The sequence below is a fragment of the Microtus oregoni genome, unplaced genomic scaffold (assembly GCF_018167655.1).
Source record: "Microtus oregoni isolate MIOR12 unplaced genomic scaffold, Mior012 000026F_ref0000081, whole genome shotgun sequence".
Classification (NCBI taxonomy): Eukaryota; Metazoa; Chordata; class Mammalia; order Rodentia; family Cricetidae; genus Microtus; species Microtus oregoni.
In genome coordinates this window covers 13,773,797-14,335,060 of record NW_024543085.1, presented here as the reverse complement: position 1 = coordinate 14,335,060, position 561,264 = coordinate 13,773,797, and the positions used below count along the sequence as shown (strand labels likewise).

The 561,264-nt window shown below is 41.8% G+C and overlaps 4 protein-coding genes and 1 pseudogene across 10 annotated transcripts; 1 reads left to right on the top strand and 4 right to left on the bottom strand.

The window, feature by feature from the left end:
- The first annotated feature begins 16,992 nt into the window (after positions 1 to 16,992).
- Positions 16,993 to 57,864, top strand: Wnt2 (Wnt family member 2). Its single transcript, XM_041675616.1, has 5 exons — positions 16,993 to 17,291; positions 19,270 to 19,496; positions 24,433 to 24,710; positions 40,478 to 40,742; positions 57,070 to 57,864. Exons 1-5 carry the CDS (start codon positions 17,209 to 17,211, stop codon positions 57,297 to 57,299), a joined length of 1,083 nt encoding a protein of 360 aa, XP_041531550.1. The 5' UTR covers positions 16,993 to 17,208; the 3' UTR covers positions 57,300 to 57,864.
- Positions 57,865 to 94,625: 36,761 nt separating this feature from the next.
- St7 (suppression of tumorigenicity 7) lies at positions 94,626 to 328,669 on the bottom strand. Of its 4 annotated transcripts, none has more exons than XM_041675555.1 (16): positions 328,275 to 328,669; positions 213,433 to 213,515; positions 199,884 to 200,043; positions 189,580 to 189,634; positions 183,813 to 183,928; positions 181,822 to 181,897; positions 179,598 to 179,666; positions 177,620 to 177,774; positions 175,345 to 175,442; positions 151,169 to 151,283; positions 132,693 to 132,765; positions 131,184 to 131,286; positions 114,016 to 114,166; positions 104,862 to 104,954; positions 102,102 to 102,241; positions 94,626 to 94,966 (listed from the first exon to the last, which is right to left on the bottom strand). In XM_041675555.1, the coding sequence occupies exons 1-16, from the start codon at positions 328,423 to 328,425 to the stop codon at positions 94,871 to 94,873; spliced, it is 1,734 nt and encodes a 577-aa protein (XP_041531489.1). In that variant the 5' UTR covers positions 328,426 to 328,669; the 3' UTR covers positions 94,626 to 94,870. The 4 variants fall into 4 exon arrangements, with proteins under 4 accessions (XP_041531489.1, XP_041531491.1, XP_041531490.1 ...); XM_041675557.1 differs by lacking the exon at positions 328,275 to 328,669 and adding an exon at positions 274,789 to 275,089; XM_041675556.1 differs by lacking the exon at positions 179,598 to 179,666.
- Positions 328,670 to 358,373: 29,704 nt separating this feature from the next.
- Capza2 (capping actin protein of muscle Z-line subunit alpha 2) lies at positions 358,374 to 399,043 on the bottom strand. Its single transcript, XM_041675552.1, has 10 exons — positions 398,816 to 399,043; positions 381,548 to 381,611; positions 380,768 to 380,819; positions 376,842 to 376,905; positions 374,381 to 374,587; positions 373,587 to 373,666; positions 370,370 to 370,448; positions 367,913 to 367,984; positions 360,106 to 360,168; positions 358,374 to 359,871 (listed from the first exon to the last, which is right to left on the bottom strand). Exons 1-10 carry the CDS (start codon positions 398,852 to 398,854, stop codon positions 359,731 to 359,733), a joined length of 861 nt encoding a protein of 286 aa, XP_041531486.1. The 5' UTR covers positions 398,855 to 399,043; the 3' UTR covers positions 358,374 to 359,730.
- LOC121463370 lies at positions 388,667 to 389,204 on the bottom strand (annotated as a pseudogene).
- Positions 399,044 to 452,728: 53,685 nt separating the features above from the next.
- Met (MET proto-oncogene, receptor tyrosine kinase) lies at positions 452,729 to 560,741 on the bottom strand. 4 transcript variants are annotated; one of them, XM_041675446.1, is made up of 22 exons: positions 560,034 to 560,741; positions 536,110 to 536,158; positions 531,569 to 532,785; positions 511,317 to 511,508; positions 502,639 to 502,773; positions 501,216 to 501,389; positions 496,782 to 496,942; positions 494,630 to 494,732; positions 494,385 to 494,521; positions 493,546 to 493,707; positions 492,697 to 492,796; positions 488,526 to 488,744; positions 479,541 to 479,687; positions 477,798 to 477,954; positions 477,483 to 477,623; positions 472,781 to 473,011; positions 470,931 to 471,011; positions 467,469 to 467,650; positions 465,001 to 465,110; positions 463,657 to 463,822; positions 455,152 to 455,288; positions 452,729 to 455,049 (listed from the first exon to the last, which is right to left on the bottom strand). In XM_041675446.1, exons 3-22 carry the CDS (start codon positions 532,769 to 532,771, stop codon positions 454,839 to 454,841), a joined length of 4,149 nt encoding a protein of 1,382 aa, XP_041531380.1. In that variant the 5' UTR covers positions 532,772 to 532,785; positions 536,110 to 536,158; positions 560,034 to 560,741; the 3' UTR covers positions 452,729 to 454,838. The 4 variants fall into 4 exon arrangements, with proteins under 4 accessions (XP_041531380.1, XP_041531382.1, XP_041531383.1 ...); XM_041675448.1 differs by having other exon boundaries at positions 560,143 to 560,741; XM_041675449.1 differs by lacking the exon at positions 536,110 to 536,158.
- Between the last annotated feature and the right edge of the window lie 523 nt (positions 560,742 to 561,264).

The window sequence follows — 561,264 nt, the reverse complement described above, 5'->3', positions numbered from 1 at the left end:
TAGGTTCCACAGGGCAATGAGAACTCTATTGTGGATTGCCATTTGTAGTAATTTTGGAAAAGAACTTAACATTTTACCCGTATCCCCAAGACTGGAGCTTAGTTTAATATGGGCTAGTGTGTCTGCTTGAAGCAGTTTCAAGATCACAGTGGACAAGTTGTAGTACAGATAGCTATGAGAATTGTGAGCAAAAAGCCGATGAGAAAGAGTCGGAGTGGGGGGAGTTGTAGGTTTACCGGAAAGGGGCATGTAAAGTTGTGACCAGGTATTTTTGCTGAGAGATTAGTCACCACAGAGAAACCAGAATAGCAGGAAAGAGGAAGCATTGTCCTGGCCCACTACTGTAGACTCATGGAAAAGTATCTAAAACTTTGCTTTGAGAATGCAGCGCATGGATGCCCTGCTCACACAGAACTGCCCCGGGTGATTTCCCCCCACACACACAACCCCCAAATTCAGCCCTCCAGGCCCTCAGACACTTCTGTAGTAATGGCCCAAAGCCCAGCTACTGCCTGAGTGGGTGGCCAAGCTAATCAACATCCATGTGATACTTTGTTTACAAGCATACAGAATACATGAGCTGCAGGAGCGACCCCTCAGATTTCAAAGGAACTCTGGGAGGCCAATCAGCATGTGCCAGGATCAGAGTACCTAATGGAAACATGGGAGACTTGTATGTGAAGTCAGGCCTGCAAGGGAGACACCACAAGTCAGAAATCCTAGGAGAAACTGTAGATTGCCACATGGGCTACAGTGAACATAGTCATCTGGAACAAGAACACTTTTTCAGAAGTTTGCTCATGTCCTAATTCTTTCCCAGAGTCCCTTCTCATAATTGGGAGACATCTTCTACCCTTTCTAATTTTAACAGCCACCATTTGCCCCTTGTTGTGCTTATAAAAGTTTCTTTTTCAAAGAACCACCTTTGGGTCATGGTCACTTTTCCTTTGTTCGTATGTTTTCTTATTTCCTTGGTTACTTTAGTCTTTCTTATATACATTCTTGTGCTTGGTTTGGGTTTAATTTGCTCTTTTTCCAGGGTCTTTTCCATGGAAACTTGGTGTTGATTTAGAGCAACTGATAGCTTTTAGCATTGGTACTTACACAACTTCAAGTCTCCAACTACTCATTTATTTGGATTCCAGGTGTTTGCATGTTGTAGCTTCATTTTTTTTTATGAAAGTATTGTTAAACATTATCGAAACATTCTTATGTAAGATTTTTGTTAATCTGATAAGATAGTGAAAATTCTAAGAGTAACTTTAAAACACTCAGTTTTAACATATATGTATATACGTGTATGTATTTGTGTGTTGTGTGTTTAGCATATATGTATATGTGTGCTAAAATATTATATCAGGCTTAGGTAAGTGGTAGGCAAAGAAAAACTCATTTCTAAAGGCTGTCCTGTGTAAATTATTTCAATTAAAGTCTGATTTAAGTGTTAATTCATTGTGATAAAGTGTTTAGAAAACAAAGCCTGCCATGCTTTCAAGTACAAAAATTAAAATTGAGTGTTTTTTTTAATGGGAAGTTTTATAGGGCCAGAATTTGTTTGATCTTAACACTACAATGACTGTTAATCTTTGAGAATCTAGATAACCATGATGGCTTCTGTTTTGCACTCCAAGTCCCTCTGTCACTGCCTAATAAATAATAATTTGTGGCTCTGAGGGAGTGGAAATAGGGTGGAGATTTTTTTGTTGGCACATCCACTAGTGAGTAATGCATTCACTTCAAGTGCCAACAAAAATGTTAACTGGACTTAGTGACACATTTGCTAGTTATTAGAGAAACTAATTCTAAACTGTTTGAGCAGTGCTTTATTTGTCTACCTGTAAATGCAGATTACCTTATCAGTGCCCTAAATAAAAATGGGCCTAATTTTCGTTCTGCAGCATATTTCTATGAAGAATTTTAAGAATGCGCCATCTCTGGGCTCATTCCACTAGCTAATGTTTCAATCATTTTTTTGTTTTTGTTTTTGTTTTTGTTTGTTTTTGAGACAGTGTTTCTCTGTAGCTTTGGGGCCTGTCCTGGAACTAGCTCTTTTTTACTGACTTTTATTGAGCTCTTCCATTTTTCTCTGTTCCCCTCCCTGCCTCTTCTCCTCCTCTTCAACCCTCTCCCATGGTACCCATGCTCCCAATTTACTCAGGAGATCTTGTCTTTTTCTACTTCCCATGTAGATTAGATCTATGTAAGTTTCTCTTAGGGTCCTCATTATTGTCTAGGTTCTCTAGGATTATGAATTGTGGGCTGTTTTTTTTTTTTTTGCTTTATTTCTAAAAGCCACTTATGAGTGAGTACATATGATATTTGTCTTTCTGGGTCTGGGTTACCTCACTAAATGTGATGTTTTCTAGATCCATCCATTTGCCCACAGATTTCAAGATGTCATCATTTTTTCTGCTGTGAAGTACTTTCTTTTTTTTTTGTTGTTTTTTTTGTTTTTGTTTTTGTTTTTGTTGTTTTGTTTTGTTTTTTTTGGTTTTTCGAGACAGGGTTTCTCTGTGGCTTTGGAGCCTGTCCTGGAACTAGCTCTGTAGACCAGGTTGGTCTCGAACTCACTGAGATCCGCCTGCCTCTGCCTCCCGAGTGCTGGGATTAAAGGCGTGCGCCACCACCGCCCGGCTGTGAAGTACTTTCTTTCTTTCTTTCTTTCTTTATTTATTTATTTATTTATTTATTTTGGATTTTTCAAGATAGGGTTTCTCCGTAGCTTTTTGGTTCCTGTCCTGGAACTAGCTCTTCTAGACCAGGCTGGCATCAAACTCACAGAGATCCGCCTGTCTCTGCCTCTCGGGTGTGCACCACCAACGCCCAGCCTGCTATGAAGTACTTTATTGTTTAAATGTTCCACATTTTCCTTATCCTTTCTTTGGTCAAGAGACATTTAGGTTGTTTCCAGGTTCTGACTAAGACAAGCAATGCTGCTATGAACTTAGTTGAGCACATGTCCTTGTGGTATGATTGAGCATCCTTTAGTATATACCCAGAAGTGGTATTGCTGGGTCTTGAGGAAGGTTGTTTTCTAATTTTCTGAGAAATTACCATACTGATTTCCAAAGGGGCTGTACCAGTTTGCACTCCCACCAGCAATGCAGGAGTGTTCCCTTTACCCCACAACCTTACCAACATAAGTTGTCAACAGTTTCTTTGATCTTGGCCATTCTTGGTGTAAGATGGAATCTCAGAGTTGTTTTGATTTGCATTTCTCTGATGACTAAGGATGTTGAACATTTCCTTAAGTGTCTTTCAGCCATTTTAGATTCCTCTGTTGAGAGTTTTCTGTTTAGGTCTGTACTCCATTTTTTTTTTTTAATTTGTTCTTTTGGTGACCAGTTTCTTGAGTTCTTTGTATATTTTGGAGATCAGACCTCTGTCCGATGTGGGGTTGGTGAAGATCTTTTCCCATTCTGTAGGCTGCCATTTTGTCTTGTTGACCATGTTCTTTGCTTTACAGAAGTTTTGCAACTTCCAGGAGGTCCCATTTATTAATTGTTTCTCTCAGTGTCTGTGCTGCTGGGCCTATATTTAGGAAGTGGTCTCCGGTGCCAGTTGTGTTCAAGTGTACTTCCCACTTTCTCTTCTGTGAGGGTCAGTGTGGTTGGCTTTATGTTGAGATCTTTGATCCATTTGAACTTCACTTTTGTGCATGGTGATAGACATAGATCTGTTTTCATTCTTCTATATTGGAACTAACTCTTATAGACCAGGGTAGCCTTGATCACAGAGATCCACCTACCTCTGACTCCAGAGTGCTGGGATTAAGGTATGCACCACCACCACCCAGTTCATCATTTTCTTTTAAATGGCCCTTTAATAACAATTACATGAATTTTCTTCCTTTGTTTTCTTGTTTCTTTCTAACATTTTAGCCTTTTCTTTTTGCAATCTGTGCCTGTTCTTTCATGCTTCCTCACAAGCCCTAATCTGCTGCCATCCTTTGTATTAACAGGGAGGCAAATCAGAAGAATCCCAGGTCTTAGCCCTGTTGTCACTGCCTTACACGTTTTCTGGGCCTTGCCTTTCTGCCTTTATGATAGATTATCTCTCAAACTAAATGATCCAGAGTCATGACATCCTGATAAACAGATTCAGTTTAGAATTCTGAAATCAGACTAGAACCATTAGATTTAATGCTTACACAAGTTGAACCCCTCACAAGTGGTTTTTTGTTGCCCTCACTCTCAGAGATATTACATTGTGAGATATACTGTTAATACCTGGTTGGTACCAGTATTTCACAGCCTGTAGTAGCCTTTCAACTCATTCAGTTACTGTGTAGTAGGTATAAGTACTATAGCTATGTACATTATACATTTCACAAGCGATCAAAAGACCTAAGTACTGTTGCTGTTAGGACAAACAGTAAGATAATTCTAAAGAATGTAAACTTTAAAAAAACAATTTATAAGACTGTTTTAGAGGAGAGAATTGTTTTATTTTTGTCTTGTTATAATAATTTTCCTCAGTGTGGCAATAAATTAGCTTATCTTTCCTCCTGGCAGTAGGACTCAGTCTACAACTCTCTTACAGAACAAAAACAACTTCTTAAACAAAGGGAATTGGCCAAGAGCCTAATGTGGGAACTCCTCTAGGAGAGATGTAGGCCAAATGTAAAGGCAAATTCCCATCACAGATTCAAGGTTTATTCCATTAAACCAGTTTGTGGAACTGCATATGCAAAGCTTTCCCTACTGCCAATATAAGGATAATTAAAATAATACAGCAAGAATTTTCAGTGGAAAGATATATAAACTGCCATATAAGTAACAATGTTATAATGAACCACTAAGCTAATGGTAATAATACCATTAACACAGTTTTTCTTCAGCAAGAATGAACTTAAGATACAAACAAAGTTATGCAAAGGCTTTCCGTTGTTTTCTAGACAGAATAGAGGTGATAGCATAGAAAAATAGAGTGCATTTGTTGTTCTCAGTGAAGCGTCCTGAAGTCAGCACGTACTGTGCCCTCCAAATCACCTTTTAGGAATAAAGGAAAGTTCTTACCTATCAGCCAATACATTGAACGTTTCCTCCGCTAAAAGGAGCCATGTTGTCAAAGCATGTTACATGTCCAGACTAAACAGCATGGGCATAGGGAGGCTGTATGAAGAGAGCAGGGGCTAAGGAAGAGGCTCAGACGACAAATGCTTACTGACCAAGCATGAATGCCTGAATCCACATCCCCAGCACCAATGTAAAAGCCTAGGTTCATTAGTGTGTGCTTGTAATCCCAGTATTAGGGAAGCAGGCATGAGGATATTAAAGGGTTTCACTGGCCCACCAGGTAAAATGGGAGCACTCCAGGCTCAGTAACAGACACTATCTCAATAAATAAGATAGCGCCCTTACTAGCCAGCGTTGATAATGCTGGGAGGTGCCAATACATGCAAACAAAGGAAAAAAGTAATCAACAGTCTCTTCCCAACTGTGAACCCTGTAAGTTACAGTAGCCTTCCTGTAACAAATACTCATTGATATAGTAGTGGCACAAATGCTATTGGAGTAACTAACAACAATTTTTTAAATTGGGTTGAAGCTCACTTCATGGACTGGAACCCATATCTGATAATGTTAATGAGGCCAAGAACCTGAGAGACTAGACAGACCATGGTCCCTTGGAGAAAGATTGCTATGACTATTTTTCTTTTTTTTTTTTCTTTTTTAAATTTATTTATTTATTAAGGATTTCTGCCTCGTCCCCACAACCGCTTCCCATTTCCCTCCCCCTCCCCCCGATCAAGTCCCCCTCCCTCATCTGCTCGAAGAGCAATCAGGGTTCCCTGACCTGTGGGAAGTCCAAGGACTGCCCACCTCTATCCAGGTCTCGTAAGTGAGCCTAGCAATAAGATGACTTCTAAGAACATACTGCTATATCCGTAGATCACTCAACTCTCATCAGAGAAGCTTCTTGCAGTAGATGGTAATTAACATAGAGACACAAAACTGGACAGTGTGAGAGGGAGGGACTTTGAATGCTCAGCCTACATGGGATGTTTGCATTATTCCCCTCCCCTAAAGGCTTGGGATCTATGCAGAAGAAGGTGGTGGACAACTTTAAGGAAACAACAAAGGGAAAAAAATAAAAATAAGGTGGAGAAGCAATTGAGGAAGAGTTCTAATGTCAACCTTAGTCCTTGACATGAACGCTCCTGCACCCTACAAACACACATGATGAATATCAATTAATAAAAATCATTACCTTTAATTCAGCGTGTAGCATCAGTCACTTAGCTAATTTTATAAAACCTATATTTGAATAAACATTTAATGAAACCTATACGACTATGAATTAGGTGGATTAAGACTTTTTATAATACTTTGTATATGGTGTACACTGAATAAATGGTGGTATATGCAGTTCCTATTGCTATTATAATAAGGCTTTATATGGGAAAATTATATTCTTCATGAGAAGTCAAAATTGGCAAATTGCCAGAACCAGTATTTTTCATAACAGTGATATATAATAGTAAGGATACTTAAAATCACTTCTCTCTCCTCCTTTTTCTCCTTTCGCCTCTCCTTTGTCTTTCTCTCCTCTCACCCATGTGCTGGGAATCAACAACCCCAAGGCCTGGTATATGCCAGGCTAGAGCTCAACTCCGAGTTGCCAGCCTTAAAAGTCCTTAAGTGCTCTAAACTGGCACATACATCAGAATCCACAAGACAGCATTCAAAGGTCAGGCGAAGACTAAATTATCTGATAAGGCGATTTCTGTTTCTCTTCTCCTTTCCTGTCAATTGTGTGAACTCAAAAGCTGAGATTTGCCATCAATTGCAGATCTGAAACAGAAAACTCTTCTCTGTGAAATCTAAGCCGTTTGTGATAGTCGAGCCGGCAAGGCGCACCACAGGCCACCACGTGTCCACCCCACCCCCGTGTGACCTGCCTATTCCCACTAATAAGTTTGTATTCTGTCTTCTCTGGTCCTCTCAACAGGCCTGTACTCTACCGCATGCATACATCTGAACGAGCGGATGACTGTTTTTCTGTACAAATACCAAGTGTTTGTTACCAGGTATCAGAGTCTCTGTGCTCTGCCCCACTCTGGCACGATTTAGCCAATGAGGAACCCCAGCAAAATAGCCAGTGGACATGTGATCCAGTCATGAATTTGTTCACATGGCTCCCTCTCTGCAAGATTTTTACGTTGTCTGTGTCCCTTCGGTGACAGGCACAGCTCTTCTCTCGACAGGGCCTTTAAGATTTTCTCCTTCTGGCTCCCAGGACCCTTCTCTCCTTCCCTTTGCCCCTTTGGGTCTGGGAGTGGTAACAGCTCCTTGGCTCACACCTTCTGAAAATGTCTTTGTAAATCAAACATTCTTGAATTATCCTGCCATCTGTTTCCAGGTGAGAGCTTGACAGCATTCCTGCTCTATGGTTCTTGGAGGATCTCACATTAATTTACAGGCTCACTAGCAGAGCGTGTGTTCATTACCTTCACAGCATGCCAACTGTTAATATCAATGGGCTTAAATTTTATCCTGCCGCCTGCAGTCAGCGAAGGTAGTTTTGGATTTTTCTGCTTCCTAGCGAGATGGAACTTCTCTGTGGCCACAGCCTTCTTCCCCTACACATTGCACATTTTCCCTTCACTTCCATCATCTGAAATGCATTTTTCCTAACTGTCACACTTGGAGAATCCTGCTACTGCTCTGTGTGTGTGTGTGTGTGTGTGTGTGTGTGTGTGTGTGTGTGTGTGTCACTGTATTGCCCAAGCTGGTCTCCGACTTCTGTTCTTGGTCTCCATAGCTGGCACCCCAGGTGTCTACACCACTCACTGCTTTTCTTTTGTCTATGACAGTCATTGCTGTCCATCCAAACTTTTAAAATATCTACCTATATTGTGTTTTAAAGTTGTACTTTCAGTATTTGTGTTCTTAATATATTTTACTATTTCTGTGATGTGAAATGCTGATTTAATTGTACTTATTTCCACATTGTGAGCCACCTTTCACTTCAACTGATAGTTTTGTCTGTTAATACTTTCAGGTTTTCTATGTAGAGGTCCACTGTGGATAACAGAAATTTTACCTCTTTCCATTTCTTACACTTATTTCTTACTTTGCCAGGAAATTTTAGCATTTCAGCCCCCATAGTTAATAATAGTAATTCTAATAGATGTCCTTGTTTGATTTCTTCGAAGACTACATTTATAGTTCATCATTGAACATGATGGTTTTTTTTTCAACTAGTTAAAATATTTTTCTATTAGATGCATATAAGGATTTTATATTAATATATACATGCATAGTTTATGTAAATGCTGAGTGTAATCAAGTATTTATTCTGTTTATTTTGAAGTAATCAAATTCTCCCTTTCCTGTGCTTATTTATTAGATTGCATTGACTTTTTTGGATTTTGGATATTGAGATATTCTTGACTTTTTGATTAAGATTTATATATACACTTAATAAGTTGTGCCTTCTATCTATATCTCTAAATATATATCTATATATAATAAATAAATATATGTATGTATTTATTTATATACCTATAAATAAAAGTTAATGCATTATACTTGTCTAGTTTTATTGTTAAGGTAACAATACTTCAGAAAAATTTATTGAGTTTTCTAGTTTCCAAACCTTACAAAATCTGTAGTTATTTTCTTTTTTCCTAATATTAAATGCTTTTGTCTTTTGTTGTTATTTTTCTAGTTGTTTCTTATGAAAACTTGTATGGTTTCCTAATACTTCAAAGAGCATTTGTTTTTGTTGACCTCCTAATGCATCTGTGCTTTTCATTTCATTTATTTATATTCTTTTTTCTACCTTCTAGTGTCCTGGGGTTATTCGTTTTCTAACTTGAGGGAAGGTGTACAGCTAATGATTTTACAATGTTTTTGTTTTGTTTTTCTTTTACAATATAAAGATTTAGCACTAACACTTTTATTTGAATATAATTTTCCATTCCATTTTTATCAGTGTTCCATTTAAATATTGTGATTCCTATAATGGATTCCATTCGCATCGGGGGTGTATTTAGAAAGATTTTAAAGTCTATTAGTATGCTTTTCAAAAGGTTGTCTTGCAAAAGAATTACCTTAAAATTCATTCTAGATTTGATTGAGTTTTAAAATAAAAATGGGGTTTATATAAAAAGAAAAAACAATTCTAAATTGAATTCAGTGGTGTATGTTTGTAACCCCATCTCCCATGCAAGGCAAAAACCAGAGAGCTGCCAGTGCAAACATAGCCTTTGCTGCATAGCAAGACCAAACCTCAGAAAAACAAAATAGTTATTTCATATTTACTATCATTGTATAGCTTTGTACATAAACAACTTTTTGATAGTATATCATGACCATTTTAAACCTTTGGTATTTCAGCAAATATGACATGAGTGAAACCTAAAAATTGTTTTTATCTTTCAGTTTACTCTCTCCCAGCGTTACAGAATTTTCATCACGTGAACAAATTCCAGTAATTTAATAGATAATAAACAACTACCACCAAACTATCCCTCATTCCAGAAAGCTCATAGGAGTATGAGACCATTATACACCAGAAGAAAAATTGTCCACTTTGAATTTCTCTCAAAAAAACAATAAGCTACAAATGACTGCTTTTTAAAGCACCTCAGTTTTAGGTTTGTGTGTTACAGAGGGAAAAAAAAGAGGAATTAAAGAAAGAAACTGATATAATCATTAATAAGAGAAATGGACTGGGCTAGACTCCCACTAGGGTTTATTTATTCTCTTAAATTTTCTGTGAAAATTTGAGACTGTGATATTAGTAATTTTAAATTATTTATACCATCTAGGTACAAAAGTATCTTTGTCATTATGTGATTCATTTTTATCTCTTCTAATATTTTGCCTTAAAATCAAATTTATTCTAATTGTTATGTTTTGATCTTGTGTCATTGTGCTTTAATATTTATTTAAATGATGTATAAGTGGCTTTAGAAGAAGTTTATCTGCCTGTCCCTGCCATTAAACAGAGATAGAAAGTTTAGTTCATTTATTTTTATTGTGATTATTGGTATATACATCTGTTTCTTCCATCACTTTCTTTAAAGGCTTTTCTCTTTTTCTACCTTCTTTACTGCAGATTTTTGGAAGTTTTGTGGTTCCATCTCTTTTGTCCCTGCTGCCATGTAAATTTTCATTTTTGTCTAATTATCCTTAAATAATTAACACAATACTAAATAAGCCTAAAAGGAGACAGTTCCTCTCCATTTCCCTTAAAATTACAGGCGAGGAAGCATCAGCTTTATCATTCTCCTCTGGTTCTTCTTAGCACTGGATACTCTGTGGTGTTTTAGGCACCAACACATATATCACTATCTTCCTCTATGGAGTGCCTGTTTAAGTCTTATTATAATTGTCCACGTTATAATTACCACGTATTTCTCTTTGTGACCCAAAGTTCTTCTTAAAGATCTTGATAAACATCTTCATTAATATAGAATTAAGTCTGAGTCTTGTATTTTTACTTTCTAATTATTGCAGCTTTATGGGGAGTAAGCTTCCTATCTATAATATAAATCTTCTAAACCATTTTATGTTTTGTTTTGTTTTGTTTTGTTTTCCTTTGGACGTGGCCTGGCTGCTCTAAACCTATTGCATTTGCAAGTCCATCAGCATCAGCAGCTCAGGGACGTCACCTCCACCTGAAAGTCCTTTAGATCATAAGGTCCTGGATACCAAGCCACTATGATATTAGAATAAGATTTTGGTGGACACAAGAAAGAGCCAGTTTGTTTTGTGTGTGGAAAGAATGTGAATTGTTGTGCCAAAGGGAACACTGGGAAGGGTTGTATTTTTTAGAGATAGCGCCTTAATATCTTCTATTGCCACATTCTATTGTTATTTTCCTATCAAAAAACTGATGGTATTTCTTGCCCTTTTAAATCTAGACAGGCCCTGTACCGACTTTGATGAGATCCAAACGTAGTTCCTAACTAGCTTGCCAACATTTACATCCTCTTAATTAGTCTTGTGCCAGCCTGTAAGACCGCGATGTGTGGAGGGTCACAGAGCTGCCAGATATATCACCATTAAAGCCGTATGGACCTGCTAGTTTAGCCAGACTCAGGTGAATCTAATCCCAGCTACATCTCTGTGGGGGACCCCCATACATAAAATCACCAAGCCAGGTCTAATCCATAGAACTATGAAAGGTATGTGTATGCTATAAATACTTTGTTATGAAGCATTAGGTAACTAAACAACTATATATTTTGCCTTTTGTTAATTATCTAAGACATAATACATATTGTGACTCATTAAAATATAAATAATTTGCTTTATAATGCAGATTTATTCAGTTCAAATATTTCCTAATCTCCCTTGAGACTTCTCCTTTAACCTGGAAATCTCTACATGAATACTGTTTAATTTTCAAGACCAAGAGGTGTTTCTTATTCTCTCTTAAGGAGTTTTCATATAATTCCATTACAATCATGAAACAATTTATGAAAGATTAATTCTCTTAGTTTGTTAATGTTTTATCACCCGACATAGAGTCTACTGGGGAAGGGTTCGTATGTAGTTGAAAAGACTCTGTAGCTGCTGATGCAGACTGAAGTATTCTTTAATCGTCAGCCTAATTCAGTTGATTGCTGGTGCTATTGAATTCTCTGCAGTTTTGTGATTCTTCTGCTTACTTATCAACTACTGATAAGTAAAAGCGTTGACATCTCCAATTATAACTGTGTATTAGTGCATTTTTTTCAATTCTGTTAATCTTGCTTCATATATCTTGAAGATCTGTTGTTTACTGTACACACATTTAGGACTGTTTCTTATTGCATAATGACCTTTAATCATTGTGTTATATTCTCATTATCTGGGTAACTTTTTCATATATACACACTTTGATAGTGATAGGTCAATTTAAGTATCCTTTATACTAGATTTGCATCATGTAAATTTTCCTAGCCTCTGTTTGCCTACCTTGGAAAATATAACGCTTGGAAAGAATTTATTGTAGAGAGTATATAAATGAATATTTACTGTGTTTCTGACACTTCTTGACAATGTTGCCTTTGAGCTATATATATTTTAAATTAACCCTTATGTTGGAACTCAAATCTACCATCTTATTATACGATTCTTCTTTGTGCTAATTGTGTTTCAGCCCTGTTTTCCCTTTCTACCACCTTTTGGATCTGAATTTTTGCGATAAGTTGCTATATTTTTGAGTTTGTGTAGTGTTTAGGTAGTTAGTATGGGAAAAGTGTCATGTGTACTAACTTACTGCTGTGAGTTTGGAGTCAACATCTTACCGTTTTTAAAGCAGAATGCAGGACCTTGTCACCATGTCTGTTCATTATCCCTCCCTGCACACAATATTAAACGTGTCTGATGTGTTATAATTTGTGCTTCTACCTTTCGACATCTTGATTGGCTGGCATTGCTGTGCATACAGTGTGCTGTGGTACGTGTGTAGAGGCCTGGGGACAACTTTCCAGAGCTGGTTCTTGCCCTCACCTTGCTTTTGAGGCAGGGTTTCTCTTCCTCCTACCACTGCCCTCCACTCTCTCCATCAGGCTAGCTGGCCTACAGGTTTCTGAGCAATTCTCCTGTCTCCTATCTCACTATAGGAGTGCTGAGATTACAGAAGCATGCCACTACCATGACATCAGGACTTTTATGTAGGTTCCAGGAATCAAACTCAGGTCATCAGTCAAGGCTTTTACTGGCTAAGCTTCTCCCTGTTAACATATATTAAAGATCTGGAAAAGGCTAGTGAGCTCCATTATATGTACACAGACAGATATCATTTCTCTTGCTTTCCCTTCATCCAAATTGCTTTTTATTTCTTATATTTGGGGTGTGTGTGTTTGTGTGTGTGTGTGTGTGTGTTCGTGCGTGTGTGTTCATGCGTGGGCTCTTGGGTTCTTGTGCACTCACCTGTACATGCACATTGTATATGCACAAGAGTACGCATATGTATAAGGACCAGAGGCTGGTGATGAGGATTTCTTCATCAATCACAGTCCATCTTACTTTTTGAAATAGGTCCCTCACTGAACATGGAGCTCTCCAATGCAGCTAGGCAGGTGGACCAGCGGGACCCAGGGATCTTGCCACTACCATAATTACATGTATGACTACTTTTCCTAGATTTTTAAATGAGTTTAAGAATCTAAAGTCAAATCCCTCGTGTTTGCACAGTAAGCAATTTACCAACTGTGACATCTCCTCAGGTCAGGTTCTTTTTGCAACCTTTCGATTCTGCTTGCAGAATCACTTTAGCAATAGTTCTCACATGGGTTTCTGACAATGAATTCTCCTTGTTTTCCCTTCCTGCCTATATGTGTATTTGACTTTTATTCATGAAGAATATTTCCACTGGATATAGAACTCTAGGCTGATGATTCTCGTTATTTTATACAATGCCCTTCCTATTTTCTCACCCTTTGTCATTTATGAGAAATCTGAAGTCATTCACACCGTCATTTCCATTTTCTCTTCATAATAATGGGTAATAATAAAATATTTGTCGTTGCCATTTGTCAGAATTTTTGCATTGTATTTTTATAGATCTATCTTTCGGTTTCTTCTGTCTTTTCAATGTTGTGATTTTACCTATCTGGCGAAATAGGTATTTCAGTGACTATATTTTTCAATTATAAGATTTGTCTGGTTCCTCTTTACAATTTTTGGTTCTCGCTGGAACTTTCTCTCTACCTTGTCTGTTTGGACTGTAGCGCAAACCCTTCTCTCCTTCATTAACAAAGACTCCTGCTTTTCTTGGGGATTGTTTTTTTGCCTACACCCCCAAGGGGTGATCTTCAGCAGGAAAAAAAAGCAAGACATTCATGAGATAGTTGTAAGAATCATATCATGTGTTTTCCTTTCTCTGAGGGGTCCACTGTGTGCTGCTCCCAGTGCCAGGAGAGATAGATATCTCATAGTTTTATCCACGTGTGTACTTTTCTTCTGTATAAAACATCAGGTACCTGTTACTCTCTTGGGCTTAGAAGCAAGTCTTTGTTATCATTGGTTGAAATGCACACTGGGACTTAAATGGTTTTTCCTTCGGTAAAGAAATGGTTATGGGGGCTAGAGATGTGGTTCAGTGTTTAAGACACTTGCTGCTCTTCCCAAAGACCAGAGTTTAGCTCCCCGCATCAATACCAGGTGGCTCATCATTGTACCTCCAGTTCCAGGCGATCTGACCCTCTGGCCTCTGAGGCTTCCTACAGCTGTGTGCAATACCCACGTGCAGGCAAACGCACACATGTAATTTAAAATAACAAAAATAAAATAAACCTTTTTTGAAAAGCAAGCGGTTGTATTGGAGATCACTGCCTCAAGAAATAACTCAGACTGAACGTCAAATGAGTATGAAGTTGAAGAAGCAAGTTCATTTTCAAAGGGTGGAGATGGTCTGGGAATAAATTCGTTCTCTTCTCTGCCCTGGGAGATTAGACAAACAATGGCTCTAACTAAGAAAATAGACTGACTCATTTGGCTAAGACGCCATACTGAAGCTTTAAGCAGACTCACATTCATCTTTTTTTAATTGGGGTGGAAACAACTGGATTCTGTATATTGTAGTAAATTTTATGGTCATTTCTGATATTTCTTATTGAAGAAAACTCAAACATTTAAGTTGATCAATATAAAAAGGATGCTTGTTCGTGCTTGTCAACCCCTGCCGTACCTAGTGTGACCTGTGAAACTGACCCTGCCATTGGCTGACTCTTCTTTCTTTGGTCATTTCTGATGATGACAGAAAGGCTCGCCTCTCCTCCTGCTTGCTTTGGGCATTTCCCAACTACCTGTCCAAGAGCATTTAAGAGACTAATTGCTCACAAGCAGGAAGGTAGGAAGTGAAGCTGTGTGAGGCTACGTAATGGGTCCTCAGTGGCTAGGGGTGGAGCAGGGAGAGAAATGGAGTCAGATCTGGAAGAGAGCTGTCATCATCATCGTGTCCAGACTGCCTCCAGACAGGTCAGGAGGGGTGTTTGGGTGGACCTTTTTCACATCTGGGTTTAGCCTCTCTTGAACTTTTTTAGCCTTTTGCCTTTGACCAAAACTGGTTTGTATTCTGCAAGGCATGTGGTGCTTCCTCGTGTTTCTCCCAGGAAACTCTGTAGGGAGGATTTAATTGGCTCTGAGGATGGATGGGCCGTCCCTTTTCTAGGAGGCCTGTTTCAGGTTTAGGTCATTCCATTGGCCTCACCATCAACCGAAGGGCAGGTCTGCCAGCCATATAATTCCCTGGGTGGAGAGGAAAGGGTCCTAAACTGATAGTCACACTCCACGTGTTCTTAACAGCCCCTGAACTATGAGGACAAAATGTGCTGGGTGGGACCTGTGAGCTGGAGTTTCAAAAGCAGTTAACGTTTTCATTGTCATGTAACCTGCCTACCTTCCCGAAAGTCACACGTATTGCCTGCTTTGATTCACTGCTGGAAGTGAACTTCAGTACTTCCAGAAACTGAGACGCTGGCGAGTGGAAATAAATCTTAGCTTGTCCCTTTGCTTCCCTCAGAAAGAAGGCTGGTGACCATAAATTGAGGTGCACGTGGTAATGCTGTTGGGAGTGATCCCAGCCCTCCCCTGCCAACGTGCGCGCTCCTCCTAAACCTCAGAACAGCACTGCACCCCCTCCCTCGCCTAGCGAAGAACTTCCCCTGGGTCGCAGCCCAGTGATACGGAGCAGCTCTGGCGCGGAGCCCTGCTCTTCCCGAGTCGTGGGTGGCGCGGTGCTTGTTTCCCTCCCCTCCCTTTCCGGACCCAAAAGGGGATGTATCTGGGTCAGCCTGGGAGGGGCCGGACCTGCCACGGACAGCGAGGGGGAAGGGGGTGGGCGATGACAGCATCTTTCAGGTTTTTGGCATCTCTGGGCTGTGCCTCGTCCAGCCTCTCACCGCTCGGTGCTGGGCGATAGCTGACGTTCTGGCGGATCCTGGCCCAAGAGGTGGGCGATGTGGGTAGGGAGTATCGTTGGCCTTCCTATCAACATTCGTGCCCTACACACAATGACCATACAACCCCTTTATACTCCCTATTCCCCGGGCACGCTCCTGGGTGGTGGCGGTGGTACCGCCCCAGGAAAAGAGCAATGGAACAGTTCATGGTCGCTGTGAGTTCCTGGTCTTTCTTTCCGGTGATAAACCTCGAGGCTACAAGCCAGTTGCTGTTCAAGATGTTCCACCCTCGGGCCCAAGCCCCGACTCTACTCCATGGGGACCCGGGTCTAAGATCGAGCTAGCGTCACTGTACGTTGGCCAGACGCACAGGTTGGGCACCCTGGCTGGAGAGGTGTAATCCAAGCCAGGGAGCAGACACCTGGATGCCTAGGAGCCCCTCTGTGATCTATTGCACTCCGTCGACAGCGCTGGGAGAAGCTGGGTGCGCAAAAGCCGCACCTTCCCAGGGGCACTTAGGCTGAAACTGTTCCGTGAGATCTTCTGGGTCCCACCTCCTCTCCTCCACTCTCTTCGTGTATGGAACACAGGAATCAAGGCCAAAGGTCTTCATTTCCGAGGCCTAGGCTCTCCGTTCTCAGCCTAGCCCACTGAGACACTGCAGACCCCAATTCCCATGAGTCCTACCTCCCAGTATTGAAACAATGAGTTGAAAATCATTTTTGGTTTTCTTGAATCCAGGGCACAATTATTTCCTCCTCATGCCCCCCGCTGTCTCCGAAGGCTGCATGATCAGGGATTTCAAGCTAGCCTTGCCAAAGCGGAGTCTATGTTCCGGAGGTGGCCCTAGCCCATTGAAGCTCTTTGGCTAAGAACTTCGCCCAAAGGTGCCTTTGCCTCAATGATGCTCGGGGTAACCCCGAGGTTTGCCAACCTCCTCTACCCCTCCTCACCCGGAGGTATCTCTTGCCATCGTTTCTCCCACTCCTCTATAAAACCTGGTGCCCCCCACGCCCCGCCCGGCGCAGCGCCCCCTTCCTTGGCTGCGCCTGGAGGGGAACCGAAAGGACAGGGTGCGAGGGAGGCACGCAGAGCTTGGGGCTGCCTGCGCTCGCATCGCCTGGGGAATTGGCTGTGGGCGAGGCAGTCCCGGCTGCCCTTTATCGCTCGCTGGGCTCGTCTTTTGAAACTTTATCAGTGAGTCTCACCACTAGCCGCAGACGCGAGCGGCGGGGGGGCGGGGGCGCAGAGGCGCCGGCAGCCGTGACGAGGCGCTCCCGGAGCTGAGCGCTTCTGCTCCGGGCACGCATGGCGCCCGCACACGGAGTCTGACCTGATGTAGACGCAAGGGGGTTAATATGAACGTCCCTCTCGGTGGAATCTGGCTCTGGCTCCCTCTGCTCTTGACCTGGCACACCCCTGAGGTCAGCTCTTCATGGTGGTAAGTCCACGCATATGGGCGCGGTGCTGATGGATTTTTGGAGATGGAAGGGGGGACCCTACTGGTCGCATAGACCCTCCCTGGCTGTTGCCCAGTCCTGGTAGTTGTGAATTCTGGAGCAACACGGTATTTTCAGAGCATCCTGAGCCTAACCCCTTTGCTTTTCTCCAAAACCCAGTTTAGCTTTGACAACTCCAAAAACATCCCCATGCCCCCACAAATGAGAGCTCTAATGTTTGGATGTTTGGATCCAGCTGAATGACAGCAAAAGCAGCCAATATCTTATTCCTCTGAGAAATGTGCTAGCCTGGTCTCCAACTGTAGTAGAGACGGTGTGTGTGTGTGTGTGTGTGTGTGTGTGTGTGTGTGTTCACCTTGAAAACGACAACAGCCACCACCCACCCCAACATCCTCAAAAAAAACTGCCTCAAGATAAATCAGTCCAGGCAGTTGGAGTTGTAGCACCTGAAGCCTGGAATTTTGTATTATTTCCCGTCCTTCCACATTCCTGGTCCTTCACCCCAACAAGGCAGCCTCCAGGTAGGAACTATTACTTTGATGCAAAACTACTAGATCTGAGGTACCCAAGATGTTAGCCTACTCGAAACTGTCTTCCTAAGGCGTAACTAGGCTGCTGTCTTTGTATGCTGATGTATCCTTTATTTTGTGTAGTCTCTGCCTATGCAGAAATCGTCTCCACCTCTCAACTTTATGACCTTGCAAAGAGATGGAGTTGAGAGCTCTGTAACTTTCTTGTACATAGACTACCGGGGTAGATATTAAAGTTCAGAAAGATTGGCTATCCCACATACACACATCTTTTTGTATTGGACAACTGTAAGGCTCTCAGCCAAAGTCAGTGACTATTTACACATCCAAGTGCCTGAGAGAAACAGCAAATCACTCAAATCACTGCTGCTAATGGGGCAGGGGGAGGGGGAGGGCGTGAAAGCTCCTTCCTAAGGGAGTTGAACAGGGAGGCCTTTAGCCTTCCCTTTGCTAACACAGGACCAAAGAAGGATTTATCAGATTGACCATTCTTTCAATAAAAGGATTATTTCTGTTTCCATCTGTGTAGAAATACTATTCGTTGCTCCAGCATTTTGTCACATTGTCTCTCAGCTGTCACAGCTGTAATGATTTTATGATCATATAAAATAATGGCACTATAAGAAGAAGCTATTCCCCTTGTTTGATCACTTCAAAAGACCCCTGTGGCAGCTTGGGTTATCCAAAAGGTACCTTTCGAAATGTTTCACGACTAATGGAGAACATCTGCCCAGAGATAATGATGCAATTTTTTGTTAAAGTTTCTTTTTGAAAAGTATTTTATGGTGCTATCGGACTGATTCTTCCAAATATTTAGTGCTCTTGATAACAATAGAAGGATTTTTTCCCCAAAAAAAGTTTCTATAAGCACCAAAAAGAGCTAGAAAATAAAACCATTTTAAGGACCCTTTAGTGTGGGAAGAATGCCATGTTTGTAAGAAGAAGGCAGCCTCGGGTCCCAGCAGGTGCTAATGGGATCGATGCTGGCAGTTTTGAAGACATTTAGGTCAAACAAATGGGAGTGAGGAACTTCTAAAGGTCAGCTTCCTCCAAAGCCAAAAGCAGACATATGGCAGTCCCTGAGAGCAGAGAGTTCTTTGAAATTCTTTCTGTGTTCTCCTAAAGACACTGCCCCCCCCCCACTTCAAGCCCTGATCTTCACAGTGCTACTACCTCCACCTCCCTTTCCAAAGCATCATTTGGTGGCCCCAAATCCAGGAGATAATCGGCACTCTATTTGGAAGTAGCTTTGATCAGGTCATTGGTCATTGTCCCCTTGCCTGCTTCTGCACTGAATGGAAATTAAGTACCCCTTGCCTGCTAGTGCTAGCGGAAGAAAAGTAACTCAAACAGTGCTTTGGATGCTGGCCTCCTGGGGTACACCGAGCTCCCTTCACATCACTTTTGCCTTTCTGTTGCTTTCTCACAGGTACATGAGAGCTACAAGTGGCTCCTCTAGGGTGATGTGTGACAATGTGCCAGGCCTGGTGAGCCGCCAACGGCAGCTGTGCCACCGACACCCAGACGTGATGCGCGCTATTGGCCTGGGTGTGGCTGAGTGGACAGCGGAGTGCCAGCACCAGTTCCGCCAGCACCGCTGGAACTGCAATACCCTGGACAGAGACCACAGCCTCTTCGGCCGGGTCCTACTTCGAAGTGAGTCTCCTGCCTTCACCCAACTCCCTGCACCAGTGCTCAAAGCCCCTGTGTGTGCTTAGTGACATTCTGTTCAGTGAGTTTGTGCTTTGGGGTAGCATCATCTCATTCCAGAGATGAGAGCTGTAGCAGTCAAGGAACTATCTCAAGTCTATGTGTCTTTGGTGGAGCAGGTTGACAGACCACGGGCTGAGGGATTGCAGGCTAGTCTCCTTCCACGCTTTGCTCTGTCCATCACTTCAAAACTGCATGAACATTTGGGACCAAAATTTGTCTTTGGAGACAAAAAAGCAACCACAGAACTCTTTTGACTTTTTTTTAAAAATGTCTTTCTGAGGCTGGAGCCTTTCAGAAATCAAGATAGTCTGTTCAAACTCTTGATCATCCAAAGACTATCATTATTACTTAAGATAACTATGAAAATTTTGTGAGGAGAGACAAATCTTACCATACCACCTTTGACCTCTTGTTTGACTAACCACGTCAGAGTCACTCTGTGTCTACTTAACGCTATTTTCCATAGAATGTAAATTCCGCAAGGGCAGAGACTAGCCTGGATTCCTTTTCTCCACTTTGATTGGTACCTGTGCGTTGTAGGTCCCATTTCATTCACTTGCTACATGAATGACTAGGTAAACTTGTAGTGAGAACCTATTGCTTTTCCAGCTACATTTTAGGTAGTAAGAATATTTATGAATGAGGACTAAGGACCCTGAATGCAGAGATTTCTTTTTCTCTTAGAGGGATATTTAATTACTGTTTTCTAATTGATACAAGGGGTCTTTAAATGTCTGAATTTTGAAAGTAACTCAAAGCTAGTGATATATTCTCATATGATCATAGAAAATAAATTAAAGTCAAGTTTTACTTTCAAATAACATTCATCCACTATGCTGGCAGGAGGAGCATCCTTTAAGAAATAACTCTGCCCATTTATTAGTTGGAAGTCTGACTAGAAATACAACAGTTTATGTGGAAAGACAGAAACAGAGAACTTTACACTTGTTTTTGCCCACCCCACTCCCTCCCATTCCCAAGAAAATCATCCAGCCTGTGCACTTGGTAATGCTTACCAGAGGGTGTTTCTAATCATGTCATCATCGTAGCCCTAGGCTTTTATGAGGCCAAATGCATAAATGAATGTCTCTAAAATCCCCCAAGGGCGTAGTACTCTCGCTCTTCGAGTATCCCTAAAGTTAATTTACTGTGATACTCTGCAATTTTATTCTCTAGTTTAAGAACTATATTCTTAAGCATTCCTTTTGGAGTTTCGATATGACATCGCAAATTTTGAAAGAATAATCGCAAATGTCAGCCTCATGGAATTTTAAGACTTCACCTAGATTAGTTCACCAGTAAAACAATTAGTGCTGGCCCTTGTCAAAGAGAGTTTGCAAATATCCATCCCAAGTCATCACAGGCTGTATTTTCCCTGATTAAAATAGATTCAAGAGTTTCCAGTGATTTAAATGAGAGGAACTTCCCATTTATACTGGATAGACCTGTAGACCTCTTAAGTTTTTTTTTGTTTTTTTTTTTTTTTTTGCTTATGGAGGGGTGAAAAAAAAAACCAGTCCTTAAATCACAAATGAAAAGAAGTAATTTAAGTTTTTAAAATATTATTACGGGGCAGGGAGGGAAGCCTGTGGAGGCGAGGAGACAAGTTTAAAACTGGTTTCTTTCTTTGTTTCCACTGTGTGGTCCTGAGAGTCAACTCAGCTTCTTCATGCTGAGCCATGACACTGGCCTAAAAGGAAGCAGCTTCAACAAATGTTCCAAAAGATGGCATCTCTGCCAAAGCTGAGGGTCAGTTCATAGAACACTTTGCAGAGTCACTGAGAGGGAAGAGATTGTAATGGGAGAAAGCTGAACCCATTGACTTGGTCCAAGGCCTCTTTGACTTGGCCTCAGGTAAACAAGGACTTTCTACGGGGACTTCCTACAGACAATGCTGAGCCCTTTGCCAAGGTGCTCAAAACTTAAAACCCTCAAAGCAGCCCAGGATTTGTTTCCACTCTTCACAGCAGGCCAGCTTCTTCTCAGTTCCCTGCAACTGTCACTGGCGATTTTGCGTTGGTTTGCGGAAGGCTGAATTTGGCCTACAACAGCTTATCCTGGAAATAATCATGAAATTCCAATGAAGTAATCCACAGACTTCTCACAGTTAATTACTTAGAGGGGCATTTCAATCTACAGTTGCGAAGAACTCTCTGTTAGAAACGTAAATGTCCTTAAAAGGTGATCTAGGAAGACGAAGGGTAGCACCACTGTAAGGATATGATTATGCTACTAAAATCTCCCATGATTACAGAGACGTGGAGAGCAATTGCCTCATGTGCCCAGAGACCTGAGTAAAATAGAATGAATTTTATTTAAAACATTTGGAATTTACCGTTCACAGGTAGTGAAAAACCCAAACATAGTCTTTTAAGTAGATACCTCGGAAATTTTAGAATGGGCTTTAAAAACAAAAAGAGATTAGGAAGGTTCATCCTTGTAAGTTTCAAGAGGAAAAGACAAAAGAAAACAAGGACAGTAAAGATAGGATACAAGAAAGCAATTTAACCCGAATAAACCCAGTACTGCTCGGTGCGTTTCAGACCTCAAAAGACAGCAACTCCAACAGTAACACACCAGGAGACATCCATATCACCATTTAGATGAGCACTTTATTCCAGTTGTGCTGGGCTAAAGAAGAATCAGGGTTTCTAAGAAACCCATGACCAAATTCTGTTTTGTTACAAGGCCAGATCCCAAAACATGCTACTGTTTCATACACAGCCTTTTAGCGAATCATCTAAAACACTTAACTGAAAACATCTTCACTCCATGTCTACATGAACTTACAACATCTGGAGGTAAAACAAAAAGTGATGTGGCAATATCTAGACATTAATGAATATGTTTAATTGATAACATATATTTAGAGAGATGGATGCTTTCTTCGGAAATTATTCTTGAATTATAGAAAATTACCATTTTTTGGTTGAGTCAATAAGTTAATGTGATTGTTTAGCTATCACTTGAGAATGAATTTTGTGCCTTAAAAACCTCTACAGCTTTTAAAATACTGTGAGTTCCTAACATGCTATGATGCACATCTTCCATGCTTTTCCTCACTTACAAAATTTCTTACTCAAACTATAAGATTAGTGGCTAACACATTAACCATGTGGGATTATTTCCTACATATGATATCTGTAAATATGGACACTGAACTTCAAATTTCAAACTAGACTTTCAGTGATAAAAACAGACAACTAGCAGCAAGGAATTTTTCAAAACTATAAAAGTAGATATATAATGAAAGTGTTGCTTATCTAAAAGTCAGTAGACAAAATCAAGCCAGATTAGTCGCTACCTCTCTGTTCCTGTTTACCTATGTGGGAGCCGGAGAGCATAAGCTGAAACTTTTGAAAGCGTTCCTGGGAGCTCACAGTCCTCTGTCTAGAGCACTGCTTGCTACCTGTGACAAATACTCATCTAAGTGATTATCCCTGAAAATAACCGATTCCCTTTTCTGATGGTTAGAGTTTGGGGTGGAGATATTCCTAAAAGGCTTGGGTAAGGGCCACCTAATATGGTGTAGATTTGGGTCCCTGGTTTTTAATAATGAGACAAGCAATGCAAATTTTGCAAACGATGCCCAGTAACCTGTAGCGCCAACTGACAAGTGGAAATGAGCAAGGTTTCAGTGTGAAAAAGTGGTCTGTTCTCCCAGCTGCTGTGGTTCAAAGAGTCACACTGCTCTTGACAGATTGAACCACTGAATGGTTCTCTGCTTTCCGCCTTGCCTTGGCATTAGCTTGTTCAGCCTCTATTTTGATTGTTAATATATTTGCTGCAACAGCCATTAATAAAAAGCTATGCTAATAACAATGAAATACAGTTCCACTTGAAAAATGAGGTGCACGCAGACCCCCAAAGAGCCTTATATCTGTCACTCTACCACAACACTGTGTTATGAGTTACTACAGATTATTAAAATAATTTAATGTAGTTATTGCCCTGAAATATGTACCTCTCGGCCTGCAAGTGAAAGTAGGCTGCTCTCTAATAAAGAACAAGTCTACGAAAGCCCCCAAAGGGTTCTTGCCCAAGTCTAATTATAGCTGGTAAATTTGTTTCTTTTCAGAAAAACCAAACGAAAAGCTTTTCACTGTCTTTGACCCGATACCACTGTTTAGTGCAGGTGTTCCAGAAGAAAGGGAAATCACCTTAGTAGTTAGACACAGTATGCAACCCAAGGATATTGCATATCGCCTTCAACAACCTTCCAATTACTTGTGAGAGTTGATGGCAAGCCAGCTCTCCCGGGTTAATGCCAGGAGCTGGTGGCTGCCTGAACTCTCTTCCCACTCTAGGGCCAAGATGTCCTTGATGTCAGTATTTCACTGTCTGTAGGTTAAATTTGCTTTAATATCTTCGGTAATGCCGAGAGATGTGGGAGGGTGTTTGTTTGCTCTGGCCTCCATGTCTTGGGTTCAAGCAGTCTTCCACCCCAGCCTCTGGAGGAGCCAACACTATAGTCACACGCAATAGTATCTGTTTTGACAGTTTTTTTCCAAGCTGTGATGACTTCTAAACCATACCATGGAATGAATGATAGAGTTGTAGAATCCAGACTGTTTTATAGAAGGAGAAACGAAGTGACTCGTGCTGGTCCTTATCTTATGGGACATCTAGGGTTTGGGGTGAATGTGACTTGCTGAAACCAGGAACAAGGCTTTTTTTTTTTTTATCTTTTCTACTCTGTCTTTGGACATTAGATATGTAAATGCATCAAAGCCTACTTTAAGTGCAAGTGATTCATATTAAAGAAATAGCCTCAGATCTCGAAAAGAATCCTTGAACAACATAGGAGATGCACCATATGACAGCAAAGACTTTAAGAGACGCTCTCTGACCACTTTTAAGAAAAGCATTTTTGTTTCAGGTAGTCGGGAATCTGCCTTTGTTTACGCCATCTCCTCAGCTGGAGTTGTATTTGCCATCACCAGGGCCTGTAGCCAAGGAGAATTAAAGTCCTGTTCCTGCGACCCAAAGAAGAAAGGAAGTGCCAAGGACAGCAAAGGCACCTTTGACTGGGGTGGCTGCAGCGACAACATTGACTATGGGATCAAGTTCGCCCGGGCGTTTGTAGACGCCAAGGAAAGGAAAGGGAAGGATGCCCGAGCCTTGATGAACCTTCACAACAACAGAGCCGGAAGGAAGGTAGGAACCACTCTCCTGCTCATTTGAGGACTCGGTGGCCCTGGGACTCATTGAGACAGAGCTTACCTTCAGATTTCCTGGAGTTGACTAAATGTGGTGTAGACACAGCTTCCTTCCCACTGTACCCCCAGCCCAGGGCCACTTGTCCTAAAGAGTACCATCAACTGGGCTGAGACATCCCCACCCATGCCCTGCCTTCTTTCCCACAGCTGAGCTCAAGGAGTCCACCCCATTGCTATGCACACTGGAGTGAGTCAAGTATTTTATGATCCCTCTGGATAATGTGAAGTCCAGGCAGGAGGTATCATCTGCCAGCCAGATAGTTCTTCATCCTGAATAGCAATAGAATATTGAAAACTTGTAGGGTGCACCAATACCCAGAGCATCTTCTCCTAGATATTCCATGAAAGCAGTTCACCAAGCCTGGTGAGATGGTGTCTCCTGAGTGGCTTTTTTGGAAGCCAAACCCAGTACTAACTATCAAGCCTCCCCCACTTTTTATGCTACTGCCTGAATAAGAGAGCCAAAGAAACACCCTTATCCTTTCATCCTGAGGAACCTCCTGGTCCATAGGAATCTGGTCTGCAAGGGCCTTTCAAATACCCATTTGGTGCATAAGGAAAGTGAAGTCTCGAAGGTTCTCACCAGGAATTGGTCAGAGGTCAGGACTAGAACTCAGGCACTTCAGCCTGGTATCAAACCGCATCAGTGCCCGTGGTCAAGGCATTAACGAGGGAGGATGGCTCAGTTGTCATCTTGGCCAGACCAACAAGAGAACCAGAATGTTGTTATCTCCGCCTTTGGTCATAAAGTAGAAACTGGCTGAGATAAACAAATATTTGGTTTAAACCACTAAAAGATAATCTAATTGCCAAAAGAAACAGCTGCAATTTGTCTTTTGTCAATAAAACATGAAATATGCCTGATATTAATTTGTAAAAAAAACAAAAAACAAAAAAACGATAAGCAAAAAAGTGGAAGGTGGGGAGGAGGGACTGATAGGCAAAAGCACAGGAAAAGCGTAGAACAGAACCGAACCGTTTGGATGAAATCCCCTTACTGCACTCCTGAAAAGAGCAAACCTCATTTCAAAGAAGCCGAAGAAAGGGACTCTCACTCCGCACTTGAAATAGGACTAGTGTGGCCTGAGCTGTTTACAAACAGTGCCTGTTTTGAACTTAAACATTAGCATTCTTCATTCGCGTGAAGCTGCGGACTTATAGTGACCAGTGCCAAGAGTATAGGCTGGGGTTGTGCAATCCTCCTATTGGGAACTGCTGTTTGCTCAATGATTTAGATAAAAATAATCTATACTGGCCTTTGTTTGGACACTGCTAGAGCGCGTGTAGGTTGTAAAGCGTAGTGTCTTGGATAGGAGCACACTGCTTAATTATGTGAATGGGGCATTTTAACTGCATCTCTCTATTTGGAAAGATAGGCAACATTGTATCAGAAAGAGTGTAACATAAAATCTATGTTAAGCTTTTCTAATAGCTCATTAGACACTGAATCTTCAAAACGATAGATCTTAGCTAATCTTAGCTAGTCTGTACCGGGTCCTACATAAACAAGTGTTTTAATGTAAATCACGTGATTGCTCACTGCACAGAGGTGAACAGCTGTCAGGCCTCAGATGTTCTCCTGCCTACTCCACAGAACTTAGGAGGCTCCTTTTGATTGGAATAAAAGTGCACACACTGACTTTTTAAAATGTGGCTTTAATTAATGGTGGGTGGGCAGATTTTTTTTCCAAGGAGATGCATGATGTCAGTGAATATGAACTTTAATAAGAGTAAATGTATTGAGATAAACATGCGTCTCTAATTCTCTTCTTGCGGTCATTAGGCCCCCGGTACCAACTCCCCCTTCTCACCAGCAGAAGGTCTGTGGGATCAAAATGAGAACAGGCTGAGCTCGTGTTTGAAGGCAGCCTCCTGAGCTAAGTTTCCAACTGGCCCAGCTCTAGAAAATCTCAGGCCCCCAGGACTGACAGCAACATCAGTCAGGAGTCTTCTTCTGTTACTTTTTAGTGCTTTCCAAATTGTCTGATAAGAACACCATCTACTTTTTAAAATGAGAGTATTGTGGTGTGTGTGTGTGGGGGGGGGAATAATATATTCTATTTGAAAGAAAAGTCATCTGTTCTGAGATATATCTGTTTAGTCAATGCTAAGTCACAACTCAACACTGCCATCCACATAAGACCTCAATTTCCCCCAATAACTACAGTTAATTAATTTATTATGACAGCTGGTTAGAGCACCCTCATGTGTTTCTCTTCTGTAATACCATCTAAGTCTGTATTATTCTTTCTAACCATTTTCAAAAGACTTTATATTATTTTTCTGCTTTCATGTTCACTTGAAGTTTGTCTTTCATTGACTCTAGTTTTCTGGTTCCAAATAGAATTAGGAAGTAAGTTCAACTGGTTCTAGAATGCTCTTCCGCAGTTTCTTCAGGCTATGAGTCTGAAGAAGCCATGCTGCAAAGACTCACAAGTTAAATTAAGACAATTTTCAGTGAATGACCGGCAAACAACACCAGGTCAGAAGCCACTGTTTGTTCTCTTCCGTGACCTTGTTGTAAGGGGCTTTGAAAGTAGTCTATTCTTTTTCTTTCTTTCTTTCTTTCTTTCTTTCTTTTTTTTTTTTTCAAGACAGGGTTTCTCTGTAGCTTTGGTGCCCATCCTGGAACTAGCTCTTGTAGACCAGGCTGGCCTCCAACTCCCAGAGATCCGCCTGCCTCTGCCTCCCGAGTGTTGGGATTAAAGGCGTGCACCACCACCACCTGGCTAAGAAGAAATAACCACAAGTTGGTTAAACTTTATTAAGAGACTCTGAATCAGAGTAATCTTTCAATAGAATCAAATACTGCTCTTTAACAACTCTAGAAGTTTCCATAAGAATATGAATTTCCATAACAGAATTCTATAAAAATGTTTTCTCCAAAGCCTTCTCTTATTATGGCGGAAACAGAAAGGACGTGGAATTCAGTGGTCAGACTCACCTCAGCATTCATCTTGCAGTAACAGTGGCCTTGCTCGCTGTTTTTGTCCGATGTAATATTAAATGAAATATGCAGAATATGGGAAGATAGGTATAAGCAAGCAGCTCAAGCCTCTGGTGTGGAGCAGGTACTTAGAGAGGTCTCTTTCCCATTAGTGGAGCCTACATTGTTTATGACTCAGGTAGGAGAAGCTGGCCCAAACCGAACGTGAATTGTTATTAGTGTTTAATCAGTCATTCCGTCTTCTGTGCAGTCCAGTGCACATTTAAGACAAGCATAGTTTTGCCGATATGTAGAGTCCTCCTAACTGTTCTGTAAGAGGGTCTTCCCACATCTTCACAGGAATAAATGGAGCCTCAATATGTCTAATTTCAGGTGGGAAATTGCCCACAAGGAGTTAAGGGGCCCACGTATTGTCAGATGATGAGACGCCAGACTCGGGGTTCAAATACCGTTGTGTCTGCCTGTAGGCACATGTCTGTATTTCCACATTATCTCTATTTCTGAACCTTCTAGAAAAACAGCAGCTGCATCCTGTCTTTGGAAGGTGGCTTCGGTGAGGACATTTCCCCTTGTGCAGCTTCATCTCGCAGACTCTCTCAGTGAACATGAGGTTGCCCCTTGTTTAATCTTTGTGTTTTTTAATTTTTTCCATACAATCTAGTTGGATCATAAGTTCCACTCCTTCAACTCCTTCCCACCCTACCCACGCAATTTTGCTCTTTCTCTCTCTTAAAAGACCCAAAACAAATAAGAAACAAAAAAAAAAAAAGCCAACAACAAAGCATATCTATCAACTACTCCTGAGCACGAGGCTTGCCTGGAAGTGTGGTTGATGTACCCAGTGCCACTACACTGATAAAAACTGATTTCCCGCACCCAGTAGGTATCAATCGCAAACACCTCCTAACTAGAGGTGAGATTTTGTGCTCACCCCTTTTGTGTCTATAACCATCCTAGCTAGATTTCAAACTGTAATATAAAAGTTTTAGCAATAAAAAAACATGCTATTGTAATAAGATATTACAAAATATTATAATATTTATCATAATAAAAACAGAAGCATTGATGAATGGAATAGAATTGAAGATCCAGACATAATGCCACACACAAAAGGACACCTGATTTTTTTTTTTTTAACAAAGACTCCTAAATAGCAATTGATTTTAACAGGGAAATGATGTTTTAATGTTGAAAACATGGCCATGGGTCATTGTGAGCTCCACTTAAGCAACTTGATCACATTTGAAAGATTCACAGAATGTCAGCGAACGACACTACAAGTCTGGACACACTGGGTGATACTTAGTTCCAAAGAGGGCTTGTCAAAGCCACCGTGACAAACACACTGGGGAGCACTGAGTCAGATGAGAAAGCAGATAGAAGAGAAGTGCATGGCCACAGGAATAGCTTTTAGTCAGAGTAATGGTGGCCTTTAAGTGCAAGAAAAGCTGCCTCTGGTGGCACCACTGTAGGGAAGAGGCTGTTAGCCGAGGAGATAAATGTCTCACACACACAGTACACACATTCTCTCTCTCTCTCTCTCTCTCTCTCTCTCTCTCTCTTTCTCTCTCTCTCACACACACATATACACTCACACACACACACACACACACACATGTTCTCATACACTCTCTCTTTCACACACACACACACACACACACACACACACACACACACACCACATGAAGCCTACAAACTAGAGACAAGAGATTTCCCATAGAGAAACACCATAAAGGTGAAGAATGACCAGGGTTCCATAGAGAAGCTACTTACAGACTTAATGGGACCAAAAACAGGACATGTATCTTTGTCACACCTATGCCAAGACATTTGGATGCCCCTGGAAAGGCACAATACTTTAGTTCAATATTACATATTCTTCAATTCCTTTTAACTCTGCTTTGAAAGAGTAATGGGTATCAAAGTTCAAACCTTTTATGATATATTTGAATTAATGATAAAAATGGATTTATTAAGAGAATTGCAAGATTTCTTCTGGCTCCTTGAATTTTATGACTAGTCTCAAGTATTGGTCTCAGGACTATTATAGCTTGCTCTCTGATATTAACTAGAAAACAAAGCATTTGGTAACTTTTGCTGATACTGATTTTTATAATAATGAAGCTTAATATTGTCCATAGTAATCATGAACAATTTCTAGCTATAGATGTCTTCTTGACTGGGGCAATAAGAAGTCAAAATCCTATAATACTTGAACACAGCCTTGGACAAGCTGCCTATAACATTTCTATAGCATTACCATAGAAAACAAGATGTCTAAACATATGCACTAGGTTTCAAGAAAAGCTAAAAGTTAAGTACATTTTCCATGTGAGAAAACAGAAGTATTTACTAATTGAAGTGATCTGAAAATTCAGTTCTGTTGCTATCTTGCATTTTGTAGGGGAGGACCTTCTGGAATGAGGGACTTTAGCATTCTGCCCAAACAAGTACCAGGCAAAAATTGAAAAGGGGAAGCACCAAGCCCTTTTAGGGGGGGGGGTGTGTGTGTGCCAAGAAACAGCAAGCATTTTTAAGTTCATCCACAGGAAATGCCTCCAAAGTAAACATTAAAAAAATCAGTATTGTATAACTTATAGGCAGAACTTTAAGGTTAAAAAAATCTAAATTCTAATAAAGATATTAAAAAATAGATGCTCTGATACCACTTGAAATAGGTAATGAACAAATAATGGATGTGACTTCAGATAAGTGGAATATGATGAAAAAGAAACCCTACTCATAAAAAGAAAGGAATATCAATGAACAAGGAAGGAAAACCAAACTTCACCGCAGAGCCAAGCTGTGTTTACCTCCTCTTCACCCTGCCCTTCCCATGAACACCCTCCAACATCTTTACAGGACGCAAAGTTCAGCTCGCAAGTCTGTTTCCCAGCTGATCTCCTTAGTCCATAATACTCAAAACTCAGATCTTGAGACTTCGGAGTGAGCGTCCGCCTCCGTCTCATTAAACCCCAAATTAGTGTGTATTCGATACACTATACGTCTCCTTATACCACATGAACCGAAACCCAACCAAAATGAAAAGTTCTCAAACAGAGGATAACTCTTAACAAAATCAGTTCAGTTCCATGAAGGTTCTGTTGAATTATTGTAGAGATGGTTGGTCAATGGGAATGCTAAGTCCCACATATACAAATCCCACACCTTATATTTTCTACCCAAGCAAGCCCACCTACAGTCACTGTTTTTAATAGCTGACAGACTGAAGCAGTCCCAGGACCTTACTGAACGGCATAAACGTTTGCAGAAACTAACCAATTGCACTTTCTCTAATAAGCATTCCTGCCTTCCCTGCTTCCAGTGCGTGTACAGTTGAAGGATATAAATTGTTTCGGGGGTTCAGGAACTCCTATCTTAGAGATGTGGGCCTGTCAAAAGGATTTAATTGGTAATAAATGCGCTTGGCTCTAAGCCAATCTGGAAATTAAATAATGTGTTTTTAATGTGTGTTTCCTCAGGAAAACCGATAGGACCAGAAATATGTTGGCTGCTTTGTGAAATACAGCTAACTAAAAACCGGAGCAGCGACACTTCTTCAAATGCCTCAGTTTATAAGTACTCACTACATAGAGACCTAAAACAAATTATATATTTGATTTTTAAGGCAAGGCCAATTGATTATTGGCAAGTATTTTATGTAATATAAAATAGGTGGTCTTTTTTTTCTGATTGAAAAATTAGTATGCCTCAAGTTAGAATTTGCAAGCTTGGCAATATGCATGTAAAACATTCTTCTGTTCTTTAAGGAAACCTGATGAGGTCACCTTAGTAGTTCCTTCTGGTTGATTTTCATCAAAGTTTATGTAGGGAACCTTCTCATTGAGGGAAGTTTGTTCACAATAGGCAAAATAATTCTTTTTTGAACCTAAAGTCGCAGACATTGTGAGAAGGAAGCTGTAGGACTCACTGAATCTGGGGAACATGTACCCAAGGTTTTGTACATCCAGGATAAGAAAACTATCAAGCGAGTTAACGTGACACCTCAGGTGTCCTCACTGTCTGCCTGTATATCTCAACTATAGCCTGTGGGTCGCTGCCTCTGAGAGTTCAGTATCCTCACCTGTAAAGGGGGATAGTAATATACCTTACATGCCTGTGTTGATTGAATAAAATAGTTACTTTAGATGCATAACATGCTCTGGCATAAAATAAGAACTCAACGAATATTATGCCTCTTTATCATAGTCTGATAGCAGGCTGAGCAAAGAAATATAAAATAGATTCTTTTACACAATGCATGTATAGCATATCCTTCTATAGTTCTCTCTCTGTGTCTCTGTCTCTCTGTCTCTGTCTCTCTCTGTCTGTCTCTCTCCCTCTCTCATTTGCTTTTGATTTTGCTTTTTTTTTTTTTTTGAGACAGAGTTTCTCTGTTTAACAGCTCTGATTTTTCTGAAACCTGTTTTATAGATCAGGCCGGCCTTGAACTCACTGAGATTTACCTGCCTCTGCCTCCCAAGTGCTGGGATCAAAGATGTGTGCCACCACTGCCCAGCCTACTTTCTCTGTCTTTTAATATACAGAATTTTGTTTCTGTGATATAGAATGCTCATATCTAGAATTCCTTTTTATAATTGGAAGTTTAAAATGTTAAATTCTAAAAGTAGAAAATAGACTCTAAGTCAAAAACTTAAAAATGCTCAAAATCAAACATTTAAGGGTTTCAAAAAATATGATCAGTAAGATTTTTAACACTGCAACTGGAGAATCTTAGAAAAAAAGGGTTATATATTGAGCTAAAAATGTTCTTTGTACTAGTGCTAAACACCAAAATAAGGGGGGCTACTGTTCTTGGAAGTGTCCTACCTTATCTGTCTTTCTTAAACTAGCTGTAGCTTACAGTGACAGGGTAACAGGACACCACAGAGTGAAAATCAGCTGGCTTTCTGGTACGCAGTGGTGGAGGAAGTCCTCAAGGATCATTCTGGCCAGTTTGATGCTATAAAGATCTGTGAGAGCTGTGGAATTGACTAGGGATGCCTAACAGGATTGGGCCAATGGCCTTCAGTAAGAATCAAAAACGGGAATAGAACACGAGAGTTTTTAGGAGAGATTTCAGGAGACCACAGAGAAGAGGCGCTCTAGCTTCATGGCGGTGTGTGTCTGAGGTTGTGAGTGAAGCTGTCAGTCTCGCACCGGAGAGAAACGAGTTACAATTGATTCTTCTTTAACAGGAGGGCAGCAAAAAGAGAAAACAAGATTTATAGTTAGATATAAAACTGATAAACTGCGCAATGGAAAAGTGTGTGCAATAAAATGGAAAATGACTCCCAAATTAAAATCAGTAATTTACAGATGGGAGGAGAAATTTTACAAAGCCTGATCAGTCTTCTCACCGAGATCCAAGAAAATAGTACATCTGTAAGCCAAAGTGGAAGTCTTGATATAGTGATGATAGGAGGACAGGAATTGGATGAGGAAACCTAAGAACTCTCCCGAAAGTCAAGTCAAATGGAGTTTAAGCAGGTCCACAAACAATCCCCCATTCCTCACTTGGGTTGGAAACCAGGCACCGAATGAGCAGACAGATGAAGCGATCATGTCCATATCACGGCTGACTGGAAAAATCCTGCACCAAGGGATGGAGCCCTGTGCCACACAGTGCTTCCAAACGGATCCCAGAATGTGGAGTCTCCAGCCCTTTCAAAGGCTAGGCATTGAATCCCATTCATGAGTTCTCTGGCTGGTTTGCGAGGCTTGGCCATAGTGTTTTCTCTCTCTCTCTTTTTTTAATTACAACATGATTTTTTTTATTTTAAATTTATTTATTTATTAAAGATTTCTGTCTCTTCCCCGCCACCGCCTCCCATTTCCCCCCCTTCCCCCAATTAAGCCCCCCCCCTCCTCAGCCCGAAAAGCAATCAAGGTTCCCTGTCCTGTGGGAAGTCCAAGGAACCCCCACCTCCATCCAGGTCTAGTAAGTTGAGCATCCAAACTGCCTAGGCTCCCACAAAGCCAGTGCATGCAGTAGGATCAGAAACCCATTGCCATTGTTCTTGAGTTCTCAGTAGTCCTCATTGTCTTAATAGCCTAGCAGATGCCACCGTAGAAGAGAGGAGAAGCCGTTAGTCCTTCCTTCAAACTCACCAATTGGACAAGTCCATTTCCCCATTCTGGGGATAAAAGAGCAAAAGATAAGAAAAACTAGAAATGTTACTTTAGTGCATTTTCCCCCTCAATAAGCCAGGAAGAAAAGTTTTTAAGAAAAAAATTAAAATTAAAAAGGCACAGAGAATGTATTTGCAGGGTCTATGAACCAATTAGAATGCCACAAAGACTATGGAAAGTGCAGAAAGGCAAATTTAAAGAGGATATTTCAGCATTGAAGTCTACCAATCTAAGTTTAAAAAGTCTGATAATTGTCAGGAAATGGGAAAATTGGGGAAAAATTCCTAAGGTGTGCTATTTCAGAACTTCAAGAACACAGAAAATATTCTAGGACTTTTTGTGTGAGGAAAAAAGTGAAACAAAAGCCAAAACAAATCCATATTAAAAGGATCAATAACAAATCCTATTTCCCACCTGCAACACTGGAGGCTAAGAACCTGAAGGCTACACCTCCAAACTTGAGAGAAAAATCATTTCAAATCCAGAATTCTATACCCAACCAAGCTATTAATCAAATGTGAAGGCCAAAGTAAGACCTTAGACATTGAAGAATTCCGAAAATGTACCCTCTGTGCTCTATCAAGGAGTTAAGAATGTACTACAAGCAGAAAGAGCCGTCAGACAAAAGGAAAACATGGCATCCGGGGAAGTGTGTGTGTGCCGAGTAGGAGCACATGATGTTAAATCTCAGCTCTGAAGCTAGTCCTTCGTCCTACGAGCCTTCTTCATGTCAGAGAGGCTGTGCTACAGGACAGCGGATAAAATTCATTCCCACGACATCCCTGCACTTGACCTCACAGTTAACAGTAGTTAGCGACATCATTATCCCTCAGCCCTTTCTGTGGTCCATTGATTTCTGAATCTTCTGTGGATACCCAAAATCTGAGATGTTTAAATCCCTTACATAAAATTGTGTACTATTTGCACATGACAAATATGTGTCTGTCTGTATGTGTGTGTGTATATATATATATGTACACATATTTATCTCCTTCAATTAGCATCATTTGATAATTTAGATGACACATAGCTGTTATGGCATGCTGAGTAGGGAATAACGATCAGAGAAAGTGTGAGCATGTTCAGTAAGGACACAGCATCATAGATCTGACACTGCATGCGTAAACACGATGCTCATGAACAGTACTCAAACGGTGAGCGGTGGAGACTGAAGATGTGTGTGCTGGCCGAGCCTGTCTCCACTGTGCTTGATGGGGGTGGACGCAACGCAGAGCTCACATCTACAAACTCGAGTTTTAATTTGGGGGAATCTCCCGAAGTTCCTCCTAATTTTTCTTTAATCCGCACTTTGTTGAAGCCGTAGATATAGAGAGCCAATACGTATTATTGTATTCAAATTTTTGAATAAGCATCTAGATATATCATGGAAGACTTAACTGTAACTATACGGTAGTGCTCTGATTGGGTTATTCAGTCTCCTGTCATCCAGTAAAATGTCACCAGTTCCTCCATCAGCAGCTGTGAATGGGAGACCCCTAACTCTTTATCCAGTGCGTCTGAAAACCTCAGGGGTGTCCCACCACTCACTCAGTTCTTCTGTGTGGCCTACTAACACACAAAGCCATTGAATTGGGGGTCTCACACCTTTGGGCGCCTTCTTTCATTCTCCCCAAATCAGCCACAGGGGAGATTGTTACTTGTGGAAATTTTTTTCATGATAATTCAGATATCCTAGAAACACAGAGTGGGAAAAAACTGGAATTAGAGAACCAGTTTCCCGGTCCATAAAAATGCAGTGCCCACCCCTGCCACAGGCCATCTCTTGAGCTCTGCCTTCCAGAGGCCCCCAGGCTCCGGCAGTGGAGCAGGAACTCCTTACCCTCTCTCCTGAAGTCCGGGGACCTGACGCTCAGCCCAGGCTGTGTATCAGAATTACCTGAAGAACTGCAAGTCCTCCATTTCAGGCTTCAAGCCTGCCCCACCCCCTCAAGGTTCTGATTTACTCAGCCTGGGAAGGAGCTGCAAATGATCCCCAGGTGATTTTAATGCGCCGCCAGAAACAAGAACCACGGCTCTGCTCTCTCCAGTTGCCAGGGAACAGTCCTCGGATTCCCGAAACTTTACTACACAGAGTAGCTAGAGTCTTCCCCTCTCTTGCCAGACTCTGCATTTCCTCAGACCACAGCCGGGTTGTAAAAGAACATTTTTCCCTTCCTTCTCTGCGTGGACACATATGCTGAGCTCTAAAAAGCGGGACATACCATATATATTGTTCTGCACTTTGTTTTCATCACTTGACTTTCTTTCATGCATAAGACACTGACCTGCCTCATCATTTAAAGAGCCACAAAATACCGACATTCACCAGGTACCTGAACTTACATATCCATTTTTCCACTTGTGCCATCCTGGTCTCATAGTTTGCTATTGCAAATACAATAGAGTGAATTTTTGATTTCTCCTAAGAAGGGAGGGAAATGAGATGGATAATTCAAAGTTTCAGGAAAATCCCAATGTGACTGAGGATTTTGTATGTTTGTCAAGGAAGACTGCAGATCTTGGAGTACAGAGTTCTTTTTCTGTCTAGCTAGTGACTAGAGATCTTACTGTCCTTATTGTCTTTTTTTTTTTGGATTTTTTCGAGACAGGGTTTCTCCGTAGCTTTTTGGTTCCTGTCCTGGAACTAGCTCTGTAGACCAGGCTGGTCTCGAACTCACAGAGATCTGCCTGCCTCTGCCTCCCGAGTGCTGGGGTTAAAGGCGTGCACCACCATCGCTCGGCTGTCCTTATTGTCTTGATTTTGGAATGGGAAAACTAATTTTCTTTGCTTAATTGTGTTGCATACCTGATAGTGCGTGTAAATCACTGTGTGTAGAGCCTGACTCACTCTGGTTAAGACCTCAATAAATGGTTGCTGTGGTCAGTGAATGCTATTGTAGGACTAGAGATGTGATGCACTTGCTAGATGCTTGCACAAAGCTTGGACAGAATCCAACTACCAGCAACACATAAAAACTGGGTGTGCTGACAGATACCTGTAATCCTGTGGAAACAGGTCAAGGTCATACACAGCGAAGCAGAGGCCTGCCTGGGCTACATGCGACCTTGTCTGAAATAAAAGCAATGGGGTTATCCAGTGGTATATTAGAATTCAAGAACCTTATGGTGTGACCCCGAGCTTTCCTCTCTCCTCACGTAGTCTGAAACAGAATCTCAGAGCACAGATGATCATCCCTCTACTTCTCTGTTTGAGTTGCGCTTCGCTGTTTTCGGGGTTAAGGGTCGGATTTTAAAGGCTATAAATTCTGCAAATAGAAAAGGTACAGGTGGATCCTAAGTGCGAGTGTTGGACATGCCTTGTAGTAACTGGAGTGGAGATGTAGCACAAGCTAGTAAGGGAGTGTGAGCTCTCTGCTATGGTCTGTCATTAAACCACAGCCAAGAACTGACTTGGGTACTTTCACCATGGTGGAGGGGCACTAAATAATGAGGAGAACTTACTGTCTTGGATCACAAGAGGTCTGGATGTTGGGCAAATCTTAGTAGGGCTCATTGAGCATCTCCACAACACTCTCCAGAACCCAGTTCCTCACATCTTTCAAGACTATGCATACAGCTTCACACATGATCCTGATTATCCTGTTGCTGACCTCGTGTCCTTAGTATCGTACAATACAAGAAAAAAGTCATCAAGAGACAAAGAAAAAGCATTTCTCCTTATGTCTCTTTGAAAAAGTAAAGGAAACTTCCTCCCAAGCCGGACACCCATTTACCCGGAATCCCATTGATACAAATTGAAACATCATGCTCCACAGGCTAAGAAAAGTCAGTGTGTGAGCAGGGAAATGAACATTTGTGATTTAGGCCGCTCTGGGATCAGAGAGGCCCTGGTCAGGCCTGGAGCATACAGCTTCACAACCGCTAAGTAAAGCCGGTAGGTAGTCAGCAAGGGAGGAAATGTGTTTACCCAGATCAGCAGCATCTGCCTCTACCATGTGCCTCTGTAGGCATCGCTTAGGTGTGTTTTGCAGATCCAAACTTAGTATGCAAATCTTCCCACTAACCATATGAGAATGTCAGCTTTGCAGTTTGTCACCTGGAAACTTAGCATGACAAAGGCAGGGCAAGGATGTTTCCTGGTATTTTTAGAACTGGGAATGTTACTAACAAATGAGTAGCCTCGCTGCAAAAAGGAATATGGGAGGAAGAGGAAGGGTGGAGTCAGTACTTGTCATGGAGTGTGTTCTGTAGGATGCTCTCAGATCTTAGGAGAGAAGCTTTTAGACAAAGTTGGGGAGCCTAGAAGGTATTCCTTGGGTTGTGTTTGTCTACCATTGGATAGTCCAGTGAGCCTCATACCCCACACCTGGAATGTAAAGACCATTGGCAAGAGGATAATTTTTACATTAAGATGCCCTCTATAGATGTCCAAGTTCCCATAATGTAGAGAATCCAATTCTTTGTCTTGGTCCACAATCAGAAGGACTTAGCCCAGGTATACGGGGGCACAGTCTTGTTTATGCCTGGCAAAGTGAGAAACACTATGTGGATGCCAATACTCCAAGTTGGAAGACAACGATCCAGCCACATAACCAAACAACCTGAGGCCACTGTGACACCTGGCCTGTAACTGTGGTTCTCTTTGCCCTTGAATGCTTTTGACATATTTCCGGGCTAGTGAGTAAACAGACACTGACTTCTGGAATGGAAATCCTCTCTGCACACCTGACTCTACCATATCTTGGTCAGGCAGCAAGTCTGTGCAAGAGGAAAAGCCAGGTCAAGCACTAAGGCAAAACGACCATGGCGAGGTCACTAGGGAGAGGCAGCTGAAAACAACGTGAACATGTGAGGGGCCGTGCAGGCTGGCTGAGACCTGAGCTCCCGGCAGCCTAGTTCATCTACCCTTCTGTCAACTGACTTGATACTTCATCCCCCACGGATACACCAGAATCTCAGAGAGAGTGCACACAGAGTTGAAAGTCCTGCCTTCAGTTTCTTAGGAAGAGAAACCGTGAATGTTTTGCTCAGGTAGCACTTTGTAGAATACCATCAAGGGATCCACTACCCCATTTACCTCCGCCCTCCCTTCAGATCCCTTTAGTTTGGGGATTCAAACGGGTTGGCAGAGAGGCTCCACTGTGCTGTTTTTGAATGAGGACCAAATACAGAAGCTGGTGGATCCCCAGGGTTTCTGTTCTCCTTAATGGCGTCTCTTGGAGTCTCTGGATCTGAGTTTTCAATACTCACAACAGTGCAGGAGGGGACTGCTGCAGTGCAGGAAGGGACTGTTGTAGTGAAGGAGGGACTGTTGCAGTGCAGGAGGGAACTGTTGCAGTGCAGGAAGGGACTGTTGCAGTGCAGGAGGGAACTGTTGCAATGAAGGGGGGACTGTTGCAGTGCAGGAAGGGACTGTTGCAGTGCAGGAAGGGACTATTACAGTGCAGGAGGGGACTGTTGCAGTGCAGGAGGGGACTGTTGCAGTGCAGGAGGGGACTGTTGCAGTGCAGGAGGGGACTGTTGCAATGAAGGGGGGACTGTTGCAGTGCAGGAGGGAACTGTTACAGTGCAGGAGGGGACTGTTGCAGTGCAGGAAGGGACTGTTGTAGTGCAGGAGGGGACTGTTGCAGTGAAGGAGGGGACTGTTGCAATGAAGGGGGGACTGTTGTAGTGCAGGAGGGGACTGTTACAGTGTAGAAGGGGACTGTTGCAGTGAAGGAGGGGACTGTTGCAATGAAGGGGGGACTGTTGCAGTGCAGGAGGGGACTGTTACAGTGTAGGAGGGGGCAGTTGCAGCGCAGGAGGGGACTGTTGCATTGAGACCAAGTGTACACAGCAAGCATTCCATATGTAGTCACAATATCTGAGTCATTGGACGATGAGTCTTAGAAATTATGTTATCAATACAGGTTGTACATCCTTCACTCTTAAAAAAAATCTAAAATGAAATTTGTTCCCAAATCTGACATATTTTCTATAATGGCATGATGGTGGGATGGAAAGTTCTCTACCTGGCTACACGAGACAGGTTGTGATCAAAACAGAAGCAATCCAAACTCCAGTATAAAATTATCTTCTGGCTACATTTCCAAAAATTATACATAAATGAATTTCCAGTTTACACTAGGATCCCATCTCAAAGACATCTCAAATTATATGTGCAAATATCTCCAAAATTCAAAACACTTCTGGTTTCTGATAGAGGATGCTCAACATTGTAATAGTATGCATTTTTAAGATAAATAAGTTATTATGTATTAGAAAATATTTCATTTAATCTGTCTTTAAATTGTTTTTGAGAAAGAAGCAGGGGGATCAAGAAATTGCATAGGAAGGAAGGGGGCAGTATCTGGAGGGAGGTGGGAGAGGGGAAAGAATATTATCAAAATATATTGTATGAAAAATGCTTTAAATTAAAAATAACTAATCTGGCTATGTACCCTATAAAACAGTGAGCATTGGTTACATGGATTGTAGATGGGGTTCACAATTGGAGTCTCCCATCTTTTTTCTACCTAAGGCTACAGTTTCCATAGTGTAGCCAAAACGAACAGCAAGTGACAAAGGATACCGCAGAGCCCCAGGCTCTGAGGTAGAGAAAACTCATAGCTCGGTCCTGTGCTTAGGTCCACCCCCACTGAGCTCCCCTCTGTCTTTTCCTGTAGGCTGTTAAGCGGTTCTTGAAGCAAGAATGCAAGTGTCACGGTGTGAGCGGCTCGTGTACTCTGAGGACATGCTGGCTGGCAATGGCTGACTTCAGGAAAACAGGCGACTATCTCTGGAGGAAGTACAACGGGGCCATCCAGGTCGTCATGAACCAGGATGGCACTGGCTTCACGGTGGCTAATAAGAGATTTAAGAAGCCAACGAAAAATGACCTCGTGTATTTTGAGAATTCTCCAGACTACTGTATCAGAGACCGAGAGGCGGGTAAGTTCCGAGAATTCCTTCAGGGAGCAATGCTCTACAGTCTAACTGGGTATACTATACTTTTCAGCAGGCCATTTGTATAATTGCAGATGCCTGCCTTCAGGCTCCAGGCTCATGTCCTTTCTAATTCATACTGAAACTGCACAGAAAATCCTCCCAAGCGTCTAGAGAAACAGGTTGATACGTGTGCAGGTTCTGAAGAAACACAAATGAACAAGAAGGTATGTGGCAAAGCGTCAAAACACGCAGGCCGGCAGAATTCCTGCTTGTCCAGAATTCTAGTTAGGGGCTAGAAAAGGGTTATGTGTGGTTGCCCAGCATCTTTCCTGAGCTGAGCAGGGGACAGTTTTGTAATAATTTTCCCCCATGACACATCCCTGCCCTGTGACTTGGAGATGACCCCAGGGCTTGGGAATTTAGCCTCTTCTGAAGCCTGCCCTGGGTCACGATCCCAGTGTAATTACAGTTGTCAGACATTAAAGAGCAAGGATGAACCCCCATTCTTTTGGCCATAGGTGGGCTGTGTGTAGGCAGTTGTGATTAGTGGTGACTCATTATTCAAGCCACGCCCTCCCCTTGCAAACAACATGTTCTCTATCTTCAACTCCAAGAGTCCCACTTCTAGCCTGGACATAGCAGCTGTCCCCACCTGTCTGCTTTTATAGATGTGTCCTCCCCACCTCTCGCCCTCAAGGTCAATGTTAGGCTGCAATGACTCCGAACATTCTAGAGCAAAATAAGAATGAGTGAAAAGGCCTCAGCCGACAGGAGGTGATGGGAACCCACAACACACTTTGGCTCAAGACGTTCGCTTACTGGGAAGCAATGGCATTTACTATCAGAAAAAAAAAAAAATAGCCTTCAATTTAGATTCTGGGTTTGTTTTCCATTCGGAAATAATTGCAAAAGAGTCAGTGAGACAAGGCAGATGCAGCCAGCTGCTAAAGCTAGATTAACTGATAGGCAAGATTACCAGGGAGCATCATAAGAAGCCTGGAGTCCTTTTTCTGTTCTTGGTTATTGAAGTTCCTTTGGAGTCGGATGAGTTAGCTGCCTGCGGCCTTTAGCATGTTTGTCCATGTAGCCTATGAATGCCCACTGCTGAGCATAAATACCTGATTCTCAACCCTGCTAAAGGCAGATGCAGCCAGCTGCTAAAGCTAGATTAACTGATAGGCAAGATTACCAGGGAGCATCATAAGAAGCCTGGAGTCCTTTTTCTGTCCTTAGTTATTAAAGTTCCTTTGGAGTCGGATGAGTTAGCTGCCTGCGGCCTTTAGCATGTTTGTCCATGTAGCCTATGAATGCCCACTGCTGAGCATAAATACCTGATTCTGAACCCTGTTGCATTCCTGTCATGTTTTGGGACTGCTACCAAGTTATCCTACCTTCCAGACAACAAGCTAAACGGAACCACACTGAAAACTGTTGCTTTGATATAAGTCAACCCAGGGCTCCGCTTCTCCCCTTAGCTAACTCTTCGACTCTACACAGGCCATGGACATGGAGTCCCCTTAATCATTTTAGGTCCCAAGAATAGACACCTGTGTACTGAGCACTGTCCTAAGATCACTGTGCACCTCCCTGGTCTTGTTGAATTGATGAGGCAGTGCTAATCCTTCAGCGCTGTAAATTAACAAGACTGTAAATTTTTACCCTAGGAAAATGGGAGCAAATGATGAATGCTCCTTAGCAATCAGCACCGGCCAAACTCTCAACCAGTTCATAGAGTCAGATGAACAGCCTTGAACATCCCTGTCCACATTAGACAGTTAAAATTGAACGCCCTATTCCCACATCATATATGGAAGGGAATGCATGTCAGGCCCCATGCTTGGCCTAAGCCTTGAGCCTAGGATAACACATCTGCTTCACCCATTTCCTAAGCATGACTGTGAGAAGACATAAAGATTAAAATTTCATATTAGATCTTAAAAACCTGCTGCCCATAGACTTTTCTGGTTATTTGGATTGATGCAGTTTACATAATGAAGGAAATGGGAACGCCCAATGAGTATTTTCTTCCTCATTGGTATTCTGTGAACTGAAAAACATGCTTCCTCATCATACAGAAGAGTTTCTGGATGTAACTCTCATGCCCTTTTAAGCTATTGAATTAATTACTCTTGTAAACTTCATTCTTCACATTTGTATTAGAATGGAATTCTGTTTTCTGTTTTTAAGTGTGTGTGTGTGTGTGTGTGTGTGTGTGTGTGTGTCTGTGTGTCTGTGTGTGTGTGGTGTTGTGAGTACAAGTATCTGCCAGAGGTGAGGAATGTCAGAACCCCTGGAGCTGGAGTTACAGGTGGTTGCATGCATCTCAGGTGTCTAAAGTTGGATCTCCTGCCTGAGCAGTAGGTGCTACTGAATGTTGGCAGTCTGCATCTTGACCATAAAACCATAGGCATCATCTGTTCAGTGTCCACTGTATCCCAGGCTCGGTCTGTACACTCTCACAGATTGTGGGCCTCTTGTTTTATAGGAGTGGGAACTGAAGCTCTAGGGGGTAAGAACCTTGCAGGACTCTGTCTGTGTGCCCAAGAATATGCCAGAGTCATCCATGTGACCTGAAAACTTTCTTTTTGAATTTTGGTAACTACATGCGATTATTTTCATAAACCGTGGCTCAGAATGTCTTATATCCCATTAGACAAAAGTCCACTTTGTTCAAAGAGTATTTCTGATCACAAATACGTGGAGTGTTATGCAAACAGCTACAGGGGTGAGGTGGAGAGAGCTTCACTGCAACCATGCACTGGTGGAGGTCTTGCCCATTGTCCTGTGACTCATGGCCGTCTTCAAAGGAGGATCTTCCCTGACTGGGATAAGCTCCTGTGGTGTGTGCTCTACTAAACTGCTCCACACCACACTGGAAATTTCTGGGTTCAGTCTTCCCAGAGCAGCCCCTAGCCTCTCTGAAAAGGGAGAGATGTGAAAGATAGCTCTGAGAACCCTGTGAATAGAGGCCTCCTGCATCTAACTCACAGTGAGGGCAGGAGTCTTCCCCTTGGTGGAAGTAAGGCATGGGGACTTTCAGTCCACAGGAGGGAAGCTGCTGGCCTGAGTCTGTAACAGAATGAACACTCAATGTGCTAGAACAATCTACCGTAGGAAGGGTCTGCTTTCCGGTAAATAGAACTCTCAGTGTTTAAAATGAGCTATCATTCAAACGGATTTTTCTTTTCATTAAAAAAGGGCTAGACAAGCTCCAAGACAGAACAAAACTTTGTAGTAATGTTTAAACCTGCACATACATCGCTTTTCTTTCTTAATGGTTTTGTTTACTCTATTAAAAGTCCTACCTGTGCTCCCTATTTTTCATCTTCTCACCCTTAACGGTCGATTTGAAATAATGAACACTTAATATTCAGTTTACTGGGCACCTTCTCCTGGAGAGCACTAGAAGACCAAGCGTGGCTCTCAGGTGGTTATGGGTGAGTGTGGTGTTTGAACTAATTGGCTATGGTCTTGCTTTTCCCCACTGCATCCTCCAGTGCCGAGGAGTGCGCTGGAGAGATTTGCCGATTGTGTTTATGTAGTGGATACATCTATGGGTTCACTTCATTATTCTCCATAGTGGCCCCCCCCCTCAGAGACCCATATGACCAGAATCAGGGGATTCCCATACTTTTCAAACTTCTCATTAAAGTTTAGAAAACCAATCATTTGGTTGTCCATAGTCCTGGTTTAGCCCTGTTATCAGAGAAGAGGAAATCCAAGGACCCTTTGTTCTTAGCATCTCTGATACTTAGAAAGGGTGAAAAGTGGTTTTTTTTTTTTTTGAAAAGTGTTTTTTGCAGAGCTCTCAATAGATATCATTTTGAGCAAGCCATGTTTATTTTGAAAATGCATCCTGCCTTGTTTTTTCTTTAACATGTAGATCCAACATCTCTAGCAAGTAACTAACTTGTTTAAATGATTCCAGCCATTAAGACTTCCTTTGGAATTAGTTTGACATCTTGGTTATTAAGGCATTTCTCCAAGGAAAGCCTGACACATTGATCCAAGGATTCACAGAGTGGTTGGCCTGAATGTTTCTGGTGAGAACACATCACCAGGAAAGATGCTGAGACCACAGCTGAGTTTCCGACAGGTCAAGCCTGCTCTGCATCCCACCCATACACATACCCTAACTCTTGGCAGTGGTCCCCTCACTTTCAGATCAAGAAAACAGAATCCCAAAGTTTTGTGATTTGTCCAAGATTTCATGGGCTGGAACTAGTTAACAGAATAAAAGGAATAGATAAGAATCAGAACAAAAAAATCCATATTTTTCTCACTATTGTTTCCCTCTTTGGATCCTTAGGAAATTGGGCAGGGTGGTCTTCTGTAATAGAGATTCAGTATGAAGACATGGACCTTTAATGGGGGTACCCACAACACTGGGGGCTCAAAACCGATCAGAATTAAAGAGGCACATTTGGATTATGTCGAAGCCTTTCTCAGAAGCTCTCCACGACTTTTTCCTTCCCCGCCCCCCTTGCGTAGTATGCATGTGTGAATGTGTACATTCCTCTGTGTCCACGTGTAGAGACCAGAGAGGATATTGTCTTCCTCTATCATCCTCTGCCTTATTCCCATTGGGCGGGATCTCTTACTGAACCTAATGCTTGCCATTTTGGCTAGACTGGCTGGCCAGAAAGCTCCCAGGACCCACCCACCTCTGCCTCTCACCACTGGGGTTCCTGGCACGCACAAGCTGTGCCTGGCTTTCATCTGTAGGCTGGGGGTTTGCATTCAGCTTCTCATGCATTGAGCCATCTCCCTAGCCTACCACTTCAAATTTTTAAGGGAATATCTTTAATTTTTTTTCCTAATAAATAAGAAGAAACTTTTGAAGAAAAAAATTGTGGAAACAATAACCAAACACACCCTTTATTCAGTAGCTGAAGAAGACAAGTGTTTTCTGCTGATCAACTATAAATACCTGCGGTGCAGCCAGGTTCACAGAATGCTAGGAACTGTGTGAGGCTGGGCGTGTGATATTTTGCAGGCCAAATTGGAGTCCACATCTTAGAGAGGGACTTCTGGGATGAGCACTCTGGTGGCTCTGGAGTTATCTAGTCTGGTGATTGCCCCCAGGCCTCTGTAAATCAAAGCAGCCCTTCAGTTAGAGATAGGTGCATCTGTAAGGAAGGAATGCTGCCCTCCCCTGCAGAGGAGGTGTCTGCACCTAATCACAGACCACTTTCACTGGGTATGATGTAAAACTCTCACCCGTGCCAGAGGTTATCCCGAGGTCTCCTCTCCAACCAGAGGAAACAAGCGAACCTCCATCTCTACTCCAGTCAAGTTCAAAAACAAATGGAGCGCTTGTGTAACATGCTGCCCTCTGAAAACCCAAAGCCGGACCGGCAGCTGTTCCTGGTGTCACTATTTCTTCATTCCTATGCAAGCTATTTGGCAAAGTAGCTCTTGAAGTCCATGGCAACCCGGCTCCTAAAATCAAAATGTCCAGAGACTGGTATTCTGGATAAGTCTTGTGTTGTGGCCTGACCTACAGACACTCATGAGCATTGACTATATCCTGGGATGCGATTAAAAACAAGGAAATAAGATTTTAACCAATGGATAAAGTCTACTTAAATATTAGTATGTGCACCTAATGCCAGAACATTTTAAGTCCTTCATTTCTTTTTTTTAAAGAGTTATTTATTATGTATACAACATTCTGCCTTGATGCATGCCCGCACACCAGAGGAGGGCGCCAGATTTCAGTACAGATGGTTGTGAGCCACCATGTGGTTGCTGGGAATTGAACTCAGGACCTCTGGAAGAGCAGCCAGTGCTCTTAACCTCTGAGCCGTCTCTCCAGCCCCCAGTCCTTCATTTCTTTACTGAAGAAATATGGAGATTGTTCAATATGCCAGACACATAAACCCTTGACAGTGCCAGGAAGGCGGAGTTGGTTGGTCCTTGCTATCAAGACTTCACCTACCATGGGGTCTTTATAGGGGACCCAGGCAGCAGCCAGGCAACACTACACTGTGACAGGGAGCCCTCAGTCTGAGACAGGTGTCTTAGGCTTTGTTCCTTGCTTCCTGTATGTTCGTTACTTTGACAACATAAAGAAGCCGCTAATCAATTTATGCTCTGAGACTTACAGAAGTTAATGAATTAATATCTAAAGGGTGCAAAGAGAGCCAAAACAGGACTATATGGAGAAGGTTTTAGTGGGACTTCTAAATGATCATTTACACAGAAAATTATTAATGCTGCGCAATGAATAGTAATTTCAATCTAGCAAACCATTGTTTCAAGTTTGTAAGTGATATATAATACATATGGAAACCTTTTGAACCTCAAAACGCTCCGTTGTCTAGTGTACCGCTTATGCTCCCGGCCTGGCCTGTCCTATTAGCTCATCTTACACCTCAGTGGCTACTTTATTCCCTTCTACTTTGCGGTTTTGTGGATTCTTTTTTCAGAGTTTTCTCAGGACCCTCATTTTCCTTTCCATACTTTCTACATGGTCTGATCTTTTCCATCCTTTCAGCTCTAAGTATCTCTATCAATACTTCTGTTCCCTTGCTTTATCCTGTGTTTAGTGCCCTGCCTAATAAACTTATTTGCTGACTTCCTTCCAAGTTGAACTGCTGATTTGTCCCACTCTCAAAACTTGTCTCCCCCTATTTTCCAATGGATCCACCCTCTGCTATGGAGGCCAAGCCAGCAACATGCAAGCCAATCGCAATCCTGCCTTCTCTTTTGCCTGTATCACCCACATCAGAACTTCTGAAATGTATGCAGGACCTTTCTGCTTCTCCGTGTTCATCGCCATCTCAGAGGCCCAAGCACAGCTCAGTTTCTGCATTTATAGAATGGGCCAGTGGTTAATTTTTAGTTACCTCTCGGCCCCAGCCGGCCTAGCTGGGACTCCCATGTTGCCCAATATACTCAGTATATGAACGTGATGGACTGAATCAATGTTCATTCACTAGCTCAGTTATCTACTTGACAGCTTAAAGGTAGCTTGGTTTCCTTGCAGAGAATTACAAAGCCTGTACGTTTCTCTGTTTTTATCACTGATTAAAGGGCTCTACCTGTAAAATGTCCAGTTTGCAGTGTTAACTGAGTGTTAAACAGGACTCTTGCTTTAGTAGGCATTTCCCAAGATTCATGGTTATGTTATGCTGCTTGTCAGCCCTTACCCTGGATGAGACAGAAGGTGTCAAATAAACAGAGTAACAGACTACATCTCTGCTTCCTGCTGCCCCGTGCACTCGGTTCTTTTACTGCTCATTTCCATCTGATTTCACTATTAGTGAAAACAAAATGTTTTTCTATCCAAAGCAATTCATTATATACATATATCTACAAACATATATATATATATATATATAAAGCATATGTAAGTATATATAATCTACAAATACATATGTTATCTTCAAAATACAAACTTAGGATATAAAAATGCTAAAATGACTCTGTCCATAAGAATGAAGGTAAAACCCGGTAAACAAATTTTATAAGTCATTTTGTAGATTCAATTCCTTGACATCGTTTGAACCACTAACAACAAATTAATCACCGCATAGGTGAGTGGATTTGGGGTGTGTGTGTGATGAATAGCAAAGCTTATTGCTAACTGCTGTATTAATCGTTGCAGACAAAGAGAGATTTTTAAAGTACAGAAGATAATGAATTTGATTCTTTTAGCTTTCCCATTGAAATTTGCTTATGTAAATTCCACATTATTAGAATACAACCAAGCCCTGCATTACGGATAGGCATCTCAGAGTCTATAATTCATTCTACACTACTATTTATGTTGATTGGGATGCTTTGTTTCTCCTTAATATATGCTTCACCTTGTAATTTCTATGGCTCTTGTGATTGAGAATGGATTACATTGTTCATTTTACATTGTTGTACTACAGATTCCTAACCTGCTGCCATAAACTCCCTGAAGTTATGAATATGAATTTCTACTGTTTCAATATGAGCCATGCCTTGATATGGTAGCACACATATATAATCTCACCTCTCTCAGAGAGCTGAAAGTCAGCCTGGGCTACGCATAAGACCATACCATCAAAAAATAATAATAATAACCCCAACTAACTGCATACAATTTAAAAAATAAGAATGTACCACATTTCTGGCATGCACTCTCTATGCTAAGTGGAGATGTTTAAATAAGGGTAGGCTTAACTGCTGGGCTCCCACTGGGTACCTGCAAACTTCAAACACTTTTTTGAAAAGTGTGCCTTCTCCAGACAATTGGAAAGCTGTTCTTATATTTTTTGGTTGTGAGCCTAGTCTTCAACAGTTGAATCATCTCTCCAGCGCGCTGTTCTTAGTGTTTAAGAAACTGTTCTTAATATTGTATTAAGAAAACAAGCAATTGTGCATTGGCACCTGAGTACTATACATTTTGTAAAAGAAAGGACGGGGCCCATCTTTTATCCTGAGGAAGGTGGGCTCAGACATTATGAAATAGTACATGGAGCCAACTTCAGGAAGTGTATTATAGGCCTACTAGGAAGCGTGTTGTAGGTCCTTGGAACTTGTCCAGACAGAGTATACACCGTGGAAGATGTTGATGCAGGCCTGAGTCTTGAAAAGGTGAAAAGAATTCCCGTGGAATGGAGGGAGAGGAAAGTTTCCAGAGGGCAGCGAATCTCAAAGAGCACAATCTAAGGGCTGTAAGTGATACCAGAAAGTCACTTAGTTCATTGGGGAGGAGAGCACCTATTTGGAGAGTCTGCAGGCTGGGGGTTCAAGGAACATGTAGCAGGGTGAGTGTCGGGGTTGGGAGAGGGAGAACACGAAATAACTTGGACAAGACTAGATAGACCAGGTATCGCAAGTCTGAGTCTGGTCACAGCAATGTTAATTCCATTGTAGAATTTCCTAGCTTAAAAGGACATGCCAGTCGAACTTTTCCAAGCTGGGAAGATGAATAAAAATGAGTAAAATCATCTGAACTAAGTACAGATATTGCCTTTCCTAAGTAGCATTAGCTTTGCAATCCTTCACGTGAGGAAGGGGGAAGGCCCGTAAGCAGATGGATGTGCGGTCTCTAACGTTTGCTCTGCAACATTCTTTTGTTCCCTCAATAAATCTGTGTCATTAATGACAATGTGTAAGTCAAGCAGAGGAGAAACAGCCTATTGGATGACAGGCTTAAGTGAATCTTGCTGTAGGCCCTAATGGTCAACATATGGGCCTCTGTTGGACTGAGTGGCAGGAATTTCTGAAGATAGAGGAAGGGAGAGGGAGGGGTGATGGAGAGGGGAGGGGAGGGAGAAAGGGAGTGAGAGATAGAGGGAGGAAGAGAGGGAGGGAGGGAGAGAGAGAGGGAGAGAGAAAGAGAGAGAGAGAGAGAGAGAGAGAGAGAGAGAGAGAGAGGAGCGCCCTTCCTCCAGGTTTCCGAGGTATGGGTCTGGGAACTATTAGGCAAAGCCCCCCGTCCCTCCTCTGCTGTCAGGAAGATGCATGTTGGTGGAGACAGAAATGTTTTTACACTGGGAACCCTGACTCCATTATTAATTTTATGGCTCTGGGGATGGGATGCTTGATTCTGTAAGTTCCCTTGATATTGCCCCACCAAATATGATATGTGGTCCAAAAAACATGCGATTTAGAAACTTCCCTTCTTTTCCCAAACACATGTGAGCTCTTATTGTGAGTTGGAATGAGGACACAACCCAGGGGGAGAAGAAAGGCACGTTTAGCCAGAAGCAGCACCCTCCACCTTCCCATGACATAGGCCCTCCCCGTCGGTAGAGACTGTCTGCTTATGGACGGTCACAGAGTGTAGACAGCCAATCTGAACAACTGTTTGGGTAAAGATGACAGGAAGGCAGGAGTCTGAGCCTACAGTTCTCTGTGTCAGGGAACTGAGCTCTGTCGCCAGGAGGGCAACACATCTGGGCGGATTTCACCACCAAAGCAGAGGGACTGTGAACTACATAAGTCAAAGCATAACAAGAGAATGTTATAAAGCAGCATGACTTTTCAAAATAAGTGTGTTAATTCAAAAAAAGAGCACCCAAATACATGCGTGTCCTTAAAAGATGACAATTTGGGAGGTCTGACCGAGAGGACCATTAGCTCAAGCTATTTTTCAAATGTCTCATTGGTATTTTGAAACCACCATCCATGCTGCCTGACAACCTGAGCTGGGAACTACATAAAAGTCAGACACCATCGTGGGTGTATCTGTGATCCCCCTGGAAGCTCATGGGCTAGACTGATGTAGTTAAGAAGTCAACAGGAGACCCTGTTTCAAACAAGGTAGAAGCAGAGGCCCAGTACCCACTGTCATCCTCTGACCTTTACATACAAGGTACTTATACTCTTTCATGCATACACAGATACCATATGCACATAACATATACTTTTTTTTTTTTACAAAAGAGAGTGTACCAGTCCAGGGGAAATACAGCATAAACCACTGTATTAACAATTCCTCTTTATTTTCTCACAAAACCCTATGTGACTAAACAGCCAACAACATGTCGCGAGTTGCAGAAAAAGACCCTCCTTCCCAACCTCACAAAAGCTACAAATCAGGCCCTTTGTGAGTTCTTTGGAGGAGGCTAGGCATAGGGAGTGTAGTTCTGAGTATGGATCCTACAGCCTCACCTGTGCCAGGCAAGCACTCTAACGCTGAGCGACATTGCCGCACCTGGGAGTCGGGACATAGCCTCACTATGTAGTCCAGCCTGGCCTAGACCTCGTGATCGTTCTCTTTCAGCCTCTCTAGTGCTGGAATTTTAGATGCTTTCAACTACACACATCTTACAAGTTCATTTGATTTTTAAAAAGTTAAGGGCAGAGCAGGGAAGATACGGAAGTATTCAAGCTCTGTTCGGACGGTACCCACCACTTGCTGGCTGTGTAAGCCTAAGCAAGTTACTGTACCATGCTCTGTGCCTTCCCATTGGCCCATTCCCTGCACTCCGGTACCTCAGGAGGTTCTATGACAGCTCTAGCTATGGCCCACCACTGTTTTCCTATCAGTGGCTCTCAGGCTCCAAAACCTCTCCTCTATCTTTCTTCTTCTTGACCTCACCAAACCCCATTTGGGACCAGAGGTTGCGTGTTTGCATTACTTTTGACTTTGATCATTTGATAGATGAACAGTACACTCCATGGCCTGTTTTTGTCTCACACACCAAAGCCACATTCTGTCCTTCTCTCTTATTTTGGCACTAGGGGTTGACGTCATGGTTTTGCCCAAAGCACTGTACCAGGGAGCCATATCCATGACACTCTTTTTTTTTTTTTTTTTTTTGCACAATTTACTTTGAGACAAGGCTGACTAGGTTGCTCAGGCAGGCCTTGAGCCTACTGTGTAGCTCAGATGTACCTAATTGACTATCATTCTAGTCCAGTCTCCCAAGTAGCTGGGATTACAGGCCAGGACCACCACGCCTGACTCTGAATCACTTTTAGACAAAGTTTTTCCAGTGACCATTGTCTTCTCTTGCCTTTTCTCCCTGAACTTAGAGAGTGTTCAATTCAAGTTGATAAATAATCCTCAGGTTCAGAGGGAGTCCAGTTCAAAGTTCTGCATTTGAGAAACAAACTCTACCATAACACTTCCCTGGGGCTAAGTGAAACTACAATCTTACATCCTTAGGCTTCAGGTCACTGAGGAAAGACCACCAAGTTAGAAATCAGTAGTCTGATTTGGGAACAAAACATGTCACCTCACCCCCATACTAGCCTTCTTAGACCCACAGCCCGAGGGAAGGACAAAGAATTCAAACGTGTCGGTATTGTCATAGTTTGATAACTGCAGACTGGTGAGTTAAGAGAATGCTTTTTGGTGTACAAGAATTAAGACAAAACACAAAATAACACAAATTGAGTCAACACTGGAGTGCTAGGATCTCACTCACAGACATGTGGCCTCTGTCCCTACTTCTTGAAAAAGATGGCCAGGCTCGTGACTATGACCCCTATCTCCCATCCCATCTTTTTCCTGAATCCAGGATATCTTTTTATTTTTTTGGATTTTTGAGACAGAGTTTCTCAGTAGCTTTGGTGCCTGTCCTGGAGCTCTTGTAGACCAGGCACGCTGGCCTTCAACTGACAGAGATCCGCCTGCCTCTGCCTCCTGAGTGCTGGGATTAAAGGCGCACGCCATGACTGCCCGGCTCTGAATCCAGGATGTCTTTAATGAGCATTTCTACTTTGATAATCCCCAGTCAGCAAATTCCCCTTGCAGGCATTTCCACACTGGGGAATTGCTAGTACCAGCACAGCTGCTTAGACCCAAACCTGAACACCCCTCTGGATTCCTCTATTCCCTTCCAGTCCACCCATCAGTCCCTGGCTACTGGTTCTACCTCTTTTCCTTACCGTCAGTGTCTTAATCTAGGCCATCTTGTACCTGGGTCACAGTTCCTTATGGGTCTCTAACTTACCTTCTTGCTTCAATCTATCCAGTCCCAGCACATCGCTTTGCCTCCTCAAACACAAATTAAATACATGTTGCTCTTTGCATGACGACCTTCAATAGAAATAAGTTGCTCACACAGGAGCATGTAAACCCCTGCCCAATTATCTAAGCCATTGACAATGCAGCTTCTACTCACATCTTCAGCCTTGGTTCTTTTGCTCTCCCCTTTGAAGACGAATCCCAGCTAGGTGGAATGCCTATCTGCTGCACACATAGAGCTCTGGGCCCACATAGCCTCCTCCTCTTTGTTTCTCCCTCCACCATATTCTTCTTACTAAGATATACCACACCTGTGGGAAAGTTCAGTTAACACAAGCTGCCTTCACTATAGCCATAACATGGTGAGCTTTCTCAATTAAACACATCCACATACTTTGTGTCCAGATCAAGAGCTGAAAGAGGCCCAGTACGCTGGAAGCTCCCTCATGCTCTTTGGCCCGACCTCTGAGAAAAACCACTAATCATCAGATATTCATGGCTAGTTTATTCCGATTCTATACTTTGTCTAAATGAAAACTAGCCTGAAGCGAAAGCCTGGGTCAGCTTTCTGTTGATGTGTGATGATTCACCCAAACACTTACGGCCTGGGATGACCTTGAGGTTCTAGCTTCATCCGTCTCAGTTCTTGCAGCTGTCTTTTAAGTTAACTTTACCATCATGCTCCTTGAGGACTTGGATTGTCTTTCACTCACACCCCCAGCCCATTGCATCAGCCAATCAAATGATCCCCTCCTCACTGTGAAGCCAAATGAACATGTTTTGGTCATTTTTCTACTTGACCCTTCCACCTCCAACCGCCTTTCTTCAAGAGATTGCCAAATTCTAGTGGCTCACCCTCTGAGGCCCCTCGTGCTTTGTCCCGTTGTCACCTCTCGTGGCCTCTTGTCTGGACTCTCCTGAGGACTCCCATTTGGCCTTCTTGCTCCCAGTCATTCTAACAGACTTGAGTATGTTTGTCCTAAATTAAAATCTACACTAGTTTCACACCCACCATGGAATAAAATCAAAGCTCGACCAAGGCAAAGGGCTCTTTCACCTGTTGCTGTAGTCTTCTTTTCTATGCTTTCTGCAGAATGCATGCCCTATTCTTCAGTCATGGCCAATCTGCCCTCTTATGAAGCTCTCTAGAGCATTTTTACTAGGAGCTTCTGTGCTAGAAATGCCTTTTCCCACATTCTTTCCCTAAATATCAACTCATCTTTTACATTCTCTCTCCAATGCCACCTTCTTGGTCAAACCATGTAGTGGAGGCCTCTTTCCCTGGTCCTGTTTCCCACTATGAATATTCATACTGAGAAATCTCACTAGGACAATAAGAGCAGCGCTCCAGGACATCTTCACTTTGTTCTCTGATGATGCCCACCACATCATAGGTCGCAGTCAACACGTGCTAGATAAAAGAAAGGATGTTTAGCATGTGTTGAGCACTTATTCTGACAGATGCTTTCATGTGTAATTTTAGCCCATCCTCACTGAAGCCCTATGAAGAAGGGGCAGGCTTTGTGCCACCAACTTTACAAGAGAATTTTGAAAAAGAAGCTTGCCACAACTGTACTGTTGACACGTGGCGATGCTACAAGCAAACCCCTAATTGCCCACACCCTAATGACCTTGGCTTTATAGTCTGAGCTTTGTCCTCCATGATGCTCCACATGGATTTCTACTGTGGTTTCCAGCAGTCATTAGCAGATGAAGTAGTGATGCGGAGATTGAGGCAGTAGCTCTCCACACATTTATCTCTCCACCACTTTACAAGTGTGGTAGGAACAGGAGCTGGGGCTGTTTATTTCATGTCTTCCCTGCCTCCCAAACCCCAGGCAGTCAACACAGCATCTTATACATGTTGATGTCAACTACATGTTTATCAGATGAAACAACGGGTGTCGTGTTCAAAGGCAGCTCTTGGCAGTCAGGCCTTTTTGCACAATCAGTGATTTTTGAGGAGATTTTTCTGATGGTCATCCTGAATCCAGGCCCAGCTGCTGCCTCTTCTAACCCCGTGCTTCTTCAGCATGATGTAGGCTCAGGGCCATCCCTGGCTGACCCACCTTCCACCCCAGCCCGGCCCTCTGCCATCCTTCCTGTCCTCAGGAAACTCCTCTGTCTGTCTTCCTGCTCCAGGCAGCTGATCTTGCACGGCAAGTCTGGCCCACCCTCTCCTTTGCTTGACCTCACACCCAGCTTGAACCCTGCTGTTTCCCTGGTCATTCCGCAGAGGGAGGGCAACATGACATTCTCGGAGATAATTTTCATACAGAGCAGAGAGTGATAAGCAGAGTCATGAGGTGTAATTGAAAAAAATAGCTAAATCATTATCTTTTTTCTCCTTACTTTTCTTCTGTAGGTTTGGCAGTTATTTATCATTGTTTATTCTAATAGAAACAGGAGCAGTTAAGCTAAAAGAGGAATCGGTAGAAGGACAAAGAGATCTAGGCTGGGACTGTAGCTCGGTGGCAGAGTGCTTGCTTATACGTCAGATGCTGTGTTCAAACCATATTATAAGAGTAATCGCCGTGTCTCAAGAACCTCCAAGAGCTGGGCGGTGGTGGCACACGCCTTTAATCCCCCAGCACTCGGGAGGCAGAGGCAGGCGGATCTCTGGGAGTTCAAGGCCAGCTAGTTCCGGGACAGGTACCAAAGCTACAGAGAAACCTTGTCTCGAAAAACCAAAAAAAAAGAGCCTCCAAGGCTGATGTGTCGCTAGGCTCCCAGAAGAGATGGAAGTAGAACCAAGCAATAGTCCAGCTTGAGCAGGACTCCTCTTCCTGGTCTGTCCCTGTACATTTGTTTATCCGTGTCTTTCGGTGGCTCTGGGCCAGAGACACTGAGTTTATGCATGGCAACTATCTCCTGGAACTCCACCTTATTGGCCCACCTGGGGTCCAGCGAGGATGGTGCTATTATACAACATGGCTCTCAATGGCTTATCTTGGTAGGAGAGACTGATATAGAAAGTCATTGCAAGCTGACAAAACTCCAAAATTGTCCACTACTCTTGATTATAGAAGGGATAGGAAGGATAAAGTTGCAAGAGAGTTCTGTCTGTTTCCCCCAGATGGAGTGAATTAAAAGGCTTTGTATATCTGAAATGCTTATTTCTTTGTTTGAGAAAGGGTATTACTATGTCCTGGTCTGCCCTGGAACTTAATATATAGACCAGGTTAGCCATGAACTTTGCAGAGATTGCTGGCCTGGCAGGTGTGAGGTGCCACAGCCAACTCTATCTTTGAAATTCCTTGTGAAGACACATACACAAATATAGACTATCATTTAGCAATGTGACAACGATGAACTAAGATGGCATTAATACAGTGCCACATTCCTTTGAAGGATGGGACTTAGGCCTCACACAGGTGCTTCACAGAGCTCTTGTGGTCTGCTAAGGAGGGAAGAAGAAAGAATGTGCTCTCCCTCCTCAGTGATACAAATGAGTGCTCCTCTCCCAACCAACTACAGTTCAGGCCTACTAAGCCCGTGTAAGCAAGTCTCGGGAAACTGAGTCCTCTCCTTTCCAAGGTTCAATACCCCCTCACTCAGAGAAAGCTGGCCTTGGCCACAGCTTCCTTTTTGTGATTTGCAGAAGAGCAGGAACTGGAATAAATCCATGTTTCTTTCTTTTCTTGCCCTGTCTCCCAGTGGCCCTTCATTCTAAGCCTAGATAAGGTCAATGTAATGGAAAGGAGGAACACCAGCTTCAGGTTGCAAAAAGAAAAGCCAAGATCCAAAGGCCTACCCTTCCTAGCTTCTGCCCTCTGGACACCTCTCAGTTGCATAGAGGGACAACACAGGGCCCCATAGGACACAGGCTCAGCAAGCTATGAGGAGGTTGGACTAGGCTCTGTTCTTAAGGAGGGACCTCATGACTCTGCCCAGACATTGTCAGCAGTGTCTCTCTGGCTTGTCTTTCAGGCTCTCTGGGTACAGCAGGCCGCGTGTGCAACTTGACTTCCCGAGGCATGGACAGCTGTGAAGTCATGTGTTGTGGGAGAGGCTATGACACGTCCCACATCACCCGGATGACCAAATGTGAGTGTAAATTCCACTGGTGCTGTGCTGTGCGCTGTCAGGACTGCCTGGAGGCCCTGGATGTGCACACGTGCAAGGCCCCCAAGAGCGCCGACTGGACGACCCCAACATGACCCCAGCAGAGGTCATCGTCTCCCTTCCCTCAAGGACTCCAATTGCACCTGCAAGGACACTGGACTTCTGGGTTGTCTTCGGGGGGGGGGGGCTGTTTCTTAAGGCATATGATCTTATCTCCACAGAAGCCCCTTTTCCCTCTCTGGGAGCCCCAGGACTGGGGGCCACATGCTGCATATAAGTACACCCTATTCTATCTATCTTGGGCATTCTGAGGTCACCTCTCTTCCTGCTGATTTCTTTTTGGAAATGGCATGACAGGCTGTTTTAGGAGGAGGGTCACGGGCCCCCACTACTGTCACCTAGACATTTCCTCTTTCCTCTTTGGCCATGGGGAGAAACAACATCACATAGTAGAGGATCTTCCTCTGTGTCTTCCCACAGGTTCTAATAGTTAAGAAAGTCCACGCTTCCCTCTGGGGTTGGGGGTGGGTATGGAAAACAGAATCAACTGTACCAAATTTACTTGTATTTCTTAAGAAGACCACGCAAGGGCTTTTCTGAGTAGTAACTGTTGCTACCATCCTTGATGATTGCCTGGAGAAGAATGGCTTTCAATAAACATCGGGCTTAAAACACATATGTTTCCAAAGAATTTGTTCAGTGCTAAACTCTGATATAACAAGGTAAGAATGCTTGTCCTTCGAGCCCGAGTTCGTCTTGAACTTTTCTGTCAGCCAACACATCAGAAAATGATTGTTGTTCCTCACTGTCCCTTCCATTTGAGGACTCTTAAGAGATGAGACTTCTCAATATGCGCTGGAAAGAATCCGAAGGGGGATGGATGATCTGGCAGAGTTCTTTAACTATGAGGTAAATATAGTAAAATATTAATAGTAATAATAACTTAGTGAGTGGAATATCAGAAATGTGCTTACACAACAAAGAAAAAGAAGGCAACAGAGTCCCAGTGTGAGCGTGTGCACAGTACCAGCAGGGTTCTTGGCTAAGCCTACCTTGTGGATGCAAACTGAGAAGTGAGGCCAGTGTGATGCTGACAGAGAGCTCTGCAGAGCCAGGACCCCCTCTCCATACTCAGACGCCCAGGAGAGCTATTGAGGAGCATTGGCTAGGACCCACCAACCTTAAGCCCCGACACTTTCAGTTATGTTTGTTTAAGGTTTACAAGCTGATGTGATAGTACAGTCTAGAGAACACAGCACACAGCCTGGCCTTTCAGTTGGCAACACTGCTATATTACATTGCAAGCACTTTGTATCTGGGAGACTATGTTTAACCAACCCAGCCGTAGTAATGGGAATAGCAATGTGGAGATGGTGATTGACTTCTGCCAGGAGATGATACTCAGAGAAAATGGAGAGGCTGCCTAATCCATTTTTTTTTATGCTAGATGAAAGAAATGAACTAGATAAGGCTGCTTCTCAGCATGCAGTTCAGTTTGGTTCCTGTTCAACATATAGGTTCCTCCTAGAGCTACACTAACTAACAGGATGTCTCCTGTTGTACACCCAGCATCAAACTGCCGCTTGCTCATTGCTTCATGCTTTGGGCTTCATCTTTCCATCCTTGTCTAAGTCATTCAGCCTGAGGCTCATGGGAAGCGAACTGCAGGTGTTCTTTGTCAGAGCTGGTATTAGCCTCCTAGCCTTCTTAGAAATGACATGGCTCCAGTTCTCCCCTCCCCACCTCCCATTCTCAACAACCGTTCTGGTGATTGGGGTCAAACCAGGCCTTGTCATTGCCAGGGAAGTGCTGTGCCCCTGAGCCACATCTACAGCCTTCTTTGTTTTTATTTTAAATTTTCTATTCATTTTACATACCAAGCACAGTTCCCCCTCCCTCTCCTCCTCCCACTCTCCCCAGCTCCCCAACTCAACTCTCCATCCATTCCTCAGAAAGGGCAAGGTCTCCCATGGAGAGTCAACAAAGCCTGGGACATTAAGTTGAGGCAGCGCCAAGCCCTTTCCCCCTGTATCAAGGCTGAGCATGGCATCCCACCATAGGGAATGGGCTGCAAAAAGTCAACTTATACACCAGGGATAGCTCCTGGTCCCCCTGCCAGAGGTCCCAGAAACAGGCCAAGCCACACAACTGTCACCCACAGCAAAGAGGCTAGTTTGGTCCTATACAGGCTCCCCAGCTGTTGGTGCAGAGTTCGTGAGCTCCCACAAGCTTGGGTCAGCCATCTCTGTGGTTTTCCCCGTCATGGTCTTGACCTGACTTGCTCATGTTATCTCTCCTCCCTCTCTCTGACTGGACTCCTGGGAGCTCATCCCATTGCTTTGCTGAGGACCGCTGCATCTGCTTCCATCAGTTACTGGATGACAGGTCTATGATGGCAATTAAGGTAGTCACCAGTCTGATTACAGAGCAAGGCCAGTTCAGGCTCTCTCTCCACTATTGCTAGGAGTCTTGCCCTGGGTCATCCTTGTGAATTCTTGGGAATGTCCCTAGCACCAGGAGTCTCCCCAACCACACAATGGCTCCCTCCATCAAGATATCTCTTTCATTGCTCTCCCTCTCCTTCCCTCCCCCAACTCGATCATCCCGTTCTTCTCATCCCCCTCTTTGTATTTCATAGACACAGTAAGCAGGAATAACGGAGCAGGAAAGTGGCTCTTCCGGGGTTCGCATGGGGATCAGGCTAGCCCACAGCTCCCAGTGCCCAGGGTCCCTGGGAAGCTTTCATGAGAGGCCCAACTCCACTAGCACTTCTGGCTACTAAGAGGAATGGCGAAATCTTAAATCCTTGAGTATATTTAGTGTGGGGAAAATTCCTAGAGAGGATATCAGCTCCTTTCAGTTCAAGCAAACTAAAATCAAGAGAAGTGGAGGGATCCCCATAAACATGGGCTGAACTCCAGGGTTCCACATAAGGAGGACAGGAGAGAACCTGAAAAAAGTTAGTCTGTCCATTCAATGGAACAAGTTTCTCGCAGATGAACTGAGCAGGGTCTGAAATCGTTTTAGCCTCTAGTAGATAATTATTATTGTTGTTGTTGTTGTTGCTATTATTATTATTTCTGAGACATTTAGAACTAAATTTCTTTTCTTGTTGAGATTTGTCCCCCTGATGAGCATCAAGGAAACACGGCTTGTTCATATGAAGCCTGTAGAAGGTGCTCTGCTTTGTGAGAACGTGGTAGCAGTCCCTGCAGAAGGCAGTGGTCTTCACTGAGGGGAGCAGAAGAAGCAAATGAAATGCTCTCATTGGACTTTATTTAGGAAAGAGAACATTTATATTTGAAAAGAATTAAAACCAGTAAAAGTCATTATGAACCTACTTTAGGGCTTAGTAGAGAGTTGCTAGTCAAGACAACTGAAATACACTAAGTTCTTGGGCTTTTAAGGAAAATATATGATACTAATTATCCAAAATAAGGAAGACGTCTACCCAGGTCAAATCCCCTGTAAGAAAAAGTCTTACTATAAATTGATTCCATAGGCCTTGGTCAATTTTAATTAACTTTCCTCACTATCTGAATACATGTCGACAATACATCTTAGCTAGTTTATTAGGGCTTTCTACAGAATAAGCTTAACATGATCCTAACAGTCTATGAGAGACCTTTTTCAACAGATTATTTTCACTAAACTTGTTTGGGTTGCTGACTGAGAGTTGTCTATTGTCCTGACACATGCTTTGTCAAGTGATCCTCCAGTTACAGTACCCTCACACCGCCCCTTCGAGTCTGAAACCAATGCTCTAACTTGAGGTCAGTCTTCTCCTCAAATGTCTACGGCCTAAGCTGAGAAACCCCAGAGCCATAGCCTTGCTCAGTTCCCTCTCAGCATCTTAGCTCTCCAGAAGATTCCTGGGGGAAGTGGGAGGGACATAGCCCTCACTCCCCAGAACATTTCCTTCCTGGGGGTCACCAGGTTAACAGGTCCCTGAGAGGTGAGGCCTGTCAGAAGTGACACAGTGAGTGACGAGTGACGTTAGATGATGGGAAGCAGCATGAAGACCAGAACGGGCTTGCTTTGGCCATGTAAATGGCAAGTTCTGTAATCATAGGCAGTGGAAGTCTCCATTCTTGCTGGACACGTCCTTCTGTTGCTGTAGCTCCCCTGTCCCTAGCACCAAGCACCTTCTTCCTGAGGGTTAGAGGCCCTTGGCCAAAACTCAAGTTCTCCTTACTCACTGGATAGCTCTCCATACTTGAAACATTCATTTCAAGATGGTTTCTAAATTGTCACTGTTATTCCTTCATCTTAAAATTATTACTATTATGTTAAACCCAGGCATTATGTTGCTTTTGCAAAAAGAAAAAAAAAGTATCTTTAAAGTCAAAAAGAAAACCAAACCTTCCAGTGACTATCCTGGGCCCTGTTAACTTACAGCAGACCCTTATCATCCTTGGTAGACTGCAGCAGACCTGAAACCCCTGCATGACTGTGCTTCTACACCCTTGGACCGCTTCCTCAAATTTTAGAGGATGGTCTGTGGCTGGTGTCTCACACAGTTGAAATACATTCACTTCACCAGCACCAAAAGTACCACCACCACCTCACCACAACCACTACCAACCTCACCACCTCTACCCCCACACCTCCTCCTCCACTACCACCACCTCTACCACCTTGACCACCTCCACCACTACCTCTACCACCCCCTCCGCCACCTCTACCACCTCTTGCTCACTTTCAAAATAAAGGCTCAGAGACGTGTCCCATGGACCCCAATTCCGTTTTGTGCCTAGTTACTGCATTTCCATCTGGGCTTCTTTATCTGAAGAGCGAGGATTGTGCTCAGCAGAATGAGTGTATTCTACCACTTCCATGGCCTCTGCCAGGCATGTGTTGAACATGCTGTGAGCTGACAGGTAAGGCAAGTCGACTTGGACATTCTTCATGGTAAAGGAAAGTTTCTCTCACCCATTAGGATGGTCTTGACAATTTTCTAGAGATCAGCAACATTAGAAGTAGTTTGCAAAATCCAAACTGATCATGAGTTTTCTAAGTCATAGTTATTCCAGCCCTGGCGGTTTGTTTTGTTTTTTTTCTTTTGCCCCAATATTCCCATGAATTCCTGTTTAACCAAACTCCCACTTCCATAAGCTAATAAAAGTGTCACGTAGGTTGTTAGTAAGAACTATTGTTATTTAGAAATCGGCATTTTCTGTGTAATCAAAATACAATAAAGTGAATTTTTGGTGTTAACTTTGTTATTTCAGACTCTTGGCAATCTTGCCAAACCTCTGCTAAGAAATCAGGTTATGTGAACGCTTCTCTCGTCTTTTCTCAAGACCATGATCAAGAGACATCTTTCATGTTTATAAAGAGTTCCAGGAAAACACCCGACTCACTTTACACATGGCTGTTTCGTGGAAGTGAATAAATAAGAAATAAGACTATGTTCGGGATTGGAACATTATTCTTTTCTTTCCTGTCTTTCACTATGGCTGCTATGTAAAGGCAGCATCAACAGAGTGTCTCTTTGTAGTAACTACTACACACTCAACAGCCTCCTGATCACTGCTCTTCATGGATACTGAAATGTCATCTTCTCACCTTGATCAGAAAGGTGAGACCTTTCATTGCAGTTTGCCCATAATGTAGGCTAGTTCAAGCAGGAAAAGTCGTTGCATGGATACAAACTCTCCCCCAGCAAAGGCAATCCATTCTTCCATTTTCTCTAAGGATGATAAGACTTGGCAAAAAACATTCCTAAACTTTAAGCATCTCAAGGTGGGACTCCATGGTAGAGATGATCGCTAGCCTTCTAGAACTCAGTTGTATCTTCCAGAAATTAATACAGCTACTTAGACTATCTGAAAAGGAGATGATTTTCATAAAGACATTTCTTTCTTTCTCTTTCTTTCCTTCTTTCTTTTTGTTTAGTTTTTTTTGTTTTTTGTTTGTTTGGTTTTTGAGACAATTTCTCTATATTATCCTGGCTATTCTGGAACTTGCTTTGTAAAACAGGCTGTCCTGGAACTCACAGAGATCTGCCTGCTGGGATTAATTCCAGGTGCTGGGACTAAAAGCATTCACCACCACTGCCCAGCTATCTAAGGACATTTCAACAAAATATTTTAAACCAAAAGCTGTCAATAGAATTTCCCTGTACTTTAACCCTTTTTGTAAAAGAAATGACCTATACAGAGTAGGCAGAAGATAGTCTGGTCTATAGCTAGAAGGTGCCAGAAGCAAGGTCCTTCACTTCTAATTGTAACAACCAAGTACATCCAGACGTTAACAAGATGTCACCTGATGGAATAGGAAGTGAGAAGGTGGTATAAACGGTCCTTTGTCAAGTGTCGGTGGTCTAATATTTTGAACTAATCCTCATAAGATTTCAGTTAGGAACTCTCCTCCCTCCCCCTACCCTAGGACTCTCAGTATTGGTCTATCAGACAGGCTGAGAAAGAATCCTCTTGAAAATGTGCAGTCTTAGAACCCTCAGCCTATCACAGCACACAGAAATGGGGCTATGTATGGAAGCTAACCCAGACCTACGCTACATGTCCCAGGGGTCCAAGAAAGCTGCTTGGTTTTTAGCAGCTGGAAGCATAATTCTTAGGAATTCTTCAATTTCACAATGTTTCATTTTTGTTTTCTTTTTAAGCAAAAAACAAAATCCACAAGATGTGTCCTGGAAGGCAGGGGAGTAACAGCATTAGACCTTAGCATCAGCTAGTTGAGTAATTTTGAGTTCCTCGGGGCACTCATGGGGAGGGTAGAACAAAGGAGAAACTGCAGAACAGGAGAGGTCTGCCTTTCAAGTAAAGAGAGCTGGGTTCCAAGTCAAGGCCACAGTGCTCTTACTACAGCTGTAGATTGCAGGGAGCTTGGCCCCCCTGGGCAGTAGCCAACCATCATTAAAGCCCTAGTATTAGAGATTTTATTCTTCTTGTGACCAAGGTGCCTTACATAAGTGACTTAGGGAAGAATACGTTATTGTAGTTTATGGTTTCAGAATGTTTAGTCAATGGTGACTTGGCTTTAGGTGTTTGGTTAGAACATGGCAGTGTGAGCACGTGACGCAGGAAGCTTTTTGCTTCATAGCAGTCGGTAAGCAGAGAACAGGGTCTAACCAAGGTGCCAGGACAAGATACAGCCTCGAAAGACACACCCAGTAATATATTTATTCCAGCGAGGCCCCACCTCTTACCCTTACTACCTCCTTCTGCTAACGTGAAGATATGATTCCTTCAGGGGTCTAATCACTCATTGGGTAAGACTCCTCATGATCCGTTACCTCTGGAAATATTACCACACACTTCTCTAGGGATGGACTTTATGTATCATCTGATGTTTTTGATCCAATTAGGTTGACAATCAAAATTAAACCATCACAGCACTATAAAATACTTTTAAATCACTGCTAATGTCAACAAAAATACTTTTTTATAAGTATGCCATTAAATGCTTACTTTTTTCTTTTAATGAGGTAATGTGCTCTGGGTTTGGACTACTTACCTCCCTGACAGCTCTTAGCTCTTTGTGTCCTTGTTGTACTGATAGAGGTATCAGCCAGCTAGACTACTTGTGCCAGCATTGGCTAACATGGACATGCTACAGAAGCTTTGAAGAAGCTACATGGCAACCATAGCTGCCTGCTACTGAAACACTGATCAGACTCCTAAAAGACACTGTCTCAGACATGACTATTTCAAACAGCACACACTTGATTTTTGCTGTTACAAATGTCACTGTCTGAAAAGTGACTCTCTTGCTCTGCAGACATTTTCACCCAGGGCTGCTTCCAGGACAAAGCCTGGAATTGGTGGAAGCATGGAACTTCATTTCCATGGAAGCCTGCCATAATTGGTGCAGGTGACCTTTTTGCATCCTCTTCCTGGCTGTATAAAAAAAGAGGTTCGACTCCTTTGTAAGCCAGCTGAGAGATGCCCTCCTCTTGAGTGGTCTTTTCTTGTCTACTTTTCACTTCCCTCCTCACTAGATCAGCTTAAACTGATAGATTACACAGATGGAAATGCCAGTGCAACCGTGGTGATGAAGCGGAAGTAGCAGCATCAATGACAAGAAAAACAATGAGAGACTACCTGGAAAGTTCCAGCGAGCTACAGGGGCTAGAAGGAGACACAACAAAGACGATGAAGCTGTGAAGAGCTGAAGAGGAGAAACTGTGGACCCTGCTCACAGAAGAGGTCCAGAGGGCTACCAAGTCTTAAATGTCCAAAGAACTCGGTCCTAGCAACCGTTTATAATAGCTATGACCGTGTATGAAGCGTTATCATATTAGATGTTATAAGGAGCTAAGGATCCTAAACTCGCTGGGCCTGAGAGCTGGAACACTTGTTGCTCTGGAAGCCATCGAAGCTATAGCAGCAGGAGACAATGCCTGCTGCCACTTGCTGCTAACACCTACTGCTGCTGTGAGCTGAGAATTACAACAGCTGCTGAGTGCTGGGCACCACTAGGTTTCAAAGCCCAGAACAAGAAGACTCCAACCTGAATTGCTAAGTTTTGACTCTGGATCCTAAAGCCTAGAGCAGTAAGCCCTGAACTCTCCGCAGAAGGAGTTAAACAGCCTTTAGATCAGAGGCACTCTTAAGACCCAGGGTTTCCAGCATGAAAACAGCTTCCCGTTTCCCACTCACAATTTCTGTTCAAGTAGTGGAGAGGGCCTTCAGATAGCTGGATAAGAATTGCTGAGCCTAACTTTACCTTAGTGATATTCGGATAGCAAGATGTCATGTAGATGAGCGGCCCAGAGAAGATAAGGGACAGCAAAGAAGAGCTCAGTTGGTGAATGATGGAACCCCATGAACGAGAGAACTTGGGGTAGGTGGAAACTGGCTTATGGGAGGAATCAGAAGGCCTAACTTTTTGATTTGATCATTTTTTTCATGGACCAAATTAAATTCCTATTTAATGCTGCCCAAAAAAGTGATGAACAGTGAGAACCACTTGAATCAACAAATAGTTCACAGTCCGTTCCCTCATGTTATCATCTAGTTCTAGATAATAGTATAATTAAAATTAACATTTGTAAGAACAAGCTAAAGAAAAAGAGCCCATGAACTTGAGAGAAAGTAGGGAAGAGGTGTGCATGGGAGGGGTTGTAGGGAGGAAAGAGAAGGGAGAAACTGATGTAATTATGTTTTAATTTCAAAAAATAAAAAAAACAGATTTTAAAATCTGATCAATGTAATCAGTTCACATTTGGGCTGTGTTTGGACTCCACTTGATTTTGCATTTCTGAGTACCAGTTGGCCCTGTGAACGCCTTTGTAATTGAATTACAGTCTCTGGATTTCCCCAGACAGTCCACCCATTCCTATTTTAATAGCATCATGGGCTTTCTTAAGTTCTCAGAGGAATCACATTACTGTCTGCAAACCCAATTCACATAATCACATGACAGGAATGCCTCTGGTATCCCCTCAGCTAGTTGCTCTCAACAGTCAAGTTAGCAAACCCTCACCAAGCCATCTGTAAATAGTTGGGGACTTGGGGTTACAGGTGGAGGTCGTTTGCCACCCAAGTCACTCTCAGGTGTAACAGACAAATCTAAACTGGAGCCTCCCAAAGTCTACCCTTCCGCAGAAGCATTGGCACCTGCCCCTCGCTCCTTGTCCTCCAACAGCAATGGAGGCCTTGAACTCTGAGTCCTTATTTTGGAATCGTGATTTAAAAAGACAATATTCCCAGCCAAAGTAGCCCTAGACAGAGAAGGGAGTGTGGGTTTCATTTTCCTATACGTTGCTGTAACTATAAACAATGCCTTATCATTGCAAAAGTTCTCACGAAATAATAAGCCCTGGTGTTTTTGAAAGTATTTACACCAGCCCTTGGAGATTTTCTCAGAATCATGATTCACAGATGAGAAATTTTCCTCTTCTACAGGGTTTAGTAATTGGCACGAGAATCACTCAGTAGATCGTCTACACAAATGAATTTGGACAGTCCTTCTGGTAACTCTTCATTAACAAACCTTTTACGTTTTCTCAAACTGAGTGGATGACGGAGTCAAGATAGTCTCTACTTCGCAAATTATAGACTGATCATTCAATATTTTCTGAAAGCTGGATTGTTCTATCATGGAGATGGCACGTAAGTGTAGTGAGATCACATGGTACTTTCGGGATCCCGAGAGTGAGGATTTCTGGGATCACAGAGTGTCACATTTGTAAGGAACTTCACAGATCATTTATTCCAACCTTTACATCTCATTAATGTGAAACAAAAGGAACTCCATGGTTTGAAGTATGATGTTAGCAAGAGACTGTGAATCATGTTTAGAAAGAACATTTGTTAATCACTCCGTGAGTCTGCGTTGAGCATCCCCTGTGAGTCAGCCAGTGTGTTACATCCTAAATACACAGTGGGGAGTGAGAAGGACACGCGCTTGCTCATACTCAGAAAGGACAGTAATTACTCACTCAGTGATTCTGTATTGAGCATCCCCTGTGAGTCAGACTGTGTACTACCTACGAGAGATCAGCAGAGACCAAGGCAGACCTGGAGTGTCTGCAGGCACTGCCAACACCAAGAACTTATTACTGTATGAGTTTGTTCAGGAGCATGATTGGGCTTAATACTTAGAACCATTCTTAGATCTGGATATGATTATCCTCAGATTTGAGCTGAGGCAAATTTCAGACAGATTTAGGAACTGGCTTAAAGGCATAAAGAACTCAAAATCTTGGAAACAGGCGTATAACCAAAGAATCAATATGATTTTTAATTCAATTTATAAGACTACAAAATCCTTTATAGAGTCACAATGAACAGAGCCCTACCAGGAAATAGGTCACTTCTCACCACATATTTTAAAAGATGCTTTTGTTCAAACTCAAATGAGGTACGCCTAGAAAAACCTAGATTACAGTCAGGAGAAATCTACTTGGATGTGGAGATTCAATCTATAGATGAAGATGCTTCTAAAACATCACTTATCGATGTAAAAGTAGCCTGAGTCATGATATATTTAAATTTTCCCTGGGCTCTTTCCTAATGCCTCAAGGATTAGGTGAAATGAACTTGCAAATATATATATTCTTTCATAGTAGTCTTCCTTCTCGCACCAAAAAAAAAAAAAAAAAGAGGGACAGAATTTTCTTAGCAAGAATGCCTAAGAAATACTTTTCGGAATTGTCTTCAAATGTAATAATGTATTTTGAATACTTTTAAAGGCACATATACGCATAATCTGGCATGCGTTTGCAATAACATTTTTACTTTGCTTGACATAAAATGATGGTACTCTTTGTCTCCATAAGGAAAATTGGGAAGATGTTTATAATACCAGGACAAGGGTCCTAGGAACAACAGGTTTCCCCTCCCCCCCTTTCATCCAGCAAGCTTGGAAGAATAAGGTAGGTTTCCAGTAGTGACCTTTAATTGACCCCTAGTTGACCGGTTTAACCTGTGGCTGGGATTATTCTGAGGGTGGCCAAATTCCTCAGAGCTAAATCTCTTCAGAAACGGAGGAAGCCTGGGGCAAGTCCTGACTTGAATATGTGAGGAGCCTAGCGAGAGCCAGGGAGCCAATCCTGTCTAATGGAATCTTAAACGAGGGGTCAAGGGACAGGGTGGAGGAGTTTTATTACAATTTTCCTAAAAGTGTATGGAACAGATTGACACTCATGTTTATTTATAATGTCGAAAAACTGCCCACGGACATGCATGTTGACTTGTGAGAAAACTGCTAAGCAGTGTGAGGTCATGGAGAAGGTAGTACTATACACACACACAAAGAAACATATAAGCAAACAAATAAGCAAATAAAAGATAAGAAATTTAATCCCGGCTAGAACACGATTCATTGCTTTGGAGCAATAAACAGTGAAATGATGTCCAATTTTTCCACTTATTGGACACATGAGCAATTTTCCTTATAACTATAGCAGATTCTTTCAAAGATTATATTGACACCCATGGGAGGAAACTCGCCCCGAGTGTCATTTTATTTATTTATTTATTCATTTATTTATTTTTAATACATTTTTATTGAAACACAATTGCATCACTTTCCCCCTCCCTTTCCTTCCTCAACCGCTCCAATACCCTCTTTTCAAGCCCCATATGTTCCCCCGCTCCCATTCTTTTCCTTCCATGCATTATATATATTATGTAGACATGTGCACACATATGTAGATACAGCCTGCTCCTTCTGGCTTGGTGACTGTGTGTATGTGGTTTCTCAGCTGACCATCGACATCACAGCTCCTACATGGAAGGTTCAGTGAACGTCTCAGATGAGGGGGAGAAAACATTTTAAGAGCCAGAAAACCAGAAGGCTTCTGTGAAACATCCCCTCCTAGAAATGGCGGCATCAACAAGATAGGAAGAAGGGCATTGCCAATTGACATGCTGAAGTGGAGGGGACACTTCACAGAGTCACACCCCTACACAAAGAACTATAAGCAGCTAGTGACGTTAGGAGGGAGAAAAATTAGCTTCTCCCAAGCATGAGCCCCCTCCTGGTCATTTCCTTTTTATTACTTTCAGTGGGGCTTAAAAAATCTCACCCATACTAAAGGCTAGGCCTCATGTACAGCAGACGATAACCAACACAAAATCAACTCAACAGTATTTTTGTAGACTTTTTGTCTTATATTGTTTTGTTTAGGGCGTTTTGTTTTGTTTCATTTGTCTTAATGGTCCTTTGCTTGCTTATTATGGTTTCTGATTTTGTTTTTATGGGTTTTGTTTTTATGAGTTTTTCTTGTGGGTTTTTTTTTCTTCATCCTGGTTTGTTCGTGTTTTTAGGTTTTTTGTTTGTTTGTTTGCTTGCTTGTTTTCCTGATTGCTTGTTTTATAAAGAAAGAAAAATAAAAATCCTGGAGCTGGGTGAGTGGAAATGTGGGGAGAACCTGGAAAAAGTTAAGGGAGGACAAATTGTGATCATATATATTACCTGAAAATAATTTTTTCAATAAAAAAAACTTCACCATTAACAAAGCTACCTGGTATAGAAGCTATTTCCAAAAATTTCTTTTGAAAATGCATGGATTTTATTTTATGCATTTATTTATATTACTTTTTGCCAGATACTAAACCCAAGGCTATGAAACCCAACAACCCCAGACCTACATTTTATGCTTTAATAATTCATTATTCAATAACCACCTGGCATAACTGTCTGTCCACAATTTCCTCCAGTATTTGGAACCTATCATTGAATAAGGATTCCTACTAATATTGCAAGCCAAATGTTGCTTTCCTGCCCCCTGGAAATCTTGCTGCAAAAGGCCCCCGATTCAGGTGAAATAAGCCTCCTTCAGAATGGCATGGGGATTCTACCAATGCCCACAACCAGGCGCAGGTGAAATAAGCCTCCTTCAGAACAGCATGGGGATTCTACCAATGCCCACAAACAGGCACAAGGGTGTTTCTCAGGCCAGAAAAAGAAGAAGAAATTGAAAACTCGAGCTTGGGGGCTTTGTAGTGGTTTACTGATTTTCCACCCAGAATTTGAGGTTTTAAAGACCATATTGATGCAGGAAATAAAGACATAGCCTTTTGTAATGCAGAAGAATTGAAATTAGGAGGCAATGTACGTATAGCCAGCACCTTCCAAAGGCCAAATATGCAAGAAAGGGAAATTCTGGAGAGCAGTGGAAGGCATCAACAAGGAACTGTGGGTACGCACTGCTTAGCAATGGAGATACATCCTGAGAAATGCGACACTGGCAGCTTTGTCCTGGTGCCAACACCACACAGTGTAGCTAGCACAGGCTAAGACTGCTACATGCCATTGAGTCATATAATTCTGTGAGATCACTGTCTTCCAAAGGATTCATCATCGATATCATAAAATATCATGGAGTGTATGACTAGTGTGTTGTGAAATGGGATTGCAGTGGAGACAATTGTCTGCTGGCCATTGAGAGACAGTGCCTCTTCTCATGTTAGTGTTGGAATTCGTATAATTTGTATGTCTCAAGAGTAGTCTAGACAAGAAATTAGCTTTAAGGAAACACTTTTAGACTGAGGTGCCTAGCTGATGCAAAGCCTTCTCGAAGGTGACATTTCCAACCAAGCAGAAGAGGATTCTCGCATATCAAACTGAATAGAACTTGAGTTCATAGCCCAGAATTGCAAAATACAGACCAAAATAAGCCACCATAATCACAAGACAAAACAAATTATATATTTAGACTTCCCCAAATATCAAATATTCAAGTTACATTACTCTTCATTAAAATTTTGAACAGGATAATTAAGCACCAAACATCCCAGTTCTTGAATTAGTTCCATATTCCACCATGGCAAAGCAGACTCATCATAAATAAAAGGTGATAGGAAGCAGAAGAGTAGGGACGTGAAAAGAGGATCTTGAAAAAGATGTTCAAGAAGAGCCTACTAAATACTCTCACATGGTTGTATTTTAAATTAGTACAGACATTTTGGGAACTGTGGCAATTATTTAAAAAATTAAATCCAGACTTACCATATGATCAAGCAGTCCTATTTCTGTATATGTGTGTATACATACATACATACATACATACATAAAGAAAGAAATCAAAATCAACATGTGAAGATATGCCTGCATTCCTATAGTCTTTGCAGTATATTTGCCAAAATATAGAGTCTACCTCAGTATCCATCAACAGATGAATGGATTTTAGAAATAGTGATCTGTCAATTGACAAGCCCCCACAATTTACAATGGTTTCATTGTAGTGTAAAACTAAAAAAAAAAAAAAATCAGTATGAATCAGACTACAGATTTCAATTTTGATATTTCCTTGGCCTAGCAATACAAAGAAGGATTCTCTTTCACGTGATGACCAAGCATCACGTGATTGGCAGCAAATGTAGCTTTCAGTCTTTCATGTTAACATGACGAGCACCTAATACCTACCCTGTAGGGGACTGTGCTGACAAGCTGTTTAGTATGTAGAATATTGTCAGAGTATTTTGAGCTACAATATTCTCAAGGTAAGATTGGTTCATCAGAAACTATCTCATGGTAAGTCAAGGAATTAAATATTCTTACCACAAAGCAAAGAGTTCATAAATATTGGGGATGATGGATATGCTAATTAACATGATTTGAGTACTATATAATGTATACTCCTATCAAACATCATCTTATACCTCATAAATATGATTTTTTATCTGTCAACTGAAGACAAAATAGCTACTTATAAACATGATATTTATGTATGGCATTAGGAAGACCTGAAAGAACTTATTTGTAGGAATATAGGAACACTGAACTAATGAAAAGCATTATTGACCAGAGTGGGAGAAATAAGTTTGCTTCTGTAGCTTTTGATATTCATCACGTCGTAGATGTGTTGGTTTGAACGAGAATGGTCCCATAGGCTTGGTAATCAGGAAGTGCATTATCTGAAAGGATTAGGAAGTATGGCCTTGCTGGAGGAAGTATGTCACAGGGCATGGCTTTCGAGCTTTTAAAAACCTAAGTCAGACCCATGGCTCTCTCTCTCTCCTCCTGCTGCCTGTGGACCCAGATGTAGAAGTCTCAGCTATTTCTCCAGCACCATGTTTCATGAAACTTCCTGGTCATCATCCATCATGGATGAAACTCATGGCAGGAGCCTGGAAGGAGGAACTGAAGCAAAATCATTAAGTAATGCTGCTTACTGGCTTTCTTCCCCTGACTTGCTCGTCTACTTTTCTTATACAAGTCAGGCCTCTCTGCACTGGATAGCACTGCCCACGGTGGGCCTGGCCCTCTTATATCAACTGACCCTTGTAAACATGAGACACAAATATGTCATTATTCAAACATAATCTTTCCTTCCTTGTTTGTACCCAAGATACCATGTTAACATCACAATATAAACCCAAGTCAAATTTTAGAAGTTCAAGTCATTAAAAAATTCCATCACTTAGAAGTTCAGTGTCTCTTTAAAATATTTAATTTCTTACCCGTGGGTTCCTATAGAATCAAAACAAATTAAATAATCTTATTATTTAATTAAATAAATCTTACTAAATTAAATTAAGTAGGTTGTATTCCAAAATGGAAAAACCAAGCCACAGTTACAGTCAAGTCAAAGCAAAACCAAAATCTGGAAGTACAAATAGCTGGATATCTATCACTCACTTAAAGCCTTCTAGTTTCTAAAGGCACAGCCCATGAAGTTCTGAATACTCACCAGTTTTGCCTGCCGCAAGTTCCACAATACTCAACCTTCTTGCCTTTAAATAGTGTGGTCAGGTCTGCCATCACAGCATCTAACTCTCTAGTACTGATTTCTGTCCTGGTTACTTTCTGATGTGATAAAACACTGACCAAAACAAACTCGAGGAGGAAGGAGATAATTTGGCTTACCCATCCTGACCACAGTCCATCATTAAGGGAAGTCGGAGGAGGAGCTCAAGAAGAAGCAGAGGTAGAAACCATGGAGGAATGCTGTTTACTGGTTTGTTTCTCTGGCTCACTCAGCTACTTTTATCACCCAGCTCAGGGCTACCTGCCTTGGAATAGCTCTGCCTACAATAGGCTGGGCCCTACTATACTAAGTACCAATTATAAAATGACTTCTTGAATTTTGCATACAAATGGATGGAAATAGAAAACACCATCCTGAGTGAGGTAAGCCAGACCCAAAAAGAGGAACATGGGATGTACTCACTCATATTTGGCTTCTAGCCATAAATAAAGGACATATTGAGCTTATAATTCGCCATCCTAGAGAAGCTAAATAAGAAGGTGAATCCAAAGACAAACATATAGGCATCCTCCTGAATATTAACCTTCATCAGGCGATGAAAGGAGACAGAAACAGAGACCCACATTGGAGCACCGGACAGAAATCTCAAGGTCCTAATCAGGAGCAGAAGGAGAGAGAGCACGAGCAAGGAACTCAGGACTGCGAGGGGTACACCCACACACTGAGACAATGGGGATGTTCTATTGGGAACTCACCAAGGCCAGCTGGCCTGGGTCTGAAAAAGCATGGGATAAAACTGGACTCTCTGAACATAGCGGACAATGAGGACTACTGAGAACTCAAGAACAATGGCAATGGGTTTTTGATCCTACTGCACGTACTGACTTTGGGGGAGCCTAGGCAGTTTGGATGCTCACCTTACTAAACCTGGATGGAGGTGGGCGGTCCTTGGACTTCCCACAGGTCAGGGAACCCTGATTGCTCTTCGAGCTGACGAGGGAGGGGGACTTGATAGGGGGAGGGGGAGGGAAATGGGAGGGGGTGGCGGGGAGGAGGCAGAAATCCTTAATAAATAAATAAATTTAAAGAAAAAAAAATAAAACGGCTCCACAGGTCAATCTGAGGGAGGCCATTTGCCAACTGAGGATCGTTCTTCCTTGATGATTCTAGTTTGTGTCAAAGTGACAAAACCAACCAGAGCAGTTGTGATGTGTTTGGCAAGAATAGAACAATTTGTGTGTTGATAGAAACATCTATGGTCTTTAGCAAGCATGATAACTTCTAAATTCTGAACTTCGAAAAGCAGGAGCATATAAAGACAGAGCTCTGATCCTTAGAATGGGAAAGGCTAACCCGCAGAGTACAGCTGGTTATAATGCTCTGGCTTCAGCCGTAGCTACGGAAAGAGTGGAGCAATTGAATCGCTACAGAGAAAAACAATAGCCATAGAAAGAACAAGAAAACTGTAGATTAAACAGGTTGATGGCCTCAGCCAACTACAGTCAGAGGACACCTTTATACAGGTGGTTCTATAGTCCATAAAGCAAAGACTGTATCTGTGGTTAACCTATGGCATGTATTAAATGCAAAGTATCCCAACGAAAGACCAATAAAACTTTAGCATTAAAAATAAGAAAGACTTTGAACACATAGAAAGAATACCACAAGAAATATAAAATGTCAAGTTTTTGCTAAAATTGACCTCTTTAGTGACCCTTCAAATACAAGACCAGACGGAACGATCAGCGCCGCTTCCCTTAGGAGACCTTACCAACCTTTTCCACCTTGCATTGCATTTCTTCAAACAAAGATGTAGGCATTTGAGCCGGGCGGTGTGGCGCACGCTTGGAGGCAGAAACAGGCAGAACTCTGTGAGTTCAGGCCAGCCTGGTCTACAAGAGCTCGTTCCAGGACAGGCTCCAAAGCAACGGAGAAACCTGGTTTCAGGGGGGAAAAAGTAGGCATTTGGTAGACACTCAATAAGCCAAAGCCATTTTAAAATAAAAGAATAAATGAAAGAGCGCTTCAGCTATTCTTCAAGCAATTTTGATTTAACTTAAAAGACTACTTTCTACTAGTCATGAACATTATGTATGAAGGTAGTACCCAGTTTTTGATTCATCCATATAAGTCAATAACTTGGCATGGTTGATTACAATTGGAAAGTCATTGTAGAAAGTTTTCTGAGAGACTCAAATAGATGACGATATTTAATTATCTGGATGAATCCAGGGGCTGGAGAGATTGTGTGGTTGGTAAAGTGCTTGAAAAGCAAGCATGGAGGTTTGAGTTTGATCCCAAGCACCTACTGAAAAGTAAACTGTAAACCCAGTGCCAGGGAGGCAGAGACAGGAGCATCCTCGGTTCCCGATGACTGGCTACTCTTGCCAGATGGGCAAACTACTGAAAAACAAGCAATATGGTAGAGAGAGTGATCAAGGAAGCCATTCAACATTAACCTCTGGCCTCTATATCCACACACATATATGTGTACATGCATACACACACACACAAATACACGTAACATGTCAGATACCGCATGACCTATGGGCATCAGAAATTCTGGTAAATTTCCTGTAGATGATCAAAAGGAACTCAGAAGCTTAATGGTCACCCAGGATTCATTTTCCTGAAGCACAAACAGTCTACACTGTCACTGAGAACTTTCCTCACGGACACCCCGCCTCTGTTCACACTGCTAGTAACTAAGCTAATTCTAGGTATCAACTAGAAGAGTGAGTCTCAAAAATGGGTTTTCAAAAGAACATTGATGGGTTTTAGAATTAGCACAGAGAAGAAATACTGAATTTTCAGGAAAAGGAAAACCTTCCTAAATCGGTTGCTTGACACCAATTTTCTCCACTGGTTGGCAATCCAGAAAAAGAGCGATCACAGATGAATTTGAGATTTAAATATATCATGCTAACAATAGGGGGTGACTTGAAACCAGTGATAGGGGCTCTCTCTTCCTCATTCTCTCCTCTCTCTCTCTCTCTCTCTCTCTCTCTCTCTCTCTCCCTCCACACACACACATGTATTGTAGATTGATGATGAGGCAGAGGTGGAGGTGGTTAGGTGGAGACAGGGATGGCTATACATGTTCCTTGCTCCATGCGCTCCCATCATGCTTCCTGATATCCAGAAAGCAATACTTATCCAGCCCTAAAGCATGTGTACCAAGCCTGTGGCCTGTATATTGATGTGACTAGCCCCAACCCCACCACTAACCAGCACTCTACCATCTTATGTGAAGTCTTGTCCAATAGTAAGGCCTTGAAAGCTTCTGCCTGGAAGCCACTTAAGAGACAGTCAGGAGAGATAGTATAGATGAAGGCTTAGGAAATGAAGGTTGTTGGCTCCATCAGGGAGGATGCTGAGAGGGACAGGAATGGACCTGCCTTTCCACAATCAGTGCCCCTGCCCCTGGGCAGTCTTCCTTTCAACTTGAGCATTCCTATACGCTGGGTGTGAATCTTATATTAAAGATGTTGTTTTTAGGTACAAATGGCCCTTTTAAGGCATAAACCAACTACTCCTTCAAGGTTCAGGGCAGAGTAGGCAACATTTTAAAAAGAGAAGAAATACTGTCGACCCACGGGACCTCTGCTGTCTGCATATGGTAAAGGAAGTTCAAGGCTTCTTTTCAGTGTAATGAATGTACCTTTAGTGTAGAATTTAGTGTCTGCTTTCTGGGTAAACTGAGTGTTTGGTTGGAAGCATCACCCCAGGCCCTGGCATACCTATATCCAAAGAGTCTGGAATGTTTGGGTGAAAAGTTCCATCCCTAGCCTCCTCCCCTGGCTTTAGTTCAGACTCCACCGCGGAGAAAGGCAGCCAATCAGTGACCCCTCCCCAGAGACACTCAAGACCACTCCCACAGGGTATTTAAACTGCCTCCCAGAGAACAAACATGTGGTTTTTCGATCTTCCTTTCCCCTTTCCATGGTTTCCCGGTCTTCCTTCCCATCTCCTCTCTGAGGGTCTGGAAGGCCACCGGAAAGTGCTGGCATCCATTAAGCCTGGGCTTTTTCTAATTTGGTTTGATTTGTTCTGATTTGGATTAATATGTTGGCAGAGAGGTTAATCGGGTACAAAAACTTTTCACTGAGACTCTGCTAGGCTCGGGCAATATTTTTAAAAAATTGTGGCCTGGGGCATTCCTTTACTCACAGAAAGGCCAAGGCACTCACAAGCAGAAAGAGAGTGAAGTCAGTTCTTTTTCTACTTGTAAATCCAATTAAAATTGTGGATGCTTTGTCTGATGTTGAGATTATGCAAGTTCAAAATACTCTACTGGACTCTACAGGGGAGCAGAAACTGCTCATTCTGTGGTCTCTACATCCTACAAGATGCCACTAGTAAACCAGTCTGGGCAAGTTCTCCTATGCTAACATCCCTGTCCATGAGAGGAACTGTCTGGGGCTGTTAGGAAATGTATGCGAGGATGTATTCAAGCAGATAACCAGAAACACTGATAAGAAAGAAGAAAGAAAGAAAGAAAGAAAGAAAGAAAAGCACAGTGGGTTTGAGCCACATCCTCTACCCCATCCCGTCCTCTGACTACCCTAACCTAGCAAGCCTAGGCCTAGCCACAGTCCATCCGTGCTGGGGAGAACCGGGTCTATAGACTAGTGAAATCAGACTTTCTGAAGATGGGCCAAGGAGTGGCGTATTTTGAAAGTTTCTTGATTGGCAGGAGAATCCAGTTCTCTTATGTAACCCAGTACTTTTCCTGACCACATGGTCAGCAGTTAATGATGTCAATTTGCTGAAGCCCAGAAAAGGGGAGACAAAAGCATTGGGAGGCCTGTGCCATCACAGTGTATTGGGGAAACAGGGATACTCCTAGGGTTTTATTTTCCTGAAGGAAAAATCACTCTGCTCACTACCTCCACTCCCAAACTTTAGAACTTCCATACAATAGCCATGCCTGATGCTTCCCATCTCTTGTTCCTCAAAATACTCTCCTTTTCCTCCTTTGCACCGCATCCAAAGCAAGGCCCTTATCAGCTGTTTCTACCCGGTGCTCGTGAGAACTTGTGTGTGTAACTCTCCTCTCTTCTGTCCGTTCTTCCCATAACTCATTCTAAACCACTTCACCGTAATCTTCCGGAGCCACCACTGCTTCCAATGTCCTAACGGCACCACATACCCTCTCCAGCAATCTCGGTTAAACTCGCTAAGACTGCTCCCAGTTTGCTAATCGGACTGTGCACTGTGTATGGCCTTGCATCAAGCTTGTGTTCAGCATACGCTGCACCTTTTTAGGTAGAAAGAGCTTTGAAATCAGACAGCCCTGAGTTCACATCTCATTCTGCCTGCTGCGTGCTGGGTAAGGACGAAGAGTTACTTCACCTCTCTGACCTATAGGTGAATAACAATACCGGTTTCACAAAGCGTGCGTGAGGATTAAGGAATGAACGGGTAGAAAACTACAAAATAGAGACTTGACTGTCATGGATGTAATTACTGCCTCACTTAAAGGATTTGCACCTTTTAAAATATCCCATGTCTGTCCTTCTGATGCTACTTACTGACCTGACCTCCTCTCAGAACCACACCCTGGGCTGGGCTCTCCTGCTGAGGGGAAACAGCAGCACACAGCAGCCCTTGGCTCCACTGTTCAAGAAGAAGGAACAGGAGGGGACTGTGAGACTGGAGGAGGAAGAGGAATAGAGTGCTCCTTCCCTGGCACCCCCAGCAACAAGGAGGCACAGTTTGCATTTCTCTTCCTCGCTCTATCCTAGCTCCCCATGGCGCATAGTGGCACCGGTGCCACCGCAAGGGACTCATCCAAACTTTCACATTCCACGTTCCTGTAGTCTCAACCTCTCTCCCCTCTGTCTCTCACCGCCCCCAGGGACAGCGGTCTCATGCGTGTCCTGTCTTTGTCATACCTCTATGCCCCCTTTCTCCTCTTCATCTTTGTCACCGTAATTGGTCTGCTGTGTTTCCGTCAAACGACTTCTCCATTCCAGGCTGAATACCCATTACAAGAATGCCTTTATGGCCACCTGTCCTATGGCACAGAAGACTCTTATACTTGCCACAGAGCTAGGAGGAACCTCGGGAAATGATCCTCATTTCTTACAATTAGAGACAATGAATCACAGTGCATCAAAGGCACGATGTGGGTCCGTGCTGGGCAGGCGCTGTGCCTGGACCTGTGTTTAGTGCCTGGTTGCCTTAGGCCAAGCAGCATCCTCTTCATCTCCGTTCCTTCCTAGGCTTTCATTTGCTGGGCACTGCTTGACTTTGCTTCAGGTCTTATCTTGGTGACCACTATACCGTGATTCAAGGACTTGAGTGGAAACATTGGTTATTTACTGAGAACACTGCAAGCGTAGACACACAGAGAAAAGAAGACTCCATATAAAGTTTATGAATGAATGATTCAATAACCCAGAACTTTAAGCATACCTTTTCTCATACCTCCTCGTCACTCTGGATGGCTGTTAGCAGTGACCAACATCTGGGTCCAATAACAATGGGAACGTGTCATTTTATGGCTCCATAGATGCTGAAAGCCCTTCTGGGCTGTTCGCTCCCTAAGTGCAACAAAGCACAAGCTTCCTGGGACTTGATCAGAATGCAAATTCTACTCATTACATGGGATGGGCATGCAAATCCACAGCACGGTTTTATCAGGTGATGTTTCTACATTGGCGGGATCCAATATTAAAAGTCATAAATAAAATCTTAATGGAACAAAATATTTTAAAGTGGTAGTCTACTTTTCAAATTTCCTTCTGTAAATTTGGCCGTAATAAAAAAATCATGAATAGTGCAAAAAGGGCCAACTGACCTGCTGAGTTTTCCCTCCCAGTTAAGTTTTGGGAGCAATGTGCGGCAGTGATAGCCTGCTACAGGAACAGTGGGGAGCATTCGGGTGTGTGACCTGGTTGTTTACACATTTCTCCCCTTCCCCAAAGCACCTCGGATTCTCTACCCAAGAGTGTAGTGTCCGTCTGTGCTCTGCCCTGGGAGAGATTAGCAAAAATAAGTCACGTGAATGAGCAGCCGCCAGAGTGAAAAAACAGGCTCGAGAAGAATTCTAAGAAGTAGGGCGCCCTCACCAAAGGCAGACAAGCAGGGATCGAGACAAGAGGGCTAGAATTTAACTGTGGTCCATGCTGCTTAACTACATTTTCTCACCGTGAAATTTCGCTGGAATTTGATTTGGGGCTCATGTCAGTAAGAGTCTTAATTTCTTTCCATGCCCCACACCCCTGGCTTTTGAATAGTTGCCAGCCTTAAAATTTAGGGGTAAAATATCCAATGGACCAGAAAAGGATGTGGAGACAAGCAGATACGCGCACAGTTCCTTATGGACAGGACACCGCGAGAAGATGTGGAGAAAAAGGTTCCGGCAGCTGAGGGCGAAGGTCTCCCTCTTATCCCACAGAAGAAACACATGAAGAATGCTGTATATATTCTTGGTACTCATTGTCGATTACATCAGAAAATCTGTGTGGAACAGTGCTCTCTATGGGGTCTCTTCCTGATTTCCACACACCATGAAGACTCAGAGCAAAGGCTCTATGAAGGCGCCAGCTAACTTCTCCACGTTCAACGAGTGGTGTAGGTGTCTTCTTCAGCATGGGGTCTTGGCATCAGTTTATGGAGAGCAACTTACAGTCTTGGCAACAGACTGAGGTGTTTGGGAGTTCCCAAGGAGCCACGTGGCCAACAGCTCAATTAGATGTAACCCAGTCCTGGTACCTAAAGCTTCATTTGGTGACAAGAGATAATTCGGTGGGGCTCCATCTCCCAGGTATTGGGCAATTTTATTTAGAACCCCTTCATATATGTAAAGATTTTACAAAACTTCTGTTGTATTACATTTTCATGTCTTTCAAATAGACCTTAATTTTTGTCTCTCTCACTCTTCCCTCTCTTTACCCCCCCCATCCTCCTGTTTCAATCCCCCCCATCCATCCCATAACCATTCATAACTGTCTATTCTAGTCCCTGTTTCTATGGAGATCCATGTGCCCTACCTAGTCCCCCACTCTATTTCGTACCTCTGTGCTTCTATGGATTATACCTTGGCTTTTGTTGACTTAACAGCTAATATCATCATGTAAGCAAATACATACCAGCAAATACATACCACATTTGTCTTTCTGGGTCTGGGATACCTCACACTGGATTATTTTTTTTCCAGCTCCACCCATATACCTGCCTATTTCATGATTTCATTTTTTTAACAACTGAGTAATACTCAATTGAGTAAATGTACCACATTTTCCTTTTTCTTTTTTCTTTTCTTTCTTTCTTTCTTTTTCTTTTGGTTTTTCAAAATAAGGTTCCTCAAATAATAGCCCTGGCTGCCCTGGATCTAGTTCTTATAGATCAGGCTGGCCTCCAACTCACAGAGATCCACCTGTCTCTGCCTCCCAAGTGCTGGGATTAAAGGCGTGTGCTACCACCGTCCAGCCTGTACCATATTTTCTTTATCCATTCATCTATTGAGGAATATCTAGGTTGTTTCCAATATCTGGCTATTGTTAATAGAGCAGCAATAAATACGGTTGAGCAAGTGTCTCTATGGTAGGATGAAGCATCTTTTGGGTATATGTCCAAAAGTGGTGTATCTTTTTTTTGAGGTAGATCAATTCCTATCTTCTTGAGAAATTGCCACATGAATTTCTATCATGATCATACAAATTTGCACTTTCACTGACAATAGATTAGTATTCCCCTAACTCCACATCCTTGCCAGCTTGAGCTATCATTTGTTTTATTGATCTTAACCATTCTGATAGGTGTAGATGAAATCTCATAGTCATTTTGATTTGCATTTCCCTGGTGGCTAAGGATGTTGAACATTTAAGTGTTTGAGATTTCTCTGTTTACATTTGTGTCCTATTTCTTACATTTTTTCTTATTGCCTAGATTTTTGGGCTCTATGTATTTTTTCATATTTGCTCTTTATCAGATGTGTAGTTGATAAAAATTATTTTCCCATTCTGTAGGGTGTTGCCTGTCCCAATGATGGCACCCATTGTCATACAGAAGTTTTTCGGTTTTGTGAGTCCCATGTATAAATTGTTAGCACCCCAAATCTTGAGTGAAAGTATAATAAGGCATCCTCTTTATAGTTGAGTGCTTCAAAGCCTTTCACCCTCTGCACATTGTCCAACTGTAGATCTTGCTAATTGCCATTTACTGTGAGAAGAAGCTCTCCAGTGACGGCTGAATGATGGGTTGATCCATGAGTACAACAATATGTCATTAGGGATCATTTTATTGCCATGTTTCTTTAATAGAATAGTAGTAACAGGTTTTCTCCCTAGTGGCCATGCCCTATGTAGTCTCAGGTTCTTGACCTTATTAATAGTGTCAAGTATGGAGAATTTTATACTCAAGTACTGTATTTACATAATTTCCAGGCTCTCACTGCTCCAACTCTTCCAGACCCTTCTTCCATCTCCCTCTTAAATTCATGACCTGACTGTCTATAATTATTGTTGCTTTTTTAAAATAAAAATAGATACCTCTACTTTTATATACTTTATTGTAAGAGAAACTATAAAATAAACAAAAACATGTTGCATACTAAAATTAACTATGTATAACTCAATTAACTTTTTTTTTTTTTTTGGTTTTTGAGACAGGGATTCTCTGTGCAATAGTCCTAGCTGTCCTGGAACTAGCTCTTATAGACCAGGCTGGCCTCAAACTCACAGAGATCTGCCTGCCTCTGCCTCCTGAGTGCTGGGATTAAAGGTGTGCACCACTACTGCCCGGCCTCAATTAATTTTTATACAGTTAGAATAGGCATTATTAAAGGAAGCTGTGGAGCTTCATGAAAATTTTGCATTTTCGGTATTGAATATATTTTATCCACTTTTATCTACCACCAAAACCTAAAAACACCATGACAAAATTACAACTAGAGAAACGTGTGTGTGTGTGTGTGTGTGTGTGTGTGTGTGTGTGTTATGGAGTCTATTCTATTTAGTGTTACTCTTGTGATATTTGGAATTGGATACCCTTAGAGAGCTTATTCCTGCAGAAGACAGATTCGTCCTCTCTTAGCAGTCATTGATTCATTGATTGCTAATAGCTCTTGCTTTACTAGAAGCGAGGACTTGTGCAATTTCCCTATCCAAACTGGCATGTCATAGGTGTTGTCACTATGCAGGCCTTGTTTCGGTAGCCTTATTGTTGAGATGTTACAGGTGTAGCTGCCCTGTCATGTCTAGAAGTCACTATCTAATGCAGGGGTCCTGGTCATCTGGATTTTATAATATTTCTGCCCGTTCTACAATGATGCTCCCCAAGTTTTAGGTACAGGAGTTATAGATGTATTATATAGGTGTATTAATTGGCCTGGGAACCCCACAGTCAGTTATTCTCTTCATTTTGACCAGTTGTGGTTTTCTGTAATAGTGTCTATCCATGACATTTTTTTCCTTTGATGAAGGGTGAGAACTATATTTTTCTGTGGATATAAGGAAAAATATTTGAAATACAGTTATGAACTGCATTTGTTTAAGAAAAGGGCAGTAATAGCACATTCTTCTCTAGGGTCTAGGACTTTTCCAACTCCCAACTGTGAGCTAGGTTTACAGTATCATGTTTTCTTTACCTGTTTATGGGATAAGTAAAGCTGTTGACTTTTAACAACTCAGATATGTTTCTTAAATGCCTGGTTAACCCTTTCTGAATGGAAGACATCTCAAGAGAATTTTGAAGGCAAATATTAATGGGTTGAGAATACCTCTGTGTAAACCTGTTGCCAACTGTGACCCAACAGGAATGTGTCAGTCTCATTAGGAAGCTGGAAATTCTGGGTTTGAACTGTTTGTGGATGTAAACTCTGTTGAGTATGGTACTGAAATAAAACCTAGGATAGCTGTTGGGGCTCAGATTGGCTGTCTTATTAGCATCATCGGAGAAGGCAGGCAGATTCCCCAATGACCTTTTGACTTGCCTTTGGTTGAGGTGGCCAGTTATCACTGAACAGTCTCGATTGACATTTTTGTGAAGATACCTATTTGCTAATAGCTTGGCTATTTCTAGACTCTAATAGTTTCAGAAGTTCAAGACATTATTGGCGAAGCTACTCAAAGGAGTTGACCAAAAAAGATGGGCCCTTTGCAGCTCTTGCATATGAAATGGCAATAATAGCCCTTTGAATGGCTGATATCCCCTCCTGGTGACAGCTGTAGGCACGTGAGAGCTGGGGACTGCTCAGCTAATTGAAGTGCCCTGTAGCTTCTCTTTGCCCTCAAGAACCTCTGATAAATAACTCTTGACCCACTCCTTATATGGCGACAGAAAGCCCCAAGAGTCTGTGATGTATTTTGGAAGCAATCTGATTCTCATTTGTCAAGGGTCTCAGGTCTTCAGCTCTGCAGTCAAGGGAAACTGCTGTGGGCTCCAGGGACTCTTGTGCCCCGGTCCCATCGTGAGCACTTCTCTGAAGATTCCCTGCTTATCTTGAAAGAAAGTAGTGCCTGCAGCTCATCACTGTGTTGGGGAATGGTCGGGTAATGTGAAAGAAAGCATACGGGGAGATCGGAACTGGCAAAGTTTCCCAAGAGAGAAGAGGCTCTTGACTTGTTCACCTTTGGAAGGTGTTTGGAGCCCACTGGGAAGTATTACACAAGGCCCTTCGGGGACGATGCAGGCTCTCTGGTTTTTGCCTGTTTACCACACTGAAGAACCACAGCAGCAGGGAAGGCGCTAACATCAGCCGCGAGACCCGCATCCCAGTACTGGGCAACTTACTTCCAAGAAGCATTAGCTTCACGTGGTGAGCTCATGCATCTTGACTTTTTTTTGCTGCGATACTCCCAGAGCTCAGGGAGCCCCGTGCACAATGTCTGCTGCCTGGGGGAAGTGAAGAAAGCAGGTGGCGGCTCTTTAGAGTTTAGATCCCTCAGTAAAAGCAAATAATACCGTGTTGTCATGGTGGGCTTTACTGAAGAGACTAGAAAGAATACATCCTGTGAAATCCCCGAAACCATCACTAAATGGTGTTCCAACACAGATGCTTAAGCGTATGCTGGCCACATGAGATGAAACCTCCATGTCTGTGCCGGACGGAAACTCCTGCTGATGCTAATGCTGCAGAAGGAAAGAGTCTGTAGCTTGCTGTCAGTCGCCATGATGGCTTCTGGCACCCCTCCTTCTGTGTCCCATCAGCATAACCCTGCAGATGCAAATCATCTCTGGCCCTCACAGAAGGTGACAGGCCCTCGGTCAGCCAGATGCCACTTCCACTCTCCCTTCCAGAAGACTCAGGAGAGAAATACTTTTCACCTTCCCCAGGTAGACTTCTCTTACTGAAGGCGCACCTTCCCTGAGGAGCAGGCAATGGAAGGAGGAGAACTTCCAGGGAAAACAAGAAGCTGGGAATGGAACCGACAACTCTCCTGGGCTCCACTTGTGGCAGCCCATATTTAATGGGGAACTGTAACTGTGGAGTGTGAGCTATTCAGAAATGTATACCCTGGAGTGTAATGGGACATAATATATGAGCTGACTTCGGAGTAACATGTAATATGCTTAACATAACATTGCAACCAAGGGAGCCATTTTTAAAAATGAGAACAACAAAGGAGAATAAATATCATTAATGTAGAATGAGTGACATGGGAGTTCCCTGTTAGCAGGGGATTTTCACACTCTGACATCAGATTTTAATTGCAGGGGGATCATCCTATTTGTCAGAAACCTGCTTTTTAAAATGTAAGATATAATTTGTTAGATATATGACCCAAAGCCTTTGGGGGCTGGTGGGATAGCTCCTGAAAACCCAACATGGTAGAGTTTCACTTGGTATGCTCCCAGAGGGAGTGATACTTACTACAGTTCGTCATAGCCAGAAGACTGGATTTTTACAGCTTCTCCCAGAAGTTATCGGGTTTTCTTAGGAGAGCAAAGAAAACCTGAGTTGTGGCAGTTGCCCTGACCTCAAATTTATACACTTTGTTCATACTGGTGTGGATGAGCATTTAAAAGATTCAAAATACTCTTGAAGGAAGGATCCGGGGCCATCATTCATGGACCAGACACAGGAGCATCTCAGACAGACTGGGGTAGACACAGAATGCACGATGCCCATTTGGGCAGTCTGGGGCACTTCAGACTGCACACACCCTGGAATATCTCTCTGCATCCTGTGTTGCTGGATTCCTCCTGGGCTGGATGGATGAGATGCACACATTGAGCATGTCTTACTTGTGGGAAGCCGTTTTGAGTCTCAATACTGCTCTGGGCCAATGCTTTCAGTAACAAATACTATAAGATACTAATAAGAATTGTGTGTGTGGGTGGGTGTGCAAGCATGCACATGCTGATTTTTATTGTGAGACAGAGTGTCACTGTGTAGCCCAGGCTAGCCTGGAACACAATGATACTCCTGCCTCAGCCTCCCAATTGCTATGATTATGGGTGTCTGTCACCACTCACAGCTATATGCTAATAAGTGCTCTTTGGAAGAGGGGAAAATAGGGAGTAAGAAGGAGGCAGACAAGCATAGTAGGGGCTACTCTGGGTAGTAGCCAATGTTTTCGGACTCAGAGGTCCAATCCCCCTTATCCCTCTGCCTGTGTTCTTTACGACAAAGACACTGGGACTCAGTTAACAGACTGATTTGGAGGATTAAAAGTTACATACATCAACTGGAGTGGGGCATGGGCTACCAGGTGCAGCATTATTTGAGCCTGTCTCTTCAGGACATTGCAGAGATTAGCTTTAGGATAGATGGGCTTAGCATCCCACCTGATATGAATGCCCTCATCCTATATCTACTGAGAAGCTGCATAGAACACGTAGACTCAGGGTCAGTGAGATAGCTGAGCAGGTAAAGACACTTGCCACCAAGCCTGACTAGCTGAATTCAGTCCCTAGGAAAGAACTCACTACGACAAGTTGTACTCTGAACTCCATGAACACTGAAGCATGCACGGGCCCCACCTCAACTAACTAAACAGACAGACAGATAGGCAGGCAGACAGACAGACAGACAGATACAATGGAAAAAAAGGGGGGGGGTGGAAAGGCAGAACTAGAGCACTTGCCCCCACCTGCCTCCTTGAGCTAGGAAGTCTCATCTTGTCTAGCCCTTGGGTTTTTAGCATGGACTCTTCCAGTAACCAGACCTTCAGACTCAACTTGAATCCCATTACCAGATGTCCTGCAGCTCCAGTTTTTAGACTGTGTGTGTGTGTGTGTGTGTGTGTGTGTGTGTGCACGTGCATGTGTGTCCGTGTTCATGTGCACATCCTATCGCCTGTTTCTCTGAAGCACTCTCAACAGGGCTGTCCGTGGAGCATCTTGCATAGTATCTGGGTCCCAACACACATTACAGTCATCATTGGGATAATAGAGAATACGATGAAACACCACCTCTCAGATAAAAGCTTTTTGGGGTTGGTTGTGGTGATACGTGCCTTTAACCCCAGGCAGGCAGATTTCTCTAAGTTTAAGACTAACTTAATCTACACAGCAAATTCTAGTCCAGCCAGGTTTACACAGTGAGTCTCTCTTCTCTTGAAAGGGGAGGAAAGAAAGAGAGAGGGAGACAGAAAATAAAGAAAAAAAATCCTTCCTTGTTGAGTTGGTATTTCAAGAATAAAACAATTTTTTACATAATTTAAATAAATTTCCTTAGACTCCAATAGAAGAATGTTCTCTTCCGGCTTAGTGACATCATTTTTCTTACCCTTAGCATCTAGTCTGTTCTTTCTTTCTGCCAATATTTATTGACATATAAAGTCTAGAGAAGAACTGCTTGATTTTTTTCACTCCTAACTCCTCTTGACCTGTGGCATTTTATGTGGCCCTGAGAGTATAGGTTTATAAAATAAGTACGCAAACAAATATTTGCTAGGAATACATCATCAAATTGATTCTTAACAATTCCTTGCTGTCTTTATAAGGTTACTAGTTACTAATGGTAAAATCACATAGCAGTGAGACGAGTGTGCTCCTTCATTTTGACATTTGGTACTGCGGAACATAGAACACCTTTAACAATTTCCAGGGTTGGCCAATATTTTGATGTTACAGTTGTCAGTGTCAAGCTCACCACTGTACACACCCAGTATAAAATGACAGGAGTATGTTTAGGGCCATTTCAGAGTTGTTGAAAATTGTGTCCTAGTCACAATTCAAACTTCACTAACTGAAATTTTTTCATGAAAATCAAGTCAGCAGTTCTGTGGTGGTTTGAATAAGTATGGCTCCCACAAGTTCATAGATTTGAATGTTTAGTCATCAGGGAGAGGCACCATTTGAAAGGATTAGAAGGACGAAGAGTTGTGTCCTTGTTGGAGGAAGCATGTCTTTAAGGTTTCAAAAACCTAAATCAGCCCCAAAGGCTCGCTCTCTACTTGTGGGTCAGGGTGTAGTTCTCAGATACTGGTCCAGAGCCATGTGTGCGACCATGCTCCCAAACATCATGGGGATGGAACAAATCTCTGAAATTATAAACAAGTAATCAATTAAATGCTTTCTTTTGTAAAGGATGCCTTGGTCATGATGTTTCTTCATAACCATAGAACAGTGACTAAGACAAACTCATACACTATATATATAGAGAGAGACAGAGAGTGTATATGAGGAGAGAGAGAGAGAGAGAGAGAGAGAGAGAGAATGTATGAGGGAGAGAGAGAGGAAGAGAGAGAGAGGTGAGGTGGTACTCATGCCTCCTCTTGTGTGTAGTGACCAGCAGTATCAGTATTAGTATCTTCCTCCATCACTCTCCACCTTATTATTTTTTGAGACAGGGTCTCTCACTAAACTTGGAGCACACTGATTGGCTAGAGTGGCTAACCAGGGAGCTCCTGTCATCCTCCTGTCTCTGCTCCCTGGTGCTAAGGTAACAGTAATGTGCTACCACACAGAGCTTTTTACATGGATGCTAGGGCTCAGAACTCAAGTTCTCGGGCTTGAATAGCAGACATTGTAATCGCTGGACCATCTCATCAGTGCCTCATAGCCGTTCAAGAAAACAGACAAACAAAACCTCCAAACATTCTAATAAATATTATTCTCCATAATTAAACTATTGCATTGTAATAAGAACAGACAATTGTACGTACAGCAAAAAAAAAAACACCAAAATTTCTAAATACAATAATCTTGAATCTGCACAAAAGCTTTTCGGGCAGCGTTTGCTGGGATTGTTCAGCATGGCCGTACAGGGAGAACAAAGTGCACATGCTGTGCTCAGAGGCAAGGCTGCAGTGCAGGCGTGTGATACAACAGACGCACTGCATGTACATCTCAGATTCAGTGCACATGAGATCCATTGCACAGATGAGTTTGAATTAATTTTTAGTTGTTGTATTTTCAGAAAACTTCTACGGTTGTCATTTTCTCCCACGGTCCCCTACATACCGTTATGAAGCCCCATATGGAGCTGTGGCCTTGTTTAAAAATCTGGGGACTAGAATGTAGAATTTCTAGTTTTAAGTCATGACGGTATAAAGATGAATGATGGTGACATCTTTCCATCTGTCTATCTATCCATCCACTTGTCCACATAATGTTAGTTAACTTTTTGTTGCTGTGACAAATGGCCAAGATGATTTATAAGGAGAACAACTTATTTTGGAGATTTCAGGTCATCATTCACTGACCCCATTTTTGGGGAAGGCGAGCTGTGCAGGGCAGCACATTATAGTGGGAGTATATGCCAGAGCAGAGCCCTCTCCTCACAGTCTGGCATGAGTGACAGGAGGAGGAAAGGGCGGGGCTCTACAGTCCCCACAGGGTATGCAGCGAATCATCATGACCAGGCATGAATGACAGGAGAAGAAGATGGGGCTTTGTAGTCCCCTTCAAGGGCATGCACCCAGTCACAAGAACACCCCCCTCTAGACCATTATCTTAATTCTCCATCATGTCCCAATGGTCTGTACTAGGAATCAAACCTTTAGCTCCTGAGTTTCTGTGGGACAGTACACATCCAAACTGTAGCGCACATAGGTATTCACAGATACAGAGCCTTTAATAGATATTAAATATGTATGATATATTTTATATTAAGATACATAATATAAAACACACGTATGGTGTGTATATGTGTGTGTCCTTTGTCTATAGCCCCTGGTTCTAGCCTTCATTGTTATAATCATAGTGTAATGAGCAATTCTTTTCTTATAGTATCTAGCCTTAGGTACTTGTCTTCTAAAGGAGCTTTAGAATAGCCTCTGAGGGACAGAGGTGAAAAGGTAAGTCAAGACATGGCCGAAGAGCAAAATTTCTCTACCTTCTCCTAATTCTATTTCATCTACCTCACTCTTCCTAAGGCAGGTCATTGAAACGTAAGTTTCTTTCCTGTAATACAGGTCCTAGTGTCTATCAATAAATTTTAACCCCTTCATGCTTGTCTCTTTTGAATGCGGCCATCAGGAAATTCTTTCACCCACTTGTATAGGGTAGTCCACTCGGCTCTCATGTGAGAATGAGCTCACCTACCCCTGCAAGGAAGGAAGGCTGCCCACAGAGGACAGGAGTGGCCCAAGCAGACCGACCTCACTGGACTGCTCATCCTGTCCGTATCTGTACATTTGTCCAGGTTTCAGACATGATTTTTTGGGAAATAAGCCTCCATCTGTTGTACTTACCTCTTGTTAGCTTGTTACAAGCTTAGACGTATCTGGGCAGAGGGAACTGAATGAAAGCATTGCCTCCATCCGATTGGCTTTCGAGCACGGGCATGGAACACTTCTAATTGCTGATTAATGCAGGAGAGCCCAGCCCACTATGGGGGCTGCCATTCCTAGGCAGGTGGGCCTGGGCTGTATAAGAGAGGTCGCTGAGAAGCAGGCCAGTAAGCATCATTTCCCCATAGTTTCTTCTTCAAGTTTCTATCATGAGTTCCTGCCTTGGTTTCTCTCAATTATGGATTATGACATGTAAGTCAAATGAACTCTTTCCTGTCTCAAGTTGATTTGATTTACTTTTTTCCCACTACAAGAACAACAACAAACCTAGGTCTGGGTTTGGAGATCATCTGGGCATATACACACTTGTAGGAAGACAAATACACACTTGTAGGAAGCTAAGAAAGATTTACCTGCCTCCTGCCTAGCAGGCCTCAGTTATCCTGATGCTCAAAAGCCAGAACCACAAGACTGATTTCTTCAAGGCGGGTCTAGATCTCCCCAGCCTCTGAAGACGTTTCAGTTTCTAGCCCAGCCAGAGTTGTCAGTGCTGTGGAGCCGAAGCCGTCACAGGAATGAATGTCATAGAGGATCTCGTGTCCCCCCTTTTGTTTAATAGAGCACAGCATTCAGATGCCACCGCTTGGTCTGTTGAAGCCGAGTGAAGTGTGTGGTCACAGACAGAAAGGGCTATTCTACCATAGCCCATAAAACATCAAAAGTATTTAACTGCTCCCCCACACAGAGTACATCATAATACCCCATACCTGCAACTACTTCCTAACTTTTGATCCCTTTTCATAATGTAATTTCAAAAAATATTATAAAATTATTTCTTTTTTTCCATGTCAGAGTTCTGGGGCAATATTTACATGTTAAGCCAGAAGTAAGTGCACCTCCACCCCCATACCTTCACACCCTGTTATACTCACGCACACAAAGAAAAGAAAAACTCTACACAACTAGATTAGGAGAAAGAGAGAACCTTAATAAACATAGAAACATGACATATGCAAATTACATAACCATACTCCTCTGCAGAAACACACTTGGACACCTAGAGAAAATGGTAATTTCCAAGAAAAATATTCTTCCAATTAAAGATGAAATTTTGCATAGAATGATTCCACAGCAGGTCGTGAAAAGAATTTAAAAAAAAATACACTCCCAAGAACCAAGCACAAAAATCAGATATGTCTGGTTTGAAGTTGTTTAGTTCTCAATTTAGTGTTTCACTATGCAAGGCTGTGTTAAAGTGTGTGTAGGCCTCAACTCCTATAGAAAGCCAGAGTGACTTTGACATGACCAAGGGCTGACAAGGAATTTGAAAGCAAGCCTGTAGATCATTTTATATTGTCATATATCGTTCCCTGTATTCATTGCTAAACATCGCTGGATCAGTCTTATTGGCATTAAATTCAGAGTGTTTGCTTTTATATTCCAACAAACACGTAATAGATGAGGCTATCGGACACTAACTGTTGGGATGGAAGAGTCATTCATAGAATGAGCTTTGATGCAGCCTCATGAAGAAACAAAAAGCAAAAGGCAGAACGCAACACGATTTCACCACATCTCAGGGAAGAGCCGGGCCCCCTCAACCTTAGGTAACAGGAGGGGAAGCTGTGCAAACCTGATCAACCTAGGAACCTTTGTTATTCCGGTCGTGCTGGCTCTGCTTCTCCACAGGTTTGCACCATTTAAAATAAAGATGGCTTGGGTGCTGGTCCTTTGGAACTGGAAAACAGTGGAGGTCTGGAGGCCAGGACTGCAGGAGTAAGCCTTGGAGACACCTGAGAGAAAGCTGAGGGAGCTGAGAAGTAAATCAAAGAAGAGTGACTTTGGATCATTGGGTGAGGGCTTAGTAAGCGCAAATAATTTCATACCCTTAAGCATACCCATAATTTGCTGGTACCTTCCTCCTCACCTAAATGGCCCTTTAGGCCTGGGACTCATTTCTTCCCTTATCCCCTGTTCATCTGTCACCATTATTTTGAACTTTATTCTTCATTTTCTACCCACTGAAACCCAGGTTCTGCCTGCCTCTCCAGGAACCTGCTCTAAAAGCCTAATTCTTAAATTTGGCAAGCATATTTAAATCCTTGTTTCAACTGGGCATGGTGACACACAGCTATAATCTCAGCACTCTGGGGAACAGGCCAGAGGATTAAAAGTTAAAGGTCAGTCTGGGCTATGTAGTGACCTTATGTCATAAACACACACACACACACACACACACACACACACACACACACAATCTTTACTTTGCATTCCTTGGCTTCATTTCCTACAATTCAGGGTTTCTAGCAACTGGCTTTGAGCCATTTCCACTTCCCACTGCTTACTGCTCTCAAACCTTTCCTTCGGGACTTAGCACAGTCCAGAGTCCCAGCCCCAGCAGACTCAAAATCTCTGATTTCCTCATCCATTAGGTTAAAGAATTGTATTAGATAATTTGTTTGTTCAACTCAAAAATTATACTTCTAAGCCTTCCCTGGTCCTTCTCATCTGAAACCGCTCTCCTAGCACACAGATCAAAATCTATTTGTGCCTGTCAAGCACTGCACCACCTGAGGCACCCAGTCACGTGAGCATCCACTCTGTGTCAAGAGTTGTCAAGGAGGCAAGTATGGCCCCTACTCCCAAGAACAACACTACCGGGATGTATACAGGGTCAACCTCTCACTAGATAAGCCGCAAGGGCAGAAACCAGCTGGACATTCTCATCATGGCTTTGCACAAAGAAGATACAAGAAGTTAGCCAACTGTAAGGGCAGACCTGGTGCCCTGCAAATTACCCACCCACCCCACGGCCCATAGGTGAAAATCAGGAGCCCACACCTTAAAAGGAGACTGCACCGTGCTTCCTGGAACACTACCTGCCTTGATGTGCCCCAGAAAGAGTGAAGGTCCTAAATCAAAAGAGCAAGTATGCATAAGATGGACTGGACCGAGATGGTAAATAGGAGTACTTTTCACTTCAGATAGAGGATTTGTGTTTGCTTATTTTTCTTCTTTTGCTTAACTAAAGCCATATGGCTCTGCTAGGTTTGAATCATGCACAAAGCTCAGATTAAAGTGGCAGGAATGCAAACGCGACAAAAAGGAAAAGGTTCTGCTGGAGAAACATTTAAAATGGTATTAAGGGTGGGACAGCCAGGTTCTGTGATGGACTGTCGACCTGTAGCTTCTCACTAGTGATTCTGGGAACTTCAGTAGAGTCTATGAAGCTAGATCAACCACCTGAGGCACATACGTTTATTTTACAGGGAGTGACATTCGCCCTGGAAAACGGACTTCTGTGTGCCCATATGGCATGTGAGGACACTCGGTTTGGGCACGGTGCTTTTGTGGTTCTATTTTCCTCCTTTCTTTTCTTACCTGTTTATCTATTGTTTTAAAAAATGTTGGACACACAGAAAACAGGGCCCTATGCAAGGCAAGTGCTCTACCACATCCTCAGCCCCGAGATTCCATTTTCCAAGCCACCAACTCATGGGTTCCGAGCTCTGCAGAGACTAGTTCTGTCAGCAAAGAAAATCACAGTATGAATTTAGCAGACCCCACAGCTTCAGAGAACAGCACGAATCCACCAGTGTCTTGGAGAATCCTGGCAAGTGGAGGATTGGAAGGAAGATATAAGAAGACATACAGGCTGTTGCAATACACAAAAGTTTATTATTTTTTTTTTACTTTTTCTTCAGTTTTAGAGGCAAAATAAAATAGAACTGAACATCAATAAATTTTGTACAACAAAAGGAGCCTTTAATAGGGAACTGATAGTCCATGAACAGTTTCAGATCTCAGAGTGGTTTCCCTTTTTCAGAGACATGCTTTCCTGCAGTCCATGAGAAGTTGGCACAAAGGATCCGGCGGATGGCGAGGAGAGTGGAGGCCGGAGGCGCCCTCAGATCCGAGTCAGCTGATGCCACAAACTGGAGGGGAGGATGCTTTCCACTTTCTCCATCACAAAGTTCAAGGGGGCAAACAAAGTGCTGAGGAACTGGAGGGAAAGCAGAGAGACAACCATCAGGAGGGGCCCTGTCAGGACTAAGATCAACGCCTTCACCACACGCCAGCCTCTTACCAGAGTTCATTCTGAAAGCCTCCCAAGGCTACAGCCCTGCCCTCTTCATGTTTACAGGAAGTGTTGGGAGAAAGTGGAAGATACATTCCAGCCCCACCCCCAGCGTGACAGATAAGAAGGAAGTGTCTGTGGACAGCCTCCCCCAACCTCTGACAGCTGCCACAATTCCTAGGAAACCAGCAGTCTTCAGCGTTTACCGCAGCTATGAAGATGAGCATCATCTGAGAGGATGATGGGTGGGTAGAGAGTGGGTACAGGAGCTAGACAATGGTGATAACTTGGGCCACTTGACTGTCTAACTGGCTGGACAGCTTACTTTAAGTGGGACAGGCAATCTAAAGAGTCAAGTCTACAATGTCAGTTTGCTTTGGTTTCCTGATGTCTCCCAATATGTGCACAGCCTGGACTCCTTTCTAAACAGCTTGCTCTGTGTCACGTAGCAGGGAGCTGGGGGTAGGGAGAAGGCTGCTACACTGGGAAGCCCTGTCCTCCAGGAAAGGCTGTTGGATGGACTTTCTTACTCGGTCACTAAATACTTCTCTGCTTTTCACACAGAGAGCAATAAAAATGTGTCTGTTAAGAAATACAATTTGCTTTATCAGATACCAATCAATTTCCGATCTACTCTGATGATGTTCTTGTGAGCACCTGATTTCAACTCACAAGCTCATATTGTGGTAGAAGCTGGCAGAAGAGACGTCTGTCCAGGGAGGTGACTGGTATTGAAAAGGACTCTTTGCTTTTTGCCTCCTGAGAACCAAGGCCTTGTCTTGCTAAGGTTCAATACCTGGTTCTTTATTGCAGAGTCTTTTGCAATAATCCCTATCCGTGGCACAAAACTGACAGTTCTAACAGGAATTTTGCATTTAAGCTTAATTTGGGGAGTGAATATAAATATGGAGTGGGAAATATGGCTCTGGGCAAATGAATTTAGTAGACAGTTTAGACAGTAAACTTAAAAAGTGTTATCCTTACTGGTCACATGTTCTATGAATTGTGAATGTTCAAAGTAAGAGGAACTGAAGGCAAATGTCCCAAATTCAAGGACCTCAGAATGGATTGTGTGTGTGTGTGTGTGTGTGTGTGTATGTATGTGTGTGGTGTGCACATGTGTATGTGTGTGTGCATGTGTTCATGTGTCTGTGTGTTTAATGAGTATGGCGCATACTGAGGAGGCCAGTAACACTTGTAATTTCATTATCAAAAAGAACTGGGAAAATTTCTCTATTCTGCTTGTTAAATCAATAGATACATTTGATTGGCAAGGCAGTTAAGTGCTACAGGAGAAAAGGAAACCCTAGGATAAAACTTCCCCTCTCCTGAAGGCTCAAATTTGAGGTGTAGAGGGAGCAAGGGCATTAGGATGTGGACAGAGCAAAGTAATACATATTGGCCATGCTGGCAATCAGGTCAGACACCCAGGGGTGTTGAAAGGAAGAGAAGTCAGGCTAGAGTAGAGGGGGAAGTGTGGAAAGAACAAGAAAAGCTCTATAAAGTGAGGCAATTTAAATAGACTCCAATAGACAGAAGGAATATCAAAGGTGTGCTCCTAACACTAAGGATGGAGATAGGAGCAAAGTGCATTGTCTAGAGCCAAGAGTCAGAATATGAACAGGAAACCGTCAGATGGCAACTGGAGTCCAGGCAGAGCTCAGACTGGCTGGCAGTCTTGAGTGCCAGGACGGATACGCAGCTGAGACACAGGCAGCAACAGGTGTGGTGATTCCCTGCGCAGCGGGTGTTAGAGTCTCAGTGGTTTCTGATGACCTGAAAGCACCCTTTCGTGAGTATGCCAAAACACTCGGGAGAGATACCCTGCAGGATGGATTACCCATCCTTCCCAGGTTAGAAATGGACTATGTGCCATCATGTCTGAGGCTAGAGGGCATGCGGAAATACTGGGCCCAGGAATGGGGAAGCTTTGAATGGCTTTCCCCAAATCCTGGTTCCTCAAATACTGGTTATAAAAGGACAATATAGACAAATACACTGATAGCACTAACACCATAAAATTGCATTTACAAAATTATATAAGTACACGTGTATGCAGCATGCACACTGAGGTGTGCCATGCACAATGACAGATGGTGGGGGCTGCAAAGGGGACAACATTTGCCTACAGTATCAAGTCCATAAAGAGGTCCCAAGTGAGAAAACTATGGACAAATCCGAGATTTTAACAGGGACTGGAAGGGCAGCTCAGCAAGCAAGGTGGTATCACTGGTGGCCATCACCGGGCAGCTTTAGGAAGATTGGAGTTGGAAAGGCATAGGGGAGAAACTGCTCAGCTCCCTCCGAGCCAGAGAGAGGAAAGGCATTCTCACTGTCTGTCCCCAGGACAATTCCACACCCTAAACTGCGCATCGGGGTGTCCACCAGAGCGCACCCTGAAGGGAGACAGGCTGCCACAAAGTAGCTCAACAACAGAGAGCGGTTGTGCTTGTTTGCGTCTTTGGGTCTGGGGAGAATTGACCTGACTGAGAGAAAAGACTTTGCTTTTAGGTCTGTCATTGCCTCCTTTCCCCCCACCGCATGCCAAAATGCAATGCCTTCCTTGCTATATTTTATCTGCATGGAACTCCTCACCGAGGTTCTATGAGGAAATGACACTCCAGTCCTCCAATGTTTGTAATACATACATACATACATACTCTCTCTCCCTCATATCCCGAATGGGTGACTGAGAAAGGCCTCTTTCAAGCACTTTTCGGTAATCTCACCTATTTACCTAAAGAACCCCAGCTGAGGTGGACCCCTCCCATACCCACACCATCTTCCTTCTTAGCACCTTCCCCCCTCCCACCCCCTGCACACACCCATAAAGAAGCTATGTAGACACAAGGCCTCTGGAATGACTAAGCCCTTCCACTTACTAACAGACCAAAGTCAGCGGCTTCCATCGGGAGTTAGAAAGAGGCTGAAGGCACATGCCTCCATCCTCCGGATGCCTCGGGCACCGAGCTCTTCCTTTAGATGTGTGGAAAACAATCAATACCTTTGACCAGAAACCCAACTAATTCCTGACAAGAAGCAGCAGTTTCATTTCTAGACTAAGGGGGAAATTTATTGCCTGAGAAGTTAAATCTGAATGAGCAAAACCAGGCAACTTGGATCAACCCATCTATCTCAGTGTCCCAAACTTCTGTCCAGAGGGCAGAGAGACACGGTCAAATTTCTAACCCAAATGCCCCATAACTCAATTAGTGTCCGCTGCTGAGAAAAAGCAACCAGGCCAATAAAAAGGAGAGAGGGGCACTTCAATGGCTTGGTCTTCCTTTCTTCAAGACACTGTTATTTAGAGGAAGGTCACAGCTTGCAGCCAGCTGGGTTCCCAGTGGAAACCTCTTGCTTATCTGAATAGGTTCCAGTTGCCCTGTCGCAAGCAGACAATTGACATCCCACTGTAATCAATATCAGACTTCAAAGAGCCCAGGCCTATAAGTAAAGACGAGGCACAAGTCAAGGGGTGCAGTCTCAGGGAAGGGGGGAGCGCAGAGGAGGAAAGACAGGCCCTGAAGAGCAGAAGGTCAGAGTGCTGACCTTCCCATGTTCTGTGCAGAGCTGGGACTGCAGTGATAGCTGACTTATATGAGCAGCCTTATCTTAAGAAGCAAACATTCTCGGAAGAGCTAGCCCTAAGTCATCGAGGTAGATTAGATTGCAGGCAACTAGTCGAAGCCTCTCTACTCACGCCTTCCCAGTGACTCACCGTCTGAGTGTTGGGACTGGCTGTGTTAGTGAACAGACATGGCAGAGTTCCCACGCTGTGGAGCCTGGGGGGTGGCCTTTGCAATCTCTATGCATCTACTAAAAGTCCTCACACCCGGTATTATCTCAGGCCAGGACTGAAAAGGATCACTTTCTCAAGCTGCAAATGGCTGTAGACAGCCTCCAGGACAGCTGCGATAACCCCTGGGGTTTGCCGGAGGCTTTGTGAGAGGCCTGGAGGAGGGAGGAGGTGCAGATGAAAGATGCTGAGGACTCGCTGGCTGGCCTTGCCTTCTTCCTGCCACCCACCTTCCTTTCTTCCTAAACCTCCTCAGACCTGGGGAAGGCTAGCACCCCACAAAGGGCACGGCACTCTGGGCAGAGGTTTGAAAGCACACTTGTTAAACCAGAAGGAGTTGTCCAAAGAACCACACCTTGGTAGAGAGTTAGGACCACTCTGAAGCCAAATCTACTTCACTCAATCGTGTGGTTCTAGGTATAAAATGAGGAGAATAGAGTGTTGATTCCCCACCCCCGGCTGTCTGAGGAGTTTGCGGCTGTTGTCTGACCTTTCGAGAGAATCTATTTGCTATCTACTCTCCTGATCTTTTTGCCAAAATGCTCTCAGGCAGTCCGTTTTCATTCCATTCAGTACTGTGGTTCTCCACCTTGACTGCACACCTGAATCCCCAGGGAGCATCTGAAGATTCAAATGCACATGAGTCATGGGGTCAAGTAGTCAAGATGCCCTAGGAAAGGTAGCTATCAGCAATCTTTAAGCTTCCTTGGTTGTTCCAAGGTCCAGGCATAATTTCAGAATTAGTGAAAACACTAATTCTGGATAGCTGTCACCTGAAGAGCTATAACAGGGTGATTTCTCAAATGAGCTCAGACTCCTTAGAAGGCGATATAATCTCCAACTCCCACCCTCAAAGGCTGGTGGGGTTATTGCTAAAAATCCAGACTCCTGGTTTGTGAGCATCAAGATTCTGAACTTTGGTGGTTTGGCCAGGAGCATTATTGGCACGCTAGTGGCTAAAATTCCCTGAGATCCCAACCCCCCCCCCCCCCGGCCAGTGTCCTCTATTAACGTGATAGTGAGCACTGGAACAATGAGGTGCTCTTGCACACATTCTAAAAATGCTTAAAAGGGAAACAGAAAAGCGGGAACAGTACTTATCCAGTTCCAGAACTACATCCCCACTACACACCGTAACTAAATTATGCTCTAATCTGAAACTTTGGCAGTGACTTTTCCTCAGAGGCTGGTGATGGAGAAGAAGGGAACAGTGAACAGCACAGGGCCTGGGACCAAGGGCGTCCAGGGCAGCAACTTGGGTAATGCTGACTTTAGAAAATATGTAAGAGATGTAAGAAAACTGAATTTCCCTGAGGAAAGGAGAAGGGAGTTCGAACTTCAAATGGGCCTGGAGTAGAGAAGACCTCCGGAGAACTTGCAAGAGAAAGTGACTTCTTGTGCTCGCTTCGGCAGCACATATACTAAAATTGGAACGAGAAAGTGATTTCTTGGGTGCGCTCCCAGAGTGGGAAGTCGGCATAAACACAAGTGGAGGAAAGTGGCACAGGAGGTACAGGAGGGAGCTCGGAATGGCTGGGTGAACTAGGCATGACAGTGGACAGGGAAGCCCTCGCACAGCAGCCATCACGATTCACCTAGAAACCCTCCTGTCCCAGCAACGGGTAGGCACTGGGAGGACCCTTCCAACTGTAGGGACGCAGGTTTGGAGACAAGGGAAAGAAAGCCCTGATATAAACATGCGTATGCACCACTGCCCATTCACTTAACAGGCCATATAGAACCTACGACGTGGAGCTTTGGAGACGCAGATGGGAGAAAGGCACAGAAAGGCACTTGCCTTCAAAGACTGCACAGTCTAAAGGGCACAGACAATTCCTTACCAATCATATAGAATAATATGTGATAACACAGGCATTCGTGGAAGTCTGTGGGATCGTGGAGACATCCTGTCAAGTCAGGAGAAATGAGTACAGTATTAAGTAAAGGAGAGGTCTTTAGGAGACAAGTGGAGCGGGAAGGCCCTACGAGGCATCCCTTGAGTAGCAAGCAGGACATGGGAAGTCACTGAGATATGCAGGCCTGGTCCATCTGAGCATTGTGAGCACTTCACTGTGGCTGGAAAGTGGGTCTGTGTAATAACTGTGAGGAAGAAGGATAACAAGGCAAGCAAGGGCCTCTCGAAGACAGAAGGCTCTTTTAGTCAAGCAAAAGAAATGAGATTTATAGCTGGAAATAACAGGGAACCAGTAGGTAAAAGCTGGGAAGTGGCGTGCTTATTGGAAATTTAGAAAACTCTTTCCTGCATTAGTGTAAGCAGCAGACTGACGAGCAGAAGCAAGGAGACCAGCTGAGACAATTTACGCAGCTCAGGCAAGAACAGCAAGACCATAAGCCAGGGGGATGCTGTGAAGAGAGAAAGGAGCACAGGACAGGGAAGGGAGGTTTACAATGTGGGCACTGAGGGGGAGGGGCAGCATTTGGAAGTTGATCCAGACAGGGTCCAAGGCAGGAGGGGCCTGAGAGAACAAAGAGTTTGTGGCCTGAGCAACTGACTCCAGACCTGGCAGGGCCACTGCGGAGACAAGAAGTACAGACAAAGATCATCCCCATCTGAACTCAGACGGCAGGGAGATGACTGATGTTTTCCTCTCTAGTCCTTCTACTTGATACCCAGCTGTGGCAAAATCAGGACGCTCCCCTTCATGATCCTGCAGAAAGCAGCACTCTCTCCAGGGAAAGAGGTTCTTAGCAAGCAGGGCAGATGGCTTCCTACAGGGCTCCTTCTACTACCCTCTCACAAGGTTCTTGGTCGATTTTCCTATTTCTGAATGTCACATTGATACACTTCCATTCCAAGCTTTCACACTTTCTCATAGTTCATTGTCCAAACAAACCAAGGGTTTGTATCCATTTAAATTATCACAAAAAAATAATCGGTGGAAGCATAAATCTCATCCTTCATGAGTGAAAGACACAAGAGCCAAAGATTAGAAGGTGCCGTTCATATACACGAAGCCGAGTCCCATCCATCCCATTTCTCAGTGGTGAGGAGTCCCTAAATTATTTCATCCTCTGGGACTTGATGCACTTTCTGGAAGGTGCTAGGATTTCTCTGGGAAAGGAGGTGAGGCTTGCACTAACACCCTGTGCTCTCACTTGATCCTTCAGCTGTGGACTGCTCTAGGGATCGTGAAAACTAAATGAGTCCTCAGGGTTTCCACCACGTCTCTACAGCAGCCCTTTCCCTGGGCTCTCCGGGTCCACCTATCCATTGCCCAAGGCCCCCTCCCAGGAAACACTCACAGCTTTTGCGAAGACGCCCATGAGTTCCGGGAACTGGTGTGTCAGGAGGGCCAACATGGCTGTGAAGGAGCACAGTCCCGCGGTGAAGAGGATGAAGAAGGGGAGCTCCTTCTTGGGGTAAACTGAGACTTCATGGAAAGCTGGGGAGACCAAAGGGGAGCCATTAGGACAGAAGTGGGAGCATTTTAGGGACGCTGATGCCCCTTGGCTGCAGCATGTTGGAAATGAAACGCGCGGAACCCTGAATGTTCCCCGGCTCCCATCTGCCCCTGCTGCCCTTGAGGCCTAGCTGCTCCTCCCAAGCCCAAGTTCCACCTGCAGCACTTTAGTGAGAGACACAGCAGGGTTAGCTTGTGGGTGTCACACACTCATGAGCAACATCTATGTTTAATAATACAGTGTTCCTATCCCCAAAGCAAAAACAGAAGAGCAAAACCCTGTCCAAATTACAAAATAAACTTCCCCAGAAAATTCTCAAATCAAGTGTGTGTGTGCACGTCCAGGTCTATCCATCCCGGTTTTATTTTACTGTATTTTAAATCATTATCATAAACAACATTAGTTTATCTTATATTTTCTCCTGATGGTCTGAGGATGTAGATGGAGAATGCTGCCCAACAGACATTCAGTGAGGACCTCGCGTGTAGCCCTACGACCTTCAGGAGCAAGGGTCAAATTGCTAGGTTATCCTACACAACTGTAGGACACCCCTGATGATAAGTGTACTCAAAACAATCATGCGGACAGAAGGCTTTGGGAGCACCTTTCAGAGTGTTCAAGCAGTAAACACTCGGTTTCGGTAAAACCAAAAGAGCTATGGTATCAAAACATAAAATATGTAATGAACTAGTCTAACCCAGTTTATCACAGGCCTGCTTGTGACTATGTGGTTGGTAGAGATGCTGGCCAGGGGAATGGGGCTGTGTGTCCAGAAGAGGGAAACCAGCTGTGTGAGACCAGGCAGAAGGGACTGTGAAAGCGTGGGGTCACAGCACTGCTACCGGAACCAACAGGATCCCAGTGACCCATTCCCCCATCAAAATACAAACTACAGATCCTCCACTGCCCATGAAGGTTATTACTCAGAGCCCTAATCAGCAGGGCTGAAAACAAAGAGCAGACACTATCTATCAGGAGACATGGAGCACGTGAAAGCAAGCCTCCCTGCATACCTAGGAAGTCAGGCCCTGAAGGGATGAACCTGGAGCAAAGTGCATTCAGGGCCTACTATGCAAGCAACCATACTTTTAACTCTCAGAGAATGAGTAGTGTCTACAACAACTAAACCTCTTTCCATCTCAGTCTCGAAATCCAACCCTCTAAGAGGTTCTGGAGCGACAGATACTACACTTGAACATGGTGCCCATTTCAATGCATCTGAGCCACACTTTTTTTTTTTTGTAATGGTGCTTTTTTAGAACGTGGTGTTAGTAGCTAATCTATAGCCATGAAAACTTAATTGTTTTCAACTAAAACATTTTAAAACACCATGCTTTTCAGAAGACTGCCTTCCTCCCAGAAAACTGAAACTTCAATAAAGATCTCCCTGAAGGGGGCGTTAAAAGGTGAATTATGGCCCCACGTGGGGATTTCTGAAATCAAATTTAGTGTCATGTGATGCACCAGATGCCTTTGAAATGAAGCTCTGAATACAGAGCTCTCCCAGCTCTCTGAACATGAAGCACAGGCTGGGGCCAATAGCAAAGAAACAGGTGACACACTCCCAGAGCGCCCGGCCTCCTGGCAGCAGGCACTTTTGTATCTGGTTGCTACCACTCACCACTGCCTTAGTAAGGCTGGTACCTGCGATTTTACTACGTGTCAGCTCTCCAAAGCCATTCTAGAAAAGGATTTATATATTCTATAGCTATAGTGCTAGTAAAAGGAGAAAGAGATTGAAAAAGGAGGTGTGGGGGGAGAGAGAGAGAAGCCAAGAGGGAGGAAAGTATTTCCCAAGTCAGGACCACATGAAGAGCCTGGACATGATCCTTGCACTCGGTCTGATTGGATAATAGCTATTTAGCCTGGATTGTCAAAACAATGTTGTATTACAGTAAACCAAAATAATACTTTCCACATGTGGTGTGGCCCTTAGGCTGTGAGCTCTTCAGGCACTCGAGGGCAGGGTGTGCATCCTGCACTCCATGACACGGGCTCAGCTCACACGTGTGCTCTTCACATGCCAGCCGGCTCACTCTGCAGCCCATGAGATGCTCACAGAACTGTCTGGTCAGGAGCACTGCATCACCATGGACAGCACAACACCCTTCTCCACTCCGGATTCTGCCTCTGGCAGCTACGCCGGTGACCTGGCCCTGCCTTCCCACCCGTGACTCAACTGTAGCTCCCTCTGACATCAGCCATCAGCTCTTCATCTTCAAACCCAGCTTGGACAGACCACCTGGGACCTGCAGGAGAGCCCAAGCCGAAGTTTCCATAACAAACCAGCCTGCAGAGAGGCCGCTCTCCATCAGTGCTCTGCGCGTTGATATCAATCTCTGCTAGACTCACGATAGCTCATCTCTGCTAAACTTCAAGCCTTGGCATCTTTCCCTCTGATGGATCTGGAAAGAGCTGGAGAAGCAAGGAGTCCAACCCATTCCCATCATTCATTTCCTCACGTATGCTATCAAATAAGGCCAGGGGTTAAGAGAAACTTCATAAGGACATCCTAACACTAATCATTACCACCTCTTTGCATCCCATCTTTTGTAATGTCCCCCAACCGGATGAAAGGAAGGCTGCAGAGGGGGTACTCACAGGGAAGCAGCTCCCGGTCTGCTGTTTCTGTGCAGATTGGGTATGGATAAAAAAGGTGTCCCTTCTCCAAGGGGTACGGGATCATCCGGAAAGCTACAAAGGAAAGACAGCACAGTAAAGGCTTGTATTGATCTCCTAGCTTCCCAACCTCAGATCAGAACTTCTGAGCCTTTTCCTTCCTATGAGAGAGGCACGTGCCAGACGAAACGCCCACGGAGCCCTACAAAGCGTTGCTCTCACATCCGTCTCAAACTACATATTCTGGACAAAACTCACAGAGCTGGGTGCGGACAGAGTGCAGAAGGGCAGGGGAACCATCAGTATCAGTACCTAGGGTTTCATCATGCATAAAATATCATAAAAATGTTTTAAGCACTAACTCAATAGAGCCCAGCCAACGGCAATGCACACCTGGGTTGAAGTGCTTTTCTCAGAAGTGAATACGGATTGACTTGTTGGAGCTTGCTGCAGATTTGTACAAAGATGAAGGGCATTCTGCTGCATCTGGTTTAAAACTATGCCTAAGTGGATTACAACTCCAACCAGGATGATGAATACAAAACCTTAAGGACACATGATTTGAGAAGAATTTCTAAACTTTATGAAACTTTTAAATCTTTCAATATTGTGCAGGGGAAAATGGTTCGGAGAGATTGATTGTCTATGTTTTGATGATGTCAGGCCACCTAAATTCTGTGTCTGTGGCGTCGGGTGACAGTAGGCTTTACACTGAATTATGGCTTTCCAATCAATCCATCCATCCCCATTATCGAGTGTGTTATTCTTCCTGTTACAATGTCACCGGCATGTTAGTCTCACGGTTCCTATGAGCAGCGCTCACGGAGTTAATTTTTCTTCAGCAGATGTCCTTTAAGGGCTGCAGGCTGTAGATACGGAATGGAAAAGCCATCCACTACCCTGAGAACACCAGTTAGCAGTCCTAGCCTGGACACGTGTCCATGAGGGATGGCGGCAATGAGCAACAATATTTATGGTTGTAAATGCTACATTTCAAGGAATCATGCTACATCCTTAGCCCTATTATTACCAAAGTCTTCACAAAATGCTGTCAATGTGCGTATCTGTCTTCTGCATACTTCCTTCAAATAAGAATCAGAAACAAAGCCTGTTCTTCCTCACAAGAAATGACAAGGTCCTATTGTAACCAGCATCGGTGCACATATGGTATTTATTCTGGTGTCTGAACAGTATTTAAAAGTAAAAACAGTATGTATGTGATTCCAGCATTGGAATGTGGTCAATCTACACCACAGTGGTATCTCTGGGAGGTTATAGCACATCGCCACGGAGAATATAAATCACGATAAATGTGGGCTTAGAACAGAGCCAGTTTGCTGGCAGTTTGCTGAGGTAAAAATGTTATCAATTTTCTTCTTGTAACAGAAACCTCTTAAACAGATTAAAACATTAAAAAAAAAAACAACCTAGATTTTAGCTCTTTTTATAATGGAAGACTCACCCTATTCAACCAGACCCTGTCACACAAACAAAGATGACTTTGCCAGTCAGCACAAGTGACAGAAGAGTCGTGTCATGGGTTGTTAAATCACGGAAATGCTGAGGATGAAGCCAACATCTCTCCCACTAGAACTAAGCTTGCGAAAGAATGAAAACAAACAATATAACAGAAAAAAAAAAAACAAACCTTGCAGTAATTGTATAGCATCCACTCACTAAAATCTCTTCTGGGGAGCACGTATTTTAACATGTAAGCCGCAATATGGCAGGATTTCAATACACCTTTCCATACATGACAGTTTCTCTGAAAGCGTCCCCGTGCCCATTCTGTGGGTCTGTCTCACAGTCTCCACAAGTGCCCAGGCTACTGTTTTAAAATGTATTCAAGTTCATATGATACAAGAAGAAAAAAAAAACAGTTTCCATAAGGACAATTAATTGTGAAAACTTACTTTATTCAAAATTGAAGTTGGTTTGCACTTCAGGTAATCATTTTTAAAGGAGAAATTAGGAGTACAAGCTCTTGACAGCACTTGACAATAGAAACCTGATGGCGGACTGGCATCTTCGAATGAGAACCCTTCCTCCCATACTTGGCAAGCACAGAGAACTTTATGCATCAATTTAGTTTTTTAAAAACAAAAATTAAAAATCAGCTCTCATCTCTTTCAGAAAGGGTGGAGATTTTGCTAATACACAATTTGTGAAAGTATATAATAAATGTTTCTTGCATGTTTATGGTACCCTTAAGATCTCTTTTTCTCATGTCAGATATCATTTACATTAAGTTCATAAACTAATATTAAGTTTTGGCTTCACTAAACAAAAGCAAATACAATTTCTGCTTGCAACTCTATCCTTCCTCCACCCTACTGCACGGGGTCCAATAAGACCGAGATAAGAATGGGAGTGTGCAGGGTAGGAAGAGGCGTGGCACACACCACCAGCTTCCCCTCCTACCACTCGCCCCTTTCACCGAGGCAGGCACCGAATGTCCAGAGATTTAGTTAGCGTAAGGCCTAAGAACACACTTCTTCAGTGGCTTAAATGAGGATAGAAATAGATCATTTGGAGATGACTATTTTACAAATGACTATGAACTTCCTAAAGGTCTTTGAGGAACACAGTTTAGATAAATTAAAATTGTACACATATTTGACTCCAAACTAAGCAAGAAACCTAAGCTACCAGCAGCTGAAACACAATATATAAATGACATTCCCACTTCGTGTGCACCCTCCCATCTTGATGGTGTTGATGCCTTTGTTCAGAGTGTAGCTGGAGCCCCGAGTCACTTAGGGGCACAGGGAAACATCCCACACAGCTGACTCCGACTCATGTACCTGGCCCCTTCCCTCTCTAGAGGATCACTTCCGGGACTCCAAGTTGCTCAGTGCTGTGCAGGTCAGGGGAGCTTGGGTATCAACAGAACCACAGATGATAGAAGGGGGGAACTTGAGAAAATAATGAATTGTCACCCTACCCATTATACAGATAGATAGAAGATACCTTTTCATATTTATCTGACATGTGTTTAATATTTTTCCTTTCAGACAGAACATTATTATTTATAATACAGAGAATTGGGAGTGGATCCCAGCTCTCCCTGTTATCATTAGTCCCCCGTTAAAAAGTGTGTGCTTTTAACAGTTGTACTAGGTAAGCTAGGTAAGCTAAGAACTTCCTGTCCCCATGCTGGTAGAGCCAGACCCACACGCCAGGCTGCCCTGTGCAGGCCAGGACGCTCCTCGCCCTGCTCCACTGAACCTAAAGGCTTGGCCTTCTCCATCAGGGAGCACGAAGAGCGAAGGGTTGCCGTGCGCTAACAGATAGACCTGCAGCTGCTGCAACAGAAAGTCATCATCAAAATGCAAGTCTCATGCCCCACGTCTGAGTGCAGGCAAGTAAGAGCCGGGGGCCACCTGTCTTTCATTAGTCATTTCAATGCAGACTTAAGGAAAAGACGGAGATCAAAGCTTGGCTTTTGATCCATATTCTTTCAACTACAAGAGTGAAGTAAACTGACCTTGAAAAACTCATTTTTCCTTGGTTGGATTTAAGCATGGTTTGTCCTGATTTTGAAGAGGGAATTCTAGGGTTTTACAGTGAACTTCCTAACTCACTAGTGCCTCTCAGCACTTTAATCCTCTGCTCCTAGAGCCATGATAGCCTGCGTGCTCTAGCCACCTATATACACAAATGCATGTGTAGTTGCTTCTGAACATGTATGCATAAAACATGTATGTGGAAAATGTGTGTAACACACACAAATGCTTCTTACAAAACATTTTCACCGTGGTAACAGCCTGCTACAAAGGAAAAATTCAATAATTGTTTGCTCAAGGCACTCAGGAAAACCCAGAATTTCTCTACTAGAGAAAACCGAGCCAGACTACAGGAAGACTGCCTGCCACACTGTTCCAGAGACAGAAGCAGGATGATCAAGGTCGCTCTCGAGTCTGGGTGGCCTTGGAAACACAGGATGAGCCTGAGTCTTAAACAAAGCTTTAGGTTCTCCATGTCATGATTTGTTACTCCAAGTTATGGTTTGTCACCAAAACGAGCAAACTCAGAATCAGGCTGGCTCTCCATCACACCATATCTGGAGGCCGGCCGTCAGTGCATCAGTTATGGCTACTGTTGATCTGATCACCACTTTCTCACAAATCACAAACTGTATCCTCAGATCTGTTAGGGGTGGGGGTAAGGATCGGGGAGAAGTCCAAAAGGTACTAGCCTTGTGAAGCAAAGGTATGGCCAGAGGAAATGCCCTGAGAACCACATCTCACAGTGAAGGGCATTTGCCATTAGGTTCAAAGAGAATAAATTAGAATCATAATCTCATCCTATGCTTCAACAATGGGCCATTTTCTCCTCTCAAAGGAAACACTCTGCTTAGTCTCCCTCAAAAACACCACCTCCAAATCTTATACATTATTTAGTGGATTCTTGTGGGAGGGGCTCCCAAAAGAAAATAAAGAGTTCTATTTGGTTAGGTAGAAAAATATAGACACAAAGAAAGGCCAAGTGATTTACCATGGCATAGTCACCTTCTGATGTATGGAACAAGAAAATTAAAGTTCCCAGCTGTGGTCAACACACAACCATGCTTTCTAAAATACACACTATCAAAGGAGAGCCTGGGGAAGATGGGTGGGAGAGAGCTGAGGATGCACCAGGACTGAATACAGGGGAAACAGATCTGCCATTGGAAACAGACGCCATAAACGGCCTGACCGGGGCAGACTCAGCTGAAAGGAGACCGTCCTTGCGTTCACACGCCATCTCTATATTCAGCTCATATTTGCACGTGTGAGCACAACCAGAGCAGCAGGGCTGAAACAAACATCATTGTGATAAGATGGCAGCTGTGCAGTAATCCAGGAAACAAAATCTAAAAAGTCGAAACTCTTCCCCTTTCTTAATTTTCTTGACTGAGGGCATATTGTGTAATTTCAGGGCCTGGGACAGTGATGAATCAAACATTTTGGAAACCTTTGAAATGCTGATGTATTGTGGCTGAGGATTCAAGGGTGCTTTCCCCCTTTAACTACCATATGCTTCAAACACAATCTCTGTTATATATCAGACTTGGAGTTCACAAAAAGGAGGGGAGGGGGTCAATTTAATTGATGCGAAACCCACTGAATTCTCAAGAATAACTGTTTCTCTAGCATGATAAATTCACTGAAAAGAGAAAACCATCCTTTTATTTCTAGCTCCGAATGAACATTTCAGACACAGCCAAGGTTGTTTTGTTTTGTTTTTAAAGATTTCGAGAACACAACTTGGGTAACAATCATTTTTAACATGGAACCAGATTCTGTTATCTTCTCTCCTGCGTGCTTTCTAATAACATCGATAAATTGGGAGGACTTGGGGAATGGCCTTACATTTCAGAATAAATAGAAAATGACTCAGAGAAGGAAACCTGAACTCTAGGGCTGGAGATGTCGAAAGGCGCCACCAAGTGGCATACTGTGGAACTGCAGGCTCTTCTGTTGAGGCTGCTGGGAGGGGTGGTGATCTGCTGTCATCTTAGAGGAGCTGCAGCAGGTTTGGAGGTCACCAACATGGGACATTCAGGGTATGACATTCTACTTCATATGGCCTTACAGTTTCCAAAGTGAGGAAAGTAGATAATACTATCAGCAAGTGAGCCAAGATTCTGATCCAAGTCTTCTGATTTAAAACACTATGGGGCTGGAAACTCCTTGGTTTTGAGGACAAACTGCTCTTCAAGAGGACCCGAGTCCGTTCTTAACACCCACATCAGGCACCCTCTTGGCTCAGAACCCCCTATAACTCCAGATTTGGGGGATTCAATATACACGTGCACGCACGCACACACACACACACACACACACACACACAACTTAAAAATAATAAAACTAAGTCTTTAAAACACAGAGATGTTAACCTCTAATTTAATTTAAAAGTTACATATATGGAAAAAATGCCAAAGATTGCAGAGAAGTGTCTGAAGCTGGAGCAATAATTCTTTCTTGTAAATTGTATGAGAGACCTGTATCTTCAAAACAAATAAATAAGAATGGCTGAAAAAACTCACTGTGAAAGATTTTCCCCTAAATATGTATATATATGCATAAGTATATACATAAAAATACATATACATCTTTTGCTTATTGAAAACACGTATGTGAGGTGCACAAAATTTGAAGAGCACCAATATCAAGAACAAAATGAAAGCGCACCCACAACTCAGCAGGAGTAACTAAAGTCAGGTAAATTTACTTCCGTTTCTTTCCTTTGTGTGTGTGTGTGTGTGTGTGTGTGTGTGTGTGTGTGTGTGGTATTTATTATCTTATTCCTATTGAAATTTTTAAACCAATATTAAATAGATAGCAAAATGTAATTTTATCCAGGATGGATAACTTTCTAAACTAGAAAAGAATCAACTATGAGGTTTATATGTCACGATGTAATCTATATTGTAACATTCAAGCAAATGCTTCATAGATAACTAGTCTTGCATTTGTGGCCTGGCTGTCTGAACGGTGCCTACAAAGTGACCAGCCACTCTCCTCACTGTCTCTCCTCCTGGAGAACAGATGTGACCATCTCTGCTCTTCCTTGATGGAGGAAGGTCATTGGTTAAATAAAAAGAAACTGCTTGGCCCTCATTGGTTAGAAGATAGGTGGGAGGAGTAAACAGAACAGAACGCTGGGAGGAAGAGGAAGTGAGCTCAGACTCCACAGTTCTCCTCTCGGGAGCAGACGCCTCAGAGAGACGCCATGCCCCGCTCCCAGGCAGACGCACGCGATGAAGCTCAGACCCAGGATGGACATAGGCTAGAATCTTCCCGGTAAGCGCACCTAGGGGCGCTACACAGATTAGAAATGGGCTAAATTAATATGTGAGAATTATCCTAGAAGAGGCTAGATAGAAATGGGCCAAGCAGTGATTAAATGAATACAGTTTGTGTGTTGTTATTTCGGGCATAAGTTAGCCAGGCAGCCGGGGTATTGGGGACGCAGCCCCGCCACTCTTATTACTATACTTCCTCAGCTAGGAAGCAAGTGAAAAGATGCAAATGCAAGACAACTGAACAGCATCCGGGTCTGACGACACTCCTCAAGGTTCCTGTGTAGTCGGTGTACAGCGAGCACACGCACAGAGCGTGTTCTAACGCTCATTACCATGGCTCTCTCTGGAGACCGAATGACACTGTGACTGATTTGGGCTGGTGTCATTATCCGATTTTCACAAGATATGTTTATCTGTAAGTATCAAATTCCCGGTAGATGTTTTCTATAGGTATCCGGTTTCCTTACCTTACTATTTTGTATATAAAATTCACCCCCTACGCCCACTAAAGTAGTCTGTCCATGTGGTTTGAGGTAATGCCCAATACTCTGCTCTGCCTAACTTGGCAGTCCACCATGTCACTCCGTGTCTATCGACCCTTCCCTGTTGATTCTGAGAAACTCAGTGTTGCTACTTGATTACTAACTTCCCAACAATGTCCAGTTGTTTTCCAAAGGGTTTTAATTTTTTTTATGGTGATGTCATTCCTCATATCGTGTATTTATTACCCTCTACTTTGTAGCATTTTGGGTTGGATCTTATCAATCAGGTCCAGCTGATAAGTTTCCACTATTATTCTCAGGATGCCAAGCTATAGATACGATTTTAGTTGCTAAGCCAATTGATCGATTCAGTTTTTGACATGAGATGTAATGTCTCGTATTTGTTTCTGCTGGTCTCTTGGGACACTTTCTCACATCTAATTAACATTTTCTTTTGTGCTCTAACAGAGACCATTACAAGCAATGCTTAGCAAAAGCCTGAGGACATTGTGCACAGGCCCAGTCTCTTGAGCGAGTCTACTCAGCCAGACACTATACTTCTCAAACAGAGTGAGAGGCATTGGCAAGTCAACATCTTTCAAGTTATAAACAGAAAGTTAGATCAAGAAAACTTGCTAATTATCTGAAAAAAATTTCAAAGCACTGAAGAAAACATTTCCAGCCACCTTTGAAGCTCATCTTGTCAGCTTACTTTCACCCTTTGCCCCCACCCCTCTTTGCTACCACCCTGTCATTTCCTGAACCAGGCTGGATTTTTACTGGGTCACAGAAAGGGCAGGAACAGGAAGGAACAGAAGTTTATCAAAGTAAAAATGGAAGCAGAAAAGATAAAGAACAAAAAGGATTAAAAAGGCTTGTTTGTGAGCCTGATCAAAGTAAGAATAAATTGGGAAAAAAACTACCAGAGACTCAAATATTCTTTGTTTTGATTTTCTACAAGAAATGCTATGTGTTGTGCTTGTTTTGCTTAAATTGGTATTAGCAGTGTTTCAGTACATGTTATCCAACAGCATACAGAAAATTGGTTCTGTTTTCCTTAATTTACCATCTCGTACCAACCCTACAACCTGCCGTTTCTTCACACTGTGTTCTTGTTTCTACTGCTGCCCGGGCTTTCAGGACTTGTTCATCTGTCACCTGACTCCTGCAGTTACTCTACCTTCTGAAAGAGTCACCAGACAGGGGACAAGCGGCCATTCGCTCCTCCTCACTAGATAAGAAGGAGCACAAAGCTAAGTACCTGTCACCTGCCATTAGACCCTGCTTCCCTTACACAGAATGACAGCAGCGGCAGCGTGGAGAGCATCCCGGGCTCACTTAGGCCTCCATATTTGAACAGGCACTTACTACTCACCGGGGCCGCCACACCCCACACAGGACACCAGGGTTGAATGGGCATTGTTGCTGGTTTTGAAACATATCTGGAGTGCTTTTGTGGATGATCATTCTGACTTCGGTGCAGGATCACTGTGGCTGTCACCCAACTCTACAACTGTCTCAAATGACATGCAGCATCCTGCACAAGGTCTAAGGCTAAGGCAAAGGTTCCTGTGACGACGAGGGGCTGTGCGGATCTCCAGAGAGGGCTTTCAGGGTACCCAGAGTCACTGACCTCTTGTAGGAAGAAGGTGCATTTCCAACCTACATGTGGCACCACCACAGCAACCCCCTGTCTCTGGGGATATGTGAGCAGCACATAATCAACTGCCCTGATAATGTGACATACCGGGAACAAAAACCAGACACGCGGATTCTCATTGTTCATCATCAACTGTTGTGGCATAAATAGTTCGAGCACGTTATGTTCTTAAAGAATGTTTAAAGGGAAAAAAAAATGACTTACTGCCTTCCCACGTACAGTGCAAGAGGTTCAAGGCCCCCTCCACCCTCTTCCAGTGTGCGAGATGAAAGAATGAATACGCGATTGCTTCGCTGTCTCCTCTCTTCAGGATGTGCTCTGGTGGGAGGATTAAGCTTTTCATTTCTAGTAGATACTGGAATGAAAACAGCAGGAGACAGACGTGTTAATATGCAGTGATTAGGAACTCAATGCTGACACAGGCTGATTTCCCGAAGACCATCACTAACAGACATTTCATCAGGCCGGCTACACGGGATAGCAATCGCTAAGACACCCAGCAATACCCAGAGTTTGCTGACAGTTGATTAGCTTTGCACTAGTTTCCTTCCATGAAGATCAGAGACTCATGAGATGAAATATGCTACTCGAAGAATAAATACAGGCTCAAATGCAAAAGGGATAACGTAGAAGACATAAGAACTTGGCAGGGTTTTGTAAGTGCAGTGAAAACACATATGACAGACACATGAAATCGAACAGTCGCATGGCTAACAACCTGCACTGAAGAGATTTGACATTCAGTTTCACTACCCATGTATTTTTTTCTATGCAGATACATCAAAAAGGACTTCGTTTTATGAAAAAAAACTATTGATATAGATGCTCAGATGTGGGAACAATGAGGGTATCAGCCTGTGTGTAGGAAGATCCAAGAGAATTAAATACAGACTCTAAGCTGAAAGGATCGTTTAGATATTTCCCACAGACTGGAGGGACAGGAATTTATATCTCTTCATTTATATTCAATGCAAAGGAGCTGGGGGACAGGGCAAGAACAGGTGTTGCTTTTCTGGCACTAAGAGAGCTCTAAATTTCCACCTTTATCCCTCTCTACTTCCTAAAGGATAGAGGCGAGCAAACTCAGAACAGTTTCCTGGCACCCCATTCTTCATAGTCTTCCTTCTAGAATCCATCCCAAACATATGTGCACACACCCCCGCTACTATCATGGCAAACATACCATGTGCATACATCCCCCCACCATTCCACACTACCACTACTATCATAGTGATATGTTTAACTAACATGATGTGAAGACAACAAAAATCCTATGACAAGTTTATGGTTTTTAGTGTATGATGTGGAACAATTCTGTATCTGTCAATCATGTTTTAAATAAATGCTGATTGGCCAGTAGCCAGGCAAGAAGTATAGGTCGGACAACCAGACAGGAAGTAGAGGCCAGACAATGAGAACAGGAGAATTCTGGGAAGAAGGAAGCTCTTTCTGCAGTCCTGTCCAGACACCGAAGAAGCAGGATGTGACCTGCCCTGCTGAAAAAGGTACCGAGCCATGTGGCTAACATAGATAAGAATAAGGGGTTAATATAAGTTATAAGAGCTAATACAAAGCCTGAGCTAATGGGCCAATCAGTTTATAACTTACGTAGGCTTCTGTGTGATTTTCTTTGGGACTTACTGGCTATGGGAACTGGGCAGAACAGAAACCCTAACAAGCAGGCCCACATGTTACAAATGCAGAAAGAACTGTCCGGTTTCTTTCGATCAGAGGAAATTTGTGGGAGAACAATGGATAGAAGAGTTCTTATACAACAACAGAGGCCAGAACAGCTATTGCTGCTTCATTGTCCTCTAGCAGGGATTTGACAATTTGGACGCCAATGCCTGCCTTTCTGAGGCTTCTGTTGTCAGGGCACATGGCCCAGCAGGAGCCAGGAGGATTAAGGTGGGGGTTTGGGCTCAGAAAGAAAGGTGTTCCAAAATTTGGGTGTGATTTTACATATGCTCTCCAAGCCTCTGGCCTTAAAGCAAGAAGAGAATGGAGGTGGGAAAGAGATACCCAGAACAGCAAAAGAGTAACCGCCACTCTCAGAGGGGCTGGGACAGAGAAGCTGTTTGCTATTGAGATGTTCTGAACACAAACGAACTTATGGTCATTGGCTTTTTGTGATCCCAGAGGTGACAGATTTCTTCCGATATTTTGTCTTAAAACAGTGTAAGACAAAAATTGTCTGGGGAAAAATAATGCTATCAATCCAACTAGCAGTATAGTTATAATAAAAACATAAATCTGGGTGGTGGTGGCACACACCTTTAATCCCAGCACTTGGGAGGCAGAGGCAAGCAGATATGTCTGAGTTTGAGGCCAGCCTGGTCTACAAAGTGAATTCCAGGACAGTCAGAGCTGTCGCACAGGGAAACCCTGTCTCAAACACCAACCAAACAAAATTAAATTAACTAAACTATAAATACAAAGGCATATTTTGTACTCAGAGATAGATGGTTATCCCCTCATGACTCTGTTACCTTAATAGAGCCCGCCAGTAATAATCTTATAAAGCCCCAAGGCTGTGGGTCTTCAGAAGGATCTAGACCTCATACAGTGTTAAGGACTATATTATTTCAGAGTAAGAATGCATAGGAAGACCATTTGTCACCATCAGTTCTTCAGCAAAATTAATGAGGAGCAAACCTTATCTAATGAGAGCATCAAAATAAGATTTTCATCTCAGTTTTTAGTAATTATTCATAAATGTCCTGTCAATTAGTCAACTTCAAAACTGAGGAAAGTGATATATGAATCTTGGAATAAACCAGAGGTGAATGAACTGGTTTAATCAACCCCGACAGACTGAAGCCTCTCTCAGGCTGCAGAGAAGCAGACAGAGGTGAGGGAAAAGGGGAGACCATTTTCTTTTTATTTCTATGACTAGGAAAAGCTCGTAAAACAGCTTTTAATACACATTTTCCCTGTCTGTGGGCCAAAAGCAAACCAGGATATAGGGCAGAGAAGACTTGGGTAGAGTGTTCAGAAAATTACTAACTGTCCTGTCAACTGCCCTAGCTGGTGGTTATGTCATTACTTAAATTAAAATTAAAAAGCATTAAAATTCAGTTTTGGTTCAGGATCAATGTTTCAAGTCCTTAAGTGTTGCATGTGGCTAAAGATTACTGCATTGGGAACTTTGAAGAATATTCCCATTATTATAGAATTATTCTTTTGGGCAGAATTTCTATAGCCAGGGGCTTCCAGTCTACAAATAACTAAACCATTTTTTTTGTTTTTTTTAATTTATTTATTTATTAAGGATTTCTGCCTCCTCCCCGCCACCGCCCCCCATTTCCCTCCCCCTCCCCCGATCAAGTCCCTCTCCCTCATCAGCTCGAAGAGCAATCAGGGTTCCCTGACCTGTGAGAAGTCCAAGGACCGCCCACCTCCATCCAGGCTAAACCAATTTTTAAATGGAACTTGTGCCTAGAACTGCTATCAGGGATAAGAACCTGTGACTAGACAGGCTATAGGCTTTGAGGAGAATCTACTACTTTTATTCTACCAGTATTAAATTGAGTCATAATGACTAATCCTTAACCCAATGAACCAGTGCATCTCCCAACCTCAACAGACAATCTTCTTTTATCAGTAATGGCAATTCACACAGAGACTGACAATTGGCCAGCATGCAGAGAATAAGAGACTGCAGATTTCTCAGCCCTAAATGCGACATCTACACCATACCTCCTCCTAAGGCACGGGCATCATCAAAAGAAAGGGCAGCAGAAAGATTATAGCACCAGAGGCAATAAATGGCTACAGCAAAGCTGTTGTCAGGACTCAGCAGGGCATATAGACCCATGATAGTTGTAGGAGCACAAAACCAGCACAAGATCAAACCAGGCAGAAATCCCAACATGATGGAAGGAGGTGAGGACAAAGCCTCACTCCAGCTGTGGAGCTACTGGAGACTAATGACCGTAGGTAGGGGGTGTTAGTTTTCTTCAAGGATGTGGCTCCTGAAAGGCTACCTGTGCTTCAGTAGATGGTTCTCAGCCCATAAACATACTGTCAGCACTGAGTAGATTCAATGGGAGGAAAAACAAGCAAAAGAAACAAAGACATCATGTTGGGAGAAGATAATGGTAGAAGGAGGTGAGAAAGGAATTGAAGCAGAGGGAATGGGAGTGACTTTGATTAGACCACATTACATATAACTCAATGAACAAGAAGTCAGGCTGGTGGCTACCAAGAGCCTATACTCCTAATGACCAGTGTTCATGGTACTGGAAGGTACTCTGCATGCTACCGGAAGATAAAGGTGACTGCCAACTCAGCTGCCAACCCTTCAGTCTACAATGGTGACCTGTCTGCCAGTAAACACTGGTACAATTGTGGCACAAAAATTGTTGAAGTAACCAACCATTGTCCAATTCGATTTAAGCCTCCTTCCATGAGATAGAACCCATGGCAAACACTGTTCAGGTTGCCAAGAATCTGAAAATAGACTGGCTATGGACCTACAGGAAAATCAACTACTACTGTTGTGCTAAAGGAATATAGCAATAACAAGACTCATAATTATTCTTTTATCCTCATAGATCAGTGTACTGCTCAATTGTTATCAGAGAAGCTTCCTCCAGTAGCAGATAGAAATAAATAGAAAGACCCAAAGCTGACCCAAGATAATGAGAGGTCCGGGAACAATCAATCCTAAATCTCTGCCCTTAGAGCTCAGGAACCTTTGCAGAAGAGGAAGCTAAGGGATTGTAAGAGTCAGTGGGGATAGAGGACACCAGGGAAACAAGGGTTCTAGACACAGCAGGGCTGCTCCACATGTGAACTCATGTATGAGCCTCTGGCAACATACACAATGCCTATACAGGTATACAGGAACTGAGATGGAGTTCCAGGGCTGAGACACTGCAGTAGACACAAGCACCCAGCCTGAACCCAGAAGCTATCTCCAATTGATAACTACTTGCAAAAGAAAAATTAGTTTTCTCCAATGTCTCACTGGGTATTACAAACGGCACTTAAAGGTAGGCCCTAAGCTCAGATGGCCAACATAAAACAAATTCAATGTTATTTGGAGGGTTTGGTCTCATAATGCCATATCTGCACATTTTTTGACCTTACAGATCTTTTGCTTATATATAATGGTTTCCAATTTTGTGTTTTTATGTGTGTGTCTGTGTATGTATATGTGTGTCTCTGCACCTGAATGTCTTTCTTATGGTTTTTCTTTGGTCACTTTTTCTTTCTATTGGTTTGTTTTATTCTGTTTTTGTCTATTTGCTTTCTAATGAGAGAGAAAAAAATAGGTGGACAGATGGGAAGGATCTTAAAGGAGTTGGGAGAAGAGAAATTGTGACTGGGATATATCATATAGAAAAATATATTTTTGATAAATTTTAAATTATATTTAAAAATCATCTTGTATGCATGATGCATGGAATTCTCAAACAACAAGAAAAAAAATCTACAGATACCCATGGTAGGAACATATACTCACTGAAAACGAAACACGTTATAATAAAAATTGTAATAAATGTAATACAAAATTTGATTTAAAAGTATTACTGGCCATTGGGACAGCTACATGCACTTGGAAAAGATAGTAAATGTGAGCAAGACAGATGGCTCATTCAGTTGACAAACCGAATGCATGTGGCTTCAAGGACATCAACCATAGCCCCGCCCCGTACACAGGCTGTGAGGTGATGTTAGTTCCCCTCTAAGCTCTGTCTGAGCCCAATGTATGCATATGTAATGCTTTGGTTACATGTATATATTTCTCAGGTCAATCACAAAATCCTCAGAAACATGAACTTGTTATCTTTGTGTTATTTTCTCATTACTCCCTTTAAAGCACCTCATACATATATAGCTAACTTAAATTCAAACCTTACTTCCCAAGAACACTCCCAATGTGAACACTCCTGACCTAGCCAATCTAATGAGGTCAACGAAAGCAACTCACCAAGGAGACTTAGCTCTGCCTTCTCACTGCATCTACTTTATGGCAGGAATAGGTTATGTCTATAAAGGAGATTTATACTCCTTCAGAGTTCCAAACAGAATGTTGGCTGTAACCAGCTGAAGAAGGCTAATAACAACAATGTGCTATGTTTGGGGCCAAGCTCTAAATGGCTGGCAATATCAAGTCTCAACATGTGCAACATTTAAATTAAAAAGGCATGGAACAACATTTCACATCCTACTTGTCAAGAGAAAAATAAATGGGAGAGGGCAGATCCCTATCCACAAGTATGCAGAAATCAATTAGGCTCACTGTACTTTGCAAATCAGAGAACACGCTCTGCCTGTCCACATTAGCGGCTTGGTTTCCATTAGCTAAGTCAGCACTCTGTGCTATCTTGCCTGCGTCCTACCTCTAACTTCCTTCCCAGATGCTCAACCACACGTTGAAGAGCAGCCCTTCTAAAGGGTTCGGAAGCAACTTTTCAAAGTCAATTTGTGTCACAATTGTGCTCCTTATGCCCAGTATGTTAGCACGTAAAGCCAGAGCTCACACAGAGGAGCTGAGGGCTCTGGGCTGGGAGTAGGTGGTGCCTACCCCTACGGGCATGGACGAGAGGCTGGCTCACCTTGTCAGGAAGCAGCCACAGAATCTACGTCAAGAGACAGACTGCCAAGTTTCCCTTTTCCAGGTATAAACCTACAGAGCCTTGAGGAGAAAGGACTGGCAAGCTAACCTTCACACAGATATGAATGCAAGGAATTCATTTGTTCACATGTCTGGAATGCCCAATACCATGCATCATGAAAACCATCGGCAAGATATAGGCATGAATAAAATATAAAAGAACATGGTAATTAAGCTACAGCAAATCTAGATGACAGCTATCAAGTTACTCTCCAAGGCCCAACAGTAGGAGAATATTTATTAGCATTGAAAATGTTATGATAAATTGCCAAATGAAAAAAATCTGTTATACTATATACAACAGATTATTTGGAGAATAAAATAAGCATTGAAAATGACAGATTAAAATTTAAGAGTAACTAAATATTATGGGAGATTAATTTTTTAAATTTTCTGTAATGAACATTATTACGTTCCTTTCTATATACATATGGATAAACATATGTTAAGAGCATTTACTGCTCTTGAAGGAGAACTCAGCCTGGCTCCCGGAGCCCATTTTCTGGACCTACACATAACTGAGTCTGTTTCTAGGTGAAACACGTGGGCAGTTTTATCATAGAGGCCGATTTGAGATGAAAACTGGCTACAGGGTACCAACTGACCAACAAGGAAATAAGCTTGAAGGCTGAATGGAAACGTGCCCTGATCTTCGGCCATAGGGACCCGTTTCTCCCTGCGCTGCCTACCTATTCATCAGTGGCTCTGCTTCATTTGAAAACTTGCAAATCCCATAGTACATCCCAAGGAAAGGTCTGAGAGTGCCAAAGTAGGTGGGTGATGGGGACAGGCGTGAGTACACCCATGATGTTTTGTTCATACACATGGGAGTAGCCACAACAGAGACAGAGAAGGACACAATGAGTACCCCAAGAACACAGACAAAGGACTATGCAAGGGCATAAGAAGAACTATAAGAGCGTACATATTGTATCTCAAACACACGGATCTTGTAGTATGCACAATGTACTCCAAAGACAAAGATATTGATTGGAGCATCCAAAATTTACCTCGTGGGCATAAATGTGAATCGTGTTATGCCTCTACCTTGATCCTCCCTAACCTTCATGTGGGGGAGCCGGAAGTGGAGCAAAATTAGAATACACAGGCAAAGAAATGAGAACATTAACAACAAGGAAATAAAGAGACGGAACTCTCTGGGGAGGTTCATAGAAATGGGTGATGTGAGTCAGTGAGATTGAACGAGCAAGAATTTGCCCTACAAACATGGATTGGGAGGGATGCCAAGACCAGAAAGGCTAGACAATGGCTTGGAAGCATCAAAGGGAATTAAGTGGCACCTAGGGTCTGTGGAAATGTGAGTGTTATCATGAGAGTAACCACCTACATTAACACACGACAAGCAAATCCCCAAGATCCCTAGGGAAATCGGAGCCTCGGGAGGTTCTGTAGCTTGCCCAAGGCTGCACAAGTTGCATGGAACAGAACTTGCATTTAGAATCCAGCCTTGTCACTGCTATCTGAGGAAGGGAAACAAGATAAGACCACTTAAGACATCCTCCAGAATATGCCCTTTATTGTGGGGTCACTCTGGTTTTCAAGCTTTCAGACACAAGAATGGTGTTCAAAGGTAAAACAAACAAACAAAAGACATGCTGAATACATGATAAAGAATAAACCTGGGACATGTGGGGTGAGACCTGAAAGACGTCTGAGGACATATTATAGCTTCTAAAATGACCCAAAAAAATCACTGCCACATGCTGTGGGGACTAAGATCTAAAGAGAAAGGGGGGAGGGTACCATGTGCCAGACCAACAAGCAGGAAAGAGGCAGAAGTTAGAAAACCCTTAGGAAGCTCCTGTCATAGCTGAGGGGAAAGTGGTAGGCGAGAAAAGGACTCTGCCGGGACTTATGTGTCTGACAGACGTGGGCATGGAAGGAGGAACGGAGTACCACTGTGGATGTGTGCCACCAAGGAACACAGACTCACAGACAGCCTCAAATGAGACTTCAACAGCAGCGGAAGAGGTGGTTTAGCAGGGGGAAGGTAACATGTAGAGATGAACCATCTGCAGAACGTTCCTGGACAGATGACCAGTGGGATTCAGGTGATATGTCTGAAATCTGTGAAAGAAGCTGGAGACAGATTCGGGCATTTCGGAACACAGGCGGAAGCTGAGCTGTGGAACCTAGGAAACTCCCCAGGACACTGAAGCTAGAGTGGACTCCTCCTAAGCCGGCATGAAGAAGGAAAAGGGCACCGAGGAGACTGCCCAGAACTCAGGAGAAGGTGTGTGGGGTGAAGGCTGTCTCAAGCTGTAAGACATGGCTAGGGGCTGGGTGGCTGTCTCATGGCCCAGTCCTATCATGCAAGATGCCCTGGGGTTAATACCTGGCTTCCTAAAGACAAGGAGTGGAGGCCTGCCAGTGGACCAAAGGCTGAGGAGAGACAGAACAGGCTGAGGGGCGAGAAGGACCAAGGAACCTGGTGGTTGAGGTAGGAACAATTTGTGGCCTTGGCTGGGGAAACCCTGAAAGGAGCAAAGTAAGCAGGAGCAGCTCTGTCAGCCACTCCTCAGAGAGGTTCTATTCTTGAGAAATGGAGCTTTAAAACCGTTTTCTGTCCATTTCCTTTGGGCTGTGTTTCTACATTATATCTCCTTACTCTCCTGCAAAAAGGCTTTGGAGCAAAACTATGGCTCAAAAACATATATTGAAATAATATTTCTGCAATATACCATTGATACACGATCTCACAATCTGGCAGGGTATTTTGAATTTCTGCTTCCATGCTTCAAGTATCTTTAAATGCTGAAACTCACTACACATTGTTTCCTAAATTGGATTAAAAAGTAATTTTCTCCTCTGTCAATCAGCTTTACCAAGATGGAGAGGATAGCTTCAGTATTTGCATGAATTTCCATGTTAACAATGGCCTGCAGACAGTTTATTAGCATATACAATTACTGGGAGGCGACCCTTCACAAGTCTCTTGAAATCACTGTGAAGTGAGCTTTTAAACTGACAATAGATGAACTTTCTAAAGAAACACAGGTAAATTTTGAGGGGAATGCATTTCTGTCATAACAACTTTAATCCTCATCTCTATTTTCTCATGTCTTCCCATGTTCTAGACAATGATTTAAAAACGTATGTAGTTGGTTTTTTTAAATTCTGTTTTTGTGGGTGGCACCCAGCTCCCAAGTAAATACATGGAGGCTTATTCTTACTTATGAATGCCCGGCCTTAGCTTGGCTTGTTTTTAGCTAGCTTTTCTTAAATTATCTCATCTACCTTCTGCCTCCAGGCTTTTTCCTTTCTCTATTCTATATGTTTTTCTTTGCTTCTTACTCCATTGCTGGCTGGGTGGCCCCTCTCTTCCTATTTATTCTCTCTCCAGACCCACCTGTTTCTCCCTCCTGCCTAGCTACTGGCCGTTCGGCTTTTCAGTAGACCAATCGGGGGTTTTAGACAGGCAAAGTAACAGAGCTTCACAGAGTTAAACAAATGCAGCATAAAAGAACGCAACACATCTTTGTATCATTAAACAAATATTCCACAGCATAAAACAAGGTAACACATCTTAAACAAATATTCCACAGCAAACTTATTTATCAATGAGGTGAAGTCCTTACACCAATATTCTGAGCAATGCAGGCTATCCTGTACGTAAGCTGAGCTTCAGTGATGGGTAAACATCCTTCTCTAAGGAATGTAGTGTCCCCTCCTGCCTCAGAATGGGCCCAGAGAGAAAGAAACAAGGCTAAGTGGTTTAAGACTTCAGACAAAATTAAGAAAAAATTTTCCCCATGGATGCTTGTAATTTTTCTTGGATATTCCATCCACAATTTTTTGGCACCACAGGGAGCTAGCCATGGCTCCTCAGCCCCACTTCTTCCTTCAGAGAGAGTGTGGGCCTCCAGTTCTGTGGGTGACATCACAATCACTTGAGAGTTTCGGTAGTAGTGGTGGCCCCTGGACATCTGTTATTCATTTTCTAGACTAGATGCATAGGTGATTTGAGATGCTGGGTACTGTAGTCTGTCCCCAGTGCCATGTGTGAAAGATGTAGCCCCTAGGCCATGGAAGTAGCAGGATGCGGTGGACTTGTAAGGGGGCAGCTTATTGCAAAGGAAGTTAGGCCACCCAGGCGTGCCCTTGAAGGGCCACTGTGATCCCAGCTCCTTTCTGTCGCTGTGTCCCTGTACCTATTAGACAGCAGATTCTTCCTCCATGAGCTTCTGCCATGGTGTACACGGCACCAGAGCGCCGAAGGCCATGGACAACCAGTAATAGACCAAATCCTCTAAAAGTATGAGCTATGGAAATCGTCTCATTTTCTAGGATGGATGTCTTGTTAACTCTAACATGGGCTGGGAAGTGACTGACATGCTGGGTTAATACTGTCGAATCTTCAGATTCAACCAGAGTAGCAAAGTTTACCTGCTCTGTTTATTAATTAAGGCGTCACATGTCTGCAGTAGGAGGGGAAAATGTTGTTTTCAATTCCATGCTTCCATGGGTATGAAAGCTAAACTACCGTGAGAGGGAGGTCTAAGTGAGCTGAGCAGTCAGGGACAGTGCCAGTGGAGCAGAGAACATGGGATTGGGAGCCCTTCTGGGGACCGACTCCGTCACCTTGTAGCTAAGGTTCAATTCCGGGGTTCAGGATGTTGAGTTTTCAGAGCTAAACAGACGATTTGCCTTCTGAACACAGTGCTGAGCATGAGGAAAGCTTACAGCAGTAAGGCACAGGACCTGGCTTCTGGGGTTAGAGAGTGGCTAAGGCACAGGACCTGGCTTCTGGAGTTAGAGAATGGCCAAGTCTCTTGTGCAGGCTCTGAGAGCGAGTGCCATGCCTCCCTTTTTTAGGTCCCTGCACCATGCTTCCTGTTTCACAAACACACTGCCTGATCTGTGAACTCCTCGAGAATATGGGTCCTGTTGTAATCGGTGTCCAGTTCCTGATGTTCAGGAATCTGACTGTACCATTATGGTACAAAATACTCAGCTTTAGAAGCAGATGCCATTGGAGAATACAGAGGCTAACAGGCAGCAGCAAGATTATCTCAGAGCCAGAGCATGGTGGTTCACACCTTTAATCCCTCTGTGAGTTCAAGGACAACCTGGTCTACAAAGTGAGTCCCAGAACAGTAAGGGCTGTTATACACAGAAACCCATCTTGAAAAAACAAAAACAAAATTTATCCCTTTTATGATAAAGTAAAATTGGCAGGCGACCTCCCAATCGTTCTAGAACAGAGCACTGGTGGATAAGTAAAGAGTTCTAACAAGCTAGACCTGCAACCTAGTCAGGTATATAGTGTCTAGGTGAAGGGAGGAGGCCTCTTCTGAGGCAGGAGAGTTGTCCCTCTCATAACAAAAAAGGACACCAATGGAGAATACCAGAGACCTTAGCTTATAAAACGTGAGCAGAAGTCTCCAACAGTGCAGTCTCCAAGAAGGGAAAACACGTAAACCTAGACACTCTCTGTGGTGGTCATCCTGACCGTCAACTTGACCGGGTGAGAAGCACTTAGGCAATAGGTATAGTACATCTCTGGGTGTGCCTGCGAGCATTTCAGAGAGGACTAACTAAGGAGAGAGGACCTACCCTGAATGTGGGCAGCACCATCCCTTAGGCTAGGGGCCCTGGTGAAATAAAGGTTGAAAGGGAAAAGCACGAGTATGTATAGTTCTCTGTGCTTTTCCCATTAGCCCTTCCTTCCTTTCTCTTACGTCCCCTCTCACTTCCGCTCTTTATCTCCCTCTCCTGGCTGCCATGATGTAAGCTGCTCCATTCTGCCATGATGGGCTACTATTAGTCAAAATAAATAACGTCTCCTATTAATTACTCCATCAGGTTATTCTGCATGGGGTAATGACTCAAATGTGGAAAACTCATACTGGAGAAGCAGGATCATTGGTGTGATACTTGACAATATGGTTCAGAAGCTTTTGGAACTGCTTTGTAGCAAGAAATTGGAAATGTTTGAAGAACTAGGATATGCAAAGTTGAGAATGCTGTAAGTAGAGATTAGTAGGCAATTCTGGTGGATGTTTATAAGATGAGAATGCCTAACAATGTAGATAATAAATACTATAGTCAATAGGGATTGGATGCAAGGCCATTGTGTTATATTACGACAAATAGTTTGTCTAGTTTTTTTTATTCATGTCTTAGTACTCTAAAGCAGACAGGCTGAGTTTAAAGGTGGTAGGCGAATACTCTAATGGAAGGAATTCCATGGTAGTCAATAATTCGGGTGAGAGCATGGTTAGTGCTTGCTTACTTTAGCGAAGTTTACAGTGGTAACTGTGATAACAAAAAAAAAAAAAAAAAAAAAAAAAAAAAACACAGTGGAAAACTTCAGAAAAGCTTGCAGCTTGCCCATACCGGAACCATGTCTAATTCTGAGGTCAAAGAGAGTGTGGCAGGACCACTAAAGAGAAGTAAATATTTGGCTTCGGGACAGGGAGAAGAACACCTTGAGGACATCTTAGGATGTGCGCAGAGCCCATTTATCCCAGGCTTGCAGGTGTGAAAGTTTTAACTAACTGGGAAGATTTTTCTCTGAGAAGCAGACACTCCAGGTCTCTCCCCCTGCACAGAGCAACAGGGAAGTGTACTCCCATGTTCAGTCACCTGGGCTCTCAGAGGCCACTGTAGCTGTGCTCCTAGAACTGTGGAATCAAACACATCGTGCTAGTTTTGCAGATATGCACAAAGTAAAAATGGTGGATCATGGAATCTTCTATACTAACTTCTAAGAGAAGCCTAGGAGGCCAGGCAGTGGTGGCAGGGTCAGTTTCTCTTCAGGGAGCCTCAGAGAGGAGGATGAGTAAAACTATGATGGTAAAACCAAAGGTAGAACAGAGACCCCAGAAAGTCAGATTCCAGGAACCAGGAACCTCTGACAAGAAATCACAGGCAGGGAGTTGAGCCTATCTAAGAGGTGGTCCTAGCGGGCTGTAGCCAGAAAGTAGTGACTGGGCTGCCAAAGCCCTTAGGGATGCATATCATCCAGCCATGTGATTCAGATACAAAACATGGAGTCTCAAGATTAAATATTTACCTGGGTTTCAGACTTGCTTGCTCCGGTCCAATCCCTCCTCTGTGTTTTCCTAGTCTGTCACTCTGAAATAGGAATGCTTACTCTGTACCATTGGGTACTGCGAGTTTATTACTTGATTTTTTATTTTAAAGGACTTCAAGGCTAACCAGTTGTGTCAAATCTCAGAGGAGGTCTTGAACTTGGGCTTCTGAACAATGTTAGACTATTAAGAGTCTCGGAGATAGACTGAATGTGTTCTGTATTATAAGGAGGACATGGCAGTTGGGGTATTTGCTCTTAGGAAAGAGTTTGCCTTATAAGAAAGAGAACCAAAGTTTGATCCCCCTAATTAAAAAAAAAAAATGAAGTGCTGAGTGTGGCCATTCCCAATGCTGGAGCAGTGGAAACCGGTGGATCCTTGGAGCTTACTGGCCAGCCAGCTTAGCGTACTTGACAAGCTCCAGGCCCCTGAGACCTTGTCTCAAAAACAAAAACCAAACGGCAACAACAAAAAGGTGATGGCACCTGAGGAACAACAATCGAGACAGTCCTTTAGCTTCACATAAACGTGCACTCACACACGTGAACACACACATTTACAAGCCTCCGGGCACCAAGGTGACTGCTGTGATTGAAGAGATGTGTTTGAGTGTCAGCAGGGTGAATTTGTAATGGTTCATCGTGGGAGTTGGCTTCAGTGGAGCAGCCCTGAGGAGGCTGGAGAAGCTCTAAGTGTAGTATTAAGAGCGGCAGGCTGTGTCCCCAGCACCCGGCCGCCTGCACGGCTAGCTTTACCCGAAATAATTACACGGAAACTGTATTCTTTTAAACACTGCCTGACCCATTAGTTTCAGTTTCTTATTGGCTAGCTCTTACATATCGATCTAACCCATTTCTAATAATCTGTGTAGCTCCACGAGCTGGCTTACCAGGGAAGATCTTAACCTGCGTCTGTCTGGAGTGGGAGAATCATGGCGACTCCTTGACTCAGCTTCTTTCTCCCAGCATTCTGTTCTGTTTACTCCGCCTACCTAATTTTATGTCCTATTAAAGGGCCAAGGCAGTCTCTTTATTTTACCAATGAAATTAACACAAGCCAGAAGACTCTCCACCATCATCTAAGTGTGTCTTGAAGGGAAAGTGGCTAGAAGTCTGGATGGAAGAAAAGCACAGGTACAGCACAGCTGCCCCTTCACATCCCACTCTTCCCCTTCCTCCTCCTTATGCCTCCTCCCTCGCTTGTTTTCTCCTCTTCTTCTGGAATTCATGGCCCCCTACCATGATGGAACCAAAATCAGTAAATCCTGCCCAAGTAGGGATTAAAAGTATATACTTTTAATAATATAATATACTTTAATAACTCTCCTCTCTAATTGCATGATTAGAAAATGGAGTGAGATTAAATATTTAAAATGCTGTATATCTGAGATGATAGGACAGTTCCCTGATGAGATCATTACACATTGTATAAATGGATTGAAATGCCACATTCTATCATGTAAAAAATATGCAATTACCATGTATCAATTAAAACAACATTTGAAACATTTCCACTTTAAAATAAATATAATTGGCTGGAGTGTCAACTGACTGTCAAAATTTTCCACAGCAATTATAAACTATTCCTAAGAGCTTTAATTTCCATTATCACAGAGTTAAATGACAATGGCATCAAAATATCTGAACAACAGAACTGTAGAGATTCCCTGCACAGTATTATAGGGCCCTTAATAGGGTGATGTAGAAATTGGGACCTGAGGGGTCCCTAAAAAGCTAATATCAATTACTTTAAGCATTTATACATATATGGCATTCAAATGTTACGGTGGTTTGACGTCTCAAATATTTGATATATTTGAATGCTTAATCACCAGAGAGTGGAATTCCTTGATATAATTAAAAAGATTGGACGTGTGGCTTTGTTGGAATATGTGTGGCCTTGTTGGAGGAAGTGTGCCACTTGTCACTTGGGTGGGCTTTGAGGTTTCAAAAGCCCATGCCAGGCCAAGGAGTGAGTGTTCTACCCCCAGCCCCATCTCCTCTCTGCCTGGATCAGGATGTATCTCTGAGCTACGCTCCTGCACGGACTAATTCTCTGAAGCTGCAAGGAAGACCGCAATTAAGTGCTTTCTTTCAGAGAACCTTGGTCATGGTGTCTCTTCAAAGCAATAGAATAGTGACTAAGACAAGAGTTTTGCAAAAATTTTCAAACATTTTATCTCATTTGATACTTATCCCAAAAGATAGGCAATCCCAAGCATTTTCATCATTTTAAGATAAGTTCAGAGGCACTTGGTCCCAAGGTTCCAGAGTGGGTGAATGACTGCCAGAACTTGACCTTAGATTTTACCTCAGAAGCCTAGGCTCTGTTACTCAAATAATTCCTACAAAAGAGGCTTGCTTATATTTACAGAATAGTTCTGTAGTTTGAAGGAGTATCCAAAAAATATTAATAGATGACTTCAGTTTACTATAATTGAGAACAACTTTTATGACCAGTTTTACATTTTAATCAGAGTTCAATCAACATTTTGGCTTAGGCTCAAAATATTGTATGAAGTTTCCTGCTTCTAGCATCCTACATATAACCCCCAAGCCTCTGTAAATAGTTTGCTGATTAGCCACTAGCACCGGAGTGGTTAAGTACATCCTTATGCAAAAATGCCACTCCAGACCACTCTTCAATTTCCCATTAAGTGAAAACATAACCTAGACTTAAGTAAAGCCTCAGGAATGACATTAGATCACTTATCTCTACCATTTTCAATATCAACAAAATAAATTAAAGTAGGGAACTCCATACATCACACACACACATGCACACGCTCACACACTCACACACATGCACACACTCACTCACACACCACCCTCTTGCTATGGCACCGCAACAATGCAAGCCGGATTTCTTTATCATTTGCACCAGGAGGTCTTCATCAGATATTTTCCCAAACACATATGCCATGTAGCATCTGATGTGAGCTGCAGCATTAGTTTCTTAGAGACTAAACGTCCCTAATATCAACAGACTGAAACAGACCCACAGCTAAATACCTACCACAGAGCAGATAATTTCAGGGAAGCCCCAAATATACATTCAGCTCATGAATAAAACATTCCAGAAATATCTTTTGCCTTGATTGGATTCCGTTAAAATCAACTTCAAAAAGAATATGTGAAAAATATCAAGCATTTACTAACTGTGTATCATGGGGTTTAACCACGAAGACAAATCCTTTCACTACGTCTAAGTTTTAAGTGGCACTCAAAGCGTTACAAGTTCTGGGGTTGCTCCTGTTTTTCTAGCCAGGCCTGATTCCCTACATTTATCTGTAGAGACATGGGGTATCACATTAGTGGGAGTTTTTAAAGAGCTCTGTGCACAAGGGTTATTTCCAGAATTTGCCTCATAAGACTAAAACTGATAAAAAAAAAAAACTCCTATCAAACTCACTTGAGCTAATTTTAAACTTCCTGAAGCTAGTTGCCTAAGTAAGGTCTATCAGTTTATTTTATTATGTTCACCCTGAAAACCAGCCCCCTACCCCAAGTTCCCTTGAGTGTAGTTTTAGCTCAAAAATGAGGCTATAAATGCCTGCGGACTGCACAGGTCCCAGGTTGGTTGGTTGCAGTTCATTGTTTTATAACTGGGGTTCCTGGGGACAGGGCATTGTGGTTAGCAAATGCTTTCTCTGCTGTCATAATGAGCTCCTAGGGGATTCAGAGACTCACTTTTGGCACGTGTGGGTTAAATTCCACAGCTCTGTGAATGGCCTCCACTGCATTCATCTCTGCTGTGCTCAGGCCCCGCCGCGATGCCGCCTCGGGAGAGAATCTGAAAAGCAGAAAGACAAACATCATGCAGTTGGGACCACTGCTTGGGCAGCTACCCAGGGAGCAAGTATACATCAAGGGCCCCTATGAGCACAGTGGGCTGATGGCACAAGCTCTCCAAACTTCCTCTACAGGGGACCTCTGAGCGACCCCTTCCACCAAGGCCAACAAAACCCCAGCAGAAGCAGAAAACGTGCTTACACTGAATGGTTCAGCTGTCAAGTCACTGTCTAAATAGCTAATCTACATTTTCTGCAAGGTACTGCTTCGGTGGGAGCAGAGGGAGGACTGACGAGGGCAGACAGTGTAGGAAAAAGAGAAAACTAGGTTACAGAAGAGCTCACTGGGTTAAAAACAGAACTGGGGGATCTAAGGGAGGCTCCCAACCCAATGTCGGTGCTGTGGTGGAGGCTAATGGCCACAGCTCCAGCCACAGGCGAGCCTTTGTGGGCTGTTCCAGCAGGAGGGTGTACATGCCCAAACTGCGGGCAAGACACCCGCCCAAGGGAATGGAAAAAAAAAAAAACCAGACCATGCAATCTCTTTCTCACCTCACACCCAGGGCTAACTCCAGAGCTGTGCTTGGCAGGCAGACACCACAGGGGAAGCTGTGACAACCCTGGCCCTGCCCTCCCAAGCTGGAGTCGCTGTGTAGGGAGAAAAGATGTTGCAGTAGGTACTGGCGATCTACAGGATGAAAAAGAACGAAAGAAAATTACTCCAGTTTTGAAGTGCACACACACTTAACAGCAAACCTGTCTGACCCCGCAGAGGCCGCTACCTGCTCTGCTTTCAGAGTCTACAGAGGGGCTGGGCTATATCAGGGACGTGTAAGCATTTAGGAACTCAAAAACAATGAATCCCTCTGTTCTCTTTAACCTGCCCAGTCATCCTCTGGATACGTGGGGATGTCTATGTGCCACAGTCACCTGCCTGAATAAAATGGGCAAATGTCCCCTGAGGTGGCATCTCACGGTAAGCAGACCAGGGGTGTGGAGGGGAAGAATGGGAGAGGACCATCCCCACTGCCACACAGCAGGGCCCAGGAACAGACAGCAGAAGGGAGTGCAAACACACAAAAAAACGAAGAGAGGTACAGAATGTTTGTGTAAATCCCAAGCCGTCCTTTGATCCTACTGTCTGACAAAAAATAAAAAAAGTAAGAAAAAAAAAAGTCACCCCAGAGGAATGTAATTTAATGCCAGTCTGTGTTAGGAGCCACACAATCTTACAACAGTGGGAACAGACACTTCCTCCTTCTAGTAATGAAACGAAGATCCACGGCTTTGGGAAAATGCATGCTTTTAAGCAAGGCCACAAGGACCAAGAGAAACTTCTGGAGAAAGCCCTCAAAGGGGACAGGTCTCCTTACATCACTGGGAGCCACACAAGCGACCGCTCACTTACTTGTCGGACACGGCTCTGGCTTTGAGCAGGGCAGCTGTGTAGCATATCGTCGCTGACTTTGGTAAGCTTATATCTGTGCAAGAAAAAGAGAGCAAGAACCCTTGTCAATCTGAAGTCAAAGGGACAATGCTCTAAAACACAAGATTAATAATGTAAGCCCAAAACAGTACAGATTAAGAATATTTAAGCTATTATATAAGAACCCCAGCCAGTTCTTTCTTACTGTGTCAAAATGCTTTGTTAATTTGTCAGTAATTCATGTTTATAATTCAGCAGTCTTTAGAAATCATCTTCTATTTTAAAGTATGCATCTTATACCTTGATATAAATGCATAAATTTAGTGATTACAGAGATACTTGTGATATAAAATGTAAATAGGACCTCATAAAAATTAATCTGAGTTTAAAATATTGACAGAGCTAAACAAGGTATTCTTTAATAGATTAATTTAAGAGATGCTTTCTTTGTATTAAATTTCAGAAATTCAAACACATTTTTTTTTATTGAGCTCTACATTTTTCTCTGCTCCCCTTCCTGCCTCTTCCCTCCCCCCTTCAGTCCTCCCCCAAGGTCCCCATGCTCCCAATTTACTCAGGAGATCTTGTCTTTTTCTACTTCCCATGTAGATTAGATCTATTTAAGTCTCTCCTAGAGTCCTCATTGTTGTCTACATTCTCTGGGATTTGCATATAGTTTGTACTGGGTGAATGTTTCAAAAATTTTGAAAAGTGTGCCAAGTTTTCTCATTCAAATTTATGATCAATCCCCTTTCATATCAAAGCCTAATTTGTCACCCAGAAAGACGATTTTATAACGTTTCTAGAAAATTACAGATGAAGGGGTGGAGCAACTGTGCAGTGTAGATAATCAGTTTATAAACAAACACAGGGCAGAGAGCACACTGACAGGAAGGGGGGGGGGCTTGGGGTATGTATTTAAATTGGAATTCCCTTCTCAAAAAAGGACAGTTGGGATTTCTTTAGCAGTTGTTAACCTTTTTTTTTTCCCTCTGACACAGAAATGGTTTCTTAACAAAGAAAATTTATTTGGAAGGGGTATTGTGTGCCACACACAGCACCTGTGTAGAGGTCAGTAGACAACCTGCATGCATCCATTTTGTCTCATTGAGCCATGTAGGTTCTGGGGGCCAAACCCCAGTAGTCAGGCTTGGGCAGCAAAGCACCCTTCCCTACTGAACCATCTTGCCAATCCCCAAAATATTTTCTTAGTTCAACATAAACTCGGGCTGGAAAGAAAGTTTGCCCAGTAAAGATAATTGCAGCTTTCTCTCACATGCCTCAAAATTTGCCCTTAATATCTGAAATTATCCCACAGATCTCTTCACAGGACTGTCTACAAGTTTGAAAGAACTACATAGGAAAACTGTAAAGGAATCTCACAGTGAGCCAGTGGCAGAAGAAGAACATAACTCCTTGAAAGAAAATAATTTCCTCTTCCACACCAAACACTCATTATCATCAACTCCAGCCTGGTGATTTCTCCTTACAGGAAGTTTCAGGACACAGGTAAAACACAACCAGTTATGGGAAATCCCAAGCCAGGCACTGAGACAGCTGAGTCCTGCTTCAGCTCAGCTGACCTTGACCCCCTCGGTCATGACCAGTACCGGGGCCTGGGGGAGCTGGTCACTCTATTCTGTACCTGTGTAATGTGTCGGGAGTACTCAGTGAGGCAGGAAGCTGGAGGACAACAATGATCTTAGCTCCTGACATTTGCAGAACTAGGAAGCATCTCTTGGCTGGGCCATTGGAATCAGATAGATATGGACATGAGCCTCTAGATGGGAGAGGGTGTGCAGAGCCTGTGATCATCCATCTTCCATATTAACCAACCCCACATAAGCTTCCAGGCAGATGGCCCTGCCCACCAAGATGGTTCCTGTCTCTTCCCATTTTCTGGCTCATAATAAGGTTCTTCTCTACCACAGTCTGGTTTCTGAACTATTTGGCTTCTGTGTGGGACAAACAGGTCTAGCCTTTCCTAGATCTTTGCTGTTAACTCTAAGACACAGAACTGAAAGGGAAGGAGGGCTTTCAGTCTATATCTCAGAATCCATAATCAAGCAAAATTTTATTGTCACCAACAGACATACTACAGATGGCTGCTTCTCTGTTTGTTTATTTATGTGTTTCAGATAGGGTCTCATGTAGCCCAGGCTGGCCTCAAGGTCATTATATAGCTGAGGGTAACCATGAAATCTTGATCTGGTATGCATTACTAATTTTAGATGTATTTGATATGCACAGATATGAAGATCGGATAATATGGAAACACCTTCAACAGTGTTATAGTGTCACTGCGGGTGACAGGCCATGGTCCCCACTGCTTTTCTCTCTCCACAGCTTGTTATGTACATTGCAAAACACTAAAATTGCAAAGGTTAACAGTACTGCTAGGGAGAGCATCCTGTTGTTAAAATGTGTACAGCAGGTTCATTGGCAAATACATTGGTGGAGCCAGACACAGACAGACAGACAGACAGACAACAGACAACAGAGAGGGGCATCGAGCATTGTCAACCTGCCCATCTAGAAGACACATAGAACTCAAACTCCCAGGGAAAGCTGCAAGGCTCCCTTGCATGGTGCCTGCTGCGGTATATCATCACCTCATGAATATTTCAGCTAGTAACGGCCAATCAGAGGCAGAAGCTGAGATTTGGGGCACAATTTTCAATATTTGCAAAACTAGAAGAGTTTATTAAAGCCCCCTTGCACTCTGGTTCCTGCTTCTTTGCTTTCTGGATTCTTCTCAATCCGAGACTTGGCAACTGTTGCCTATTACAAACTTTAGTGTGACTTCTCCTACTTTACAAATATAGTCAAATACGAAAATAGTGCAAAGATCTTTGGATGGTTCACTCAACTTTCCAAATGGTTATATTTCATATAACCATATTCCCAAGCACCAAACTAAGCTGACATTGTGAACATCATTTGAATAATTGACTTTTCTTCATCTCATCATCTTACACGTGTTTAAGTATGTATCCGTCATATCTAAGTTCATGTAACACTACAACCCCACCAAGATAAAGAGCTATTCCAGGACCACAGAGACCCCCTTGCTGGCCTTTTATGCTGTCTGCACCCTGTCCTCTCCACACATGGTGGTTGCAAATCTGCTTTCTGCAGTTTTGCTTGCCCTGTGATTTCATGCTTTGACACTATGGAAAAGTATAAAATGAGAAGATAAAGAGACTGTCAGATTTGTCATGGAAATGTTCGTATCAGAAGCTGTGAGCAGAGGATAACAAGTTATCAGTGTGCTCATAGTGCCAGGAACTTCTGCAGAAATTTCATTCTGTGGGAGAAACTAAAACCAAGTAGAGTATTTAGCTTGTTTTGGGATGACAGACTAACTCTACAGCGACTTTCTGCCTTTTACAGTGGAATTTATTGATAATTACCATAAGATTCTCTTAAGCACTGGAATTTTGGTTGGGGTATGTTCACTGATAGGTCAGACAGTTAGCATTCACAAGGCCCGGGCTCAGTCCAAAAGCGCTCTCTTTCTCCTCCCCTCCCCCGCCCCCGACAGTATTATAACCCAAAAGTACCCTCTTTCTCCTCCCCCTCTCTCACACACAGTACTATAATCCAAAAACGAAACCACACAATTCACCCCATTACTCCCTATAGAAATAAGGCATGCTAACTACATATCTCTCACACGCTAACCTGAACTTCTGGTATTTGTCTAGTTCTTCTTCTACTTGTCTCCAACATGTATTTACGTAAGTCCTTTTCTGAAAGGGGAAGAAATTTCCCATGTATGCTAATACGTGCAATCAAACTGTCATCAAATTCCTTATTAAAAGTTGCAGTCTTGGACTCCATACACACGGACGCCCATAGCGTTTCTGAAATCCATCCATATAGTAGTACAGAAGTCTCATCTCTCTCCATGGCTGACTACTACGCATTGTGCGTATACACTAGATGGTATTCTCTTATTAATGGCTAGTTGGATTGCTTTCCAGCTTTAGCCTACTATAATTAAGGATATCATGACTTTGCTTATTACGTACACTTTCAAAATATTCATTTCTTTTGTGTGATTGAAAGCGAAATGTCATGGTTAAAAGGTGGATATTTAAATTTACTGAACAGTGCTAAGATATGTCTCCAAGAGGAGCCACAAGCTTTCAAAATTCTTATCTGATGGCAGAAAACAGGAAGCAGTTACTTAGACTGGAAAGGAGTTACTGGCTGCAGCAGACAGGAGGCAATGTTTAGAAAAGACAGCAAGTTCTGTTTCACTCCAGGCGGGTCACACGACAAAATGCCATCCCCCTGTCTGCATAAGACTGCATGTAAATGAGTAATTTCTACCTCAGAGTTTCTTTTGCTAAAACTAACAATTCAAAGTCTCTTTTTTAACAATATAATCTTTCTCAAACTTTATTGATCTTTTATACTGCTCCAAACTCCACTTTCTCTCTCCGAGCCTAACACCCACTAGTTTCGCCTTCTATGACAACACAGAATCAGATTATTTCCCAAATTGTACTACAAACATTAAAATGTCTCTCTGATGTCAGTTTTTCCGGGTAAAAGCCTCTTAGTTTCTCATCTGACGGAACCTGCAGAATTTTTGCCTAGTTTTGTCCCTCTGGGTGCGATGGGTGACTTTTAAAGTGGACCTGAGAATGGCGGCAAAGCCTCGCAGTGCCCCACACCTGCCCAGGAAGGAGCTCAGGGAACCAGAGCCACCACCATCGATGCCAGGCCCAGCACTGGGTACCTGAGATCTCAGTTGTGCCTGTGACTGTGCAGTCAAACCAACAAAGCCCCATAATCTCCTCAAATTCATTTTAGCCCATTTGTTTTTGTCCTCTGGTTCACAGACGCCAGGAAAATTTTCTGCAAATTTGAAAACCCAACAGGCAGGATTTCACATGTGACTCCATTAAATTTTCTATCTTATTAAATCTGTAGCATTAATTTGAGTGCTTTCAGCATGGCAGCCCAGCTTATCAGTCATCGTTCTGATTCAAGCTGCCATCCACGGCTTTGCTCCATCCATTCATTCCATAAGCATGCTTTCCCCACACCACTACCTCCATCAGAACTGCTGCAAGCAGTTACTGAGGGCGTGCTATGGGGAGGGCCTTGGTTCTGTGTCATCGTCAGAGAAACAGTATGCATTAGAAGGTGTTAAAATGCAATGTGGAAATACGCTGCTGTCACAGCTGCAACAAACACAAATCACCTCACATGATATTCAGCTGATCTTTGTCTCTGAGATGATTTTAAAAGGGTCGGCAGGTGGGTACAGGGTGCAGGCCTATAATCCTCGCATTCTGGAGGCTGTGGGAGAGGACTGGGAGTTCCAGGTCACCCCGGCTACACAGAAAGATCACATAAAACAACAACAACAACGAGAGCAAGAATTGCCAGTAGCAATACCAAGAAGGAAGTCTGGGACTATGCTTCTGGGGATCACCACAGTCTGCAACTGTCGACAGTTAACACACATGCAACCATTATGCTCCACGTTAACTAAAAGAAAAGCATTTAAAACATTAGCAAATGTTTTGTTTCAAGAAGCAATCAGTTCTATGGCATCCTTCCAATTCAGAAACATGAAAGAAACTGGCCACTGAAACTAATAAGATAAACATTTAAGCACTATTGTATATACTATAACTATCTTCACAGTCACTATCTCATCTGTGTTTGTTTGCTACAGACTCTCTAGTGTGCACATCCTGGAATTTCAGTCACCTCTATCTCTGCTAAATGCTCATAAAACACATAATTACGATTTTTAGAATTTTGCTGGGATCTATTTAGTTGGTGTAATTCTGAGAAAATGACCAAAAAGTATTCAAGGATATGGAAAACAGAAGGAGTGGCTGTGAGTTTCTGCTCCCAACAGTACTGTCATGAAATCGAGGCAAAGAATTAGACAACAGACTACGGCTGCTATGCTCATTCCATCCAAATATTTTTCTTTTTCAGAAAATAGGCCCAGATAGACAGAGTGGAACACAACTATAGTCTCAGTGCTACAGGAAGCTGAGGCAGGAGGACCTCGGGGTCAAGACAAGCCTGAATTATGTACAGTTAAGACGCAACTGAGAGAGACAGATAAAGGGAGGAAAGAGTGGAGAGGGGGGTACAGGAAGGCGCGCAAGCTGGCTAAGAGAAACTCAGGAGAACATCTAACCAATTACTGGCAAAACCAATCTTGTAGCACATACACTTGTCACCACCCCAAACTACCAGCTGTGCTATTTGCTTTTATTCTCCCTCTCGTATTATCTCATACTTTATTCACTGTGTTGCATAGACTGTAGCCTCATGCTCTCAAATACTCAGACTTCTGCTTCTCTCAGATCGTCATTACCCTGTGGAGCAGCTTATTGGTACAGACCTTACTAATGGGTATTTAGCTTTGTCATCCTGATATCTCCATTCTTTTGCTTTTTATGTGTATATGTGTGTGATACATGTGTGTATGGTGTATGTGTGTGCACCTATAGGCATCCACAGGGGATAGAGGAGGATGCTGTGAGTACCACTGTTATCATGTATGTGTGATCCATGTGTGGATGGTGTGTGTGTGTGCACCTATAGCCATCCACAGGGGAAAGAGGAGGATGCTGTGAGTACCATTTTATCAGTGTATACCTGGTTCCTTTGAGATGGGATCTCTCACTATACCTAAAGTCCCATTGATCCTCCTGTCTAACCCACCACAGCCCTGACTGGCTTTTTACATGAGTGATGGAATGCAAACTCAGATGCTTATGTTCTAGAAGCAAGGACTCTTAATCACTGAGCCATCTCTGCAGCCCCACCATGCTGATCTTTCCACATGCTTTAATCATTTATACCTCCTTTGCACTTCGTTCCGCTGGGAGTCACTATAATTTCATCATTCGGAGTCAACCATACTTTCTAAAGTATTTTCCTGTTAGAGAAAAATTTTCACATACCCTATCCTAAATCTATCAACACCAGGTCAGTTATGTTCAATGGCTCTCCATTTGTGAGACCACATTTATTTTTCCCCTGAATTAAAGAAAAAACATGCTTTTCACTATTATTTCTTTTAAATTCAAGGGTCATTTCCATGCCCAATGTTCCTTTCTTTTACTTATGATTAAGCTTCTCCATCTAAGAATCTATCTTCTGATTGAGCAGGATATCATTCCTGTGTTTTGACTACTTTGGCAGTAACTCGGGTGCCCATAAGGCACCAGCCTATCAGATGGTCTGATTAGCAAACAGTACTCCCAGAACACCCTATGAGTTCCCAACATGCACTTCACTGTCATGAGTTCAGCCTTTAGGATGTGTCATCTGTTACTGCCTCCCCACCCCAGTGGTTATCCTCGTGTTGTCGTATAGTAAGAGCAGGTAAGTGTTGATGGGCTGCATGGCCGAGCAGCCTCCCTGTGTCTTGGGTCCACTCCCTGGAAGAGGATCTGAGTCTGGGTCTGTTTTATGAGCCTTAGTTGGTTATGGTTGGGAGAGCAGCAGAAAGCATGTGGCTGTGGCTCACAACAGGAAGATTAGCTCATCTGGAAGACAGAAGAACATCTACACTCAGGGTACCACTTGTCTAAAGAAGAAAACCAAATCTCACCTCCCACAGATCTCAAGTGATGTTTACAAAGCTCTCCAAATCCCCCTGCCTGGGATCAAAAGGTGTTCAACTGTGGGGTCAGCAAGTCATTTCTTTTCAGACCATTTCACTCTCAGGTCTGAGAGCTTTGGCAGGATGATCACCTCCCAACCATAAAGCACAGCAGAGTGTGAGCCCATTATCCTACTCTTTACATGCTGGGGGCAGACAAATTTTCCTTTGAGATTGCTTCCAGATCTCTCAAAGGCCTTTAGAACAAAGTCATAGCCAGACACAAAGCCTTTCAGGTCTGTCCCCTATGCAATTCACCCCAAGTATCTTCTGCCATTTGCTGTGCCCCTTGTTCATCCACTCGCAATGTAGAAAATGGGGGATTTTCAATAAAAAAAACAAATGGAGTACAGACCTAAACAGAGAACTCTCAACAGAGGAATCTAAAATGGCTGAAAGACACTTAAGGAAATGTTCACCATCCTTAGTCATCAGAGAAATGCAAATCAAAACAACTCTGAGATTTCATCTTATACCTGTAAGAATGACCAAGATCAAAACACTGCTGACAATTTATGCTGGAGAAGTTGTGGGGTAATGGGAACACTCTGCATTGCTGGTGGGAATGCAAGCTGGTACAACCCCTTTAGATGTCAGTGTGGCAATTCCTCAGAAAATTAGGAAACAACCTTCCTCAAGACCCAGGAAAACCACTTTTGGGTATATATCCAAAGGATGCTCAATCGTGCCACAAGGACATGTGCTCAACTATGTTCATAGCAGCATTGTTTGTCATCGCCAGAACTTGGAAACAACCTAAATGTCCCTCGCCTGAAGAATGGATAAGGAAAATGTGGTACATTTACACAATGGAGTACTACACGGCAGAAAAAAACAATGACAGCTTGAATTTTGTAGGCAAATGGATGGAGCTAGAAAACATCACTTTGAGTAAGGTAACCAAGACCCAGAAAGACAATTATCACATGTACTTACTCATAAGTGGTTTTTAACCATAAAGCAAAGAAAATCAGCCCACAGATCACAATCCCAAAAAACCTAGACAACAATGAGGACCCTAAGAGAGACATACATAGATCTAATCTACATAGGAAGTAGAAAAATACAAGATATCCCGAGTAAATAGGGAGCATGGGGACCTTGGGAGAGGGTTGAAAGGGGGAGGGGAGAGGCAGGGAGGGTGAGCAGAGAAAAATGTAGAGCTCAATAACAATCAATAAAAAAGAAAAGAAAATGGGGGATTTCTCACACAGACATACTGGTCACGCCCCCAGCTTGCACATGCTCTCTTTAGCATGAGCATGTTCACTGTCCACTTCAGTTCAGTTCACCACCTCCAGGAAGTAGCTCTTCCCATCTTGCTGGGTGAAGTAGCCTTTCCACCTCAGTTTAAAACTACTCCCACAATCCCTATTCCTTCCTGTGGCCGTTTCTTCCCATATTTACTTAATTGGTGTTCTGTAGGAAGTAACGGCTGTGTAATTTGAGCTCTTTATAACCACAACACAAAGCAATGTCTGAAACATACTTAGTAATCAGTGTCTGCTGAACAAAATCTAAATTAATGTACCCACAAATTTGACAACATTCATATCGAATCTCACTCCTGAAAGACAAAGGTAATCACTGCTGATGGCAGCTTAAGAGGGAAGCATGAACGGCTTTATTTCTTAAGATGTGTGTCTTGCAATTATCTTTGCCTCCAGTGTCCCAACAGGATGTGTGACAAGTTGATAGTGCTCTTATCATGATGCCTGCTCGAAAGAGCAGTGGAAAGAATCGGGCAGGGGAGAAAACAGTGAACGTTGAAACAGGATGAAGAGAAGAAGACACTTCATCCTGAAACAAGGAAGGCGACCACACCTCTTCTGGCTCCTCTTAACCTTTTACTGGAATGTAACTAAAAGGAGGCCATCTAAGGAAGAATGACTCTAGAATTTTCCAGTTATAAAGGGCTCATGAGAGCAAAAATTCAATGCAATAATCATGAAGAAGAATTTATGGAACGAAACTTCAGATAAGATAAAACAATTTAAGAGACCAATCGCTTTGATCTCGTTTCCTTTTGTTCATCCACCAATGATAATGATCAAGATGTGGTTTAATGGATCATTACTGTGATCAAGATGTGGTTTAACGGGTCATTACTGTTCTTATGCATGAGACAGGTCAAGTGGGGGTCAACTCTCATATTTATCGTTCTAAAAAGCTTTGAAGGACAGCATCCAGCAGATAAATAAACCGACTGACTCACCAATGATAGTACCCCATAATGGCATCTCCATTTCCGATTCATTCACTAACAACAGATGTTCCAAATGTCCACTCCATTATTCAGGGGCCCAAGACAAACAGGACACAGAGCTTGTTCTCAAAGACATTCTTTCTCTACACAGTCTGTGGTGAGTTCAAAATAAGCACACCCAGTACTGGTTAACCTTCATCAAATATAACATATGAGATGTACACACACACACACTCACATATATATTATATAACACCTTTCTATACTAGAGTAAAAACAAAGTGACATGGAATAGGTCACATTAATCCCTGAATCCAGATGCACCTAAAAGTATCTTCTACGTAATGTGTTTAATAAATCTTTGATGAAATTTGAAAAAGTTAACCAAGTAATTAATTCTCTGCGATCCACTATCAACTACAGGTTGAATATCTATGCTCCAAAGTCCAAAACTTTTAAGCACATTTCAAAAAGCCTTGGATTTTAGAAATTTTCAGACTAGGGACCACTCAATTAGGCAAACATTCTAAACTGCAGACTACAAGTCTCCAAATGTAACACACACCTGGTTCCGAGCAGTTCAGATATGGTATCCCATGTCCCTCCTCTTGTCTGGCAACAAATTGACTTCACTTCCGTGAGACACACTTGAAGTTCACATCACCTCAACAAACTGACATCACCTCCGTGAGACACACTTGAAGTTCACATTACCTCAACAAAGGCAGCGCTCACAGATTCTCCTAGAGCCCTAAACCAACAAGTAGAAAGGAAAAACTAAAGGAGAAAACTGGTTGCCTGTTTCACTTCCATAACTGTTTATGGCCTGCAACACGCTATTACTGCCCTGTTATATGATGCTATCACCCACGCAGACGGACTCAGAAGACTTTCGACCTTTACTCCTATTCACGGTATGATGGAAACAACAGCGATGTAAAATCTGATCCTTAAATTCTTGTTGTTGTTAGTTCCAGGCAGTGTGAGGTCTTTTTGCCCCACCTTCAAGAAAGTTAATCCAAAGTCCCCTTTCAACCAAAGAGGGAAATTCACTGAAGAAATAAAAAGGATTGATATACAAAAACCTCGAAAAATGTGCCGTTTGGGATTTCAATGATTCAATCGGGAAATTCTACATGGCCTTAGTAATTTTGGGCAGGGGGAAGAGCAAGGAACATGCATTCAGCTACACCCAGAAAAATTCATCTTACGCTGCAAAGCCAAACACCAGATGTGATTTGCAACTTTTGGACTGGATTACCCTGGAAGTTCTGTCAAAGGGCCCTTCTGTGGCTGGTGCCTTGGAGCCAAACGCGGCAGTTTCAGTGATGGTAATGGCTGGCTGGGGAGGAATGTTACCTTGGTAAATTATGATAACTGGGCAATAAGAATTACCAAAGCCAACATAAATTTAGGGGGTTTGTGAGTGTGCCAGCTATGTGAATTACAGATGTATGCACTTATGAACACTCTTCTCCATCATCAGAGACAGAATTTCCTCATGCATGCAACCCTTGTTGAAATGACATTCATTATCAGAGCTCATGCTTACTACATACATGGCCCATCATCTGACAGTCAGTCCATCGTCTGTTCTAAGTGATCTCAAAGGCCTAGTCTGCTTGGCAGTCTTACCTCCGGTATCCAAATCAGGAGGGCACCTAGTCCAAAGCTCTCTCTGCAGGCCTATCGCTCTCGGTGACTTATGCTTCTAAGACTGAAGCCACAGCTCATGGTATCAGTGGCGATGATTATTTTCAGGTCTGAAGATGGCTCATTGGCCCATCTTTACACTAAAATTCTCTTTAATCACTTGCCTAACATGCTTGATCTTTTCCATAGTAGCTAGTTCAGGAAGTGGAGCTGGACAAGGTTTAGGGTCACTAAAAGAGACGGACAATGCTTCAACCTTCATTTGCTAAAGCAGCCTAATTTTGTGGTGAATGTTTCAGATGTTGTGTGTGTGTGGCAGCCAACCCTGAGTCTACTGTTTGACCACAGGGCTCTCTTTCCAAGGTCTGAACAATCCAACAATGATGACTATGGATCTTACTCACTGCTCTGACACCTCAGACACCTGTTGTCTTCAAAGACAAACAGAAAACAGACTAACCACAAAGGCAGGATGTCTGGTGACCATTTCACAGCAACAGTGACAATGGTCAGATAGCGTGTGCTGGCTACAAGGGCTTGGACAATGAACAACCCGACTTCAAAAGGACTAGCAAAGGCTTGTGTGCTGAAATCTCAGCACAGAAGGACTTCTCTTTATGGCCTCTGCTCTCATTCTGCTGGGATGAAAGTACCCCCTCTAGTCAGAACCATGTTCTGGACACACCTTTGTAAATATCAGTTGGCAGGCAATAAGGCTAATTTAGAGTGGGCTCAATGTTATTAGTAATTGCTGCATTTATACATTTTTGACTATTAAAAAAGTAGCGCTTTCTTATAGGGAAGTTTATGTCCCTAAATTTAGGGCAACCACTAAAAAGGTAACATTGTAAATGTCCAAAAGAGCTCGGGTCTGTGTTTCCTTCATGCACATTGCTATAACGCTGGAGAGCTAGGACTCTGTTACGCTCTGACTGTGAAATGTTCCCCACGAGCTCGTGTGTTTAAACACTTATGTCTCTAGCTAGTGTTGTTTGGGGGAGGTTTTAGAACCTTTAGGGCACGGGGCCTACTTGCCAAACACAGACCACCAGCTGTGGACCTTTGATGGTTTTAACCCATCCCCACTTTCAGTCCAAATGCTTTGCTTCTTGATTCTCCAAGATGCAAGAAATGACAGCAGCAAGCTGCATCTCCACAGACCAAGCAGCTGCGCCACACCTTCCCCACACGGCAGATTGCAATCGTGAGACAAAAATAAAGCCTTGCTCCCTTTAACGGCTTCTGTCAGGTATATTTCTCATACCAATGACAAAAATGACTAAGATTGAATCCACAGGAGCCAAAATCAATAACATTTCTGTTCATAGCTTTCCAAGATTTTAAGAAATATTTTTAAGTGAACCTAAGCAATTCTGTTTATAAATTATAAACATATAAGTGATATGTTTATAATTATATATCTCTATATATGTTCTATTATCTCTATAATTAATTTCTATCATAGGCCACACCAAGCCTTGTGGGGGAACAGCATTGGCTCTTATCCTCAAATTTAAACTGCCATTTTTGACATAGCTTTCTATTGATATGAGGTTGATCAAATCTAGAAAAGATGAGGAGCAGTGAGCTGGGCTCCATAGAACTACTAATAGTTTCTCAACTCCTCATCTGTGTTACATAGCTCTCAATACTAAGATAAATTCTACTTCTTTACCTCTCACGGGAAGCTATCTGCTGTGTTAACTTGAACAAGTTACTGAACCTCTGGGCGTTGATTCCATTTCTGCTGTGGGAGAATGCTCTTGTACACTGTAAAGATTTGTCACTCATATTGGTTTAATAAAACACTGATTGGCCAGTAGCCAGGCAGGAAGTCTAGGTGGGACAACCAGCCTAGGAGAATTCTGGGAAGAAGAGAAGCAGAGACACAGTCATCAGCCAGATACAGAGGAAGGCAAGATGCGAATTGCTGTACTGAGAAAAAGTTCCAAGCCATGTGACTAAAGACAGACAAGAATTATGGGTTAACTTAAGTTGTAAGAGCAAGTTAACAATAATCCCAAGCTAATAGGCCAAACAGTTTATAATCAATATAAGCCTCTGTGTGTTTCTTTGGGACTGAATGGACTGGCTGGGACAGAAACTCCGTCTACAAATGGTACCCAAATGCTTGGCAAGAATTTTCACATAAAGCCTGAGAAAGCTTTAAAGCTGGATTAATCCAACCTATACATTTTGAAAATGCCTTGACTTCAAAATTTAAGATTAAAGATATGTTACTTTGGAGAAGAGGTCTTGCTTTTGTTTCTACAGAGACAAAGTACCAAACAATGTGGCTAAACATAGACAAGAATTATGGGTTTAAGTTGTAAGAGCAAGTTCATAATAATACCAAGCTAATAGGCCAAATAGTTTATAATTAATATAAGCCTTTGTGTGTTTCTTTGGGACTGAATGGCTGCAGGACCAGGCAGGACAGAAACTCAGCTTACACATTTTCACATAAGGAATAGAGATGTAGAAGGTTAAGTATACCACCCATGATGCCTTTTGGAATCCCCAGGGATCATTAACCAAAACAGCTTATCTAAATGCTTCTAAATGTATTGCATAGTCAGCACAGGCACACCCATTGGTGCTATGAGAGTCTACTAAAATCGAAATGCACAGATTATGATGAACAAGATACATTCTTTTCAACACTACCATATTAAGCTTCGAGACTAATGTTTTCAACTGAGGTGGCTTATACATTTCCTTGAAAGAAGATCCAAAGGCTGTAGTAGCTTTCACAATGAGTTCAAAAAGAGTTTCTCATGACTTCATAATAGTGAAAATATTCCATGTATTATAAATACATGGATGGAAAATATGATAAATTTCAAATTAAATTAATGTTATATATAAAATCCTTTTAGTAATAAATTAAACAGATTGATTGTAATGGAAAGCCATATTTTTATGAAGATAGCATCAGAAAGGTAAGCAAATATAGATATACCTATTTCCTAAAGAATGATTAAAAGACAATTTAGCATCACTGAAACTCTACAACACTGTCCTGTCAGGGACCAGCCTCAACAAAAACAGCTCTTGTCAGAGTATGGGAATGGGGATCAGAAAAATAAGTAAAGAATACAAAAATATGAGTAAAATAATAAAAAAGAAAACATAGGACTATCAAGAGGGAGTTCCACTGAAATCGCCCATGTTTAATTTTCCATACACTTTTATATGCTAATACAAAACGGGGAAGAAGACAACAAAAGACTTCTTTAACATGATACAAAGGTTAACTCTGAAAAGTTAATTGCTTCAGCACTTGGAGACATCAAGTCATTAGCATTCTGTTGTTGTTTATGAAGTGAAGCTACCTTAGACAAGTATCCTGAAGGCAACTATTCCCCAGGTAGCCTCCTATTACAAAAGAAGGAACAGAGGTATGCTCACATATCCTGACCATCTGTCATGGTGGAGTAGATCCACGTATATGAGCCCTCTTAGTGTCAAAAGAACCAAGTACTCACATCCTGAGTCAGGATGTGTAGCCCTAATTGTTGCCATCAATTTTGAACAACCTCCAAACTCTCTGACCATCAGACAAGGTGGAAGTAGGCTAACATTTTTGGGCCTCCACACTGCCCCAGCCGACATAGTTCATGCCTTTGTACAAGAAGCAGAGTTGACCAATGTAGCAAGACTTACATTTATGGAAAATACATGAATTTTAGATCTGACTGACCCTACCTGTATTTGAATCCCAGCTCTACAGTTGTCTAGGAATGTGTGTTCTTTTAAATTACATAAAGTCACAACACCTCAGTTTTTACAGCTGCTGAAATGGAATAACCAACTCCTTTCAGGGTTACTGTGAGGGTATAGCTAATATGTATAACATGTCTGAGTGATGGTAGGGCAAAAAAAAAATAACCATGATAATATTTTTAAAAGTTACAAATACTGCCAAAAATAGATAATAAGTGATGGTGAACAGGGTAGACCTGGAATAGAAACCCATGGCTTTTATCGTTGACTTTCTCTTTCTTATAACATTTACAACATTTTAAACAATGATTGTTCACAATTGATCTCCTTTTTCTTATACTTTATGTCTTTACTTTGAAAATTTAGGGGATTCCTGTGAACAAGATACTTCTTAGACACAGCACAACCCTAGATGAGCTAACAGTGCTTGCCAAATACACAGTCATATATGAAAGCTTAGACAATGTCTAAGACCAACGTTTTATGAGAACCCAACATATGGTAGCTGTTACAACTGCTGCTGCTGTTACTTTAGTCATTGTGTAGAGTATGGAAATGACAAGGCAGCATTTGAGACAAAAGTTTAGAGTAGTAAAGCATGAGACGTTATCTCAGTGACAAAATCAAAACTAGAATGCAGATCACAAGGCAGCGTGATAAATTAATCTGTAATCCTAGAAAAGATAGTTTTCCAAAGGATCCATTGTAAGAAGAATTTGTGAGTATCAAGGATTTTCAAACTCAAAACTTTCAAAGCCAAACTTTCTTCTTTTTGCAATAGTAAAGAAGAATGAGGCAAGGGGAAATACATTTAGTTCTCTTCTTTTTTCCAAAGCATGTTATTTCTTAGGTTATTTTTCCCTCCCCATTCTTGCCATTTTTCGAAATCCCCTTTACAAAGGTCAGAAAAGCATCACTAATCCCTTCATATCACTTCCCAGAACATGACTTATAAAACTTAGCCACTTAACAAACAATAAGGGACTGCTGTACCCATAAACCATCCAGAAACAGCTATCCAACCAGAACATTCCAACTTGCAGAGATAACATAATCCTGTTGTTTTGGGTGTGACTCCATGAGGGGGATGAGGGCTACAATTCAAAATGCTGTCTCTAGCAACTTAGATAAGAAGGATTGAACTTGAACCAGGGCAAAACACAGGATGCCCCATAAGCTGTCTACTTCAAGCGCTCCAAAGTACTTGCTTCCTTGTCCCGGGCCAGATAAAGGGGTAGCAGCTTAGTCAAGATCCTTTAGGTCTCTAAAAAAAAAGCATCGGGGGATGAACTTGAAAGAACCATGCCATGGGATGGGATAAGGAACAGGAGACATGCTTTTCCAGTCTTCAGTGTCTGCAGCTCACCCTTAAGAACATAACTTCAACAGCCGCTTCAATACATTTCTACTGTAAATGACACAAGCATGAGCCAAGTCAGCACTGAAACTCCCCTCAGAGTTCAGTGGGGTTAGGTCATCTGCACTTTATTGACAACTGCTGAACTCAGAGCCTCTAATGAGGCAGCTCGGCAGACTATGTGTCCTGCCACCAATGAGACTGTTTTTCCATGAATAATGAACAAGAACATCATTTCTGTTGCCAGGTACACAACATAAACAAAGCTCAACATGGGCCTTGATAGAGTGATTTTGTCCATCTGAAATAAGGGAATGTTTCAAAGTGCAAGCCAAGTCTTAGGAAAGGGTGGGACAGGCTGTTGTAACAAGTAATACGAACATATGTTATCAGAATTTAATAAATCAGTTTTTGATTGTTGCAGAGTGGAGGCTGTACAGTGGGATGCATTGAGACAATGAACAAATCCAAGTGAGTTCATTTCTTTACTTGGCCATCAGTTTTATAACACGAGGCTGATGATTTCTATAATGAGCTGAGATCTTCATGAAATGAGTCTTGAGACTTGTGATCTCAAAGGCTTTCTTAGTTAAAGTTTTACTTCTTAAGGCTTATCAGACTGAGTGCAGGTCAGCCCTCAGGATGAGAACTTGACCTTTGCATTGAAGTCCATTGCCAGGTAGACCCATGGCATAAGACTAACTCCTTTGGCACTAAAAGATACTCAGTATATGAGCATTCTGCCTACAGCAATGTATAAGTTACATCGAAGCTTCAATTGAACGGAGAGATTCTGGAGAATAAACAGAGAATAAAAATGAGCTGATGTGAAGGCCAAACAGCCTTCAGTTTGTTTACCTTAAAGTCTTCCACAAATACGTTAAAATCAGTTCCACACCAAGCCATGTATATCCTGTTACATGAGGTGTACATATCTACACAGGCAAAGGATGCCATCACCGGCTGAAGATTTTAGTTCCCATCATTCTGAGCAAGATTTTGAGGAAAACAAACAAAAACAGGCTCATAACTGAGCTCAGTTTCCACAAAAGCAGGGGCTAAGAAAACCACCCCTTAGGAAGAACTTGTGGGTCAAAAATAAAATCCAAATGACACAGTTTGCTCTCTGTGTTTGAAGAATACCAGGAAATCTGTGGTCAGAAGAATGTGGTGTTCTACAGAGAATCTAAGCATAGCAGGTATCTATGTATATAATTTTTATACTATTAATCAATAACACAGATATCATGACAGACAGAATAGTTCTAAGTTCTCTAGACTGTACCAGTTTCTCTCCCTGACTCACTGGTAACAGGCAAAGTAGAATAAGTTCATAAGGAATTAACCAGAATGGCAAAAGACCTTCAAGGGCATCGTGCAAAGAACTGTGCAGCTGTTATTAAGGAAGACCTGTGGGAAAGGGAACATGAGTGGGTCTTCATCACTGTGACCTGTGCACGGTAACTAGCTGTTCTCCATTGTTCTAGAGCATCCACAGGACTACCGATAGTGACCACAGTGAACCCGCAAGGTATCATGGGAACACCTTGGTGCTGCCCAACCCCATAGTGCTGTCTCTTGATCAGGAGGGAATCAGGGGAAGACACACAGCTGCCAGAGTACAAGCATATCAGCAGAGGGTGTGGGAAGTAAGGCTAAGAGTGGAGCGTAAGTTACTTAACGTTTCTGCCCCAGTATGCGCTAAATTGAAGGCGCTAGAGAATAGCCATCAAACGCTGTAGGTGACAATTCTTAGACTGTTATCTAAGTCCCACTTATGATAAGTTTCATTCCTATCTAATCAGTGGATTATACCAAGGAGAAAGGAGTTCTCGGATGCATAAAAATACCCAAGGACTTACCATCATACTTTGCTAAGACTGCCTGGACATCAGCATAAGCTTGGAGCTCCAGAAGGGCTTCTAGAAGGTTTTCATGAATGTTGAACATGCTTAGGAGGGGGAATTCCTTCATTAACTAGGAAACAAGAGACCAGAGGAATAATTAATATACATGCCTTATATTTTCACATTTATACTTAAGGAATACAACATTTGTGCAATAAAAGGATTTCTAAGGTTGCGTATTTTAAGAACTAGTACTTGAGGCTAGGGGAAATGGCTTAGTTGCTAAAGTGCTTGCCACATAAACTGTAAGGACTGAGTTCAATCTCCAGAACCTTATTGAAAACAAAGCAAACACACAGCTCCAGTGTATGACTATAATTTCAGTGCTGTGCTGGAGAGGCAGTCAGAATCCTGGGGCTTGCTGGCCAGCTAGTTCAGCTGAATCAGTAAACTTGATGTTCAGTGAGAACCCCTATCTCAAAAACACAGCAAAGGAAAGGAAGGAGAGAGGGGAGAAGGGAGGGTGGGAGGAAAGGAGGGAAGGGAGAAGGAAAGAGGGAGGAGTACAGGTAGGCAGGCAGAGAACGAGATACCAGACATTGTCCTCTGTCTTCCACACGCACACACACCCAAATCTGTTCACATAGAAAAAGAGGATTTATTTTTACGGTATAACTGATACTTAACTGTCATATATTTGTATAATATAAAAACATAAGGACTAAGAAGATGGCTAGTTGGGACACTGCTCAGACTGTGACCCTCATCAGCCTGCTTCTGTGAGTCACAGCACCGAGGAGGCAGAGACAGGAGCACCCTGGCACTTGCTGGCTAGCCAGTCTAGCCCAACCAGCAAGCCTCAAGCCTCGGGTTCCACTGAGATGCTCTGTGAAAAGCACTGTAGATTTATAGATGCCGGTGCCCTGCTTTGTCTGCAGGACACTGTGTGGGGCTTGGAGCAGGAGGTGGGTGTGGACTCTTCCCCTAAGTGAGAAGCTAAGGGCAACTGGTAGCTTCTGGCGGGGGAAAGGGGAACATTTAAGAGAGCAGTTCCTTTTATGTTGACCACACTTTAGTGAATAGTCGCATACCCAAGGGTATACTGGCAGCACAAACAGAACTTGAGAGGACTAGAAAAGAAGAAGAAGACACAAAATTGATTGGGTAAGGAAGAGAGGGGGATCTGGGATTTGGGGAGGATGAATATGATCAAAATACATTGTATGAATTTCTCAAAGAACTAATAAAATAGGTTTATTTATTAATTTATTTTAGTTTTGGTGAAACAAAACAAAACAAGACAAACAGCACCTGACCTTGGGCATCCATATGCATGAGCACACATGGGCACATACATCTACAAGCACATGTGAGCCCATACACATGTGCACGCAATACATGAAGACACACACCAACATACTACAATCCCTAGAAGTAAAAATAACATTAATATTAGATTACAAATAGTCATATTTAAATGCTTCATTTTTGGTTTTTATTGTTTAGAAAAATGATGAGTCTGAATCTATACAAATCTAAAGTGGGAAGAAACCTAAAAGAGATTTTCAGAACAATAGAAGATGTTTGGTAAGTACAAATACCACAGAGAGACTAAACCGGGTGAAGATGGAAACATAGCTCGCAGACTTTAACAGCTACTGGTAGCTTGTCCAGAGCAATTTGGATGGAAGCCACAGAGTGAAAGGAGAGGCAAGGGGGCACTACTGTTTCAAGCAGTCTGGAAAAATCAAGAACTAGGAAAGCAGTTAGCTAGAATGTAATATGATTGAGAGAAAATTTGGTTGAGATTGGGGCAGGGTAACCTCAGTAAAACAGGAGTCAAGGTCATCTGCTGGACCATAGGAAAGAAGAGGCAAGAGGAGTTAAAGACAGAGAGAAATGTGCAAAATAACAGGCGTGGGAATCTGTTTAGTGCAGGACTATCCTGAGAGCCGAAAACCTGGAGACTATGGATGCAGAGAGGTCACAGTTGCCACGGTTGTTGCATGTCAGCAAACAGGGAGCACCAGCTGGGCACATAAGCAAGATATTCTATGGTTAGGTTGAACTTGGCAAACTGGAGGAAGTTCTGTAAAATGGCAAGGAGCAAGAGATGTGCCTATGGCAGGAAAACAGACTAAAGGAACTCAACACAGAGAAGAACAGGAATCCACTGGGATTCACACGTAACAGTGTTCAACATCAGTGAGAAACAAGAAGGTAGGAAAAACCAAGAATTTACTAGTAAATTTTCTCTTAGATAAGGGTAAAATTGCATTTTAACAGAGAGAACCAGGTTCTTTGTAAATTCATCAGTTTGTGTTGATTTATCTAACCCCCTACATGGACAACTACTCTCAGTTACAATATGATGGCCTCTCAAAATAAATCTTTTTATAACACTATCCATGATAGAAATTATGGTGAAATAAATAACAATAAAGCACAAGTGTTTTGACTAGCTTGATGGCAACACGACACAAGTTAAAGTCACTGGGAAGGAGGGAGCCTCAGTTGAGAATGCCTCAGCAAAATCTAGCTACAGGCAAGCATGAAGGGCATTTTCTTATGAGTGATGGGTGAGGGAGGGTCCAGCCTAGGGAGGGTGATGCCCTCCCTGGACAGGTGGTCCTGAGTTCTATAAAAGCAGGCAGAGCAAGCAATGAGGAGCAAGTGGATGAGCAGCGCTGCTCCATGGCCTGTGCATCAGCTCCTTCTTTCAAGTTCCGGTCCTGCTTGAGCTCTTGTCCTGACTCCTTCAGGTAGGAACTATGATGGGAAAGTTAAAGCCAAATAAATCCTTTCCTCTCCAGCTTGCTCTTGGTCATGGTGTTTAATCACAGCAACAGTAGTCCCAACTAAAACAACAGGCTAATTTACCCCTAACCAATGGACTCATGGTGTGGACTGTCTACTTCCTTTATTAAGAACATTTTTTAACATCTTAGCTTTGCTAAGAATATTCTTTTGTTTTGTTTTGTTGTTGTTTTATCGAGACAGAGTTTATCTGTAGCTTTGGACCTGTCCTGGAACTAGCTTTTGTAGATCAGGCTGGCCTCATACTCACAGAGATCCACCTGCCTCTGTCTCTCAAATGCTGGGATTAAAGGCATATGCCACCACTGCCTGGCTATTCTTTTGTTATTTAAAAGCCATGACTTACTGGGGACATCTTTAAATTTTTTTCTAAACCAGAAAACGTAATTTTACTACTAAAATCACCTATCAAAATCATTTGGTATACAAAAAGGCCCATAGTCTGAACTCCCAGAAAGAGGCCTGCAATATTTTCATTGTTGTTAAAGGACGCCAATGAGACAACCCCACACACTGTGGATGTTCTGTAACTAATAAAAGTATTTCTTGTTCTGGTTCACTGTGGTCCTGGCTGACATCATCCTTTGATTTCTTTTTTCACTTTTTCTAATTAAAGCTTGTTAGAACTCAAGTTTTCTGTCATGCAGCAATTGGCAAGACAATAAAGACATATTTTGAGCTGCAACATTTAAACATTTATCACTTTTGACCAATTTTTCAAGTAATAATCAAATATCAAGGACACAAGTCATATTATATAATTTTAAAATGTAATTCCAAGTTTTAGTTGCTAAAGCTTAAGCACTGATTCTTATTAAAGCCCAGAGAGGCACGTGTGCAGCTGACTGCTAAGATGCACTGCTGGGCCTCGGGGCCATCATCTCCATGGGAAGAGCTCCCCATGCAGACATCCGCTCTGCCCTCTCATCTACGAGATCAGGATCAACTTATACACTGTCTTTCTGACAGCTTTACATTGTTCCCATACAGTAACACACCAGATGCCCTGTTGAAAGTCTCCCTCTCCTGGAATATCTTTCAGATCTGTTCCTCAGCCTTGGTGTCTCCTCCACTGGAGCACAGTGCTATCAACATCCCACCAATGTCCATTCCCTCCCTATTGACACTTGACATGTCTTTGTGACCTTTCATATGTAAAATGGACAGATGGCATTCAAGTTCTACCGCAGCTGCTGAAGTAAACAGATACATCACACCTGTTTCTTTGAGCTTGGTGTCATAACTTTACCTACACCCTCACACTTGGAGCTGATGTGTGTCATTAGAAATCTTATTGTTCTTGTCTCAGTATCATCTTTTCTCAGCTCAACCTTTGCAAGCCTGTTTTACAGTTTTGTTTTGAACATACATTAAGATCATCCTTCATGACCCTGTCTGACTAGACTATTCCACCAGAACAATGACATGGTTATGTATCGCAATGGATAAACTAGTCAGATTTGAATACAAATTTACAAAGAAGCTGTTTATCACATTATTTGTTAAAGTAAAGAAAAATGCAAGTACCTTAAAATGTGACCCATTGCAAAAACAGTTATATATAGTAAATATCACTATCATTTGTCTATTATGTATGGTTATTAGAAGTTAAGTTCTTCTTGGACTTAAAACCTTATTGGTGGTGACAGCATAAACCATGGTCAGAGGAAATGGAGAGATCAAATTGATATGGACCTAGAAGCTTCCTTCCTGCTGACCCATTTTCCTAGTACTGGGAAAGCTGCTGTTTAGGTTACTAGGGGAAGAAGGGGAAGCCATTGACAATGGCCAGTGTGAATCCTGTGAACTACAATAATAACCAACTTGATGAGATATGCCCATGAGTGTAATAGTGGCATTGATGTTATGGGTGCAGTTAGCTACTTTTTCACCAGTAGATTTATGGAGTGCTCCACAGGAGGAAACACATGCATGGCACCATAAATATGACCAAGAACTCGTGTTTGGGAAGCTCATAGATCCCAGGGATTCACCTACTATATTATTCTGCCAAACAGAAAAAGTATCAAGCTGCTGTCTAAATTTGTATTTTTATATCCACCGCTTTCAGTCCTCATCAGAAAAGTGTCAATGGAGGGGTCTGTCAAAAATGGAATCTCTCTCTCTCACCTCCCCCCCCCCCCACACATCAGGGATGAGCGTGGGAGAAGAGTGGAAAGACAGTCAGTGCTATTGCAGGGAGGACTAGGAGGAAACAGTGCTGTCTGGATGTGAAATATGTTTGCTGCACCAGTTAACTCACAGTAGCTACTCTGCCGGCACAAGATCAATTCAGTCAACACTCTTGTTTGCAGTGGGAAGAGTTCATAAGTTCCCAGCCATGAATAAGGAGCTATGGACAGTTAACGGCTTCTAGGGAAAAGAGAGCTAGTTTTCTTTAGGGGTAAATGGGCAGTACAAATTCCGGGGGTGTGGAGTGAATGCAAGGTGGAAGTGGACCAGGAAGGAGTTAAGAGGAAGAATAGGGAGTAGTGGTTATTATCAAAATACACTGTATACATTCCCAAAAAATTAATAAAATTATTTTTAAGTTCCCCTCTAAGACCAGGTCCTAACTAGACCCAGGTAACTGGCTATGTTTCTTGTACCAGGCATGATTTCTTTCTGTTGAGTTGGGCCTTAAGTACAATTAGACAGTTTCTTGTTACTGCCATTCTCGCACCTTTGGAGCTACCTTGGCATGTTGGCCATTGGTGCAGTTCATAGGCATCACAGATGGGGAGGGCTGTTGATTGTGCCCCTCCCTTGCCAGCTTGCATAACTTCTGGTCCTATGAATGTCAGGCTGTAAGACAGGGGCTTTTAGGTTGGATCCAGCTCAAATATTCTAAGTACTGCGTCTGAAGTGTACAATGTCCTCAGCATAAAAACATGTTTATCTTCACATCTGAGAGGCAGCAAGGGCGACACCAATAGCCCATATTGTTTTGGGAGTCACTTAGACTGCTGTGACCAACAACTCAAATGGTGTTTCTTATGCCTAGTACTGGGTTTCTTTAGGTAGTCTAAAACTAAGGGGGGGGGCATTGTCAGTCCAAGCATACAACTTCATTTAAGATACACATGTACATAGCAATAAAAATCAGAAAAAAAGAGAATATCAACCTGAGAGGAAGTGAGGGGGAACATGGAAGGGGTTGGAGGAAGAATAAGGAAGGGAATAAGTGGTATAATTATATTTTAATTGGAAATTTTAAAGTTCTCAAAAAACTTTTAGGGGCATGACCTGGGAAAATACTAGCATATGGTGTTACATCAGATAAAAACTAATAAAACTATATAATTTCATAAGATCATGCTTTTCTTGTGTGTTCTTATATAAAAACAGACATCTTCTAAAGCAAAATTATTTCTGATTGGTGAGATTATAGGTGATTTTTATCTCCTGCTCCATATTTTTTATGGGTTCTAATATTTTTAAAGATACGCATATATATTTGATACAGTAAGGAGGAAAACTGATCACTTTTAATAATACTGGCTACTCACAGCCAGCAAGATGACTGTGGAAGCAATGGGACTAACACACAAGCCTGCCAACCTGAGCTGGATCCCTGGAACCCATGTGACAGTGTATAGAAAGAACTAGCTCTTATAAAACTGTGCTCTGACCTTCAAACACACACACACACACACACACACACACACACACACACACGTTGTGGCATGTGTAAAAGCACACACACACCACACATATATGCACATACTAATTTTAAGAAGAGAGTACTGGATTTTCATTAAATTCAGGCCCACACAGACCATGTTCCAGGCATAGAGGGCTTCCAGGTCCTTAGATAGGACACGCCCACTCATACCTTTGTCTCCTAGCGCCTTCCCTGAACACTCTCCTTCTGTCCCTGGCCCGTATGACCAAGTCCCAAAACTCCAGGACACCTTCTTCCTCATCCTCCAGCTCCAGCTGACCAGAGTCTTCATCACAGCAGCCTGCCGGTCCAGCTTCCCTGTGAGCAGTAACATCATCCTGCTGCTGTACCCTCAGTCAGAGCACAATACTTATTCCATGACTTTGGAATGTTTTATAAAGTCCTGCTCCTTTATGAAGAGACACATTACGTCCTGGGCCTGTGTCAAGCCTTTCTGAAGTCCTGCTCCTTTGTGGAGAGACACATTATGTCCCAGGCTTGTGTCAGACCTTTGGGTTACAGAGCCCTGACCTTGTTCTTCTTCCGCTTATGATTTCCCATTATCTATGTGCTGTGAGTTCCGACTAGACCCAATGTACTGATGGATTTTCTTATACTGCTTATACTTATAGCTGCCCGGATATGCAACAGATGATGTGGAATCTCTAAGCCTGCACTGATTAGAGGAGGCGAGTTACAGGACTCTTCACTACAGAATGTCTACAACTCTACAAAGCTGCAGGAAGGAGCTTCCAGCTCTAAGCCTAACTTACGGTCGTTCCTCAGTTCAGCGTCAGACCCCATTTAGCTTTCGAGTTTGCTGCAAGGTTAAAGCCCGGCCTTGGGAGACAGAGCAAGTATACATCATTCCTAGAATTCCTTCTCCAGTCGCTAGTCACTGTGTTTTTGCTCAGACTGTTTTCACCACCTGGATGCCTTTCCCCCTCATTTACAAGGCCGCCTGTCAAAATCACCCCACACTCCAAAGCCCAGATCAAATGCCACCTCCTAAAGTCACAGCATCATAGAGAGTGAGAGCCAGCGGAGCCCGCAGGGACCCTCCAGACACTGTCCTCACTTTGCAGAAGAGCTCCCTCCTACCACCCCACTACAACACAATGACGGCTGCAAATTCAAGGGACTCAGCCAAGCTCAGTGCTGGGACTATGACTCAAACACAGTCGTCAGCCCTGAGTCCAGATTCCAACACATCATGACTCTGGGCTCAGGAATGCCAAGTCTGGAGAACTGAACTTTGCTTTTGAAACAATGCTTTTATTTCTCCTTGTACTGTATTTGTGTGAATTTCAGGAAACAGTCATACTATAGAGGGGGGGAAACAAACTGAACTAAATTTGGAGTTGTTTCTGAGTTGAAATCCAGCCCCTGCCACTTAGCGCCTGCTTCATTATATAGAGATTTGGTTGAGCACCTGAGCTTTGGTTTTCTTCTGTCTTGGGTCTGTCCCACGGCATCTCCTCCAGTTCTTTACCATCTACCAATATCACCAGTCTCACTCCCCATGTTCTACTACTTCTAGCACCTTCTGAAGTCATCTTATTTATCTAGCTTGATAATAGTTCATTTAAAAATTAAAGCAAAAGGATTAGGCAGTGATAACAAGCAATACTATTACAGCAGGACAAACCAACACTTCTTTCCATAAGGGCCAGAGAGGTGCCACTGGGGGTGTTTCAAGACATAGGGTCTCTATGGCAACTACTCAATACTTACAACTTGAAAACAGCTGTGGGCTATATGTAAATGAATAAGAAATCCTGTGTTCTCAGAAAACTTTCTTTACAGAAGCAGGTAACAGGCTGGATGTGGACCATAGGCTTTCATTTGCCAAACCCTGGTTAATAAGAAGAAAACTTAAAACCCAAAAGGTTTTTCTAAAAAGCACTTCTCAGTGCTATCATACTTTAAAAGCCTGACATCTCTTCCCACAGCTAGCTGAGCAGATTGCTGTAAAATGCAAAAGGCCATCCATCCCTACAACCCACCACTTCCTTTTCCTGCTCAGGTCCCCAGAGGCCGAGGTACCACAGTGGCAGGAAACCGGGCTGAAATACAGGACTGGGCAGACTAGTGATGGCTGCTCACATGATACCATGTTGTTCATCAGACAGAAGGAACAAGCTGGGGCCTAAAGTCTTCATGAGAACAAAAATCAAGGAGTTTTGAGTAAAAAAGTATGTTATAGAAAAATGTGCTCTAAAATGCAGTATCATTTAAATAAACTTAAAAATCCACACAATTCCAGGCATTGTGACTATGTATTTTATATGTTATTCTCTATGTTCTTTTTGTATTGTGTCTTCAAGATGTTCAATACTTTTCACACATAACTTCTCAAACCCTGAAGGGCTAATTTTTATCGGGTTTATTTTCTTTTCTTATATTTTTTTAAAGAATTTATTGTCTTGAATTGAGCTATACATTTTTCTCACTCTCCTTCCTTCCTCCCATCTCCCCTTTCCCTCCTGCCCCTCATGCTCCCAATTTACTCAGGAGATCTTTTCTTTTTCTCCTTCCTAGGCGGATCTATGTATGTCTCTCTTAGGGTCTCCTTTGTAGTCTAGGTTCTCTGGAGTTGTGAGCTATATGCTGGTTACTTCTTGCTTTAAAGCAACGTATGAGTGAATACACATCATATTTGTCTTTCTGGGTCTGGGTTATGTCACTCAGTATGGGTTTTTCTTTTTTTTCTAGTTCCATCCATTTCAATATGTCATTGGTTTTTACTGCTGAGTAATTCTCCATTCCATAAACGTACCACATTTTCCTTATCTATTCTTCAGCTGAGGGGCATCTAGATTGTTTCCAGGTTCTGGCTATATTACCAATAATACTGTTATGAACATAGTTGAGCAAACTGACTTTTTGTTGTTCTTTTTAAAATTATTTTTATTTCTTTGAGATTATAATGTAATTATATTATTTTTCCCTTTCCTTTCCTTACTCCAAACCCTCCCATATGCCCTCTGTCCTCTCTCAAATTTATAGCCTTTTTCATTAATTGTTGCTACATGCATATATATGCATATACATTATATTACTAAGTAGAACCTGTTCAGTCTGTGTAATATTACTTATATGTATGTTTCAGGGCTGACCATTTGTTGCTTAATAACCAGTTGGCATGCAGGGGGGAGGGATTTATTTCTCCTCTCTCAGCATTTTTAATTGCTTGTAGTTCTTTGTGTAGAGTGAGGCCTTGTGGTGTCCCAGGCCCTTAAACCACTTTAACATATCTATTATTGTTGATTAATTGACTTTTGAGGCACAATTGTTTCTTGATGATGAGGATTTGATTCTGCAGCTCCTCAAAGTGTTAATAGTGTGTGTGTGTATATATATATATATATATATATATATATATATATATATATATATGGATTTGCATTCAGAAGCAGTGAACTTTTGGGGTGAGCTCATTTTTTTCATCAGCAAGAGAGGAGAAACACCTAAAACACAGGACACAAATCAACCTCAGCATTCACTCCCAGCCAAGTATGAAACCATCATTCTTATACAATGTTGACACTGGTATATTGAATTTCTGATGTGTTATTTGTTTGTCTCTGAGATAACTGGCTTCCTTTTGAGTTTGGTTGCACAATATTGCATAATCTATCTCTATTTATTTAGAAATAAAGCACAAAAATGGTTTGGCGACATAATTTGCCTGTTAAGAAAAGACTACAGTTCCCATATCAAGCCCAAATGAAAGCCTATGATAAATGGCGAGGCCTGTTTTCTATAAGCCAAGTCATTCTAAATAAATCCTTGAATTCACTCACTATCTAGCACAGTTCTGTTTATTTATTTCCCTCTGTCTTCTCCTCACTGCTAATTGATTTTTTTCTGGCAGCAAGAAATTGATATGCCCTGCTTTGCCTAAATATTACAGTTACTGTAGAGTGAAAACACCAAGTCTCCTAGATTCCCCTAATGCCTATGAGGAAGAACATGGGATGGGCCACAGATAGAATTTCAGCTCCAATTTTACATCATCTGGCTATTGTCAGTTCAGGTTTGTTTCAGTGGAAGAATCTGAAGCACTTGTGAAGTTAGCGTTTATGAGCTCAAATGGCCGAAGGAGGAAAGTTAATTCACTGGATCTGAAATGCTCCATGGACATAATTTACAACTACAGCCTGTGTGCTTTCTCTCAGCTCACTTACAGGACGAAAACAACAGTTTAAACTTTCAGGTTTGATTTGCATCTACTTAAGCATTTTATTAGTTTAGCTATTCATGTATTGTTCCTTGAGAGGGAAAGCTCTTACATATTTTAAGGCGAAGGTAATTAACAAAGAGCCGGAGCCAGATTCCTACTAAGGTCAATTCAAGCTTAGCCTAATTAAGGTTTAAACAATTTGGCCTGTATTATATTCAAACAGCAGATATTATTTTGTTAGAGTTTCAAGTTTGACATTTTTAATCAGTTTGAAATAAAGGCATAAAGAGAACGCAGAAAAGACACTTTGCAGCACACAGCTGTCACTCTGTCGGTTCTTTGTACTCACACTAAGACCATGAAAGGGAAGGATGGATTACTCACAGAGTCCTCAGAGGCACAGGAGCAGATACTATAAAATGCAGATACTATAAAATGCACCCTCCAGAGGCTCAGATACACACGAACGAGAAATGTTACCTTTAGAACTAATTCAAAAGGAAATATTGAACCACACCAATTGAAAAGTAGTGTGGTCAATATCTGTATGGACATCAGTTAAATCGCCTGTTCCTCATCAACACACAGAGACCGTTGCAGGCATGGCTGTGGTCTTCCGAGAAGCTGTGTATCTCACAAAAACCCAAAGGCCTGGAAGGTTACGTACATAATTTTCTATGTCTCTTATCAAAACAACGCTGAGTCCCTTCTAGAGAAGGAACAATTTCTTCAGATTTTCAGTAATCAATATAAGCCGTGTACTCATGGAGTTCTAAGAGAAGTGTGTTCAGAACAGACCCTCCCCTTGCGTTTGCTCCTCATGGGGAGCCAGCACCACCCAGATGCTCTTCTTCCATGAGTGAGAAGTTCTTCACTTGCATTTAAGAGCTCCCCTTTTGAGACCTGAAGTTACCACAGCACCATCGTTTACCATTGCTACAGAGACAATCTCCCAGCCATGGACTCCGTAGTAAACGGTAGTTTTGGGAGCCTCGAGGATTGATACTTTCCTCAAATTTCCAGGTAATTCTTAGAATAGAATATTTCTGTATCATCCTAAACAGCTTAGAATCTGGTGTGGCCTCACCCTGAGATAAGGAATACGCCTGGAAAATTTAATGCATATTTTGAATGACCTGGAAGCAGGCCCAATGCAAAGAGGACACTGTGTATCTCTCCTTCTGCAATGGCTCTGATCTCCTATGACAGGAATGGCTTCAATAAGCCGCTAAACATACTAACCAGCCATTTCTGTCAGAAAGAACTTTTGTTGCCAAAACCACAATCACTGTTCTTGGCAGACAGTCTTCGACATTCATATGAGTAACAGCAAATAGCATGATTCGGGAATTAACTCACTTGGTTACCTGGGGCACAGTTAACAGATACTCTGGCAGGCATTTCACAAGGTAGTATGGAAAGCCACGTCAAGGGAAGGTTCTTTTAGGACAGCAATTAGTACCGAGCTGTATGCCACATTGTAACATTAACCTACACACTGCTCTGTAATCACCTCAACCTTCTAGTCTCTCTCCTCCACTATCTTTCCACTGAGCCTTTGTGGGACTGGCGTGCATGACTCTACATTCCCAAACACACCCCCATACTATGTACACTAGTTAGCTACTGGCCTGGGTTTACTGCTTCATCTACAGCTAATTTCTCCAACGTCTGGAAAGAGAAGGAGAATGTAGAGCTGGCTTCTAGTTCTCCACAGTGTACCCAAAAACACCTCTACTTAGCTGTCAGGTAGTGGTACCTCCTCCCTGTAAGGTCATGCCATAACACCTTAGCAGCTGTCACCTTTTTGCCATAATTAGGATTTCTATTGTAATCAAACCTCTTGATCAAACGCAGCTTGGGAAGAAAGAGGTTTATCTCTTGCCACACTCTCCCCTGCTTCCTTCTTCACAGCTCTGGTAAGCAGCAGTACACAGGAAGCGGTCAGCCTCAGAATGCCCCAGTCCACATTTGTAATCCCAGTACTATTGCTCACCAAGGAGGGCACAAGGCTAGCAGATGGTTCATTCTGCCCACCGTGGTCCTGAGCCCTATGCATATCTAGTCCATAACGCGCTTTTTTTTTTGAACCCTGTGTTGCTATCTTGGTCAGGCAGGGGGTAAATGACAGTAACATCCCCCCACCTACATAATGCTGGGGTTGGGGCTATTTATGTTGTTGGGGGTTGGTTCACATAGTTTTAAAAAATTCTTATTATCATCAAAACAAAATTCTCTTTGCCAACTCATATGGGTATATAATGAAAAGTGGATGACATCTGTTTCCTGCCCTGTATCTCCCCAACATGCACACTCCAAAGTCATGTCTTTTTTTTTTAATAGAATAGTTCATTACCATATATGAATGGGTGTGAGGCCACCTTTAATTCTATTTCTTAAACCTTGTGAATTAATTCAACCTACAACTCATCTGGGGTTGTTGTTCTATCAGGATCCTCAAAGGGCAACTCCAAGCATTGGGATGTGTAGCTCCCCAGTGAGAAGAGGAAAGCTGGGAAAGGGAAGCCAGACCAGAGCGGCAATTCCTCTCTCCTCTCTCTCTCTCTCTCTCTCTCTCTCTCTCTGTCTCTCTCTCTCTCTCTCTCTCTCTGTGTGTGTGTGTGTGTGTGTGTGTGTGTGTGTGTGTGTGTGTGTGTGTGAAGGGTATCGTCTGCATCCCAGAAGTGGCAAAAGTAGTTCCTATATCCTCGGAGAAAGAAGACCCACGCTCTGTGAGGACACGAGGAGAGTCATGAGGAAGGCACACACACTCAAGTCTTCTTCAAAGCTCCACACAGCTCTGACTACAGCAGTGGAGCAGTGGAAGAGCACCATGGACTCCCGAATGGAAATGGAAGACAGACAAGCATGTCAGCCCTCCCTCCGAAGAAACCCACTGAAAAGATAAGATGCTACAAGGAGAAAAATCCACACCTTCCCCCAACAACACAGGGGTGGGGAAGCTGCAGTTGCCAGGAGTCTAGAACAAAAGGAAAAGTCAAGGAAGTGGCAGCCTTTCTCCTGAGAGGGTCCCCAGGAAGGCTCCAAATTTGGAGTTGCCAGAGACAAGGCAGGAGGGGGCTGTGAGCTAGGCTGACAGCAGACCAGCTGGCCTAAGCAGTCCTCCTTGGAGTCTAATAGGGAAACAGCCTGCAACACAACGAGAGAGGACTCAGTGTCTGGCTTGTTTACAAAATTAGTCTTAAATGTGTGGTTCCTAAATTGTCAGATAAGTCTTATCTCAGTGCTTGATGGGAAATGTGGTGGAAATGCTCCTATCTTCTCCCCTCCAGATATTCATTTATTAATTTATTTAGCAAACTCTGAGTACACATCATGAGCCATTGAAGAGGGTGAGGTTTGTCCCTTGTAGAATCTATTTGGTAGGGGAGTTGGAGAATAGAGATCATCCCTATAAACAAATAATAACTAGATTATTCCCAAAGTAAAAGGGGGAATTAAAAAGCAGGACAAGATGTGATTGATAGTAATACTGTAGAGAGAGTGTGTGTCATACACACGCATGCGTAGGGGTTCCTTCAGACAGACATCCTGAAAGACTGGGACCTGGATAGAGTCCCGGGCAGAGTCTACACAAGAACCAAGTCTGGCAAAAGAGCAACCCAATGTAGCTAACATTCTAACGAATGACAGAAACACAGCCCTACTTTGGAAGAAACTGCAGCCTTGGGAGGAGTTTGAGTTTGTATTTTATCCTAAATGCAGTGACCATTCAGTCACAGCTTCCAAGCACAAAAGGAACAAGTTCTGATAGGTGTGGAAGCTAGTCTGGGTCAACATTCATATAGCTTCATCATTAGGGAACAAATGGCGGGTGTTTGTAAGCTTAATAAATGATCAATAACGTAAACGTAGATTTTAATAAATTGGGAACACTAGAAGAATAAAATAAAAACTCCAAATGTTGAACATATGCAAGGCATTTTTACTGGAAGAGGTGAAAGAGAGAAAGGACCTGACGGATACCAACAAAGAAAGGATGCAAAACCATCAGCAGTTATTCTGCTACTCTCGACAGAATGATAAAAGCAACAAACACACACGGGATAAATATACAAAAGAATAAAGCCTTCACTTTTTACTTAAATAGTGTTCAACAAAACCGACAGATCCACGTGACCTTTGAAGTTAAAGAAAGCTTGATTACAGCAAGGAAAACCAGACAATGGGAACCTCTAACTGGGTGAAAACGCACAGACGTGAAAACGGTGCTGCAAGACCAAGGTAAGACGGAAGACATGTAGACATGTTAACACACATGTAACACATACTGTGTTACATTCTGTAAGGTGGTACAGTGGAGCTTCTCGGGAATCAGTAAGGCAGCAGCATCCAGGCATCAGAGGAACAAGCAGACCTGTCACCATGCAGCCACAGGACCTCTAGAAATTCAGATGTCATTGCTTCTCTTCTATAGTGGTTCAAAATAGCCAGTTACAACAGGTCACAAAGGGCCATGCCATTATTTAAGGTAAAAATTAACAGGCGCTTTTTTTTTTTGCAATAACTATTCAAAACAGAACTGTTCCTCTTGAGTCTATGAATCTGTCTGGCTTAGTTTCTACACCTTAGCTGACAGAACGCCATTCCTTATACGGCAAAATCTTCATAATCATCCTGATTCCTGTTCTTCCCATGCTACACATCTGGCTGACTGGCAACTTCTCTCGGTTATACCTTCAAAAACCACAGACTAATCACTGTACTCCTCTGCTACCAGGCCAGCCTGGCCACACTTCTCTTTGCTATGTCAATGCAATACTCTCATGTCTGCCCGCCCTGATTTTCCCTCACCACACTGCAGTCTGGGAAAATTAAGAATTCTGCCACTGCTCTGCACAAACCTTTGTAAGGCTCCAATTCACGTACAGTCTAAGTGAACTTTACCGCCATCTGCATCCCTACGTGGCCTCTGAGGCCCTCCTTTCTCTTCCTGCATCTACTCTGACCTGTTCACCCAGGACTCCTTTGCTGTTAGGGGTACATTCCAGGTGCTCTCCTGCCTTAGGGCTCTTGACCTCATGTCGTAAGACTAATATCCACTTCAGTCTTTGTATAAATGTCACTTTCAATATCGTGCATACCTCTGACTTCCCTGAATTAACTCGTATCTGTCCCTGTGCTTCTCTAACCTAGATCTGTTTTGCATGCCTTTTTTTCATAGCCTTAAGGATACATCACTCTAATGTACTATGAAAATAAGTATATCATGTTTATTAGTTATTAGGAGAGTTCTACTCTCTCCTGGAATATAAGCTATGTAAGAGCCTTTGACTTGTTCACTGATCTAGAAACCACAAAGAACAGAAACTGACATGGAGAAACAGCCCACATATTTTTTTGTTGAATAAATATATAGATGGTGAATGGTTTAGGACAAAGCAGGTATAGCAAAACCAAAATCAGGTTTTGTAGGATAAAAGAGAAGGTAGAGAATCAGAAAAAAAAAAAAAAAGCAGGCCAGACAAGAGTCATTGAACAAAACCAGAACAGAATCTGGGAAAGACAGTAAAGAGCACTAAAAATCTAGAAGAACTAATTGTGAATACAGCTGAGACACAGGGGCCAGGTTTTGTTCTCCTTCACACTCCTGTTCATGGCCGGCACTCCGGGCCTTTCAGTGTTGCTAAGATGAATGCTGTGAGTCTAACTTACATGACAAGGGAGTTGTTCACATAGAATTAACTTTCAAGGCTCACTCTCTATTTGTACATACAGCAAAGAAAGAATCTAGAAAAGTGCCAGCAATCACCGTAGCAACAGCTAATTACATTATTCATTGTCTTTAATGCAGTGATACATCTGTATATCTTTAAAGATTAGAAAATAAATTGTTCAAGTGTATGCTTGGCCACCTACAGGTAATAAAAGCATCCTTCCCATTCTTCAACCTCATACAAGGAGGATGTACTTCCTTTAATTATTCACTTTAACAGCCTCTAAATTAAGTTATCAACCAAATCAAGTTGCCCATAACAATCTTAAGTAAAGAAACAAAAAGAACTGTGTATAAAGAAAGCACATGACTTATGGAGTAAAAAGTCAAAAAGGGAAGGAAAAGGGCTATAAAAAGTAAGAAAGAACAAATGATGTAAAAAGGAAATAGAAATAGGTCCTCAAAAAATATTCATCTAGCATCCTTTCTAAAAGAACCTTTGCATTTTTATAAAAAGAGCAGAGACAGAGAGAGAGGTCAGTCAGTAAAATTAATTTCCTGCAAGTGTAAGGGTCTGAGTTCAATTCCCATAACAGACATGTTTTCTTTTTTTAAATGTGCAGGTGTAATCTCAGTACTAGGGAGGCGAAGTCAGGTAAATCTCTGGGGATTGCTGCCAGCCAGACTAACTTACTTGGCAAGTTAAAGAACAGTGAACAACCCTGTCTAAAGGCAGATGGTTCCTGAGGAATAAAACCTGAGTTTATCTGTGGCCTCTGCCTCCACATGTGCATGTTCACACACACACACACACACACACACACACACACACACACAAACACAAATTCATATAAAATATATCTCACAATTAGTACAGGGCACACTAATTCTCCTTTACAAGTCATTGATTTTATAAATCATTTTGCTATTTGATAAATATTTGATAAATAGCAAATGAAAATCAGCAGTCCTTAATGATTGACGAGTTTTAACCCAAAGGTGTATATGTATGTTTTTGATGGCATGTAATAAGTGTCTGTGTACATGTCTACATTGTGTGGAGGCTAGAGGTCATCATCAGGTGTCTGTCTCAAACCACTGTACACCTTATTTCTTTTATCCCTCTTCATTTTTATTTCGCTAAAAATTGGTAATTTTTTAGGCAAAGTTTATTCTCCATTATAGAAACTGCCTAGCCAAGGCAAGGGCAAGGGGACCAGTGCTATAATCAACTCACATCCAGAGAGAGAACAATGCCTTGCTATCATTAATTTCATCCAAATTCTGGAGATGTAATGGTACTTCATAGGCAGTCCCAAGGTCCACCTTATGTTTTTGAGGCAGAGTCTCTCTCGCTGAACCCAGAGATCACAATTGACTAGACAGACAGGCCAAGGAAGCCTCTGGCTCCTCCTGGGCTTGGTTCTTTGCTAAGATTATAACACTGTGCCTGGCTTCTGGGTGGGTGATAGAGATTAGAATTCAGGTCCTCACACTTGGGTGGCAGGCGTTCACCCTGAGCCATCTCTCCAACCACGTTTTCGAACAAATGCTCTAGAATTTTAAATTCTAGTTTAGTTATCATAAGAAAATAATACGCTTATTATAATAATTCAGTATTATAGAAAATTTTTAAAGGATAGTACAACTTTCTATTTCCAGGTTATTTTCTAATGCTTGTATAAATGACCTTCATGACATCCTTAAAGAACTCAGGAATTCTTTACATAAAAACTATTTTATAGTAATATACATTCTTTTCTTAATCTCACATTTTCAATATACATTTGGCAGTCCTCCCAGAGCCCACATGTTGAGACTACAAACTAAACACAGAATCAGACAGGAGACTTTGGCTATCTCCTCTCAGCGAGACACTAAAAAGACTTGACCAAGCATTAAAACAATGACACCTTTTCAGTGATTGTTTTACCTAAATAAATACAATTATTTTGACATAAAATTTTTGCTAATATATATTTGCAATTCTATTTTGAAATGAATAAATCTTTTAAAATTTTTACAGTTTTAATTTCCAAAATGGTAAACATAACTAAATAAACGTATACATACAAAACTTCGGTGGTTTGAAATAATTTTATTTATTTTTTTTTAAATATTTATTTCTTTATTTATTTATTTTGTATATAATATTCTATCTGTGTGTATGCCTACAGGCCAGTAGAAGGCACCAGACCTCATTACAGATTGTTGTGAGCCACCATGTGGTTGCTGGGAATTGAACTCAGGACCTTTGGAAGGGCAGGCAATGCTCTTAACCGCTGAGCCATCTCTCCAGCCCCTGAAATAATTTTAAATGGACTCTCAGAGTAGCAAGTTTGAGAGCTATTAGTCCATATTAGTATCTATTTTTAATTGAAAAAAATCAAATTATATCCTACATAACGCTCATCATTTTACTCTTCTCTTGATAACACAGCTTTAAAATGATGGTAAGCATGCCAATAATGAGTTATTATTCCACATAATGTCCTGCACCAAATAATTTTAGATTAATTAGTCCATTTAACAATTGTGATATCAGCATGAGTATACCCTAGGCACTTCTGATACAGGCAATCTGAAGACTATACTTTCTGGAGTGCTCACTAAATATGACATCAACCAAATATCCTTTCCTAGAACACAGTGAACAATACAGAATTGTTGGCTAATATTTAGATGGTACTTAAGACTCTGAGGCTGAATGCTGGCATCTGGTGGGCCAGTGAGGGGAAGAACGCTGCCAGTTGGATATAAAATGCTCCCTTCAAGTTGCATGTTGAAGCTTAGACCTCAACACAACATTCATAGGTGGAAATACCGGGCAAGTGAATGGACCAGGAGGGCTCTGGTGTAATCAGTGGATTCAGACATTCATGAATCAATTTATAATTGATAACTATTGGGAAATGGTGGAAATTGTGGAAGGTAGAGGAGGTGGGTCATGCATCACATGCTTTCGAAGATTCTGTCTTGTCCCTGGCCTTCACCCATTCACCTCGTCTTCATGATTGTTGAAAGCTCAGAAACATCCTTCTACCATAATGAACCAACCGCCTCAACCACAACCCAGAAACAATGGGACCAGTTTGCCGAGGACTGAAACCTTAGACACTCTGAGCCAGCATAACTTTCCCTCCCTTACGCTCTCACATGTGTATTCTGTCTCAGTGACTAGAAACTAACATAGCATGGCTTTCTAAGTCGATTGTACAAAATGTTTCAGAAAGAGTGGACATCTGTGTCAGAACATGAAAAGGGAAGCAATACTTCAGAGACAGAAAAATAACAATGGAAAAAAATGGTTCAGAGACGTGAAGAAAACTACAGAGAGCAGGTGAAGCAGGTCAACTTTTAGAGAGGGTAGAGATTTGGGGAAAGAAGACAAACACTGATCTGAAGTCATGGACAAGGAGCAATGAAGGCTGTGATTCTACATCAGTCTCTCACTAGGAACTCACAAAACCCTCCAACTTAAGTTATTCTTCTTGCCTTTGATACCCCCTTAAGGAATTCCATGGGGCGAAACAGCCCTCCAACCAAAGCTGGGCAAGTCTAGGGGTACTCTAGAGGTTTGTGTCCAAAAAGAGTTCAGGCTTTAAGTGAAACATGTAAATTCTGTATGGAAACAGGTCTGCTCAGCCCTGGATTCTCTAGTCTGGTACTCACTCATGAGGAATGATCCTGACTGCTACTATCACCACTGCAGCCTAGGTACATTTAGGAATGTCTTTAGACAACTGGAGACTGATGGGACTTAGGTCACTACAATATACAGGCCGGTCTCCCTCATCTTACAATGCTCAGGACGGCTCCCCAACAAAGGGTTATGTGGCCCAGAGTGTTCAGAGTTGAGCTTTGGAAAACCTGCTCTAAACAGATGATCCTAGGAGCTGTTAGATTCTTTCAGAGGCAGATTATCCCATGCCTATGGTTTATTCATACCCAGCTTGACAAGTATGACTAAGGCATCAGACCACAGGCATCTGCCTTGTGAATTCCACTTCAAACACACTCAAATAGGACCAGTGAGAGACAAGCATAATAGATATTAAAAGGAAAAAAAAGGCAAAAGAAAAAGCCATGTCATATACCAAGTATTAAAGATATGAATAAACACAATGACTCTTCCTTAAATTTAAGACAGAAAAATGCAGCTCTGTTCAGAATAATCAACACATTGCAGCCAAGTTCAACAGCCAATGAGCCCCTCAGCTCTGCACACTCCTGAAACACTCCTTTCCTCTAAGGAGCTCTGTACTCTTGGTTGTAAGAGAGCTCTATGGAAAAGGAGCTTGTGTTCTTATGAACAAAAATCCTGGAGTACACAATAGCTAATGGGTTGTTTTAAGAATAGAGATTCTATTAATCTTGACAACCGAGAGTAAAATGTACATTTACTTCATCAGTATTTCACTGATGAAGTTTGGTATTTATTTGAACAGTTGTGTAATCTTGAATTGTAGAAATAAAAGAAATTCTCTTCAGCCCTTTTCCCAGAATTCTCTTTTATGTTCTTTCAATGACAGTGCAGCAGGTTTGCCCTTCCTTGGGGTTTCTCCAGAAAAGCTTTTCCTAATGTTTCTGCTTTCAGTGTGGAAGGTGTTCTAACTCTGGCATACCAATTTTCACTTGAAAATTTTCACTTGAAATCTGCTCAAGGAAAATTTAAAACTCATGCATATGGAGAAGATATTGCTGTGTCTCGGTGAGAAAATAGATCCTCCTGCCTGAATGTTTTCTCAGGAGGCTGCCTGGAGCCCACTATGCTGCCTTATCAGAGGATACTGCATAGTGAGATGGTTTCTGCTATTAAAGGAGTTAATCCTCAGAGAATAATGGCACACAACTGAGTGAGTGAGGCTAGTCAGGCCTGGCCAACAACCCTGTGCTACAAGGCCTGGCTGTATCCTCAGTGTGGGATAGAGGGCACTTAGGGAGTTTCTGAAGCCACACTTGGAATAGTGCCCTTGAAAACACACCTCTCCTAAGCCTAGCACTGGTCCTCATAGGAATATGGTCACCACAGCAGGGCCTATATTGTCGGGCACTCCATAAAGTCAGAGAAAAAGGCAATGGGTGTTGGTATTTTAAGAATGAAATGTCATTTTGTAATACAAAAGTCACACCCATCTGTGTGCATATAAATATGCATGTACTATGTAGGTATATATGGACGCGTAGATTGAGGTAAAGGACTGCCAGCTCCCCTAATCTAATCAATAGCGAAGGCATAAAATGTTATGCTCTACCCAGAATATATGAACAGAATTATGGCAATTTTCAAAAATGAATACTTAGATTTTAATTTAAAAATGAAATTGGAATTATCTCAAGATGTCCTTCAGGACAACTGGCAAGAAAAGCATATGTATAACTTAAGTAATGGAAAATATGAAGAAAACTATAAGCATCCATATTTCATGCCAAGTGTGTTATATTATGTAACTGAATTCTCTTCACCAAGCAGTTCCCCTAGTGTTAGGAAGCATTAGTCCCTATTCACAGAGGACTAAGTGACAAGCCCCAGCAGAAAGTGAGGAGCTGCCTTTAGTCCACACCACAGAAAAGGCAGAAACGAGTCCACAGCCAGGCTTCTTGACTGCTTGCCACCGTGTCTCTCTCTGTGTCCCAGACTTTCTCTTTAAACCTATATTTGGGCTAGATCAATAAGTCAAATTGTAGAGAGAAAATAATGTTAAACTAAAAGCTAATCACACTAAATACAGGATGGATATGTTGATTTTAAGCATGTGAAATTTTATATGTGTACATGGAAAATAAGCAGGAAAGATCAAGGGAAAAATGAAATTAAAATAACCAGAACTTGCTTTTCCTATGGAAATGCTTAAGCACAGAATAAGATCAATGAAATGTATTCCTGTGTATTATGTCTGCTCCAGGTTAATTAAGGCTAAGAATAAGTAAGAAGAAGACGAGGAGAAAGAGGAAAGGGAGGGAGAGGAAGTGGAGGGAAAGTGAGAGTGGGGAGGAGGAGAGAAGAAAGAAGATAAGGACTGAATGTGGCTAGACCAGGTTAAGATGGAGGAAGGAACAGCCATCCGTTGTTAAGGTCCCAAATCCACACAGCCAGAGTGACTGGCAGTGTTTCTTTGCTGTATCAGGGAATGGAATTTCTGCAAGCTGAAAAGCTTTAAGAACAATTCATGTCTCCAAACAAATCTCCCAGTCTTAAAATTAGCTCTTATGTGATATAATAGTTTTTTTCTTTTTTTTTAATTCTCTTTCCTGTTAAAAGAATTCCATCATGGATGAACACACATTTCCTTCATAATCCTCCTCCCCTCTCCCCGTCCTCCAGTCTGGGACTGTCCACCCATGCGCCCTCCTCCAGAGAGAGCCTGGAATTTGTGGGAACTGCAGCCGTCCAGAGGCAAGCCAAGAATGTGCAGCCCTATGCACAGCCCACGAGCTCAAAACTGAGCAAGACGCCGCCACTGTCATCCAGTTCCTAGGTTTGTGCTCTTACAAAGGCTCTTAGTTGTGTATTCTAATTAAGGAATACAGTAGAAGAATGAGGGGGAGGGGATGGTTAAATAAAAAGTAATGAATGAAATGTTGACAAGGGATTTTTGAGATTTTTGTTAAAAAGAAAATTATAGATACAATTCACAACTGATGTCAGCTTTTTTATGAAGAACAATTTTTACTAATAATGACAACAACCAAAAATAGAGACAAAGTCCCTTAAACCACTACATGTTCCTTTTCGTCTTTGTTCTTCCTTAAATTTTATTTTTTCTTATTACAGTTTTAGCACATGGACTGGAACCCAGGGACTCCTCCATGCTCTGGGTGTGCTCTGCCAATAAACCAAATCGCAACACCTTTTGTCTTCTTATTTTTTTAAATGTAAACAGGCTCTTTGAATGTAGTAGGCCTGCTGACCAGAAGAGGGCATCAGATTGTGAGCCACCATATGGCTGGGAATTGAACTCAGGACCTCTGGAAGAGCAGCCAGTGCTCTTAACTGCAGCAAACTGTAACTAATAAAGGACCCTGGTTCTCAAGAATCTAGAGAAAGTTATTGAAATTGCACTAAATTTGAATATAACAGTTTGACCCATAATTCATTTCCTAGTAACGACACACTGAAAAAGTAAATCTCCGAGCCTTCTGCAGAAGACGGGCAGAAAGACTGGCTTCAGCACAAGCAGAGCGGATGAGCGCAGTGAAGTGCTGTGCTGCACACACAACTGGGAAGCAGGGAGTATGAGCTCACAAAGATCGTGGCGTCATTCCTGAGACCTGTGCAAGAGCCAACCAGACAAAACCCCAACATGGAATGAGTAGACACAAAGTCTCATGAAATTGGGGGTGGACAGAGAAGGAACCATGGCAGAGGGAAAAGGGAATGAATTCAATCAAACACATACTATATGTGTATATGAAATCCTCAAATAATAAAAAATAATTAAATTACTAGACATTAAAATATCTTAAAACAAGATTTAAAAATATAAAAATAAACAAATAAACTAAAATGGCTAATCTCATTATTGGTTTCCTCCAACAGTCTCAAATGTTGACTAAAAGATACCTACTGAGATTCTTAAAATTATGCCAGTCACCCTATAGTAAATGAGTGTATTATCTCATTTAAGTCTTACGGGACTCATACAAGGTTATTGTGAAAACCTTATTACCTTACAGAAAAGAAAAACAGAGGGCAGAAATAAATTAAAATGCCCCGGGTTGTTCGCCCTGTCAGTTGGGACCTGGTTTTGCCACCCATGAGACTCCTGTGTTATTCCTGGTTCTGTGTTCAAGGTCTGTTCTGTCAGGAGCATTGCTGCCATGCCTAAGCATCGATGTAAACTCACATCTCTCATCATTTTCACGGCTTCTCTGGTCCGCCCAAGTCTCCGGGCACACATTGCCAGCCTTCTCTTGATATAGACCAAGACATTGGTGTCTCGTCCTGAGAAAGGAGAGATAAAACATCAACATATTAAAAAAATCAGCCAAAACCAAGAGCTTTAAGTTAACCAGCACGAAAAATGCAGAAGCCCATTTGCTTACCCTTAAATAGATCCCTCAAGGAAGACAGTTTGCTCTTTTGGCCTTTCCTACTGCCAAGAGCACAGAGAACTAAATTTGTTAATAATAGAATTAATACAGAGGAAAGCAAAAGTATTTAGATGCCCAAAGGCCAAAATCATGACTGTTTACCTAATCTGTGCTTTTGAGTTAGTTGAATATTTGATAATAAATAAAATCCCTGTCGCACAGGCCTAAGAAAATGAACACACTGACATTGCAAGAAGTTCACAAGCAAGAACCCCATGTTCCACAAGTGTGCGTGCTTCTGGTAAAGATGCAGAGGTGAATCTCAGGCTGCATCCTGATGAACTATTTTTTCCCGTTCCTGACATTAACTCTGGAGAAGCCTCATCTTGAACTCCTGGTTCATATTATTCTTTCTCTAGTGACATCATAATCATCTCCAGGTCCCCAAAGCAGTTGGTTTTAGATGGCAATATAACACATTCCAGATATGACAATAGAGCATGCACAAAATGAAAAACTACCCTAGTGTCAGAGAAAGCACTGACAAGCTACACAGTTATAACAATAGCCACTAAAACGGCCCTTAGAAGGTATATTAGCGACTTCTTAGCTTAATCTTTTATTTAATTATGTATTTTTGGATGTGTTTTCAGACCAGTGAGAACATGCATATGCTTAATCCTCAATAAAATTACTGTGTTTGAGAAAAATATGACACACCTGTTACGGATTAAGTACATGTAGATACTCAGCTATTAAAAGATGTTGAGACCAAAGTCTGAACATTTCAAGTTTTAAACAATGAGAACAAGATGTGTGCTGAAAAACTGCCAAGTACCTACAAATTATTTTAAAGATGTGATTATATTTTTGGATAGATTTAGGCAACAGGTTGAAAGGATTTAATTTAGAGAAGAAAAGAAAGAAAATGTTTTATGTTATATTAAAGGTTGTGTAATTTATGTATTAACTCCCATTTAGTTCAAAATAGACATTTACTGCACATCTTCAAAATGCACTGTTATATTTTTATAATGATCGGAGACCTTATTGCTATATCTACTCACTGCAGAATAAACCAAGCGTGTGTGTCGACAGCATGTGTGGACATGTCCCACACGTGTGGACTATCATGTAATGATACTGCTGGCACCTGAGACCTAGAGACTGCGTCAGTCAGGGCCTATACCAAATCCAAGTTTAATATTAAAATTTAATTATATAATATCAAATATGAGGGACACATATACCCCTACTTTCCAAACTAAAGGAGAGAGAGATGAAGTGAGAGAAATTCTACCTAAAGGAAACAACTCACATTTTTGTCAGACCGTGAAAACACTTTTCTCCCAAAGGATCATGGATTTCTGTTTAAATAACCAACCAAGATGAGCCCAGGCGCTCCGGGACTCCAGTAATTACTTTGTCCTACTTCTATACTGTTCCCAGAAAGCATCATGGGTTCTCAGGTTGGGTACTGAAGTAAAGTGCCTCAGCCTTTAAGGAGTTATCTTTAAATGTATTATTTTCATAAAATATCAATAATTAGGAACTCTAATAATAATAATAATTAGACAACACTAATGATTTTTAAATAACTAAATGTTGACAGACTATAACCAATAAAAGCTATATTCTAAGTTTCCTTTTTCAACCATGATTTTACGCATGCAATGTGAGACTTAAAAGAAAACATTTTATGATACTAACAACAAAAGTTGGACTTAAAGTTATGAGATGGAGTAGCAGCTGCCAAGCAGAAGAACTATGTATGAATTCTGGGGAGAAATGGGCATTAACAGTTATTGTGGGGGGGAGCTGCTTGGGAGGATCTGAAGGAAGGAAGGAAAGGGAAGCAGGGGTGATGGAATTATAATCTCAAAACACCGCTTAAAAGGTGATTGATGATTGTTTATGGCAATGAAATTCTGGGGGCACAAATAAGAATGTGAACACAATGATAACCAAGTTAACGGTGCCCTAAGTGCCTTGTCTAACAGAATCCAGTTCAGTGCTGGACTGAACCTTTGTTTTGCTAACATTTTACCATTCCGATTCCCCAGTGCATCACCCTGGAGGAAACCTTACTGTGTTGAGCTTCATACTGGGAGCCATGGTGCTGTAGCTGCTGAGAACGTCGATAGCAACCATCTCCAGCCTTCAGGGCCTGCTTAAAGAGTTTTTCTGCTTCAGCAATAGTTGTGGCTTCTTCTTCGGCCAAGAGAATATAAGCAGTTGCACACCTGTCCATTCAGACATTACAAATTACAAACCCAAGGCCACTGAGTAGACTGGGGAGCTCATGCAGAAGGGTAAGGAGTTACACCAAACATGCAGCATGACCAACGGTTTCATGCACCTGTTTGTAGCTGTTGACACAGTAATGGTACAAAAGGAACACCTACAGTTTAGCTTAAGAGGTAGGATGCGAAGTGTTAGGAGCAAGGGGCTCATATATGACTTGGCCCCTTCTTAATGTGTCACTGGGGCAAGGTATCACTCTGCCTCCCTGGTGTATAACATGGCGTCTGTTCGGTGTCTTTGTGAAGGGTCAACAGATGCAGTCTGGGAAGTGCTCGGTGTAGCGTCAGCACCAAGGATACGCTCACAGAATGTCACCTAATGATGCTGAGTATAAGAGCTACCAGTGAATGTCTCCTTCCGACACTTGGAGAGTGACATATAAGCTTCCTTTTGTTTACTACATACAGATTATTTGCAGTTCAAGAATTTCTTCAGAGTGCAAAATTCATTAACTCAAGTTACTGACTGAAAAAACAAAATGAAACAGTGCTTGGAAATCCCACGGCAGCACTGCTTTTCTGCGTCAGAGATCATGAGAAGAACCTGCAAAAGTAGCTTCTGAAAAGCTCAAACTCTGACACAGCCACAGTCCCTAAGAAGAGCCCAGTCTCCTGCCTCCAACAACAAGCTAGCATTTGCCGCTGTATGTACAGTAAACACTATACCCGGCACTAAACGTCACCTTATCTAACCCTTCCAACAATCTTCTGAGGTAGGAAGCCAGAAGGGATATGCAGTTAACTCAGCAACACAGGAGGCTTTTAGGATGCAAACCTTCAAATCATACAGAGAACAGCCCACTGCCAGAGAACTGGAGAGTCTGAGGGGATGATGAGGCCAGAACAGGGGTGTTGATCCGCACTCATCCCTTCTCTCTCCTTGTCGAGTTCTCTGTGGCCATTGCCCTATTTCTTCTCCATCAGACCACAAGAGAGGAAATAAATAGAAATTAAAACTAAATGTTACTATGTGAAAACTGCAAAGCCAGCTGGGAGAAAGTATGAACTGACAGATAATACTAGGTTTGGGTCCATCTGATTCTTGGGGGTAGATGGGAGACTTACAAATTCTTTATCCCATCCCTTTAATTTCAGGTAAGAACCATCCGTGCAGATTTAGCTAAATATGAAAAGGTAGGGAGAAAACAGCTAGAATAAAAGCTAGAAAAGCAATTACTATGGAGGGGAGAATCCATGACTTGGGAAGAACAACAGCAATGCTAAAAACTGTCTCATGATTTACTGAGAGAACTACTTGGGTAGGCATCAGAGGAAATACTGATGGCCTCAGACGCCCACATATTAATATGAGTTTAAAGTAACAAACTGAATGTTGAGATAATAGTAACTGTAGACACAACATCAAAGAAACTAGCTATAAGATGGTAGCTGGGGGGTTGGGAGTTCATGAATAGTTGGGGCTAGCTGCTGGCTTTTTGTGTTCTTCCTTCAAATAGTATTCTGAGGAGAGGCAGAGTAGCAGTACTAGCCAAGAAACGTGTCTTTGTGGAACCTCATGAGTTCTGGGTAAAAACGAGCTAAGAGCTAGTGAGTGGAAGAAAAGGAGAGAGCAATAGAACTGCTAATGGTTGGGGGCACAGAACAGGACTCTCAGCTTGATGGAAGATGTCGATGATGCTTTTTGTCACAACACAATACACAGACAGAAGCAAGAAGTGTGGTGATGGAGTGACAACCATCCAGATATCTGCTACAAGTCTTGTTTGGTTAGAAGTAGGGTACCTGACAGGCTCTTGACTTACTTCGGTAACAATTTTATCTCCCAGATGGTAGAGGAAGCAATTAGGGGAACTTCAACTCTGGACCTAATTCTGACCAAGAAGAAAAACATAGTTGGTGAAATGAAAACTGATAGGAACATTCAGCGAGAGTTACTACGTCATTCCAGAGTTCGGGGTAATCAAAGAGGTGGAGGTAGACTTGGAAAACTCATAGGAAAGAGGCAGGACTCAATGGCACGAGATGTAGTATGAAAAATGACTCAAGAGGACATTCCAAATATTCAAACAGCTTCCAAATATTCAATTGTAATCATAATGACAAAAAACAAAACAAAAAAACAACCTCCCAGGAAAGGCAGAGGGCAGCAGTGAAGCAAACAGTGTGGCTTGACAGAGATCTAGCCCAGGTCAATTCTTCAAGGACATGCAAACAAAACAAAAGATCAAAAGACGGCATGTGATGGATTGCAAGAAGTGGAATGGATTCATAAGAATAACATCAGGAGAACTAAAGTTCCAAATTGGCAAGGCTTGGCTAAATAAATAAATAAAACGAGCAAATACACAAAAACCACTAAAGGCAACCATTCTCTGTTTTAAAATTATGTCTATTGCTCTCCCTCCCAATTTCTCCAAAATCACCACAAAAACAAATAAGCAAAAAAGACAACACGACAACATTAAAATAAGGAAGGTGTGTGGTTAATAGTGGCGGACAGTAATGGCAAAGGGAAAATCCCTCACTCCCATCTTGCTCCTGGCTTCTCTATCAATGAGAATGACTGTCAGATTAAAAAGGAGAGAAGAAATTAACTCTAAAATGGAGAAAAAGATGTAAGACAGCACATCAGTAATACATTCTAAACAAACTACTCTTCTGGGAAGGGCAACTTCTAAGAAGCCAACTGGCCGTGCAGGCAGGACATGGAATTGCATTCTATAGGGTTGTGGGGTCACAAAGAATAGAGACTACAAGATGAGACAACAAATGTGGGAAGCCTTCACCAGGAGAGAAGGCGACTTCCCAAATGACAGACCAGTGATTCAGAAAGAAATTCCAATGAGTATTAAAGAAATTGCCTCTAAGCACATTAAAAAAAATAAAAATAAAATAAACGAAGCAGAAACCACTAGAAGTCAGCTTAAATGGCTAAGAGTAAGTAACACAAGGTTGCTAGCTTCATTTTCCCTGATAGACTTACAATATCTATTAAAGCTCTCTAAACAGCTGACAGACTTAAGATCAAAATGGAGAAATGCGGGCTGAATCACAGTGTGGCAGGGTGCTGGTGACTCATGGAATAATACCAAAGGAAGGCGATTAATGAAGACATGAGCCTGCAGGGTAGTTTCTACATGCCACGACCCAGGGCTTTGTAGTCCCAATACTTTTCTCAGAAACACGAATAACACACAAAAGGCAGGTGTATTAAACTTGTAGATGACAAGAAAGCAAAAGGTATGTCACATAACAGAGCCAGAAACCATGCCGGTCCAGCATTGCAGGGACAGGACTGGAAACTTAGTGACCACTGGAGAAGATTCTGTAACTTTCTCGAGAAAATCATAAAATAGTTTAACAATGACCACTTGGCAAGAACCCTGCTGAGGTGATTCAAACACCAGATGGGTGGTTGAGCTAACTGACCTTTAAGGTTTCTGCCAACCCTAACTTTTAATGACTCCGATATTAAGAAACTTATTTTCTCAAATCTCCAGAAGAAATTTCCCAGTCTTCCTTGATAAGCCATAGAAGAGTTGCAGCAGTAAGGACAAGGCTTCTGCTTGCTTTCATCTTGACAGTCAAACATTTTAATGCTGTTTTTTATCCCATTTATCTATTTTGTAGGCACTGTTTGTCCTACTAGCAGAGGTTCCATCTAGAAACAGGGATGCACAGATGAGCCTTCTACATCTAAAGAGAAAGACCCCTGTCAGAATGTTCTAGATATGCCAAGAACTCTACTTAGCTTATGTTCTCACAATACACCAAGTACATCCCTTGAAGGGTTTAATCTGGGGTCACAGTAAAGACACCTTGTTCTAAAGCAGCGAATCCCCTGCAAACCACCCTCCATGCCCTCGCCATGACTATCCTTCATAGAAGCAAAATTTTAGAAAGTAATGCCCTTAAAAATAGCCCTGCAGTTCAAATGCACAGCTTAGCAGAAGTGTCCCATCCATGGTGACTGAAAATATTCAGCATGAGACATGACGTCATTTTAATAGCAAGGCTGTTACTTACTCATTTATCTCCAAGGCTTCATGAGCTGCAGAAATCCTGGCTTGAGGGTTCCTCTCTCTCCAAGCTTTTTGCATTACTAGTTAGAAAATAAAAGGAACAGTGCAAGTCAGCTGGTGCATATAAATGGGTTGATAGATATAAGACAATAAGTGGCTGGCAGCTTTATTTGTAAGAGAACATTTTATTACCAAAAAGTCAGCCCATATCTCCAAAGTCACACAAGTATTCTGAATTACTATTCTATTGTTCTTCAGTTGCCAATAACAAACTTTTTGTGTGAGTATTAAATTACAGATATAAATATCATATACCAAAAAGTCAAGAAAATGAAGAGTCCATGTCTTTTGACTTCAATAAACATTTGCTGTTAGGAAGCATATTTTATGTATTTCAAAATTGTTATTTTATAGTCAGCTCATCCTGAATGTCCCTGCTACCATCTGAAAGTGACTCTCTCACGCTATTACTCATTCCACAATACATAGTTTCTATGCAACATGTTCCAATGTATTTGCTACAAACCCTGGATCTTTGAAGGTGGGAACTGTGTGGAGGATGTGAGCTAAGTTAAAGTGCTGTAGGATTTCACTTGGCAATGACTTTAAAAAAATTTTTCTTATATGGTTTGATAACTCATATTTTATAAGTTAGTTTCTTAAAAGTATGTAGAAATTGTTTTGTTTAAAGCTGTTGTCCTGGCTGGTTTTCTGTCAACTTCACATATCTAGAATGATCTGCGAAAAGGGACTTTCAGTTGAGACTATGCATCTATAAAACAGGCTGTGATAGTCTGTGGGACATTTTCTTAGTACAGACAAGGGAGTGCCCAGTTCATGGTGGGTGGCGCCATTCCTGGGCTGGTGGTCTTGGCTCTATAAGAAAGTAGGCTGAACAAACCAGTAAGCAGCACTCCTTCACGGCCTCTGCATCAGCCTCTGCCTCCAAGTTCTGGCCCAGTTTGAGTTCCTGCCTTGGTTTCCCTCAATGGGCTCTGATCCAGGATATGTAAATAAACTCTTTCCCAAGTTGCTTTTAGTCAGCGTTTCACTATAGTGACAGCAATCCTAACTAATTCAGGAGTTTTCAGCTATTTACTTTGGACCATTTAATAACTCAAAACTTACCAGTAGGAAAGTAATGAACGTGAAATGCATGTTAAAGTCTTCTCTGAGGTAGAAAACACAAATGCACCCCTACAGGCAAAGCCACATGCCCTTCCAGTGCTTGTAAACCAATCTATTAAGTAAGGAAACTAGCCTGCTCGCTTACAGCCAGTGATCCCAGCTTCCAGTTAGAATGTGATCAAGGGACCCCTCATTCCACCTCACCATGAGTTAAACTCCTGTCATGTGAGAGGTAGGCCTTCAAGATACACAAAGATAACTTTAGTGTTTTAAAATCATGTTCTAGATAATAATAAGCCTCATTCCTATACTGATAATCATTGTGAATAAATTCAATATAAGGGTTATATTCTTCAATTTACTATTTTATTTATTGGAGAGAGAGGTATGTGTGTGCCTAAACAATAACCTCAGGTGTCAATCCTTCATCCCCCTTTCTTCTTCTTTTCCCTTTTTTTTTTTTTTTTTTTTTTTTTTGAGACAGGTTCTCTAATTTGGCCTGGATTTCATCACATGGTTTCAGCTGACTGCCCAGTTAGCCCCAGGAATCCACATGTTCCCACCTCCCCAGAGCATATGCTACCACATCCGGATTTTGTTTCCTTCAGGTCCTCATGCTTACAAGGCAAGAGCTTTGCCCACTGAGTTTATCTCCCCACCCCTCATTATTCCTTTTACACAGCCCAGGCTGACCTGGACCTTACTATGCAGTCCAAATTCATGTCAACCTCAGCCTGCTGAGTGTTTAAGGTTACAGATGTGTGCCACCAAACCTAGCTGTAGAGCGGTTATTTCAGAAGCAGAGCCGTGATCTGGAATGAGCTAAGAAGCTTCCCAACCCTGATGTATCCCTAGGACTTTCCATACTTGCATCTGCGGGACGGAGATGGTCTGAATCACAAGTAAAGAATGTCTGGTGATCCTGGGCAGAGAGATTCATGTCATAGTACGTCAGAGGTTCGCGTCCTGTGACCCACGTGTACCTGTCAAGGGCAAATACGATTGTCAAACAGTTTTGAGAAAGGAAAGACCTACAAAAGAGGAAGCTGCAGAGCAACCAAAACGCAAACCAGTGCTGAGTATTGAAATAACTTTGCTCATGAACACCAAAACTTATTTGTAAAAGTCATCCTGCTTGGGGATCAGTGGTTAGGAGCACTGGCTGCTCCTTCATGGTATTCCTGTTGGATTTCCAGCAGCCATGCGACAGCTAACAACTATCTGCACCTCCAGTTCCAAGGGGATCCACTGCCCTCTTCTGGCCTCCCTTGGCATTGCATGCACACAGCACACAGGTATATGCAGGCAAATCACTCATACACATAAAAATAAATCTTAAAAAAATCTTCCTTCACAGAGAGGGAAATCAGAGAAGCATCACCTTTCACGATAGACACAAATAGCATAAAAAATCTTGGGGTAACTCTGACCAAGGAAGGGAAGATCTATTTGACAAGAAACTTAAGTCTTTGAAGAAGGAAATTGAAGAGGACACCAGAAAATGGAAGGATCTCCCTTGCTCTTGGATTGGGAGGATCAACATAGTAAAAATGGCAATTCTACCAAAAGCAATCTATAGATTCAATGCAATCCCCATCAAGGTCCCATCAAAATTCTTCACAGAGCTAGAGAAGACAATAATCAACTTTATATGGAAAACAAAAAACCCAGGATTTATTATTGGCTAAATAAATAAATAAAACGACTTAGTTAAGGGAGCCACCTTAGGGTTGGCAAGAGACTTGAACCTAGAGTGGCTCCCAGGTGCCCAAGCCGAGGTCCCCAGTTAATTCCTTGGGCAGCTGGGGATAGGGAACCTGAAATGACCCTATCCTAGAGCAATACTGACGAATATCTTGCATATCATCATAGAACCTTCATCTGGTGATGGATGGAGATAGAGACAGAGATCCACACTGGAGCACTGGACTGAGCTCCCAAGGTCCTAATGAGGAGCAGAAGGAGGGAGAACATGAGCAAAGAAGTCGGGACAACGAGGGGTGCACCCACCCACTGAGACAGTGGAGCTGATCTATTGGGAGCTCACCAAGGCCAGCTGGACTGTGACTGAAAAAGCATGGGATAAAACTGGACTCTCTGAACATGGCGAACAATGAGAGCTGATGAGACGCCAAGGACAATGGCAAGGGGTTTTGATCCTACTTAATGTGCTGGCTTTGTGGGAGCCTAGCCAGTTTGGATATTCACCTTCCTAGATATGGACGGAGGGGGGAGGACCTAGGACTTACCACAGGGCAGGGAACCCTGACTGCTCTTTGGACTGGAGAGGGAGGGAGAAAGGAGTGGGGGGAGGGGGAGAAGGGTGGGAAGAGGGGGAGAAGGGTGGGAGGAGGGGAAGGGAAATGGGAGGCTGGGAGGAGGTGGAAACTTGTTTTTTTTTTCTCATTTTCTCAATAAAAAAAAGATTTAAAATAAATAAATAAATAAAACGAGCAAATATACAAAAACCACTAAAGGCAACCATTCTCTGTTTTAAAATTATGTCTATTGCTCTCCCTCCCAATTTCTCCAAAATCACCATAAAAACAAATAAGCAAAAAAGACAACACAACAACATTAAAATAAGGAAGGTGTTAAAATAATAAAGGATCGTCTGGAGGCATTACCATCCCTGACTTCAAACTCTATTACAGAGCTACAGCATTGAAAACAGCTTGGTATTGGCATAAAAACAGAAAAGTCAACCAATGGAATTGAATAGAAGACCCTGACTTTAACCCACAAACCTATGCACACCTGATTTTCGATAAAGGAGCTAAAAGTATACAATGGAAAAAAGAGGGCATCTTCAACAAATTGTGCTGGCAAAACTGGATGTCAATCTGTAGTGTAGAAGAATGAAAATAGATCCATATCTATCACCATGCACAAAACTCAAGTCCAGATGGATTAAAGACCTCAATATCAGTCCGAACACACTGAACCTGACAGAAGAGAAAGTGGGAAGTACTCTACAGCACATGGGCACAGGAGACCACTTCCTACGTATAACCCCAGCAGCAAAGACACTAAGGGCATCATTGAATAAATGGGACCTCCTGAGACTGAGAAGCTCTGTAAAGCAAAAGGCACTGTCACTAAGACAAAAAGGCAACCCACTGACTGGGAGAAGATCTTCACCAACCCCGCAACTGACAAAGGTCTGATCTCCAAAATATATAAAGAACTCAAGAAACTAGACCGTAAAAGGCTAATCAACCCAATTATAAAATGGGGCACTGAGATGAACAGAGAATTCTCAACAGAAGAAGTTCAAATGGTCAAAAGACACTTAAGATCATGCTCAACTTCCTTAGCGATCAGAGAAATGCAAATCAAAACAACTTTAAGATACCATCTTACACCTGTCAGAATGGCTAAAATAAAAAACACCAAGGATAGCCTTTGCTGGAGAGGTTGTAGAGAAAGGGGTGCACTCATCCATTGCTGGTGGGAATGCAAACTTGTGCAACCACTTTGGAAAGCAGTGTGGCGGTTTCTCAGGAAATTCGGGATCAACCTACCCCTGGACCCAGCAATACCACTCTTGGGATTATATCCAAGAGATGCCCTATCATATGACAAAAGTATATGCTCAACTATGTTCATAGCAGCATTGTTTGTAATAGCCAGAACCTGGAAACAACCTAGATGCCCTTCAATGGAAGAATGGATGAAGAAAGTATGGAATATATACATATTAGAGTACTACTCAGCAGTAAAAAACAATGACTTCTTGAATTTTGCATACAAATGGACGGAAATAGAAAACACTATCCTGAGTGAGGTAAGCCAGACCCAAAAAGAGGAACATGGGATGTACTCACTCATATTTGGTTTCTAGCCATAAATAAAGGACATTGAGCCTGTAATTCGTGATCCTAGAGAAGCTAAATAAGAAGGAGAACCCAAAGAAAAACATATAGGCATCCTCTTGAATATTAACCTTCATCAGGTGATGAAAGGAGACTGAGACCCACATTGGAGCACCGGACAGAAATCTCAAGGTCCAAATCAGGAGCAGATGGAGAGAGAGCACGAGCAAGGAACTCAGGACCACGAGGGGTGCACCCACACACTGAGACAATGGGGATGTTCTATTGGGAACTCACCAAGACCAGCTGGCCCGGGGTCTGAAAAAGCCTGGGATAAAACCGGACTCACTGAACATAGCGGACAATGAGGACTACTGAGAACTCAAGAACAATGGCACTGGGTTTTGATCCTACTGCATGTACTGGCTTTGTGGGAGCCTAGGCAGTTTGGATGCTCACCTTACTAGACCTGGATGGAGGTGGGCGGTCCTTGGACTTCCCACAGGGCAGGGAACCCTGATTGCACTTTGGGCTGATGAGGGAGGGGACTTGACCGGGGGAGCGGAAGGGAAATGGGAGGCAATGGTGGGGAGGAGGCAGAAATCTTTAATAAATAATTAATTAAAAATAATACTGGCAAAAAAAAAAAAAGAAGTTCTGGGGCATGACTCCTTAGTACTGGAAAAGCTGGGGGTAGCACACACTTGTAATCCCAAGATTCAGGCGGTGGATGCAGTAAGAGAGAAGTTAAAGATCACCCTCAGTTGCCTAATGAGGACAGCAGAGTTCAATGGGAGTGTATCTCAAACAATGCTGGGGGCTAACAAGATGGCTCAGCAGGGATGAGCACTTGCTGTGAAACCTGACGCCCTCGGTTTGATTCTTAGAACTGAGAAAGGAAGCTCTGACCTTCTGACTTCCCCGTGTGTGAGGATTTGAATGAGAAAGGAGCCATAGGCTTAGGTATTTGAATGTTTGGTCCTCAGTGTGTGTGTGTGTGTGTGTGTGTGTTTGTGGGGGGGGGGGTGCGGGGGTCAGGAGGGGATGACTGTTTGGGAAGGTTTAGGGGATATGATCTTGTTGGAATGGGGGTGGCTTTGTTTGATGAAGTGTGTCACTAGGGGTGCACTTTGAGGTTTCAAAAGCCCACAGCACACCCACTATCTTTGTCTTCTGTCTGTGGACCAGAATGTAAATCTTCCTGACGACTGCTCCAGCTCCATACCTGTCTGCTTCCTACCCTGATGATCATGGACGACCCCCTTAACACCGCACTCAAGCCCCCAATTAAATGCTTTCTTCTTGGTCATGGTGTCTCTTCACGGCATAGAACAGTAAAGAAGACAACACCCATGGCATGTACACACTATTAACTGAAAGCTGTAAAAACGACAAAGCTAGAGTCGGAGAGGTGGTTTAGTGGGTAAAGGAACTGGCAGCCAAGCCAGATAACCTGAGTTCTCTCTCCAGGTCCCACATCGTGGAAGGAAAGAATCAAGTCTCAAAAGCTGTCCTCTTTTTCTACATGCATCCCATAGCATGCAGATTTGTGCACACATACGTTGAATAAAAGCAACTGTAAGAAAAAAAATGTGGTACAAAAAAAAAAAAGGGTTGTCAAGCTCGATGGCACATACAGGCCATCTCAGTATCTGGGAGCTGGAGCCAGGGGGGAACAGGAGTTCGAGATCATCTGTGACTACCTAGTAAGCTGAAGGTTAGTCTGAACGATATGCAATCCGAAACTCACAAAAGAAAAAAAGAAAGCAAAAGAAAAGAAAACCTTAAATATTTTATAAGCATAAATAAAGACCAAAATTTTAAAAAAAATCTTCCTTCAGGAATTAATAGCACAAATAAATACAAATTTTCTCATATATTTTTGTCTTAACATTTCAGTAGTCTTTGATAATGAAAACTTCTCTAATTAATATTACAAACAGATATTTTTCCCAAACTATGAAATTCCTAATTTGCCTAATTAATTCACTCAATTAAGTTGCAATAAATATAACGTGTCTGGAACCAATATAATCAACTTTTAGGGAACCTTCAGAATTTGGGAGCTGCAGCTAGCCTAAAATCTCAAGTTCAATATCTAGAACCCTCCCACAAGTTTGTCTATGAGCATTACATGCACCATATACATACACATACACATATAAACACACTTAATTTTTTTCAAAGAATAGGTGCAATAGAAAAAAATACAACTTATTTGTATATTATTCTCAACTAGAATGTTAAAATACCTTTAAAACAGAAAAACAAAAATGCTTTAAGATAGTATCAGAAAACAGAAGCTGCTGGACATGGCGATACATGCCTACAATCCCAGCTCTCACTCATGAGGCAAAAAGATCAGGAGTTTAGGATGCCAAACAGCAAGGTCTGGACTCTGAAACCCTGTCTCAAGCAAAAGCAAGCAAGAGGGCTGGAGAGATGGCTCAACGGTTAAGAGCATTGCCTGCTCTTCCAAAGGTCCTGAGTTCAATTCCCAGCAACCACATGGTGGCTCACAACCATCTGTAATGAGGTCTGGTGCCCTCTTCTGGCTAACTGTATACATAACTAATAAATAAATTTAAAAAAAAAAAAGCAAGCAAGAAAAAAGAAGTAGGAGGAATAAAGAAGAGAGGAGATGGAAAAGGAGGAGGTGTAGGGAGGATAAAGGGAGGCGAGAGGAAGGCGGGAAGGAGGGAGGGGAAGAGAGTAAAACACTCTAGTACGTGACCCCTAAGTGAACCAGCAATGGCGCTTGCTATTTTTGCTCCCTCAGCCACTCACTCACTCGTTTCCTGAGCTGACAAAAGACTCACCGATTGTATTCAGCACCCCTAAACAAATTTAGTGGATTTCGCCACACTTTGCACTCTGTAACAAAGAGAATATGAAAAACGTTACACGTAAGTCCAGTGACATGAGGAGCTAATTAATTCAGTAAAACACCCTTCCGGACCATTTGATAAGATAATGTTATTCTCTATCCTTTATATAGGAAACTGAAAAACCAAAGGCAACCCCTGAGGTTAATCAGGTAATGGAGGCCAAGCAGGCCCTGGGACAGACACATCACCTAATCTCTGGGCCCCAGTTTCCTTGTTTTCTCAAACCACAGCACATGCCTGTGTCAGCTACTGCGTGACTTCATGTGCTTACTCTAAGAGAGCTAGTGGGTTTTGTGAATTGATCTCCAAAAACATAGGGAAGGGTACATGTGGAGATGAGACTCTATTTCCAGCACTCTGGAATCCAGCTCTACATAACACGGAGAACCCTAGACTCAGCCAATTAAGGACTATGCTAGTTTTTATTTGGAGATAATTTGCTAGATTGATATTGTCTTCCCAGGAAGGAATATGAAAATTAATAAAGTTACCACAATTACAGAAAGAAGTTCTATGAAAATAAACTGTTTGAGGACCTACTTATGCTGATTATGTGTGTGTGTGTGTGTGTGTGTGTGTGTGTGTTATCCCATTAATGTCATAATGTTAATTACTACTAAGATTATACATTTTTTTTAATACGGGGAGCACAGAAACTTAGGACCATGTGGCTTTTACCTTGGGCAGTGCATTAATAGCTTTAAGACTGTGTTCTATTAAGCATGTGATTAATAAGCTACAATTGGTTGCAAACATCCTATTGATCAATACTTTCTAATGATTTATAATACTAGATCCCTTTGGATAAACAAAGTTTTATTAGAAAATAAAACCCACTTAACCAAACCCAAAACATCAGTACCCAAGGAACACACCCAATGATATGTACACTCAAACGATGGCAGAAATCCAAGAGCTATTAAAGGCCAGATGATGATTCGCTGGGATTCTGCAGTAGGCCTATCCATCCAACTTCCATCCCTCCACCCCTCTGTCCTTCCACCTAGTAGGCATCATTTAACTCTGGGTGCAGAAAACATATGAAGTAGTACTATAGTCCTCTGTATGCAATAAAGTAGAAGGCACGCTGTGATCCTCTGCATGCTCACAGTACAGCACGGCTGAACTAGTAAAGCAAGCATGTTCTTTTTTTTTTTTTTATTTTTTCGAGACAGGGTTTCTCCGTAGCTTTTTGGTTCCTGTCCTGGAACTAGCTCTTGTAGACCAGGCTGGCCTCGAACTCACAGAGATCCGCCTGCCTCTGCCTCCCGAGTGCTGGGATTAAAGGCGTGTGCCACCACCGCCCGGCAGCAAGCATGTTCTTATACTGGGATGTGTGTTTCCATTTAAAAGAGATAAATTTGTCTTCAAATTAAGACAATATCTCATTTTAAATTTATGCAACGTTTAGAATGGCCCTAAAATTTTGTCAGCTTAATTTGTCATTTAATGCAATGTCTCTGGATTCTGTTAAGTAACTGAAATTTGATAGTCATCACTTCATATGACACAAACTAGGAAATCATGTTTCTTTTAGTTAATTATTTGCTGTCCAAACAAGATCTATTAGAAGGGTCATGAACACTGTGGTTGCAGATCTTGGCTTGAAACACCACGGTCATCCAAACGATCGTGGTTACTATCCTAGGGCTGGAGTAACTCTCAGAATGTCACCACTGCTCCCCAGTTAAACCACTGAGGTTCAGAATGCTCCTCTTGACACTTCCCAAACCGTGCAAGGTTTATAGTTAGGCTACAATAAACTTGTAGTACAAGGAAGTACATGTTAGAAATATTTACAATAAAACAGGAATATTTGAAAAGATAGTTCTCCTATTTAATTTGATTGGGAAGATTAAATTTTTTAAAAAGTTTGGCCAATGTTTTTCTCCAAGTACATTATTACTGTGCCTGGGGGAAAATACTATTCAAAATCCAACTGGCAAATTAAACTGAAAATTATCTCCAATTAAATGTTGCCTCTATTACATCAGTTGGAACTTAAAATATTTCTAAGGAAAAATAACTCCAAAAAGAAATACTGTGTACTTTAAACAGTCAGTGCCTAAACGACACTTTATTTAGGAATTTCCATAACATTGCCAGCAGGGGGTGCTGCAAACGTTCTAAAACTTAGAACTCAAGATGCAAGTAGCTGTGGAAGACGTAAAGTGGGGAAAGGCGACCAAGGCGTACAAAGCAGCTTTGCGCAGGGCAGGGTTGTTTTTCCTTAAGAAATATAAGCAATATAAAGGTCATCTGTATGCACACATCTAATTTTTGCCTTAAGTGACATCACAGCTACATAAATTTCATCTTTGTTCTTCTATTCCATAATCTTTCATGTAGAAAATTCTTTTAGCATGGCATCACTCCAGAGAGCACACCCCATAAATATCGATCGCCTGACGTGACTTAGTGTATCATAGAAAGGGTATAAATGCCAAATATGAAGATTTCAGAGAAGTGAACCTCCATGGGGTAAGACAGCGTAAACATATGTTCTTTTCTTATGTGTACTCTTGAGGAATAAACTTATTGCAGACCATATTTCAATTTTTCCTTCAAAAAAGAATGTTCCATTCTTCGTGATCTTCCACCATTTCTGCGCCACTGGGAAGCACTGAAAGTCGCCTTCACTAAGCGCCTGTTCGCAGCATCAAGCGTCGACTATCCATCTGTCTCTAAGACAAGCACACACTTGTGCCTTCATCTTCAGTGTCCACAGGACAGTCTCCATGCACGGCTGCTGATGGAAATGCTGTGCCCTCAGCATGGATGCAAGACCGCCAAAGCTCTAGGGAAAGGACCCAGCTGCCATTAAGTTTCTATGTGGGGCACAAAGAACATAACCTTAATGCAGTAAGGATTTCTAAAGCAAGCTCTGCATGTTTTCGAAGCCCTTCACCACCATCATTACTTTGTAGCTTAGACCCAGTCACTGTGCTGGCTGGTTTTGTGTCAACTGACACAAGCTATAGCCATCCGAGAAGAGGGAACGAGGATGGAGGAAACTCCCCCAGAAGACTGGGTATTTTCTTAATTAGTGATTGATGAGGGAGGTCCCAGCCCATTGTGAGGGGGGACACACTTGGTCCTGAGTGCTGAAATTGCAGGCAGGAACCTCCACACCAGGCTGCCCTGCACTGGGCTTTTCACAGCAGCAAAGCGGCCTTCATCGGTTCTAAACTTAGCTTTCATTGATCCTTTCTCTAAGGAGGTCTCAGGTTATCATCTACACTCCCTACATAAATCAGTGAGATGAAAAGGGTCTATGTATATTAGACCCTTTCCTCCAGGTCACAATAAGGCCTGGCGTCTGGATTCATCTCTTACCTACAACAGGCAACAAACCTGTTCCTACCAAAGTATCACATTCAACATCCTGTAGCTTCATCAATTCAAATGTCCAATGGAAGAACAGACTTCGAGATTCCTCTAGGGCATGTCAGTTACTTCAAAATAATACTTCCAACGTGTCTAAACATGTCATTGGACATATTATTAGATTAACCCCAAGCGAACTGGTCTTTGAAGTGATTTTGCCTACAGTTCATTAGCTTTGATATATTAGAGATGAATACCCAATAGTCTACATCATACTGATCAATTTTAGGTAATTATTAGAAGTGCTTCTTTTGGAAAAATAATTAATCCATAACTCCTTCATAACTTTTCAAAATAACTACATTGAGAGGTGATATAAGGCTTGAATGGTGTGTTGGGCCTGCTGGCTGCAAATGAGAGGTCAGCAACACAAAGGGGAATCATCTCTACGTGTGGCTGCCGGGGTCTTTAGCTAGCTGAGCTTCAACCAGCTTGCTTGGAAGACAGAGCTTGGAGCAAAGACCTCCTACCCAGATTTGTGGGTTTCAGGACAGAACACCGAGGGCACAAAACACCTAAAGAACTGCCAGCAAGTCACGTGGGTAGTGGACCCCGAGAGGGAGAGGCCTGTTCAAACCGCCATCCTCTGCCCACCACACCAAGCACCAGACGGTGACTGCGAACCTCCAGCCGCTGGGCACTTGTCCCTCCAGAGGAGCCAGCCTGGGCCGGACACCATGATCCCACAGAGCAGAAGAGAGATGCGACCGTGGAGCTGAACCACAGGCCCATACCCGCGGCCGCGCCTGTCCAGAAACCAGAAAGGGGCCCAGCACGAGCCCGCAGGTGAACCCCTCGGAGGCCACCCCACTGCCTCACGGTACAGCGGGCGCAGGACTGGTCTGGCCTGACCTTGTTTACAATGTTTGGGCAGTCGGAGCCGCTCTGCACTGGTCCCGGCCGGGGAGGACTGGACAGGCTGGATGGGCGCCATGTTTGACTTCTGCAAGGTGCAGTTCTTCACAGACCCGCCCAGTCTCACAAACAGAGCTGTCTCCTTATTCTGTATCATCTGATTTCATTTCAGTTTTGATGTCAGTATTTCAGCAGGGATAAAATGATACACTTGGTGGGTAAATCTACAGGGATCTACCGTGTGGGCTTCACTGGTTCAGGCTCCCCACAGCCTTGAGAGTCCCTGCCCCTTGCACTGTCCCTTCCTCCCCAAAATCCCCCTCTCTGGGACCTGGGCTGTTGCTTATGGGCCTCAGATCCAAAGCCGTCGTGTTTCTGTGGCATTTTGTAGGCATCATAGTTTAAATAAAATGCTCATATAAAGAAAACAATTTTGGATAACGTTCATTCAACAAATTTTGTTGCTACAAATTCTTGCAGGGAACACAAAGGGGGATTAGTGAGCGTGAGTTGTAAGGCCATTTTTATTGGCTTGCTTAATTGAAGATAGTACCACTGTCTTCAAAGGTATTGTAAGATATCTAAATCTTTTCATTCAAAGGCTATGCATTTCTCACTGACCATTTCTGATAACATCAACTCCACCAAATAATATATTAAACCTGACACAAGTCTTAAATATATGCATAGTCACTAGAAAGTAAAGCCATTACAGGCCTTTTCACCATTTAACTAGAAATCTAGTCTGTATTAGAATATAATTTTTAATGCCAAATGATTTTGAAAAGATGACTAGGGAAATCACTTTGAGGCCATACATTAAATTTTGGCATGTCTCTATCTATCTATTTATCCTCACCGAGACTATTAGCAAGCAATCCCAAAGGTCCCTGATGCATAAAAGTTCCTAACTTTGCAAAGGGAGTCGTGCACTGCAAGCTCTGAAAGGCTTGGGTGTAAAAGTCACTGACCATGCGGCCATATCCCTGAGTGGTGGCATTCTCCCAGATCTGTTTATAAAGTTAGTTTATCTGGGAGGCACTGCTATGTAAAAAGCTGTCCCCTGACTTGGTATTTCTGCGTGGCCTCATTTATTTACATAATATTCCGTGAAATTGATATTACTGTTATTCCCATGTTTTCAGATTAAGATACTAAAGTTTATTTAGGAAAGTTAAATGGCAAGCCTTAGGTCACTGACTGTGAAAGTTATAGAACTAGAACAACCCGGTTGTCAATCATTGCCACTAAGCTGCTTTTAAAGTCATTTAATGTCCTGTCATAAATCTTGTCTTGCACCGTGTTAGAGTATTAATACTATTGTTATTAAGGTTTTTGAAGCCAGTTGTCACTCCATTGATATGGGATTTTCCTCTGTATGCTGTGATTACCATTGATAAATAAAGGAACTGTGTTGGACCTATAGCAGGACTATAGGGGAACAGAGCTAGGCAGGGGAAACTAAGCTGAATGCTGGGAGAGAGAAGGCAGGGTCTGGAGAAACCATGTAGCCCTGCTGGACACAGATGACAGAACTTTAGCAGGTAAGCCACAGCCAGATTAATAGAAATGGGTTAAATTAATATGTAAGACTTAGCCAATAAGAAGCTAAAGCTAATGGGCCAAACAGTGATTTAGTTAATATGGTTTCTGTGTGATTATTTCGGGGCTAAGTGGCTGGGAACCAACAAGTGGCCCCCTCTTTACAACATTCCATAGATTAAACTGACCTTAGAACTTTCAATTTTCCTGGCTTTGCCTACCTAACACTGAGATTACGTATGTGAGCCAACAAGCCCAACAATAATCTTTCAGTTACTTAATTACTGAATTTCAGTTACTTATATTAACTTTGGCCTTACAGCCCTTACAGTCACTGGGGCAGTCACTTAAAGTATCCAACTAGTCCTTAAGAACTTGGATTCATACAGTTGTGCACACCTACCTGAAATCCCCAAACTCTGGAGGGAAAGGCTGAAGGACTCGGAGTTTGAGACTACCCTGAGATATAGAGGAAAGTACTGCTCAAGAAAAGGGAAGAAAGGGGACCCCAGAAAAAAACTACCCCGGCGTGTTGGTCATGGCACGTATGCCTCCTGGACCCAGCGTTCTCAGATTTAAAATGGACATAATAATAGTCATCTGCTTAGTGGGGTTATTGTAAGGATTGAGTATGGTAATATCACTTAAAACTGATTGCAAGTACTAAAAGGGTTAAATATTACCAGACCTTCATGGATTTATATGGGGAAAATTGTTTAATTGTAGGGATTTGCCATTTATGACAGCTTTAGGACTTTTTTCACTTTCCCCAAGTTTGTTATTTCCAATGCTTCTTTGTTGCCCGTTTAAAATCAGTGCTTGAACTGCCCCTAATGTTCCAATGAACATTAATTTAGAATGCAGAATATGTATTTATACAGCATGGTTAGATTTAAGTAGAAATTAGAATTTTTATAACGAGGATTTGAAATATATTTTGAAAACCAGTAAGATGGCGATGAGATGGCTTGGACAGGAAGCCTGGTGGCTGTGTTGGAGCTCTCTGGAGGTCCGGTTCTCGGGCTTGTTAAAGCATCTCAGAGCGGCTGAGCTTGATTTGGCACCGCTGCTCACAGGATGGAGCAATTGCACATTCCCATATCTATCTGGCAAGAGGCACATGTGCAAACCTTGTCTCTATGATATTGTGTTTGAAAACAAGAATAAATTATCAAAACATGTTCCGCTAAAGCCAAACTCTAGGTCTCAGTGGGCTGTGAGAATCCCTTCTCTCAGGAAGAAGTTGGCCACATTTTAAACCATGTGCATCACCAACTCATGAACTACTTTGAATTAATAAATGACAGTAAAATGCATAGTGATGTGGTGAAATACTTCAGCAGAATTGATCAGAAACCATACATTTGGAAGAAACAAGTTCAGTTCCCAAATACAGTAAAATAAAACAAGAATGTCTACGAACATGACCAAACAAGATGAAGTTTGACTAAAGGAAGGAACTGTACAATCAACCATGTTTCTCCCCTGAAACACACAGATAACAGTCATAGAACAATATGAAGAAGTCTGAATTCAGTCCACTTTGCACAGATAGGGGCTTTAAATTCACTCACAGCCTGCCCTGTTTTCCCAGTGCTCACACTACCACCTTCAGATCACCATCAGCTGGGCCATGTCTGCAAGATTTCAGTCACAGAAAATTATATTTTAAGGAAAAGACTCCAACTAGTTTTCACATGGACCAATGCTTATAGCTAATGGTTTCATTTTACTTTTAGCTTTGTCTGTGATTTTATTTTTCAAATAATGCCCTTAGACTTCCTTTCCCACATCTATGGATTTTACTTGCCAGGTTACAGTCCGTGTAAAGTCCAGTGAAGAAGTCTATGGTGTTTTAAGGAAATGACATACTCTACCCTCTGTTAGGAATTCAATAGCCTTTTATTAGGTTAAAGCAATAAGAAATTTAAGACAAACACATCTATTTTAAGAAAATATATGAATTATTTTCATATCTGGACTTTTTCTCCTATATACTGAGCTGAAATCAGACTATAAATAGAAAGTTATCAATAATAAAGATAATTGCAGATAAATCTATTTTTCTAGTACTTTCCTTATTCAGAAATAAAAGCCTGCCAAGCATGGTGGCTCTTGCCCATAAATTCAGTATTCTAAAGGATGAGAGAGGAGGAATATAGGGAGTTAGAGGCTATCCCTGGCTGCAGTGAATTTCAGGACAGGGTAGGAAGAGACTGTCTCAAACAAACAAAAAGTGTACACACACATGCACAACACAAGAAAATACAACAGTCAACACAAGAGAATATGAAGTGATGTTAATTCCATGTATCTGGTGTTGCCATACCTGCATCCATGTTTGTCATACTGAGTTAGCCACATATTCATACCTAAATACACTTAGACAAAGTAATTTCCATTTCTCTAAAGGTATCCATTTAAACATTGATGTAAAATCATGTCATAGATGCTATATATATATATATATATGTATATATATATATTTCAGTAAATTAATAGAAACTAGATGCAGAGGAGTAAACACTAGTGTAACTGAGTCAGTAATAATCAAAACTTTCATCTTAGACTGGTAAAATCCTGATATATGTAAACCTGAGAATGCCTATGGCTACTATTTTTTTTAGTATATTTTTATCTTTTCATTCTGTTTTGTTTGGTTTGATTTTGAGACTGGTTCTAGACCAGTCTTGAACCCATGGACTCTACTGATCCTTTGGTATTTGCCTCCCAAGTATCTGGGGCTACAAATGTCTACCTAGATGAATATATTACTTAAAAGGATTTGAGTCTTTCTGACAGATGATGACATTGAGACTCACTAGTAAGCCATGCATCTACTCAGAAAATTCTAATGATGGCCCAGCAGATGGCTTATCAAACCTGAGAGCATGAGACTGAGGCATCCCTAGAACCCACCTACAAGTAGGAGGAGAGATCTGACCTCTGACCTTCACACACAGGCTGCGCACACATCTTTCCACCCCAATTATGCACACACTTGATGACAGATAAATGTAAAATGTAAGAAATGTAACTAAGGAGAGAACCTGGACTTTTGCTGTAGGAATCCCTACCGCCAGTCGCCTGTAAGTTACCCGCCCACTTGGGCGTGGCCTCTTATACTATTGATGCCAATGTAAAGCGAGCAGCCGGTCTCTTTTCCAGCTGCGGGATTCAGTTGCTGTTCCCTGTTCCAGCAGAGGACTGTGATCTGTGAGTCTACCCCTAAAGAAATAACCCTTTCTTATACTCAGTTCTGAGCTAGTGTGGGATTTCTTTTAAGTGTCCTTCTTCAGACTTTTTATTGAACTAAGAAATGTCAAGAGCTTTAAGTTGTGCAAGGAGAAAAGAGGGGCTTCTGTACATATATAAATGTAAGGATTTAAACATCTTAAAGGGGCATGCTCTCTGTTTGCAATCTGCTAGCTTACAGCCCAGCTAAGGAAGTGATACAATCAGATTGACTTGTGAAGGAAAAAAAATATATATAACCTAGCTCCTAAATGTCTTCCTTTTCATCCTCAAATCTCAGACCTAATGGAACCCCCTCTTTCGGCTTAGTTGGGAATGCCCACCTTGCTTTTCTATAGCACTGTATGTACATCTAGTGCAATCAGAACCCGTATCATTTTGTTTCCTCAAATAATACAATGGAGATGAGGGCAAGAGCGTTGACTTTTTAATTCATTAGAACCAATAGAAACCAGGCTCGTGATAATTTAAAAATTGTTTACCGAGTTGACCTAAGAAATTGGATGCTTTCCTCTTCTTTAAACGCATCTGCTATTGACCTTCAAGAATACAGCAGACAATTGTATAATTAATACACTATAGATGCTACAAAGAGACACCCCCAAACAAAATGCTATTTGATAAATGTCCCTAAAGGTAAAATTATCAAAGTTGCAGAAAGTAGAGGCAGTATGGATGTCTATTAGAAAAGGCATTTGACTTTGGCAGTGACAGATGGACAGAGGAACAGAAGAAACATTTTAGGTCAGGTCCTAAGGAACACGGCAAGCACAGCACTGAAAAGTAAACAGAGCAGATTTGATGAGACGGGTTACACGCATTCCTGCACTCAGACCGAGAACGTGGTTTCACCATCACTGGAACAGAAGAAGTAGTGAAATCAGGAGTAGTCAGACTCAGCATTCAGCCACCACTGTGGAGGAAAATGTGATTGATGAGTACTCTATATGCTATTCTATATACCACATATACTATGTGCTTCAAGTCAATGCTATTAGCATTTGTTATGTTAACACTAGTGGAAGCAAAAATAAAATTAATAGCATACACATTTCCTGTCATCAGGATGCTTGCAGCTACTTCTCTAATACAGCTTCCTTTAAAAAAAATTTAAAATATTTTTCTCTGAAACACAATCTTTTAAAACAGTTTAGCTGTGTTAATTTCACAAGAATTTTGTAAGAGCCATTCCATACCTGAGACACTCTGCCTGTTGGAATCTGAGTCCCCGTTACTGGAATTAGAATTATTGGAAGAGTTGTTGTCAACCCCTCCCAGAAGGGGGCGCAAGTGGCTTACTGAGACTTGTTCAATGAAAGATGTTCCATACTTGCGAAAATACCACCATTCAAATATCTAGAACAAAAAAAATAATGTGCGTTTATGACCTGTTTCCATTTGTAATTTCAAGATACATTCCTCTAATATATGTTGCTATTTCTTTTCTCATTTCAAATAATGTTTATGTCAGTATAAAGGTAAAAGATTTGAATAATTAACACCAATAATAGTTAAAAATTAAAAATTAGTTTAAAATGGTTGTTCTCTGCTGAAGAATTGTTTTCAAAAAGAACCTATAACTACAATGACAGATAAAATAATATTGTTAAGGTATATTCCAAATTTCCTCTAAGTCACTATAATATTCAAATAACAAAATCATCTTACCTGAAAGACAACTCTAGAAATACATATGGATATGACAATTTTCCCAAAATAAACTTCATAAAATTTTTAAATTCTTGACATTTTATATTTTTGCAAAATGATACCCACTATTTAAAAAAATTTTAAATGTTTTAATTATAAAAGTAAGACTTCTTTTGAGAAATGCTGGTTTTAGCAAACAAAAGAGAAGGGGTCAGAACTAGTGGCATAGTGGCATGCTGCTTGAGAGAATGAGCGAGAGACTCACTTGAGCTCAAGAGTTCAAGATCAGCCTGAGCAACAGAGTGACAACTGCTCTTAAAAAAGGGAAAAGAAAAAAATGGTCATTTTTTTGTATGGAAGGTACTCAGTTCCTGAACCTCCAGTCCCCTTCCTGCTAAGTGCTATACAACAAGCATTTGCTGTATATCATGAATGTTTCTTAGTTCAAAAGCTTCCTGATTGTTTTTCATTTGAAAGAAGAGACGTTAATTGTCCTTAATAAAAGACAACCCAGGTTTTTGAGCCCACAGGATTTTGGTCTACACAGTGTGCTCCAAGAGAGCCAGGGCTACACAGGGAAACCCTGTGGGGTAGGGAGAAGAAAAGAAAAGGAAAAGGAATAGCTGCTAGCCAAACATGGTGCCCAGACCTTAATTGTAGCACTCAGGAGGCTGAGGTAAGTGGGTCATAAGTTCAAGAACAGTGAGATCCTGACTCAAATGCGCAAAAGGCCAGGTAAGGTGACTCACACTTATAATCTCAGCAATAAATACAGGAGCTGAGGCAAGAGGTCTGTCATGAGTTCCAGAACAGCTTGGCTACAGAAATAAATAAATAAATAAAGTAAATAAAACAAAACAAAACAAAAAGCCAGAATAACTACACGCCTGAGTCTCAAAGGATAGTTGTGCTAATCTTTATAATATACAATGTACAATTAACATAGAATTAAATATACTTATGTCATTGTTTATTTTATTAAAAACGTTTCATTATCTGCTCTGGAACGGACATTGGGCTATTATTTAAAAATTGATGTTTTTCTCACTTATGTTTTACTAAATTAAAACAGGAAAGCCATCTATGAATACCAGAATGTTTCCAGTCATATATGGGATACCTTGATTTAATTACAGGGAGTTACTTCTCACATTGCAATGTTTAAGAAGAATATACTTTGAAAGGTCTGTGGCTATGACACTAATTAGCATGAAGAAAGAAGAAAGCTCAAAAATCGTGAATGTCGGGAACGCAAAGGTCTTTGTGCCCACAGATCTCCAGGGAAACCAGGAATAGTAAGCATGCATGAGGGAAAAGACATAAACCCGTTTTTCCACTGAAAAAGCTGGGAATTGGAGGTGATTAATAAAATACTCTGGTGATCTGTGTTACCTGAAAGACAGGACCAGGCCATATCAGGCTCCCACAGCCAGGACCTGAGATAGTTAGTGTTCCTAATAACCCTTAGGTTATCTGTGCAGCCAGGGGCTCCCCACCTCCCAGAACGAGGGCCTGAGGTAGTTAATGTTCCTAATAATCCTCATGTTATCTGCGTAGACAGGGGCTCCCCAATCTCCCAGAACCAGGACTGGAGGTATCTGTATGACTGAGACCACACCAAATACTTCCCTAGGCCCTTAAGCTTATACAGGTAGCCTATCTCTAGAACACATCTTCTTGGAAGAAACATGCCTTGAGTTGAGTTTCAATATAATTATGCCCCCTTGTAAACTGGAAATTATATTACACTAGGAAATTCCCCCCCCAAATTTACTATCCTTAAATGTGGGGCAATAAACGTCCTGGCATCAGGCTCTCTAGCCGAATGCATCCTGATGAAGTGGAGCTTAACAGAGATTTCATTCCCACCTCCTTGCAGTGCAGATCTTGCTGCCAGCCGTGATGCCTGCAGGGACCCCCACAGGTAAATATACAGATTATCGATCCATAAATACGTCTATAGTTCCAAGTGAGTTATGTGATTTATTTGGATACCAGAACCTTCAACCATAAAATGGAAATCATATTTATTTTCAAGAGTCCTCGATTTCCATACCAGCTCACTGTAAAGCACCCACTTCAGCGTCTGGCCAACAGTTCTCAAAAGTGCTAACAAAATTACCACTCATTATGCAAATAACTTATACACCATCCATCCCAAGGATTCTCTGAGTCCTGCAGAGAGGTGCCCCTCATTTTGTTAGTTGTGTAGCGATTTCCTCCAGAATGAAACATTTCTTCCTACAGGAAGATGGTTACAACGTAGGATGTTCTAAATGGAGGTGAAACATTGCATCTCCAGTCAAGCTCACTGAAACCTAGGAGGTAAATGACTCGGGAGCTGCAGGAAGCTTGACTGGACTAGTTTCCCTGGGCCCCTCATTCCTCATGCCCACATAAACACTAATGATTGCTGAGAGACACTGTCAGGCCAAGCAAGCTGCCTGGAAAGGACACTCTCCAGTCTGTCAAGCTGCCTGGAAGATACGCAGTGTGCTTCTGGTGTCCAGGTTTTGTGAGCCATAACCCATGCTTAGTGTATGAGGTCCTTCTATCTGTGTGTTGCTTTTCTTGGTTAATGAATAATGAAACTGCCTTGGCCTGTTGATAGGGCAAAACTTAGGTAGGCAAGGATGAATGAACTGAATGCTGGGAGAAAGAACAGTGGAGTCAGGAAGATGCCATGGATTCACGGCCGGAGATAGACGTGCTGAATCTTGCAGGTAAGCCACTGCCACATGGTGATACACAGATTAATAGAAATGGGTTAAATTAATATAAAAGTTAGCCAATAAAAAACTAGAGCTAATGGACCAAGCAGTGATTTAATTAATACAGTTTATGTGTGGTTATTTCAGGGCTAAGCTAGCCGGGTGGCAGGGACAAACAAACAGGCCCTTCCTCCTACACATGCTGAGCTGAGTTTTGGTGATGCAGCTGCCTCTCAGTCATTCCTGCTCCTATAAATTAACCTCTCATCTAAGCAACCCCAGAAGGTTCCTTAGTTTAGCAGGCTTGACTTACATAGTACCCCTGTTGGCCTGTCACTGAGTCCGTGTCTGGGGAGAACAAATGTTTCCACATTTCCCCAAGAATAGTGTTGTGTAATCCTAGTCCACAGTCAGGTTAGTACTGCAGCTTATCTGTCACTGGGGTGTTAACAGAAAGCACTGTGACAAGGCAGTGCTCAGCTACAGTACTAAGCAGCCAACAAAGCCTCAATTACAAGAGGACAAACGTTCCAAGACTCCCTCATCCTTGGTCACAGAGTGAACCACGGGCAGTGGTTCTCAGTCAGTAGCAATGAAGTTTTTGCTCTGCTTCCCCCTGTGCTATGCTATTGGAACACCTACCATGCCATAGCATGCTCATTTCATCCCACAGCGTCAAGTATTCCTAACTACCCAGGAGTGATATCCCAGGTCACACAATCAAGTCCCTGCCCTACAAGTCCATGCTGCAGACCCACAGTGCCTCTGACATGCCAGTATCCACTGCATACACAAAACCTTGAGATTCAGATTCCTGAGTTCCTCTACCAGAACCACATAGATCAGCTCTAAAATGGCCCTTAAGGAACGATGTAGGGAATCCACTTACAGATGAGGAACAAAGCTGTTCAACAAGATGCAGTAGCCTGACCTAGATCTCAAAGCTAATGAAATTGTTGCTTAGCCTGAAGGCCCAGCTTTCTGCCACTCTTTCTAAACTTCTTTATTAAATAAAATTTAAAAAAATAATAACAATGCGTCATTTAAACCAGAACTGACACACAGGCAGCCCTTCAATTCCCTCTGACAGTATGTCTATGCCTAGTGGTGAAAACCAAGTCAGAAGCAGTCTATCAACTGTGACCAGATAATTCAGCCCACGAGGAAAATTACTTCAACATTTGCATTAGAACAAAAGACAACCCTTCTCTCTAGACCTTCCTACCTTTTCAGTGCAGAAAGACAGACAGACAGGTTACTCTGGAAGTTGTTTGGGGGCAGGGAGCTGTGTCTTCCCAAACTTGTCATTAATCAATTCTACTGTCCCATCTGCGTAGTGGGGACACTAGAATCAAGAATGGTCCCTGTCTTTATAGTGCGTATCAAAGAAAAAGGAAAAAAGGAAGGACTTGCAGCTGTCCCAAATGTCAAACCAAGCCCTTTAATTTGAGGTATTAGCAAAGAAATCTTCCACGTATTCCAGAACTCATCAGACGTGGAGGGAACACTCTGCAATGTTTTCAAAGTGCTGAACAGATCCAAATGGGCAGATGGTGTTATTTAATGCAGATGTATTTGGTGTCACTTTGAATACATCTCCCTGGTACATACCGACACTGTAAACAGTAAAGCACTCATAAACAAATTCAGATTTAAAAACAGTTCTTAGACATGCTAGTTTAGCGGCCCTGACGTACTAAGAGGCAGGGCTAGTCTCTCGAGTCTACCAAATAACTTAAAGAGTTTAAAAGGTAAAAATTACACATTTCTTAGTTTTAAAACATTAACTCTCTACCACCCTACTCTAGCCGTGTACCATCCCTACAGTAATACAGATTAAGTACGATGGTGTAGTAAGAGCGGCGGGCAGCATTCCCAGCCCCCAGCTGCCTGCGTGGTTAGCTTTACACCCGAAATAATTACACAGAAACTGTATTCTTTTAAACACTGCTTGACCCATTAGTTCTAGCGTCTTACTGGCTAACTCTCACATCTCAATTAACCCATTTCTAATAATCTGTGCAGCACCACAAGGTGGTGTCTTACCGGGAAGGATCTTAACCTGCGTCCATCTTGAAGAGGAGAGCTATGGCATCTGCCTGACTCGGCTTTCTTTCTCCCAGAATTCTGTTCTGTCTACTCTACCCACCTAAGGGCTGGCCTATCAAAGGCCAAGCAGTTTCTTTATTAATTAACCAATGAAAGCAACAGATAGATGACACTCCCACATCAGGATGGGAATTTAAACCATCAATAGGGTGTGGCATTTAGGAAGCCAAAGTTGAGTCTACCTACTTAAGGGCAAACTCACTCTTTGTTGAAAGCTAGGATCAATTACCTTGGCTGGTTATCTGGATTCTCTGGGGCTTTTTCTAGGGTGTGGTCAGGTCAGGGAGAACCCAGTTAGCACTGGGAGGGCAAAGAGGACGCAGTGATGAAAACACTAGATGGAGAGCTGATAGTAGAATCATAAAGGTTTGGGGGGTTGTAGGAGTTTTTTGTTTGCTTATGCTTATTTTAAAAAAGAAAGGCTCACACACATTTTTGAAAGGGAAAAGAAACCATGAAAAAGTAAAATCTGAAGATGTAAAAGTATAAATGACCAAGAGACTTGATGCCAAGATCCCAGGAATCTTAGCCATCCTCCATAGGCAGGAAGGTTACTGTGTATGTGAGTGCACACATGAGTATGCTTTGGGGGTGTGGAGATGGGATGTGTGTGTGTGTGTACGTGTGTGCATCGTATGCCTGTGCGTGTGGGTGTACTCACCCATGTGTATACACATTATTTTCTTTAATTAGCAAGAACAGATCACCTGAGCATATGAGATAAACCAAGACAACTGACGAGCACTGCCATGATATCCATAACTATTTTTAATCTCCCTTGAATTCTTGTGTGTATTCTTCTCCATCATACTGTCAGTCTTAAGGAATCGTGTGGACGGGGTTTTGAAAGGGTCTGTGGGTATGATGGAGAAGAATACCTAATTTTCATGGCCAAATGGGAAAAGGAAAAAACTCTCTCCTCTTAAAAACACTGTAGTCTTCCACTCTACCACAGGCCTGCTTTAGAGACCAGATTTTTCTTCTCTTTTCCATTCCCTCATTCATCTAATTGACGTCTATTTGGTCCATTTCTGTGAGTCTGTGAAAACGAAAAATATCAACTTCTCTAACCTGCTGGTAGCCACCTTCCCAGGCAGCACTTCAGTGGAGGCATAATGGCAGGGCAAAGCCACGGACAGTGCATGTGGTGGTGTAGATGTGGGGGGGAGATGCCCTCCCCCATCAACACCCGAGGCAAGTAGAACTGGCCCCAGGGCCCATGAGCTAGCCAGCTGTCCCTGCCTCCCATGAGCTTCAACACTCAGGAGGTGCTCATTGCTACAAGAGGTGAACTAGCCAGGGTAATGCAGGAGAGTTCACCCGGGTGGTGAGGACAAGGGAAAGCTGGTGGGCTGATTAACCATGCAACTCCCCAGGCCCAGAATCAGGGTTCTCTGTTGGCCCACCCCAATATCCACCCCATCTGTGATCTGCTGGAGCATATGAAAGGACCGGTCCTGCAGACACAAAGTTGCGGGATGACAGGGGAACAATAGGATAACCCAGAGGAGTTCCAGAGAGGCGCCATGGATAAAGTAGCAGAAACCAGAGGCCTCGAACCAAAGACTCTGCAATGAACACTTGCAAGGAAAAATAGTGGATAAAAGGATTTACTGCATGACTCACTGTGTCACACCACAGCTTCCATGATGAGATTGATTTTCTTCTTCTTTTTTTTTCCTCTTAAATTTTATTTTATTTTATTTGGGGGAATGTTGCAAGGGCAGAGGGTGGATATGAAGGGATGGGGAAATGAATGGGATGGAGACGCGTGGTGTGAAAGACACAAAGAATAAATAAAAAAAGAAAGCTAAAAAAATTATGGAGAATGAAATCCTATTGTCATTCCACAGGGCTGAGCAACCCCTTCTGGATGTCTGGTCCTTAGGTGTGTTCTGGTTTGTACTGGGTGACTTCTGTGTGTTCTGGCTCTAGCCCTTCAGTTGCACAGCTTGCCAGCTTACCAATCTGTGCTCTAATGGACACTGGAAAAGATAAATGGCGGTATCTATCTTCCTGTCTATCGCTAGTTTATCTTCTCCAGTTCTGCTGTGTCTAATTGTTAATCCAATCTAATGCTCTTCTTCACAAACCCTGGCTAGCATATATATGTCCGTGTCCACGTCCACGTCCACGTCCGTGTGTGTGTGTGTGTGTGTGTGTGTGTGTGTGTGCATTTGCCTGGTCCATTTTCTTGGTGAACCCAAGACACCGTAAGTTGGTAGGGCTCAATAGGCCTCCTCTTCCTTTCCTTGTCTGCAGGCTCCCCCCCGCAATCTGGGCCCCACAACATCTCTCATTCCGAATGTTAGAGCTGAGAGATGGGTTGCTTAATTCCTGACACAATCTGGCATCTATGTGCTACTCTGCACAATTTAAAACCCCTCCTACTCGAGTGTCCCCAAGTCTTTTTCTTTTCACCCTGAGCTCCGAATTGTCATCATTCACTCTCTATGAATAACAGGTCAAGTTCTTGAGATGAACTGTTGAAAGGGGACAGAATAAGCACTTCATTTTGTTACTGTGAACAGGGATAAAAGAGGACTTAGACAGATGAGATTTGAACCTTGCTATTTACCTGCTCTATAGCCTTGGGCCAAATGACTTAATCTTTGTGTCTGTTTCCACTCAGCATACAAACACATGCGTGATACCCACATTTGCATTTTAATGAATACCAAGTGAAGCAATGCATGCGAGGTGCTTATTCAGTACCTGGTCCAGTAGGAACTCAACTACTGTTTTTCTTTTCTTTTCTTTTTTTTTAGTTTGTTCATTTGTTTTTGGTGTTTAACTGATTGAAAAGAACTTTTTTTTCTTCTTTTTTTTTTTTCTTTTTCGAGACAGGGTTTCTCTGTAGCTTTGGAGCCTGTCTAGACCAGGCTGGCCTCGAACTCACAGAGATCCACCTGCCTCTGCCTCCCGAGTGCTGGGATTAAAGGCGTGCGCCACCACCGCCCGGCTGAAAAGAACTTTTTAATTAAAATATGATCACCTCATTTCTCTCCTTCCCTTCTCTCCCCCCAATCACTCTCACACCCACCTTGCTCTGCCCTAAATTCATGGCCTTTCATATTTCATTGCCAGCCCACACACAATCATAAATCTATGAAGAGAACTTGTTCAGTCCAGCTAGCATTATTTGTATGCATACAGTTTCAGGGCTGACCAGTTAGTGTTAGATAACAACTAGGGGGCTCGTGCCTGAGGAAGACTATCTCTCCCCCAGTCAGCATCCCTCAGTTCCCTGTAATTCTTGTCTTAGGGGTGGAGGTTCCTTTCACCCCTCATCAAAGAAACTTCTCTTTAAAACAGAGGAGACCTTTACAGGAAGCCATAACTGATCCAAAGGCAGAGAACACACCATCAGAGGATGCTTACTCCAGTTGATCCATTTGTAACATCTAAGGCTCAGCGAGCATCATGGAGGAGGGATCAGAAAGACTGCCAAGCCAGAGAACCAGGAAATCAATTGTGAGATTGTATCTTCTAGAACCAACAACCCATGATACCACAACAACGTGGCTTCCAAAACAAGATCTGAGCAAGGACAGCACCAATAGACGCGGTTCATTTCTTACGACTGAATTCTGTATTGTCTCTTCTGCCACTCTCCAAAATGATGCTTCTTGTAATCCAACCCATGAACTAGTATTTTTAATTTACTTTTCTCCTTTTCTTTACTTTGTTACTTATTTTAACTTTTAAAAGTATGCCTAGCATGCTTTTTTACACCTTTCCACATATCATATATGTACATTATATATACATAAAGGCAGAGGGGCACATCTATACACAAGTTAATACGGATACAATGTGCCATGTATAAATTTCAATATCATATACAGCAATTTCTCTATCAATAATTTGAGGGGAAAAGGCAATTATTTTCTCTACATGTCCATCTTTCTATTTTAAAGCAAAAACAAAGCTCCAATATTTTCTCTTTGGAGCATTGCCTGGAGGAGGAGCTGCTTGTGCAGACTGGACACACCTTGATAGCAGCTACAGAATGGACCTGGCAGGCTCAGCGTATGAGGAAGAGTGCCTTTCATGGGGCAGGAGCCTGCCTATGGGGGGGGGGGGGGGGCATGCCGGCCAGGCAGAGGCTCCATGAAGTCAAGCAGGAAGAGGCTGCCTGCATGGGAGTGGCCACAGGAACCACAGAGAAGAGCAGGGGAGACACGTAACAGGGCAAATTCACCACCAGTCTAAACTAGTCAGGAAAAGCTACCAGTCAGATATGTCTAGTCAAATATGTATCTATTTTTAAAGAAATTAAGGTAAAAGCAGCTTTTGCCAATTTTTATTGTTGCTTTGTTTTTCGAGACAAGGATTCTCTGTAGCTTTTGGAGCCTGTCCTGGAACTCTCTCTGTAGAGCAAGCTGGCCTCAGACTCACAGAGACCCGCCTGTCCCTGCCTCCCGAGTGCTGGGATTAAAGGCGTTCGCTACCACCGCCCGGCTGTCTCAGTCTCCACAGTGGAAATAGAAGGCTTTTGTTTTTATCTGTCTTCTTAAATACTAAATGGCATGGCGATTTCTGATCCTAGCGTAGGAATCTCAAGGGTCTCAGCCAGCCAGCTTCCCAGGAGCAGCTCTGTACTCGGAGTGTGTGCCGGGCACCCATTGCTGAGGAAAGCAGCGAGCTGTCTCCCTGATGCCTGCAAGCAAACTGCTCGGCATTCCATGCACACAGCCATTTTGCAAAGCATCTAACTCTCTCCTCCTGGAAATGCTCTCAGAAGAAAAAAAAACAGCGGCAAGCGTAGAATCCTCACCCCAAATCCATGTTAAAGCCAGCAGAGCTGAGTCCCTACAGGCAGTGTGATAGACACCACAGTCAACCATCTCTAAGGAAGGAACCTGGGGCGATCAATAGCTATTACTGCCCACTCCAGCTATGCCCTCAGAAAAGGCCAATATACTGTAGAAAGGCCATTCATATCCTTCCTACGTGACAGGTTTCTCTGTTCTAGATATTTCATCAGTCCTGAATGGTTTCTGCTTCTACCATGTAGCCCAGCAGTGACCATGCAGCTTCAGCAGCCGCATCCAAACACCGGAGAAGATGTGGCCAGCCCCGGTCTGCAATAGCAGCGGAGAGGCCCAGGGAAATCCCTTTACTACGGGTTCTTCAACCAGCCCTGAGTCAGAGGACTGACAACCCTCGAGCTGACTAACCAGAAAGAAAGGAAACACCCTCCACCGAGACAATTAATTCACAGCCTGCAAAGCCCCAGCAAGAGCCTTCCGGAATGAAATGCAGAAAGGCCTGCAGGCAGCAGGCTGGAGGCAGCTGGCACTTAACTGGATGGGCAGTGAACTGAGTAAGAAAAGAGAGTCGACTGCCCTGTAAGACAGCCTGGGTTCACTCCTGCTCCGCCCTTCGCCCGCTAGGGAGCCCAAAGGCGGTTACTGACGTGCCTGGCTTGAGGCACACGGAAAGGGCAGCAGCAATTGTGCGACTGAGCAGAGGAGAGGAGAAGCCGGACTCGGTGCCAGGCACCGCAAACATCACGCAAGCAGGCTGGGTTCTCAACGGAACCTTCTGAGAACAGGAACGTGTGGACAAAACTGCCTTTTCCCCAGTCCGGCGCGTTACTGGATTCAGTATAAATCATTCCCGCCCCCAGTTTGCCTTCCCTATTTGTTTAATCAAAAGCATATCAGGGCTATATCATAAAAGAATGTTAAAAATATATTATTTAAAGTGGACCAGGTGGTGGTGGCACATGCCTTTAATCCCAGCACTCGGGAGGCAGAGATAGGCAGATCTACCTAGGAATTCAAAGCCAGCGTGGTCTAGAAAACAAATTCCAAAACAACCAAGGCTACACAGAGAAACTCTTGTCTCAAAGACACAAAAATTAAATAAATAAATTAAATAAATTGTATATGGTAACTATCAGATATTTAAAATACCTGTCTCCACTTTCTGCAACATATACGTGTGTGTGTGTGTGTGTGTTATAAAAAAACATCTCCTCAGAACATACTTAACAGGAATTTATCAAGCAAATGAAAGCATTTTCCATGTCCACGTTGGCAGTTTCCTTAGTCAACTGGCACATCAGAATGGGAATTTAAAATGTAGATTGGAAGCTTACTTTACCACAAAGAATGCCAAGAGTTTCTTTTCTTTCCTTGAGAAGTCTCAGGTTTCCCATATGAAAATAGAAGGCTTGGGCCTAATGACCAGGGAGTCCTAGGAAGACCACAAGGTCCTAGAAAGTCCACATTGCTCAGGCCTTGTGCTCTTCCTCCTCAGTCACTGGGACGCTGGCCATGACTCTCTTTTTGCTGCTTTCCACTATTACCCATGATTTGTCTCCTGGCTATTGATCAGCTCCCAGCAGGCTAAGATAATTCCCTCCCTAGCCCCAAGTAGCAAGCACGCAGCCTCCTAAAGAAAAACCTTGCATGTAATCAATAAAATTGGAAGGTTTTGGAGTGATTTATTCTTACCCTTTTGCTGTTTAGTTGATTTCCCCACTGCCGAGGTTTCCTAGCAACGCAGTTCCTACAGACTTTATTCAACCAAGTCACTCACCATTTTTCTCTGCCCTAAGTCAACATTTAGAGATTGACAACTTATTTTTCTCTTTTATTCCTTGTCAGATTCAAAAAGAGAATTTTGTTCTCTTTTTGTTGACGTTCTGGGTTACCCTACAAGCTCAGTTAAATTCTTGCAGGTGGTGAGCCCTCACCACTGTGGTTTTCAGATTTTCAGGTCTCATGTTTTGTTAAAATCTCCTAGGTCTCCAAACACGTTACCAAGGCTGGAAATGCACGTGGGTTTCTACAATATCTCTGCAGAGTAAAATAACACCATCCATAGTCACTATTATTTGACAAGAGAATTTTAACATTAAAAACCAGGAGGAAGCAATGTTAGAATAAGATACAGTTCCTGGGTAGAATAATTAATAACCAACCTCATGGCTTTATGAGCAAGGCTCCATAGCAGCGTCCTGACTTCTCTCAACTTTCCTGTACAGAGATGAGATGTCAGAGATGCATGTGTGGGCCATGGATGCTTAAGAGGCAGGCACGGGGCTACACACTACAGCACCTGCCGTTTATGGATGGGTTTTAGGAGATGACCGCTTGTCTCGGGCTGGCATTTGCACCCAGATTTGGGCTTTCTCCATAGAGTTCTATCTTGGGGTGGCACCTGCTGATTTTCTTAATATCCCGACTCCATAAAGCCAACTTTGCAATTTCACATAACCCATGTGATACAGACATAACAAGTTGAACCTCGATATGCTCTTATCTCAAGAGGAGGCACCCACACTGCCATTTTCTACTTCCACCTATGTGTAGAATCTGCCTTTCTCCATCTTATGTGCTCAGGCTTCTGAAATCTTTCATTATTCCAGGTAGATGCATTCTCTTTGCTCAATATGTTTGTACCCATCTTCCCTTAATTTTTTTCTACTGATAATTTATTTTTATTATTATTAACTCTGTAATCGTTTATGTGTGCCTATTTCTATAATAGTTAATAATAATGTTATGCATAGCGAAAACATCTTTTTAAAGTCTCTCCCTTAAAGAATATTAAATTATGTGGGAATGGTCTCATTGAGTTTAGATAGTCCTATAATGTTCTCTAAAGTGAACTATATTAGGTAATAAAATCTTGCATATCTACAGTCATTAGAGAATTTAAGATAATGAAACTGTACAGGTAATATTTTTTTTAACTATTTGAGGGTTTTTTAAGGAAGCAATAAAGAAATAAATGTAAACATTGAGAGAAAAGGAGATAAAGGGAGGAAAAGTTTAGGACTGTCACAATCCATGCCAACACATTTAAAAGCAATAAGCAATATTCCTGCTGATATTAAACCCAATAATCCATTATGATAAATACATGAAGAATGGTCTTAGTTGAACCGAGCCACTTTGATACATCAGCAATAACTATCTGTCTGCCTATCTAACTTTTGTGACAATGGGGACTGAAACCAGGGCTTCATGAATACGATGCAAGTTTTCTACCACTGAGCTGCAACCCCAGCATATTATACATGGTAGGACACTAAAATTTGTACTGGAAACATCTTCTCTTATTTTCCTTCATACAAAAGGAAGGATTGATGGTCACATATCCAGAGCATGTGACCTGGGTTGGACAAATCTTCTCTTCAGTCCTATGCAACACGTACACGCGTACAAGATGAACGCTGAAAACGACCTGTGTGTACTCTCCCAGATTCATCAACATACATGCTAATAAGGTTTTAGATCAGATTTCCATCACTTACCAAAATAAGTCCGGATATTAGTGAGGAAGTGCCTGTCAGGGCCACGTAGAACTTCGGTGTTAACGTGTTCAAAAACATGCTCACTGGGGGAAAAAAAAAGGGAAAAAAAGAGAAGAATTAGAAAGGCATGACTGTATCAGTAAAATTTGCTCTTTGTTTCTTAAGATTATGTGTGCATGTATGTGTGTGTGTGTGCGCATCTGTTTGTGTGTGCCTGTGTGTGCCTGTGTGTGTGCGTGGTGTGTGTTTGGTCTACATGTATGTACGTGTACTACAAGCATGCAGTATCCAAGAAGGACAAAAGACAACATCCAAATCCCCAGAACTGTAGTTACTTACAGATAATAGTTGTAGCTGCCACGTGGGTGCTAGGAACTGAATCCCCACCCTCTGCATGAACAATGAGTGCTCTTAACTACTGAGCCATCTCACTAGCACCTAACTCATTGACTTTGATTCCTTGTGAAATCACTTGTTTCTGGTGACCAGAATTCCCAGAACCATAGCAAAGCCCAGCTGGTACACTGATTCAGAAAAGCAGGTATCAGGTTATACCCTAAATGATAAAATACCTGCCAGGAAAAATGGGCCTATTGGTACAGGAGTGGCCTGACTGTTAGGGGTGTATCCAATGGTTTTCTGGTTGGATTGAAGCCTGTTCCATAGAAAGGGATTTATGCCTAGTTATTTAAACCTGGTCAGAGGCCTTTGGCTGAGAAAGGCACAGGTCTTTGTTACCTACTGCTATCATTTTGCTCAGTGGAAAATTCAAATTGCCTTCTAAAATATTAACATTTGTGTCCATAGATTAGGGCTATTTTCAAACTGAGTCAGATAAATTTCTTTTTGCAGCAGATACCCAGCAATTCATACTCATAACCGGTCAATATGCTGGGAATAAAACCAGGGCTTCATGAATACGATGCAAGTTTTCCACCACTGAATGTATGAAGGGGTCATGGAGAGCAGCTGAGGTTTGGCACTGAGAAAACACCAGGCGAGGCCATGGGTGAAGGTGCAGCCTCAGTGGCAGTTGAAGGCCCAGGGCTGAAGGTGATGCAAAGAGGCTGAGACTTGGCATCATAAACAAAGCCCACACTACTTGTGCAGCCCAGTTGCAGCAAGAGACCCCAGCATTTAGGAGGTGCCAGGACCATAGCCTGACCACCAAGAACAGCAGCAGCGGTGAAGAGGAAGCAGCAGGAACTTAGAAGACAAACTGTGTGCTGCAGAAGGTGGAGTTAGAACACAGACCACAGCCCTTTGGAGGAATGCAGAAAGTCCTGAAGGAATCCCGGATATGGAACATTTAGTTATTCACACAGAGTTTGGTTTTGCTCTGTTCAAAATTGTGACTGCACTCTGGTTCTTCCCTCTTGATGTAAGAAAGTGTTTAACTTAATTTTGATTTCACAGGAATCCACAGTAGAGAGGTATTGAACTTTTAAGGGAAACTTGAGATTTTTTAAGAGACTAAACTTTTAATGTGTTTGAATTTATAAACATGCGGGACTTTAAAACTTATTCATGTTTCATATTGTGAGTTTTATATTAATATGTCATTTGGGGAATAAGTGAGAAAGAAAAGATTCTAACTGAAAAACGATGCACTTGTGTGTCAGGTTGCCAAACGGTGAGTTGTGCTTGCTAGTTTTATGTCAACCTGAAATAAGTCATCTGAGAGAAGGAGACCTCAATTAAGAAAATGCCTCCCAAAGATCTGGATGGAAGCAAGCCTGTAGGGCATCTTCTTAATTAGTGACTGATGGATGAGGGACCAGCCCATTGTGTGTGGTGCCACCTTGGGCTGGTGGTCCTGGGTTCTATAAGAAAGCAGTTGAGCAAGCCATGAGGAGCAGGCCAGTAAGCAGCACCCCTCCATGGCATCTACATCAGTTTCTCTCTCCAGGTTCCTACCATGCTTGTTCTTGTACTGACTTCCTTTAGTGATGATTTTGTAGAAGCTGGATAAGCCCTGTCCTCCTCAGGTTGCTCTCTGGTCATGGTGTTTCATCACAGCAATAGTGACCCTAAGATAGGCAGCAATGTAGACCTGAGGCAGTCACCAGCACAGTAGTTTGGGAAAATGAAAACCAACATGGATATTTGGTAATGCTGGTTATTACAGGATGCCCAAAATGAATGATAAAGGAAACCACTGCCCACCAAGAGCTTCATTCTTGGCCATTCATAAATAACACATAACTCCTGTCTCTGCTGCCATTTAACATGCTGAGATGCAAGGCTCTGGAAATCCACCAAAATTGCAGCTGAAGGGATGCTTTTTTAAAAAAAAAAATGGGAATAAAGTATATTTATAATATATCTGTAAATAGTCTTTTTTCTAGAGATATTTTACTATAGAGTATTTGTATAACTACAAAACCAGTTTTCCATCCAGTCGGTTGAGCTGGGATTAAAGGCGGAGCAGGAGCACTTCTACTTCAGCTCCGGCTCCTCCCCTTCCCCCTCTTGCCCTGGGCTCCTAGCCTCAGCTCTCAAGTACACAGGCCTCTGAAGAAACCCAATGGCACTTATCTTTGTGAGAGAGAAGCACGGAGATTTATTTTTAGACTCATTCCTAAATCATTCTGTCTACTCTTCTTCTACCCTGATGTTGCCTTGGCAACTTTACAGGTAAACTGTTTCTGCCTTCCAGAGCAGCCAGTTCCATCAGAACACATTCTTCCTTTTCTCAGCTGTGACCTGAGAAGGTATTGTTGGAGCATGCTATATTAGTATGAACAATGCAGCATTAGGTCTTCATGTCACCTCCTCCCTTGCTAGAGAGAGGTCATCTGACACATTTTCCTGTCATCGGGTTCAAAGCCCCAGGACCCTAAGGACCAGTGAAGCAAGATCCCAGATGGTGAGTTCCCTTCTGCTTACAAATGCACACTGCTAAAAATCTGCATCCTGATGGAAAACTAGAGAAAAACGTTCACACGTCATATTCTCAGTCATTTGTGCTAGCTTTGAATCTAAGTTTAAAGGTGATTTTTAAAAGTCAAATATAAATACAGCAGAAGAAATTTTCTGATGCCTTGTACTTTGTATCCTCCCCGTTATCCCCTTGCCCCACGTGTGTGTGTGTGCGTGCGTGTGTGTGTGTGTGAGCGCATGTGAGCTATCTAAAGTTCACATGCAAGATGAAGTGCACATCAGGTAGATCCAATGACTACCTCTTCAATAAGCCAAGAATCTCCCAGATACTATGAGATACAATGCCCAGAGAGCATGACATTGGCTATATAGCAGCTTTAAATTTAGTCATTTTAGAGGAAGGAGAAGGGAGAAATAGAGTTATAGTATAACCTCAAAATTAAGAGAAAAACTTTTAAGAAAGAAAATGGAATAAAGACTTACCCTACCAAACTCCAAAGACACTTTTCTTTTTAAGGCAATTTTATATGCAAATAATTTCAAAATGCATTGCGTGTACCTGACTTTGCCCTTCAATAGAATGCCTCTAACAAATTTCATTCTTTCAGTAGTAACTCTACCAACACAGACACAAAGTGTGCCACTGTTAGCATGCAGTGACGTTCCCAGAAACTGACTTAATTCTTACGTCAACACTATTTCCCTCCAAAACTAAGCGATAGAAGTATTCTTCAAGCCTTTTCGCGTTCTTTTTACCATGTGGTGTGCCAATCCAGGAGTAACTATTATTTTCATTGTGTGCCTGCTCTAATGTGCTCTCTCTCCCTTAAGACGTGCTATTTAAAACCTGTTGTAAACTCAAAGGCAGATAATCAACTGCGGTTCAGCGAGCTATGTATGTCCAATGTGTATTAGGCACTGCGTAAGTTCTGATGACTCAAACGTGCTTGACATGTAATTCTTGTCCTTAAGGAATTGGGTATTTTTTTGAGAAGCAAACATGGAAACAATATAACAGTCTATTATGATTCCGAGAGCCACGGAGGTGCTCTTTCCTCAGCCCTGGCTGGAGCAGTAGACAAAGTGCACCAACGTGCTCCTTTGAGAAAGCCTCCAATAGTGCCCCAGAGGACATGCACTGGAAACATGCAAAGTAGGAGCTGTTGACTGACAGCCAAAATGAAGGGGTTCTTTGGTAATCCTTTGAAGCTCTGCTGTGTGTATTCTATGCATTGGCTTTTTTTCCCTCATTTAATGCCTGGAGTCTAATTGGAAAGGCTAGACTGCTGGGTTCTTGGCGAGCAGAGAATCACTGGCACGAGTGACATTTGTTGTCGTGGGCAACTGTGGTGAGTGATGTAAAAACACTCCCAGAATTCCTTGTGTTCACACTGGAGGGGACCTACAGTGTCAGCTGTGCAAAACGTTTTCTATCTTTTTGAGAGAAATTTTGGCACTGACTTCTCATTTATCCCTCCTTCGCTGGAATTTACATAAAAAATATTGTAGAAACGTCTATGGTTAAGTTTAGAAGAATGCATGCTGCAAAGTTGAATATAGGAATTTATTACCTAATGTGCCAGAGATAACTGCCTAACTGGAAGTTAACAATATTGGCAACAGTAATGTTCTATAGCAAATAACTTAAATATAAAATTCATTGCAATAACAAGAAAGGCAAGGAGGACATTAACAAGAGTAGAAAAAGACATCTGTACTTCCTGATAAATCTTCTACATTTATTAATATTAGCTAATTCATTTAGCTATATAAATGGGCCAAAGAAGCAACTGTAAGTCACAGGGTGGTAAACCCCAAATTTAATTCCAGGTTCAATTTCAATTTTTCTTTCTTTCTTCCTTCCCTCCCCTCCCGTTCCCTTTTCTTCCCTTCCCCTTTCTTTCTCTCTCTCTCTCTCTCTCCCCTCCCCCCTCTCTTTCTCTTTTCATTCTCTAAAAGTTCAGAAACTAACATACTTCTTTTTGGGGGTAGAGCTACCATCCAAACCAAAGTCTGCTGGTAAATTGTTGTGTATGATCCAGACAACAATTGGTTCTCAACCTGTGGGTGGTGACCCCTATGGGGCCAAGTGACCCTTTCAGAGTTTGCCTACGAACATCCGAAAACATAGAAATTTATATTAGGATTCACAACAGCAGCAAAATTACAGTTATGAATAGCAACAAAAATAATTTTAAGCTTAGGTGTCACCGTAACCCAAAGAACTATATTAAAGGATTACAGCATTAGAGTAACCATATTTTCTGTTTTGAATGTGTTTATTAAGTAATAAACTGGGAGAGAAGGTATTGGCAGAAACTGCTCATTTATTTCCCAGCCACCCAGAACTGAAATAATCACACTGAGACTATATTAACTGTAACACTGCTTGGTCAATGACTCTAGTATATTCCTAGCTAGCTCTTACATCTTAAATTAACCCATTTCCATTATCTGTGCATCATCATGAGGTAGTGGCCTACCAGTAAGGTTACAACACATCTGTCTCCTGCAGTGGCTACATGGTGTTCCACTGACTCCACCTACTATTTCCCAGCATTCAGTTTAGTTTTCCTGCCTAGCTCTTTTCTGCCCTATCACAGGCCAAAACAGCTTCTTTATTCATTAACCAATAAAAGCAACACATGAACAGAAGGACTGCCCACATTAGAAAGAGACAGAGAGAAAAACATTATCTAATTAGGTACTTAAGTTATCCATCAGAAACTCACTGATAAGCTCCCCAGTATAAAGAGTCCAGGCAGAGCCAACTGTCCCCACACAGGATGCTTCTGAGTAAAACCAATAACAGAAGGGTGAGTACCAACTCCAATAGAAGTGGACTGGGAAGTTGAGGCTGTCTACTGGACTTACTAGCTGAGTTTTATGTTGATTTCATGCTGAACCTTCCCACTGCAGGCACATTTATAAGTGGGATCAAAGGGTAACATCTGTGGAAGTGGTTCATCTTCTAGCTGTTCTCCAGGACACAATGTGCTTACTCTGGGACAGCATTACTGTTCTCTTCCCTCTATTACAGAATCCAGTCCATGCCCAGATGTCAGAGGATGCAATGGACTGGGTCGACAATGGAGGCAGAGCAACCCCTCTTCCAGACCTGGCTTCTTTGTAAGACCCAACGGTTGTGACAATTTCCCAGTGTAATGTTGATTACAAGCTGTTGTAGCCATGTCCCTTTGACCCCTGAGTGTACAACCTTGGGAGAACAACCAGGCAGGCTAGGACAGAATAGGCTTGGCGCTTCATTATTAGTATACTTAGCTTTACATTTGCACCAAATAGGCAATTTCTATTCCAGAGGGCACAAAATACTATCTCTCCAGGTCTATGACTAGAAGTGAATCTCTAAGGGTATATCATAAATGCAGCTTGCTTCACATAATTACTATGTATGAGAGGCAATGAAAATTGGAGCACTAATATTTTCAAATATCAACAAGCCAGTTTCTTTAAAAAAAAAAAACTCTAAAGGATGCATCTAAATACCATATGCTCAGTACTGTCTCTGATAGACATGTTCCCAGTTCCTAAGGTGACATTTTTCATGTTCATCTCTATTCTTATTGTCTCAAATGGTGTTCAGTCACTGCTGTCCCTCACTGGGATATGATCTATTCATCTGTGACAAAGAACAAGTTGTGTATACTTAGGACATACAAATACCTGTAAAACCAAGGCAGTTATTTTAGAGGTAAGTAAGCATTTGGCTAAAGCCCAATGTTAATGAAGCCACTACCACTAAGTCTGACTGTGGCAATTAACTTCATACCAAGAACGGTAGCACAAACTCAGAAGGGACCCATCTAAGCAGTAATATTAGGAATAGATATTGCCATGGTGCATGGGGAGTAAAACACTGTATCACTATGACAGTAGCTCAAATCAAATCTTTTTAAAATGGTAGATTGAATAGGACTACACCAAATAAAATAATAATAATAATAATAATTAATAATAATAATCAACCAAAGTTTCCTTGTACAAAAAGAACTAAGCATTGGGCATTATATTAACTAAATAAAAATGTGCTACAAACTATTAAAATTAAAATAATACAGCTTGTACATAAACAGATATTCAGACAAATAGAAGAGAATGGAGAACTAAGAAGGGAACCCACCTACCCAGAGCCAGCTGATCTTTACCCAGGGTGCAAACAATATTCATCGAGAAAGGGTATTCTCAGTAAATGGCTGTGGTAAAATTGGCTGTTCGCATGTAAAGAATGAGACAAGACTCATCTCCTTCAGCTCTTACAAAAATCAACTGAAAACAGATTAAAGACTTACACATTGTGGCAATGTAGTATGATCAATATAACTCTTACATCCTAAGAGAGTGGAACTTGTGATAGACTTCAAAGGCAGAGTTTATACTGAATTCTGAACTCAAAAGATGCTATCCCACTTGTACTCAAGCTATCTGCCGGACCTGCCTCAAAAAGAACAATTTAACATCCGGCCTCAGTTGCCTTGCCTTTACCATGTAATCCACTATTTTTTAAAGATTTATTTATTTATTATATATGTATGCCTGCATGCCAGAAGGGGGCACCAGATCTCATTATAGATGACTGTGAGCCAGCATGTGGTTGCTGGGAGTTGAACTCAGAACCTCTGGAAGAGCAGTCAGTACTCTTAACAGCTGAGCCATCTCTCCAGCCCTGTAATCCACTTTTTAAGCTAAAGCAGCACTGTAATCTTCAGTTATGTATCTTCCATGCCCCCGGCCTGGAGTAATGCATGTAATAAGCATTTGCTGGAGATTCCAAATATAGGCTGAAAGCAGTCTTAAAAACTGAATAGCCACCATAATTGTTAAATCCTATATACAAGATAGAGCTTGATAAGCAATTATGTTTGTAATAATATCTGTTATCTGGGGTCAGTTGGAGTCATCAAATACTTAATTCCTTGTAAAATATCTTTAGATATTCCTACTCATTCCTACTCCATGTTGTACTTTCTGGGCCATTCAATACAAGCAAAGTCTCTTGTTGGGGACAGACACACAGGATCAGAACAGACCCAGGGAGAGATTCACAAGACAGCCTTCAGGCAGACCCAGAGCCAGACTTACACGGCAGACCGACAGGAGTAATGGAAAACACTGGGAAAGTGAAGTAAGGCAGTCAAATCTGGTTAAATCATACCACTGAAAAAGAAGATGAAGCAATAGAAAAACCATAGATACTGATCCGTAACAGGAAAGGACATAAGTGCAGAGACATCACATGACATGGTACAACTACTGGTTCAAACGTCTTCCAAAGAATGAAAAGCAAACAGACACAAAACATGTACATGATTTAAAGGGTATTTTCCAGGCTTTATTACAGGCAAAAACAAGATTAGAAATGATGGGAATGTGCGACCGACCCACACCTGCAGAGAAAATCAAACAAGAACCTTGTTGCTAAGAAGAAATGTTCAGGAAAACTCCAGCTTGAAGGATGCTGGAGGAAAGTGTAGCTTTGTTTGCCTGTTGTTTTAAATGTTTAAGATTTATATGTACACGAGTGTTCTGCCTGCGTGTATGTACGAGTACCATGTGCCTGGCTGGCACCTGTGTTTAGCAGAAGGCATTGGGGCCTCTGGAACTGGAGTGGGTACTGGAAACTGAACCTGGGTCATCGGGAACAACGAGCGCTCCTGACAACTGAGCCCTCCCTGCAGCCCTGGAAACTGAATTTTAACCAATAGTTGTGTATGAGTTGGCTGCCGCTCTTCCGTCACAGCATCAGCTACAAAGGGTGCTTTCTGTCTCCATGTGGTATTTCCCTCTTCCTTCTTTTCCAGCTCACACAGAGTGGGTGTGTGCCTGTCTCCTCTCCCACTTCCTCAGAGTTTCTGAGGAGTCACCCTATGAATGGCCCTGCATGACAGAGAGAGACACACCCGGATGACAGAGGACAGGAGCCTGCTATTCTAAACCAGCCATCTGGGGGAGGAGGACAGCTGGAAATCAATTTGCTCCTATCAGATTTCATCAAAATAAGAACATAATGTAAGTTTCTATCCCTACCATGCTAGAAAACATAATAGAGCCTGGTTATGATCCTGAAATAAAAAACCTTTTGTAAATGCAATTTCTAAAAGACTAAAAATGTCAATTACCGTAACATTTTGTTCCCTCTCACAAATGATGCTATGGCAGCAACTACTCATGGGAACTTCATGAAAAATCCACGAATGAGTTAAATGTGTTCCATGCATCTTCTTAATTTTAAAATCAAAGAAATTAAAAAAAAGTCATTGTACCCTGTCTGCTTTGACAGGTCAGGAAAGTGAACTTCCGATCACGTATTGTTCAAAGGCACACAGCTGGAAGGAGCAGATCCAGCGATAACTGTAGACAAATTTACCCTGAAGGCTGAGTCCCAACCACTGTTCAGAGGGCTTCTCTCACTGGATCCCCATTCTAGGTTTCCTCTCACTGGCTATCTGTTCTGAGGGCTTCTCCATTGGACATTCCAAAGCAGGTCTTGTCCTAGGTGCACACAAACATTGCACACAAACACCTATGCAGAGATCATCCCTTTCTACCTGCCTGCCCTCACTGCCCAATCTCTCATTCACCAGGGCAACCACAGCTCTGACAGGCCTCCTAGGTGACACTTACAAGCCACCCTAACTGCCTTTCTGAGAACTCCTGCATTCCAGATTAAAGATCACTGACAAATGGAATGTATGGGGCACTAATGCCCAAAGATTGTGTTATTATAGGTCTTTTTTTTCCCAAGGACTAGAAAAATCACCTAGTTTCTGACCTATACCAGAAACTGATTGCATAATATTAGAATGAAAAGTACAACTTATGCTGATGAATTATGAATCACAAATTTGAGCACTTGGATGTCTATTTTTATATATTTGAGCCCTTGGGGTCTATTATCATTTAAATGACTATAGTGGATTAGTGTCTCTAATGACCAAGCAAAAACATGGTGGCTGGAACATCTTATTCCACAGCCCAGAATCAGAGAGAAAAAAAGAATAGTAGAAATTTTGTTGTCTTTTGAAATCTCAAAACCCATCCTCAGGGTCACACCTCCTCCAATAAAGCCACACCTTCCTAATCCTTCCCAAACAGTTCTACCAAGTGGAGACAAAGTATTCAAACATATGAGCCTATGGGGCCATGCTCTTTCAAACCACCACACTCTGTCATTATAAACATATGGCACCATAAGCATAACAAGCCATAGACAAGCTCAGTCTTCATCGGTTATCACCAAACTAAAAACCCAGTCCACTGCCTATGTTAGTTAGCAAATGGAGTTTGATAAGCATCACCCTATCATGTCTGGCTGCCTTTAGATTAAAACAGAGAGGTTAAACCTGTGGTTCTCCACCTTCCTAATGCTACAATCCTTTAAAACAGTTCCTCAGGTTGCAGTGAGCCCCAACCACAAAATTATTTTCATTGCTATTTCATAACTGCAATTTTGCTACTGTGATGAGCTGAAATGTAAATATTCTTGGAGACAGAGGTTTGTCGAAAGAGTTGAGACCCACAGGTAGAGAACTATTGAGTTAAAGAGTTGTGTATTACACATAAAGTATCCGCACCCTGACCTAAAGGATCTTGTATTGAAGGCCTTATTCCCAGTTAACTGGCCATATAGGCACTGACTTTACGGCTGAGCTCTAAGGAGATGAGAACAGTTTTAGGAACTGAATCACTGAGAGTATCATTTGAGGGGTGTATCTTGCCATGGTTCCTATTTGCCAGGAAGTGAGCAACTCTGCCCTTCACACCTTATGCCATGATGTTTCGCTTCACCAAGTTCCAGAAACAAGGGAGTTGCTCCTATAACCGAGACTTCTGAAACCATGAGTTAAGTGAAGATTTTCTCCTTATAAATTGCTTTTCTAAAGCTGTTTTTCTTTCTCTTTTTGTAACAAAGCTAAAAATGTTTGACATATGACCCTTTACCAAAATAATGTGCTGATTCCTGGTTTATAGTAAGCAAACCAGGACTTCTCTGGTTTTTCCTACTATGTACCTGAGTAACAAAACAGACAGACAAACAAAACCTGTGTGACCTTAGGGGAGCTATGAGCAACAGTTTGAAAGCACAAAGTTAAGCATATATTGTCCCTTTAAGTCCTATTAGGAAATCACTCTATACCAATTTCTCAATTAAAAAAACAACTGTACCTTGGCAGTGTTGGTGGTGTATGTCTTTAATCCTAGCCCTTGGTAGGCAGAAGCAGGAGGATCTCTGTGAGTTTGAGGCCAGCCTGGTCTACAAGAGCTAGTTCCAGGACAGGCTCCAAAGCTACAGAGAAACCCTGTCTCAAAAAAACAACAGAAAAAGATAATTAGACAATTCTAATTGTAGCCTTTTCGCTCTAATAAATAGCAATACTAAAAATGTATATTTTATTTCTATTTCCATAAAAATATTTTTAAAATGTTATATTAGACAATAGCACTGTCATCAAATTTAGTACTTCTGGGTTCTTATCATGGATACACCATGGTTTTACATTCATGAAGCTGATGTCTTTATATGGGTCAAGAACTGGTTCAGAGATTAAGCTATTTAGATGGTGGCATTTTACTGTCAATTGGATTACATCCTCATTATTTAGCGAAACATAAGTACTGCTTATGTTTATAAGTAGATATAGCTATAGCACATAATGAGCTGTAAAAATTATAACGGATAGGCAGGGTAGACCTAATTCAGTCAGCTGAACTGCCTTGTAACAGTCTTGGTCATCAGAAATTCACTTGTAGGTTTAGCTTCAGTTGCTTGCACTCAAGTGTTCTAGCCCGTCCTTCCCACCAGCCTGCTTCACCCACTGAAGACACCTAGACATCCCCCATAATCTTGTGGGTCCACTCGTTTCCTCCCACTCTCCTTATCCATGTCATGAGTTCTGTTTGTCTAGTGAAAGTCGAACACAGTAAGTATTAAGTCTGAAACTACTTCTAAACTAAGTTTATCTCTTTATCATTTTAAAGAATACCAATTTCTTGGAGGAAAATTGCTACCTAGAAACAAATCTTAATGTTTTATACTTATAGTACTATATAGTCAGTACTATATATGCTATATATACAGTACTATATAATCAGTACTATATATCTCTATATACAGACCTATATAGTACTATATATGCTATGTATACAGTACTTACTATATGCTATGTGTGCAGTGCTATATAGTCAGTACAATATGTGCTCTATATACAGTACTATATATATATATGCTCTACATACGGTACTATATAGTCAGTACTATATATTCTATATATAGTACTACGTAGTCAGTACTATATATGCTATATATACAGTGCTATATAGTTAGAACTATATAGGCAGTACTATATATGCTATATATACATAGTACAATATAGTCAGTACTATTTATACTATATATACACAGTACTATATAGTCAGTACTATATATACTATATATACACAGTACTATTTAAGTCAGTACGGTATATACTATATATATACATTACTATAATAGTCAGTACTGTATATACTATATGTGGTACTACATAGTCCATAGTACATATACTATATGTATATACAGTACTATATGGTCAGTCCTACATCTCAGTCCTTGTTTCACCGTGGCAAAGCATGAATTCTAGGAGAAGGTAATGCCCCGCTAAAGAAAGAGGCCTGTGGAGTCAGGCACACTCTGTAAGTCACAGGAGTGATGGAGTCATGTCTGTAATCCCAGGACTTCAAAGGCAGTGGAAGAAGATCACAAGTTCAAGGCTAGACTGGGCTACATAGAAAAGCCATTTCAAAAAAATGTGTAAGACTTTCTGTCTCGGATTAGTTTATCTACAGCTGTGCAATGAATGAAATGAATAAGAATTCTGCTATAAGTAACATTTAAAACAATTTCTACAAAAACATTGCGGCCTAAAGGAAATAGTTAACAGCCTAGCGAAAGGTTAGTAAATAGTTTAGATATGTTTAAACATTTCCAGGTCCAAACCATTAAAAAAGTAATTAATTTAAGAAAGACTTAAAGCTCAAACACTCAAGTATGCAACTTGTAGATTATTGTACTGAGTGTTATGAATTTTAGAAAGAAGAGTATAGGTTCCTAGAGCCATGTCAGGGCCTAATATGAACTAAGTCAAAAGGAGGGAGTAAAGCTACTACATTCATAAAATTATAAATTAATTCCAGTCATATAATTATTGTTTTATCAATATTTGAAATAGAAGCCTTTTATATTTTTCAAGTATGGTTGATATTTTCCTATTATTTGGAAACATGATAACTAATATAATTTTTTCGTATTAGAGACAATATTGAGAACCTGTTGAGACAATATTGACATAGAACTCTGAGCATTTCATAAAACCTGTGCTTGGATATATTTTGCATTCTGCATTTAGTTTAAGGATGATATTCTCTGTCCAGTGCAGTTCATGGACAGAAAAGCTAAATGGAATAAATAGGGGCAGTATGAGAATGTGTTAACAAGCATCTCTTGAATACAAATACAGTGTTTGATTCTAGAATATCACCTATTTAAAATAAAGCCTGAAATTTAGGGCTATAAAATTTATTTGCTAAACTCACTCTATAAATCTGATGAGACCTTGCTCATCTATTTCTCAGTTCCAGAACTTTTTACATGGGAATCAAGTACCTTTCTGGGATTCTTTGACAATCTGTAGACAGTTAAGAAATAATTTTAAGGAGATAATAGCGGGCGTGTGAATACACTTATCGTCAATATTCATGAACTATAACTATACAGGCATTATCTGTAAAAAACAAAAATCTACCTCAAAACGCAAAGGGGTAATATCAAGCAATAAGACATTTTCTAAAGCAAGAATACGGAGAAAAATTTTAAAATAGCACTTAAATTTAGTTTAAACTAAGATATTTAAGAATAATCTAACAGAGCAGAGCAAGCAAAACAACAATGGCAAGAAAAAGACCTTCCTGGCTTTTCTGGAACAACTAAGAGACCGGCTTCACACACGTCTGTGTGTCTGAATGCCAGCTTTAGAAAGACGGGCGCTGAACACGGAGACATCTTGACATTACAGGCGGTCACGTGCTTCCAGAGCTCTTTGTTTCAGTACCTCTAGTGCTGATTATGGATGCCACAGAGAGCTATTCAGGAGCCTGAAGGCTGTTCCTGTGCCAGAAAAAGAACCACTTGGGAAACCCGCGTCTGATTTAATATGCACAGAGTGCACTGCACAGTGTCACCCACCCGGGCAAGGTCCCCTTCCTTCGGTGTTCCTGTGTGCTGTGTCACGACTTCACTACCGAGCTACAGCTAATTACAAGGCAGATGAAGTGCTAAGAAAGAATTTACTCTAGACAATTAACAGACTAGACATGCATTGTCTTGGAGTGTTCTGCATATGCTAATTCAAACTTCATCATCCACAAAAGCATCCATGCAACTATGACTCTTTTTGTTCTGCTCTCTTTCAAGCCTCATAATAGCAGGAATGACCCTGACGTGGAGCATCCTGCTCACACCATGTAGCTGCCATTCATCTCCATCCAGCTGGGCATGAATTTCTGTCCCACTCTGGGCTTTAAGCAGGCATTGTTCAGTGCAAGTTGCTGTGCAGTAATAGAGTGGCAACTGCGTAATGATTCGCGTACAAAGAGGGTAGCGCAGTAACGTGGGTTCATGATGCTCACATGATAACACGGTAAGTATAGCAAATCTGTGTCCCTATACGACTGGACTATCCCATCTAAACTAACATTTCCCTTAAACGAAGGCTGTAGAAATGTGATCATAATCACACAAGACCTTCTATTCTACTGTTAAGTTGTGGAAGTGCTCACTTGTAACTTTTTCTTTTCTTCTGTGGTAATAGAGAAATGGTTCTCAGCCTGAGGGTCACAAACAGTTTTGGGAGTCGCATATCAGATATGTACATTACAATTCATAGCCATAGCAAAATTACAGTTATGAAGTAGCAACAGAGATAAATTTATGGTTAGGGGTCACCATAACATGAGGAATTGTACTGATGGCCGCAGCATTAGGAAGGTTGAGAACCGCTGTAGCAGAGAGTGACCCTAGCACCTAAGCTGCAGCCCCAACCCCTTTTTCAGTTTTTACTTTAAGATAGAGCCGCAATAAGCTGTCCAGGTGGCTGAAACTGATTTTGACCTTGCACTCCTCCTGCCTCAGACTCCCAATTACCTCGATTACAAGCCTGTGACACCAAGCCCTGTTGTGTTTTCCACATAACAGAGCTACAAACTCTGTCAATGCTGTGTACAATCGCTACATACACATTAGCTGTGGTTAAGAGCTCTTTGCTCCGCCTTTCAGTCCCTACAGTGATGTGGTTTGCCATTTCCTAGAAAGAAAGGGTCAAAGTTGAACTTTCTCCTGAGTCAATAATCTCATATCTGTGCATCAATTTTTCTCATAACAAGTTCAAGGATTCAAACTGTGAAGTTCTTTTTAGCTCTACGATAAAGGATAAGTCGGGAAAGGAATTGAACTAATAGCTTGCAGATTTGCGTAACTCCTTTAAAAAGTTCTTATAAACCAATCTTTTTCACAACCTGCACTGTGACAGACCTCTCAGAGATTATGAAATCCAGAGGCCTGATAACATGAACTTATAAGAAAGCAAGAGCACATGCTACTTACAATAACGACTATGATTTCGTCGGCTGCATATTCTCTGCTCTAGTTGCTAAACACATGGCAGTCTCCTCCAGAGCTTTCCTGACTGACAGTGTGATCACAACATTCTAAGAGTAAGTCATTCCCTCGCCAGTTTGAGACAGTCCTTTAGGGTCTTCAATAAATCTGTGTGTCAGTCACAGTTAATATTAAATGTACAGCTGATACTTCCATCTTTCTTGAAAAGTGAGGTGATGTTTACAAATTATTTTAAGAATTCCCAAAAAAAGTCTAAATGGAGCTTGGAGTATATATACACATACACACACAACAGATTAGCTAATTTCTAAATAGGTATCTTGATTAGTTAATTTGTAAATGATAATCTGGGCAAGAGATGTCTATTTTAAGTTTGCTACCAATTTATCAAGATTACTTTTGTTTCTTTGCTTAACAACCTACTTTAAAATGAGGTGTTCTGACCTTTTCTCCCCTGCAGTGTGTGCAGCATGGCCTCCCCTGCAGTGTGTGCAGTATGACCTCCTGCAGTGTATGCAGCATGGCCTCCCCTGCAGTGTGTGCAGCATGGCCTCCCCTGCAGTGTGTGAGGCATGCCCTCCCCTGCACTGTGTGCAGCATGCCCTCCCCTGCAGTGTGTGCAGCATGCCCTCCCCTGCAGTGTGTGCAGCATGCCCTCCCCTGCAGTGTGTGCAGCATGCCCTCCCCTGCAGTGTGTGCAGTATGCCCTCCCCTGCAGTGTGTGCAGCATGCCCTCCCCTGCAGTGTGTGCAGCATGCCCTCCCCTGCAGTGTGTGCAGCATGGCCTCAAGCAGTGTGTGCAGCATGCCCTCCCCTGCAGTGTGTGCAGCATGCCCTCCCCTGCAGTGTGTGCAGTATGACCTCCCCTGCAGTGTGTGCAGTATGCCCTCCCCTGCAGTGTGTGCAGTATGGCCTTCCCTGCAGTGTGTGCAGCATGCCCTCCCCTGCAGTGTGTGCAGCATGCCCTCCCCTGCAGTGTGTGCAGCATGCCCTCCCCTGCAGTGTGTGCAGCATGCCCTCCCCTGCAGTGCGTGCAGCATGCCCTCCCCTGCAGTGCGTGCAGTACGCCCTCCTGCAGTGTGTGCAGCATGCCCTCCCCTGCAGTGTGTGCAGCATGCCCTCCCCTGCAGTGTGTGCAGCATGCCTCCCCTGCAGTGTGTGCAGTATGGCCTTCCCTGCAGTGTGTGCAGTATGCCCTCCCCTGCAGTGTGTGCAGTATGCCCTCCCCTGCAGTGTGTGCAGTATGGCCTTCCCTGCAGTGTGTGCAGTATGGCCTTCCTTGCAGTGTGTGCCGCATGGCTCTGGAAAACTGTAAGAGCAGAGAGATGAGAAAGCAGGGACCAGCTCTTCTATGGATCTGTTCTCATCCTGCAGACAAGCTTGCTCCCAGGAGCATGAAGAGCACAAAGTGACAGGAGTGCAAAGGCATGATGGGACAGATGCCCTCTGCTCCCAGGCTACCAAAGAGTTGGGTTGCAGGGAGACAGCGGGCTATAAGGGTGTCTGAACTTCTGTCTTCTAATTAGCCTAAATGTCTTAACTTGGGATCAAAGAAACATGTAACCATCTCGACTTCACCATATTGACGTCTTTATTCCTGTAGGTATGACTTCTGCCACAGGACAAAGCAAATCATACCGGCATGATGAACTCAATTGTCTACTACACACGCTCAAAATAAAAAATTATAAGTCTTGAATTATGGGCGCATGTACTTGAAAAGCATGGAGGAAACTCATCCTAAGTATACTTTTCAACCAAAGACATGTATTGTAATTTGTGACATTTGAAGTAATTATTTTCATCTTTATTCTTCATTAAAATGCTTAGGAAGAAATAACAGTTCTTCTGGTCTGATTAGCATTTCCACCCTCATCTCCAAGAAAGAATTCTAAAGGTTCAGTTTCTGGAAATTAAACTAAAGAAAATCAGCTAGTCTTAATTAAAAGTGATAAATCTACAACTAACCCAAACAGTGAGGTCTTCTAGCTCACTCAGCACTAATACTGGTTATCTTGAAATCAGTCTGTTGGACAGTAAATCTCTGCTGAGAAGAGGGCAAATGCAAAGAGCGGTGTTAGCCAATGCCCTCCCCTTGCTGGCAGGCAAGCCCCTCCACTCCCCTTCAAGCTACACTTAAGCAGAAGCCAATGAGGAAAACTTGCCTTGTTGCCCAGTGCTGGCTTCCTGAACTTTACCTGACAGCATTACAAAGATTTAAGAAGTTGCTCTACCAACATCTTATTCATGCGGTATCATGATGTATTACTTCAAATCACACTGTATCAAATTAATCTACACTCAGGTTCAAAAGAAACTTGGGTCAAATGGCTAACTGCGGTGCTTATTATCCTCCCAAAGTGTCTGCTGGCCTCCAGGCTCACTCAGGTCCTCTAACTCCTCTCAACTCTTATCTCCCCTCCCCCTCCCCTAAACTTCTCCAGCTCATGGGTCCCCCCCTTCCCCCCCTTCCCCCCCCCCCCCCCCCGTTCTCATTCCTATATAACCACGCCACTTCAATCATGTGCTCTCTTGGCTCTTGATTCCCTCTCGGCCCAATCTCCTCTTCACTCTCTTCTCTTCCTCTCTTGCTCTCCCCACCCTCTCTTCTCTCAAGGCCTGGTTTAATCTACTGGCCGAGCTCAGTCTACTTCTTCTTCCTGCTTGGACTCTTCTAGATGCCTCTGGATGTTCTCTCTCGTATCCACAATTACACACTAGATTCTAATCAGTCCTAGGCACTCACAGATACCTTTAAACTTGCATTCTTTTTTTGTCAAGCTTATTCTTAGTGTGTTTACAAAGTTGGGGGTCTGGACAGTTTGGATGTGGTTTATTTTCCCAAATATCAGATTGTGGGGAGATCTAAAGAAAGGGTTAAATAGCTTGTTGATTTCTCGGGTTAATTATTGATGTTTTACAGCAGTCATTACAGGCACCCGCCTTTACTCCAGCCCCTTCCAGGAACTGAAGGTCCTGCCACCCAAGCCCTGCCTCCCAGCTTCCTGCTAGGTGCTGGCAGAGCAAGCCCAGGCTTCTATACCCAAGTCTGGTTATTTCACAGGCTCTGCTTTCCTTGTCTCCGTCTCCCTCTGCTGTGTTTCTTGTGGTCCGACTACACCTTAAGTCTGAATAGTATTTTGGACCCAGGACCCGGCCTGATCGGTACATTGCAGCGGTACTAGCAGAAATGATTGTATTTTTTTCCTAATCCTGGCTCCTACTCACTAGCCTTGCCTACTAGAAGGAAAGAGCTCTGCCTGGAGAGATGCCAAGAAGTGACAAATCAGTCTCAATAGGTGGTAATTAAACTGTTGGCTTTCAAGCCGAGACTAGGTTGTCAATGGGACTCTGCAGTGGACCCCCTGGCCGAGCATATAGAATGCTTCACATTCTGTTTTAGAATCTGAACTCTCCAATAGGATGTCTGGAAAAAATAATCAAGAGTAAATGAGTGTAAAATTAAAAGCTTTTCTAAGAGATAACACCAAGTACAAAACGTGATCTTGAAGGAGCCTGGCATTTCTGAAATCAAACTGTCTATTAACAAGTAAATCAAAACTAATTTAACCTGGTTTCCAGCTGAACTGAGTAAAAATACTTAGTTGTTATAACATAGATCATTTTCTTTTTCTCATTTATTTCAGCACATACTAATTACATGGAATAGTAGGCTTCACTGTGGCATTTTCATATGTATAAAACATGCCGTGACTGTATCCACCCTGTTACTCCCCCTCACGCCCTTTATCTTCTCTAGTAATTCCCCTCCCACATAGATTCTGAATCTAATCTATTCTCTTGATACTTCTTCAATTCCAGAATCTCTGTATCAGCCATTTGGAAGATGACAATGACATTAGCTGAAATGCCTCAAGAGACCTTCAACACTAGCTGCTCCATAACACACTCTAAAGTGCATTAATATGAATGTGCTTTTTCCCATCTACTCCATCTGATTGCTCCAAAAAAGTATTCCTCTAGGAAATATGAATTTGAAAAATCCTCAATTAAGTGAGAATTATGCTTACATTGCCCAGACATAATATATATACACTCTTTTTCTAAAATGCCAGGTAGCAAACAGAGGGGTGTTATCAATATTCTAAACTTAAAAATTACTTGTAGATTTAAAAAAATGTAATAATCATTTTCTTTTTTTTTTCATTTTAGCTGTGCTTATATATCTGGCATGAAGCATTTGGCAGCCTGATAGCAAACATGCTTCCTGAGGAGCACTACATGCCAATGCAAGTTGGTCCTCTGCCATTCCACAGGGCTTTTTCTTTTCAACATGTATCAAAAGAGCTGTATCAATATGCTAGTCCTAGCATTGGGCTCTGGGTATTCATTCTTCCCCAGCTGCTCTCTGTTCACACCCTCTAAAATCACAGAACCAAAATGAAAGGCAAAATAGCATATTAAACACACAGAATGTAAGAAAAATGCATTTTTTGAGACCAGTTCTCCATCAGATGTGGAGCTGGTAAAGCTCTTTTCCCATTCTGTAGGATGTCATTTTGTTGACTGTTTCCTTTGCCTTACAGAAGCTACTTAGTTTCAGGTGGTACCATTTATAAATTGTTGCTCTCAGTGTCTTGTGGTGCTGGCGTTATATTTAGGAAGTAGTCTCCTGTGTCAATGCATTCAAGTGTACTTATCACTTTCTCTTCTATGATGTTCAGTGTGGCTGGTTTAATGTTGAGGTCTTTGATCCATTGGGCTTGAGTTTTGTGCATGACAATAGATTTGGATCTATTTGCATTCTTCTTCATGCCAGCACCATCTGCTGAACTCAAGAAACTGGACAACAAAATATGAAATAATCCAATTAAAAAATAAGGTACAGATCTAAACAGAGAATTCTCAATAGAAAAATTCAAATGGTTGAAAGACATTTAAGGAATTGCTCAAAATTATTAGCCATCGAGGAAATGCAAATCAAAGCAACTCTGAGATACCATCTTAGACCTGTTAGAATGGCTAAGATCAAACACAATGATGACAGCCTGTGTTGGAGAGGATGTGGAGTAAGGGGAACACTCCTCCACTGCTGGTGGGTGATGTGGGAGTAATTTCTTATTAATAAAGAAACTGCCTAGACCCATTTGATAGGCCAACCCTTACGTAGGCGGAGTAAACAGAACGGAATGCTGGGAGAAAGAAGCTGAGTCAGGGAGTCGCCATGATTCTCCCACTCCAGACAGACGCAGGTTAAGATCATTCCTGGTAAGCCAGCTCTTGGGCTACACAGATTAATAGAAATGGGTTAGATCAATATGTAAAAGCTAGCCAATAAGAAACTGAAACTAATGGGTCAGGCAGTGTTTAAAAGAATACAGTTTCCGTGTAATTATTTTGGGTAAAACTAGCCGGGTGGCGGGACACAGCCCGCCGCTCCGTACTACAACAGGTGGGAGTACAAACTTGGACAGCCACTTTGGAAATCGGTATGATGATTTCTCAGAAAACTGGGAATCAATCTACCTCAAGATTCAGCAATACCACTATTAGGCATATACCCAAAGGATGCACACTCATACCACAAGAACATTTACTCAACTGTGTTCATAGTAGCATTATTCGTAATAGGAAACAACCTACATGCCCCTCAACTGAAGAATGGATAAAGAAAATGTGGTACATTTACACAATGGAGTACTACTCAATGGTGAAAAAAAACAATGACGTCTTGAAATCTCCAGGCAAATGGATGGAACTAAAAAAACCCATCCTTAGTGAGGTGACCCAGAAAGACAAATATTTGTACTCACTCATAAGTGGATATTACACATAAAGCAAAGAATAACCAGACCAAAGTCTACAACCTCAGAGAAGATAGGGAACAAAGAGAACCCTAAGAGAGAGATACATGGATCCACCTAGTAAGGGGAAACAGACAAGACCTCCTGAGGATGTGTAGAAGTCAAAGAGATGCCATGTAGCTACTGAAGATGCCAGAACTTTACCAGTAGGACACAGCATCATGACAATGCACAGATCAATAGAAATGGGTTAATATAAGATATAAGAGCTAGCTAGGAATATGCCTGAGCTGTTGACCAGTGTTGTAACTAATATAGTTTTGTGTGATTATTCAGGTCTGGATGGTCTGGAGATGAAAGTACAGTCTCTGCTCACAAAAGTTACCTTAAAAAACACATCAATTCCACTTTTTGCTATAAACCCATGAGAACTAAAAATATATACCAATGCCTTCAGAGAATACTTTTTATTAAATACAGAGTAGAAGTAACTCAAATGTTCATTAGCTGATGAATGGAGAAATAAAATGTAATGTACCTTTATAAAATTCAGCAATAAAAAGCAGGAGAGCACCAGTACATGCTGAATATAGATGGACCTTGAAAACATTAAATAAAAGTGTTCAACATGCATTGTATGATTCTGTTTATACAAAATTTCCAGGAAAAAAAATCCACAGAGACACGAAGTAGATTGGTGGTTTCCAGGGAATGCAAGCAAATTCAATGAAAAGGAACTGCTCATGGGTATAGGGTTTCTTTTGGCGTGATGAAAATGTTCTTTAATTAGGCAGTCATGATGGTTGCACAAGTCTGTGAACAGACTGAGAACCACTGACTTGAACATTTTAGACTCTAGCTTTTCTGTGTGTAAATTACATTTCAATATAGCTATTACTTTAAAAGTCACTGATAGAGGTTCATTTGCTAAACACATGTTTGTCGAGACTCTACTATGTGCTACAGCTGGAAACATTCACAATGTATGGGCACAGCCTCTGCCCTCTTATTTTGTAGTCATTCAAAAGAAACATGACGGCTAATCATTATTGCCAACTCAGCTGGGCTAATGTGAATTCATGTGTTATTTGTTGATTTATAATAACTTGTTTTTATGTATGGTACATGAACATATGTGTTCATATGTGTGCAATTGTTCATGAATGTGGAAACCAGAGGTCAAAATCAGATTTCTTACTCAATGGCTGTCTACATTACTTTCTATGATAGGGCTTTTCGTGGAACCAGGATCTTGCTAATTCAGCTAGCCTCGCTGGCCACGCAGCCTCCAGGATCCTTCTATTTCTGCCTACTCTGGGATTACAGGTATACACAATAGCACTGGCTTTTCTATTTTGTTTTACACATGTGCAGAGGCTCTGGGTCCTAAGGAGTGCATGACTAGCATGCTGTCTGCTGAGATATCCCCCCGAGCTTCTTGCTGGATGTAGGATCACCATGAAAACACAGCTACGGATATATAGATATATAAATAAGGATGTTTGCAGACAAGTTTAACTGAGAAGGGAAGATCCACTCTGAATGGAGACCTGAACCATCACCTGGGCTGAGATTACTGTACTGAATAAAACAAGCAAGCAAGCAAAACAACACCAGTGTTCACCTGTTTTCTGACTAGAGATACAATGTGACCATTCATCTCATGATTCTTTACCTTGTCTTCCCAGCAATGATGAATGGTACCCACAAACAGTGGGTCAAAACAAACTGCCTTCTTAAAGTTACTTCTGTTGGGTATTTTGTCACTGGGTCTAAAAGAGTAATTAATACAAAAAGCCTACTTATATCTGCAAGTGCTATGCAAGCTGGAAGAGCCTGTTAAATGACTGGTAGTTTAAAGTGACAAATGCCAGAAACGAGGAATGAGAAAAATGAACAATACAGGCCTTAGAAAGGGAAGCGGGAGAAGACAGTTCTTCAGAAATGACATTTCAGCTGAAATCTGAATGAACTTGAAGAAACAAAAAAAAAAAATGCAAGTGGTCCTGAGACAAGGAAGAGAGTTGTTGTGTGTGGTAGTACACACCTTTAATCCCAACACTTGAAAGGCAGAGGGAGATTGACCTCTGTGACTTCAAGGTGTGGTAGCACACGCCTTTAATCCCAGTGCCTAGAAGGCAGAGACAAACAGTTCTCTGTGAGTTCAAGGTGTCCTAGTGTACACCTTTAATCCCAATGCCTGGGAGGCAGAGATAGGCGGATCTCTGAGAGTTCAAGGACAGCCTGGTCTACAGAGTTACTTCAGGTCAAAGATACAGAGAACCTGTCTCAAAAAGCAAAGAGTTAAAAGTAAAAATAAACAAAACAGAGGTTAAAACAAAGCTTCACAAAGATGGAAAATACACAGAGAATTTTGATACTGTATGCTATTATGCTCTCTTTAAATTATTTAAATGCTATGGAAGGAGCAACAGATGCTAAAAGATATTTATTTATAAATGCTGCTGAACTAATCCAACATAGATATTTTGATGCCTTGACTTTGAAATTTGGATCTAAGGACATGATGCTTTGGAAAGGAGTTTCTTATTTTGTTTTCACAGAGAATGAGACCCTGTTCATTTCTTCTATTCCGATTTGGTATGATGGACCATGCCCTCCTGAAGGGTTGGTGTGAACACCTTCAGAAAATTGCTTCGCTCAACTGCCAACTGAGATGAAACTAGCACACAGGTTATACCATGAAAAACCTAATTAACGACGCCCCCATTCAGCAGGAAGCAGTTTGGAGAGAAATAACTGCGCCCATATTCCCAAAAAATGTTTATAAATGTTCTTTTACTTTTAAAGGGGGATATGATATAGGTATGAATAATTTGCATTAGTATAGATTTTCCTTTATTTACGGTCAATTTTTATTTCTGATATTGATTAAGGTATTGTGATTGTGTAGTTCATTATTAAAATGTAATGTATAATTAGGAAATATAGGTTGTTGATGGATAATCATAAATAATAGTCAAGTTTGTAGTCATGTTAGTTAATATTTTCTAGATGTGCGTAGATATATTTTAGATAGGCATTCTTCATATTTTTCAAAGATTATAGAATATGGCGTTTTAAATGTTTTAATAACTGAGGACTTTTCATGACAATGAGACACTCTGCTCCTGTCAGCACCAATCTACTTCAAGAGGAAGATGGGCATCGAAGAGGCTCGTTATGGAGTTTGATAGCCATTTGGGCAAGAAACTGCTCTTGCCTGGACTATTGCATAAACTGGACACAGAGAACCCACAGAGAGAGGACTACTGAACTTGCCTAAGGTGAGATGATCTTTCGGGGTTCCTGTTTCATGAAAGAGTCTGCGAGACATTCTGCAGGACACAACAGACAGTGACTGAACTGACTTTGAATTTTCCTGCTTTATGGAAATGTCTCTGGATACTTTGGGCCTGAAGGCTAAAGATGGATGCCCCAACGGTACAGAGGAACTTTGGGTGACTGTCCAGGCAGCGAGATGTCTCTGTCATTTCTAGAGTTTTAAAAGTTGCTTTTTTCTTGTTTGCTTAGGTAGTATTGTATCTTTCTGGAGTCTTTGATGGAGTTAAGAATAGTTAGTTATAGTTATAGTTTTCCTTAGTTATGATAAAGATTATTGTAACTTTTACTTGATAACTGTTTCATTATATGTAATTTTGCTATGTTAAAGTTAAAGCCTTTTTTTTTTGTTTAAACAGAAAAAGGGGAAATGATGGAGGAAGGTCATTGGCTAATAAAGGAACTGCCTTGGCCCATTTTATTGGTTAGAAGATAGGTGGGAGGAATAAACAGAACAGAACGCTGGGAGGAAGAGGAAGTGAGCTCAGACACCACGGCTCTCCTCTCGGGAGCAGACGCCTCAGAGAGACGCCATGCTCCCAGCTCCCAGGCAGACGCACGCGATGAAGCTCCGACCCAGGTTGGACATAGGCTAGAATCTTCCCGGTAAGCGCACCTAGGGGCGCTACACAGATGATTAGAAATGGGCTAAATTAATATGTGAGAATTAGCCTAGAAAAGGCTAGATAGAAATGGGCCAAGCAGTGATTAAATGAATACAGTTTGTGTGTTGTTATTTCGGGCATAAGCTAGCCAGGCAGCCGGGGTGCTGGGGACGCAGTCCCGCTGCCCTTATTACTACAGTAGGAGGATGTCCAGGTAGGCCAGGCAGCTCTGGCCACCATAATAATGAAGTTCCCTCTGCCAGAAGCTCATCCAGCAGAGGTCAGAAGAAATAACCCCATGCTAACCAAGAAGGGGTCTTCTGTTCCCGTTTCAGAAGAAAAAGAACTTTGGAATGATAGCCCACTTTTTTGGCGTTTTATTCCATTTCTGCATCCTGTGGCTTTCTCTTTTAAACGAACCTCCTCTGCTGAGACTTGCTGGAACACTTGATCAATTTTATAAAATGATGTGCTGTCCAGTTATTCTATAATCTATCATAGTCCTAATATAAAGACAAACAAAGCCAATTAATATCATTAAACTAAATGTGATTTTTCCTCTCTTAGACCCATCTCCAAGGAGAAAAACGTTTTGAAAAGCAAGCATATTTATAAGAAGCCCTAGGCCAGGTGAAGCACCATCATCCAAGGAGCCAGAGGCACCGCCCTATAGACAACTTTGTCATACAAGGGCCTACGAAGCAACTGACTAAGGACTGACATCAAGAGACACTTTGTTGAAGTTCATGCCAAAATAATCTGATTTCTATATTTAAAATCCCTCTGAACTCACTTAATTCTTGCCAAATTTCTACAGAGCACATTATCTTAGTCTTGACCCTGTGAAGACATCACTGATATAGTAAAGCCATCAGTTGCTTCTAGAGTGTGTTTATGCTTAAGGTGCCCCTGAGACAATTCTCAGGTTAATTAAAAAGTGTTTTATTCTTTTTTTTTTTTTAAAGCAAGTTCTTCTGAGACTGTCCTGGAAACCCCTGACCGAAGCCAATAAGAAAGTAATTTTTTAATTACCTTGATATGTCATTAACATTTGCTTTTTATAATTGTTGTATCACATTTCTTTTTGAAATTTTCTAGGAAAGAATTGGCGAAATGAAAAGTCAAAGGATGGGTTTATTTACGATGATGTTGAGTTAGGTGATAATAAAGAATGCGCATGTCCATTTTCTCATCCCACACTCATCTTCAGCAGAGCAGAGAAGCATCTTTTGCTGTGAATAAAATGCCATCAAAACTATCTCAAAGATGGCCAAACTAAAATGTCTTTAAGTAAATTTCATATGATGTTGTCATAGCTACAGTTATTAGTAAAGAAATAAAAGGGAGTCAAATGTTTCCCTGGAAAGGGATTTAATGTTCTCAAAATCATTATATTAATTCTTATAAGAGAATAATATGAATAAAATACCTTTTGAGGACTGCTACAAATATCACACAATGTTAATAAATTGTATCCCCTGGTGAAGTAAAGACACTGGAGCAGGACAGTACCACAGGTATTTTCCAAGGTAGTGACTATCTGCTGTGAGCATAAGCGTTCACCTTTGTGTGCTTTGTTTTGTTTTGTTTTGTTCTTTGATTGTTCCATACTCTGGATGTGTAATTTCTTTGGATGTTAGATAATCCACATCAATTACTAGCAAAAAGTAATGCTTTGCAAGTAACCTATACCTCACTCACCTTTCACACGTGAAAGTTGTAGAAAGCAAAGTTCAAATAAGCTCAGCAAGCAGGCCAGAGACGGTGCTGGCCAACAGACTGACTCCTGTGACGACTGCCCCCTCCCCGCTTCCAATTCTAGAGTCCCAGGGTACAACTGTGCAGCTGGAACAGCAGGCACAAAGCCAAAGGGCTAATCTCTCGGTTCCCTACATCCCACTCACCTCAGGGACCTCGACTCTCCATTTCCCATGAACTCCATGATGCTTTCAAATTGGCCTCCAAGAACAAGAATTAGATTTCCTTTCTCGCTATTTATAGAAAAAAATACTATTACATTGAAAACTATTTTGATTATCTGAAAATCTCCTGTAAACTATCCTCAATGAAACTGCTTCATCGACTAACAGTTTTCAGAAAAACAGCATTCTTGAGATAATATTATAGGATCTATTCTACTGAATATTATCCCTAAACGTATTAAAGTGCTGCGTCTTCACGCTTTACATCCTAATGACCTGATGAGACTGTCAGTTTGGAGACTATCACGAGGGTACCGGCTCCCTTTCTGTAAACACTGGGGTTCTGCCCAGTGCTTTGTCATTGAGGGTAGCAGAGTCTGCTCACTGTGCTCTAATATATTTCCTGGGGATGACTCCTAGGGGTGGAACTAGTGAGCCAAAGGATTTGGACTTTCTCAAGCCATTACCTGCATCTGTCTTACCCATAAGCCAAAAGACTCTACCAATTTTCCTTACTGGCAGCAAGTGACCTTCCTGGTTTTGATTAGGAAGAATGGTTGAAGAATATGGTAAATGTATTTGGTGACAATGTACATATACTTAAATATGATTAAAATGGAAAATGTATATATTTTACCACAATAAAATTATCTACATTTTTACAGTTGCTTAGCAAAATATTCTGTTTTAAGAATTTCTTTTTTTTTGCAGTTATTTTTGTTTTAGTGGTTTTCTAGGGGTGATGATTTGTAAAATAAAACACTGAATGTACTTAGCAATTGTTCTGCTTTCTACTGTTTCTCACTTCCTTTTGAGGTGACTAGTGCTCGTGCCTACGCCCATTTTTCAAGAAAGGTGTATATAACAACCTGCGATTTCCATACCCAGTCTTTACTTCAATAAGAAGACATTAAAGACCCCTCACCAATTTTAGCTGCAAATATTCATGGAAGGAGGCAAGTTTTCCTCACACTGCGGGACTTACAGCAGTGGTAGAGGAAAATTGGTTCTATGCTGTCATCCGAGGCCTTTCCCTTACACAATGATTCGCAGTTGCCCATATCCTGCCCTCCTTCTCTGCAGCTCCTGCTTCAGCTGACTCAGCAGCTTTGGCCAATTTTGACTCCTTAGTCAGAGGAGGTTTTGGCAACCATAAGGATGGCCTAGAGCAGCCCCATCTCCCCTGTCCACACAGTACAGCAACTCCACCCTCCACAACAGAGTAGATTCCCACTACACTAGTGTCAAGTGACTTTTGCTAGCAAATGGATATAAAATTTCAAAATAAAAATTTTAATTCTTAAGCAAATTTGAAAGAACAGTGTAAACCTAAGATTCAGTCTCAGATTGTATATGAAAACATGGAAAGAATAGTTGGTTATAAAAATCTAATATAAGAATACAGAACCACAGTACTTCTGTCCAGAGGCACAACTTATATGAAAAGTGACTTCATCTACATGCTGGGGTGTCTAGCTCAATATGACCTCAGTTAAAGGCAATTCCATATTACATATCATGTGCCAGAAACTGACATACATTTCTCATACCCTGTACACTCATGTTCACAGGACTGAATGACTGCAACATTGCTATGACTTGTGATCATTTTAGCATGTGTGAGATGGGTAGAAATAGCTTTATTACTGAACTTCCTTTACTTTTTATTACTAACCCATCTGAAGGTAGAAATTATATCTGCTATTTGCATCATACAGCTGTCGTTAAAAAAAAAAAAACCTGAACAATCTAATGACTTAAAGGTTCAGGAAAATTCGTCTACATTGTGATTTCTCATAAACATGTTGAAGATGAATATGAAACTGGACATAACTCTCAGGTTTTCTTTTTGATGATGCTCTAGTCCTCTTAGAAACTATCCTCAATTCCATCACATGAAAGTCAATGTAAATTCAGCCTTCAAACCATGCCCCTTCATGGAAGAGAGGTCTCCACTAACAACCAATAGACAGACAGAATAACCAGTACTCACAGGGTAGAGCCTGACTGCCAGGAAACTGCTGTGCTATTGCTAGTGTCTGGCAACCTGGGGAGCCAAGTTTACATTTCCCTGGGAGATACTAATAATAAAAATACTATGGGGCAAATTGTGGGGAAATAACTGCTCGTGTGCAAAAAGAAAATGTGCTATTGATTTCCCCGTCTTAACTTAGAGAGATGGCCAGGGAACAGTCTTGTCTCCAAACAAAAAGCGGGTGGATCACTAACGTCTCATTCCCACAAGTTCATCAACATTCTTGATACTTACACGTGCAAACACAGTAATAAAAAACAAAGGTAGAATGAGGCATGGCGGCATATTCCTGTGATCTCAGCACTTGGGAGGTGGGGCCGGGAGGAAATGAGTTCAAAATCATCCTCTCTGGCTTCTTGCACACAAGACCAAGAAAATATAGAGGGGAAGGGGAAAGGAAAACAAGGAAGACGGTAAGAAGAGGGGTTGAAACTTTGCAGAAGGTAAAAGAACTTGAAAAGGTAAAGGTGTGCACTGCTCTTCTAGAGGAGCTGAGTTCAATTCTCAGCATACACATTATATGGTTCATAACTACCAGTACTCTAACTCTGGGGAATACAACACCCTCTTCTGCCTCCACAGGCACTCATATATATGTGGCTGGCACACACACACACACACACACACGCACACATGCACATATGTAAAAAATAAATAGATATATTTTTCTTTAATAAAAAAAGAAATTTAAAAGACGAGAGAATTTGATTTTTAACCCTCTGACCTTGTAACAGAAATTGTTTGATCCAGAGAGTTAGTATGAGGTCATATTTGACATCATGATAAAACTCAGATTTTTAGCTCTCTCTACTATATCACTTCTCTTTTGAAGGGTGTTATGTAAGGAAGAAAAGCATCAGTGAAGATGGCCTCTGTATATTCTCTAATTGGCTAGTATTGGTTTAAAATATCATATCCAGTTAATGTTAGAGGTCTTCAATTATCTACTATTATGTTTGGTCATTTGAGGCCAGGTAATTAAATATAAACATATTACACAAACCAAACAATGTCTCATTAGGAAAGCCCTAATTCAAGGCAGGTGAACAAATATCAGCCCTTTCCCTAAGGCTTAGAGTCTTTTTTTTTTCATTTTGGGGGCGGTGCATCAGTGTGTACAAGCACACACCTGTGCACACACAAGTGGAACCAGAGGCAGATGTTGGTACCTTCCTCCACTACTTTCTGATTTATTGCCTTGGGACAGGTTCTCCGTGTCAGCAAGGTCTCATGTTTAACAGTTCATCTCCTAAACCCCTAAGGTTTAGTATTTAATTGTTAAAAGTTCATATTAAATCAATAATATAAAAAGATATGTCTTGTATTCAAAGCCTAATGCTTTTGACTTTGTGGAAAGGAAGAAGACCAATTACCCATTTACAGATGAGACAATCATTTGGGTAGAGGGTGAGGGAACCGTGCTGCGGAACAAACACAAAACCTTGCACAAGCTACACAGGTGCTCTACTAGTGAACAATAGCCCCAGCCCGTCATCATCTTAAAGAGAGAAACTTGTATTGACACTACCAAAAAAGAAAAGAAAAAAAAAAAAAGAACACAAAGCCCTGTTGGAGCTAATAATAAAATACAGTAAAGAAAACAGCAAAGTAGTATATGATATCAACACACAAAAATTATGTCTATACACTGAACTAGTTCACAGGAAATCAAGAAGGCAATCCCATTTACAATAGCTACAAAATATCTAATATCTAAAAATAAGATTAAAGAAGCAAAAGGATTTACAAGGAAAACTAAAACACTGGTGGAGAAACTGATGAGGACACACACACACACACACACACACGTGCACACACACACACAAATGTAATGATTCCAAATGAGCAAAAACTGCAAGATCTCACATTGTTAACATATCCAAACCACTCAACATAACTTACAATTTAATGCAATCCCTATCAAAATAATACTGATATTCTTCACACAAATAGAAAAACAATTACAAAATTCAAATAAAACTATAAAATACACCGAATAGTCAAAGTAAACATAAACGAAAAGAAGGAGCACAGCACCCAATTTCAAAACATAGCATAAGCAACAGTAACCAAACAACATGGCACTGGAATTAATAAGAACACAGAGCACAGAAACAGAACAGACTGTTAAGAAATAAGCACATGTATTTGGAACAAACAAAGACAAGATACATATTGGAACAAGGAAAGCTTTTTTAATAACCTGTGCTGGGAAAACATTTGCAACATTTGCAAAAGGGAAAATGAAAGCTGATCCCTATCTCTGGTAGCTACAAAACCTAAAAGTCAACTTTCAATAGATTAAGGCTCCATGAGAAGAATTCAAACTGTGAGCCTACATGGATGAATCAGGGAAGCACTTAGGGACACTGGTCTGACAGACGACATTTTGGAAATCACCCTAAAACATGGGTAACAAATGTGAAAAGCAGACCAAGCACAATGGTCAGCGTTGTCAGGGTGATTGCATTGAGATCCCATGAGGTTTCTAAATCATTCCCAGTGATGAGAAAATAGAAGGGTCCACCACAATGAATGATTAGTCCATTGATGGGCCAATATGATGGCACTGATATCTGTGATCTGGGCATGGTGGCTCGTGCCTATAATCCCAGCTTTTGGGAGACCGACACAGGACGATTGCCGCGAGAACTGGACCAGTCTGGTCTATATAATGAGTTCCACGCCAGCCTTGACTGGACTACAGAATGAGATCCTGTCTCTCACCGTTCAAAAACATCCCTGTACTGATAAATGCTCTAGTTCACTTCCTAGGCTACCCAGCTTCTCAGCTAGTCAAGAGCCTTCAAATCAGTCGCTTCCATTCCTTGGATTTCAGTGGAAAATGGAAGACATAAAATTGCAGAGTCTGTAGAGTATTCTACTAATAGACGTTTAAAAGACTAGGAGAAAATAGGTTTTGTTTGGGGATTACAATGTTTGTACAAATTTTTTTTTTACTTTTGAATTTCTCTGCAATAAAGATTTTATGCACAATAGGAAAGTTATTTATTCCAAAATCAGGTTTGATGATAAAAATGGTTTTCCTAAGAAGTACCTACTACAGATGTACTCTTCTGAGACCCTTCTGCCCTGTAAACAGAGCACAGGTGTTGATACAAGTTCTGGGGGCAAATGACCTTTCTCAGTAAGTTACACACGCCTGAAAAGGAGAGTGAGCCTGCCTATAATTCAGCAGGGGCCCTTAAGGTTGTTTACATAGCAAAAGATAGCGAACTTTCTGTTTTCAAATCTTCCCTTTCAAATCTATCTGTGACCTACTCTGTATCCTGGGAAGCCAGATTGGTATTGAAAGGCGTGGAATCAATCCTTTTACTTGAGGATACCACATAAATTTTTAATCACACAGGCAATACACAGTTTCAGAGAGTCTGCAGTGACGAAAAGCTGTCATAATGGTACCAAGCAAGCAAATGGGAATAAACACGTGTGTAGCTAGACGCTCCTAAGGACTACCAGTATTCAAGACTCCTTTGGCTTTTGTTGCATATCCTTCTGTAACAACTTCAGAGGATCCCAGCACCGCATTTCTCATTATTTAAATTCAGGTGTAATGTTATAGATCTGTGTATCCTTCACTCCCTACATATAACTCAATGTTCCCTGACAGATCCACTATTCAAATATATCCTGAATTTCTACTCTTCCCTCCCTGTCGTCCCAAATGCTCTAATCCAACTCCTAGGATAACCCGGCTTCTCATCTAACCAAGAGCCTTCAATGGCCTCCAGCTTCCATTCTCCCTCTCGTCCACTTTCCATATATTAGAATTGCTCAGCTTTGTTGAGTCATATACCTCCTATGGTGGTTTCTGATACATTTAAAATAACCAGCAGATCCCACGACTTGTAGATAAGGCCCCGGTGTGGCTCAGCTCTTAACCACCTTTCCTCCCTTGCTCTCTGTTTAACAACACTGCTCTTTTTTTCTGAAGGAGCCACAGTCAAGACCTTTCCTGCTTCAGAACCTCACTCAGTTTGGGCCAAGTCCCTGTTTGAAATGCTTATATTTAACTGATAAAGCCAACAAGCAATAGACTTGCAACGCATATTCTTAGCAAATAAGGTGCAGGGGTGGGGAATAATTGGTCTCTGACCTTTGATAGTCAGAGAAAGCCTTTCTGATGGCTTGAAGGCTGAAATCAAGATTCAGAAAGGCAGCAACAACTCCCATCCTTCCCACTATTGCACCTCTAACAGCTAAGCACAATGTTCTAATGAACTGAAGCACGTTTGTTTTGCATTTAATTTGCGTACTTCTATAATTACTCTATGTTATAATGAAAACAAAACAGAGAAAATAAATCTCTGACTTTGAAGTGGTTCTGTTAAGTTGATGCTGCGTCTATACTTTTTTTTCTTGGCACGCCTTTTCAGGCCAATGTCTAGTGTAAACATTTGGCACAAAGACTTGTAATCACTCACAAAAATCTCAAGCGTACGTACAAGCTGGTGGTAAATCAGCTAACACACATCCAGATTTCACATTACATTGGTTTAATCCAGATGCTTTAATTATTGCTCACCTCGTAAGTCTTCTCACAAGGACAGAGGACGACTTGTCAGGTACTAAATTCATGTAACATTGTATTGGATATCCACACTGGATATGCATAATTCTTCCTTATGGATGAATGTCATAGCACAGGACCTTCCACAGAGATTCGGGACATGACTGTTTTTAAATCAAATGATTTGCCTACTCCATCTCATTAATAACATTCAAATTGTCACTTCCTGCAACTGAATTATTCTAACAAAACATACAACTTAGAAAATCAGTTTCTTAGGGTTCAGTAAACCCTTTTATCTCTTCCCCTTCCCAATGTGGCCACAATGAATACCTCACTTCACTGTTTCTCACTTTCTTTATAATTCTTCTGTTGGGGATGATGGGTGATGGAGACTAGCTTGGAGTTACTGGGGCCCAGGCTTTTACAAAAAAGCACTCTACAACTTCGGCAAAGTAAGCTGGGGATGGGGGATATTTGCTTTGCATCAGCAAATTAATCTTGGGTGACCCAACCTGGCAGTTGAAATCATTTTTATTCTACTGATTATTTTCACTTTTTTCCATTTTGTTCAGCTCTGGGCACTTTCAGCCACTCTTCACCAAAGCAGGGAATTGCTTAGATATCTAAGATCTCCCCGTGAGTGCACACTGAGCCATTTTCTTCCTTTTTCTTTAATTCCAAAGCTCTTTGAGTTGGGTTTTTTTTTTTTTTGAAATGAATTTAATGTCTTCCCTTAATTTCCTGTCAGGTTCTTTGTCTTTTGTGGGCTCTGGAGCCAATCTGAAGATGTGTTGAACTTCTCTGTCATTTACATGACATGTCTTTTCTTGGCGACTCTTTAGACTGTGGCGTTTAGAGCAAATCTGGATTCACTATTTATGCATCGGCTAGTGTGGCAGGGAAGATCAGTGTCCATGAATTTGTGTTCATTAAGTAACATAGAAATGATATGATGTCTACAGAGAAACCAGAGTGTTTGGGAGACCTACTGCAATCTGTGTAATCACGGGACATGAATGGGAAATCTAACTCTGGACTATTTTGGTGCTTTTGGGAGAATTTTAGCTACTAGGATTTTGTAAATTCATGAAAATTTATCTAAGAATATTCTCTGAATTGATGTAATTACTTTTGTATGTCATTTTGTGTCTAAAACAGCATAAGAAAAAAATTAATTCTAGAGGCATCTAGAATGCCTGCAAATAACTCGGTGGCAAGCCTATGGCCATAAGCCTTCTTACGTTCTTTTTTAACTTATTAAACTAAAATTACTATTCTTGGCATGCTTAACTTGATCTGCGTGTATGAGTAAAAGCAAATTTTGGACGACAATAATATATAAAGGCTATATAGTATTGCCTGTCTGTCTATCTAATCTCTCTCCTGCCCACCTCTACTATTGCCTCTTTTGAAAAAAGAAGAAAATGAAGGAAGAAGGAAGAGAGAGAGAGAACACATTAATTCCAGGTCCTAATCTTCGCCAGACCTAAGTGAAATGAAGACATTTAAGAGTTAACTGTAAAACTTGGGACTGGAGGGGGAAAGCATAGTCATTATAACCTGAAGCTCCTGTTGCCTCTTAGAGACTTGCAGAGGCACCATAACATTGCAAGTTTGCCCATGATCACAGGTGCCTGTACTCAGCTCCATCCTGTCATGAAAAGAATTTGAATCCAATCTCTTCTGCAATATATTTGGGACTGCGGAGAAATATGTTCTCATAAATTTCCAATGCACAGGAGGAAGTTTAAGACAGCTTTCTTCCTGCATGCTGGCTGAGCATGAGATTAGTTAGTGTAAAATGTTTAATTAGCAGATACAATTCTACTCACAAAAAACACCTAAGAAGTTGATCATGTTTTGACTTAAAAAAACTATTTTTAAAGTACATTTTAAGGAACAATTTTGTCAAAACTTGAAATTTTGTAAGCAGGTTCAAATTAACATTTATCTAATGGGTTTTCTAAGTTCAAAATTTAACTTACTGATGTTAAATTAGAACATAATTTGGTATTTAAGCAACAAGAACCTTATAAAAATATTGTTCTAATCTATATAAGAGCCAGAGAGAATGGAGGAAATCAAGAAGATAAGTCCCTCTAAACCAGCATGAGCAAAGCTCATGTGAGCTCACAGAGACTGAGACAGCTGCACAGGCCTGCACGGGTCTGCACCGGGTCCTCTGCACAGGCCTGCACAGGTCTGCACCAAGTCCTCTGCACGGGTCTGCATGGGTCTGCACCAGGTCCTCTGCACGAGCCTGCACGGGTCTGCACCGGGTCCTCTGCACTGGTCTGCATGGGTCTGCACCAGGTCCTCTGCACAGGCCTGCATGGGTCTGCACCAGGTCCTCTGCACAGGCCTGCACAGGTCTGCACCGAGTCCTCTGCATGTACATTATGGCTTCCAGTATAGTGTTTTTGTGCAATTCCTGAGTGTGCAAAAGAGTGGCTTTCTTTTTTCTTTTTTTTTTCTTTTTTCTTGTGCTTTCTCTTGAGCTCTTTTCCTTCTTTTGTTTTGTCCAGTTGGAAAGTGTTAGTTTTGTTTTACCTTATTATATTTTAACTACTTATTGTCCCCTAGAAGACTATTTCTTAATGAGAGACAGAGAGGAGTGAATCTAGAAGGGAGGGGAGGTGGGGAGGAGCTGGGAGCAGTTGAGAGAGGGAAATCATAATCATTATATATTAGAAAAAATATCTATTTTCAGTAAAAATATCCTTAAAAAATACTGTTCCACTCTAATAACTGCTGTGAAACATTGGCATACAGTATATGATTTTATGCTTTGTTAAGATAATTGCTGGGGGTTTTCTACTAACTCTTTGTAGGCTTTGAATTTCTACTTAGAAAACTGGGACTTAATACAGTTAAATATATGTTTATAGTGAAGTCTTTTTAGTGACCACTTTATAAACAACTATTTAAAGTAGATTTTTAATACACTTCCCCCCTCTCTCTCTCTCTCTCTATATATATATATATATTTATTTATATATAAAGGATGATCCCATAAAGTAACACACATAAGGTGGCTGTATTTAAAATGCCTTAAAAAGTGTGTGTGTGTGTGTGTGTGTGTAGAACTGTGTGCCTGAATTTTATCTGATCATTATATAAAAACTACAGTGTTAAAGGCATACAAGTTTAATTAGTGTGAAGTGGCTACCAAGTGCTTTTATACAGTATGCATTGCATCTAGAAAAACAAATCTTTCCATGGCAGATCACCACTCAGATACAGCTACAACTTGGGTCGAACGTCATCATCTCATAGGGACCAGGTTAATCGCCCCAATTCCTGTTAAATGATGACAGTATAAGTACTTAAGGACCACCATACAGAACCAGAACTGAGATAAAGAGGGGCAGGACCACACTATGACAAGAACTACTTAATCAGGCATACCTCTTCCTTCCCCAGTTTTCCCTCTAAATGTTAAACTCAATTCAGTACCCCAAAACGTACTTGGAATAGCTGCCAGACAGACATGATAGTCACATGTATGCACACACAAAAATATAAAAAACAAATCTACCTGCTACACACACACACGCATGCATGCATGCACTCACACACATGCACACACACAAGCACTACTCTCTGGTTCCAATTGTTTCCTCTTCTAACAGCAATCATTTCCAACTTCTCTTTATTTGAATGTTTAAAAAAAATCTCAACCAGAAGTCTTTATTTCTTCAGTCACCCTAAAGCAGATGAAATCCACCAATATGTGGTCAGAAACCCCTTCAGCAAACAAGAAGCCCATTACTAAAGCAGCCAAGATATGAGGTCCTACTTCTCCACATGCTGTTGTGTTGCTCTAAAGAAACTTGCGCTGAGAAACATAGCAAGCAGGGTGCAGAATATTCTTAACCTTTGGCCAAGAGTATGAGGGAAGGCCAAAGAAAAACTCCAGGAATGGACTGCCAAGAGACAAGTTGTCCTTGCTCAAAGTTTGAACTTCTAAGTCTGAGTCCGGTCAAAATTAACCATCAAGAATAACAAAGACATGATCCGACTTTGTACTTCAAACAACAGCAAAACAGAAAAATCAATTCCAAATGGGTTCTCCTTGGGCAGGCAGGAGGAGATGAGTGACAGACATTACTCTAAAGGATGACCGCATAAAGTAACACACACAAGGTGGCTGTACTTGAAATGCCTTAGTATTTCTGCTCAGTCTATTTAATGCAATTTAGATATACACCGTGTGATACAAATACTAACTCCTTCATGAAGTCTTCTAATAATTACACATGTTAATGTGATGTTCCTTACACTGATGGCTGCTTATATTCACTGTCATTAAATCCTCTTCCCCACTGTTGGGTAGATGCCAAGACTGAAAAATGAGTCTCAGAGAGGTAAGAAGTGAGGCAAAGTTGAACAGCAAGTGATGGCAAGGATTTCACCCCAGTAACTCATGTCCTTACTAAATCTTCTATAGTAATAAATAGTCACCAGTTCTTCCTCTGGAGCATTTCTGAGTGTTATCTTGCCTTTCCTTACATCACTCCTCATTGTTCCAAAGCCACTGTGTGTGTGTGTGTGTGTGTGTGTGTGTGTGTGTGTGTGTGTGTTTGAGATCTACAGCATTAGCAAAGCAAAGAAAAATGAAAAAGTCTGATTCACAGAGAACTCCCTCTGACATACACACAGAGTGATGAACGCACTTTCCATCACCAGAATCCAACTACCTTCCCCATAAAAGCTTTAAAAGACTTAATCAAAGTAACCTGTGCACTGGACAACAAAACCTAGCTTAGGAGTTACATGAATCAAGCATGCAGCAAGGCATATAGATAGTACCTGGCATGTCAGGTTCTCATAAGGTCCTGATTTTGTCTGTTTTTTAAATATGTTTTTACTTATTATTTAAGAATTTCCTATGTGCATACAATGTCTTATAATGTCCTCTGATTTGCCTCTCCAACTCCTCTGGACCCTAGCAGCAATCCCCCAACCTGGGCTTCATGTTCTCTTGATTGTTTTCTAAAATATCCTACTATATCCAATTATCGATGCCCCTGTGTGCCTGCGAGCGGGTCCATCCACCCACCTCAAATAAACGGCCATCTCTCCCCATCCACTAAGACCTGTCAATCACTCCTCAGTGAGGGATGGGGCCTTGTGAGCAGACTAATGTGTCCTGTGAGTTTAAACTACGGGACGCTGTGAGATTCTAAGTACAATGGCCACGGCGTGTCCAGGAGGCAGCCTCTCACGGCACTCTTCCTATCTCCCAGCTCTCACCTGCTTTCTGACCCTCTTAAGCAAATAAATCGTATTATAAAATGTGCCTTATTAGAAAAATGGGTTTCTTCTTCCTTCTGTCTTCTATGTCCCTCTCCCTTTTGCTAAAATACCAACAGAGAAAGTTTTTAAAAGGCATGTAAATCAAAAGTGCAACAAACTTTTCTCATCTTTGTGATGCCGAAGAGGATGATCTAGGAAAGAAGGGAAGGAACAGAACTATTTCAGCTTCCATTCCATAGCTGAGAAAGGGCATCTAGTTGGAAACTAGATAAAGGGAAGCAGGGGTGGTCTAAGAGGAAGGGCAAACATGCATCCGCCAGAGCTGCCGCTCTAGGGCTAAGACTTATGGTCTTTCCATTGGCTTTTCAAAGCCTTTTCAGCCAAGAAATGAAGGGACAGCTAAAGGAACTGGATGCTTAACAAGTATAAAATTGTCATCTTCATTTTCAGAACGGCAGGCACAAATACTATTCAGCTAGCATCTCTGCAGCTGGAACGGGCATTACGCTTGCTATCTCATGGGTGTGACGGTTTTACTTTGCACATTTGGAATTTAAGATGAGTGTCAGTAGAAATACACCCGAAAGGTCTGAGGTAATACTTGTGACTGTTCCAGGAGAAGCCTGTGATGAGCGGCTGCACAGTGATCATGGAAGCAGCCTCTTCCTCATCTGGTAACGTGAGGTCAGGCTCCCTTTAGAGTCCCCTCATTCAGGACAAGCCTTAATTGGCTAACAGCAATTCAACAGTGCAGGAAATATCCTGCCCTTCTCTGAGAAGTCTTATAGACTTCGGAATATGAGGCCATTATCCAGGAGAAAAAAAATGAATATTTAATCAAGAAAATGTTTCTCGACCTGACAATTAATTTGTTTCAAACATGACTTTTTCAAATAAAACAGAATTTCATTAGGACCATTCCAAAGGAGTAGTCACAAATGTCCCACCATGCATCCCAGTGTCATTTCCTTTGTCATTATCTTTACCAACACCAGTTTCAGACAACGCTAGGACCATACAGCATAAATAACGTACTTTTATTCCTCCACTGGAGAAATTAAGTTTCAAAGCTTTCTCAGCTATGGAATGGAAACCAGACTAAAGACACCCCCTCCCGAATTGTTGTAACCAGCCCTGAGAAAGTAGGAAGCTGGCAATCAGGAGGTGTTCCAGTGTTCCAGCCAGCATTTGATAATGACTCGACAAAAGCTCAGCTCTGAATGTCTATTTAATTCTTTATGAATTACTACATCAGTTTTTTTTTTTACTTCTTGGCAATATTATGAATGGAAGCGTGTTACCCAAATATTCTAACCCTGACCGATACTCTCAGCCCTAATGCATTAATTCTAAAGCAAAAATATGAATTTTGTGTTGAAATTATTGCTCAAAACATTATTTGTCTTACTTCTAAGTACGCTTGGATTTTCAAAAGTGAAATGAAGTTATTTAAATAACAGCCTAGGTGAAGGAACACACAGATTAGAAATACTAAACAATGCTACATTTTAATAGAAAACGATAGAGCACATTAAAGAATTTTTTCTTAAAAAATAGGAAATGTCATTACAAAATCAAAAATTCAAAAGTAAAACAGAAAAGGATGCAGGTATTAAGAGTCCATGTGAGTGGGGTTTTATGGGGTCTTTAATTTTAGAGAAATATGGCCTTTGCTGGTAAGATCTAAAACAAAAACCACAAGCTACAGTTATAAAGCTGGCTATGTAGATATCAAACATGTCTACAGCTGATAAAAATGCCAAACACAAACTCTAAAAACTCGTTTTCAAAATACATGCAAAAAAGTAATCCTCTTGATATAAAATAAGCTATTACACATTAATAAAAACAATTTTAAAATAGGATTAACTATTAGTTAAGGCACTGTTAATAAATCTCCTAAAGCTCTCCAGAAAGTTAATGGTTGCACGGGGAGGGAGGCCATTGTCTCCATGCTGCAGCCACTGGTTAGATGCCCACGCTCCTGTAAATGAACTCCTCACCCTTGGGAGCCTGGATGAGCAACCGTAATGAACTCACTAGATCGTGCACACAAATGCATGAAATCAGATGGGCAACTGGTTGGGGAAAAGAAAGGGACTAGAGGAACTGAGGACAAGGACAATCAAGGGAAACAAAGCGTATATATTCAAAATACGTATCTATTAAGACTGTTAGCATTGTCAAATGAATGTTCAACCTGATTTCTAATTTGAAAAAAAATGTAATTTTCATTCATAGGTTTAAGAAAGCTCATATTTAGTTGGCTCACGCTTGCTGTGCAATAATGTCTTCACTGTGGGTGAGAAGGCCGTGGAGTCCTCCTAACATCACGCAGCTAGGGCATGGAGGGCTGACACTTCGGAAGCCTGCTAATGCAGAGCGCTGGTGAAAGGCTCTGCCGTGCCTCGCCGCTGACTGTTTTGTTGAAGTCTCCATGTCTTATGTGTTCTACAAGGACTCAAGGAACTCCAGAAACGCAACATGATTTTTCCTCTAGCATAAATAAATGAAAGCCTCGTTTTCTTTATTGTTACAAAATCAAGACATATTTGTGCCCCTTCTAAAGACAGGGTTTATGTTGCCAAAAGAATAAGGCGGATACAGAAACCCTGCCCTCCAGATCATTGTTGTGCTTCTATACGTATCTGTATCTCAAGCAGGGTAAAAGACAAGGTTGGATACTATGAGGCGCCTCCTTCATCATGACTAGGCAGTTTATCTCACAGAAATTAGGCAGCAGGCATGGCAGAGTGCCCATGTCCACCTTCATTACTGCCATAAGAACCACAGGGCTCCCAAGACCCAGACCAGCTGGACAAGTGAGAATCTTCCCTTACTGTGCCACGATATTTGGCATTGTATTTAAAATGTGTTAAAGAAAGGTTTCTAATCTCAGTGTTTTACACTCTTCTCTTCATTGTTACTAAAAATCAAGGTACAACCTATCCAGATTTGGACTACAAACAACATAAACTGGATGACTTCTTTAAAGGAATTTAGTAATATTTAGCAAAATCCTAAATTCACAAATTATGATTCCATTCATACAAATAATATGTAGAGTCACATATCAATAAATCACACTATTGTCATAGAGAACTGCAATGGAACTATTTTTTTAAAAAAATAAAATAGTAAAAATGGTAGAATCTACATCTTTTTTAAAGACCACTTTAAAAAGTAAACTAAAGGATATTAAAATACAAACTGGCCAGGCGGTGGTGGTGCACACCTTTATTCCCAGAATGCAGGAGGCAGAGACAGGCGGATCTCTGTGAGTTCGAGGCCAGCCTGGTATATAAGAGCTCGTTCCAGCAAAGGCTTCAAAGCTAAAGAGAAACCCTGTCTCAAAACAAACTAACAAAAATACAAAGTAATTTTTTTCATTTTTATTCACATATTGATGTTTGTCTGTCACATATGTGCAGGGGCCAGAAGGCATTAGATGCTCTCAAGCTGGAGTTATAGGTGGAAACAGAACTTGGGTCTTCTAGAAGAATAATAAGCACTCTTGACCATTGGTCCATCTCTCCAGTACCTGGAGCTGAGACTTCTCATTTAGGTAGACAAAGGAGAAAGAAAATATATACAGGAATTTTTATACAGTGATATATCTGAAAAGTTATATAAGGCCATTACTTTTCTTGGCTAATGATCTTCTCCTCTCATCTCAAAGGCAGTAAAAGAAGGTTGCATTCTCAAATCAGATTACTCTGACCCCTGTATTCCTAGTCTACACTTAAGAACCCTCATAATTATACATCAAGTGACCTAAGATAACCTCTATATTTTAAAGACAGTAAACTGGTACCTCATTTCCATTTAATTTTCTGCCATTCGATTTAACACGCCTATAGATTCCAGGAATGGAGACATGAACGTTTGTGAGGTGCTACATTCCTCTAAACTGTGTATTGAAACTTCATTCTAACAGATCTGAGGAAAGGTTGTTAAGGGTGACAGGGTGTCAGAAGTTCTGGCCCTAAGAATGGATTAATCCCAATGTCACACTGGTTAGCTATCCTGCAAGCCCCTGGATTAAAAACACAAGCTGAAGCCACATCTTTTCCCAGTCTCTGCCATCCATATGCTGGGATGGGATGTCACAGACATAAAGCTTCCACTCTATGAAACCCTCAGGCTTGGACTACTCCATCTCCAGAACTGCGACTCAACGAAGCGGATTGCTTCGGATTGACCTGGCCTACAGTATTTGGTCAGCATATATATATATATATATATATATATATATATATATATATATATATATATATGGAAATAGATGGAGACAAGCCCATCCGCTGTTTATCAAAGCTGTGGGAAAACAGCTTATGGAAAAACAACTTTCTTAGTTTTAAGGCAAAACAAGCTTCATTAAAAGAGCCTATTTGGCTGTACTGTGAAAGGAGGAATAACTGCAGAGAGAAGGAACATTTGTGTGGGAGAAGAGTGACTCTAAATGGATATGGGAGATGTGTGCCAAAAGTAATCATACAATGAGGAGCAACAGAAATCGGGAACACACAGAATTGAAGAGAACATCCCAATAAATAACTGCTCCCAGAACATCCAGTTTCATCCCTTCGACCTCTTTAAAAGTATCCATACCACTGTGCAGCTGCTGTGTGAATGTTCATTCCTCAGTAATATTCTCTTTAATAAAAAAAAATCCATTCAAAAATCACTGTCTTACAAGTCTGGGTAATTTAATGACTGTCTTAGTGACTTTTCTGATTCTGTGAAGACACCATAACCAAGGGAACTTATAAACAGAGACCTTTATTGAATCTCATGGTTCCAGATGGTTAGATCATGGCAACAGGCCAGCAGACAAGGTGCTGGAGGGGGAGCTCTAGCCATGGGAAGCCCAAAGCCCACCCTAGTGATGCGCCTCCTCTAGGAAGGCCTCACCTGAATCCTTCCCAAAACTGTCCACCAACTGGGGACCAAGTATTCCAATGGATGAGCCTCTCGGGGCTATTCTCTTTCAAAATGCATGTTCATGATTCTTTGACACACAGACATTTCTAGTCTTTACTGGAAGAAGAAAGCAGCACTCTTCATAAGAAAAGAATTTACAATATGTAACAAATCTCCATACTACAAAAGTTGTAGTATAAAACATGAACGAGTTTGAAGGACAGGGAGGAAGGGCATTCAAGGTTTTGCAGGGAGAAAAGGCAAGATTATATTAGAATCTCAAAGAGAAAAACATAAATCTGCAGTAAAGACTCAAGCCTACATGGCAGAATGACTCATTTCCACACACCAAGTGGAGACTAACTCATGTGTTTCCACAGATATCACCCAGGCTTTCCCGTTTGCGGCCAGTGTCTCCACATCATCAGGCAGATATGGATTCTGGGACCTGATCCCCAGAGGAATCCTTAATATTCCATAAAGACTCCTCTACAATAGTAACTAAAATCAACCTGGCAAAAGGGGTGGGAAAGTTTATGACGGCGTAAGTGGAGGTTTCTAAAGCAAAAGGAAGGTAGAAGGTTTGATGGTGTGTATGGCAAGCTCCATGGAGTAAACTCTACCAATAAAACTGGAGAATAGTCTTCATCATTAGACCAATCCGGCGTTAACTATACACTCTGGGCAACAATACTACATAGGATAGATGATATAAGTATGAAATTCTAAATATATCAGCCTCTGTTCCATGGGCATTTTTTCCCCATAAGAACTGGTATGAATCAGCTCTCCACTATGTCAAACAGATGTACCCAAATCACTAGTTGAGAAAAACACTGCAGCTGTAAGTGGTGATGCTCACTGAGAATTGCAATACTGGGGGGCGAAGATGTGATGATCACAAGTTCAAGGCCAGCCTGGGCTACTTAATGAGACTGACTTAATAAATAAATAAAACCTAGAATGGTTTATTAGGACCCCAGGATTTAAAACAATGGGGAGTATGTCCTATAGAGTCATCATACAGCAACACGCCTCATATACATGTGATGCCCAAAGAGGAGCCTGGCACACACAGATACATATTTCTGTTGTAGTAAGAGCAGAGGGGCTGCGTCCCCGGCACCCGGCCGCCCGCACGACTAGCTTTACCCGAAATAACAACACGGAAACTGTATTCTGGCCCATTAGTTCCGGCCTCTTATTGGCTAGCTCTTACATATTGACCTAACCCATTTCTAATAATCTGTGTAGCCCACGAGCTGGCTTACCATGAATGATCTTAACCTGTGTCTGTCTGGAGTGGGAGAATCATGGCGACTCCTTGACTCAGCTTTTTTCTCCCAGCATTCTGTTCTGTTTACTCCGCCTACCTAATTTTATGTGCTATTAAAGGGCCAAGGCAGTTTCTTTATTTAACCAATGAAACAACAGATAGAAAGATGGCCCTCCTTCATTATATTTCATCACTGGTATCTGGAGTTCTTATTTTACTAAACCACTTTTTGTGTGCAGAGCTTATTACTGGCAAACCTTGTGTGACAGAATTTTCTCTTGGGAACACTGTCCAAATTTATACGATGGTTGAGCAGCTGAGGTAGTCTGTTTTGTAACCATGAAAGGGGACAAGCAGTTCGGACTGAGTGCAGTCAGTCTTCCCAGGACCACAGCCTGGGAACAACGCCCTGGGAGCTCCTCTGGGCAGGCTGAGGACAGGAGGCTTGCTTTCACCCTTTACACAGTGAAAGATATATTTTTTGAAAATGTATCTTTATACACAAAAAGTAGAAAGTCAAAGCTATCATGTATTTTTTTCATGCTGGTCCCTTTTAGTTAAGAACACCGCCTTCAGCATCTCCACATACCAAGCCGGTGACCCAACCCAACTGGAAACGCACTGCCGTAGATTAGGTACCAAACCACCCACTTGCCAGTTTATGCTGGGACGAGATGAGCTGGACAATATCAGGTATTAGATTCAACCACATCCAAAAATAATTTCATGATATTTAAGATGATACTAGTTAATAGCCATGTAACTATTTGAGCCCTCATTCATAGAAGCATATGCTTAGCTGTAAAGAGCTCTTGGGGGTGATAAAAATTTAAGGGCAATGCTGAATATTTTAGAGGATAATCTTAATAGTTTATGAGAAAAAATAAAATCATATATTCCTAACCAGTGGGAGAATTTGGAAATTCTCTTGATTCTAAAAGACAGTGTCTTAGCTTAGGTTGCTGGAGGAGACCTAGAGGACTAGCGTAAACAATCCTGGTTCCAGTCTTTTCTGTTGGCTTGTCTTCTGTTTTGTTTTTTATTTTTGTGCTTGTTTGATTTTTGGTTTTCTGACATGCTAACCTGTAAAGATGTAACCATGTAAATGTGAGTGTTATTTCAGCTTACATAACATCAGGAGTTTGTTTCCTAATCATCTCGAAATCAGTTCTCTTCAGAAAGTTTTTGGGGTAGAACTGTGCACCACATACAAACGCCATGCTCTGAGTGCCACATGTTCCGAACACAGCATGAAATACTAACTGCGGGGGAGGTTGCTTCATAAAACACATAACTGCCCTGTATCTTCCATCGCAGCTCGTCGGGGCAGTATACTCGGTACTCAGACCACTAATTTTCCTATGACAGAATTCAGGGCCCACAATGGCTTTAAACTAGCTGAGAAGAAGGAGACATTATAAAAGGACCTGTGGGCTTTTGTGAATTTGAAATAGGACATAAGGGTGATAGAGAGAGAGAGAGAGAGAGAGAGAGAGAGAGAGAGAGAAGAGAGGGGAAGAAGAAAGAAAGAAAGAGAGGAAGAGATGGAGGAAGAAAGAGAAAGAAAGATAGAAAGAGAGAGAGAGAGAGAGAGAGAGAGAGAGAGAGAGAGAGAAATTTTAATGCTCATCATGCCTACTTGTAGCCTTTGGGTAGAATCTCAAACTACTGAGTAGGGACTGGGACACAGCCAAGCAACTGGCTTTCCCACCCACGGTAGGGCATGTTTTTATTACACAAAAAGGGCAGCCAACCCAAAAGGTATGTGAATATGTGCATGATTTCCCAAGGATCTAAATGTCATCTAAATATTTCTGGCACTTTACCTGCTTCCTGGTCACTAGGGTTCTCTTAGAAGCACTGCAAATGAATATGGTTCACTGGACAAAGCAGTGGTTGGACAGAAACCAAACAGTACAGAACCCATCACAGCTCAGACTCAGCATTATTCCTACTAGCACATCTCAAAACAAACAGAAGTCCACTTACTAAATTAGCAAAACACGTAGGAATTTCCTGTCCAGATAAATCAACTGCACTGAGTCGCAATCATGTTGTGTTATCCATTTTCCCAGGCCTCTCACAATACAAACGGTAAATATTCTATGCTTGGGCTCATTTCCAATCATCTGTCCCAGACATAACCACCACCTCCACAGCAGTCATCTGCGGGAAGGGAGTAACTGAATGAAGTCTAGAGATGCCACTGCTCCAGGAGTAGGCAGCTTTAACCAAGCACACACGGAATGAGCTCCAAGCATAATAAACATTCCCAGGAAGACTTGTAAACCGTAAGCAACTCAAGCAACTCGCTTACTTGTTAGTCTGAGACCTCCCCAAGTGTGAACCACCTCAGAAGAAAAGTCAGTATCCTGGGCTTGTGATGTCGCTATTGTCAGAACTCTCCAGAACGGGTTATAGAATAAGAGTGAAGTTTGCATTCATTTTAAGAATTTCCAGTTGTCTACCTTTGTGTATTAATTATTAACACATATTTATTGATTTACATTAGACCCTGAACTAATATTTTTTTAGGGAAATCTACTTTACAAAGAATTTACTCACTCAAAAGGAGAGACAGGCAGGGAAAGAAAGAGAGACAGAGAGAGGAGAGGAGAAAATAGAGAAGTAAAAAGAAACCAAAGAAGACTAATCCTAATGGTAGAGGCATCCAGTGTTTAAAAAAAGGGGGTGGGGGACATCAGAATTCAGTTTTATTGACTTAAAATGTTAAGTCAAGAAGATCTTGTGGAAAGGAAAATGTCTCCATACTGGCAACAGTGTCTAAGAGATAAATATTCCCACTGTAAAAAAATTTAAAAAAATGAAAACCACCCCCCAAAAAGAAAAACTAATTATGTTGCTCTGACAAGGTCTGAAAACTGTAACATTGTCTCAGTTAAAATGTCTATGCTTGTGTTTTACTTTAAGAAAATTAGGTGTGCCAAAGAAAACCTGAGTTTGCCGATGAGCTGCTTTTAAAAGTCTACATCCACCCACTGAAAACTAAAAATAGAAAATGTTGCTTTCATTCATTTGAAATCGTTTACAGACGAAGAAATCAATGCACAATATCAGGAAACAAAGGCAAGCCGTGCTCTGCATCCCTGAGTTACTGTTTTAGTCTGAGACTGCGCACAGGGGGCATTTGCAGACTTCAACTTCCTCAAGAAGAGAAACTTGGAAACAGTCGAATTAGCACTGAAAACAAATGGACTGCAGTCAGGTGGGCAGCTGGTAGTGCCCCAGTAGAAGAAGACCTAAGGTCTCTGGCCCTAGTAGCTTATTGATAGCTAAAAAAAAGAAACCAAACAACAAGAGCCAGCTCTCCCATTGAATCCAAAGGAACCTTTGCTTGGTGAACGCTTATGGGAAACAAGGCCGCAGAAACGAGAGTGAGAGACTGCCAACACACGCTAGTCCTAGAAAGGACGGCAACGGGGTGACTGCCCCCTCCTGCATCTCTATTGTGTCCTACAGTGAATTCTAAAAGGACCACAAGCAACAAGTAAACCCACAGGTAGTTTATTCTTCTCTCTAAATGGTGACAGGCTCTGTCCCTCCTCATTACAAATCAAGATGTTTGGGTCAGTGAGATGTCTTGATGGGTACAAGCAGCCTGATCATGGAGTTCAAATCCCTGGACCCACAGGAGAAGCAGAGAACCAACTGCCAAAAGTTGTCTTCTGACCGTGTATTCATGGATGACACAGAGTACACACACACACACGGGAATAATAAACAAATTTTAAATGAAAAAGTTTATCAAATTCCTCAGAAGGTAAAAATGACAATGAATCTCTCCAATTTGCAAAGCCTGTTACAGTATCTATATCAAGGTATCATAAAACTTTCAAGTAAGGAATTGCAAAAATGCATGCCTTTAAGAAAATATTTTAAAAAGTAAACAAACAGACATAAAAATACACTAGTTGGTGGCTCTTTAGAAAGATTCTCTTTACAAATCAAGCTTAAAATCATTTAAAAATAATACTATTACATGTGTATGCATGTATATATATATAGATATATGTGTGTGAGTTCTGTTTACATTTTCAGAAACATTCATGAAATGAAGATAATACTGATATTATGGGTTTTACTTCAGTAGGTAAACTCTCTCTGAAATGAGATTAGGTATAATTGGTAGCTGACATCTGTATAAAACTGCGAACCACTCAGCTTCTGTCTGTAAAAATAACTCTAGCCTCCCTCCACATACTGTCAGTTATTAAGTGGACAAATTACTCTTAATACTCAGTTTAACAAACCAAAATAACCTCGAGGCCTAGAGAAAATGCAGTGTAACTGAAAAGATGAGGCACACGCATACATGACTAACAGAGTAAATCTTCCAAGAATAGGCCATGGCTGCTGAGCCTTCACTAGAGACAGCTAGCTTAGGGCACTCAGAGCGCCAGCACACAGCACTGCCTGTGTTCTCACTTGACAGAGGAAGACACTGAGAAGACACTCAGTCTACCAAAGGTTATGTAGTTGATAAGCAGAATAAAGGTTCCAGTCCAGAAAGAAAAACTCCAGAGCGTAAAACGGAGTTTCCATGCCTCCTCCGATATAAAACATAGCAGGGTGCTGGAAAACGTAGGATATTTTTGGTAGGGGGCAGTGACTCGGGGGAAAGGTGTAGAGGAGAGATGATATGGAAAAGAAGTTGAGAAAATCTGTTCTGTGTGTTAAAGAGGAATTTATGATTCTGGTGATGGGATGAGGTTTAGAAGGAGGGCTGGGAATTACATAGGAGAACCAGGGAAGTTCCTAAGCAATGGAGCTCAGCAGGAACATGGAAGAGTGAGAGATTGGGAACAGCTGGAAAGAGAGGAAGGCCGAGTGGGACACTCTGCCTGAGAAAACGCATTTTAAAAAGGCGAATAAGCGAATGACCTGTTTGTCCGCAACATGTATACACGTGCTGGTGGGAGTTAAGACAGGACAGGAGAGTTGGGGCCATATGGTGGCTAGCTGGCAAAATCCAGCCAGAGAGTTTATATTTAGCTCAAAACGCAATGAGAAGATACTGAAAATGTTCTGAACAGGTGCTGGACATTAAGGAGCATGGTCAATAAGCTCGCTCACACAAAAGAAGAGGAACTGTAGAATACCAAAGCAAAGCTGATTTTAAATCGTAAAAGTAAAAAAGGCCTGGTGAGTATAGAACCTGTGTAGAAGAGGCACAAGGAGGCTTTCTAAAATGACAGGAGTGTCGTGCGCCTTACTTGGGTGTTGAGGTCAATGATGCTAGCTGTTTATCAACAAAGAAAGGAAATTCACCCTGTAGAGCAAGCCTGGGTACTGAGAAAGAAGAGCTTACGAGAGAAGATGAAGGTGACTGTTACAAACACCCAGAAGAATATGGGAAACTAGGAGATGGGATATACAGAGAAACAAAAGAACCAGTAATAAGAGAGAAAGAGAACACTTCAAGTCAGGCCAGTCACTTGATCTGTCTACTTTATGCATCATAACAATTCCAGCGGGTTAATGATTATGCCCATTTTACAGGTGAATAAACTGAACCTAAAGAGTAAGATGCCCAAAGCAGCGTCACAAACCTAAGCCTATAAATATATTTATAATAATAAAAGTATTAACAGAGTAGGACTGCCAAGGACCAACTCAGAAAAAAAATGAGGTAGCCCAAATGAACCCACAATATATTAAATATATTCATCATCTTGCAGGTCTCAAAAGACTACAACAGCTAGCTGGGCTAGATTCTTATAAGATACTACTGGAAGCTGCCCAGAAACAGTGGGGCGTGTGATACTCATACTTTAGGCATTACGTAAGAAAGCTTACAGACCCATATTTATGTGACATATACCATTTCAGGCAATTCAATCTCTATCAGATAAAAAGTCATGAAACTTGCAGACTTTGAAAATGATTACAGGTAATGGTAATTAGAGAGAGTGTTTAGAAATTCAAGTTCTAATTTAATTTTTCAAGGTGACAAATGTCCTGGTGAATCTACTTCAAGGGAGGTTTTGCTCCATCTCTCAGGATCAGGAGGAGTAAGATATGTAAGAGTCTCAGGCAAGCTGGTGACCCAGAGGATGACAGAAAAGGCTTAGAAAGGAAATCTTTTTCTTTGAAACAGGGTCTCTCCATGTAACCCCGGCTACTCTGCAGGAGGCTGGCTTCTACAGCTCACTCCACAGCCCAGGTTAGCCTCAAACTCAGATATACGTCTGCTACTTCCCAGACACTGAGATTAAACACGTGCACCACCACATAAGGAGATCGTGGTTCTGAATACAAAAATTCACAAAGTTGAATTATTCTAGTTGAAGAAATACTAATACTTAGGCAAGAGTTGGAGGGAGTGTAATAGAATAAAGTAGTTTCTAAAGACAGAAAAAAGAGAAAGAAAACATGATGTGGAGGCATTTAGTAACACTGACATGAACTAAGTCTAAGCTCTCTAGGTACAAACGTCCCTAGCTACAGTTTCTCATTCCTATCAATATTGTAAGGCAACGTCTGATTGGTAAAATCTCACTTGCTAGTCGTTTCAAATTTTTGTAAGTGTAAATATATTCTCCAAACTCAAATTTTTACTAATAGTAGTAATTTTACCTACTTTTTCCAGGAGCATATAGTTGGTTAAATGACATAAGTTACTCCCCTTCATATATTCTTAAGTTAATGAATTAAAAAAATCAGCTCTAACTGTAGTTTCACAGTTGATTTCTTCATTGTTCGACCAAAGCCAAGGCATAAAGGAAGAAACAAATATGCCATCTCCGTTGAAACTGCGGGAAAGAGACTGCAGACCTGATAAAGACTCTGGCCGCCAGGCCTGACCACCTGCTCTAATGCTCGGGCCGCAGAAGCTGTCCACCTCTGACCATCACACATGCTCCGTGGCATGCACAAACCCATACCCATACACACAAAACGCATAAAGAAAACTCAACCACTGGGTGAAAAAGGAACACCCATTATTGACAAGACACGACATGTAAAATGTGTGCTCACACCGGAGCACTGTACACACAGAACCAAAAGCTTTGAAGGAAAATAGAGAAGAAAAATCTTTACAACCTGCAAGCAGACATAGCTTTTACATAGTGCATTAGAAACTGATAGCTGGGCTTGATCAAAATTTCAAACTTAACCACATTAAGAAACAGTACTGTACAATCGTATAAGGAAGTCTTAAAACTCAGTAAGGATCCAATTTGTAAAATAAATTATTTGAATGCTATTTCATCAAAAGGTGATACAAATGATTAAAAAGTATGCGAGAAGCTGCTCAATATATTTCAGAATAAAAAAAATGCAAATCAAAATCACAGTATGCCATCATACACAGAATAAATTACATAAATTCAAAGAGCCGACAATAGCAAATGTTGGCAAGAATGAGGACAAAACCAACTCCCATCTACTGCTGTAAAATATATATATAATATATTTATATACGTATATGTATATACGTATATATATATACGCCTGGTCTAGTTCCAGCTAGTTCCAGGACAGGAACCAAAAAGCAATGGAGAAACCCTGTCTCGAAAATCCAAAAAAGAAAAAAGAAAAAAAAAATGTTTGGCAATTTCTCAAGAACTGAATTTCCAGGTGTACAATTGTTGAGAGAGAAAAATGAAAACATGGGGTCTGGGGATGTAGCTTGATGGTAGACATTCACTCATGGGGTCTGGGGATGTAGCTTGATGGTAGACATTTACTTAATGCACATGAGGCCATGAGTTCAAGCCACAGCACTGAAAAGTGAAATAGCCAAATAAAATTAAATCATGGCTAAGAAATAAAAACATGTCCACACAGGGAACTGCCCTGAGGATTTATACGGTAGCTTTATTCACATGAACCAAGGACAGGAATAAACTCAGCCCTGTCTGTCCGGTGAGTCAGTCTATGTCTGTTATCCAGCAATAAAATCAGGAGTTGCAACAAGTGACAGAAAACATTAAACTGAGCAAAGAAGTATACACTATATTGTTCCATTTGTATGAGATTATATAAATATAAACATTCATATAATGTTTGGCTGCAAAGCACATGGGAACTTTTTGGAATGATGATAACATGCTTAATCTTGATTGGAATCATGCTGACTACATAAATATACACATTTCATCAAACTATACATTGAAAGTGAATTCATTGTATGTAATATCAATAATGTTATTTTTAAAACTGGTTTTCCAGGACTGGAAAGGTGGTTCAGTGGTCAAGAGCAGTGGTTGCTCTTGCAATGGATCCAGGTTCTGTTCCCAGGCTGACTCATAACCACCTGTGACTCCAGTTCCAGGAGATCCAACACCCTCTTCTGGTTAGCCACTGGCTGCAACAGGTATGATACACACACATACATTCAGGCAAAATATACATAAAATAAAATAAACAGGGTGGTTTCCCTTAAATATTCTGCATATGTTACAATACCAATTTAAGGAAGAATAATTTTTTCTTTATTCATTTGAACTGACATAAAAAATAAATTTCAACTACCTGGACTTATATTTGTCTATGCTAATTTTGTATTATAATTTCAGAAAAGAGTAACTAAGAAAAAAAAATAGTATACAAGCCCAAACTTTGACTTTCTGAAACTGTATATAAAAATGTTTGAAAAATCCTAAGCAGTGCTTCTTTAGTCTAGAAACTACTTGTAGCAGATAAAGCCACTACTATATTTCCCATATTACACGCTCTTCTGTGGTATGACCTTGCCACTCACTTCATCACAAAATGACTCATAGACCTCTTTCTTTTAATCTGGCTCACCCTAGTGACTTATGGGGCCACTAATATAGCAAGTGATTTCTAAGACCTCAGAAGCCAAAACATAAGAAATGCCACAGCTTCCTGATCTCTCAGAACACTCTGTCATGGGCTATTCCTTCCAAGAATCCAGTACCATGCTGTAAGAAGCTTCAGCTACAGGAAAAGCTAAGAAAGCTTAGCTTCTGCCCATAGCTCCAGCAAGTCCTAAGTCAACAGGCAGGAACCGCAGTTATTCTGGACCTCTGGCTCACACAAGCCTTAAAATTAGCTACAGAAATCTGGCCATAACAGCACAAGAGACCTAAGGATGACAGCCATGAGTGGGGCTTGCTTAACTCAAAGAGTAGTCGAAAATGGCAACATATACTTATTGTTGCTGCTGTGTTTAGGATTATTAGATAGGAATAGGTAATTGAATAATGATTATAGTAAAATAAGTCTAGGGAAGTTCAGGTGAGAAATTGTGGGTTTCTGAGTGAGGCAAGTCTAGATTGGACCACCTATGTGTTTTTCCCCAGGTCAGACCCTACCAAAAGCTTTTCGTCAACTCAAGGATTTGGTAATAGCCAGGGTGGAAGTCATAGCAAAAGTTACAACAGGGAAGCACTGTGATTTCACAGTCCATGTAGATCCTCAACAGGCTTACTGCTGTCCAAAATGTGTGCAAAATCTCCAACTCAAATATGTGCCTAATCTTGAATTCTAACAGTCTTGCAAAAATGGCTTAAACCTAGTAAGTTGGATTGTTTGCTGCTTAAAATACTTATCACTGTAAATGTGTTCCATATCAGTGTGATAGTCATATGAATGTTTAATTTAAGTAAATATACCGTATTTTAAAAAAGCAGGAATCGTCAGGGTTCCAGAAATGTGCGGGCTATGCCACGCTGTGGTTCTCAGCAGTGTCCATGTGTTAACGTTCATAAGATTATGTCATATATAACAATGTGTCATCGTTGGTCTCTTATGAACAAAAGCTCCTCCAATTGAAAAGGTGTCCCAAGAGCATAGCAGGTACCACCATACACTAAGCTGTTACTAGTTAACACACATTCTTAATATCTGAGTCTGCTATGGGTTATAGGATATTATGAGAAATATGATATGTTGAGTTATATGGGGTTAATGTAGGGTTTAAGAACATGCTTTAGGCTAAGGAGTTTTTCATGTATTTCTGGTATGGCAGAAATATGTCAGTGACTGACTCTTACTTGTCCCCCTTCAGAGCATGACTAAGTGACAGGAAAGAGCAATGGCATGGAAGACATTAATTACTAAGCGCGGATTTATCATGGATAGATAAACTGAAATGTGATTATAATTTCCCATATACTGATAGCATTACTATGTCAGATCTAAGTTAAATTGCCGTTCTTAAAGGTTCAGTAAACATCAGTTTCTTTACAGCATAAAAATAAAACTACATTCCTGTTGTAATTCAAAATTAAGCATATATTTGAGCAAATACACAGGGCAGTTTCCAACCCCGACACACCTCATCCAGTTCTGGGCAAACTATGTCCGTCAAAGCTGTTCTCCATGAGACTTTGAGTCTTCCACCCAGTCTGAGGAAGCGATGGCTTCCTTTCTTTCCTTACTCTTTCTCACAGCTGGATATTATTTTACAGCCCTGAAAAGCCAGTTCTCCTAACACTAAAATTTCATTCAATAAGCCAAAATTTAAACATATGTGGCAAAACCCTGGTAGTATGTGCTGCAGACACTACTTGAACGCAGCCAACTGCGACCCCAGAGCATCAGTACTTGGTACTCTTTATCTGTTTGGGCACCACTTCTGCTTCGTGCATTAAATTGCACATCATTTTTAAATTCACAATTATTTCTATAAGTTAATAATGCAAATAAGATATAATAAACATCTTATGATTTACTATTGTAGTATAGCAAATATGACTTTTAACTCATATTGAATATTTATTTTCTAGGTAAAAACAAAAAATTCACCATGCAGTTCATATGGTATCCCAAACAGCCTCACATTGAGAGTTACAATAGCTGATTATATTAATTATAAGTGGCTACTATGAATGTTCAAAAAATACACATGCCCAGTGACCTTCCTAGCAGAGTCCCTAACAACAAGCACTATTCACATCCTGTGTAATTCCAAGGGAAATCTATGGGGAAAGTTCCATATATGGTAATTTCCCTGATGGATTCCCCACAGTTTAGACAGGATATGAATCTGGTCCATTGTAGCAATGAAAACAACAAACCACTGAACACGTGTGATTTTTGCTGAACAAACTACAGGCGAACCCTTAGGGAGTCCAACAGTGCGGTGAATATAAGAAGCCAATGGATATTTTTATTCCACTTTTGAGCTAGTGGGTAAACATGAAAATATCCACAAAAGAAATTTACTCCTATCTTCCTTTAAGATACCCTCTTGGTTCTAAAGATACAATATTAAGTATCAACAGAGAAAAATCTCAGGGAAAGTTCACACCAGACTTTGTTGTTAGAATGGAATTAGACATAATAAGGCAAGTCAGAAATATTACATGGGCTCAACACCCCAAGCTCCTACGTAAAAGTATCTCAACATAAATCCCTGCAAGGAAGAGTGGCTTTTATATATCTACATACTTTAGCTAACCGTGCACTCTACTTAAAGCCATGCAATAATATCTTTCTTTTATACCCCCATGTGCTAAGTGTGGACTTGGGAGTTTAGTACAACACCAGCTAAGTGTTTCTATTTTTGCTTTGAGATGAAAGCGTCAATCCAATATAGCTCAATACCAGCAGCCAGATTAATGTCGTAAGAAAGGAAAATAGCTGGTTATGTGTGACAAATACTAAGGGGAAATAAATATAGTGCTAAAATCTCCAACATACTAACAGAAAAAAATGAGTTCTAACCGTTATTAATAATAATTAGGTGTTTATATTGAGGAATGGTCCATTTTAAAGGTGAATTGGGGCACCTATATAGTCCCTACTCATATTTCAACTTATTCACACATGTGACAGTAAAACAACAGAGCCAAGCTCAGCCTTGCACACAGTCAGCCGTCAATCGCGTCCCTGCCGTGCACATACAGGCGTGGGACACACTTCGTTCCAGCAGCCTCGTGACCACACATTACAGGGTACGTTCAATTGATTATCTCTCCTACAACTGCTCAAAATCAAATTTTCAGAATCTCAGTATCATGGCACCATGGCTGCTATTACTACGAGCTGTCAGTTCCAACTTAATGAGTATATCTGTAATTAAATAACGGCAACATGTGAACTTTTGTGCCCATCACAGACCAATTACAGGAGCAGCATCCAACAGACCTTTCTCATTACCCATCCGAGGTAACGCAGGCAAACTAAAGAGTAAGTCTGGAGCTCTTGCCATCTCCTCACTGCTGCTAAGATCCAATGGCTGAGGCTCACACTAGTTACTACTTGGTTGGTACTCTAGTGTTTTCCTGCACGTCTCACAATTGCCTTAGTCTAGAATGTTCTCTTCAGTGAATCTGTAACGAAATGTAGGAGAGATTGGATAATGCTGTTTTCCTCGGGGATATCCTATTTCTCCACAGGTAAGGTACTAATCTAATGAGGCAGGTGCTTTGGGAGACACGTTAATGGGCACAATTCCCACCACTGCAGACCTTAAATGGTCCCTTTCATTGGCACCCTTGAGAAATAAAGAAGTCAGGTACGGGCGGGGTGCAGATCCGAGCACAGGCAATACTAACTAATACTGTACATTACGGCTGAAGTGTCTATCCTCTGAAGACTACCGACTTCACCAGGGAGCGTGGAACCAAAGGGCAACAACGCAAACAGTTCTCCTCATTTAATAAAGAGAAGAGAGAAACTTTGTCTGCCTGTTACCAATTTTCTTTACTTCACAAAGGTTGAAACTTTGCATTCCTCTTAAAAACTTTTCAAAAAATTTTTCTTTAATTTTGTAGAATTCAACTGATTTTTCTATATAAACTTTATTTGCTCAAGTTAAGTACTCCAAATATGCATCTAATGATTGCTTTACTCAATAAAACTTTATTGACAGCATTTTCTACTTTTTTACACTTAAAGTACTCTGACTCTTAAAAACTAAAATTGGATTTATTCAAAATAAACAAAGAATAAAAGCATTAGTCCCATTTTTAGACACGAAAAATTTCAGCAAAGGAAACATTTATTAAAATAATTAGAATATGGTAACAGGGTGACAGAAAACCTCATAGCTATCATGCTTCCCACTCCTAACACTTAGACAGACAACTTCATTTCAAAGTGGGGCCTAAGGAGATAATGGCCAGTCAATTCAACTACAGGAAATCGATCTCCACTCGTCAGAAAGAAGAAAGTAGGATTCTTAGACAGAGAATGGAACAATATTAGTGGAACTAGAATAAAAGAATGCTTGCCTGGTAGTAGGAATCCCTAGGTTGAACCACTTCTACCATGAAAACAAACAAAAATTATAGAAAATAAACTGTATCAGACACTAATGCAGATTCATTACTGATTTCTGCATAGTTCCGTAAGTCTTTAACTTTCAAGGCATTTGCTCTTTCAGATTAATTTTTGTCATTTAAAAAGACTATTTACATTTTTATTTAGGGGTTGTTTAGGAGGGAGGGTTATTTAAGATAAGCAACATCTTGGTGAGATAGAAATATAAAAATGTAGACCCAGGACTCTACAAACACCTGACCTCACAAATCTAAGACATAATATCAACTAAATTATATATCCAACAAGTTAAAAATGAAGATGTGTTTCCTTGTCTTACCCATAAAAAGCAAAAAGGCAAAAAAGAAAATTTAAAAGCTGTTAACAATGAATCTGAGACGTTATGAATCAGAATGGTGATTATCACTTGGCTGGAGGAGAAGGAATAATGAATGGAAGACCATAATACTTTCTGAGGAAACAGAAGTGTCCATATCTCCATCCAATTAGGGTTCTACCAGTACAAACATGGGCACAAATGCTAAGAAGCCATGCTGATACTTATCCATACTATGATACATCAATCATACCTCAGATTAAAGAACAGACAACTAAGGAATGCTGAGAGCAGGAGAAATAGGCTTCCCCAGGGAAAAGCACACCAATTGGTTATCCAATACCAATGGTCAGCCCTGAACACACATATACAAGTAACGTTATACAGATAGAGTAGGCTGTATTTAGGTATTTAGGAATAAATATATACATAAACATATACATATATGCATGCTAATAATAATTAATGAAAAAAGAGATCATAAATTTGAAAGAGAACAAGGAAGGGTATTTGTACAGGAAGAATTGAAGGGAGGAAAAGGAAGGGGGAAATGATGTAAGTATATTATTATCTAAGAAAACCAAAGGAAATAATTTTTAAAATAGAAAATCTGATACAAGTAGGGCACAGCAGCCTGAAATCAGGAATAAGACTCACACCATCTCTGCAGGAAGCCTCTCCTAGTGTGTCCAGGCTCTACTACCCACTGCAAACAAGGTGGATAAAGACTTCCTAAGACAGTTCTGTAAGCATCAAAAGTGGTCTGGGAGGCTCCTTCTAAACTAATTAAAACTTCAAAGAGTACTATTCCTGCACATTCTGAATGTGGAGCATTTTCAAGCCCACAAAACAACACCCAAGGTGAAGTAACAAAGGTGAAGGGCTATCGCTACAAAGGAAGCACCACACTCAGCTCAGACACACTTAGCCCAAGGTACCTCCTCATCTAAAAGAAGACAATCACAGGGAGCATGGATACCTGGGGGCTTCTAGTGACAAGCCAAAGACAAAAATCAATCCTCAGTCAAAGCAAAAAGCTTTTTGGTAAAAGCAAAAAAAAAAGAAAAGAAAAGAAAAGAAAGCCAAGAACTTGCATGACAGTGTCCTATTTGCCGTGTAGCACTCAGTTCTGTTCCATAATGGTAACTATGGAGACCAAAAGCAGTTTTTCAAATATAACAGATAGCACATTGGTGAGACTATCAAAAGGTAAGGTTTGATAATGAAAAAAAAATTGTCTATTTGGAAAAACAGGCCAGACAATGGAAGAGACCCTAGTATAAGAGCCAATAATACATTTCAAATGCCACTAAGAGCGTTAATTTTCCTTTGATACACAGTATGACTATTTCTGCCCTCACCTAGTATCTTACATCAATTAAATTCCATGACTGAAATGAGAAACCGGGAGATCTCTGCCACTGAATGATCTGTTTCTTGGATGACAAGAATTCCAAATGGATCATTAAATAAATTTTGAAATACTTTCAAATTATTAAACATATGTTGAGTGGACCCTAAATCTCACAGTGAGTTTGTCTTAAACTTGATTACAAAATACGGTAGCACTGGAGATGGGAGGCTTCTGCAATAAAACAAAATGAGCCTCTTTAAAAGCAGTCATGAAACAAAAGAACTGAGGGTTATTAGTGCTCTTCAAATGCTGCTCTTCTGCAACAACCAGCAGCTATCCAACAGTCACATGGACGGCTGTGACCAGAAAGTTAAGGTCAAATTACATATTCATCAGAAATAGATTTCCTCAATGTCCTGTCTTAACCCAGCCCCATTCTCCCCTGCAAAGCCAGGCCAGTAGGTCAAACCTCTAGACATTTGTAACTGTCACCTTTGCTTACAGATGGTGGCAAAATGTTCTGCGGAGCCTGTACAACCTCGCTGACAAGCTATGTTACTTTACATTAAACGTTAAATCGTTCTCAGCTAGGTAGAATATCATCATTTTAAAAACAGTTACTTAGCGTGTCTACAACTGCTGTTCATCCCAGCCCACTGTGCAGGGCCTGCTCTGCACCAAAGCAATTTTATTGTATAAGTTTAAAATCTATACAAAGCTGCCGTTCTGTGATGTTAGCCAACACATCAAAATTGAAGCCGTCATGAAAGCACTCTGTCTCGAGTAAAAAGCTATTTAATGTTCCTAAATCGACATGTAGTATCTACCCATGTGTTCTTGTGAAAATATGGAGGAAGATATACAGACACCTTTCTCTCTCCTTGAATGAAAATGATAAGCCCTTATCTTACAAACACTGTCATCTCAGAGTCTTCTAGTACCTACTGTAGGGTTTGAGGACATTAGGGGCCTCTGACAATGGATCTCATCAATTAGCAAGGTCTGGGAGGCTCCCTGAGTCCTGTCTTCTTACCTCCTCCCTCTTGGAGGCCTCGTTTTGACCACATTGGCATGCCTAGCTTTAAGAATGAATAATCCTCTTCATGGAAGTCTCCTACCCAAGACCAGTTCTTCTGTAATTAGAGGCAATGCAAATATTATCAACCTAAGGCAAAGTGACAAGAACTCAAGCCAGTGAAGCCCTGACAGCACACAGATTCCATAGACGAGAAGTAGGATCCATTTACTTACATGAGGATTCAGTACCAAACATGGCTGGCTCCAGAAGCTGCTTTAAAAAAAAAATTAGAAGAAAGGAAAGAAAAGGAAAAGGGAAATAAGCAATCGTAAGAAGTGCATGTGCTCCTGAGAGCAAGGAGATGAGCTGGCTACACGGCGGGGGTCATGAAGCCAGACAATGCAGTCCGAGCTCTGTCCGGCTGCCAGATTCTCCCCTAAGAGCGTCAGCTTTCTCCCAAGAGAGTGGAAAGCAAGGTCTCCTACACCATCCCAAACCGAAGAGCTGCTTTTCAAAATCCGCCAGGCACAGGAAGGCCAGCGAGGCTGCTGTGGGATGCAGGGAGGCAGGGCTAGGTAGCGCAGGCAGGGCAGGTCTGAGAGCAGCAGACACTGCAATCCTCAGCCTGCTGTAGCAGTAAGACAATAGCAGGGCTTATGCATACGCCGGATGACGTCAGGGACACTGCACACACGGACTGCCGGCTGCCTGAACCAGAGCCTCCAGGGCTTCAGGGGAGCAGCGCGATTCAAAAGGGAATTCCTTTGTCATAAAATACACAAGACCAAAAACCACAAGCACGTTCCCCCTCCTGAAGAGCAATTCATCCTCTGATGCCACTCAGCGAGAGACCTCAGAGAAATTTACATACTGGCCTCCTATCAACAACCACAAAGATCTGCGCGGCAGGGTTGCAATATGGCAAATAAAGCTTTGCGGGAGAATTAACAAGTATCAGAAATGAGAAAAAATAATCTCCATTGAAAAGTAATTACAGAGAGTTCAAGATTGTTTTCTGTAACGTATGGTAGGCTGGCATCCAAGGATGTGCGTTCAATCACATATAGATGGAGAGATGCACGCTACACATGTTTGCAGCATGAAGTGTCCAGGACTGTGTTAGTGAGATAATAGTGCAAGTGGTTGGCACACAGCCTCAAATAGAAGAGGTTACACTTTTACTTACTGGCAAATGTTATTCAAATGCGAAAACCACAGATTTGTGTACACACAAATTCGAATTCCTATTCCTTCTGCCTTATTTTAAATTTTACCTTTTGAAATTTTCTGTCATTTTCAGAGTAACTCAGATATTGTAAGGCTGTGTTCAATACCTGCGTACTTGTAGATGAATGGACATTTTTAATCCACTCTTCTTAATCCACTCAAGCAAAAATAATTGAAAATAATACCAATATGATTCTTGACTCACTGAGCACATAAAAATCCTCCTGCTTTATCTGACTCTATTCTTCTAAATCTGGTTTTAAAAACACACATTAAAAGTATGTGGACTTTTTTTACAGTGCCTACTTAACACAAGTAAAGAAGGAAGCTTGCTTCAATGTTTTAACAATTCTGAGCTGTACGAAAAGAGTATTGTGTGCATAGTGCAACACTTTAAAAGTCATGTACAAGAGGAAGTTCAAGGGTTCAAGACTCCCTTCCACCCATTCTCAACATGCATACCTTTTTCAATAATTTTTGTTTACAAAGAACTGTCTTAATATGGATACAGCTTTTAAACATTAAAGTTATGGCAGGAAGGTGGAGCTGCAAATTACCACCCCAAGAATAGCATTAGTAGTTCCTTGGTTAATAGATGTAGACCCGCCTCATTGTCTTAGCTGCCTGCAAAATAGCTCATTGTATTCGCTGTACAATTTTTCAAGGTGAACTGGCCCAGCACCCTGAAACACTGAGCCACGGTGAATAATCAGGATGAACAAAGCTGGTGCTGCAGAAAAGAAGATCAGTACGCATTGTCTGTCTGCTTACTGTGTGTCGGGAGCCATTTGGAACCTCACATGGGCTCATTCATCTAATCTAATCTCACTGACTCCATGAAGAGGTACTGCCATTGCCTACATTTGAAAGTTAATTTGCCAAGATGGTGTAAGTCATAAACAATATGCTGAGATTCACATCAGGAGGTCTGGTTCCAAAGCAAAGCTGTTAATCTGTCTACTGTAAATCTCTTGAAAAATGAACAAATAATTGCCAAAATTATACAGCATTTTAAAATTCAAATGAAAAAAAGGGAAACAAGGGAGTAGAAAATGTGGGTAGTGACCCACGAACAAAGCAGTCAAAGAAAACCAAAACACGATAGAAGCACTAAAAATTTCAGTGTCAATGAAATCGTAAATATATAAAAGATGTCTGCCTTCAAAAACATCCGTCAAGCCACAGGCAAGGACGAATGTGAATAATGTTGAGATGTATCTGTATCAAGTGGCAATGGGTAATACACTCAAAGCTGATAAAACCAAAGCTTATCTTATGTGAGCTATTTATTTATTTGCTTACTTGCTTTTTACCTTGGGATGGATCTACTTTAGGTTATATACAAAGTCACTCAAATAATGGTTGGGTATGGCCATGAATATTAGAGAAAGTAGAAAAGATGATCCCCTGAGGATACGATACTCTCCAACGAAAGCTATGATGATCTGCATGCAACAAGTACTTTAGCAGGTGACTAGGTGTTCCTTGTTTCAACTCATGCATGAGCCGAAAGCGCATATCTCACAAATCAATGTCTCTTTCTGGCACAGGATGGTAAGAATTAAGTTAAGGGTTGCAATGTTTTGCAAGAGGTTTTCTTTTTAGATAATCTTAGAGACGCCCATCTGCTAAAAACTGTAGGTAACTAACATGTCAGCATTGGACAGGATTCACACCACTGGACCTGTGTGACCTGGAGGCCAGAGGTGTTTCTAAACGCCTGAGGACATCTGGGTGCTCATCACTGAGTACTCCTTGCTGACAACAATTATTTCAGAAGTTTCATTTGCTCTAATTATCTCCTCTAGTACACTAAGAGAATAAGGCCAAATTTTAATGTGTTGCCTAACGAAGATGCAAAGGAAGAAAATGGAGAAAAATAGACTGACTTGAAGTTTCTAAACTGCACGTGCCAAAAAAAAAAAAAATCACATAGATTTTAAAACCAAATTAATTTTCTGATTTTGTAATTCTCTCATTACTAAGGCCTAAGACTTTTCCCTTCTGCTCAAAAATACAGTATTATTAATTTCAGGATAAAATTAGCAATGAGAGCCAGCAAGATGATAGTTTTAAAGTATTTTCTGCCCAAGCCTGAGGACTTGAGTGAGTTCAATCTTCGAAGTCATGTAAAGGTGGGAAGAGAGAACCAACTGCACAACTTCACCTCTGACTTCCACACACATATAGCACAAATACACGCAATAGGAACAATATTAAAATTGTTTTATAATCTGATTTATATGATCTGATTTATAAATGAATTGAAATTAACAATGAGAGAAAACGCTAATAGTCCAAATAATTTTTTGTTCAAAATAATCATCATAAAGGGCCACGGGGAGGGCCCACTGGCTAAAGCAAGCTGTGCAGCTACGAGCCATATCTGCGAGCTCTGGGCTCAATTCAGAGCTTCCAACTTCCATGAGAACAATGGAGAGTGACTGAGGAGACTCCTACGTCAACCTTGGACCTCCACATGCACACAAAGGCAAAAGCGAACACGCACACCACAAACACATACATATAAAAAAGAAGAAACTATCACAAAACTGGAATCACATTGATAAATATAACTCTGAAATCTTTTTCAATTATCATTCTACTTATTTCATCCTGGTGGGAGCCCATGATGGAGGATCATGAGCCACAGTGCACACGCAAAAGTCGGAACGTCTTAGTGGAACTGGTGCTCTCCTACCTACACGTGGATTCCAGAGATCAAACGTGGGTTGCCAGGCTTGATGGCATGTGCTTTCACCTGCTGAGCCCGTAACAGAAGTCAGAAAGCACTTCTAAAAGGAACCTCATGCATGCATTTCTTTACTCGCCTCTTTCCTGGAGCCTGCTGCTTTACTCTGTGCTAACAGTATAAACTCATGCCTCCTCCCCAGAGCTTACACTAATCCTAGATGATGGAACAGAGAAACAGACACGTAGTACGTCACGCAGCCATGAATATTGCAAAGATAAATAGGAAGGAATCGGAGGAAATGGGATGAAAGGTAGAGCATTTCAGCAAAATTTCCAGGTGGGTCCTGAAAAGGTGACATTTCAACAAAGATCTGGAAAAAATGAAGGGGAAGCAATAGGAGTCACATAGGAACCAAGTGGAAGGTACGGCAAAGTCAGAAGCAGGAATGTATGTGGTCCTTGAATGTTATTTTTACAGCAAATCTATTTTTAAACCACCAAGTGTGAGTTTTCTATTGGAAGCTACCCCTTTGGGTGCTCTGAAAATGTGATGCAATAGGAGAGGGGTCACACTGAACTGTGCTGGCGGCAAGTGCGGCCTCTACTCTTGTATACCCGGGACTGAAAGCGTGAGATGCTATATTCATATGTAGCGAACTAAATGTACTCATGTTTGAAATGAATAAAGTAAAATAATTATGGAAGATGATATTCAAAATAGCTTCATTCTACATCAGTTAATCTAATGAATGTATTTACTGATATGAAGGAACTTAAACTATATATTCTTTCTAAGCATACATACAAATTTTAAAATCATCATATCTTAGTTTTCACCTTTCCCTCCTTTTAAAGTTTTTCTTAGTATCTCCCTTAATATCTACTTGTTAAAGTTTCATCTTAAAAATAGCAGGATGCAAGATTAACTCAAAATATCAGTAGCCCTTCTTTATACAGATGATAAAAGGGCTTAGAAAAAAATCAGAGAAACATTATCCTTCACAATAGCCACAAATAACATAAAATATCTTGGGGCAACTCTAACCAAACAAGTGAAAGACCTGTGTGACGAGAACTTTAAGTCTCTAAAGAAAGAAATTGAAGAAGACACCAGAAAATGGAAAGATCGCCAATGTTCTTGGGTAGGTAGAATAAACAGTAAAAATACACGTCTTACCAAAAGCAATCTACAGATTCAATGCAATGCCCATCAAAATCCCAGCAAAATTCTTCACAGACCTTGAAAGAACAATACTCAACTCCACAAGGAAAAACAAAAAACCCAGAATAGCCAAAACAATCCTGTATCCTGCATAATAAAAGAACTTCTGGAGGCATAACTATCCCTGACTTCAAACTCTTCTATAGAGTTACAGTAATCAAAACAGCCTGGTATTGGTATAAAAAAACAGACAAGAGGACCAATGGAATCTAATCGAGACCCGGATATCAATTTACACACCTATGAACACCTGGTTTTTGACAAAGAAGCTAAAAATAAACAATGGAAAAAAGAAAGCATATTCAAGAAATGGTGTTGGCATAACTGGATATCAACAAGTAGAAGAATGCAAATAGATCCATTATCTATCACCATGCACAAAACTCATGTCCAAATGGATCAAAGATTTCAACATAAAACCAACCACACTAACCTCATAGAACAGAAAGTGAGAAATAGCCTTGAATGCATTGGCACTGAGACCAAGTTCTAAATAGAACCCTAGTAGCACAGACACTGAGAGAAACAATAAATGGGACCTCCTAAAACTGAGAAACTTCTGTAAAAATAAAGGACACAGTCAACAAAACAAAACAGCAACCTACAAAATGGGAAAAGATTTTCACCAACCCCATATCGGTCAGAAGACTGATCTCCAAAATATACAAAGAACTCAAAAAACTTGACATCAAAAGAACAAATAATCCAAAAAAAAAAAATGGAGTACAGACCTAAACAGAGGACTCTCAACAGAGGAATCTAAAATGGCTGAAAGACACTTAAGGAAATGCTCAACACCCTTAGACATCAGAGAAATACAAATCAAAACAACTCTGAGATTACATCTTACACCTGTCAGAATGGCCAAGATCAAAAACACTGATGACAACTTATGCTGGAGAGGATGTGGGGTAAAGGGAATAATCCTCCTGCACTGCTGGTGGGAGGGAGTACATATTGGTACAGCCCCTTTATATCAGTTTGGCGATTTCTCAGAAAATTAGGAAACAACCTATCTCAATACCCAGCAATGCCACTTTGAGGTATATACCGAAAGGATACTCAATAGTACCACAAGGACATGTGCTCAACTATGTTCATAGCAGCATTATTTGTAACAGCCAGAACATGGAAACAACCTAGATGCCCCTCAACCAAAGAATGAATAAAGAAAATGTGGGACATGTCCACAAAGCAGCACTACTCAGTGGGGAAAAAAAAGTGACATCTGAAATTTGCAGAAAAATGGATGAATCTAGAAAAAGCCATATTGAGATCAGAAAGACAAATATAATATGTACTCACTCATAAGTGGCTTTTAGACATAAAGCAAAGAAAAATCAGCCTACAATTCACAACCCCAGAGAACCTACACAACAAAGAGCACCCTAAGAGAGACATTCATGGATCTACATAGGAAAGAGAAAAAGACAAAATCTCCTGAGTAAACTGAGAGCATGGGGGCCATAGGAGCAGTTAGGAAGGGAGGGGAGAGAAAGGGAGGGGAGCAGAGAAAAATGTATAGCATAATAAAAACACTTAAAAAAGAATTGATAAAAATTTTAAAAATTATACAATAATATAGCATTTCTTGATAACAACAGAGAAGTTTATTAATGACAACATAAAAGCAATTAAAAATGAAAGACTTAGTACTTCTAGTATTGGGAAGGAAATAAAATTTCATTACTGAAAGCATACTCGGATGGTCAAGATGGTTCAACAGGCAAGCCCTTCGCCATGCAAGCCTAATGATCTGTGCATTCTATGCTAGAACCCATGGAAGGGAAAGAAGGAGTCAACTCCATAAAGTTTTCCTCTGACCTCCACATGATAGTAGAGACATGCGCATCCACACTCACACAAATACACGCCAATCGCATGCTCACACATACACACACACATACACACACATTTTCACACAGTAACAAGGTTTCAAAATTTTAAAGCATACTTAAAGGAAAGTTGCCTGTTACAAAGTTGGCTGTTTTACACTGAACTGTGGGATATGCTCCTTCCTGTTTCAGCCCACAATGCTGCAGGGAATGAATCTTCTAGAATCTAGGTAAAGTTTGGTGTCCTAAATAGACTTACTCTACAACTCTTCAATACCCTATTTCAGATTTTGCTTAAAGCACAAACAATAACAGCTCGTGTGAGTGTGTGTGTGTGTGTGTGTTTTCTTTGCCTACTACTAGTATACCAAGATTTTTGTTCCAGAACTGCCCGTAAATTTTATTTTCTGTATGGCATAACCTGCACTCAAATACTTGACTTTAAACTTTCGGCCAAGAGAAAAGAAATGTGAATTCACCGTGGGCTACAGTTGAAGTCTCTCTGAGTATGACTCAAACTGATACAGGAGAAACAGCGGGGTACGTCTGAGAAACTCCCTTGCAAGCTTATCTGAAATTAGTCACAATGTGTATATGACTAATTCACACATATTTAAGGAGTAAACTGGTGTATACTTTTAAGATTACACAACACAACACAATTTCAAAAGAGCAAATTTAAGTATTCCCTTTAAAGTAATTCTAGATGGTCCGAATCTTTTCTAAATTTCATTTTCATAATGAAGCATTTCTCAAAGCACAACTCTATCAAACCACAGAACCAAACAGTTCCCGAAAAGGAGCATGCCCGGGGAAGCCTGCCTTGTGATGCCGTGTACACACACACACTTCTGCTATCTCAGCTGAGCAGTAACCGCCATGGCTCTGCGCCCCTTTGACTGTTTTTGTGAAGTCATCTTTAGAATAGGCTCTCCAATTCCCATTTGTTTCCTGTCAGTTTAGGTTCAAATCGGGGGGGGGGGGGAGAACTAACTAATTTTTCTAAGTGAAATAATTAAAACAAACCCCACAGGCTATCTATCAATCCCTTTCGCTAGTTCTCAGTGTTAGGAAGTCACATACTGAAAAGAGCCAGTATCCAAGCATGAGGTCGCTGTTCATTCATTTCATGGTATGTCTATGCAACTGGTCCACTTGAAACATTATCCCGACAGAAACCTAATAAAACTAATAAAGGAGATAAAACAGTCATTGCAAGTATATCTAGAACCTAAGACCACCAACTCATTTACCCGAGTCCTGAATGAAATAGATCTCAATTGGTAAGGGCATATGGTCATTACTGAGACAGCTCTGCCTGGTGTGATCTTAAATGTCACATCGCCAAACACCCTGAGCCATCTTTTCCTTCATTGACTATTGTTGATTTTTTTAAAACTGTTTCTAAAAACAGGGTTTCTCTGTGTAGCTCTAGCTATCCTGGAACTTGTTCTGTAGACCAGACTGGCCTCTCCTACCTTTGCCTCCCAAGTGCTGGATTAAAGGTGTGTGCCACCACCACCTGGTTCTTCAATGTCAGTTGTTATGATATTGAGTACTAATACATCTTAATATAAGATTATACCTACTACTACTATATCTTGATATAATCTACTCTATCTTCATATAATTATTTACCTGTCCTAACAATAAGACAAAAGATGTATTTTCCCACAAGTTTCCTTCCTTTCCCAAGTATCTAGAACACCTAGACAATTTGCAATTCAGAGTTATTAAATAAACATCACAATTGCAGCGATCTGCTTTGTTTTGGTTTTTGAGACAGTGTTTCACACTGGAGCCTTGACTGGCCTGAAGTTTGCAAGGCTGGCCTTGAACTCACAGAGCTCAACCTACCTCTGCCTCAGAAGTACTAGGATTACAAAATTGCAGCTATTTTGAAGAAAATATGGTCCTGATGGCTAGGACAGTTTGCTGTAAGAGCCGGAGGTGGTGGATGACTACCAGGAAACCATCTTCTGGGCACAGCAGGCAGTCGCACATGTGGACGGACAGTGCCTACAGCAGCGTGCATTCGACCTGTGCCAGCCCAAGCCGGGCCACAGCAACAGAGCGGGGACTGAGGCAAGGCCCCCTCGACCTTTCCTTTCCTACTGTGAGTAGCTCTACCATGTGAGCTCCTGGCTCTCTGCTCTCCCCAGAGGAGAATGAGCACAGTTCCCACTTCTCTGTTCCCTCTTAAACCCCAAAACCATAGCGTTACCACAATAGCTTACATTGCTAACCCATACAGTAAATCACTTGATAATTAAAGGTTTGAAAGCCCCAGAGTCGGATGATAACCATTCCCCCTCTTTTCCACACTGTAGAAATGATAATATGGGGTTTCCCTACATTATCCATAACTCAATTCTTACCCTCCTCACCACACGTCACAACTAAGCCTTAGATTATACCTCATCCAGCTTCCTCTCGCTGATGCATCAAGAGCAAACCTTGCCTAAGAAGTCTCCCTCACAGCCTCCAGTTTCACATAACACACTCTAGTCTGCGGACAGTCTCGGTATTCCCTTTCATCTTTTGGCGATTCGAGCTTAGCTTTGCTTACAGGGCATCTTGGGCTCACCTCAAAGTGTGAAAAGGCTCCACGTCAAGGGGTCTGTGGCTGAAGCAGATTCCTGCAGACTGAAGGCAGCTCCTGTTAGTGAGCTCCACCCAAATACCTCACCTCACCTACCCTGACAGTACAACAACCCTAGGAATAAGCAAGCGGTGTCCTCTCATCCCAGTGACGCAAACCGGTGCTATCCCCTCACCCAGGAACAAAAGACTGGTACAAACAAATGCATGGGTGAGCTTGAGAGGAAATCTGCTCTTTCAAACTCCAAATCTTCAACTAAGGACTCTTTTAAATGGATAGCACCTACTTCCAAGCTTTCAAAAAACGGTGGCAACATTCAAAGCTTTCAATGGCTGCCAGGCACAGGCTTCTTTATAGTAGCAGGGGCCTCTCTTCTTCCATGGACCTCAAGAAACCCAACACTGAACAAAAAGAGTGGGAAGGAGAGGGACAGTGTTCAAAGACTTTGAGTAAAATATCCTGATCATTAATGCTTTTCCTCTACTAGAAGATGACCCCATGGATATTTTAAGTATTGAAGGTTAACTGACAAAAAGAATTAGCTAATTTAACATCATGAATCATGACAAATACAATCAAAATTAAAATGCTGCTGAAATATGAATAATTAAGATTTTCTCTTTACTAACATGAGCCCAACCCTAATAGTCTTATTCAGTTCACTGAGGGTGAAAGTCACACTATATATGTTTGAATCAACGCTCTACTGTAAAGACCAGAATCAAATTCTAGGTTTCTACAACAAACAGGAGGTAACGCATCAAATATAAACCTCTGTAGAGCAGCTTCATCAGGCAAACCCCCACCCTTCCTGTGTGGCTTTGGTCTGTTCACCTGGTTCTCAAAAAGAACCACTAGAAAATAAGCAGATGAAGTCAGGAAAGTAGTTATGAATGAACTGTTATCGGTTCCCCTGGAGGGGAGAATATAGAGAAATTCTTCAAGAAAATATGGCAGAATTTCATAAGCATCCCAGGTAAGCAAATGAGGTTAACAAGTTCATGGCTCTCTCATGCATAAACCATGGTTACTGTTTTATAATGGGTTCACAAGATCTTCCCCTACAAGGCCAGTAGTAAGGACTTAAGCTGCCACAGCACCTTCCCAGCCCCCGTCACAACAACACGAGCTGCCAGTTAATACAGAAGTTCCCATCGACATTCTAAATAAATGAAGGTAGCTGTGTTCTGATGAAACAGTATAGACTATGAGGAAAATCGAAAATAATCATCACATATCCCAAAATATTGGTCTTTTAAAATTTTTATCACTATTAGAAAATAGTTAGCTTGGAGTCCACACAAAAACAAGTGTATGTTCTGTGCGCATCTCTGTCATTGATTTGAACGTTCTCTTGAAGGTGTCTGTGGCTCTATGAGTTGCAGAAGTAATGAACTCCATCAACCTCTGTCTCAGGTATGGGGACAGGAACTCAGAGTCCCTGCATTTCAGAAGACACCATGCAAGAATGCACAGATTTGATAGTTGGTTACCTCTCTCATTCCCTATTGCATTTGAATTGGTGATAGATAAATGTTAAAGCAACTTCCAAGAAATCCTTGACTATTTTCACAGGACAAAGTCATGTCCAGTCATTTCCACCCCACATATATTTCTAGTCATCAAAACTCGTAAAAAAAAAATAAAAATCCCATGAGATTTCCAAGCTTCCTCACAATTACATTATAAGCCAGGAAACTGTACAAGCACACTCATGGTATATATACAAGCAACAGTTATTTTCTATGGTGGAAGCTGGCTCTGTTTACCAACACAAGCTGAAAAAGAATTATTGAGAAATAAGAAATTTCGATTAAATTTTAACCACACACTTAACTTCTTTAGGAGATCTGGCATTTCAAAGCAAAACCTGATTTGTGAAACTAGGAACTTGATTATTTCTGAGGTCCTTGCATCCCTAACAATGCCACAGTGTGCTGCACTGGCCACATATCCGACCAGGTTTCTGGGGATGGTGTTTCCACTCGCCCTGTCCTTCAGGTATGAGGACGGTAATTTCCCCTCTCTTATCTCTAGCTTTCTGAAAGACCATGAAAAACTTACTTCTGACCAAAGAAATTACTATTTTCTTAGAAATAACCCCGTCTTGACCCAGACGACAGAGAGTAAGGTGAAGGGTAAAGCTTGGGAAATGATTTGTGCCGACTGTAATAACAAAGCATAAAGGTCACACAAAGTTTTGGCTTCCAAAGAAACTTTTCCTTAGCACTGCTTCATTTGAAACAATCATCCCCTGGCCGATGTGATTCACACTACATAAACTAGGACTCCAGAGTCATACAGTCCTGGCTTTCGGTCTGCAATTGTTCCTTCGAAAGGAAAACCTATTCTCCTCCAAGCCTCAGTTCCTCAATCTACAGGAGAACACCGGCTCTCGTGCAGGCTGAACAGTGCAAAGAAGGAAGACTGCGGTGCTCAGAACGCGAAGCCTCAACAGTGCCAACAAGCACGCTCTCCAAATGGAAAATTCCACACCTGACCTCGTGCAACAGTATTTCAGCCAAAATACAGGCACACTAAAATTATTACTGCAAATTGCTCTCAGACTATGGATATGAAGTATCCATAAATCATAAATTGTATGTTTACACGTGGGTCTCACCACAGAGATATCTCACCATGCATATACAATATTCCAAAGTCTGAAGAAATATCATATCTGAAACACTTTTGTTACTAAATATTTCAAATAAGGGATGTTCAACCTGTAGAAAAGGAACTGATATATCCACTGATATTGGATAATATCTGTAACACATTTTTGTTATGGACACATAATTTACAAAGAAATAGGAAAATATCATAACTTTGCACGGATTCAAAAAGACAGACAAAAAAGATACAATGAAAATATTGGTATGTGGTCTAACACAGACGAACCTTAAGAACATCCGGATAAATGAGAAAGTGAGTCACAGAGGATCAAATACGGAGAACCCCACGTACAGGTGGCACATGAAACACAGAGAGAGACGGAATTAGAGACTCGGGGGAGAAAGAGATGGAGATTTACTATTTGTTTTCTATTCTTCCTTTTTTTTTTTCTGTTTTGCGAGACTGGATTTCTCTGTGTAGCTTTGGAGCCTGTCCTGGAACTAGTTCTTGTAGATCAGACTGGCCTTGAGCTCACAAAGGTCTACCTGCTTCTGCCTCCCGAGTGCTGGGATTAAAGGTGCGCACTGCCACCACCCAGCAGGGTTTACTGGTTCAACAATGCAAATACCCTCCTACTGAAATGCACTGCACACTTGATGGCTGAGAAGGTAAATTTTAGGGTGTGTGTTTTACCACAGTTGATTTTTTTTAAACAAAATATTCTTAGTAGTTAACTAACGCCCGATGGCAGAATCAGAGCCAGTTCTGCTTTCTAGTTCACACAGCTCTTCACTTCTGCAGAAGTAAGAAACCCATCTATCCAGGTGTTTCAGGGCACTTTCATGTAATGTCAGCCTAAAAACTGTGCAATCCAGCAGCTAAGGGACCAATCCATTTTGAAATAATATTTAAGACAAAATTTTGTAACCATAAACTATACATAATTACAGCCAGAAAAAAAAATAGCTAAAAAAATTATAAAGGCTTTGTAAAACTTAACTGTATTTCTGTTACAATTTTGCTAATATTTATTCCAAGTCATATATTTACTGGCGTCATATAAATTTTAATTAAAAACAGACACTATAAATTATAAAAACAACAAATTGTACTGTTTAATCTTATGTTTGCTCAGCGTTGCTATTAAAGGATGAATGAACAGACGCATGTAGTTGAGCGCTTCCTAAATCCCAGGAAATCCGTTCCTCTAGAACAGGTAAGCTTGCTCCGCTGCTACCAACTGACAACAGCATCCCTGAAACACAAGGACAATGTGTAGGAAGGAACGAAACAGCACACCTGTGACGGCTGCCCTCCTCTGAAAGTTTGACTCATTCTGAAAAGTTACTTTGATTCTACTTATAAACATACTAGGCAGAGTGCATATGATGGACATTGAAGGTCTTAAATTTAGAGAAAGATCTCCTTTGGGATCCCATCTTAGGCAACTGTGACCTCGGTAACACAGATAAGAGCTAAGCTGCTGTTGAGTTCACATGGACATACCATTAGAAGCCAACTGTATAGGTGGGAACAGGGCAGGGGTGGAATCATTTAAATTAGTATCATAAAGCTACTGCCACCGACTTTCTTTTTCCATAGTAAACCAGCTCTGAAACATTTTGTCTCGTAGTTAACAGCTTTCAAAGTGCATCAGCCTTTTGAGTGTGAAGATGACCAATTAAAAAGGTCTCTTCTTCCACTGAAATATTCTTATAAATGAAATTTCTCAATTCAACTCAGATTTCCTTCTCGGGCCCTTGTTTCCCTTTTTATTCTTAGCAGAAACATGTCCTACAGACTCTTCATGAGCATAATTTATTTTTAAATTAGTGTCTGAAAACAAGCTGCCTCCTGTATCTTACAGCAGAGCTCCACGTTAGTCATTGTTTCCACAGCCCGTCGGCCCTTAGGGGGAAGTGTGATACGGCATACAAAGAAGGAACGCGGTCTCACAAGCTCTATCAATAATGCCCGTCAGCGATTCATAAAAAACTTGAAAAGAGAGGTGGACAGATGGCTCAACCCTTACGAGAACGCATTGCTCTTACAGGGACTAGGGGTTTGATACCCAGGACCCACATCAGGTGGTCCACAAGTCCCTGTAGCTCCAGTTCCAGGAGGGCAATGCCCTCTGGCTTCAGTGGGCACCTGCAGACACGTGTAGGCACATACACACATATACATAAATAAAATAAATAAATCCTTTTTAAAAATGTGACACACGTCTCATGAAAACTGGCCATACTTTCCTATTAATGCCAGCCCCCAATGCGGAGAGCTTGTGGCTCACTCTAGGCAGTAGATAGCTGAAAGGAAAGAGAGCTGAATCTAGGATGAGATCAGTGGCTTTTAGATTTTCTACCATGTCAAAGTAAAATTGGACGTTTTAGTCATATAATAGTGTTTAATGTTTCATGATAAATCAGAAGCAAAGTGTTAAATAACATGAGCAACTTTTTATCTTAACATATTAACAAATATATTCCACTTCACCAGAACTTGTCTTCGTACTGTAAAAAGATACAGAGATGGAGAAGTTAGGTGGCTCAGTGGTTAAGAGCACTGGGTGCTCTTCTAGAGGACCTGGGTTCGATTCCCAGTACCTACGTGGCAGCTCACAGCTGTGACTCCAGTTCCAGAGATCTGACACTCGCATAAACAGCAAGAAGATAAGAATAAATCATTTAAAATAAAAATCCTGAGCAGTGGTGGCGCACGCCTTTAATCCCAGCACTCAGGAGGCAGAGGCAGGAGGATCTCTGTGAGCTCAAGGCCAGCCTGGTCCAGAGTTCCAGGACAGTCAGAACTTTCAACTTTTGCATGAAAAAAATCCTGTTTTGAAAAACAAAACAACCAAATAAAAAGTAAAAATATGCTTAGGAATGTTTGTATTTCTTTAGAAAAAATAAGAAGAAGAAAGAAAGAGAGAGAAAGGAAGGGAGGGAGGAAGGGAGGGAGGGAGGAACTCTATATGCTATTTTTAAATTATACTTAAGCACTTATCCCTAAATAATTATAAAAAAGGTTGGTATCTATTTTTAAACACTAGGTATAAGGAATAATCATATTAAATGTTACATATGAAATAAACAGAAAAGGAAAAAATTTTACTCCTGTAACCAAACCTCTGTTTTCAGGCATTCGTCATTAAAATCTATACCATTGAGAAAAAGTATTTTCAAGGTGAATAACTTATTTCAGGTCTTATGCTCAAAACAACAATTTAGCTGTTCAAGTGCCCTGGGAATACAATGTGTGGTAGGCACTGAGCTTTGGGATTTGAGAACTGGATGCTCCTCTTGACAGCTCTCTTCAGGGCTGGAGTGTGAGTGTGTTTGTAGGAGCTAATGGAAAACACAACCTGTCCTGGTTTGTTCTCTATTGCTGTGAAAACACCAAAAACATCTTAGGGAGGAAAAGGTTTCTTCAGCTACAGGTCACACCATCATCCCCAGCAGCTAAGACATGAACTTGGGCAGGACCCTGGATGCAGCACCTGAAGCAGAGACCATGGAGGAGTGCTGTTACCTGGCAGCTTTCTTACACAACCCACAAGCACCCCTCCAAGAATGCACAGCCCACAGTGAGCAGAGCCCTCACAGGGCATCATTAACCCTGAAAATGCCAGACAGACTTTCCTTCCAGCCGACCTGATAGAGGCAACTCTTCAAGTTAAGGTTTCATTTCCCAGGAGACTACAGTTTGTGTCAAGGTGACGAAAACTAACCAGTGCCATAGATGTCACATAAAATGGGGATGGAGATGTTTATTTCCTGAAGCTTTCAGTAAGTGAAAAGATTTTTAAATAAAAGTCCTAAAATTTATTTATTGCCTTAGAATATTTTATATGCTATAACATTACGTCTGAATTTTTTGTATGTCACATGGTCACAATCATATTCTCCATCTTTACCATAAAGCCATGAAGCATTCTTTTAAAAAGATAATAAAAACTCAATAAAAATTATGCATTTAAAAAAAATCCCTACTTGCAAAGTTTTTTTTAAAGCTTTTTAAATGGGCTACACGTTATTTATTCTTGTTTGGTTATTTGGTTGGCTTTTAAGACAGGATATCATTACAGAACTCTGGCTGTCTTGGAATTGTTTGCTATATTTTGATACACACAACATGCTTCTGGATGGCTGAGGGATTTTAAAAGCAGATTATTTCATCCCTTCTGGAGACATGTCCACAGTGAAGTGGTAAAACTACAATCCAAATGGATACTATAAAGTGGGGCCCCAGCACCTTCTGGTCACCTCCCTGTACTCTGGTTATCACTGTCCATGAAAACATTCCACAGCACTTGGGGGTTTGTCCATAATTCAAAGTTTTCTGTTACATATTCATTTTGAATCTGAATAAGTACTAAAAGTTCTATTACCTGTACGTTTCAGTATTTATTCATCTGGACATAGAGATACCTATGAAAACCCTAAGTGGGAGCTTCCATGAGGCTCCAAAAATGTCAAAAGCAACAGACTAAAGCAATGCAAAGATACCCCCAGGAAAGAGACTCTAGTCAGACAACAGAGCTGGAAGACAACACATTTACATCTCTTCCTCAAACACCCTTCAAAGTCCCTCAGTAGACCACAAAGGAAAATCCACATTCTAAAAAGCAAATTCAGTCGGTGCAGCTGATATTGTAAGAAACATAATGGACTGTATGTTCTAAGTTTTTGATTTGGACAAGTTTTCATTCAAGAGCTCTTACTTAAAGTATTTGGCAATGTGTACAGAGTAAGGGAGAGAGGGAAGTAAAGGAGGAGGGATGGAGACACTACCACTCCAACATACAGGATAACAAACACAGAGACGGCATATACCCCACTCCAACACACAGGACAATGACAAAGATAGAGACGGCATATACTCAACTTCAACACACAGGATGATAAACACATAGAGATGGCATATACTCCACTCCAGCACACAGGATGATAACAAACACACAGAAATGGCATATGCCCCACTCCAACACATAGGACGACAACAAATACATAAGATGGAGTATACTCCACTCAACACATAGGACAACAAACACATAGATGGCGTATACTCCACTCAGCACATAGAACAAATAAATAGATGGTGTACACTCCACTCAACACAGAGGACAACAATCACATAGAGATGGCAAAAATCTGGCTATCATTTTAAGATAATGTACTGAAAACATATCATGCTATCAACTGAAATTAATTAAGGGAACTTCAAACATAACCAAATACTACATTGTAAACCTGAAATACCAAAATAATCTTAATTGATTTACAGCTAAAATTATAAACACAAAGCAGATTTCCGTACAATTTAATTATACTTTTTCTCTGGGTATAACAGAAATTCCAAGAATAAGAATCTTGTACTTACTGTGTTCTTAGGGGGGAGAATAAGGAAAATGGTCACCTTTGTCCTTTTAAATACATAGCCTATATTGACAGTAACACGATTGTTGACACAGACCTTCCAAAAGCACCACCGCCTGCCCCACACCTGGCTCACCTTACTCTCTGTGACTCCCACACACATGAAGCTTCCCAGGGAAGCTGACCTATCAGACACCTGCAGTCCACATCACAACAGAAAGCAGGCAAACTGTTCAACCTCGCCTAGCATTGGTCACTTGCTTTCCTATGGCATTCTTTGAAGAAGGTAGCCTGGAAATTTGGAAATACAATTCATAGATACACTAACACAAAATGCAACTAGTGATGCAATCTGTCTTGTAAAACGGGGACAAGTCGTAGCTGAATGGGGTTTCAACTCACATGAGACCCACAGCTCTGTCACTCCCTTCATCCCTCTATGAAGAATACGCTTTCCAATCATTTCCCTGGGGATTTAAGTACATTTGATACAATATCCGGGTCACTATGTCAACTCTAAGCAACTCTCAATGACTTCTCATGTTTAACAGCATCAACGTAAAAATAATCTACTAATTATTGGACCCAGGCTAAAGCATAGAAAATCCTTAGGACGAGGGTTTTGGTGAATGTATATCAAATATAGGAGCTTTTCAGAAACGGTTCAACCTTTGCTGGTATTTCTAAACTTTAATAAAATTCTTACCTTCAAAAAGAGCCGCCAGCATTTCTCCAATGAGATGCTATAAATGCTTTAAGCAGGATAAGACTGAACAGTTAGCACCCCTATCCCCTAGGCATTGCTGCCCAGTGACCCTGATCAGTCATTGTGACAGCACAAAACCCCTACATGCATTTCCATATGCTCCCTGGTGAGATGGTCCAGCCCTCCTTAGCCTCTAATGGATTCACCAGTCTTCCTAGTGGCCCCAAACTTAGAAGAACTTTCTGGTACTGCACTAGTTGTTTGGAGAGACCACATAATTAGCTGCAAATGCAAATGAAGTTAATACAGGATGTTGGATGGCCACTTAAAGGAACAGTAAATCGCATGAAAAAAGCCCAAGGTCACTTTGCTCTTTGACTTCTAGAACCTCCTGTCATGGGGGTATTAAAGGTACTTTGAAGCCTGTCTTATCTAATAGGTGGCTATATATAGCTATTTAAGTGGAAAATGCAAAGCCAGGCATGGTGGTACCCACCTGTAGTGCAGCACTCAGGAAGCTGAGGAAGGGGTTCATAAGTACAAGTCCAGCATAAGTAACAGAGACCCCTACCCCTCTCAAAACCACAAACATAGCTATGGCCTAAGGGTTCTCATGGCTAGAGAGATGGCTCAGCAGTTGAGAGCACTTGCTGTTCGACAAGAGGACACCAATAAAATTTTAGTTCCCAGCACTTGCACTGGACAGCTCACAACCACCTGTAATTGTAGCTGCAGGGAATCCAACACCCCCTCCTGAAATCCATAAGTGCACATGTACATAGACACATACAGCATGCATGCACAGAACATACATATAAATAAACATAAAACAAATCTTTCAAAACTTCTCCGGTGGCAGTAAAAGAAAGTGTCTGCAGTCCCCAGTTCATCTGCAAACTCTTAACAACTGGCTTTAAACAGAAACTTTAGGCACTAGCAACATTAAAAACAGAAACTTTAGTATCAAAACAATAGGCTTAGTAGCCAGCAAGTAGATCTACTCTTTTATAATACCATTTAAATAAATAGTATTATTGAAAAGTTAAATTATCTTGTATAGATAATTCCAGTCATGAAAATAACACGAGCAGTGTGCCTAGACCTTCTATCTCTGGCCTTTCTGGGCCACAGAGATGCCTATGTGTTCTTCCAAACTCAGAGGCATTTAATCTCCCCTTCTGTCTCTCACTAGAGATCTCATCATACATTGGGACTGTGTCTGCAGAGGGGCTGAGGCTTCATGACATAGAGCTAAGAAGTGTATAATATAAATTCTTGAAGAAACTCCAGGCAAGCCTGCTTTCCTATCTCTGGACCATTTGAAGCTCCAGACTGTGGACAGTGATTTTGCCATAGTTCCTTCAGACCAGAGCTCTCCAATTTGAAGTACCTAAGTTTATTTACTAGCCCAAATGTTCAAACTGGAGAGATGAGATATACAAAATTCAAACAGTTTGGGAGGCAGTACAGCACAGGCATGCCTGATTCCTTCCCGTAGGAAGCCAAGTTTCCCATTCCCAAAAGGATGTTAGATTATTATGCAAAGTGCTTAGAACACAGGAGGGCACAGACTCTGGAAATGATGGTTAGCAGACGGTAGAGTGACTATAATAAAGGCTTCATATCCTCCCTGGATAGGCAAAGACTATGTGCACATTGGCAAGCCTGGTATGATGGAGCAAGGTCAACCAGTCCATGCTATCTATCACTGGGTAGACTTTTGTAAAAGTGGGCAGGGATTTTAGCTCAGTTCCCAGTGTTTCCCCAAATGTACTACCACACACTAAAGACAGGAAACATAAAGAACTAACAGCATACAGAGTTACTACTAGAAACCAAACAGTAGAAGACACATTCATCTGCTACATGGGTGTGAAGGGGCAGGAACCCCCACACAATCAAAATTGCAGTTTATACCTAGCTCTCAGGATCGTTCAGCTACAGGCCTACCAGAAACCACTCCCCTGCCGTCAGGCTCGTGCCCAGAGCAGCTGCAAGCATAGGAAAAACAAGCTGTTTATGCCGGCACGGGAAATTCAGGGTCCTGGTGGTCCACAGTCCCTAACACAGATCCTCACATTTATGCAACAAGCACTCACACTGATCCTGCTCCCAGCTCAAGTCATCAAACAATACATTTTCTCCGTTTGTCTGCGAGAAGGTGTAGGATCAGACTCTCTTCATTTTGCTTGCTTGTTTGAGACAGGCTCTGACTAGATAGCTCTGGCTGTCCTGAAACTCACTATGCAGACCAGGCTGGTCTCGAACTCACAGAGATGTGCCTGCCTCTGCCTCCCGAGTGAGCGGACTGAAGATGTGCACCATCACACCCAGCAAGGATGGGACTCTTTTACTCGTGTGCATTCAGTGGTGTTCTCTTGAAAAGCAGAGACCTGAAGGGGTGATGCTGAAGGACTGGAGGACAGGAAGCTGGAGATGGGCAATGCAAATAGATGATTTTAACGGCTCAGAATGGTGTGATTCTCCCCAAAAGTCCCTGCTGCATAACTTCTTGATCATCCTGTTTTCTTGGCTGGTTCTTCTGCTTCTTCCCAACCACTCTGCATTAGAAAGCCCAGAATGCAATGTAACGCTTTCTATGTATAATTGTTTTTCAGTAAGCACGCCTTCTCTGTGGACTTTAAATACACAATGAGCTGATTGTGTCCAAAATACACTCTCTCTACCTCTAACTCATTCATCTTACTACTAACTGATAACTTTTGATGATCTGAGCATCTCCAATCTAAGGGAGTGTCCGCCCAGAACCTGCCCCTTCCACTTCTCTTCCCTATCTTATCTGATGCAGGCAGAGCTTGGCCACTGTGTTGTCTTTCTCCAAGGACCAGTAATTATTAGTCATTGAAGGAATGAGGACAATGATATACTAAAAACGAAAGTGGCTGGAAAGCATTCAAGAACTATCTGATTCTGGGAAGATCTGTCCACTGCTTCCGGCTCTGTCGACGCTTAGAAACACGCTAGATTCTGTCCTTTTTAGCGAAACCCATCTTTTCACTCGAGGCTAAAATTTTCTCACTTTTTTCAAATATAAGAGACTCTGCTCACATGTGCACCGATCTGTTCTGAGTGCTACTTGGTAAACTCCAAAAATTAAAATGATGTACTTTCCAAAGTAGTAAGTCCCAAACTAGTTACGTCATCTCTCCATGGAAAACACAGTAAGCGGGAGCATCTCACAGGTATCCCCTTTCAGGCCATCTAAAGCTGTCCTACCAAAGAAAAACTTTGGTCATTCTTTCCTCTCTTTCTTATACTGTATTTGCCAAAACAACTAACCTCAGCAAAATATGGTTAACTATGTCTCCCTTCATCAAGGAAGGGACAGGGCCTTACCTGTGTATCTTCAAGCGAGGCAGGCCTAATGACTGTTCCCGGGATGTTACCAGGAGATAATGCAGAAAATGCTTCCTATTGCTTTAAGCAGCCACTGACTCGGAGTGACGTGAGCTCCTTGAGTGTAGACTGTGCTGATTATCCACTATCAACAGTGTAAAGCATATATTATATTTTCCTGATTGTACTGAAAAATCAGAAGTAAATTACATTTTTTGTTTTTGTTTTGTTTTAAATTTTATTTTGGAGGGCAGGTTGCAAAGGCAGACAGAAAATATGAAGGGATGAAGAGATGAATGGGATCGGGATGCATGATGTGAAATACACAAAGAATTAATAAAAAGTTTTTTTTTAAGTAAATTACATAAGAACAAGTTGTTTTCAGACTCTGTACAATTGGCTTGCTCCTTTGATAGCTCTATCTAGTTCAGGAATTAGACTCATTCCAATTTGAACACATCTTTACAATACAAATATCATAACCCCACTATTTTCTCCTCTCAGTTTTTTAAATATCTCATGATTACACTTAGGGGTTAGAAGTTAAAACAAATAAACAATAATTAATAGAATGGCCAACAATAAATTTTCAGATAATTTTTGCATCTACTCCACCCACAGCACTTTAACCATAAAAATCCCAATGTTGAAGTGAGCATGATTATCAACACCATTGTACAATTCTCAAAGATCCACAATTAGAAGCTTCATAGGGGACCTCACAGACACACGGACAAACGCCATCTAGTGGCAAAAAGAACTAATCCTGATAAACGTTGGCGTGGTAGACCCAAACTGAAACCTTGATCAGGACTCAATTTTGTTAACAAATTTAATCACATAGCTACTGTTTCCAGGTTTCAGGTAACGGTAAAAACTCAGTGACTGGGCTAGTGCAGTGCTGGCTGACTTAGCATCCTATGAGCCTCTTGAAGTGGAGGACAGTAAGCAGTGCTGTACTGAGCACTCAATCTGCCGTGAATGGAGCCCTGATTACAGAGGCTATGTTCCCTGTAACCTCACAATCACCAGTGAGACAATTATTGTGTTACTGTCAGGCATTAAACGATTTAAGTAACATAGGCATTCAGTGACAATGTCATCACTTCTACACCTCGTGTCTATTACTGTTCCTCAAACAAATGGGGTAAATCAAGTAAAGCAGTAAGAGGAGCATCTGAAAGTACACATTAGGTTGTGTAAAATATGACGGGAGACCGGTTGGCTACATATCAAAAATATCTCAGTCTGAAAGAAGCACATGCTTGCTGAAAGGGGACAGGGCCCATCCATCTTAGTCTGGAAGCTGGTGAGGTGAGAGGAAAAGGTCATGGAGTTTGGGATCAGATCTAAGCGGAAGCCAAGGTGAGCAAACATTAGTAACTCAAGCCAGTGCCCCCTTTAGGTCTAGTGGAAAAGCTGGCAGATCAGGAGATCCCTCTGCCACATGGAAAGAGACTGATTAATCCATAACCTATTTCAGGTAAAGAGGCAAGATAAGAAAAAAAGAAAGAAAGAAAGAAAGAAAGAAAGGAAGGAAGGAAGAAAGAGCCTTCACAAGAGGCTGTTTAAAGTTACTATCCAAACAAACACTCATTCCCAGAGCATTCCTGCCCGCCCCACTTCCTGACAGGTGGGTGAGTACAGGCTGGAGCTTGCTCTTAGGATGCCGCTTCCGGGCACGCAGGATCTTCTGAGTACAGTTCCGTTCTTTGAATCCTCTCCTGTTCACAGAATTAGACCAAGCCTACTTTAAGAACTGAAGGGTGGAACATACATGATGCCACAGCTTAATAAAAGAGGACAATACTTTGAAAATTCAGATCTGGGCCTGGGCTGTAGTTAATCAGTAGGGCTTATCAACCTTGTGCAAGGCCCCAGATCTGAAACTCAGAACCACTGTTTTTGGTAAAATAACAATAATGAAAATTACAATCCCAAATCTGCAGTAACTGGAAAACAGGTTCCTTAGATTTACAAGAAAAAAGAAGAAAGAGAAGGAAAGCCGGTCTTCCTCATCTTTCTCTTCCGTTCCTAGAAAAGTTAGCTTTTGCGATCACTAAGAAGATCAGGAAGTTCAAGCCAGGCCCAGTGCCACTCACTATTCCTGTTATCTGCCAATCTAGATGTAGAATCTCAGCTACCTCTCCAGCAGCATGTCATGTCAGCATGACAATAATGGGCCGAGCCTCTGGACTGTATAAGCAGTCCTGTCTAGGGTTAGAGCCTAAGCAGAAGGAGGCTAGAACAGCAAGCACAGCTGTGTCCGCGCCAGCAGCGATGTGGAGGATACCCATGTGCCAGAGAGGAAGGATGCAGAGAATACTGGGCGAGCGCTAGAACCCAGACCCCATGAGTGCTGATTCTGAGTGAAGCTGTTCAGAGACCAGCATGTCACAGCTGGAGTAAAAGGAAAGGAGATGGTAACAGATGCTGGTTACACACACAGGCAGATTGAGTAGTAAGGAAATATATTGAAGATAATCCCCATTCCTTCACTTGTAAAGAAAGGAAAAGGAAAAGGAAAGGAAGAAAACTGGAGTGATTGTTGGCGATATGGCTGGGATTTGAGTTCCAAAGTAAACTCATGATCACAAGGCTGCAGATAAAAGAAGACTAGACAGATAGGAAAGCAATTTCCATGTAACACTCTGTGTGTGTGTGTGTGTGTGTGTGTGTGTGTGTGTGTGTGTGTGTCTCCACGTCTGTTTCTCTCTTATCTCTTCATCTCTGTCTCGGTGTCTGTCTCTCTCCACCTCTCTCTCCTTCTCCCTGTGTCTCTCTCTTGTCTCTCTGTCTCTGTCTGTCTCTGTGCTTCAGCTTCAGCCTGGGGTTCTTTCACAGGGACCAATGAGTATCAAAATGATGATAGATGTCAGAATGACGGTGTCGGGCTATAACCACAGCATTGGTAAAACTAAGGCAGGAAGATTGTCACATGTCTGACCTGGGCTACACAGTGACTGCCAAGTCAGACAGACATAGGGAAACTTGTCAATAATAATAAATAATAATAGAAAATTATTCTTTACTTAATGGAAAGGGAAACCAAGAACTTATATGGTTATGACGAGCTAAATGAATATATTAAAGTCAGATGCAGAATCCCAGAGCTTCAAAGCGCCTTTCCAAAAGTACTCATTAACTACAGAAGGGAGTAACTGCAGCAAAGAGTCCTGTTAGAAACAAACCAGGCATAGCTATGAGATCAAAACGAGAATCACCAGTACCAAACAAATGAAAATGAAGTGTTTCCTAGTAGGCTACAGTGAGAAATGCACAGCCACTCCTGTGATAATCTAGCCAAAGAAACATAGAAACCTACACCCAGTCACAAAGAACATGGACAAACTCAAACTAAAGAGACTTCTACAAAGTAACATCATGAAGTGCTCAAAAGTTTCAGTCATGACAAGTCCAAAGGAGATGGAGGAACTTTCCAGATTGAAGGAGTCCAGAGAGATGAGGCACTTCAGTGCAAGACATGGCTTTACCTGATGGTTTTGCTCTAAATCCGACTCCAGGAGGCACTGGCGAAACGTGAGTAAGATCTGAGGTCTACATGGTGGTGCTGTGCCAATGTCTGATTGGCTAACCCAATTTCTCATTTTGATTGTTATCTGTAGTTATGCAAGAAAACATCCCTGCATGCGGAAAATAGCCGCTGATGCTTTTCACACTAATAGTGAACCTCTTCAATAGTAGTGTATCCTCAAATGATTGAAGGGAGCCAAATTGAATTTTCAAATTTTCTGTAATTTGAAATTATCTTAAAATAAAAATTCTAACTAAAATGTGTGTGTGTGTGTGTGTGTCTGTGTGTGTGTGTGTGTGTGACTTGTGAGAGGGTTGTCCATATCAACTCTTGGTTCTTTTTGGGAACAGTGCCAAACAGAAGAGTTTGGCTTATATACATGAGCACGTACTCGAGAGAAAATGCTAAGGGCTGGCGTGCTGATGGTGCACTATGGCTCAAATAAAACCGGAGGGAAAGAAGGAGTCCTCAAGAAGCACAGGACGAGCGAGTGATTAGAAAGCAATGGGACTTGCTGGTTATGGGATATTTAGGACTTGGGGTATTTAAAACCAATGGGATTCAGAGAGCTCTAGGAATTGTAGATGAGTAACCTTCACAATAACTAATGTGAAGAATCTATAAGATGATGAAGCATACGAGCATGATGAAAATGCAAATATATAAGGTAGCATGTTCCTTAAGTGGAGTTTATAATAAGAAGGAAAGACATACTAAGAATGAGCTATACAGGTTCACTGGCACTAAAGGCAGAACCTAAGATACTAGGTTTGGATTCGGCATTCTGTTTGCTAAGCAACAGAAGATATTAAAGGATTTGAAGCAATATCCTGGTGGCAGGAGAGATTAGGAGAGATTAGAGGCAGGAAGATCAGCTAGGAGATTAGTGTAATAAGATTATAAGGGTTGAAATAAAGGCAGAAGTAAGAACTAAAGAGAGATTCAGGGTGCACTATGAATTTGATAGGATTTTCTGGTGAACACAGGTAAAGGAGGAATGGATAGAGATAATTATGATTCTATTTGGGCAACCTTAAGAAAAGCTGAGCTCCAGCAAGAAAGAAACAGGTAGAGCTAGAGGTCTCAATCAACAAACTGACCCTGTTACAGTAATGCCTTTTTCTCATTATCTTGACCACACCATTGAAAAGCTATTTTATTTTATTACTGTCTCCTGATAGGACTTCATTACCATAAGCCTTTATCTCTACCAGCCATAAATATTTCCATAATACATATCTAAGCTTTTGATTTTCCACATTACCACTTCACAAAATTCTATCTTTTAGGAACCTTCTTTGGGGTGGTTTTGTTTCCTTTTTTTTTTCTTTTCTTCCTCCCCTCCTTCCCCCTCCATGCTGGGAGTGTGGGGATGGAGCCCAGGGAGCCTCACTATGTGCGAGGTAAATATTCTAGCACTGAGCTATGTTTCCAGCCCCTCTGCTTCCTTCTGATGTCTTCTATGGTACGGGAATCTAAGATGTCAGACATGGGGTGTACCCTCACCAGTCCCTGTGGAAACTGGTGCCTAAAAGGAAAGGAGGTCTGAGAACATGAGGAAATCTCACACATGCATTTCAGAAAGCAACCTCTCACAGAGGGAACTCTCTACAGCAAAGGAAGAAATTTAAGTTTCATCAAGAATAAGAAAAAGTCCAGAGTGAGTGAGTGAAGAAACAAAGAAAGTAAGTACTTTAGTTCTGAGGAAAGAAAAAGTGGCTTCTCCTTTATCTGGTAAGAAACAAGCCCCAGCCTTACCAGCCTTCCTTTGCCTCTGAAGATGTCTGCCAAGGTCTGTAAATCTATCTGCCTTACCAATAGTTACGAGGCTGCCAGAAGGTATCACACAATAACTCAGCAAACCAACCACACACACCAGAAACCCTTGCTCTGTTTAAATGGATAAAATGCATTGGTACTGAATAAAGCTGCAAACACCAAGGACCAACAAATCTAAGAAAGAAAACTGCAGGACTGGCCAGCCCACCTATTGAAGTGGTGACCACAAGAGCCAAACTCCTCTGCCATCCACAGCTTGAGGCTAAGGTGTCAGTTTGCCAAGTCACAAATTAAAATCTCCTCTTTAGGACCCAAGCCTGCAAGTCTTTTAACTTAGCAGTGAGAAGAAACGCGCAAAGGAATTGCGTTGTGTGTATGGGAATTCACTGAAACCACCCAGAGAGCTTTAGAAATGGCATTGTAAACCCAAACTATCAAACAGAAAGGAACCTCCCAATTGGAGTACCTGAGCCCTTTATGGGCAGTGGAAGGTTTTCTGTATCCACCTTCCTCTTTGTATTTTCCTTCTGCCACTTCCAGTAAGATCATGTCCTGATAACAGGAGAGGCAAGCAGCAAACAGGGGACCATCCTTACTTGGGTCTACAGACTGGAATCCAGAGCCCAAAGTCTAGAACCTAGCCCAGCTCAAGTAAGTTGCAGATTAACAAGGAAAGAGACAAATTTACTGACTTACTTCACTGAGTTTAAATTTTATTTTATTTTCCGTGGTGGAAGCAAGGGTGGGCAACACAAATGTGTCACACACATGTACAGAGGTCAGTTCTTTTGGGTGTCAGCTCTCCTACCACCAAGTTCCGGGGATCAGACTCCACACTATGCTTGCTAGGCAAATGCCCGTACCTGCTGGGCCAGCTGGCTCATCCCAATCCTTACAACTCCTTCAGAAACCATCATTTTAAAGACCTTCGAACCTATAAAAAATTTAGTAAGAAAAAAACCTCAACCGGGTGGTGACACACACCTTTAATCCCAGCACTCGGGAGGCAGAGGCAGGCGGATCTTTGTGAGTTCGAGGCCAGCCTGGTCTACAGAGCAAATTCCAGGGCAGGCTCCAAAGCTACACAGAGAAACCCTGTCTCTAAAAAAAACAAGCAAACAAAAAATAAAACCTTCACTATTAACACACATAAACTTTTTCAAAAACTATACATGATAGCATAGCTCCAATATAAAAGAGAAATAAGTGAAACATAATTTGTAAACAGGGAAGGACAAAAATGTGGTAAGCGAAATGCTCCAAGTACAGAATTGAGGGGGCAAAGTCGCGTGAGTGCTCAACTCATCCTTGCAGGACTGAGAAGGGCTTGCACTCTGCAGCTAAGCAACCTCACCTGCCTCCACGCAGTCCTCGCCCTGTTTAAAATAACAATAACTGCATTACAGTGCAAATACGTCGGGATTTGGGTAAGGGCTTAAGGAAATAAACAGACGTGGGCATCCCCGCACGGCATCGTCATCAACTCCAGCTCTACACGTGCAGGCTGGGACAAGCACGTTAACCTGGTGACTCAGCTACTGTTTTGCTATGGGATTCGTGAGGTTCTCAAATGGTAACCGATTGTCAGCAAAGCTCTGAGCAAAGTCAAGTCTTCATCTAATTGCTGTGGAAGTTTGTTACAGGAGAGGCAGCGACATACACAGTGGCACCTGAAGCCGGGCTTCTGGAGGTACTTGGGTCTGGAGACGACAGCATCCACAGAAGAGTTTATTGTCCTTAGAAGAAGGACACAAGAAAGTTCACTTCCTTTCTCCCCTCCCGTTCTCCACTTTCCACCATGTATGGACCCAAGAAGATGGTTATCGGCAAACCTGGAAGCAGGTCTGCTAGCACCTTGATCGGGGACTTAGGGCCTCCAGGAAGGGAGGGATAAATGTGGCTTAAGTCACCTTGTCTATGGGCACTTGTCAGAACTGCAGAGCTCACCGATCACACGGCTTCCGTACCAAAGACCCTGATGGTTAGGATTGATCCACACCTCATTGTGTCTCTAATTTCTTCCTAGTTTTAACTTAGGGCTGACCAGACAAGTCTTATTTGTACCACTCTGTATGTACACCTCTACTTGGCCCACATTAAAGTTTCCAGTCCAAGTAAAGCTGGAGTTTCCCCTGCTTTCTCCATTGTAAAACACTCCTGTTCTTGGCCTGCCTTTGAATCTCTGCCAAGCACAGATGACGGTTGCTAATTCCCTTGTTAGCGAGCTCTGAATGAAAAGCAGCCTTCACTTGTCCTTTCCTGCGTGTTCTTCTCTTAGTTTCATGAAGGGAAACAAAACTCTCTATTCTTTAAGTGTTGCCTGCACAGAGTGAGTCCTTTCTGCAGAAAGCATCACGGGAGAACTAAAGGGGGTGGCTTTGCAGAGGAGAGACGGGAAGAGCGCTAGAGCTGGGTGGAAAGGAAGCTGTAATGAAGGGCACTCTACCACTGGGGTCTCCTCCCTAAACTCAACAAGCCAAGGAAATTAAACAAACAAACCTCAGTGAAGGGAGAGCAAAACATGTCTTGAGCAATACTCCTCAAAAACGACAAGCCATTCAAAACCAAGGGCAGTCTAAAGAAGCATGACCATTACGCTACATGGCATGTAAGGATCCAGGAACAACAAAATAATGACACATCAAAACTAAGAAAATCTAAATAAAATATGAACTTTAGTCGATAATAATATCAATTTCTTCACTGAAACAAATATCCATAAGATTTTGCTATCATGTTACTAACAGGGCAAACAGTGTGGAGGATGCTGGGACTCATTATACTATCTTCAGAATTCTTCTCTAAGTCTTAAAATGTTCTAAAATATGGTTTAATTCTAAAAAAGAAAAGAAGAAGAAAAGTAATATGAACAGTTGTCACAAAATGTTAGTAGGCTTTTTAGAGGGGTTGTGGGCCACCCTGCAATTATAATTAAATCCTACACAGCCTCCTATCCTTTTCTGTATGAGCAAAATCCCTCAGAATCTAAACAATTTTATTGAGCAGAAAGAGCACAGATTGTGCCCATTAGATGGTGCCCTTTCACCCTCATCTGCCATTCTGTGAGCTGCACTTGGCTTCCTAGTGCCAACTTATTAAGCAGCATGGGAATTTCTAGAGGAAGGCTACCATGAACTTCAAGTTTTCTCTTACCTCTTTCTTGGGTAATTATGGTGGTTTGAATAAGAACGCTCCCCATAGACTCATATATTTGAATGCTTAGTCATCAGGGAATGGCAGTATTTGAGAAGGATTACGAGGTGTGGCCTTAACAAGAAAGTATCACTCGGGGGTTGGCTTTAAGGTTTCAGAAGCCCACACTGGGCCCTCTTTCTCTCCCACCCCTCCACTGCTTCCCCAGCTCTGTAAGTACAGCCATGCACCCCATCATGATGATAGCAGACTAAACTTCTAAAACTGGAAGTAAGCCCCAATTAAATGCTTTCTGCCTTGGTGGCACATCAATAGAACAGTGACTCGGGCATCATTCTATTGTTTCAACTCCTCCATGGGTTAGAGTTGATTTGGTGCTTGCTTCTCTTTTCTTCTTCATTATGCCTCAGAGGAGCAAGGGCAGATACTATATCTTGATCATCACAAGTCCCCCACTCCCATACCAAACACTGAATCCAGGAGTACGACTTAATGAGTTTATTAATTGACAGCAAGAGGCTCGGGTTGTTACATATAAATGTCTGTGTCCTATTCAACAAGTCAATAAAACGAGATCTGGAAAGAGATGAACGAAACGGGTCTGAAACTCCCCGTGAGGTAGTTACAGGAAGTTTGAGAAGGTGGGCAGTGGGGTACAAGGAATTACGCAGTAAAATTTGGAAACATCAAGCTCGTTCGTTTTGACATTAGTAGAACTCCTAATGCTGTTTTCTTCTATTTCGAGAGAGCATACAGAGGCCTATGAAAAGGGTGAAAGGTAATGAACACAAACTGGAGCCCGACACTAGGAATCACAGAACACGCTCAAGCTGAACTAAACTGTTGGGCACTAGGAGTGATCTGGCACTAATTTATACTTCACTCGTTTTTTTCTCATTTAATCCTTATCACAACCACCTCTTTTTTATTTGTTTTGTTTTTTGAGACAGGGTTTCTCTGTGTACCCTTTGCTGTCGTGGAACTCATTCTGTTAGCCAGGCTATCCTCAAACTCAAGAGATTCGCCTGTCTCTGCCTCCCAAGTCCTATGATGGAAGAACTTACCCCAATCTTATGAGATGCTTACTACTATTATGGTCATTTCTATGGTAACTAGTATTAAGATCTTAGAACTGGTAAAATACTTGAGCCCACATTGATTTTGTGTTAACATGTAGCTAAGACACCATCAGCTTTATCACAGATCAGCAGTTTAAAAGTGGAAACATGGATACTACAATTAGCAGAAAGACCCAATAGGACTTGGCCAGCTAGAAAAGCATACCTGTCCACAGGACAGAGAACACCTGACTAATGTTAGTCTTTTACAACAGATCCAATGAGTCAGGAAGATGGGACGACAGTCCGAAGACATGAGCCAGAAGCTGCTCTAGCACAGCTGCTGACTTAGAAAAGGGAACATTTAGAGGCTATCACTGAGGGCAGGACAGTGTCCTGTCCCTCTAAAGCGGGTTCAGAATTGTCATTGCTAATTCTTACCTATATATACCTAGCCTTACTCTACTAAGCAAGGAAAAATGGAGAAGCTGAAGTTTGTTTGAGTTGCTTTGTAATTAATGCCAAATAAGATAATAATAAGAATAATAATAGAAACCCAGATAGCAGAGTATTTCCTTTCCTATTTTGATCTCATTTCTCCAAAGTATTTATTATTTCTAAAAATAATCATTTCTAAAGGTAAAAATTTCTAACTGTGAAACTTTCTAAGAGAACACATTTTCTACCTCTAAAACCAGCATGGGAAACATTTTTTTATTGACGGGAATTCTACTCCCCTGTTTTGCAAACTTCAGTACCTCCCGCCTCAAGCAATTCCAGGCTGGCAATGCTATCCTGCAACATGCGCTAGTTCATTGTTCTCCACGGTCTCTAAGAAGGAAAGCAATGTGCTAAGATGAGGAGGGAGGGTGGGAGCAGCTTTCACTGGAGTACAAGGTGATAAGAATATCAACTCACTGACAGCTGGGCTTTCCACGCAGCGGGTATCTGAACTCAGTGCAAGCTGCTCAAATCTTCAATAAACACTAATTTGAAAGAACTGACACTACATGGCTGTATTTACTAACCATGTCCGGTTAACCAGTGCTAAAAAGGTTTTAGAAGGCCAAGTATCAAAAACACTCATACATAATTACCATGTTTTAAATAAGATATATATTAAATAAATATATATATAAATATATATAAATATAAAATAAATATATTTAAAAATATATATTAAATAAAATGTATATTAAATAAAATATAATATATATTATAGGTATAATATGTGGCAGAAACAAAGAAATGTAATTCACTAAAAAGATGATAGCTATATATTTTATGTTATTTTTCAGGTATAAACAGAAAAAACTATAAAAATGCTTTATTGTTTACTTCATTTTAAAAATCATTTTTGTTTTATTAATAACTCAGAGACTTTCATATATGAATACTGAATTTACATCACTTTCACCCCTCTCCCTCTCTAACTCTTCTTATGCTCCCTATTTCTTCTAAAATGGATGCCCTTTTATTTAATTACACACAAACACAACCTACTGGGCTCATCAACCTGTTTGGACTCACAGTGTTGCTTGTATGTACATGGTACCTGTGTTTATGACTGACAACTTGGAACTGGAAAACCTACCAAGGAAACTGTCCCTCAAGAAAACTATTTCTGTCTCCCTCAGCAGCCAGTGATCACCTGTTGCCCTTCAGCTAAGGATAGGGCATTGTAAAATGTCCTCCATCACTGTTACTACGTCATTGGTGCTATCACTGTAAAATGTCCTCCGTCACTGTTACTACGTCATTGGTTCTATCATTATGCAGTTTTTCTAAGCAACCATATTAAGATTCCACAGTTGTAGCATTACAGTAACGTTTAGAAGACACTATCTTGAAGCAGGCATCCATCCTGATCCTATGTTTTTATAACCCCTCTGTCCCCTCTTCTATAGCATTCCCTGAGCCTCAGGTTTAGGGGTTATGTTATAGATATATCAGCTGGGCACCCCACAGTCTTGTTCCCTGCTTTTTGACCAGTTGTGTATTTTTGTGATGGCTGTCATCTACTGAAAAAAAAGACAAAAACAAAAACAAACAAAAACAGGAGCTGGAGAGATGACTCAGTGGTTTAGAGCACTGGCTGCTCTTCCAAAGGACCCAAGTTCAATTCCCAGCACCTATATGGCAGTTGACAATTGCCTGTTACTCCTGTTACAGGGGATCTGACACATTCACACAGATAAACATGGGAGCAAAACACCAATGTACATTAAATACAAATCAATAAATTATTAAGACAAACAAAAACTTCTTTGGTGAGGGATGAGAGCTACACTTACATGTGGACACAAGGATAAATGTTTAAGTTATATGAATTTAGGAAAACAGAAGTAGAAAGCTCTCCTTTGGGGTCTATGTTCTCTCCAGTCATGAATAGTTGGCTAGGTTTACAGCAATAGACATGAATTCCTATCTACTTTGCAGGTCTTTAGTTCAATCGACGACCATTGGGTACCCCCAAGGCATAAGAATTACTAAGGCACCACTGGAAACTTCTTGCCGGTTTGGTCACTGCTGCAGCTGGCAGGACTATTAGTTGTGTTCCTTCCTTGGCAGCTTGCATGTAAGAGGCTTCCAGGTCGGCTCCATCTAGGTTCCTCTGAGTCACGCCATCAAGTGTGTGATGTCTTCAGCAACAGGGTCTTATCTTCAAGTTCTAGGAAGCAACTAAGGGCAAGGGCGATAACCTGTACTGTTTTGAGAGACTTTCGGACCAACACTTAAAAGGACAGTTTCTCTTGCCAGGCACTGGTAATTGTTTTTTACATAGTCTATGAATCCTAGGGGGGCACTGTTACCCCATACTGCAGAACTCCATTTAAGCCGTATTATATGTGTGTGCACAAGCATATTTTTAATTAAGTTTACAAAATAGTATGTTTCCATATGACATTTTAAAGTGCCCTTTTTATTTCTCTCTCCTTACTCCCTCTCCCAGTGTACTGCCTACCCTCCCCCGAGTTAAGGCATCCCCCTTCCCCATGTTTGTCCTTTCTCCTTCACAGAACCCATGTCCTACATCCCCCTCCCTTGAGCCCCTATTATCCCCATGGTCTCTTCTCACTTCCTGGCTTCTGCAGTTACTCCCAGTAATATAATAACATATAAAGATTCACAGCTAGGATCTGCATGCAAGGGAGAACTGTAGCATTCTCTTCCTGGGGCTGGGATTCTCATGCAGTATGATATTTTCTAGTTCCATCCATTTACACACAAATTTCATGATTTTATTTTTCCTTGCAGCTGAATAGAATTCTGTTGTGTGTATGGACCAAATCTTTATTCTCCATTCTATGCTGATTCCATTTCCTGGCTATTGTAAAGAGAACAGCAACGAACATGACCAAGCAACTATCTCTCTGAGAAGATATATTTTATTCTCTTATGCCAGAGACAAACTTAATAGAAATTTGAAACATTTAACCAAGGTAAAAACTGTAAGCATTTGACCAGAGTCCCTTGCTAATGAAACTACTCCTTCAGAATGATACTGCAACTACTTCAAAATAGAGCAACCCCTCCAAAAAGGAACAGCTCTAGCTCTAGAGAACATGTAAACCCAGACCCAAATCGCGTGTGTATAAATGCTACTTCTTTACTAAGAAAATGTTATCACCCAGGGCATTTTTTTTCCTGTTTGAGCTATCTTAAATTGTTCAGCTTTTTAAAAATAAAACAAAGAAGTCTTGCTTACTGTGCTGGCTAGTTTTATGTCAACTTGACATACTTCAGGTCTTTTAGGAGAAGGAACTTCAGTTGAGAAAACGCTCCCATCAGACTGGCCTGTGAGCAAGCCTATGGTGAATTTTCTTGATTGGTGGCTGATATGGGACGACAGTATCTCATGTTCACAAAAGCCAGAATTTAATAATGAGGATCCAAATAATCAATAACCCATTAATTTCCAAGGTTAGAAAAAATATGCAGGGTATGAGGTGGGATGTCCTTCTGTATATGTGTTGCTTTTATTAGTTAATGAATAAAGCTGTTTTGGCCAATGGCTTAGCAGAGTATAGCCTGGTGAGAAATCTGAACAGAGATAAAGAGAAAGAGTAAGCAGAGTCAAAGAGTCTCCATGTAGCTACCGAAGGAGAAGGCCACTAGAACCTTACTGGTAGGCCACAGCCTCATGGTGATACACAGAAGAATATAAATGGGTTGGTTAATTTAATATATAAGAGCTAGCTAGAAATATGCCTGAGCCATTGGCCGGTGTTGTAATTAAAATACTTTTGTGTATTACTTGGATCAGGATGGCCGGAAAACAAGAGAGCAGACTCCGGTTACACAAGGTAAATATTTCACCTATTTTATATAGTGTGTAGGCCAAGCCTGTGGGATACAAGCTTCTGGAAAATCCAGATATTATAATATACTGGATCTAAATAGTATTTTATAGTCTAAACAAACACATTCTCAGACTGAAGTAGTGGTAAATGCCTAGAACCCAAGCACTCAGGAGGCAGAGACAAGAGGAACAAGAGTTTAAGGGACCCTGGGCTGCATTCATTCACAAAAATGAAACCCCAAGGAAGGTGCTTTCTCATCCACTTTGTCATCTTGTGTGACATACACACTAGTCAAAGGACCAATTCTTTCATCACGCTGAAAGGCAACTATCACAGTCCCACAAATATTTCTAAACTGCCCAAGGAGATACCTACTATAGGTTATCTTAGATGTACACCCACCCTTTAGCTGATGTCTTTGTCCAGCTGCACACTGTGACTGCCACTCCAATCCCTGATCGAGACAGTCACTGAGCTGTTCTGCTCCATCCCCTCAGGCCTGTTGACAGCACACCACCCAGGTTCCCTCCTCCCTCTTAGTGGCTCCTGTTGAGTTTCTCCAGTGGCATCTTGCCTGGTATCATGTGTCCTCTACACACAGGAATACTTTTTCCCTCCCCATCTCTGAACTTTTGACCAGTCACCTCCAGGAGAATTCTCTATAATAATAATAAGCCCTGTGTTGAATACTGAGTATTGGCAATAATACCCTTGTAAGCTAGAACATTGGGCTGTGAGGTAAAGCAAGTTCCAGACTGCCATCAGTCTTGGAAAGTCCTAGAGATACCTAATCAGAGTCACCCTTTTCCTGTGGATCATCACTGGACAAATACCATACAAAGAAAAAACAAGGATTAAAAAGTTACAGTCCTTGCACTCAAGCTCTTCCAAGTACACTAAGGACAAGTTGTCTTCCAAAAGTACTACAAAAAAATCTCTTCTAAGGAAAAGCACTGAATGCCATTGCTTCTATTTTCCTATATGATGTAGTCAACACCACTAAAGTGACCAAGTGCAAGACTCTACAAAAGCAGAATGGACATAAAGCCAAGAAGTTTACATGTAAATTTGAAGACGATCGAGGTGGTCAGAGTTTTATCCTGGGGCTACCAAAAAGATAAACACATTGAAACAGGTCCACTTCATCACACTTGTTGACAGTTCTAAATTCTGGGTTCTCTGGGACATTCAAACAGAAACCACTGGAAGTGGGGAAATGGCCTGAAGACAGTCATAAAGAGCATTCAGAAGCTCCCAATGAAATGACGGGTGGCCAAGGAACCGACAGCTGTCATACACCTCCTCTTGGGTCTGTTGAGTCAGATGAATAGAGAAGCTCTGCCCTCAGTGTATTTTTGCAACAAGAGAGGGGTGAAGCCCTTTAACAAGGACCGGACCTGAGAGCACCACAAGTCAGGAAGGTCTTCCATATCATTCCATACTATTATGGAGTAATAGACCTTGAACGGGATGCAGGTCATACGCTAGTGTCCAGAAGTACTGCTGCTACTGTGGGGCCTTGGACATGGGAACTCAAAGATGCTACAGAGCTGCAAATGGAAGCGGTGGTTTCAAGAGTCTATGTGCAATGCCTTCGAAAGCTAGTGCTGGGAGATAGGTTTTATACATTTATTTGCTCTGTCTGCAGTTCTGGATTAGAAAACCTCAAACGTCTGCCATCACAGTGGCTAGATACAGTACATATATACCGTTCCAACCTAAACATTAGTTACAGGATATTTAGGGTCTAACTTGAACTTAGGGAATATATTAATGAAAACTGACATATACTGCAGTTTGGAGAGCTGGCACACATGCCCAAATCTTAAAACCATCATCATGTTCTAACATACTGAATGATTATATGACCATGCATATGTCTGGGAAGGGAAGGATGAAAAAGGAGCATTTAGGGGATTGCAAATTGATGTTGTTCCTATGCCACCAAAGTAGAGAAAAAAACCTAAAGAAAAATACCATGAATTTAAAATAAAAAACATAACTGCATCCAAATCTGTATCCAATTCCATGAAAGTAAGCCACAGGATGGGAAGGCAAAAGTCTTCATTCTGAGCCGCCCGTGGACAAGTCAATCCGATTCTGAGATTCCTGTACTGCAGGAAGAACTGAAAGAACCACACATTCATCCGATACCGAGGATGTGGATTTCCTAGGTGTTTCCAGTAAAAGACACTATCTCACCCAGCATTCTGAGCATCTCCCATCATCTGACATTAGAAAAAGAACGGGCACAGGAAACCTTGTCCGACCACAATGCCACATCTGCAGAGACGATGAGGTCACCTCGGAGAACGGCACTGCGACCAGAACCAGAGCTCAGAAGTTGCAAAAGAAGATGAAGGCAAACAAGATTATCAGTTCAGAACTCAGCTTAGACACCCTGGAACAGCTAGACAACTCAGTCTCCGCAAAACTCACTTCCGCTTCTCTTAGTGCTAAAGGCAGAGCAGCGTATTGAGCCAAAATTCCAGAGTTTGGCTCATCAGGTGACAATTTATGGGACAGGGTAGAACCTCACAAATGGGGAGAAAGTACCAGATCCTGAGTGCCACACTAAACAGTTCAATGCTAAAGGGACAAGGGGTTTTATTTATTTTTTTTTAAGATTTTATTTATTTATTATGTATACAACATTCTGCCTCCATGTATGCCTGCAGGCCAGAGGGTACCCGATCTCATTACAGATGGTTGTGAGCCACCATGTGGTTGCTGGGAATTGAACTCAGGTCCTCTGGAAGAACAGTCAGTGCTCTTAACCGCTGAGCCATCTCTCCAGCCCGACAAGGGGTTTTATAATCTTTCTTTAAAAAAAAAAAATCCCAAGAGGAGATGATACTAGCCTTGGTGTGCATGCACCTGACAATGTCACAGACATTGGTGTAAAAGAGTATCTTTTAAAAATAAAAACAGGAGAAACCTTCATCCTCAGCCGTTAACTAAGCCGCTTTTCCATTAAAATGCACCTTTAAATGTGTTCACTTGCATTATTAGGACGACATTCATTTTATTTATTTTAAGGACTCTTTTTATTCTACACACACAGAGAAAACACCAGCTGCATTAGGGGATATAAACACATTTGTACAAACCAATCATGGACGTGCAACAGTAATAAAAGCAGGCGATGTCTGACTCATAGGAGAACTCAATAAAGCTAATGGCTCGTCTCTTGCCAGCTCCAGCCAGCAGCTTGCTCGCAGAGCTGTTGTTTGGATATGACCGCTATGTCAGAGTTCCTGTTCACAGGAAGCATCGTGCGTCTGAAGGCACTGGAGCAAAACGGCGTATTAGATGACACAGGAAACAAGCAAAGACATTTGGAGGAAAATACGGGCATGCGATGTTTGTGTCCAAATAATAACTGATGGGAAAACACAGCTTCAATTTTACAGGCACCTATGTGTCCAGATGAATGACCCGACCGAAGAGTGGATTAATTATTAACTGAACACAGGTCAGAGTGAATGAAATGAACTGGTACAAGCGTATGCAGTGTGCAGTGGCTAATAACCGGCACTGTGCTCGAACTGCAGTCCCACTTACGCTGCAACGCAAACCTGTGAAAGAGAGGTCACTGTCCCTCCTAGAGAAAGGAACCTTATGAAGTAATTAGTCCACCTACCCTACCACTTCTGAAACCAGAATTTCAACTTAAATCTTGTTCTAAATACAACTCCACTTCATTTCATCACAGTTGGTATTTATTTCACCTAATACACATACGGTATTCTGTGGAGAAAGGACCAATAGAGTAAAATTATCTAGAATGCAAATTTCCATAATGCCAAAATTACTTTTTCCCAGGCCACTCGTGATTTAGAAATGGTTCCTGACGTTAGAGATGGGGGGCAGACAAATATAAAGCTTCCAGCAACGTATTTCTAACCCCTCACGCTGTGATTCTGAGTGGTGGGCGGTTAAACTTCACTCTGCCAGCAACACTGCCCTGAGGCGTTCCAAGCACCGCCTCCTCCATTCTCCACCCTCACAGAAGCACCGCCTCCTCCATTCTCCACCCTCACAGAAGCACCGCCTCCTCCATTCTCCACCCTCACAGAAGCACCGCCTCCTCCATTCTCCACCCTCACAGAAGCACCGCCTCCTCCCTTCTCCACCCTCACAGAAGCACCGCCTCCTCCATTCTCCACCCTCACAGAAGCACCGCCTCCTCCATTCTCCACCCTCACAGAAGCACTGCCTCCTCCATTCTCCACCCTCACAGAAGCACCGCCTCCTCCATTCTCCACCCTCACAGAAGCACCGCCTCCTCCATTCTCCACCCTCACAGAAGCACCGCCTCCTCCCTTCTCCACCCTCACAGAAGCACCGCCTCCTCCATTCTCCACCCTCACAGAAGCACCGCCTCCTCCCTTCTCCACCCTCACAGACAAGACAGCCAGCCCAGCTCCGCAGGCCCTAAACTGCATGCTGGAGGTAGAAGGTGCTAACTCTGCAAGCCCCTGTAACTGACATGTCAGACTATGCTGCATAATCAGTGCCTAAGTTATCAATTACTGATGCTTAATTCTTTACAGTAGACTTACAGAGAAGACTAGACTAGCCTTCTTTAAGTTCTACCCCTAAATAATGTTTTTAAATAAATTAATATTTTGGAACACTGTTAACAAGACAAGACAAACAAGGTCCCTGCCGTAACAGGTTTGCTCTGCGAGTTGGAGGGGAGGTAACAGACAAACTTGTCTTTGAAGGATGGATGGGATTCACAGCTACAAGAACGATTTTAAAAGGCAAGGGCGAAAGACATCTATAAACTGCAATTAGGTCCTCCAGAAAACCAATCTGGGGCATCAATTAATATCATAGCACTGTCTCCAAGTTAGGAAAAAAAACTGAGTAATAATTAATATGATTCAAAAACTGAGTTTTATATCTGCACTCATTATCACAATATAAAAATATTTTATAATATAAACAACTTTAAGCTTAGGTCAGGCTATTGAATTATGTCTTTGTTTTCCAAACAAAATGAAAAAGGATTTCAAAGATCTTTGAAATTTACATTTTGTTAAGCTAAATTTGAAAATCTCTTTACCTGATTAATGCAAAAGATAGCAAAAGTGAAAATTATTTTGAAAGCAGATTGTGCATGGTGTTTGAAATACAGTATCCAAAACCTCACAGCTTATGGTAGATGAGAAAGTGCTATTAAGAACACAATATGAAGTTAGTTACTTTTTTTCTTTTTTTTCTTTCTTCTTTTTTTGACAAATCTATTGTTTCTGCCAAATAGTACCTATGTAATTGCTCTAATCTGAAATAAATTTTCTGCTTTTCTGAAAAATTAAAATTAACTTGAAAAGCAACATGTAATATATCTTGTGATAGTTTTTATAATCTTGTTCATCCCATGTTCAGGACACTATTAAATTATTTAATACTCTCCAACTAATGTCAGAATTGAGACCTAAGCTAATCAGTAGTATCCCTATGTTTATCTTCTTACCTGTCATCTTAAAATTCATTTTCCATTACAAGATTTTGTTGCTCCTTATGACATGTTCTCTGCAAGGTCTGTATTTATCATCAAAATCCCACGGAATTCTATGAGCTGTGTCCACACACTTGTTGGCACTGCTTCAGGGCCATGATGATGGAGCCCAGATGGTGAAAGTGTAATTGGGGTGGTTTGAAAGAAAAGGCCCCCAGAGGCTCACAGGGAGTGGCACTATTAAGAGCTGTGGCCTTGCTGGAGTAGGTATGGTCTTATTGGAGGAAGTGTGTCACCCGGGGGTGGGCTTTGAGGTCTCAGTCACTCAAACCAGGCCAGTAACTCACAGTGTCTCTTCCTGCTGCCTGCAGATCCAGATGAAGAACTCTCGGCTACCCCTCCAGCACCATGTCTGCCTGCATGATGTCATGCTTCCTGCCATGGCAATAAGGGATTGAACCTCTGAAACTGTAAGCCAGCCCAATTAAAATGCTTTCCTTTATAAGAGTTGCCGTGGTCATGGTGTCTCTTCACAGCAAAAGAAACCCTAACTAAGACATAAATAATATAAATAAACTGTGCTATACCTTGAAAAGAATCTTATAGTTACTTCTATGTGGAAAGCTACATGTGACAACAGAAAAAAAAATTTAAATCATAGCTGCTCAGCAATTGTTTTATATTCCACAGTTTCATGGTTCTCTAAACCTGGCCTGCACGCTCACGTTTGTGTGTTCTGTTCGGGAGATCCACTTCCCTGCATTCTCAACTCAGGACCAGAATCCTCTTCACCCTCAGATGCTCAGCTCAGGGGAAATTCCTACTAACTCACTCTACTACTCTACTTCACATTAAGAGGAAGTGTGCTTGTGTTAAATATGCCTTATTTAGCCTGACATTTACACACTTACACATCTTTCTCACGATATTACCTTTGTCATGGTGTCCTACCCAGAGGCAGCAATGAAGAAACTAATTGTATACACATAATTATGAATGCAATATAATTGCATATGTAAATCAGTACATAAGTATATAAAGCACATTTATCACAATCTAATGAAGTTAAATTATTAAAGTTGCCATATGTAATCTAGATATTGAGGAGATGCCAGAAGATCTGTAGACTGCCTGCAGACCTTCTCCATTCTTTCTGTTCCCCTAGACCCAATCCCTCAGGTTCATCCCCAGCACCACCTGTATCCTCCCTCCCACACTGCCCCTTATCTCCTGTGGCTCCCACAAACCATCCCCTTTTGGCCTGCTTCACCTCAATTGCTCCTGTATCCCAGTCCCCAGCTCAGGCAGATTTCAACAGCTCAACTGCAAGTCATACCTGCCAGAGATATTCTCTGCTCTCTCTGTTCCCTTAGACCCAATCCCTCAGTCTCCTCCCTGCTTCTGCAACAGATCACCAGCTGAGGCCTTCCTTCCCTGTGCCCAGGGCTCTGCAGGTCCCACATTAAATACAGACATTACCTCAAGGTAAAAGTTTGTAAAAAAGATATTCTAAGCACTGGTCTTCTTATCAGACTCCTAACAGTGGGAGCAGGAACTTCGCTGATGCTTTTGCTGGCTTTGGGAACACTTCTCCTCATACTGGGGTGCCTTGTCCTGCCTTAATACAAAGAGAAGTGCTAGTTTTACTGCAACTTCATAGTCCATGTTTTGTTGCTATCCATGACAGACCTGACCTTTTCTGAATAGAAACTGAGGAGGAGTGGATGGGGTGGGTAGAGGGGAGGTTGGAGGCAGGGGACTGGGAGGAAAGATGGGAAGGGAAAGAAGGAAAGGAAAGGAAAGGAAAGGAAAGGAAAGGAAAGGAAAGGAAAGGAAAGGAAAGGAAAGGAAAAAGACAGTCGAAGAAAGTGAATCTATGAAGCAATCTGGTGTAGCTGTTTTAATAGCTAACAAAATAGATTTCAACCCAAAACTAATCAAATGATATGGGGAGGATACTACATACTTATCAAAGGAAAACTCTACCAAGATAACATTTAAATTTTAAGCATCTATGTCCTAAACACAAGGGACACCATTTTTATAAAGGAAGCTTTATCACATCTAAAATCACATATTGACCCTCACACACTGATAGGGGTATACTTCAATACTCCACTCTCACCAACAAACAGGCCATCCAGACAAAAACTAAAGAGAAAAATACTGGTGCTAACAGACATTATAAACCAAATGGACCTACCAGATATTTACAGAATATTTCACCCAAACACAAAAGAATATACCTTCTCCTCTGCACCTCATGTAACTTTCTCCAAAACTGATCACATACTCAGACACAAAGCAAGTTTTAGCAGGTATAAGGAAATTTAAATAACTCCTGGCTTCCTGTCAGATCACCAGGAATTAAAGCTTGATATTATCAACAACCCAAAGCTTACAAACTCATGGAAACTGATCAGCTCTCTACTGAATGAAAAATGGGTCAAGACAGAAATTTTAAAAAAAGAAATTAAAGACTTCCTGAAATTCAGTGAAAATGAATACACAGCATACCCAAAGTTATTAGACACAATGAAAGCCACGCTAAGACGAAAGTTCATAGCACTAAGTGCCTACATTTAAAAAAAGTTAGAAAGATCTCATACTAACAACTTAAAAGTAAACATAAAAGTTCTAAAACAAAAAGAAGCAAACACACCCAAAAGGAGTAGAAGCAAGAAATAATCAAATGGAGGGCTGAAATCAATAAAATAGAAACAAAGAGAACAATAAGAAGAATCAATGAAACAAAGAGTTGATTCTTTGAGAAAATCAGTAGGCAAACCCTTATCTAATCTAACTAAAAGACACAGGAAGAATATCCAAATTACCAAAATCAAAAGTGTAAATGGAGACATTACAACAGACAAGAAAATCCACAGAATCATAAAGACATACTTAAAAATCTACCAAATTGAAAAATCTAAGAAAAAATTGTACATAGTTACACTTAGAAAAGTTAAAACATGATTGGATAAATAATTTTAAATAGAACTATAACCCTTAGTGAAATTGAAGGGGGCAGATGGTTTTAGCACAGAATTCTACCAAATTTTCAAAGAAAAATTAATACCAATACTCTTTAAATTATTTTACAAAGTGAAACAGAAAGAACAGTGCCAAATTCATTTTATGAGGCCACAGTTACCCTATACCCAAAACCACATAAAGACTCAATAAAGAAAGAGAATTATAGACCAATTTCTTTTATGAACTTAGATGCAGAAATATTTAATAAATTGTTGCAAAACAAAGAACACATCAAAAAATCTTCCATCATGATCAAGTAGGCTTAATTCCAGAGATGCAGGGATGCTTCAACATATAAAAGTCAGTAAATGTAATCTACTATACAAACAAACTAAAAAGAAAAAACTACATAAGATGCTGAAAATGACAAAATCCAACACTCCTTCATGATAAAATTCTTGGAGAGATTGAGGATACAGGGGACATACTTAAACACAATAAAGGCAACTTACAGCTAGCCAACAGCCAACATCAAATTAAATATAGAAACTCAGAGTAATTACATTAAAATCAAGAACAATTGTCCACTATTTTCATATTGATTCAATTTCAATATAGTACTCAAAGTTTTAGCAAAAACAATAAGAGAACTTAGGAAAATTAAGGAGATACAAATTAGAAGAGAAGAAGCCAAAGTATCTTTATTTGTAGATCATATGATTGTATACATAAGTGGTCCTAAATTTTTCACTAGGGAACTCCTGAAGCTAATAAATACTTTCAGCAAAGTAGCTAGACACACAATTAACTCAAAAAAAAAAAATCAGTAACCCTATATACAAATGACAAGTACTGAGAAGAAAATCGGGGAAATAACACTTTTCTTTTTTTTTTTTAAAGTTATTGTATGTGCATTGGTAAGTATGTCAGGTCCCCTGGAACTGGAGTTACAGACAGTTGTGAACTGCTGTATGGATGATGGGAATTGAACCTGGGTCCTCTGGAAGAACAACCAGTGCTCTTAACCGCTGAGCCATCTCTCCAGCCCTAACAATTTTCACAATAGCCTCGAATAATATAAAACATCCTGGGATAACTCTAACCAAGCAAGTGAAAGACTTATATAATAAAATCTTCAAGTTTTCGAAGAAAGAAATTGAAGAAGATATCAGAAGATGAAAAGATCTCCCAGGCTCATGGGTTAGTAGAATTAATATAGAAAATTGGCCATTTTTACCAAAAGCAATCCCATCAAAATTCAAACACATTTTTTTTTTACCTTGAAAGGACAATTCTCAACTTGATATGGAAAAACAAAAAACCTAGGATAGCCAAAACAATCCTGACCAATAAAAGAAATGGTGGAGGTATCATGATCCCTGATTCCAAGTTGTACTACAGAGCTATAGTAATAAAAACTGCATGGCATAAAAGCAGACATGTTTATAAATAGAACTGAACTAAATGCCCTGACATAAATTTACACACCTACAGACACCTGATTTTTTTTTATAAAGAAGCCAGAATTATACAATGGAAAAAAGGAAGCATCTCCAACAAAGAGTGCTGGTCAAACTGGATGTATACATATAGAAGAATGCAAATATATCTGTATTTATCACTCTGCATAAAACTCAAGTCCAAGTGGACCACTAACCTCAAGATAAAACCAGATACACTGAACCTAATAGAAGAGAAAGTGGGAATTAGTCTTGAACACTGGCACAGGAGACAACTTTCTGAACAGAATACCAATAGTATAGGCATTGAGAACAACATTTAATAAATGGAACTTCAGGAAACTGAAAAGCTTCTATAAGGCAAACGACACTGTCAATCAGACAAAGAGGCAGTCTATAGAATGGGAAAAGATTTTTATCAACTACACATCTAATAGAGGGCTAATATCCAAAATATATGAAGAACTCAATCAATCAAAGATATCAATAAACCAAACAATCCAACTTAAAAAATGGAATACAGGTCTAAACAGAGAATTCTCAACAGAGGAATTTCAAATGTCTAAGAAAGACTTAAAGAAATTTTCAATATCCTTACCCACCAGGGAAATGCAAATCAAAGCTACTTTGAGATTCCATCTTACACCTGGCCGTGTGGCTAAGATCAATAACACAAGTGACTGGTGAATGCTGGTAGAGGCTGCTTGTTTGTTTCCTGGCCACCCAAACCTTAAATAATCACTCAGAAACTATATTAATTAAATCACTGCTTGGCCAATCACTTAAATGTATTGCTAGCTAGCTCTTCTATCTTAAATTAAAATCCATTTCTATTGATCTGTGTTTTGCCATATGGCTGTGACTTACCAGGCCAAGTTCCAGTGTCTGTCTCCTCCAGCAGCTACATGGCATCTCATTGACTCTGCCTACTCTCTCTCTACATCTATCTGCTTGGAATTCCCACCTTGCACTATTCTGCTCCACTACAGACCCAAAACAGCTTCTTTATTAACCAATGGTATTCACAGCATACAGAGGGGAATCCCACATTACCTCCCCTTTTCTGTCTAAATAAAAAGGTTTTAACTTTAACATAGTAAAATTACTTATAACAAAACAGTGATCAAGCAAGAATTATAGTTACAATATTTAGTCCATCTATACTTAGCAAATTAAGGAAAATACTCTATAATTTATCCTATCCTTGTAAGTCTAAAGTTTTATATCTAATCTACCTTTTAAAATTATAAAACTGTCTTTCTTTAACTCCATCAAAGACTTCAGAAGGATATAATATTACCTAAGTTAACAGGAAGTGCATTGTAAGAAACTTCCAAAACTCTAGAATTGACAGAGACATCTTGCTGCATGGACAGTCACCCAAAGTTACACTGAAACACTTTGGCATTCATCTTCAGCTCACAAGCCCATAGTATCTAGCAAACTTTTCCATGAAGCAGGAAATTTCAAAGACAGTTCTGCCTATATTGGCAGCTTGTCAGTCACTTTGTTCTGTGTCCTGCAGAATGCCTGGCAGACTCTTTCATGAAGCAGGAACCCAAAGGACCGTCTCATCTTTAGGCAAGTTCAGCAGTCATTTCTCTGTGGGTCCTGCATGTAAAGTTCATACAGAATAACATCAAGCAGTTGAGGAAAGAGCAGTTTCTTGCCCAAATGGCTAACAAACTCTATAAAGAGCCTCTTCAATGCCCATCTTCCTCTTGAAGAAATTGGTGCTGCCAGGAGCAGATGTGTCTCATTGTCATGAAAAGTCCTAAGTTTTTAAAACATTTTAAATGCCATATTCTGTTAGTCTTTAAAAGGTTTGAAGAATAACTATCCATCTGAAATATATCTCTGTATATCTAAAAAACCTAATTATCATGACTACAAGCTTGCCTATTATAGATGACTATCTATTAACCTTCATTTCTTAATTATACATTACATTTTTAAATGAGCTGCACAAACATAATACCTTAGTCAAGAGCAGAAATATACATATAACAAAATTGACCTTAAATTTGTGTCAATAGACCAAGATCCATACCAATGCAAAGTATTCATATCTATAGCATATCCCCCTTTAAAAGAAAATAAACATTTATAAACAATATTTGGGAATTTGAGCATAGTTCTCTCCAAACCGCTTCCTGTTTTTTTGTTGGGCGAAGTAATTTTAGGGGTTTACGAAGACCTTTCAGAGGGTCTTGGTCCATCAAATCACATTAGGAAGAGGAAGGAATCCAGAGATTCTCATCCTCTGTGGAAACAAAAGCAGAACCTTTTTTCCAAAGCAACATATATTTAGACCCAAATTTTGAAGTCAAGATATCTATAAAGGATATGTGTTGGTTTAGCTTAGCAGCCCATTCAATGAAATATCTCTCTGTACTTAACTTATTCACAGTCAAAAAATTCAAAGAAAACACAATAATATACATAATCTAGATTCTCTGTGTATTTTCCATCTTTACATGGCTTATGTTTTTGACTCCTTTAATCTATGACTGGCTAAACTCTGTCTCTTTAAAGATTTTGTTTTATTTATTTTTTTAAAAAAATAATTTAGTTCTTTTTATAACTATTTCTTCTCTCTCCCAAGCCTCCGTACATTTATCCAACACCAAGACCCATTTAGAGGTCTTTTCCATCTGGATCTGTCTTGATTGTGTGGGTATCTGTTATCTTTTCTGACCAGGAGTTATTTTTTTTTAAAAAAATGCTAAGTGGGCATGGCTAGGACCAACTCCATGGCACTGCCTGTTGGCTCCTCCCAGTCCAACATGGAGGATACATATTCACTGCCTCTGAGAGCCATGTATATTGCCCTATCTTTAGGATCACAGCGTGTCTGCGTTACCATTAAGCAATTTGTAACACACTGCTCACAGACTCCATTTAAGTGCTTAGCCAAGAGGCAGAGCTGTTCCTGCAACTAGCACAAATCAGGAAGCCACCTTTGGAAACTGCGTGGGTTTTTTGCTGTTAATGCTCAATTGGAAAGACCTCTCTTAAAGGAGCCATGATGCCCCTGCTTGACAGCTGCAAACAGAGCCCATTCCCCGCCCCCCAAAAAACAACTACCAAGAAGCTGCATTTGGCTCCCATTTCTTGTGGGTTTAGAAGCCCTCTTTTATTTTTCTCAAGTCTTATGTGGATCTATGCCCCAGACAGTGGATGCCATTCTGTTGGTAGATGCTGCTTGTTTGTTTCCAGGCTGTCCAGAGCAAAAATAATCACTCAGAAACTATATTGATTAAATCACTTTTTGGCCAAAAACTTAAGTGTATTGCTAGCTAGCTGTTATATATTAAATCAACCCATTTCTATTAATCTGTGTATCGCGAGGTGGCTGTGGCTTACCAGGCAAAGTTCCAGCATCTGTCTCCTAAAGAGACTACATGGTGTCTCACTGACTCTGCTTCTCTCTCTCTCTCTCTCTCTCTCTCTCTCTCTTTCCCCATCTATCTGCTTGGAATTCCTGCCTTGCCCTCTTCTGCGCTGCAAGAGGCCCAAGGCAGCTTCTTTATTAACCAATGATATTTACAGCATACAGAGGGGAATTCCACATCAGATGAAGATGTGGAGCAAAGAGGACACTCCTCCACTGCTGGTGGAAGTGCAAACTTGTACAGCTACTTTGGAAATCAATAAGGATTGTGCTCAAAAATTGGGTGTCAATCCACCTCAAGATGCAGCTATGCCACTATTGGGCATATACCCAAAACACACTTCATCCTACCACAGAGTCACTTGCTCAACTATATTCAATGAAGCTTTACTCATAATAAACAGAAACTGAAAACAACCTAGATGACCCACAAGAGAAGAATGGATAAACAAAATATGATACATTAATAAGTGTCGCAGCTAGGAAGGAAAGGGATCCTGGCAGTCAGGAACTAAGGAATACTGAGTGTTACAGCTCGGGTGAAGAGTGCTTTAGCAGTTGGGAGCCAGGGAATAGCACAAACCACAGTAAGCTAGCACTTACAGCCTTGCTCTAGGGAAGGTTTCCCCAATGTGATAGCTCTGCTCCAGCAAGAGAGGGCTTCCCCAGGGAAGTTAAAACTTGGCTCTCCTGCTCCAGAGTGTAGCAACTCTGCTCTGCTAGTGGAAGGCTTCGCCAGCGAATGTGTTACAGCCCGGCTCAGCTACATCTGCTCCAGCAAAAGGTCTTCACCCAGACCTCACTCAAGAGATTTTTGGGGAGGGAAGAATCCTGGAGAGTGGCTGCTCTGCCAGGGTGAAAGAAGAGAAGCTGCCTAAGGCTTATCTAGGACTTCTTAGGGGCGGAGTTTGCCCAGGTAGAAGAGGATTGGTTAGTTTAGTTGGTCAGAGGCAGAGATGGCTGATTTCAGAGACAAAGTGTTTTCTTTCGCTGCCCCTTTTAAGGCTTTTGGCTCTAGTTTGGGGGCCAGGGCATATTTCTTTCACTGACTCTGATTCTAGGGACAAAGTGTGTTTCTTTGGCACTGGTTTCAGAGTCAGGATGCATTTTGTTGGTTCTGGGTTTGGGGTTAAAACATTTCTTTCACTGGCTCAGGTCTCAGAACCAGGGTATGTTTCTTTCACTGGCTCTGGTTTCAGAGCCAGGGTGGGTTGGTTGGCCTTTTTACCCTACAACATTTACACAATGGAGTATTACCACAGTTGTTAAAAACTAAACGACATCATGAAATTCACAAGCAAATGAATAAAACTAGAAAAAAAATATCATTCTGAGTGAGGTAATCCAGACCCAGAAAGACAAATGGTATGTATCCACTCATAAGTGGATATTAGATGTTCAATAAATGATAACCAAGCTACAATCCATAGACCCAGAGAGTTTAAGTAAAGAGGAGAGATTTGGGGAGAAACACATAGGTCTCCCTGGGAAGGGGGAATAGAATAGGGTGGATTTGGTATGGGTGGGGATGGGAGAGGGAGGGAAGATGGGATGAAGAAAGAAAGTATAGGAAGAGATGGCCAGGATTGAGAGGCTTTGGTGAGCAGTGTGGAAGCCTAACACAATCAAAGCCTCCTGGAATCTGTGAGGGTGATCCTAGTGAGGACTCCTAGCAATGGGGAATAAAGAGCCTCAACTGCCATCTTTTGTTGCCAGGCAAGGCTTCCACTGGTGGAACTGGGTGACATTCAGTTGAGTTATTGACTGAGGGGGTCCTGTGGAGATTCCCAAACTGAAGCTGATGCTAGGACAAAGGGCTGCTCTCCAAAACCTGACAGTGGAGCCCCATTGCTGAGAACAACAGCTCACTGAACAAGGAGAGGTCCAGCTGGTACTGGCATGGAGCCTTAACCCCTACCTTCTTATTAGTCCCTTTTGTGTGGGAAGGTACTCTACAGGCTACCAGAAGAGAAACATGGACACTATCCTAGCCACAAAAGCTCTGATCAACAATCAGTGCTGCCTGTAAGATGTGCTGGAGCAATGGTGCCACTGAATTTGTGGGAGGAACCAACCAGAGGAAGTCCATGCCTCATATTGCTTGGATGGCCAGGAACCAGAGACGGGATTGCCCAGAGATCTAAGGTATAACCAAACATGACCTGTTGTGGGAGCTGCAGGCTAGTGTTCCTGCCATCCAGCTCCTGGCCACCGGCTAGCTTTATACCCGAAATAACAACACACAAACTGTATTCTTTTAAACACTGCTTGGCCCATTGTATCTAGCCTCTTCTCAGCTAACCCTCGCACCTGGACTAGCCCATTTCTAATAATGTGTGTAGCACCCCAAGGTGCGCTTACCGGGAAGATTCTAGCCTACGTCCATCCTGGGTCAGAGCTTCATCGCATCTGCCCCAAAGAGGAGAGCTATCGAGTCTGCCCAGGAGAGGGGAGCATGGCGTCTGAGCTCACTTCCTTTTCCTCCCAGCATTCTATTCTGTTTACTCCGCCTATCTAAATTTTAACCTATCAGGGCCAAGGCAGTTTCTTTATTTAACCAATGACCTTCCTCCATCAATGACCTATCTACGTTATCAATAGGTTAAAAACAAAAGAAAAAAGGAAAACAAAAAAAAAATATCAATGACAAGATTCCCACTTAAAGAGCCTTCAAAGGCCAGCTGGACCACAGGGACAGCTGCTTGGAGGTATGCAAGCTAGCCCGCAAGTTCTTTCATTATAGAAAGTTGTTTCCATGGGAAAGAGAAATTGGCAAGGAATGGAGGGAAACAAGTTGACAGGAATCTTCTGGCAGTCTTCCTACAAGAACTTCTCACTTTTACTGAAAAGGGAAGAAAAATGCCATCCAATGTCTGCCATTGCCTTTGAAAACTCTAATCTTAGCTATGGTGGCTCACTGCCACAGTTGGCTGTCTGAAGATCCGTGCTAAAGTCTTCCCTCGTTTGCTGTATCCTCACAGAAATAGCAGAGAGGTGCGTATTCTCTGTGTGTTTCTCTTTTTGTCTCCCTTCATGACAAGAATGTGCAAAACCCCCAGGACAAACTGAGGTCCTGTATCACAGAAGAAGGGGGCTCCATAGAGAGTCTAGGAAGACCCAAGCCAGACAGCAAATTTCCTCATGAGTCTCAATTACAATTGTCGCTATACAAACCATCTGTGCAGTCTAGTGCTGCCTGGGTGTGGAGTGAAACTCCAACTATCTTCCTGAAAAACCATCCCTCTTCTTAATAGGTATCTTGCTTCCTGTCTCTGTTCTGTTAGTGTGTGGCTCTCTGCACATGTTCACATATCTGTATGGATGACTACTTAAGCTAGTTTAAGCAAATGCAGTATACAAATGTGTATTCTAAAATAAATATCAATGTGTAGTATGCAAAATGTTTTTAAAAATTCTACAACCAATTTTATGGAAGGAAAAAAGTGGGGTGTACCTTCTAATAAATCGGTGATAAACCTATTTAAACTTGTTTAAAGAATAGGCCTTTGAGACTAGACTCTGGTCACTAGTCAATAGAGACATACAAAAATGCCTTACCCTACAGCAGTGGTCCTCACCCTTCCTAATGCTGCGACCCTTTACTACATACAGTTCCTCGTGCTGTGCTGACCCCAACCCTAAAATTATTTCGTTGCTGCTTCATAAGTATAATTTTGCTGTTATGAATCATAATGTAAATATGCAAGATAGCTGATGTTTGACCCGCAAAAAGATTCTCGACCCACAGGTTGAGAACGACTGTCCTAAAGCAAGGATATCAGTAAAGTGACAAGCAGCCATGCCGACAGATTAAAAAGCCTGAAAAGCAAGATGTTTGCAATAATCAGATCCCCCAAGAAAGCTGAGCATCCCCTATTGAAGAGCGAGATAATTCTATATGCCGAATCCTGTCTGCCTCCCAGGGAGACCATCCAAAGGATACTATGAAAGAAGCATAGTAATTTGACCACATTAAAGGACGTTTAAGTGTTAAAAGATTATGTCCAAACAAAACGAGTACACTGTGGCAAGCATCTAAAAGGGTCTACCTCCCACTCGTCTCCACCCACAGGGATGGTCATAGGAAATGCATTTTCAACCTTGGTCTGGCAGAGCATGTAAATTAAATGACAGAAGACACATATATGTGCATGTGTATCTATTTCTGCAAATTAGTCAGAACTGTACAGACTTCCCCGAGTAGTGTGAGGGGGGACAAGGTGAATCTCAAGGGAGCTTGAATCCACAATAATTTGCAAACATGAAGGGCTATACGTGTTCCTTCAAAGTACTTTTTCTTTCTGAATTGTCTCTGGGCTGTTCTTAGCCCTGGTTTGGCATGGTTTTTAACAACTGGGTTATCTGGCTGCAAGTTTATCAAGCCCCTAACCGCCCACACGCACACTTGTTTAGCCCATCGCACTTTAGAGCGAGCTCAGCAGAGCACATGAAAACTTCAACCGGGGACGTCAGAAATCCCAGATCCCCGCGCGTCCGCGTGTCCCCTGGACATTCCGTTGGGTGACCTGACACGTCATCCCTGCTCCTGGCAGGACCTACAGGCATGCCCTCCCGATCCACCTCACAGCGACACCCCGCGGGCCAAGGCTCCACTCGCGACCCGGGGAGCGTGCGCCCACAGCCCGGGCCACGCGTGGGCCTTCTCCGCGCAGCAGGGAGCAGGACGCCTGTCGCCGCAGTTCGGACGCTCGAGCCCCGGGTGTCGGCGGGGGACCAGCCAGGGGCCGCCCGGACACTCCCGCGCGTGGGGTGGCCGCGCGCCGCCCGCCCCTAGGCACCGAGGGCCCGCCAAGGCCGCGGGGCTCGGGCCGCCACCTGAAGCAGCGCGTCCCCGCGCGCGCGCGCCGCCGCCGCCGCCGCCGGCCGCGACCCCGAGCGAGCGACTTGCACTAACTTTCCGGGGCGGGGGAGGGGCGGCCGGGCCCGGGGCCTGACCTGTGCTCAGGTTGTCGTTGATCCTCAGCGGCACCCGCAGGATATAGACCAGGAAGAGCACGATGAAGAACCACACGGTCCACAGATAGGTCCACGACCACACGATGCAGGACTTGAGCTGCTCCAGGAAGCCCGCCGCCGCCTCGGCCATCTTCCGGCGCTGCTGCGGCCCGCCGCGGCGCTCGCTGGCTGCCGGGATGATTCACCGGCCCGAGGCACCCGCTCGAGCCGCCGCCGCCACCGCCGCCGCCGCCGCCAGGGCCCCGCGCCCCCGAGCGCGCTCGCCCGCTCGCCCGGGGTGCGGCGGGAAACCGCGCGGCCTGCGCTCCGAGCCCCCGCCGGTGGCCTTCGTGGAGCGGTCACGTGGGCCCGGTGCCTGCACCCTCCCGGGCCATTTATACTTCTTATCCTAGTATTTTAGGAGGGCAGCCCGGCCGCCGCCGAGGGAACCACTGACGTAACAGCTCGCGCGTGTAGGGCGCTTCCGAGAGCCGGGCGGGTTCCAGACTTTGTAACGTCTGGGTGAGAGCCTGCAACAGTTGCCAGGGCCCCGATTGTATACCTAGGGAAACTGAGGTACAGAGCGCTGCAGGGGAGCCAGAATTCAGTTGCAATCAAGAGTTCCGGGATGCAGGGTCTTAAGGCTCTGTTTCTCTCAGGACTCTTGCTTACAGGCATCAATAAAACCCAGAAGAGCTAGCAGAGCTGCACTCCTGGTCAGTAGGCCTGAAGGGAAATCTTGTTCGCCTTTGTTCCAGTTGCTATTATATTTTGTTTTCTAGCAGCACTAGGAAGGGCTTTCCAAAGAAATTGACAGCATACATATTTCTTATCCTCGTATTTTTTGAGTGATTGCCAGTCAAACAGTTTTCCCTTGTTTTTGTTTTTGTTTTTTTGTTTTCAGATAAGCAATTCCCTAGGATAAGTTTGACATTCTTCATTTGAACCTCCTGAAGAAAAAGAAAAGAAAATTGTGTGCTTTTTCCCACGGCTGAATTAATTAGTGTATTTCATACAAGGCTTTAGATGACATATCCAAGTCTGTTTCTGTCCATAAATGATATGGCTTTTAATGTATTTATGTTAATAAAGCAAGAACAGGCTGTTCCAACTATAACCAAGACATTAAAATTCATCACCGAACAGAGTATTTTATTACAAATTTTACGTTCAGGCTCAGAATGCACTCCCTCAAACTGTGACACTTTGGGCCACCGCGCTAAGTGATTTGAATGGTAGGAAATTGTAAAGGCCTCAGAAGCGAAGTGTCTCTGCGCGCCCATTCTTTCACCCCTTGCTTGTCCTCCAAAGCAAAACCAACTCCCAGAAGCCAAAATTCCTCTTCTCCAAGGTGAGTTGTAGAGACTAGAGGGCATCCTCCGCAGACCAAGCCGTAAAACCTAGGAAGATCATCTCTCCCTTCCCCCTCCTCCTTTGAAGGCCCTCATTCTAGGACATTCTGCCTCATAAACCTAGGGAAGGAGGAATGTTAGGGAGAAGGAATGTCCGCTTCCCCTCAGCCAATAAGAATGTGGACACCCCCCCCCATTACCCCCTAGCCTCTCACTATCGCACACCTGAGCCCAAAGAGTTTTCTCGGGGTCTTTTAGTCTTCATCTCTGGCAGCTGCTGTGTCGTGGAACGCGGTGGTTAAAATGCATTCGTCACGCTTTCCTCTTGCCAGCCTGTTTTAGGGGGTGTTGGCCGTGCCCCTTACAATGGCTGTGGAGAGGTGTAACATCTTTTGGCTCCTTCAAGCACTCGTCGTTTCCTCCATAGTAAAGCAAGCTGAGTGAATTTTCACATGTGGAACCTGTTTACGTAATGGAACGGCCACGTTTTCTGCGGTTCCAGTCTCGTTCTCCGCTACCGTTGGCTCCGCACAGGCTCTTTTTCTATAGTGAAATGCAGGCTCCGAGAACAGAGAACTGCTTCAGGCCTGCTTTTGGCATAGTCACTTATGACGGCACACTGCCATGTGATTTTTTTTTTTAAATCTATCGAAGGTGCCTAGAGTCTTCATAGAAGAGAAGAACATGAATGTATTTTATGTGATGCTAAAGGAACCCACAGAAGCTCTGCAACTCACAGAAGAAGGTATCGCTGGCTGAATTCACATAAGTGAAGAATTAGGGGAACTACTGGGTTTTTCAGTTAATAAACCTCTGTGAAGGGACATGAATATGGCTCACTTAAGCTACTGCTTTCCACATAGCTGTTTCTAAAGGGCCCGTCTAGCCTCTGCTACTCTCCAGCGCCTCCCCTGGTGTGCTGCCAGAGGTGGGGGCGGGAAGTGACATGCCTCTGTGCTTCAAAATAATAATAATAATAATAATAATAATAATAATAATAATAATAATAATAAAAAAGACGTAAGAGAGTGCGGTCTGCTGCACCCTTGGGCCACTAAAGCATGGTGGAGTGTGGTCTATATACAGAGAACACTGAGTACCTGGGACTGAACCTCATTTTGCAGGGCCTGATACCAACACTTATTAGCGACTGCAATTGCCTGGCATTGTACACAGTAGAGAAAACAACCAATCACCTGGAAGTGGGGATTTTAAAAATGCTGAGATCCAATTGATGGAATTTGGCATGACGGGTTCAGGTGGCCACTCAACTGCACTATTGAAAAGTTAGTCTATCTGGGGACTGTCTGTGAGGGTATTTTCGGAAGAGCCTGATGAATGAGCCTGGGTACGTTCGATGGAGAATATTCACCTTCGGTGTGTGTAGTTAGCATTCAAGGACCCGGAGAGGTTAAAACTAGAAAAGAATGTACTCATCTCCCAGAATAGAGATAGGCCTTCCTTACCTCTCCTATCGTCCTTGGCCACGAGAACTCCAGGCTTCCTGGACTCCAGGGCCAGTGCCGCCCTCGGGCCTTCAGCCTCCAACTGTAACTTGTAGCATGGGTTCCCTTCCCGTGATGGGGCCGTGACCTTTGAAATTAGAATGAGCTATGCCACCATCTCTCAGGCTCCCCAGGTTGCAAGAGAGCCCTCCTGGGAACTTCTCATACTGTAGAATATATGAATAATGCCCTAGTAAGTCTACTTCTCCTTTTTCCTTTCCATTTTCAACTGGGCCCGAAGACATCAAGATTCAGATCATTTCTGTTTGTTCCCCAGCCATAACCTTCAGTCGCAGCTTAATTTTTTCACGTGGAGAACCAGACACGGGGAACCAGACAGCGGGCTCCTACCGCCAATCTTACCATGACCTCCCCATTATCTACCTAACGTAGGAAATCTAGACGGTATACAGCACCGTAAGCAGGACACTTTGCCAACTACTCTGTACCACTTCCTGGGGAGAGCAACTTTAATATACAATCCCGTACATAGAGAGAATCCATGTTCATACCCGATATATGCATGTAAGCTGAACAGAGAATGAATGAGAAAAGAGATCTTATGGATGGACTGGGGGCAATTGGGTTGGGGGAAGGTGGACTGGGGGCAGGTGGGCTGGGGACAGGTGAACTGGAGGCAGGTGGGCTGGGGCAGGTGGACTGGGGCAGGTGGACTGGGAACAGGTAGGCTGGGGACAGGTGAACTGGAGGCAGGTGGGCTGGGGCAGGTGGACTGGGAACAGGTAGGCTGGGGACAGGTGAACTGGGGGCAGGTGGGCTGGGGCAGGTGGACTGGGAACAGGTGGGCTGGGGCATGTGGAATTTGAGGGATCAGGTTGGAGAGTGGATGAAGGGTACTGAAAGAGATGACAGGAAACTGGGGAGGGGGGGTGCATTTTGGGGTCAGGTAGAAACCTGATGCAAGAGAAATTCCCAGGAATCTACAAGGATGACCCCAGCTAAAAACAGCATTTGTGGATGCTTAGCCTGAACTGGCCATCTCCTGTGACCAAGAAGGACTTCCGGTGGAGAGTGGGACACTAGCCTATCTACATAACCTTTGGCCTACAGTCTATCCCGCCTATCTGTGGGGATTTGGTGGTGGTGGTGGGTGATAAGGGTGGTGTAGAGATTGTGGGAGTGGTCCAGCCTCAGACCCAAACTACGAGAGTGAACTCACCCCTGACACTGCCTGGAGCGCCAGGACCCAGAGGTTGGAAGGCCCAGAGATCTAGGATAGAACCAAACATGACTGGAGAAAAAAAGTGTCAGCATTATGATGCCTGGTGGTATTCTGCTATACTCATGGATTGGTGACTGTCCCAGTTGTCATCAGAGAGTCTTCATCCAGTAACTAATGGAAACGGATGCAGAGACCCACAGCAAAGCACTGGGCAGAGCTGCTGCTGTAGAGAGGTAGGAAGGATTGTATGAACAGGGCAGGGTGGGCTGGTGTCAAAGACATCACAAGGGAACTCAAAGAATCAATTAACCTGGGCTCATAGGAGCTCACAGAGTCTGGACCTTAAGCCAGAGAGCCTGCATGGGACCGACCTAGGCCCTCTACATATGTGTGACAGTTATGTAGCTTGGTCTACTTGTGGGACTCCTAGCAGTGGGAGCAGATGCTGTCCCTAATGTTTTGACTGGCTTTGGGGAATTTATTCCTCATATTGGGTTACTTTGCCCAGTCTTTTTTTTTTTTTCCATTTTTTTTTTATTGAGAAAAGGAGAAAAAAAAACAAAAAACAAAAACAAAAAACAAGTTTCCACCTCCTCCCAGCCTCCCATTTCCCTCCCCCTCCTCCCACCCTTTTCCCCCTCCTCCCACCCTTCTCCCCCTCCCCCCACTCCTCTCCCCCTCCCTCTCCAGTCCAAAGAGCAGTCAGGGTTCTCTGCCCTGTGGTAAGTCCTAGGTCCTCCCCTCTCCGTCCATCCCTAGGAAGGTGAACATCCAAACTGGCTAGGCTCCCACAAAGCCAGCACATTACTTAGGTTCAAAACCCCGTGCCATTGTCCTTGGCTTCTCATCAGCCCTCATTGTTCGCCATGCTCAGAGAGTCCAGTTTTATCCCATGCTTTTTCAGTCACAGTCCAGCTGGCCTTGGTGAGCTCCCAATAGATCAGCCCCACTGTCTCAGTGGGAGGAGCTTCATTCTACCTCAGCTTGCTGTGGCATGCTTTGTTGTTACCCATGGGAGGCCTGTTTCCTCAGAAACAGAGGAGTGGATTAGGGTGGGGGGAGCGACAAGGGAGGGGAAACTGTGATCAGAATGTAAGATAAATTAATAAATTATTAATTAATAAAAAATTACATGATGAGCTGAAGTCTTTACCATTTGTTTCCCCATTCCTAACAAAGGTTTCTTAATTTCTATGCAAAGTTCTTTACTGACAAGCCAGGGCTCAGGAATGATCATTCATCGGAATTCCTGGTTTGTTTTCAAATGTGGGACCAAGCACTCAGCCTCATCTCTTATATTAGTGGCTTTTATATAGACAGAAAAATTCTCGTGGCAATAACACAAAACATTCTAAAACAATCAGAGCTCGGTATTATAAGTATTATGAAGGCAATAAACCCTATTTCCTTCCCAGAAACCTACAACTGCCAATGAAGGGTGATTCCTCATTTTCAAAGAAAAGCCAAACCATGAAATTCTACTGAAAAGAAATAGAGAAGTCAGCACAGCCTTCTTGTTTACACCCTACAAACATAATTGAAAGAGGAGGTCAGATGAGTGATCTGTACAACACACACACACACACTCACACCCCACCCTAAGAGATCAGAAGTGTGAACCCTTTGGCATTCTGGCACATCTCTTGCTTCTAAGACACATCATGACAGCAACAACTAGCCCACACTCTTCAAATATTCTGTCTGTTCCTACCATGGCATTCAGTCTCTCTCTTCTTGGAAGATGCAGATTAGTGTTTCCGTTGCACAGTAAATGCTATATTGCCAACATGATCATATTTTATTCTTGACGCTCAAACTCAAGATCTTATTTATTTGTGTGCGCATGTGTGTGTGTGTGTGTAGGTTAGAACACATCTTGAAGGAGTTAATTCTTTCCTTCCAGGTTCTGAGTAGGAAACTCAGGTCGTCTGGCTTGGTGGAAACCTTCTTTACGTGCTAAGCCAACTCACTAGCCTGAAATATCCACTTTTAAAATACAATCCGTGGCCTTGTGGCTTTATTTTAAAAACTGTATAATTTGGGTCCACAACTGGCTCAGATTTCTAGGGCCAGAATCACAGCTACACACGTCAGGTTTCGCGGTCATGCCCATCTGACAGATGTAAATACTCAATTCAATGACATCTTTGCCCTGGAAGTCAGACAGAAGATTAGGATAATGTTTGAGAATTATCAGTAGATTTAGGAAAACCTAATAGCTCACATCTGTTTTTACTAACACAGCATTTATTCTTTAATTTCTGCAAACCGGTCCTATCATTCTAAATAGGGTGTACTGCTCTCTACTTGGTTACGTTACATTTATTCTGTTTTCATTTCCAATATGTATTTAGTCAATTCCAGCAGAATTTTTATGATCATAATTAACCTAATATTTTTTAAGTAGAGACAGGGGGAAGTCACTTTTTTTTTTTTTTTTTTTTTTTTTGTCTCAAGGTATATTTCAGGCTGGGAAGGTGGTTCACTAGTTAAAAGCATTTACTGCCCTCAAGAGTTCCTAAGTTCAGTTCCCAGCAGCCACCTCACATTAGGTGGCTCACAATTGTCTGTAACCCTAACTCTAGGGGATATTACACACCTTCTAGCTGCACAGGCACCTACACACATTTGCATACACACACACACACACACACACACACACGTCAAAATTTAAAAAAAAATATTTCAAGAAAATATTAAATAATTTGACTTCACATTACCTAAGTTAACTGTATTTCCAGTGTGAGTTGTAGCCTCTCTTCTCCACAATGCCTCAGAAAACTCATCCAGGGTTTCATTTTCCCCCGTATTACAATGCCATTGCCTTGTAGCTAAACTGAATACCAAATGCATATTAAACTTTAATGGCTTTTGTGTCCTTGTGGCTAATGGAAGTTACTGACTATGGGTCATGCCCGAAGTTGTTACTTCCCTTCAGCTTTTTCTTGCCCTCAAAATTATCATCATAAAACCAGTTTACAGTACAGTTTTGTCACTTGTAACAAGTATGAGCTGAAGATGTCTACATATACACAAAGAAGACAGCTTGAATTAACTTGTCAAATATAGCTTGGACAAACTAGAGTAGGTAATGTACTATAATCTAAATTTAACATTTTCACTTCTGTTTCTTCTATTCATTGCTTAATACACATTAATTTTTTTTAAAAAAAAAAAGGTATTTGTTTTGCAACTCAACATCTTTCCTGAGCCTTCAAGTGCTGGTGTTAGAGATATGGGCCACCTGGTTGTCACGCATGTGTGACGTGACTGCTCCTTGGCATATTTTCCTTTCCTAGATCACTTTATGGAGCTACCACAAGTATGGTCTGCTAAGCAGAACTGGAATGAGTATATTGCGTTGGAGGGCAGTAAAGTATAAGGTAGTGGCTTGATTTCTTCATCTCTCCACAGGAATATTTTCTGTACTTCACAAATGGAAGCCCTGTATGGTTTTCAGTTAAGGACCCAATGCATGTTCACAACAGGAGAGACACTGTAGCTCGAGAGGACAAGAGAGATGTTTCAAGTGTAGAGGTTGCTACACAAACATGGGAACCTACATCTTGATTCCTAGCAACCAAACAAATGACAAGCACAGGGCTGCACATCTATAAACTCAGCCCTGGGTGGCATTGGGGGTCAGAGGCAGGCAATCTTTGAGCTCAGGACTGGGCTATCTTGCTGGTCAAGTTTCAGGTTCAGTGAAAGACCCTGTAAAAATAGTGATAATAAGGCAGAGAATGATCCAGGAAGACACCAATAATCAACATACACACAAAATTCAGTTTGAGGGAGAAGTAGGCAACAGATACGTGAACCAGTTCCACATCATGGAGAGAATTCTGACAGAAGTGGAACCAACTACCCAGCCTCATCTGTCACATTAGAGCCCCAAATAAAAAACCCTGTATTGTCTTGTCAAAGGGGATTCTTGAAGAAGGTGGAAGGCTGTATGACCAACTCATACTGCTTCCTTGGAACTTGCCCATTTGAAAAACTGAAAGTCTCATGTCTGGGAAACCCCAGTCATAGCTGGACTAAAAAAATCTCTGTGTTTTCTTTCTTTCAAGTTTTAAGACAAGTCTGGAGGCATGAGGAAAGCTATTTTCTTTACCTCCAGATGAATTTTCTCTCCTCAACCACTTTGGGACTTTATTTCTGTCTCTTGTCTACTTCTGTTTGTTTGAGACTGAATCTTGATATCTACCCCTGTTGGGCCTGGAACTCACAGAGATCAACCAACCCACTGGGATTAAAGGTATGCACCACTATGCTCAGCTCTTGCCTACTTTCCAAATCTGTTCTCAGCTGTCTAAGCAAACATAAGTTATGTCAGCTTGTTATTCTTTCAAGTGCTATTTGATACCAAATATCAGAGCCATAAAATAGAACAATGCATCTGACATATTTCCAGATATCACTATAGCTTAGGGCTCAAGGGCCATGTAACAATCTTTAATAAGGTGACAAATTTAATTCTATCATGCGGGTTAGGTAAGAGCAAAAATTTGTGGGTATACTGTATCTCTTCAATTAAAAAGTCACAAGAGAATGTATCTGTAGAAAGCAAAAAGCCAAAAAGAAGTATGCTTTGCTCTTTCAATATTTAGTACTTATTCATTTGTTATTGCTTTATTTTACCCCAGAGAGGAAGTGCAGTCCTGTGCAACTTAATGACAAGACTTGTTTTGAGAAATGTGCTTTGCTGAGCAATTTCATTATGGTGCCAACACCATGGAGCCACTAAAATGGCTACGAGCACTAAGAGGTATGACCTTCTGGGATCTTCATTGCACTTGTGACCTGGGGTGAACTAAAGCATCACCATGTGACACATGAATGTAACAGGGCCAAGCTTAGGTTTAGTAAGAAGGTATAAGCCATGGGCACGGTGGTACACAGCTCTAGTCCCAAGCAAGACCTTTGGATGATGGCATGCTAAAAATTTGAGACCTTTCTGAACTATAAAACAAATGCCACAACAACCACAGCTATAGAATGAGACACTTTTGCTTGTTTGTTTTAAGCATGGGAAAGAAAGTCAAAACCTTGAGCAAGCTATGCTTTACAGAACTAAAGATTGCCACTTTAATCCTGCCCACAAAATACTTTGAATTCAAAGGTTTTCAGATGGAAAAGACAAAAGTAAGTTCAAAATAAAGTAGATATGTTATGATTTTAATTGTGATTAATAGAAGGACTTATTAAGTAAATGGCATTAAATAAATAGGCAAAATTGATATCCCAACTTTGGACAACAAGAAGGGGAGAAACCATTTCCCCTAGGAAAGAGCATACCAGTTGATTACCCAATACCAAATAGTCAGCCCCGAAAACATACGTATAAATTACATTAAATGTATTGAGCATGTTATATTCATATATTTAGAAATAACACACACACACACACACACACACACACACACAAAGCAATTAAAGAAAAGGAGGCCATGGATTTGAAAGAGGGCAAGTGAGTATATAGGAGAGTTAGGGGGAAGAAATGGAAGGGGGATGGTGTAACTATTATATAACCTTGAAAATTTATATATATATAAAATTTTGATCAGCAAGAAAAGTGATCTAAAGTAAACTTCCAAAGTATGCATATTATTTTATTTATGTTCCAAAGTTAGTATGTTCCAAAATGTCAAACATACTAAATACACAGTAAAAATAAATGCATAGATATTTAAAACCTGAACATAGCCATGCCCTACAGCAGCCAGGGTCTGAGTTGACACGCCCATGACTCCGGTTGCAGTTGAGGGCTGTGTGCCCGGGGTCTGGTCAGCCACCTGAGACCATGTTAGTGCTCAAGGATCGTGCTGCATCCAGGGTCATACAGATCTGAGTGGCCTGTGCCGCTACCTAAGTGGGATAGTGACCACCTGGCCAGAGCTGCTGCTGAGGACCATGTCTGTGTCCGTGGCCCTACTGCAGCCAGCGTCTGTGGTGATGTCCATGGCTCCTGTTACCATCAAAGACTATTTGGATGCCTAGGGTCTAGGTTGCTGCCTGGGCTATGCTAGTGTCCAAGGGCCACACGTCATGCTGATCTGAGTGGCCTGCCCTGTCACCTAGGGCCATAGTGACATCCAGGCCCAGCCTCTGCTGAGGACCATGTCTGATTCAGTGATCCTACCCACAGCAGAGATCTGTGGCAAGGTATATGGCCTGTATTGCCACCAAAGGCCACATGGAAGCCTAGGGTTCGGATATAAGCCTGTGGCCTTGTTGGAGTCTGAGGGCCAAGCTGCTGCTATAGCCATAGACATCTGACCATAGACTACGCTGCCATGTAGGCCCATGGTGACATCCAGGTCAGAGCTCCAGCTGAGGACCATGTCTGGATCCATGGTCCCACAGCGGCTAGGGTCTGTGTTGACGTCGGAGGCCTGGGTTGCCACCAAAGGTCACACAAAAGTCAAGGGTCTGGGCCACCACCTGTGGTATTGTTGATACTAGAGGGTTGTGCCACCACCTGAGCCAACCAGATATGAGTGGCCTTTGCTACCATCTGAAGCCATAGTGTCATCCCTTGCTGCCAAGGGCCATGTGGTCCTACTGCATTTGGGGTCTGTGGTAATGGCTGTGGCCTGTGTCACCACAGGGGACCATAGGAATCAAGCGTGGTGAGCCCACCCTGCCCTTCACTGGCCCCGGGAAAGCTGGTCCTACCCCTTGCTGGACACTACAGCAAAAGAAATGGCTCCACCTCTCACCATGGATGTGGGAGAAGTGGCCCTGATAGTATAGGCGTGGAAGAGCCGGCTCTACTCCTTACCTGAAGGGGGTGGGGAGCAACCCCAGTGGCCTGGACTGACCAGTCCACTGCCACCCGGGCCCATATCCAGCATCTTGGGTTGGCCCACCCTGACATCTACCCCATCTATGTCATGCTGGAGCGCATAAAGGGACTGATCCTGTGGAACATTCCCACAGGATCTCCATGACTCAGGGCGGCAGCAGGATCCCGAGAAGAATTCCTTTGAGGGTTCGGTGGTGATGGTGCGCCAGAAACCTGAGGCCTTGAACCAGACCAGTGACTCATTGTCGTGAACATTTGCAAGCAAGGCAGATGGGACAAAAGACCCTACTGTGTGACACACCACGGCTCCCAGCGCCACCAAGATGAACGAAGAGGCGATGGAGGGACGGGGAAAGACAGAGGAGCCAGGAGGATTTGTTTGTTTGTTTTTGTTTTCTGTTTGTTTGGTTTGGTTTGGTTTTAAATTCTTAAAATTTTCTTTTGGGGAAACACTGGAAGGGTGAAGGGCAAATATGGGGGAACAGGAAGATGGGCAGAACTGGGGTACATGACATAAACTTCCCAAAGAATCAATAAGGAAGTTATGTTAAAAATAAACATAAAACCTGATCACAAGCATCAAGCTGAGCTCTGCACCCCACTTTAAGGGTTAGTGATATGGAGAACGTACATGTTAGCTTAGTTCACTCTTGCCAAGTTCTTGTACGGCAATAGTAATGTTGCCATTTGAGGCAGCAAATTCTAGAACGAGTTTTGATAGGCACCATGCATACATCTATCTATTGTTTAGAGATTCCCAGCATTTACGAGATGAAATGGTTCGACCCTGCCGAGCAGAGTGCATTGCCAGCCCGGCACAGCCTTCTGTGGAAGCTGACCTCGCTCCCCAGGCTCCATCTGTTCACTAATGGTCCATGGACATCCCCTGTGCGGCGCTCCCCTTCACAGCACCGTGCTCTGATGGTTAAAGAGCATCCCGTCTGTGTGACCACAGTCTCTTTCTCGGGAACTCTGGTTGTCATCTTAATCTCCTCGGTCCCTTAGACTCCATCTCTCCACAGGGCTCAACTCATTTGATGCCCAGCCTCCACTGTTGGTCACTGTTCCTCGTGTCTAGTGTTTTGAGAATTGTTGTTTAAAATGCATTTTGTTGTTCTGGGTGTAAGGGTAAATGAAGTACCGGTCCATCCGAATACTCCTAAAATAACAGTGATACAGCGCAAGGCTGGTCAAGCGGCTTAGTGACGTAAGGCCGTAGGCGGGCACCACGCGTGACCACCTGAGCGCAACCCCAAGAACCAACATGTAGAACCCACTTCCACAAATTGCCCCGACTTCTTACACGCACTGTGACACATATGCACACACGTGCATGCACACACACATAGACACATGATGGCACACACAGGCATGCACACACGCATAGACACATGATGGCACACACATGCATGCACACACGCATAGACACATGATGGCACACACACATGCATGCACACACATGCACAGACACATGATGGCACACACATGCATGCACACACATGCATAGACACATGATGGCACACACATGCATAGACACATGATGGCACACACATGCATGCACACACATGCATAGACACATGATGGCACACACATGCATAGACACATGATGGCACACACAGGCACCCGAGCACACATTTAGACAGAGAGTGCATGGAATTTTAAAGAGAGAAAGTCATACTTAGAAAGCTGGAGGGGGTTTGCATTAGTCACTTCCCGTTGTTGTGATTTAACACCGTGATCACTACACCTTCCAGAAGGAGAGCCCATCATCACCACAGCAGGGAGCATGGCAGGAGGCAGGCCTGGAACCCCAGCAACATCTGAGAGCTTACACATCCATCCACAAACCAGAAGAGCTGGTTCAAAGTGGTGTGAGCCTTGAAACCTGAAAGCCCGCCCCCAAAGACAGACTTCCTCCTGCGAGGTCACACCTTCTAGTCCCCAGATAGCCACCAATGGAGACCAGGTATTCAAATGCACAATACTTACAGGGAACCACTCACTCAAACCGCCACAAGTGTGCTGGTTGTTTTTTCTTAACTTGAAACAGGCTGGAGTCATCTAGGAAGAGGAAACCTCAATTGAGGAACTGACTACCAGATTGCCCTATATGTGTCTCTGTGGGACTTTTCTAGTTCTCTCTTTTTAAAATGCACTTATTTGTTATGTATAATATGTATGTCTGCGTGCCAGAAGAGGGCACCAGATCTAGGTACATCAGGGCATTAGATGTTTGATAGTTACTGGGAATTGAACTCAGGACCTCTGGAAGAACAGGCAGTGCTCTTAACCTCTGAACCAACTCTCCAGCCCCTTTATTCCTCTTTTTACTTAAAATTTTATCGTAAAGAACTTTTACAAATAAGTTAGGAAGGTGGTGCATGCCTTTAATCCCAACACTCAGGAGGCAGAGGCAAGTGGATCTCTGTGCGTTCAAGGCCAACCTGGTATACAAAGTGAGTTCCAGGAAAGCCAGCGTAATTACACAGAAAAACCCTATCTGGAAAAATAAAAAATAAAACATGCAAATAAAAAGCTTTACTCGGAAAGATTAACCAGACTCCAAGTCTGTACTTCTCCATGAACATCTGTGTGGTTAGGGCATGCATCCTGAAAAAATGCAGCTTCACACTGGGTTTTCCACTTTTACTGTCAATTACATTTTTATATATTTATACACCATGAAAACAAAACCAAAAACAATAACAGAGTTAAAACTAGAAACACAATTAGCTTTATATACTCTTTCATGACTGGTGTTCATTATCTTGATTATGATTGATGCATCATTTTCCTTACTATTGATGGAGGGAAGCCCCCTGTGGGTGGTACGGAGCAGGCTGAGCAAACCATAGAAAACAAACCAGTAAGCAGACATCCTCCGTGGTCTCTGCGACATCCTCCATGGTCTCTGCTTCAGTTCCAGGTCTTCAGGTTTCTGCCTTGAAGTCCTTCTGTGCTTTCTCTCGGAGATGGACTGCAACCTGTAAGCCAAATAAACTGTTTCCTCCTCTTGGTCTGTGTTTAATCACAGCAGCAGAAAGCAATCCAAGACAAGAGGATAGCCTTTGTGTCAGGGCATAAGGTATAGGGAGGATCTGGACTTGAAGAAAGGGAAGGCTAAGCAGAGAGGCAAATAAGACAAGAGAAATGGTGCAAGAGAATGAGCCTTGCCCGGAAGTCTATCAGGTTACAGAAAGCAGTAGAATTCATGACTTAAGCAGTAGTGTGGCCACCACTGTGACCAAATGGCTAGCAAGACAGCTCCAGGGAAGGCTAGTAGTGGCTCATAACTTGACAGTGCATCATGGTGGAGGAAGCACGGCTGTAGTGGTGGCAGGATCTCAGGCAGCTTGGAAATACCCAGAAGGGACAGGAAACTATAAAGCTCTGGCCCCACCGAGACCGACTTCTTCCAGCCGGACCCCATCTTGTAAAGGTCTCAGAGCTTTCTAAACCAGCACAGCCAGGTAGGGACCTACTGTACAGACACCCAATCTTCTGGGGGATATTTTGCACCCAAATCATAACAGAAGTATTCATCCTTTCTGCATGAAATAATCTATTTTTATATTTTGCTCTAGTTTGGATTTCATTTGATTATGTCCAAGGGTCCATTGTAGGAAACCTTGAACCCAAGAAAGCCCTATTGAGAGGCAAGATTAGTAGGAACTGTTTTATAAAGTAATTCCTGGAAGAACCGACCTTAATTCCTTTTTTGAAAGACTTATTTTATTTTTATTTGTTTGTGTCTGTATGTGTGCACATGCATCCATGCAAGCATGTGTGTGCATGTGTTCATGCATGTATGTACATGTGCTCACAGGAGCCAGAAGAGAGCATTCGATCCCTTGGAGCTGGAGTTATAAATTACTCAGTGGGGGGCTGGAGAGATGGCTCAGTGGTTAAGAGCACTGCCTGCTCTTCCAAGGGTCCTGAGTTCAATTCCCGGCAACCACATGGTGGCTCACAACCATATGTAAAGAGGTCTGGATCCCTCTTCTGGCCTGCAGACATGCACACAGACAGAATATTGTATACATAATAAATAAATAAATAAATAAATAAATATTAAAAAAAATAAATTACTCAGTGTGCTTGCTGGAAACCAAACCCCAGCCCTCTGCAAGGGCAGCAAGGCCCCTTAGCCACTGAGCAATCTATCCACTCCCTGACTTAGTTCTTACAAGTTATTGTAGGAGACAAAGAGTCTCCTACAATAGGTTCCTGTCTTTTCATGTAATCACTCTTAAAGGCATCTCCACATCAAGCCATCTGGCGCAAGACCCTTGCTAGAGACAGTACCACACTGTCCGGACTTTTGTCCTCACAGTTGTGAGCTAAACACATTTATTTATAAGCCGCTTAGACTCAAGTATTTTGTTATAGCAAAAAATACTAATACACACTTTCAGCAACAATCATTTATAATTTTCTTACTTTATATAACATAATTATACTGTTTTCTGTTCCAGATTGTTCCTTTTGTTCTTCAGGATTTGTTGTGTGCAGTTCAGAAGTCTATGTGCATGAGCTACACTGGTGAATAAAACAAAGAGCCCCGCCCCGTGGAGCCTAGAACTTAGGACCCGTGGGCAACAGGAGGATGAAGGGAAGGGACGAAACAGACAGTAATTGTGGTATAGACAGATCCTTCCTAGGCATCTTCATTGTGTTCAAAGAAAATCTCTACCTTAGTTTTGGATAAGATAAAAATCTAACTTTCCGAGTGACTTATCACATATCCTGCTTCTTTCCTTTTTTAGATTGATTATTTTATGGGTATGAGTATTTTGCTTGCACGGATGTATGTGTACCATGTGCATGCCCCATGCCCAAGGAGACCAGGAGAGGGCATTGGATTCCCTAGAACTAGAATTACAGTTAGCTGTGAGCTGCCATGTGGGCTGAGAATCCAACCTTTGTCCTCTGCAAAATAGCAAGTGCTCTTAACCACTGACCCATCTCTCCATCCCAAGCCTGTTTCTTATCTAGTCAAGGCATGCCCCAAATGGCCAGACTTGCTTTTTTAATTTAAATGTTTTAATTTTTGAGAATCTCATATATGGGCACTATATTTACATCATTTCTACCGCTCGCTCCTCCAATTCCTCCTGTGTCCCCCAACACCCTCTGAAAGTATTGGTTTCTTCAATTATTGTTGTTAATATAGATACACCTACATACATAAACACAACCCACTGAGTCCATTTAATGTTGCTTGTATGTTCATGTGCTTAGGACTGATTAGATTATCGTGATTAGATAATCTGTCAGGGGTTGTCGTAGTATAAGACAGTTTCTCATTCTCTCGGTAGCCACTAATTGCCTGTACCTCTTCAACTAGGGGTGGCCTTGTGAGAGTGCCTCATCCATGTTGGGATGTGAACGGGTATTGTCAGTGTGTTAGTCTTATTCAGCCAACGATCTTGTTGAGATTTCATGAATACAGCATTCCTGCCATGTCTAGAGGACTCTATCTCAGAGGTCCTCTGGGTCTTACAATTTCCTGCCCCTTCTCCCATCACATTCTCTTAGGTGTAGGGGTAGTACTGAAAATGTCTCCAGGAGGGTTGGGCACAGCATTCTGTTGTTCTCAGCATTCTGACCGGGGCCGTCTAGTTTGTTTCCCTTACCCACGCATCACTTCTTGCCTCTCTCTTGTTTTGTTTTGTTTGTTTGTTCCGTTTGTCTCTTGCCCAGGCTAACCTCCAGCTTACTTATTATTTTTTTTTATTTGTTTGTTTTTCAAAACAAGGTTTCTCTGTAGCATTGGAGACTGTCGTGGAACTTGCTCTGTAGACCAGGCAGGCCTCGAACTCACAGAGATCCGCCCAGCTCTGACTCCCAAGTGCTGGGATTAAAGGCATGCGCCACCACGGCCCTGCGTAGCCTCCAACTTTCGTTGTAGCCAGGAATGAATACGAACTCACTGATCCTCCAGCCTCAGCTTCCTGAGTACGAGTGTGCACCACTACGGACGTCTTCTGCTTGGCTGGGAACTGCACCCAGCGCTCTGTGGGAGCTAGACCAGTGCTTTGTCAACTGGGTCACACCCTCAACCCTTGCTGACGTCGTGTGGTTGACAAGTACTGCGTGTGTCTCTTCCCCAGCTAACAAAGACCCCTGCTGTGCAAACGCTCTTGCCTTCCCACCCGTTTGGAGCCCACAGAAACCTAGAAAAGGCTTGTCAAGTAAGTAAGCCATGCTGAAAATGTCACAGTTAGAGACGCGCTAAATTTTCTTCCATAAAATATTTGAGAATGACTCAGGCTGGGAAGATTGGAGTATGAAGCCCATGAGATTTAAACTTGTGAGGTGAGTAAGTATTGTAAGAGTAAAACAAAAAGGGGGAGGGAAGGAAGAAGAAAGGGAGGTAACGTACAGACATGAATGCATTTTTCTGACGAGAGGGATCCTAAGTTCCCCAAACGTGAATTAACTTCAAAGCAGCTAAGAACCTATTTTCAAACTTTCTACAAATATTTGTGGAGGTATTGCTAGGTATTTTCCACATCCGCAGGGCCTTCTCTTCAAGTGCTGTGGAAAGAGAGCCCTTGTGCTGAACAGCAGCCAAGTTACAACAAGCTCAGGTATTCTGAGCCTATCTACAGGACCTCCTGGCAGGGCCTCCTGGTCAGCAGCACTCGCATCCCCTCAGCCTGGAATGGGGACAGCGACACCTGCTGGCATGTCTTATGAATTGCACTGGCTTCATTTCCCTGCTGGAAATTTCAGAACCAGCTCATTATTCCCCATTATGTTTATAATCACAAACTGTTTTCCTTTTAATGCAGAACTTTGAAACACTTAGTGAAGCCCTGAATGGCATCTTTAGCAACAGGGGCTTCAAAAATAAACTTAATAGGTAAAAGGTTGAAGAGAAAAATTGTGAAACCCCTAAGGGGTTCAGTGAATACTCTGTAGAATACTGTCCTGGTTACTGTTCTATTGCTAAAAAACCCTCATGACCAAGAAAACTGTTGTAAAAGAAAGCATTTCATTGGGGTCAGCTTGCTTCTTTGGAGGGTTAGTCCTTGATGGCCAGAAACAGACAGACATGGCATCGAATGAGTTTAGATCTTTATACCCTAATCTGTGAGTAATAGGCAGAGAGGGAAAGAGGGGGAGGGAGGGAGGGAGGGAGGGAGGGAGGGAGGGAGGGAGGGAGGGAGAAATGAGAGAGAGAGGGAGGGAGAAATGAGAGAGAGAGGGAGGGAGGGAGGAATGAGAGAGAGAGAGAGAGAGAGAGAGAGAGAGAGAGAGAGAGAGAGAGACTGAGCCTGGAGTGGGCTTTTGAAACCTAAAGGTCTACCTCCTCCAGCAAAGCCACACCTCCTAATCCTTCCCAAACAGTTCCACTAACTGAGGACCAAGCACTCAAACATAGAAGCTTGTGAGGGCCATTCTTATTCAAACCGCCACAAATACTTAAGACATTTTGTAATGGAAGATGTCCAATGTGGCTCCTTAAATGACTCAACGAGGAAAGGTGCTTGTCACCAAAAGTCATGACCCAAGGCTAATTCTCCAAAGCCACCTGGAGAAAGGAGAGAACAGATTCCAGCACGACAGGACCACACTCCTGTAGTCTCTCTTTCACTAGCAAAATCATTTTTTTTAAAAAAAAAATATTTTTGTATTTTTGAGAGTATAAAATAATTATATCATTTCTTCCTTCCCTTTCCTCTCTGCAAATCCTCTCATATATTTCCCTTTGTTCTTTATTTCAAATTAATGCCCTCTGTTTTCATTGTGATTGCATGCAATATAGATAGATAGATAGATAGATATAGATAGATAGAGATAGATAGATAGATAGATAGATAGATAGATAGATAGATAGACAGATAGATTCTAAAAGATAACTTGTTCAGTCTATGTCTATTACATGTCTGTGTGTTTTCAAGCCTGGATAGGCAGATTGGCATGGTCTTCCCTGGAGAAGCCTGTGTGTCCCACTCTCGGCATTCCTTAGCTGCCTGTAGCTTTTGGGTAGGGTGAGGCCTCACGGTCTTTGCCCATCTGAGTTAGCACAGTAGGGTGTCTATTGTTCTTGTTGAGCTCCTGCTTAGGCGGTCCTGCTGGGGAGACTTTATGGTTGTAACTTCTAGAAGACCCTTTTTACAAGAAGACACTTTTAAAAATAATAATAATGATAATAAATGTCTTAAAAGAAGACAAAACATTTTTCAATCTTTTTCTTTATAGTTTTGAAGGTTGTTCTCTGAATAAAGCTTCTTAGGTTTAAAATGTCCATTGAAAGACGTGGATAAATCCAGACCCCACCCCCGCACAAGCAGGAAAAAAATAGAGCCAAAAATCTAAGCAGGGAGAGAAGAATCAGGAATCTAGGATTAACCAGTTCAGTGACTGTGTTTCAGGAACTAGCTGAAGATAAAGTTAGATTGTAATCTTGAGATTAATCTTGAGAAACAGGGAGTTGCCCCCTTGTGATGATCACTGGTATTTTCGGAATTTTCTGTGACACCCTCCCTACCCCTTTCGGATTACTGGGCTGTGGTTTCTTCCTTTAAAAACCCCTTCTCCCGGTTACTCGGGGTCGAACTCCTCCCCTGCGTGGGTTATGAGTCTCGGCCCCAGTGCACTGGTACCTGTCAAATAAACCTCGTGTGATTGCAGCAAGGATGGTCCCTCCTGAGTTACTGGGGAGGTCGTGTTATCCCGAGACTTGAGTGAGAGTCTCCCACACCGGGGGTCTTTCACCATCACTTGACTGAACTAGATCTTAAATTCCATTAAGTGGGTTTTTCATTTTTTTTTCCTCTTAATTATCAGATGGGATGGGGTGAGGAGAGAGTGATACTCTATTTTTAAGAATAGTTTAAGATACGTAAGACAAGAAAGAAAATCGTGGCTTAAAATGGGAAATGAAGGCCTGCCTGTTCCAAATCCAAGTAGAAGGGCTCAGCTGGTGGGGAACGTCAGAGAGGAAAAGACAAGGTTCAAGCAACATTTGTGCCAGAACCTGAGAGAAAACAACACTAGTTTCAGGCAGTCTATGGGACACAACCTGGATATCATAGGGAATGACAAGGCTCTGACTTGTGGGAGTGACCCCCAAAGCTGCCCTATGCTACTCCTACCTTCCTTACCCACCCTTCACTGGTCCACAGCCACCCGTAGCTTGAAAGCAAAATGGAAAGTATCTCTGTTCTGCAAGGGCAGACAGATTTCACAGTTGTTATCCGTTTGTGCCACAGAGTACCCATCTGACCTCTGTGATACACCCTTCCTGACACACATTGACGGTGTGTTTACCCCCATCACTCCCAAGACCCAGACTCAAAGTCTAAGATGCCTGGGGAGTACATGTCTCTTCACCAGGAAAATAAAAAGTATTATGTAGAAGTGAAAAGATGTCTGCCCCCACACCATGCAGAGTAAAGGTAGAGGGATAGGATTATAATTCCTACTGAAATAAAATAGAAAGGGCATGGCATCTGTGAAGGTTTGAAAAGGAATGGCCTTGTTGGCTTATTCGAATGCTTTCACCAGCGAGTGGTACCGTTTGAAAGGATTAGAAGGGTTAGGAGGGGTGGCCTTGTAGGAGGAAGTGTCATTGGGAGTGGGTCTTGAGGTTTTAAAAGCCCATATCAAGCCCAGTCAAGCCCAGTCCTTCCCTCCTCCTCCTCCTCCTCCTCCTCCTCCTCCTCCTCCTCCCTCCCTCCCTCTCTCTCTCTCTCTCTCTCTCTCTCTTTCTCTCTCTCTCTCTCTCTTTCTCTGCCACTCTTCCTCCTGATCAGGAAGTAGCTTTCCACCACTGCTCCAGGGCTGGTTGTGTGTCACAATGCCCCCTGCCAAGATGATAATGGACAACTCTCTGAAAGTGTAAGCTCCCAAAAATGTGCTTCCTCTTAGAATAGTTGACTTGGTCCTGGTGTCTCTCCACAGCAACAGAGAGTGACGAAGAAAACACATTGGTTGGTCCTGCTGGGGTGCAGGAGGAGAGGAAGCACCACCCACTGCACAGCAGGATTTATGGTTGACAGTTAATGGGATATTTCAAAACAGATGGCAGGGAGGATTTTCAATGTCAGTGTTCCCAGAACAGAGAAATGATGTTTGAAATGACAGACATACCTGTTACCCTAATTCGAACATGACACATTATATACATGTCTCGAAATACCACACTGTATGCCAAATACATTCAATGGATGCCTGCCAGTGAAAACAAAAAGAAATCATGTCTTTAAGAAGTTTAGGGTCTCCCTACTCCGGCAATGCAGCCCTTTGGTTAGGGTCATTGAGCAGCTGTGCTCTGGGAAGAACTTGTCCATTGTTCTGGGGGGCTTCTCCCCTATCCATTATATTCCCAACTATCATGGACTCTCTGCTTTCAAAGTTCACTGTAGTTTATTTGTGTGATCCCACATCACAGCTTCCCCAGGCCAGTTCCCGTTTATTTTTACTATTTCAATATAATTATTAAAAGCTTTTCTCCTCTTAAACTTATTTTGTAATTGGGTAATAAATGTGATAGTCACACTGTTCTTGTATTCAATTCTCAAGAATTTTGCCAACAATCCCATGAACTTGTAAGAGGAATTCAAGTTTCAGAAGAGACTACAGTCCCCAGACAATCTGTTTATTTCTGCCTAGAAACACCACAAAGAGAAGATCTTGCTAACGCCACGCCCCTGGATCAATGGCAATGGACATAGTAAACTTGTGTCAGGACACTGGCTTTTTGGAGACAGTGGACTTGGGTTGCATTTCCCTTCAATATTAGGTGTTATAAGGGGCTGGAGAGATGGCTCAGTGGTTAAGAGCATTGCCTGCTCTTCCAAAGGTCCTGAGTTCAATTCCCAGCAACCACATGGTGGCACACAACCATCTGTAATGAGGTCTGGTGCCTGCAGGCATACATGTAGAAATTGTATACATAATAAATAAATAAATAAATATTTAAAAAAATATATTAGGTGTTATAGATGGTATCACTTTGGATATGAAGCCTGGAGGTGACAAGTGAAGGAAGTGAGGGAATGAACAGTTCTAACAGCCTGGTTCAGTAGCTTTGGGGACACATTTGGATCAGTAATTGGTATGTGACAATCCTTGAAAGATTTGCTTTTACAAATTAAAATAAGTTTAGATGTTTCTTTGAATAATTCAGAGAGTGATCCAGAGATGACTTCCTATCTGCACGGGAATTAAAAGACACCACTGTGTGTGGTGATATTTGGTTTGTTTCTGATAAATAAAGCTTTCCTGCAGATCAGAGGGTGGAACTAAAGCCACCAGTTAACCATAGAGGTCAGGTAGTGGTGGCACACACCTTTAATCACAGCACTGGGAAGACAGAGGCAGACGAATCTCTGTGAGTTCAAAGGTCACCCTGGGCTACACAGAATCAAACTAGTAAAAGAGAATCAGAGAGAGGCAGTGGTGGTTCACTCCTTTAATCCCAGCACTAGGGAGGTGGAGATAAGAGGGGAGGAGACAAGATCATGGTGCATTCTGTCTGAGGACTTGGAGAGGTAGGATATCCCATTCTGACTGAGGACGTGGAGAGGTAGGATAGCCCATTCTGTCTGAGGACTTGGAGGGGTAGGATACCCCATTCTGTCTGAGGACTTGGAGGGGTAGGATACCCCATTCTGTCTGAGGACTTGGAGAGGTAGGATAGCCCATTCTGTCTGAGGACTTGGAGGGGTAGGATAGCCTATTCGGTCTGAGGACTTGGAGGGGTAGGATAGCCCATTGGGTCTGAGGATTTGGGAGAGGTAAGAAGAATCTCTAGTGGCTACAGCTCTGATTCTCTGATCTTTCAGCTTTCATCCTTGATATCTGACTCTGGGTTTTTATTAATAAGACTGATTAGGATTGAGCTACACTTTTGCCAATTTGTCTAGGGGCACAGGGGACACATGTACACAATCGCTGGTAGACACAGCTTTTAGCTGGTGCCATGTTTTCTTGTCTACAGGACCCCGCTTCTGTCCAAATAGCAGTGGCATAAGCAAGAAGGATTTATTTCTCAGTTAGCCCAAGTCTTGCACGATTCGCTATGTAAAAGATTTAGGTGTCAGAAGAAACTCCAATGTTGAGTCACAGGATCTTGTTTGGTTTTAGGGAAAGTAGCCATCGGTTAATCAAGTCGCAAATATTTTCTTCTCTGGTTGATTTATTCTGACTTTGTTAAGAAACCTTGATTTTTATGAAACCTAAAGACTTTTTTTTATTATATGGATTCTGAATTTTACCTAAAATTCTTAAACTACTTTGATTTGAAACTAGTATTAAATTTTACATCTTTAACCCAATTTTAATTTGGTGTATGGTATAAAGTACGGGCCCAATTAACTACTCCCCTCTGACTAGCCTACGGCTTCGGCATCATTTAAAGAATAATTGGCTTTGCTGTTGATTGGAGAAGCTGCCTTAAGAATCAGAACCGTGCATTAAGTCGTACTCTATGCAAGAGGCATTTATGAAGGGCCATGTTTCTCCTACCTAAAATGCTAACGCAGTACCCTACTGTAGTGAGCCGGACAGGATCGCCATTACAAGATGGCGCCGACATCCTGTCTTGTTGGAAATAAACAACTCCATATTTGGCTATGGCTTTGAGAGCTGCGCGGCCCCCGCTTCCCGCATGCTCGGTGGATGAGGATCCTTGAGCCTATCCTGATGCGGTCTGGTGTCAGCTGTTGGTGGCAGCCAATCACAGGGCGACCCGTGTGCCAATTCCCTATTTAAGCAGCTGCCTAAGAGCCCTTCTTCCCTTTGCTTCATGCTCTCCTTGCCCTTCCCTTCCTGCCCCTTGTTTTCCTGCCCCCCTTGTTTTATGCTCCCCATCAATCAAGGGTACTCCAGTAAAGCGTGATCTGAGTGGAATCCTGATGTGGTGGTTGTTCTTTCTCGCCGGTCGAGAGGTCTGCCACACCCTACTTCGCTGGATTTCCTAATAAGAACACTCACTGCATTCCAGCCACAATGTAGTCCCCGTTGGTTATTATCACATTAAAAGTATTTTGAAGCTACTAGGATTTACCAGTTCTTTTTTCCTTCTTTTTCTGCTCTTACACTTAAGTTCCTATCACTGTCATGTTTTTTTGTCACCCAGAATAATTCCTGTAACATAAAGTTATATGTAATAAGAAAAGTTTCTTCCAAGAGATATTAATAAACTTGAAAAAAAAATAGGGTCTCACTATGTATCCCTGGTTGGCCTGGAACTCGGCATGTGTACCAGGTTGCCACTTCACAGAGATCCACCTCCCTAACCTTCCTCAGTGCTAGGATTAAAGGCAAACACCACCATGTCTGTTTTGTTATCTTCCCTTTAGAGACAGGGTCTTATTTGGTCTAGGCCAGCCTCATGCTTGCTTTGTAGCCAAGACTGATGTTAAACTGACCTTTCGGCCTCCACTTCCCAAGTGCTCCTATTAGACTAAGGGCACCATAATCAGCTCAGGGTCGCAAACTTTCCAGCCCGTTCTATGGCATCTTGCTGCTACCTTACCTGAAATTATATATATGTGTGTGTGTGTGTGTGTGTACATATTTCTGTTTATGTAGTTTCAAACATGTCAGCATGTTCTGATATTTTCAATGAAAAATAAAAGGTATAAGACACAAAATTGGGATGCTGTACTCTGGTTTATTATGGAGACTGTGTCGTATGTAACCCATGCCAGCCTAGAACACTCTTGTAGCTAAGTAGGACGTTGAACTCCTCTCCCTCAATTTTACTGCCCAAGTGCTGGGATTATGGGCATGTACTACCATACTCAGCTTCCCGTAGAGAACTTATGTTCTGTGTTTGCTTGTTTTTGATTTTTTTGAGACAGGGTTTCTGTGTAGTGCTGGCTGTTCTGGAACTTGTTCTATAGACCAGCTGGCCTCAAACTAACAGAGATCCATCTGCCTCTGCTTCCCAAATGCTGGGACTAAAGGTGTGCGCCACCACCACCTAGCGATGAGAATTTATGTCTTTTACTTGAGTTTTCTTTATAAAGTGAGTATATATGAGCAGGGACTTTTTTCCTCCCCATTTTTTCCCTTGCAATACTGGATCTTAAGAACCACTAGTATTTTGTGGTCTATTTGCATTCAGAGATCTGCCTGTCTCTGCCTCCTGAGTGCTGGGATTAAAGGCATGCTCCATCAGCCCAGGGCGTGTATTTGCAAAGAACTAGTCTTCCACTAGAGCTGAATTACCACCTAAGAGGCTGCTGCTGCTGGGTATTTTAGTGTTTGGGATTCAGGAGTCAAGCCCTCGCATATGTCAGAGCTGTGTATTCATAATGTGTGTGCACATTCAGCTGGGAGTTAGCAGGTTAGCCACACACGATGCCCAAGAGGAAGGGGATAGCTTGTGCTGCTTGCTCATAAAGACTTTTAGGGGTAGTCAGATTTGTTTAAGAACTGGGTGTTTCAATCCCAGAGAATTTAGACAACAATGAGGACACTAAGAGAGACTTACATAGATCTAATCTACATGGGAAGTAGAAAAAAAGACAAGATCTCCTGAGTAAACTGGGAGCATGGGGACCTTGGGGGAACGTTGAAGGTGGGGGAAGAAAGAGGCTGGGAGGGGAGCAGAGAAAAATGTAGAGCTCAATAAAAATCAACTAAAAAAAGAAATATATAAACAGAACAAAAAAAAAAAACACCAAAAACCAAAAAAAAACCAAAAAAAAAAAAAAAAACGGGGTGTTGGAGGCCATGTTGGCGCCCAAGCGTCACCGTTACCCCTGGGGTTATACAGATCAGGACCGACTGTACTGCCTGGCACAATGGAGACGTCTGGGCCCAAGCTGTGGCTGGGGACCAATTGTCAATCCATGGCCCTGCCACAACCAGAGTCTGTGTTAAGGCCCGTGGCTCCTGCTGAACCACCACACGGGGCCAGGTTGGAACCCTGAGACAATGCTGTTGGGCCCATCCATATCTGAAAGGCCTGAACTGCCTGCCACCTGTGGCCATGGTGACGTCCAGGTCCAAACTGCTGCCGATGACCATGTCTGGGTCCGCAGTCTTGCAGCGGCTGAAATCTGTGTGGATATCCGTTGCCTGTGTTACCACAGGGGTCCATGAGAATGCTGAAGTACAAGGGCCTGCTCCGTTCCCCTCACAGGAGAGCAGACCTGAACCTCCTCAGCCTTGGGATTACAGACCCTGAGCGCTGCCTCCTGCCTTGAGCAGGAAAGCTGGCCCTACCCCAAAGGGAAGAGCTGGCCCCACACTTGGGAGGGTTCACCCTACCAATCACCACAGGCCTGGGAGAGTTGGACCCGCCCCTCACCTGAGAAGGGTGTCCCAGCTCCGCGGACTGAGCAGCTCAGCGGCTATCCGGTTTGGTGCACTCGATTTCATATTTCGGAGCGTTTATGACATTTCCATACGAGAAACCTGTTACCTGTACTTGAATGTTTCACTAATATCCTAGAGGATTCAGCCAAGTAATGTACAAATTCTTTCCAGAGAAAGCCGCCCTCTGGCTAGCTTCAAAAGCTACCTTCCCTGAAGCTTGACTTAGTGCGCATAACCAGAAACTGGTATTGGGCGTTGTCTACCACTTTCCATTGACTGAGGCGGGTCTGTCACTGGATCTGGAATTTGTCAATTCAGATAATCTGGCTGGCTACTTGGCCAGTGGTTGGCCCTGTCCTGGCCTCTCAAGGACTAGGATTTAGGAGGCTGCCATGCCTGCCCAGATTTTTATATGGATTCTTAGATTTGTGCATCAAGCACCTTTTATTCAGTCATCTCCTTGCCCTTCTAAGTTTTTGTGAGATCTCTTACTAAACATGGAGCTCACTTACACAGATTGGTCAGAAAGCCCCATAGGTCCTCCTGTTTCATTGATGACACTTGGGCTCATCTTTACTTTTTTTTTTTTTTTTAATATGATTGCTAAGGATCTCAATTCAGGTCCTTACACTTGTGTAGCATTCACTTTTAGTAAGGGAGCCACTTCCCAGCTCCAACCCCTTAATTATCATCTGTGGCCCATCTTCCTAAATGGGTTCCAAGTGTATCATGATCCTCTTAACCGGCCAAGGACTAGCAGAACCACCATTCCCTGCAGTGTGCCTTATGAGCACCAGCATGTCTGAATATCTGTAATGAGCCAGAGGTCACAAAACATTGGGGATCCCATAACCTTAAAAATGTCTCGTGGTTGACTAACTCCACAATATCTCTACATAGTTTGATTAATCTTGAATACTTCACATTAACCTCTATCTCCCTCCATTTTCTTTCTTTCTTTCTTTCTTTCTTTCTTTTTTTTGGTTTTTCGAGACAGGGTTTCTCTGTGGTTTTGGAGCCTGTCCTGGAACTAGCTCTTGTAGACCAGGCTGGTCTCGAACTCACAGAGATCCGCCTGCCTCTGCCTCCCAAGTGCTGGGATTAAAGGCGTGCGCCACCACGGCCCGGCTTCCCTCCATTTTCTTAAGTCTAACTGGTCATTTTAATTGATAAATTTTTATTCTTTAATAGGTAACCCTCAATCCTGGCTGGTCCTGCACTGCTTTTGCATAATGCTTACAACATTAAATTCTGACATTCCTATCCATCTTGAAAGGGTCTGCCTTTAAAAAAAAAATCTATTTCAAAAAGCCAGTCATGGTAGAGTGCACTTTTTAAGTCCAGCACTCAGGAGGCAAAGGAAGGCAGAGGCACGCAGATCTCCAGGTTTGAGGCCAGTCTGGTAGACAGGATTCCAGGACAGCCAGTGCTAGACAGAGACACCCTGTCTCAAAAACACCACCACCAAAGTCCAACAAAAACTTTCTATTTTTTTTTTTAATAAGCCTCCAAATCTATAGGTTTCATGGTTATAGAATATTCTGGCTTTAAGTAATATTTCTTAGAGATGTCAGAGAACATGCTAACAGAAATACATGTCTTTACTGGGACATTTAAACATGAACACAAGATAAAGCTAGCTGCTGTGTATTCTGGGCTGGATAGGTATCATTAACACCCAATGGTTGGCAAGGGCACAAGACAGAAAATCAGTATATATAAGACCCTTTGAAAGTTTCAAAGCTTCCATTACTTCAAAACTTGCACTGTGGTTATTAAACACTATTTAAAACTCAGAAACCACTCAGATCTTATATTGCTATCTATAGGTGTTCCTGTATAAACTTTACTAAGAATTTTAAGAACATAAGCTAGAATTTTTTAAAGCTCAGGAATGCATGCTATCACATACATGAGACAGAACTCATGTCTGAAGATGTGGCAGAAATACCCACTGCAAGTCCAAAGAATCTGTACAATCTGTGAAAGTAGTGCTTGTGCCGCACACCCAACAAGTCCTGGCTTCAATATCCACTGCTGTCCTTCCGCCCCAAATTCCATGGCTGCTTGTGTCCCCACTGTGCTTTCCCAGCTACTCACTGCCTCTGCAGTACTTGTTAATCACTAACTCTCCTCCGTCTCAATTTAACCGTGACTTATATACTGACAGTTAACTGCTTCATGGCCAGTGGTTCCCAACCTTCCTAATGCTGCGACCCTTTAATACAGTTCCTCATGTTGTGGTGACCCCCAACCATAATATTATTTTCACTGCTACTTTGTAACTGTAATTCTGCAGTTAAGAATCATAATGTAGCCGGGCGGTGGTGGCTCACGCCTTTAATCCCAGCACGCGTGAGGCAGAGGCAGGTGGATCTCTGTGAGTTCGAGGCCAGCCTGGTCTACAAGAGCTAGTTCCAGGACAGGAATCAAAAAGCTACAGAGAAACCCTGTCTCGAAAATAAAATATATATATATATATATATATATATATATATATATATATATATATATATTTGGAGATAGAGGTTTGAGAACCACAGTTCTAGCCCATACTCCAAACAGCTGTGATTCGTTGATGGTACTATTTTCCTTTGGGTCATTCCTTGTTACATAGTTTAAATCCCAGACCCTCACCGCAACCTTCCTCCTTTTCATTGGTGAGTCATGCAATCTTGGCAAAGCAAGCGCCTTGCTTAAATTCAGCTCATGGACTCTCTGCCTACACCCAATGCTGCTTCACATCGATTCCTATCACCCCAAGGGACTTTTCTTTTAGGATGAGGTGTTTAATTTTTTTATTATTTATTAAAGATTTCTGTCTCTTCCCCGCCACCGCCTCCCATATCCCTCCTCCCCCAATCAACTCCCTCTCATCAGCCAGAAGAGCAGACCAGGTTCCCTGCCCTGTGGGGAGTCCAAGGACCTCCCACCTCCTTCCAGGTCTAGTAAGGTGAGCATCCAAACAGCCTAGGCTCCCACAAAGCCAGAACGTGCAGTAGGATCAAAAACCAGTGCCATTGTTCTTGACTTCTCAGCAGTCCTCATTGTCTGCTATGTTCAGCGAGTCCGGTTTTATCCCATGATTTTTCAGACCCAGTCCAGCTGGCCTTGGTGAATTCCTGAAAGAACAACCCCATTGTCTCAGTGTGTGGGTGCACCCCTCGGGGTCCTGAGTTCCTTCCTTGCTCATGCTCTCTCCTTCTGCTCCTGATTTGGACCCCCAAGGGACTTTTCATCTGGCAACTATTTCCCAAGCCCACTTTTCCATTTTTCCAATGTACAGCATTTATTTTGTTTTCTTTCAGTAACTACTAGCCATTTCCTATAAAATCTAAAACCAAACTCCCCCGGCCAGCCTCCTGGGTCTAGACACCAAACTGGCTGGCCTAACCCTAATTCCACAAGGTGAAAACACCTCATGTCTCCCACCACACTCGCAGCCACTACCATTAGCTTTGCCTCCTACTCCATGGCTACCACCCACGTCCAAGTCAGCGTTTTCTTCCACCTGGACCACTGTAGTAGCCTCCTAAGTTCATCGATTCTCCTGGCTCCCACATGTCCATTTCCTCAGCACTTACCAGATGCGCCACTACAGCTCCCATGAAAACAATCCTCAAGCTTTAGGTATTCCACAGTTTCAATCTTCTTTCAAGTTAACAAAATATTCAGACTCTAAAATTGTACAATCACTATCTTGGCATGACTGAATTTTTGGAGGAATTTCATGTTTCACATGCCAATTTAAAAGGTTGTATATATTTTCAAAAATATATTCTAGATTCCAGAACAGAAAAATACAAAATAACTGGCTGCCATGGATATAAACCCATGTTAGTTCAATTCATATAACTTAGCAAATTTAAAAACCAGAACAGAAAATTAACGTTATCAGTTCATTTTCCTTAGAAATCCTGATGCCCCAACTTAAAAACTAAAGAAAAAATTAGCCAAAACTGTGACAATGTCATATATTTGCAATGCTTTTGAAGCCCAACAGTAATTTTAAAAAGAAATTAAACATGCTCTCATTGAATTTTTAAAAATCTATACAATTCAAGCTAATGAAATATTTTATTATACATAGTAAAAGTGTTTTTTTTTTAAAAAAAAAAAAACATTTTCAGGCCCAGATGTCTGCAGGAGTACATGAGGAATGGATTCCACTCGAGTGTAAGCAGCAAACTTCTGAATGAAACCACAAATCCACCAACTCCTCATAGCAAATGCTAACATTCACCAAGGCTTGAACTCCTGTGGCGTCAGTGGATATATTGCAAAGGATCACAAACATGCTCATGATGCATAGGAAGATGGAGAACCAAAGATGCAGCTGCACACCATGTGGACGCCCAAATTTCCTAACTTACAACTTGTTAAGAAGGACAATATACAAAGAAAGTATTTTAAAATAGTGTGTATGATTCACTGGCAAATGACGTTTTTACTCAAATAAATACCAAATTTTGCCATTTTAATGTCACAATGAAATTCAGTTTCAATTCAAGGGGAGGGAGAATCAACTGAGACATGGTCATGAGTTCAGGATTATATATATATTACAATCTGCCTTATAATACACTTGTGGCTTTGTGATAAAAATAACTCAGGGACATATGGAATTCAAGCTAATTTGCATAACTGTCACAAGAAAAAAAAGCATTAAGTGCATTTCTGAAATAAGTATTCTCATTTAATTTCAGAATCTCAAAACAGCAACAGACCTTGGCCTTGTTTTAAAAAAGTTTAGTTAGACACTAAGCTAGCTAAATAACCTTACAGCGAAGGTTTTAACATAACAGGTATAGAAAACGCTTTCCTTCTAATCTCAATCTGACATACGTGGAAGAGGTGAAAGGAAAAGGTAGACAATTTCTTTAGCAGCATATATGGCTAAGTCCATCAACCACCTTAACTAGAGTGTCCGTTACTGACCCCACTAAAAATACCTGGGCTAACATCAAAAGCTGCCCCTTTCATAAGCCAAAGACAATTCAGGGTCCTGGTAAATAAAATACTTTTGAAATATTTCAAAACCCTTTAAACATAACCCAGAGGAATCACCTCTTCACTGTAAGGAAGGAGGAACAGAGTAAAGGACTCACGCTAAACTCATTTCCAACTCTCTGAACAAAAGCAATGAAAACAATGGCGGATTAGCTAAGCTCTGTGCTCTAACCAAACTAGTCAATTACAGTGATTTAAGTGGCAACAGCCCATCTGACTGGGCAGCCTGACAGTTCAGAATACTTTTCGCAATAATTGTTTTTTTTAACGTAAAGACACTAAAACAATCTGGTCATGCAACTTTCATTTATGCATTCTGCATCTCTTTGCCAATCTTGTAGCTAAGGATCTTGTTCCAGTCGATCTTAGTACGTGTAACTGGCAACTGTCGACGTAAGGCTTTGAAGGTAGTGTCCGACATTGTCTGGTAATTCTCACTGATGGCAGTCTACAAAAAACAAAACCCCAAAAACCAAAAAACCAGCAGTTAGACATTTAAAGCAAACCAAAGAAGCAACGTCTTACAACATAGAGTGTTCTCAGAATAATATTAAGCAGTCCATTTCACTGTCTAACAATGAATTAAAAACCCCAACATGGATGGACTTAAAAGCTGTTTTAAAGTAGCTATTGAATTTCAGAACCAGCCCTCAGTGAACACAGATACTTTTGATAATCATACCTGGTATTCATTTTCTGCAGCTTCTACAATCTTTATAAATTCTTTTGCTGTCTGCACCTCATTCTGAAACAAAAGAAAATGTAAATAAAAACTGAACCACTGTTATTTTTAATTTATTTGTTTTCCTTCACTGCCGGTCTTGGACACAGGAATTAGTGGATGTTAGGCAATCATTCTACCTGCCACTAACCCACTATTTTTAAAGCCATGTTTAAGCTATTTAATAAATAGTGCAGATGAAGATTCTAACAAGCAAGGAAGATAACAATGTGGCTGGAGAGATGGCTCAGAGCTTAAAAGCTCTTGTGGCATTCAGGCATGGTGGTACACACCTTTAATCCCAGCACTAGGAGGCAGAGGTGAACGGTTCTCTATAAATTCGAGGTCAGCCTGATCTACCTGGTGACAGAGCTACATAGTGAGGCCCTGTTTAAAAAATAAGAATAACAATAAAAAGAGGTCTTGTTACACAATCAGGAACACCAGAGTTCTGGTCATAGGAATGAAGTCACAATCTGGTTGTCCTACAAACATCCTCAATTCCAGCTCTAACTAAGGGAGCAACACACTCTTCTGGAGTCCACACTCCCATGTACATATACCTTCATGCAGATACAGGCAGGCAGAGATACATTCAAATACACATACACACACATTTTAAAAAAGAAAATTATAAAATTGATTATACTCTATGTCCAAGGAGAACCAGGCAAAAATATTTTTAAAAGTCACAGAATACAACTAGTCTCAGTATTTAATTAAGTGATGTTTTAATAATATATAGAAGAAAAATCCAATTACAATGATATAGATTACTAGTTAATCATGTTTGCCTAAATATTTATTGTGTAATATTTACTATTACTTTTAAAACCCTAACAATTAATAACAGCATATTTTAAATCTGAAGTACATTTACTCTAAATATTTTCAAAACAAATTTTATCATGCAAATATATGGTTGTGCTTGTTTTTCTAACAGTGACACAAAGCAGGCCTGAAGGACAATGGAAATGACCCTCTTGGTCACAATCAACAGCTTATGAAACCAGCAACTGAATCTGGAGGATTCTACTACTGGTTTAAAAAAGAAAGGGTGAAGAGAGGGGATTAAGATTCTTATCTCTTAAAACTAGAGACACAAAGTTCATAGAAAGATTAACTACTTAAATCCTTTAAGATTATTAATTATCTGGAAGCTCTCTGTTAAACACAAACAAACAAAAGCACATACCAATATTCCCTCTATTAAGTGTCAATCCAAATGGGCCTGTCAATCAACCAACAGAAAAACCTTGAAGAAAAGCTCTGTTCTAAAGGCTTTAGAAATCCTATGCTGTCTACCCACAATCTAAGTCAGCACAACTGTCTATTGCCATCGTCTGTTCTGACCTCTCCAGGGTAAGCCATGTCAGTCTCTTTTCCAGAGAATCCTCCACTCTGCTCTGGAGTACACTATCCTATGTCTCACTAGCTGACTGGAGTCCAGACAAAAATTCAGGTGGTAATGAAGTATCAATAAATATCTATGTTTTTAAATGAAGTATTACTGTCAAATTCTCTAAAATAGTAATATGTGAATATGATGTATATATTTGTATACATGCACTTTATAACAATGAAAAATCTTAAAACCTCTTAAACACTTAGAACTACAAGGCAAGTCATGTCTGATTACTATGACTAATTCATGTAACACTAGCCTATGAGTTTTGCCCAAGTTTTTTTTGGGGGGGGGGGGTGGGTTAGAGATGAGGGTTTCTTTGTATTGCCCTGTCTGTCCTGGAACTCACTCTCTAGACCAAGCTGGTCTTGAACTCACTGACATTCACCTGCCTCTGCCTCCCAAATGCTGGGATTAGAGGCATGCGCCACCACAGCCCAACTAGTTTTTGCACAAATCTTACAATGAATTTTTCCATAATATCAAACTACCTAATGATGTAGCATGTATCTTTGTTATCAAACTCCCCAATGATGTAGCATGTCTTTGTTTCTTGATCAATATTACAAATGATAATTGCAAATGGCAATTTTCCCAACTTCAAGGAAATAATATTTCTTTGGAGTATAGATAAGTTGCTATGAATGGTAAAGTTTATAAAAGTATCAGCATTAAAAGTAGATACTACCTAAACAATAAGAAAAAAACAAACAAAAAACAAAAGGAGTTAGGTCTGGTAACCACACCAGCAATCCCAATACTAGGTAGGCTGAGACAGGAGAATTTGGAGATAGAGGATAGTTCGGAATACACAAGAACCGTTATCAACAGATATTATTTTTCTTCTCTGGTAGCATCTGGCCTAAAAGAATCATAAATGGTTTTTTAAAGCTAATGCTTCTGTAAAATTAATACTTACACTACACTGGTACTTTAGTATACAAACACAAGTGTCTAAAGAAAAATGTCACTGTTAGTATCTTGGAAGTGAAAAAAATTCAGTAAGAAAATAGATGCAGTCAATTAAATGAACAGTAAAAGAACTCTAGGGAGAAATAAAAAACAAATGCAAAAACTCTTCAATTTGAAGGAACTTAAAACATATAGTATGGTTTCAAAGTTAGGTATAGGATCATGTACTTATCTCCATGACCTTGGTTTAGGCAGTTGTTTAAAAATAAATAGTTACTATAACAAAAACCACAAATGATAGAAGAGAAAATGAATACAGTAAGACTCAAGTTTTGTTTTGCAAATGACTCTGTAAGTTGAAAAGACTAAACACAGAAAAGTGAAAACATTTATAAATTACCTGATCCCAGACACACATCTAGAATATACATAAAACTTGCAACTCAATAGCCAAAGCAGAAATAAGCATTTAAGAAATTGGCAATAGGGGCTATTGTGGGATATTTGTGAAAATGCATTGCTATAATAAAAAGCTGAATGGTCAATAGCTAGGCAGGAGGTATTGGCAGGACTTTCAGCACAGACAGAGGAAGTAGGAGGAAATAATCGAGGTTCAGGGAGATATCAAGAGACATGAAGAGAGTCAACCATACAGAATGAAATAAAGGTAAAAGACACAAGGCAAAACAGAGATTACGGTAAATGGGTTACTTTAAGTTATAAGAGCTAGTGAAGCAAGTCTAAGCTAAGGCCAAGCGTTCATAATTAGTAAGTCTCCATGTGGTCATTTGGGAGCTGGCTGGTGGGACAGAGAAAGACTTGATACAAACGACACCCAACAAGGGGCATGCATTTCCACATAAGACCTGAGAAAGTTTTAAAAAAGAGTTCTAGCCAGATAGTGGTGGCACACACCTTTAATCCCAGCACTCAGGACGCAGGACAGGTGGATCTCTGTGAGAGTTTGAGGCCAGTCTGGTCTAAAGAGAGAGTTTCAGGACAGGCTCCAAAGCTACAGAAAATCCTCCCTTGAAAAAAGTTCTAAACACACAAAGTAAAATGCAACTTCCTAGTCCTGCAGTCTCTCATGAGGGCCATGGTAGAGAAATGTGTCTCCTGATAGTACGCAGTAAAGCAGGCTCAAATAGAAAAAAATCTGCAGTTTAACAATGTGCGTAGGCTTAAGAAAAAAAGAAAAAGAGTACAGACAGTCAAAAAATAAATAGTTCAAAACTAATAAAGTTTTAAAGAAAGAATAAATTAAAAAGAAAACAAGAATAAGCCACATAAGGATGGAAATACTCTTAACATAGCGAGTTTGGACCATATATGGTGCTTTGTTGATTCTGAATGTTTTAAATGCTAATGAAGAGAATGGCAGCTGCTGAGAGATAATGGGTTGTGGAAGGAACTGCTGAATTAAATCAGCTTACATACTTTAGGGATTCCCTGGCTTCAAAATGGAAGTCAGACAACGTGCTGCATTGGGGGAAAGGTTATAACTTTGTTTATATAGGAAAAGAAAAAGTTATGATTCTCTTCAAAATTAGTAAAGATCAAATTTCATTGGAAGAGACACCCTGAGGATCTTGGTTGCAGACATGAGGGAAAATGCCAAGAAAGACTGGTGCTGGGTAAGATGATCCCTCATCATGGAAACAGCTGAGACTAGATGATACATGATAAATCCTCATGACTTATTATTACATGCCATCCTATCATACGGCATGGATAGAGGTTTGGTTATACAATCCGAATGGACTTATAGAGTTGACAGATGCTTTGTGCCTGCTCAAACACAGAACAACAACAACAATCCTCAGCTGACTAGTGCACAGCACACATTTCATACTACTGTTAATGGCAGATATGCACGTTACCTTTAAAAGCTTGTATATTTTCAGAAAGAAAAAAAGGACCAAACACCAATAAAGACAAATTGCTCACGTGATTCACCTTCTCAAAATGCCTCTCTTGAAGTTTCCTCAGAGTTCTGCATCCAGAACATTGCAAAGCTGCTAGCTGAGAATGGTTCAGCATTACAGACTACTCTAGCCAGGGTCAGATAAACCCGCCACAGAGACTGGACAAATGATACAGCTAGCTTTCCCAGCACTTATCATCACCCCCAAAAGATGTCATCACCCCCAAACAATAGGAAGCAGTCTACAGAACACAATGTCCACATTCCCAAGAGGTAGGGTGTGTGGTTTTTGGTCATTCAGTGGATTAAGGATAATTGCCATTATTTGGGCGGGGGGGGGGGGAGGGGCTGGTTACAATTTGCTATTCATCATGGTCAGAAAAAGAACTAAACAAAGGAGATCAGATCCAGGGATCTCTTCCTGAAGGGAAAAATGGGAAATATTGATAGGAATGATGGAATAAAAGGGTGGATTGTTGAGTCTGAGTCTACTTTCAAACATCCACTTTTGAACAACTCTGTATATTGATACAAATTTAAGTTTATTTACTACTAAATATTACAATCAAATTTATTTATTTGAATAAATTTATTAGATATGTGTTCAAGGTCATACAGAGATGTATTTTAGATAGATGGCCTTCAAACACTTCAGAGGCCTTATGAATACAACATTTAAGATGTCTTAATAATAGAAGGCTTTTCATGACAGTGAGACACATCTGTTCCCTGGAAACACCAATCTATTTCAAAAAGAAAAAAGATGATGGGCATTGAAGAACCTCCATATGGAGTTTGTTTTTATTGTGGCAAAGATAGCCAATGGGCAAGAAACTGCCCTTGCCTCAACTGCTGATGGTATGCTGTCCAAATTGGACAAGCAGGACACAAAAGAAGGCAACTACCAAACTTTGCCAAGACAAGGTAGGACAGTCCTTCAAAATTCCTGCTTCACAGCAAAATCTGTCAGATATCCTAGCCCTGTAGGCCAAAGATGGATGCCCCAATGCTGCAGAGGAATCTTGGGTGACTGTCCAGACAGTCAGTTGTTTCTGTCACTTCTATAGTTTTGGAAATGTTTGCTCTGCACTTCCTGTTTACTCAGGTAATATATCCTTTCCAGGTCTTTGATGCAGTTGAAGAGGAGATAGTTAAAGTAACAGTTTTCTTTGTTACCAAATTCAGAAAAGAAACTTACATTAAGATATATAAAGTTTATAGGGCTGATACACATAAAAGCTTAAGTTGTTTTTTTGTGTTGGTATTATGGGTTAGGGCAACTTATAATAAAATGTTAATTAGGTACAAAACTTGGATTGACTGATAGAATAGATAACACTGACATTGTAAATGTACTTCTTACTTGACAAATGTCCTTATTGTGTATAATTTTACCATATTAGAGTTAAAACTTTTCCTTTTTATTTAGACAAAAAATGGGAGAAACTGTTGTGGGATATTTGTACACTTTGAAAATATATTGCTATGATTGATTTAATAAGAAGCTGAATGGTAGCCAATAGCTAGCTAGGCAGGAGGTATAGGTAGAACTTCAGACATAGAGTGAGGAAATAGGAGGAGATAACAGAGGTGCAGGGAAATACTAAGGAGACACAGAGGGAGTCAGACATACAGAATGAAAGAAAGGTAAAAGGCTGAGGCAAAAACATAGAATAATATAAATGGGTTAAATTATAAGAAAGAGCTAGTGGGACAAGTATAAGCTAAGGCCAAGCTTTTATAATTAATAAGTTTCTATGTCATTACTTGGGAGTTTGCTGGTGGGACAGAGAAAGACTCTTTACAAGGACCTGAAGAAATGGCTCTGCTCGGCTATCCAGAGGACATGGATTCTAGTCCCAGCACATATATGGTGGCTCAACAACTATTTGCACCTCCAGTTCCAGTGGATCTAAAGCCCTCTTCTGGACTCTTCAGGCACGATGTTCATATATTGTACATCAACAGACATATCAGCAAAACATACTTTCATATAAAACTAAACAACATAAAGAGAAATAGGCAATGGATCTGAACACACACCAATTCTTCCACCCAAAAAATGGCCAATAAAAACACGACAAAGGTCAACCTGATTAACTATCAGGGAGATGGGAAAACAGACTTGACACAAACTTGAGTCAACTGGGAAGAGGGAACGTCAACTGAGGAACTGCTTCTATCAGTTCCTCTGGAGGCATTTTCTTGATTATCAAGCTTGATGTGGGAGGGACCCGTCCACTGTGTGCAGTACCCTGGGCACATGGTTCTGGGCTGCATGAAAAAGCAAGCCGGGGAAGCCATAGAAGCAAATCATTAAAAGCAGCACTTCTTCATGGTCTGCTTGGGTTCCAATTAATGCTCTGAGTTCCTGCCTTGAGTCTCTCAAGATAATGGTGGGTGGTTTGAATGAGAATGTACTCCACAGGCTCCTAGTAGAATATCTGGTCGCTAGTTGATGGCTGCTTGGGGAAGTCTAGGAGGTGTGTCCTTGCTAGAAGAAGCTACTACTGGGAGTGGGCACTGAGGTTTCAAAGGACAGGTACCACTGTTGGTGTGCTTTCTGTTTCCTGTCTGTGCATCAAAAAGTGTGCTCTCAGCTTCTGTTCCAGGGCCATCCCTGCCTGCTGCCTCCTGCCATGAAGACGATGGGAGTCCTACCCCTCTGTAACTGCAAGTCCCAATTAAACTCTTCCGTCCCTACGTTGCCTCAGTCATGGTGTTTTATTGCAGCCACAGAAAAGTGACTAAAGCCTGTAAAGTATAAAATGAAATACTCTTTCCTCCTCAGGCTGCTTTTGGTCATGGTGCTTTACCACAGGAGCAGGTAACTTACGACAAAGAACTGTAATCAAAAGCCGAGTTTTAGAAAGGAAGGAGAAAATAAGGAGCCCTCAATTACTTCTAGTGGAACTAAAATGACTAAAATGGTGGTCACTCTGGGAAACTATCTGGCAGTAATTCAAAATACTAAACATACCACAGTCAACAATTCCATTCCTAGGTACAATAATTTTTTTTTTTTAAAAAGTCTACAGAAAATTGTGCATGGATGTCAAAAACAAGCTAAAAAGCAGCAACACCTATACTAACTGGAGGATGAATGAAGTGCAAACCCATACAATGGACTACTATTTGGAAACACAAGGGATTTAAGCCGCAACAGAAGACAAAGACTAAAACCATTAAACTGGAAAGAAGCCAGAAACAAAACAAGAGATTATGAAAAGATTGTAGTTGTGTGAAATGTCCGTAACAGACAAATCCACCGTACCAGGAAGTAGACAGTAGCACCTTTGCACAATCACAATAATCTTGAACTTTACACTTCAATAGCATGAATTCAAAGATATAAGAATTAACCCCAAAGATGCCCAAAATGTACAGCATTGCAATTCCTTACCAACTGTAATCTACTTGAAATCTCTTTAATGTGAAGGAGAAATATCACTAAAAGTCAACGGTAAAGTTGCTGTTTTACAGAAATATTAGGTTATTTTATGGTCATTTCGGAAGTGATTACTTACAGACACTGTGAGGGAATCTTGTATATCTTTATGACTCACTAGCTGAACATTACCATCTTCATAATAATGAACCTGTCAGAGAAAGAAAATAAAGCAAGCATTATAGAAATATGATTTTTAGGGCACCACCACTTACATCAACAGACCAGTTTCAGCTCATGTTCAGACTTTCCCAGTGGGCTCTAGACCTTTGAACTCATTCAGTCTTGGGTCTAGAAGGAGATTAAATATTCCTGCTGTTATTTACACACACAACAGTTGTCACAGTTAGATATTTTACCTCAAAGCCCAAATCTGAAATGTCTAAAACTGATCTCCTCTGGCTGGGCTTGGTAGCATATGATTTTAATCCCAACACTTGGGAGGCAAAGGCAGGGGATCTCTGTAAGTTCAAGACTAGCCTGGTCTACAGAGACAGTTCCAGCGCAGTTAGGAATGCACAGAGACCCTGTCTCAAAAGAAGAAAAAACACCCTCAAATAACAAAACCAATATTCTTCTCCAAATATTGCTTCTTTGTATATTTTTACCAATTACTTCCCCCAAATTTAGAATGAATTTACTCAATAAACATCAACTGACTCATTACTATAAATATGCTATATAATATTGTAAATAAATGGCCTTTTAAAAGACCTAGTTTCTAACCTTACACTGCAACACAAGCAAGCACATTAGCACATTCTCTCAAAGGAATAAAAAGGGCTTTGGGATAAATTATAGAATAGCGGTATTTTGTAACAGGACTACACAGAAAGCAGGAATAATGGAATAGCTGAAGAAATAAATACACAGGTAACACATAAGTATTTCTAGTGTGAACTAAAAAATGGTGTTAAACTTGAAAGTGACAAACACAGATTTAAAATTTTAAATTATCTGTGGTGAAGGCAATGGAAAAAAATAGATCAGGAGATATAATGGTGGGGTTTGCGTAAGAACAGCCTCAACAGGTACATATAGCTGAATGCTTGGACCTGAGTTAGTGGAACTGTTTGGGAAGGATCAGAAGGTGTGGCCTTCTTGGAAGAACTGTGTCTCTGAGGGCACTTTTCAAGGTTTTAATTTATTTAATTTTACTTTTGGATTTTCAAGACAGGGTTTCTCTATGTATCTCTGGCTGTCTTGGAATTACCTTTGTAGACTAGGCTGGCCTCAAATTCACAGAGATTTGCCTGCCTCTGCCTCCGAGTGCTAAGATTAAAGGTCTGTGCCACCACCACCCAGCTCCTTTGAGGTTTTAAAGGCCTTCACTATTCCCAGTTAGCACCTTGTGCTGATGAATCAGGATGTAAGCTCTCAGTTCTCTTAGCACCATGGTTGCCTACTTGCAGCCATGCTCTGAAACTGCAAGCCCAAATAAATTCTTTCACCTGTAAATTGCCTTGGTCATGGTGTTTTTGCACAGCAATAGAAAAGTAAGACAGAGAGTAAACAAACAAATAAACTTGCAGTACATGTTAAACACTATGCTAAGCATTGAAGGCAGACTAGGACAAGCAGCTCCAACCAGCAGCATCATTTTTGAAAGTTACATAATTGTCCAGGTAAGAGCTACTGAGGCCAAACTGAAAGGGAAAACATTAACAATGACAACTGCTATGCAGAGTTCTTTGCACCTAACTCTAAGCATTTTACACATGAACTAATTCTCAAACAATCTAAAAACATTTAAACTGCTTTCAACAGAGGGAAATAAGATCAAACAACTTCCTGAAGTCACACACACAAACAATAACTGGCTAGGATTCAAACACATGAAATCTGATTTCAAACTTCATGCGCTCAACTTCTAATCTTCTAATCCTAAAGGAACAGGCAGAAAAACATATAAGGGCAGCAGAACACAACACTAGAGTGTATGCCAAAGCCAGATGACATGTTTCAGTACTCTGATTCCTTTACGGCTTTAAGCATATAGTTAATTTTCACAATGGGCGCTGCTGTGATGAGTGAACCCAAAGATTAGCCAGCACATTCCTTTAACTTATACAGCAATATTAATATTCAAACAAGCACTTACTTGTATCAAATGTTCTATATAAATAATGAAATTGACATTATTAACCAGAGTTCAGTTCTAGTGCATTTCAAACAAGAAGTTTAAAAGTCATATGTATATATTATTATGCTTCACCTAACTCCATTTATTTCAGATTACAGAAGAACACACTCAACTCAAATGCTTAGCTGAACAAACTGTATGAAAAGGAGACCAAATGGCATCATCTAATTTTAGCTCTGTTTTAGAAACTGTCAGCTATCCTTGAGGACATTTAATGACTAGGGAATTAAATGACAGGTTATTTAAAAGACTTAAAAAGAGCACTACTTGTTTTTTCCATTGCTCTAAAAGACAATCTCGAAAGTTATGGTGTACTATGAAAGTATAAACTGTTTAACCGTGTCTTAGTTCAGAACCTTCTAGAGATCCTTAAATAATCTCTGTATCTCATACCTGAATTTTCAAGATGCCAACCACCTGTGTGGTGGAAGGAGTGACTGTAAACTTCCACTCTGACCTCCAACGACCATTCCTTAAAAATAAAAACAGCAGCTGTAAATAAGGGTAGGGAAAATATTTTGAATCAATATTGTTTCAGGTTTAAATGTAATGCTATAATGTGTAAGAGAATAGGAGAAAGACATTGGGCACAGATTTTATAACCACTGAAACATTCAAGAGATTCAAAGTTTAGTTTTAAGACACATTAAATCTCTGCCCAAGAAGACATATATAATTAAAATAATTCACAATTCTAAAACTAAAGTTTAAAATATAATTCAAAACTAACATAAGAATTGTTTTAACATATATATATATGTATGTATTTTGTGCATATGTGAATGTGTTCATGTGACACCTGATGCATGTGGAGATCAGAGGGAAACTTGTTGGTTCTTTTCCTCTATTATGTGGGTGTAAGGAAACACATTTAAGAGCATCAGGCTTAGCAAACAGATGCCTTTACCCGCTGAGTCATCATCTTGCTGCCACTAAAACACTTTAAGAGAGTCTTAAACTACTTCCTTTTGTATGTTTGCATAGGGGAGATACATATGAATTCAGGCACATGTAGGGACAAGAGGCCAACTTCCGATGTTGCATCTAAGGAAACATCCACCTTGATTTCTGAGACACCATCTCTCACTGACTCAGAGTTCACCAAGTATGCTAGGTTGGATTATCAGAGAACCCCAGAGGTCTACCAGTTTCCTCCTCCCCAGCTCTGAGAAAGAATCATCACCCCTATGGTAGGGATCAAACTCACATCCTTATGAAATATCAACTGAGCTCTCTCCCCAGTCCCTTAAAGTGATTTAAGAAATAACTGAACTTTTGAAGGATCATGGGTTATCCCCAAACGCAAATGGAGCTGTTTTACATTTTCCAAACCACACAAAGTAACAACAAATATCAGTTAGGTTTTGTTATCTGGAAAGGGAACGGTAGATACAGCTGTCTTCTTTTCCAACATTAGGTTTAAGATTTTGCACAAATGGCAGGACTTTCAAAAAGCTTTTTGGTACATGTATACAAAATAACACATTCATAGTGGGAAATTAGTAACACTATTAACCAATTGTGTATTATTGTTTTCTTCCTATTTTTCTGACACCCTTTGCACAAAAATCTTTTTCAGACACATTTTCTTTGTATATTAATGACATTTATTATGCTTTTCTGAGTTTTTTTTAAAAGTTTCTATTAATAGATTGTTAGATGACTATTCACCATAAAATTACTTGTTTTTTTGCTCTAGGAAAAGCATCTATATAATGACAAAAACCTCATATCTATAGTCAATACACATCATCTAAAAACTATTAAGGCAGCAAAAGATAATATAATAAAAAACATGTTTCTGAGTGGCTTATCTAAACACATTCAAAGCAGCTTGGCTGCAACAATCTAAAACTCATCATTTTTGTTTCATATTTCCAAAATAAGTTATTTCTTTTATTAAGACATTATACCAAGAAAGCACTGAGTCCTAAATACATGCATTACTCTGAGAATATATATATATTGCCTCAGACTGTGCGAAGAAAAATAGAAATCTAACCAAAATTTGAGAATTATTTCAAAAGGTTCTTCAAAAAGTATTACTGCACTGAGTAACAACACCCTTTCCTCAACAGAGTAAATGGCCAACATGTCCTAGATTTAACTAAGTCTATATCCCTCTTTTATTAATTCTATATAATTGCAAATGTGTGCTCCTAATATTTATTAAGTTCCTAAATACTGCCATACATGAGGAAACGAACGTGATGATTTAAAGTGAAGTATAATAAACTCTTCAGACTCCTCTTCTTCTATTTTGTCTTTGTCTCTTTGTTTTAAAACAGGATCTTCATCGTGAGCACAGGTAGTTTACAATCCTGCAATCCTCATGCCCTGGCCTCCTGAGTGCTGGGATTATAGCTGTAAACTACCAAGTCCAGCCTAAAATTTATTTTTTCTACAAAGTGAAAATCATTTTTAGCTTCAAAGACATAGTATTCACTGTGATGACTTACAAAAGGGGTCAGTATGTAAAATGAAATAATGGGAATAGAAAACTCCAGAGATTTAATTCATTTCCTATATAGTAAAGCTCAAAATAGTTTTACTTTTGAAAGCTAGTAATAAGTTCCCAGAAGATTTATAAATAAAGATTACTAAGAATTTTTATTTAGTAGTTCAAGCTCAACAGTTGACTTTATTTTTATTTCCTGGCACAAAAATATAAATAATAGCTTTCTAAAGATTCACTAGTTTAGGATTATGGAGATAAGACAGAGAACCTCTGTATGTTATCATCCTTAGGAAGCTGTAGTCTGTCATTTAGGCATATATTTAGATATGGATGATGGATCTGCATTCCTCCAAATATTTTTGATTAACCTTTATGGAACCCGGTATTTATTTCTGACATGACTAAGTAATAGAGCAGCAGCCTTGGGTTAGGATCCAAGCTGGTCTAACTGGGGCCACTGACAATTGTAACTTTACCCTAAAGAGTATCCCCAAACAACCTAATGAATCAAAACTCAACATACTTGAAAGGTAAACAACATTTCATCATATTTACTCTGATATTCATAATGTATTAACAAAAAAGGGTCCAAAACTAAGATTTCAGTCAATTTTTAATACACAATCTCAGAAAAAAATTCAAATTTTCAAACATCTGATTAATAGGGAAAATAAATGTGGATACAAACGGTTGTGTACACAGTTATAAAGCATGATTGTAACTTCTTACATTTCCAACAAAACCATGTCCACAAAAAACATCTAACACAAAAGTCCAAGTTTAAAGTCCTTAGTTTTTTTTTTAAACATTTCTGTCCTCTCTCTTGAGTAAGGCTCATTCATACCAAGCACCCTGTTCTCAGCAGGAGCAGATGGCCCTGCCACCTGGTCTGTTTGCAAGCATACCTGCTCACAGGTTGCCCCCTGTTCCTGTCCCAACTCACTCTGCTCTCCTATACTCTGTGATGAATGTCATCAGATTTACCGCATTCCAAATGACTGGGATGATCATCAGGAAGCAAATTATCTTTCAAATTCTCAAACAGCAGTAGTTTTATGTATCAAGTTTATATCACTTTTAGTCACACATATGTGACTGATTTACATGTAATACAAACAATGTTAAAATTAAGTACACAAAAAGTTAACTTACCAAAAGTTTTTTGCTTGGAACTGATGGCTTTCTATGCATGCAATAATGGTCTGTTGCCCATCTATTTTTTTGCCATACACCTATTGGCAAAGAAAACAAGAACAGTGAGTTGACTTAGGGCCACAAATGCCTAACTTTAAGCGTCTATAAGGTACTGTAGAAAGTGGGTATAAACCATGATGTATAGTCGTTTTAGGTTAGACAGGTAAACAGAACCAAGACCACCTGGCTTCACAAGCTCAGATGCCTCAACTCTACCCACACTGAATGTGTGAAGGATTCCACATGGGGATTTTCAGGATCTTATCTGCATTTCTAAAGATCACTATGGCTGTGGAGTAGACCAAACTCAGGTGCTAAGAATCTGTCTGAATATAACCATCCTAGGAAAGTTCAAAAACAAAACCATTCAGATTTCCTACTACATTTCATTCTGAAAAAATAAAAATAGTTTAAGTCAAATTAAACTATGAAATACTTGAAATAATTCCACTTCCAAATTTTTTATTTGTTCTAAGAGTTCTGTAACTGAATTAAAAGTTAATTCAGGCTGATGAGACATGAACAGAAGACTAAAGACAGTGCCACCATTTTCTTTAATCCAGTGTCTGAACTGAATTTAATCTCAATTTAACTGAACTGAATTTAATGCAAAATTAGTCTATCTGGGAATATATTTTAACATTCTTTGAAGAAAAAAGTTAGAACTTATAGCTGTTAGCTCTATACATTTCTGTAAATTTCAGGGAATTACACAAACTGTCTCCTATGTGTGAGGAACAGAAGGAACTCACAGTGCAGACCCCATTAGGGTAATGTTCTTTTACGTAAGCTCGCAGTGCAGTTTCTACTGATGTTCTCCATGATTCGATCGCATTTTCTGCTTCATATGGCCTTGGATCAGTTGCTTCTTTTCTTAAATGATCAAATTTGAAACAAATTCTGTTTTTTGGATCCAAAAACTTTCCATTTCCCAAGTCTCCATGTTCTGTTATCAACACCTTTAATTTTCAAACGAAATTAGGAAAACAATATTAACATGGATACACAGTCACAAACACTTGCTTAAGCCCCGTTCTGAAACCATACAATTATACTGTAAGCAACTGCTTTAACTATGTTGTGCAAGTACATTCTTTTAAAAGAGTAGGCCACAAAGATACCAGGGATATTCTCAATTAGTGTACATTAGAGCTTTTTTCACTACAATTTTTGGATTCTAAGAGGGGAACTGGCTATCCAGTCACCCATCTATTCCCCTACCCACACAATTAGCCACAGTTTACTATTTCTAAGAGCAGGCCTGAGCTCCTAAATACCAAGACCCTATCAATGAGACGGTTTCAATCCAGCAAGGCAGCTCTCCAGTCCTCATCTGTTTGGTGCCCACATTCTTTCTGTTCTCCAGCATGTGCTTTTGTTTCTTATAAACTAATTACAACTACTAACTTCCAAAACTTTAAAATATAGTTTATACATTTATGTACATTTAAATTACATGAATAACCTCTTTATTTTGTGTCTTACACAAAACAAAAACAAAACAAAACAAAGCCTTTTTCTTCTGCAGCTGTACCAGTCTGTGACAGGACTTTCCCATCCCTCTGATGTAAATAAAGCTGACAACATAGGATCTAGCTTTTCTAACTTTATTTTTGGTAATAAATGTACGTTAGATAAATATGCACACATATGGTTTGTGGGTCACTGTTTTCAAGGAATGATAAAAATACATATATAAACATAAACCTTTTTATGCATCTTGTTGGGCTGGCCAAGACGAAAATCACCTAAAACGCCAAGATGGATGACCATGTGACATCCATGTATGATATATATATATATATCTTTAAAATATATTTTAAATTATGTGTATGTATGTTTGCATGGTGAAAGGGAAAGTGAACATTCTAAACTTCCTCAGAGTCTGCTAATCCCTTGCCACCATGCTTAGCTTAGAGGAAGCATTTGAGACTCAGGCCACTCATTCCACTGTAGGTTCTAGGGGTCAAAATCAGGTCATCAATCTTGCACAATAAGTGCTTTTACCTATTAAGTCACCTTACTGGCCCATTGTTTGTTACTATCTTTAAAGTTCTTAAAACTACACTCAATGTATGAAATTAGTATACACTACTTTTTAAGACATTTTTTGGTTTGAAGTACTGAAATTATGCTAGCTTGTTAAAATGACTTTAGAAGCCAGTATTTTAAAAAGATGCATTTTCTAATGTAGTAAATGTTCTTCTACGGACTTATCTAAAGACAATCATTATCAATGTTACCAAGAATACAAACACAATCAATGTAGTATTGCTTGTAAAGGTAACCAATTAAAAAAAAGAAATCAACGGACCAAAATCTCTGAAGAAATGAAGTAACAGTAAGATATATATATATACATATATATATATATATCTTTAAAATATATTTTAAATTATGTGTATGTATGTTTGCATGTCTGTCCACGTGAGTGTAGATGTTGATGGAGACCAAAAGAGGGCAGCACAACCTCTGAAGCAGAAGATACAGATAGCTGTGACCTGTCTCAAGTGGTTGCTGGGAACCAAACTTGGGTCCTCTGCAAGAGCAGCCAGCCCTCCTCACTTCTCTACTCACATTCGTGCAGAGCTATGCACGCTTTCCCTTTAGTAACAAGTTATCTGTCTAGTCTTACAGTTCTCCCCTTGAACCGCAAAACTTAAACTATATAATAATGCCAAACAGGAGCAACCAAAGACTCTTTCCAATCTTTTTTCTTGTATTGTCCCCATCAGTTGATGCAATCCATGTAATTATGACTCAATAGAATCACAAGTCACTGACTATGACAGCTCTAAAGACCAACAACAAAAAATGGTAATGACTTTTGGTGGGTTTTGTTTTAGAAAAGAGAATACAGAAAGACTTGTAGATATAATCCAACTATTTTCTAGGAACCTTACTATTTCATGGTTTTGAATGTAAAGTTATTCAATGCAGCTCAGTCTATCTTGGGACTCACTATGTAACTCAAGCTGTCCTTGAATTAATAGCAATCCTGCTATCTCAGCCTCATGAAAGCTAGAACAGGTGTAAGACATTACAGCTGGGTTAATGCTAAAAGTGATTTTCAGATAAATGAGCATTTCAATTATTTTGCCAGTTAATGCCTATGATTAAAATAAGTACTATTATACTACCTAACAATTCTTTCAGGATACATTTTTATAACTAAAACAAAAAGCAGTATGATTTGTATTTTATGACACATACCTGATCTTCATAGCCTTCAATTTTTACCGGTGTAAACTGGTCCAAGTTATACTGTGCAAATGCACTAAAAAAGAAAAAGTCCAATTATTCAAAACCATACTAATATTTTTCAAAATCAACTGACAGTAAATATATACTATACATGTTAAAGTTAATAAAGCTGTAACTCTCTTACCTACAGCTAAACTATAGATACAGTTGTTAAAAAAAAACAAGCAATGACACACAGCTTTTAACTTAGCAAAATAAAATATAACCAGCATATATAAGCCACTTATTAAAAGAACCTGGAAGCAATGATCACCAATTTTTAATGTACATATACAATTATTTAAGAAATTAGTCTACAGACTAGGTACTGTGATAATCACAGTTTCTATTGACAAAAGTCTTATAGTTGAATACAAGAGAGAATAAATGCCTAATGAGAACACCCAGTCATAGCAAAAAATAGAAATATTCGAGAATTACCAATGCTTTTTCAAGAAATTACAGTATCATGGCAAAAGTAAAAACAACAAGAAAAACACCCCTAGAATAATTTCATCAATGTGACTCTAAGAAATTAAGCAGGCTCTATCTTCTGAAAGTGAGAGATGGGTCGGGGAGACGGCTCAGGGTAAAAGGGTTTACTGCACATACATAAGAACCTGCATTCAAATCTCTAGGAACCACATAAAGACAGAGCACGGTCTGCAATCCTGGTGCTGGGAGACAGAAATGGGCTCCTCTCAGGGGTTCACTGGACGGCAAGCCTAATCAAAAGGGTGAGGTTCAGGTTCAGTGCAACACCCTGTCTAAGAACATAAGGTGGAGAGCAAGAAAGAGACCCCATGTCAATCTCAGGCTACACCAACACACATGGGTAATTACATTTAAATATACATACATGCACACACATGACAAAAAGAGAGGGACAGGGAGAAGAGAGGGGATAATAGGAAGGGAAGAGAAGAATGTTTTAATTAGAGGGACTGGTAGGAATAAAGGATAGAAAAGGTCCAATGTCACAGAAAGCACCAAGCAGGTGCTCACTGGTATTTACTGAGTTGCACTGGAAGATCTTTTAGATTATTATCATTATGCTTGCTTGTGATGGCAGAAGGAGGCTTGTTATGCTGCATGTATGGAGGTGACAACTCTATGGAGCTGGTCCTCTCCTACCACCTGGACATGGGGTCAGGAGATTGAACTTGGGTCACCAGGCTTGCACAGATGGGTAGGAAGCGCTATTACTCACTGAACCATCTCACCAAACCCTGGAAGGTATCGAGGATAGAAGAATTACTCTGAAAGGCAAAGCACAGTGACAGACGTGCCTCCAAAGACTAATGTGGCAGTGGTGCATACAACAAATCATGCAGTGCGGTGAGTAGAAACAGAAAAGCTGCAAGGCTATCGAAAAGCCTACAGCAGAAACTTAGCTACAAAATGGTGGAGATATAGACGAAGGCCTCTTTTATAACTTAAGAATAATATATTTATGTGATAATTATGTAACACGTGTAGGAAAGACTCAAAGTATGGAAAATTATATACAGAACTGAAACTGTGTTCTGTTAAATTGATACTACTATATATCTAGGAAATTGTCTCCACTTAACAGAACACTATTGAGAGTTTTAAACTTTAAGACTATATCTATTATAGGAGAGTAATAAATACAAAGACACCAAAGTAAAATTAAATGGCCATCTCTTGAAGGTCCCAACACAGCACTTTAAAAACCGAAGGAAGCAATCGCAGAAGTGCACAGACAGGAAGTCAGAGCCGCTACTTGCTTTCAACTTTCTTAACACACCAGTAATATTCCTAAGAATAGTCTGAATGTGGTCAGACTTTGTATATGCAATGCCCACAAAAGGCTCCTGTTCCACAAGTGATGTGGCTACTGTAGGAGGCTGTGCAAGTCTGAGGAAGCGAGGACTAAGCTTGGGGAAGTAGGTTACCGGGTCAGGGCTCTCAAAGTTATAGTCATCCCCTGGTTCTGGTCTTGCTCTTTGCTTCCTGGTCCTTTGAATGGCCTCAGTTATAAGCTCCTGCCACCATCAATTCTGTACCATCATTTACTGGAATTCTCCAAAACCAAAAGCTAAGTTGCTTATAACAGCTATGTTATCACTGCAATGCATCCGTAACTAAGACACTTACTAACCCTTGAATTAGTTACTTCAAAGCTATGTTTGTAAATTCAATCACTTAGAGTTTAGAATTAAGTTTTCCTAATAAAATCTGTATTTTAAAACATATAGGCTGGGCGGTGGTGGCACACACCTTTAATCCCAGAACTTGGGAGGCAGACGGATTGTTGTGAGTTCTAGGCTAGCCGGTCTACAAAGTGAGTTCCAGGACAGCTAGGGCTGTCACACACAGAAACTCTGTCTTGAAAAACCAAAACCAACCAACCAAATAAATAAATGAATACTTTGAGAAATGTAAATAGCAATTTAGTAGCAGGTGAACCTAAAGCCTTTTACTGCCCATAGGATCAAACCTCATGTATCTTTAACCTGGAGGCAGGAGTAGGAAGAGGAGCAAACTGGAAAAACTAAAGTAAGTATGTGACAGGTTTTTTATCTAAAACACTTAAAACAAATAAATGGTACAGTGCAGTGCAAAAGGTACTCACAGTAAAGCAATCAGAATATATGATTTTTTCCAATCCTATTATTAGCTAGTAAGAACTTCATTTACCTTATAACACCAAATTTTACTAGATGACTTCCAAAGTCCCTTCCAAAATAAGTACCTTATTCAGCATTTCAGAATCAGCCAAAGGGCTTAGGGAGATAGCTCAGTAGTTAAGAGCATATACTGAACTTGAAGTAGCTCCCAATACCCACGCTGGGCAGCTCACAACTGCCTCTAACTACAGTTCCAAGAGATTCAATATCCTTATATGTCTTCTGTGGGAATCAGCAAGCACACATACACACATATATATAACTAATAATAAAATAAACCCAATCTTTTTTTCAAAATAGATATTAAAGTGTTCTTTCTTTGGGTTCTGAAGGCCTTTGATATGTTTCTAGTATTCTATTTTATTTCAAATGGTCTTATACTGGAAATTCTGAATCTGATGAAAAAAATTCCTATAAGGCGTACTGATTTCATAATGGTGAAGCCTGATATTCTTCTGTCTGCTGAATACGAGTATTTGGAGGTATTTCATAGTGTTCTAGATTTAATATAACAGGCTCTTTCAGTGAGTCAAATTTTACTTGCACAGATAATGAAATTTTGGCTTTTAGTAAAGAGGCATCAACTCTATCCACTCAAAAACAAACAAACAAACAGATAGCCCTGCTTTGTCCCCTTACAAAAAGAGGGAAAAAGAAAGAAAGAAAAAAAGAAAGACAGACTAGAAAAGATGAAGCCACATCTTTTCTAAGGGAAGAAAATAGCACATGTAGGAAAGAGATATGAATGCATCAAAAAAAATTTCAGTATCAAAAACAACTGAAGAGGAGCCCACATTTCTGCTTACATATTTGCTCCAGAGAACTGGCATGGGAACATACGGACTATTTTGGTGATGCCGCCTAAACTTAGGCTATACAAGCTTTGAAACATTATTTAATAGCAAGTGACAATCATTTCTTCAGAGTAAAGTTTAAGTTGAGATTTTAAAAGATATGCATGTTGTGTATCATGTACATAGTATATAGAAGCGATGTTACGTAGTATGTAAGTCAGTGGCAAACACCCAAAGAAAAGAGAACTTTATTTCATATTTGTCCCCAACTACCCGTGACTTCTCAGTCTAATATACACATATATGTAAATGTGAATACTTCTGTAAATAGTTGTGCAAACTTTACTGTATTTCAGAAACTCTATGTCAAGAACTAGACATTCATTGCCACCTTTACAACATCTATTCTTTCCCAGTCACCTTAATTATGGAAACATAAAATACTTACTGTGCTGCTCCTTCCCTGAGAAGATTATCATTATTAAGCAATAATCGAACATCTGCAAAACAATATTATATTTATATTTTATGTATATTATGAATATTGCAAGGAGTACAGTTTGTTTTATTGAAGCATTAAAACTTCCCATACACATAAGATCAAAATATTCTAATGACCAAACTATCCACAAATATGCAGCATGGAACTTAGAAAGCAAAAGATTTTGATTAGGTAACAGAAAAGGAAATTAAAAAAAAAAAAGGTCAGTTTAAAGAGTTGCTGTAGGCAGATGCACAGTATCTCCAAAGAATTAAAGATAAACTGCAGCAGAAAATGGTCTGATAATTCCCAGAAAATACTTAGGACTATGTTTCTTAGTTTGACAACACATTCACAGATTTCAAACGAGTTTGGCCTATAGAAAACATAATTACAGTTTGTGATCAAGGGGCACCAACAAGCCTTCTGTCCTTTTATAATCTTGTGAGGAACAGATAAATACTCCCATTTTTACTGACTTTCAGTAGGTTTTATTTCCTTATAAAGAAAGCTCTGAAGAGGAAGAATATATCAAGCCTTAACATTACAAATTAAGCATATCATAGGGGTTCAAATGGTTCAGCTGTAAAAGTACTTGCTGTGGTAGCCTCACAACCTGAGCTAGATCCTCAGAACCCATGGTGGAAGAAACCAATTCACGTAAGATTGTCCTTTGACCTCTACCTACACACACACACACACACACACACACACACACACAAGTTTTTAAAGATTTTAATGACTTACCATTAAAAACCTCATTAAATTCTCCAGGAGGGGCATGAATGATGAATTTTGCTGCTATACGTACCTAAGACAGAAATGAAGACATAAATAACACGATATACATTCTGCTAAAATAACAAAAAAGCCAAATCAGTATTATATAAATTTCAAAGTTCTTTAAAGGCTATAACATTTCTACAAACACAAGTTTGTTATTACTGATTTAGTCATTTAATATAATTACATCAGGCTAAATAAAGGTAAAATATCTAATTTAATACAGTTAAGAATTTAAGGCTGTCTGCAGATCAACATTTTCACACAATTTTACTTCTTTTAAAACAAATAAAGAACTCTTAAAGAAGTCCATATGTGAGAAAGATGAAATTAGGTAGGTACATTCATTTGACTCAAAACTACATAAATGCAGAAAAACACTCCAAAATATGAATGTCCTGGATGCTGAGAAACTTCTGATCCTAAGCATTTAGAATCTTTATCCAGATAGGCAACTTTATCAGCAAACCCATTCATGACTACACAAAGTACTCTTATGATTTAACAGGCGAAAACAACAAACAAAACAAAAAACTAAGCAAAAACATGTGAATGGATACTTCACCAAATAGGATACGTACAAGACATGCACATATATGAAAAAGCATGCTCGGTATTCTTCATCAGAAAATGGATAAAGAAATCAGGAAATACTACCCCACACAAAACAGAAAGGGTAAGATAAAAAGATTGCTGGTGTGGGTTGAAGACAACCCCTACAATACTTATAAGAATGTAAAGCTGTACGACAAATATAAAAACATTTGGCACTTTTAATAAAGTTAGGCAAATACCCTAAAAGAGAAAAATATCATGCCAAATTATTACCCCCACATACAAAAGCAACTTACATTCACATCAAAACTTATTCAAAATTATTCAAAACTAGAAATAAATAATTTATAGCCCAAACATCCACTGAACAAATAAACTGTGGTACATCTATATAATGTAATTACTTAGCAATAAAAAAAAGAACTATAGATATATGAAACAACTTGAATTAATTCTATAGTACTACAGTGGATTGAAAAAGAAACTCAAAAGGTTAGTGATACTCTTTAAGACTTTTTTGTATACAACATTCAACCTTAGCACATATGCTCCTGCACATCCAATAAGCCCATTTTATGTTAAAATATTTTTAAGTATTTAATTAATCTTACCCATCAAACCACACAGCACGCCTAGCACAGTACACTACAGTGTTCAGTGTTCCGTGTACTACCTCTGTAATTAATTGGGATGTAGCAACCAGTCTTAGAAGCACACCACACCACAAATTCCTAGCTCTAGATTCAAAATCTGAACCAGGGTTTTCACTGAGCTCGTACTGCCCTTGCACCTCAAAGGTAAAAAATTGTGAGCAATATCATCTGAAGCAGGGTCGTCTCTACAGCAAAGGAGTTTGGGACAAGGGTGGGAAAGAGAATGAATAAAGGGAAGGAAGAAAATGAGGGTATTTGAATAATGCCAGATTGTGGTAGTGGGTTTATAACTTTCTACACATGTTAAAGGTCTTTCAAGTAAAAGAGTATACTGCTATTGTATGCCCATTTTGAAAATAAAAACGTATTTCTTCATTTAAGAGTTATCACTAAAAGGCACATTATGTAAGCAGGATGTGTCTGTGAAATTTCCTTCTAAATATTTATATCCATCAGTAAGTACTGCTATCAGTTTTGGTCAGAGACTTTTTTGTTTGTTTTTCGTGTTTTGTTTTTGCTGTGGGTGGCTGTTACTGCAGAGATTCATAGGTGTCCAAAGTGCTGAGAGTTACTGTTGGATGTACTGCTCTAAATGGGACATCTGGACCACTCCCTTCAGGCTCAGAGGATACTGAAGATGGGATAGAAAGATGTAAGAGCCAGGGGTGGAGTGTTGTAGATCACTGTCTTCCAGGCATGCCTGGTCTATACTCAGAGGTCTCAAGTAGCTGTGTTATCTGCCAAGAGCTACATAAACCTGCACACAAACATTCCTTCATAGATGGAGAGAGAAGCTAATGAGGACTAGTCTTCCCTGAGTATCTGTGGGCTCTTAATGATTGCTGGGGGAAGAAGCATGGTCTTCAGTGATGCAGCCTCCAGTAAACTGTCTAAGCTCCTGCCCCCTCACCCATAATCATGCAAGCAAAGTGGTCTGTCTCGCTGACTTTGGAAGGCAGTGAAGTGAGGTTTACTACATGTAGGCCAAGCAAAAGAAGCATGCTTCAAGTGGGAAAGGCAGCTATGAAAAGTCTCCTGTAATTTCAAGATTCAAGGATGGTACTACACAAGGTAGAAACTACTTGATTACTGGTAGAGCTGCTTAGCCTTGTGGGACCCAATTCATTAAAATGACAGCGACAAGGTGTATGTATCCTGAGGAAGCTGGATAAGGAGCTAATGCTCACTTTCCTGAGAAATATAGGAGAGGGGAAGGATAGAAACCACACACACACACACACACACACACACACACACACACGTAACATTTCTCACCTTCTAGTCCTAGGAAGAAAAAAAATGGACAAAAAGTGCAGCTTTGGGGCTGGAGAGATGGCTCAGAGGTTAAGAGCACTGACTGCTCTTTCAGAGGTTCTGAATTCAATTCCCAGCAACTACATGGTGGCTCACAAGCATCTATAATGAGATCTGGTGCCCTCTTCTGGCATGCAAACATACAAGGAAGGAATGTTGTATACATAAGAAATAAATAAATCTAAAAAAAATGTGTAGCCTTAGTATAAGAAGTAATACCCTTAGTATAAGAAGTGATACCCTTTAGGGGCACACAATACAGCTCCTCCTCCTCCTCCTCCTCCTCCTCCTCCTCCTCCTCCTCCTCCTCCTCAGGCTACAAGAATTATCTCCAGATGCCTCTACAAGGCACACAAAGGTTCTTATGTCCTTGACCTAAATTCTGCCAAATTCAGCAATTGGTAGGTTGCCATAGGCAACACACTGTCACCGGCAACAACCCCTTTATTAAAAAATATATATAAACTAATTTTCTTCATATATTGAGATATTATATTGCACATAATTGAAAGCAGTTCTTAAAGACTTTATAAATGTGCATACAGTCAAGCAGACAGCAGAATTCTATCACTGTATAAACTTCCTTCACACCTCTCTCTCTCTCTCTCTCTCTCTCTCTCTCTCTCTCTCACACACACACACACACACACACACACACACACACACACACACAGCAGACGGGTTATAACTACTAGTCTGAGTTATAACCCCCCTCCCCCAAAAAACCCCACTGGTGCTAAGTCTTGTCTTTTCTGTATATCTGAGACCTGGCTGAAGGGCTATCACAGCACCCTTTCTAAGCAGCACTGCCAAAATCCTCTGCTCTATCCCTGCGCCTTGTTCATCCCTCTTTGCCCTGTGCTCAGAACTGTTTTGAGGGCTGTTTTCCCAGGAAAAGCAGACCACTACTTCGGGCATCTTTTATTTTCAACCTCTAGTATCATGCTAAGATCAGTAAACAGTCCATAAATACTGTCTAACCAAGATGGATGATGATTCAAAACAATTAAATGAACCTAACATTTATGGAACGCTCAAAAATTATAATGGAGAATTCCCAAGGCTTCAGCTGAGCAATACCTAAGGAATGCAAATTAACTGTTAGGGGTTTTCTAAGGAAACAGGATACAGATAGATACAGATTCTTATTAACCGGGAATAAAGGGAACCAGATTTGGGGGAAGATTTTATTCCATGGTAAAACCCATTTTTTGTATGTTGTGGTGTTTGAATGAAGCATGTCTTCCACAAGATCACATATTTGAATACTCAATCCCCTTCTGGTGGCACCATTTGGAGGTAAGATCTTGCTATAGGAAGTATATTATAGGCTTTGAAACATATAACCACACCCTGATCCCTTTGTGATAAGCCAGCTTCCTGCTCCTGATGCCCGGCCATGATGGACTCTAGCTCTCTGAAATCATAAGCCAAAAGAAACCTTTTCTTCCTTAACTTTCCTTTGGTCATCAGAGCAACAGAAAAGTAACAAATATATGTTAGCCTAAAAATGAAGCAAAGGGGGAAGAAAAGGCAAGGGCAATGCTAATTACTATGCTGTGCTTGCTAAGATCTAGTATGATATTGTAAACTGTTTAACCTCCTCCCTCCCCAGGCAAAGAGCAGTCAGGAAGCATTAAAATGTAGTCTTAGGGGCTGGAGAGATGGCTCAGTGGTTAAGAGCACTCACTGCCTGCTCTTCCAAAGGTCCTGAGTTCAATTCCCAACAACCACCTGTAAAGAGATCTGGTGCCCTTTTCTGGCCCACAGGCACACTTGCAGACAGAATACTGAGAACACTGTATACATAATAAATAAATCTTTTAAAAAAATAAATAAGTCTTAGACATGACCACAGTTAACAACTGAAAAATGTATGTTAAAAAATAATCAAATATTTATTTTATAAGCTTAAGACTTGAAATCACGTTTTAACATTCTTAATGACACGTTATATATGGAGCTGTCAGAATTAAACTACTAATATCAAGTAGAATATATTTTAATGATACAAATTAGTGGCTAAGCTTTTAAATGTTTTGCTGTTTTTAAACAAAGGTTTAAAATTAGAATTTGTCAATTTTATTTTAATTTTTAATATGAAAGCAAAAGTGATTTAAATTTTTTGTTCAATGGACTTTTCTCTTTAATTGTACTATGTAACCAAAAGAGAGCAAGAGCCTTCTCTTCTATCTAAACTAAATGGTAGACCCAAAGAGAAGCAGCAGGACCAGGAGGCCAGGGGAGAAGACAGAGGCTCAAATTCTACCTGAATTATACCAGCTATGCCTGAAATATTTAAATCTGGACTTTGTGAAATTTCTTAACTTTACATTTGGACTTCTCAAATGCTAAAGTAACAAAAATGTGTCTACTACAATGAAAGAAAATACCATCTTCCCAAGATACTGTGTTAGTTCAGATAAGCAAGCAAAACATCCATACCCATAACATACAACAACAACAACAACAACATTACTGTACCAGTGAGATAGTGCAGCACATCCATACCCATAACATACAACAACAACAACAAAATCACTGTACCAGTGAGACAGTGCAGCAGGTAAGGTCCTTGTGAACAATGGTGGCTGTTACAAGAGCAACCACTAGCTCTCTATCTGAGGTCCATTCCACAGAAGAATATTTATAGCTAGCAGTGTAAATCCAGCCAAAAACCCATGGGCAAAGAAGTCTAAGGCCCTAGTGGAAACTTACACTATTGTAAAGCTAAAGTGACATGACCCCAAAATGCCTTCTAAATATTTATGTTTATACTCAGAGACAAACTGTTCTCAACCCTTAATTAAAGAAGCCTTACTTTGCAGTAAGTGGAAGCAAACGCAGAGACCCATGCCTGTAGAAGATGCTGAGAAAAAAGGATGGCCGAGGAAGGGGGTGGGGCAATATAAGAGCCGGAAGAGAGGGAGAGGCACTTGGAATGCTGCCTTCTCAGTACAACCAGCGGTCGTGCCTACTGACTAAACCTGCCCAACAATCAGCTTCAGATGAGGAAGGGGATCATGGGTCCTCACCACTGCTGAACTGCTGCAATCTAACAGAGTCTGGAAGAGGAGAGACATACTACCCAACTGTGTATACAATGGTGAGTCTACCAGGCTCTACTAGAAAGTTCCAAACCCAAGATCATACAGATGGCTCTAGTCAAATTCTGTGGGACATGAGACACAACAAAGAAGGGACAGATATAGGAGCTGGGGAGAGAATAACCAGTATGCATACGAAATTGCACAGAACAAAATTTATAGAAGCAACAACAACAAAAAATTACTAAGTTTCCAAGTCCTCTTCTAAAATCCTCCAGATCCCCCACAGATTTACCTAGGAATACAATAAAGAACAGAGAAAGATTATGCCTGTGCACTCCCTTGTCTGGATACTTTGAATGCTGCCTGTCAAACAGCAGACACTTTAATACAGGTTACCTCTGTCCCAAACCTGGCATTTAGCAGTCACTTTGTGTTGAAAAAAAAAAATCTAAAAATACTAATGAACTCTCATTTGTTTAGAATGGCCAGATGTTTCAGGGTGAATATGAAATGCTCCCCACAGACTCATGTTTTAAGGCCTGGTTGCCCTCTGGGGGATTCCGGAGAAGTGACTGAATCCTCTCCCTCAAGATTAATCAATTAATTAATCACCCGATGGAAATAGGGTTTGATGGTATTACTGGGAGGTGGGGGCCTAGCTGGAAGATTTCTAGAAGAGAATACACGGAGGCTATACTTTGCCCTGGTCTCTTCAGCATTTCATTTTTTCTGCTTCTTGTCTACAATGAGGGAAATGAGAGTCTCTGCCACATGACAGAGCTGTCTAGAAATTTCATCACTCTCGCTAGGGTGGCAGGACTTGGTGCTGCAGCTGTCAAAGGGTCACCCATGTTCCCATAAGCAACACCAAAAAACTCAGATACACCAAGCTACATTTGGGTGCAACTGTTTACTGCTTCATTATCTGTGTTCTATCTGGATTGAATAGACATTTATTTATGTCCTTCCCAAGAAAAGTCATGAAACAATATGTGTTAGTTAATATTAGCATTGTAAACATCTGTTTATTGTGTATGTGTATGCGTGTATGTACACACCACACAGCATATGTGGGGGTGCAGAACAACTTTCAGGAGTCAGTTCTTTCCTTCCACTGTGGATTCTTGAGTTCAAGCAGTTATGAGAGTTGGCAACAAGTGTCTTTACCTGATGAGCCACCTTACCAATCTTGGGGTCAGTATTCTTTAAAATGCTCTTGAGTGCAGACATTTCACACCACGTGTTAGTTTGTGTCCTACAGGTTATGAAGATTTATGTCTATGTACGCCTGTCATTTTCTATATACCAATACTCCTTCCCATTCTACTAGTCAGACTCTGTTCAAACACCAAGAGACAGACCACAAAAAGGAAGCTAGAATCCAATTCAACTCCACGGTACCCACGTGCAGTCGGCTTTTTATCAAAACCAACACAAACTCTAGAAAAGCCTTTTTAAAAAACCATAAACCTAAATTTAGTTAATTTATTATTTTGGTGCTGGCAATGAAACTTAAGGCCTCAAGTATTCTGTTATTGAGTTCCCAGATCATAAATATCAATTATTAAAAAGTGAAACATAAGATGAGGTATTTTTCAACTTTTATAAAAACCTGACCACTAGATAAAATAATTTATTTATTTTTGACAGTTGGTATTTTATTCAGATAGAAGTCTCATTACATGTGGTCCAAGAATATTGAAAGAACTCAAATAAAATCAGATGTGAAGGTCAGTCTTCACACATCATAGCCAACGATGCCACGTTTGCCTATGATCCCTCCGACATAAAACCACATCCACACCTCAGTGGCCACCAAACCATTCAGCACAGCTTCCTTAACTGTAAGATGTTTGAAGCTACCAGTTTTAGCACTTTGAATTATTTTTTTTACACTCTGAATAGCTGCTGGGAGTTCAGCAGGGGTTAGGGGGAACCAGCTCAACCTTGGCGTATTGCCAAAATGTGGCCAATCGAGGCTTCGAGTAAGTCACAGCAGCGGATACTAGCCCCAGGGCTTTCTCCGCGAAGTTACATGAACTTGGCCATGGTCTAGGGTGGAAGGTCCGTCTCCTCGAACCGCCAGCTGAATGAAAATAATTTATTTTTGACAATACTTTTAGTATTGTTTTTGTTCTTCAGTTATGAAAATAAAAGACCAAAGCTATTTATGGAACTGCTTTCCATCAGAGCATAATTTTTCAATGATTATTCTAGGAACAAAAGAAATCTCTTGGTAGACAACTACCTATAGGAAACAGCCATTCAAGTGCCCTCAAAGATCCCTTGAACTCTCACACCTAAACACGCTTAGGTGTTTAGCACTAGCACTGATACCATTTCATTCCATACCATCTCATAGTCAATCAACAAATGTTTCTTGTTCAAATCCAATCCCCCTTTCTCTAACTCCATTCCAGTGAGATCTGACCACCCAGTTTCACCCTTCTTTGCTACAGAATAATCTTTCTGTACACTGTGAATATGTATTACTCTTGCTGGTTAGTAAAAAGAAGACAGGTCATGCACAGAGGACTCTGTGCGGAAGAAGGAAGGAGTAAGAGGAAGCCACCAAGGAAGCAAGATATATAGAAAATGAGGTAACAAAGTCATGAGCCATGTGGCAAAGCACAGATAAGAAATATGGGCTAATTTAAATCTGAGAGTTAGGTAGTAACAAGCAGAGCTATCAGCTGAGCATTTAATACTAAGTGATTAAGCCTCTGAGTGATTATTTGAGAGCGGCTGAGGGAAAGAAACATCCACCTACACTTCTTCAAAATTAGTTTGCCATCTTGCCAGTGGACCAATATTTTTCAATATATTCATTTTTCCTACTTAAAAAAAAAATCAATGAATGGGTCCACTTTCAATAAGTAAAATGAAGTTCTTAGGGTAACATGCAAGGTTTTTCTCAAGGTGGCAAATTTGACTTTTAAAATAAGATCTATGTATTACCGTGAACAAACATTTTTTATTTTTTATACTTCTTTCTTTTGCACTTGATCAAGATTTATTTTACTTACTTTTGTCAGCTAACTTTAGCCCTTTTGATGAGAACTCCATTTCCCGCTAAACACAGGAAGCAATGCATGTAGGCTTGTGAACACATAAACACACAAAAAGACCACCACACCAGGTAGAGGGTCACACAAATGTTAAGCAGGGGCTCTGGGAGTGATGCCTGGGTAAGGAGGGAGAACTGTCTTGTTCAATAACTCTGATGTTTGGTAGGTAACTGAAGCCTATTATTTAGAGATACACAGGAAGCGTGTTTGTTCTCTGTGATTAAGGCAGAAGTTTGGCTCAGACTTCTGTGGGAGCAGAGTAATGAAACTAGTTTATCCTGTTCATGACACAAATGGTAAAAACTCAATCTTAGGCCTTAATGCATTTTGCCACTTTATAAAAACTATTTAAAGTTGTTTCTAAAAGTTGTCTGTACTTTATTGACAGCTATGAGTAAAACAATAATAAAAAACTTTTCTGAACTTCAAGTCATTTAAATGGCATAAAACCAAATGATTATCACTGTATGTTTATGAACTAATTCATTTTAATGAGCATGGTTAAGGGGAGTACTGTATTTTTAAATTTTCCTTAATAATAATTGAGACCATATATGGTAAAGTGCCTGGAATATACAGATTCAATTTTTCCTTTTCTTTTCTTTTCTTTTTTTTTTTTTTGAGACACAGTTTCTCTGTGTAGCCCTGGCTATCCTGGAACTCACAGAAATCCACCTGCCTCTGCCTCCCGAGTGCTGCTAGGATTAAAATCATGCGCCACTACCGCCCACCCAGATAATTCAACTGTTTCTTGCTACAGCACTGGGCACAGCTCTTTCTAAAATTTCTTTTTTAAAAATATTTATTTATTTATTATGTATACAATATTCTGTCTGTGTGTATGTCTGCAGGCCAGAAGAGGGGACCAGACCTCATCACAGATGGTTGTGAGCCACCATGTGGTTGCCAGGAATTGAACTCAGGACCATTGAAAGAGCAGGCAATGCTCTTAACCACTGTGCCATCTCTCCAGCCCCCTTTTCTTTACATCTGATATGAACACTCTGCTGGTTACAGAACATGATTTCAAAGACTGCACTTCACCTTTTCTGTTTTTTCTTCCTCTTATCCTTCAAATCAAATACAGGTTCATCATTCCTAATCCAAAACTCCAAAATTTAAATGTTCTAACATAGTATTTTTTGAGTACTAACAACACAATGGAAAATTTTGTACCATAAAATTCCATTTCAGGTACAAACTTGTTAAAAAACATTGTCTAACAGGGCTGGAGAGATAGTAAGTAGAGCAGTTAAGAGCACGTTACTGCCCTTGCAGCAGATCAGAGTGGTGTGGGACAATGCTCTGTATTCTGTCAATTATATTTTAAATAAATGCTGACTGGCCAGTAGCCAGGCAGGAAGTATAGGCGGGACAACCAGACAGGAAGTAGAGGCAGGTCAACGAGAACAGGAAAATTCTGGAGAGAGTGAAGCCCATTCCTCTGCAGTCCTGACCCAGCCACAGAAGGAAGCAAGATGTGATTGCTTCACTGAATAAGGCACCGAGCCACGTGGCTAATACAGACAAGAATGGGCTAATACAAGCTATAAGAGTAAATAAGAAAGCCGGGCGGTGGTGGCACACGCCTTTAATCCCAGCACTTGGAAGGCAGAGGCAGGCGGATCTCTGTGAGTTCAAGGCCAGCCTGGTCTACAAGAGCTAGTTCCAGGACAGGAACCAAAAAAAGCTACGGAGAAACCCTGTCTCGAAGAGTTAATAAGAAGCCTGAGCTAATGGGCCAATCAGTTTATAACTAATGTAGACCTCTGTGTGATTTCTTTGGGACTTCACGACTGCAGGAACAGGGCAGGATAGAAAACTCAGTCAACAGATCAGTCTCCCGCAGCCACATCAGGTGGCTTACTGCTTGTAACTCCACTTCTCAAGGGTCTGACTCCCACCAACCTCCATAGGCACTTGCATGTACATGGTGCATATAAACTCATGCAGGCACACACACATAGAACAATATTTTTAAAATATGTATTATATAAAAGGCTGGAGAGATAGCAGTCTATAAAACAGGACATGGGTTCCATCTCTAGGACCCATATAAAAAGCCAGGCTTTATGATGCAGCACTGGGAAGGCAGAGACAGAAGGCTCAGAAAATTCCTGGTAAGTAAGTACAGCACAAGTATCAGTGAAAAACCCTGTCTGAAAACAAGATTGATCCTAAGGAATAAATGACACCCCAGATTTATTTCTTGGGCACACACACACACACACACACGTAATTATGTATGTATATATGTATAAAATTACTTTCAAATTATGTGGACAATGTACAATCAAACAAATACATTTCATTACAAGAACTGGATCCGTAAATGAAGATACCTCATTATCTATGTACAAATACTCCAAAAACTAAGAAACTGAAATCTAAGCTCCTCTGGTACTATGCATTTTGGGTAAGGAACAATGAACCTGTATTTGATGAATAAATGAATATGGAGACAGATCTCAAAAGTTATTTTTGTGAATTTCCAACAGAAACACTGTGAACTAAAATATGCAATAAAAGCCATCATCAGAGAAGCTTCCTCCTGCAGCAGATGGGTACAAATTTAGAGACCCACAGTCAGACATTGCCCAGAGAGAGACCTTAAAACAGCCCTAAATATCTCCATCGAATCCCTCTCCTCAGAGCTCAAGGAACCCTGAGGAAGAGGAGGCAGAAAGAGTGTACCAGCCAGAAGAAATGGAGGACACCAAGAAAACAAGGCCCTCTAAATCAACATGACCAAAACTCCTATGAACTAAGAGACTGAAGAACCTACAAAGGTCTGCACTAAGTCCTTCACATACATATTATGGCTTCCAGTTCAGTGTTTTTGTGTGATTCTTGAGGATGCAAATGAGTGGGTCTGTTTCTTGTGTCTTCTCTAGGGTTCTTTTCCTTATTTGGTTTGCCAAGTTCTGATATTTTAGCTTTTACTTTATTTTATTATTATTCCTTAGAAACCTGTTTGTTTACTAATGAGAGACAGAAAGGGAGGGAACCCAGATGGGAGGGGAGGTAGGAAGGATCTGGGAGGAGTAGAGGAAGGGGAAACTAATCAGGATATATTATGTGAGTGTGTGTGTGGAAATCTATTTTCAATAGGAGAAAAATATGTCAACAAAACAAAGTTCTTAGCTATTATATTAATGGTTAAATAAAAATTGTATATCTTTCAAAATAAATTTGTGAAACTGAGGGCCAAGGCTGGAGATATCTAAGTTTAAGACCATGGTTAAGATCACTTTTGCTCTTACAGAGGTCCTGGATTCAATTCCCAACAACCACAAGGTAACTCACAACAATACATAACTCCAGTTCCTGGGTCTGAAGCCTTCTTCTAACCTCTTTGCGATTCAGGCATACTCCTGGTGTACATACATACACAAGACAAAACATTCATCTACATAAAGTAAATCTAAAAAAAAACCCACCTAAATCAATATATAAAACAAACATTATAATAAGTTTGCAAAATTCTTTGTTTTACATCTAAGACAACCACAAAACAAGTTATGAGTGGTTCCAAGAAGGTAAGACCCCATTTTCTTTGATAAGCACGAATCTCTTGTGGTTATTACAGCTTCAGTAATTGATCTGGCTTTGAATCAAAGTATGAATCCTAAGTATGAACCACAGGTCAAGTTCTGTTATAATGCTTTTTAATCTTAAAAAAATTTGCAATCTGCTATTTTTACACTGTTATTTTACACTGAAATGCAAATTTCTATTTTATTTAAAATGGCTCCCAAATGCCCTGAAATATACTATAAACTTTCCTCATTGTGTGAACTGTAAAAAAGTCCTATTATAGCTGATATGAAAAATTCCTGCTTGAAGTAGAAATTAGTTCCACAGAATGAAATTAGGAATGAATACTTTCCAAAATTGCTTACTGGTTAAGCCAGTTATTAACTTTACATTATGATAAGATATAGCAGTCCATGTTATTTGTATAAACAGAAGATTTCTGAAACCAGTTCCAATTGTATGAGGGGAAATATTTTAGTTGCTTATATATAAATTATATTTAGCATTTGAACTTCAGACACCTGTACCTAAGTCTTTAAAAACCAATGGCAATGCATAGGAATGAAAATGTGGATAGCTAGCTTTCCACGGCAAAGCCTGGGGTTATAGGATTTTACTCTTCATAATACAGGCTTCCCCTCAATTCTGTGATGTATGGATTATTCATTCATTCACCCACTGAACAGTTTACTAATCACAAGCAGTGTATTGACAGATGCTAGAGATGACATTATTTCTGTACTAAGGGATTCTAATAGAAAAGGGAAGAAAGGACAAAGGATTGAATAAAAGTGTACTTAATACCAACAACGTGTTACTGAGTTTAAGGAAAATTAAATGAGCCAGATGATCTGAACAAAGAGTAAAATTCCCTTTTTCTCAAATGATTCAATCTTATTTTTATGTTCATTGCTGTTTTGCCTACATGTAAGCCTATGTTGAGGGTGTCGGCTATCCTGGAATTGGGGCATTTGTGAGCTGCCATGTGGGTGCTGGGAATTGAACACAGGTCCTCTGGTACAGCAAGCAGTCAGTGCTCTTAACCACTGAGCCATTTCTCAAGCCCTCTATACAATTTTTATCTTTTAAAACACGGTAAAGACCTGGGAGTAGCTCCAATCATTAAAGAGAATAAAAAGCCATAGGTATGTTTTAACTATATGCCATGTACTATTCATATTTTCTACTATGTCCTCAAAGTTCAGGGGAACTAAGGCCAAGAGATAAACTTATTCAAGATGTTAGAAAAGGACCAGAGCACGGTTAAACAGTACACATGAGAAGTGCCACAGTCACTCAAGGAGAAAACGACAAGGCCTCTAGGTAGTCCAGATGGCTTAGACTCTGAGCGCCGGGGTCAGAAAGGCATATCACCACACCAAGCTTTAGGTACTGGTATTTTTTAGAGAATATAGAAAAGCATAGTTTAGATACAAGCAACCAGAGGGATTAATCTAGAAACTACAAGAAAAGCTTGCCCATAGCAAATACAGCAGAAGGAAAGGACCAGCTAAGGCACAATTTCTAGCTCTTTTAACTTTTATTTCTTTCCTAACTGTTGTTACTGATCTAACTGTACTGCTTAAATAGTGAAATTTTGTTACAAACGGATAATCTTGTCAACCCAGAGATTGTAAACTAAATACTAAAATAATGTTTTATGAACAAGAAATAAATTATTGTATAAGGCATTTTTGATCATGACCACAGAGGTGAGAAAATTTTGGCTTAAGATACAGGGCAAGCAGAAAAAAATTAGCAAAACAACCTCCTGAAATATAGGACCTAAGTGACTATAACAATGGAAAAAGAGAAATAAACTAGAGATGGCTGGAGATGTGGCTCAGATGGTAGATTTGCTTGGCCAGCATACACAAAGTCCTGCCTTCATCCCCAGCACTAAATCCAGCAGTAGACTGCATGCTTGCAACCCTAGCAGTAAGGTAAGGAGAAGGAGCAGAAATTTAAGATCGTCCTCACTCTCCTTCACAGTTCCAGGCTACCCAAAGCCCAGTACCAAAAGCTGAAGCTACAGAAGTGGACTACTGTTATCACTGGAGAAGCTGGAGGTCCAGGAAGAAAACACTCAACAACTACTTCTTCAGGAGAGTTTGGGATGGTTCTCTTTATTTGAGCTCTACATCACTGTATCATATAATTTCAAATTCACAAAAGTACTTTACTATACAACAAATGATCCAAGAAAGAAAAACATAAAAACTCTTTTTGGCTTGGAGTTTTAATCTTTAACTATATAAAATTTACAGGGTCACACCGCAACAAACTAATAGCTTTAAAGGACTTAACTGTTCTTTCAGCTACATTTACTTCCTATTAACACTGTAGCCGAAAGAAACAAGGTCATAAGATCACAATACATACAAAAAAAGCAACTGTACATGATTTTAAAAGGAAACCTAATGTCCTAGATATTTTTCCCTTTTGTTTGTTTTGTTGAGACAGGGTGACTGACTATCCTGGAACTCAGAACAGGCTACTGAAACTTGGGGTACTCCTGTTCCACATGCCCAGCCTCTAGGGTTCTGGGATTACAGGTATGCACCACAACAGCCACTAAACTCTTTTTGTTGCTTCTTTTTGTAGGCTGGCCTCAGAACTAGAGATCCTCCAGCCTGAGCCTCCTCAGTACTTAGATTACAAATCTCTTCAACCACACCCTCCTTTCATGGGGGCAAATAAGAAACTACACAGTAGTAGCATAAAAATTGTCACATGTTAAATAAAAACAAGCTTGATTAAAAATGATGACTACCAGTTAGCCTTTCACTAAGTATAAACACAAATTTAGAACCTGACACTACAAAGAGCCACTGCTTTCTTTAAAAAAAATAAACTGTCAACAAATTCAAAACCAACTTCAAGGGAACATAATGCCATTTAATGCAGGAAAACCTTGGATTCTGACAAACTTAGGTTTAAATTTCACCTCTGCCACTCCCTCCCCATGTAAGCTACAAAAAGCTTTTAGAACCTTAATTTACTTACAAGTAAAGAGTAATAATGAAACTATCAAACTTAAGTTAAAAAGAAGATGCAACATATTTGCCTTATGTAGTACGCACATACAGTATTATCTACATCATAGTACCACCCCTTCTTTAGGACCAGAAACCTAGAGGACAAACAACTGAAGTGTAAAAAGTATTTCCAACACCCTCCTGAACTCACAGGCACAACAAAGAAGCATGATTTAAGCACTAGTCTTCAAATATCACCTTTAAGTCCTCTATTTCTGATCCTACATGAAACGTTTTCCTCCTAAGACAGTAAAAGTATAATGGGAAACTAAATGGGGACAAGAATGCTAAATTTTCAAATTATTGGTTATTTAAATTTAACCTAAAAGTTTGGCCTCTGTTATTAAAACATATTGTTATAAAACCTGTATGTAAAATTACAACAGAATATTCTTACTCAAGCCACAAAAATGGCGCTAAATTTAAAATTAGAATTCTCATCCATTTGTCCCAACATTATACTAGTATATGAACTTACACAGTGTTCTGTGAAACTTAGTGCCCTGAGTATCAAGAACTGGGAATCTTATGGCTTCATTTGAAAATTTCAGGAGTTTCCAACAACATGGTACCTCTATTAACGCCCACCCGGAGTATTCTCTCCTTGGCTATCTTTCTAGCCATCAGAGCTACTAATACGAAAGTAATCAAAACATTTAAGAAATTCCTTTAAAAACTGTAACATTTAATTTTGCATGCACTGCACTCTTATATTTTCAATTAGCAACTTAAAACTAGTCCATGTTGCACATGTAAACACTGCACAGCAACTTTTAGGGATTAAGGCAAAGGATGCTGCTGTCCCAATTTTGTTCATTTTTCATCACTCACCAGGGAGCACAAAAGAAAAACATTTTCAAAAACAAAATGAGGCTGACTTCTGAACAATCATAAGGATAAGGAGACAGAACTCTAATTTTGGTGCAACACCACAGTCTAAAAATAGAGGGTCCCCACTGAAAATATCCCCATAGAGTTCCTTTGCCACCCAGCTAGAACTGAGTATGTGTCCCACGTGGACGTGCCGACTTACAAAACCAGGCACTAAGAGCGGACATTTCCAAAGTGCACCACACTCAGATGTCAGTCAAGTTTGAAAAACGTCATGAAGATTTTCCAGGAAATACTCAAAATGAACAGAGTTCTCACATTCCTTGCCCTTAGGTATGAAGTTTCCACAGTCGCCAAACAAAAACAAAACAAAACCAAAAAAAAAAAAACGACAACAGAAAAAAATGGGCAAAAGTCTTAGTTCAGTGATGGGATTTTGCATTACAAATGTGAGAACTTGAGCCGTGCATCTGGTCCCATCGCTGTCACAGCGTTTAACGCACAGTCAAAGGAGTTGCACCCGCTCCGCTCGCCCTCTACAGAGTTGGTCCTATCGGGAAGATGGGATGTCACCAAATCTGCCCCAAGGGGAGTAGCAGCCAAGTTGAGCAGAAAACAACTATGGGGGGAGGTGTCTTTGTGAACAATACTGCCTTCCGGGGAACATGGGAACAGCAATTTTTTTTTAAAAAAGGTAATAATGAGAAAATTAATAAAAGAAAAAGACGGCACAGGGAGGGGAGGGCAAAGGGGCGGGATGTGGAGACTGCGTCCTCCAGAGGGAAGGAAACACCCTGAGGAACCAGGAAGCACTTCGCGTCGGGGAGGAGAAACTGCAGGGAAAAGTGAGGGTCGGCTGAGCCGTTTCCCCCTCCCGCCCGCCCGCCGCCCGGTGACAGCCCCAGGCTAGGCGGCGCCACACCGCCCTCGACCGACCCCGCGCCGGGACCCCCAGGCCCGGCTCCCGCCGACCCCGCCCCGCCCGCCGGGCTCCGCTTCCTATTTTCGGAGCACACACCCTACAAGGAGCGGAGCGGGGCGGCAGGGCCTCGCTCGGCGGGAGGACCCCGGCTCGGGAAGCGGAGGCGTGCGGCCCACCACCGGAGCCCGCCCGGGGCTCACTCCGGCCCTCGCGCCGCGGCCCTCGCTTCCGGCCGCCCCGCTCCTCCCCGCCGCGGCCGCCTACCTTCTCCTCATCGGACAGCTGCTCCTCCAGATCCGCCATCTTCCTTCTGGCGACAAACTGTGGCGCTGGTGGCGGCGGCGGCCACCTGACTTCCCCCTTTCCGTGCGGTCTTCCGCGCCGCGCGCCCCCGCCAAGGGAGGGGCCCGCCGCCCAGGCCGCCGCGCACGCGCCCCTCGGCTCCGCCTCTCCGGATTCAGGCCACTGCGCACACGCCCGGGAGCTCCGCCTCCCCAGCCTAGGCCACCGCGCACGCGCCCCGGAGCTCCGCCTCCCTCTCTTGAGCGCAGGCCGGAGCCCGGCTGTGCGCCTGCGCGGCGCCTCCGAAGCCGGATCGCTGTGCTGTCTTCTATCCATCTTTGGTGCCTTTTTCTACCCAATCAACGATGACCATATGGACCCAGTTGGCGACGAGTACACTCTGAGCCCAATGACTTTGTTCCCACCAAATCCTGAACGCTGCCAGCGGAATTGTGAAAAGCTGTACCAGCGAAACATTTTTAAATATTAGGAAAAAAACCCAAACCTGTTAATTAAAATAGACTTATACAATCCAGTCCACAAATGGAAGATGACTTTTGATATTTTCATTTATTCGTCCAACAAATATTTATTGGTCTTTTATGGTAGGAAGACCTCTGTGCTAGTTCTTAGGAATAAATAATGTAAAAAACACACACAAAACAAAACGAAAATCCAGAGAAGATACTCTTTAAGCTCAATTCTATTAATTAAACACTGAGTTATGGCAGGCAATGTACTCTTGGAAGGAAATAAAACGTTGTTGTTTTGACACTGTTTCCTCATGAACTGACTAGCCAGAATGCATGCAGGCCACCCAGGAAAATTTTCAATCGCATGCAGCCAATTTTTAAGGTAAATGAAGGTAAATACCCCATGAAAGATTTGAGACCTTCTAAAAACATTATTCATTCTTTTCAATTTTTACTGGATGTCTCTTATTTTTATTTGCCAAATCTGGCAACTCTACTACTAACGCTCCAAGTTCACAAAACAGTAAAGATGCAGTCAAAGCTGGCACAGGAAGAAGATAGAAATCTTACTAAATTGAGTTGCTAGTTCAGCGGGCCTGAGTGGACCAGAGAATCTGCACTTCTTACACACACCCAGATAAGAGGAGAGCCACTTGTCTGAAAGCTACACTTTGCTTAGCCAGGACTCGGAGTTTAACCGGGAGTTAAGACTAATAATTAGAAAGTGAGAAATTATTATACGCATTTGAACCGGGACATGACATGAACAGAACTGTCTTCGGCAGTGACAGTCTGACAGCTGCATGGGAATGACAGCCAATGTTATTTCCTGTCAAGAGTTCTAATAGCTGTTTGGGTCCAGGCACACTATCATTAGTGACTTACTAAAGTGTTCGTTTGCAGAGAGCAGGGAGAGGAAGCAAGCCGATGTGTTCAGGAAACAGCAGGTATCCTGTTGAAGAGAAACCTGCGTGCGCCATGAAAGGGAATGAAGTCCCGTGTCTGGCCAAGGACCGCAGGGCTACAAATCAATACCATTTCCTCTTTTATAGTTTCTCCGTCTGTGCTTCACTTATCACTCCCTGCAATTGCATGTGCTTAAGTACTACTGCCCCTCCAGACCAAAGTGCCAATCATTTATCCAGGGCTGCGTAGCTCAGACATGACTGAAACCTAGACAGTTTATTCAATATCGCAAATTATTTCCGCTTTAAGACCTTTCGCCCTAATGCTTCGACACTGTCCACAGAATTACAACTTAATGGAGGTGTTCTCTCCAGAGACCTAGATCACAGCACCAGCCTCATCAACAGTATCTCTGGGATTCAGGGGTTTCCTTCTTACGTTCTTGTTTACTTGGCTTGCTGTGTCTCACCAGCGAGTACACGGTAAATTTTGCTTAGTTAACTTCCTAGAAGCCCTCCTCCTTAGAAGCCTCACCCAATTCTTGTAATGTTTTGCAATAATTTGAATCAGAATATGTTTCTACTTGTGGCTTTGATGACATTTTTACATATGGTTCCTGCAGTAATTCAAAGAGCAATCAAGTATATAAAATGTTGGATAGTCCCTATAGTAATCTAATACTGCCTCTTGATACAGCTAAAGGGAAGTACAGAATTCAAGTAGCCTGTGTATCTAGGGGACATTTCAGTAGGTATAAATATGAGCTGATTGTAGGACTGCAAGGATGGATGTGCTAGGATCCTTGCCTCTGCTGCTTCATAAAGAAGACTTAAGCAAACATTCCTCACGCGGTTCTACCCACAGGAGAATTTCTGCTCCCTTGCTTTCTTCTTAAAACAAATTGTGTTTCTTTTTTGGACGATATATTTTCATCTCGTTCATTCCCTTTCCCCATCTCCTCCCAGATCCTCCCCCTCCAGAAATTTCCTATCTAGTTTCCAGACTCACCTCTCTTACTTGTTAGTGCTTTGATCATGACTTTCCAAAACTTCCCTAGACCTGACTTTTAAATTTGCCTTTAATGTATATATATATATATATATATATATATATATATATATATATATATTAGGTGCACCTATATATATATTAGGTGCATTACTGTTTTGCCTGCATGTTTGTGTGTGAGGATGATGCCAGTTCCCCTGGAACTGGGGTTACAGATTATTGTGAGCTGCCATGTGGGTGCTGGGAATTGAACCTGGGTCCTCTGAAAGAGCAGCCAGTGTTCTTAACCACTGAGCTATCTCTCCAACCGTACATTTTCTGAAGTGACTTATATGCTTTTTCATCTAGTTTCCTGTAGATATGCCCAAAGTCTATAGCTATGCTTTAAGTTTATCATGAAGGTTGATGAGATGGCTCAGTAGGCAAAGGTGTTTGCCAACAAGTCTGATGACCTGAATCAGATCGCCAGAACCAACCCAGTGAAATGAGTGAACCAATTTCTCCAACTTGTCTTCCACCTCCTGTGCTGTGGCATGCACCTCCCACCAAACAAACAAACAAATGTTAAGCTTATTGTGAACAAAGGTTACCTAATTTCACAGAATCACAATCTTGGAGTCCACTGTTGCGTAGCAGTTTCTGTTGAGATTAAAGTCCTGTGTCCAAGTCTATGGTAGTTAGCTTGTGGGTTGACTGGAGTTATTTTCAGGAATATGGTTGAAGAGTCTTTGCTAGGAGTATGGCAGCTGCATTAGGAAAAAAAACCAATAACATGACAGCATGGGTACTGACTCCCCAAGGTAGCACTCTAAGGTTTTCCAAGTGTTTGTAGACAGCCGACTCCTTAAGGGTCTCCTTTCTCCACCTGTATATAACTGCTTATATAACTTTTAGTTTCAAGAACAAAATTTGTGAGTTTTGTTTACTTCTTTTTTTTTTTTATTTTTCGAGACAGGGTTTCTCCGTAGCTTTTGGTTCCTGTCCTGGAACTAGCTCTTGTAGACCAGGCTGACCTCGAACTCACAGAAATCCGCCTGCCTCTGCCTCCCGAGTGCTGGGATTAAAGGCGTGGGCCACCACCGCCCAGCTGTTTACTTCTTGAACCTTGTAAATTTTGTTACTTCCTAAGTCTTCATATGACTCCTCCTGAAAGAGAATGTTTCGATTCTGAGACTATAGCTACACAACAGACATCCTCATTGAATCTCATAGTTACAGAAATGTTTTTTCTTCTAGATTCCTGTGTGAACTTTTCTGTTGCTTTTTGTCATATGTCAGTGCTGAGACATTCAGACTTATAGTTATTAACTTTTAGGTTGTTATCTCTGTTCATCTTGGAAAATTCATTCTGAAAACTTCCATTTTTTTTCATTTGTGATTGGGGATATTAATGGTCTCTCCCTCAGAGGGCTGTTGCGTGGACTTAATGAGATCACAGGCAGTGTGCTTAGCATGCAGGCCAGGCATTTATAAAGGTCTTAATGATGTTAGTTATTATCATCATAATACCATTCTGCCTTTTGAAGGCCATGCTCATGGGCTATGACTTAATTAGCTTCTGGCATATTTAGTATCTGGCACATAAGAGCTTGAAGAGAAATTTTGTTGGAATGAAAATCAAATCATTCATTTCACACACTTGAGTGAGAATTTACCACATTGTCCTCCCAGCCAAAGGGTGGCTTAGAAAGTCCTAAAGTTTAGCCTGGGGATTCCAGAACTAGAGAGCAAACAATTTTTCTAGAGACCACCAAATTATACAAGTAATAGCACGAATTCAGCTGCCACTTAACTAATTCAGTAATTGATTTAATTTTTACTCTTTAATTCCCTGCTACTGTAAATTTAAGTCTTCAGTGTTATCATGTGTTCTAAATGAAGCACTGAAGATGGGCAATCCCTAATGCGATGCTTTAGGGCAAATCAAGAAAGTATTAAAACTTATACTTACCATTTATAATTTGGATTGTTAATATAGGATATTTCAGGCACACACAAAAAAAATCATAGTTTATTCCTTCCAGACCCCATTCCCTTCCCACAAACAGCCATGTGGTGGTTTAAAAGAAAATGGCCCCCAAAGGTAGTGGGATTGTTGGGAGGTATGGCCTTGTTGGAGTAGGTGTGGTCTTGTTGCAGTAAGTGTGTCACTGTGGAGGAGGGCTTTGAGGTCTGATATGTGCTCAAGCCACGCCCAGTGAGACAGTCTACTTCCTGTTACCTGCTTATCAACATGTAACAGTTCCCTCTCCAGCACTATGTCTGCTTGCTTGCTGCCCTATCCTGCCATGACGATAATGGACTGAATCTCTGAACTGTACACCAGTCACCACAATTAAATGGGTTTTTTTTGGTAAGAGTTACCATGGCCATGGTGTGTCATCACAGCAATAGATGACACAATAGCTTTAATCTAGTTCATAACACACAGAGACAAAAGTGTTCATGTGACCAAAGACAGACAAAAGATAAGTAAGACAAACCACTAGCCCATGATCCCATGCTTATGATTCATATGCACTCTCATCCTTTTCATCCTGTTTCCTCTCTGATTTCTATATAATACAGTTCTTTAAAATGTATCTATAGAATGATTATCATTTTTGATAGAGTTTTATAAACACCATGGGTAGAGAACACTAGACAAATTACTGACAAAACATAAAACAAGAAAAACAAAAATAACATTAAAAACACTAGGATTATAGACATGCTACCACACATAATTTTTTTTTTTTTTACATGGTTTTGGGATTCCAAACTTAGGTCCTCCTGCTTGTGTAACAAGCACTCAACCCACTGAGCCATCTCCCCAGCCTGAGATCAATAACTTTTAAAAATTTTATCTGGACTCATTAATAGCAATATAGCAGAAAACAAGGTTGTCCTTCGTCTGTCCACAAGGCTACACCTGCCTTCAAGGCGACCAGTCCAAGGAATTGTGGTAGTATCTGCCAAAATTCCTTCCTCTTTATTCTTTGGGAGTTCCACAGTGACTCCAGTAAACTCAAGTGTTCCCACGACTGGTATTCTCTTTACAATTGAACTTAATCCCCACGGCAGCCGCTCTCTAATGGTGTGTCGCCCACTGTCGCTCTGATCTGATCTGTTCCTGACAGGTAGGGCTGTGAGTTGTCACTTCATGGCCTGCTGCCGCACAAACACTGTTCTGGGCTGTGTGGCGGAGTATTGAGTCTCATGCAGTTTTCTTCTGTGAGTTGCTATTGATGATAACAGCTATGGTGGACACTGTAAACGCTCTCCCCAGCTAGCCTCTGAAGACTTCTTAGGATTTCCTCCTTCCCCTCACAGTAGCTGTCATTTTTGGAAAGATTGCACTTGTGCCCGTGGGCCGTGAAGCATGGAACTGGGAATTTGGCTCCATGGATACTCTGCGTTAGATCTTCATCAAAAGCTGACAGAAAAAAACCACACACATCAAAATCAAACCAATACCAGCAGCCTTGCTTCAGAACAGGACAACTCAGAGGTAAAATTGACACCATTATAACACTAATCAAAAGAAGATATACACTCACAAATTCTATTGCCTGAATGTATTTCTTAATCTGCTACATTGTATACCTCATGACTGAAATGTGAACTTAAGACAGATCACAAAAAAATATTTAGCATTCATGTTTATCAATTTTAATTATGCAATTCTTTTTCATTTGAGCTTACAAAGTAATAGGTTTTCTTATGGCATTTTTATATAAACTTAGTTTTAGTTGATTCTCACCCCGCTTTAAATCTAGTTCATAACACACAGAGACAAAAGTGTTCATGTGACCAAAGACAGACAAAAGATAAGTGTTCAGGTGACGATTTCCATGAGTTCTTGTTTCAACCACTTTTTAGGTAAGCTGACTTATTTTTGGGAAATGGCTTATTAATTTATTAGGCCAATCTACAAAGTAATTTCACCATGGGTTTTTTTTTTTTACAGAGTGAAATAATGGGTTCCACTATGGCATACACACGTATGTCACTTAGTTCTTATTTGCCACTGTCTCACTGTCTTATCCCATCCATCCAATTTCTACCTTTTAAAAAAGGTATCATTCTTCATATATGCATTTATTTCAGTTGTCCCCTCCCCCATTATACTTTCTCATCCCCTGCTGACTCCCACCAAACTCCTGTTCCCCAACAAGTCCACTCCTATTTTCACATCATTTTGTTCTTTGTTGTTGTTGTTGTTGTTGGGTGAGCACTGAGCCTACCAAGGGTTCTGCACGCACATAATCACCAGGGAGGGGCTCCTCACTGTCAACTTGCCTCTTTGTTTGTGAGCCTTACCCTTTAAAGGTTGAGTCCTCTCTTCAGCCCATACCCAGAGCACAGCAACTTAATAATTGCTCTACCACTGGGGGCCAGGGAGAAGGCCTCCCATCGCCCCAACAGCCATTAATTGTCAATAGTTCCATAGAGAGGATGGAACCTTATGAGCCTTTCCCTGCTCCATGATGGAGGATTGCTGGATGCTTTGTGCACATAACCACTGGATGCTTTGTGCACATAACCCCAGCTTCAGCTTTCCTATGCTTGTCACTTATGTGTTTTCTTCAAGAATATGCCTTTTTATACCTTTGATCCAGTTTTTCATCTGGGTTACATTCTTACCAGTCGAGTTTGAGGTTCTAGTTTTCAAACTGTAGAGTTCTAGCAATTCGTTTGTTTCCTAGTACAATTCTATAAATATAATTCGTAGATGGTCGTCATTTCATAATCAGCTTAATAACCCGGCATTGCAGGGCGTGCTTGAGGCAAGTTCCTCCTGTCTCTGGCTATTCCTTCCTCAGTGCTAGAGGAAGTTGGTGGGCTTCATTTTCACTTCTCTTGTAGAAAGGAGAAGAAACTTGCATGTTTATAAACTTTAAGACACCTTTCATTTAAGACATTCCAATCTTCTGTGTAGACAAAATGCTAAATGCATTTGTGTAATTGCAGTGGAAAAAAAAAGAAATAAAACATCTAGAAGTTATGAAACGCATGCTGTTGCCACATTGAACACCTTAAATCAAGACAACAATGCTACAAAACTGAATTATTTAGTTGTGCGTATAACAGGAGCTGTTTTGGAAAGCAAAACGGTGGTTGACCTGGAATAGCTCAGAAGAATCCACTGTAGTTCAGATTTGTATGCTAAGCAAGCAGGAAGCTGTAACAGATCTGAGAGAGGAACAAAAGCCTGATGTTCAAGTCTCAAAGGAGGCTACATTTCATAAAACTGACTCTTCATTTGGCTCTGCTTGTTTTCACATGGAAAGTCCTAGTTTCAGCTAAACAGGGAGCTGTGGGGAAACAGGGATTCTATTTTATGTCTTTAGAAAATACACACACAGTTTTTTTGTTGTTGCTGTTGGGTTTTTATTTATTTATTTTTTATTTTTTTGGCAAATTCAGAATTGTTTTCACTGGTATCAGAAGACTACTGGGAGAGGCAAAAGGCCTTCTTCTCCAGGCTTTCTCTGGCTGGGTTGAAGAGGGCCAGGCATCTGTGGGTCTCGAGACTAACCACGAAGGGTGATGTGCAGCTTCCCTTCCTGCTCTGTAGCTCACCAAAAAAGGAAACTGGGGTTCTTAGGCTGAGCAAGCGATGCTATAGGCAAGACTTAGGGTTAGAGCCAGGTCTTGCACCAATGTACACAGAATTTTGAACATCCAGAAATCTTTAACTCACATCCTAGGAACCTGGAAATCCATGTCCAAATGAGAGATAGATGTTCGGACCCATGTCCCAGTTGTAGGATGAAGTAGTAGTCATTGGAAACACAATGACTGAAACGAGAGGCTGCTTGAGCAGCCGTGAGAGAAGCCCTCGGTCATATTTGGTTTCATTTTTGAATAAGTTTTCTTTGGAGACGGACGTAGCTCAGTGGAAGAGATGGTGCTTGGCATGCATGAAGTCCTGAGTTCTAGCTCCAGCTCTGAAGATGTTACAGGAGAAATAGACAGGAAAATGAGATCTGTGAGAGGAGACGGTAGCTAGAGGACACAACTTTGGGAGGCCAGGGAAACAAAACCTTCTGGAGACTAGGATTGCTAGTTGGATATCTCAGTTGAGGCCTGATGAATGACTGAACCAGGCAATTGATGCGCCCTGGAGCATGAGGACGTAAAGAAATGTAAAGGGAAGAAATGCGTCTGGTTTTGGCTTATATCCAAAAAATATTAAATTTACTATGTTATTCTTTTCTCATAGCTTCCTGTATAAGTAGAAAGGTGAGTAGCTGTAGAACAGAGGTATTATAGGGCACTGTGGTTCCCACTTGTAAGCTGAGCACTTAGGGAGCCCAGACAAAAGGATTTCATTGAGTTTGAGGCTGGCCTGGACTGCATAGGAAGTATCAGGAGAAGCAGGACCTCCTACTGAGATCCTCTCTTAAAACAACAACAACAGAGTGATAAATGTTGGAGAAAAAGCACAGTTCAGTTTATATACTAAAACATACAATAAGGTCACATGTGACTGTCGTCACAATGTTCAGTGTTCTTTTCTTATGTCTCATTTGACTTACCTTTGTGAATGGAAGTTACTAGAAAGAACCCCATGTCACACTGAACCTTCTGTTCAACTATGAATCTCAATGACTGTGGGGAGGCTGGAATATTACAAGCCCAGAACCTAAATGTAATTTATCTCCTGCTATTAGTAGGCCCTTTAATAGCCATTTCTTGCCCATCCCTGTACCTGACTCATCTTTAGGACCATTAGGTAAATCCTTGAAAATATACAAATACAACATTCTACCAACCAAAGAGCCAAGAGTGTAGTTGAACAACATCAAGGGCCTGTAGCAGAGATTCCTCCTGTTTCTGGAACCTGCCCACCTAATGTTTCCAACAACATATTTGAAAAGTGCTTTGGTTTGTGATTTTCTTGCTTTTATTCCTATAAAACTTGTTGGGACTGCTACTAAGTTGGAATATAGTGTTTGGGGCACCCTGAATCTATTTACAGGCCATGGTCACTCATGTTTGGCCCCAGAATAAATTAACTCTCACTTTCTTTGAGGAAAAAGTTGTTTTTAGCATCTACAATTTCTAACAAGTTTCCTCCTTCTTCCAAATACTATTTTCCCACGTTGTTTCCTCTGATAAGGAACAGTAGCTGGTTAAGACCAGCTGTTTCTTGACCTGATGTATCTCAGAACTACACATGTGAGTAGGGCCTGTTTTAGAGCTAGGGTTTCTATTGCTGTGAAGAGACACCGTGACCATGGCAACCCTTATAAAGGAAAACATTTAATTGGGGTTGGCTTGCAGTTAAGTCTAGTCCAATATCATCATGGTGGGAAGCATGGTGGCATGTAGGCAGACATGGTGCTGGAGAAGGAGCTGAGAGTTCTTTCTACGCCTTGATCTACAGGCAGCAGGACGGGAACTGACTTGAGCTCTGAGACCTCAAAGCCCACCCACTAGTGACACATTTCCTCCAACAAAGCCACACCTCCAACAAGGCCACACCTCCTAATAGTGTCACCCGCTATGGACCAAGTGGTCAACACATGAGTCTATGAGGGCCATTCCTATTCAAACCATCACAGCACCTTGTTCAATAGGACCTGGGTAGGGGTCAGGTACCCATAGTCTGATGCTCTCCGTATGATCTCAGTGTAGTGACCCTAGCATCTTACTCAGCATCAGTGGTCTTCAAATTATTGGGCAAATCACTAGCTGCAAGAGACAGCATTACTATTCTAGGAATAAAGGATTCACTAAGCAGATAAGACTGACAGGTTCTCAGAGTCTCCCCTTGGGAGTTCACTAGTAACGCTGGGACACCAGAGACCTTGACATATATGAAAGTGAATACATTTTGTCTAACAACAAGGCTATTTTTGTTTACCAAATATTTAACAGAATCATTTGTGACAGGAAGATGCTTTTCTTAGTTTTTCCCAAAAGGATTATTTTCCATAAATGGTAACATGTGAAAACATTGATTTAGAAAAATAAATACATATATGTGCTGTTGAGATGTACTTTTACATAGATTTATATAGATTCTATTAAATGTAATAGTTAGGCAAAAGGCTTCTTCACCCCATAGCTGGTCCTGAACAACCTCCCCAATGCAGCTGTCCCCTGTCTCAGACCTGCGTGATGTCTCTTAAATTTGCAGCTCTAGGATGAGTGTGAGTGCTGTGCACGTCTGTGCACTGTGTGAAGGTGTATTGCTGGATTGGTGTAGTAAAAAGCTGATCAGCCGGTAGCTGGGCATGATGGACATACAGGATTTCCAGAGATAAAAAGGAGAAGGAGAAGGAGGAAGAGGAGGAGGAGGAGGAGGAGAAGGAGGAGGAAGAGGAGGAATCTATGCAAGAGGGAGATGCCAGGAGACATGGAGATGAAACAGGAAGTGCAAAATGGAAGAGAGCTAATGTCATATGATAGAATGTAAATTAATATAAATGGTTAATTTAAGCTATAAGAGCTTGTTAGGGACAAGCCTAAGCTATAGGCAATTTCACAATTATTAAGAAGTTTCCATGTCGTTATTTGGGAGCTGGTGGGACAGAGAAGGACTCATTACATGTGACCATATTTCTAGCTGGCTCTGAATGTTTCTCTGTGGATGTCTTAGGCCTAATTTCAGAGTAGAAAACACAATTCTTGTTACCTTGTGGATTCTTACCATGTGTTTTTTTTTCTCTAGACTTTCCCATGGAGTTGATCGTTGCTACAGTCCTGTTGTTTTTATCAGACTTTCAAACCCTGTTCAAAAACAGTTTTTCCTTCTCTTCTTTTGACGTATGATCTTACTCCACAGCTCAGGCTGGCCTGAACTCACTGTGTAGCCTACACTGAACTCAAAGTCAGCCTTCTCAGTTCAGGGATTACAAACGTAGGCCACCATGCCTGGCTCTAGGTCTACTGTTCACAGCCATATTTTGTCCCTCCTTCAGTGAAGATCATCTTTATGATCTTGACTGGAATTTCTCCTTCATTGAGTCTCTCTTACCACATCTTACTTTTCTTTTCTGACAGGTTATTTAGTGATTTATTGGACTAAGAGAGAAGAAAAAATATTTTCTAGGCTCTACTAGTAACATGTCTCATTCACTGAACAAATTTCTCCTTTAGCTTTTTCCACCCTGAACTCTCTGTTTATTTTACAGTTGACATGCGTTGTGATATTAAGTATTCTTTAATTTCCCTCCCAGGCTTCTGGGTCTCTGGGGAAGCCTATTTAATCAGTTATTCTCAAGATTTAGTACACGCTAGACTCTCCAGGAAATAGATTCACCCTTAAAGTCTGATTCAGGATGGGTGAAGAATTGGAAATTCTGACAGTTCAGATATTGCTGCTGGTCAAGGGGCGGGGCCTTCTCCCAGCCCTGGATTTCCTAGCTTTGTGACTGCTGAAACATTGCTCACACCACACTTTCTGGGATGAAGATACCCATTTCTGGGTGTGTACTGCTGGCTCATGGCTGGATTATTCTCTGGCACATAGCTCTTTTTTCTTAAGTGTATGTGTGTGTAGTGTGTGTGAACGCATGTATGCGTGTTTGAATGTCTGAAGCTGATGCCAGGTGTCTTCTCTGATGGTTTTCTACCTTATTCATCAAGGCAGGGTTTCTCAATGGAGCTCAGAGCTCACCAGCTTACATGGCAGTTCCTGTGTCTCTTCCTTTAGATGGCTGAAATTAAAAGTGGGCCACCATGCACACCTGGCACTTATGTGGCTTCTGGGATCCAAACTCTAATCCTCATGTTTGTATGCCACCCACTCTAAGCACTAAACCATCTCTTCAGGCGAGAGTTCTCCTTTTACATTCTCTGTGTAGCTTGAACACAGATTGCATGATGAAAGACTAAAACATCTCTAGTTCGGAAGAAAGTGCAATTATACCTATTTTCATTCAAATCACTAAAAGGGAATATCTATGGCCATAAATAAGTTTTTGCTTATTTTTAAACATTTAATACTCACTGTTAGTATCTGCCTTCTCTCAACAAAAAATGTGCAAATCACCTATCTTGTGTATAAATAGCTTTTATTGATGTGTAGCATTATTCTAATACAATGAGCCTAATCATTCTTTTATTGAGAGACATTCGCGTTGTTTCTATTGCTAGATGTATGCGTTGCTGATGTCTGCACACAGTCCGTGTATTGTCATTTTACTTTCCAGATATCACTAGAAGGTATCAATTTTAATGAAGACCAAGTTGCCTGTTCCTCTGATGGTTCACCTTTGCTCCACCTACTGTTTGAAAGTTATTTCCTGACTCCAGGTTCTAATATTGGCCATGACACTAAATTTCTCTGACTGTTTTTCTCCAAGTGTTTCTTAATTATTCTAAGCATTTATATCTTCTCTTCTCAAGCATTTGGGGAGCTGAGACAAAAAAGAAAAAAAAGTCTGGGAGTGCTTTTTTTTCACTTCCCATTTCTAGGGGCAGATTGAGTTCTAGCCTCTGGAAGGAGCAGTGTCTTAGGTTGGGCTGCTGTAACATAGACTACAGATTGCCTGTAAACAGCAGAAATCGATTCCTTATCAGTCTGGATGTTCAACAATTCAAGATCAAGGTGCAGGAAGGTTCAAGTGTCTGGCAAAGGTTTCATAGCTCAGGCCCTTACCTGGTGAAGGGGTAAGTCAGCTTTCTGGTATCTTTTTATACAGGCACTAATACTGAGGACTCTACCTTCATTTCCTAATCTCATCCTAAATCCAACCTACACTTAAAAACCACTACCTTAGGGGTTAAGGCTTGAGCATATGAATTTGTAGGGAATATAAATATTCAGACCATAAAACACTCTTAGAATATCATCTCTACCTCTTTTTTCCACCTCTCATCTGTCCTTCCTTCCATACCACTCTTCCTCTGAAATGACTCACATACTATAGACCCTCACACTATGGACCATGGAAACCAATATAATCTTATTCTCTTTCCACCGACGACCTACTGTGTCTATTAGGAAGAGGAAGTCGGGGCCCACCTGTAGCTCCTTATTTGATGTAGTTGCTCTATTTAGTTAGCTGACTAAACTGCAGGTTGGAAAAGTTTTATGCCTTCGGATTCCTGGGTTCAGGCAACAGAAGGTTGAAGCAGTAGGAAAGTCCCGGGCAGTGGTGGCGCACGCCTTTAATCCCAGCACTCGGGAGGCAGAGGCAGGCGGATCTCTGTGAGTTCGAGACCAGCCTGGTCTACAAGAGCTAGTTCCAGGACAGGCTCCAAAACCACAGAGAAACCCTGTCTCGAAAAACCAAAAAAAAAAAAAAAATGACAAAGATTGAATTGGTCACTCACTGGAGTGCATGTGGCCCAACCTGCCTGAGCACAGAGCCAACGTGCACTAGGTTTTGAGTAAGTGTGGAGTTCAGGGCTTGGTGGAGATGCAGAGACTTAAGAACTTTGACATCATCTATAGAAGTATGGTTGCATAGGTATGGATGTTAACTGATTGTTACTGTAGCCTGTATATTAGACTAGCTGGCCTCCAGGAGAGACTGATACTGTGCCTGGGGAGATGGTTTAGCAGTTAGGAGTACTTGTTGCTCTTGCAGAGGACCTGGGATTTGTTCCCAGCATCCACATGCAGCTAACACCCATCAGTAACTCCAGTTCCAGAGGATCCAATGTCCTCCTCTGGCCTCCATGGGCGTTGCACGTGTGTGAGTTACATAAATGCATGTAAGCATACATATACATGCATACAAAATTAAAACAAGCAGAGCTTTAAAAACCAAGGCTGGTGCCGATTGGTTTATTCATAAAGATGATCACTGAAGCCTACTGAGGATGGCATGATTGGGTTCCAACCTGACTTCTGTAAGCAGAGACTTTACTTTTGTTTCCAGGCCTTCCAGACCCCCAAAATCACAGAGAAACTATATTAATTACAACACTGTTTGGGTGATGGCTCGGGCATATTTCTAGCTAGCTCTTATATCTTAAATTAACTCATTTCTATTATTTATATTTTACCACAAAGCTGTGTAAGGTTCCAGCATCTTTCTCCTTCGTCAGCTACATAGCATCTCCCTGACTCCACCTTCTTTCTCCCTGCATTCAGTTTAGTTTTCCCGCCTACCTATATTCTGCCCTGCCATAGGCCAAAGTAGCTTTTTATTAACCAATGGTAATAAAAAATATTCATATCATAAAGAGGAAAATCCCACATCAGGTACTGAGTGTCATTTACAGCTTAAGACAATTTGGTCTATACTAGGAGGTGTGGGAATTTCTGTTTTTTGTTTGGGGTGTTACACAACTTTTGCTGGGCAGGCAGATGTGAACAAACATGAATCAGATCCAGAGTGGGTATTGACAAGAGACCAAAGAAATGAGTCCCCAGTGTGGTGAGCCATTTACACAGTGTGATGGGTGACTCAGAGGCAGTTGTACCATGGAAAAGCCAATGGAAACATGGATACTGACTCATGAAAGCATCCTGCATGACTTGGCATATCTCAACTGGTCAGAGACTCGTTTTTTTCCTTAACAGCTGTTACTGTTTATACAACCTTGGAAGGGGCCTTGAGCACCTTGGTTCAGGAGTTACCTGAAACCTGTGAAGTAAAGGTTCCTGGGCCTTGTGAAAGTTTTATTTACTTCCTGAGTCTCAAGGAGCCTCCCTCTACTAAAGGATGCCTCCATTAGGAAGAAATAGCTACTCAACAGAAATAGAAGTAGCTACCCACAGGTTCTTTGTCATGGTTAGAGTGGAAATAGGCAATATTACAGCAGGAGGAAATTGAGTTCCTTCACTAGAGGATTTAAATGTTTAAAAAGCAATCTAAGTACTGCTTTAAGAACAATATAATTAGTGCCCCGTGCTTTTTATCTAGGGGAGAGAGACGCAGATGCTTGGGTTTTATACCTGATAATGACAGTTACTTCGGTGTTCTTTCTTGTTCTTGGCATTGCCCAATTCTGGCTCCACAGCCCACACAGCTAACTTTACTGTTGGTTGCTGACATGAATTAGCACAGTGCAGGCTCCTTGTCATGAGCCTTGAGAGGAGAGAAAATGGTGGTGCTAGTAGCTACCGTTTCTGACACTGTGTTCCTTCAGCCTCGCTACCATCCTTTCACCAAGGAAACTTTAGAATACGGGCAGGAAAGTGGAACCTTTGGCAAGCCTGCGGGGAAGGTCACCATAGAGAGGAAGGTTTTCTAGAAAGGTTCTTTACTGTTCCAACTTTGGTTCCTTTCTGGCTTCCTAGAGTTCAACATCTCCTCTATCCCTGTTGTCTTCTCAAGGAAATCCCAGTTACCCATAGGCATGGCTTTTGCTCTAAGATCTTTCTTCTTTAATCTGCACCCCTGGGTTCTCTACATCTGAATCATTTTGCTCAGTTCTGCACTTGGCACACTTTAATAAGCCAATATGGACATAGAGGTTGCATTAAAAAAAATACAGATTCGGATTCAGTTGGTGTGAGGTGAGACTTGCAACTGAGTCTTTTCGTCCAGCTCGAGACTGAGACCAGTCTGTGGATCTGCTACCATAGTCTGAAGAGAAAGGGTCTGTGATGTTATTAATCAAAGAATTCATCAGGAAAAATGGGGAGGGCTGCTGACATGATTAAGTGGGTGACGCTAAATGGGGATTTGGCACGAAAGAACGTCTGGGATGGGCCTGAAGTCTGCATATTGGGCCTGCTTTGTGGCCCTTTATTTACTGCTTGTTCCAGGGGTTAGAAGTACATCAGGATAGTAAGATGCTATTGTGGACTCCTCAGACAATTATTTAATATATTTTATGGGCTGGGGAGAGGGTAGGTTAGTTGGTAGAGTATTTGCCTAGTATGTTCGAAGTCTTGGGTTCAATACCAACAGTCACCAGAAGTGACACCACATTCTAGCACCGGGAGGCAGAGGCAGGATGACCAGAACTGTGAGGTCATCTTTAGCTACATAGTGAGTTTAAGGGTAGTCTGGACTACAAGAGTCCCCATCTCAAAAATTTACACACACACACACACACACACACACACACACACACACTCACACAAACATATATGATACTAAAACATTTTGTGTTCTTATTTTTTTTGCTGAACTAAAGGTGAAGTATTTTCATGGGCTCCTGAAAATATCATAAACTCTAAGCACCTTGCCTTATAGAGAAATTACCATGGTCAGCTGCCGTAGGCAGGATGGTGGTCCGAAGGCACACATGCACAGTTTCAAAGCACTTCTCTGAGATGGTGCTATTTAAATTCCTGATGATAAAATATTTTCTTGAGTCCCCTGAATCTTACAAAGCGTCTCCCCCTCTGTGGCACCGCATTAATATTCGGCACAAGAATTAATTCAATTTGCTCATTCTCCTCCCTGCTGCCTTCCAAACTGCGCTCAGTTGGATTTGTCATGAATAAAAGAAAGAGGTATAATATTTCAAAGGCTGTGCCCTTAATTACAAAAAGAGGAGCTTTGAGACTCTCTGCTAGAAAGACCTTGATTGCACTTGGAGCCCAGGGCCTGTGGTTGGTGTCCTCTCCATCTGCAGGATATTTTAACTGGTGCAAGGGTAGAGGAAGCAGTTACCAGTGGAGCAGCTCTGGGGAAGCGAGGCCTGGGATCAGATGCACAGGGCTTTCTTTCCATGGGAGTGCTCGTGTTCTATAGAGCTCAACTTGTGTACCAACAGCGGAATTCACACTACTACCATACTTTATAGATAAGCAATTCAAGGGTCAGAGAATGTGATCCCACTTTCTGCACATATATGTTTTATACTATACATTGAGACAAGGCTCATGTAGTCTTTGCTGGCCTCAGACTCAAAACTGCTAAAGAATGCCTTTGACTCTCAATCCTCCTACCTCTACCTTCCTGTTTTATAAACCAGTAACTATGGTGTGTTTCCAGGTACATCTGCCTCATAACTTAGAAACTCCCTTAACTTCAAGACAGAATGGTGACTAACATTGTCTTTATCAGTGAGTTTTGACCCCAGAACCACGCCTTGATTTCCTAATGAAAAGGCGTAGGGGGTGGGGAGGGAGAGACCAGAGGGAAGTGCCAAGAACAGTGACCTACTCCCAAGAAGAAACAATAGTACATAGGTTCTTAAGGCAACTTGGGTCAGTTGAGGTCAAGATGCCTATCACATCTCTGTGTTACCTCTCTGTGCTTCATCATAGCACAACAGTAGATACCATTCTTTGCAGCCCAATACACAGTGTCTCAGCAACTTGTCCAGGGTCGCTGGCTACTCCTCATGGAATTCGCTGAGTCCTGGGTGCTCTGGCTCGGAACCGCTCTTACACTGCATAGCTCCAAAACACTCCCTTCCTAAGTTCACATCACCTACTTCAGAGAGGAAAGGAATTTCCTCTTTCTTCTTCTCCAAGCTCTTGATCCCTCTCCAGGTTTCTAAGAGATCTTCCAGTTTTTTGTCTAGTGACACCACTCACCTCATCAGAATGAATCTGGGAATCAGGTCAGGATCCGAGGTGAAACCTGCTTTTGTGCTCGTGGGAGCCAATCACGAAGTAGAACCATCTTGAAGATACAGAGTAAAGCTCCTAGGGACACAGACTTCTGGAGTCAGAGCCTAGCAAAGGCTGTCTCTCTTCCTCAGAGCCCTTGCTGCCTGTCACCTAAACATCCTCCTTTTTCGTGGATATCCTGTGTGCATCTCAGAACTGAGCCCTGGAAACTTGACCAATTAATGGAGTTATATCTTTGAGCAGAGAGCTGCTTCTACTACTGATGTCTGTGGGAGGAGCTCAGGTGCTCAGACAGAGAATAGTCCCTTTTAGATCCAATGTTCATCTTACGTAGAAAAATTGAGGAAGCAATTTAATTCACCCATGCCTCCTTTTTATTTGCAGTAAAAGAAAAAAAATGATTATAGTACTTGTGTTATTTGGCTACAATAAAGGATGACTACCATAGTCAATAAGAAGCACTTTGAATAGCGTCTGGTTACTAGTGAAGCAGTAATAAAGAGTAGCTTTTATTATTGTGAGACTGTTGGCAGTAGGAGAGAACACAAGGGACACCCATTGTGTTTTGAGGACATCCTAAGATTAGAATTATGGAGATGCCTTTTGTCACCTTAAGAGATCCGTTTCTATTTGTATAATCAAAAACAAAACAAAATGAAAAAATGAAACAAAAACCCCCAGATCTTCCAGGCTGAGGATGGAAGAGCAAATCTGCTCCTACTGCTGGGTGGGGACAGACACAGCTAATTTCCTGGGAGTTGTCTAGATAAGTCACCGTGGATGCTGACTCCACTCTATCTGGGAGTCCCAGTCTGGGTCATATTGCCAAATCAGGTCTGATTCATGGCTTTCACCTTCACAGGCAGAAATCCCGCCTAGCACTCCGGACAGGCACACCTCTTCCTGTGTTGTCTATTCCTCACTCCTGAGCCTGCCGTTCTCTTGCTTGTCTGAAATTCTATTCTGATTCTAAATAATGTGTTTTTTGTTGCAGCTTGGACTTTCTGCTTTATACATTTTCTCAAAATTTAAACTGTTGTTTATGAAAAATACCAGACATAATATAGTGTTCCAATGGGTTTACCCCATTCCTTAAGAGGCAGGTGGATCTCTGTAAGTTTGAGGCCAGCCTAGTCTACAAGAGCTACAAGACCTACAAGAGCTAGGTCCAGGACAGGCTTGATAGCTTACAGCAAAACCCTGTCTCGGGAAAAAAAAAAAAAGATTGAAGAACTTTTTGGAAAAAAAGACTGAAGAACTTTGTGGACTGGAGTAACAGTAACAGAAATGCATTCACTGGACAACCATGAGGACTTAAATTAGATTCCCAGAAATCATAGAAAAAACTGGGTGTGGTGGTGCACACTTGTAACCCCACGTCTGGGAAGAAAAAGACAAGCGAATCCTTGGGGATCCTTGGTCAGCCACCCTGACCTATTTAGTGAAATCGAGACCATTTTCAAAAGCAAAAATGACTGGACATGGTGGCACACACATTTGATGCTAGGACTCAGGAGACAGAGGCAGGTGGATCTCTGTGAGTCCAAGACTAACCTGGTTTACAAAGCCAGTTCCAGACCAGTCAGAGCCACACAATGAAACCCTATCTCAAACAAAACAAAACACCAAAGCCCTGAGGAACTACTCCTGAGAATGACCTCTAGTTTCTGTAGCCACATATAAAAGGATGCACCGCCCCCACCCCTACACACACACACACACACACACACACACACACACACACACACACACACACGTCCCAATACAGGCTGAAGGACGTTGTCCCAAGATTCTGGGAGTACGGTAAACAAAAGCTCTCGACCCAGTTCCTGATATGGATGGCTTTGGCCGAAGAAAGCACTGTGACCGCTGTCAAGTCAGGAGCCTTGTTTCAGATGACTGATCAATGCCGGTATAGAAAGACTCATCCCAATGAACAAATCTGGATTACTCAAGGGGAGCAAAGCAACTTCAAAACTCCCTGCACTGCTTTCTGAGACTGCCATTGAGATGGTCAACAATATCCTTGCTCCAATACGGCTTCCTTAAATTTCTACTCAGAGTTGCTGATTCTGAACACTCCTAAACAAATCTGTCATACAATAATCTCCATCTCACAGTTCCCTTCCCAGGGATCCCAGCTGCGACACATAAAGAGAATGCTCTTATAAGAATAATAAATGTGTCCTTTCCATCTAGTAGAGGACCGTCTATCTTTTCCTGTGTATTTTCTAAAGTCTATTTTAATGAGCACAAAGTAACGGGTTTCACATTTTCAGCCTCCCCCAGCCCCTTGCGTCCCTGTCTCTCCCAGTCACTTCTTTCTGACCCCAGCCTTACCCCTCTCCCTGCTTTCATGTCGCATACTCTTACCTTCTCTTGGTCCCCTTCTTCCTCCCTTCAAACCTCTTCCTCCTCTGTCGTAGTTCACTTTCTGCTTTCATATCCTGCACGCGCGCGCGCGCACACACACACACACACACACACACACACACACAGAGAGAGTCAATACAATGGTTTTGAGTTCCATACGTGTTCCTGCAAATGTCATCTTTCAATTTTTTTTTAACAGCTTAGAAATCCCATTGCATCTATGCATCACATTTTCTTCATCAACTTGTAGGGCTCTTGGGTCTACCCCTGCTCCACTCCTGGGGTTCATCTTGAGGATCATTTCCGACCAGCCAGCTAAAACATCCTGTTTGTTCCCGTGCTCCCTCTGCCTTGCCTGGAGATTAGCTATAGGGCCATTGTTTACTCCACCTTGGCCGTGATAATTTGCCACATGCCTGGGGGGTATTCCATTGTGCAGCAGCAGCTAGGTATATAAGGTTTTTCCTAAGTTTGAATAAACGGCATGGCATTCGGGTGATCTTCTTTCCAGTGACCCAGGTCTCTTGTGTGTTCTTTCAATCTCCAAGCCCTTGCCTGGCTGGTGAACAGTAAGTAGTACAGTGGTGCACGAACTGTACCGAGAATAATGCAGGAATTATATCAACTAATCTGTTAATGGGCTGTATATTGGTTAGTTCCTTATCTTGGCTACTGTGACTAGTGCTTCAATAAAAGTGGGTATGCAAATATCTCTACAATAGGCTTAGAATCCTTTGGGTATATATCCAGAAGTGGTCATATGACCGTTCTACTTTTAGTTTTTTGAGGAACCTCTATACTCACTTCCATTGTGGGTATAATAGTTTATGTTCCCAAGCAATGCGTAAGAGTTCATCTTGCCCTACATCCTTGCTAGCATTGACTGTTCATTTCTTGTTAACAGTTTTATTTTGTATTTTCCTGGTAACCAAAGAGGTTGGATTTATTTTCAAATGCTTATTGGGCATTTGTATTCCTTCTTTTGAGAACTACCTTTTATAATTTTTTAAAAAATGCTGCAAGATCCCTGGCAGCAATAAGCAGCAGAAATGCTATAGGTCCCAAATGGTGGTAGCGGGCCATGTGGCAGCAGGCAGTGGGCTCTGGGAGCAGCCAGTCCCAGGCAGAGACAGCTGCCAGTCCCAGAGCAGTGGCTGGTCCCATGCAGGGAGACACATGGCAGGTGGGCAGAAGACAGAGACATGGATAAACCCGACTTGCAGGGTGAATTTGAATATTTATTCAGGTGGTTATGGAGGGGGAAGGGGGGCAGAGAGAGAGAGAGAGAAAGAGAGAGAGAGAGAGAAGAGGAAAAAAGAGACAGAGAGAAAGAGACAGGGGAAGGGAGAAGGGGGAGAGAGAGAGAGAGAGAGAGAGAAGAGGAGAGGAGAGAGGAGAGAGGAGAGAGGAGAGAGGAGGAGAGGAGAGAGAGAGAGGAGAGAGGAGAGAGAGAGAGGAGAGAGAGAGAGAGAGAGAGAGAGAGAGAGAAGGGGGGAAGCAGAAAAGTGGGGAGAGAGGCAGATGGAAAAGAGAGCGAGCTCAGGCCGGAAGCTGAAGATCAGCCTGCCTCAGTGGATGGGGAGGGAGTGGGCGTGGCTTGTCTCTTAAAGGGACCACGGACCAAAACCATAACACTACCTATTAAATTCATTAGCTCATTTATCAATGGCAGAGTTTGATTTTATTGGTGTTTAATTGTTGAAGTTCGTTATACATTCTAGACATTAATCTGCTATCAGATATATAGTTGGCAAAGCTCTCCCTTTTGTTAGCCTGCCTTCCACTCTGTTGACACTCTCCTTGATGTAGTAAAGTGTGTGTGTGTGTCTTTGTGTGTGTATGTGTAGGTTTGTGTGTCCATGTGCATGTGGATAAATGTGTGCTTTAATTAGATTTCCCATTGCTGTCATAAAATACTAAAATCAACTAGGGGAAAGGGTTTACTTTATCTTGCACTTCCAGACAACAGCCCATCGTGGAGGAAAGGCAGGGTAGTGTTGTAGGAGCTGCGGGCCTCTTCCCACAGCCCGGCTCCTGGCTGCCTGCATGGCTAGCTTATGCCCCAAAATAATTACACGGAAACTGTTCTTTTAACCACTGCCTGGCCCATTTCTATTAATGTGTGTAGCACCAGAGCGTGCTTACAGGGAAGATTCTAGCCTACATCCATCCTGGGTCGGAGCTTCATCGCGTCTGCTCCAGAGAGCAGAGCTAGCGAATCTGAGCTCACTTCCTCTTCCTCCCAGTATTTTGTTCTGTTTACTCCACCCACCTATGTTCTAACCTATAAAAAGGGCCAAGGCAGTTTCTTTATTAGCCAATGACCTTCCTCCATCATTTCCCCTTTTTCTGTTTAAACAAAAAGAGGAAGGCTTTAACTTTAACATAGAAAAATTACTTATCAAGTAAGAATTACAGTTATAATATTTATATCTACTTTATCTTTTATCATAACTAAGGAAAACTATAACTATCTATCTATTCTTCAACTCCATCAAAGACTCCAGAAGGATATAATATTACCTAAGCAAACAAGAAATCCAAAACTCTAGAAATGATAGAGACATCTTGCTGCCTTGACAGTCACCCAAAGTTTCTCTGTACCGTTGGGGTATCCATCTTCGGCCTACAGGCCCATAGTATCCAGAGACATTTCCATGAAGCAGGAAATTTCAAAGTCAGTTCAGTCACTATCTGTTGTGTCCTGCAGAATATCTTGTAGACTCTTTCATGAATCAGGAACCCCGAAAGATCATCTCACCTTTAGGCAAGTTCAGTAGTCCTCTCTCTGCGGGTTCTCTGTGTCCAGTTTATGCAATAGTCCAGGCAAGAGAAGTTTCTTGCCCAAATGGCCATCAAACTCCATAAGGTGCCTCTTTGATGCCCATCTTCTTCTTGAAGTAGATTGGTGCTGCCAGGAGCAGGTGTGTCTCATTGTCAGAAAAACCCTAAGTTATTAAAACATTAAATGTCCTATTCTGTAGTCTTTGAAAGATATGAAGAATGTCTATCTAAAATATATATATATATATATATATATATATGTACACCTAGAAAATTGAACTAACATGACTACAAGCTTGATTATTATTAATGATTATCCATTAACAACCTATATACATTACATTTTTTTTTTTGATTTTTCGAGACAGGGTTTCTCCGTAGCTTTTTGGTTCCTGTCCTGGAACTAGCTCTTGTAGACCAGGCTGGCCTCGAACTTACAGAGATCCACCTGCCTCTGCCTCCCGAGTGCTGGGATTAAAGGCGTGCGCCACCACCGCCAGGCTATACATTACATTTTTAAGTGAACTACATAATCACAATACCTTAATCAAGATCAGAAATACATATACAGATAACAAAATTGACCTTCAATCTCTATCAATAAAGCAAAATCTATACTAATGCAAATTATTCATATCTATATCATACAGCCCTTTAAATGTAAAAGAACATTTATAAACAATATTTGGGAATATGGACGTAGTTATTTCTCTCCAAACTGCTTCCTACTGTATGGGGGTGCTGTTATTAGGTCTTTCATGGTATAACCTGTCTGTTAGGTTCATCTCAGTCGGCAGTTGAGCGAAGTAATTTTTTTTAAATATTTATTTATTATGTATACAATGTTCTGTCTGTGTGTATGCTTGCAGGCCAGAAGAGGGCACCAGACCACATTAAAGATGTGGTGTGAGCCACCATGTGGTTGCTGGGAATTGAACTCAGGACCTTTGGAAGAGCAGGCAATGCTCTTAACCACTGAGCCATCTCTCCAGCCCGCGAAGTAATTTTTTGAAGGTGTTCCACAGCAACCCTTCAGGAGGGCCCTCCCCACTATATATAGTCTCCAGCCCTTCTTACTGACCCAAGGGTTCTTCAAAGTGTGTTGTTCAGCCTCCAAGTATTTGTAGAGTTCCTATAATTTTTTTGCCTGCTGATTTCTCGTTTCATCCTATTATGATCTAAGATACAACAAATTATTTTAATTCTTTTGTATATATTTTTTGCATATATATTCTTTTTGTTATAGCTAGATTTTGGCTTGGAATATAGGATATACATTGTAATCTACTGGATAAAATATTAATATGATAACAAATATTAATTTTAAGTTCATGATGTTATTTAACTTGAGGTTTCTTATTTGCTTTTTAAAGTTTGGATGACCTATCAAAAGATGAGAAAGGAAGCTGGACAGTGGTGATGCATGCCTTTAATTCCAGCACATGGGAGAGAGAAGCAGGTGAATCTCTAAGATCAAGGCTAGTTTGGGATACAGTTTGAGTTCCAGGACAACCAGAGCTTCACAGAGATACCCTGTCTCAAAAAATCAAGGAGAGAGAGAGAGAGAGAGAAAGAGAGAGAGAGAGAACCATTGAAATTATATAGTATTATTGTGTCAGGATCTATCTACTCTTTCACGCCCATTAGAACTTGGTTTATGAAATCAAGAACCTAATATTTGGTGCATGTATATTTATAATTGTATATCTTCTTTGTGGGTTGCTCTCTTTATTAATATGCAGTAGCTTTATTTATATTTTCTGACTAATTTTTTTTAAAGATTTATTTATTATGTATACAACATTCTGCCCACACGCCAGAGGAGGGTGCTAGATCTCAGTACAGATGGTTGTGAGCCACCATGTAGTTGCTGGGAATTGAACTCAGGACCTCTGGGAAGAGCAGCCAGTGCTCTTAACCTCTGAGCCATCTCTCCAGCCCCTGACTAATTTTTTTCAGATATGAGAAGAACTATGTTTGCTTGTTTTCTAATTCCATTTTTTAATAGACTGACTTACATCCATTGACTCTCAGACTATGGGTGTCTTTACCAGAGAAGTGTATTTCCTAACAACAATACATTGTTAGGCTTGCTCTTTCACCCAGTCAGTTGGTGAGTTGAGCCCATTTATGTTTAAAATTATTCTTGACAAGTATTTATTTTTTCTTGTAGCTTCATTACTTCCTCCCTTGGTTGGCAGGATGGTCACTAGTTCTTTTCTTCCTCCCCTATCAGCATTAGGAGTTTGTTGGTTTATTGTGTTGAACATGATGGATTCTTTTCAGCTCTCCTTTGCTGACCTATTCCTTGTACGAAATTTATTCTTTTCTCTCACATGGTAACTGGTTCAACCATTAACCAGACTCCAGAATTATTCCAAGTAGGTGAGCTCTTTTCTAGGATACTGAGGTTGGGGATACTTGCCCTGTGTAATTTACTGCCTGGGTCAGTCTCCTGCCTCTGGCCTATCTTTTCCCAGCCCTTCTACTCTCCACAACTACTTCTCAGGGTTGTTTCTCATCCTGGGGCTGTGGAGGTTAAACTGCAGAACTGGGCTAGGCTATATTATGAATGTACCAGGTGCTCCTGACGTGATTGGTTTCATGAAAGGGGGATCTGGAAGCTTGACCATTGGCAGATTCTGAGCAGCACAAACTGATAATTGAACAGGATAAATTTGTACTTAATTCATATGGGAAAGGAACTATATGTCAGATCCACATGACCTAGGTAAAGTATAGAAGATTCAGGACAAGGGTAACAAGGCAAAGACTCAAACGGAGGCAGCAGTTTGGATGTCTCTACTAGACATTCTTCTTCTGAGCCATGTGCTTTATATGAAGCACAGTAGCACCTACATCTCATTGAAAAGCAGTTGATGCATGTATGTGCATGTTTGCATTGTGTGTTCTGTATCCAGTCTGTATATACTACTTGGGTAGCACTTCCCAAACATTTGTATTGAAGTACTTTGAATGAAAAAAGGGCGCAAAAAAGGAGCCTGAAAATGTGTTATTTTAAAATTAATCCTCTATGATATAATTTTAAACCTTATAATAAACCTTTCCAATGGCCATTTCACAAAGGAGCCTCCGCTTTGCTGAGCTTGTTCTCACTTCCACTAGGAATTCTCATTTGGGTTTCATGTCTTATATCACTGTGTGTGTATGTGTGCATATTTCAGTATTTTCTTACTTTCTGGTACTATGAGGAGCTCCAATCTCATCTTGTTTACTGAGTATTTTCAATATTCACCAAAAGAACACCAAGCATCGTCCTTTCTTATGTCATCTGTTCAGCAGATCTGTGTTTCCAAGGACTATCATTTATTTCTTGACTCAGTCCTAAATGCATGAATTAAAGACCTACAACAGCAATGAAGTACCAACAAGTATGGAATATTTCTTGTAAAATTAAAAGCGAATGAGCTCAATAGAACCTGCACTTACTACATCAGAGTCGAACAGACCCCCCTCCCCTCCCAATGCCAACAAATTCTGAAATCCCAGACTGACCTCAGTGGGGATGGCACAGACATAAAATGGTGAGTATGTTGGAGCTGCCCCCTGAGGACCAATCACCGCTTATGTCTTTCCTTTTGTTGAACAGAGTCTCACTGCATACTCTGGCTGGCCAGGCACTTGCTGTGTAGAGCAGAGAGAACTGGCTCCCTTTGCCTCCTCATTACTCCAATCAAAGGCATGTGTCACCGCATTGCCTAGTGGCCTAAAGTCTTAATGGAGGCAAGGTAGGAAACAGAAGACGGTGACAGTAACTGCTACAGTAGCCATGTGAGATTAGATAGGTCATGGGCCTTTTAGTCTGCTAAAGAAGCATAGCAATAAAATAACTCCTAATGACATATTGCTATATCTATAGATCAGTGTATTGCTCAACTTTGATCAGAAAAGCTTCTCACAGTATATGGGAATTAACACAGAGACACAATGAAAAAAAATGTGTTAAAGTAAGAGACTTTATAGCACTCAGATCTAAAAGGGATGCCTTTTTCAATCCCTTCCCCTCAAGGCTAGGTATGTCAACCACACTCCAAAACAGGTCTTATGTAAGAATAGTTGGCTTACACAAAGCATAATCCATGTTTTTGTTTGCTTTTTTTTGTTGTTGTTGACTTTTGTTTGTTTTGTCTTTTTGTTTGTTTTTATTTTATTTTTTTGGTGGTGTGTGTGAGAGAGAGAGAGAGAGCTAGACACACACACACACACACACACACAGAGAGAGAGAGAGAGAGAGAGAGAGAGAGAGAGAGAGAGAGAGAGAAAGAGAGAGAGAGGATGAACACATGAACTTGGGTGAGTAGGGAGGTTGGAAGGATGAGAAGATTTAGAAGAAGGGAAACACTTGATCAAAATATACTGTATGAAAAACAAAAGGAAATAGTCCTGAATAAATGAGAGAGTGAATGAAAAAAATACAAAAGAAAGCTGACTAGCAAACATTTCTATATTTAAGTAAAGATCTGTTGCCAAATGGGCACTGGCTTCCAAAGCTGCTATCAAGTGCAGTCATTTCCTGAAACTTGCCTTGCACTGAGGCTGTTACCAAAGTCCCCTTTGCCTCTGCTGTCTCAAAAGGAGTTCTTGTCTTCTCCATACTTGTGTTTAAAATGCAGATGTAGCCTGGTCACAGTCTCCTTCACGACACCACTGAAGCTCACCCCAAGATAAGACCTCTATCCATTGCACCCCCTCTTCAGCGGCTCACTGCTCATCCCTTTGCCACTGGAAATGGAGGACAGCGCATTGTGGTCTTACGAGGAGGGGCTTGTCTTGAGAGTCTCTTAATTTTGAACGCTGGCTCTAATCTAGGCTGTGATGGCTCATATAGAATTTTCGTCACCAGGTATTTATGTAAAATTCCTCTCAGTCAAAAGTGAACTGAAGATTTCTTCCTGTGCTGTGTTTCCCTTTCCAGACTTCCTTTTGTAGCTCCAGCTTTCCACTTCTCATTCTCTCTCTTCTCAGCCTGGTCTTGCTTTGAAAATCTGAAGAGCCGGTGCAGGCATCAGAATAATGAGAACTATGTCTTGTTTGGGGAACTCTTCCCCAGTTCTCTTTAACTGTTTAACAAGAATTTATTTTTTTCCTTTCTTAATCCTTATGTTTATTATAGAATTTCAAGGACAAATTTTAGCACGATATATAACTTGCAGTATATTATATCTGTGGAGGCCCACAGAAGTGGGTCTGTTCCATCTTGACTAAAGGGCAGAAAGTCCAGATCTATGCCTGCTCCTTCAAGGTTACACAACAGAATGTTTTCACCTATGGTGTGACTATTGAATGTCTTACTCTTCAAAAGTCAGTCAATAGATGCTTGGTTTAGGGTGTGGTTGCTTGATGTTTTGTTTGTTTGTTTGTTTGTTTTTTGTGTTATTTGTGGTTTTTTTTAATTTATTTATTTATTAAGGATTTCTGCCTCCTCCCCGCAACCACTTCCCATTTCCCTCCCCCTCCCCCGATCAAGTCCCCCTCCCTCATCTGCTCGAAGAGCAATCAGGGTTCCCTGACCTGTGGGAAGCCCAAGGACTGCCCACCTCTATCCAGGTCTCGTAAAGTGAGCATCCAAACTGCCTAGGCTCCCACAAAGCCAGTACGTGCAGTAGGACCAAGAACCCCACTGCGAATGTTTTTGGTAATAAGGAGGTAATTTGGTTTGTTTGTTCCTTGTATCTTGGTAAGGAAGTCTTTGCCTTTCCCCTTTTGATTGGGGTTTATAAGAACTTTGAGTAATAAACTTGGGGCCGATCACAGGATTAGTGATGCCCTCCAGACTCTGTCTTCTGTTTCTCCTCTATTTCATTCCTTGATCCTCACTCCTCCCTTCAAGTACGGATGGACAAGTCTGTTGCATGGTTATCAATAATAAGCAATATTATTATTCTATTACATTAAATTCTATGTACATCCTTTTTCATTTTCCTGAACCATGAGTTGTATTGAGGTTACTTACAGGAATATGGGTGAGGGGTCACTTACAGGAGTAAAATTAACTCAAAGACAGATGCATCACCGAAGTCCACAAAGCAAGGAAACTGGAGCACACCAAACAGCCTGCAGGCAGCTCGACAGTGTCCTTCCCAGGTGCCTCAGTTGGTCTAAATATCTTCCAAGCAGCTTGGCTGTTATCCGCTTCTTCCAGGCAGCATGTCCGGCACTAACAGGAACTTTGTAAAAGGAGTATGATATTAATGGTAGAATGATCAGGTCTTAGAATAAAAGGAAGATCCTTCTGTTTGTTTTATATAGAAGTAGGCCTATGGTGTATTGAGATACAGGTCTTCCTTTCGTCTTCCTGTCAGTTTGGCTGAGACAAGACACACAGCGAGGCAAAGAGACAAAGATATAGAGAGGCAGAGAGACAAAGAGAGAGAGACAGAAAGACAGAGAAACAGAGACAAAGAGACAAAAACACAGAGGCAAAGAGACAGAGAGACAGACAGAGGGGCAGACAGAGGGGCTTATACTTACAGTACATCTCTCGCTGGACATTGCCTCTCTTACACAGTTCCAGCTTTGTTTAGAGGTTGTGGCATTGCCAGACCTCACTGAAGATCTGCTGGTATTTGCCTTCCGTTGGTATTTGTTCAGTTTTTGTGTATTTTCAAAGGCTATTTAAAAAGATGATTTTTGCATTTGGATCAGAAATTCCAAATTAACCTGGGGCCCTCATCATTAATAGATTATTGACTTAAAATAAAAACAAAGCAATTCTGGGGCAGGAGAGATGAGTCTGTGTTAAGAGCCCTTGTTGCTCTTCCAGAGGACACGACTGGGTTTGGATTCCCAGAGCCTATGTCAGATGGCTCCACAGTTCCAGGCTACTATCCCATACCCTCTTTTGGCATGCATTCCCCCCTCTGTCTCTCTCTCTCTCTCTCTCTCTCTCTCTCTCTCTCTCTCTCTCTCTCTCTGTGTGTGTGTGTATATGCACACATACTCACTCAAGCATGTGCATGTGTGTTTTTGAGGCAAGGTTTCACATTATAGTTAAGCCTGATAAAGAACTCACTATGTGTCCCAGGATGTCTTCAAATTTTTGGCAATCTTGCATCAGCTTTCATAGTGCTGAAAGTATAGACAGGAACCACTCTGCCCACTCAACTCCTATGTTAAATAGTACATTGTTGTTGAGGGGTTAAATATATCCGTCATTGTGGTCTTTATTTTTCTTTCCATCAACAAATATTAGTAATGCAGTATTGAGGCAGAGTGCTGGGGTTGTGAGAATAAGATATATTTCCCATCATGAGAGATGATCATACAGCGTGAAAAGTGAATAGCAAATGAAGGCAATCCTGATAGCACAGATGAGAAGGCCTGATGAACACAGACGGGGTGGATTTTCATCAGGAGAGAACCTTGAATTGGTTAAAGCAGGAACATGATTTTTAACATACAGTTGGAAGGGCTGGGGACTCAAGGAACATTCTGTACCACAGCAAAGAGGTCAGCACAGGAGGCCTTTGGAAAGTGACCCTGGAATGGCCAGAGCGTAGAAGGGTGAAGGAAGGGGATCTGTGACCTCTGACTCTCACTGAGGGAGGCAGGGTCTGCTCACAGACTAACCACTCCCATTTAGCTTAGGACTATATATAAAAGGCAGAAACGCTGGAAGCTGTTACTTGGAAATGTGTGTATTAGAAAGATTGGCTGTTGTATTGAGCAATACTGAGCTGGGAAGAGGAGCCCAAGCAGAGACATTCTTAGATAAAAGACAATGAGAACTTGAGATGAAACAGTATACATGGACAGGAAAGGATGAGAGAGAATCAAGACATGCTTAGAAAACAGAGTTGTCATAACTAATTGGATCTTATGAAACACTAAGATTTAAAGTGTGGGTGGAAGTGGCTCAAGACAAGACAAGGCAATTAGATAGAGCAGAAGGAGCTGGGCAGATAGCAAAACTCAAACCAAATGAAAGGAAATGTTCCGTAACACATTTCTTCCAGCCTTAGGCAGAGGGGCAGCAACTCTGAATCTCTCCTTGGTAAACACTGGGGAGGGGGGGTGGTATCTGCTGGGTGTCAGCCACTGTCTAGTAGCTGAGGATACAGAGATGAACCAGAAGAATCAGTTCCTGCTCTCCTGGAGTGCATCTTCCAGTAGAGGGGAAAGGTTCACAAAATAAACACACAGAGAAGATCACTCCAAATCACCGAGAGTAGTGAGTAAGATCACGTGACAGACACGTCTGAGCAGGGTACCATAGGCTGGTTGTCAAAAAAAGCCTCTCCAAGAATAAAGAGAAGGGAACAAAATGCTTAGGGCAGAGAGTTCTCCTTATTGAAAACAATATAAGATAAAGCAAAAGAAAACAGAACACAACACAACCAACAATTAGGGGGTGATCCTAGGAAGCAGAATGATGAGATGGGAAGGGCACTGTGCTGGAGGGAGTAAACAGAGGGAGATACTGGGAAGGAAGGTGAGGACATTCATAAGCTTTAATGGACTAGTGGGCATTCTAAGTGCAACAGGCAGCCATCAAAAGATTTTTGGCCTGTGTGATGGTTTGAATGGGAATGTTTGCCTTAGGCTCTGACATTTGAATACTCGGTCCCTGGTTAGTGGCACTGTTTGAAAGACTGAAGAGGTGTGGCCTTCCTATAGGAAGCACATCACTGGGAGTGGCCTTTGAGAGTTGAAAAATTCTCCCAATTTCTAGTCGGCTCACTCTGCTTCCTGTTCGTGGTTCAAGATATGAGTCCTCAGCTTTCAGCTTCCAGCTCCAGCAACCACATCTGCTACCTGTCGTCCCTGCCGTTTTGGGCCCTAACCCTCTGGAACTGTGAGCCCAAAACAAACTTTCCACACTTTCTTAGGCCATGGTGTTTCATCGCATCTACAGAAAAGTAGACAAAACACAATTCATGTTTCCACATGCTCACTAGAGTGGGTGTGAGCAAACTGGGCTATGCTGGAAGTTTGAAAATGTTTCCGCATTATCCAGATGAGAAATAAGGGTACCTAGGACTTGGAATTTGCAGCAGTTGTGAAGCCAATCATGCATGCGCTTTAGGAATTGGGTTGGTTGTGTGTGCTGATGGGTAGGTGTAGCTGGAAGCTTTTTCTCTGTCTTGTTTGGTCCCCCTGGACCAGTTTCTTTCCTGCCTCTTGGTCCCCACAGTCACTTATGAAATAATCATTCAGAGACAATTATTAAATATAATTGCTTAGACTATTACTGGCTAGCTCTCGCTTATAAATTTACCCATTTTCAATAGTCCGTCAATCACCATCACCTTAGATGTTCTGGCATCCTGTTCTATGGGTGACTCACTGGCATCACCCTGGATGTTGCCTTTTTTCTGCCCTGTATTCAGTCTGGCTTTGCCAGCTGACTATTTTATCTTGCCATAGGCCAGAACAGGTTTTTTAATAGCCAATCGGAGGAATATATATTCACAGTATACAGAAGGATATACCACATCAGGTAGGACATTGGTAGAGTGCCATGGTTCAACAAAGATAACAATTCTGAAAGAAAAGACTTGTCTTGTGGTGGTGGTGCAAACTTTTAATCCCAGGACTACAGAGGCAGGGAGGCAAAAGCAGGTGGAACTGTAAGTTTAAGGTCAGCCTAGTCTACAGAGAGAGTTCCAGGACAGCCAGGGTCACATACACAATGAAGCCCCTGTTTCTTCTGCAAAATAAAAAAAAAATAAACAAAAAAGATAATGGACTTGTGGGGAAGGTACTATCAAGAATTTCTTTTCTCTTCGTTGAACACGAGATACTTACGAAGATATTAAATAAGGAGTTTAATTTACAAATTTGGAGTTCAAAGGAAGATATATTCAAATGCTTAAACATTAGGGAGAGACACTGTTTGAGAGGGATTAGAAGGATTAGGAGCTGTGACATTGTTGAAGTAGGTGTGGCTTGTTGGAGAAAGTGTGTCATTGGGAGTGGACTTTGAGGTTTCAAAAGAATTTCTTGGCCTGTGGATCAGGATGTAGCTCTGACCAACTTCTCCAGTACCATGCCTGCCATCATACTCCCTTCCATGACTATGATGGACTAAGCCTCTGAAACTGTAAACCAGCCCCCAGTTTTCCTTTATAAGAGCTGCCACGGTCTTGGTGTCTCTTCATAGCAATAGGACATTGACTAAGATAGGAGAGAAAAAGGAAGGAGAGAAGAAACAACCAGATGGTGGGTTGGTGGAGTGCCTCAAGGCAGAACCTCAGTTACTCCAGTGCTCGGAGTTTGAGCTGGAGGAAAGGATTCAGCATAAGGATTCTGAAAATGATGTTCCCGGACAAGTGTCGAAATTGAAGATGGCCTGGTGGTACTGAAACGAAACCTGTCAAGGAGGGGAGAGTGAGCAGCTGGATGGGATGGATACTGGTGAATAGTGGTGTGAAGCAGGCAGAGTCAGCATCTTAGTGACTGATCTATGTGTGCATACAAGCGTGTTTATGAGCGCACGTGTGTGTGTGTGTGTGTGTGTGTGTGTAGGACAGAAGGCAACCTTGTATGTCATCCTCAGGGATAATGTCTATCTCCTTTTAGACAGGGTCTCTCATTGGCCTGAAATTCACCGACTAGGCTTGACTGTCTAGCAAGCCAGCCCCAGGATTTTCTCATCTCTGTCTCTCAGCACCAAGGTGACACGCTCCATTATACCCAATGCTTTACCATGAGTTCCGAAGATAAAACTCAGGCCCTCTCTGATGTTTGCAAGGTAAGCATTTTATCAACTAAACCATCTCTCCAGCTGCTGTGTGGGTGACCTTGACAAGAGCAGGCTCTGTTGAATGGAAGGATGGGAAATGCCATTGAAGGGGTTGAGAAAATGAAGTAGAGAAAAGTTTTAGCTTTCAAGATGTTTAATATGTATGGAAGAAGGGAATTTAAATGTTGCTGCTCCTTACTGATCCGTGTTGTATGCTAGAAATATTTCCAGGTATTTACAATTCTCTCAACAATCACAAGACAATGTATTCCCATTCTAAAAGGCAAAGCTGGAATTCAGGCTTAGTTTTGTCTTGGTCTATACCTTGTCTCCTTTTATTCCAGACTCTCAGCAGGATGGGAGAATTGCACTGTTGGTATGACTTGCAGAAACTTGAAATTTTTTCTTTGGTTCCAGACAGAAACATTTTTTTTTCTGAATTGTGTAATATTCTGAAGATTTCGTTAGTGAGCTTTTAAAAAAAGTTTATGTAAGTTTTCAGATTTTGATTATTAATTGAAATGTCATCAACCAAAGGAAAAAAGCAACAAACGGTTTTAAGTACTGTCTGTAAGCTCATGACACCCCTTGATGTTCTCTTCAGTATCAAACTTTCCTTTGGATGCTGGGCTTGTACCCTCAGTTTGACGTTTGAATTTCTTACAGGCAGTCTAAATTTAACATATCCCAAATGGTCTCTTGGCCTCCTAACCTAACCAGCCATCTCTTTCAATTTTCCATATTTGAGTAAATGCGGAGCATAGTCATTTTTTGTTGCTTACTGTAGAAGGCTGGTGTCATCTTTGAGTCCTCTTTCCTAATTGGTCATTTGGATCCATCGAGAAACCATTCCAGCCGGGCGGTGGTGGTGTATACCTTTAATTCCAGCACGTAGGGGCAGAAGCAGGCAGATCTCTGTGAGTTTGAGGCTAGCCTGGTTTACAGAGTGAGTTCTAGGACAGCTAGGGCTATTACACAGAGAAATCCTTTCTCAAATCCCCACCCCCTAAAAGAAGCCATTCAAATTCTTTCTTTAAGAGAGACCCTAACTCTGCCTGTCTTTCTCTGTCATCAGCATCCCACTGTTAGGACTACCCACCCAAATGGGCCTCTCCTGCTCCTGTCCACCTATCACAGTTAAGCTCCTCCCAGCACTCAGCTCAAGCCTCCATCCCGTCTTTGATATATGCTTCCCCCTTTCAAATGCAAGTCCTATAAGGGAAGGGATTCTGCTTTAACTACCATCATATCTCCAGTGTTTAGCATGATTAACATAGTATCGAGCACACAGTAAGTCCTCCACAAACATTTTAATAACTGAGTAAAAGATTGATGAATAATTCATCAATAGGGATAGGGAGAGAAGTAAAACAAATAGTGGTAGTCAACTGTGGGAAAAATACCCACCAAAAGACCAGATGCCACACCCAAAGCAATAAACCCATGACCAATGCGGTCAGCCTTCCAAAGTCCTTGAGGCCCGCATTCTGGCCTTGACTCCCTGCCAGGGATGGCTTCCCTCTTCCTTACCATTTAGGTTGCGTGTTAGTTTTCTGTGCCATCACAGTAATACAAATGCCAACTTTGGTAGTTTATATAATATACACTGCGATATTATTTTGATTACATGAGAGCATGAGGTTTAGTGTTGCTGATAGTGAGTTCAAAGAATGAGTGGCTGAATCCCGTGCTGGATGCTTATCCCTGTTCCTAGAGCTGCCTTTCCTCTGCACTTAAACATTTTCTATCAGAGCATGGTACATCATTGCTGTGTTGTAACATCTAACATTGCACTCATCACTCAAAATAGGGAAATGGGTGGCATATGTTTTAGGTTTGAGATAGGTTATCTGATTAAGGAAGGAAAGGGTTCAGGGTTTCCCACAGTACAGTACAGTGATTGAAAGCCTGGGTGCTTGGAGAAGTACTTCTGCTTGAGTCCAGTCCATCTGTGTACCAGATAACACAATCCTGGGTGAGCTCCCTAACTCTCTGGTTCTCAGTTTCCTCATTGGCAAATTGGAGGTGATATTAGTACATAATACAGATCGTTGTGGGGTTTCTCTTCGTTGATCCCTACAACGCATCTTGTGTAATGTTGGACACATAGTAAGAGCTCAAGACCAGCTGCTGGAAAGTGGCTGAGCCAGGCCTTGGACCAGCTTGTTGGCCCAACTCCAGAGGCCTTTCTATCATTTAAGTCTTTGCTTTATACTTAGGAGAGAACGTTGAAGTGACTTTCTTTTTTTTTTTTTTTTTTTTTCCTGGAAAATTTTATAGCTGTCTTTTTATTTATTTATTTATTTTTTATTTTTTTTTAATTTATTTATTTATTAAAGATTTCTGTCTCTTCCCAGCCACCGCCTCCCATTTCCCTCCCCCTCCCCTAATTAAGTCCCCCCCCCTCAGCCCGAAAAGCAATCAGGGTTCCCTGTCCTGTGGGAAGTCCAAGGAACCCCCCCACCTCCATCCAGGTCTAGTAAGTTGAGCATCCAAACTGCCTAGGCTCCCACAAAGCCAGTACGTGCAGTAGGATCAGAAACCCAGTGCCATTGTTCTTGAGTTCTCAGTAGTCCTCATTGTCCGTTATGTTCAGAGAGTCCGGTTTTATCCCAGGCTTTTCCAGACCCAGGCCAGCTGGTCTTGGTGAGTTCCCAGTAGAACATCCCCATTGTCTCAGTGTGTGGGTGCACCCCTCATGGTCCTGAGTTCCTTGCTCGTGCTCTCTCTCCTTCTGCTCCTGATTTGGACCTTGAGAATTCAGTCCTGTGCTCCAATGTGGGTCTCTGTCTCTGTCTCCTTTCATCGCTTGCTGAAGGTTAATATTCATGTAACATGCTCTTCTCAGGGGCTCCCGAGGCTAAGGATGTCACGCGCCGCTTTAAACTCCTAACTGAATTCCAGAGTGTAGATAAGGATTTGATGTCGTCACAGCTAAAACCCAAGGTCATTTTGGGAGACTGCAAGAGAGACCAGGGTATCAGCACAGAGAGAGAGAATTAGGCTTTTCAGACTGCGGTTTTCTCTCTAGAGTTTCAGAGCTTAAACACGGGCAGCCTTTTTGGTGTAACCTTTGCTCAGACTTACTGTTTGTTGAAGGAGGAGTTTGCCTTCTAACTTGTAAAATTTCTCTGTTATCAGAGTCTGCCTTATTTATTACTCTTTAAAAAAAATCTCTTTTGACTTCTGAATAGAATGTATTATTCCAAGACCTGGACTAATTTAACTGATATTTATTAAAAATAAAACAAGGGGAATATCAAGACCAGAAGCCACTACCCCAATGCTGGGAAGTTCTAAGTTGTTACGGCTTTGGTTATAGACATATACAAACAACACAATTCTGCGTTGTTTATCTTTATTGATGGTTACTTCACTGAAATGAAAGGCCTCGGTCCAAGTAGATACCTTAGCTTTCAAATCCCTATGTTTGACAAAATTCTAGTTCTTGCAACGGTTTTTCAGTTCTCTGTAAAAAGAAAAGTGGGATTCCCCTTAGCAGACTGTTCGCTTGGAACCTCCAGCTCACCATTGCATGACAGGGAAGGCCCAGTTCCTGTTTCTCTCTCTTCAAACCCCGCCCTCTCAGAGAATCTCCAGCAAAGGTGCCAAAAAGCCCAGTTCCCATTCCTCACTATTGTTGCAACTTCTCCCCTGTTGCTGCCAGCAGCCTACGTCCCCACCCAAGCTTTCCAGCTTTTGACCATATTTGGGTACAAACCCAGCTTGTGGTGGACACATCATGGGCCCTTGTCAACAGGCTGTATAATCTCCCTGCAGTCACGCAGCTTCTCTGGCTTCAGTCCCTGGGACTGGAGAACCCACCTGCAAGTTGTTATGCTCAAGTAAACCCGGTTTCTATTTTGCAGTTCGACTTGGTCTCGTGTACTGTGTGGTCAGAGAAACCTATTATCAGGCCCCAGAAAACCTATTAAGGACTATCTGTGGTCACCATCAAGACACTTGTTTTCTTCTGATCTCTACAGCTTGCTTGGACACACATTCTTCTAATACCCATCTAGGGATTGTTCCAAGAACAGGTTCTGCAGATGACATTAGTTAAGCCCACGGTTTTTTATCCACTGTTACTTTTCTGTCTGATAGTGCAATCAAGAAGTGAGAGCATCAATCAAGCCATGATATTCTGGTGTTCCTCCACATTCAAAAGATCTTCCCACATGGATGGCAACAAATTTTTATTCTGAGGTCAATTCTGGGCTGTTCAGCAATCTTGCCTTTGACACGCAGGAAAAGCTGATTTACTCGGCAACCACTCACTCCATATTTCAAACAATTCTGGAAATGCCCTCTATGAGTTTTGTGACAGATTTTCTAAAAATATGGGAAATAAGTACCAGAGTCCACCTGGGAATTTGGTGAAGGCTGTAGCATGACAAGGTAGAGAGGGACAGCTTTTGGAGCTGGAAGAACTGGGTTCAGATCGTGTCTCATTTTCTGGCTGGCTAATACTGGAGAATCTTTAATATAACCTTAGTTTTAGTTTTTCCTCCTGTCAGGCGTGCTAACATCTACACAGGAGGCTCTTTTGAGGATGAAATGAAACGATGAACCCCAAGTTCAGTGTCTGATGCCTAGTGAAGGCTCAGTAAATGCTTGCAATTCTTCATTTTTCCAACCATGTACAACGAGGAAACCAGGCCTGGCATCAGAAGTTCACAGATTCCTTTGGTTTGGCCTGACCGAGTAATAGGTCAATATACATGCCTCGGGAGACTTTCTGTAAAGATATGGCCTGCTGGCTTTTCTTTGAGGGGAAAATGAAATATGAATATGGTAATACAAGACCTACATTACAAAGAAGATGATTTTGATCAGGGTTGAGTACTACCCGGTCCTTTTGATGGGTGCACATTCCTTATCAGATCCTGGATACCCTGTTTTTGTTATTGTTTGTTACTACCATTTTTATTAACAGCCACACTTGGGGGGGGGTTGGCCTGAGATTCTTGTTATATGGACCTTTAGAGTTAGGCTCGTTCTATCATCAGGGTATGTTCTTGAAATTCATGTGTAATATTAGGATGGGGAACTCTCTGAGACCCAGTAATGACAGAGGAAACGACAAACCATGACATTAGAAAAGACACAAGTTTTATATTGTGAAAGAAAAAGAGAAGATATGCAGTCAAAAGATAACAATTGGCTAGGAAAATAATTTCTAATGAAAATTAGGAGTCAATACTGCTATTATGTAAGAATATTTTTCAAGTGTAAGAAAATGACAAAGAGAAAATTAAGTATAAGACACGATAGTGTAAGGGCTAGGCAAGGGCATTATTATTATTATTATAATTTTTGAAGTGATAGGGACCAAATAAAAAGGTGATTTTAATGAAGAAATCTTAATAAATCCATGAAGTTAATTTCTCTGTTTAATCATGGAATTATTACAAAAATAATTAGTACAAAAAAGTGAGGAATCAATATTTTGACCCACTAAATTGGGAATAATGAAAAAGAGCAAAAACATTATAGGTATGCATGATATTACCGGGACAGTGAAAAGGTGTGCTTGAAAGAAACAATGTCCTGTATCTAGTAAATAACTGTGTGTTTTAGCTGTCAATACTACTCTGGAGCTGTATTGTAGAGAATAAGCAGGCAGGATTAATACGTAAAAGGCACCCTTTTCCAGCATTGTTTGTAGTGGTAAACACAGCAGAGCCAATGAAGCCAAAGCAAGGCTATAGTGGCAGCAAGCTGAATGCTTCTAAAGAGAGAACTATTCAATTCGTTAAACAGGTCTTCAGATTTACTTATGGGGGTGTCCTCTGCAGGAGAAACAAGTGCTCTTAACCACTGAGCCAACTAACTCTCCAGCCTTGATTAAAATAATTTCAAAACATCCATTTAAAAGATGATCGATACAGTGAAACAAGAGTGGTTGTCTATGGGAAGGTTGTTTGGGGAAATAAATGACTAGGGATTGTAGAGTTACACCACTTTAGACTCCCCACAGATATGTATATTTTCCTATGAGAGGCATGCAAGCATGGAAGTGAGAGACTACACTACAGCAGAGGGTTGGGTGGACTAGTTGGAATCTGCCAGAATGCTTGCGTTCAAACAAATGACATTCTAAAATCATATTACATGTAATCTATGCATTAATTCTGTAAGAAAAAGTCAAATAAAAAATAATTTAAAAAGGTAAAGGTTTTCCTCTCTCTCTCTCTCTCTCTCTCTCTCTTTCTCTCTCTCTCTCTCCTCTGTCCCTTTACTTCACTTATTTCTTTCATAAAACCCTACGTTGTAGTCACAGATAGAGTCTGGTAGAAACATTTTCCCTCTGCTGTTGTTAGCTTCTGTGTTTCCTCTCAGAAAGCTCCTTGACTCCTAGAAAACACACTGCCCAGATACTTTTGAGGCACCCAACAGGGCCACTTTTTGTCCCAGTTATGAGTCAAACATTTGTCCTTGATCCCAGCATAGCACCCTCCGTGGCCACAAGCAGTCCCTGTTTACAGAGAGCTCGGAGGCCTCCTGCAAAGTATTTAAACATGCACAGGCTCACACACTACTTCAGGTTAGCCTTTGACTTTCTAAAAATTATCTATCGTACTTGGGCTTCATCAGGATGCGAAATGAAAATTATGGGTGAACTTTAGCTCTAACGTATGCAGTTGGCCTTTCCCCTCCAATTACCCAGTCTTCATTAGGACGTTTGTGGAACCATTAGAGTCAGACCTGCTACAGTCAGTACGCATGCTCTCTGAAATACGACACTCCTCAGCAGAAAGGCGTCCACGGCACTTGGTATCAACATGATAATCTTCAGCCTTCCTGTGTAAGATTTACAACCGTGACCTTAGGTTCCGTTTCTCCTGCAGTGTAGACTCTTTAAGTGACCAGTGACGAGGGCTGGTAGTTACAAGGTCAGTGTGAACCGCCTAATGTAATGTTAGGATCGTGCTTCCTAAGGGCTGGGCTGTATTAGCGACGTGAAACAAAGTGAATTTTAATGTCTGTGGAAGGCAGAGCTGTGATAAATGAGCTACCCCAGGAATGATACATTTCCAACGCAGCAGAGTTCAACGCCGGAGCCCAGCTGAGTCCATGATAACCATTCTTTACTTAAAAAAAAAAATAGAAATTCATCTTACTGTGTTAATTAATCAGAAACTACCGCGTTAAAGAGATGACAAGAGAGAGAGTTACAAGACAGCTAGTTCTACCTTAGGTCCAACTTTTTTCTGGCATGATAAAAAAGTGATGAGGTCAAACTGAAATAACATCCTCCCATTCCGTTCATTCACCACCACCTAGAACTTGAATGGAAGTTGTCATTTTTGCTACAGTTTCAAAATAAATATTTCGTTTGGGTAAAATTCATTTATAGCGGGATGGCAAGCCACAAAAGCAGAATTAAGATTCCATGTGTCGGCAGGGTGCGAACACGAGGTGGCACTCTAGGGCTGCTTTTTCAGCCTCTCCCCGGCGTTCAGGTTCCGTCTATGGTAATTCTCTCCTTTAAAAAGAGCAATCAAACTGTTTAAACAAAGGGTCCCTGTAGTTGCTGTTTTTATATTTATAGTCGTGTAATCAATATGTTGGAAGAGTAATTAATTTTTAACCTCCATCCACAGGGAGAGCAAATGTTAGTGGAGTTAATGGACGGAGCAGGCTTCATTACTCTAAAGGAACACTAATGATAAGGTAGGGGAGAAAGTCAAGGGTTGTAAACAACAGTGCCATCAAACGCGATCATAAAGCAATGCTGCAACGCGAGCCGGGCCGCTGACCCCTGGTCTCCTTCGGTGCAGCTGTGGTTTCTGCTTAAGTCAACCCGACCTTCCGGAGCAACCTCATAACCGACCTTTCAGGAGGACGCTCCATTTCCACTCATGGCGTTAGTATTTCACGTAATTCTGAGTATTTCTGCTTTCATTTCCTTCCGTGTGAAACCCTCTGTGGTTGCTGACTATTTCCTAACACCACCGGCCGATATCCAAGCCCTGCAAGATCTGGGTCTTCTCTACATTCCTGGAGCACTGCACAACCCTGGTGCCCTTATTTGGGGGTGCCCTGCGATTCTTCACATAAACGTTTTATGGGCGCTCCTGTTGGCAGGCTTTGTGTCCTGTTCCTTCAAGAGAGTTGATAACTCAGAGCAAACGATTCTGGATGACTCACTGCCATGGCAAGGATGGACTGACCTTGCCCGAGTTGGGAGGTTGAGAGCCAAAAGGAGCACAGGACTCAACTCTTCCGTTCTGAGTCCGTCCCCTACAACCCTGCTCTGTCCTTGACTTCACACATCATGAGAAAATAAGGAACATGATTATGCTGTAGGCAGAGGAGGCTTACGTCGGATTACATACTGAGATATAGTATCAATTCCGACGCTTATTTATTGCTACAGCGTTATCATATTCAAATTAATCTTGTTTGCTTCATTCATTCTCACGCTTTTTTGACTTCTTTACTGGCACGATCCCTTTCATGAGGAATGTGTTTTTCCTGACTTTTCAACTCGGCTTAATCCAGAGGCATTTTCTTTTGTAAAGTCTTCCTTAAACTGCTTCGTATTATAATGAAGACTCTTGCATATGGCACTCCTAAAATTTCCAACGTATGGGCTGGGTGGTAGTGGTGCTCGCCTTTAATCCCAGCACTCGGGAGGTAGAGACAGGTGGATCTCAGTGCGTTTGAGGCCAGCCTGGTCTACAAGAGCTAGTTCCAGGACAGCCAGGGCAGGGCTGTTCACAAAGAAACCCTGTCGCGAAAAACCAAACCAACCAACCAACCAACCAACCAACCAACCAACCAACCAAACAAACAAACAAAAAACCAAAATACTTACATGCCTATTGTAATAATTTACTGCAATTAAGATTTCTGTCCTTATTTGTCTCTCCCTCCCTCTGTCTCCTCCCTTCTGGTCTCTCTTCCTCCTCCCCACTCCTCTCTCTCTCTCTCTGGGGGAAAGTCTGATGTAGCCCAGGTGGTCCTCTAGCTGGTAAGTAGTCAAGGATGACTTTGAACCTCTGCTTCCACTGGCTAAGTATTAGGGATACAGGTGCATGTGTCTTCACATTCAGCTTTATGTAGAAGAGTGAACCTTGGGGTTCAGTGTATGCAGGGAAAGCAGTCCACAATTACTTATCTAGCCTTAGTGTTTTTAATAATGTATAAGTGATATAAGGATCTGTCAATCTTTGGAGTTTCTGCATTGCATAACCAAAAGCCTGGCACAGCACAAATGGTTTTGCAAATGCTCAATTTACCAACAATGTACAGTACAGATCTTTATGAAAGGACCAGGATGGACAATTGTATCAAAGATCAGGGATGCTTTCCTTTTGGAACAATCATCATTAAAGCAGGAAGATTCTGATATCCTCTATTCCACCAAAGCCACTGTTGGTCCTAGTCTGGTTTCCGCACTGTGAAAGACATCACTTGCCTTTCCACATTCGCCCCTTCCCTAATACAGCAGATTTGGGAAGAAGAAAGGACTGCTTTTCTGACTTTTTCCTCGCAGGAGGGGTAGATCCAAGACTGTATTCTGGTCAGGCACGTTAGGGGGAGGGTTTTGAGGCTCTTTAGGAAGGTTCTGAAAACATGCTGACCCAGGCCTTCCTCGGTCTTCCAGCAGCTCAGGAAGCCATCTGGACTGCGAGATGACCTTGAGGACAGAAAACACATGTAGGGGTTTGCCTGTGTTGGAAAGAAAACCCCCAATGCAGCAGGGTTGGCAAGTGGAGCGTAATGAAAGACGGTTCGAAAGGAGGGCTGTGCCCTCCCAAATGGATTGTCGCGCACCGCGGAGGGAGGGAGTTCATTATAGACGAACGTGCTTGGCCCCCTTTTCTCCGTCTTGCCCTTTCTTAGCCCCTCCAACCGTGGGATGCTGCATCATGAAGGACCTTGGCAGATTCTGGTCCTCTTATCTCACACTCTTCAGAACCATTAACTAATAAATTTTTGTTGGTTATAAATCACCCAGTCTTTATCATTCTGTTATAGCAGCACAGAGTGCATGGTGACACCACACACAGGGGTGGCAGGGCGGAGAGCCGGGGTCTGCAAAACTGACGACATCTTACACCCTCCAGACCCCCTACCTGTGCATCGCCACCTGCTTTATTCGAAAGGCTCTGATCGTGGGTAAACATGCTGGTTTGGGTTTTCTGAGTGTACGTTTGGAACAGTCCCTTTTGATTGTCTTGAGAAAGCTTCTCAACTTAGGATGGTGGTTACATAAGCTTATCATCTGAGCTTCGGCCGGAGTGAGGATGCCTTGTGGGAAGAGGCAAATGCAGAAGGGATAATTTTCTTCTTTGAAATCAGAGACCATCTCAGACATAGTTTGCAGCAGGGGTGGTGCAAACCGCAGAGTGATTTGAATGAAATGAAGTACCCCAGAGGGACCCTGTCATCTGAGGCTACTGTTGTGATGCGGGGTGACTTGAGAGTCGACAGTGCTTGTTTGCCCATTGCATTCAGTTGGGCTAAATGAATTGATCTGGAGGAGGTGTGCTTTCCCTTTTTAATTCCTTAAAGTCAGTAGTGGCTACATTCTGCTTTTAGAACCAGCAATTTACTAACACAGGGAGAGTGGGTTAAGGGGTTTAAAATAGGGACAAACTAAGTTTAAGCTTGCATGGTTTTATTTAATCTTTTTCAGATAACAACCCTGCATTTTTAGCCTGAAATAAGTAACTCTTTCTTAGTCTCGGTCCTGGAACTCCTGAACGGTGCCCTGAGGCTGTGTCCTTGACTCCCTGTGTCAAGAAGCTGCTCTCTTCCTGGCCCTAACCTTCCTATCACCCAAAACTTCTATCTCTCTATGGGCAGATGGCTCTAAGCGCTATGGGAAACATACCTCCTGCGTACAGCAGAGTTAGCTAGTGTCCCCTGTTGAACCTCCCTTCATCAGAACAGGGCTCATTACATAGCACACACTCAACAATATATATATTTTGTTTTTTCTGAGACAGGGTTTCTCTGTGGCTTTGGAGCCTGTCCTGGAACTAGCTCTGTAGACCAGGCTGGTCTCGAACTCACAGAGATCCACCTGCATCTGCCTCCCGAGGGCTGGGATTAAAGGCGCGCGCCACAACCGCCCGGCTACTCAACAATATTTTTAAATGGAATAATAAAATTATTATAAAAATAAATTGAGAACTAAAAACCAAATTTACCCAGAGGCTAATTGGGAGAGGGCGGCACAGCTGGGCCAGGAAATAGGGCCTATCTAGCTTTAACCCCTTCTGCAAAATTTTACTCTTAGTTTTTACTGATCAACCAGTTTTCTGCTGTAAAGGTGAGAGCAATTTTAGCTAGACAAAAAAAAAAAAAAATCAGAAATGATTTCATTTGTTTTCCCTGTAAACAATATTTACCTGAGCCTCACACTTTTTCTTGAATTGCTTTAATAATTGTCCAAATTCTCACTTTGTTTGGCTATCATTTTGTATTGTTTCTATGTGTGAAGAACCATTTCCTTTTAAAAATAACGTTATCTGCACCCTTATGAATTAGTTAACTTTCTTTCCAACATTTACTTTGGGCAGGACAGATGTGCCCTAATAACACTGCTCAATGAAAGGATAAAGACTTTTTATTTTCTTTTGGTAACTTATAAAAATCACCTTTTATAGTGTGAGAAGGCTTGTTGTTCTTGGTAATATTTCATTTCCTTAGCAAGAATATTTTCTTCTGCTTTCCATTGTCATCAGACAAAAAAAAAAGATACAATTAAATCAAGGAAACCTGGCAGGGTTGCTTTTGGAAAATGAAATGAATTGAAGTTTTGATTTAAACAAAGAATAATATATTATGCTGGAAAAACATTGTCCCAGTGAGATGAAGTTCATCATGCCTCTCGTGAGCCCATGAGACCATCCCCGATCAGCGTTTGTGTTTGGCTTTGAGAAAGAGCTATTATTTGGCTCCAAACTTTGGACTCAGAAAAGTCATGAGGCAATTTAAGGGTTAGCTAGCAACAAAGGACCAGACCCTCATGATGAGAGCTGTTGCCAATTGTATGCCACCTCTAGTCCTTAGCTCTTTTGAGTACCACATCTTGTGAGTGAGCCCAGCAATCACACAGAAGAGAGTGAGACCATGGGGCTCGTTGAGGGAGTTTTGGGAATCAGTGTGTTGTATGGAGACTTCTGAAGGAAAGATTTTATTGAGAAGGGCAAAACCATGATACCTGGGCAGGGTGAAGCCCACGGATAGCTCCAGACAATCAGAAGGATTACCTGAGGCATCATGATCCTGGATCCTGAGATGCTGAAGCTGGCCTGGACATCAGAGAAAGGCCAAGTCATCAATCAATCAACCAACCAATGAGCAATAAGAATAGCCCGTTGAATATTTAATAGTTGCAATCAAATCTATTGCATATAATTATAGACAAGGAAAATACAACCTAAAGCGATTACCTGACGTGTATATAATGTATCTTGATTGCATTCACCCTGTGTTTCTCTCTCTTGTTCTGTTTATTTGGAGGTAATTATGGTAGGGCCTTCTCCATTGAATCTTCTTGATGTGCAGAACAGATTACAGATAACAAAAAGAAAAAATTGAAAATCAAGGTCTTTCGAATGGAAACTAAGATTGAGGACGATTCAGTGATTCGCCTGAAAAATCACTCCACTCCTCACGGGTGAATTTGTTCAAACCTAGCACATGGGATTCCAAAATATGCACAATCAAACGTGTGCCCCAGTCATTCTGACCAGAAAGAGAGTGAGCGGTGGCCCTCTTCGGTTGTTCGCTCTGACTTACGACAGGATTAAACCGGTAACATGATGGCAGGGGTTTCAAGTTTCTACATGTGTCGCCTTATGTAACAGATAAAATTAGGTTATGTGTGCTTGCACCACAGAGGCACTTGGAGTCAACAGCCCATCCCTGTCGTGTCTGCTTGCACACGCTTAGTCCAGTCAGTAAAAAGTCACCCGTGAGCTGCGTGCCTGCAACAATGCCTCAAAGAATACGTTTTGTAAGGAGGCAGCAAATTATACTTAACAATCTCAGCTTAAAATTTTTCAAAACTTCTGGGCAGTTTGACACGTCTGTCTCAAAAGGGAACACGAGTTTAAGAAAGGGTAGCCGATTGTTAACTTTCAGAAGTGACCTTGTACTGTTTTTGCAAGTAGAAATAAGCAAATCTGCTTTGGAGGAGGAAACAATTTCAGTCTCTCCTCTAGAGAGCCCTGGTCTGAAGGAGCCCTGAACTGTAAGCGACTAGAGCCATGGTTCTCAGCCGGAGGGCCTCGACTATCATCAGGGTCGCATAACAGAAGTTTTGCACATTAAATATTTACATCGTGATTAATAACAGTAGCAAAATTGCAGTTATGGAGTAGCAACGAAATAATTTTATGGCTGGAAATCACCACAACATGAGGAGCTGAATTAAAGGGTCGCAGTACCAGGAAGACTGGGAAATCACTGCTGTAGACAGAAAGGACAGTTAATTTCTTATCCTAGCTCTGTGGATGCAGTTCTAATCCTGAGTGGGTACTTTTGGTCCGAGTTCATAGTCACTGAGGTTTAGAGACAGCCTCTGTCCTTTGGAGCTCCAGCTGAGTCACAAACAGTTTAATAAAAACGATGGAAACGCTTGAAAAACCGACGGACACATCTGGCTTCGTCTGGACCCCTTCCCAAGGTGGAGCATTCCTGGGCTAACAGACGAAGACGTTCAGCAGGAGTCATTCTGGAGAGCCAGGCTGGACGGGCAGAGACAGTGGTCAGAGGACATTTCTGTCCTTTATAGCATTTGGTCCAGTTAAACGTTTTTCCATGAGGATCCAATTTATAATAAAACAAACAAACCCAAACAATATAAAGGAATGATGCAGGAAAATTTAAAAGTAGGTTGTGAATCAGGTAAGTGATATAGTCAGATATTTGATTTTGGCAGCTGTCTTTTAAGTTAAAAGGAGAAAGCAATATAGAGTGGGCGGAAGGGAGAGGTCAACGGTTGGAAGAATCCCAGCCTTCTAAACCTGGTGTAACTAGGAGACAATGTTGTAAAGCTCCTGTAGAGTACCCACATCGTCTTCAGGTCAGAGCGTTTAGGACGCAATCATTCAATTGTAGAAATTCGATATGCTTACACTAGAGGGAGTTATATTTTTATTAACAGTTTCATTATCTGTCAGTTAAGTATTTTATAAATACACATATCCCCAGAGTAAAATTATGGGACAGATGTGTGAAAGGCAACAGCTGTAAAGCACACCAATTTTCTGAATCACAGATTAATAATAATAATGATATATAATATATAATAAAATATATTATATTGTTATTATATAAATATAATAATAATAATAAACCCAGTAAGCACAGTTAGTGGAGTGCCCTGCTTTCACGTCTTCCTCCTGTGAGTCAGTCAGCCCTGATTTTTCACTTTCGTCATTTTAAACATTCATTTACTAAACCAACAGCGTTTCATTAAGTGAGTCTAATCCCTGAGAGTATTACCTTAGCCCATTAGCTTCCAGACAGCCATTAATCCCCATGACACAACCCGGGATGACATCATTATTGTTATTACTATTTATTTTGTTATTTTTTTATTTTATTTCTATACTAAGTTCACTTTATGAAAAACTATCTGTATGGTTAGTTTGAACAGGGGATGTTTTCTTTCTGAATTGTTTCGGGGCAGTCATTTGATGCTTCTTCACCAGGTGCTCCCAGAGCCCCCATGGCTACCCCAGACGCCAAGGCAAATGTTCTAATTCTTGCAGCATAACAAATTAGAAACAGCTCTGCAGAAGGCTGGCACTAGGATATTTGGGTAGTTTTTCTTTATTGGGGCTTCTGAAATTATCTCTGAGGATCATGTGACTGAAGTTGGGTTTCTTGGGGCAGGTTTTACAAAGACCCTGCATTGGGTATTTCTTCTTTTACCACCGAGGAACATGGCGATTTTTTAGTCACGGCTGTGAAGAAGGAAAGGTCCTGCCGGCTTGTCTCTAATGGAAAGAGCAGATGTCAAAGTAAGGGCTCGGTCTGGCAGAGAGCACATGACCAGTTCCTAGCACTCAGCATCAGGGCCAGAGCCAGGGGTGGGACACAGTATTGGGACTCTTACCTACCATGTGCCAAGACCTGGATTTGATTCTGAACACTGAAAAAAATAATAAAATAGAATAGAATACGCAAAACAAAAAATAAAATAAGAGATGGGCAGCCGAAAGGCATAAAACCACTGAGAAAATTAAGAGGAACCGCAAAGGCAGATGAAATATGGAATTTAAAAATAGGATATTATGGTTCCATAGACCATAAGCAAGGAACACAAATGGTTTGGGGGATTAAAAACAGTTCTGACATATTTGGATGCCAAAGATTTTTAGAGTTGATCTCTTTTGGCCTGGTAAGATTTTATGCATTTTTGTAGTTCCAGCCAAGTGGTCTAAGGATTACTGGATGTTTCTGCCAGTCTGGAGCTCTGTGTAGTGAGAAGAATGGACTTGTGTGGCAGTGGAAAAGTGAATGCCTAAAGACAGAGGACTTCTCCCACAAAAGGGATGGGAGTTGTCATTGCAGGCTCAGGCCAGTGCTCCGAAATAAGGTGGGGTTGTTTATTTATTTAAGATTGAAAATTTTGTTTATTCATAGTAAACATGACCATTTTCATCTAAGGATTTCTTCTTCAATGCTGCATGAAATTTATTTGAAATTTATTCTAAGTTGGTCGTTTCAATGATATTCCCTCTCCATCTCTCTCTCTTTCTCACAGACAGACAGACAGACAGACAGACATGCACACACAGACACACACACATGTATGCATGTCCACCCACGTGTACTGCTGTGGAGACTAGAAGTTGGCACTGGGTGCTTCTCTTTACCCGTCTCTGCTGTGTCTCTTTGAGACAGTCGACTGCTGAGCCTAGATAGCTCACCTATCCACTGGACCAGTTGACCAGAGAGTCCCAGAATGATATTGTATATAATCATGCCACTCCATCCCCCACTCCTTTTAAAATCAAATTTCAAATTTTAAATTTTAAACTCTTTAAACACACACACACACTCACAGACACACAAAAAAAACCCCTCAAAACTACTGAGTTCATTTTCTGTTGCATGTATGTGTTTAGGGCTGATCATTTGGGATTAGGTAAACTATCAGGGAGTCCAAGGCTTTTTTTTCTTTTTACTTTTGGTAACATGGGTGCTGGAGATTTGAACTCCTCAGGTCTTCTTGATATGCAGTTAAGCGCTTTATCCCTGATCTGTCTCCAGAATCCCCAATCTTTTTTTTAAACCATAGCAATAATAAAGGATTTAGAGTTATTTAGATATTAATTATATGATTTGATAAGCAATTCATATGAGGAAGTGGCAAGGGCGCTGGGGAGGAAGGGTATACGTGAGGAGTGGGACAAGGAGGGGGCGAGGAGTGAGGGGAGGGGAGAATCCAATCCAGACATGTAGAAAAATGTTATCAGGAAACCTGTTACCTTGTATGACAATCAAAAGATAAAATAAAATACATTATTATAATTAAGTAAAAATGAAAAAACAATCCATATGAGCCTTGTGAATCCATATTTTTAATAATAATAAGAACACATACATCAGAATAACTCAGAAGCATCAGTGAAGGAACAGGAGAGGACAGGCATTCCTTGCGTCTCGAGTATTTGTTCAGTATTCGCCTTGAAGCCAACACCGCCCTAGCCACATGAAAGGACGGCAAGCCCTGTTAATGTGGACTTTTCATTACCATAGGTATGCTTTTTCAGTTTGCCTAGATTCCTGCTCCAGGGTCACATGGTAAGTCAATAGTGGTTATAAACCTCTCCGCATGGTGATCAATACCCTCGGACTGATGTAATCTAGACCTTTGCTCTGATTTACAACAAAGGACAGTTTGGGCAGCCGCTGTTTTATTACCTTCAATTCACCAACTGAAATATTTCACTGGCTTATGACCGAAGTTTTCTTCCATTTCTGTGATAGATAGCAAATTAAGATAGTCCCGAAGAAAAAGGTCAGATCCGAAGAGGGAAGGCAGCGGTAGGTGTTGTTCCCTTTGAGGTATGTCTGCATGCCTTTCTGTGTCATGACATTATCTGAGGTGCCAGACTGAGTCGTGTCTGGGTAGCCCTGTGTCCAGTCATCTGCATGGAGAAGAATGTCCATGAAGTATTCTTTAGCTTCCCAACAGATACCACCCACCTAAACAACCCGGGATACAAGCTACTTTGCCTGAATGGAACCGGAGCGGTCAGCAACAACCCACTTGAGCAAAATGAAAGCATGAATGATCTCTAGGCACCAACGCTGGGACTCCGACTCCATCACAGCACCTCGTGCGACGTTCCTAGAATTTTACGTGGATTGTTATTTTCCATATTTCTTGTCAATTGTAGATCTAACCAAGAAAAAGGGGGACCAGCCACTGTCGGAGTGTTAGGGGGTGTTGATGTCCTTCAGGGATCCGGCACTGGATGCAAAGTGCCACCACACGGTCACTGTCTGGTCGTATTTCCCATTCGTACCCTCACTTTTCCATCTACCTATGCTCAAGGTATGGGTAGAATCACAGTGTGAGTGAAGGTTTGCCTTTAAAGACCTCTAAGGTCCGTCGCCCTTGCGCGGGCTTTTATTGTCCTGCACTAAAGCTCGTAATAATATTGCAATTACTCAGGGGCAGTGACATCACATGCTTTGCACACTCATTTTGTGACCTGAAACAAAGTTGTGAGTTAAGCAGGACCTGTCTATTGAAGAGTCAGATGTAGGGAGGTTAAATACACGGCTGTAGGTTGAGTGAGAGCTTTATCCCTCTGCACAGGAGCCTACTGCTTTTTTGTGTGTTTAACTGTCATGCTTCTTGAAGACAGATGTATAAAAAGCCAAGGTGTAATATTCACCAACTGTGTACTTTGTCTGTCTTATCCATTGAGTTCGTTGGAACAAGAAGGACAATTTTACCACCCTATCACCTAACACTATCTGACATACAAGTTGCTTGGTAATTATTTGTTGAAAACAATGATAATTTCTTTGTTATCATATTATTCTTATTTTTAAAAATAAACTGGGAAGATATCACCACCTGAACATTTGATACATTTTTTTTATAGGATATATATCTCTTTATTTTTTCCAAGGATGAAATCTGCCCGGTTGGTCAAAGAGTAAAAATATAATTGATGTTTGCTTATGAGATAAAGATAAATTTCCACAATTAAATACTCAGAACATGCAAAAGCAATGCAAAATCAATATTATTTTTATTTTTCTATCTTCATGGATGTGTGTGTGTGTACTTTGGTATGTGGGTGTCTGCATGTGGAGTACTGTGGTTGCTGTTGAGAATCACCTTCATTACTCTCTTGGGCTTTCGATTGCTGTGATAAAACATCATGACCAACAGTGCCAAAAGTACACAGTTTCACATTACAGTCCACCATCAGAGGAAGTTAGGGCAGGATTTCAAGCAGGATTGGAACCTGGAGGCAGGAACTGAAGCAGAAGCCATGGAAGAGTACTGCTGCTTGACTTGACTCATGGCTTGTTTTCTTATACCATCGAGGACCTGGCCCCAGGGATGGCATTATCCCCAGTACTTTGGGACTACCCACAGCAATTACTAATTAGAAAAATGTACCGTAGTCTAATCTGGTGGGGGCATTTTCTCAGTTGAGGTTCCCTCTTCCCAGATGACTTTGGCTTGTATTAAGCTGACGTAAAACGAGCCTGCACCCTCTCCTATATTACATTTGGAATCAAGGCTTCCATTACCCAGCTCTTACTAAAAACACGTGTGCTGGGAATCCCCACCTCTACCTTCAGAGCTGGAATTAGAGACTGGCTGCTATGCTTACCTGACATTCCTCTGGGTTCTAGGGATCTGAACTCTAGTCTTCATGCTTGTGTGACAGGCACTTCAATCACTAAGCCAACCCCCAGTCCATATTATTTTCTATGCTGGCGCATTCTATGTCAGCTTGGCACAAGCTAATACCAGTTTAGAAGGAGGGGCCTCCAGTGAGAAAATGTCCCCTCCAGACTTTCTGTGGACAAGACTGAAGGGGTGGCGCATTTCTTGACTGATGGTTGGTTTAGGAGGGCCCAGCTCACTGTGGGCAGTACCACCCTGGGCTGGTGGTTTGGAAGATATCTGAAGGCAGGCAGAGAAAGCCATGAAGAGAAATCCAGTAGGCAGGCCTCATCCTGGCTTCTGTTTCCGTTCCTGCCTCCAGGTCCCTGCTTGAGTTCCTGCCCTGACCTCCCTTTGATGATGGATCACAATGTATAACCATAAACTAAAACAAACCCTTTCCTCCCCAAGTTGCTTTTGGTCACGGTATTTTATCATAGCAATAGAAACCTTAACTAAGACAATCGCCGCTCAGAAGGTCCCTACCCTCCTGTCTGTGTCAGCGTACACCAAATGTCACAGGAGATACATCGACAAGAACTGTTTCTGGGTGGTTTAAAGTGGGTGACAGGAAATGGAGCTGGTGTGTCAGTTCAGTAACTGTAAGTGCCAAATACTAAGGGTATAAAGATGACAGGATTATGTCTTCAAAAGACAGGAATAAAGGAGCTTTGTGTGAGACTGCATCTCTTGGCTGGCAGGCTGCCTGTGAACAAGCGCTCCAATCTTATTTTGTCAACATCTGTACGGACTTTTTTTTTTTAAGAATCAAATATCCCTGAAGGGCTACAAAATTTATAGATGGCTTGAATCTCATCTTTGTAAATATCATTACAAGAATATAGCGATAACCTGAATGCAGTTTCTCTGATAAGTAAAGATCCCAAAGGGTGGGCACATGTGTATATCAAAAGGGGGGCTTTGAGGGGGGCAAAAAGGCATCTCTTCCCAGCTGCCACTTGGGTATCCATCTTTCTAGCAACTGTACATTGCAGCTCTTTTGTCATAGCTTCTGGCCCATGGATACTCATCTTGTTGGAGAAGAGCCCCAAGTTAAATCAGAGCCAAGTACTCTAGCAGGGGAAAGGTTGCCAGAACAATGCAGGGAATTAAAAGCTCAGGACAAACCTGAGCAAAAGAGGCTTCCAGAGAGTCAAGCATGCAGCTATCTAGCTATTGCCCATGCATTAAAGAATCGGCATCTGGTCTATGGAGGAGCGCCATGGAGCCAGGTGAAATCAATCTTAGGCTTCCTCTGTCATTATGTAAATGAGACAGGTAATCAAGCATGACTAGCTAGAGCCGACTCACAGTAGACAAGATGTTACGTCACTTTATTTTAACCGTATGATTTATCAGAACAATTATTCACATACAAAGTACCATTCAGCTCAACTGCAGGTATAGGCAGTGACAAGTGTCGAATTCTTAGAAGAATGATTGACTCCCACAGTCGGTCCAGACACATTACCCGAGGAAAGTTCATAAATAGAAAAGGTGACTTTCACGTTGCCGCTTCTCGCGCAAGTATGTACAGGTATGGGTGTCTCCCGCAGCTCTTTCTGTTCTTGGTGGATTCAGTTTCTTGCCCTCATAGAGACAGTTCCTTCTTTTTACAGAGCAGATGGTCATTTTCTGCCGTCCACCTGACAGCGCTCTGTAAATTAGAACTACTCTTCATACTCACGAAGCAGTAATATTGGCTTTGAAATAAATCTGTGCTACGGCTCCTTATGTATTCTGGTATGTTCCACCACCATCAAAGACCTTTTGATGGCCATCATTTTTCCTGCAAAAACAGCCAAGCCCAACGATTGGGTTTCAGCAGAGCACACCCATGTCACAGTTTGCTCTATTAACCCTTGGCTTCAAGTCCTGATGACGTAATGAGGGCGGGGTGTGCTGGCAATCAGAACCCTTCCTTATCACAATTTACAGCCCTGTAGGAAAAAAAAAATCATGCCGCTGGCGATCCAACTCTCACATACCTCTTCCTAAACGTTCACAGTGCAGTATTTTTGTGGCCTAACGACAATTTTCTTACATCATTAAAAATAAACATTTCTATAAAAATATAATACTTTCAATGTTTACACGGATAAAACCAGCTAGAGTAACCTAAGCCACATGCACCAGACAGTAGTAAAGCACAAAATTCCACAGAGCACAACGTGTCAACAGTCCTGTCCAGAGGAGCTGGTCATTCAAGGTTGTCAAGTGGCTTTTTGTCTGTTTTGAAAATATGTTTTTGCTTAACCTACAGTGTGTCCTAGCGCAGAATGAGACTCCCCAAAAGTGTTGCCGCCAGTTGTTTAGGTGAGAAGCCTCCACCTGAGAAAGAGTAAATATTTCCAGCCCATTGATCCTTTCTTGGCTCTCCACACAAGCCATGACTGGAAATAGTGAACTTTTTAGTTTTCTTGTCCTTTAAAAACACATTGAGGGGCCTTTCCAAAGGTTTATCACCACAAGCTACTTATTTTTTAGAGTTGTCATTTAAAAAACAGATTAAAAAAACAACTATGTGTCCACGTTCATGAGATCAGAGCAAGATCTCTCTCAGACAGTCGAATTTTTCTTTGCTGAGACAGAGTCTTAAAACTCTCACCCATGCTGGCCTGTCAATCCTTATGTGGCCAAGGCTGGTTTCGAACTTGTGGTACTCTGTCTGCCTCAGTTTCCTCAACGCTTGGGATTACAGGTGTGGTCCACTACTCCTGGCTAAACATCTGAGATTTGAATGACAATATTTTACTGTAACAAAGTTTTGTTTTTGAAAAAAATCTCCCTATGGCCATCTAGGTACAACCCATAAAATCCCTGATACTTTATGAACACATCTCATGTCATGCTATCTTGACAATAAGTACATTGTCTGTGGATGTTCCTGCAACCAAAGGAATGTGTATATGAAAATTTAAAAGGGAATGTTCACTTGATGGGTGGACAACATCAAAAATGGAAAATCTCCATGACCACAACACAACAAAATACGTTTAAAAACACTGAGATCCCAACAAGCAGCCTGCTGGGGCCACCACATCTGTCATGCATGAGGCTCCCTCTTCTGGGTTTTCTGTGAGAAGTCTTCAAAGTTCACGGTATCACTTCCTTACCAAAAATAAGACTTTATGAAACCTCAACCCAGAACGGAGGTTTTGAACTCCGGTGAGACAGGAGTGTTGTCGTAGCTGTAGTTCCCTTTGGTCCTCAGCCAGTGGGGACCATGCTTGCTTTTCTGATGCACTGTCAGATGAGAAATTCCTCAGAATCCAGGAACTTCAATAGTAAAGTTTTGGCAAAAGCAAAACAGAAACAAAACAGTAACAACAAAACCATCGGGTGGCCTTTCGAAGGCCAGGCAGTGAGAACTGGTGGGGAAGGTCTAGAGCACTGTTTGTTGGATGGGGGTTGTGGCCTCCTGTCCATCATGTGTCCACCTCGCCATCAGCGTTGTCTTGGGACGACAACAGAGAAGGATATGGAGCAACACATTTTACATTCACATAAGTAGTGTTCACATGGACGTAGTGCTCCCCGATGAACGTGGAGAAGATTGAGGATATTCTGGAGACCAGTTCAGAAAAAGATGGGCGCATTTCGGCTTTGGGGTGCCAGCATTTTAGCATCACCTCATACCTGTTTCAGAAAGAAATGCCGTGAGAGACACAATTTCTAGTGCATCCGTAAAAGTCACGAATTTCAGACACAATGGAGGACCCTGCCGAGATCCTTACTTACAAGGCATCTGGGCAGTATTCCGGTTGCAAGAGTCTTCTGCCTTGTAACAAGTAGATGGTGATATCAAATGTGTTCACATCCGGATAGGGAGGGGCTCCTCGGGTCATGAGCTCCCAGAGAAGCACACCAAAGGACCACTAAAAAATAATAAGACCAAGGGAAGCCAAGTGAGAGGAGTGTAATCACACAGCTATGAAGGGAAAAGCAGTAGGGCTCCGTAATCCATCCTGGCTTGACATATTTAATGCCATTCTGTTTACCGCAAAAATTTCCCTAAAGACGACTAGTAAGTACTGTACATTTCATGGCCTGTTTAAACCAGAACGAGATGAGATAAACATTACAAGTAATGAAGAGTCTCCAGAAAAAAAAATATGTGAAGTCTACGTGATGATTTAATCTGTGGGTAGTGGAGTAGATTTTTGAGTTTTTTCTTGTAGGTTTAAAGTATCAACATGTTCCTATCTTCTCCTTTAATAGTTTTCTCAGAACTTTGGATTTTAATAAATAAAGGTGGCCTCCCAGAAATTAAAAAAAATGGATAAATATTTTGTTTATGTATGCTTGCATGCCTTTGTGAGCTAATATGTACCATTTGATTGCAGGTGTTCATAGAGGCCAGAGGGTATCAGAACTATTATAGGTGGTTGTGAGCTGCCTGATGTGAGTGCTTGGAACAGAGCCTAAGCCCTCTGCAAGAGGAGTCAGTGCTCCTAACTGCTGCTGAGCCATCCCCAGTTTTAGTGATCCAAGCCTCTTCTGGCCTCTGTGGACACCAGGCATGCACATGTACACAGGCACATACGCAGGGCAAAACATCAACTCAAAGACAATTAAAGAGACAGAAAATGTAACTGAATCTAAGGACAGCGTCCTTATCTTTAGTACCACAAAATGATGGGCAGGCATGGAAGTCTCTCTGCAATCTCAGAGCCTGGGAGGTGGAGACAGGGAATCCCTGGGACAAACTAGCTAGTTAGACTAGCTAAACAGAGTTCTCCAGGCTCTGCAAGAGGCTCTGCTTCAGTAAATCCAAGGGAGAAAGACTGAAGAAAACATCAAGTGTCAACATCAGGCCTCCATAAGCAGCTCTCTTGTGCACATGCATTTACATACACAAACTCACACAAACACACACACACGTGAGAACACATGTTCAAATAGGCACACACATCAAACACATACACACACACACACACACACACACACACACCCCAAAGGGAAAATGTAACCATATCTAAATGTTAATGTTAAAAGAAAAGGTTTAAACTAGTGTAAGCAAAAATCTGTATTAGAAGTATAACTAATCAAATCGCTAGGCAACAAAGTTCTCTACTGAAAACTAATTTCAATAAACCCAAAAATGCTGAAGTGCCAGATTCATGTGAAACAGTTACATCAGTGTTTTATGGGGAGACCAGAGATACAAGGCGGAGTTAAGGGAATTCTAAGAATTCCCCAACATATGTGAATTCACACCAGCATAAAGATTTAAAGAGCTCTCGACTCTCGGGTCTTGCTGTATCTACTGAACTTCATAGGTATGCAGAACAGCACAGGTCATGCATGTCACCCCCTCCCCCAGACATGGACTGAATGTGTCAAGGAGAAAAGTCAGTGTGTGCAAGTCACTCTGTGAAGGGGACGCAGAATACCAGCTCTTGGTAGGCAATGCTTTCAGGTCACTCCTATAGGAAAGAATCAATGGGCAGGGCATGAGCCTGGTGTGTGTGTGTGTGTGTGTGTGTGTGTGTGTGTGTGTTAGAGACAGAGAATCCATACCAGAAAGAAGAAGTTTAGAACCGAATATAGCTCCGAATACTTAGCAAAGAGAATAATGCGTGGCTTTGAATCCGGAGACAGAAGGAAAGTGGCAACCTCCAAGGGCAGCTCTCCAGTTGTTGGAGTTGCCAATGCAGTCACATTAATGGCTCTTTACCTTTGCCCAAGTACAAGAGCCAACCATTCTGCTTTCAAGTGGTGTATTTATTTTTATTTGTGTGTGTTGATGACTCTTGGATGTGCTCTGCATGTTTATACTCCTTTGGAGGCTAGAAGACAGTGTTGGATTCTCTGGAGCTGGATTACAGGCAGTTGTGAGATGCCCAGTGTGGATACTGGGAACTGAACTTGGGTCTTCTGGAAGGGTTGTAGGTGTTCTTTATAACTGAGCCATCTCTCTAGTCGCTACTCCTTTTTTTCTTAAACTAAAAGTGTGTGTTTTGTGTGTGTGTGTGTGTGTGTGTGTGTGCGTGTGCAAGTGCACCCATGCCATAGCAAGCATGTGGCGGTCAGAGAATAACTCTCAGGAATCAGATCTCAACTACAACCTTGTGAGATCAGGATGGGGAGCAGACTGAGGTCATCAGGCCTATGTGCAAGCACCTCTACCTCCCAAACTACCTTGCCAGCCCTAAAGAGCTCCCCTGTCCCTCTTTCATAGGGATGGGGATACTGTCTCACATTGTAGTCCAATTTGGTTTTGAATTGGCAGTAGTCTTCCCACCTCTGCTTCCTGATAGTGGGGTTATAAATATGAGCCATCCTATCTGATTCCAGAATCATTAAGGTCATTGGATGCTTTGATCAAAGCAGAGAATACGACCCACCCCCAGAAGGGAGCTAGGTAATTTCACTGTCAACTCAATCGCTCAAGATCAGAGTTTTCATGCAAATCTTATTCTTGCAAGTTAAGGTGTCAATGCTTAAGCTCTAGACTTTGAGTTAAAATTTAAGTCCACGGAACAGGAACCTATTGACCTTTGATCTTGTACAAGGAGGTTACCGTCCAAGCTACTAGATAGGTCCTGGACTGACAAACAGTGCTCAGAGCATTGTGCAACCAGAACATGACTGATGATAGAAAAGAGGTACAACCGTGGTGAAAAGTCAAAGGGCACCCACAAAGATATGGGAAGAGTGAAGGAAAACGGGTCCCATAAAACTGGCAAAATTTGTCTCAGGGATTCATGACATCAGACTTCTGGATGGGGTGATGCAGCAGCAAGTGTATACACATGAAGCTGGGGATGGTGGCAGACACCTCCAGTCCTGGATGCAGGAAGCTGGGGCAGAATAATAACGGGTTCAAGGCCAGTCTCTATTGCGAGTTTGGGACTAGCCTGGGAAACATGAATGAGATCCTGTCCAAGGGTGGGGTGGGGTTGAAGCTGGGGAAGCTGGCCCACAAATCCTCAAATGGAGGATTCTGAATAAGAACAGGGAAGGGTACTTCGGGATGAGAGTCATGGAAGCCTGTGGAGCTTGACTGCAAGTTGATGGCGGAAGAGCGTCTGTCATATAGTGTAGCACGTGTTAACATCACTTCCTCCCCAAATTATTACTTTATTTAATTCCTAGAATGGGTGAACAATGGCAATGACCTTTATAGTTGCTGTAAGGACAAGGAAGTCAGAGTTGTAAGAGGCCATCAGACCCAGGATCCAAGATGGAGAGGGAGTAGAATGGAGAAGAGAGACTCTTGAGAGAAACAGACCTCAAGCAAGGGCATCAGAAGGAAGTCGGAGAATTCAAGGGACAGGAGTTAGAGGTCAGAGCTTACATAAAAGTGCTGTACTAGACTACAACAAAAACACTTGTCTGATGGCACACCTGTGCCCAGAAGACACACACGACTCCAACAACTCAAAATGAAAGGGGTAAGGCTTGATTAGACATGTCACCAAAAAAGATGCAAGGATGACGTCAAGCACACAAATATGCTCAATACCGGTATTCATCAGAGAAATTTGGATAAAAAAGGAAACACAACTTTACTAGATTGACTTAACTTCCCCAAATGTGACAATGCCAAGCGCAGGCAGGTGAGGATGCTGAATGGCTGGAGCCCACTGGAATCACCAGTGGGGAAATGAAATCAAGCTGCCGCTCTCTAAAACATGTGGCCCTTTCTTACAAATTTGAATATGTAGGAGTGCTACTCCTAAATATCTAAAACAAACAAATATACTCACACAAAACTTTTTAGCAAATGCATTGGCAATTATGTGTTGGCAACTGCCTAAACATATAATGCTTCAGATGGTGAGTGAACAGATTAAACTTAGTATATCTATACAATAACCCAGGACTCAGAAGGACAAACTACTTTCTATAGAATATTGTACTGAAAAAAAGAGAAAGAAAATAGAATACCGGATGGTTCATAAATCTCCACATCTGGGTATATTTCTAGCACAACTAAAAAGATAAAACAATTGGTTTATTGCAGTTTGTTGTAGCATGACTCATAGCAGTCAAGAGGGGTAAGAAACCCAAATGTCTACTAAAAGACTGTTCTATTATATGCACAATAGAATTTCACTCAGTTTGAGAAAAGAAAGAAGCCTTTGTCATATGCTACAGCGTGGCTAAACCTTGAGAACATCACATTAACTGAAACAAGCCAGACAATGAAAGGACAAATGTTTTATAACTTTGATTCTAGGACATATTTTGTTTTAAAGGCAAAGGTAGACGGGTAATCAGGAGCTGGAAGAAAGCGAAAAGGAAAATTTTTGTTCAATTAACATTGTTTCAGTTTTGATGGGAGAACAAAGTTCTCGAGATCCGTCATATCAAAGGCGTCACAGTTAACTACTGCAGTAGATGTTTAAATGTGGATAAAATGGTTTATCCACATGTGTTTTCAACCCAGTAAAAAATAAACCTGAATGTTGATCTGACCCATCAAAACTACCAATAGAGCAACATGTATGTTCTCAATGCCTTGTTCTGAGTGAAGTTGGCATTCTCTGAAGGCTACTGCTTATGATTCTGTATACAAAACACTCCAGGAAAAAAATATTGTAGAGACAAGTTAGTGATTCCCAGGTCCTGGGAGAGGCCGACTACAAAATGGCACAAGAACAGATTGTGGTGGCAGTGGTGATACAGTTATCTCCGTTTGTCAAAACTTGAAGACCTAAGAAGGGCCACAGAAAAGAATGTGTGGTAGGTACTTACAAAATGGTAATAACATGGGTAGAAACTGAGTTGAGGATTTGCTAGAGGAGGAGGAGGAAAGAATTTAATTTTGAGTATAAGAAAGTCCTGATGCTGATGATGACCTACAGGCAGGGTCAAAGGTGACTGCTGACAGAAAATCTCAACTCTGAGGGCATTTGATCCCTGAGAGTATCCTGAGGGAAAGCTACATACAGGAGGAGTGTGAAGGAAGACAGGAAGGAAGGATAAAGACAGTAATAAATCAAGATGCTTACAACCAGGAAGCAGGAAGAAAACCAGAAAGTGCAGTGTCTAGAAACCAAGGGAAGTGGGTGTTCCAAGGAAGGGCTGGGTGACCCTGGGTAATATCTTCTGAGAGACCACCAGAATGAGGGCCAAGGAAAGCCTGTGGCCTGATCAAGTGAGAACACAGACTTTAGTGATGCGTAAAATGAGAGCCATTGGATGGTGCAGGATGGGCTTGAGTAATCTCATGGGAACTGACTTCGAGCTCACTCGAATGCAGGCCAAATTATACCTGGGCATCGGCTAAAAACAGAGCCTGCTGATACACAGGCAAGCGTTTGCTTGTCGGACTCCACATACATTCAACTTACTTCATGCTTTTGGAAACGTCCACGTCAACATTCAAAAGTATATGTTGCCTTTGAGGTGAAACCTTACTCAAATTATTCCACGCAATCAGCATTTGTTTGTCAAAGCCGCATTGCATGTGGCCTGCATGTCACAGTATCATGGTGCCTTTCATGGAGAGGGGGAGAAACCGTGTTAATACTGTGGCCTACATGTCACAGTATCATAGTGTCTTTCAGGGAGAGGGGGAGAAACTGTGCTGATACTCTGCAGTTTCTTTTAAAAGTTTTAGTTTTTTGTGGTCTTTGGGAGAGGTCTTTTCTTGATGACATCTACTTTATAGATTTTAGAATTCCCTGATTATCAGGATTTAGTCAATGATACTGGGAAAATGCAGCTAGATTATAGATACCATTGCCATTCAGTTTTAGCTCCGTTGGAACCCTATAAAGTTCCCTCATGCTCATTTGTCATCAGCCTCCACCCCCATTTTCAGCTACAGGCAACCAATGATCTCCTCTATTTATATTTCTACTGCTTTCTAGAAATGTCCTACATACGAAATCATTGAACATTTTATCTTTCAAGTCTGCGTTCCTTCGCTTGACATAATTTTGGGAGTTTGATCTGCACGGCAGCATGTCAGCCATTCCTGTATATTCCCAATTGGTGTTGTATTACATAGGCGTAACACTCTGTGTGTGTGCTGGGGGGTTCTTATGTGGGCATGTGTGTACGTATGTGAGTCCATGTGCATATGTGTGAAGCACAGAGGCCAAGGTCTATGTTGGGTATTTTCCTTCACTGTTCTACACCTTATTTTTATTTTACATGTATGGGCCCGCATTTATGCATATCAGGTCTGTATTGCTGGTGCCCACAGAGGCCAGAAGAAGGGGGTGGACTCCTTGAAACTAGATTGACAGACGGTTGTTAGCTGTTACATGGATACTGATAACTGGCTAAGCCACCTCTCAAAGCCCCATCACCTTCAGATTTTTTGTTTGATTTGTTTTTTTTTGTTTTTTTTGTTTTTTTTGTTTTTTGAGACAGGGTTTCTCTGTGGCTTTGGAGCCTGTCCTGGAACTAGCTCTGTAGACCAGGCTGGTCTCGAACTCACAGAGATCCACCTGCCTCTGCCTCCCAGAGTGCTGGGATTATAGGCGTGCGCCACCACCGCCCGGCTCACCTTCAGATTTTTGAGGCAGGGATTTTCACTGAACCTGGAGCACACCAACCTGAGTAGACTAGACTGACGGCAAGTCCCAGGGATCTTCTCCATCCCTGGCTCCTCAGGGCTGGAACTGCAGGTGTATACTGCCTTGCCCAGCTTTTATGTGGGTGTTAGGAACTACGCAGGTTCTCAAGCGCGCACCGCATGGGCTTTACTGTCTGGGGCATCTCCCCAGCACAAAATCCATCGCATTTCACTTAGCCATCCTTCAGGTGGTGAATATTAGGGATGGAGCTATTATGAATAATCCTACTGCAGACATCCATACTCTGTGTGGGCATGTTTTCTCTTCACGTGCTTATTAGCTAGTTAATCACACATGTATTTGGTATAATGCCCATTCAGATACTGTGTCTATTTTTAAAACTGTGTTCTTTCATCTTGTCTCCTTGCTATTGACTTGTTAACACTGGCTCTCTCTTCTGTAGGCTTATTGGCAGTCAAGTCTGAATGAATGACACGTTCTCTAAGGATAGCTAAGCTCTCTCCTCAGGCATTCACCCTCCACCTTTGTTCCAGTATCTCTAGCATTCATTTCTTTACAGTCTTTCAGTGTCAAAATCTCAGGTGTTAACCTCTACCATGCACTACCACATTTTCCTCTATAGATCTTGTGTTGCCAGAATTCCCCTTACACTGCCATGACTTGGGACATACTTATTGATAACGAACTGCTAGTCACCTCACGTTACTGTCAATGCTTCCTCTTCCTTATAGGATCAGAAACTAGATGACCACTGAGTCCACCCCCTCCTCTAGCTGACAATGCAGTGAGCTATTTCTCACTAGTACCCTCAGTCCCCGTCTCCTGTCGTCTGTCAGCAGCTACCAACCTTCTCTTTTGAAGGTCACATCCTGCGGGAACATTTCCTGGATGTCTTGTGTATTGGCGGCACAGATTTATTGTTGTATCCTTAAGGGTAAGACATTGGATGTTTTTCTACCTAAACATCACACTCGCCCTGACTTGCTGCGTGTGAGTAGAACAGCAAGCACACTCTGGGTTTCACGCAGCACTCACACTCTGTGCATGCTCTAGACTTTCAAACTACTCAGGTCCGAAGAGGCCAAAGCCAAGGCTCTTTTTGCTCCAGAGAGAAACAGTGGACTTGCTTCCCAACCCCACATCCCTTTGATGTTTTCTCTTCCTCTGGCTTCCGTGTTAGTCTCTTCTTTGGGGTCCTCAGCTTCTCTGCCTCCCTCCTCACTGTCGTGTGGAGATTCTTTCGAATAATTTCTTTTGGAATTAGAAATAAAATATTACTAGCCTAGATTTCTGTGTGTGATGATGTTTGGAGATGGGACCTCTGAGAGGTTATTAGGGTCTCTGCTCATAGCTCAGTGTGGTGCTACGCTCTACAAATATTTTCGAATAAACAAGATAATTTATGAATATAGTTTGGTACGTACTGGACAGTCAGCTCCAGTTTTACAAATGAAGATACCCTGCAAATAGTGGTGTTGAATTTTTATTGTTGTTGGTTTTTTGTTTTTGTTTGTTTTTTGAGACGGGGTTTCTCTGTATAACAGGTCTGGCTATCCTGGAACTCACTTTGTGGACCAGGCTGACCTTGAATTCATAGAGATATGTCCTGCCTCTGCTTCCTGAGTGATGGGATTAAAGGTGTGTGCCACCACTGCCTGGAGAACTTTTTTAAAAAATCATGTTACCATACAACTATGGGAATGAAAGTCAAGGAAGAGAAATTTAGGGATGGCGAACACATTACCACGTCTGATTTGGTGGTAAACTTCTGCGTTTGCAGGCTCTCTAAGGCCATCCACTTCACTGGCAGCTTGGCTCCCGTCTTGTTGTGGACACTGTAGTACTCTTTGTCGTACACGTCTCTGGCAAGACCGAAGTCGGCAACCTTGACGGTGAACTTTTCATCCAACCTACAGCAGAAAAATCAATTATGGACTGAAGTAGAATAATTTACAACAGTGCTGAATGTCTATAGATTTAAGAAAGGTGGCTTCGGTATTAGAGATCTACGAGTTCCTCTGGCCTATTGACTAACACTAAATTACGGTGGATCTCCTCAGTAAAAAAGGTTGACATTTACCAATACAGATTCCACCGGCCAGAGAGCGACATCATGAATGACATGGCATTTTGCTCTAATGTAGGTCCGGAGAAAAGGGAAAGTTGCCTTCCCCCTAGCTTTCCATGGTTGCAACATAACTAGGGCATCAGGCTACCCAATGCAATCCCCCGCATCACTAGTCTTCCCTGGTCATCTTACCAACAATACATTCCTTGGAATGAACAGGCAATGGTATTGATACTTTGCCCCCTTTTGTTCTCAAACATGCCAACGAGCACATACAACTGCTATGTGCCATCAGTGAGGCAATGAGACAGAAGGCTAAGCGCCCAACGAAGCTGTCATGTTAAAAAACAAAAAAAAAAAAAGTCTTCTGCTATCTAAAGCTGTGCAGCCCTTGTTGAATGCGGTTCTATGACGTTCCCCTGACCAAAATCTAGGTAGAGAATTAATAGCATAGCTTTCTCATTCACACATACCAGGAGCCATGAATCAGCGCTCTGCAAGGCAAAGCAGAGATCCAATTATAAACTGTTGACTGTTGTTGTTACACAGCCAGGCAGCCAGACACAAATAAAAGTTCTTTGTATATTCGTCTCCAAATACCATCTTTGGTAAGACGTCTGCAGGCTGGCTGCAAGTCTACTGCTGGGAGCTGCACTGCCTTGGTATTCCTGTTACCAGTTTTTCTTTTTCGCTGTCTAAGGCTGGAGATCAAATTCCCTCTCCCCATCGCTAATACAGTGTGAAACCACAACACTGGAGACTGCTGGTGGGAAGCGCCCAGGAAGGCTGAAGGAAGGAGCAGCTGCTGGAGAGCCCCCGTGGAGCAACCTTTTAAATGCTTTGTCTGATAAAACTAAAAACCCCTCCCACATCCCCAGCAGGGGCTTACATATCTACTCAAAATCGTCCAGGATATTCAGACTTTGCTCCAGAGAGAAAAGGAACATCCTTACCAGCACTGAGTAGTGAGAAACAAACATTTCATTTGTACTTTGTGCATGATGATATTTTCATACTTACATGCAGTTTCTCGCAGCTAAGTCTCGGTGGACAAACTTTTTGCTGGCAAGATATTTCATGCCTTTGGCTACTTGGAGACCAAATCCTATAAGATCTTTGACAGTTGGGTTCTGCAATCAAAGAGAGTTGGGAAAGCATAAACTAAGCACTCGATGTCCTAACAGTGTTCTGAGAATACTGTAATGTTTATATGACTTATCTTGTCTCAAATAATAACTCATGCTCCATGGGGAGCCATAACTATTTGTTAACTAGTACTGTATACAAAGTGTGAGGCAAGGTTTTTTTTTTTTTTTTTTTTTTTTAATAAAGATAGTTTGTTATGTCATACACACTTCTGTTTGGAAGGTGTTACAGGTTCTGCTTTCCGGGTGGGACAATGCAGATGTTTTAAAATGTAGGTTTTATTATTCAGCGTGTGTGATGAGACAGATTGATCAGGAGGCAGCTCCTGTGGAAATGATAATTTGCTTCGCAGTGTCCAAAAGGCCATCTCTGCTTCAGCAGCCATCATGGAGCTTGTGAGCATAAGATTCCCGACAAGAACCCAGACGGAAGGCTGCAGTTCCTGTGATACCCACAGCCTGAGGGCAGGCCACAGCTTGTGGCTTAGACATCTCCTTCAGACGTGTGTGTGAGGTACCAGTAGCCACTCTCTGGGTTTTAAGAGGCCAGCTCCTATTCTGGAGTGGGCAGTAGGGCATCTCTCCCACATCCTGGGAGAACAGTGTTGCCGAGTTGGTAGCTCATCTAAACTGCCAGCCGCCAGCCTCATCAGAGAGAGAAGAGTGTTAAAGTGAGACCTTTGCAATGTCCGTTTCGCTCCCTGCAAAGAACTGGCAGTCCGGGGTGCTCTATTCTTTTGGATGAACAGAAAGTATCTCTTTATAGTCCCAGGGCTTATTTAGCTTAGTGTTTATAAAGACATTTTTGACGAAGAGCAAAGCTACTTGGTGGACTCCCACAGGGACCTGGGCAGCAAGGCCAAGCCTGAGGCTATGACGTCAGCTGAGTTCTAGGAGCTCTTCAGTCCATGCTCCTCACCCCGGATCCCCAAGCTTGCTCAACGTTACGGCCCAGTTAAAGGGTCATAAAGAAAATTCACAGCCACACGAGCCTCGGTCCACTTTGCAACTTTGAGCTCATTTATTCAAGTAGCATTTACTAAGAGCCTATGTGCTGAGCCCTGGAGCCACAGGAATGAGCAAAATACACAAAACTCCCACCCTGTGAGCTAGTGTATATGTAAACATACATATTTATGCTCATGATTTGTTTGTTGTCTAGTTCAACACGATTCAGTATAATATAAAGTATGATACAGCTATACTTTAAATAAAAGTAGATGAAATATACCATAATATATTTTAACCCAAATTTTCTAAAATATTATTTCAATATGTGATCAATATAAGGATTATTAATGACATAGTCCTCCTTCTAAGGCAGCATGTAGCTTATGTAGCCTAGGCTGCATTGGTAAGCAACTTTTTTTTTTTTTTTTTTTTTTTTTTCGAGACAGGGTTTCTCTGTAGCTTTGGTGCCTGTCCTGGAACTAGCTCTTGTAGACCAGGCTGGCCTCCAACTCCCAGAGATCCGCCTGCCTCTGCCTCCTGAGTGCTGGGATTAAAGGCGTGCACCACCACCGCCCGGTGGCAAGCAACTTTTTACGAGACTCAAATGCTTGTGTTGGGGCTGAGATGAGGGTTCAGTGGGTAAAGTGCTTGCTTCATAAGCAGGAGAGCCTGAGTTCAGATCCCAGCACCTATGTAAAAGCCAGATATAAGCATGGGGCACCTGAAACCCAGAGCAGGGAGCAGAGACAGGCAGATCCTAGGGGCTCACTAACCTGCAAATTTAGACAAAATGATGAACTCTAGGCTCAGTGAGAGACCCTTGTCTCAAAACCTAAGGTTGAGAAAGAATTGAGGGAGACACACAGTGCCAGTCTTTGGCCTGTTTATGTGTCCCCATAGCTGCGTGTGCTCACACCCAAACACACCAAATAAACAAACAAACACGTGAACAAACAAACAAATGGGCTGGAAAGAGGGCTCAGTGGTGAGCATTTGCCGCTCTTGCAGAGGACCTGGATTTGTTTCTCAGCATGTACATGGTGGCGGGTTCATAACTGTCTGTAATGATAGTTCCAGGAGATATGATGCTCTCTTAGGGTACTAGGTATCAGGGATACATATAGGTAAACACATGCATAAAATAAAAATAAAACCTTAAAAGAGGAAGGCAAGCCAAAGTGTGGTGTCATGTGACCTGCAATGTTGGTACTCAAGAGGCTGAGGGAGGCGGACTGCAGAGAATTTGGAGACTAGCCTGGGCTACAGAGTAAGTACCAGGTTAGCCTGAAGTATAGCAAATCCTATCTCATCTGCCAAAATTGAAACAACATGTTGAAGGAGTGGCTGGCTGACAGCCAATTTGTGGATTCATAAACTTAGCAGAGTACTTACGTGAGTCTCGTTCCGAATGAAATTTCGAAGATCTCCGTGTTTCATATATGGTAGAACCACCAGTGGGGACCCTTCACTCCGGAGGCAGATCCCCAAGAGCGAGAGAACATTGGGGTGGCTGAAGTCTTTCATGATGATTCCCTCAGTCAGAAACTGGGAGACTTCGCCTATATCTGTGATTCCTGTGGAATGCAGTGTTGAGACATTAGCTTCCCTACAGGACAACAAATCCCTTTTCAACTTTAGATAGCAAGCACAAGGAAGTGTGAGGACAAGCTGGTGACACCTTGTCTGGATGCTTCAACCTTAGGGTGCTCTTTCTACAACATGTCTGAGTGAATGGGGTCCTGGGCAGAAAGCTTTTTTTTTTTTTCTTTTCTACTTTCCTTACCCATTGTGAGGTTGCATTTGAGAATTCTACAACTAAGAACTGATTAACAACAGAACAGCATAATGTCTACTTTGAAATATTTTATTATTATTATTGTGATGATGATGATGATGATGTGTGTGTGTGTGTGTGAGAGAGAGAGAGAGAGAGAGACAGAGACAGAGAGAGAGAATAGTGCCCTCAGAGGCCAGAAGCAGGTATTGGATCCCTTGTCCCTTGGGAGTTAGGGTTAGAGATGACTGTGAGTCACCCATGATGAATTGGTAAATGCAAAGAGCAAAGCCCGAGTTCTCTAGAAGAACAGGAAGTTCTCTTAACTGCTAAGCCATTTCTCTAGCCCTTCACAACACTTTTAAAATCAGCTTTATAGGCATCGGAGCCTTCAGAAATGGAGATCTGAGTGTCAAGGGGAATCAATTCTTTTATTCTTGGATTTGATGAAAAATTGAGAGTTGTGAAAAACTTGAGTGGACCCAAAGTCCATGACCTAATGGATGATAAGGGAAGCCAGCCAAGCTTAGCTGCAACGCTATTCCCTCTTTGTTACTTGCCCCTTCTTCCTGTGTGTAAGAAGGACCCCTGCTAGAATGAGGGTCTTATGAATGGTGATCAGGCAATATAGGTCAGGGAAAATTTTGTGACCACTCAGCTCAAAAACAGGAAGGAGGAGAGGCTTTGAATACAATTTCAAGGTATTATGCCTGGGTTTTGAGAAGAGGGATTTTACTTTCTATGCTGTCTTAGTGGACCAAAGTCCTAATTTTTAAGGCCTGCTTTGAGAAAAAAAAAAAAAAAAAAAGGAGACCTGGGGTCAAGAGGCCAGAGAAGTTTAGGGAGAGGCCTGTCAAATGCTCCTTAGTTCAAGATCTCAGCGAACCAAAGCCCCATTTCGTAGGATATCGTTTCCTGAGCCTCCACAGCGTCACACAGCACAGTGCCATCAAGGCACCGCTGGCAGCCCCTTTTGTAAAACAGAGTCCAGGGAACAACTGGTCTCATGTCGGAGCGTAGAATGTCTTATACAGACACAAAACAAAGATGCCACGCCTCCATCTGGATAGCATCTGGGGCATAGCCTGTCGAGTGCTTTGTCTCTGGTTCCATAATGGCTTCATGGGCCATGTGGTGTCTGCTTCAAACACTTAACTCTACTGTTGAACCATGAAAGTAGTTATAGACAGCAAACGCCTGGGTCTCAGTAAACTTTACCCATGAAAGCAGCTTCGTGGCTATAGTTCAATGATTACTCATCCATTGAGGATCAATCACCACATGGCATACGTAAGTAGCTGCCCCCCTTTATGTACTGAGGATTGAACTGAGCATATGTAGGTACCCCACGACTGAGCTATGCATTTTCTAACTAAGTGGGATGTGTGTGTTTGTGTGCATACAGGGTATTCGTGTGTGTGTGTGTGTGTGTGTGTGTGTGTGTGTAGACCCAAGAATGACATCCATTGTCCTGCACTGCTCTCAGCACCATTTTTTAAGACAGGGTCCTTCAGGGTCCCTCACTGAATCTGGATGGCCATTGAGCCCCAGTGATCCATTCCTGTCTCTGCTTCCCGCCGTACTGGGGTTACAAGCATATATGGCCAATCTCGACTTTTTATGTGATCCATACAGTGGTCCTTATGCTTAAGAAGCAGTCGCTGTTACTCACTATGCTCTCTCCCCAGTCGCTGTTACTCACTGAGCTCTCCCCCCAGCCTCTAAATAGTCAGTTTTTAGCACAGTACTTTCTAATCAGTTCTAGAAAGACCTCCTGAGGAAAGGAGAGCTCACAAACGAAGAGTTAACAGCATTAAATAAATCTCGAGAGTGTCTCTTCGGTGTTCATGACAACACTGGCAGCCTTTTTAGAAACATAGTGTATTCTGAGACCCGGAAAAGATTATGGAAGTCTATGTGGACTGACAACAGCCATCGCATAGCGATGACAGCAAGATTTCCTGGGGTTAGGACTGTTCTCAGTGAAAATGGCAGCACTTCTTTCCTCTGGGGTCAGTTTGCTGGGCAGGATACGTCGTCTACCACAGTCTGCTACTAGATTCCACACGGACTGTTCCTTTAGTTATCTTGCGATCAGATAGCCAACAAAATGAACCGTACAGAACGATGCTCACCATGGAGATTAGGTTCACAATGAAAAGGGCAGCGGTGGATTCTGGTATTAGAGTACCTCGCAAGGAAACCTATCATTTACACATTTCAAGATGATTAGCGCTAACACAAACCTTTAATACAGTTGGCTCACAGTTTTCAGGTTGCTTACAATTCTAAAGCAGGAAATCACATAGGAGAAAAGCAAGCATGAGAGGTTTGTCGACAAGGGTGGAGCCAGGAGTCCCCTCCTAGGTTGTACAACCTAGCAAGTTTGGGCTGCCATGATGTCTCTGCATCAGTAAAGACTAAGCTGCTGTTTAAAAGCATGCCTTGGTTTTTTTAAAGAAAGTGTGCACTCCACTTTAAGAGTTTCCTCAGTAACAGGCACAATTTTTAAGAAATACTGCATCATGAACAGAGGGCAGGTTGCATTTCCTTAGGAAATTTATTTCCGTGGAACACCTCATTCCCTAAACACGTGGATAAATGAGGAATTACCATACTGAGGATTTTTCAATTTCCTGTCAGTACATCTCTCTCCAGTTTGTACTACTTCAGCTTTTAATCTTTTTTTTTTTTTTAAAGGAAGTTGTGGTTAAAAAGTAATTATGGCAGTGTCTCTGGGCAAAATGAGTCATTACTATGGTATGTGCCAACGTGCTTCCAATAGTTTCCACAAATGTCATTTGCAAAACAAATTTTATAAGTTCTAACGTGGCTAAGTGATACTCAGTTCATCCGAGAGACCCACTGCTCCTCCTCCCTTACTTGGTAGTTGTCCGTGGGGTATTTTCAGAGGGACTATCTCAGTAAGTGTTTAGACTACACAAATTTCCAGGATTAATTCCACAATTTCAACAGTAGATGATTTTCTTTCCCACAAGGGAAAGTGTAAATCAACACTTGATTATACACTGTCAGTTTGTAAACCACAAATGTGCCCGCCACCATTAACTGCAACTTACTATTCAAGGATTTCACAGCACAGTGAATTTTCTTGCCATCATTGTCCAACAGCGTCCCATGATAAACACAGCCGAAATGCCCTATTAAAAAAGAGAACTTTGTTAAAGTTATATGATACTGGCGTATATAATAATTATTTATTAGGACCTTAATCTCCTTCCTCTGTAAGACAAAAGAAGTAACATTTCTGATGACACTTTTATTAACAATATCACTCTGTGCGGTACAAGTGTTTGGATATAAATAGGGATGCAATACATTTCTTTCCACGGTATAAGCAATATGATTATTTAATATATGGCAATATGTTTTTTTAAAGGGTAATCTATTAAAACTTTGCATCATTGTGGTATCACCGAACACAATAATAGCTTCTGCATGAAAGAGGTTGATTATTTTTAAGGACCAAATACTATTTAAGAAAACATGTAAATAATTTTATCCACTTGAATAAACATAAAATAAGGCCTTTACATTCTAGTAAATGATTATAAATTAGGTGTTCTAGAGCACGGATTTTCCCTGTTAGTCACTGGTTAATATGTAAGTCGGGCTGGCAGGAATCAAGAGGCAGTTGCCTAAATGAAGTAGATCCCCTCTGAGTCAGAGCATGCCCTTCCTTCTGACTTTACCCACTCACTTCCCCGATAGTAGCCTTTCAACAGCGGCAGTAATTTTTCCCAGAGGTGTCAAATGCCTGATAGCGGTGTAAGTCATTCAATTAATTCATGGAGTCATGCAAGCTGTCCTGAGTGCTCTGGATATGAGTATCAGGCATGGGGCTACCCTCTTATGACACGAAGATGAATACGATAAGCCCATGCTCACGAGTGATCACAATTTCCCTTGAAAAACACATAATAAATAAGCAGTAGTTAATACTGATGGCTTCTTAACGACTACGACGTCAGAGAAATAATGACCATGTTAACACCGTCCATGATAAAAAAAATGTTCTGATTTTACAACGTCTGAAGCGAGAAGACAATTAGTGAAGCTGTATACTCCAGCACAGGCACACTTACTGGATTTACAGGCTAGTAATAAAACACAGATGCACACTTGTGCGCAGAGGCCACTTTTCAGGGCGAAGCAACTCACTCACAGCTCAGCTCTGGAGTGTGAGAGGACGCTGCGGAGGACCAGCGTCCACACATGGCCAGTAGCCCTGTCAGTTTCTCGGGCATCACGCTGACAGATGCCTGTATAGCTTCTTGTAAAGCATTTAGAATAAAAGGGACCAGGAGTCATTCAGTACTCGCTGCTGGTTGGTTGGTTTCTCCTGACAAATATTTCCCTCCAATAGTGTTCATGCTTGCAGCTATTGATGCTCTGGCTAGCTTATTGCAAATAGTCGTTCTCTGTGTGAAAAAAATTGGAGTGCACTGTGAAGATAATATATGTTGCCTCGGATCAGGGCAGGGCTATAAATTCCCTGCTGTCTGATGCTGTCCAGCAGTGCGCAGGCGACTCTACACTAGGACTTCATAGACTTTGCTACTGCTCTCATAGAAAAGGTGGGAGGGACAAAGGAGCGAAGAAATTGGCCTGATTTTTATGAGTAGGTGAGTGACACTTTCCAAGCAACTGTAGTTAGTGTGAGAAATACGAGGGAGAAATGGGGTTATTTACTCCCATGTTGGGATGTTATCCAGTAGCTTCCGTGCACAGGAAGGTCTCCAAGGATGTGCTGTTAAGTCCGCATTTCTGTAGGACAAAACTCGAACACCTCATTATCAGTGCTCTGTCAGGGGCACTTGGCATTGCCTAAGTTCCTAATCTGCAAACCAGGAGATAAAAGACTTACTGGAAAATTGTATTTAACAGAGAGCTGAGTGGAAACACTTACCTCTTCCTATGACTTCATTAAAATGCACAATCAGGCTACTGGGCCCAATCACTACATGCTGAACTGCCTGGACCAGCTCTGGATTGAGAGCACTGAGGTCAATGTGGACAGTATTTTGTAGTAATGGGCTGGATAGATCAGAATCTCCGCTAGTGAGGATGGGGGACAGATCCGTCAGAGGATACTGTACTTGTCTGCACGCTCCATTCTGAGAGGAGTTGGGAAGCTGGTCTGCAAGATAAAGCACATAGGCACAGCTGTGAAACCTCACCCCCTGCAGCAGGCATCAGGGGTGGCAAAGGGGATCACCAAAGTAGTGAAATGTGGATTTTAACATTAAAGAAATCACTGAGTTCAATGAGGCTGGGAACACCCTTTACAAAGGAGTGTCTTGAGAAAAAATGGTAATGAATTAGGAAAAGGTTACATATGCATAGATATTTATATAGAAACACAGTTTATAAAGTGCTTAGAAATGTTCTTTAAAGTAGGCAGTGTTAACTAGGAACGCTTGTTGGTCCTATTGGTGTCCTTGGGTATTTCTTGTTCGATTAATAGCAAAAAGTTATGCTTGAAGTTCATTTTTAAATGTATTCCACCTTTAAAAATTAGAAGCAGTGTGGAGAAGTGATGGCTTCTAGGGAAAAGAATAAATTTTCCTTAAGGGTGAAGGCCCCAGTTAGGACCATGCTCGACTATATGGCCCCACCCCCAGAAGTGTATTGGCAGCACATATTGGACTATATTAGTTATTAAAAAGAAAAAAGAGAAAATAAAATATGTGTGGTGGTAGGAAGTCAGGGGGAGGAGTGAGGGTAAAATAATCAAAACATACTGTATAAAATTCTTAAAGAATTAATAAAAATATATTAAAAAGAAAAAGAACCAGAAGTAGTAAAAGTGGTTAAGCAATTGCCCAGTGATAAAGAAAATGAAAAAAATGCTCTCTGAGGTGACCACTTATATGGAAATTATTAATATTATGGAGACCTACACGAATTCCTAGACAAGAAAATATGTGTAGCAAAATACATACAATTAGTACAAACTGAATACCCATTTCAAAAATACTTGGAATCAGAAATTGTTCAGAATTTGAATTTTGTTAGATTTTAAAGTTCTGGCATGGACTTTATTGGTTGGTCATCCCTGATCAATCTGAAATTTGAAATGGAAAATATAAAACTTTTAAACCTGATACTTCAAAATATCCTAAGTCTTAAGGGTTGGGGAGATGGTTCAGTAGGTAGGAACACTTGCTTTGCACGCAGGAGGATGTGAGTTCAAATATCCCCAGTTCCCACATAAGTAAAATAACACTGGGGAGCCAAGGCAGATGGATCCTAAGAGCTTCCAGTCAGGCTGACAAATAAGGAGAGCTCCAGGAACAGTGACAGACCTTGTCCTAAGGGAATAAGGCCCAGGGCCATAGAGAAGGCACGTGACATCTTACTCTGGCCTCCACAAGTAGACACAGGGACACGCATCCACACACTCACGCATCAGCAACACACACACACACACACACACACTCACACACACAGCTCTCATAGAGGTTTTTTTTAAAAAAAATATTTACTTATTTATTATGTATACAATATTCTGTCTGCATGTATGCCTGTAGGTCAGAAGAGGGCACCAGACCTCATTACAGATGGTTGTGAGCCACCATGTGCTTGCCGGGAATTGAACTCAGGACCTTTGGAAGAGCAGGCAATGCTCTTAACCGTTGAGCCATCTCTCCAGCCCCTCTCATAGAGTTTTAAAATGACTTTTGATTTAAAAAATTTGGGTTATGCCGTTTCAACATGTATCTATAATTGTATATTGCTGGAAATACAGAAAGCTACACTCTCAGAACCAAGAGCCTTGCACCGTAGTGGTAAGTTCTCAGCTTGTGGAAGTGACCACAGAGTGTTATGGCCACTAAGAACAGAGAGTTCGGACTGTGTTAGTGTGCTATGTCACTGTTCATTTGAGGAGATTTGAGCATGGCTGTTTCCCATTAGCCTATCTTTACAACCAAAGCACTGTGAGAACTTTTAGTAAGATTTCTTTTGCAAAGGAATGGCACTTTCATGCCAAAGTCAAGGGGCTGTGGCACTGAGTGCTCTTAATCCCAAATAAGACAGAAACCACTTGCTGCTTTGCCCCTCCCAATGACAACCATCACCCACATCAACGGTGGGACACCAGGATCGCAGCATCTGGCCGGAAAAGGTGGGTGTGCTTGGGCTCGTGTGTGCATGCATGCGTGCATGTGGGTTTGCGCGTGTGAGATGAAGGGAAGTTTAGGTGAGCGGTTTTCTAGTCCTACCATCACATAATATTGTTTGCTTGCAAACAAATAATCAGAACACAGCAAAGCAGATGATGTGGTGTCTAACCCCACTTATGCATGCTTAATGTTTTCCTCAGTATATCTTTCGGTTAATAATACTTAGCCAGGTAGTAAGTCTCAAAACTGCCTCCAGAAACATTTCGGAGGGGCCTTTAGGGTCATAATAATCAGTAGCACAAATGAAAAAAAAATGCAACCTCAATGGAAGTCTCTAGACCATTTAAGAGGCTCCTCCAAAGCTGGTTGGGTAAATAAAAAAAGGAAGACTCCATTTCCTGGCTGCTCCTTCAATGGCAAGGAATCAGGTTCTCCAACCTTCCCCAGCGATCACACATGCAAATGGGGCTTCTCTATACCAGCTCCTTCATTCTCACTTTCCAGACCTTTGCACCCAGAGAGCAGAGCTGTAAGTTCCCAAGGGCCTAGGGAACAAAGGTCCTCCTGAAGGGAAGTTCTACAGACGGAGCGGAGCCTTTGTTAAATTCAAGTACACAGAGATGCCAATATAGAGCATTCATGTAGACCCAGACTTTGGAAATTGTCCTCCCCAGCTACAGAAAGAAAGGTCTGCACTTGCTGTGGGACAGGTTTGGATCCTGAAGCCCTACTGATCTTCCTTTGGGTAACACTCTTTTGCCCATTAAATTTTTCCTGTCTCCAAGAAGCAGATTCAAAGCAAGCAGGAGGGAGGAGTTTGTTTTCTTAGCCACGGTGACAAATGTTTGGCAAGTGAGGAATGGAGAAGATTAAGAACTCTTACATATATTACACATACAGGCATACACACATGCACGCACACGGTAATAATAATAACAATAATAATTTTAAAAGTGAGAAAGCAAGCTGGCTCAGGAGGGAAATGTAATTTCTTAGAAGCCTAGTGAGCTAAATTTGATACCTAGAACCCTCATAAAGGTGGAGGGAGAGAACCATCATCACAGAACTTTCCTCTGGCCATACACATACAGATGTGTGCATAAACACACACACACACACACACACACACACACACACACACACACACACCACACAATTTAAAGATGAAGAACACCATATGTGTGTGCTTGTGTGTGTGTGTACACTGTGCATATGTGTGGAAGTCAGAGAGGTCAGTGTTGGGTGTCTTCCTCAATCACTTCCACCTTATTTCTCTAACTGAATTTGCAGCTGCTCAGCCAATGGACTCTTAGGATTGGTGACTGACAGGCCCCGGTCATGTGACTTTTATGCGAGCTCTGTAGATACAAACTCTGGAGCTCAGGTCCTCTTTCTGGGGCTGTAAACTTTTCATAGGCAGTCATCTCCCCGACTGAGGATAGCTTTTTAAGAAGCAATTAGTTGCAAACCTCAGTAATCCCAGGTTAGAGCTATTAAACATGGATATGAAAGACTAATTATATCTAAATTTTAACAGCATGCACTAAGCTTGATTTGTTCACATTCTTAAAGGATTGGATTTCTTTCCAAGAGTGACTAGAGTCGCTTGGGGCATTCAAAAATCTCCAGAGAACCCACCTAAGTCTCAGGAAGGGCAACAAGCGGTGAGAACCTTCGAATGCTGCCTGTCTCAGCTGGTGGTGCCTTTGCCTGATGAGCAGCCTCTGACTCCTGGGTATCCACAACTGTCTGTGACTCACTTTATTTACCCAGTGGTAAATATTCAACAGGGAAATGCTTGCACTTGACTCATGTCCTGGAACTTCTAAAGATAATGGCCCTGATACAATATGGACCTTTTGCTTTGTGCAAGACGACTTTAAATAAAACAATGTGCAATGCTCTGGCCAACCTGCCCATTCTTTGGGCTGCTGTTTTGCAAAGCAGATGATGCTGATGAATAGCACCACTGGAGGTTTTTCTTGGATAAGACTCAAAATATATTCGGGTCATAGATGGTTGTGGGTAAAAGCCATGCTCATTGAAAAAGCTTCAAAAGGCTACTACTAATGATATAATTCAAAAGTTTTTTTTTCTCCCAAATATAGCATTTTAAATTTATATTTAAATAGAAGTATTTTATAACTATACTCTTCCTGAATGGTTAAAGAGAGCATCTAGATTTTTTTTTTAAGCATTGCCCTGAGATAAGTGGCTTTGCTCAAATGATTCTAATGTGAATCTGGCTGTGTGTGATCAGAAAGCTTGCAGATGCTAAAATTCCAATATGATACCTGCATGAGTTTGATTTTAAAGTGAAGGCCATGCAATTCTGCATCAAGTTAAGTATTCTTTTGGCAAACCTCAACCTTTTTTTTTCCTACTTGTATAAAAACGTGAGGAAAAAGCAAAAAGCAAGAACAATGCCATAGCTCAAAGAGGTCTATGTATAGATATTTCTCAGGATAGTAAACTGAATTATACCTTCTGGAAAAGTAGCTCTGTAGTCTACAGACTCATTTGAAACCATCTCTGTAGTTGGACTCACACTTCGGGCACTTACAAGCCTATCCAAATGAGGAGTGTGCACTCTCGCGTCATAGCGAACTAATTCACTGCCCAAATCTTAAAACAGAGAAAGAGAAAACTTGTTAAAGACTTGCTTATCAACAGGTCTCCGCGCCCAGAAGTCACAGGCTATATGAATGTTTATTAAACAGCCCATATGTCCCCATGGCAATATTGAATATAATCACTGTACTTCTACGGCAGTTTCTTAGACAATAACAAAATATGCACCTTTAATATGCTTCCTCTTTCTCAGCCACAGGAAGAGCCCGAGTAATGACAAAAGGATTAGTGATATGGAGACCACACCGACAATGAATCCTGTGAAATTCTGATCTGGTTGAACGATCACTTTTCCAAGGACAGTTGAAGAGATTGCTTGCTTCCACTAGAAAAAAAATAAGAAGGGAAAGTAAGAATTTGGCCAAGATTGATACAAAATATACTATCTATGTGGAACCAAAGTTCCTCTGTGCTCCCATTAGCACCTCGTGGTCACCATTCTAGAAGTTGCATTATGACATTCAGAACAAGAAATTCCTCAATTTTGCTCCAGTGTTCGGGTAATTAGGAAATATTGATTATCTGAAGCACAGCTATGATACTTAGATAAACAATAACAGTCTTTGATCTGAGGAACTAAAGTATATATGAAGGGAAATGGCTAGGTCAATTATTCTAATGATACCACAAAAGTATGAACCAATAAAAAGTAATTATGCCCCATTTGTGGGGGGTGGAGTGCATAGCAGAAAAGATTTCTCATAGGAAGGAAAATCATATTATAATAGGATAATAAAGCCTCGTGTTATCTTTATTTCACTTTGATAATAATCTCGTCGTCATTTCTTCCAGCCCCAGGGCTTTGTGATTTTTTAAGATTAAAGGTCATTTTGAAATTTCTCCTCTAGTGTCCACATTCAGTCTCAGATTTTGTAATTCTTTTTGTACATTTCCATTTCCTAACATTTTCAGAAGACTTCAGGAGCCCCTGAAAACCACTTTTTCTTGGGCAAGCAATATCTGATATACATAAAGTAAGACATCAATCAGCCATAAAATGGAATGAACTATAAAACACTTGCCAAGTAAAACGAGCCAGATGCCAAAATACAAACATGGTATGATTTGACCTGCAAGAAATACCTAGATCAATAAATTCATAGAGAACGAAAGATTAGAGGTTACATGGGCTATTGGAGATTAGGGTATGACATTCTTGTTCACTGGATACATAGCATCTGCTTGGGAAGGTTTTTGATACAACACTGATCGTTACTCATATGACAAATACAATTTATGTCTCTGAATTGTACATGTCAAATTATTAAAACTGCAAATTTTATGATATACGCGTGTTACCACTATTTAAAGAAATTAACAATCACGCCATATCTACTCTATTGAACTGTTTACTTCAAGTGGCAAATTGTGTGGTATGTAAGCTATTACACAATAGAATATTAAAAATAATGAAGGCATATTCTTGTTCTGTGTTGTCTGATTTAGCCGTGTACGTGGAAGAAGACAGTATTCAACAATCGAGTTTCCACCTTCCTCTGCCAAGCAGACACATCTCTATCTCCTCTTATGTACAGAGTTCCATGTGCTGGGACCACTGATGCGGGACGGCCTCTTGGCTGGGTGAAGAGCGGAAGAAGGGGGCTCTCTTGCGTTTCTCCTTGTGCCTTCTGAGAATGACAGCACATGTTGGCAAGAGTAGGGGATGGAGGAGAAGTAGTGTTGGTAAGACAGCTTCTGAGACTACACTTCTAACCCAGGGCAAAGAGACAGTGGAACAAAAAAAAAAAAAAAAGCCCTCAACATTTCTCAAATCACAGCTAGGAACTGAGGCTGAGCTGATGAGCCAAAGTCAACACACAAATGAGCCTTAATGATTTATTTTAAGCCTCCTGGTGACATAATTACACTGGCATCCTTATTTACATCATGAAAGGCACGCAGGAACCCCACCTCTATATTTAGCTCGCTGTTCAGTTTCAGCAGGTCATTGGGAACTGTACATAAAACAGCTTCGGAGTGCCAGTGTATGCTCTCACAGCTCCGATTTCCAACTCTCAGCACTTCACCTTTGACCGCTTCAGGGTCAATATCATTTCCCTGAAAGGGAAAGAGAAAACAAAATGAAACGGTCATTAACACTCCACAGGTCAGCAGGAAGGCTGGCAACTTTAGAAGGCACACAAGAATACAGCGAACGTAGATGATCTTTTCCAAGATGTCTGATTTTTACGGTGCTCATTTTCGCAAGGGGTGGGGTGGGTGGGGGTGGGGGTTGAGCTGGCTGAAAGGGAGTGTAAGCATCTCAGGACACAAACAAGGCAGGGATGAGAAGATGCGCTATCCCAACAGATTGAATTTTAGAGAAAAGGAAAGGGGATCTTGCTTATGTCCTTATTTTGAAAACTGTCATGCATGATCGTCTTATTACTGTCTTCAGGCCGAGTATGGGTATTTGATGAAAAGAAAGCCGCTCGGAGTTTAGTGGCTAAGCCTGTTGAATTGCTTAACACTGCTTTTTGTAATGATTCACTTTTAGAATCGCACGGAATGCTTTGAAAAATACCAATGCCAAGGTCTCGTCTCCAGAGAGCTAATATAACTGCCCTATCGATACATTCCTTTAGCTGTTTGGCTGGAAAATTCCTTTTCATTCTTCTTGCCTTGTTGAACCTTGTACATAAGTAAATTTATTTCAAAGAAATTCCCTGAAGATGCAATCATTAGGACCTGAGAACACAATTACATTATTCTGAACAATTATATAGTTACTCGAGGACTTTTAAACATTACCCAATTTGACATAGTTAACTTGAGTTAGCATCAGGAATGTTTAAAACATCAACATTTTGTTCAAGAGACCAATCATTAGCCTCAGGAAAGAAGTGCAAACATAAATACAATTTTTCATACCAAGACTTAGTGAACAGTTATTTATTAAACAGGTTGTTACTTGGAGAAGAGAGCTATCAAAACCTATTACTATTTTTCTTATGGACAAAGAACAGCTCCTAATAGAGACAGCTCAGCCCAGCAACTTCGTTTTACATACTGAGTGTGACCACCAACTGCTCCCCTTACAGTATTTCATGGATTTTAAGGCGGGAAGGTCAGATATCTTTCTAGAAAGAGGAATACCTGAAAGAAGGTGCTTCTTTATATTCCGTGAACCCGTGGAAGAAATGAATGCAGAAAAATTTTATCCTTATCATATTTCCAGAGGCGCTAGGAACAATCTATTGATCTAGGTCAGCCACAAAGGGTAATTCAACAGAGAAGCACATAAATCTCACGGGTCACTTTGGGGCTTGAAAGGACAACTTGTTGGTTAGGTCTAGGAAGGGCGCAGGCCTTACTCACAGATTGGAGGGAATTCAGAGAATGACAGAGAGAAGAGATTAAAGAGCTGGAGGACTTGATTTATGGGAGAAGCACTCACATGTGCCTTGTGGGCTTAGGTAATAGCTAAGGGTGGGGGAAGGGAGGCCCGCAATGCATGTCCCCTCCAGAAATCATTTTTTCAGGCTTAGGATCTCCTAGGATCTTACAACAGAAGAATAAACAGCTGAAAGACTGAATCCTTCTTGATTCATAACCATCAAGGAGCTCACGATGAGTACTGACTTAGAGAATATGTTACCACCAGCATTGGACATGAAAACTGCATTTAGAGTTGAAAACACAGAGACAGTGAGAGCAATCCCAGCAGCAGTGACAATAAAAGAGGAACTGATATCAAAGCAGGAAGAATAAAAATAGAGGCGGCTTAATTTTTGTATTTAAAGTAAGTGTAGCTTTATTAAGCCAGAGAAGAGAGGTTTAAAACTTTCATTGTTGATATCGACTAGTTATTAAGTAGAAGAATACAATGTGAAAAATCAGCTCAGTTCGGCAGGCATGCAAGTGACAAAATATGGTTTCTAAATAAAATGGCATGAGTGGGAACTTCAATTCCTTAGACACAAAGAGCAGCTCAAAAGCCAACGATCTCATTCTAACCTGTAACGACTCGGGGCGGGGGGTATTTTGTCATTGCGGATTTATACGAGGGGAGCTAAGCTTCAAGAAGGGTCTAAGCCACAACGCTAAGCAAGTTCTATCTGACACAAAATCTACTTCCCACCCAATGAGTGTTGGCACCAGGTCCAGTTACTGCACATATGTAGATGGATAGGAGCTTCTGCCTGCCACTGAGATGCTAAAACAAAAGCCAGCGACTGGCCATTTGTCCCCAGTGGTGACATTTTGTTTGCGCTATAACAAATAAAGCTTGTCTGTGGATCAGAGTGTGAGGTGCCACTAGTTAGCCACAGAGGCCAGGCGGTGGCGGCACACACACCTTTAATCCCAGTATTTGGGAGTCACACACCTTTATTCCTAGGACTAGGGAGGTGGCGACAGGGAGGGATATGGCTGGGTGGAGAGAGGAATATAAGGCAGGAGGAGACAGGAGCTTAGGGCATTCAGAGGACTTAAAGAGTCAGGATACCCTCTTTGGTCTGATCTTTCCATAGGGGTAAGAACGAGTGACTGACGGCTCTGCCTCTCCAAAGACCAGCTAGAAATCATGCTCCAATCCCCTTACCCCCATTCAGGTTGTGGGATGCCACTCATTCACGACTGTGACAGAATAGAATAGAAAACAGCAAAGGTGGGTAGTATTTATTAAAGCAGCACTCTAGTTGACAAGATCTGACAAGGGTTTGTAGCCAGGCAGCCACAGGAGAGTTCACCAATGACAGCGTGAGGTACAGGCTGCTAGCTAGACAGAAGCCGTGCAGTGAGGGCGTTAGCAACAGACAACAAGAGACGCGGTGGCATTACACTTTACTTTTACCTTCTCTATAGAATTCAGGCCAAAATTCTGTCTCAGAAAGTGTGAAACCAACCCCACAGGATATCCTCAGGGAACGGGGGAAAATAGCGTCTAGGAAACGTGAGAAAAGCTGGATGGACCTAAATTCAACTAATTTCATCACTAGCCACTTGGGAGTCTTTTTAGAGACCCTTCCTGAGACAGCGTGTTAACACAAGCACCTCCTATGTGCCCTGAGGTACCTTTCCCATAGAATAACCATCAATGTGTGCATCTCGGGGAAATACTACTTGAGAAGAAGGTATGAACACCATCAACATGAGTACGTCTGGATGCTGGGCCAAATGACGAGAATAAAGGAGGGAAATCTGACCTCACACTAGCACAATGGGATTGGCTTGCAGTAAGCTACCAAGAGAAGGGAATAGGCCAACCTTTAGCTGGCTGGGGCATCAGGTTGATTGGACTGGCCCAGAGTGGTACTCCTTTCAATATGTCCTTAGTGCCCAGACAGTGATGTCTAGTTCCTTACCTGTAACCAGCATACTTGTTCTCATGTTCACAGAATCAGTTCAAGTCTCTAAATCTCGCTGTGGCTCATCCTGAACTACTTCTATGAGGTTCCTGCCCTTCTCTCTCTTTGAATTGAATTTTCAGAAATGACTTTTGAAGCACCCCTATTGCCACATGCACCTTGAGCACAGCTCTAGGATAAGACAAACCCCCAGGACAGCCAGAAGTAGTCCTGTTCCAGCATCGAGTAGGGCACTTCTTTCTATAGAATCTATGCATGTGCAAAAAACTCATATAAAATGACCAGGGGAAAACATATCAAATTTTAAATGTTTGAAGAAAGTTCAGAGCAGGGCTAGAGAGATGGCTCAGTGGTTAATAGCATTCACTGTTCTTCTAGAGAGCCCGAGCCTAGTTACCAACACCCACATGGCTTATAACTCTAGCTCCTGGGATCCACTGTCTTCTTGACTCCACAGGTACTCACAGCTGTACACACACATACACACACACACACACACACACACACACACACAGTTAAAATAAAACTTAAAAATGTTTAGAGTGAAATAGATAAGATCTATTTCTTATGGGGGTGGGGGAAGAAGGGAGGGCAGAAGGAGAAGAGGAGGGAAGAAGGGGAAGTGGGAGGAGAACTTGAGGGAATGGGATAATTGAGATGGAGGAAGAATAGAGATGAGAGCAAGGAAAGAGATATCTTGATTGAGGGAGCCATTATGGGGCTAGCAAGAATCCTGACTGTAGAGAAATTCCCAGGAACCCACAAGGATGACCCCAGCTAAGATCCTAAGCAGTAGAGGAGAGGGTGACTGAACTGACCTTGCCCTGTAGCCAGACTAATGAATATCTTAAGTGTCACCATAGAACCTTCATCCAGCAGCTGATGGAAACAGAAGCAGAGACCCATAGTGGAGCACTGGGCTGAGCTCCCAAAGTCCAGATGAAGAGTGGGAGGAGTGAGAACATGAGCAAACAGGTCAAGACCATGATGGAGACACCCACTGAAACAGTTTACCTGAGCTAATGGGAGCTCACCATCTCCAGCCAGATGGAAGGAACCAGCACAGGACCAAAGCAGATCCTCTGACTGTGAGTGACAGTTATATGGCTGGGGTAGACTGCGGGGCCACTGGCAATGGCTCCAGGATTAATCCCTACTGCATGTACTGGTTTTTTGGGAACCCTGTCTCTTTGGATGTATACTTTGCTCAGCCAAAATATAGTAAGGAGGGTCTTGGACCTTCCCCAAAGCAGTGTGCCTTACACTCTCTGAGGAGTGGATGGGGATGAAGTGGGGTGGGGGAGAAGGTGGAGGGGAGGGAGTGGGAACTGGGATTGTTATGTAAAATGAAAAAAGATAGTTTATTTTCTCTTTTAAAAAATAATAAAATAAAAAGTTTAGCGCTATTTCACTCAAATAAGGGTGTAGAATCTATTGTCACATGATAGAAAGTTTCACTATTTTGAAAAGTAGTTTTACATTCATTAAATGAAAGAGAAACACTAACTTAGTGATTTGCATGGAATTTGGACTCGAGAGTTGAGTCTGAGTTTCAGTTATCTCTCTGGGGGACACCAAGACAATTAAGTCAATCTTCCTAAACCTGCTGGCTGATTTATTTATTAATGGGGACAATACTCACTGATCTCCTAACCTCCAACGGCCACATAGGATTAAAATTGAATAACATACACAAAAATCCTTGTGCTGACTGTAAAATCCTTCTTAAACATGAGCACTAATTGTTGACAACAGCCCAATGTGCACTCGCAAAGAGACTGTTTGTGACACTCACAGACGTCCTGGTGAACTTGAACTACCTCAAACATCTATAGGTTCCTGATCTATTACTAGGAGAGACCAATGATTCGTCTTACTGGGTTCTTTTGCACTGAATGTGGTTGTCCCCTTTGTATAGTTACCAGGCCAAATCACTGGGGCAGAGCCCACCTCTGGGACTGAAAACTATCATGACCCTTTCAAAACCAAGGATTCTTCTTGGTATATCTGGTTGAGGAATGTGAGCTCCTCTCAGCAGTAAACAACAAATTTCATTGTATAATTTCCCCATAGATCTTGCTTTCCTTTCCCCCCCCTGGCCTAGGACCCTTATCTTCCTATCTCAGTTACCCACAATGGTGGGGTTACAGTCATACAGTAAGGCGCCACTGCCCCTAACTATCAATCACTTCTCCTCCTTCTCACTTCTTCCTCCTCCTCCTCCTGCACCCCTCTCCTCCTTCTCTTTCTCTTCCTCCTTCTCCTCTTCTTTCTTCATCCTTCTTCATCCACCCCTCTCTGCCTCTTCTCTCCTCGTCTTCTTCCTGTTTCTTCTTGGTTTTGTGCATGGGTGTGCTTTTTAGTGTGGCTATTTTGAGTGCAGGTACTGGCATTGTCTAGAGAGTGAATAGTAGCATCCTCTGGAACTAGAGTTGCAGATAATTGGGAGGCCTCTGGCGTGGGTGCTGGGAACCGACCCTGAACTCAGGTCTTCTGCAAGAGCAGTAGATAGTCCTAACCACTGATCCAATTTTCCAGCTTCCACCTTTTTCTTTCTTTTTTCTTTTAATAGTGCTGACGGCTGAGCCAGCTAGCTAAGCACCCTACAGCCAAACCACATTTTAGCACCCCATCACTTTCCATTAATGGGAGACAAATGCACTGTGCACTCATGTTTTCAATGGCGGTAAAACAAGTACAAGAAAGCATTTTAACAAGGACACTCCACTGGGTGTCCAAGAGAGGCAGAGGTTTCAAAGTGATCTATTTTAGAAACCGATAAAGGATTAAATTGCTGCCACAGCAAATAGGTTCACACATCTTAGAGTTCCTCCTGTACGCATAGAAAATGAAGTATGGGAAAAGAGCAAATTGTGTCACTAAAACAATTGCCCCCAAGCTGCGCTGTCACCACGGGAACACAGCGTTGGGACATGGCAAATGCTATAGACTTGTTAGAGAAAATGAGTGAACTTTACATAGTCAAGAAAAGGGACTGCTTTGTGCAGGTCTCCGGGGATGTTGGGCCATGTTGGAAACACCATTGACAGACTTAGGATGACGTCAAGCCATGCTTTTCTTGGTCCAACAACTTCACAGGGCATTGAATAGCTGTGGTTTAATTTATAGAAAAAGAAGTTTTCTCTTCCACCAAACACCGGACTTGAAAGGGTAGATAAAGAACCCTTTGTATCTAATCTGTCCATCATAGTCACTGGAACAGGAATATAGCTTTTTTGGGGGGTGGGGCGTAAGACTATTTACACACAAACCTTTGTTTTCATCAAGAAAAGCCAAATGGAATCTTTCAAACAGCAAAAACAGTAATTGTTGAAAGCGAAAGGTCACACTAGATTAGTTTTATTGAGGAAAAAAAAAGAGGAAGTGATAAAAAGCTCTTTCTCTTTTTCTAAAACTAATTAAAGCAGCAGATGAAAGAACTTCGGTGTAGCAAACACACTGTTCAGTGAAGCAGGTTTTTTCCATCTAATTTCATGCTGGGTTTACTTAATTATTGTACAAAATGCAACAGAGAGGTTAGCGATTGTGTGAGTGTGCATTTGTGCGTGAGTTAGTTCGGAGATAAAAATCTCCCCAAGAGAGCAGAACTCTTTCAGCGGAAATGTCACTCGCTTGGAGATGACCCGTGCTGCTCATATCACACCTGAGTAAGGCCTACTCTGCCGCGTGCGTTGCTCATGTCAGCACTCCAATGCTCTCTGAAGACAAACATTTCCAGTGTCTCAGACAACAGGCCGTGAAGGATGAATATTTTGCTAAAGAGGTGGACTACGGAAAATTCAAATCTTGATCATTTTGCTAGTTTTCTTATTATCTGAAGTAGAGTTAACTGAAATGATGCCAGAGAGCTGATTCGAGTCCTTCTTCTGTATTCTGCTTATTTCATTATTTCTCAAACTCTAGCCTGCCTTTAGTGATATTTGTCGGCAGTAGGCTGTCTGGACAAGGTGCTCTGTTACTACATTTTCAGGAACTAATGTATTCCCAAGGTGGTAGGAATCCAGATCCATTTATAAAACAGCTTATGTTTGACCACAGCTATGAAATGGCCCCATGGGTAAAGGTAAGCTAACTCTCCGAAGTCACTGTAGAAAGCTGGAGGCTGTGCCATGCATCTGTTATCACGGTTCTCCTATGTGCTGGGAGGTAGAGACAAGAGAATTGCTCAGAAAGTACAGGTTGCCGGGCAGTGGTGGCACACACCTTTGGTCCCAGCAATTGGGAGGCAGTAGCAGGTGGATCTCCATGAGTGCGAGGCCAGCCTCGTCTACAGAGTGAGTTCCAGGACAGCCAGGACTGTTTCACAGAGAAACCCTATCTAAGAAACAAAACAAAAACAAACAAACAAACAAAAAACCTTAAAAAAATGTGGCAAAACCCATAAGGGGGAGAACTCATTATTTTGCTAAACAGGCTGTAGCCCTCAGACTTCATTAGGTGACTGTCTTTGTACATTGGATAATGGTTCATAGAGAAACTCAGAACCGGTCACAAATGGAACATTTATATCACCCTCTCCTCTCTAAGCTTCAAGGACTACATCTCGGAAAAAGGGGTAGAAAGATCGCCAGAGACAGAGCTGGGGAGAAGTGACTTCTGGCATGGGGGGACTCTTCATTCATGGACTCACAGTTGCTTGAACAAAACCTGCACATGAGCCTGCACCCCTAACTAGGAGCCATTGACAGCTGTTGGCGATTTGGAGATAGATGATCAATTTTTTTAAGAGGGTGGTCCTGGTAGGTCAACCACAAGTACATTTCAGTGGATGGCCCCACGTCTGTGAATATATGAGATTGGATTTGCTAGGCTCTTAAAAAAAGAGGATATCAAATTAAGAGGGGGAGGGCAGGTATCTGGGGGGAGTTAAAAGGAAGAGCTGGGGGAGTGAATATGATAAACATACACCATATGTTTACAAAAATTACCAGAGAGTTACTAAAATATCATATATACACATATAAGGGGAGAGAGAGAATGCCATAGAAACAAGGTACGAGGAGAAAAGGGGGAAAAAACTCTGAAAAGTTGACCTCTGGTCTTCAAATATTTGCTTTGGCATGTATGCTTTTACACACACACAAACACACACACACACACACACACACACACACACACACACACAGAGAGAGAGAGAGAGAGGAGATAAAACTTCACAAACTACACACTATAAGGAAATAAAATGCTGCACCTAATGCATTTCCATCAAGGCCCTCACTGTTTATCTTCCGGTAAGCACATTTAGGTGAACCACACAAGGGAATGTAAAACATCATCAGGATAGCATCACGGGGAGCCTGTTTGACAGATTTATGCTCAGCATTTGTTACTTTTCAATATATACACTAGGAAGGGGTCTTAAATGCTTCATTAAAAAGCAATGTATAATTACACTTCTCTTTTAGTCGTATGCCAGAAAGATTTGTTTTCAGTGCTTTGATATTTGTTGGTATAGAATAAGATATAATGCCCAGATACAATGACTCTATTGATCTATTGACATGGCTATGAAGTCCACAACGCGGTCCAAGTTCATTTAAGAAAGTATCTTTTACGCAATTCTTACCTTAATTTCTAGGACATTTTCGTTGCCCATTGAGATCACCACTGGCCTTTCAAAAGGCTTAAACACAGGATTATGCACATAAGCGAGATCAAAGTGCTTGGAAAGGACCCCGTCCAACAGGAAAAAGGCTTTGGTCTTCAGGGGGAGTTGCAGGTCCAGCTGTTGCAGGGAAGGAGTGGTGCAGCAGATGATCTCCGAGTTAGAGCGATGCTGGCATTCCTACAGGGAGACAGTTTCCCACCGTCAGAGGACCCAGGCAGCATCGACATGATTCGGCTATCGTGTACCTTCAAAATCCACCCAAACCACATTGTCAAAAACGGTCTCCATTTAACTTCCTAACGTCGAAGAACACATTTCAGGAAACATGATAGGTGTAAAGTGTTCCAAACAACACAACTGTTTTTTTTTTTTGAACCCAGAGCGTGCCGGGCAGAAGCTACGGTGATGTAGCTGCAGCTGGCCTTCCTTCCATCACGGAACTGCTTAGGACAAGGCGGACTGCTGGGGGAACCGCCTCCGCATTTTGTAAAGCAGCTCTGGGTGAACAAGGGCTGGACTTTGAGAACTTAGAAGTCCTTGGTTCCGACCTCACTTTTAGGTTATGAGAAGTGGGGTGAAGGCATCACTCAGAAACTGTTTCCCCACTTAGGAACTACGACTGAGGTGTTTTTCACAGCGTGGGAAGCTTCACGGTAAAGGGCTTCGTACATTGCCTGGTTCCACGTGGTTAACATCACAGCTGACCATGTTCATGGGCCCTCATTAGTGTGTTAACTGGTAAAACACTCTACAAAGTTAGTCTCCTGTGATGTTCCTGCTACTACTACAGGGAGGTGGCATGCTGTGCCATTTTTAGGTAAAGACCCTGAGCTCAGGAAAACATACTTCATTCAGTTTGGTCACACATCTGAGGGGTGGAGTGCCAGCAACCAAGGTCATTGGCATCAGCGGCCCCTATCATCACCACCGAGTCTTGCGTCTTTCTCACTCCGTAGCCTCTCTAAATAATTCTGTCCACGTTACAATGGCTCTGTTGCTATTATTTTATATCCTTTCATCTCTCATTTCCAATCCTCCTCTTTGAAATTCTGATTTATGGAATTTCGGAAAATGTAGTTTCCTCCTGATTGTACTTAGACGAAAGCCAGTCACACAAACTGGTGTATTTAAAGTCAAAGGGTTGCGTTTCTCCCCCAAGGAAAAGACAAACAGGCAACAACATCCCTTAGATTTCCTTTTCTTTGACAAGTAGAGTTGGAGATAAAACAATTGCTTATGCCCACAATAGCAAAAGACCTCAGGATATACATAAAAAGCACAGAATTTGCTGTGTGATGTTTTCTCCTTAATAATTTAAAAACTTACTCAGTATTTAAAAATCTATGTTGGAATCAGATAAGAAGGAGAGATAAAAATGAATAAAATAGATTGCACTATCTAATTTTATATAAAATAAAATGCCATAGTTCTAAGAGCTATTTATTCCTATCATCTTGTAAAATGGAAATGAAATATTTCACTGCTACCATATTAATTCTCTGTATAATAACAAGAACCTAAAAAAAACACAGATTAATCTGCAGGGCTCTGGTACACAGCATGCATTAACAAATTAATATACGTTTTTGTTACATTAATTATTTCTATATTTTAATGCTGTGAGTTTTCTGGAGTTAAAAATTATTCTGGCTAGATATAGATCTACATCAGACATCACCATTAAGTTTTTATTTGCTAAATAATAAATGAGTTCAATTCATCATAGCCAACTTTATACTCTATAAACCACAGGGAACTGAGAAGGAGCATACACCTCTCCATAAGGCAGTGTTTTGAAATGACCATAAAGGAAGGGATAATGAAAGAGCAAACAGTGGAAGATCTCTTAGATAGCTCACTACGATCCAGTACTAACATACAGAGCTATTGTACGCTGTGTTTCTGACTCAAACAATAGCAGTTTGTATTATTTCCACATATAAGACTTGTATGTCTGAGTCTTCTTGGTGGTACGCCTCTCTTATATCACCTGGAGGGCTTCAAGCAAACATTTAATTATAAATAAATGGCCCAAGTTGAGAATTGTTCTGTAGACCATCTTTGGGTAAAGAGACGAAAGCAGTCTCCCCCATTATTTTAATAATGGAGGCTTGCTCTTCAGTAAATGAATCATTTATCAGAGCCAACTTTAAAAAGTCACACGCCAACACCAAAGGGGGTAACTGTTATTTTTATTTGGTTAAAGTAAAATTGTATCTTGGTTGTGGAGAACGGACGTCTCCTAAATTAATATCAGTGGTCTTCTAATGTTGTTTGTGGCCATGTATGGGGATCGGCTTCCAGGTCCTTCACTTCATGCCGTGACTCCCTGGAGTACCATCTCTCGGAAATATGATAAGAATCTAATAACACGCGTTAGAGGTGATGCAGTGTGGGGTGATTGAGAGGGTCAAGGGAAATCTCATTTGGGATGACCTTATTGTTTGATGACTTAGCTTGCCATTTTTAGTCCCCAATTGCTTTTCGTAATTAAAGAACAGAGTAGCTTTAGTCTTTAAGAAATATTGGATGGGGAAATTTCAAAGAAAGTGCTATAATTCAATCTATCACTTGCCTAATTGAGAGTGTATGCGAGAGACGGCACTTGGAGCCTTTTCTCCAAGTAGAGTGCATATGTCCAGCGAGAGTGTGACATTTCATCGCAGAAAAACTGCAAGAAAATCTAGACCTTTCTGAGGTCTATATTAAAGCTACGGCTGTTTCTTTTTGTTTGCTTGTTTTTCTTTTTGAAACAGGTTGGCCCTAGTCTGGTCTTGAACTTGCTGTATGGCTGAGGCCAATCTTAGGCTTCGGGTCCGCCTGCATCCATCTTCAGGATGTTGTGATTGTAGACACACAGAGACCATGGCAGGCCTCATGTGACCTACTGAAATGGATCCATCACCTTTAATTAAATTATGGTTGGGTTTGCAAATAACAAAGGAGATGTAGAGAAGTGAAAAATACCACCGACATCTAGGATTAATATATTCTAATGCTTTTTTGTTACTTGATAAAAATACTTTATTAGCATTTTGTGTGTGTGCCAATAGAGACAAAGGCAGTGGGATGGAGATGCAAGGAAATAGGTTTTAAATTCAGAGCCTGAAACGCAGAGTGGTGGGGCAGAGGTTATAATTTTATTTATCTATTTTTTATCAAGAGGTGTATAATAATTTAAAATTTCCTAACTTCAGTAGTCTAAATCTTATATATGTTACAAGAAATACATCTATCTGTAATATATGTGTACCTGTAATGCTTTTCTATAAATAAATCTATTTATGATATAAACTTTTCATTTTGCTCATTGGCATCATGTAATATGTATTTAAAGAAAATAAAAAACATATTAGCATGACTAAAGCATAGTATTTGCACTTCTCACTCTTAAAAATGTCTATCTCACATCTTTCACTTGAAAAACATATCAAAAGCTGTGTTAGGTTTCCACAGCTGGGAGGAAGCTCCATGAACCAAAACCAACTTGAGGAGAGGCTTGTTCCCTCTTACAACCCTCAGATCACCCTCCGGCTGCGGGCTGTCAGATCAGGAACTCAAGGAGGGAGTATGAAAGCAGGAACTGAAGGAAAGACCGCGGAAGAATTCTGCATACGGACTTGTTCTCCCTCTGTAGGTGGTCCTATCTTTTCCAGGACCATCTATAGAGGGTGGGCACCACTCATACTGGGCTGACCCCTCCAGCATCAATGAGTAATCAAGACAATGCTTCCCCCAGACTTGCCTGCAGGCCAATCTGATGGAGGAGGTCTCTCAACTGCGGTTCCCTGCTTCGCAGATGAACCCGGCTTGTGACAAGCTTGTGTTTGTACCAACAATTTAGAAAGCTACAGCCTCAAACTGAAAATCTTCATTGCTATATAAATGGGTTTGTGCGCATGCGCGTGTGCGTTCATATATGTGTGTGTGTGTGTGTGTGTATGTGTGTTCATGGGCAAATGTGTATGTATGAACGTGATTGCAATGTCAGCTCAAGATTCTATTGTTGAATAAAAAGCGCCATTTGACCTCTGATGCGAAGATTCCTAGTGAATATTAAAGGCAAAGCCTATGCACTGGAAGCCTGGTGGTGGAGGCACGGCTCCGAGCAGCCACTCCAAGGACTTACCACGGTGTAGTTCATTCCCACTTCATGCACATTTATGACCAGCTTCGGGATGCTGACTGAGTTCAGGTTTTTTCCAATCCCTGTTATTGTGCTTCCACCACTGGCAAAACAGAAGAGAAAACAGGGATATTCAGCGGTTCTCCACCGAGTCTTTAGAGGTTTACACTCAACGATAATGAGTAATAAGGTTTTACGCTCAATGGTAAAGGTAGAGGGCTAGCCAGAGTTGAACGGGAGCTCAGCGTAACACTTCTCTGGAAGTGTGAGAGCATTTTAAAGAAACTTTGTAAGCTGTAGAAATGTCTGAGTTTTTCCTGACTAAATGTGGAAAAGAAGCGGGTTTTACACTCTGAAAAGTACAAAGGAAAACGTCCGCGATCAGTGACGGTAGAATGAGCAGAAACGAGAGAGGCTGAACTGAGTCCAACAAGACACTGGCTATGCAGAATCTGGTAGAGGGGAACGTGCGTGGAAAGGAATCCCAAGGTGTGAGGAGAGCCAAGGGGAGGTGACTCTGCTGTCAGGAACTGTGCTCAGCCGAGAGCAGACACAGACACACACACGCTCTAGATGACACAGGAGTGTATACACTACGGCACTGGGTTGAACCACTCTTGTCTAAAGCAAAACTGGATTGGAAGACTGTTTCTTGGCATGAGGTGCCATCGATAAAGTCAAGCTGTCCCCGAATCCCAAATGTAACTTTCCACTGAATCGGAAAGGTGCCTTCAAAAGAAACATCACTGCATTTAAGTGAGGGATGAAAGCACGAGGCTGCTTGGTTGTTTCCGCAGCCAAATCATCCGTCTGTTCTCGCTCTTCTTCTCCCCATTGGCAGCTTTCACTCACCTAATGAAAGATTTGGTCGGGTGGATTTCAGAGACCATGGGGTCCTCCCGGTAACTGAAGCTGCTTGTCTCTCGGTTAGCTAAATCAATTTTCAATTTCACGGGAAACTCGGCGGAGATGGTTTGGGCTGGGGTGTAGCATTCAAGAATACTATCTGATACACTGAACAGAATCAAACAAACAAAAGAACAGAAAGGAGGGAAGGAAGAAATGCAGACATTAGTTATTAGTGATATACATAATCCGAAATTATATCTGTAAGTCAGAAAACATAACCCTGTGGAGTTTCCTGAGGTGGTCTAGGAGACAAGGTCTTCCTAGTGTAGGCTGTTTACATTCAACTGGATCCCACACTCAGCCTTGTTGAAAGGCCATCCATGACTTCAAAACAATTGGCGGTTCAGGCAACCTTCAAAGTACATTTGGTACTGGAACAAACTTAGCTGCTTCAACTCTAAGAAGGAGAAACATAACCACCTTCCAAATCTAACCTCACCCATTTCTTCCCTCCACATGTCTTCTTTAGCTTTGAATCTTGATAGAAATGCTTATTTTGATGTAATGCCAATAACAGAGCCTCAAGCTCACTCTGTAGCTGGGATAAGACTCAGTGCAGCGAAAGAGTGGATAGCAAGACAAAACTCAGAAGGGGGATAAAGCAATAAAAATGAAGCGTAGAAAAACCAGCAAAGGGGGCGGGTGGCTGTGGGAAGCAGGGAACTGTCAGCTGGAAAGGAAGTCATAAATAAACATCTTTACTGTGCTTTGTTTCCACAGACAAGAGATCTTGGAGTGATGCGTCAGGTACAGACATTAATACGACAAAAAAGCTCCAATACCTTTTCAAAGTACATGTTTTCCCACCAATCGAAATGTGTCTAGAATTCCCGCTGTTTAGATACTTTCCAGTTAACGTGAGCAAAGTCCCTCCAGCCTTAGGACCAAAACTTGGAGAGATGCTTGTTATTACAGGATCCTGAGTAGGGAGCAAAACAAAAATGTTAACTGGTAAATTCCATCATGTAAGTAGATGAAATAAAGATCAAACGTCCTCGGTCATGAACAAAGTAATGCCTGGACTTACTACATAAGAAAATGTGCTGTATTGTGTTGCCCCTCGACTGTTGGAGATGATTACAGACACATTGAAGTGCTCACTCATCGCAGGACCAACTGTGCACTTCAACCTAAAAAAAAAAAAAAAAAAGCAAGACTTAATATGTTTCAAATGCACATGCATTTTCTGATTTTCTGGTTTGGCTGCTGGTTGTGATTGTGAGCTCATGACCGCAAACGGCAAGCTTGGTTTCATGGACTCATTAGGTCAAAAATCACATAATTCTATTTTTTGAGTGATCACGCCAAACTTTGTATAAACCGTAATAGGAAACTTCAGACCTCACCATGGCAGACTTCACCAGCTAAGAAGTGCGCGATAATCTAAGATTGTAAAACTCTATAGTTGGCACATGTAAGATAATGATTGCTATCTCAAGAGCATATGAAGCAATGTGCCATCCATGAACAAGCCAACTCTTTATCAACTTATGCCAGCAGCTATATTTCTGTGACTGTAGTTGTGTGTGACAAGTCTATTTAAATCACTGAGAGGAACAAAACTATGGCAGTTTTCCCATAGAATTATTAATATTACTGTGCCATGTTGGAAGCATAAGTATTCACGTGGAAGCCAGAGGTCAACCTTGGGTGTTATATCGAGGCCACCTATTGGTTTTGAGATGGGCTCTCTCACAGGGACTGGGACAACCTCGATTAGGCTAGACTGGCTGGCCAGCAAGCCTCAGAGATCTTCCTGTCTCTGCCTCCCTGGTGCTGAATTGCCAGTGAGCACCATAATGCCCAGTCTTTTATTGGGCACTGTGTATTGAATTTGGGTTTTTGTACTTGCCTGACAAGCACTTTGGCAACTGCAACATCTCCTTAGAAGCCAACAGAGCCAATTCTTCATCAGCAATCTTATATAGTTTAATATATAATACATATAATATAAAGCTGAATATAATTTGTTTCACTAAGTAACTCCTAAAAAAGAATGCATTGTGTTTCTTCTTTATAGATCTTAATTCATCTTGCAATAATGAGTTTTTGAGAACAAGGGATGTTTCTAGGTGAATTTGCTTTTGTCTTCGGGCTAGCAAGCTTGACATTAATTGGTTTTAGTTTCATTAAAATGTATATGTTAAGGTCTTTTATGACACTGGAATGAAATCTATTAGATACTCTCTTGCACAGGTTCAACCAAAAAGATTCAACTGTTAAAACTTCAGTTGTTGCTACTACAATGTAACAAGTAATTCCCTCATTACCCACTCACTGTAGAATTTAGAGACTGGAGTGGGGATAGGTAGGATAGACAGAGTAGAACAAACACAGGCCTTGATCAGAGGGCTGAACTTGCCAGTCTGTCGGCTCTGATCCCTTAGTTTGGCTAGGCTGCATCCCAGCTTTCTGTGCTTTATGTAAGAATGGAACTGACATCTCTCAGTGTTTGGGGAGATGCCCGGATGACAGAGTGCCAACGACTATTACCTGAATATAAATTTAAGTTCATCAAGAGTCTCAAAAGTGTGATGGATGGCTTCACCCCTGCTGCGAGGACCAGCAGGTGGGTCGTGATAAGAGAACAGGCGCCAATGTTTACTGATGTCCACAGGAGGCTTTGGGAACAGTGTTTGGAGTCTGAAGAGGAAGGGCCACTATTTCAAGTGACACAGATAGCTTCTGCAGAAACTATTTTAGTAGTTTCAAAGCTCCTGGAAGCCCAGCTAGTAAGACATTTCTGTAGGTAAGGTCACAAGCCTCGCGACCTGACCTTACCATACAACCCTAGCCCTGGGAACTACAATAGAAGGAGGTGACCAAATTCCTCCAGCCGTCTCCTGACTTCCACACGCGATGCTCCGTGTGCGACAGTAGGCATAGATTTTCGTCACCACACAAAACCAGTGAAAATACAAATATTAAACTCCAACTGTGCATAAAAATTAAATCAAGCAAACAAGTCAAAAAACAACCAGTGGCGACTGAATCCATCTTTTCTTTACCGAGGCCACATCACCCTTTTCTTTCTCCGAGTCTCTCCAATGCAGAGACCGGTCAAGACCCTTATTAATTCATGATGAACATGTTGAGCATTTTTTCTTTTTTAGAAACTGTAATTAAAAGCCCACGCCTGTCTTCCAAGCCCGGCCCAGCACAGCCCCTGCGTTCCTTACGTATTTGTTGTGCTTTCACTTAGGGCCAAGGTACAGCTCTCATTGCCAAGCAGAACTTTGGTTTTCTTTAAATCAAATTTATTATTCTTCTTGAATCCAAAGTCCCAGCCACATATGGTCAGCATCGTTCCTCCTTCAAGGGGTGCACTAGTGGGGAAAACCTACAAGGATAAAGTAGAACTTAAAATGAAAATACAGCATAATGTGATATTTTTTTATATTGTGGAAACCAACAAAACTATGTATTATATTTTAATAATTATTTTATTTTGAGAAATTTATGTGCATATGTTTCTGTGTGTGGGTTTGTGCCTGTGAGCACATTGACTATGAAGGTCAGAAGAGGACATTTGTTTGCCTAGTCCAGGAATTACAGCTGGTTGGGAGTCACCAAACATGGGTTCTGGGAAGTAAGCTCAAGTCCTCTGGTAGGCATCTATCCAGCTCCCTGGATCTGCTTTATACGTACCCATTGGTATTTCTTATATAAGATTTTCAGTAGCTTTTAAATGTGTATTTGATACATAACATATACAAAATTATGTAATATTTAATACAAACGACACATTTCCACTGGGGGAAAAAATCAAAACTAAGAGATCCACAAATCAGAATTGTAGTAATCTTTCTAATTCTCTTTGACATTATTTTACCTCATTTTAAAGATATTTTTCCTCGTATGCGATGTTCAGTGAATAAGAGGCTCATCTTTGGTGTGTTAAATGTGAATTCTGGAGGCACTGAAAAGATGGTGGCAGCTATGATAAACCAGAACATGAGGGCTTCTATGCCGTCTGGAAGACAACAGTTCCTGGACTAAAACAATTTAGGCAAACACACTTCCAAGTTAAAAATAAGCTTCTCGTGGGGAGCTGTGTGACAATTGAGAGAGGAAATGCTCTTTTGGGGGGACACATTGTAAATTGTGCTGTACAGTACAATGGTGGGAAAATGAAATGTGAAGATGGAGAGCCTGCGACCCCGCCTGGGCCTGCACCAAAGCCTGTCCGGCACCAGCTTACAGTTAGGAAGAACATACAGAAGAACTCAAATTTGCAAACATTCGCATCCTCCCTCAGTAAATAATTACAAACCAATGTCTTAACTCACTCTTGTTACAAAACCCTTCTAAAGTCTTAGCTTAATGCTTTTATGATCGCCATTTTTTGCCATAAAAATCCATTACATAGCTGTGTCTTTCTTGAAAATTCACCTCATCTCTGTCTAACCCAATGAGAACTGCTGGGGGAAAAATCTGTTTATCATATTAGAAATCCAGGAGAAGAGAAACATTGGCTCCCAGGACCTTCTTCAGGCCAAGACCGCCACACGGCTGCTGCTCCTTCTAACGAGAAGGTTTTCCCCATCCAACACAGTAGCTCAAGCTGCTGTAGGTCTGCTCCTTCTGCCTCCAGCCCTTGCCCTGCTCCACGTCCCAACTGAAGCCTGTCACTCAGCACTCAGCTCCCTACGAAGAGCCAGAGACTTGGCCAGCATTGAGAAAAGGTACAGAGTTGTTCAGCAGCTGTACTGTCCAGAGACAACAGTGACAAGAAGTCCCGTCCGAGAGGACGGCTCTGTGTTAGCATTCGCTGAGCCGAACACGGTCCCAGCGGCTTATGGAGGAACTGCCGCTCTTCCAGGGGAAAAGGAAGGAAGTTGTCGTAGACCACACACCCTTGCACAGCCCCAACAATGGGCTGGCAAACTCTCAGTTATCCTGAAGTGCAGAGAAACTCTCCAGGCAGGAAAGGAGTGTCCTGCAGAGAGCCCCAGAAGCCAGAACTCCCACCTGTCTGGCTATCACAGGTAAAATATCCCATCACTGCTGAGGGCACTCCAACAAGACTTTCGGATTGTTAGTGCAGTCCACTAAGATAAAATATGAGAAAGCATTAAAAAAATGGAGATTAAGTTTTACTACTGAAGCCACTTTCTGGTTTAGCAGGAAAAACAAAGCCACAGATATGCCTATGGCAACACACCGCTGCCTGGTCTGCTGTTGCTCCGTATCTGTGACTCTGATCATTGCTTAGTTCTGTTGTGTCTCAGAGATCATCTTCAGTCCTATAAGGCATGGCAACCCCTTTCCCCACCCAATACCCTCAGGATATATTGGGAAAAGGCCCCTCATTTTCTGAACATTCCTCCTTGCTCTCAAAGATCAGATGGCACATTTGAAACAATGGATTGGGGCTATAATCCTGAGATCACTCATATCTAAGAGTACGAAGACTCTCAGCCATTGAACACCGTGTACCTTGAGACGCAGGTTGATGTGTGTGTATCAGAATGTGAAACTCTATACATCAGCTGGATTTGCGCATATAGAGTTGAGGGCAGCAAAGCAAAGGGGCAATCTGTCTTGTTTTTCGCAGCAAGGACATCAAATGTCACGGTCTAGTACAGCATGAAATCTTTCTAACAGCGATGGGTGGGGGTGGGGTGGGCTGGGCTGGGGGGATTTATAGACTCAGCTGTGCTGCTTTCCTCTTACTCTACGACCCAGGCCTCATCAGTGTGTGCATGATACTCTGCAAGCTTCTACGTTTACTTTGCTTTTACTTTTAAGTTTTGTTTTGGGGGTTGGGTTGCAAGGGCAGAGGGCAGAAACAAGGGGACAGGGAGAGGACTGGGATCAGGGTGAATAATGTGAAATCCACAAAGAATCGATAAATAGTTTTAAAAAAAATCAACTGTAGAGCGCTGGACTTCCGAAAGAGGAGGGAGGAGGAAGGCTTGTATGAGAGACTACATGGTTCTAGAAAGCTCTAAGCTATTTATTCTGTTTTCAGCTTTTTTTTTTTTTTTTTAAAAAAAAACAAGCCTTTCAGGGTTAGTAACAAGAAGCACAATGGTCAAGAAGAAATGTTTCTCCTGGTCAGGTTATCAGTCCGCCTTCTTAAATACTAATGCAGATAGTTTTGAAAAGCTGTTGGGACATGACTCACACACACACACACACACACACACACATCACACACATGCGTGTGCGTGCACACACACATCACACATACCACACACACATACCACAGACATATCACACATATATACACATATAACACACACAGACACACACATCATACACACGTGAGCGCATGCACAAAACATCACACATACCACACACACATACCACAGACATATCACCCATATACACAGACAAACACACACACACACACACACACACACACACACACACACACACACACACACTCAGAACGGTTATCATAGATTGTGAAGACTTCCAGTTCCTGGCTCCTGAAACCCCCAAGGCTGTTTGGAAAAGTATACAGTTGCATGTGAGTGTTCAAAGAAGACTGAAGGACACAGCAAGGATTCAGAGTTGCAATTCCCTGCTTTCAGTGCATGCTCTGGCTGGTCAAGAATTGATATTGTATCGCACCTAGCAGAAAATGGTTTTATTGAAAAGCCACTGCAAATCTCGCTCCAAACAGTAGCTAAATGGAAACAGCCAATTCACTCCAGCAGGGTTTCCACTCCGCTACTTTGTTTACTTGGAGCAAACCAGGTGACCCAGCCCTTTAACTCGAATCTTTCACAAGAGGCTTTTACTAAAGTCCAACGGGTCTACACGCAGACAGAAAAAGCCAATACTGGGTCCTTGCTGAGGAAATATTTTCAAGCAAAATATACATGGGCCAAGAGGTTAAAAAAAAAAAACTACCCCTGATTTTCAAACCAATCCTTTTGAAAATAAAACAACACTTAGTTATGCAGTGCCAATGCTGCAAGGCACTGTACTTCAACAGCTGCAGCACCAAGGCTGCCATCCTTGCCAGGAACTAGGATCTTCAAGAGCAGGGTGCACTTGTCTCTTTTTGAACTATATGTCCCAGCATATGACCAGGAAGTATTTTCAAAGTGAATTAAAAGAACGGGATGGCTTATAGAAGTGCAGATGTCAGTACAGCTATTCCGAGAGTCATCACTTCTCGTTCAAGTACATTGAGACAAGATTTAAGCCACGCACAGGTGGAAAGGGAACTGACCTCTATGTGTAAGGATCGTCAGTCTGCGTGGCTCAACTCAGGAGACCCCATGTATGCCACGGACCTAAGACCTCTCTCTGTGGAGTTGGAGGCTTCTGCTTGGGCACCTGGCCTAGAGCGGGCCATGAGGAATGAGTGTGGGTGATTCGGGAGGGAACAGGATCTGAACTGGGGAGCAGTGTTGCTCACTCTCACCCCGCTGTGCGTCACACATGGGCCTAAGGGAGAGCAGCCACCCTAAAGAGGACCTCGGGAGCACTCCTCAGATGCAGAGTGAGGTGATGTCCCAACTCCACCTTCGGGACAAACCTAAGATGAGAGGGCTGGTGACCCCTCACTTTAATGAATAAATTGACTTTTGCATTCTTTTTTTTTTTTGTTTTTTTTTGTTTTGTTTTTTTTTTTTTTTGGAATTTGTGTTTACCTTATAAATTGCAGGCAGACAGACCTCTTGAGTCCAGGTGCTACTGGGGCATTCATCAGAACGCACACATTGATCGTGGCACCAGCCACACTGAACAAAGGATGGGGCAGAGAGACACTGACTGCAAGACTGGAAATGTCCACAGCCCAGGCCATTCAGTGGGATCTTGGAGATCTGCAAAGAAAAAGGACAGAAGGAGTTTCTAGAAGGGTTTCGGTTTGCTTAAGTGAGAACTGAATGGGTAAAAGTTTTATATAAATATCACCTCAGTGCTGGAGGGATGGTTCAGTGGTTAAGAGCTCTGGTTGCTCTTTCAGAGGACCCTGGTTCAATTCCCAGCACCCACATGGCAGCTCACAGCTGTCTAACTCCAGTTCCAGGGAAGGACACCCTCACACAGAAAAGAACAAAAAAAGCCGGGCGGTGGTGGCACACGCCTTTAATCTCAGTACTCAGGAGGCAGAGGTAGGCAGATCTCTGTGAGTTCAAGGCCAGCCTGGTTTACAGAGCAAGTTACAAGACAGGCTCCAAAGTTACAAAGAAACTCCATCTTGAAAAAACAAACAAACAAACAAACAAAAAACCCTTCCCAAAACAAAAAACACACAAAAAAGGAGAAAGGCAAAAATATCACCTGATAGCATCTAATTAGGATAGCATCTAAGTAAAAACTCCACAACAATGGTTTTTAAGTGATCTAAAAATTCAAACTCCTCCTTTTACTATTGGCACATACACGATAAAAGATTAACGCTGTTTGCTGGATATGCTGTGCACCTGAGATACTTGCTGCTTGGAAGGCCGAGAGAGGGCTGTGAGTTCCAGGATGCTGACAGCGTAGCCTGAACTAACTAACAACCCAACCACAACTTCAAGAAACATCATTACTGTCTAGTCCATGAGCACTGTCCTATAATGCTAAACATTCTACAACGTTTAGAGACGAGGCTCTGTTTAAGATAATTTTAAAATAATGAGAGACCAACTGAAGCTGCAGGGGAAGCATTTGAAACCCTGGAAAGTTCTACGTAGGGTCACATACCATTCTGGTATCAAGGCGCACATCTCTCTCTTAGGAGACAGGGATTTCTGGCTGGAGTTAAATTCCTGTGTGTGTCGCCAGAATTTATCTGCCTGCTCTGGGGTTCTGAGTTAGGACTGTAATTTGCATTCTGCGAGGTTGTTTTTTTTTCACTAATAAACAGGACTGAAGAAGAGCACAATCTAAAGAAGATGCCCTCAGGCCTCACCTCCCTTGGACAACAGATAACTCTACTTCAGGCGGTCTCTGGAAGACTCAAGAAAGAACTAGACGAAGGAGATATGAATCTAAGACTGAGAGAGAGGTTATTAAAACAACAGCACACAGTATCTATTTAAAAAGAACCAAAGCCATGGAAATTCCAATGGAAACAGGCCTTACCTTCTTCCCTGTGACAACCAGTGTGTAGCCATTTTGGTCTGATGGCTGTACAACAATAACTTCTGGAGACACAGGCTGGGAATCCAGGAGGAAGTTCACATGAGGGGTGGAAGGTATGGTCCGAGAAAGCACAACCTGAGGAAGAAAAGAAAGCACACTCATTCCAAGGGACTGGCTTTAAACATAGAACAGCTGAGTGCATTCGTGTTCCAACTAAAGACCCGCGGTTCCCCGTTAGAAATCAATACCACGTCTTTTCATCACCTGCCTTGAAGCCAATTCTTCTGAACCCTCATGTTTTGCCCATGGTCTCAGCAATTTCTAGAAAAAGATCTTGCGAACAATCAGCCGGCACATTCAAATCAATCCTTACAAGTGTGCGGGTAGCTGGAAGAGACGAAACTCTCCCCAGAAGGAAGCCACCACATAGGCTACATCGCCACTGGATTATTCTCTAATCTGTCCTTTCAACCTTCCCCATGGGGCAGTTTCTTTTGACATCATGCTAAGAACAGAAGACAGGGAGTCCGGAAACTCGGGGTTGATTCCAGCTTTGCTGCTCGTAAGCTGTGTTTATTGATCTTATGAGGTCAGAATAGACCCCGGCTATTGGAATTCAATTTTGTTTTTTAATAACACTGTCTCATGACATGATATTACTTCTGTTACAAATAAAGTTCTGTCTGTAAAAATAATGCCTGGTGGCTTTAACAATGTCTGAATGATGTGTACAGAAAAACGGTGTTAGTCTCGCTTTCAGGTATTTATCATTAGGAATATTCCCCAGCAATTCGACTTCCCTCCTTCCTGCTTCCAGAGCCCAGTGATAATGGAAGTTCAGAGACAGATCGGCAGGGGATATAGTATCAGGACGGCTCTTCGAGGAGCGCAGCACTTAGGATGGCTTGCGCATGCTCAGAGAGACTCTTGTCGTCTATGTGGTCAATGTGCGTGCAGGGGGTGTGGGAGAGGAGGCTGGTGCGAACTGGGCTTTACTCTACTATGACACTGCCCTACGTTTCCAAGAAACTTTTACAAGCTGCATTTTCAAAGCGTACTGATTTGTCATATGAAATCCTAGGACAGCTATGGGCACCCCAAAGTTAGAATGAAAAGCCAACCAACCAACCAAACAACAAAAATAATCCCTCAACCATAATTTTTCATTCAAAAATACAGAAGTGCGATTAGAGTAGTGATTATGGGCTTGGCACTCAAAAACATACAAAATACACTTATTTTGAAGAAAAATGGCCATTTTTTTCTTCTTTAACACAATGAAAAGGCCAAGTAGCCTGAAACAATGTGGGATGATTTCCAAGTGTTTAATTTGTTCTCATGGGGTGAACTGTTAATAGCAAAACCAACCAAATGCACATTGAGCCATAAAAATTTAACATCGTGACATTTTTGTTCTACTCCAAACACTCAACACATTGAAAACACCTCCATTAAACTGGGCAGTTATATTTGCACAGAAATTTAATGATGACTCAAAGGTCATGTGGTCATGACCTCAAAGGTCATGAGGTCAGGATGGAAATTACTGTTATTTCCTACATTTAGGGCTCAATAGACATTTGTGACTCTGTGGGCAAAGCAAAGAGGAGTTTAACGTCAGTCCCTTATCCGCACCCCTGGGCTGCTCACCTATTAGACGCTGAGGATCTCAACCCTTTAGACCATGTCACCCGAATTTCAGCTCTTCAATTTTGCAATTTTAAACCTCTTGGGCGCTTAGCTCCTCCCATTCTCTGTAGTTCTTTCTTTCTTTCTTTCCTTTTTTTTTAAATCTGCTTTTAACATGCACAAGTCCAAAACCAACACAAACATCAGCTTGTTAACACTCGGTCTTCTGTGATTTTCACTTCCTTGACGACTATGGATCAACTCTTGGCTATCTGCATTTTTCACCCCCCTCCCCGGGTTTCCTCTGTGCTCCTTGGACCCTACCACACAACCACCACGATCATCTCCCGGAACACTTTCGAAAAGACGTCCTGCATTCGCTTCCTAGTGCTGTCACGTGGTATGTCACGACTGAAGTAGCAGAGCCGTATGGTAATTCTATATATAACCTTGCTCTGTTTAGAATTTCCCGTGTCTATAATAAGCAATCCCTTCTTAATTCCTAGATGGTTATCTCGACTTCATCACATATCTGATTATATGCAATTTCCCTTTCTTTTCCTAGAGAAGCATCCCTGGGCTTGGGTTGATGGATTGGTTGTTGCCTTCTCTGATTTTTTCAGCTTGGAAACACCATACACATGACACTGTCATCGTAGGTCACCACGTCAGACATGATGCTAAGTGCTTCTTAAGAGATCAGAGTGGCCTTTCACAATTATTCTGGATGATAAGGTACTGGTTTTGTGCTTTCAATAAAATCCAAAAGAGAATTTAGCTAGAATGTGCAAGAGTCAGGCTTCCCAGAGACTTTACCTAATGCCAGAATCCGTGTGCTTGAGCCCTCCTTAAAAACCCAAATGTTTGGTTCTAGGAGTCTAGGAGTGAGGACCAATCTGAAGCTTTGAGTGAGAACTCCCAAAGAGCACTGGGGAGTTGAAGCTAGAACAGTCTTTGCAGTGCGTGCTTGCCCGTTGTTCCTTGTTTCAGGAACCTTGGCTGCATGAGTCAAGCATGCCTAAGAAGGTCTCTCTGTTTTGAGTAGCACTGAGAGCTCACATGACACCAAACTAGCCTAGCCAGCCAAGTTCATGGACTAGCATGGGTGCTGTCTGCTACAGAGATTGGGCAGCAGGAGAAGGCAGGAAGGCCACGAGAAGAAGGGGTGAATCTTTGCCTTTGCAGTGATGAGCAGAGACCTTATCACACATACAAATACCTTTGTAGTTCCTCATTAGTCTTTTCTCTGCAGGAACACCCACTATATGGAAATGCCAAGAATGCTTTTTCTATCATTAATCCCTCCCTCTCTCTCATTGCCAGAATCCTAAATAATTGAGTAACCACCAAAATCCTTAAAACACCCCTGGAGCAATGCTTGCAAGAATTAGGAGTTGCTTTTTGTTGTCATGGAGATATTTCTAGGGACAGATCAGAATTTGGCATGTAAGTTTAATTCTTATGATAAATCACTTGGCAATCTGAGAACAATTAGTATGAAATAGAAGACTGGCAATTATCTTTTGAATTTCTACTGTGTCCATGACTAATGCTTAGCATTTAGACCACAAAACCTTTTTCTTTAATGATCCTGAAAATATAGCTCTAATGCACTGTTTGAGGGGGGGGGCTGAGGGAAGAATTCGAATTACTTGCTCCTTGCAGTTATTAGACCACATAAACTTTCTCAATAAAATATCCGAGAGAGGACGTGAGAAAATACTACATGAGCAAATAAATAACAGTATGGCCCTCACTATGTAGATCAGGCTGGTCTTAAATTCACAGAGAACTACCGGCCTCTGCCTCCCAAATGCTGGTGTTCTGGGCTTAAAGGTATGTGCCACCATATCTGGCCCTATATTTTCCGTTTTCTTAATTATGGCCATTTTAGTGGGTGTGTAGTGGTACTTTATTGTAGTTTGGGTTTATGTTTCTATGTTTATCACCAAGTGCTTTTTTTTTCCCCCAGAGGAAAGTTTTTGCCATCCCTGCTCAGCCCCCAGGTTTCTCCACAGTCAGAGTGAGCCTCTATGGTGCAGGGTCCTAGAGAGACTTCACAGTCAGAGTGAGCCTCTATGGTGCAGGGTCCTAGAGAGACTTCACAGTCAGAGTGAGCCTCTATGGTGCAGGGTCCTAGAGAGACTTCACAGTCAGAGTGAGCACCTATGGTGCAGGGTCCTAGAGAGACTTCACAGTCAGAGTGAGCATCTATGGTGTAGGGTCCTAGAGAGACTTCACAGTCAGAGTGAGCATCTATGGTGCAGGGTCCTAGAGAGACTTCACAGTCAGAGTGAGCATCTATGGTGCAGGGTCCTAGAGAGACTTCACAGTCAGAGTGAGCCTCTATGGTGCAGGGTCCTAGAGAGACTGGTAAGCGGCAGGATAGATGCTCCCTGGAGAAGCCGAGTGGCAGAGGCGGCACGCTCCCCAGGCACCTGCGGAAGGGTGTGGGGCAGCGGAGGTGGAGGGGCGGAGGGGTTAGATCAGCATGGGTGAGGGTGGGTTCCATGGAGAACAAGGAGCCACTGCTGTTGTCATGCCTGCCTCGCTGCGATGGACTGCGTCCTCAGGAGCAAAGAAACCCTTCCCCTTCACATTGCTTCTGTCAGCATTTTGTTACAGCGACGACGAGACAAGTCACTAAGGCAACTTCCGGGTTAGTATTGCAGACACATCGATCGACTACAGGACAACCAGTCAGTGCACAGAGTTTATCTGCTATGCTAGTGAAAAGCAATAACGGTTCATAAACTAATGCTACACATGCTTCATATTTTACGCATCTCTCTTTTTTTTTACCCCCTTCAGAATTTCATCCATAAATAAATTTTAGTTTCTCTTTGTCATCTACAACCCAAACAAACAAAAGTTTCATATTTTCCCAGGGTTTCAAACGTTTATGATGCTTCAAATTTCCATACATGTTATAGTGAACCAAATATAAGCCTTTTAGAGCATGTATGCATTGATTTTAAGAGACTGTGCATGAACCCAGCTTAATTTTTAGCTATGGTCGTGACCTTGAAATTCTTATTTACCGTAAGTTCCTGCTTAGCACAAAGAGACTTCTGAACTCACAATACATAATTTCTTCGAAAGCAACCGACTACCACTAATAATATTCTTTCGGGCTATATCTAGGTGAAGGCTGTGCGTTTCATTTTAAATGATGTTTTTCGTGATGCCTCTGTCTGAAAAATGTTGTAAGAGATGAGTAAACTAACAATCCCTACAGAGAAATGATGTGTGAGTTTAATCTTCATTCAGAAGCATCTCCATCTAATGCTCACATTGCTGAACCTGTATGTGTCTGTATATTAGAAAATACTACTAATTCTAAACACAACGTAATGCCATTGCTTTCCAATGGGAAGCCCTGATGTGGCACAGTAGAGTGGCGGCGTAGAAGCCACAAGCAATCTGACGATAGAAGGTTGGTGGATGAACTGATCTTACGGCAAGGGAGCAATTTTTCTCAACTTCACTGATTACCGATATAATCCTCTAAGTAATGGTCATAAAGAATGATCATGACCAAAAGACATCTTTCCTCTTTTAAGTTTCTTGCTAGACCCAACGAGTCCAGATACGACCAGAAGAGAAAGTAAGTGGTGGGTGTTACTAACACTGGAGGTAACAGAACAGGAAAGGGGAGGGTGCTGAAGAAAGACCGGGGTGCTAGCAAAGAACTTAACGGTAGCAGTGATTCTGCCCAGGCGGCGGGCACTGTTAGCAGACACGGTGCAGTCGCCCAGGAAATGCTTGTGGAGCTGAATTTGAAACAAGTCTCGGGAAGGCCTCCAGCGCCACCCCCCCCCCCATCTCTGATTCACTCACTCTCCCGGGCCTGACAGTCACGCACAAATATTTTAATAGCAATGCTTTGCATTTAGAGATTAAAGGCCTTATACAAGTGCTGTTAAAAAAAATCAAGCAGGCATTGTTTCGATGTAGATTAGATGAGGAGCTCAGAAGGGGAGACGTGGGCAATCCCTGTGATTAGTCCTGTGATCTTCATGGGAATGCATCCTTCTCCCACAGGGCCCTGCACCCTGGGCTAGGTTTCCCTGCAAGGGCGCACATCCTCACTGTTTCCTTCTGCTGTCTCAAATGCTACTTGGTGTTTTTCCTCAAAGCATCCCGAGAGAGTGAACACACAAATCAGAACCGTTTTTTGAATTCTATTATTACCATACTTCCACTGATCTCCACTCAGATCCATGTACACGACAGTAGATTTAGGTTTAGTAGCACCTGCGTGAGGTAAGTTACACTCGTCTCAAAGTTAGCGACACGTCAGAAATGTCCTCTCTGCCACGCACAGACTATTGTTAGCTAAACAATATAATTCTTCCTAATCAAGTAGCCACTGTGAAATACCTGATTCACTTTGCACCCAACAGCTGGGGCCGTGGCGTGGGTTCCCAGCCCGAGCCCAACACCAACACAATAGGAAGGGCAGAAACAGCTGCAAACTCTTGGGATAAAAAAAAAATTTGCTCAGCGGCTCTGCCATTAGGCTCGAGGGTAGGAAGGAAGTAAAATCATTTCTCTGTGTTTTTCATGTGTGGCAGCTGCCTTGGGTGGGAAAAAAAATAGGTTGATTCTGTTTTGTAACAGAAACGCTATAGTATTTATTAAAACGGTGAGTTGCAGAAACTTAGCCTGGCTATGGATTTAGAGTTTTAGTCCAGTCAAAACACTTCACAGAACCTGGGAGGGAGTCACTCTGGCAACGCCAGCTGAAGGTCTCCTATCTTCCCTGCCCTCCCTTCCCTCTTCCCTGCACTGTATCTGCTGTAAACAAACTGGACCTCAGTGTGGTTGGCTGCCGGATTCAGTTAACTGTCAAATGTTTTAGGTTTATTTATATACCAGTCGATGGAACATAAGGATCACTGAAATACATCCCCCGTGGTTCCAGAGGCCCCTTATCTGTACCCACTATTGCTGCCAGGCAAGCCTTTAATCTCTTCAATCAAAATTGTCTTTCCTCAAAAGCAGGTTCCAGCTTTCCTTTGCTTCATGCATTTGTCCAGTAGAGAAGAATTAGTTGGTTCTTAATACATGTTTGTGACTTTACCTTTTTATCTTTGTGCCATTAATAATAGAAGATAGCTTTTTACTACCATACACAGTAAGGGACAAGAATAAAGTGTCACCTACAGCATTTTAGTTATAATGAGTATGTGATTTTATATATACATTATATATTCCTTGGATGGTATGAACTTTTTTTTATTAAAGTAAACTTACTGAAAAGTGGGGTTTCATTATAATTTTAACATGTGAGAATAGACTATGACCCTTTTGATGTTTAAGAAACTACTCCTTTATGGACAAAAACAGGTTATATTTAGGAATATATATATATATATATACACATACATACGTGTATTTACGTAAATAAGTATGTATATACAATGTAATTGCATGAAATAACTGACAAAATAGGGTTCATGAATTTGAAGCAGAGCAGGAGGGTGTATGAGAGGGTTTGGAGGGAAGGAAGGAAGAGAGAAATGTTGTAATTACAAAAATAAAAAATATCTCTCAAATCTAAAGTGACTGTAAAGAGTATTAGTGAGGACCTGGGCTGGTAAGATAATGGTCAACTTAGAAGAAAAGAAAAGCAGAAATGAAGACGAGGGGGAAGCAGGCCATCGCCACGAGCACATCCGGAATCCCCTCAGTTTCCAATTCTCCTCCAGATCCTTTGGAATATCATAGCAATTATCAGTATGAATGAAGCATGCATTCAAACACAAGCCATGTGATCCTATTTCAAACATCACAGGTGACAGCCATATAGGGACGTTACATTGCGTAAGTACGTGGAAGGAATATGTGTTCCACCTTCACAGTGAAGAACAGAATGAAGGGACCAGGACTGGGGATCAGGTAGATTGCACATTAGATAGTGGGAGGGGGAGGAGAGGCCCCGTCAGCAGTGAGGGAGTGGCAGCAGGGGACACAATGTACAAACACATCACAGGATCTTTGTCAACATGGTGACACTGCAACTTTGAATAAGTCCCGCTATGCTCTAGAGCATCAGAGAAGTGATTTGCACCTCTTAAATTGTAGCCATGACCAACATCCAGATTACTCTAAAGACACCAAGAACTTTCAAAACTTTGCTTTGTAAAGTAATATGTATCCATTTGTAGGTGGGTACGTCCGAGCAAAATCTCATCAACTCAGTATTTTACTAGAAACCATCCTCTGATCAGGATATTAATTACATCAGGCAACTAAAACATAAGCATCTTGCCTTATAAGACATTCTTAATAGTCACAGAAATTCCACAGATGTCATTGTCCTTCTGCATTAATTGAGAATCTGCTCACGAACTCATAGTGAAAGCACCAATAACTATTAAAGCAATAAAATACGCCTAACATGAGGGGTTGTTAATTTCTGCAAAGTGCTGTGATTCTTGTAGCTAGGAAACACTAATTCCATCAAGTCTAAATTGTGAACCTTTATCGTATGGAAATAGTGTTGCTGGCCATCAGAAGCGTTTCTTAATAAAGACTGTGCTTCAACAAATTAAGTATCTGATCTTCTCTGGGTGGCGCTCCACCATTTTTGCAGAACGCGGGGAGATTTTGACGATAACACCCCTTCCTGAGTCCTGCCAGTGTCTCTCGGGGTGTGAATGTCTCTCTTCAGGGACACACACAGCTCACACAATAGCGCTCCTTTGATCCACAGTTTCCCCCGAGAGAGGAAAGCACTGCCTGGAAGGGCTTCATTGTTTCATTTTGATTTCCAATCATGTGACATAAGTTATGAATGGAAAAAAAAAAGGCCGTTCCAGACAAGCAAACTAAAGCAGCCACATTCGAGTTAAAAGGTTCAAAAGCTTGACCAAAACAATCTACCTGCTTCGTGAAAAGTAGGCCACGCTTCAGCGTCGGCCTTTTGGGTTCGTCTCTACTGCGACTGTGGTTTTCACTGTCTAGCCCGTTTGTCAATACCTGACAGTGAAACCAGAAACAAACGAACCACACGAAACCAGCTACTCCAAGAAAGCACCCACCTGCATGAAGCGACCTTCCGATGTCCCGAGATTGGCAATGGTGAGGTCGCCTTTGATGAAGGTGGATATAGACGTCAAGAGCACCTGCTTGAACTGGCCCATGAATAAATCGACGCGCTGCAAAGCTGTGGTGAACTCCGTCCGATACTCGTCACTGCGCACCTCACAGCCCGATGAATTCCTCAGCAGGGTCTGGAAAGAGAATACGGCCGTAAAGTTAAGGTGAATCGAGGGCAAACAAACTGGCGAGAAACCTCATTAAAGAGCTTGCCGAGAACATCAAGGAGAGCTGGGCGAACAGACAAACAGCCCTAACCATGCACGAATGCTGTAGTGACCGAAACAGCTTCAGTTTTACTAGGTACTGTTGTGTGTACAGACTCTCAAAAATGGGAGGCAAAGAGTGCTACCTCAGTTTTACACTGTGGTTCAAATGGGCACTCATGAAGGCAGAACCTAGATGCTGTTGAAAGAAAAACAAAACTTTAGATATTTCATTTCTGGACTTCCTAGCAGCAAGTCCGGTGAAATGAATTTCAGGTATATTAATATTAATAGTATTAATAACATATTAACCGTTAATGGTCATACTATGAAATATCTTAAAACTCAAGTATATGTTCTTGTTTTGAGGCCAGAGAAGTAGAGGGAAGTAGTGGTGATAAAGTTCATGGAGAGACAACTGCAGCCATCAAGGTCCTGAATGCAAGCATTTTACACAATTCCTACAATCTTCCCGAGTTCAGAAATTGAGGTAATCTCTGTTTTACTCTATCTGTAAAATAGAGGTTGCTACAGAGAAATGTCCCCACCACATAGAACTGTCGCGAAAATTAACCAGCTCATGGAGTCTCAGAGAAGAGAATCAGTCTGTGGAACTCCTGCCACCCCTGGGAGAAAGGCTGAAAAAGAGCGGACATCAAGTATCTCAGTGAGCAGTTTCCTGAGAGACAAGTACCAATCTGGTGATGTTCCAATTCAACTGGAAGGGTTCAAAAAGTTCTGTTCATTGATGCAGGGCAATGCCAATGCCAAACAATGCCACGATCCCTGACACTACATATGCATTCAGACCCCTGGTATTTTCTTTGTCTGTCAAATCTAAGCATATATGTTTCCTGTGCAGGACCATTCATGCCAGGACATCCACGGCACACTACCCAAGGCTGTATTCTAGGCTCATGCCTGGACCACATACTTATCATACTGGAACTGTGTATGTATCTCCTGTGATATCTGTTTTATTGATTCAACATTTGTATCTCCACCCACATGTCTGAGAGATCCCAGGCTTAACATAACTCCCCGCTTCCTGACCTTATGCTTTTACACACCTCCCAGAATGACTCTTCCGTCCCTTCAGATGTTCAATTCAGACACCTAAATGGCTTCAGGATTCCCCCTTTTCTTTCATCCCTCCCACGTAAACCACCTGCAGTCCCCACCAGTTTCCCTTTCCAGCTGCCCTACCCAGGTAATCTACCTTCCGTTTCCAGCGGTTTCATTTTCTACCTGTCCCAGCTGCCTTCTGTCTCTGTGATAGGACACTGACCAGAGGTGACTCCGGGCGGAACGGGTTGTTTGGTTTACATGTCCAAACCACTGTCCATCGTTGAGGGCAGGAACTCAAGCCAGAGGCAGGAACCACAAAGAAAAGCTGCTTACAGGCTTGCTTCCTGGGTCACATTCGGTAGCTTGCTTATTCCTCCCAGGACTAGCTGTACAGATGATTCCACCATTGTGGATTGGGCCTTCCCACATCAATCAACAATCAAGAAAATGCCACACAGAACTGCCTACAGGCCAATTCTGATGGGGGCATTTCCTCACTTCAGGTTTCCCTGATCCCGACTGACTCTAGTTGGTGCTGGTTTTTGTTAACAGCCTGCACTGAGACCTAGCCCTGGTCTTTCTACCTCCAGCACCACGCTCTTTGTCCTAGCCATTGTCAGGTTAGCTGGTAATACTGCAGTAGACCTTATTTCTTGTCTTGTCTATTAATGATTCAACACCTCTTCCCTTTTCCTTTCTCTGTGGAACACTTCATGCATATCCTTGCTCGTAGGAACGTCATTTTTTAACACGGCCTGCTAATTCATAACATGCGGTTTCTACCCAGCTTCTGCAGGTCTGTGTTCTCTGTGTCTCAATGTGCAGATCTACTTTCAACTGTCCATGTATTCCAGACACTGTCCCATTAATGACCCTGACTTATATGGTTTCCTTTTTCAGGGCGCTGGTTCTCAGCTCCTTCAATACTATATCACGAGTATTAGACAGCATCATGGAAAGCAGAGAGCTAATAAATAATAACAGAATGACTGAAGAAACAAGGGGGAGGGGCGTGAGTGTGGAGCAGAGAGCTAGTATTTTGTTTTTAAGCTATCTTTTCCAGGAATAGAGCAGTGAGAATTTCATGAGGAGCAAGGAATACTTAAGTCCTCATTGTCCTGATGACAGCTGGGAACTGATAAATCTGAGCAAGATGCAGGGGGCGTGAGGATATACTAAGAAAAATGAAGTATTCCCTAGATGAAAAGAAATGAAGTTCATTCTTAGACATCTTTATACTCAGCTACAGGTCTAAGAAAAGGATTTGAAAGCCATAAATCCCCTATTATTATAATTTATTACAATCATTTTTATTACAATTTATTATAATAAACACAAGCTTCTCATTTTTTTTTTGCGGTGCTTGTGACTGACCCAGGGCTTTGCACACACCAGGAAAGCAGTTACTGCCCAGTCACAGCCCCTGCCCTCCAACTCACTGTTTAAGAACAACAAAAAATTCAGTTTTATTTCTGTATAATGACTGCATTCTTTAACAGTGACCACCCATCACATGGGATTGCAAAGTTCTTATATTTTTTTTGCATCTGCGGTTAAAGGTCACCTAACATATTCTATTCTGTGCGCCGACAATTTCTTCATTTTAAATGGCAGTCAACGAGCAAACTGAGAAAGTCTCCGAGATACTAAATCTATTGTATCTTATAATTAAGCGAATGCTTCCGATCCGGACACTTATTTTGATGTATTAATGAGCCGTTGCTCACTATTTAATTAGAAGCTCTTCTTCGCTAGAGTGCTATAGATTGTTCTGTGGGCTGTACCAGCCACTCCATAGAGACGATTCATTGATAATTGACTTTCTACCGATGATCACATTTTGTAGATCACATTTTAAGCAGCCAAGGGAGGCTGCTTAAAGCGGCAGCGAACAGTTTAAACTCTTAGGCCGTCTATTAGAAAAGGGACTGTTGCAGGGCCAGGTTTCTGGGGCTGCCTTATTCTTTCTCCTAGGCTCTACTCCCTCCTCTACATCTGGGACCTTGAAAAATCTCAAACTTGACATAGGGCACAGTGTTACTTAACGTGTTTTCTGGGATATAAACACGATGCATAGTGTGTGGAGTCATCGTGGATCATAAACTGTCAGCTTTCTGTCATCAAGACCCAGTAGCTCTCATTATCTGCTGTCCCCAGTGCCCTCCGGTTTGCCTAGGTGATAAGCCTTGGTATCTGTGTCTGCAAAACCACCAGAGATAAGGCCCTTCTCTGAAGCAGCTGGCTTTAAGGTACACCTTGCTGGGTGGGGCGAACAGGGCACAGGGACAGGTGATCTCTGGGAGTTCCCTGGAACGTTTGCAGGCTTACAAGAGCCTGCTGACATTTTCTTCAGTGGAACGAGGGTGCTGCAACCCGGACTTCAGTCCCTATATATCTGTTTCCATAGATGTAAAGGTTGAATGCAAATCTGCATCAACAATGCAGTAGGATCTATGTTGTGAACGTCAAGGCCCTTCTTTCGGGAAACCAGTCTCTGAACCCCATGCCTTTAAGGATTAGCAATCTGGAATTATGTCTCTATCTCTCTCCAGTAAAACTGCTCTGTGGAGACGTTGCACAATGTTAGGACAGGATCTGCAGGACTCCTTGATCTCGAAAGATTGTGCAATTTTGAGCTAAGAAACAAACAGGGGCAAGAACATTCTAGTTTCAGAATGCATGGATCCATGTCTACTTCTTTTTCATTTCTTCCCATAGCAGAAAGCTAAAAGTAGTAAGAACACTGGTTTCCAGAAAGAAGTGATATGCCAACATTCACTGCAGGAGAGAGGTCTCTTCTTATCTCTCTTCCTGCTGAGAGCCTTGGGCAACCCAGAGATTGGGGCAGGCCTCTAGAAGCGCATGCTGTCTAAGCCTTTGCAATGGAAGTTCAATAATGAGCCTTGGTTTAAGCTCTGCATATTGCAAAACAACATGCAAAGAGACCTAACTCTCAGTCTGACCTCAGCATATACACTCATAGGATTGTGCAACACACACACACACACACACACACACACACATGACTTGTTGTAAACTCCCTTACCTAGCCCCTGTCTTACATCTCATCCTACAGATTACAGCAATTACTCTGCACTATACCTTAATTAATTCAGTGTTTTGTTTTGTGTGTGTGTATGTGTGTTTATTATCATGAGTACTTGCTAGTTTTTTTTTTACCTGACTCAGACATATGTTTTTTTTTCTTTTTTATAAAAAGAAAATTGAAGTTCTAGAAACCTCAATAGGTTTGATTCAAAATGTTTCCCCCAATTAACACTGTGATATATGCAGCGAGTATGCAATTATCTTTAATTCAGTGTAATTAAGGATGGGATATATTTAAAATAGTGATTCTCTTAATTGATCGATAGGACAGATTTAGCTCCTCTATAGATAATTTAAATCAGTCATGTAGATATTTATTTTTAAATGTAGCTTTGTAAAACCATCCCAGCTTACTCATACCAGTGCTTACAACCCTGACCATGGCAAGTTAGTTAAGAGAAGACTTTAATATAAAGGTTATGCATAGTCATATTTGGCAAAAGTTCTAGTAATAGCTTTGTGGGAGACTCAGCTTTCAAAATGCAAAGTGTCCTTTCTTAGACTTTTCCGCCAGTTGGCTAAACACTCAACTGTGCTAGCGTCAGGAGCTCTGCTCAGTTTTCTACCCTGAATGCCATGCCTGTGGGGACGCAGAGGACTTCTGCAGGCAGATGCACAGGGCTCTGGACTTCAGTGTCTGGCTATGCTTCTTGCAGATGAAGTTTAACTCCCCGGTCACTTGAACTTCTCAGCGATCAACACTAAAGCCAGAACTTCCCATACAGTGCAGAAAAATGGCTCCCGGGCAGAGCAGGCTAGTCTTTAATGCCTGAAGTTGGTGTTGTCTGAATGCTGTCCTGTGCTAAGAAGAGAACTCAAGCCTGCTGTTCTCAGGGCACAGCATGAAAGGAAAATGTTTTCCCACTAGTTCTGCTTCCACTGACTTCCCTAGATGACGACATCCCTAAATGTGGCTTCACCAGCCCTGGGATCAGGTCCGCCTGAAGCCTAGTCTAGCTGTGAGTGTAGCAGAAGAACCAAGCTGGGCACAGAGTCGAAGTCAAGCTGGCCGAAGGACACCCTTTCAGTCTGGCCGGTCACCAGCATGGCCAGCCACCAACACAGCACAAACAGGCCTCTGGTTGGCCTGCTGCTGGCTCAGCACTGGTGAGTCACCAGGTGACAATGCCGCAGCCAGAGTCTCACTTGCCGAGCGGTGATGACCTAATTCAACACGCGTACTGGATTTGTACCCCTCAGGGCCAGCATGGCGCCACATCTGCCTGCAGGCTATATGTGAATAGGCCTGACTCAAACCCATCATTTTTTCTTCCCCATTTGGGAGGGCAGCTTTTCTCTGCTTGAGTGTTGAAATTCCATAAATCATTTCTCCCAGCCCCTGCCACCTCTGCTGCTGAATATTGAACCCAAAGGCCTACAAACGCCAAGCACATATTCTCCTGCCAAACCACACCCCAGTCATAGTTTTATCAAGAAAGTATTGCGATTTTACTATGGTTACCTGCTCAAGACTAAGCCCGTCAAGATTCCAGTAATGGAGAGGGAAGGGGCTCATAAAGCCTGCCCTTAGCTGAGTCCTTTAATTTTGAAGGAGACTAGAAGGAGACTGTGTTCATGCCTTCATGGATGACCCACACCCATTCCATATAAAGCCTAAATAGACTTAATGGGTTATATATAAAAATAAAAGAACATGAAGCTGGAAGGGAGATAAGCTGGGGGAGGGGGGACCTAGAGTGTGGGGGCAGGGGCTGGGTTTGATAGGATGCACTGCATGTATTTACGAAGTTTTCAAAGAATCTGTAAGAAACATAATAAATATGTTAGGCTTTGAAGGTCATAGAATCCTTGTGGCATATTTTACTTTTCGCGTACATACGTAACTCTTTACAAAATGGAAAAAAATCCATTAACTTGACACATGAGCCAAAATGTCTTCCCAACCCCATCTTCTGAAGGTAAAATGCTCATGGGGAGACAAGAGTCTGACACATGAAAACAGGTAACTTGTCATGCACAAAGAAGAACTCAGCAGACATGCAGATGAAAACAGCCCCGGCCCGAGGGCTGTGAGAGGAGACAGGAGTGTGAGCGAGATCACGTGGGCTTCCACAGCTGTGCAACCCCGTAGCAGAGATGGATGGCGAGGAGATCTGGACAGAAGTTGGACTGCAGGAGGAGAAAATTCTTGGAATAGATTATATTTTATGTACATGTGTGTATGATTTTTTTTCTATTTGCATATGTACACATGTGTGCATTCATACCGTAAATATAAATCTACTCTTGGGGTTAGAACACTCAAGTTTCTCCAATGACATGGCCTCTGGAATTGGACAGGTTAAAACTTTTGCTTCTCTATCATTTCCTAAGGTGAACCAGATATAAAACAGGCTGGGCCCATGTGGTTTTGGTTAGCAGTCTTCACGGTGAGCTTCAGTCTCAGCAAGAAGTGGCAGGGATTCATAAACCCATTCCAAGGATGGCAGGCAGATTTGGATGCTGTGAGGAGCTTTTTCTGTCCTTCTCTATTTAGCTAAGAGAAACCAAACTGTAACGCATTCATTTCACAGAGAAATTAGAAGACCAGAAGTCACAAAGCCAACTGCTATGTTACATTAACCAATCAAAGGGGAGGCTCCCTTTTGGCAAGGAGTACTAATGACTGTCTTAGCAGAAGACCAGAGGGGCCGAAAGACAGGTGAAACAGTCATGCCCTGGTGTACTGCTGAAGCCCATGACTACACTCTAGGCCGCCATTAATCCGCCTGCCAATAGCTCTTATCCCTCTTTTCTATCTTAGCACTAAGGAGTGAGACACATTTCATGTTTTCTCATCTGGTTTTAGATGTGAACTACTTATCAGAGACTTCCTGAGTGGGCAAAGTATTCAAAGTACTGAGCCCAAAGCCAATTCTCTCATTTCAGTTGGCCTGTCCCATTCAGATGAGTGTTTCTCTGCCTAGCATGAACCTCATGCCAAATGGTGCCAAGTGAGGGGAATCCTGTGGCCATAAAAGATGGAACTGACGAAGACATTTATTCTTTTTTATTTATGCATGCATCATTTTAAATATGAAGCCGTGACTGGGATCTAGGAGCGAAAACCTGCGGGTTCCAAAGGCAAGTGTCAAGGGTGGGTACCACTATGACTATCCCTGCTCAAGCATCAGCCACTAGATGTCCAATGTTCCTCTCCCCAGCAGTATCACTCAGAAGTTCTGAGGGAAAGATGTCCTCCCTCTGAAGCCTCCTCCTGCTTTTAACTCTGTTTCTTTTTTCAGTTAACTACCAAGTTCAGTAACTTCTGTTGGGCCACCTTCCTCATCTTTCTCTTCATCTCCTTTCATTTTTCCTGCCTTTGATTCATCATTTTCCCAAAGTGTATCGAGATCCCATAGTGCTCATGTGTTTATTAATGTAAGGAGGGAACATAGGCTAGAAGAAACCGAACTTTTTAGTTTCTCCTCCCTGTTAACTCTGCAAAAACCACTACTCTATAAATTAGGTTTTTGAGATTGGAAGGGAAGAAGGAAAGGTAGTTTATGGGAAATGGTGCTTTTACTAATAAACATTTTAATAGCCAATTTGAAACGCAGATCTGAGTTATAGTCATTTGTTCGATAAGTATGTATTTTGTTCAAGTGATTTTATTAAGTACCGGATATATTGAGCTACAATCCACTCCATATCAAGGGATAACAATATGAGTGGAAAACTTATCTCTCTACAAGTAGTAAGAGATGTGCTTGAAATGGGTAATGGATGCCCCCGTGGCACTCAGAAAATTTCAGACTACAGAGGGGAGAAGGAACGGGAGGGAAGCTGGAGAATAGGCGAGTTAAAATGGAGAAGCGGTGTGAATCTAACAAGTGAGTGCTGGAGGAAACGTGAGACTGCTCGCGGAGCAGGTGGTAGAAGGCCGGGTGATGTGGGGACTGACAGACCCTATGGGCGGATTTGATGGGCTGGGTGTAGGGCAGAGTTCAGCAATGTTCTTGAGCCAGTTTGTACCAGCTCACGGAGCCATTTACGCAATTATCCTCCTAGTTGTACTCCGTGGCCAAATCTGTTTCCGTGATAACTTGGCATCGGTGGGATGGGATACTGAAATGCCAGCAACTGGCCAGCAGTGAAAGTTGGGAGCGTCTACTATCTCCTACCAAGAGTTCGTTCTTGGCTTATTACTACATGTGAGGGAAACCAGGACCCAAGCAAGGGATTCCTTGAACATCATCCCAATGAGCGTGGACTTTACCCTGTGCCACTGAGGACTCCCCGGATTGTTGCTAGGGTTGCAGCTCTAAAAACAGGCCGATTTCTAGAAAGATTACCACATCACTCTGGAGACAGATTCAGTAGAGATGAGGACAGATCCAGGGTGATCTAATTTTATCTTATTGGCATCATTTTTTAACACACAACAACAACAACAAATCTGATAGAAGCAATAACGTTTTCTATTTCTGCTTTAGGAATGCATAGAAAGAGAGAAAATAAGAGACTGTTCATGAAGAAAACGGAGGCAGGCCAAATGATTCCTTGGGCATATTGAATCTCTTGATTAAATAGGTGTTGTTTGCACATACACACTAGCAGCTGGATAAGGAGCTTAAGGAATCCTTGAGCAAGGCCGGACTGCGGGAGAATGTCAACATGGATTAATGAATGAGAGAGGTTGTGTAAACGATTACTTAATCCCAGGGGAGGGTTTCCTGAGCCACTGGGGAACTGGGCTGAGGTTGACAGACAAGAACAAGGTTAGGAGGAAACAGAACATTAAGCAAACAATCGTTCGATTTCTTTTGTGATTTGCCTGCAGCTCAGAGTATGAAACAAAGCCTCACTAAAGCAAGGCAGGTAAAGGCAGCCATCCTGCCATCATGATTAAAGTATTTATCCACCCAATAACTGGAAAGGAGATCTTAGTGTATATTCCCAGACAAAACAGAAAATGTGGCTGTTTCTTAAACTTGTTCTCGAACATCTAATATATAGAGCATTAAATCATGTTCTGGGGGGTTATAACAGAGGCTTCTTGGGGCCAAAAATCCAGGGAAAGCTTTAATTAAAAGCAACACTTGTGTATGGAACTGTAGGTATTCACTTTCCCAGTAGTCCCCAATGCTTCTCTCCGTGGACTGATGGGCTCTGAGTCCAGTTGTTGGTGTTTTCCCTGACGGAGTCTCCTGTCTCCTGACAGCAATGGCCTTCACCATTGCTACCCTAGAGCCTATGGAAACTAGAAGGTTGGTTTTTCCTTTTTCAACAAGGAACTTTCTTTTCAGTAGGTGGGGAAATGGTCTCGTGCAACACCACCTGTTAGGGGGGAATATGTTTAAGTTCTTTGTGTAGCCGTCACCAGCTGAAAACTTAAACTTTCGACCTTTAACATCAATTACAAATTTCACCTCCTACTTTTAAACTACCGCTTAGATATCATGTTTTCTAATCCCAATGGATATCCCTACCGTCGGGACAATAACAGAGTTGAAATAGTATGTTATATGCCTAACTCTACCTGGAGTAACCACTTTCATAGCAATTACACTTAAAAATGTCTGAGCTTAGTCGAGAGTAGGAAACAGCTAATTTTTTTCCCCCACAGTGTCTCCAGATAAATCCAATGTAATTGCTTTTTGTCAAAGTAAAATTATTTCTCAATCATTCTTACTAATATAGCTACTGCTTCTTGTTTGCCATGATGGTGGAGCCAGAAATTGGTTTCTTCTTAATAAATTATCAGTTGTATTCCATCCCATGGCAAACTCCCCATAGTAATTCAAGTTGCTAAGTACCGGGATTACCTAATGTGACCCGAGGTTCACCTCTCTTACTGCACTTTCGGACATTTCTAGACACTTAGATTGTCTCGTATTGTTGAAAATAAGAAGCAAACAGTTTCACTTTCCTATTATCCTATTCCAAAGTGTGTATATTTTTTACATCCACTTGCTCTTATAAACAGTCTGTTACACTCAAGATTCTGGTCCCTTTACTGGAAAACAGAAGTCCTCTGCCTGTAATTACCAGCTGCAGGAAGGGACAAGCCAGTGACCTCCCTGACTTGTAGGCACAGGACCAAGCTCCGAAGATTAAATGCCTCCTATTCCCTTGGTAAACACCAGTTCTTTGTTGGCCGAACAAAAGCGAGACAAACAAGCACCAGAAAAAAGGTGAGTGCTTCTTTGGATCCCTCAGACATATTTTTACACCTGCACTTCGGACCTTTGCGGCTTGTGCAGATGATGAAAACAACGTTGTTTGCGATTTATTCATAAAAAATACTTGGGAAAATTTGCCCAAGATCTTATACGCCTATGATTCCTATGTTCTTTCTTTACTGTTTAAATATATAGATTCATTTCAGGAGACTTCTAAGATCAAATCAACACTATTTGTTGTCTACGATCTACGATGCAGATGCTCGGTAGTAACGCATGGCAAAAGCCTCTCTTCTGAGACCTTATCTCATTTGGGTATCTGCACAATTAAATACACACACGCAGATGAAGACAATCGATTAATGTGGAAGAGAAAGGTTTAATGTGTGTGCAGCAAAGATGAAGGAATCAACAACACAAAGATGGTCCTGCTCTGAAAGCACACACAAGGACATCCAGGAGGTGCTCATGAGTTGGGCATGGGTCTTGGGAGGACATCCAGGAGGTGTTCATGAGTTGGGCATGGGTCTTGGGAGGACATCCAGGAGGTGCTCATGAGTTGGGCATGGGTCTTGGGAGGACATCCAGGAGGTGCTCATGAGATGAGCATGAGTCCTGGGAGAACTTGGCTCCCCCTTGGCCTCTCAGCCACATGATCCTCATGAGCGGGAAACACTAAAAAAGGGATATAATTATGAAGGGTACACTCTGCCGACTCAGAAGGACAATGTGGCTCGGGCCGCCTCACCACCACTTCGCCTCAGATTCCATTACTGTGCATAACGCTGAGGGTTTCAAAGGGACTTATTTTCATGTTCTCTGAGTTGCATGATTCTTCATCACAGGACTCATGAGTAATGGGAGAACCCTTTTCATAGGCAGAAGAAATATGTCCAGGAATACAGAGTGTTGGCACCAAAGAGAGGCAGGGCACCAAGGAAAAAGAAATCCAGCCTAACAGAAACGTATCTACTTCCAAAGAAGCTGATGGGGTGCTAGGCTAGGAGAGGCACAGATCTCTAGGGGGCGAGCAGAGCCGACACCACAGCTGGAGCTCCTAGCCATGCACACACGACCTACTTCATGCTAAGCTTTATTAAAACACATCCACAATTTTGTATAACAGGATGTATTTTAAAAAGTTAAACTCTCAACAGGGCACTGCACCTTCTAATATTTTTGTGAATACAAAATAATGTGCTTTAGTGCGCTTCAAAAAGTTAAAATTCAATGCGACAGTTTATGGTTCAGGCACAAGGCAATGAAATGGGTCATGATTATTAGCGTATTAGACACTCGGCATATGTTTGCCCAAAACTAAACATGTTAAAGATATAATGCTTTATCTATAGTCTAAAGCTTCATGTAAAAGTTAACTTTTCTCACTCTAGAGCAGTCTTTTAAGATTAAACAGTAAAAAATATTGTCTTTCTTTTATATTCACAGATTATGTCGTATTTCATGAATTACAGGACGCCGTGTTGACAGAGTGACTCGGACATTTGCTGTCATCTCCAGTAATCCATTGCTGCATGAGGAAAGGGTCAGGTACAGTTACCTTCCCGTTGCCCTCCTATCATGAGTGAGCATTCAGTGAGTAACTATTGGGCTTCCTACTGAATCCTGGTCACACAAAACTCCTTTTCCTCCGACTCTTGCTGAAAATAGTGTTCACAAGTATCTGCCCATCTTATGCCCTAAAGAAAACAGTTCGACTCCGGCACTTAGCTTAAACTAATGAGACGAAAGAACAAGCTTGCAATGTAATTAGTTGAAAATAAATGGAAAATATTGCACATTTTGTTGTCAAGGTAATTTTTAGAGACATTCATTTTTTGCTATCGACTCCCGCTGCATTAGTGCTTGTAACCTGTTTAGTGCATTAGCGCTGAACACTATTGATTCACTCAGAGCTGGTGGGCCAGCTCAGTCCTGCTTTGTCCCCAAATCCTGAGTGCCTCTTCACCTTCAGTGCGAGCAGGCTGCCCGTGAGAGGCTAAGTGCTAATCAGATATTTCAAATGTAAACTATCAGCAGGAAATTTAGCCTTCAGATGTATACTTTTCTGGTATGCAGACCCACATTCTAGGCCACCATGAATCATCTCTGTGTTCTGTCCTGACAGCATGACAAACTGAATTTCCATAAAGCCGGCTCGGACAGAATGCTTTTCAAGCCCCAAAGGACCTTAATTCACCCCTTTTACCTAGAGTGCAGTCTAAATGTCACCTGCCATTTATTGGTCCCTGACTGATGAACATTTCGACAATGTGTCCAAACAGGTTAAGGGAAGTGCAACAGTGTATCTTTTTATTCTATACTTATATGACCTGTAAACCATCTTTCCCCACCTGTGAACATGGAGAACAGTTAAAACGAACTCTTATCCTATGTTAGTATGCACTAGTTAGACCTTCCCCTTTCCTTTTCTTTCTGGAAGATGGGCCAATCTTCCTGAAGTGCTGTGTGCACGCACTTCATCTGCTACTACATTAGCCTAGGTCCCAGGTAAGTGCAGAAATTGCTTCCCCAAGGTAGAGCCTGGCTCATAGTATAGGAAGTCAATACTGCTCAGCCAGTGAGTCATAAGCGAATGAGCCCTCCTGGAACGTTTTAGCTTGAGGAAAAAATATATAATTAGCAGACTGGAATGTATCCAGGATCCTAGAATCAATTACCATATCTATACAAAAAAAAAAGTCAAGGGAAGGGAGTTTTATTGACTCCAAGAGTAGTCAAGCCTTTGTTTCTTTTCTGTTTCTTTTCTCTGATACTTTTGAGTCTTCCATGGGCCCTGGGGATGTGACTTACAGCACAAACATGGGCACTTGGTCATTCTGTGTCCACTTTATCAGTATTTGTGTCAGTGCACAGACAAGTACCAGCAGAAATTCCTCGTAAGTCCTCTCTAAATTTTGGCAGATCTTTGTTTTTCTTGTTTGAAAGAGGAGATAAGGAAACAGGGAGGGATGGCCATTGATAAGACCAAAGTCCGGAGAAAGGGTGCAACACCCAAAATTTGAAATACTACAGTAAGTTTAAAAAATGTTATTACTCACTAGGTTATTATCCTTATCAACATAGGGGGTTCCTCATGCTTCCAGTAATCTCTTACTAGGAATGTGGGACTGGAATCATCACATATCAGTGCCTTAGCTCCAGAATTTTACCTTTTTCGAAAGTCACCTTTAAAATCCATTTCTTCTCCTGTTAGACTTATTATCCAATAAGTAATACAGAAATTTCCTCAAATTAATCACCACGGAGGGATCAGCAACTTAACACAGTTATGCCCTGCTTTAAAGGAGAGTATGAACAGGAAGCAGCCTTACAACGCAGGGACGTGGTTAACCTCAGCTACCTGACACATGGGAGATGCTGTTACTCACATCCTGAGTAAGTATCCTCCCCAGGTAAAGGCTCCCTGCATTGCTGGCCAGAGTTCCAACTTGAACTGTGTCCTTTTGCTTTTGGTTTATGAAAGCATTATACGGTGACATTTTAGAATCTTTTTGGGGTTGGGTTGAGGAACAGACACGTGACGGTTTAAGGCAGTTAGCAGGGATGAGGCCAAGGCAGGAGGCACTAATGGCTCATTTGCTACCTTATAAAAACACCCCCGGGGGTGTGCCCAATGAACTCAGAGAATATTATGAAAATTTGGAAAGAAATTCATTTTAAGTTTCTCTTAGATTAAAAAGAAATTGCACCATGCCATTTTGTAAGCCATAGACAGCAGGGAGAATTCAAACAAGGCAGGAAGCAGCAACTTGCCCAGTCTGGAGGAGAACAGAGGCAACAGCTATGGAAAAGAAGCAAGTGAAAATTAGTAGTTTTAGTTAATTTTTTTTAAAGTAAAATACATCCAATCCTTGTACCTTAAGGGTTTTCTTTCTTAAAAGATTTGCTTTGGAGCAATGTTTAGTATCAAAAATGAAGACTCGTCAGTAACAGTGCACAGAGGGTAACGCTCCCTCATTCCTGGACACGGGAAGTAAGAAGACAACTTTGGAATGTGACTGTACATGTTTCACTCCTAATATGAAATGCATCCTCTTGAGAGCACTACACTGTCTAAATGAGCCATGGCAAACCGATCGGATGACGTGGATGTTAGTTCTGATGCTGACTCCACAGCCACAATTTGAATAGTGTGGGAGATTACAGATACACGGCCCAGAGAGAGTTATAAATCTCTGTTTATTTTATTAAATATTACAAGACATGCCCCGAGGAGGACAGATCAATAATGGACCTTGTGGTCTCCTGATGGAATGCTGCAATTATTTGCCTCCATTACAACTTAAATGTAACTCAATTTTACCCATCTATCATCTTTATGATAGTGATAAGAAACATCCCCAAATGTTTGCTTTTCTGCTCATGCCTAATTCCTCGTTTGCATCTTGTTTTGCGATTCCTTCTTATTGAAAACCCATGGCGATCCCTTTCCTTTCTCCCTCTGACTGCTTGGAGTGGTGACCCTGTAACTCTGGCACTCAAGAACGGAGATGGAAAATTACTACCTTCAGCTTCCTTTATTTTGGGAAGCAGTTGGCTACTCTTTGTATTGGAGTACAAGTGCAATATTTGAGAAACAAGGAAGCGCAATAAAAACAACCTACGAGGCCAACTTCTTCTGGAGCTGTATTGCCTAATACTATATATATATATATATATATATATATATATATATAAATATATATATATATATATATATATATATATAAAAATTCATTTTACATACCAACCACAGTTCTCCCTTTCTCCCCTCCTCCTGCTGCGCCCCACTTCCCCCCAACTCATCCCATCACTTCTCAGAAAGGATAAGGCCCCCCATGGGAAGTCAACAAGGCCTGGTACAGTTGTGGCAGGACCAAGGCCCTTCCCTCTGCATCAAGGCCGAGCAAGGCATCCCACCACATGGTGTGGGCTTCAAAAAGCCAGCAAAGGCACCAGGGATAGTATCCTGGTTCCACTGCCAGGGGTCCCATAAACAGACAAGTTCTTAAGGCAGAATTTGACCTTAAGTATATAAGCAGGATATCTTGCTGTACCAAGGCCAGTTTAAAATTTAAGTCAGAGAACGATTTCCATAAGGGTCATGCAATTCGATTCCATGGTTGTCCCCATCACTGTCAGCCCACTAGATAGTAATTAGTTGTCTGGAGTTTGGTCACTCATAACATATAGAGAGAAGTGAAGCCTCTCATGAGACACACAACTGTTTAAAAAGAAACTGATCATTTGAATTCATCTCTCTTTATATAAGCATTTTATAGTAAAACTGTCATTTAATGTGAGCACAGGACCAAGGCAGGACTGTTAGGTATTGTTGCACTTGCCCATATGATAGGTTCCACGTGAGGCTAGACCATCTAGAGAATGTAAAGAAAGTTCTCAAGGACACCAGGTAGGAAACCGTGGGTTTCAGGCCCGAACCTGGACCTAGGGCTCCATGTTGCGGATGGAACCCAGATTGCAAGAAGCTAAGCAGCAGGTGGAAGTCACACACGTGTTCTGTCCACCAGGCCTTTCACCCAGGACTGTCTGGGACCAAACCTCACATGCTACCCCCCACAGCAGACCCAATATCCATTATTACGGTGACCAAGATGCCACTGAGCACATCACCCACATCCAGGACAGATCCTCATGCCCAGCAGTAGTTAGCGAATACAAAACAGACTCTGTGTTATATCTGTTTGTTTGTTTTCATGCGTGATTTTGTTTTGCTCTGGTATATTTTAATCTTACTGTTTTTTTTTTATTTTTACATCTTGCTTTTCCTTGTTTTTATCTTGAGGGAGAGAGAGCTGGGGCAGAGAACATGAGGTTGGGTGGGTAGGGAAGTGGGTAGGGAGAATCTGGAATGATTTGGGAAAGGGGAAATAATATGATCAAATATATTGTATGAAAACAATTTTAATTAAAAAAAAAACTAAAAAAAAAAAGATGACCAAGATGTTGGGGAAATATTTACTACAAGTTGACTTTTTCAGATGTTTACACAATATAGGGAAACTTTGGTAATGGACTCTAAAGAGTGAAAGGCATTAATAGAATTATACAAAGAAACTTTCCTTTCTCAATATGCATTAAAAATCTTTCCTAAAATGTAGTATTACAAGCCTCCAAGTGAAATCCCTAGCAACCTCACAGAATGAGACCGCTGCTGGTTGTGGGATTTTTAAATGGGTCTCCTGATCACCACTGACTTCATTTGCAGCAATTGTCTCGGTTAGCTCCCTAAACTATTTCTTCCTGGACTTACAAGTTAATGAATTCCTTATGTATGATTGGTGGAGATTCTAGTAATTTGAAGTGAATTAAGGGATTTATAATGCTATTTATCTCCAAATAGGAGGAAGAGGGTTTTTTTTTCTCCTAAAGTTGAGTCATTACAAAGTTTCCATATTATAGGGGCATTTTCTCAATGATTATATTTTGCTCAATAAAGCTAAGAGAATATGCATTAGCCTAAGACAACATGAATCCATACTAAATTGAGATGTTTATAAAGATTCACCAATGAATGGGTTTAAAAAAAGGCAATAAAGTTATTTCAAATGATTTTGAACTTATTGTGGATGGGCAAACTAATAGAATTCACAGTTAGATGTCATTATAAATAAGCCCTTTATTGTCTGTTATTGAATTTATTAATATATTTAATAAGAAAACTTAATATTTCATATTTTAAATGTTTCTAAACTTTTCATAGGATGTCTCTAAATTTATAAGGCAAAGAAAATTTAGAAATAAAAACGACATTAAATACACATTGATAAAAATAAGCCCTTTAAAATCCACATTCAAACTAAACAAAAATGTGCAAACCAAGACTATATGCTTAACCCTGGCTGTCTTGGAACTCAGACTGTAGACCAGGCTGGCCTTGAACTCCGAAATCTGCCTCCAGAGCGCTGGGATTATAGGTGTGCACCACCGCTGTCTGGCTTAAGATTCTATTCTTATAGAAGGTCTATTATAGCCAGCAGCACTAGGATTCCATGGATGGGCACCTGCGGCTTGAGATAAGCTCCCAGAAACTGAATTATAAGTAGAAACTGGCGTGGGTGAAAATGATGTGTTCTCGCTCTCAGAACTGTCGGGTGACTCAAAGGGACTTTCCTGTGGCCGATGTGAGAAGATGCCCGTTAAGATCGTCACTAGATACATTCATGACATGTGAGGGGAGAGGGAGCCGCATAACATCATCAATAAGGAGTTAAGCCTGAAACACCTGCTGTATCCCCAAACAGACAACCTTGTCTTTCCTGGTACCTAGTGCTTATCCAGCAGTAGAGATATGTTTTATATATGGTGGGGAGATAGGAGGGTAACAAACCCCCACCCCCCCGTGGATCTTATCACACAAACTGAGGACTGGGCAGGAACTTAAATAGAAAGGTACCACCATAGCATACTTCAGCTTGTCCGAAGAACACTTAAGTCTGTCCATGCAATATTAGAGATATTAATATCAAACCTCCTCGATGTGTATCTAGTCATGAAACTTCATGTTAAAATAAAGACTCAATTCCAAGATCTCATGAGAAGGGTCACCTGATATCTGACCAAGTTAATCCAGTCCGGACAAAGCAGACTCATCTTATTTCTTAAAGACTCCCTAACTGCTCAGGTCCTGTAAATCATTTTCTTCTTGCTGCCCTCATTTGAGGAGAAAGCTGGGATATGACTGCATGTTGGTCACTGGAACACTTTCTGTGGACCAGGTATGTGAGAACAGTGAGTAGCCTCGGTTTCAGAAGAATTTAAGCCGCTAGTAAGCGGAGAAGATGAACAGGCAAATAAAGAATGGAGCTTCGCCGGTATTTGTCTTTATGGAATTTGGCCAGTGCAAAACTTGGCTTCCCTTACAAGGAGACTGTTGGCAAGTTACATCTCGTTTCCCACAAGAATTTTTGAGATGGGGGTGATAATGGTTTCAGGTGTGGCTTTTGGGGCATTTTTCCCTGCGTGATAAAACTAGCCTGCATTTTATTGGATAATCTTGCCTCTTTGTTCCCTCTGGAAAACTAAAAAATGTCAAAGCAGGTAAGATAAAGTTCAGGAGGTTCTGAGACTTTTTAAAATGAGTAAGAACATTTACCACTGGGAGGCTGAAGCGCACAAAATAAAACAACGAGATAAGATACCAGTATGCCCCTGCAAAGTCGACTGTCTTTTTTAACTTTTCCAGGACAAAATCCAAGCATCAAGCCCAGCAGCCCTGGAAGCCCTGGAGGAAGTCCCATAGGCTCTTTAAAGTCACGATGCTCAGCTAGCTTGCTGGATGCAGGGAAAGTGTGTGCTCACAGATGCCCTGAATAGCACACTGGCGCTTTGGAATCCCAGGTTTCCGAAAGCCCTCCGGCTTTCTTCTCTTCTTTTGCAGTATTTTCCATTGAAGAAAAAGGACAGCCTGATGAAGAACTCCATTGTGTCTTACAGAGTTGACAATGTTTATTAAACACGTGAGGGAGCAATATGCCTTAGTTGGGACTGGCATGGGTGTGTTATATGTATGATCAGACTTTGGAGGGGAAAGGAGGGATGTTTTGTCTTTGTTTCAGCAAAGCATGTATTTTCTGCGTTCCATAAAACAGGTAAGTAATTTTGCACATAGGGAAGTAGCCCAGGGGTCCCATCAAGAGCCAAGCAGATGTCGTGAATGCGCAAGCCCCGGTTGTGCTGCAGTAGAATTATATGCTTTCTCTTATCCAGTACATTTATGTTTCTCCTAGTTGCAGTTAGAACCTTTATTTCTTAGAGTGAAAACTGTCCAGACAAGATACACATTTCCAAAACCCAAATGTCTTTAGACAAGATCCAATGGGACACTATCTGTTCAGTTATGGTCACTGGGGGTCACTGGGTTAGGAGGCACAACCATGCTATATATGCAAATCTAGGCTGAACACAACTTCCAAGGAGGCAATGGACTCCCTAGGTCGGTGCTCGCCCTCTGTCACTGGATCAAATGACTAGCAGACAAAATTCTACTTTATTTAATTAAAACACCAATGATTTTCCTATGGTCTCCTGTGAAAACACCATTTTTAGTAATAATCAATCCCAAACAAAAAGTGCTATGCAGGAATGCACACTAAGTGTTAAAACTATTTTTTTCTTTTAGTTACAGTAATGCCCCCACCCCCTGTGTGTGTGTGCGTGTGCATGCACGTGTGTGAGGTGGCTCACAAGCATACATTCTTGGATGCATTTCTTGTGTGGGTACATGGAGACCAGAAGAGAAACTTGGGTGTCACTCCTCAGTACCTGCTTGTTTTTAATTTATTATTTGAGATGAAGTCTTTCTCATTGATCTAGAGACTGCCAAGTAGGTTAAACTGACCTACCAGTGAACCCAAGGCATTTCTATTATTAGTGTTGGAACTACAAGCATGGACCACCACACCTGTTTTCTTCACATGGGTTCTTGGAATGGATCTCCACTCCCCATGCTTGCACAACAACCTTTCACTGACCAAGCTACCTCCCCAACCTCACATAAATTTCATAAAACACTATTTTAATCAGTAATGAAGATCAATTTCCTAACAAAGAATTTGTAAATATTTTGGATACAAACCATTGGCTAACCACAGAGATGCCTTGGTATCCCCCTCCCTGTTTTTAGATTGGCATTTATTCTGCTTTATACCTAATTTTAAGACTTACCCTGTTGAAACAGTGCTCATGGTTGGGTCCATAAAAATGCTGGAGACACCTCACATTGTTTTTGTTGACAATCTTGTTGAAGAATTCATTGACATATTTGATGGGGAACGCGCAGACGGCCGATCGATTCATGGGTTCAGCAGAATCTGGCTTGCTTTGTGCGAACACGCCATAGAGAATGTCATCATTCGGGCTGGCACCTATCTGCTTAGCAAGATTGGCCCCAGGCTTCCCGACATAGGCGGCTTGGAGGATGTTGAACACCTCCTCCCTTGTGGATCTCTTTCTTCTTTTCTCCGTGAGAATACACTCCAGAGGCATTTCCATGTAGGAGTGCAACCCCGAGTCCACAGAGCAGAACCTGATTATCCTCGTGTGAAAAGTCTGAGCGTCTAGGGTTTCCTTTTGGACAGTCAGAAAGTAAATAAAATGTTTGCTTTCGAAGGCATGTATGTACTTTATGGGGTAGGACTCCCGGAATTCGGGTAAGACATCAATATAGGACTGGTCTGTCAAAAACTTAAAACCATCCTGGGTTTCCTTCAGCCGTCTCACCGATATCGAATGCAATGAACGATCAGGAAGGTAGGTCGAATTGATCGTATTCCCCACAAAGAAATTGATGAACCTGTCCTTTTCAGACAGGAGGACTTTGGCTCCCAGGGCGCTCACTACGCAGTCAGGACACTGACCTGATTCTTCATCCACATCTGGGGAGAACATGCAGTGAACCTCGGACCGTATGTCAGCCGGGTTGTCAGGAGGCAGGATGTGCCGCTGGCAGGTGCCTCTGCTGACGCTGCCACAGCTGATGAGCTGATCGTCATAGTACGTGTCGACGAGCAGAGCCATGTTGACGTTGTCTTTCCAGACGCCTCCTGAGGAATTGGCATTGCCACTGCAGTCCTGACATGGAAAACAATCTGGGTGTTCCAAGACGGGCCCCGTCTGGTACTGTGATACCTTCTGAAGGTCTTGGTCATTTAGAACGTAAATGTAGTTTGTGGCTCCGAGGTAAATATGATGCCCGTGCAGAACGACATTCTGGATGGGGGTTTCTGAGGTGAAGTTGGGAAGCTGATACTTCATGTTCACATTCATCCCGGACTTCAAGAGGGCCTCTTTGCACTCCCCATGGCTCCTCTGCACCAAGGTCAACAGCAGCACCAGAATGCCAGGTGATAGCACGGTGGGGGCCTTCATTGTGAGAAGCGGATCTGCCAAGACACGTTCAAGCAAGAGCTGCTTAGTCGTCATTAGAAACAAGAAAAATGGAAGCCCTGCTCCAGCTTCGCGGGCAGAAATAACATTTCCTCACTGGAATTTTTACATAGAATGAAGACAAAAACCCCTAGCTAGTGTCTCATAGAGATGCATTGTAGGACTGGACATGACTCCACACAGTTTAATTTTAGAAGTCACGCCACGAGTGCGTAGTTTTCAAGGGCCATTATGGGATGCAAACAATGTTCTGTGTTGAGGCCCATGCGGCAACTGAGAGCCGTTCAGCAGCTGAATAAGCGACGCAGCGCATTCTTTCTTAACCCCTTGCTGGTTGCTTAATGTGGTTTCATATCTGTGGCTAATGACCAGGTTGACACTTAAACTTTCTTGGTTAGTCAAGGAAAGGAACTGTGGTTCAGATTCATTTGTTCTAGAAATCACAGGAGGCGTTGTTTCCTCGGGAGCATGTAGAATTACTAGGCTAAATTTAGCTTCCTTGTGGAAGAAACCAATCATAAATCCTAGAAGAGAGCGGTCACATGCTGTTTATAGGATTTTTGTGTGTGCGGAAAAGGTATGGTTATACTTGGCTATGGCTAACCTATTGTTTCAGATAGACAAATGCTTGATGCAAGATCACTAGGAGCAGCCGACTGAAATGTGTGAAGTCAAATTTAATCTTCAGAATTGAAGTTTTAGAACTATTTCCCAGGGGGAAAAAAACAACATATTGTTCATTATCAAGTCAAAAAAGCTCTTTAGTCCCAAGAACATTATTTCAGCATTCCGGGGTTTACACATGGACCAGTGTTTCTCCCAGGAAGCATGACTGGCTTGTTATTCAAGCTAAAGATGTGCAAACTCTGCTAATAATAGCTAAGGGCAGTGGTAGGCTATTGTTTTGCAAAGAGAGTACTTAGGATGAAAGCAACTAATTACCTAACAATTGTGTTTTCTGAAAGGACTGAAGGGGGTTTCAAACCACATTTGGCATTACAGCTATGGCAAAGACTAACCTTGGATCTATGAAACAACATCCAATATCACCAAGAAACTAATATGTGATTGGCTCTGTGTTTACATAAGGAAAATGGAAAATGGGACTTGGTTCCTGCCTTTCAGTGCTCCTAAAAACCTGGCTAATAATTAACACAGAGAGACTGATGACTAAACTACCTGTCATTACAGCACCCTATATAGCACAACCCCTAAGCTACAAGCATCAAGAAAAGGAGAGATGGCTTCTGTATGGGATTCATGACATGAGACATAGCACACACTCCTTATGTTAGGAGGTCCATTAGGAGGACAGCCTGTCTGACTCATTTATCACTATATTCCAAGAAAAGGATGCTTGGGAGCCAGGAACACAGCTGGCATTCCACAAATATATACAAAACCTGTGTGTAAATAAAAGATAAGCAGCTGGTTCAGAAACAAGAACCTGGGTCCTAACGTTTCGACTTTGGTTCTAATAAGTTTCTAAAAATTGAGAGCTTTAAAGAGATGGTTGACCAGTAACTATGGTGGCCTAGAATGAAGCAAAGGAGGGTAATCAGCAAGATGGTGGCCCTGGGAACAGAAGGAGGCAGCGAGAGGCACCATTCAGTAAGTAAGACTTGCCACCTGGCTGGACAGAAGAAAGGGGAGGTGGAGATGATCGGGAGTCATCTGGGCCGAGGTAGAATGAGCTACACAGCAGGCAGCAATAGGAAGCTGGCTGAGAGATACGGTCTTGAAGCCTGCTGAGTATAATTAAGTGATGGGAACCGAGTAACGGCTCTACTGTAGGAATGGCTGGAAGGGCTCACTCACATCATTTATCAGGAAGCAGATGCTTGGAATACGTGACGAATGGAATTTCTGAGCAGACGGAACATCTATGCCAAGGAACAGAGGTGAATAATGAAAGTTTCGGAGGAAAGTTGCCCTTATAGATAGGAGCATGACTGGCTCAGGGGAGACACATCTGCTTCCGGTGACACAGTAGTAGCTGGCGGAATGAGGAAGAAATGCAAGACCAAAACTTGGGGTACTTGGTACTTCATTTAGCACAAGAGAAATAAACTTCAGGTATATGCATAGAAGTGAGAGTTAAGACCTAGGTTGGTATGCTTGTGGTAGAACTAGAAGGAAAAGAGGTGGCCAGTGAATTATATCGGGGCAAAAACCTACATTAAAATAACTGAGCAGAGTCAAGAAGGCATTGAGGCATCAAGAGCCAGCACTGCTTCAGTGATACAGAGGCCAGGCAAGGGTCTCAAGAAGACCATAGTCTGTATATTGTGTAGTTGTTGACCTTCAAGAGAGTGGTTTCAATAGATTTAACAGTAGTTTTCAATACTGTTAAGGTGTAAGGGAATATGTGTTTTGAGGAAGTAGATTGTTCACTTAAGCAAGAACTAGCAGAAGGCAACAGCAGTTGCTTGGAGTTCATTGTTCAATTAGAAAGATGTACGCTTATTTGCAAGACTTCCACCTCTGCTAACACTGATTTGGTACTTACAAAGACACAGTGCCTTTCTCTGGAAAGCTCATGGTTTCTTGGTAGAGGTAACGAGCGTGAGTAAAAAGGAAAGGAGACAGCAAATGAGGCTAGAATCAGTCCTCAAGGGGAGAGTGAGTGAAGATTCCTCACAGACAACCAGTTTTGTGCAAAGCAGAGACCCAGTGGAGAGAACATGGCGTGGGCAGGACAGTGGCAAGTACTAGACTCTGAGAAGGGGGGGTGACAGGCACAAATGAGAGACAAAGCTGATGATGCAATATTCCAAACAGGTATTTCTAAGATTCCCGGAACATAAGAGAGATCATGTTCTCCGATACAACCAGCGAGGAGAAGTCACATGACAGTACAGGAACAGCGAGAGGTTCAGAACATGATATCTCTGTGTTCTAAAAGTAAATCAGAGTGCACAGACATGTGCTTCAAGAATGGCTAGAGAGGAGGGACTAGGGACTTCAGCTGGATGAAGAGCCTGTAAACGGAGATCAGTAAGGAAGTAATAAAAGAACCACTCTAAAGGTTCCTTTGAGCCCCAGGCTCCTTTAAGATAAGATACAATCAACATTCTCTGACTACCTCTTCACATTCAGGAAAGAGAAGAAACCTGGTGTAGACAGTTGAAAACACAGTTGTCTTTGGGGTTCACATGAAGGAAGCTGGTTGAGGACACAGGCTTTGAGGTGACGTGTAGCAAAGCCAGAGTGTCACTGATGTACCAGAGAGCAAAGCAAAGCTTCAATAAGATAAATTACTGGGAGAAGTCTAAGCCACAGAATCATAAAAGCAACAATAACATGCATTGTGTGCTTACCACGTGCTGGGCATTCTGTTAAACCGTCTCGTTTCTCTTCAGAAACATCCTGTGAAGAAGGAAGTATGGTTAGCGTCCTCCTCTGGATGAGCACGTCTGTCAGGAGTCACCCAGTGTGACACCCAATTCCACGCCTAGCAGAGAGCGGCCACCCTCGGACGCTTCCTCAACACTGAAGCAGCGTCCAGAACACAGGGGTCATAGTAGAGCATAAGTTTCAGCATCACGTTTCCGACCCTGGCCCTTCCCTGTCTAGCCATGTGACTTAAGGCCATCCATCTACCTCTGTGGCCACTGTCCAATACCCTCATCGATTGTTCTTAAGTATCAACAAGAGGGGAGATTTGGAAGACATGATCATTTTAAAGTATATGTAGAAAAACTGGGACTTGAACTTACTATTTAACATACACTTCTCAGTTGTTTTGAAATATGCTAGAACATTTTGGGGGCCAATGAAAGGAAGAAGGATGAATGAATAGAAAGGATTAGGGATAAATTGTCTCACCAGTCCAGAGTATATTATATGAAACTTTAAATGTTTTCACAGCGTGACATACATCAGTATGTCTTCCAAGAATGGGAACACTGTTTCTGTATTTTCTCCAAAAAGTATGATGTGAGGGAAATAAATGAATGTATTTTTTCCAAAAGGAAATCCAAACAACATTATAATTCATTTGCATCCAAGTTGATGTCCATTAAAGCAGCACTGACTATTCCCGGCTTCTAATTTTTCTCTTGTGAAAGAAACTTCAAAATGATCTTTATTTTATTTTATACAACCTGAGGGATCACGTAATGTTTTAGAAATAAGGATCATGTTCTAAGGTTGATACATCATATGTCACTCACTGTGCTACTGCTGAACTAGAGAGGACTCGGCAAATGTACAAGGGAGCTTTTTGTTATCACACTGGATGGGACAGCAAAGCAAAAGAAAGCCAGAAGAGAAGGATGCAATTAATCATTCAATACATTCCATTTTCTTAATCATCCCGTTAATTAAGACTAGTCTCTGTTTACAAAGCTCTATGTTGGTGACACCACAGTGCCAAGTGCAGACTTTGGTGCCAAATGTACAACCACATACTCTGGCCAGGTGCCTTGTGGGACTCAGCCCATTTGTGAGGATGGCTCTGTGAATTTGATGATAGATGCAGGCTAGCGCAGTGCCTAGCCCCTGGTAGGTCAACGATTGTCCTATATTATCACTGTTTGTTCACAGTCCCAGAAAACCTAAATGGGCATCTGTAATGTTCAAGATACCAAGAAGAGGGCTGACGTTTCAAAGATGATTAAATTACTTTCCAATTGTCAGGGGGAACAGAAACTAGTAGGGGAGGCAGGCAATCACACAATAGTTTAAACTCAAGGAAAGAAGTTCAAAGAAGAGAAACGTAGCCTGGCTATGGAGTAAAATGGGCGTGGCGATCAATTACCTTTTCCTCCTTAGGAATTCATAATTTTGAGAAGCAGAACCCTGCTAGAGTTGTGGCAATAAAGCTAAGCTATATGACCCAAAACAAGTCACTCAGTTTCTTCCGCTTCAGCAGCTTCCTAATTTGCCAAATGAATTTTGAGGAGTAGCATGCTAGGGTCCCCTGGTACTGGCTTAGCACACCTATTTTATGTGTCTCTTCTCAGTTTCTATTTCAGTGACCTTACCTTAACAACCAAAATCAGCATGACAGGACTGCTACATCATAGGAACTGGCAAATACCCCAAACTAGAGCTCTGGCCCCCCACACAGGGACGGTTATTAACTATGTACTGGCATCCCTGAACTCAACTACTGAACTCCAAAGTATGCTCGAAGTGTAACAATTCTGATCTCAGAGATATTTTTGCTACAATTACCTGTCACGCCGGGTGCGACCAACTTGCCTATATTACTCTTGCTTCCCAGCTCCGTGCCAGACCCAGCTATGCCTGACATTGTAGTGTTTATAATGGTAGTGACTTCAGACACACTCACTTCCCATCTATTTTCGTCTTGACACATTTATTCCTGTGATGTCTCTGAATGAGACTTTCAACCCAGAATGTCTTTTCACCACTTCTGCCCCATTTTTTTCCTTTGAAATAGTGCTAATCATTTCACTTTTTTTAAAAATTAAATGGAACATACAAAGATGATTCAAACAGACTGACTAATTCATTCTCCTGAAGTCTGGCACACAGCAGATGGTACTGAATCACCTATAAAGCATTTCTTTAGATCTCTGCCGTTGGTAGCAAGGATAATATCACTAAACAAGCATTTCCTGTAAATGAGCACCTCGGTGCCACCTTGGTCATAAACCTGGGGCATTTATGAGTCCTTACATTAGAGACAGCCTGTTAACTATGAGTTCAGGCTCCGCCCAACCTCCCAAGTTGCCATTCAACTCTTCTCAGCCACTTCTTGGCTTCGAGTTTTCGCATGACAATACCTTGCATTGGTCATATCATCCCTCCCAAAACTAGCAATGGGGTGGGTTCTCAGGCTTTTGCTGAGTAGCACCTGTGCCGCTCAGCCACTGTACCAGCAAGAAGCAGAGTGTTGTCCTCAAAGATTGATTCCTCAGGGACAATCACAGCAGGCACAATGAGACACTTCTTAAAGAGGAAGACTTTGTAAACTTTGGCGCAATTAACTTTGCTTTAGGAACTGATTCTTCTCAAAAGTCCCAGTGATGTGGAGCTATGTTGTGAGATACACTCAGTTATACCATCTTTTCTGGTTGGTATATATAAGATAAACATTATTCTCATTTTGTTTCAGATGACATATATGTTTAAAGAGAATAAAATGTTAGCTAAATGCACACACAAAAAAAACCAAGGTCTCAAAAAACAAAACAAACCCAAGGTCTCCTTGGTATTTCTAATTTTTAAAATATATGATGCTTATTTGAAATGTTTCTCTTTAGTAGCATTTCTAGGGCAAAGACTTCATTCAGAAGACGCAGAAACACTTATTTACACCTGCTTAGCACCCACTATTTCTTCCCCAGAAGCTCTTTTGAGAACTCTCTCTGCCCCATCTACTGAGATTGCCTATCAATCATATTGCCCAAGTCTCACTGCAGGGAGAGTATGCGCACCAGACTGGCTTTTTGAGGAGCTCTACTCCTCTGAGCCAGTGCTCAGTCAGGGTGCACACGTGACCAAAGCAAGGACAACCAAATGGATGCTGGCAGAGAATGGCTCATGTTCAGTGATTCCAGACATTCAGATGATACCCCCTGCTGCTTTCTGAGGGCCATCTTTGCTACCATGTGGGCTGAGCTAGCCAGAGTTGAAGCTGATGCTGTGGGCAGAAGAGCTCAGACTTGGAGAGAGGGAGGTTCTCACTGTCATTTGGCAATCTGAATCCCACCATAGTTTAAGCTTATAGGAGCCAACACAATTGTTTCCTTCCTTCTTCCTTTTTGTCAGCCATTTCATAATGATTCCTTTACTCCTTGCAAACCACAAGCAAATAATGTCCAGGAAAAAAATTATGAACTTGTGAGTTCATAACACAGGTCAAATCAAACGCAAAAAAAAAAAAAAACAACCCTCAACTTTACAGGAAATGGAAAAGATCAGACATGCTCAGTATGGTACATAAAATATTCAAATAAAGTGGAACAAAATATTTTCTTTGTGTTTTTCAACAATTACTTGTAAATATTTCAATTGACACCTGGGAATATATTCATTAACTGAGATTCTTGAGGTGGTTTACTGTTTTATTTCTTTCTCCTATTGAATATTTCTGAAGTCAATTATAACATTTAGCATGAGCTCAAGATGAAAATAATGTACCTAAGTGGTGAGTTAAAATAAAAAATTATAAAAGATTTCAACAATATATTTGAGTGTAAAAGGGAATTTATAATTCTGGAAAATGGCTGAGATGCCATATTGAGGAAGCTAAACCAAAAAACCAGTCACTGCCACATATAAGGGGGCTTGCAAGAACGATATTCTAAGGAAAATTCTTAGATCTCTTTAAATTACACCCTTTCCATTAACTTTGAAAGTAGGAAAGGTAGGACTACACCTTTAAGATGGTCCCGCAGGTGAAGTACTTGGCATGCAGGCATATGAGGACCCTAGGAGAGTCCATGGAACTCACATGAAGTGGTGAGGTAACGTGCATGTCTGTAATTACCAGAGCCTCTGCTGCAAGAAAGGAAGTGGAACCTGGAGACTATTCCGAAGTGGGTGACTAGCTAGCCTGGGATACACAGTGATGAACAACAGAGACCCTCTTCAAAGAAGAGCAAAGATTAGGATCAATTCCAGGGTTGGCTGCCAACCTCTGCATGATCATCATGCATGAGCCTGCTTCACCAGATAAGAAAAGGTAGGACTATAATAATCAAGTCACAGCAACAAAATTTCAATAAGAAGTTTCTGATGACCTTTCTAGTGCTGGATTTGTAAAGAGCCACAGTACATGGTGTTACACAATATGGAACAGATCTTTGAGAGCATCCGTTACGTGATGAGCAGAAGTCTGGATACTGAGAACTTCTGTTGGCTTGAAGACAATGGGATAAATTCTATACCTTAAGCCTGTAGCCTAAATTAAAAAACATAAATGAAAACACAGGACTGTTAAGAAAGCAAAGTTTACCTGTGAGTTCAAGACCCACCTGATCTACAATAACTAGTTCCAGGACAGGCTCCAAAAATACAGAAAAATCCTATCTCAAAAAACAAACAAACATACAAAAAACAAAAACAAACAAACAAAAGAGAAAGAAAAAGAAAAAAAAAAGCAAAATTTACAATCTTTTTTTCTGGATTTTTCCCCTACGCCTCCATATTAACCGTGGTCTACATAATAATAAAGACAACACACCACATCAAAATCTTTTTCAGTGCAGTTAGATCCTTCCTCCCCCCATCCCTACCTACTCTTTTCTTTCCTCCCTTCTCCTCCACCTTTTACTTTTCCATCTTCTCCACACAAGAGGTCAAACCCAAGGCCTTTACCATGCTAGGCAACTGATTTACCAGAGAGCTACATCCCAAGTCCAAGAGCCTCTCACAGCTCTCACAACAGCAATTTCCAATGGTGTGATGAAGGGACAGAAGGAAGCATCCAGACTCTTCAGCCCATCCAAGTGCTCTTTTGTATGACCATATTTACATAATCCAGAATTCCCATGAGACAGTCTTATTTTTAACATATACAGATTAATTGGTTCTGGCACTCTAATGCATACAGAACTTCTGGAAAAGAGGCGGATGTGGTGGAGGGAGTGGGAGGAGGCATAGGCCATAGGTCGATATGAATGTGCTTTTCCTCTTCATAGAGACTGGCCCTAGGGTCAGACTCTTGTTTCTACCGTGTGGGCTGGCCATGAAGGTCTTAAATTATGGGATACACTGGCATTCATTTATGCAGCACACGCTGACATCGAATACATGCAACACCCTGCTGCTTATTATCCTGAACCATGCCTTAGCCAGTTCACCTTGCTCTCCACAGAAATGAGGAAGTTGGCCAGTGCTCTGGGAAAGAGCACTCTGAATACCTGCCTAATGTTTCATTCCTTTATTTCTCTCTACAGTTTAAATAGAGCTATTTGTTATTTCCCTGACCTTGCCCATCTTGTGGTTTTCCTCTAAGTCACTTTCAAGTTCTTGAAACCCTTAAAGTTCTTCTAAGACAGAGGCCACAGAAAGGGTCAAACAGGAACCATTAGTTTAAAGAGTAAGCCCATATCCCCACAGAGATTTAGGAAGTGAAGGTGTAGGAGACCCAGTTAACTTTGAATCTCAAATGCATTCAAATGACAATCCCTAGTCGTAAGCGGAAAGGGAAAAATAAAAGAGGGATCACCTTCTGGAAAAAACAGAACTTGGAATGAAGAGACTTGGATGGAATCTATTTATCTTGGGAGTCAAACTATTTTCTGTCTTGTGCTTGCCTGCTTTCTTATTTTTTTTATTTCCTCCTTATTTATTGATTTACTTATTTATATTGGGATTTGAACCAAATGCCTTAGTAGGCAAGTGCTCTACTATGTAGCTACACCCCTAGCCCTTTATTTGCTAAAACAGTCTTGATGAACTTTCTCTGTGGTCCAGGCATACCTTAAATTTAGGATCTTTCTATTCCAGCTTCCTTAGTAGTGAGGAGTAAGGCATGCACCACTGGGGTTGATTCAATGTTTTTTTAAGGATTTGTTTCACACACACACACACACACACACACACACACACACACACACACATCTATCTATCTATCTATCTATCTATCTATCTATCATCTATCTATCTATCTATCTATCTATCATCTATCTATCTATCTATCTATCTATCTATCTATCTATCATCTATCTATCTATCTATCATCTATCTATCTATCTATCTATCCATCCATCTATCTATCTATCTATCTATCTTTTCAAACTGTGCACAATTTCTTATTTTTATTTTGGTTTTGTTGCTGTTATATATCTAAAACATTGTTTTAAATGTGATCAGCAGGGCAATCATCAAGTGACTTTAAATACATATGAAAGTATAATTGTCAAAGGGCATAAACATTTTTCTCTAGAAAAAAGTTATAATGAAGATAGCAACTTGCACATTACATGAAATTTCATAAAAGATCTAGATCTGCATATTTATTAAAGATTCAGATACAGGTGGCGATAGAAGAACATGCTAAACTTAGCACTACAATAATGTACATGTGTTACAATGAATGGACTAGGGTAGGCTCTAAACACTTGCTTGGCATCACACAAACATTTCTTTAAAGACATATAGTGCTTTTGTTCTCGTTCTTATGTGGCTATCTCAGTCTTTCTCCTGACCATCATATTAGAAGTTGAAAATGACAGACATTTAGCCTAACAAAAAGCAAATTGTGCATTTTCTACTTTCAATATATGATTAAGATCTTTGTTCAAGCCTGATATGGCAAGAGGAAAGATTAAGAGAACAGAATGCATTCTAGCCTCAAGATTTTTGTCTCATAAACTCATAAACTGTTAGCAAAGATCTTTGTTCTTTTAAGAATGGCTGAAAACATCCAACTTCTGGGAACAAAGAATAAATGGACATTTGTTTTACTATTGTGCATGTTGCAAAAATAAAATACCATTCAGAGCATTCATTGAACTGTCAGAGTTCTGATGGATGGACAGGCATATACCCCATTTTAATAAATGGTAGCTCATTCAAGAACATTTCGCTATCCTTGGAAATGGGGAGGTTGAACTCCCCCATTGTTAAGACCATACTAAAAGGCTTGAAATCAGAAGCAGATTTTTATTCAGCCTAATAGATGAATGAATGGGAGTTTGTGTAGACTCTCTACCAGATTTTGTTCAATTAAGCCGGGAACACTGAATAAAATAAATTCACAGATTACATCTTTCTACATGCAAGTTAAAATAAACCAAGCTCAGCAACCCTTTCCTGCTCCATTCATCCACAGAGTTTGGAAAGCATAAACCTGACCGGGCAGTCAGAACGCGAGCCGAGAGGGAGACACATCCAGAGGAAAGGAAGCTGCTACATTGCTCACTGGTGAATCAGACATCCCCTCCGTCTGCGGGTGGAGGTGGAAAATGTCCTGGGCATAAGGCATGTTCTGGTTCCAAATGGGGGATCCGTGCTCAGGAGTGGGTTATTCCGTTTCTTTCCTCTCTCCCTTTCCTCCCTTCATTATCTTTGGAATGAGCCAAGGTCTTGTGCGTTGTTCAGGCTGGTCTCAAAGGGTCTTCTTTTCGTCTCTGCTTCCTAGTGCTAGGGTTAAAGGCAAGTTACACTACTGACTGGTCCATTTCCTCTGGGTCGGCACAAGGCAAACATTAAACAGCTGCGCAGGGAAACAGGCAGTGAGTAGGTCCGTTTTTGTCATGGTGGCTGCGCCATAGGGAGAGAAACCACTATCTAGCAAGAAAGGGGACACAAGGTGTCACACCGGGTGGACATTTCTTTCTAGGACTCTTTTCACTTGGTTCTCAACTCCGTTTGGCTCATGTCTGAGAACCTCTAGGAAGCCGACACTAGCAAGCCACCTCTGAAACTGAATGAGTGACGTCTTCCTTTTGAAGCTGAATTATATAAAAATTTCTTCACTAGGCAAAGTAGAACTTGCGGTACTACTGTGAATAAATGGAATTACCAGACTTGGCTGTTATTTTCTACAGGTGAGGATTTTCATGGGTGAAAATAATGCAATTACGTTGGAAGAAAAATAAAAAGCGTACAAACATGTTGTGATCAATATATCATCAGAAAATAAAGAACTAAGCACATTTTGTACGAAATAAAAATTAAATACCTTTAAACCAACAGAGAATGGCAAGCGAGTCAAACCCTATGAAAATAGGACAGGGCAGAAAGGTAAGTATAGGATCCCATTTCTAACATTCAGTAAACACCCTGGATGCTTGAAAAAAAAATCAATAAACTTAAAGGTTAGGACAACATAAAAACAACTGTGCTCAGCATTGCATTTATATAACTGATCAATTGAAGAGAAAACAGCTCAGGACTGTGTGTGTGAGTGTGTGTGTGTGTGTGTGTGTGTGTGTGTGTGTGTATACTCACACAGGCTCCTGTTTCTGTGTAAGATGTATGTTTGAGGAAAAGGAAGTGTAAGAAGAGGGAATGGTCTTTTTAAATGACCCTTTTCACTTAAAGAATCACTGCCCAGAGGACTAGGTGCCCTTTTCCCCACTCCACTCTCACTGCCCAGAGGACTAGGCGCCCTATTCCCCACCTGTAACATGAGCACTCCCACTTGGTACCCCCAGCTGTTTAGTCCCAGAGAAATATCAAACATAGGTCTCCATAAATTATAAGCTGATTGGCCCATTAGCTCTAGCCTCTCACTGGCTAACTCTCACATCTTGATTAATCCATTTTTCTGATCTATGTTAGCCATGTGGCTCAGTACCTTTTTTCAGTGGTTGCAAATCACATCCTGCTGCTTCAGTGGTCTGGGCAGGAGTGGAAGGAATCAACTTCCTCCTTCCCAGAATTCTCCTCTTCTCATTACATCATTTCTACTTCCTGTCTGGTTTTCCCACCTATATTTCTGCCTGGCTAATTAGCATTTATTTAAAACATGATTGACAGATTACAGACAATTCTCCCGCACCACCCACCCACTCCTAGCAGTGCTGTCATAGGGGGAACACAAAGAGAAGGGATGCTAAAGATATCCCAGAAAACAGGAATGGCTTAAACTAGGTCTTAGGACAGCTAAGCTAGATGCAGACACTTTGAGGACAAGGGACATAGCTTATCTAAATACAGTAGTAAAGAGGCTGGGTGGGAGGGGCTCACATGGTTGAAACTGTCAAATCACATTCACAGAAAGCCTCGTGCATTCTGTTGAAGCCTCTGCATTCTATGTGTTGTTGAGAGCCAATGGATGCAGAAGTTAGTAGATACATCCAATTTTGGTGAACATGGGGTGAACAGACAGAAGTGGGAAGGAGACAAAGAACAAAACAGTGCAGAGGGTCATTTGACCATCTAGGCACATTGTTGTGGGCTATTTGTACACTGTGTGAAGATGTATTTGCTGTGATTGGTGTAATAAAAAGTTGAACGACCAATAGCTAGGCAGGAGGGAGAGAGATGGAATTAAAATATCAGGTGTGTGGCTTAAAAGGGAAATAAAATTAAAGGTTTTATAATAAGGAAACTGGTCTTCCCAATTGAAGATACGGTGATGTGAAGGGTTAGCATAACCAATAGGGTTTATGACCAGGAGTTTTGAAGACCAGGGGATGTGAAGAAACCAGTTTGGTTGTGTTCACAGTTGATGCACTACGTACACAGTCAAGAGTTGTTGGGCATATGGTGAAATATTTGGGTCTTAGAATGAAGAATAAAGGTCTAGGGCAAAGACTTAAATTAAGAAGCAATCAGCATGTAGATGGTGTGGAAAAACTGGAAGTTGGGTAAGATCACCATGATGGTTAATCTTCAGGGTCCATTTGACTGGGTTTGGAATCACCTAGGAGATGCACCTCTGGATATGTCTGGGAGCACGTTTCCAGAAAGATCCACCTCAAATGTGTTACAGATTAAACAGAAAGGGAAGAGGGAGAAAGAATGTTGTGCACTGGCATTCAAGGCTTTTTGCTTCTTGATTATGGACACAGTGTGACAATCGATCAGTCTCATGTTCTACCACCATGCTTTCTTTGCCACGATGGGCTATTTTGTTGCAAACCACCAACCACCAACCAAAATAATCCCCTTCTCCTGAGAGAACCAGGCAGGTTTCAGCAGAACTGCGGCCATAGCACAGTGACCTGAGAGGACTTTGAGCCCAACATTCCCTTAAGTTGCTTCCTGTTATGCATTTTGTTACAACAACAAATAAAGAATTAATACAACCTAAAAGGAAAAGAAAAGCGAGGACAAGAAGTGTAGAAGCGAGGGCTGGGGCCAACAAAGCTAACAGGCTGGAAGAACAGGAGGAGTAAGTGGAGCCAAAAGAACAGATGGAGATCCTTGTGGAACCTGTACTTGCTCTCCGGACACCTGCTCTCCCACAGGCATCTTATCTGTGCCTCACATCTCCCACATTCCCACGTCAGCGCATTGGACTCCCGTTTGCAGGAATGGCAGACATGCCTGTCATTGCCCAGTGTCACCTCTTACCTGCCCTGCTACAGTTTTCTACCTGGTTTCCCCTCTCCACCCTTGTCTTCATGATATGCTCTCCAAAGTACAAGAGACATTTTTTTTTCTTCCTGAATGGCAAATCTGATTATGCTGTTTCTGAACTGAACAAAGAGTCACCACCTTAGGAAATCTTGAAAGACACACATGCTCTCTCCAGACTTACTACTGCAACCGACGGACTAACCATTCGATTCCGAGTTTTTAAAGCAAGCTATGTACTCTCCCATTTTGGGTGTTGGTGTCTGTGGGTTTTCTTTACCGAGCAGTCTTTAGTTGCTTCACCCGGATAACTCGCAGTCTTGCCTTAGGAGATTCGTGTGGAAAATCTTGATGCCTCTCTCGTCTTCCAGAAGGAAACAGAGACTCTCTCAGGTGCCTTCCTCTCATCTCGCCCTCATCACACTGCATAGCAATGTGTGTTTCCTACTAGCCTGGGAACGTGGCTGTCAACCACTAAATTATTGTCATTACATGGCACTTAGTAAACACATATGTCAAAAAATAAATGACAATTAAGTTAATATCTGAAAGAATGATCCCCAAAAAAGAGTTCGTAAATTTAGATTGAAAGTGATGACAGGACAAGGAAGATACTAGGAAGAGAGAGAACACTTATGTGCTAATGATTCAGCAAAGTTGTTGATCATAAGAGAGACTGAGACTTCAAGATAGTTTAATTACTACCTCAAAGACACCTTCCAACGTGAGATGGTAGTCTAAGTAAAAGACCTCGGAGTCAAAGACAGAAATTTGTGTTCCATTGGTTCATCTGAACTACAAAAGCTGTCGTCTTCATTGTTGGAGAGCAATGCATTTAAACTTTATGCAGGATAAACACCCATAATTTAAAAACCAAGAACGTAAAGTCCTCTAATGCCTGTCATCTTTTGAGTACCTGCACGCCTAAAAAGTTGTGAGTTCTGGAGCATTTTTTAATTTTGGATATTTATTACGGCCTATGCTTTGAATTCTAGAATCTGCGTGATGGAAAAAAAAATGATGGAAATAAACTCTAAAATCTGAAACTTTTCTGACCCCAGCATTTCAGATAGGGGCTAGCATTGCCTTAATTGCAAAGGTATAAAGAAAAGTAGTAAACAAAGGAAACACGGAGACACAAGAGGCTGAGTTTGGATGGGTTTTGTGAAGAAGTGGCGGGGGGGGGAGGGGAGAAATTAGACATACATCGTGGATCAGAGTGTATTCACAGGGGGAGACAGTGGGAATAAAACAAATGTCCATTATCTTTCGCAACAAGGAGACTTTCTTGGTATATGGAGGTGACTACTTGAATCAAATGAGTTAGGCAATTAATAGGAAAAAAGAAAGCAGAGAAAACAGGTTAGGCATACATTTTCAAGAACTCTTACTGAAAAGATAAGACAAATCCGAGAAACTTCTTAGGCAACTGCGTATTTAAGATCCTATCAGCACGCCTTACATCTGTGTTTTCTTTCTTTCTTGAAGAGGCAGCTGGTTGCTTAAGGGCTGAATGAAAAAAATGGTTAGGGAGACTTTAAAGATGGGAGAGGGGAACCAAAACGAGGGCAGGGCAGGCAGAACAAGGTGATCAAAGATGCGGGAGAGACAGAGATCAGGATCACAGGTTGGAAAGACCACTTCACTCTCTGAGACATACCCAAGGAGGTCATAATGAGTGACATGGAGACCAAATGGGCTTATGCTACTCTCTACGTCTGAAAGGAGACCTTACATCGAGAATAAAGAAAGCCAAAGGCAGCTGAGAGCTTGAGAAAATGATGAGAGTTTGAGTCTTCGCAGTGTGCCTGGGGACAGATGGAAGAGAGATCTATAGGGAAAGGACTCATTGTGGACGGGTCAAAGATGGAAGGACGAAGAACGAAACTATGTCTCCCGATTCTCCCATCTTAAAGCACCTAGTGCCTGTTCCCATTGAGCTTCTACAGAGAGAGCAGGCTGAGTTGAGGAGCAGATGGCTACACGATTATGACCTATGCAGCAAATTCCTCATCATGTTTACATAATTCATCAGATCTATGGGCCTTTATTAAGAGGAAATGCCAGGCTCTGATTATTATTATTTCAGAATGAGATTTATTGAAATCTGGAAGAAATAACTTCTGGGAAAAGAAAACACATCAAAACAGACACTCTTCTCTCTTCAATAAAGTCAATGACATAGAGATGTTGAAGAAATGAATCAGATATAACGACCATCTAACTCTGTAAAGCAAAACCCTTTTAGGAACTGTGAGGGAGCTTTGGTCCTGAATTCCAGTCTAGTTATTCACTAAGAATGTTTAATAGTAGTTGGAAAGCAATTAATCATGTTATAGCACAGATCCAAGGGCTGTCACCTTTCAGTGCCATTAGCGAAACTGTCTGGGATTTTATCTGTACTTTTCTGGTGACTTAAAGAGCATTTTTAAAAAGCTCCATAAAGACCTGAAGAGTGCTTAAAAGTCAATGGGCCTTGACACACAGATTGCAAGGGACAATCTATGTCCTAGTCAGAATGAAATAAAATCGACAAGTCTCTTAATTTTGACATGACAGAGCAGCAGTTTTAAGAAGTCCAAAATGCATATTCATTTCTGTTTAAAGCTCTTCCCCCGTCAACCAACAATAGCTAACGAATGTTTAAACCTAAAGACTCTTCTAGCTCTTAAATGATATACGCTTGTTTGCTGTCTTGTGTTATCCAGATAGTGTGTAAACCACAGGCTCTCTTCGGACTTTGTGGCCTCCACTTGGAGGTGGAAAGAGAGGGTCATGCCCAAACGTGAAGCCAGGTCAGATGATAGCTGCCTAGTTTACGATCTCAGATGAACAAAAATAGGGGACATAAAGACAAAAAGACAGGAAATAATGTATTTTCCTCAAATCTTTAGATCAAGGTCTAAGTTTATTCAAAATATGAACTTTTAATCCCAGATTCACTCTAGCGTGGACTCTATTGTAGTGAACATCCAAAGAAAGGCTTCAAGATACATCCTCAAGGGAAGCTAATTCACACCCACAACAGAGATTTTTCAGTGGAAAATGATTACTGATACAGTTCTTAAGACCATAGCTTTTGTTCACAGTAATAATTCTTATTTTGTAGTGATTATGTATGCTAGAAAAATTTTCTATGAAAATGGAACAAAAAGCTTACAAACTTGTTGGGTTTAATGTCACAACTGTCTCTGAAAAGATCACTTGACACAGTGTACGAGAGTTGGCGGCAGAGGGCTTAGACCATGCCACTGATAATAAAAGCTGTGTTTCTGTCTTACATTCCTTCAATTCCCACTAGTAGCCAAAGACAGGATAAACTTAGAGGCCGGTTTACATCTGGATAGTTATATTAGTAAGCTTTGCAATGAATTATGGGAGGCAGCCGGCTTTACAGAGCAAAGGTTTACTCGGTTCATAGCTTCGGAGCCTCATGGGCAGAAATTCATGGTGCGCAGCAGATGGCAATGGCCAGGGTATATTAAGCTGCGTGCTCACATCTGGAGCCAGGGATCAAGGGCTAGTGGTTTCCTATCAGGCTCCAGGGTCAAACACATTTGCTCCTGCTAGTCACGTTTTAAAGATCTCCGCCACCTCCACTTGCTTACACCTTATCCATGGGCTTCTTTGGTGACGCAGCCATATTCAAACAACAATAGAGATGATAGTCTTCCTTCTGTAATAAGTAAAGCGTGTGTGACGGAAGAGAAGGGCAGCTTAGGTTTTGCCCACAGCCTGACTTGTGTGTGTGTGCGCGCGCACATGCGAGGCTTCCATTGTTGATTTCCCACTTTGAGCCTCCTCTTTCCCATTTAGAATGAAGGCAACAATCCAACAGTGGGCCACGGACCCTTACAAAGTTTTCGGAAGAAGGAATACAAATGGTTATGAAATAGTTTTGATAAGTCCTCATTATCTTTAGCCATCTCTAAAGCATTAAATGTTCTTTGAGATTTCATCTTACCCCAGCCAGAAAAGCTAAGATTAAGGAAACTAAAGACAATGAGTGCTGGCGAGGCTGTGGGAAAGGAGAACGCTCACGCGCTGCTGTGAAAGGGAAAACTGATGGAGCTGCTGTGGACCTTAGTACAGCAGCAGCTCCGCTATTTGACCCAAGTGTCTATCAATGGGGCCCTACTGCCTGCTGCAGAGATACCTGCTCATTCGTGGCCGCGGTCGCTTTACTCACAGTGTCTGAAACATGACAACAGCCGACATGTCTATCAAATAATGATGGAGTGATGAAATGTGATGCCTGTATTAAAATGGAATTTTCTTTAGCTAGGAAGAACAATGAAATGATGAAATTTTGCAGGTAAATGCATGGACCTAGAAAACAGAATACGGAATGAGGTAACCTACAAAGACAAATGCTGCATGTTCTCACTGATACGTGGACTCTAGTGTCAAATCTTTAGATGTCTGTGTTGAATTTGGAATACCTATCTAATAAGGAAACAAGAAAGGGGCTGTTGATGGGAAGGGCAAAGAAAGATCTTAAGGGAGGAGGGCTAACAGAACAGAGACCATATGGAGGGGGAAAGGGTTAACAATGGGGAGGGAGTTTTAAGTGGACAGAGGGGTGGGAGGGTAGAGCAGGAGAGGGCAGTGGGGTGGGACAAATAATACTGAAGATGTTTGACGCAGCAATGTAGAAATCTATTTTATAGGTTTCATAGTACATGTATGTATTCATATAACAAGGTTGTGGGAGTTATACAGCAGATCATGCTCATCCTAGAAGACGTATGTTGTCAAATAGAAATCCCAGTGCCAGGTATGAGATACCTCGCCATGTGCTGTTGGTCAGAGAAGTCCCAAAGACCCCCAAATAATTATGGTTACTGTCATTACTTTTGGAAAAAAGTCATCAGAGTTCCCCATCTGCGAACCCCGTGAGGGACAACAGTGACCAGCAAGATAGAGTCATGAGCGCAATGCATGTTTTGGGAGTAAACAACTGCCTTCTGATTGCATTGAAGGCTCACTCTAGAGGAGGAAACACATGCCTGCTAACTGCAGGTCTGGCCAAGAACCTGTGGCTGTAGACCCTTCACCCCTCAACCACTTCAAGCCTCAACCACTGAGCCAACTGCTATCATTTTTAATAAATGGTCATAGTATCAAATTTCCCTCTAAATTGACATCTCTCTACCTATGGATTAGTTGAGTGGATGGCGGCTAATAACACAACACAATCATCCAAAGTGCCTAAGAAGTGCCCAGCCACAAATAGGACATCGATACCACACCCCTATCCTAAGGCTCAGGAACCACAGTGGAAGACACAGGTGAAATATTCTAAGAGCTAGAGGTGGGGAGCACCAGAACAAAACAGTCTCCTCTGGACATGAGAGGACACTAGACTCAGGAGCTCAGAACAGTTATGGTTGCCTGCACAAAACCTGCAGAAGACCAAGCCAGTCGTTCTAGATGGAGAGGAAGGGGGCCTACATGCTCCATTCCTAGCCGGAAGGGCTATGACCAGTTCACAGGTTCTGGGAGAAAAAGAGTCCATTTTCTTTAAGGGTCTGGCTTCTAGTAGGCTGATGCCACACATCAGAATTGGTGGGCTGTTAGATTTTTTATTTTTTTGAAAGAAAGGACATGAAGTAGGGTATGAAGAGGTGGAAGTGCATCTGTAAGGCGTTAAGGGGAAGAATTGGGGCTGAACGTGATTAAAATACATTGAAATGATCAAGAATAAAAATACCTTTGCAGGAAAGGCAAACAAGCAGACAGCTGGGTCCTCGTTAGACACTGACTTACAATGCACCTTGACCCTTCAAGTGTTTTCCTATCATTCACCTTTGTTTTCTCATTGACCCAATACCTCCAGGTAGTCTTGATTTTCCATGTCTGGGGCATAAAAGTTACCACAAAAAAATGTCTTGAACTGAGAAATTTTACATATTCTCTCCAAGGAACTTCCTTGATTTATCAGGCTCTAAGTCCTTTTAACTGGAATTTTAAAACGCTTGCAACACAGTTGTGTAAAACAAAAAGAAAAATAAAACGCATCGTTTTTAATTAATGATTAAGCTGCCAAGCACAAAAACATCAGAGTATTCTAAGCTATACAAATAAGTTGCTCATTGTACAGAGTTATCTGTAATGAAATGTCAAAACAAGACTAACTGATGACGTTTGGATGCAGTGACCCTTCAGAGTCGACGGAAAAAAAACCCTATAATTGTAATAACAAAATTTCCCCCTTTTCCATCTCCCCCAATATAAGAAATGACCAAACGCTGCTATTTCACATGCCGCATGCTCTGAATGAGGAAGGGTTTCTGAGGATAAGATTCGATGGGCAATTAGAAACCTAAGTCTGGCATCAAAACCGACTACATGGCCCATTCCTGTTCTGTGCCTCTCCTCTCTGCAAAGCAACCATGCATTCTATCCATTTGCATTTCAACTGCATGGAAAGCGGCATGCTTGTGTTGAGTCCAGCTGGGAAGCAGAGTCAACAGATATCACACACAAACAGAAAATCTAGGTACCAGCAAGAAGGTGTTTTTCTCCACACAATGGAGTTCAATGTTATTTGGAGTGAAACCCAAGGGCACCATTACCATTGGGCACCCCTCATACCCTTGTACATGATAGTAGTTTATACCTATAGTATACGTTTCCTAAGCCTATTTGAACTCGCTGCTATTCCTAGGCATACATATACCTTCCCCTTTCTGGGCAAAGCTTTCAATCAGCAAGTGTGTCAAGGTAGGTGGAAGGAAGACAGGAATAGTAAAAGAGGGAAAATCAATTTTCAGAAAGCATATGGTAACAACAGAATATTTAATCAAATTAGCCTAGAAATTCCTTCCTATTTTCAGAACTCTTTGCAAGGCAGTTGCTTCACGGTACAAAATGAATTTCAATAAATGTCATATATTTAGTTAGATGGCTTATATTTGAAAGTTGCTGAAACAGGTCAACACACTCAGAATAGATCTTGTTCTAAGACTTGACAGATGAATATTGATATTGAATATAAAGACTGGCATTAGGTAAAAGGTTCCGGGCTGAATAAAGTCATCCACTTAACACTCAAGTACGTATTTGCTGGACACCTACTATGTGACAAAAGAGAAAGATGAATATTTGGTACATAAATAAGACGTTAGCAAGATGAGGGGTGTCAAAAATATTTCTTCGGTTCCAAGAGTTTTCACATTGTGTTAGTTCCCGTTCATGGGGCTCTGTTGATAGTTTACACCTATTCCAGATTTTTAAAAGATCCATTTACTTATTCTTAGCAAAAACCAATGTCATATTTTCCCCGAAAATCAGTGGGTAATTCCATGGTTTCAAAGATTCTGTAGACATCAAAGAGCTCCGAGGGACATTCAGTTTATGGGTAATGGTTTAAGGTTTAGTGAATCAAAAACACATGGATTAAATTTCCCTTAAAAGACTCCTAGGTTTAAAACTCAAAGAGAGAAAATGCTCTGGCCTCAAGCTAAGCCAAGACTTAGTTTTTAAAGTCAGTTTGAGTTGTCTTATGGACCCAACACTTGGCTGGGCTTTTCTTTCCCACATAAGCAGGCCTCAGAGGAGGCGACAGAGCATTCCCAACTATGCTACAAACATTTACTCTCTCTCTCTCTCTCTCTCTCTCTCTCTCTCTCTCTCTCTCTCTCTCTCAGTTTGGACAGCTACCTTATGTCGACGGTCAGCAGTTGGAGTCATTTTTGGATCTCCAAGTGATTCTGTTGTAATATACAACTTCAAAACTGGACCTCAGATCGTAGGTGCTATCTCTCAAATTTCCTACTTGCAGGCAACACCTCATCACACCTCATCATTTCAAAACAGGAAAAGGTCTGCAATCTTAATATATGCACTGCTTTATGGTGCATGATTATGTTTGTGTTTAAAATAGTAGGAAAACATACAGTACATAATCTTCTTTTTGTACACAATAGCTTTCCGGAAGGCCGCTAGCTTGGGCACTTTAGCTAGTTTCTAGGATTAGAGGAAACATGTCCATACATAACCTGTGAGCCTTTCTTCCTTTGGAAAACTAGACTGCAACACGGAGCTGACTACTTTGAAAGGGCATGCAAAGCCAACAAAGCCAGCAAAGCCAGCAAGGCGGTGCATGTTTTGAGTTTCAATAATAGGGAAAGAAAAAACAAAGGGGGCAGGCTCAATCCGATCCAAAATAAAGAGCCAATATTCCAAGAAGAGAGCCTCGTCTGAAGGGCGAGAACTTGGAAATGAAGTTCACACACAAACTTAGGATGGATTCAGCTTTCAGAAAATAAGGGCCTCGGTGTAAGAACGAAATAACTAGATTATCCTGCTACTTAGAGACGACCATAGTCTGGTGCAAGGCATGTGGAGTGGCCGGTTTAGAGAAGCGTGTTCTAAGTGATGGATGATAAAATAGCCTTGTCTTTTTTGACTTAACTTTCCATAGTAGAATATTTTTTGAGAATTCTAGAAAAACTAAGTGCTGTGTTTAGAAGGTCGTCTAAGACACTCTGACTATGTGTGCTGTTCCACTGGACAGTACCCTAAAGAGCCACACCACTGGGCACAAACTGTCAAGGCCACATGGAACCAAATCTAGCCTGCAGACTTAGTGTCCCTCTTGGATGTATAGTGCTTTAAGTATACCAAGTTAACATTTTAAAACTGGGATCTGTGTGGATTCTCTTGAAAATTTACAAGATAGCTATCACGTTGGTTCATGACACGCAGAAAGGCCACACGACAGCTCCAATGTTGGATACCAAGTGATGACTGTCCCCTCTCTGGTGGAACGTCTGTCAGCACCTGGGAAAAATGGTTACCTTCATTCATTGAAGACACTTGTTTGCAAATATTTCTACAGGACACATGCAGAACAGGAAAGGAAGAGGGAGATCAGCATGGTGTCTTCGCACAGAAGGCAGAAGGACACGAAGAGAGGGGGGAGACACAAGTGCCCAGCACACAGGCTCTACACCCTAGCAATTGCCTCACTTGCTGGCACCCACCTGACACCCTGGAGAGGACCTGCGGATGACTATGTGGGTTTTATTGCCAGACTTAGGGCAAAAGGTAAGAAGCCTGCATAGCCTAACGGGCCAACAGCTCTGCCGTTAAACCTGAGGAATGTAGGGAGCTGCCATGAATCTGTTTTCGTGTTATAAACAAAAGGTCCGGGACACCTTTGTACCTTTGCCTTTGAGACTGGAGCTACCCACAGAGGCTTTTTAATTTTATTTTTTTAAAGAAAACCCCACCTTCTAAATGAGAGACTCTGTGGCCAGCTGTGCAGTGCAAAATTTCAGAAAAACAGAAGAACACAAGGATACTATGGAGAGGACTCTCGGCGTTCACACACTATCTCCTTAAGGTTGCGGCTAAGGTCATCCTTGATGAGAGGTCCTTCCCGCATCCTGTTGCTGGGTTTCAATCTCCATTCCTATCCTTACTTGCATCAGTGCCCATTCTCCTCATCACTAGCATACAACAGGCATTTTATTTACAATTTCTTGTTTGCCTCCCTCAACAGAACCGGGTGTCATGGGGGTCACAGTTTTGGAGGCCTTCCTCCCCTACAGAAACCGCACACACTAGAACAGTGCCTAGTAGATGCTTACTGAAGTACTAAACCCCCAGCCACATTGTTAAGAGACAAGGAGCTTGGCTTTCCTGAGCACCTGTGGCCCTCTGGCCACATCCCACAACTGTTTTCCCCCATCTCATAAGTAGTACACTGTCAGGTTTTCACCCTTACAATATCATCTATATGAACCATAACTTTTCCCACAATACTCTATGACCCTGCGGCTCTGCAATTAGACGCGAACAGGAGATCTGCATAGACATTCTTGTGCACATCTACACAAGCACAGAAAGAATACATATGCCGGGGTCTGTGACTACAAAGGTGATTGTCCCCTATTTCAGTGCTCACACCTCCTGTTACATACGCCACACGTGCGCTTCTTCTCCCTCAATTATGTTTTATAGCTTATAAAGCTTTCTTTATTTTGCCCCTCGAAAAGCAAAGGAGTCTGATTTTTACTGGGTGTTTTTATTAAAGCAAAACCCAAGGGGAATATAAACGTTAAACAATTTAACACAGCTGAAGAAATGTCTGAGAATGGGCTTTCTGATGGACTGGCAGGTTACAAAGCCACTCACCGCTCTTAATCTGATAATGGGCAGAAGACCCCACACATATAAAGAAAGGCTTTCTATTTTTTTTTTTTAAGGTAAGAGAAAAGTAAAAAGGAAATTGAGAGGCAAAGAGGGAGGCGGGGAGAAGGGGGTGGGGACTGGGTATATTACCAGAGCATAGAAATGTTACACTCATCTTGGTCTCTAACCAGTGGAAAGTCTTGCAGGAGCTAAACCTCTGCTGCTGGCTGGGAATGGGCTGAGCAGCTGGCTCAAGCCTGCCCTAGTCTATAAAGTGGGATTGTGAAGGCCTTAAGATGAGCTGTGCCCAGCGTGGAGAATATGAAGAAGGAAGCAAGCAGAAGCAGCATAGACATCTGAAGTCCTTTATGCTTCAGTCTTCAGCGAGTGAGACGGCTGAATGTCTTTTTCATGTAACGTTCCCTTAATAATTAGGGATTGTAGCTTCACTTTGTATGTGTGCTATCTGGCTACGCCATTAGACTGTAAATTTCTCAAGGGCAGATCCATTTTTATTTCCCTCCTCCACTTTTGGATATTCTCCTAGAACCAGCACAGATACTGATCACAGTAAGCTTCTTTGCTCGTTTTGGTGAGAAAAATCTGAGTTCGGTAGTGAGTCAGTAAGTGTGAGGAACTCATAACCAACATGATCCCAAACAGACACTGGTCACGGTGTCGACTGCATATTCCTGAGAGCTGGCTGTTGTTTTTCCACTAAGAAAAACCCATGAAACTCTGTCCTGAGGGCCCAGTATCAGACAAGAGTTGCAACATAGCCAGGCAGGAGAGGACTTCCTGCACTTGAGAGTCTGCATTCACTTTGTCCCTGAAGGGAGAATGATAAGGACTTTAGGTATCCAAGGCACAAACACAGTAGGCCAAAGGGTATCAAAGGGACGCTAGAGGAATAGCTCCGCATTTCAGGGCAGCGACTGCTCCCTCAGAGGACGCTGGCAGTTATCTGTAACTTCACTTCCAGGAGATCTGATGCACTCTTCTGGCCTCCACGGGCGCCAGGCACATACATGGTGCCCAGATGTGCACACAGACAAAACACCTGTACGCATTTTCCCCTGCAGTGGTAGGGAAAAGAAGGAGAGATGGCTCTGGTGATGATCACCAAGCCGAATGCCATGAAGACGAAACCAGAAAACTGCGTGAAATAGGGGCCAAGCCATGGGATAGAGATGAAAAGCGAAGGGGGACAGAAATGAGAGGGAGTCTGGATGCGTGGTTAGCCAAGCCTGGCCATGGGTGTGACACTTGGACAGCCACAGAGTGCCAGCCCCTGAGTTCTTCTCTTTGTTCTGAGAAAACCACATCTGAGAAAACCTGTACCTGCGGTTATTACAAAGACTTGTAAAAAAAAAAAACCTGACTAACTCTACTGTAAACTATTTCTATCAACAGTGCTGCAAATTGACCTTTAAAGCATAATTCTAAGTGCAATCCTCATTAAAACATTTTTTTTTAAAAAAGATCAGGACAAACATGGGGAATGTGTTTACATGGTCTTAGAAATCATAAATTGTAGGTATTTACCTTGTTGAGAAAATTATTTTCCTCAAAATTTTCCTTAAAAGTAACTCAATATTAAACTTTTATATTAACGGCCTGTCTCCAGTTTTACTTTTCTATTTGACAGATAAAGCTTGCCCTAGGTTCTCAGAGCCTGTAGTGCATCCCTTGTGTAAACTCTTTGCTGCACACAATCAAGAACAAAGCAGTATGGGAAAAGGCAGCAGTTGCCTGATCATCCTCCACACGCTCTAAATTCATCTTGTTTACAGCGGAATATGCCTAAGTTAATAACTATTGACGAGCGCCCTGCTGAGTCTGGAAACTGACCGCAAGATTTAAAGCACCTATTACACTCTGTAGGAACGCATTTTTCGGTGCTGGAAAACTTCTTATTGAAGATGGACATATCACCCGTGTTGTTTATCTGTTCACAATGAGGTAAACACTGGCTGTATCACAACCTGCAGTGGCAGAGACCACAGCACCTCATTTCTGCTCCACAATGGAAGTTTCCCCTTGAGAACAAAGCCGAGTCGACTTCCAGATGGAGAGGAAAGCTATATACCTGTAAATAATCTGAGCAACATTAACAGCGTTTCCATAAAAGCACAATTTATATCCCAGTAGCAAAGGAAAACACCGTGTACATCATTTTCAGATCATCTTCATGCAGAAAAAATTCATTAGTCAGCTCTAATAGTTGAGCTGTAAAGGAAAATAATGTTCTTCTGAATCCATTTGCATGGCAATGTGTGTGGGGGGCTGGCTGCTGAAAGCGACAGAATAAACCTCCACCCAATGCTACAAAATGCGAACAGTCTTTTTAAGATGCCGTCTATATTCTCTCCAGTTACAGCTTTTACAATCTCCTCATATTCATGGACCGTTTTAACTTGGCAATTAGAGACTCCTGATTCTTTCGCCTAAGAAAGTTGACAATATTTCATTCTGCCCGCGAGCTGCTTTGAACACAGTCTATGATAAGGCAAAAACCCACGGACAGGCACTCATGCGTGAACCCCTGAAACCCTTGCCAACTGCCAAATTAGCAAATGGCTCTTCTAAAACATAAAAGATAGGAAATGAGAAACCACAGTTTGGAGTAAATTCTGCATTGTACTTTCATTTGGTGTTTTACTAATTATACCGGCACTAGCCAGACCGCCTGACCTCTGGCTATAATGTATTTCACCTCCACAGAGTCCCAGCAAAAAGATCAAGTAGGATCAAAAATGATGGATCACACACTCTGCGTGTTTGCCAGGAATAAAAAATTCAGACCATCCCAGAAACACCTGCCCTTTGGAAAGACGCCCCCACCCCCGCCCCCGCCCCACATAAGGCAGAGAAAGCAGGGCTGGGAACAAGGAAATAGCTGAGCTCAAACCTTGCAGGCTACATCACCCTGGAGAGGGTGACCGGATCCCTTTTGTAAGGGCTGAGTCAGATCACGAAGGTAAAACTTGCAGAGCCACAGCAGTCCATGAGCACCCACTGCTCCCAGCGCCCTGAGTCACACAGGTGGCCGTCAACAACACTATCCTAAGGCGACAAGCTCAATTCTAGTTTGCACCTTCCCCGACCCCATCCCTTCAGTTTCCCAAGCCCCCGAGCTCGCACCCACCTCGTTGGTCTTGCCCTGCGGAGCGGCAACCAGTTCCCTTTAGTGGAACAAAGAAAGCGGAGGTGCTGGGAGAGGGTGGGTGCGGGATTGACGCGGCTGGAGTTTGTACCTTGAGGTGCCCGGGAGCGCCAAGTCAGCCGGCCGGGACCACCCGCGCGCTCTGCCCTTCTCCGGCGAGTCAGCGGTCGCCCCGCATCTGGCTCGGCACCAGGTCACCCGGGATCGGGAGCTGTGGGCGGCGAGGCTGTCTCGGTCACCTGCGGCCCGGGCCGAACCCCGCCGAGCGCCCTCGGACTGCTCCGCCCCTTCCCACACGCGCCCTGCCCGGCCCGTGACTCAGCCGGGCATTGGCGGCGCCCCGGCTCGTCCGGGTTGGAGGCGAAGAGACCCAGGCACCCGCCCCAGCACGTGTCCGTTCGTCCCTGTCGCTCTCGTCTGTCCCACCGGTCCCTCGAGGGGCCGAGGTGGGAACTGGCACCACCCTCGGGGTGGGTGGGGGACACCGTCTCCGCCCTTCCCGCCGCCCGTGCGCCCAGCCTTGGGGGGGAAGGGGGGGGTCGCGCCTTCTCAAGCCCCGCCCCACCTCCGCCCTCGACAAGGTGAAACTTTCTAGGTGGCAAAGTTTCCCTCTCCCTGGCTACTTGTTTTCTCCTCCTTCCCCGGCTTCCGAGGCTGAAGCAAGCACAGCGGGAGATCAGCGGCCCCGAGTCTCCCCCTCCTGGTGCTCCCGCAGCGAGTGTCACCCGCACTGAGCGCACGCACCCCAGGCGCACCCGGGCGATGCAGCTTCTCCCACGCCCGCCCGCCCGCGGTGGCGGCCCCGCGCTCACCCGCGAGACAGAAATCTGGGCTGAAACAAGGGGCTCATTGTCACAGACGCTGGTGGGAGTGCATGGGCGGATTGTCCCAGTGATTTCATTTTGCAACCATTATCCTCCACTATAATAACTCTAGATTTCTAGAGGAAGAACCCCAGGAGTTTAACCCAGCAGAGGCTTCCGTTTAACTTTCACTTTTTTCTCGTAGCCGGACATAGGGTGATTAAATAGACAAATAGCAATTAACAAAACCAACAGGAAAGTTCAAGTCTCAAATGTTAAAAACTTAGGTTGTTGAGAAGGGTTTGGGGGCAATAGTTAATTTATGAGGATTCAAGATTACCAACCAGAATAGAGTAAGGGGAAAGGATCTATCCATTGCCTTTCAGGACACCAGTTCTTCCCAACTGTTC

Excerpts from the sequence above, each read along its gene's own strand:
- Wnt2 (XM_041675616.1), top strand. The coding sequence starts at position 17,209 with ATGAACGTCCCTCTCGGTGGAATCTGGCTCTGGCTCCCTCTGCTCTTG. Across the intron at positions 19,497-24,432 it reads CGGCCGGGTCCTACTTCGAA|GTAGTCGGGAATCTGCCTTT; the intron begins GTGAGTCTCCTG and ends TTTTTGTTTCAG. Across the intron at positions 40,743-57,069 it reads TATCAGAGACCGAGAGGCGG|GCTCTCTGGGTACAGCAGGC; the intron begins GTAAGTTCCGAG and ends CTTGTCTTTCAG.
- St7 (XM_041675555.1), bottom strand. The coding sequence starts at position 328,425 with ATGGCCGAGGCGGCGGCGGGCTTCCTGGAGCAGCTCAAGTCCTGCATC. Across the intron at positions 183,929-189,579 it reads AGGGGTGCTGAATACAATCG|GTACACGTGGGTCACAGGAC; the intron begins GTGAGTCTTTTG and ends TGCCCTTGACAG. Across the intron at positions 179,667-181,821 it reads GAAGCCTTGGAGATAAATGA|AATTAGGTCCAGAGTTGAAG; the intron begins GTAAGTAACAGC and ends CTTCTTGGTCAG.
- Capza2 (XM_041675552.1), bottom strand. The coding sequence starts at position 398,854 with ATGGCGGATCTGGAGGAGCAGCTGTCCGATGAGGAGAAG. Across the intron at positions 370,449-373,586 it reads TTCCAAGCAAAAAACTTTTG|GAATGGTCGTTGGAGGTCAG; the intron begins GTAAGTTAACTT and ends TTTATTTTTAAG. Across the intron at positions 367,985-370,369 it reads TTGGCATCTTGAAAATTCAG|GTTCATTATTATGAAGATGG; the intron begins GTATGAGATACA and ends TTTCTCTGACAG.
- Met (XM_041675446.1), bottom strand. The coding sequence starts at position 532,771 with ATGAAGGCCCCCACCGTGCTATCACCTGGCATTCTGGTGCTGCTGTTG. Across the intron at positions 511,509-531,568 it reads ATGAGCACTGTTTCAACAGG|ACCCTGCTGAGGAATTCATC; the intron begins GTAAGTCTTAAA and ends TTCTCTTTCCAG. Across the intron at positions 492,797-493,545 it reads CCGACCAAATCTTTCATTAG|TGGTGGAAGCACAATAACAG; the intron begins GTGAGTGAAAGC and ends CTGTTTTGCCAG.